The sequence below is a fragment of the Mus musculus genome, chromosome 6, assembly GCF_000001635.26.
Source record: "Mus musculus strain C57BL/6J chromosome 6, GRCm38.p6 C57BL/6J".
Lineage (NCBI taxonomy): Eukaryota > Metazoa > Chordata > Mammalia > Rodentia > Muridae > Mus > Mus musculus.
Genome location: NC_000072.6, coordinates 39,864,783 through 40,322,207, shown reverse-complemented (window position 1 = coordinate 40,322,207; position 457,425 = coordinate 39,864,783). Strand labels below are relative to the sequence as shown.

Genomic DNA, 457,425 nt, shown 5'->3' with positions numbered 1-457,425 from the left:
TGGAAGTTTACAGTTATATCATTCCTAAAGTTTTAACTAGTAGTCACAAAGATGGGTTAGGTAGAGAGTTTGGTGGTAAATAGCTACTACAGGCAAGAGAGAAGAAATTTGGCTATCCATCTGTGACATTCCATCTCCCCACTGTCATGAAGTTCTAATCAGTCTACTGGTCTGCAGACTCTTGAATAGCAGTGTACCTTTTTTCCATACAACTCTAGTCCACAGACAACAAAGGCTAACCACTGAGGACAGCTGTGGGCCCACATCAGCATTTGCATGATTTATTTATCAAAACGGTCTTTATCTGCCAATGTATTTAACTCCACCTACATTGCTGTCAATATAAAATCAAAATCCTTCACCCCTCACTTCTGTCACCTGCTTAAATGTTATTGTTCTTTGTTTGGAGTGCCATCTAAGACAGAGTTCTAAGTCACCAATTTGAGCTTCCTCCTGATGGTCACATATTAATAATTATGCTTGTTTTCTCATGTTAATCTCTTTCTTTCTTTCTTTCCTTCTTTCCTTTTTGGGAGTGGAGAGGTCTTCCTCAACTCTTCCTCAAGGACAGAGAAATTAAGCCCCTTTCCTGCATGGGAAAGCTTTTTTGGACACACCACTCAGTAGAATAGGATTCTGTCAGCAGAATTGTTGGGTCTGGTTTACATTTTACAGATATCTCTAGTGCAGTCAGTGGACTCGTAGTAACAAGAGAGCTACACGAACACTGTGCTGATGCAGACCTCCAGATAGTTTAAATTCAGCAACCCTCATGATGGAGGGGGATCAAGCCAAGCAACACAACTTTCTCTCTTCTTTCTTCCATCATTCTGTCACTCAGCATCTGCTGAGAGGCGTGTGATGGGCCGCATGGAAAGGTCTGAGGCTGGCTTCAAGTTTAGTGCCCTCCATGGTGCCCACCCCCACAGGGCTTGCAATCTACCTTCACAAGTCCCATTTCATTTGTTTATAACTTAGACTCCAGATGAATGCTTGAAGAACAACAAAAACATCTGATGAGGTTAAGTGCAGTAAACCATACTCTGTCCTACTTTTCACTGGGACAGTGTGACTTTCCCACCACTCTCCCTGGGAATAGTGTGAACTTCCAACCACTCTCTCCATTTGTCCATTAGAAGATGGGAGAACATCATGCTTTAAAACAATCCCTTAGTGTTCTAAAATAGTTTACTGCTGAGGGAGTCGGTGAATTACTTTCGGAATTTCTTTTCCAACTATCTAACCTGTTCATTTGTGGAAATGAGTCTGTGCAACTGCTTGACTGGAGGCTTGAAACCCCCGAGACCTGTGGGATGATCCAAGGAGAAGGCAAAGAACATGCTTTAGGATTGGGGGCGAGGGGGAGTCCTGAAAATGGGGACAGTGAACTTTGATCAGAAAATGATAGTTTTAAAAAGCCTTAAAAATAATTACATATGCATCTGGGGGGTGAGCGCGCTCGAGCACATGTGTGTGCCTTTCTTATGGCTTATGTCTTGTTTTCTATCTTATATGTGAAGGGAGGACTACACTCCTTTCTGGGCTTAGTACCTCTCAAGATTAGAATCATATATTACTGCCACATGGGCATCGCAGGTGAGTGTGAACTTGGCCACATAGACTGCTTTAATACTCTGAAGTTTGCCTGTGGTTCTCTCCAAGAAACAGAAGGTTTTAATCCTGCAGACCCATTTTAGATTTCTGGTTTCCAAAACTGTAAGATAATACATTGTATGTTAAACTACTGAGTACACAGCAATTTGGTAAGCAGTCACAATTAGCATGCACTGTCTTAGGTTATGCTTCCTAGAGAATCCAAGCTATGCTGGGCAGATACCAATTGCACTGTCTCCAGTTAATTCACTGTCTCAAGTTAATTCTTCATGTTTGTATTATGTTCTTGTAAGGCCATTTGTGGGCTCCTGCATCCATTTCCACTGTGTAACTGTAGTGTCTCCGTGCCTCTTCTCCACCTACCTCCTACAGATTGAGTGTCCTCTGCGAACTCATGCTCAAGTTCAATTGCCATGTCACTGCCAGGTTGGAATGGTGAGAAGAGATGATACCTTTAATGGGGTGCCTAGGCTGAGAACTCTGTCCTCACCTCATGGCATTATTGTATGGCAGGTTCCTGCTGGTCAGGTGTGATTTATGCCTGATTTTACTTCTCCTGAGTGTCTGCTTATCCTACTACGTGAAGATTTTCACCAGCTGGACATCCCGGGTCCCAGAACCATTTCCTGAATAAATATTTTTTGCTTATTATTTATAGATGTGGTAGTCTGTCAAGCCACAGAAAATAAACCTAAGATATTGCCATGGTTCTGTACAGTCACAGAACTTATGGAATGTCTCTATGTAGTAAAGGAAACTATTGGAATGACTTACATCAATGGGCAGCTGTGAATGGAAAGTCCAAGAATCGAGTAGTTGCTCAGTCCCATGAGGCTAGGTGTTTCAACTGGTCTTCTGTATAAGCTGGAATCCTGAAAAAGTAGGTTCCAGCAGATGTGCTGGCACGTAAGTGCAAGCAGGCAGAGAAGAAGAAAAACTTCCTTCTTTCATTGTCCTTATGTAGGCCTCCAGCAGAAGGTACGGCCCAAATTAAAGTATGTACCACCATGCCTGAACCTAAGCTGTTTTTTACTTGTAATGTGTTCTGTCCCAGGCTGGCCTTGAACTCAGAGATCTGCTTGCCTCTGTCTCCTGGGATTAAAGGTGTGTACCACTTTGCCTGGGCCTAAGCTTTTTATGGTCACTATGCCTCAAGATCTGGACCACAAGTGTGTCCTACAATTCTGGATTGTATTCCATTCCAGATATAGTCAAGTTGACAACTGGGAATAGCCATCACAGATACCATCATGCCCATAGCCTCTATGCAGTCTTTCTACATATCTAAATGGCATTTGACTTGACCCTTCTCAAACAATAGTAATGTTTCTAGTCAGAATCTCTCACTTTAGATACCAAGTGTGATTTTTTTCTGTAAGAATGAAAACATCAAAGATAATAGTAAAGTTTCTAAATATATACCTGAAGTCTATGATTGTAAAACCATGAACATGTATGATCTTATATGAATACTCACCTGCAGGTAGATATGACAGTTGGGTTTTGGAGATGTATGTCAATTCTACTCCATTCTAAGTTCAGTTTCACTAGGATTCAGTTTATAGAATCATCAGTCTTAACTACTAGCTAGCCTTTCATTGTCTCCTGCAGCCCACCAGAAACTGAGTTAGCCCAAGACATTCTGTCACTCAAGGATTGAGACTAGCTCCCTTTCACAATTTTGGAAATTCTTGTCAGCATGTCCAACCTGCACCTGTGGATTACATGTGCCCTGGATAGCCATGACTGTGAAGTCACATTAATTCAAAAACTTAATTAACATATGATTTTTTCTGACATTTTTGTAACTTAGTTGTGTAGTTCCTGTCTATGAGCTTTGTAAATGACAATGTCATGTTACAATATCCAAAATGAGACAAACTGGATAGAGCTTCCTGTAGGACAAAATGAGCACCTGTGACAGTAGAGACTTGTATCTGCCATGGAGATGTGCACAGCCAGAAAGAAGGGCTTGGCCTGTGCCCTTCCTTTCCCATGGTCTTTGGTCAGCATGATAATCACTGAAGACCAGGAAAGTAGTCCCTGGAGGCTACTGGAATTTGCCCCTACCTTTAGCACTTGCCTGGAATCTTTGGGGAGAAACATTTTGCATTGTCAAAGATGGGGACTAGAATCTCTTTTCATATCTAGCACACTACCACATAGGTACTTTTTACAGAGTGGAAATAAGCTACACATGGAAAGTGTAAAATCAACTAATGTTCTCTTGAAGACACTGAAGCGCTATGACATTGGATACTGACAACATCCAGTCAATCCCAGAATCAATAGTCTTCCATCTGTCTCAATATTTGTGGGATTTCCCCGCCCACCCCCCAAATGATCCCACATTGTTATATTATTAAAAGCAGCTGTAGAGAGATGGAAGGTGGAAAGAAAGATAAGTTCAATCTGACCTTAGGCAAGACCATGTTTACTCATGGTGAGGGGGTATCTCTGGAAGACGGGATGTGGCCAATCTGTAGCCGACAAGGGAAGCTGGGGAACAGTATTTTAGCAGGACCATGATCACAGACCATCTTGAAATCCAGTAGGTTCCAGTTACTGGAAGCTCTACCAGGACCAACCCTGAGAGAACATTATCTCGGTTTAGAAGATAGTGGACAGAAGTTACCTTTGTCTAAGTAGGATGGGAAGAAATAAGAGTGGCACAGTCACCTTGCCGGCCAAGTCCACCTGGGGCACAGCCAGCAGAACTGAGCAGCATGCTGTCCCCTGAACTCCAATGAGACCCAAGGCTCTGCCTTTATGAGGAGTCCTGTCAACACCAGGAACACCCAGCCAACACCAGGAACAACCACATGGTTAAAGGCCGGTGTAGAAACACAATCAACAAGAGCTGAGGTAATATGGCACCACCAGAGCCTAACAATTCCACAACACCAAGCCCTGGGTATCCTAACACAGCCAAAACACAAGATGATTTTATATCCAATTTTATAAAGATGATAGGGGCATTTAAAGAGGAAATGAATAAATCCCTTAAAGAAATACAGGAAAATACGATCAAACAGATGAAGGAAATGAATAAAACTGTTCAAGACCTGAAAATAGAAATAGAAGCAATAAAGAAAACACTAACTGAGGGAATCCTGGATATGGAAAACCTAGGGAATAGAACAGGAACTAGACATGCAAGCATCACCAACAGAATATAAGAGATGAAGAGAGACTCTCAAGCAGAGAAAATCTAATAGAAGAAATTCATACACCAATCAAAAAAATGATAAATTTGGACATTATGAAAAGACCACCCAAGAATAATAAGAATAGAAGGAGAAGACTCCCAGATTCAAGGCCCAGAAAATATTTTTAACAAAATCATAAAATAAAATTTCCCCAAACTAGAGAAGGAGATGCTTATAAACATACAAGACGCTTTCAGAACACCAAATACATTGGACCAGAAAAGAAAATCCTCCCACCACATAATAATCAAAACACTAAATGTACAGAATAAAGAAAAAATATTAAAATCTGAGAGGGAAAAAGGCCAAGGAACATATAGAAGCAGAGCTATAAGACTACATTTGATTCTCAACAGAGACTCTAAAAGCAAGAAGGGCCTGGGCAGATATCTTGCAGACTCTCATATACCACAGATGTCAGCCCAGACCACTATAACCAGCAAAACTTTTGATCACCATAAATGGAGAAAACAAGACAGTTAACAGCAAAAACAAATTTAAACAATATCCACATATCCAGCTCTATAGAAGATACTAGAAGAAAAATTCCAACCCAAGGAGGCTAACTACACACAGGAAAGCATAGAAAACAAATAACCCCACACCAATAAAACCAAAAGAAGGGAAACACACACACACACACACACTTTACCATTACCAACATCAAAATACCAAGAGTTAACATTGGTAATTAATATACCTAAATATCAACAGGCTCAATTCACCAATAAAATTAGATATAAGCTAATAGAATGGATGCAAAAACAGGATTCATCATTGCGCTGCATACAAGAAACATAACCTCAGCAACAAAACATAGACATTGCCTCAGAGTAAAGGGCTGGTAAAAGGTTTTCCAAGCAAACCGATCCAAGAAGCAAGATGAAGCAGCCATTCAATAACTAATGAAATAGACTTTCAATCAAAATTAATCAAAAGAGATGGGGAGGGGTAATTAATACTCATAAAAGGAAAAATCCACCAAGATTATTGTACTGGCTAGTTTTGTGTCAACTTGAACAAGCTAGAGTTATCACAGAGAACGGAGCTTCAGTTGAAAAAATGCCTCCATGAGATCCAGCTGTAAGGCATTTTCTCAATTAGTGATCAAGGGGGAAAAGCCCCTTGTGGGTGGGACCATCCCTGGGCTGGTAGTCTTGGGTTCTATAAGAGAGCAGACTGAGGAAGCCAGAGGAAGCAAGCCAATAAAGAACATCCCTCCATGGCCTCTGTATCAGCTCCTGCTTCCTGACCTGCTTGAGTTACAGTCCTGACTTCCCTTGGTGATGAACAGCACCATGGAAGTTGGTTTTGAACATCTATGCCCCAAATGTAAGGACATCCACATTCATAAAAGAAACATTACTAAAGCTTAAATACCACATTGAACCCCATCCATTAATAGTAGGAAATTAAGTAATATAGTAGGTGTTGACCCCACACTTAGCAATGAACAGGTCATCAAGACAGAAATTAAACAGAGAAATAATGAAACTAACAGACATTATAACTCAGAGGAACCTAACATATTTGCAGAATATTTCACACAAACACAAAAGAATATGCCTTCCTCTCAGCACCTCATAGAACTTTCTCCAAAATTGACCATATAGTCACAAAACAAGCCTCAACAGATACAAGAATTTGAAAATAACCCCTCATATTTTCCTAGATCACCGTGGATTAAAGCTGGACTTCAACAACAAAGGAAACAACAGAAAGCCGACAAACTCATGGAAATTGAACAATTCTCTACTCAATGACCACTGGGTTAGAAAAGAAATAAAGATGTTAAAGAGTTCCTAGAATTCAATGAAAATGAAGGCACAACATATTTGTGGTGGTTTAAATATGCTTGGACTATGGAAAGTGGCACTATTAGGAGGTGTGGCCTTGATAGAGGAACTGTGTCACTGTAGGCAGATTTGATGTCTCCTATTGCTCTCCGTGAGGGAGAGATCCTCCTTCTCGTGGCTGTCTGTAGAAGAGAGTCTACTTTCTATTGCCCTCAGATAAAGATGTAGAAATCTCAGCTACTCAGCATCATGTCTGCCTAAACACTGCCATGCTTCCTACCATGATAATAATGGACTAAACCTCTGTAACTGTAAGCCAGCCCCAATTAAATGTTTGCCTTTATAAGAGTTGCTTTGGTCATGGTGTCTATTTACAGCAATGAAACCCTAACTAAGACAATGTCCAAACTTATGGGACAAAATAAAAGCTGTGCTAAGAGGAAAGTTCATAGCACTAAGTGTTTTTATAAAGAAATTTGAGAGATCTCATGCTAACAATTTAAAATCAGGCCTAAAATCCCTAGAACAAACAAAAAGCAAACACACCCAAGAAGGGTAGACAGGGCTGAAATCAATAAATTAGAAACAAAGAGAACAATACAAAGAATCAATGAAACTAAGAGCTGGTTCTTTGAGAAAATCAACAAGATAGACAAATCCTTACCTAAATAAACTAAAAGGCAGAGAGACAGTGTCCAAATTAACAAAATCAGAAATAAAAAGGGAGACAGATGCCATCCAAAGAATAATTAGGTCTTACTTCAAAAGACTGTACCCCACAAAACTTGAAAATCTAAACAAAATGTATTATAGAATTCTTGATAGATTCTACTTACCAAAGTTAAATCAAGGTCAGGTAAACAATGTACAGAGTCCTGTAATTCCTAAGGAAGTAGAGTCAATCATCAAAGTCTCCCAACCAAAAAAATAGCCCAGGACCAGATAGTTTTAGCATGTAATTCTACCAGATATCCAAAGAAGAACTAATACAAATACTCAAACTATTCCACAAAATAGAAACAGAAGGAACATTGCCAAACTCATTCTATGAAGCCACAGTTACCCTGATACCTAAACCACACAAAAACTGAACAAAGAGAATTTCAGACCAATTTACCTTCTGAACATTAATGCAAAAATACTCAATAAAATACTTGTAAACTGAATCTAAGAAAACATCAAAAGCCTTAGACAAATTCAACACCCATTCATTAGAAAAGTCTTGGAGAGAACAGGGATACAAGGCTTATACCTAAACACAATAAATACAATATACAGCAAGCCAAGATCCAATGTCAAATTAAGGGAGAAAAACAATTCCACTAAAATTCCACAAGACAAGGCTGTCCACTTTCTCCATCTCTTAATCATAGTACTTGAATTTCTAGCCAGAGCAATAAGACAACTAGAGGAGATCAGGGGGATACAAATTGGAAAGGAAGAAGTCAAAGTTTCAATATTAAAAGATAATATGATAATAGACATAAATGAACCCCCAAATTCTACCAGAGAACTCTTACATCCTGGTTTTGGTTTCTAGCACCAATATGGTGGCTCATAACCATCTGTACCTCCTATTCCAGAGTATCTGGCACTCTCTTCTAGCCTCCATCATCACTAGGTACATGTATGGTACACATATGTGCAAGCAGACAAACACTTAAATACATAAAATTTAAAAAATAAATTTACAAAGAGATGGTCCCATTTTTTGCTTTATAAGATCAACACAATACAATTGTAAATATCTACTTAATAACTGCTGCCATCATTACTCACCTTAAAGGAAGCCAGCCTGAGGCTGAGATATCTCACAGAGGATGACAAGAGGAAGAGGTAGAAAGAACCAGGATCCTTAATGATGTCATGGAACCAAGTGGTCAGTCTATATCTGGATCTAGTCAAACTTCTGTACATCCTATTATATGAGATAAGGAATTCTGGTTAGATCAAAGGCAGGAGCCATGTGCACCAAGGTGGCAGTCTACAAACCACAGGCTGCTGGTTGTCAGAGAGAGGACACTGTATTTAATATGACAATGTTGAGGCTTTAAGGCAGAATATAAGTGAAAATCAATGATAGAAATAGCTGGTGGACATTACTGCTAAGCCTAACCTTTTACTCTTAATTCACTCTCAGTCATTTTGATGGTTCTTGAACCTGGACTATGCTCGTTTAGAGTCATTATCAGTAACAAGAGGATGAGTTCAAGAAAATAAAAAAAAAAAGATGTTGGGATGTATCTCTGCCCATCAGTAGCCTTCTCTGTATCTGCTCAGATGAATTCTGAGGTAGGAGCAGATGGACCCCTGTGTCAGCGATTCTAGCGTGGAAAATGGGAGCAAATTCTTTTAACATTCACTTCGTTGTATTTATTCAATTTATGCACACAGATACTTCTTGAGACTCTGTGTTTCCTGCAAAGAAAAAAAAATATATGAAGTGGTGTTCTTGTGGTATTTATGCTTAAAATCCCTTCCTTAGTATGACCTTTAATATCCACTGAATCTACAACTACCAGATTGGAAATATGTAAATGAGGCCTTTCAAGAAACCAATGGCTTCCTAGGAGACAGAATTGTTTCCAAATCATTGCAAAGGGGTTTGTAGAGAACCCTCTGTGAAACTTCTTGTCACCTGTGGCTATCAGGACTCTTCCTTCTCTTCTGATTGTTCTTTGTCTTAATGTGTCTCCTTGTCATCAGGTGCCACTTCCTCCGCACCTCACTTGGGTCCCAGCTTGCAATTGTAGCTGCCTGTTCCCTATGACAGTTTATAAGGACGAAGACCAGACCTAAGATGAAGCAAGGTCTAACAGTGTTGTTCTGCAAAGCCCAGTATCCCAGAGAATCCATTCCTGAGTATTCTGAAACAAGAAGGGGAAAATTCTAGCTGTAATGTATTTATTTTTGTTTTTAATTTGGTGGTTATCTTTCCCTTTTAGAAGCATAACATCCATCAAATTTTTTAGAGGTTTGGTTTAGCATTGCTATTGTTTAGGAAAACTAAAATTTCAGTTAAAATAATAATCCTGCAACATCATTCTGATAAACAACCATGCGATTAAAATAGCTGCATCTTTTCACCTGCATAAAATAAGAATAGTTCTTTTAGGTGGAGGGCCCGAGAGAGCAACAGCAATCTAAACTAGTCATAAGATTATTCATCTAGAGTTTTGATTCCAACATTATGGAATAGACCTGAAAGTCTCTATACTTCAATATCTAGAAATTGTAGATAAAATAAAACAAAATTAAAAGTGTGTGACTAAGCTGTCTAGAAAGAAAGAAATCCAACAGGGCTGGAGACTAAACAGGACATGATCCGAGAATGCAAATGTGTGTGACTATACAGTGTTTGGGCTGAGGATTCCAGTACAGACCTCTATCTCAGCATTTGTGAGACCTAAGTGGTGAGTGCATGAGTTGTATGAAGATGAGAGTGAGAACAGAAACCCATCACAAAGCCACACTCTTAAACCTTATCCAGCAAAACAGGACAATCTCAGGGGCTAGTGGTTAAAAAAATGCTTGTTATGTTTGTTTGCAAATGACCTGAGTTCACTTCCCAGCACCCATGGAACCTATACTCCTACCCTCAGAAGTTGGCATATCTTCTAGCTTCTGAGAGTGCCCACCAATATGTGGCATACATTCACCCAGATATGTACACATAAATAAAAATAAACTTATAAAAAAGTCAAAATAGAAATAACTAGTATAAAAAAAATCTGGTTCCAGGCTTAAAATACTTTCTGTGTCTAGCATAAGAAAATCAAAAAGCCCCATGGGAGAGGGAGATGTCCTCATGTACCAGAAAACAAAAGATTCTGCATATTTTCTCATTCTTAAATTACTTTGCAACATCTTTTATTTCTATTTTATACATTTTCCCTTTATGTATATGCCTGCTATTAAATTCTGTGAACTTATCTATCGAGTAAAAAGATCAAATTGTTTCAGAACAATCATTTAATGGTGACTGAGGTAAAGAAATACTTTAATATTTCTCCTAATAATTTGATGCACACTATCTCTGAAGTAAGGATGACTATTCTTTGACTTATTACAAATAGTTTCTGGTTTCATTTGCTTTAGTATTTGGCTACTGAAATTTTTTGACATTAAAAGAAAATCTTGACCTTCATAAAGTTAAATCTTAGATATAGGCTCTGATAGAATCAACTAACTGATCAAATATTTGTCAATGTTGTCTTTAAGTTTCCTATGGTTTCACCTTTATATTAATCCTTTAAAATTCATCTATAAAAATATGTGTGTAGCTGTATCTGTGTATGTATTTTATTTCTATGTATGTGTAAAGGGTGTCTCCTTCAATTGCTTCCCACCTTATTTTTGTGGCAGGGTCTTTTTCTGAGTCTGGAACTCAGAAATTCAGCTAGATCGGCTGGCTAGCAAGCCTTAGGGTCCCTCCCATGTTCTCCTGCCCAGGGCTCGTATCTCAGGCATGGACCACCAATTTTTCACATGGTGCTGGGATCTGAACTCAGGTCCTCATGTTTCAATGGCAAGCACTTTACTAACTAAGCCATATCCCCAGCCCTGTATAACTTTTTAAAATATCAGCACACATCCAACCTTTTCTAGCCTCAAGGTCTTCATTTTCACTTTCCTTCTTAACCATTCCATTTAGTTAGCAACTAATTTTCATTCACCTTACTGGTCTTGACTCAGCATTTATACCCAAGAAAACCATTCCAAGCATATGTGTGTTCCTCAAGGTTGGAGTATAGCCCAGTGCTAAAGCAAACACAAAGGACTCTAGAGAAGAAAATGTCCCCACACAGCAGACAAGTACAAGGCCTTTCTTCAATCCCCAAACCATAAAATTAATTAAAAATATTTTAAAAAAATAACAGTTATTCCTAACTCTTCCTTAACTTGCTCATCTTTGATTGGTCTCATAGGAACATGCAATTATATATTTAATTGCTTGGTTATGTATTTTATACTTAGCATTCCCCTCCTTGATGGCCTTCCTAATTATATAAGAAATAATATTTTTCCTACAAAACACGCAGCTCTTTGTGTAATAAACATTTACAAGGTTAAACATACACACACACACACACACACACACACACACATGCATTATATACCCATAGTAAGTATACAGATGGGTGATTTTTGGTAAAGTATTATATACATTTATTGTATGTGATTGCCAAGTTGTATGGTTAAATTCATGCTTAATTTTTAAAGGCATGGCCAAGCTATTTTCCAAACTGCTTGAAATTTTATATTCCTGGAAACTGTGTATCACAGTCCCAGCAAACACACTTCGTTACAGCACTTACATCAGTTTTTTTTTTTTTTTAATCTGAGGACATCCTGATGTGTATAATTATCTACAGTAGATATTTCCTGATGAAGCAGCTATTCAAATGTTTTGCACATTTTAAAAAGGTAACCTTTTTCTCATTGACTTGTAAGAACTCTTTTCATGTTTTTGTTCCAAGATCTGCTTCATATATTTTGCAATTATTTGCTACCTGTCTGTGCTTTGCCTTTTTGTTTTCGTAACAGTACCTCTAGAAGAACAAAATCTTTAAAGTTTAGTGAAGATGACCTAGTGATTTTTTCATTCATAGTGTACGTGTTTATATGGCCTACTTAAGAATATTTTGCTTAACTTTATATGCCCCAGTACGGGGGAACGCCAGGGCCAAAAGTGGGAGTGAGTGGGTAGGGGAGTGGGGGGGAGGGTAAGGGGGACTTTTGGGATAGCATTGGAAATGTAAATGAGGAAAATACCTAATTAAAAAAAATATATAAAAGAATATTTTGCTTAAGATGTTAAGATTTTTCTACATTTCCTTCAAAAGCTTTATAATTTTCATTTTTATGTTTAGGTCTCACATTTATGTTAAAGTAATTTCTATTAGGTTTGTTTATCCCATATGGCTATCCAGCTCCTATGCTATTTGACAAAATACCATCCTTTCTGTCTCTGACTTACCTCGCAAAGTTGTCAGAGAGCATATATTACTGATCTACTTCTTTTTAAGATATTTATTTATTTATTCACGTTACATCCAAACATCAGCCCCCCTGTCTTCCCCGTACTCCTCACATAGATCCTTCTCCATGCCCCCTCCCCTTCTCCTTTGAGAAGGGGAAACCCCCTCTTCATATCAAGTCACTGCAGAACTAGGCACATCCTCTCCCACTGAGGTTAGACAAGGCAGCCCAGTTAGGGGAACAGGAGCCACAGGCAGGCAACAGATTCACAGAACAGCTCCCTTTCCAGTTGTTGGGAGACTCCCATGAAGACCAAACTGCACATCTGCTATGTAATTGGGGTCTGTGTGCTATGTCCAGCCTATGTATGCTCTTTGGTTTATGGTTCAGTCTCTGGGACCCCCCAAGAATCCAGGTTACTTAGCTCTGTTGATAGTCCTGTGAAGTCCCTGTCCTCTAGGTTCCTCAGTCCTTCCCCCAACACTTTTACAAGACTCCCCAAGCTCCATCTAATGTTTGGATGGGTAGGGGGTGTCTCTGCATCTATTTCCATTGGCTGCTGAGTAGAGCTTCTCATAGGGCAGCTATGCTAGGCTCCTGTCTACAAGTAAAACATAGTATCAGTAATAGTAACAGGGATTGGTTCTTGCCTATGGGTCTCAAGTTGTGCCAGCCATTGGTTGGCCATTCCCTCCATCTCTGTTCTTTGTTCCTGCACATCTTGTAAGCAGGACAGATTTGGGCTGCAGGAGATGACCACTTCAGGATCCATATTCCCTACTGCTAGGAGTCTCAGTCACCCCGATAGGCACCCTGCTCCCATCCCCAGTCTCTAGCATGTCCTAGAGATTCCCCCTAACCTCCGATTTCTGTTTTCTCCCCCCTGATCTCAGAGGTGGATAGAGGGAGGGAACCGGGTAAGAGAGGAGATGGGTAGGGAAGGGGGCGGGGAGCGGCGATCAGGTGTAGGAAGAACAGGGGAGCAAGAACTGATTTGCTGTTCCACAGGTCTCTGTCTATCCTGACACCAATACCACACTTGTCATGGTTCATCTTCATTGTCAGCTTGAAACATTTAGAAATACCTGGGAGAAATGTGTATATACGGCTATAAGGATATCTCCTTGGATGTTTAACTAAGGAGGGAAGACCCAAACATGAGCAGCGCTGTGTCTGGAAGAGAAAGGCAGCTGCACTCCCCTCTGCCTCCTTCCTGGACTCAGTGTGACCAGCTGCACCTTTCTTTTGTCAGCACAGCTCTTGACACTTGCCGCCATACCTTCCCTGATGAAGAACCTTCAAAGGTTGAAAGAAAACTTTGTCTTATGTTGCTCTGGTTATTTTATCAGAGCAATGAGAAAAGTAACTAATATATTCCTACTTTGATTAGCGTAAGTAGTTGAATTTTATTCCTTTTCAAAATGTTACCACCTGTCCCAGGTTCTCCAAATTTCGATATGAAATTTAGAATCAGTTTTTATATTTCTATGCCCCTGCCCCCCAACACACACCCTTGACTTGGGCCCAAATCATGTTGGATCTCTAAGTTATTTTAAAGATATTTAACCTTTAATCCCAGCACTCAGGAGCAAAGGCAAACAAATCTCTCTGAGTTTGAGGACAGCATGGTCTATACAGAGAGTCCCAGAGCTGCCAGAGATGCCCTGTTTCAGGAAAAAAAAAAAAAAAAAAAGGTATCTAGCTGTGATAGTTTGTATATCCTTGGACCAGGGAATGGCACCATCTGAAGGTGTGGCCTTGTTGGAATGGGTGTTGGTATAAGATCCTCACCCTAGTTGCCCGGAATTCAGTCTTCCACTAGCAGCCTTTGGATGAAGACATAGAACTCTCAGCTCCTCCTGTGCCATGCCTGCCTGCACACTGCCATGCTCCCTCTTTGATGATAATGGACTGAACCTCTGAACCTGTAAGCCAGTCCCAATTAAATGTTGTTTTTTATAAGACTTGCCTTGGTCATGGTGTCTGTTCACAGCAGTAAAACCCTAACTAAGACACTAGCCATTCAAAATTACATCACCAAACATGATATTAATGCCTTTATTTATGTGTCATTTAATTAATATCAGCAATGTTAAAGTGTTTAGGTCCTATATTAAGTCTATCTCTGTTCTTTACTTTTAGAAATATTATAAATGGTGTTATTTTTGTTTTCAATTTCTAGTTTCTTGTTGCTAGAATATAAAAAAACATTTTTATATTCACTTTGGGCCCTATAATATTACTAAGCTGAATTAGAATTTACAACATTTTTGTTGTTGGGTGAATTCTCTGTGTATACAATCAAGTCATTTGCGTGAGAGTGATACTGGGGACAGAAAAGAAGCCTGATGTTAGAGTCCCAGAAGATGAGCTTTAGCCACATGTAGTCTTAGAGCCCAGCGGTACTACAGTGAGAAAGAAAGTTCCTCAGCATGGCCACACTGGGAGGGAAGGAGGGACCAGCTTCCTAAGCCCCATCCTGGAGGGACTGGCTTCCTAAGCCCCATCCTGGAGGGACTGGCTTCCTAAGCCCCATCCTGGAGGGACTGGCTTCCTAAGCCCCATCCTGGAGGGACCAGCTTCCTAAGCCCCATCCTGGATGGACCGGCTTCCTAAGCCCCATCCTGGAGGGACCGGCTTCCTAAGCCCTGCCCTGGAGTCACTGAGAAGACTTAGAGGATTCTATAGAGAAAATACAACAAGGGAAACAAAATTATGCCTAGTCAAGACTCTGTGATCATATTGCTCACTCACTCATTATTTCCTCCGATCCCATGAGGCCCTGTTGGTGTCTTTTGTCTGCAGATGCCAGAGGGACCAATTCCATTCTCATTATAAGAGGATCTGTCTACTCTACAAGCTTCACAGTTGCAGGAACCTGAGATAGCTGAGGAGAAGTGACTCAGACAGAGATCATGCAAGAGGGACAAAATGGAGTCAGCTGGGATAGTAACTGGCCTCCCTCTGTGTCCTTGTCCTGTAAGGGTGACACAGAGGGAGCCCAGTCACTATCCCAGCTGTGCCCTTACCCTTACAGAATCTCTCCTTACTGAGGCACATCTACCACTTATAATCTTAATGCACGTATCTATTTTCACTTCTCTATCTCACCATGACAATATTAAGTAGAATTGGTAAGAGCGACTATTGTTGTCTAGTTCTTGATATAAGAATAAAAGCACCCAGAATTTTACCACTGAGTGAGCCTAACAATGCACTATTCAGAGATGCTCTTCATGTTCAGTAAGTCATCTATATCTTCTAATTTTGAAGTGATTATGAATTGTTGTTCATCCCCTCCCCACCCCCACCTGTGTTTCCTATGCCAGGCTTAGGACTGGAATGTTAATCAAAGCATCATAGGCTGTCATCTATTCCTGATGAAAAGCATGTGAGCACAATGCCTTGGGTTCAGTACTCAGCACTACCACTAGCCTGTATACACACACAGATACACACACACACCTACCTACACACACAGACACACACACACACCTACACACACACATCTACATACACACACACCTACACACACACACATCTACATATACACACACACCTACCTACAGACACAGACACACACACACCTACATACATACATACACACACACACCTACACACACACATCTACATATACACACACACCTACCTACAGACACACACACACACCTACATACACACACACACACACACACACACACATCTACATACACACACACATACCTACTCATACACAGATAACTACACAGAGACACACAGACATACAGATACACACACACACACACACACACACACACACACCTTTACTGAGCTCATGCTGGTTCTGGTAGCACTAAAGTCCAAACAATTTCTTACTAATAGCACCAGCATCTTGTGATAGGCCCCTGTGGCTGAATCACAACATGGCAGAGAAATGGAAGAGAAAAGAGTTCCTGGCAGAAAAGGCATGTGTGTGAGCAAGGAAGCAAGGTGATGCTGAGGTGCTAGGCTCCCTTTTAAACAACTTGATTCCATGGGAACTAATTCACTCCTTGCAGAAATTTAACTCATTCCTGAAAGGCAGCATTAATATATTTATGAGGGTAGAAACACATACTTAATTACCTTGATTTTAGCCCTGCCTCTGAAAGAGTTCCCCACCACACCACCACTAAGCTGTGGTACCAAGATTTAAGCCATATTCCAATGACAGAGCACTGACTCCACTGGCTTAGGGTGGATGACACAGGGAAACACAACTGACAAGTCTGCTGTGCTCTCACACACTCTTAGGTACCATTCCTTCCAAATCTCATTGTAAGCATCTTGAATTGTCCAGTTCAAGGCTGCTTAGTCCAGCAACAAAGCCTCAGAGCCCACAGAACTATTTTGGCAAGTGTGTGGAAGTCTTACTTCAGAAGATTGTATGTTTGTTCAATTAACACTCCACCTTTCAGAGTCTGCACCTCTCCAGTAAGACTCCAGCACACTACCTTGTAGGCCAGCATTCTTTGCAGTATTTTTTTTTTTTATAGAGGACTATTTCAGAGGAAAGTTAGCACACACACACACACACACACACACACACACACACACACACACACACCAGTAATTGCAGCAGCATAACTACCACCACCAGCAGCAACAGCAATAATTTCATGAGCTTGAGGACCATGAGACTAAATCCATGCTTTCTTTTAGAACTCAGTGTAAGTCTGCTATGCAGGTGAGCATGGTGAATTTGCAAAAGGAAGTCTGGTACAGTATATAGTGTTCTATGTACTGTTAAAATTGAGAGTAATACAGACACATTGACTGTATTGGACTGATGCAGTACAATAAAAATACTACTAGACTTTAAGACAGGAAACATAGATTTAATTTTCAGCTTCTTCCTTTAATGTACAACCCTGAGGGTGCCATTTAAAATTCCTGAGTCTGTTTCTTCATCGGTATAAACATAACATTCCAATTAAACAAATCAGTAGATGTCAAATCACCTAGTCTGCATCTGTAGCCAAATAAATACAAGTTCCCCCTTTTAATTCCAAGCCAGATGTTTGTTAAAGTAGATTTTGAATATCCTTTATTAATAGTACAATTAACATAATTATAATCCACTAGCAATCACTCACCAAAATTAAAAATATATGGGGGGGCCAGAGAGATGTCTCAGCAGTTAAGAACACTTACTGCTCTTGCAGAGGACCCAGGTCCAGATCCCAGCACCCATATAGAGCTCACAATCATCTGCCACTCTGACCTCTGAGGGATCCTGCATGCATGCATACATGCCTTCAGCACACAAGCATTCACATCAGATAAAAATTTAAAAAATTTTTTCAAAAAAAGATATAGAAGTGGAGATAAACTTCTGCAGGAAATAAAGAAGACAAGAGTCACCATTATAGATATTTTATGTATGCTTAACAAGTATAATAAACTTCCCTTCACATTATAGGAACTGTCTGAAGGACAGTGACCCAAACCTTCGGAAGAACAGTTTCTGGATTCAGACTAGAATAAAGCTGACTGACCCATCCTTAGACTATCAAAGCCATTTTGGCAAAGCCCAACAACTCTGCAAGGGAAAGGGCTTCTCTGAAGTAGTACTGCCAAAAAGCCAAAGACACTTCACGAAGTTGGGGCTCCTGTCTAATTTACTGGACATTTGGCCTTGGCCATTTCATGAAGGCTTATATTCTGGGTCAGATTCTCTTTCCGACTTCTCGGCTCTTCATTGCCTTTGCATAGATTGAACGTTTGATCTTGGCCTCGCTGTCCAAAATTGCTCATGTCCAAAATTCCACAACGATTTGTACACATATAAAATCCTGCTGCTAATTGTGCGTGTAATTGCTGAGATTAAGTTGTGTGACTTCAAATTCTCTGACATTAATCCTAAAGCTCTCGATTTGTTCATTACCACAGAGTCTCTTATCTTGCACCTTAAGAGGAAAGCTTTAATCCTTGCAGCTTTAAACCAAGACATTTGGGTTCCCTCTGTGAAGCAGCCCGATTGAGAAGCATATCACGAGGTGGCGCTAAAGATCCGGCAGTAGTAGATGACTAGAGGACAGACTGCCCAAGTATTTTCCTGTGTTAACCAGCACCAGTCTAGTTTTGTTGCAGGAGATCTTGGGGAAAGGTTTGGATTGAGTCTGATGCAAACAGTCCTTCTACAAGAGCTCAGCACCTAGTTAAACATAGCTTGAGCTTTGCAGCAGCAGCTCCAACTTCTTTACAAGATCTGTGACCCATTATTCTGCCCACTCATCCGTTTCCCTCATTCCCTGAATATGGGGACCTAGCTTTTCTTCTTCACTCACTTATGTGGGTATCTGCAGGATGGAATTTTGTGGCGTCCATACAGTCAAGAGATACAGGACTTTAATTATTATTATTTTTCTTAACCTCTGATTAGTAGGAAGCTCAGATATCATGGAGTAGGGGGTGTGCTCAGGCCCTGTACTTGGGAAACAGGCAGCTGGCCTGTGCTTCAATAAGAAGACATTAGGAGAATGTTGTGACTCTTGTATTCATGGCCAATCCACAATCTATCTTCTACAAATGCATACTATCTGCATCCATAATCCACCGTCTATAAATACACACTATTTGTAACCACAGTCAACTCTCTACCAATACACACTATCTGTATCCACAATCCACCCTCTATCAATACGCTCTATCTGCATCCATGATCCATCGTTTGTCCATACACTCTATCTGTATCCATGATTCATCTTCTACCAATACACACTATCTGCATCTACAATCTATCTTCTACCAATACTCACTATCTGCATCCACAATCCATCTTCTACCAATATACACTATCTTCAAGAAGCCTTGTGCTGTCTCTGTCCATTCCTTCACACCAAGGTTCCCCTTTACCCTAGTTTTATCTCTGACACAGTTCTTGGACATTTCTTTTAATCTAATTCTAAGGCAATAGAGTCTTTGGTTATTTTTTCCAAGCAAAATCTTTTGTGAATGCATTTCTAAATTGGAATGTTAATCAGCAACAAAATGAAATGAATGGGAGTTGAGGAGGTGGCTTCGTCAGTGCTTGTCATGTGTTTCAGTTGGGGTTGCTGTTGCTGTGATAGAACACCATGATGAAATCAACTTGGGAAGAAATGGCTATGCTTCAACATCACAGTTCATCATCAAAGGAAGTCAGGACAGGAACTCAAGCAGGGCAGGAACCTGGAGGCAGGAGCCGAGGGTGAGACCATGGAGGGATGTTGCTTACTGCCCTGTTCATCATGGTTACCTCAACCTGCTTTCTTATAGGACCCAGAACCATCAGCCCAGGGATGGCATCACCTGAAATGGGCTGGAATACGCCCCCCCCCCAACACACACACAACAATCATTAATTAAGAAAATGCTCCACAGGCTTGCCTATAATGTGATCTTATGGAGGCATTTCTCCATCATGTTTCCCTCTTCTCAGATGACTGTAGCTTGTGTCAAATTGACATAAAACTAGCCAGCGCACCATGCAAGCATGAGACCTAACTTTGGGTCCCAAGCACCCATGTAAAAAAACTGAGCATGTTGGTGTGCACCTCCAATTCTAGTGCTGAAGATGTAGAGACAGGAGACTATCTGGAGCTTGATGGCCAGCTATCGTTGATGAGTCAGTGAGTTCCCGGTGCAGTGAGAAATGCTGACTCAGAAAGGAAGATGGAGAGTGATAGAAAGGATCCAAGGATCCACCATCCACCTCTGGCCTCCACAGGTGCTTAGACACATATGTGCAAATACACACACACACACACACACACACACGCATGTATGCATGCATACATGCACACATATGCACACACACATGAACATGTAGACATGCATGTATGCATACACACACATATGCAATGCATTGTGCATGCACACATGCACATGCCCATACATGCATATACATGCATGCACGCACACATACAAACACAGTCACACATACATGCAAACTGGCATGTATGAATGCATGCACACATTGAAGTAACACCAGAGACTGTTTTTCTTTTTCTTTATCGAGCTAGCAATAAAGAGGCAAGGGGAATATTAAATGGGTATTCTAAATGAAGTAGTCAATCTGAAAAGGCTCCATTTTGCATGATTCTATTTGACATTCTGAAAAAAGAAGACTATGGAGACAGTATGGTAAGATGATCAGTGAAAGAAGAGGAGATAAGTGAAAGACAGGGGGTTTCTAGGGCAGTGAACTATTCTGTATGTTACAGATTTACCAAAACCCATGGCAACTACAACGCAAAGAACGAGCCCTGCTGTAAACTATGGGCTTTGGGCAACAAAAGTATGTCAACCCTGGCAGACAATTACAACAAACTGATGCAAGAAGTTACCAATGGGGGAACTGGTGAGTTGATAGATAGGTGTTCTCAGTATATTTTTGCCTTATATTATGGTAAATATAAAACTGATAAAAATAGACTAACTACCCAAACAACACTACCAACAGGGGTCCAAGCTGAGCCCATGGGGGACATTTCTCACTCCTCATAAGCGACCACAACTCACAAAGTAAGAGCAGCACACCCAGACACACACATGTGAGGAGAAGATGCCTTGTCACGAGGAAGCAGACACTGAAGTCATGTTTCTACAAACTGAGAAAGGCCAAGAAAGCTTGAAGGGGTGTGGCCCTGCTGGAAGCCTTGGCTTTGCCTTCTAGCCTATAGCACTTCAACGGAAGTTCCTACTGTTAGCCACACATCTGTGGTTTCTTAGGGCAACAGGGTGGAGAGATACAGTCCTCATCTTACCACACTCTCACTCGGGAGACCATAGCAATCCCCGTATTTAAGAACCAATTACCAATAGCCTATACTGTAAAGCCATGTTAGGCAAACTGGTTCAATGCAGCCCACTTAGCAAAGAAACCAGATCTTACTTTTTTCACACTCACTTCTCCATGTCCAGAAATCAGACTCTGTTTTCCCTTATTCTATAGATGATGGTGTTGGAGAGGGGAATGTGTGGTTTCAATGGCCACAAAAACAAGGAGAAAAGCAAGTTAACTTCTTGTGTTTGAGTCTCTGGAGACCATGATACAGACTTCCAGGGCTTTCCACAGACCTTTTCTAAATGTTTATGCTTTGGCCTTATGTGCTGACTTATAGATTAACCCTAAGGTCAGATGAGTCTCTCAAATATCCCTAGGCCCCCTGCTATGCTGTGTGTATTTTCACTTGGACTTGGATGTGAATGTCTTATATAAGGCATCTTCTCACATGTCTCCTACACTGTTCTAAAACTATCTCTTGGGACTAGAGGGATAGCTCAGTGGTTAAGAGCACTGGCTGTTCTTCCAGAGGATCGGGGTTCAATTCCCAGCACCCACATGTCAGACCACCACCATCTTTAACTCCAGTTCCAGGTATCTGATTCCCTTACTGGTTTCCATGGGTACCAAATACAATCATGCAGGCAAAACACCCATGCACACAGAATAAAAACTTGGAAAAAGAAAAAGCAGTCTCTGATATTTCCTCTCTATTCAGTTTCTCCCTATGTTTAGTGCTACAATAGCGACATAGACATTGTGTTTCCCCTCAGGGGAGTTCACTGGAAATAGCCTCATAGTGATCTCTACTCGCATTTGCCTCCATAGTATCTATTCACCATATAACAGCAGGTGTGATCTTGGTATGCTGCACAATATACTAAAAATACCTCCTCAAAGCCCTTAGAGTTATCCCTGGGACCCTTACTGGGCTTGCAAGCTCTGGAGCCCTCTCCTGGCCTGCTCTCCTACTGGGTGCTGTGTCACCCTCCCTCTGACGTCCTGCTATCCAGTCCTCTTGGCTTTTGTTCCTTCCGCGTATGTCTGACTCTTTCCTAAGGAATTCAGTAGGTCGATGGGAGCAGAGGCAAATGGGTGGTTCCTAAAGATACTTGGAAAAGATGGAACCTTGTCTCAAAATGTACTTTTTCCTAAGCATGGGACACCGTTTAGAAGATAGGGAGGAGAGTAGACACAGAGAGAAGAGATGGTGAAAAGAACACAACAGGACCTATTCTCCTGGTGACAAGACTGGGCCAGTGGAGGGAAGGCCCCTCGATGGCCATCCCTAACTGATTTAAGCACACACTCCCTCGGCTTTGGTGTCAAATGCTGAGATCCTTTTACTTAATTTGAAGTTCCACTTTTACTTATATGAGAGATAAGATATGGGGATGTGTTGATGTCTTAGTAACTATACACGAGAAGAGAACTGTGTGGTTTAAATGTGAAATGAGCACAGATGTCAGCACTCTTTGGAGAAGGTGCACCACCTTTTATTCAAGGGTGGGAGATGTCAGCCTGGCTGGAAGAAATGGGTCCATGGGAGCTGGGCTTGATGGTTGGGCCTACCTTGGGTTCTGCAATGTCTCTGCTGTCTGGTCTGGGGCAGGTATACAAGTCACTGCTGCATGCTGCCACCTCTACAGGCAGAGTCGATCCAGAACAGTAGGGCAACTTCTCCACTGTGCACACTGAAATTCTTCTGGGTCTGGGGCTCTTGTAAATGCTTCTTGCCTTGAAATTTGGACTTCTGGGAGAAAATATTTAGGAGCTGTGGGCAGATGAGAGAGAACCAGGCTAACCTGCCTAATGAAGTTAGTCTGATGACCTCACAAGCCCCCTGTCACACATGAATCCCGCATGGACTCACCGCTGGAGATAGCCATACTTGGCTTTTATAGTTTTGGCTTTAAGCCCATCTTCATGTAGCTTCAGATCTGATTTTTTTTTTTTACTACTTGACAGATTGCATTCTTGGTTGCCTTTTAATTATTGAATTGCTGTTCTTTCTCTGCAGCCTCTGACTAGTAACCTTATTATAACAATTGCCCAAGACTCAGAACTGAATAGTGCACAATAAAAGTACACAATAATGAAAATGCTTAAATTAAATAAAAGCCTCTTCTAACATGTAACGGAGTGTGCTGGAATGGATTGTACAAGTCACCAACCATAGGGATGATTTATTTTAGAAGTTATATCAGCTGAAGAACATTGTGTTTCCATCTTAACATCGAATATGCAGGGCTCATCACAGAGCCTCCGAATGAAACAGTTTCATGCAGAGATTATTAATCTATAAATAATGTCCTAATGGTCTGTTGGTGTTGATGACTACTGTGTTAAGATTTATTTCCAAGTGGCTGTGTTTCATGTTCTGTATATGTTTGTAACTCTGGGTATATATGGTGTGTGTGTGTGTGTGTGTGTGTGTGTGTGTGTAGAGGTTGTTAAGGTAACTAGAGTATGATATCCAAGTGAGAATCTGCTTCTGTTTGCTATACAATTTTAAAGAGGAATAAGAAAAGAAAAGTCTTCATACAATATTAAAGAAAATCCTAATTTTGTGACTTGAGAAGGCAGGGGATTTTATGAATAGTTAATAAGAGAGTTACATTCTAAATCCTATACCTTCTTTACCACAATAGCACAAAGAAATCACACCGTATTAGGAAAATGTTGGTTTTGCTACTACAACATCTCTGATGCCAAATGCGTGGGTTTTCTACATAAAGCAGTACTGACACTGTGCCCCTGGACGGACTCAACAGGTTAATGGATCAGTCTTACTAGATGCTGATCACAGCAGTAGGGCCCAGGCTACCTACCTCTGTCTGAGTTATCTACAGATCAGAGGTACTCACATCCTCCTTCTTCAAGCTTCATAATTTGTTGCAATGGCTCACAGAACTCAGGGGGAACACGCATAGTCTTACTGGTTTATCCTAACAAAGGTAAAGGGTATCGAGCAACGGTTCTCAACCTGTGGGTCATGACCCCTTTGGAAGCTGAGTGGCTTTTTCACACAGGTTGCCTAAGATCAAATTGGAAAACACAGATGTTTATATTGTGATTCATGAAAGTATCAAAATTAGAGTTTTGAAATAGCAACCAAATAATTGTATGGTTTGAAGTCACGACAACATGAGGAACTGCATTAAAGGGTTGCAGCATTATGAAGGTTGAGAACCACTGGTATCCATGAAGAGCCAGAAGACAGAGGCGTGAGGTTAGGAGGGGCTTCAAGCCTGGGAGCTTGTGTTGCTGTGGAATCTAGTGCATCACCCACCCCCAACCCTGACACGCAGATGGGCTCACTAACCACATGTTGCCAGGACTCTATTTTCCAGGGTCTTTTGTGGTGACATCATAATATGGGGATGATTGGTTGTTAACCCAATACCTAGCTCTCTCCCTTCTGGAAGATAGGGGTTAGAACTTCAAGCTCAAACTACTAACTGTTGTTTCATCTTAGTTACCTCAGTGGTGACTGGCATCCACTCAAGAGTTCAACAGGTGTCAAGTGACCACAGATTGAGTCCTTTGAAACTAAAAGCCTAAGTAAAGCTTCGTTCTGTTAAGCTGATTATCTTAGGTCTTTTGTCACAGTGGTAGAAGGTTAACACCATCTACACAAGATAAACCTGTATCTACATAGTGATCCAACTTCTAAGAATTTAGTTGAATTAATTTTCCATTATTGCCACAAGAGAATTCCCACATAGTGACAGTCTACCATAAAAATGTATTTTCCCAGAGTTCTGCAGTTCAGAATTGGCAGCTAGTTCCCCTTGAGTAAACTCAAGGTGTCAGCAAGTCTGTGTTCTTTCGGAAAAGTAAGAAAGAATCTTTTTTTCTTTAACCATTTCCCTTGTAGAGGCTGTTAATAATCCTTGGCTCACAGTAAAGGAGGGGAGTCCTCCGATTTCATCAATCTGATCTTATCGCCTCCTGCTTTTTACTGATTCAGACTCCTTCTGACTATCCTGAGCCTGCCTGGCAAATTCAAAATAGTCTTCCTACCTCGGTCATGAAAGTTATTGCAGAAATGAACCCACACACCTATGGTCACTTGATCTTCGACAAGGGAGCTAAAACCATCCAGTGGAAGAAAGACAGCATTTTCAACAATTGGTGCTGGCACAACTGGTTGTTATCATGTAGAAGAATGCGAATCGATCCATACTTATCTCCTTGTACTAAGGTCAAATCTAAGTGGATCAAGGAACTTCACATAAAACCAGAGACACTGAAACTTATAGAGGAGAAAGTGGGGAAAAGCCTTGAAGATATGGGCACAGGGGAAAAATTCCTGAACAGAACAGCAATGGCTTGTGCTGTAAGATCGAGAATTGACAAATGGGACCTAATGAAACTCCAAAGTTTCTGCAAGACAAAAGACACCGTCAATAAGACAAAAAGACCACCAACAGATTGGGAAAGGATCTTTACCTATCCTAAATCAGATAGGGGACTAATATCCAACATATATAAAGAACTCAAGAAGGTGGACTTCAGAAAATCAAATAACCCCATTAAAAAATGGGGCTCAGAACTGAACAAAGAATTCTCACCTGAGGAATACCGAATGGCAGAGAAGCACCTGAAAAAATGTTCAACATCCTTAATCATCAGGGAAATGCAAATCAAAACAACCCTGAGATTCCACCTCACACCAGTCAGAATGGCTAAGATCAAAAATTCAGGTGACAGCAGATGCTGGCGTGGATGTGGAGAAAGAGGAACACTTCTCCATTGTTGGTGGGATTGCAGGCTTATACAACCACTCTGGAAATCAGTCTGGCGGTTCCTCAGAAAATTGGACATAGTGCTACTGGAGGATCCAGCAATACCTCTCCTGGGCATATATCCAGGAGATGCCCCAACTGGTAAGAAGGACACATGCTCCACTATGTTCATAGCAGCCTTATTTATAATAGCCAGAAGCTGGAAAGAACCCAGATGCCCCTCAACAGAGGAATGGATACAGAAAATGTGGTATATCTACACAATGGAGTACTACTCAGCTATTAAAAAGAATGAATTTATGAAATTCCTAGGCAAATGGATGGACCTGGAGGGCATCATCCTGAGTGAGGTAACACATTCACAAAGGAACTCACACAATATGTACTCACTGATAAGTGGATATTAGCCCAAAACCTAGGATACCCAAGATATAAGATACAATTTCCTAAACACATGAAACTCAAGAAAAATGAAGACTGAAGTGTGGACACTATGCCCCTCCTTAGAAGTGGGAACAAAACACCCTTGGAAGGAGTTACAGAGACAAAGTTTGGAGCTGAGATGAAAGGATGAACCATGTAGAGACTGCCATATCCAGGGATCTACCCCATAATCAGCATCCAAACGCTGACACCATTGCATACACTAGCAAGATTTTACTGAAAGGACCCAGATGTAGCTGTCTCTTGTGAGACTATGCCAGGGCCTAGCAAACACAGAAGTGGATGCTCACAGTCAGCTAATGGATGGATCACAGGGCTCCCAATGGAGGAGCTAGAGAAAGCACCCAAGCAGCTAAAGGGATCTGCAACCCTATAGGTGGAACAACATTATGAACTAACCAGTACCCCGGAGCTCTTGACTCTAGCTGCATATGTATCAAAAGATGGCCTAGTCGGCCATCACTGGAAAGAGAGGCCCATTGGACATGCAAACTTTATATGCCCCAGTACAGGGGAACGCCAGGGCCAAAAAGGGGGAGTGGGTGGGTAGGGGAGTGGGGATGGGTGGCTATGGGGGACTTTTGGTATAGCATTGGAAATGTAAATGAGCTAAATACCTAATAAAAAATGGAAAAGAAAAAAAAAAAAAGAAAGAAAGTTATTGCCATCAGCTGCCTGGATTCACCTTTACCATAAGATGCAGCACATTCACAGGTACCAAGGAATAGGACATGCTCATCTTCAGAGGACCAAGGATTCCACCAACAGAAATGCAAGCACATGAAGGTTTCCTGCTACAGAGCTTAGCTCACAACAAAACACATGATTAAGCAGCCAGGCAGACGAGGGCTGACCCCAAAGGTGACCAGTTGTCTCTTTGACCTAACATGGTTCCTGCCTTCTTTACTAGAACAGTAAACTCCATGGGTCAATCTCAGAGAGCCAAATCGAATGGGGCTGAATAGAAAAAATGAAATCTAAGTCATTTTAATGAAGTCCTCATCCCATTCCAACACACATCTACACACAGGATCACTCCTCTTGTGCTCCTGCACACCTAAAAGAGAGGGTGGGTAGAGGGGAATTGCAAATGGGAGACTTTCTAGGTCACTGGCTGGGTGAGGGAGACAGAGAAGGCAGAGTGGGAAGGGTGTAGACAGCAGAGTTCAGGGGAGGAGAGAAGAGCAGTGGCCCCAGGGTCCTTCACCCGTTCTTCTCTAGACAGCAGATGGACCAGGTCTAGAAGGGCACATGCTTTAACATGTGGAGTTCATCTTGGAGGCAGAGCTGGAGAACTGCTCTGTAGTCAGCAGAGGGAAGCTACGGGGAGTTGCCACCCAACCCGGCAGAGATTTAGCACATTGATTTTTTTCCCCTTTATGTTTTTCTGGGCACTGTGGTTTGTGATTGAGTGGGGAAGTTGGAGAAGACAGCCAAGGCTTTTAAAGGTGCCAATACTCTGGCAGGAAATAAGGAATAGTGGTTGCTAAAAGAGCCTAGATGCTCCATTCTGCCCTCATGTGCCTCATTTTTCTTTTCCTCTTCTCATTGTCTTGGATGACCCTGCCTGTCAGAAAGACAATCAGTGTGGTGAGGATGGTGAGGATGGAGAGGATGGGGAGGATGGGAAAGATGAGGAGGATGGGGAGGAAGAGCAGCATTGCAGAGAGCACTCAGCATAGGCACTGGGAGGGTGCATCCAGAGTGTGACTGATGGCCGGCCATCCTTGAGCATGTGGCCACCCCAGCTCTAGGCACCTTTCCTGTGTTCTTTCAATCTTGTATCCACAGCATAGTATGGGATGTATATTATGTGATTGGTCCTAGGCATACAGTTGTGACAAACAGACATGGCCTACACTCAAGGAGTTACACTCCATGCAGTGAATAAATGGCAGAGGAAAGCAAACTGGTGACTGCAGACAGTGTCAAGTGTCACAGGAAAACAACAGCACAGGGTGAAAGAGACTAGGTGAGGAGCCACCCACCTTAGACGGTGGTCAGGACAAGAGACATTAAGATAGGACTCAAAGGATGACATAAATGGAGGTCATGTAATCATCCACAGAGAGGAAGCGCCAAGAAAAACAAGAGACATGAAGAAAAGTACTCAGGTCAGCCCCTCAAACCTCCCAGGACAGGGCACAGCACCACTGCCCACATTGTTGTCGTCATCGTTGTCATTGTTGCTATTCTTGTTGTTTTATTCATGGACACCAACCTGCCATCTTAGCCTTAGGAAATACTATCTGAACACATCCCATTTTTGGTTCAGGAATGCACACATGTACACAAACACATATGTGCACAGAATTGAGCTACTTGATAAATTGAGTATTTTTACTTTAGAAAATAGAACTATGTGAGATAAAAGAATTTGTGGACTATATATTATGATTGAGATTTAAAATACATCATATGGACTGACAGGATGATTCAGCAGTTAAAAGTGCTTTGCCATCAAGCATTATGACCTGAATTCAATCCCAGGACTCATGCATTTGAAATAGAAAACCAACTTCTGCAAGTTGTCCTGTAAACACATATACGCAATGGGACACACATCCCTATATGTGTACACACACGTGCATGTGTTTACATATACATAAGTAAATAAATTGCCACTTACAAATTTTCCAAAATACTTCTTATAACACAACAGCTGAGAAGCACAGATATCATTGAAATTCTCTTCTTCCTTTTCATTGGGAAAAGTCCCAATTATGTTACAAAAAGTAAGAGACTGGGTGTGTTCTGGGACCTTCTTTGTAGAGTGGTAACATTTCTATTTGGTGATTTTGGGCAATCACCACTAAAGGTCATTAAAGTCACACTATATATTTTTGGACTTTGGTAACAAATATGTATTTCTTTTATTATTCCTCTGTGTCCATTCACTCGGGAAATATTGACTAACACCTAATGTGTGCCAGGAACCATTCCTGGTGAGGAAGCTACAGTGTGTAAGATAGAACATAACACATTGAGCCATTCTTATAAAGCTTACTGATCCTGGGCGAGGAGAGAGATGTGGGGGGAGAGAGAGAAAGAAAAGGAGAGAGAGAAAGGAAGGGAGGGAGAGAAAGAAAGGGAAGGAGTGGAAGAGGGAGAGGGAGGGGAAGGGAGGAAGGGAGAGGGGGAAGGGAGAGAGAGAGGGAGGGAGAGGAAGAGAGAGAGGGAGGGGGAGAGAGGGGGAGGGAGAGGGAGAATGGGAGGGGGAGGGGAGGGGGAGGGGGAAAGGGAGAGGGAGGGAGGGGGGAGAGAGGGAGGGGGAGAGAGAGAACAAATAGATAACATGCGAAGGCTCCATGAGGGCAGAGGTTGGTACTTTATACACACTTCAGAGAAGACAGCATTTGGACAGAGACTAGAAGGGCTACAGTGGAAGCAAATTGCAGGCACAGGAAATGGAAGATGCACAGCCTTTAAGGTAGAGCTGATGTGTCTTCTAGGAACTGGAAGTTGCGTGGCTGGAGTCAGTAGGATAGCTTAGTTCATATATCCCATGAAATGCAACTTTTGGAGCAAGTGACTTATTCTGGAGATGATCATAGGGAATGCTATGATAGAATAGGCAAGTTAGAGTGTGAAAGAAGGAAATTAATAGATGGGACATGAAGGAATGGGCTGTGTCTTAGGGTATTTATTGCTATGAAGAGACACCGCAGCTCTCATAAAGGAACACATTTAATTGAGGCTGGCTTACAGTTCAGAGGTTTAGACTTATCATCATGGCAGGAGGATGACAGCATGCTGGACATCGTGCTGGAGAAGTAGCTTACATCTAGTATGTAGCTTACATGGAGTTCTATATCCAGATTCTCAGGAATCGGGAAGAGAAAGTGACATTGACCCTTGCTTGAGCATCTGAAACCTTAAAATCCACTCCCAGTGACATACTTCCTCTGACAAGGACACACCCCTATGCCATCAAGCCTATAACACCTCCTAATGCTGCCCCCTAAGCATTCAAATATATAATGCTATGGGGCCATATCTCTTCAAACCAGCACAGGTTGCTACTGTAGGGAGCCAAGGTCAATCTTGCTGGTGACACCTGGGAAATGTATGGAATATTTCCCATCTGGATTCAGATCTGCCCAATTAGAGGTAGCAATAAATACCCTAAGACACAACCTGTTCACAAACATCCCAGAGTCAGGTGGATTCATCTATGCTCTGTCTCATTAATATAAATAACTTCAGAGACAATAAAGGCATAAAATACTGCCAGGAGGATGCAAGAGAGGTCCTAGAAGCATAGAGCATGGTAACCTTTTAAATGCACCAGGGGATGTGACTGGGGCATTGGCAAAGTCTGCTGGAGGAGAGAGTGGTTGGAGGTAATCTTCATCAGGAGGTAGAGCCCAGAGCATGGAGAACACATGAACAACTTTGAATTCTATTTTCAGTAGTATGGTAACTCCTGGAGAGCTTGGGAAATATGATCTGATTTCCATTTTTAAATTAAAAAATGTTATGACTGCAGTCAGAGAAGGCAGTAGACAAATAAGGACAGAAGCAGCAAGACCAGGTAGAAGTCTATGGAATAATGTAGGGAAGAGAATATAGCCTCTTAGTCAGAGGTAGCAGTTTTGTAGATATGTGTGGAAGAAGAGCATCCAGAACCCACTAGTAGTTTGCAGGTGGGGCATGAGAGAAAGAAAGACAGGCTCTATGGGTTTTGGCCATGATGAGTTGAGAGAACATGTGCTTATGGAGGTGGAGCAGGTGAACGAGGAACAGTTTGGGACCTGCTAGACACTTGTTAAATAAGCAAGAGGCCACCAGTCCAAGACTGTTTCCATACCATGTGACACACCTAGCTGAACATACAGACCACTGAAGTTAATCTTGATTGTCAACTTGACTTAGAATCACCTAGTGTGGAGAGCCGTGAGCAATTGCCATCATGAGCCTCCGCTGTGCCTAACTGGTAAACAAGTAATGTGCGCAGGTGCAAGAGTAAATTCATGCCAAGTCACTGCCCATCCCGGGGCATAGTAGTGGGGTGATGAGTGAGCAGCTAATCAGGAGCTGACACGTCACATGGAGGGGTATATAAGCAGCATCATTTTCCTTGTTCGGGGTTCTTCTTTCGCCTATGCAATCAATGCTTTCCCAATAAACGTGTGCAGAAGGATCCTGTTGCAGTGTTGTTCTTCCTGACCAGTTGAGCGTGTGCAAGAACCTAGGAAACAAATCTATGAATATTTATGAGAATATTTCCATGGAGATTTAACTGAGATGGGAACCAGCTTTGTAGTTGGAAGACATTGCTCCATGGGCTAGGGCCTAGGATGGACTAAGAAGAACAAAGTCGAATGGAGCACCAGAGCTTATCGTTCTTGTCTTCCTGACTGTGAAGGCAATATGACCAGCTGCCTCGTGCTCCTGCTGTCACAGACAGAGCATCTCTCCCTGTCATTCATTTCCCAACATGATTGCCCTTAAACTATAATTCCCCCAAACCTGGTTTTCTTAGGTTACCTTTGTCACAGAAAGGTTATGCACAAACAAACTGGATACCTAACTTCAGTGTGTGTGTGTGTGTGTGTGTGTGTGTGTGTGTGTGTGTGTGTGTATGTGTTGCAATTGACGGTCAGACCCTATCCAGAAATAGCAGCTAAACATTTTGCAATTACAGATGGCCAACTAACCAGAGTACATACACATACAGCAGATCCAGCTCTAAGGAATCACAGCATTTCACTATTTTACTCTCAGTTTCCCTATATGCTATACTTGTTTCCTATCAGGTAGTGTGGTACTCTCTCCACCTCCTTTGTTCTGAATGTTCCTCAATTCATAAACTGTGTATTGTTCAAAGAAACGCTTCTAAATTCAATTAATCAAAAACCTACAACATCTATTTGCTGTCCATTTGGAAACATTGATGAGGCCTTCCTGACTGTGGGGAATTGCAGGCTGGTCTCATTCGAGCTGAGGTTTGAACCCCGATGGTCATAATTCACCTACATGAGATGGCAGGCATTCCCTCCTGTTCCTGGAACTCTGGCTCCTGCCTAAGGTGCCACCTCTCACAGCCCCCACAAGAGAAGCATGGTCAGTAGTCATGTAAGCAGTGTCCCAAGCTTCTGACATTCAGGTTAAACTCCTCCCCAGTTACCTAGCAACAGTGAAGACCATAAAAAGGGGTGCTCAGCCCCCACCATGTTCTCTTACTCTTACTCTCACTCCTTTGTCCTCTACTTCTCACTTCTCTCACTTCTCTCTCCCCTTTCTCTTTGTCTTCTTTCCTCTCCTCTCTCCTACTTTCTCTCTCTCTCTAGCCCTTCCTCTTCCTCTCTCTCTCTCTCTCTCTCTCTCTCCAACCTTCTCTCTTTCCCCTGCATTTCTATAGTAAAGCTCTTAAACCATGGAGAGTCTCTGCCCTTCAAGTTCCGCTGCACACTCTGGTCAGTCTTGGGAATTTCTTCCCCTATTCCCTCTCTCCCACAACCCTGGTGGCTTTAGCAAAGTAGCTCTGGGGTTGGGGATCCCCAGGTTAGGGGCTGCCCCTTCTCCACCCCCTGCAGCATGGGTCAGAGGCTTAAATGCTCACCCGGGGATGTGTGGAAAGTGTCCTGGCAGCCCCCCAACGTCTGTGTCCACCTGCCCAGAGCACAGGAACTCTGGCTGGACATTAGGCCCCTTTTCCTTTCCCCCTCTTTCCCAGGGCTCTCCCCTGCCTCCCCCCTTTATTTTGTTCCCAACACCTGACTTGTGCCTTCGCCTCATTTTTTTTTTCCCACTGACAGGCCTCTAGTATATTCTACATGGCACGATGTACCACAAATGTACCACAGATGTACTGGGTCCTCCCATGCTCATCCTTGACTTCTGAGTAGCTCTCTGGGTTCTCACACTCTTTCTCCTCCTGATTCTTAAGTCAAAAGATTAACACCTTGTTAGAAAGCTACCTAGCTCACCTCTGCTACACTTTATTCCTTCTGCCATATGGTTCTGTCTTCCTTCTCTGTTGTATATTATACTGTGACTTTATTGACAATGTGCGATTGCTCCTAGTGACCTCAAAAGAGAAGGTTTCTGAATCTTCAAAATTAAAGAACAAACAACACTAATCCCAAAATGAAGTTACACCCATTGTATCTCGTGTAAAGCACTGCCTATATGAGCTATCAAATGATATACTACATTACCTGTCCTCTGACTATATATACTGTATATTAGTATAGTCATTTATCTCTAAGATCTCTATATTGTCCCATAAGCAGGACAGTAAGCTAGATCAACTTCTGTTACCTACTATCCATAGCTGGGAGAGAGAGGAGGATAAGGGATCTAAAAGGGAATGATGAAATGAAAAGGAGGAAACAAATGGGGTAAGAGATGGGTTGGGCTGAATAGTGGTCACTAAAATCAGGTCAATGAAGGAGCTGGGGAAGTAGCTTATCTGGTAGAGTGATTACCATGTATGAAGCCCTGGGTTTGAGCCATAGCACTGCATAAACTGGCCACTTGTAATCTCAGCAATAGGGAGATGGAGGTAGAAGAATGAGCAATACAAAAACATTTTTGGCCACATAGAGTTCAAGACCAGCCGGGGCCACATGAGACCCTATCTTTAAAAAACATAGATGAAAGAAAGAAAGAGAATTTAAGGTCAAAGTCAAAACAGCAAAAGAACAAAGACTGACAACAAGAATTTGAGGACAGAAGAGATCAGGAATGGATGCATCAGTGTGGAACAACTGATGGGAGTAGCTCAGTTTTGAAATACTGATGCTGATACTGCAAGCTGCACAGGGAAACCACTTCATCACTTCACTGAACAGTGGCTTTAATGGCCCAATCCTGAGTTTCTTAAATATGGCTGGATACTCTTTGTGGTGGTTTGAATAGGTATGCGCTGCTCTCCAGACTCACGTGTTTGAATGATTGTACCATAGGGAGTAGCACTATAACAGATATGGCTTTGGTGGAAGAAGTATGTCACTGTTGGGTAGGCTTTGAGGTACCGTATGCTCAAGCTCCACCCTGCACAGCACATAGTCTTAACCTCCGCTGCCTGCTGATCAAGATGCAGAACTCTCAGTACCTTCCCCAGTACCATATCTGCCTACATGCCACCATGCTTCCTGCCATTATACGAATAGCTATAGTCATGGTGTCTCTTCTCAGCAATTGAACCTAACTAAGAAACTCTTGCTAGGTACTCCCACTGTCATCCCTTGGTTGTTTTGAAACTAAATGTGAGGGGAAATGATGAGTGGTCCCATTCCTAGCTAACTTTCAAAACTTTAGAAACCAAAGCATCCCAGGCCTGAGAGTCCAGGTCCACCAGTTTTTCTTGCTTATCAGTTCTTTCTCCTAGCCCTTACTCCATTTCCTCCGGTCTTGTGAGATTTCCCAGTCACTTCTTCACTCACCCAGCTTATTTTAGTTACTCTCAAATCTGCTGTCTGGAAGAACTAGTCTAGAAAATGCTCCTAGTTTTTGTAGCTTCTGACTTTGGCAATACTGAGCTAACATGGATCATATGGAGTTCAATTATGTACCACATTACCCTGACGAATAGTAATAGGCAAGCTCCAGAAAGCTAGCATCTTCTGTTGGCACATGCAGTGGAGTTATTATTATCAATAAGCATTTTTTAACGATTTAGTTATTATTATATGTAAGTACACTGTAGCTGTCTTCAGACACACCAGAAGAGGGTGTCAGATCTCATTACAGATGGTTGTGAGTCACCATGTAGTTGCTGGGATTTGAACTCAGGACCTTCGGAAGAGCAGTCAGTGCTCCTAACCACTGAGCCATCTCTCCAGCCCCAATCAATAAGAAGTTTTAAGAAGGTAAGAGGCTGGGGAGATGCTTCAGTTGGTAAAGTGAAGAAGCATAAGAACCTGTAGAGTTTAATCCCCAGAAACCCACATCAGAGATTTGTGTGTGGAAGCCTATGCCTGTAATCTCAGTTCTGGGGATGCAGAGACAGGAGGATCCCTGGCCGAATCAATAAACTCCATGTTCAGTGTCAGACCCTGATTCAAAACATAAGGGAGAGGAAGATACCCAACATCAACCTCTGGTCTTGCCTTCACACACATGCATGTACATGCGCATGTGCACACACAGAGATGAGACTCCTCACTTCCCATCTTTAATCTCATATCCCACTTAGGTCTCCACTCCGTGAAGGGAATCTGTGGAAGTGGCATTTACGTGCTCTGTCTTTAAATAGTAAAGCTCCCTTTAGACTCTTAGAACTGGGTTTGATTACAGAGATTGTATAATCCAGTGGTTCTCAAAGGAGGTGGGGAGAATTAACAAAGCTGAAACAAGCCAGCAGAAGGAACCAACAGTATTCTCAAGTATCTGTGGCATTCCAGGCAGGAGTAAGAACATGGCTTGCAGCCTATACTACTAGGATTATCAGGTATATGCTAGCACACATCTGCTGGACAACTTTCCCTGAGCTACTGGGATTGTCTACAATGTTAACTCCTTCTGACTCTTTGTCCATGTGTGAAGATTTCCATCTTCCCAACTACTGATGTAATGGTTTCTTTTTCCCCTTCACTTAATTCCCCAACAGTACCTTTAGTTCAACAATTTGAGTCCCACATAAATGCTACAGAACAGCATGCTCAAACATTTTTATTATTACATATTTACCACATGCCTGCATATTTGTTCTGTCCCCAAAGAAATAAGATCCAGACAAATTCTTCCCCTGCCATGGGCCAAGTGACACACAGAAGGGCTTTCTGTATATGCTCATGATGATATGATTAGCAACAGTTTTCCTGTGCTTTCATTTGTTTCCACAGAATACTCAAAGGTGAGAGTCATGTAAGACACCATGTCCAGATCTCCTGATGGCTGTTTGACCATGCGTAGTCAATCACATGTATTGGCATTGGCTTGTTATTCGCCTCCTTCCTGTGAAACAACAGGCTTTAGTGAGTTGAAGGGACACTATTTCCCAGGAATTTTGATGACTTACTCCCTTTCAATTGGCAGGGGTGGTGGGGTCCCCTCAGAAAGCCTGATATGACTCTTGAAGGATGCTGGAAATGTATGCCTAATATATCTGAAAGATACAGAAGCAAAAAAAAAGCTCAAAGTAGCAGAGATGAGAATGCATGAGGAACTGAAGAGCCATGTGTTTCCTAAGGAACCAAAGATGTGAACGAGGGAGTCTAGAATCACCTTAAAGGACCTGGCCCACAGCACTGCTAAGGGATGGGGTGACCAAACCCATCAGAGGGCTAGGACCTGAATTCACGAGTGTGAGTGTTAGATGCAGCCACAGGAGAAGTCATCGTTTGACTCTTTAGAGTATCAGAAGGGGAGTATTTAGAATAATTTAGAATATTAGAATAAATACTAATGGCTCATTGAAGTGAGCCCTGGTAAGAAGTATGAGCAGAAATCCTGTCAAAGGTAAACATGACCAACACTACTGTTGATAGAAGCTATACCCATCCCTTCTCTGACCCTCATCAGCGTGGAAGTCACGGCTATCAGCGCTAGACAAGCTGGTGGAAGAAAGTCTAGCAGTAATCCTATCCCTCTTGCAGGCAGCACAGAGCTGGGGATAAGGACACAAAGCTTTAGGTAGCATAGATTATTACATAGGGACAGACTCATGAACTATGAAAAGACATCTGTTCTTGTGATTAAAAGGACTGGAAGTACCATGAGGCATGCCAGGGATTCGCTAACCCTAGGGCAAAAACCTAGCCACCAGAGAAAATTCAAAGGGACACAGAGGAACTGAGTTGCTCTCCTGCACGATAATGACCACACAATAGGAATATAGACAGTGATGGGCAGTTGAGCTGATAGGGACATGGTGAAATATTAACTGACCTCCAGTTAAAATAATTGCAAAGGATGTAGCTCTCATGTTTTAACCTGGTAGATTGCTCTGTGGATTCTTATTATCAGTGTGGGCTTACAGACCCAGAAATGGATGGCACTTTTCTCTATCCAGAGTTTTGCTTGTCATTAGGCACACTGCTCTTTATGAAGAAGGGGGTGATTTGGCCATGGGCTTTTAATCCAAGCCACTACACTTTCTATAAAGCACAGAATAGCATGTTTTTCTGCTCAGTTACATATTTTTTTTATACAAAAGGGACAACTTCTAATAAAGCCAAATAGACACTGTAGTGGTTACTATCATCAACATGACAAGACTTAAAGTTATCCACAAGTCTCTGAGCATACTTAGGAGGGATTTTCTGGAATAGGTTAATTGAAATGGCAAGAACAACCCTAAAGAAGGGCAGTAACTCGTGGCTGCAGCCCAGATATAAGAAAGTCCCAGAGAAAAGCTGTTTTGCTTTTTGCCTGCTTGTCACCTCTGCTGATGAGTTCACCTACCCTGAAGCTGTCACTACCACTGCCTTTGATGCTGTTGCTCCTGCCATCCTTTGCTGAAATCAGAGCTCTGATACTTTGGCTTTCTGATGTAGATTGAAGACCAGCGGGTTTCCTAACAATCCTTCAGGCTGATTGTGTGTGTGTGTGTGTGTGTGTGTGTGTGTGTGTGTGTGTGCGTGTGCGTGTGTGTGTGTGCAGTGGAGGGTATTGAGTAGGACGTCCAGCCTCACAAGCTGAACAGCCATGGGGTTCCAGCTTCTCCGGTATGAAACGGCCATTGTTGAACTACACAGATCAGATCATTCACGAATCTAATGAGGCCCCTTTGATGGATACTGCTATCAGTTCTGTTCCTCTAGAGAACCCTGACAAATGCAGGCATGAAAAAGCACACAAATACAAATGTGAACCAGTACATAAATATAGTGTGAATTAGCCAAACATACATTATTATTTTAAATTATGAGTCCTCTATTGCTATAAACAAGTATTATACCCAGGTTCTTCTTTCTACTCTAAATGTTCTTTTGAGCTTAAGACCTGACTTAGAGGGTTGGTGAGATGGTTCAGTGGGTAAAGCCCTGCTAAGACTGGGCACTCCTTCTTCCACAGGTGGAAGGAGAGAAATGATTCTGGCAAGTTGTCTGTCCTCTGACCATCTTACCTACTCCTCACATGTAAGTTCTGTCTTATTGCATTGTTCAAATGCAGATTCCTGGGCCTTCCAGCGTAATTACTGTTCACTCTAACCACATTTCCCCATACTTGAAATGAACTTTACCAGCTATTAACCTTCTAGCATTTCTCTCATTCAGGAAGCAAATTTATTAGTCCTAATTATCTGCCTCTGGCTTATTAGACGAATTCATACTGTCTACTTGATGGCTCCCTTTCCTCAGGTGAGCAGAGCAAAGGGACCAGCTAACCTGAAGGTTCATGCTGGTTCCCCACCAGAAGCATAACATCAATCAATACAACACTGAGGTTTAGTCACTAAACGCTTTCCAAAGCAAAGATCACACAGGGGATTAGATACGAGTCGGCTCCCCACGCAGCAGCTGTAAAAGTCTGGGCTTTAAAAATCTAAGCCACCCCAGTCCATTTAATTGGAATTTAGGAAGATTTTTAAGCTGATAAGGTAATTTCTTCATGCACTCAGAGATAATCAAAACCAGATGTGACTAGAATAGTTAAAAACAAAAGGGAGGAACCCCTTCCAGTTTAAGGGTTTAATCACAAGCTCCAGGCAAGGACCTTAAAGGTCCTGTGCTTTCAAGATTCTGTCATTTGTTTTTCGGTTACATTTCTTCTTGGCATTGGCCCATCATTCCAGCCGGTTGTGAACATTTGGAGCTTTGATTATACTCTTCTATCTTATTAGCTATAACCCGCCTCCCAACTTTGATTCATCTGTAATTTTAGTCACAGACACATGGAGAGATTCAAGCTGGTGATAAAACCTAGGACCGAGATGAGTCCATAACTGTATGATGGAAAATGAAGCCCATTCTACAAATGACACAGACCCTGTCTCTGCTTGCATGTGGAGCATCAGAGTATACTGTAATGGCACAGAAAGAGGGGTCAGGAGGGCTGCAGGTACATCCCCTGTAGATGAAGACATGGAATAGATATGAGTTAGGGTCAGCATTGTGGGTGGAAAAACAAAAAAAAAGGCAGCAAGATGAGACTGGAAGAAGAAGCTGTGATGGGCCACCAGACACTCTCAGAAATCATGAACAATGATGTTGTACTGCCTTTATTTAACAGTGAACAAACACCAATCACTGTGCAGTCATTGAGTATGCACTACCTCATTAATGTGCACAGCTCCTTCTAGAAGAGAACTTGTGGCAACTGCATAAAGGTTGAAGCCAAATGGCTTAGATTTGAATCTAGACTCCAGAATTCAATAGGTGTGGCCTTGGGCACGCTATATACACCCTTAGACAATTTCCATTTGAAAATGACAGTAACAGCATCATTTGAGGGCTTGAGCAAAAAAATAATGTAGGGAACTATAACTACTATAAGAGATAAGTCTCAAATTTTAGTGGTTCAATACACTATGCATTTCCCTCATGCATACAATAGGTCAAGTGGGTGTTGGGTGAGATACCTGTGACATGAAATTTTAGAGACTTGTGTTCCTTCCATTTTATGCTAGTTGATAGACATAGAAAAGTCTTCTAGAGAAAGAGTTAGGGAGTATAAAATAAGTTATATATATGTATATATATATATATATATATATATATATATATATACACACATATATTTCATTTCACACACACATATTGTACTAAATAAATAAATATGAAATTAATAATTTAAAACTACCCAGAACTCAGTCACATGATTTTTCCCAGTGACAGTAGGGTTGAAAATGGAGTCCAAGAAGAAATGAATTTGCTGACTTCCGTAGATGTTGTGACATAAGACACTGGTTCTCTAATGCTGTATCTGGCTTGTAGTTAGTGATCACAAATGACAGTGGCACGGCCTGTGTAGCACTGGTATCAGCTACTGCTTTGTATCTTCCCAGGGGGGTATATCTCAGATGTCTTCATCTAGGGATCCCTCATACCATCTGTCCTTGGATTTCTAATGTCCAGAGTTTACTCTGTCACAATTAGGGACCTCCAGGCACAAAGATTAGCTCTTTTCTGTGGTACCAAGCCCAGCATCTTCTCTGAACTTTAGAGATGATTATAACTTTACCAGGATGTGAGCTAGAACAAGACAAGAAGATGCTATAGGTATCTGGGCTGTTCCTGGAGTCTCAGTAGCCTCTGCACAGAGAACTAACTCTTGTCTAAGTTAGCGTTTCATTGCAGTAAGGAGACACTATGACCAAGGCAACTCTTATAAAGGCAAACATTTACTTGGGGCTGGCTTACAGTTTCAGAGGTTCAGTCAGTCCATTATCATCATGGTGGAAAGCATGGCAGTGTTCAGGCAGACATGGTGCTGGAGAAGTAGCTGAGAGTTCCACATCTTGATCAGCAACAGCAGAAGAAAACTGTCTTCCTCAGGCATCCAGGAAGGAACTTTCTTCCACACTGGGCAGACTTTGAGCACTATAGGATCTCAGAGAACCTGGCTAGAGAGTGACATAACTTCCTCTAACAAGGCCACACCTCCTAATAGTGCCCCTTCCCATTGGCCAAGCACATTCAAACACTGCACCCAGCATATTCTGCATGTAACTTCATGGAGGCTAATGGGTCCATCAGAGAATCTTTTGCAGAAAAGCCTATGACTTTAAGTTTGTCTCTGTGCAATCATCTAATCAATGTGTGCAAGTGACAAGATGAAGGCTCTATCATGTCCCCAAACTCATAAACATATAGTCTGGTTAAAGTGGTTGAGAGGAGAATGGGTACAGAGATCTTGAATATGGTAGTATAGGTTTTTATTTCCTACATTGATAAAATATTTTCAACTTACAAAGAACAAGTTGAGTGATGTTTGTTGTTTTTCAGTTTATGTAGTGGATATAAAAAAACTAGAAAAAAAAAAGCCAGACCATGCTTCTGTTACCATAGTAAGATCAAAGACATCTACCTGTACTTGAAGCCCAGCTCCAAGCCTTCCTGGTGTGGTGACTATAGGTAAGTTACCTACCCACCTACCTACCTACCTACCTAAGATATCTACCTAAGCTTTGGTGTCTGTATTAGTTCCTCTTGCTATTGGCACGGTTGAATATCTGACAACAACAACTCAGCAGGGTTTATTTTGGCTCATGGACTGAGAGGATAGAGTCCAGGGTGGTAGGGAAATCATGGTTCATGGTGACAGAAACATGTCTGAGATGCCACAGACCTGAGTGGATCAGGATACAGAGAAATATCAAGGCTGGTACTAATGGAGTCCTTCTTCTCCCTCTATTTTATTTAGTATGAGATGTTAAGAGATCACAAACATTAAGGTTGAGTCTTTCTTCCTCAGTCAAGTCTGTCTGGAAAGTTGCAAAAGACACACCCAGATATTTCTCCTAGGTGACTTCCGAATCACCGTGTCAGTTGGCAGTGAAGATCAACCTGAACAGTACCTGTGTTTTAGTCAATGAGATCACTAACCTCATACTTGGATGACAAATATTTTTGCATGGTAACTGGTTAACAATAAAGGTAGTTATTTTTGTTACCCATGTACATGTGTATAGACACCCAATTTTCTTCTCCAGGACACCGAAGGAGATATATGCATACCTTTTCCGCCAAAACTGGAGGTATTTTAAGTAGATCGTGAAAGTAGGTGTTTTTTGAAATGATCACCTGAGATATTCTAGCTATATTTTCTGGACCTTCATGGAAGTGCATTTTTTGCCATATTTGTTTTGCACATATATAAAGGTTGTATGACAAACAGTAAAGGCTATTAGTCAATCAGCCTGCCTCTAAAGAGCCAGAAAGCTTCAGAAGCAAGGGTGATGGTTATCAATGAGAGAGAGGCTCCCCAGAAAAATTGAGGAGCTAGTGGGAAAAACTCCTCAGCCATCCACACCTCAATCTTCTTGTTAAGTCTTCTTTGTGTTTGCAGAGAAGGGAGTCCCCACTTCACCTCAAAGAGTCCTCTGAGGATTTGATGACAGTTGTGACTTTTGTCCTAGAAACAAACATGTCTTGCTGGCTGTTAATTTCAGTAGGGTCAGGGTCCCCTTGTGGTCTATCTGTGGACTGCAGATTAAAATTCTTAACTCCCATTTCATTTGGTTTTTGTGTTAACTTTTAGCAGCCTGAGGCAGTGGCAAGAAATGGCTCCATCTAACTGAATTTGAAAGCCTTGTGTAGAGTGCATTCAATGTGCGTATTATTGGCATCAAGGAAGCCAGGTACGTCCTTCTAGAGACAATGAGCCCGACTTAAGACAGTAACTGATAGGAGAGAAAAAGAAAGATTTCATTCAGCTTTGTAAGGTTGGCTGCTGGTGACAGTTGGATGCAAAGTTTCTTCCTAGTGTCCAAATTTAGATTATAGGCTACTACACTGAGATAAGTAGACAGGCTTTCTTTCTTTTTGTTTCTTTTTGTTTCTGTCTTTTATTTTTGGTTTTTGTTGCTGCTGTTCTTTGAGAAAGGGTTTCTCTGTGTAGCCCTAGCTGTCTTTAAACTCACTCTGTAGACCATGATGGCTTCAAATTCAGAGATCCACCTGCCTCATCCTCCCGAGTGCTGAGATTAAAGGCATGTGCCACTATGCCCAGTTAATAGTAGACAGACTCTTAAACTTGATATGCCTATGGGATAGTCCATGGATTTCCCATAAGAGCTCTGTTTGTATCATAGTTTAGGAATAAGCTAGAGACCTAAAATTAGAGGTGACTGAAACTATAGTACTTGGTGAGAAAGTGCATAAATTATGTGTAGGGTGTGAGGACATGGGGCTGTGGACAGCATTCAGAGAGACACCATCCTAGAGAGTTATGCTTCCCAAACTGTAGGCATATCCCTATAATTTTTTTTCTCAGTCCAGTTTACTTTGCTTGTCTTTTCTTAGTTTATATAATAAATAAGAGAGTGGAGTCATTTGCCATAAATACAAAGCAATTCAGAAACCAACCACCAATGAAAACAGATAATAACCACATCAGCATTCTGTCTACTACAGAAAAAATGCCTTTCTTCTCGTTCTCTGACTTTGCAAAGGTTGATTAGCAAGCACATTAAACTACAGTTACTCTAATGCAAACCTGAGAGTGTCTCTGTTTCAATGAGAAGAATGAGAAGACCATTATAAGAGAATGGGGCTTCCTTACTCTACGGCTTATACTTTATGTAGTACTCGGGCTCAGGCAGGACTTTCAGTACAGGTAGTATATTATGCACCAGGGGGTTTCTTATTGAGATCTTACACCACCTGAAACTAGCCCCTCTGCCATCAGGACTATGAGTCCCTCACATGGGAACATGAAATAAGATGGAGCCTAGTATCTAAAATAAAGATGCCTTAAGTAGAATGGTCAGTATCAGAGGCTAAAGAGTTGCCAGGCCAAGTCAGAACCAAAAAGTACTCCCTGGATTTGGCAGTCAAAGGCAGTTTGTATCTTTGGTGAAGTGGATTTAATGGATTGGTGAGAGGACAGAAGTAAACTATGGCAGGCTGAATAATCAGTGGAGGTGATACTGGAAGAAAAGCATTGAGGAGCTTGGCTGTGAAGGAAAGAACAGAGCTAACAGCTTGCCGGGGACGTCTGCTTCCTTTTGTAAAACATGAGGCACATCTAAATGTGTTCTTAGATCAGGAAGAAGGATGGCAGAGCTGTGAGGACTAGAAAGAGAAGGGGCACAGTGTACGTTTGGAGAAAGGAGAGGAGGCTTCAGATGAAGAGCTAAGTAAAGAGATTGACCCAGACTAGCATGGGGAATCAACTTTGCTTTGCTTAGCAAGTAGGCAGCAAAAGCACATGAAACCCCCAGTGATTGCTTGATTGTAGGGGTGAAAAGTGTAAGGAATCAATATCTGGAGCCTATGTTTTCTTGGTCAAATTGTAGGTAAGCTTACTTCTGAGGTCAAAGGGAAAACTGACACAATAAATTTGCCCCATTGTTTCTCAAGGGAAAGAGTATATTAGCAATACTCTCTATAAAGAGACAAAATCAATATCAATATCTATCTATCGCTCTTTACTGATCTATCAATATCTGCATCTATCTACATTTGTCTATATCTATATTTATATCCATGTGTGTTTCTGTGTGTGTGTGTGTGTGTGTGTGTGTGTGTGTGTGAGAGAGAGAGAGAGAGAGAGAGAGAGAGAGAGAGAGAGAATTTGTAAAGACTCGGCTTACTCAATGGTGGAAACAGGCAAGGATTCATAGGGGATCCAGAGGAGGGTTGGTGGTACAGCCTCAGTCATAAGTCTGAGATAGAATTCCCTCTTCTTTCTGGGAACCTAATTGTTGTCTCAATTATGAGCCCCAACGAATTGGATAAGTCTCACCCATATTATCAAAGGTACCCTGCTTAATCTCATCTAAAAAGAAGCAGGGATGTTGAGTTGAGTGTTCCCCCTGAGTATTTTGTGACCTTGGCCTAGCCAAGTTGATACATAAAATTACCCATCACAAAGAATATTATATAAGACAATCTTATCAATTAGCAAAGATAGGAGAGAATTAGATAAGGTCTGGGCTATAGAATGTGGAGAACTCTCTGAAGGTTCTGACTCTTGGTAGCTGCTCAGCTGATCACAGGGTTTCTAATGGATCCTGCCCTGATGAAAGAGCATGAAAGAGGAGGCATGGTGTAGCAACCCACCTTACCTTCAGGAAGGACTGTTGAGCATAGATGGGTAGAACCTGTGTGAGGGAACCTTTCAGATTCTGGACTTGAAGCTCCAGTCAACAGAACAGCTGAATGGATATTTTCCTGCCTCTTAGTCACCAGAATGTATATCCTCTGGTGAAGTGGAAACTTAAGGGTTCTTTGGGGAGTCAGTTGTGTTGGATGGTGTTTTGCTGGGGCAAACATGTGAAGGAGTGGTTTCCTGAATTGGACACAGGTGAGAGACTAAGGCAGACTTGTGAAGGAATGTTTCTCTGAAGTACACACGGGAGAGATGATGTTCTGCTAAAGCAAATATGTGAAAGGACATATGATGAAGGATTCTTTGCTAACAACACACATATAATGGTCTGCCTTACACTGCGTAGTTAAGCTGCATTTGTTGGGACTCCTAGGAATTGGGCTGATTGGATGCACATGCTGAGGCAAGGCACATGGAGGATATGTGATGATTGGAGGGTAGAAATGGGACTCCACCAAGGGAGAGACAGAGCTTGGCTTGCTGGTACAGCTATTTGTGCAATGCTTTTGGGTCTCACATCTTCACTTATCTTCGCTTCCCTAAGAGAGGCATAGCATAGAACTTCTCTTGGTGTTCCTGTTGGTCCTTCCTGTTGACTCAAACCAAGGCTGAGGCCTGGCTGTCTCTGTTAGGTCGTGTCACCACTGTTGCTAATCCAACTCTACCAAGCTAGACTGCTGGTGTATTTGGGAGTGGATTGAGCTACTGCCACCTGCTAACCTGTGAACTGAACTGTGAATTTCCAGACAACGCAGACGGGAGTTGCTTCAAAGAACCTTTCTAAACAGGTTTACTTCCCCCACCCCCTTATCCTTTCTTTCCCACTACCTCTGCTGGGTGGTGGGCTACAAGGGAGGTTAAAGCATTTAAGAACCATCATTAAAAATAGGATTTGAAAAAATTAAAGTTACATTCTGGAGATTTTTTGAAAAGCAACTATGAACTATTTCCCCCTTCCTCCATTTTTTAACTTGAGTTAAAGACATATACATTTATCTCCCTGAGACCAACCTAATTCTTTATTTATTTCCAAGGTTGCCTTTTCTCACTGTAATAAAAATTTCAGTTAAGTATCTTTCCTTTGCTCAGAAAAGCCCAAAGTTTTTTCACATCCATCCTGTCCTTGGCAAGAATCCTTGGAGAGTAGCCTAGGCCATACCTAGTAGTAAACCACCTGCTCTGGGTTAAGGGTGGATCTATTTTAGTCATGGGCTTTGTGATCTGGACAAAGGAACTGAGTATGTGCCTGTCAAATTGTCAGGAAATACTAAATTTGGCGGGCCAGCTGAATTCTAGCAGAAAATCATGCAATATAAGGGTTAGTAATTGGTGAAAAATTGCCCCACAGGAAAAAGAATTGGAGGAAATTCAGTAGGAATTATACATCTATAGAATTCTAACTTGAGGACTGCACAGTGACCTTGAAGACCAGGAATGGCCCTCAGTTAGGAAATGGAGGAGTCAGGATGGCTCATAGCTATGGTTCCAGCATTCAAAAGGTTGAGATGGGGGACCACTGAGAGTGGAGGGAAGTCTTGGCTACATAGTGAGCTCTAGGTCAGCCTGAGATACAGACCAAGACTCTATAACAAACAAACAAACAAACAAACAAGCAAACAAGCAAACAAACACCAAATAGACCAACAGAAATGCAAAAGAAGAACATATGGGAAGGTTATAGCACACACATGCCAAAATCTTCCATAGCAGAATGCCTTTTCAAAGACCATTCTGCTCTGTTTTTTATTTTTAGAGAAAAAGGACCTCATCTTGCCGTTCACTGAATTTTCAAGGACAATTATGCATGCTCAATAAACTTTGGCTGAAAAATAACAGCACAATGAAACCCCACGTATTTTCAGTGTACCAATGTCTGGATTCTCCAGTCCCTTTTCTGCCTGTGTCTGGTTGGATCTGTGGATACAGAATCTGCAGTTGTGGATGGATGGCAACATTACAGTAATTGTCTTTCCTCACCTCAGATGCTTGCTTCTATACACTGCCTAGTTCAGCAACTCTCTTAAAGGAGAGGAAGTTCTCCAAGACTTTGACCAGATCACAACATAGGGAGAAAAAAATGCTTTGTGTGTGTGCACTTCTGCTGGAGAATATTGAGAGTACAACAGCTTTGTTTAAAGCCACATTCTAGTAAGCTTGTAATCAGCTGAAATACTAGGATGATTTTATGAATCTTTCTACCAAACAGCATCTTGTCCTTTCTGTATGAGTGAGTTAGCTCTCATTCACGACTTTGAATTTCATTTTTTTGAAGTCCAAGCAAAATTGCTTTGAATTTGACATTGACATCACAGTAGCTATCCTTCTAGGCTTTGGGTCATGGGAAAAACACATATGCATATATTTTCTATTTTTCTGTTGCTCTTTGACAGTGATGTTGAGAAGATTGGGGCTAGGATGAAGCTTTAGTGGTAACCACCTCTTTCCACACTGATCCAGATTCACTAACAAGGAGAATACCAACTGTAAGCTGAAAATTCACACCAAAGCACTATCAATGCCCCTCGTTTTACTATCTTACCTAGAGTTACTATAGATGACACTTTAATTTTTTTTCCTAAAATAAGACAATAATACATGCTTATAGCACAACTTTTTGGCATGTACATGTTGGCTCTGTTCAAATTCTCAATTTTTTCCTTGCCTGCCATTTTAAAAAATGAAACTATTTTCTGATAAGCTTGCTGGTAGGTGATTTCATAGCCAAGCAAATAGCAGAGTGCACTTTTTTTTTTTTTTTTTTTTTTGGTTTTTCGAGACAGGGTTTCTCTGTATAGCCCTGGCTGTCCTGGAACTCATTCTGTAGACCAGGCTGGCCTCGAACTCAAAATCCACCTGCCTCTGCCTCCCAAGTGCTGGGATTAAAGGTGTGCGCCACCACGCCTAGCTAAACACATGAGTCTTTAAAAAAAATTCAACAAGAGTAGTTTTTAGCTCCTTGAAAATCTTGTGTAGTTACTGTCATAAATGAGGTTCATCACATATGACATCACTGTTAATGTCATTGGCCGTAAATCTAAGTTAGACTATGACCTGGCACAGACACTGAGCTGACATTCCATGATGGGGATGCCATTGGATGACTGTCTTCAAATTTACTTCTTTCATGATTTCTTTGACATCGAAGTGGAAGCTCTCTTAATACCCACAGATAAGGTGATTTACACCTGAATGTAAACTTTCTGAGGTAGGCCTTCCTAAACATGATAGAGCCATCTTGAGTTCCTCAGGTAAGTGGTATGACCTGTCAGACTACTGCCTACAGAAGGAGACAATGGAACATTATTTTGTCACCCTGAACATCTTCATTTTATAAAAGTTACCTGGGTGGGGGGGGGGGGAGAAGGAAGCTGCTTTCCCTTCTGAAGCTTCTTCCAGTCTCCCTGAGGAACTTTTCTTCCTGAAGATTCTTAGCTTTTGTTGCTGAAAACATGAAGGCCTTGAATCCATGGTGCCAAGAAGTCAATTGTAGGGTCTCAAGATACCAAGTAGCATCCAGGTCAAACAGCCCTGGCTCAGAGACGTCACAAGTCAGAGTTATTCCTTCCTTGATAACTCCTGGGGTTGTTCTCCTGAGGAGAAGTGGCAGACGAGTGAACTAGGAACTAACCTAAAGGGAGAAAGATTTTCTTCAGCTTCTTTTCAGCCCTGCTTCCAATGCCAGCTTTGGATGGTGGAAGATACCCATGTTCTTGTCCCCATGGTGTGTCCAACATGATGAGTTCCATCAAACATCATGCATTTTAGAGAATCCTGTTACACTCCATCCTTTCCATCTAACTCTGAGATCCCAAAAGTCGTTCTGAAAAGGGGCCAATTACAAACTTACTTCACAAAAGGTAATCGCAATTTGAGACTCTAAGAAGTAGCTTGGTGATAAAGAGGTCAAATACCTCATTTTAGAGCCAAAAACTGAATCCAGAGATATTCTGTCCACTTGTACAAGGTCATCCAACCAGTAATGAATGGAGATGTCTCTTGAACCCAGGGTTTTACAACCCTGGTTCCCTTCGCTATAACAAGCCATTGCCACTTTGACCAATAAGTTATAGTTTTGCTGTCAGCTTTTATTTCTGGCTTTTCTAAGTTATTTTTCCCTGTCCAAACAATAATTAAATAAAATAGTTTGAATAGTTTCTGGTTTTTGCTAATATCATGCACATCTTCTAAGAGAGGGAATCGGTGATAAATTTAGACATAGATGTTAGTCACAGAAAAACAGTGTGGAGACAGCTCAGTGTGGCACAGGTGTAACACAGAAAGAGTAGACAGGTCACAGTTGACCACAGGTGGAGGGACGCAGCTGGGAAGTGTTAGTGCTAAAAAGCCTAAATGAAAGCGGGATGTATTTATAGAAGGATGGCGTACAAAGCCCAGGAAGAAAGCATTAGGCTTCTATCCATATTAGTCAGATCTCCATTAAATATGAGGCTCCGTTTGTCATCATTTGAAAAGAAGGTTCCCAGAGGGAAGAAACAAAACAGTAGGAAATAACAAACAGAGTGAGCGTTGAGGACCTTTGGCTGCTGATGGCAATCATCCTCACGCGTCTATCCACTGTCTGGCTGCCTTAGCAGGCAGGATGGAAGTGGAGTAAAGGGCATGGGACTCAGCCAGAGACATGCCCAACCTGCCTTCCTCTCAGCACAGGATTTGTAGTCTTGTCACTTACCTTCAGGTTATAGGAAAGACTTCTGCCCGGTAGACTCTCTGTGGAGACTTGGAGGCTCCGACAAGGATGGCTGCTCTACTTGGGCAGGGCTCTTTGAAAGCAGTTTATCTTGCCTGTGTGCTAATTCAAAAGACTTCAAGAGCAGATGTGGTAGAACAGCCATGGGTTCACCTCAACAGTCTTTGGCTCACACCTGGCTTATGAAATCTCCCCAGCCTGTTGGCCTGCCAGCCCTGGATTGAGAAAGCTATTTCCCACCTATACATGAGAGATTTTCTCACTCAGTCTTTAAACCACCTCACCCCCTAGAAAGGCCTGAATCATGGTAATCTTACTTCATCTCTCCATTGCTTCAGAGAATTAGAACTGTATGGCCATATTTATTTTGTCATCCCTAAAGCTAACGTCCAAGCTGTTTGTAATTCTTTGCTATAAAACACAACAAGCAAATAAAAAGCCATTACAATAAATGCCCTTGTATAGTTATCTTTATATGAATATAGCTGTAGAAAGATTCCCATAAAGGGAATTTCGGTCAATGCCTTTAACTTCTTGATATTGCCCACTTGTTCTCTAAAGAGCCTCCACCAATTCCCCTACCTACTACTGGTACAGAAGGGCTGTGTGTGTGTGTGTGTGTGTGTGTGTGTGTGCATGTGTGACAAGACACTAAGAAAGGATGATGGGCACATCATGGGCAGGAAGCAGAAATGCCTTTTGTCTTTTACACTCCCATGGAGCATTGTTGGTGCTATTTTGGGGGTTCTTGGGTGCCCCAGTAAAGAGGACAGAACAGTTGTGCTTGTCTCAGAGTGGACATCTGCTAGAATCTGGGTTTATTTTTGGACACTCACTGACATGTTCCTGCATTTGCAGGGGACTCTCGGCTTCCCTCAGAAATGACCCATTTGTTGCTGGCTATTTGGGTGGTCTCTCAGTTCTCATGGTTCTTGGCAAAAGATGGCATGTAAAAATGCCAAACTAGAGTCATATGCTCTGTTATTTGGGAAGGTGTATGCATTAAAATATGGCTTTCATTTTATTGTCACCTTTTGACTTTTTATTATGAGAAATTTCAAGCATATAAAAGATGGAGAAATATTATGAATTGATCCCATGTTTTTATCTACCCATTCCTCTATTATCCCTAACTCATGGCCTATCTTGTTCATTTATATCCTACTTCCTAAATTATACTGAGGCAAATATAAGACTCATCCATAACTAATTTTTCAAACATATTTTAGGGTCTATTTTTAAACATAAGTTGTTAACAAAACATTAACACTGCCATTAGTATACTTAACTAATTTTAGTATACTCAGTCCAGTGAACAATCAAATTTCCAGCCACCCCATGCAACTTTTAACCCAATTTTTGAATAACAGAAACTCTAATACTCAGGGACAGAAGAATTGAGCTCCCATGCCAGCTTTAACACCTTTATCGCTGTGTAACTCTAGGCAGCTCCCTCCCTTCCCTTTGCCTCTGATTATTAGGATTTTAGGGCTTTCTAAAACCAATGGCTCTAAATACTTGAGATGCTGTTGCTGATGAGAAAAAAAATGGTAAAGGCCCCATTGTAATAACAGAAACCAGTGTCAACTTTTATATAACTTCTATATATTACAGACCAAATCAATAATTGCCCACCGAGTTCAATAAAAGTTGCAAAAATCTGTCTACTCTCATCCCCGTGAAAGAGACGAGTTAGGGTCAGAAGATCATTATTGTCTGTTCTTGGTAGATAAGTGCTTTTCAAGATGAAGTAGATATAGGAGCTCCTTTGAATTTAAGACCCATAATTTCGTTCTTTCTGTGCTGAGAATAAAACCAGGTCCTTGCCTGTTGTGTGCATGCTAGGCAAGCACTCCAGCATTGGACTTCACCGCCGGCTCTAAGGTACATACATTTAATATAGTGTTTGTTTAAAAGTTACAGATACTCCTTTAGAATTACCTCCTGCAACCTAGGAGCCTGGGAGTTGAGAAGAGAAAGGGAGGAAGGATTTGCCCATGATTCTGGAAGCCAAGCAAAGCTGCCGGTAGCCCTAGGTCCCATGAGAAAATAGACATATATCAACTATGAAGTGCTGAATAACCAGATGGTTCTAAACTGGACCCATATTTTTTCGACTGTGTTTTTGTTAGCAGCAGATTGATCTTGTTTTAAAAGGGGGGGATGGACCTTGTACTGAAATTTAGGGGACAGGGTAAAATAAGAGAAAATAACTATGTTGTTTTGCTCTCTGTTTCTGCAACAAAATAATTAGGTGATTTTATAGGTGGGGTAATTTTCAAAGAAAGCATTTCTTTGGCTCATGATTATGGAGGCTGAGGAGCTAAAGAGCATGTATCAGCCTCTGCTCTTTATCTGGGGAGTGTCTTCTTGCCACACTATGATTTGGCATAAGAGACATGATGAGACCGAGCACATGCTCTATAACAGAGATGCACCACTGATGCCCATGGACCATATTGTATTAACCTATGAATGGATTCATTCATCTGTGAGCATCCTGACCTTAGGACTCAATCCTCTTTCCTGGGCCCTACCTTAAAAACCACTCACATGTCCATTTAGCAAGAAAGTTTCTAACACATGGAATGTGTGGAACGCATCCAAACTATAGCAAGCTAAAGAAAGACATTTTGAAGGGAAAATGAAAGTGTTAGCGAAAGTCTCAGATGATTGACAGAAGACCAAAAGATGATCACCACAATCTTTCTTTGATGCCTGTAGGGTGAGGTGGGAGTGGGGCATGATAGAACCTGGAGTGGGATGAGAGTGGAGGAGACACCAATGAGAGGAGCAGCTGTATGTCTTTCTCCTTATGATGTAATGAAGGCAGTGGAAAGCACTTTCCCCCCTGAAGCTGCTCATCTGCTTCTCAGGGGTGACAGCTGACAGCAAAGAGTTGAGGAAGGGAGAAGAGGCAGGTGCTTTCTCTTTCATTTGAAGTCAACACTATCCAGGATTTGAAGAGGCAGGAATTCTGCTAGTCTAATGCTATTCTGCATTCTAACCTCTGTCCTACATCCAAACCCAAGTGCCTGCACATCTAGTCATGAATCCAACATCCAAGATCTGTCCAAAGATCACAAGTAAAACACCTGCTGCTCCCCCAAAGGGTCATGGGGGAGGAGAAAGATGCAGAGGAAGCAGATGTGTGTAGGAGGGTCTTTATATAGATGGCTTTGAGAAAACTTGCATCGGTCTCTGAAGAGACTCTTGACTAGGGGCCTTGGCTGACTGTGACTGGTCCAGAGCATAGAACTAAAGATTCATGATTACCTTGACAACCAGATAACAGGAGAACTGAAGATTCATGATTACCTTGACAACTGGATAACAGGCAGAGCTGTTACTTGGCAATTTTCACAGGCTCCTCTTTTCTCCCTGCATGTGATGTTTGGCCAACTGCAACACATACATCAACACTTCTTCCCTCAAAAGTAAGCTTCTAGGATCACAAGACTCTGTACAGAGAAAAACAAGGAGGAAATGAGAAAAACAGAGATCACAGACATGGGGAAGGAGAAACCATTCTTCAAACATGGGTGAGAGGTTGCCTGTGGTGATCATTTCCCACTGGAGACAAGAGAGAGAGAAGTTGGGAATGAAGTGAAGCAAAGCAGAAATGCTTTAGACCCTTCCAGGTAACAGTGCATTTATTCATAGATGGATGAGCATAACTGACTGCCATTTCTGTCTCTGTCCTTGCCCTCCCCTTTCAGAGGCCTTATTATGGAAACTCATGTTTAGCAGTCTGTGCCCAAAGGGTTCTTGGTAGGAATCAGCCTCCTTTCGTTTGTTTACAGGTAATATACAGTGCTGTATGCTTACTTTTTCTCAGGCACGGTGTTAGGAGTTGGGGCTTCAAGTCAAGCCAGAGTCCTGGTCACACTGAATGTAACATTTTTGTAGAGGAGACTCATTTAAAAAAGAAAAAAAAAAAAAGAACAAACAGACCTGACCACTTGGTGTTGGGTAACTAATTGGGAGGGCTCTTCCTTAGGGTTGATTGTTTTTTCCCACTCTCTGCATCCCTTAGTTTCCTATAGTTCTTTAGCTAAGGCTAGGTCATTTGACATTTCCACCTTCCATGTAGGCATGTCTATTAGGGTCATAATTGTTCAGGTCTTGTTTAGGCAGCCATGTTGTTGAAGCATCATGGGTATAGCTTCCTGGACATTTCTGGGAGACACAGTGTCACAGTAGACTTCCTGTTCCTCTGTCTTGTACAGTCTTTCTTTCTTTTTTTTCCATTTTTTTATTAGGTATTTAGCTCATTTACATTTCCAATGCTATACCAAAAGTCCCCCATACCCACCCACCCCTACTCCCCTACCCACCCACTCCCCCTTTTTGGCCCTGGCATTCCCCTGTACTGGGGCATATAAAGTTTGCGTGTCCAATGGGCCTCTCTTTCCAGTGATGGCCGACTAGGCCATCTTTTGATACATATGCAGCTAGAGTTAAGAGCTCTGGGGTACTGGTTAGTTCATAATGTTGTTCCACCTATAGGGTTGCAGATCCCTTTAGCTCCTTGGGTTCTTTCTCTAGCTCCTCCATTGGGAGCCCTGTGATCCATCCATTAGCTGACTGTGAGCATCCACTTCTGTGTTTGCTAGGCCCCGGCATAGTCTCACAAGAGACAGCTACATCTGGGTCCTTTCAATAAAATCTTGCTAGGGTATGCAATGGTGTCAGCGTTTGAATGCTGATTATGGGGTGGATCCCTGGATATGGCAGTCTCTACATGGTCCATCCTTTCATCTCAGCTCCAAACTTTGTCTCTGTAACTCCTTCCATGGGTGTTTTGTTCCCAATTCTAAGGAGGGACATAGTGTCCACACTTCAGTCTTCATTCTTCTTGAGTTTCATGTTGTACAGTCTTTCTGACCCTATTCTGAAAGATTCACTCACCCTTGGGTACAGGAGTTGTTATAGATAGATCAGTTGGGGCAGAAAGCAACAGTATTGCTTATTCTCTATATTTTGATTAGTTGTAGTTTTCTAAAATGCTCCGTCTGCTGGTCAACCTTGAAATCATATCCATACATATAGCCTTATACAGACCAAACAGGTTTTGCTTACACACACACACACACACACACACACACACACACACAGAGAGAGAGAGAGAGAGAGAGAGAGAGAAGAGAGAGAGAGAGAGAAGAATATATCAGAGTCTGTGACTTTGACAAAGATCAAAGGAAAGGAGGGAGTACATAGGAGGGATTGGAGGAAAAAGGAGAAAACGGAAATGATGTAATTATAGTATAATTTAAAACAAAATTAAGTGAGCAAACACACAAAATAGTTTCAATTTAGAATCAAAGCAAGGGCCCAGACTCACTTTTCTTTGGAGATCAGAGAAAGTCTTTTGTAGATGTGTCATTGAAGCTACCAGGAGAGGGATGGTCAGGAGTGAGAGAAAACTGAAGAGTGTGTCCAGCAGAGGAACTGTGTGGGAGGGAGTGGTGGTTTGAATACAAATGACCCCAATAGACACAGAGGGCATGGTAGGAAGTGTGGCCTTATTGGAGGTAGTGTGGCCTTTTTTTTTAAAAAGGTGCATCACTAGGGGGCAGGCTTTGTGGTTCCAGAGGCTTACAGCTCCCTCCTGCTGTCTACTGAACCAGATGTAGAGCTCAGTTATATTTCTCCAACACCATATCTGCCTGCATGCCACCATGCCATGACTATAATGGACCATGAACTATGAGCCAGCCCCAATTATATTATTTTCTTTAGAAGAAGTGCCATAGTCATGGTGTCTCTTCACAGCAATAAAACCCTAAGACAGAGGAGATGGGTAGAGTGGTGAGGCAGGATCAAGCTTAGCACTGTTGGTGGAGATGGAATGAGACCAAATTGGCTTCAGTTGAGTGTATAAGGAAGTAAGGAAGCTGAGGGTCAAGAGACAAAGTCAGATGAACTTGGTGGTTCAGAGGTGTTTGGGTTTATTAGCCCAATGGAAGACCACTGAGAGGTTTTAAGCTTGATTAGATGGGATTTATAATTTCAATATGATTTCCAGGGATAGATCAGACGGGAGGTCCCAGCATAGAAGGATGTGAATTTCTTGGTGCATTATTTTGGTCCAGATGAGAAATGATGGGGACCAGGTAAAGAATATATAATGGCTTTCCCACAACAAGGCCTGGACTCCAAGTCCTTCTATGTTTTGCTTGTGTAGTCTCCTTGATAGAGAGAACACAGTATACAATGAAACATAGAGGCAGGATCTTTCGGCAAAGCCTGACTCCTTGCGTGACCTTAACAAGTCACCTCAACTCAGATCTGAAAAATGAAGCTTGGCACAGGAATGGAATGAGATGATGATGTAATGTGGTAAGTTCAGTGCCAGCTACAGTTACGGGCTTGGGAGATGGAAGGTAGCGTTGTCAGTTATTGAAAACTTCAAATCTGGGTTTCTGATTTCTTCTTTTGTGGGGTGCTGGCAGGTGATTTCCCTCTTTTCAATAAAAAAGCATGAATCTAGAACAAAATGGGAAGACTGGAATTTGTGGAAGGAATCTAAAAGTAGCCAGTATATAGTAAATTTAAAGACTTTTAACCGTTTTGAAGTTATATGGAAATAAAACTGGAAAGAAAAATACACATTAGTTACAAAATACCGCTGTATCTTGGAGCCATAGAAATGTGGGTTTGGAATTTTGTTTTCTACATACCAGCTGTGTGGACCTCAGGAATGATACCTAACTCTAAGCTATTTTCTCATCAGCAAAGATATATAAAAGCCATGCTCCCTCCACAGGATCATAGTTAGAAGTGACTGAAAAACACACTAAAGGACTTGCTTGGCATCCAGGCCTCAGTAAGCCTGAGTATGTGAATGGGCGCTGCTGGATTATGAACAAAGGCGGCTCCATAGAAGGCAAGGGTGGTTGACAATGGGGATTGAGAGCCCATGGTCACTGGGCTTCTAGACACTAAGTATTTTATGTTTGTCACAGCAAAATAAGCATGCTCGTTAGGTGGCTTACACAGTAGATGTCTTGTCTCCCATTTCTGAGGCTGGAGGTTTGGGTTCAAGATACTGACAGAGTGGTTCCTTCTGAGGCTGCCAGACAGAATCCAGCACAGGTTCCTCTCCAGCTTTTGGAGTTTGTTAGCTGTCCTTGAAGCTCCTCAGCTTGTACAATTACCACCCTGACCTCAACCTTCACATTCAGGTGGCATCTTCCCTATGTGTGTATTTATGTTCTAATTCTTGTTTGAGGTAGGAGCTTATCCTAACAACCTTGACTCCCTTGTTTGCAAAAGCTTGCTTTCTTTCCCTCTGAAATGGCTTAAAAGCCATTCCATATTTTAATTAAAAAAAAAAGCCTTTAGTATAAGAACTGGGTTATTCTGGAAGAAAATGCATATTCTAGGACATGCAATATTCAATAAGATGAATCTACACTTGGCCTTCAAAATAGCTAAGGATAGATTTTATTTTTGCTTAGTCCTAATTTTAGTGTGGATGAAGCTCAATCCTTCAGCATTTGGAAGTTATATTAAGAGGTATGCCTAAGGCCTCTGGGGACTAGAATCCAAATTCTTAAGCTCAGATAGATAGAGTACTTTCTGAAGGCCATTTGGTTTTATGACCAATCAGTTCAGAATTAATGAGAACTACTTTGCATAGACATCATTTTCCCTTCTAAAGCTGTACCTTGTGAGAATTCTCCCCAACTTACCTTGTAGATATAGATTATCAAAGTTGATTTTTTTTTTTTTTGGTTCCTGACTCTTTACTGTTTTAGTCTATGAACCTCGGACCTCAAAGATAATTAACTTTTAGGACCCATAATTTTTGAGCATTTACCAGATTAAATTAAAACCATCAGTCAAATTGGGGTTATGGCTCAGTAGTATAAGTGCTTGCCTACTACATACAAGGCTGAGATTTGATCCTATGGCAAAAATTAACTAAGGAGCAAAACCAGTGATTATTCTGGTGACCTTCTAGAGACTGGTGGAAGGGTTTGCCCAACCAGCCTCAGATGCCACTGTGGGATAAGGGATCGATAAAATAAGAAAAAATTATCGTCTTTTGAAGTGTTGCCTTTTTTTTTTTTTTTTTTTTGTCATCTTGCATAGCTTTCACTAGAAAGATACTCACAAATGTCTGTCAGGTTAGGTAATTCCCTGATACCAAACCAAAGACATCATTCTAGTCAAACCCAGTGTGGCGAATCAAGTCCAGCATGGTAAACCAGTAGTTATGTACAGGAACATGGCTGACTCAAAAGCAACTGTATCTTCATAAAGCCCCAAACCAGCATGTGTGATGACTGCAGAAAGCCAGAACCCTGGAGCTCCCTGCCCTGTTTGCAGGGAGTCCAGATTCTTGTTTCCCTTGGCAACCATGGCTGCTTGCATAATCTTGTAGAGAGGCATAGGAGTCCTTTCAGTTCCTTGAATTCCCTGAGTCTGAAGAGGGTTTTCCACCCCCCATGAACTCCCCACCCCTCCAGGTGAGTATGGTCAGTTGAGAGGAAATAGGTCCACAAGACTTCCTGGCAGATATCAGACTTCTCCTGAACAAGATCTTCAGATGGCGTGTGATGCCCAAGTTTAAAAATCAGCAGAGGTTTTGCTGTCCTCAAAGGCTCTTCAAAGTACACACCAGTAAGAATGTATTGTTTTAAGCAAAAAGCATTTGTTCTTACTCAGATGGCTGAAGACCCCTGCTGGCTTGGAGGTCACTATGGTGGAGCTATTGTTAGCTCCATTCAAACGTATGTTTGAGTGCTGGTTTATTCCCAGGGCTAAAGGGAACCAAATGGATCTCAATTTTATTTGGTCAAGTTTTATTTCCTGCTCTTACTAAGAAGTTGGTCTAGGGGAGAAAAAGGAAAGCAATGGCTTGTCGATACCACAGTGTGGCAAAACTCTTGTTTTGAATCCCATTACACCAACAACATGGTGGAAATAGGATGGACTCAGTTGCTCCCTCTACCATTCTTCCACTACCCTGAGTTCAGAATCTTGACTCTTCTATCTGAATCTGTGTCCTTGGAATGCAGATTGTTCTCCCTCCCTCCCTCCCTCCCTCCCTCCCTTGTCTTCCTCCCTTCCTTCTTTGTTCATATTATTAGGGGATATCACCTTACCTTTCAAGGCCACACTCCCACTACTTCCTTTCCAGTTCCGGGTTCCTTCTCTTGATAACATATCTCCCTACTGATTGCTGCTTTTCAGGAGCTGCCTTCATGCCCCACATTCTGGTGTCAGCTCCTTGAAGGAACAGATATATGTCTGTCTTGTTTACTGCTCCTCCCATAGGACCCAGAACTATGTCTGACACAAACCATGTGCTCTCCAAACAGTTTCACCCATGAGTAGCATTGGGAGTTTAGTGAGGGGGAGGGGTGCACTGTTTTACTTCCAGTAGATTTCGGTGGGGAGATGGTTTCCTTAGTCTTGTGTAGCACACTGCCAAAATACAGAGTCTGGAGAGAACTAAGGAGGAGGGGTGAATAAGATTGCCCAAGCTCTATTTGGGCAGGGCTCCTATGGTAAACATCATATGGCAACACAAGAAGGCCTCATGCCTGGGAAGTTCTGCTCACAGTCCTCACTGCATCATTGGGAGTGAGGAGGGTCCTAGACAGGGCTCTTAGCTCTACCCCAGAACAGCTGAGAAGCTGATACCCAGCGAAACTATCAACTGCAGCCTCGACCATTGCACAGAAGGAAGCACAGGTAGTCCTTGTACAGGGTCCACAGCCCCATCAACCTGGGAAGGGTCAAGCCCAGCCAGAGATGCCACTGGCAGAACCCCCCGATTTCTAGCAGTGCTCTGAAGAACTTCCGAAGCCTTCCCACTGCTGTCCCTCAGGAAGGCTGCTGGGTTGAGTCTCAGAACCACACCCTCTGACCGGGTTCCAGTAGACAGCGGGACTGCCAAACAAGCCATGTGCAATTTTGACTGTTTAATAATAAACACTTATCTATAACACCTGTTATACGTCATTCACTCCTTAAGGAAAGTGGTCATGGACTGGTGGAGGTGGCTCTGTGATTAAAAGCATTTGCTGCACTTGTAGAGAACTTTGGTTTTCTGTGCCCAGTTCCTACATGGTGGCTCAAACACAGCTGTAACTTCAGTTCCAGGGTATCTGATGCCTGCTTTTTGCTTCCCCAGCCACTGCATGCATGTGGTACACAAACATACAATTCAGGGGAAACACTCATGGATACAAAATGAAGATGAAAAGAACTGGTCACTAGAAGCCCTTTTTATCCTGACAACACCCTCTATTGTTATCCCCCATTTACAGAGGAGAAGAGTGAGGCACAGAGAGACTGACTGCTTTGCTCAAGGTTAAATCAGTGCAAACACATGGCGTCAATTGTGCACTTAAGCAGTCTGACTGTTTACATCTGTGATTAGATGGCCATTAGCTAAATCTTGTCCCATAGTGTTATAAACACAGTTAAGAACAGGTGTTAGGATGAGAGGTTTTTAATCTCTTCACCCTTTAGATCCAGTTGGCCACACCCCCAAGGATTTCTTAGGAAGAAGCAAAAAACAAAACCCTCCCCCAGGACAGTTCTAATTTCCATTGTGGCTGTCAATGTGGGTCTTACCTACACCTGCTGTACAGAGTTAATGCCTCTTGAAATCAGTTGCTGTACAGAGTTAATGCCTCTTGAAAATCTGTTCATTGGTAGATACACTAATTTCTTGACCTTAGTTTCCTGGTACTTACCCTAATTGGTAGGGGTAGCCCCAACAGAAGGATACGTTCTAGAGATACTAATTTAATAAGATACCTTAGCAAGTATGCTAAAAGTCCAATGGTGATTACTGGAGGGAGGGAGTGTGTAAGGAAAAGTTAGATTTAGTCAGTATATGCTATATGGAGGCCACATAAAACTCCAACAACATGCATAATTAACACATGCAAATCAAAAGTAAAAAACAAAAATACTTGGTTTATGTGGTAGTTTGAATAAGAATGACCCCCACAGAATCGTGTATTTGCATGCTTAATCTCCAGGGGGTGACTGCTCTATTCTGGAAGGATTAGGAGGTGTTGTTGGAGTAGGTGTGACCTTATTGAAGGTGGTATATCACTGGGAGTGGGGCTTTGAGGTTTCCAAAGTCCACACCAGGCTCAGAGTATCTCTATGGGCTGCCTGTGTATCAATACTGTTCCAGTGCCCTGTCTGCCTGTTGCAGCCATGATGGTCATGGGCTAACCCTCTGAAACTGTAAGCATGCCCCCAATTAAATGTTACCTTTTATAATATTTGGCTTGCTCATGGGGTCTCTTCTCAGCAATAGGATATAACTATAAAAGCTGATATGGCTTTGGAACCTCAGACTGGATTTTTATTTTTCACGATTCTTTGTAAACCTACTATGGATTTGATTCCATAGACAGGACACAAGTCTTTAACTTTTTTACAGCCCTGGCTGTCCTGGAACTCACTTTGTAGACCACGCTGGCCTCAAACTCAGAAATCTGCCTGCCTCTGCCTCCTGAGTGCTGGGATTAAAGGCGTGCACCACCAAGCCCAGCTTAGTCTTTAACTTTTAAACGACATATGTAGCAAATGAGTGTCCTGTGCCAATGTATACCAACCACCAAATACCCAGTATCATACCAAAATGCAAGTTCTGAATCTAGAGATCAGAGATTCTGCATTCTAGCAAGTCCCCTGATGGTGTTCCTGAGCTAACAGAAAACCACTCTTAGGGGAGCAATGTCCTCAAATATTTCTGTCACTCCAAGAAAAGGAAGACTTCTACAGAGGGGAAGATAATCTTCAATGTCAATCTTTTCCTCTCCGTAATTAAAACCAATTCAGAACACATTTATTATATATCCTTGTGTGTCTGTATAGGATGATTGCAAACACAGTAGTGATTGGATACAGGAAATATGTGTGCATTTAAATTTATATATGTATTCACTGCACATCAGCTTTAAAAAATTAGTGTGTGCATGTGTGTGTGTGTGTGTGTGTGTGTGTGTGTGAGAGAGAGAGAGAGAGAGAGAGAGAGAGAGAGAGACTTTATGTTTACCATATGTGTGCAAGTGTCTATAAAGACCAGAAAAGAATGTCAGATCCTCTGGACCTGGAATTACAGGTGCCTATGAACTACCTAGTGTGGGTTCTGGACACTAAGCCTGATTCCTCTGCAAGAGCCAGAACCTAGTGTTCTTACTTCTGAGCCATTTCTCCAGCCCCGGAACCACAATGGTACTTGTGGAATGCTGGACAGTGGGCAACATTCAGTCCAGAAAATGTTCTTAGGTATATCCACAATAAAGAAAAAGGAGGAGATAAAGAGAGATGAATAGAAGCAATTGTGGGTCGGGTATCGTTCTTATATTTCTTAACTTTTCTAAGGTATTCTGGGAGCTAGATGTTGGTATGGCTATGTCATTAGGATGCAGGCTGAGCAGGCTGAGGGACGAAGCTTGTGTTAGAAGAATTCAGATTCAGATTATCCTAAAGACTCATGAGGCTGTGCTCTCTGCCTATCCACTCTCCTACTGCAGCATTCTGTGCAGGTCCAGGTAACCACCTGAGAAGAAACATAGAAAGGAGACCATATGGCAAAGAACTTCAAGCTATTGGCTCATGAAGAAGATCCAAGCCAGGTTGGTCTGTAGTTGACTAAGATGAAGAATTTGAATATCTGAGGTTGAGCTTTAATATGGACAGGAAATGTGTTTTGTTTGTTCTAACTCGTTTCATAGCTTAGTGCATGGTAAAAGGTTGAGGCAGCAGACCTGAGCTCACCAAACACTGCACATCCCAACAAAATCTGGATTTTGGCTGACTTCTGGGAAACAACCTCTAAGCCCTTAGGATGTCCTATCTGATGACAATAACAATGCCCTTCTTTACCTGGCTTATAAACCATAAGAGATTATTTATGCAATATTGTGGTGGATGGTAGAGACCTTGACTGTGGTTACCGGTTTTGTTTTGGTTGATTGGTTTTGATATTTTGAGAGAGGTTTCTCTGTGCAATGGTGCTGGCTGTCCTGGAACTCACAGATCCAGCTGCTCCTGCCTGCCAAGTGTTGGGATTAAAGGCATACACTCTCATGCCCATCTGGGTTATCGGTTTTACCTCTGGAAGGGTGTACTGGTTTGAGAATGCTTCCTATAGGCTCAGGCAGCTCCTTTGACAAGGCTATAGCTCTAATCCTTTCCAAACAGTTCACCATCTGGGGACTAATCATGCAATATATGAACCTATGGGGCCATTCTCATTCAGACCACCATGGAAGCCAAGGATCATTTTTATTTTCTATTTTTGATTAACATGCATTAATTATACATGTAGGTGGAGTTCCATGTAGCATGTGCTAATCAAATCCAACTTCCCCTAGCCATCCCACCACCAAGTTGACAAGGGGTCAACTGTACTGGCTGATTTTGTGTGTCAACTTGACACAGGCTGGAGTCATCACAGAGAAAGGAGCTTCAGTTGGGGAAGTGCCTCCATGAGATCCAGCTGTAAGGCATCTTCTCAATTAGTGATTAAGGGTCAAGGGCCCCTTGTGGGTGGTACCATCTCTGGCCCGGTAGTCTTGGGTTCTATAAGAAAGCAAGCTGAGCAAGCCAGGGGAAGCAAGCCAGTAAAGAACATCCCTCCATGGCCTCTGCATCAGCTCTTGCTTTCTGACCTGCTTGAGTTCCAGTCCTGACTTCCTTTGGTGATGAACAGCAGTATGGAAGTGTAAGCTGAATAAACCCTTTCCTCCCCAACTTGCTTCTTGGTCATGATGTTTTGTCCAGGAATAGAAACCCTGACTAAGACAACCACCAATCACCATTGGACTTTCAGTATACTTACTAAGGGGTTTGGTTAAACTGGTATCTCTAGAAAGCTGCAGCTTTGCTGGAAGAAGTAGATCATTGGAGGCAGGCTTGGAGAGTTTATAGCCTCTTTCAGCTTCCAGCTCTTTCTTCTTTGGGTTTGCTATTAAAGATATGGTCGCTCAGCTTCCGCTGCTCTCTTCATGCCTGACGCTTGCTGCTGGGCCTCCCCATCATGATGATTTTTATCCCTCTGGGATCAGAAGCTAAAATGGCCCCTTTCATGAGTTGACTTTGGCCATGGTATTTTATTATAGTAACAAAAAAAGCAACTAATACACAGGACTAGAGACTAAGTAACGTTGATAATTAATATTCACTGTCAGGATCACCATGGCAACATACCGCTGGGTATGTTATGAAGTTTTTCCGGAAAGGCTTGACGTAGTGGGGAAGACCCACTCTGAATGTGGGAGACCCCATGCCAATGGATGGCACTGTGAAGAAAATAGAGAAAGTGAGTTTGGCACTGGCATTCGTGTCTCTGTTTGGTTACTGTGGATAAAATGTGACCAGTGCCATCATAGTCCTGCTTCCGTATCATCCCTTCAAGAGTGGACTGAGTCCTGAAACTGTGAGCCAAAATAAACTGTCCATCCTTAAGTCATTTGTGTCAGGTATCTTGTCATAGCAGTAAGAAAATAAAAATAAAAAATAATATATATATATGGTGAGTATGGGCAGTGTATGTTTACCTGAACGAAACTCCCCCAGAAGCTTAGGTATGCTCTATGGTTGCCAGTGCTTTCTGGATATGGCCATAAAGCACTGTTGTGAGAATTAAATGCTATTTGCACAAATGCACTGTAGAAAACAGCCGGAAGCTTGCATCTGGCATCTCCTGGACTCTGTCCTATGTGGTTTTATCCTTGCAAATATGAACCTGTATCCTTCAATCGAATCACTGAATTGGTGGTTTGGGGGGTCCCCAATAAAAGCTTAAAAGATTTAATACTAGCCACTAAGGACCAACTTGGGTGGGGGAAACTTGTGGTTTTCAGATCAGTATTTACCGAGTGCTTATTATACACAAACCATTATCGAACCTGAGTATAAAGATAAGCCCAAATCCTCGATCTTTAAGAAGGTCCAAGGAAATACTACTGTTCATCCTCAAGGGTTGAATGCCACAGGACAGAGAGAGAGCAAGGAGCTATGAGGCTGGGGAAGGGACTTAGGAGCATTCAGGGAACCATGGTTTCTCAGAGCTCTCCAGGGACCTCCCTGAGTATTCTGTGACTTGGTTATAGATCGTGGAGCTGCTTCCTGTAATGATTTAGCAGCTTTTACCATATGGATATGTGTGCCTCAGAGGCATTGGGACTGAAGTGATGGGAGGTGGTGGGAGAGGGGGGTTAGATGTATTTCTCACAAACCAAGTTCTCTCTGGAACCTAGTAAGTTACATAATTCATCACAGACACAGAAATCAAAGTTGCTTTATTGGAAGAAAAAGAACAGAGTGTTAGGCTCTTTGAGGCTTACCCTAGGCAGTCTACTGGCACTGTATGGGGTTTTCTTCCTCAGGTAGCTGATGATGATTCTACCTACCGGCCATGTCAGAATGCTGTCACACTGAAGTCATAGGGGGTGGGAAATGCAGGCTCCCTGTCTTTGTCATCCCTGCCCACTGAGGAAGAGGCCTTTAAATTCCACCTGCCTTCAAGCTTCAGAGGTGCTTGCTCCAGATCAATAATCTTTTTGCTTCTGCCTCTCTTCCAAGGGATATCTCATTTATGGGGATGTCACTTGGGATTCTTCAAGTGTCTCTGTACTTATGATTCCGTCTCCCCCATCTGCTCCACATCACCCTCCTCTGACCTGTGTTTGTCTTTGAAATGTTTAGCTGTTTATTTTCACTATTCCCAAGATGTCTTCTTTAAAAAAAAATGCAAAAGCTTTCTTTCAGACTAGCTGCATGTAGATATGTAGTGAATCATCCTGAGTCCTTCTTGGTGTCCAGCATTGGACTTACCTTCTCACAGAGGCGTCTAGCTATGGCTGCTATGCAAAGATCATGTTTCGTGCCACAGCTGCTTGGGTACTCTGTGTGTACTACAGAGGTACAAGACATCACTTCCTCTTCCTTCAGTGTCCCACTCTAAGGAATATTGTTCCCTCTTTGGCCACTTAGCGTCCACCCCTGAGGAATAGTCTACTTGGAGGGGCTGAGTGGCAACATGAGCTCACCGCCTACAGGAGAAGCTGAGGAGGAGACACGCTTTTCCATGGTGCACCCACCTGGGATTCTAGATCAAAAGCACAAAGCAGTGACATGAGGACTCATTTTAGAGCAGATGGTGACAGAAGTAGCCATGCATCCCCAAGGCAGAAGCAGCAGGAAGAACAGCAGGGCTATCTTGTCCAGAGTCCAACAACTGCATTCCAGTGGTCCAGGTGACACCAGGATGGGAGTCTGGCTACCCAGGCGTCTACTTAGCCATGTCTTTTCTGGACACTTGTTTTCCACTTGTATCTCACAAAGCCAATTTCCTTCTTTTAAACCTAGAGATACTGATGAAGAAATGAGACTTATTTATTTATTGGTTTTTTGAGACAGGGTTTCTCTGTATAGCCCTGGCTTTCCTGGAACTCAATCTATAGTCCAGGCTGGCCTCCAGCTCAGAAATCTGCCTGCCTGTCTTCCATGTGCTGGGATGAAAGGCGTGTGCCACCACTGCCCGGCTAAGACTCTTAAAAAAACAAAAACAAAAACAAAAAAAACACTCACCTCTAATTATCTTTGCGTTCTTTCAGCTTTCCTTGACACACATGCGCCAGAAGCTTCGAGGGGTAGGTGGGTAGAGCAAAACTGTGACTTTAAGTCAGGGCAAAGCTACTGAAGACTAAGAAGTTTCCCTCCTCACTGGTAGCTAGGAAATTAGTTAAGGGCTGGGATGTGATTAGCAACTTTGACATCCCACGAAGTCTTTGAATTTCTTGTTCTTTAATGTCTGTGACTGGAGAAAAAGAACAAATTTCTTCTTTATTTTTTTCTCTTTCAGTCCATCTACACATTCCTGTCTCTTCCCTAATGCTCAAAACATAGACCTTTGGCTGTTACATTATTGAAATGTTCATTGTCTGTTTCCTTCTGGATTAGAGTTTTCAGCTAGCCGTGTAAGAATTGTACAATTTATTTTTCTACAAAACCCCAGGGAACAACACTGTTCTCCATCAAATACCACAGCCTGTACTCTCCCCACCCCCCAACCCCACCCCAAACAGACAGCAGACACAGGCTTTTAAAACACACAACATGGTCTTCTTTATTTAATTGTTTAATCAGTTTACATTCCACAACTGACAGATTATTTATTTTTATTTTTTTTCCATGAACAAGTCATTTAATTAATTACCAGACACTTTTTTTTCTTCAATCGATGGAAATAACAATATTTCTGCCAATTTGAAAAAGAAAATTGCAAGATGCAGTCAGTTTCAGTGAAGTCCCCAAACGCTCGCTCTCTGCTTCCTCAGTCCTTTCAAAGTCACAGGAACCTGGCAATTTCCCTTTTCATTCCCCCTCCCACTTCCCTGGTAAGTTCCTCTCGGAATATCACAAGAGTTTCCAGATCTGGTTCGGATCACCTTTCCTGTAATTAATTAATTATGAGAAGAAACAGACAGTACAATAGATCTGATAAGATGTAGCATTCTTGTTAAGATTAAACAATACATTTATTCAAATTGTATCAGAACAAATTAACATAATATTTAATCTTATTTTAGCACCAATAACCACAGGAATTGTTATTTCCAAGGGGAGAGTCTTGTTAGAATCCTGCAGTATACACCACACTGTGTCTAACCAATCAGAAAGCACTATGCAAATTAAAGTGAGAGTAAATAAATTTCTATTGACTGAGCCACAAGTTGGTGGACCATCAACACTCCAGGTGTTTGAAGGTTTTGCCAGCCATGGCCCCTGTCTAATGAGCACACATATAACTTACTCACCAAATCAGCTCCCTTTCTCCTGCGTGGCAGGCAGAGGGCTCAGAATATTAGATTTTAAGTGAATCAAGCCTTATCATACTGGCTCTTTGCCATGGCTGGAGAATTCCCAGGGGCTGGTTGCTTGCATTGATTCTGTTCTATGTCCTAAGATCTCATTACTTGTCTTTCTCACACACACAGAAGAGGCTCATTTAGATCTAAGGAAGATCTCTAAGCAGAAAGGAGAGGTAGGAAATGGTGGCCTGTGTCCTAGTGTAAGGACAGAACTTGTCTCTGCTACCTCTTAAGAGACCCGGTGTGGCTGCTATTCTTTTCCCATATCTCCTTTTCAACACTCAAGATTAAAAAAAAAAATTAAAGAAATTGGAGGATGATGTTTTTAGCAGGAGACTCTACCAGATGTTAGAAGATGGGAGAGACGTTTATTCTTAACAACAGGGAGGCCTGTCTATCTCTTATCATAAGATATAAGACATCTATCTATATGGATAGGGTGGGCTGTGCCTGACTCTCCTACAGCCCAGGGGCATGGCCTGCTTTCTCCCTAGGACTCTGACAGGTCATCAGGGCCTTTTCCAAGGATAGCACTAATTCCCCTTGAGGCAGATATAACATGTGGTTGGTTCACAGCAGTGACTCTCTCCCCTTACTAAGAAGGTAAAGTAGGACTTCCAAGGGTGAGTCAGCATCATGGTTATAGCTCTGCTGCTACTGAGTAAATCCAGCCTTTGCCTTTGTTCTCACAAGGAAATCCACCACAGACCTTACTCTCTGTTCTCCTAGATGGTCACAAAAGCCTGGTGCAGCTTTTGAGCCCCCACAATGTGGCTGATCCAGCTGGAGATGTTTTCTCAGGGTAAAACCCACCTTGGGTTTAGAAGATCTTACTTGAAATAAACAGAACATAAAACATGCCAGTAACTTTTATACTGATTCCATGTTGAAGTGCTAATATTTTTGATGTGCTGGGTTCAAATATAGTATTGAAATTAATATCACCTGTTTTGCTGGTGCTTTTCAACTCAGGTAGAAGAATATTTCAAATTGCATACACAACTTGTACCAAATTTTATTGGACAGTGGTGGGGTGGTCTAAATCCTTCCTTGTACAGTTCTCAAGGAGGGTCACCAAACTCCATGAGGAGTGAGGAAGTGTTAGATTGAAGGGCCTATAACCATGAGTGGAGGGCTGCTTGCGCAGGCCAAATGTGTGTATCTCTCTTGGGCAACCACTCTTCCCTAGTAGCCCCTTGCTCTCTGGGATTATCCATGCCCTGGATGCTACTAGGGTTACTACTGCCTTGGGGATGCTTCTCTGCTACTCTGCTGAGGGACTTTCTGGAAGCACAAACATTTTTTCATTAACCTCTAAGTTTATCTAACCACATCCTCTACCTACAACCTCCATCGTATCTCCAGAACCAAGTTCTTTTTTCCCCCTCCGATTTTATAGTGTCCCCTGGCCAGCCTGTGCTTCTTTATGCAGGAAGCCACATTTATAGAGCCAGCCACAGTTGGTTAAGTGATCCACTCACATATCTCCTTTGATGATCTTTCTCCTACCCCAGTCCTGTGTGACAAAGCTCTGTCCATCAGAGAGAGCAAGATGAGATCATCAAAGTGGGTGTGAAAAGGCATCTGAGACTGAAAAGGTAGATCAAAGGCTTTGGACTCTGTCCACAAACCGGCTGCAGGCTACTTTCTGAGGAAAGTCGGCTTCCCACCAGAGCAACAGGAAGAAAGCTGCTCCTGGGTTGCCTGAACTCTGTCAGCATACAACAGCCAGCATGGGCACAAATAGCAGCAGAATGGATAGGGAGACCGGGTGTCACGTGTGTCCCCAACATCACCCTGCTTCCCGTGAGTCTGAGAGGACATGGATACGTGGTGAGGTCACAAGATTCACTCAAGGTTCCAGGTGAGCTATTAACAAAGTCACTAGTATCACCCCAGGTCATGCCTCTGGGTTGAGATGGGTCCTGGCCTTCACTAGTCTAACTTGGATGATATGCTTTTATTTAGGGGTGTTGGGGGGGGGGGAGACATACTTAAGTTTAAAGGCAAATGTCTTTAGAACAGAGAGTACCAAGCAAGCAGAAGCGACCATCAGGAAAACAACCGGAGAAATCTGTGACAGGCGTTCCCTCTCTTCAAGTGCCCCCCAGATTCAGGATTCTAGGGCAGTCCTCACAGGCCCTCAGGAAACCAAGGGCTACATTACAGCATTTAAGAAGATGCAATTCCCCCTCCCCTTAATTTTCAGTTTTTTATTTGTACATTTTTTACAGATAGTCTTGAATAGCAAAACAGTCACACCATGGGCAGTGGGCAGTGGGGGGTGGGGTAGGCCAGGGAGGGACATGAGAGTGGTTCTGTGAAATCTCTGTGTGAAAGGCACCAGCACACTCACAACACAGACATACTGGCACATACAAATGGGAATGGGCCTACAGACCACCCAGAGAGGAAAGGAATAGTTCGGTGTCCAAGGGAGAGCAACAGAGGACACTAGGTTGTTTCCCTAGGGAGTCATAACAGGTCTTAGGTAGAAGGAGTAGTAGCTGGGCATTTGTCAGGAAGATACCAGGTTGAGTTGTGTACCTGAGCAACTCCTAGGTTGGGGCCCAGCTTTCTGTTTGTTGGCTCTGAACAACCCACCCTTGTGGGCATGACATTACCCTTATTATCGGCTAGACTCTAGTCATAAAGAGAACAAGGTCTTGTTGTTCTCTGGTAGAACATCTTGGTGCACACAGGAAAGAAGAAAGGCGTGGAAATTCTTTTGGGGGAATCAATTATTTTCTCCTTTAGAATTTAGGATCCAAGTAAGATCATACAGGGGTGTGTCCCAACTTGACACATCACTCAGGACCTCCTACCAGAACTGAGATGCTACTGATGAAGTCACTAGCTTTACAACCTGACAAGAGGAAGTGGGCTCTTACTTTTATCATACTTCTCTTTACTCTAAATATGAGAGAACTTTAAAAGCTTCAAGAATAGGACTTTGCTCCCCAACATGAGCATGTACAGCTAAGAATGATAATAGAACTGTTCAAACAAACAGCACTAACTCCATGCCTGCTTCGAACTATTTTAGTCATCTATGCTCTTGGCCTCCACATGATCTCTTTGTATCATCACTTCTGGTAACACACAGGAGTGCACTTTGCAAGACTGTCCTTGAAGTAAAGAAAGTGAGTCTGGCAATGGGTAAAGACTATGAAGGAGGCCATTTCTCTGGAGGGCTTGAAAGGGGAAGTGAATCCTATGTGCTTCAGTTGGCTAGCTACACTCAAGTTCAGCAACCAAGATGGCCTCTCCTACTCTACATTATCCTCTTGGCAGAGCCTTGATGGAACCATTCCATTGTAGTGGCTGCACTGCTGATAATGGGCAATTTGAACAGCTCATAATTCATAGACACTTTGTGTTTGTAAATTGCTTTGCAATTTCTTTGTTGACCTTAATATACCATGAGGTAAAGTGTTATCACCGTCCTCTTGTTATAGATGAGGAAGTTCAAGTATGGAGAAGACACAGTGCCCAGAGTCACAAATTGTTTTAGTACAGAGCAGAATGAAGTGTTCAGCCATTGCTGTGTTATACAAGTGTAGCTTAATTAGTGAGTTTCTCTGGCCAAGGTGAATTTATACCCATGATTAGACTGAGATGGCACCTAAAAGAAATAGGGGAGAGAAGGGGGGGCAGATCTTTAGCTCTGTCATGAGCTTTCAAATGCCTCCTTGCTACTCTTCTGGTTCGTATTGCTGCCAAGAACACACAGTCACTGATGCCAATCGGTGCAGTTCTGTTGGCCATGCCATGTCGTCCTGGCCCCATCGGTTCACCCAATGACAACCACTCATTGAGAGGTTCTGAGGTCTGAACCTTTATGACTGGGTCCATGGTAGGGGCCTCAGAGCAATGGGATTCTGACCAGTCTCTCAGTCTTTTGCATGCTTTTCTCATGGTTTTCTACAATGAGCATGTAGTCCTCAGGGAGGAAACTTAATAGCTGGTAATAGCCTAGTCTAAGGACTAGGACCAATGTCAACAGAATGTTTTTGTGGCATAGCAGCATGGATGGAGAAATGGTAAACATGACCCCAGAAGTCAAGCACCCTGAGAGGCACCAGAACCATTTGGATGCATCTTCTCTTAGGACTTGCTTTAAAAAGAAAAAAAAAATCTGCCCCTTTCCTCTGTCTGTCTGGGCTGGAAGATAGCAGCAAGGCTTACTGCTACTCTGTAAAATCAGATCTTCTGACTCATCATGTTTCCCTGGAGAGGGATGGGTGTGTTCACTGGGGCATATCAGGCCAGAAGCAGCAGAGACTCTTCCAGGCAAGAAGATTCTCTCTAACTATGAGAGGTAACCAGTATTTCACAGAAACAAAGACAGAGGGTGCATGAGTCTATTTCTTCCCCTACATGATTGAAAATCAGTGAATGAATGTCCCCAGCAGAAGACAGTTGACACCAAATGCTCTGAGCGATGATTGTGACCTCATTATTATGAATATTACATAGGTGGGCAACACTGGAGACCTAAATCACACATCTTCCCGAAGTCAGGAGAAAACTATGGTACTTTCTAGTTAGGTCTCTTACAATGTATATGGATGTCTAAGGAGATGCAAAATCCCAGGGTTCCCTTTCCTATTGAGGAGAGGTGACACATTTGGGTAGAAAACCTCCCCTGGGGGAGAATACACCACTACGGTGTCAGGGCCCAGGCTACCACTGAAGGACCTGAAGCCAATAAAGACTTATCTGGCTCTGGGGGAGCTCTCTAATTATGCCTTCATGATCCCTAGAAATGAGAAAGGCTGCTGAAAAGCTGTCTGGCCACTAAAGCTAGGACAGATTTTTTTTTTTCTTATCTTCATGATAAACACAGCTCCTTGTGAGACCTCGGGCCATGGCAAACAAGGAGAGAAGTGCTTGAAGTATTTTGCCTCCCTAAGATGTTAACTGTCACAAATGGATCATAGGGAAAGCCACAGGGAAAAGGAAAGTTGGAAAAGAGCCATAATTCCCCAATGCAAACAGGAAATTGTATTTTGCCCTAGTTAGACCCCAACTTTCCCAAACCTCCAATCTAGGAGAGAGCAAAAGAAATGACTGTTGAAAGTGGCCTCATGCTGCTGGTTTGCACAGAGCCCACGGCATGTGCAACTGTACTCCTTGAATACATCCAGCTATTGGAACTTGACCTGGGTAGGAACCAGGGTCCCCTCACAAGGTTGGGGTCTATGGTTTGGAGTTAGGAGAGTCTGACCTAGAGAGTGTCACATACCAAGACATGTCTCTTCCTTCTTTATGCAGTCCTTAGCTGCCTCACAGCCAGAAAGCTCCAGAAACTGCATCAGAGGGGCTTGTTTTAACCAGTGGTCAATCCCCTGTGGTAGAGGAGTCAGATCACTGGGCCAGAGATTGCTGTCTGCTGTCAGTGTGGAGACTTCCATCCTGATTAGGCGCCTCAGCTTGTTTTGTTGCTAAGAAGGATCAGAACCCAGCATCGGTATCTGTCCCTGTCCAGTTGTAATAGTGAAAGAGTTACTCTAAGGTCCTGTTCTGCTGATGCTGAGTTGATGAGCTAAGCCCAGAGAGTCTATCTCCTTCCTGGGGGTCCATGGAATGTTTCAGGAATGCTTGTGTTTCAAAGGAAAGCCAGTGAGTTTCACTAAAAGTTTTATCACGGTGTTGGGCAATTGGAGAGAGCAGATGATCTGTTTATGGTTGAGTATGGGTTTTTAAAAATAAAGCATAAATATTCAAGAAAGTTTACTCAAGAAAAGTTTAAATAGCTAATAACAAAATGTCCCATTTGGCTTAGCTTCCCCTTCTTTTTGCAACTGGAAAACAGCTGGAATTAGCATTCAGTCACAGAAAAGTGCCCCAAGTGGGTATTCATGGATATATATACCTACCTGCTTATCCCTGCTCAGCTCAGGATGCCCACAGAGAAAACAAAAGACCTCTCAATCCAAGAGTCTTTCTTTCACCTTAAAAGTCTAGCTTGTCAAAGAAAAAGAAAATTGTCAATTTAAACAAAACTGAGGGGTTTTTTTTTTAATGATTTCCCTTATCATAGAATATGCCCTTTGTCTCTAAAATGATCCTTAGAAATCTCAGTGAGACGGGGAGGTCTCCGTGAGGGGAAACCAGGAGGGGGAGCAGCATTTGATGTAAATAAATAAATTTAAAAACTCTCATTTGGATGCCAGCAGCATTTTCTGACACCAGCTTGCCCCTGTTCACCTGGTATGCCTACACTCCGGGCGCTCACATGCAAGGTCTGCTGTAGAATCTGACCAGGGCCCTTAGGAGGAGGTCTTGAGAAATGCAACCACACCTGTATATAGGTACACAATGATACCACACACACACACACACACACACACACACACACACACAGTGCACCAAAATGACACACACTAAGAGAGACCCACATTGAAATCCATCAGATATTTCACCTGATAGGAGTTACACACACACACACGCACACGCGCACGCGCACGCGCACGCGCACGCGCACACGCACACACACACACACACACAGTGATGGGGGGGATGTCAAAAGAGCAGATGAGAAGAAGAACAGGGCCTACAGCCTGGTAGATGGAGGAAGGGGAGGGAAGCTGTTAGTAGGTGCGGAGTCTGGTAGGAGAAGAGATGGGAAACAGGGGGCTGTGACAGACAGAGCACGTGGGGGAGAAAGTCTGCCGAGTGGTTGGCAGAGTCTCCAAAGCAGATCTTTTCTGCAGCTGTTGAGCTCCCCTTCTGCTTGGCTGACCATGGCTGTGCCAGCTCAGGATTCTCTCCTTGCCTCCCCAGGGACACTTGGCACCAGCAGGGTTCCCAAGGTAACCATGAGCTGTTCCTGCCCTGTGGCATTCACAGCTCTGGCTGACTTCTTCACTTGCCAGCACCCAGTGCGAAATTTGCTCAGGTGAGCCTGAGATACCTGGACGGCCTTGTCAGTTTGGATGGCACCTCAGTTTGGGTGCTAGCCTCTAAGATAGATAGCTATTTTGGGATTCATGGCCTTGAAGATCAAGAGGAAAGGGACGAGAATGGAAAGAGTCAAGAGTTCTCCATTAATTTACATAATATCATACAAACTTGAGCGCATGGGGCATGGAGGTGCTCTCTCTGCATGTGACTCATTTCCTTTCCTCTGTACAGGGCTCCCCCCTAGAAAAGGAGCAGACGTCCAGTGACAAAGGACAGCCCCCACAGTGGGGAGTGAAGGTCTTGTTTGGTATACGTACTCGCACATCAGCAACCAGAAGCAACATTCCTTTTCTCTCCTGAACTGTATGTTTTCCCCCTCTTCTCTTATGACTTTTGTGCCCAGCTGTGTCTTGAACTTCCAAAAATTAGTGGACTAAATCTTGCGGAGTTCCAGAACCATACTGTGAGGTACCACAGGGTCCTGTGGCCCAGTAGTTTTGTTCTTGGTTTGCCCTCTGGGAATTTCAGCTGTACCAAAATAATAGAAAATAAATGCAACACAAATTATAAAGTCCCACACTCATGAAATATCCACCACGTGTACATGCACACATGTGTGGACATACACACACACATCAAACACACACACACACACTCACTTTTGTCTCTCTCCAGGGATCTGCAGCTGCTGCATTGGCACCCCTGAAGGCCTGCCCTTCAAGATAATTCCCAGTTCTTGGGCCTCCATAATGGGTCAAAAACAACAGTAGTGAGAGAGAGAGTTCCATTCACAGAGTGGAAAAGAAAAAGTTAACCACCCAACACCTATTCACATGTGCACACATGTGTGTGTGTGCACCCCACCCACCCCCACACACATACACACACACACACACACACACACACACACACACACACACACACACACACATCACAGCATTACTCAAAGGCTCCAATCTGCCCAGAGAGCACAGGCAGGGGAGGACAGGGTGGCCTCTTGTTTAACTGGGTGTAAGGCAGCTGGAAGGTAAGACTGGGTTTTCTGAGCATCCACTGGAATGTCCTTTAGTTGATGTGGATCTTGCCTCTCAGCATCTTCTCTCCCCTTCCCACCTCTGAAGCATCGTCCAAAGGTTTGGCCACAAAGAGAAAACTTCCTTCTCGGTCTGTTTTCTCTTCCACTTGTGCCGTGTCGCTGGTGGGTTGGGAAGGAGCTCAGAACAGGAAGAGCAGAGAAGTGGTTCTGAAAATGGCCTCAAAGATGTGGTTACATTCTATGAACTCAAGGGACTGAGTTTCCCCCATGATCTGATGGCTGGGGTGGTGGTGGTGTCCTCTCCTGTTGGCCCAGAGTGTGGCACTTCCTTCTCTGAATCTGTGTCGCTTCAGACCACTGCCTCTGTCCCTTCCAGGTCACCACCACATCCTTACAAGTGACAAGGATCAAGATGCCTGTGGTGGCTTTCACTCTGTCTTGAGGAAATCATGAAGCCAAAGTCAAAAACGGATGAGAGAGCCACAGGATGGGGACACTTTTCCCATCTTGGACATGAGGCAACACAAAGTCTGGTGAGATGCAGGTGCCTGAGCCAACTCAACTCTACCTTGGCACTGGCATCATCTTGATTGAGTTTCATTTTATATATGTATATTATATATATATTTATATATATATATAGGTATGGGTTTGTTTGTCTTTTAGCACACTGTCCCATTCTCTGGTCTGGATTTAGGGCAGTTGGTCCTCGGGACAGGTTGGACAGAGGGGGCCAAGGTACAGAAGAATCCCGAGATTAGTGTGAGGCCCAGGCCCCCCCATGCACAGAACATGGACCATCCATAGCCATGGCTGATGTCATCCGGGAGTCCGTATAGGTAGCGTGGGTAACGTGATAGCTCAAAGTTGATCCCAGCCACACATGTGCACAGTGAAATGATGCAGAAGGTTCCTGGAGACCAAGGGAGGAAACACGGGGCAGGGAAATGGGGAAGGGAAAGGAAGAGGGGAGGAAGAGAGAAGAGAGGTTAGGATCATTACATTACAACTTCTTAAGTGGGATGAATAAGGAGATTTAGGGAAGAGTGGGCCCTCATCAAGGGTAGCTCATGAGAAGAGGTCACTCCTAAAAGCTCATTGCTTCTGTTCTCTCCAACCATTACCCATCTTGGACAAATTCAGGAAGTCTCTTCTTTGATAAAAATGCCCCAAATGAGTATTTCATTAGAGACTTATATAGGGGAGAATGACCACAGGATACTTAATCCATTTTTATAGAGTATTTAAAATACGTTATCTTTTGTTGGAGACACAAAACATCCCACAAAACATCTCCTTTCTTTCCCAGATGCATTACATCTTATGCAAACCTAAGCACTCTTTCTTCAGTCTAGTCACCAACAACTCTGGCCACCAAGAAGCACGACGCCTTCTCAGTTTATTGTCTCAGTTGCCTGATGCTTGAAAATCGTCTCCATTTTTCTATAAGGCAACATTTCAAAAAAAAAATGTTCCATGGAAAAACAAGCTCTCTGAAATACTTCTTTGTAATATATGGCGGGGTCAACACCCCGGGACCAACATGTGTTTTCACAACCTCGCTATCCACACAGGCATCAGGTAACTTATCTAACATGCTTCAATGAGAAATTTAACAAACCTATTTGATATTAGGAGCATCTCTAAAATATCTTTCTCACCACATACATCCAAACACACCTACCACACACACACACACACACACACACACACACACACACACACACACATATATTTGAGATATATTCCTCAAATTAACCTTCCACTAGAAGAACATTAGAAGAGTTGAAACAAGGTAAGATATATTACATTAATATGTTCATTCTTAATACCCATGTTTGATGTAGCTAGAGTACATGCAAGAGCTTCTTCAGTGTTTGCTTGCACATATGACTCATTTGACCCAAAGAAGCCCAGGGTCGATGGAAAAAGCAGGACAGCTAAGCTTTCTATCAAGGGAGGAAATAAGAGGTGATATGCTCTCCATTTTGCAAAACCTTTCTTTCTAACTTCTGGTTCCTTTACTATCATGCCGTATGTCTTCCAGAAGGTTCCGGGAGAACAAGGGAAGGAGTACAGAGAAAGACAATAAAATTCCTAAGTCTGTGACTATTTAAATGGCCATGGTAGCTGCAGTCATACTTAACAATTAAGAAGAGTTGTGCGACTAATCAAAGTACAGAGAGCATCAGTGGATTGCTCTGCCACAGACAGGACATTGCTGTCATCCCAGTGTGGAAGAAAGAATCTAAGAGCCAGAGAATTCAGAGAGGACTGGAGCAGATGAAACTTCTGGACATGCTAGGACTCACAAACTGACACTGGTCATTTACACAGACCCAGCCAGGCAACATTCCAGCAGGAGAGGGGAAGAGCCTCACTGCCTTCTACACCTAACTGAGGAGCTAATGAGGAAGAGAGTCTGTTTTCTTTAAGGGTGTAGCCTGTGGTCCATTGACCAGCTGATAACTTACATCCATGAGTACATGGCAGTATGAATTAAGACTTGGTGGTTTTCAACGAGTGAACAAGAAATAGAGAAGAATGAGCGCAAGTAAGTAAGCATGCGCGAACTTGGGAGTGGGTGAAAGGTGAGGGGGTGGTGCTCGAAGGAGAGATGGGGAGAAGTGGGGGTGAGTACAATCAAAATATACTCTATGAAATTGTCAAAGAATGACTATGACTAAAAGTCTTGTAATTTTAAGTGTGCCGTGCGTCAGAGGCTGTCACATGCTTAGCCTTTCTTTCTTTCTTTCTTTCTTTCTTTCTTTCTTTCTTTCTTTCTTTCTTTCTTCCATTCATTCTTTCCTTTTTTATTAAGTTATTTACTTTCCATCCCAATCATGGCTTCCCCTTCCCTCCCAGCTTCCCTTCCCTCCCCTTTTACCTCACTCTCCCCTTCCCCTCTCCTCCCATGGATATCAACCAGCCTTGGCATATCAGGTTGCAGTAAGATTTAAACACATCTTCTTCCATTGAGGCTTATGACAAGGCAGCCCAGGTAGGGGATCCAAAAGGAGGCAATGAAGACAAAGACAGCCCCTACTCCCACTTTAGGGAGTCCCACATGAAGACCCAGCTGCACAACTGCTACCTATATGCAGAGGGCCTAGGTGTGTCTCATGCACACTCTCTGGTTGGCAGTTCAGTCTCTATGAGCCCTATGAGCCCAGGTTAGTTGATTCTGTAGGTTGTCTTGATATATCCTTGACCCCTCTTGCTCCTTCAATCTTTTCTCCCCCTTTTCCACAGGGTTCCCCCAAGCTCCACTTAATGTTTGGCTGTAGGTCTCTGCATCATTTTCCATCAGGTACTGAGTGAACCCTCTATGATGACAGTTAATGCTTGGCTACTGTCTGCAAGTGTAGCAAAATATCACAAATAGTGTCTGTCAGGGGTGGGTTACCTCTTATGGTATGTGTCTCATTCAGGGCCAGTTTATTAGTTGGCCTTTTTCCTCAAATTTAGCTCCATCTTCTACCCCTGTATATCTTAGAAGCAGGACAAATTGTGGGCCTATGGTTTTGTGGCTAGGCTGATATCCCATTCCCTCCATTGGAAGTCTTGCCTGGTTACAGGAGATGGATGATTCAGGCTCCATTGCTAGGGATCTTAGCTAGGGTCACACTCATAGATTCTTGGGAGTTTCCATTATCCTAAGTTTCTAGCTAGGCCCAGAGATACCACAACACCTTCCCAATCCAGTTGTCTCTCCCAGTACTCTCTCCCACTGTCCTACCCTGGCCTCATCAGGGGTGGATAGAGTCAGTCGGGGGAGGGGTGGGGATGGCCCTTAATTCTTAAAACAGTTCTGTTACATAGATTGTATCTTTGTTTCTCTTACTGACAAGGGTATTGAGGCTCTAATGGATTAAATCATGTGCCTGACATCACACAGCAGTAGATGGGAAAGGCAGGCTACAATCTCAGACAGCTACAGATTAGTCTTATCATGCTCTTACTTCTTTTGGGGGGAGCGGGGTGGGGTCACTAGATATTAACTTAGGGCTTTGTGCATACAAAAAAAAAATACTCTACCACTGAGCTATATTCCAAGCCTTCTTTTTTTTTTTTTTTTTTAATGCTAAGTTTTCCAGGCTGGACCTGAACTTATTTTATAGCCCAATCTGGTCTTAATTCTGTAATACTTCTTTAATACTCCTGAGTGGCTAGGATTACATGTGTGTGCCACTGTTTCCATCTCTATTGTACTATTGAAGACTGGCATCAGGCAGCTGGCTCCTTCCTATCCACTTTTGTCCACTAAAGTTCCAGCTGTGCTCTGCCTTCTGCCTTGTTGATGCATGACACCGATAGAATGGATGATCTGTTGGTGGTTGTTAGGAGAAAGGGTTCTACTGAAGGAGAAATAAAGTCAGTCAAAGTTCAGATCACAGAAGAAGAAATACAACCAGGCAGTGAAGATAAAATGTGTTCAATGTTATCCATAACCTAAGCGTTGGAAATTCAAAGCACAGGGGCTGGAGAAATGGCCCAAAAGTTAAGACCACAGAGGATGCAAGTTAGGTTCCCATCACCCACATGGCAACTCACAACTTCCTATAATTACAGTTTTGGGGATCCTAGCCCTCTAGGGTACAGCATTTATGTCCACATCCTCCAAATACACACACACACACACACACACACACACACACACACACACACACACACACACACCATGCACATACATAATAAAAATATAGGAGTCAATCTTTAAAAAAAAAAAACGGAAGAAAGTAAATAAGAAAATTCAATAAACAGTGATAGAACAGTCTATCAAGTTAGCAAAGTTTTGTTTTAGATTTTTGGGATCTCTTTCTCTCTCCTTCCCTCCCTCCCTTCTCCCCTCCCTCTTTCCCACCCTCCAAAGTGTCAGCCCTCACCTTTGCCTTTATCTCAGGCAGCATCTTTCATTGACCTTGTGTGTGCTAAGTGTGCTAAGTTATCCAGCCAGGGAGCCCAAGGTACCTGCCTTCCTCTCCTTCTCTAGTGCTGCCCATACAAGCGTGAGGACCACGCCTGCTTTTATACCTGAGTTCTGGGGTGGAATGCAGTCCTCACATTTATGTAGTGAGCATTTTACTGACCAAGCTACCTTCTCACCCTCTGTCTTGCTTTTGTTATTCTTTCTTTGTTTGTGGTTTTGTTTTATTTGTTTTTTTAAAATCTATTTTAACTAATAAGGGCACTGGAAAAAATGGACTATCCTATAGCTCTATGGAAAATGAAGGCTGTTATTGTTTAACAGAAAATGATTGTTAAAACATTCATACTTTTGATCTATTCATTTCTCACCTGGGGATAAAGGCCAAGGTCTGAAATTGTTTATGTGGCAAAGAGTGGCTGGGGAGAAAAGTCCCACACAAGCTCAAACATTCTGTGAATGCAGGCTCTGGGTCGAGAAGCTTGCCCTCTGCTTAGAGGCACCCCAAAGGACTCCAATCTGTGCTCCTCCCAAAGACCACTGAGAAGTACAGAGGATTGACTGTGTGTAAGGAGGCAGCTAAGAGAAAACAAGGTCATTACAGGAGGCATGGGGTAGTCTGGGGAAGTGGGAGCAGAGCCAAGATGTCCTAGTTAATAGATTAGTCAATGACTACAAGAATGGTCAGGTAGGTGTGTGTGTGTGTGTGTTTCTTGTGATTTTTCTTTTTATCCTGTTTGTTTTCTAAATAGAGAGAAAGAAAGGGTGTGGAGTTGGGTGGGAGGGGAGGTAGAAGGATCTGGGAGGAGTTAGGGAGAAACTGCGATCAGAACATAGTGTGTGAACTTTTTTCTTCAGTAAAAAATTATTATGTGTAGAGAAAATGGGAAGTAAGGTATCAGGATGACTTGGATACAAGTGACATAACTAAAATACATGGGTATGTGTCATGTGGTAAATATGTGTGCAAGTGTGTTTATGTGCTTATTAATGCTTATACCAATATCTGTGTGCACATGTATTTGCAGTTCACATATGTATATGTATGCCAGGCTTCGAGTTAATACATTTGTGTCCATGGTAACAGGAACAGAACACATACACCTCACTCATGAGAATAGTAGCCCCAGACCTGCTGAAGTCATGAAGTGCCGTGGCTCACCGATCCCAAGGTCCTAAGGACCAGGAGACCTCTGATGGCTCTCAAGATGATGAAGTCTCAATACAGATTTTCCAGATCAGAACTGCATGCTTATTAGCAGAGGAAAGAGGGATGTACCTCGACATAAATGTCATTCAATCTGAGTTCTAACAGACCAAAGCTGCCTGCTTATGCCTTGAGTACTACAGATAGTCTTCCAGTTGCTGACCTGTAAGTTCATTAGTTAGTATGCAATTTGTAGAACTTGTTAACATGTAGATTTAGGATATATGTTGGTTTCAGTGACAATCCTCTCCCCACTTACCCTCTGGTGCTTGTATGCTTGTATAGTTGGTGTCACTGTCTGGGTAGGTTTAGGAGGTGTGATCTCGCTGGAGCAAATATGTCACTGGGTGGGCTTTAAGGTTTAAAAGCCACATGGCATTCCCAGGTCACTCCCTCTGCTTGTGTTTTCATTTTAAGATGTGAGCTCTCATCTTAATGTTCCCACTGTCATGCCTGCCTGCTGCCAGGCTTCCCCACAGTGATGGTGATGGTCTCTTATCCCTCTCGGAACAGAAGCCCAAATAGAGCCTCCCTCCTCTAAGTTGCCTCCGTCATGGTGCTTGATCAAGCAATAGGAAGGTAACTAAGGCAGGATAGATTGGGTTTTTGATAATATTATGCACACACAGTACAGTATGAAGCACCATCCCACAGTGGGGTTAAGTTCAAATCCGACCTGCCTTTGGGTCATTCTGGACACTAGGAATCATGGATCGACCATGCGACGGAGAATCCTGAGATGGAGATGTAAACCAGGTCAGCACCTTCCATACTGAATCTCTGGCAGTGTCAGAGGTCACATAGGACTTCATAAAAACTTTAGAAAACAGAGGTATTCGTCCTCAGTGGCTTCACCATCCTCTTCACTAAACAAATGAAGGACTTTGGGAGACAAGCTGTGGGAGGGAAGATCCACACCGTGGGAGAAAGATGCCAGGACATACATGGGAGACCTCAGAAATGAGTCTGTATTCCACTTACTCTAAAGGAAAAACAGAGTATACTGCAGACTTTGTCCTTCAACTCCCTGTGAGCACTTAGTGAGAGGCAAGCCGGGAGTCAAGAAAGGCAATTGGGATTCCAATGGCAATCGAGTATTGGTTATAGCAAAACAGTGAAGGACAAAGTCCCCACCCTCAATGCACCCTTCCCTTTGGGGTGGAGCTCTCTCTGCACTGCTGATACCTAGTGCCTACAAGTGTAGCCTGCCGAATACAAATTCAGGCAGCAGCTGCAGAGGGTGAGGATGGGGTCTACATGGTTGCTAAGCAACATCAAGTCCTGGGGAAAGGAGTGGCTTTGCCATGGTGGGTGGGGTAGGGGTAGTTGCTGGGCAGTGGGCTTCATAGAACCAGAACAGCCAATCAACAACATTTGTTTGTCTTTTGTTTGGACCAATTACTGTACTAGATGTTGATGAGAGAAAAGGGAGAATAAGATATGACCCCTGCTCTAAAGGGTCTTTAATTAAAATGAAAGTAAAAAGCAACTTATGATGTAATGGAGATATAAGCCATGCATGAATGAAAAACCAAGAATAAAGCAAACATAACACCAGACAGGGGACTGAGGGAATTGGGCTTGTTGTCATCAGTTCTGAGCCTTTGGTTCCTTCTGAGAAATCAAAGAGCTGAAGCAGAGACTAAATGTTTCCTCTCTGGGGAACTTGGTGTAGCAGGGTCCAGTGGATTGTAAACACCCAGAGTGGAGTGGGTAGAGCAACTTCAATGTAGACGGTGGTACTGGATGAGGAGTGTTTCCGGGGGAAGCAGGGGGCAAGCCTGGTCAGGAACCCTGGTCCCGGGGCTTCATGTCTAATAGAGAGCAAAGTGCTAGATACCCAATACACCTCTCAGCTGTAAGGTGCTCAATGCTACCACCCAAGCCTGGGTTCCATGTTATATCAACTCCCATAATAGACCACTGGCATTTTGACTTCTACTTCTGCCCTATATAAGAACCAATGAAAACGTAAAACTAGCCAAATTATGTTATGTCTATCCTGTTAAAAAACCTTCAACAGCATCTAGCAATGCAACCTAGACTTCTTTTCTCCATGAGGAGAATCCCAAGTGGATTCTGTTCACCTACCAGAGTAATTGTCTGGCTTTGACCACACAGTCCTACATTTGAGCTATGCTAAAAAGTGTGCTGTGATTTTAAACTAGAGAAGCATGCTTCACAATTGGGCCCTTGCATGGGATTTGTTGCCCAAGATGGCCCTGAGTTTCTGGTTGTCAATTCATATGTCATCCAGAGAGACAGAAAGAGACAGAGACAGAGAGAGAGAGATCTCGTCCCTGTCTTCATGTAAGTAGCACCTGCTCTAATGGTTTTCAAATAGTTTCATGTGTAGATGTTTTTAGAACTGCCACTAGGAAAGAGGGGAGAAGCGTGAGAGACACCCAGACCTTTCTCCTCTGTTTGAGCAGAAGAGCTCTGCTTCGATCTGTTTCCATGACAAATTTCACTGGGAGAAAGCATTCCAAGACGAACGCCAGTTAAAGACCACCGACATGCTTTAGGTGTGCCGCCGCATGGGCCATCCTTGAGACAGCAAAGTCCAATGGCTGCTCTATTAATGACAAGCCCATACATTTGGCAGAAATGTCTCACAGTCTCAACCCTCCTGCCTGCTGGCCCTGCAAGAAGTCTCTGACTTCTCAACACAGTCTCTAGGCAGCCAGCCATAGCCAGTCAGTCCCAGCTGGTAGGAATGAGAAATAAAACCTAATTAGCCTCTTGGTGCCAGGATTCTTGCTGCTCCGGGCTCAGAGTTCAGGAGTCCAGTTAGAATCAGATATGGTGCCATTCCAAGAAGCTACGCTGAGAGTTTACACTAACAAGACCTGCTGGCATGCAGACGGTGCCAACCCGCAGACCCATACTGTCTGATGCCCCTATTTGTAAACTCTACCTGCAGGCAGGAAGCCACAGCCCAGGAGAGCAACTGGCGGTATGTCTGAGTGCTACCGTGGCTGACTCGCCCACAGCGCCTACTCCCTCTCTTGTCTATCTCAGAGTTCTTCCAGGAAGCACACATCTAACGCCACTTTGCAGCTACCCACCCTGTGCTGCATGCTCCTGTCTCTGAGCCCTGTCAATGCCTGGCTACCAAAAGGACAATCTAGTTCAGGGTTCAAAAACTGTTGATCTAAATGATGCCCTTTAGTCCAATAAGGGCAAAGGAGGATATGGGAGGGGGCGAGTTGCCTGCGTGTTTGTCTATGCACCAAGTATATGCAGTTCCCACAGCAGCCAGAAGAGGGCACAAGATCTCCCAGGACTGGAGTTACAGAAGGTTCTGAGCTGCCAAGTGGATGCTGGGGGATCGAACATCAGTCCTCTGGAAGAATTTCCTGCCCAAATTCCCAACTCCTGTTCTTACTTCAAATCCGTTTCCCCCTTCACCTCCTTCCCATTACTACCATCTCCAGTTAATGTTTCTGGCTGCCTTATCTAGAATCGGGCTTTCTCTCTCGCTAGCTGACAGCCTCCTCCTGTTTAGATACCTCTGGGTTTCCAAGCTGCCCTGAAGCCAGATGTTCGTGTGCTTTCCTAGCTATTTCCTGCAGTCTTCCCAGGTGTGTCAGCTTTCACTTGTTTTCACCTTGCAGGTTCCTGCTTTCCCTCTTGGACTACATCACACACTCTGGCAACAAACTGCTCTTCTCTGGCCAGAAATTGCCCTAATACATGACTGAGCTCTCCCATCCCAGGAACATGGCATGTTCCTCTGGGAAAACAGAGAGCTCAGTGCTACTCCTACACTATCGTGCGCACATTTTCACCCAAAACTCAACTGCTGGAAAGGGAATCCCTAAACTAGTATGTAAGTATATTTAAAGGTGGAGCTGCAGGAAGAGTAATTAGAATCAGATAAGTGGCGTTCTCGTGAAAAGAAGAGGCTGGAGAGATGGCGCAGCAGCTAAGAGCACCTGGTTACTCTTCTAGCAGACTGGTGTTCAATGCCCAGCATCCAGCATCCACGGCAGCTCAGAACTTTCTGTAACTCCAGTCCCAGATCTGGTGCCCTCTTGTGGTCGCTGTGGGAACTGCAAATACTTGGTGCACAGACATAGAAAGCAGGCAAAATCCTCCTACACACAGATATAAAATGTCTAAAAACAATTTTTAAAAAGAAAGAGGAAAAGTAAGTTGAATAAGCAGCTTTGCTCTGGCCAGATGATGTCTTCCACCCTGCTGTGATGCAGAAAAGGGAGGCCTCACCAAAGGCTGGTGCCACAGTTTTGGACTTGGCAGCCTCCTGAATCATGAGTCAAATAAGCACTCAGTTTGAGGAAGTTATACGTTTCACTTTACAGCGTACGCACATCTGGAGAAATGCATCATTATGCAATAGTAGCTGCAAGAATACCACGAAAGTGTATGGGAACAGGAGAAAGGAATTTCTCAGTTTCAGTCTGATCTTTTAGCTTCAGTGTCATGCACCTGGCCTATTGCTGACTACAAAATCAATATGAAGCTGCATTAGTTAACATTCCTCGTTGCTATAGAAGGATGTCTGGCAAAAACAACCTAAGGAAGGTAGGTTTTACTTGGGCTTATAGTTTTGACACCCAGTTCATCATAGCAGGGTAGGCATGGTAGAAGGTATATAAGGCAGCTAGGCTTACTATAGTCTTAGTCAAGAAGGGGGAGGGGGAGAAAGATACTGGTGTCCATCTGGCTTTTAATCCAGTCAAGAATCCCAGTTCAGGGGCTGGCGAAATGGCTCAGCGGGTAAGAGCACTACTGACTGCTCTCCCAAAGGTCCTGAGTTCAAATCCCAGCAACCACGTGGTGGCTCACAAACACCCGTAAAATGTATAATAATAAATAAATCTTTAAAAAAAAAAAACCCAGTCCATAGAAAAATGGTGCCAACATTTCCAGTGTGGCCAACTGTCCCAGATGTCCTAGGAGTTATAGGATGGAGTACCTAGGGTGTGAGACTTTCTGTACCAACACCAAGAAGCCCTAAGCAGACTGACTAGCCACACTTTCTACTGAAATTTTCAGGGTAGTGTTATCTACTCTGGAGGCAAGAGGCAGACCGTAGTGACTGCATCATGGAAGTACCATGCCTCAGTCAGGACAACACGGAAACACAGATCTGTGGAATGTGTTGCCAATGTTAAGAAATTCCCATCTGGAGACTGCATTGTTTTGGAACAGGTATCTCTTTTGTTGCCCTGAAATGTTACCAAGAGCACTTAGCCAGCAGCCCAATAATACTTCCATCTCATCCCGGTACCGCGGGATAAGACCATGGTCAGTAAGCATGATATAACATTTTTCAAGCTGGCAGGCACAACCATAGTGTTAACTCCTCACTCAGGCCACTTCTGAACATGAATTGTAGGTGCATAAGGCCAACAAAATGGTGTCGCCTCTGTGTTAGCTGCTGTTAGCCTACAGAGCAAAGGGAGGGGATCACATGTGGTCCCACACCCCTTAAGGATGCTCAGAGAAGCCATGGCAGTAATGCCACAGCAATGGACCCTGTGGAGAAATAGCATCAAAATGTAGGCCTTGGGCTAGGCAACAGGAATGCTCTTACTAATTCAAGAAGCCATCTCCTAGGAAACCGAGGCCCAGGGTTCTTACAAGAATCCAGATCAGTTACATATTGTGTACACAGGCATTTCCCCAAATATCTATTTCTTGTGTGACCAAGATGTGCCCAAAACCTCACTGGCATGTAATTTCTCCAGCTTTCTAGAGCTAAAGATCCATCTGTGTGACATTTTTCTGCTCCCAGGAATGAGGGATGACGTCTTTGTGTCCCCAGCCCTGGCCTGTTTCCCTTGTTCCTGTGAGGGAGAAGGCCTCTGCTGCTGCAGAAATGCCCTTGTAGGCATGCAGGATGGGGTGCCTGAGAGGCAGCCTGTTCCCTAAGATCACCCCTCAGTCCCCATTTGATCTTTAAAACTTTAGAGGTGCAAATCAGCAAAGGGGGGGGGGAGGGAGGATCCCTCCTCCAGCACTGAGCATTCATTCCGGGAAGCTGAGGAACACTGGATCCCTCCTTGCCTGAGATTAAACGCCCCAGCAGCATTCAGCTCTCGAGAACACTTTTATAGCTATGCTCAGACCTGCAAGGAATATAAATTACGGTTGAATTATACACCATTGCATCATCAGCCATCAACAGGCAGGTCACAGGGTTTTACATCAAAGGTGCCTTTGGGACTTGCTGGGATGAGGCAAGAGATGTTGGACGTGTTTGGGAAGGGAGCGTGCGGCAAGGAGAGGAGACCTGCGTTGCCTCTTCTGCAAGCCGTGAAAATCGTCCAGGCTGAGACACTGCCAGGAGCAGAACCCAGAAACACCCAGGACAGGATTTCTCTTTTTATTCCCGAGGCTATATCTTTATATTACAAGGCTGTTCTGTATCCCAGCATGTTTATGCTACAGTAGTGCAGCATTCCAAGTCAAGCAGCTATAATAACTGGGTCATTCATAGACTGGCATCAATTCTAGAGAGAATAGAGTTGGCCACTTGTTTTGATTTTTTGTTTTGTTTTGTTTTGTTTTTCGAGACAGGGTTTCTCTGTGGAGTCCTGGCTGTCCTGGAACTCACTCTGTAGACCAGGCTGTCCTCGAACTCAGAAATCCACCTGCCTCTGCCTCCCAAGGACTGGGATTAAAGGTGTGTGCCATCACTACCTGGCTAAAAATTTTTATTTGATGTATATACATGTTTTTTTCCTGCATGTATGCACGTATATACCATGTGTGCTGGGACTGGCAGAGCCCAAATTGCAAATCAGATTTTCTGTAACTGAAATTATAGGTGTTTGTGGGCTGCCACATGGGTGCTGGGAACCGAACCTAGATAATCTGCAGGGGCAGTAAGCACTTTTAACTGCTAATCTGTTTCTCCAGGTCCCACGTGGCTTTGAAAAAATATTTTGTTTGTATAACTGGCCCATCCAGACTGCCTCTGCACACACACACACACACACACACACACACACACACACTCACACACATGTGCGTGCACCAAAAATGCCTGTTTCTAGACTTGATGGCCATCCCATAGCTAGGACAGACACAAAATGTACCCATTTGAAAGGATCACTGGTTGGAGTGCTGAGTTCCTTGTAACCCCCTCTCACCTGTGTTGCCTGTGCTCATACCTGCCCAAATACATAGATGCTGTTACAAACTCGCTGGCCCTGGTGGCACTTACACTAAAGTCACCCTTTAAGCACTTGTGAAAACATCTAGCGGGGTGATCAAAGGTAGAGGGATGAGCTGAGCATTTCCTTACAATGAGAAATGGCCAAGGTCGAAGGGTCGTTGCCAGGATTCAGACCTTTCCATCTGCTACCCAGAGTCCCTGAAGTTACATCCTAAGGGGCTTTTCCTCCAGTGCACCTTACACAAGATAACCCACAGTTCTTCTGAACCCCAAAAGCTTCCACTATCTCAAACAGGCAACTCAACAACCACCTAGAAGCTGCCTCTGGGTTTAGTTTGTGTCCAGCTGGATTGAGGTTTTCGAGGGCCAGGTAGTGGAGGTGTGTCCTGGATTATACACAAGGGGGTTTCAACCTATGGAGTTTTCATTTCATATATTTCTATATTTTACTTTTTTAATGTAGATCTTGAAACTTAAGAGGAAAATGAAATGGATATGTACCTGATCCACCTAGTCTCTGGAATGCCACTTAAACCATGATTTTATTGCAGAGGTGTTTGTGAATCTCCATCTGTTGGAGTTTCTCTCCTCTCTCCTCTCTTCTCTCTCCTCTCTTCTCTCTCCTCTCTCCTCTCTCCTCTCTCCTCTCTCCTCTCTCTCCTCTCTCTCCTCTCTCTCTTCTCTCTCCTCTCTCTCTTCTCTCTCCTCTCTCTCTTCTCTCTCCTCTCTCTCCTCTCTCTCCTCTCTCTCCTCTCTCTCCTCTCTCTCCTCTCTTCTCTCTCTCCTCTCTCCTCTCTCTCCTCTCTCCTCTCTCTCTCTCTCTCTCTCTCTCTCTCTCTCTGTGTGTGTGTTGTGCATGCAGGAACTCACACACCCATGCCTGAACTATACCTACTTGTGATTCAATTGGTACCTTGGGTTTCAGGAAGCATTTTTTTTAGTTTTTCAGAAATTCTGCATCAGAATAATACCTTCTCCGCAGGATTATTTTGAAGAGCGATAATAATACATGTGAAAAAGCTTAGAGAAGTTAAAATTGCTTTCTATATGTAAGGTATAATATTAGAAATGGAAAGCCTTTAGTGAGGCGGGAGGAAAATGGTTCTTGAGGGCAGGCAGGAACTGCAGCGGCTGTTTCTATCTGTCAGCAAGTTCATTCTCTGTGGCCTCAGCCCAGGGTAAATGCCAACCCAGAGCAACTGCTCTCAACAGAAACCAGGGGAACTATACTCAGGGCACTAGATTCTGTGCTTATTTCCAAATCAGGGACCCTAAACTCCACTGACTTTCTTGGAAAAGAATTTGTCTTTGAATCCCTATGGGTCACCATCTCTTGAGGGGTCACGGGTCAACACTGGGTCCGGTGAAGTGTGACTTATCAGTGGGCTTCACCGGGAATACAAAAAGGGACCAGCCTTAGGACAAATGTTGACAAGAGTTACACAGTTTGACTCAGGGGCCTTTTCAAAATCTTACTTTGAGCTCATTTTTCTCAATTACACAGTGACGGAGAGAAAAGTTAAAATGCATTTAGGGATTTATATACTATTTGAATAGATGTCCCAAGTCCTCTTGCTTGATGCTCCTGCTCCTCCCAACCACTTATCTACAGTGATAGGCTTCAGATATTCTAACTTCTGTATTCTCTACAGAATTATCTTAACTGTTCTGCACCTTGGTTCAACCACTAAACAAGCTTTTACTAGCATTCAATGTTCATATCTAAATTTCTTTTCTCACTCTCTTCCCCTCCCCCCTCTCTCCCTCTTACTCCCCCCCCCCCCCGACCGTGTAAATGCATATACATGTGCACATGCATGTGGAGGCCAGAAGTTGATGTAGGGTATCTTCCTCAACCGCATTCCATCTCTGTTTTGACCCAGAGTCTCACTGAACCTATAACTTGCAGATTCGCTAGCCTGGCTGGCCAGTCAGCTCCAGATACCCATGTGTCTCTGCTTCTCAGGGACTGTGGCCATTGATGTGCGCTAGCACACCTGGTGTTCATGTGGTTGGTGGAGATGCACACTCAGGTCCTCATGCAGGGTGGGCAAGAGGCATTTTATAGACTGAGCCGGATCTTCAAGACCCATGAAATCTTAACTAGAAAATAGCTTACACCATAAGTGCCACATTTAGCATGCTTCCCCTGACGAGTGTTTGTGCTGCTTCAAGGTTTCCAGGATTACAAAGAGTGTTGGAGTAACCATGCAAAGTGAGGAGTGTAGAAGTGCTGCCGCAGAGAATCTGACCCTGAAGTTCTTCTGGAAGATTGAGGGAGCCTTGATGATTACCTATACTTACTTATTCAATGATAACAATGAATGCATTTCATATATTCTCCTTCATTTTTTTTTTTTTTTTGGCTAAAACACCACCACTGCTCTTTCTCATGAGGAAGCCATACTGTGGACTCAGTGATGAATTCAGGAGCAGTCATCGAATCCCAACCTCAGTCACTATGAGTTCTGTATTTCTTGGGGTTATACACAAATGTGTATCCATATGTATATGTATAAGTATATATTCAACGAATATATTAATATGTACATACTATGTTGATCATCAATATGTTAATATATACAGCAAATTAATTTCCTATTCATGAAGCAATTCTACGTGGAATTTTACATTACTTAATCTGAAGGTCTCGAGCACTTGACAAATATTTGATTTTGGCATTGAGCCTCAAACTATTTGACTGCAGAAAGAGCTAAGAACGACCCATTCCATTTTCTTCTGCCACGCTCATTTGGGAACACAAGTGCTACAGATGAAGCAACCGCTGGCCTGGACTGCTTTGCCCACCTGATCTTGGACATATCCTACACAGTGAAGGGAGATCTGGTATGAGCATCCACACGGAGTGGGAAGAAGAGTTCTGGAAAGGAAACGAGTGAAGAGTGTAGCAACACATATTTTTCCATGTGAATCTTTGCAGCGTCTTATCCATCTGGGCCTTGGTTTAGAGCTGAGAATTAGTGGGATCCAACTGGCTTCTCAACCGAGCGGAGTGGCAGGCAGCTACAGCTGTGCGGAAAGGAACATTCTCAAACTGTGATTCGTGAGCTTCCACGAGGAAAGCCACTTAGAGCATGCCATCTTCCTGCCTGCTTCTCTTCTCTCCTCATTCTCATAACAGTGGTCCATAAGGCTAACTGGGCATCTTGGGACAGAAGGCAATTCTACCCAAGTTTCTTAAGGGGAACAATGCTTGACATGACAGCTTCCTGCAGATCTTCTATGTCACTGTGACCTCCTACTTGCTCTGGCCCTTCATCTGAAGTATCATCAAGACTTTTTTGCAAAGAAAGCCACAATGTACCCCAGGGGAGCTGTCATGAAGCCAAGTGTATGAAGCTGTATCACTATATGTAAAGTCATGTTTGGTAGTCACATGGCTCTCCTGGTCCAGGAGTATGCTGGGTCAACCTGCACCAGCTTCCTGATAGGACTGCAACAGGAACAAGGGTGTGGTTTAGTGGACTGAGTTCTCCACTAAGAATCAGAAAACCTGGGTGCTGGCTCCAAGCCTTCTCATAAAATGAATGGTTACTTCACCTCTCTGGGCTATATTACCCTCAACCACAGGGAGGGGTAGGACCAGGTCTTAAGGACATTTCTACCTTAATGTCCCTATAACTCTAGGCACTGTGCTAAGGAGGGGCTATTCTCTGACTTGCTCTAGGTCTGGATATCACTAATTCTGTCCAACATGAACTTCCTGGAGAGATAACCCTCTCTCACCCTCTGGAATACCCAGAAGGGATGGTGGACGAGACCAGTAGATGTCATTATTTGATATCAATGTGCACAGGAGGCTCAGCTCCAAATTGCCTTGATTTGAAACATGGAGGGATAGAGCCCAGCTGTTTAAGTGTCTGGAAGAAATTGGTTCCTGAAAGAAAACTCTTTGGCTTTTGTCCTATCTGATCCAAGCCAATGCCATGTTAATTAGCGCAGGAAGAAGCTGGGGTTGTGGCCAGAGGATCAGCCAAGTCTGCCACCTGGCTCAGTCATGTTTCCATCTGCCCAGGACACACAAGTGGGCCTTGGCCTTTCTTTGGGAGGTAATCTATATCCAAGTGATTTATTATTTATTTTTACATCTTCACTGTTAGTTATTGAATACAAATACAGCTGATTATGGATAAACTGTGTTTATATATATATTTATATCATATATATATACATACTACACACATATATTTATAAGTATTGTTTTATATAAATATTAAAAAGAAATATCAGCCTCTTAAATTCTCCAAGGAACTTTATGAGATTAGACGGGGAAACTGAGGCACAGAGAGGTTTCCATCGATTGCTCAAGGTGACATCACTAAAGGCAGGAGGATGAGTATCCAAACAGGTGCTTTAGCCCACGTGCTGTGCTGTCTGTCACCACAGCTACTTCGTGTTCACGTGCCCTGCCTGTTCAGATGGAGCGGAGAAACTCAACCCCAAGAGTCCACAACCCCCAGTGGTCTCAGAATCAAAACTGTCAACTAGCTGCTGAGAGCAGGGGACCAAGGCCGTCTTTATCACATGTGACCCGAAGAGATAGATCTAGGGTGCCCTTTAGACGTGGAGTCTACTTAATCACATATCTGTACTGGTTTCTTTACCGATCTAAGGAACTCATCACAACTGCCCTTAACATCTCTGACTACCTGAGTCAGGTGGAAAGATGACTCCCTCCCGGTGGAAGGAAGGAGGATGCTCGATAGAAGAGAAAGGTACAGAGGCTAAGAAAGAAACCGATTTAAAGGCAGGGCAGTACAACCTTCATTGTAGCTTCTCAGCAGGCCAGAAACTAAATCCAATGAGTAGTAGAAATGGGTGGCCAGCTGAGAACCCACAGAAGCCTCGAATGCCTCAGCCCCCAGAGGGGACCCCTCCTTCAAACATGCTAGCTGGAAACGGGCCTCTACCTGGCAAGCTTCCTTGTTCTGCTTTCCTCTAAACCCTCCGAGGGGTGATATTTATCCACTCCTCGGCATTGTCCATCCCTGTTCTGCCTTCAAACTGTGACGAGAGGAGATGGCACAGAGGAGAGGTGGGCTGGGAGCTTGGAGCACCATACTAGCTGTTATGGAGAAAGCTGTGTAACTGTGGGCAACTGCAGCTTGACTCTGGCTACAGCCAGGCTCACTAAGACCTCTTCCAAGGCTTCCATTTTAGAATGATTCGTCCGAGAGGACATTTGTATCTACAGGTATCGTCCAGAACTCGAGTCATACTCAGGCCAGAAAATGAAAGAAAAACGCAAGCTCCCAAGGTAGTCTTTGCCACCGAGGAGTGGATTGGTGGGGGAGATTTGTGTCTGGGCCCCATAACTTGACCTCCTCACAAGCTTGCTACTCAGGGAAGGCACTCATCTCTTCTGTGGGGAGGAGAGCTTTGAAAAGGCATGGACTTTTAGTCCAAATCCTCCTGAGGTGAGTAGAGACTTTTCCTATTCATGAGTCTTAAATGAGAAGGCTGAGGGGAGAGACCATCCCGGCAATGCTCTCAGCCATACTAAGTTGGGAGCCGTAAGAAGCCGCTCCCAGAGGCTTCTGGGAAATGTGATTTTCACGGAGCTTAACTGCTAATGTTAAAAGCTGAGCCACAGAGAGCATTTTAATTAATTACCTGTTATTTTTAAGTAAATTAGAACCAAGAGTGTGGTAACATCTCTGAGGAGGTACAGCTGGGTTCTGTCAGAGCAGCATTGGAAGGGCACAGCCTTGGCACTCCTTTCTTTCCGGGGTCCACATGGGGGAGTGTGGGTTCAAATATCATAGACTCGCACTTCAGCTTTATATAAAGCTCCTTAAGCACTATATTTTAAGAAGAAGGAATCTTTGCTTCATCCGCAACAGACTTTAGTTACACGGTGATATATCAAAGCAGAAATGTACTAATAACACGGGAAATCCGACAGTGGGGTGAATAAGATCTAGGCTCTTACTTCCGGAAGGTTGCCAGGTCCAGGCCAAAGGGCAGCTTCGTCCCTAGAAGGATGTGTCTAGCCTAAGAGGCTGAGGATGGGCACATTTCCTGGAGTCCACCTTCAGCCTCAACACGGGCGCCCCTTGAGTCTCCCCCAGTGTTTTTACAATCCTCTCTGCTATGGCAACATCTACCTGTCGCTCTCAGCATGTGCCAACCCACTTGCCCCCACAGTTTGCCTGAGTGTCCTGTAAGGACAGGGGCCAAACATACATGTTTTCAATTGTGTCTGTGTGATAATGGCACAATATCTAACATACAAGTACCCCCCCCACCCAGGTAATAGTAATTGGGCTGAATTCGGTTGTAAAATCAGAGAAATTATAGACACAGTAATGTTCAAAGATTTGAAAAAAAAACTGTCAGAAGTAATGACTGACTTTCATTTATGTCATTTTTAACAGAAAGAACCCAAATCAAATCTATCTGAAACCACAGTGAGGCTTAAAATAAGGATGATTAAATGATAATTAGATCAGCCAGCAAAGAAGGGGTACCCTCCCGCTTCATAGGTTTCACCCCCATGTGGTAGGAAATGACCAGATAGCTGTGCTCTCAAATACTTGCAGGTGAGCGCCTTCCAAGGTTCTGAGTTCAGGTGAAGAGTTTGAGAGACGCTGACCATATGAGGAGCCTAAGCAAGGCACAGGGCTTCAAGATGCAGAGCAAGAAAGCCCAGGTCAGGTCATGCCAAGTGGTCTATTTAATCGTGACACAGGACATGCAGCTAACAGTACACAGCACAAGACTGTTCCTCACAAGAACTCCAGTCTGGGGACACTGAATTTTATTCCATAAACACAAGAAAGCCACAGGAAAATTTTTTTCATCAAGAAATGCTATGTAATTAGCATATTTTAGGAAAGCAGTGTGTTTTAAGAGATGAATTCAGTGCAAAGTAGGGAAATGAGCACTTATGAAATTCTTGTTTGGGGGATGGGTGCTTTTGCAATATATTATCTCATTTCATCTCCACAATAATCCCAACAGAGTTGGAAGTGCTACCTCAGTTTTACAAACGAGAAACGCAGGCTCAGAGATTGGCAACCAACTTGGGGCGAGGGTAGAGATTTCTACCCAGAGCTAAATGACTCCCGAAATACTGCAGTTTCAGTAACAGCCCAGATGGAGCTCGAGGAGTGGAGGCAAATGAACATTGTGAGGAAAGCGATGGCAGATGTTGACAATTGATGGAAAGGTGAAGGTGAAAAGGGGCCAGGAAAAATGACAGAGGAACAGCCGGAGTCTTCAGGTGTCAAGGAGGAGTGGCTTTCCTTGGGGGGAAGGGACAGAATGGGAGGTCACATGCATGGGGTGACTAAGGTAAGCCAAGTGTTTTCATGTGTTTAAAAATCAAAGAGCACTGTGTAATTTGTGCAGAGAGAAAGACAAGCCTACTTGAAAGCATGCCTGGGATTCTAGCAGGGTAGGAATGAAGTGCACGAGGCCTGCGCGCAGAGGACTGTTTCATAGTCACCAGAGTTACCCTCGTGTGTGTGTGTGTGTGAGTGTGTGTGTGTGTGTGTGTATGTGTGTGTGCATGCATGTATTGTGTGTGTATTGTGTATGTGTTGTGTCTGTATTGTGCATGTGTGTTGTGTGTGTACTATATGTATATTATGTGTTTTTGTATATGTATTTTGTGTGTTGTCTGTGTACTCTTTGTATTTTATGTGTTTCTGTATATGTATTGTATGATATATATATATATATATATATATATATATATATATATATATGATTTATTCTTTCATGTATGTGAGTACACTGTCACTGTCTTCAGACACACCAGAAGATGGCATGTGATTCCCACTACAGATGGTTGTGAGCCACCATGTGGTTGCTGGGAATTGAACTCAGGACCTCTGGAAGAGCAGTCAGTGCTCTTAACCACTGAGCCATCTCTCCAGCCCTGTTATGTGTATTTTATGTGTTTGTGTGTGTGTATTATGTGTATGTTGTATGTATTTTATGTGTTTCTGTATGGATATTGTGTGGGGTACAAGAGTGTGTCATGTATATTTTATGTGTTTATGTATATGAATTGTGTGTTGTGTGTATTTTATGTCTTTGTGTGTGTGTGCGCGCGTGCGCGCACGCACTCAGAAAAACAAAGGGCTAAGACAAAAAATAAAAAGTACAGAGAAAAGTGGAAAACCCCAGTGTGTTGCCACAGAAGGCAAAAGTTTCAGGGGAGATGGAGTCAGAAAACACTAGGAAAGCCAGGATGAGGTGTCCCAAAAGCAAGTGGCAGGTGGAACAGACAGAAGCAGCATGTGTCTGGAGAAGCAGGGCCTCTGCTAGGGAAATGGAGGCAGGACTGTAAGCGAGGCACTGAGTGCATGGCAGAATTACAGAAGCTGGGTGTTAAGTGGGGCTTACTCAAGAACTCTAACCATGTTCTGTTTCAGAATATATGAAAAGATAGAGCCCTAAGCTAGTCCCATTTTCCTGTCTAAGGCATATAGCATGAACAGACTTGGCCAATTCTTATTGTGCCATCTCAAGGACACCAGCCTTGGTATATATCGGTATATACTGGGTGATATATCCGGGGCAGGGGGTGTTTGTCATCTCTTACTCTGCTATGTCATGAACTATTTGAAGATCACAAATCTGATCCTAAATAACTAAGCTAATTACTATTTGTAAGACAGTACTGCGTACTGAAAAAAGCTCAGACTTCAAAGTGAAGTAAGTTTGAGTTTGAACCATAACTCCAGTATCTTTGGGTAAAGCCCCCAAACTATCAGCAAGGGCCAAGAACTGCAGAGAAGATTTGAGTTGGTGACCAAGTGAGCACTTCAACACCAGCATCTGAAGGGCTCACTAGATGACAGGCAGGTTCTAAGCATTTTACACGCCAAAGCATTTAATTCTCATAACAACCCTACAAGGCACATAAAGTTTTACAAGGTGGGGAGGCAGCTATGTGAGGGATAAGACTGACTAAGGTTAGAGAATCTTAAGTCAGAGTCTCACCCCAGGAGACCTTCACTACATTGAGGCTTGATATTATTAGTGATGTTCTGGTGGTAGAAGGGACTCTCCTTTGAATGTCCCACCAGAGACCAACACCTCACTTCTGGCTGGGGAGCCTGGAGCAAGACCCTTCCTGGTGCATAGATGTCAGAGATTCTATATTGTCTGGGCTGCTGGTAAAGCCTTCAGGTCCATTTCCTCATCCCATGTACTCTCCCCCCAGTATCTTTCCTCTTCTCCTGTAACAGCTAGGAACGCAGAAGCAAGAAGACCAAGGAGTATGAAGACATTAAAGGCCCCGCCACTTAGTTGACTGTACAATTCTAAGCTGCTTTTGAGGGCTCTCTGGGTAGGTGTACAAAGTGGGAACACTGACCTTAAAGGCTGCTAGGAAGAAGGGACGGGACGATGCCTGAACTCTGAACCCTGTCTGCCTTTGACCCAGTGCATTCGCTTCTCTTCTACTTTTCCCTCCGTGCTTCCTGAATGAGGCTGGAGTTCAGATGAGACCTTTCCTCTCCTTTAAAGCTCTACAAACTGTAAAATGTTGCCTAGGTGTGCTGGCTAGCCAGGGGAGAGGGTGGAGCCTTGAGAAAATGCCCCCATAAGATCAGGCTACAGGCAAGTAAGTAGGGCATTTTCTTAATTAGTGATTGATGGGGTGAGCCCAGCCCATTATGGGTAGGACCACCCCTGGGCTGATGGTCTTGAGGTCTATAAGAAAGCAGGCTGAGCAAGCTAGGAGAAGCAAGCCAGTAAGCAGCATCCCTCCATGGTCTCTGCTGATCCCAGGTCCCTGCCTTTTTTGAGTTTCTTTCTTGATTTCCTTCAATAACAAATGGTGATGTGGAAGTACAAGACAAATAACTGCTCCCACCCCGAGTTGCTTTGGCCATGATCACAGCAAATATAACCCTAAGACACCAGGGCATATACATCGTCTCTCCATGCTCTCCAGGAGATCAGCACCTCTTCAGGAAACCAAAATTACTTACCACCATCACCACCCTCGTCTTCTTTCTTCTCCTTTGCTTTCCTCCTCCTCCTCCTCCTCCTCTTCTCTTTCCTCCTCCTCCTCATTATCATTTTTCTCTAAATTTTGTATTTAAAGGTACTGGCAATGAAAATGAAAACAGCTAGTTTGTCATACTAAATCTAGGTGTTCGTTCTTCTCCAAGACTGGAAGCAACTTCAAGATTAGGAAGTTTCATCTTCTACAGTGCTCAGCATTGAGAAGAACTTGATAGCTTGTTGTCTATTGGATACCTAGCAAGCACCAAATGGCTTCAAATGATCCACTGAACTAGGGATGCTTGCCTTTACCTAGCCTCATCATGGATATCCTTGACCTTTTGATAGTGCCTGTAGATAGAGTATGCATTTTCCAAGCCCCAAATCAGGCTATGAGGTATAAGCCTGCTCTAAAACTAGGAAAGTGTCTTAGATGTGGGGCGGTCTCCCCGGTGTCAGCAAAGCACATCAGCTTTGCAGACACTCATTTTTAAATTATTTTTGACATGGTAATAAAATACGAGCAATGTTTCCTCCACCCTAGCAATCTGAGTTCTGTTGTATAAAAATGTTTGTCCACCAGAGCAGAATCTACTTGGACCTCCAGGGACATGCTTCTAAAATATCTCCAAGATCACTGTCCCCTAGGCTTCCAAGGCACTGGCACAGTATGAACCTCTAAACAGATTGGGCTTGCCAGGATACATCCACTTTACCCACAGGTGAGGTGCAGATATAGCTCTGAGCCCTAGCTGTACCTTGCTATCCAATGCATTGGTTGCCTTTAGGTTTGTTCCCAAGTTCCCTAGTTTCAGCCAGTTTTCTAAATTCCAGTGGCATGGGGAGCAGGCAGCACTAAATTAAACTCAGAGTATTCCACCTGCATAGTGGGAATGTGCCTTAGTTATCACAGGGCTTGCTTGATGGACTCTGATCTGGTTATTCTGATGTCCAGTCTCTTCCTTCAGGCTTTGGTATGCACAATACATCTTAGCCACCCAAGAGTAGTAGGGATGTATGGCAAGGAGCCACAGGAGAGTAGTGGATCCAGTCTGGCTCTGTTGGACCACTTCTCATAGTCTTTTAATTTCTACACTGTCATATCTGCCCCTACCCTCAACACTTCCATTCCCAGGAGAACGGAGAGAGGACACACCTCTTTCTTTACAACGGTTCCCCCCATATCATTGTTTCTTTGGAGCAGCTCTTGAGCCTAAAAGGTCTCCACTTACTTCAGAAACCATCCTTTTCCTTTGATTTATGATTTGTTTTAAGGACTAGAGCTTGGGTGACAGGTTCCCTTTCCTTGGAACTTGTCCATCTCTGTAGGAGCAGCCAGAAGAGTAACAGGAAGGGAGTCTTTTGAAGTTGCTTTAGACAGTTCCTAAGTTTCCATGGTAACTTGTCATTGTGGCACCTCCACTGCATTCTGGGGCTTTCTGTTCTATTGGGAGGGGATGGAGCAACCTGTTCTTTCTCAACAACCACGCAGCAGTGGGGAGGGTCTTCCCACTGCCCTGCCTGTCTTTCATTCCATGCTCCTGTCTATGGGGAGTTCATTTTGTAGAACTGGAGCAAGGTTCAATGCAGGGGTGGTATTATTTCTATGCCTGGAGTCTGTCTGGTGCTGAGAGATGGGGCCTGAGGGCATCTTGGTCCCAGGCTGGCCCATATCGATTCAACAGCTCAGATATTTCTGTGCTAGTATAGGAAAGTAAGCTGGGAAGGCACCAAGCTGTGGAGAAATTATCCATTCCCTATGAGAACAATAACAAAATCATCTACCCCACCCTCATTCTGGATGGTGAGAGCCAAGATCAGGCCTCACTGTCTTTATGACTATGATTTTGCTAGCCCACTCCTGGAACTATCCTACCCAAAAAAATGATTTGATTATTCACTAAAGGAACTTCCCCCAAAGACCCATCAAGTGCTGTAGTCAAAGCATCCACAGTTGGGGTGCGCCCCTAAGAGTCTTTGAATCCCTCAGATCCAAATTCTCACTTTCTGTACCCATCGATCCTGACATTTCCTTATCCGTACTCAGTGTTGGTGTCATTAATCTTACACTGCATTAGTCAAATACCACACTGAAAAGATTGCTTAGTCTAATATTCTAGTTATTTTGAGTTGACTTCTTCTGATGTCCAAGCAAAGTGTGTGAGGTGGAATTCTCTCTTGCCACACAACTGAGTCAGCCTTCTCCTCTGCCTTTTCAACATTTGTGGGTCATCTTGGGGTATAAGGAAAGGACTCACATAGTTTTGTACTTATTCAGTCATCCTGACAGCATACTTGGCCTGTGTTATGAGAAAGGGAGCTATAAGAAGGAGAGAGAACACAGCTGTTTTCAGAAAATTTCCTCAACCTTCCAAAGGCTGCAGTTCCTCATGTTGTGACCCAAAACCATAACATTATTTTTATGGCTACTTCATAGTTGTAATTTTGCTGCTGTTATGAACTGTAATGTAAATACCTGTGTTTTCTGATGATCTTAAGTAGCCCCTGTGAAAGGTTTGTTCTTCCTCCCACAGGAGCCGAAACCCACGGGTTGAGAACCACTATCCTAGAGGCTCTAAAACAAACAGAAAAGTTCTTCTGTTCTAGTTACAGGATGCTTGAATGCTCTGGACAATGCTGGAAAACCAGATGGCTTTGTGGATGTGATTTCTTTAATTCAATATCGGTACAATTGGTTTCAATTTTGCAATGGGTCCCTGGTAGGGCAGAGGGAGCATCTGGGGTATATCACACTGCAATGACTTCTGAGAGCACACTTTTTAGCACCATAACCCTGATTTGGTCACCCCAGCAAGGATGCAATCCTCCCTACCCTCACTGAAACTAGGACTGGCAGTCTCCAACAGTACATACCCCAGAAGGTAGCCAGGGAAGAATAAACTCATAATGTCACGCAGTGAAAAGCCCCAGGGTAGCTTGTGCAATGGATATATGAGAGAGCAGAATAGAGACTGGTGTCCCTTCAATAAATCAATCCTTTGACCATGACCTTTCATAATCTGTCTACCTGCTTGGCATCACCTCCATCGCTTCCCCTCTCGGCACCTGTCACAATCATCCTGATGTTCAATGTCTGCAGACTCAATGGTTACATCACCATTCCAAGTGCTTTCTGCAACTGGGGTCTTTTTGTAAGGAATGGTCCTCTTTTACATCTTAGAGCCTTCTGCCATCCTTCATGCAGGACCCTACCCCATCCCCACCATTGCTAACAGGCCTTGCATGCTCTCTCCCATCTGCAGTGTCTCACCACTCTCTCCTTCTCATTCCTACCTTCCTCCACAGTTCCTATCACCTAACATGCTTTCTATAATTATGGTACCGACTTAATTTTCTGTCTTTCCAACTAGAATGTGAGCTTCGTGGACTTTCTCTCTTTCTCTAGTGTATCCCAAGTAAGTGGTATGTGGCACATAGCGGGGACTCAGCATTTACTGAATGAAGAAATGAACAACTAGGGTAGTGATTAAGATGAGAGGGATTAGCTGGGTGAGAATTCATTTCTCCTGTCTCCATAGCACATACCATAGGGTCTCTTGGTGATATTGGTAGCAATGACATAAAGCCACTCAGGGAAGAGAGGAATATCAGCAAAGATAGTTATTTAAAAAGAGAGGTGTCTCCCCAGCAGTTATCAGCACCGCCTGCCCTTCTAGAGGACCTGGGGTTCAGCTCCCAGCAACCACCATCCAGAGGACTTGACACCCTGTCTGGTCTCTGTAGACACTGCATAATATTGTGTATAAACATACACTCGGGTAAAAAAATACCCATACACATAAAACATAATAATAAAATGAAAACAGATTTAGAAAAGAAGCATCTCAGTGCTAAAATAATAAAACACCAAAGCCTTTTATGGGGACAGTACCTGGTATTGTTGTAAGTCCTTCAGATGAGTTAACTCTGTAATTCTCACAGCTATGCTTGAATTGAGAACTATTATTAGCTCTTTTTAATAGATGAGAAAATTGAAGCAAGGCATGAAAGGCAGATAAGGAACGTTCCAATGTCATATGGCTAGCCCGGTGTTCCTTAGGTCCTGGACTATATCTTCATGAAAACCCGTAATTATCTCTTTTCATTGGGTGACTCTGCTTCCTGATCAAGGACTCTGGGCTCCCAGTTAGGAGGCAGGATATGGCAGGTGGCTCATATGGCCAAGTGTGCTTGGGAACATCTAAGAGGCAAGGGTTTAGTTTCCATAACGACTTTTTTGATACCTTCACCAACCACCTCCCTCCCACCCCTTCCCTGTCCTGTCTCAGCATTTTATCTCAGAATCTAATAAGAAAGCATCCACCTGTCTTAACCAGGACATGGTAAGGTAGCAGACTTGAATCTTTTGTGAGTAGATTATAGAGCCTCCTAATGTGATTGTCACAGTGGCCAGGGATGCGTACTGTCCTATTATGAGGCTGATATTTACAACAGGGATGGCAACACTGGTGGCAATGTTACAACCCCTTAAGGTCTCAAGTCTCCCTGCGTCTTGGGCTGCTACCCTGGCCACGGGCTCCGTGTAAAGTAAACCTGGATGGTATTTCCCAATCTTCCTGACAACATGTCTCCTCCCCTAAATGACATTTACTTCCAAAATGTGCTCTTCAAGGATATGTTTTTGAATGTAATTATCAAATGCTAATAAATATTCAGGTATATACCTTGCAAGGGGTGTGAACTAGACTGTAAATATCTGTTTAAGATTTTGAAAGATGGTAAGGCAAAAAGTCTAGGAAAGAGTTGTGATATCCTAGTGAAGGCTCACGTAAAACTACAAAATCAGGCCACCAGGGTAAATGCTTTTATTACCAGAGTCACTTCTGCTTAGCTCATTAGAACAGACTTTGCTTAGAGCATATACATCATAGTAACCGCTCTCATTTATTATAAGCTTTGCATATTGCCAAGTCATGGGCTTATTGGATTTATTCTCTCTTCCTGGAATATCTAATTTACCTGCTCCTCTGTTTTGTATCTCCCCTCTCTGATCAATGAGCTTTGAAGTCATGACCTGGAGGCATGAAATTGAAGACTTAGTATCTCTTGACCTTAGAGAAACTCCTGTTTCCAAGCAGGCCAGAGCTAGGGACTGGCAATGGGGAGAGGCTGGGAGAGAAGGCTGATGGGAAAACTTGAATGCTCCTACAACTCCTGAAAAATCACTTGAGGGCCTAAATGAGACAGTGCTCAAGACACATGCCCAACGCCTTTGACCATCATGCCAAACTCAAGCTCTCAAAATTTCTACCCTTAAGCAAGATTGTCATCTGCCAGAAGAGGGGCATCATGCCAAGTGACTGGGGGCTTGAAGCACAGGTGGCTACCTATGCCAAACACATGGCACCGCTAGTTTATGTACGACAGGAATCTTTCAAAGCTGATAGCTTGAGCTACCTTCAGGCATTCTCTTTATTTCTCTCTGATGGGATAGCAAGGTAGAAAAGGTCATGCTGATCACAGATGGTATGAGAAGAACCTTTAATGGTTTCCTTTTTCCCCATTACCACCCATGCCCTTAGGCCTGGCCACCATCTCCTCCATATGCCACCTGTTTACTTGGGGAAGGAGGAAGAGGAAAGAGAAAACACACTCGCGTGTGCGTGTGTGCGCGCGCGCGCATATGTACAGAACGTATGAAGAGAAATTGTAAAAATGCTGGCAGCTGTTGAAAAGCACAGCACTGAAGTCCAGTGAGACACAGAGATGCTCAGCATGGGATGCGGGCAAGAGGCAGCAGTCTGGGCTGCTAGAATATAGGCTGGTGTCATGGGCCAGGCTTAAGATTCATTTATGCCAACTACCAGCTGGATGCTCCATGAAACAACCCAACTGCTCTTACCTAAACCACAGGGGGTCTGGCTGGCTGGTGTCTAAAGTCCTTTTCATTGCTAAGGTTCCCGGAGTCCAGGTTAAGGTCAAGAAACTCCACGAATTCAAGAATTACTTATATTCTGCTTCCTAAAGGAACTGAAGATATTTTGTAACTGGGAAAGATAGATTCTAGTGCCACTCAGTAAATATGAAAAGAGGAGCCAGTGAAAGGGAACCCTGTTACAACAGGGACTGTAGATAAGACGGGGTGCTTTCTGGAAGGATGCTGCACAAAACCAAAACACTTTCTGTTCCTTCCATACAATTTGCTTTTCTAACGTAGTCACTCAGCAGCTATTTATTGTACCGCAGACATACTCTTGACCCAGGAGAGGCCTTAGTGGAGGCATTCTGTCACTAAGACAGACCTGGTTCTGGGCTGATGCTCGTGACCCTTAGGTATCTGCGCAGGCAGAGAAATGATGGGCAAATACAGAGTGTTAAGAGACCATCCTAGATACCTAGTTCCCAGATCTTGATTTCAAAAGTCATTATCTAATAAAAAGCAACACTGCTCTCTGGAGAGATGGTGCAGGGTGGGAACAGGAAACACGCAGGATGAACTAGAGCACCCTGTGCTGTTCGAAAGTAAGCATGCAAACAAGGAAACAACAAAGCACAAAACAACAGAAAACAAAACCTCACGTAGCAGGGTATGTCAATGGGCCCAAGAACCAATTAGAAGACTTCTCAAATGCCAAGGCTGGCAGAACTGGAGAGAGCAAGAAAAGCAGCACTGGACTATCTAATCCAGATGACAAAATCAATGCCCTTGAGTCCACATCGAATTAAATGTGGAGAGCAAGAGACAAATACCCCATCTAGGATAACTCCCAATTGTTTCTGCAGCTGTTCTACCCTACAGGAGTGCTTCCATCCCAGCACTGCACTGCTGCTCCCCATTCCTTCTGGGTGGAGACACAATGACTGCCTTCAGAGGAATAGAGTATAGAAATGGGGAGGGAAAAATTCACCATGGAGAGACAGTATAACCACTACCTATTCCAAGTGACTGGAGCATCACTGATATGCCTCTGAGTCATCTTGAAATGATGAGATACAAATGGCACTTAACCTCTGGGATCCCCTACACCATAAGTTAGTCTAATAATGAAAAAAAATCATATAAGTCCCAACAGAAGGGCATCCTATAATATGCCTGGTCAATATGCCAAAACTACCCAGATCATCTTAAACAAAGACTTGGAGAAACAACGCTTAGAGAAGCCTAGGGAAACAGTAGCTTTAAGTGCATCTGGGTATCAAACATGACATCCTGGAACAGACTGAGCCATGAACTTTAGTTAATAATAATGCACCAATATTTATTTGCCCATTGTAACAGATGTGCCGCAATAACACAAACATATCAATATTAATAAAAGGAGGAATTGGGTACATGGCTGAGTGCGATGCCTCAATTCTTTATAATGCTTGCTCAATTTGTAAAAAAAAAAATTATTAACTCAACAATTGCAAATCCCACTGCCTTTTTTTTTCCAACATTTTTTATTAGATATTTTCTTCATTTACATTTCAAATGCCATCCCAAAAGTCCCCTATACCCTCCCCCTGCCCTGCTCCCTTACCCACTCACTCCCACTTCTTGGCCCTGGTGTTCCCCTGTACTGACTGGGGCATATAAAGTTTGCTAGACCAAGGGGCCTCTCTTTCCAACGATGGCTGACTAGGCCATCTTCTGCTACATATGCAGCTAGAGACACAAGCTCTGGGGGGTACTGGTTAGTTCATATTGTTGTTCCACCTATAGAGTTGCAGACCCCTTCCGCTCTTGGGTACTTTCTCTAGATCCTATATTGGGGGTCCTGTGTTCCATCTTATAGATGGCTGTGAGCATCCACTTCTGTGTTTGCCAGGCACTGGCAAAGCCTCACAGGAGACAGCTATATCAGGGTCCCTTCAGCAAAATCCTGCTGGCATATGCAATAGTGTCTGTGTTTGGTGGCTGATTATGGGATGGATCCCCGGGTGGGACAGTCTCTGGATGGTCCATCCTTTCGTCTCAGCTCCAAACTGTCTCTGTAACTCCTTCCATGGGTGTTTTGTTCCCAATTCTAAGAAGGGGCGAAGTGTGAAATATTTGGAAGCACTTTCAGTTTAGTTTTGTGTTGCCACTGTTCATCCACCTCACTGAATGTTGTGTTTCAGTTGTTGCATATAAATATCACTCTATTTCAGGAATAGGCCTCATTCTTTATACTCTGTGTTCCAGGTATATATTAAATATTTATTAATCTTTCTCAATTAATTATAATTAATATTGTCTTGTGCTACATCCACTCCAGCAGTGACCCGCCTGACAGGCTGAAAAGCCTGGGTGCAGTCCTGAGGCGAAAAGTTCACGGAAACTTAGTCTCCTGGAACCTTGGCATCCTGTATAATGAATGCTCCAATGTCCTTGCTTTAGTTGGTAAAGGGATTTGTGTGCTTTCCCTTAATATTGCTTTATTATAAGTGCCTCTATTTGACATATAGCTAAGTTAGATTCTAGGCAGTCCTTGAGCTGACCCTGGGCATGGATACCTAAGTCACTGCCCTAAGCAGGAATTTACCATTATCTAGGAAGAAGGAAGTTTGTGATCTAAGAGGAAACCAGAGTAGATATTTAGAACTATAGATAGCTGAGTTGCACTCACACACAAGAATTTACAATGGCCTAGGGGGAAGGTGGACTATATAATAGACTAGAATAGGAACTATGGCAAGGGCACAAAGCCCTTGACCCTGGCTTCTAAGTTTAAGCTGACCTTAGGTGGGGCTGTTTTTGATACCAGTTGTTAACACTGAATTTTATCCCAGCTGGTTCCTGCCAGTCCTTCCGTGTTTTCATTCCTTTGTTTTATGTAAGAAATGTAACCTAGGTGTGTCACCTAACTTCCCTATTTTCTTCTGTATAAAAAGTTCGATGCTCGATTTGACAAATTACATTCAGATCCACACCAAAAAAAAAAAAAAAAGTATGCTGTGTGTGTGATACACGTCACACCCCACATGTGGACATCAGAGGATAATCTGTGAGAATTAGCTTTCTGTTTCCACCCCATAGGTCCTAGGGATTTGACTCAGGACACCAGGTTTGGCAGCAAGCATTTTACCTGTTGAGCCATCTCACAAGCTCTCAATTTTCCTTAAAACTGAACGGGTTTATGAACAGGCAAAAGAGGGGGTCTGGAGGTCAGAGATCCTCTCTTGGTGGCTTTGAACAAGCAACCTTCTTCCATGGGTTCTATACCTGCAAGGAGAGAAATCCCACCGACCCTGGAGAGGATCATAAGCCTCAGAGAACCCAGTCACAAATCGGAGCACAGTTTAATAAGATCCTCAGCTGAACCCTGTTAGGCTGCACCTGGAATTCTTCTTCAGGAAACCTATGAGATAATACATGTTTATTGTTTAAAGTTGCTAAAAATAACCAGTGGCAAACCCACAAACAACATATGTCTAGGCAAGAAGAGGCACACGATAGAAATGGAAACTAATTAAACTGTAGAGTATGCCTGGCGCACTCACTGAGTTGCTGGCCGAGGAGACTCTGAAGGGGAACCTTGGAGTAGGGACCGAAACCTAAGGAGAGAGACATCTGTGAGTTGTTGCTAAGGTCAAGGATATTGGGCAGCTCCAGGGCCTGAGCCAACCCTTCTATATGTTAGAACAGAAAGGCAGCCAGTGTGTGTGGAGCACCATGAGTGTACAGGAAGAAACAGAAAGAGAGCTGAGAGAGGTGAGGTCAGCCAGAATATAAAAGCCGTTAAAAGAAAGGTAAGGAACTTGAGTTTTAAGTTCAACTGAAAATCATTAGATTACTACTGACAGGAGGTGGGTGACACATCTGGTTCATAGTTTAAACGATTTACGCTGGGATGGCAAGATGAGTTGGTGGGCAAAGGCACATGCAACCATGTCTCACAACCTGAGTCTGATCCTTGGGGTCCACATGGTGTTGGAGAGAACCAAATCTCAAGGAGTGTCCTCTGGACTCTATGTCTGTGTCATAGCAGGCACCCGCGTGTACACACACACACACACACACACACACACACACACACACACACACACACAATGTAATAACAGTTAAAAAACAAGATTCGTGCTAACTGCTCTGTTCAAAACTGGTCATGGAATAGCCATAGTAGAGTCAGGGTGGTCAGCAAGGGACTTCAGTGCAAGTCTAGACAAAAGATGGCAGAGCCTTCACCCTGACTCAGGGTAGAGAGGAACAAAGACTTGCAGAAATTATGGAAGGCTGTGGGAAGGCACTTGATGCTATAAGCATAGGCTAGGGATTCCAACTCCTCCTGTAAATCCGTGTGCCTAGGGCACTTTCAGGGAGGGAGTCAGAAATGAGAAGTGTCGTCATGTGCTCCTGTGCCACATGGTCTGTCCATGTGTTATCCTGTTTCCAAGCCTTCAGATATCCCTGGTGATTCATTACGATGGCTGCTTGTATCCATATGAGGTTGTGCCAGTCTCGGCTAGATCTTCTCTGGAAAACTAGATCCCACCTACCAACTCCATCCTCCTCCAGCTTCCTGGCCAGACAACGCTGCCCTGCTTAATTAATAGTTTCCTCTGGTTTGAACACCCATTTAACAGTTTGTTGGTGGTTATTGCACAGTGTGTGAGGTACCCTCTCTTTAACTCAGAAATAGTCAGAAATGCCCAATGTAGACCATCTTTATAGAAGAACAGAGAAGAAGTTGTGAAGAAAATTCTTTAGCCTCTATTTTGGTCCTGCTAAAATATATATTTCATAAATTGTAAATACCTATATTTATAAATTATACATTATTTATAAGATATATGTGTGTGTGTGTATATTTATAACTCAGAGAAACACATATCTAGGCAAGAAATGGAATAGTACAAAAAGTTAAATTACTTAATATGTAGAACTTGCCCAGTGTGTTTGATGAATTGCTTCACTTAGAGTATCCAGTAATTCAATCATTGGAATTTTGGTTCCAAATATTCTTCTATACTTAAAAAATTTTGTTGTGTTGTATGCTTATGCCTATAGGTACAGGTATGTACGTGTGTAATATGAGTGTATGGGTGTGTGCATACATGTGTAAGTGTACAGGTACATGTGCATATGTGTGCTTGTGGAAACCAGAGTATAATCTTGGATATCCTTTGTCAGAAGCCATCTACCTTGCTTGTTGAGACAGCCTCTCCCTGTCCTCAAGCTTGTTAGTCAAGCTAGGATAACTGGCCAGTAAACCACAAGGCTCTACCTGCCTCTCTGGTGCTGATATAATAAGTAGCCACCATCACACTTGGTCTTTTAGCTTGGGTTTTGAAGACTGAACTCTGGTCCCCATGCCTGCAAAGCAAGCACTTTACTGATTGAGTCATCATCTCTCCAGCCTGAATGTGCCCTTTTCATTCTTGCTGAATCTTCCCTTTTTACCTACTTGTCCTACTCATATCTGACCAGCTCCATACATGCTGCTCTTGGTTTCTATCTGTTTCTCTTGCTTCCAGCCCAATATAACCACTAGGGTACCTGGCTTTGCTCAGTTACAGACACCTGAGAGACCTCCACCCAAGGGAAAACAAAGGCTACGTGGTCACATTTAGGGGAAATATATGTGCAGTTTGAATGACTGTTTTGCTGTGTCTTGGAGGTGGCTTGGACAGGTGGCTTATTCTCCGAGTTCTTTGACAGGTCACCCATAGGAAACTAACCCCTGGAGAACAGAGACATTTTAGCTTCATTTCTTCTAGGTTCATATCTGGCCCTTCAATTTAGCTCTCCCAACTGAGCATGGCCAGGAATTTAGTCTCTGATCTTGGACCATCTTCTCCCCAACACAAATGTCTTTTAATAAGACTAAGTTCATGAATCAGCACATGGCAGCTGCCCTGAGCTGCTGGCCTCCCAGAGCTGGGTCTCTTCCAGTTACAAAGGATGCTAGCTCAAGACAGAAGGATATGCCAGAACTTCCAAAATGGAAAACAGCACCATTTGAGGGATTAGAAGTCAATGGCTTTGTTCTTAACACTTCTTTGTTATTTCAGGGCCTGAGAGTACCCAAAAGTGTACGAATACCACTTCCCTTCCCACCACAGCTTCATTCAGGAGTGTATTGTTTTACCTGGGGACAAAGATTAAAACAAAACAACAAACAAACAAATTTCAAGGGAAAGAGAAGGCTTTGTAGTATGTGAATGAACTAGATTCTGTCTAGCCTGGAATGTCCCCTAATCAGTGAAAAGTGACTATTGGAAGAGAAGCTTCCAAAAGTTCATTGTCACACAATACTTTAAAAAACAAATTTGACATTTTAAACATACATACATACATACATACATACATACATATATATATCTCATATCCAAGAAAGCACAGATTTGTGTATACCTCTCAGCAGCCAAGGGCTTGGGTGGGCCTTGTTGACACTGTCTTATTTCTTGTTGCATAAGACTTAGAAATGTATTTTTTTAATATTTATTTTTTATTAGATTTTTTTTATATACATTTCAAATGCTATCCCGAAAGTTCCCCATACCCTCCCTCCGCCCTGCTCCCCTACTCACCCACTCCCGCTTTTTGGCCCTGGCATTCCCCTGTACTGGGTCATATAAAGTTTGCAATTCCAAGGGGCCTCTCTTCCCTGTGATGGACGACTAGGCCATCTTCTGCTACAAATGCAGCTAGAGATATGAGCTCTGGGGGTACTGGTTAGTTTATATTGTTGTTCCACCTATAGGGTTGCAGACCCCTTCAGCTCCTTGGGTGCTTTCTCTAGCTTCTCCATTGGGGGCCCTGTGTTCCATCTTATAGATGACTGTGAGCATCCACTTCTGTATTTGCCAGGCACTGGCATAGCCTCATACAAGACAGCTATAACAGGGTCCCTTCATCAAAATCTTGCTGGCATTTGCAATAGTGTCTGGGTTTGGTGGCTGATTATGGGATGGATCCCCGGGTGGGGCAGTCTCTGGATAGTCCATCCTTTCATCTTAGCTCCAAACTTTGTCTCTGTAACTCCTTTCATGGGTATTTTGTTCCCTATTCTAAGGAGAAATGAAGTATCCACCCACTGGTCTTCCTTCTTCTTGAATTTCTTGTGTTTTCAAATTGTATCTTGGGTGTTCTATGTTTCTGGGCTAATATCCACTTATCAGTGAGTGCATATCTAATGACTTCTTTTGTGATTGGGTTACCTCACTAAGGATGATATCCTCCAGATACATCCATTTGTCCAAGAATTTCATAAATCCATTGTTTTTAATAGCTGAGTAGTACTCCATTGTGTAAATGTACCACATTTTCTGTATCCATTCTTCTGTTGAGGGATATCTGGGTTCTTTCCAGCTTCTGGCTATTATAAATAAGGCTGCTATTAACATAGTGGAGCATGTGTTCTTATTACCAGTTGGAACTTCTTCTGGGTATATGCCCAGGAGAGGTATTGCTGGATCTTTTGGTAGTATTATGTCCAAAGAAATATATTTTTAAAGCCCAAGGTATGAGAGAGAGAGTGTGTGTGTGTGTCTTTGTGTATTCAAGGTAGAAGCTGGAAGGACTCTTGATTTTATCTGTCTCACTGGTTCTTGGCTCTATTTTTCACATGAAGAGTGCTCCAAAAGCTCTGTGGGGTGGGTACTACTTGGCCCGCATCAGTGCGTAGTCGAAGTGGTCCAGGAAGCTCTGGATGAGGTCTATCTGGGGTGAGGAAATCAAGGCTTCCACTCTCACAGTATTCAGAAAGGAGTTTGTGGCTCCTACTCTAGCCTGGAGCTCCAGACACCTAGTAGCTACCCATGCAGTAGGAGGGCAGGGCTCTTGCACATTGCTATCCTGCCTTTTGTCCCAAGGCTTTCAATGAGTGGGAGGTAACCCCGTGACCTCATTATAGACCCAGCCTTTAGCTTATCCCTTGTTGCTCAATCCTGGCCTGCTTATTATCTGCCCTTCTCATGTGACCTAGCTAGAAAAGACGAGGCAGGCAATGGCAGCTAGGCTATTAGTCTGCACATTAACTGAAGTTCTTGGGAAGTTCTCCAAGTGGAGAGGTCCCAGGTTGTGAGCTTGTTCCTGTCTAAAAAAAAGGCAAGCAGAGAAGGCAAGAGGATACAGCAAATGCCAGGTAAGAAGGAGAAATGACAGACTGCCAGTCCTGCCCTTGGGGCTCTGGGTTCCTGCTCAGCCTGGGGCTGGTTTGCTCAGCTTCTCTGGGATACCAAAGCCTGTTCTATGTCTCCAAAGAGATAGGATACAGACTACAAACAGAATACAGCTGCTGCTGCTGCTGCTGCTGCTGCTGCTTCTTCTTCTTCTTCTTCTTCTTCTTCTTCTTCTTCTTCTTCTTCTTCTTCTTCTTCTTCTTCTTCTTCTTCTTCTTCTTCTTCTTCTTCTTCTATCTTTTTATCTTTTCTTATAATTTGGAGGGCCTCATGAAAGGTGGAAGGGAAATAAATTTACCAGGGAAAATACTCATAAAATATAGCGTGAGAACCATCAGCTCATTTATGTTGTTGTCCTACCAGAGAGAGAGAAGCCCACAGGATAGAAGTGTGGCTTGGGAGTTGGTGGCTGTCTGTGTAGAATCTATCATTGAGCCACCACTTCCCTCTCACTCTCTGAGCCTGTGCCTTAACGACAGGTGTAGGTCCGAGGGGTGGCAGCTCTGACGTGGGGACTTCCTGACTCTGGTAACAGGTCAGTCCCCTGGAAGTACCAGCTCCATGGGAAGCCTGCATTTGTGCTTGACACAGAGTAGCTGTGCTTAAAGGAACAGAGGGAAACTTCAGGGCCCAAGCCCTTCCTACAAAGCCTCTCTTCTTCCTCCTCTCCTAAACCAGATTTTTTTATGCCCCAGATGTCTCTCTGGGCACAGTGAGGGACAAGCTTCTCCCTTCCCCAGCTTCCCCTGCAGCTAAAGAGTCCCACAGCTGACCTCATCTTTCTCTCCTTAGCTCAGAAAGAGGCATAAAAGAGACCAGCATCAAGCACCTGCACACTGCCCAAAGCCTGAGCTCTGCTCCCGAATGTGGGACTCATTTTCTCTTCCTCCCACAATCATTTCTAATTCTGTCTGTCCACACTCACTCTCTCCCTCCAGGCGCCCCACAATTCACCCATCCACCTCTTCCAGGCAGTCCAACACTTGAGCTGAGCCACAGACTCAGAGACTCAAAAGAGAAATTCCCAAGTAGACAGTTCTGCTCACACCAGAACCCAGCCCCAGTTCTATGTACAGTCTGCTAAAGACCACTGAGCCGACTCAATGGCCATACAGTAGTAAGAAAGGAAACAGAAATAGAAGGATCTAGTCTAGACCCACCACTGTTTTGTTTTAAACCGTAAGTCAAGGATGAGCATGGCTCTTAGGAGAAGAAACGCCTCCTTCCTTCGTCAACACTAAAATACAGAGCACAGGAGCATGAAACGTCGTTTCATGCGTCCAAGTCTGAGGTCTCCACCTGCTCCCATGTGAGTCTCCTAGCTACGGTATCTCCCTTCCATCTGGGCACTGAGGTCCCCAAGACTCTAGGCACTGAACACTGTATCTCATTTCTGTTTACATCCTGAAAAGCTGGTATAGTGGCCAATAGGTGACAGGGGCAGAGACTGTTGATGAGCCAACAGATGAGGGAGCACAAAGAACCATATTGACCATGCCCCTCTGCTGTAAGCTCTTACCACTTGCCCATGGTTCCAGTTAACAGGACCTCCCTATCCCCAGCAGCCACATGCAGCCTTACCTCCCATGAGGAAGAGAAGCCCTGCCACGTACTGCATAAGGCCTCGGTCCCAGCAACAGCCCAGGACGCCGATGATCCAGCCAAAGAGGATGATGGCCACTGCCATGCCCATGAAGCCAGCTGTCATTCTACGAAGATCTGTGAGGAAGCAGGAGGAAAACAGTTAGCACGAGAACACGTGATACAGTAGGGTCACAGGTACCCTAAGCTTGGGGTAGGGAGAAGAGGGTAGAGGCACTTCAAGGGCAGGAAGACTATCTATTGAGACCCCTACACAGGAGAGAACCACTGCTGGTGAGTGTCTTCTGTTCAAGTGTGTTGTGATAGCTGGGTTCCTAAGCACAGGGCAAGCACATCATCGCCTGTGTCTAACGGCTCGCTCCAGCTAGGCATCTGTGCTAGGCATGTGCTGCTCTTCCTGTGAGTCTGTCCCATCCTGAAGAGACGGGTGCTGTCTCTAGTGTAGACAATAGAGCCACTTGCTAAAAGCAGCACGGTAAGTGGTAGAGAGGACTCGAACCCAGATAGCTGTGGCTAACAGCATTAGGCTTTTAGAGACGAGAGAGCAGTGAGGTGGGCTGCTGGAGAGAGCAGGGCTTCTGTAGATGGGCTGCCCTCCCTGCTTTAACCCAGGGTTCTGCTGGACTGGTTCTCTGCTCCATCCCAAGCAGGCTCTTGGAGCTTAGTTTTGCCCGCAACCTTGGAAGCAGAGAAGAGCTGCATCCCCCTCCCGTCGTCTGAGCCCCTGGAGCAGGCAGGCCCCTTCCTCGCAGTTACCCCTATCCTCTGACTCAAGGGTCTGCCCCAGCGTCACAGCGAGGACTGTCCCTGCTCCATACATCTCTGACCTATCTGACAAAGCCAGGAATGACTTGGTGAGGAAGGAGGTAGCTGGAAAAATGCTGTTTGCAGCACAAGGGAGACGGAAGGACTGTTCCGTATCTCTGCTGGCTACTTAGCATCTTGCCCAACTCAGCTTCTTTGCTGACTCCTTCCCCTGTGTGGACAGATGTCACCAGAACTACTGTCACGTGCTCCCTCTCCATGCGTGGCTCTGGCCTGGACTTGTTTCCAGAATGGTTTTCTTCTCTCACCCCCTTCCCGTAGAACTGACTCTTTACTTCCTGGGGAGCACTTCACCCATCATGCTGGTCACTCCTTCTTGAATCTGCCTGCCTCCCCTACCTTTAAGGCAGTCCACCAGCCCCAGCCTGCTAACAGGGCTCTAAGCAAGAGAAACCAAACAAAAGAACAAAAACCCCAAGACAACAACAAAAAAACCAAACCATTTTTCCTGGCCTCTGCCCCAAACTCTGAATCCTCTGCGGCATCACAGAGCATCCTAGAGGGTCTCAAGGACATTTTTCCTCTCTCATGGAGTCAGGTACCTCACATCTGCTGCTGCCCCATCTCTCTTCTTGTCCCAGAGGAACAAACGCAACAGTGTCCCTGTGGGCACGGGGATCTGTGTCTGTCATAAGGAGGCCACCCCTCCATCCTTTCTGACTCTTACATTCTATCCACTCCTACCCTGAGTCATGAAACATGTAAAAGGGACCTCTGCCTCCAGCAGAGCACAGTTTGAGTCAAGATCCCTCTCTTTCGGGGTCTAGTCTCTTTGTTCTGCACGGAAAATCAGACACTGTTATCCCAGTCAAGAGAAGCTGACTAGAGAGAGAGGCACAAACATAAAGGGAAAACAATCCTGTCCCTCCCATCTGGGAAGGTGAAGCCAGCAGAAACTGGACAGACAGTTCCCTAGTCCCAGACGCAGAGATCCCTGAAGGGGTAACAGAGAAGATACCTTCCCTGCCTGATTCTCTTTTGTTTTTCTGAGCACCTAGCAGGCCTGCCCCAGCCAGGTAGAAAAGACACTCTGTATTCACTTCTGTGAGTTGCTAAGGATGCCTCATTATCACACAGCAGTGTGCAGATCGCTCATACTGCCAAATGAGTCAGGGGAAGCTTTGCTGAAAGAGCCATTTGATGGCAATGTTCATGAGCAAGCTCAGCCTCCTGCATAGCCAGCCATAGCTATGGCTGGAATCCATAGCCATAGCTAAGGATGGAATATCCCTGCCCATGGGCTGCCCCAGTCCCTGTGGGTCAGCTCCTATGGACTGATATTGCTTCTCCTTTCATTCCCATCTCTACAGTCACACTCGTGGCCACCATGGGATTCCTTCTTGCCTTACCATAAGGGCCTGATCAGACTTGTCAGCGGAGACATGTGAGGCCATGTCGATTGATTCTTAGGAACAGATAATATGTGATTAATACTTTAACCACTGCTTGCTTAATGGAAAAAGAAAGAGCCCAGCTCTACTACTGGGAAGTTTAGTATCTTAAACAGAAGGTACTAAGTTCAGCACCCTCTCCTGGGTTTTTCCTTTTTCATCCAGTGAAGGCTTCTGGGTCCTGCCCTTTTATCCCCAGTAAACTTACCTTTCCTGGAGGTCAAATGATCACTTGGCTTTAGTGCCCAGAAGTCCTACACTGGCCCCAGACTATAGACCCTTGGGAGCAAAGCTATTGCCTAAGGGGATGAGAGGATGGTCTCATCACGTGAGTCCACACTGGCCAGAGATGGACCTGTGGGTTGGTGAGGCAGGACGTCTAAAGAGGATGCCAACCAAAAAAAATAGGAGGTGACATTTATTGAAGGATGAGAGCAAAGTGTTCTACTTATAAGAAAATGGGCAGGAGCAGAAAAGCAGACAAATGGAGAAAATAATTGCTATTCTGAAAGTTCCTGGCAGATTCCAATCATCTGAGTCTCGGGTGTTGTGTGTATGTGTTGAGGGGGAGGGCAGTTACCTTCTCTCTGTCTCAGCTCAGGTAAACTTCTGTGTCTCCCGCAGGGTATTGTTGACTTAGGTAAAGGGTTGCTCTAGTTGTTGATGTGGAAATAGGATGAAAAACAGAGGTCCTGACTGTGTTGCCATTGACCCGGGAAAGATTTTCACATCACCCTTGAGTCTGGTTTTATCCGTGTGAACAACCAGTTCTTTTCTCCTTAGAGAGTTAACCAAGTTATCTGTGTGGTAGCTCAGGCAAGCTACTATAATAGGTCAGAAGGCAGGCAGAACAAGAAGTATTCCAATTTTACAGATGAGAAGAAGGCAAAACCCAAAGACAAATAAATAAGTTATCTATGGTCTCAAAGCCAGCGGACTGCAAATAGAGTTAACAGCTGCATCATTGAATTGTGTGAGGAAACAGGATAAATAAAAGAATTAAAATTGATGTGAGCAAATGCGCTTGGCATTCCTTCTTCTAAAATCAAGCCAGAACTGTAGCTAAGAGATGGGGATCAAAGGACCAAAGACAACAAGAAGGGTGGGGGCCTTGACACTGCTGGGGGGTGGAAGTGACTGGGCTGAATCCAAAGGCAGTGTCAGAGAATCCCTACTGCCTAGCCCACATGAAGTCTTCCGTTCCAACTCAAGAGAGGATGGGGAGGGAGCCGAGAGAGAAGAAGTAAGAAAAAGAAAAAGGGTATAAAAAAATGGATGGATGAAAGAAGACAATGTCTAGCTTTAATTTACATACAAAATCTGGTCCATGGAGCACTTGGGAATGTTTGAATGTAGAGGCATTAGAGTGTAATGTGTCTGTTGTTTAACAGTCTTTCTGGCTTTCTATTTGCATTTGAGTTAGTGCCATCTGTCACTCTGTGGTCATATGCACATGGTGCCACAGCTCTTCTACCTGCCTGCCATCTTTCTCTTTAGGAATAAGAAACTACCACTCAATTCCCACAGTTTCCTTGAACCCACAGAAACATCCTTTAATTGGGAAATTAAACAGTTTGTATTTCTCTGTCATTTAATGAATTAAGAAAAAGGAAAAAGAAAAGAAGAAAAGAAAGTGAAAAGTGTCTCCACTTTAGGAAGCTCTAAGTCACCTTTCCTGGCAGCTTTAGAAAACTTTTGGTTGGCTATGATGTGAAATCTGTGACAACAGTCTCTACTGTCACACAGAGAAGAGCCTTGGATGAAAAAGTTTGGTTCTGCGGACAATCATGGAAGTGAAGAATCTCATGGACCATGTTGGGTTTGAGTCCGGTATCTGCGTTTCCTGACCCTCACATTCAATGCTCCAGTGTTTGAGATTAGGAAGGTGCATCCTAAACTCTTGAATTTAGTCCAGCGTGATGGGAAGAGGCCGGCAGAGGGACGAGGGCTGCGAAGAAGGGTGGAGGAAGAAACACAAGGAGAACCATTAAATAAAGCTAGAAAAAAATAAACTGTTTTCCTTGGGTTTTTTTTTTTAAAGTTTACCTCCAATTAACATTTCAACTGAAAGGAACTGCTTGCAGCTCTGAAGAGGGAAACTAGGATGTGTGCTAATGCACATGTTCACTTAATAGTGAACACCACATAAGGGCGAGCTTAGGTATCGGCTCTTCCTGTCTTTCCAGTTGTGCTATAAAGATCTTGTACAGAAAAATGATCACGATTGAAACTCTTTTCTTCCTACTGAAAAAACAGCCCTTCTTAGGTAAGGGCTGGATACATGTGGGGAAAGGAACGCTATGCACTAATGGCTGCAATTTGAAAGGAAAGAGCTGGGGGGCAGGGGCTGGAAGGTACCTAGAGAAAGCCATACCTGCTGGAAGCTCCCCCTTCCCAATGATAGAAGCACACAGCCCTGGTTACAAAGGGGCCACCCTGGGAGCAGAACAATCAGTCACAAATGAACCAGGTCATGGGCATTGCAAGCTGAGCAATGTGCTGAGGACAGAGCCTCAGAGTCTTTGTACTGAGGGGTCAGGCAGTATGGGAGAAGATGAGAGGGAGGAGGGGGAGAGACAATGAACGAGACTGAATTGGCAATGAACTTCAAACCCATGATATCAACTAGGATGTGCTGATTCAAAGGACAGGAAACACTCCAGAGACCAGTCCTTATCTCAAAGGAAGTGGTTTTGGAGTGGAAATGAGGAACAAATGAATGGATTCTGGGAATCAGAGCACTTCTGTTGGATTTCTCACTCTTCTACCCTGGAATAATGGACAAGTGTCTCTCTGGAGTTTATGCAGATGGTGGACAGAGGTTAGGACAGCATTGATGTCAAAGAGTTGTACATGGGCTAATATGTGCGAACAATGTTAGGGATGCAGGAATATGAAATGGACTGCAAGTCATCTCAGTTTAAGCAACTGCTTTCCACACAGTGCACAGTGCATCCTTTGGATCTGCCACCCTTGAGCTCAGAAGGAACGGAGTCAGATGTTGGGGTGTGCTTCTTGTTAAAGATTTGACACTGGGGGGGGGCAGCCTTCCAGAATCTGTTCCTTCACCTTTCAAATGTTGGAAAGGCTAAACCCAAGGAATTATTTATTAGTATGGAGATGCATACACCCCAGAATGTCTGTCCTCCAAGAACCCAAATAGCTGGAGGCTACAGCAGCTAATAGCAGAGGTGCTGGTGGCCACCCAGGCTCTTTCAACCCTGGGTTCTGGCAGTGAGCACTTTGGGTACGTAGGAAGAAGAAATATGGGGCAGAACAGGATGATGTGTTAAGAGTGATTCGATGATTTAGGTAAGAAAACCAGGATGGCTCATGCCTCTGACTCACACAATACAGATTGGTTCAGTATTACAGTGTAGTCATATTTAAAGAGTTATTTTAGTGAAAATAAACTAGCATCCAGGTGTCCATGAAGAGTGGCAGATATGGGGTTCTGATCTCTAAAATGCTGCCCAGAAGGCTCTCTGTCATGTCCTGCACCCCATCTTTCTTTAAGCCCCCCGTATTCCAGTTGTCTAAACTCCAGTTTGTTCCCCTACTCCCTTCTGAACGGCAGAGGGTCCTCTAGCATCCAGATTCCCATGCTCTGCCTGACAAGCCCCACGCCATCTTTGAAGATCTCCCCAGAATGTATATGCATCTCTGGTGGCTTCTGTGGGGCTCTAGCAGACCTCACAAGCAGTACCCAGGCTGCACTTGGCTGGTTTCATTGCCCTGTCTTACCCAGCTCACTTGTTTACATCTCTCTCCCTTGAGTAAATTCAAGCTGGCTCAGGATTGCACTGGGGTTTGCTTCTTCCTGTCTTCCTAGTTCGGAACTCATTGGCTGACATAGCAAGTGTTCAACAAATATTTGTTAAATGTGGTCACCATCTGACTCTGCAGTAATTATCAAAGCTCTGTGTGTGTGCGTGTGTGTGTGTGCGTGTGTGTGTGTGTGTGTGTAAAAACACAGGAATAAGGAGAAAATACCTTCACAATACCTTCACCCTGCTTCAGTGACCCAAATGACATTGTGACTGGTGACTCAATTTTTCTCTTCTTTAATCTTAGGGGGCTTTGTTTCTTTATTTTATTGGTTGCTTCTTGTTGCTGTTGTTTGCTTTTTGTTTGGTTGGTTTTTTGTGTTGTTTTGTTTTGTTTGCCAGCATTAACTATTGTTTAAACAATCCAGCGTCATTTCTTACTGCGTACAAAGGAGACATCAGCGTGCATTTGGGTTTCCAACCGCCTGAAGCATGGGGGCCAACAAGGACAAGTGTTGTCCCCCAGATGATGAATAAAACAGACCCTCCTGCATCACCCAACCCCACAGCCAGGAAGAAACAGTGAGAGACGGCAGTTGCTGTAGAAACAAGATGCAGTTTCTGGGTCAGGCGACAGACTTGGAGTTTCCTCCTCCTCAATCCTACCTCCAGATTAGGGAGCTGCCATAAATAGGGATATTAAGCCATGCTGCCATATACAAATCACATTCATTGTCAAAACAATGGAAGAAAAGTTATGGAGTTTGTGCTTGCTTGATGAAAGCTGGGCCAGCAGCCAAAGCAAGTATAGGAAGAAGTAAAAGAAGGGAGAATTCAGAGCAAGGAGAAGCAGTCCAACCCCTAGAGAATGTTAAAGTTGCAGTGCTGGGCCCCTTGCTGCTGCTGTGATGGCCGTCAGTCAACAGCAGAAAATCAAGGAGATGATGGGAAGGGAACTGTCACTCCACTACCCTGATACACCTGGGTGGAGCTGGCAATCTGTGCTTATACCTAAGAGAAGAGCCCATTTCGCCTTCTCCTTGCCACAAGTCAGATGCTTGGAGTGTAAGGTGCAGAAATGACTCCAGAGAGACCCCACAAAGCAATCAGAAGATAAGAGCATCAAAATACATGGACTCCATAGAAAAATTAGGCCAGTGCCTGGGAACTAGCTAAGTTAGCTTTGTCTAATACAGAAAAAGGAAAGATTAAATAGGAATCAAAACTGTCTGCTCTATCTAGCGGGGTATTGGGGAATATGCTTAGAGTGGGCCAGTTCGCCTTTGCAATGTCCTATGAGGTAGATGAAATTTTTTTCCAATATAGAAAGTGAAGTAGGGATTTTAGTTGACCAAGGTTATGCAGCCGACAAGAATCATCTCTGAGAATGTGTCCCACTCTGGCCATTCTTATGTCATTCTTCAATGCTTCTCATCCCCTATGCTATTTCAAAGCCCAGAACTGAAGTTAACATTCAGTAAAAGATGATGGAATATATTCACTCATCAAAATCATTCTGTTGAAAGATGTCAATGACATAAGAAAATTGAACAAAGAGCAATGTGCAAGCCTATATATTTCTACATTGCTTGTGTGTATGTATGCACCTACCCACATATAACCATGCAAGAGAAACAGAGCTAAGGTTAATAAGGGGTCCTTTTGGAGTGTGGGTATCTGGGGGTGCCTTTTATACAATGAGAATATAATCTTTTAAGAGTCCAATTTTGCGTGCCTTTAGGTGATATGAGTTTTATTGACTTTACATGGTCCTAAGCACAAATATTCAGTCAATCTGTTAGGATGGGAACAGTGAAAAAGGATGGTAGTTGCAAGCCTTCAGTTCTTTCTCAGTAGTACCTAGAATCTGCATCCTAGCCCCGTGCATATTGGCTGGGATGCATTGTGAAGATCACTGCCATATTGTCATAGTTCTGAGGTCTCAGAGGGAAGGATAGTAGAAGAAAAACTAGTTCTGTATCCAGAAGTTGCAATGTCCAAGATGGCATCCACAAGCCACATGTGGAGCTGAGCCCTTGAAATGCTTATTGAACACTTGAAACATGTTGTGTGTGTGAAATACACATCATAGTTGGATGTTACAGACTCAGCAGGAATTTCTGTAAAACATTTCTTAACGATTGTTATTTTGATTACATCTTGGTATGGCATTTTAGACAGATTGGATTAAGTCATATTATGAAAATACCTGTTTCTATTTATGACATTAATGTGACTAATGTGACATTTAAAATTGTGTATGTGGATTGCGTTCTGCTCCTATAGGACGCTCAGTGTGTTGGGGAGAGGTATAGGAACCTGTGTAGACCTTGCTACAAGGCACTCCAACCTAGCTCTGCATCTTGTAGAACATTCCATCTTCAGTTCACATGTGACAAGAGAGTAGGAAACTGGAAAAGGAGGCTGAGGGATGAAGACTTCTTAGCAGAGAGTCATGAGGGAACTGTGCATTTCCGTTCCCTCCCATGGGGTAATCTCCCCTCTTACCTACCCAGGTCAAGGAAAGGACCTTAAGAGAACCACTTGGGGAGCAGCACTGTGCTCTTGAATTACAAGACACGAGATGGTACTTAATTGTGGCCTCAAAAGCTGAATCAAGGGCTATCTGGAGCTGCCTAGGGCAGCACAGTTGCAGAGTTTGCCTGGTGAAAGATCTCATGCTTTCTCCACGAGCCAAACTTATAGCCATGAAATCTAACAACCTTGAAAAGACTCTGTCCTAGTCTGTTTTGATGACATGTTTTCACTAGAGAGTCTCAATGAGGAGAGCACCCAAAATGAGAGTTGAGGAGGAAGTAAAACCAGATCACCTGGACAATGGCCTGTTCATCTCAGGTGATCACAGGACATTGCCAATTCCTTCAGAACATTCCCAGAGAAATTACAAGTTCGTTCAGCGAGAGATACAGCCAGTAATTGAGACTGCCACACGCAAAGCACCAACACTGGGCATGAGAGCAGCAAGCACGTTAGAGCTCCTTAGCATGTCACCTGCCTGCCGTTCTCCAAGTCTAGACATGAAGGAACCAAAACAGGTAGCAGGTAGAATTTGAAAAGAACCAATCTCTCTTTTCACAGGTTTCTCATGCATGGCAAGGTTCAGCCAGGAAAGAGAGAAGACAACGGAAGACGCAGAGTTCAAGTTCTATAGTAGTTCTCAGATTTTGTTAGCTACAAATAAAATAAAATAAAATAAAATAAAATAAAATAAAATAAAATAAAATGCCAACAAGCTATCCAAGACTCATTGAGATCTCCTACATGTGTTATCCAGGGATCACACAAAACAAACTTAAAGGGTAAGAAAAACAAAATTGACAGTATAGTCTTTCATAAATGAGAAAACCTGATATAACCTGCAATCAGAATGATGATCACAGACAATGATACACCTAACAATTCATGTGCTTTATTAGCACATCCTAAGCACTTTACATATACTTTATCACATTTAATGCTCCTTCCCCTTTTATTGATGGGATAATAAGGAACTTGGGTCAAGCCAGCTGCTTGAAAGCAGAAGACACAGCTAGAGAATCCTGCCCTGACTCTGAGGCGTTTCCTTTAATCACTGTGTTCTACAGCCTGCAAGAGTCATGGATCAAGTGAGATCTTTGATAGTCCTTTGTAAACTGTAAAGTGCTACTACAAATGTCTGTCATCACTTATGTTCACTGCCAGGCTCCAAGACAGAACACAAATACAATGGACCCTGCAAGTACCATCAGAATTATCCAATGTGTACTTAGCAGCCCCAGGGTGTACTGATCTTTCCAAACAACATGGGAAATACAAGATGAGCACTTTGTTGCTCCTGTCCTGAAAAGGCTTTTAAATTATGCCATGCCAGTATATTTGGTTTTCTAATCTCAAAGAATGCTAGTTAAGGGGCCTCAAAGAGCATGCCCTTATGTCCATCCTCAAAGAAGCAAAGATATTTCTTCCCAAAGTCCATGTATGTGGAGTGATAGAAGCAGGCACCGTGGCACTTTCAGAGGAGAAATGACCATGGGATATGATGTGGGGAGCTGCTACCCTGAGGAGCAGGGACAGCTCCTGCTTCTTTCTGCTAGCTATCACACCTTACCGACGAGACATGTCACACTGTTTTCTTTTGTTTTGCATTTGTGTGTCTACTTTGTGAAGTGAACCCCCTGCCTGGCAGTCCTGGGGTAGACCAGATAATTCTGTTCCAATGGTTATAACTCTCAATGCCAATTGCAGGATGCCAGCCTGTCTTTATCCCAAGAGACGGAGCAAATTGAAAATAAAGAGCCTGTTATTAAAGCACTAATAAGACATCGTGGAGCCAATTTTTAAGAATGCTAAGGTATCATAAATCCACTAGACAATAACAAGGCTTGCATTTCCCACACAGCTGGGAGGGACTGCAGCAAGAGAGCAGCCACACTTCCCGGCCACTCTTCCTCCTCTTCCTTACCAGGGCCCCCACTCTGCTAGTAACCAGCAGTGACTGAAAGGGTCAGAGCTCTCTTGCCCCTATTGCTTCTCTGTAGTTCTACTGACACATGGTGGGGTCATTTATTATTTTTTTTTATTTTGGACATAAATTCTTTGTATATAGTGAGGGACTTCACAACACTTTCATATAAGTACTTCATATACTCTAATTATGCTCCTCCTATACTGCCTGCTCTCCTTTCTAGTTCCTCCCATTTCCACCTTTGTTCTTCTAGGTACTTTTGCTTCTATTTGTATGTCACATATGTATACACAGTTTTATATATCTATATAAATCTAGGACTCTCAAATGAAAGAACATGAGATACTTGCCTGAGTTTGACCTAATTCTTTTAGTGTGGTAATTTTCCTTTGTACCCATTTTCTTGCAAATGACATAATCTCATTCTTTGTGGCTTAGTAAAATTAATTGTATATAGATACTGTTTATTATTATTACTATGTGCATGCATGCATGCGCATGTGTGTGTGTGTGTGTGTGTGTGTGTGTGTGTGTGTGTATGTGTGTGTGTGTGTGTGTATGTGTGTGTGTGTGTTTATTTCAGGGAGAGAGAAGTGGTAAGGAGAAAAATAAAACATGTAATTGCCTGGATTTACATTCCTACCAGAATCATAAGAGGGTTCCCTTTTGTCTGCATCCTTGGGTAAGACTGACTCTCGGTGTAGTTTAATTTGCATTTTCTGATGGCGAATGAAGGTATGCCATCTTTTGAGAACTGTTTGCTCATTTCTTTAGCTCATTTATTTCCTGGACTGTTTGATTTCTTGGTATTTAGGTTTTTTTTTTAGTCCTTTTAATATTTTAGATATTAATATTCTTTCATAAGTGTGCTTAGCAAACATTTTCTCCCATTTGGTAGGCTATCTCTCTGCCATAGTGTCTCTTGAACCAAAGACATTAATTTATTAATCCATTTCATGTGTAGCTATCAAGTTACTACTATGTATAAGAAATATACTTGTGGACAAAACCAAGTCTCTGGCTCTATGAAATTTACTTTCCAGGGAAAGAGGTGCACTAAACACGTTCCCACATGCAGATAGATATATGTACAAATGTCAGAGAGGGAGAAATTTGGTGGACAAAGATGAAAAAATGGAAGTGGAAGGAAAGCCAGCGGGATGGGAGGGGGTTGTGGAGTTACAGAGCTGCCTTGTGACCATGGTGTTTGAATAGAGAGTGGAGGAAGGGAGGTAACGGGCCTGTGGGCATCCCAGGCAGAGGGAATCACACGTGCAAAGGAAATGAATCAGGAGTCTGCATGCTCCCCACACACTGTGTAACATTTTCACTTAATGATTAGTATACACCGTGACTTAAGAGCTGCAGAATCAGACTTTGTGTTCTGTTAGAAACAAGAAAGCATTTGCTGGGACCGGCTATGCTCTCTTCCAGGAAAGAAACATCCCCTCCAATTTTCTACTGCAGGGTTGTGGGGGAACATGAGACTTTTACTCCATTTAACTGTGTTTCTGAAGCACTCATTTTGTTAATGCTGCCCCAAAGCGTCATCTTTAGAGCTTGGCTTTCACCTGGAATCAGGGGAGGAAGGGGTTAGGAGTATATTCAGTTTGTAAAGATAAACTTCAAAACTTTATGGCTTCAAAGAGGGAGGCCAACTGTGTAGGAAGGAGACAATTGTTTAGTGACTATGAAAAATAGATATTACAGAGGAGGACAGGAAAGAAAGGAGGTGACAGATATGGTTACAATGGAAACCAACACAGAAGCTAGTGGAGATGGCATCAGGAAGTCACCAAAAGAGAAGACTTTGGTCATCTTCTAAGTGCAGTCATCTGGAACAGTGGCTGCAAAGCCCCTGCCACACAGCTCCTGTTCTTTCTTCTCTTCACAATATCAGGTCTCTAGAAAGGGATTTTATCAGTTTGTCAGAATGCCAATTTAGATACTCAGTCCACACCTCCCAGACTGCAACTTTTGAGTCCCTACTTCTGCAGTTTCTGAATTTAGACTGATATATAGAAAGCAAGTAAATTGACAATACTTGGTGACAATATAAGAAATAAAGGTGTGAGATAGCTACTGCTCATGACATCCATTCTTCTGTACCATGTAATGGGAAAACGAGGACATCATCACCCAATATACAGAAAAAGAGACATGTGATGTTCTTAATATCTTTAGTGTTGGGAGGTGGGACTTTGGAATAAAGATGAAAGGACAAATATTATGAGAAAAATGTAAGATTGAGTGTCAGTTTATTACATACCCAGTAAACTGACAGATAGTTAGAGATGCCTACCATTGTCATGTTAACTGTCAGGGTCTCATGTATAGAGAAGAAATTAGTGCTTGAGATTGTAACTTGTGACTCATGCAGTTGAAACAGTCTATTGAATGCCTGCTTCTTAAAGCCATACAGGAATAAAGAAGGATAGTCAGGGGTGAAATCTGGACACACACTGTATTAGCTACTTGTCTTATCACTGTGACCACAATTGTTGGCAGAAACAACTTCATGGAGGAAATATTTATTTTGGCTCACCATTTCAGAGGCCTCAGTTGGCCATGGAAGGAAAAGTATGGTGTGGCAGACCAGTTCATTGTGAAAGAGAAATCCCAGAGAAATGGCTTGAAATTACACATTCCCAAGGACCTGTCCCACAGGGAGCTACATCTTCCAGGTAGGCTACACCTCCCAGTCTCCAGAACCTCCAAAAAATAGAGCCATCAGCTGGACCAATCACTGCAAACATGTGCTTTGAAGGCATTTCATACTGAATTTGCAACACTAAAACTTAAGAGATGAGAAGATGGAAAAGGAGGATGAGAATGAATGGCCAAAGATGACAGGGCAACATCCATATAAGGGACACTATGGGAGGGAAACATAAAAAGTTTTACTGATTGATAATGATGTTGGGATCAATTAAGATAGAATAGCATAAAATCCTCATTAAGGATTTTTCCGAGCACCCATCAGGAGAGTCACAGGAGAAACAGAGGCTATAGAGATACAGATTCTTGTCACATGGTGTCTTCTAGATTCACAACGAGGAGAGGTCCCATGTGACCTTGGCAAGGGCTCTTTTAGTAGAAGTCAATTTCACTGGGTTACCAGGAACGAGTGGGAGGCAAGAAGCCGAAAGTCTTTCCTAAATACCATGCTTTCGAACAGCCTGGCCAAAGAGAGAGGTGGTGTTAGGGCATGGGGGAATGGCAGATGAGTTTAATATATGCAAACCTTGAGTTTACGTCTATGAAGAAGAAAAAGGCATTTCCAGAGAAGATGAACTGAAGCCATCACAGACTCAGCTTTCACGGGCTCTCTCCCTTATACAGATGATCAGAGTGGGACACACACACACACACACACACACACACACACACACACACACTCCGGAAAGCCTGCTTGGTTCCACTTGAAAACCTGCACAGAAGAGCTTGGTGGTGATGAACACTGAGTTCATGGTCAGACTTTCTGGGCTTGAGTTCCAGATGTACCTCTTCCTAGCCTTGAGACCTTGGGCTATCTGAGGCTGAGTTTCTTCACAGATGAATAGGGATCATAATAGCGTCTACATTACAAGATTATCAGGCTATCAGTATCTCAATTATGAACTAATGCAAAGCAAGTACTGTATGTGCACTCAGAGATTAAAGCTAAGAATCAGAAATATGGTGTGAAAATTCATCCACACATGCATATTCTATAGAGGGAGCTGGCTGCGGGAAGAAGAAAGGGACCAAAGCTTGGGGAATTGGAGGGATGTGTCCAGAAGGTAAGTTTAGAGTTAGGAGATGCAATTATTCTTGTCATGTGGCTTGGGCTCAGCTCACCCTATCACTTTTGCAACTTCTCTTGTAGGTATATGATCATAATCACTCATTCTGGAAGGAAAGTTCATAGTGGTGGGCTAGACCTCTTAGTACTAAACATGCACTCATTCACTGATTGACTAAATCATTTTTTGTTCATTTACTAAATTCTATCTTTTGGTCAGGTATTCTTGGCACTAAAATACAAAGATGATGTTTTATTCAGGGACCTCTAGAAGAACAGAACAGATAGAATGAAAACACACACACACACACACACACACACACACACACACACACACACACACACAAGAATTGTTAGAGTGGCTCACAGGTTGTGGTACAGCTAGTCCACAATGGCTGCCTAACCAACAGAAGGTCCAAGAATTCAGTCTACAATGCTGGATCTCTCAGATCATTTTCAGTATACACTGGAGTCCTGAAGAAGTAGGCTGTAATGCCAGTGAAGGAATGGACTTGCTAATGAAAGTAGGAGCAAGCAGGCAGAAGAGAGTAAGCTTTCCTTCTTCCATGTCCTTTATCTAGGCTACCAGTGGCCAGATTAAAATCTGGATCTTCCCATCTCAAAAGATCTGCATTAAAGGTGTATCTTCTAACCTCAAGAGTTACAGATTAAAAGTGGGTCTTCCCACTTCAAATGATTTAATTAATAATAAAAAATTATAAATAATTAATTAATAATAAAAAAAATCCCTCACAGGTGTACCTAACCTCTTGGGTTTTAGTCAATTCCAAATGTAGTCATGTTGACAACCAGGAACAGCCACCACAGATGGGGAAGGTGCCAGCTCTTTCTTCCCTTGAGGTTGCTAGTTGTAAGAGTCCCTTGTCCTGCTGTCACACTGGTGTCTTCTGGCACCATTCAGTCACTGAAGACTAAGGCTACGCTTCTCTTCTTCTCCTCACTCAAACATCCAGTGCCTAACAGATAATCTAGTTCTCCACAGAACGATGGGAACACAAATGAGTAGGAGTCTACAGTCTCTCTTCTGGACAGTCACTTAGTGAGGAAGGTGGTGTTGACACTTACCTGGCACCTGTCTTATGCCAGGCTGCACTGACATTGCACACACAGTACACACAGCTCACTCTGAGCTAGGCAAGTGGATGCTGTTTCAATCTGTTTGACCGAACAGTAATGCCTAATGGTTTTCTTGTTTCTAGTTTCAAAGGTTTGCCATTTTCTGAGTTTTCCTTTCTATTCTCTAGCTGGAAACATTTTTCATGCTTCACATGTAGTCAGCCACTTTTGAATTTTGCTGGTGTCCTGCAGTTGAGTCTTTTGTTAAGTAAATATTTTTATGTCCTTCACGTCTTGTTGTACAAGAAACAAGCATCTCCATCCCTTTGTCCCCGTGTAAGCCAATCTCTCCTTTAACCCTCCCTATTGTCTTTGCTCAGTAGCAGCTATTGAAGCCCCCGCTTGAAGAAGACACTCACTAATGAGGACAAGGTCATTGGCAGATACATGCAAACTCAAAACAAAAATGAGAGACATTTGGGCAAAACTCTTTTTTTTTTCCAGTTAAGGTAACAGATTTCAAGTATTGGATTCATCAAGCTAGGAAAAAAAAAACTAAATGGGATCATAAATTTAAAAAGAAAAGACGACAGACAAAATATTTAAGGTGAGATGTTTATATATTGACGTCTTTTCTACCCAGATGATTTCTAAGAGAACAATAGGCATGTCATTCCTCTGGAAGTAACTCATCAGATCTTCACAATCCCCGTGGCTTCACACCTGGCAGTACCGAGAAATTCTCAAGTTCAAGGTTCATTTCTGCTTCCTGGAGACATTATTCTTGTTAGTAGAGAAGGGAAGAAAATACCAAAACCTTTGGTGCTTTTAGCACTTGGATATATAGGGGTAGGGGTGTGCGTGCGCGTGCAAGTGTGTGTGTGTGTGTGTGTGTGTGTGTGTGTGTGTGTGTGTGTGTGTATGGGCATGCACACAAACAACTGGGTGTATGTCAGAGTGATCCTTTGATTTGAAGCTACATTTCACAGACACACTGGCAGTGGGCTGCGCACATAAGGATACTTTACTCTCTTTAGCAAAAAGTTGAGAATATAAATGTATCTGAATTTACAGTTATATTGTAATTCAATTACACTCAAATATACCAATTTTTATTCTTTTTTGCATGATTTATGTATTTATTATTTTATGTGGATTAGTGTTTTGTTTGCATGCATTTCTCTACGGGGGTTTCAGATCCCCTATAACCGGAGTTACAGACAGTTGTGAACTGCCATGTAGGGGTTAGGAATTGAACCCGGGTCCTCTAGAAGAGTAGCCAGTGCTTTTAATCACTGAGCCATCTCTCCAGCTCCCATAGGTACTCTTAACTTGCATTGACTGGAAGGAGGTTAGCTGATATAAATCATACCCATGACCGGCAGCTCACAGAAAGCCAGGAGATTAACACTAATTTAATGTTTGTTAAGTCCATATTGGCCATGCAGAACTTCGTCCTGGGCCTGGCTCTCAATGCCCAAGGTCCTCTTGATGAGCTTCAGAATTTGAATTCTCTGCCTCAGAACCCCACGGATGTTCATGACGTCAGCATCCTCAGGACTTCCAAATGTCAGTGATATTTTGAGTTCTGTTCATTCTCATTTTATTTCTGATCCGTGGCCAAGCCCATCATATTTTGTTGCCATGGTAATTAATGTATATGTCTCTCCTCTCCACCCCTGGAGATGTTGGCTTCACTCTGGCCTGGTCCTCATTCCCGCATTCCTAGGTAACTCAGAGAAGTCGAGGAGCCTGACTGGTTTTAGGGCTAATGACTGACACTGTTTTACCCATACGGATAAACTGAACACTTCTTCACAACATGTTCACTTGTGCAATGCCTTTTAAAAGGAGTTCCACCCTCTCCTCCTATGGTCCCTGCCCAGAGTCCTGCTTCTCAGGTTTCTCTCCTCTGCTCTTAGTGTGCATCGCCAGGTCAATACTAACCTTTGAGTTGAGGCCTTCATGTCTGACTCATTATCAGTACCATCACTCTTCCTCCGCATGCTCTGCCCTGTTGCGGGATGAGCAACTCACTCCTCTGAACAACACCCTTTGCCCTCTAGTCTTTCTGCCTTTGCTTGTGTCGAAGAGAACAAGCCTGTGTCCCAGGATCCTCCCACTCCTGTCCTGTCCATCCAGCCCAGCCCTTAACACTTCCCAAAGATTCACTCCCCTGCCCATGACAAGAAACCATCCATCGAAATTGGTTGTGGTAGAAATAGGTTAAGTAAAAACGCACATATAATTCATCTAATTTATGACACTCTGCAGGATTATTTGTCAGAGTTATATAATGTTTATGTAAAGAAACCTAAATACATAATTTTTCATCTTAAGTCTGTATATGTGGGCATAGAGAGATTAAATAAATATAGATGATGAATAGAATTAGATTAAAGCTAGATACTTCCTTCTGTAAGGAAATATCCAACGTTATCAGAAATTAGTTTGAGAGACAAAAGACTTTCACAGATATTCTCTGGTGAAGTATTAATATCCAAGTGTTACAAGCTGACCAACCATGTCCTTTTATGTGAGAAGCATATTGCAGACATTAGAAGCCATATTTACGAAAACAACCCAAACTATTCTAACAATTGGGACACAGTTAAACAAATGATGGTATGTTCGCATTATGGGCTATTATGCAGCCATAAAGCTGATGAGTTTGGAGAAATTAAATGACGCTGGAAAAAAAACAAATGCAAACTTGCATATTCTATTGGCTCCCAGATATATAATTATAATGATCATAAACACTGATGATAATAATAATAAGCAAAAAAAAAAAAAAGACCAAAAGAAAATATATAAAAGGGTTACTAGTGAAAGGAGAGGATTATGGGTGATTTTCATATGGTTCTTTATAATTTTTGGTGGTTTCTAAAATCATGTAATAAGTATAGTTAGCTTTTATATCAAAGAGGAAAATGAAAGTATTCTTTAAAACAACAACAACAACAACAACAACAACAACAACACACACACACACACACAAAACCTTTGGGCTTTAGTGAGGGATACAGTGATGGAAGATGTTCAAAGGCTGCTTTCAGTGTCATCTACCTGAAGTTGTCCCTCCTGGAGACATTTTGTTCCAGAAAGCAAGTGCCCTCATCAGCAGCCACTGTGAAGTACAGCAGCTGTGAAAACGCAGCACAATGATTGCACACGGGTGAGATGACCCAAGAATGCCATGGAAACAGATTCAAGGACTCTCAGAAGAACAGAGCATCATCTACATCTCTACCTTATGATTGACAAGACATACCAATAAAAGTCTTTTATTTAGTTAGTTGCCCGGATTCTTAGTGATATCATAGGTACCCCAGGCAAACTTCGAGTCAGTGCCTTTCAGGGATAAGAATAAACAAGGAACATTGAAAGAAGCAACAGTGTGGATGGAGAAAGGGAAACAAATCACATACTACAGAGTCAGATTTCTGCAGAAAAGCAGAAACAACAGATGCCTATACTTTGAACAATTCGAGAATTGTGAAATACAGAGATGGGGCCACCATAAATCTGTCCTGATGTGGCACCCTGAGTGACATCCAAAGGTGCTGAAGTCATAGATTTTGTTTTTTGCTGCCACTGTTTTATGACATGAAAGATCATAATGACATAGCCATTAAACACACTTTTTCTTTTTGACAGTATTAATTCCTAAATTCAAAGACCTAAAGAAAAGCCAAAGACTTCAACAATCATAGCTGTTTCATAATTACAACTAAACACTGAGAATTTTAAGACCCAAGTACTTAGTTTAAGCACTGATTCTTATCTGTCCTGTAACTCTGGCCATCCTCCAGCCTCAGTTTTCCTATCTGTAAAACAGTACTGACAGTGTTTACCCCAGAATTACAAAAAATAAAGGTTTCTGTACTGTTTGAGTTGTACCCCAAAGTTTCTCATGCTAAAGGCTTGACCACTAGCACAGCAGTGCGAAGTTAGAGAACTTTAAGAGGCAGGAGTTAGTAGAAGATAGATAGACACTGGGGACCATGTTCTCAGAGGAGATTAAAGTTAGGTCCCACACTGGGTGAGTCCTAACACAATTTTGTTGGTATAAATGAGGCACATCTTGCTTCCAGTCTTTTGATAGTCTTTCTTTGTATGTTTCTGCCACTGTGACATTACCAGTTTTGAGATCTTTACCAGAGCAAGGCGGATGTTGGTAACATACTCTGGAAGCTACAGAAATGGAAGCTAAGCAAACCTCTACTTAACAAAGCATTTTGATACAATAACACACATAAAAAAGGGGGGGATCCTAACATGGCCCGTGGCAGATAGCTACAAAGGAGAACCATTCAGGTAACTGGGCCCGGGGTAAGCTTGACTCTGAGACACCAATCACCCCACATCACTGGGAAAAACAAAACAAAAGAGTTTTTTTTTTCCATTCAGCCATCTGAATCTATCCACATACTCTTTAGTAAATGGCTCAGAACAAATAAAAACCCAACGTTTTGCAGAATGATGTCCGTAAGTGTCAATAAACAGCATGGATTGTATGGTCTACCAGTTCCAGCTGCTGTAGATGTCCTGGGCTCACCATTCTCAGGCAGAACTATAAAGGACTGTCACACTGTTTGGATACTTGTCTTTATTCCAGGGCACAGTAGAGCAGGCTTATGGGCAATTTATCTCTGAACAGGACTTCTATAGAAAACATGGCTCTGCATGTCTCCTCTGTATCCTCGGAGCACAACATTGTACCCAGCTACAAAGCAATGACATCATTTAAGCAGTATTGACCATGTGCTGTGGTTGGAAGGACTTCACATTTCTATCATTTAATCACTGTAACAACAGTGTGTTTCAAAGACAGCTTGGAGATATTGTTTCTTATAAATAAAGGACAAGCTGATTTCATCAGATGGCCACTGGGGATACAGGAACAAGAAGCGCACACAATGAGGGTGGATCAGACAAGCTCATCTGAAATCCAAGTAACATTGGGACAGCCTTGGAAAACTTGTGACCCAAGGAGGAGTTTTGCTAAGGACAGGGATTCCTACATGATGCAAACCCATGTTTGCATCAGAGTACGCCATTGAGATATGATGGCCCCACCTTCTCTTTACAACCTAAGTCAAACATCATCCAAACCTATAAGAATAGAGAACTGCTGGGTCCTAGGCTCACAGGCTTCTCTCCTAAAAGAAGAGTATAGACCTTTTAAAGCCCAATGCAATTAGTGCATTTACACTGATTATTCTGTTCATTGCCAAGCACTCTGACTCCCAAACAGCTCATAAACATGCTGAACGAACAGGCAAGCTGTCCGAGTTACCCTTTTAAATGCAATGTATTAAACATGATGATTTCATGAATAGCCTACGTTGTACTTAGGCCATGTGTATACCCTAAGGCTAAGAGGATGGCTGAATCAGTAAACAGAACTTTAAAATAGTTATTATTGTATTGGTGATTTGAGACAGTCTTTTGAGATAGCCCTGGCTTGCCTCCAATTTGCTATATTGTCTAGGCTGGTCTCAAACTCATGACCATCTTCATGTCTCATCCTCCTGAGCTCTAAAATTATAGATCTTACATTTTTCCCTCCATTTATTTTTATTGATTCACTTTTGCTTAATTTTTTTCATGGTGGTTTCTTCTTATCCTCCTTTGAGACTAGTGTTTACACATAAATGGAATTTAGAAGGGAGTAGCTTTTAAAGTCAGATAGTTCAATCCCCATTCTCCAGTCTCTATCAGTGCACATTTCACTGTCTATCTCCATCCATTTGAGAACTCAGATACTTAGATGCTTCATGAGGGATCTGGGGTCTAGCTTGTTTTACTTACTGTTTTCAAGGTTCGTCTGTGTTGTGGAATGTGTTAGACTATCCTCCCCTTCCCCCTTCTTTTACATTGTGGTAAGACACATGTAGAACTCATCATATTGATCTTTTTATGTATAAAATTCCATGGGTATTGTGGCTTACTTTTAATGTCAGACAGTTGTAGCAACAACCACAGAGGGCCTGGCATCAGTCACCAAAAATAAGTTCAGACAGTCAAGGTTAGAACATTTCAAGTTTCCTCTGGTGAGAACTTTTCAAGTTACCTCACCTGTCTGAGCCTACTATATTTTAGGTCTCTTGAGAACCATGAACATGGCCAGTGTGTGTGTGAATGAATATATGTGTGTGTGTGTCTGTCTGTCTGTCTGTCTGTGTGTTTCTCTCTGTCTCTGTCTGTCTGTGTCTGTCTGTCTCTGTCTGTCTGTCTGTCTCTCTCTGTATGTGTGTGACTTTGGGGAGATGAATACTCAAGAGGACCCTTGTGGGGTCTCTGCTGTCCTATTTAGCCTAATTGATGCTTTCCAGGACAATGAAAGATCCTGCCTCAATGTGGTGGACTGCTTTCTAAGATTGATGTCTGAGTTAATACTCTTAGCCTATACACATATGAACACACTTGTGTACCTGCACACATATGGGCACATTTATACATGTGCACCCATGACAGAAGCAAAGAGGGAGAAGGGAGGGAAGGAGGAAGTCTCAATCCAACGACACAGGGAAGCAGTGGAAGGATAAGACATGGAGGTGAGCATCTCTGACTGTGAGTGGTCCCCTGGGGTTGGTCATGGAGTTGCTTGGATGTACACTAGCCAAGCAGGGCTGCTCCAGGCTGGGCACTAGTGTGCAGAGACATATTCATGCATAGCCCCATCTAGCTGAACCTAGCAGGCAAGCCAAGTCAAAGCAAAATGCTCAGAATAGAAATACATGTCCCTTTTCACAACAGGGAGAAAGCAGGAAACTTCCCAGCAAGTAGGCAAAGGGGATGTTAGGATGACAACATAGCAGACAAGGCTTGGGTCTCTGGGCTGTAGAGCTTAGAGAGGACAAGGACAAAGGGGCAGCCTGAGGCACACTTTTCCCCAGGGAGCCAAGGAGAAGAGAGGCCACAACTCAAACCCCAAGCGAGAGAGGGTGCTTTGAAAGGAGCTGAGAGCTGGAATCCCACATTGAGTTAATTAACAGAACTGTGATTTGCCAATGAATGCCCAGCAGGCCGATCATCTGCTTGATAGAGGGCCCAGCTTTCCTGATGGAATCTCAAGTGCATGAGCCATGAAATTACTTCTCAGGAAAAAGACAAAGATGGTCGGTCGTCAGAACTGCACAAGCACTCGTGTTTGTGGAAGGGAGGACCCTTGCTGTTCTCTTTCTTGGAAAACAAAAAACAAAAAAACAAAAACAGGCTAATTACAAAGACCAAAGAGGAGACAGAAATAGTCAGCCGTATCAACTATCCTGGGGAAGCAGAGTATATGGTACACTTAAAATGTACTCAGTGGCATTTTACTCAAACTGGCCCATGCAGTTCTCACAATAACCCACTTTGGTGCTCATTTCACAGAAGGGGAAACAGCACAGAGAAGTGAAGTAATTTTCCCAAGGACACAGAGCAAAACAATCAACATGTCATCTCCCATACTGGGGCACTCTATAGACTTATTATTATTATTATTATTATTATTAATAATAAAACATTGGAAAGTTTCCTTTACCTTTTCTTATTGGGCATCTGGAGTGCCCCATTTCCCTTGCAGACACTGAGCCATCGTTCTTAGCAGTATTACATGGTAGTCTAATGGTTGGTAGTCTGATGAGCTGTGTGGTAGTCTGATGGTTGATAGTCTGATGGGTGACCTTGGACCTTCTGTCAGACATTTTATTTTAACAAAGTAGGTAGACTCCTTCCAGCTTGGAGTATCTGTTGAGAGTAAATGTCCAGGGCATACCTCATCTTGCCACTCTACCATTTAAGATCCTCCAGTGGCCCCTCATTGCTTTCAGGATAAACCCTAATCTCCAATGTGCCACTCTGGACTTTGGAGATATGGTTGGTCCCTGGCTTTCTAGCCTTCTCTTTCCCCAATCTGTGCCTACCATACCAGCCATATCCATCTATCCATGGGGAATTGGTGGGTAACTGAGCTTTCAGAGTACACGTTCTCCAATCCCAGGACCATTTTGATGGTTGTTCCTGGAGCATAGAAACATCTCTACTTTCTGTCTGGACTGTCAGAATCCATCTAACGCTTTTCCCTGCAGAGTCTTGTATCCCCAACCAGACTTCTGACTTATTTCTCTCTTGCCTACTCTGCTATGATTTGAATGTATCCCTCAAGGCCATTAATTAAAATTTTCTCAATATCATAGTACCTGTGATCATCTGTAGAAGATGATTAGGTCAAAAGAGCAGAGTGTATTAGTGTAGTTATGGCCAAATTTGATTTATATAAAGTGTGTTCAGATACCTTGTGGCCTCTGTCAACCATGTGACATCTTTTGGCATTAAGAAAGCCCTTATCAAATGTGTACTCAACCTTGGACTCACCAGCCTCTGTAATTATGAGCCAAGATGTTTCTGCTTATTACAAATTATTACCCTGCTATATTCTTTTGTAGCAGCAAAACCACACTGAGACTTATGTCTATCTCCAGTATAGCTTGGAAGCTATGTTATAATGATATTTTTGTTTATTTGCTCATGAAACTCATCCATCCATCCATCCACCACCCTTCACAAGTTCTGCTGAAAGCAGAACTCACAACCACCCATGATCATAGGGAGAACTCATGCTGTCCTCACCTTACCAGGGGAGAACCAGGCGTTCCCGGAATAAAGCCCTCTTATCCTGGGAACCCGAGCTTATTTCACTTCCAACTCAGTTGTGTCCCTGGTATTGCTGACAACTGGATGGGTGACTTCTGAACAACTCAAGTCAGTGAATCTCTAGGCCTTTTAGAAATATAATGAACCTCTGAGTTAAAGTCTCAAGAAAGGAGCCTAGTCTTGGCTCTTACTAGGAGCTATATGGGTCTTCCATTGTCCTTCACTTCTCTGCTAACCCACTGCTAGATTCTGAATCCAGAATGTTCTCCAAAGGCCTATGTGTTGTAGGTTTGGTTCTCAGCTTAACATACCCTTGAAGGGGACTACGAGAATCTAGCCTTTTTCTCTATCATTTTTACTCTCTGGCTATGAGGTAAGTTATTTAGCTCTGTGATGAATTTGTCATAAACAACAACCACAGTCACAAAGCAATAGAACCAACGAATCAGACTAAAGCCTCTAAAACGGTGAGCCAAAAGAAACCTTTCTTCTTATAAGTTGTTTGTCTCGGGAATGTCTCACAGCAACAGAGAGCTGGCTAACACACCTATGGACTCAGCATGAATAGCAAGTACAGAGGTGCATATGAGTGCACTTCTTCATGTCCTGAGTACTCTTTCCTCACCTGCTGTCTGCTACGAACAAATTGGAATATGCTAGGTTAAGAGTTCCAAAATGTTTCAGCTCTCCAATTCTGTGATATCCAGATGGATTCCTGTTTCAAGAAACACTATAGAGAGAGATACTTTCATTATAGAAGTGACCGGTCATAATTCAGGTTCAGACCTAAGATGGGGTTCTAGCCAGCTCTGAGGCTCCCATACATTATGTGCTCTCTCTGACTGTTCTCGCTTACAGCATGAGTCATCGATACCACTTGTTTCTCAGCGTTCTTTGAATATGTGCAGGACCCGTGATGGTTCAGTGATGAGCCACTGAGCTATCTCTCAGCCCTGAATATGTGTACAATTCTTAAAACATACCCTAAACATTTAGTGAAGGTTGGGGACTAAGAAACCAATAAACTATTGATATTGTAGGGAAACTATTTTCAGTTCTGAGGTAAGGAACACAAAATAAGAGATTAACTGGTGGTAAGCCATCTACAAAGACTAATCTTAGTGGGTTCTGTCTTCTGATGGGTAACTGAAGCTTGATCATCTATCTTGTTTTGGACAACAGACTAAGAACTGCTGTCTCTTCAGCTTGGTTTTGCTTGACTTGGTAATGCAGTCATTAAAGAGGGCAGGCTTCCAAGTCTTTACGCATGTCAGAAGCAGCACAGAGGTGTCTGTGAGTTAAGAGCAGGTGCTTGCATCTGGACTCTGTAAAGCGACAGGTAGTAAAATCTTTAGGCCTTGCTGGTTTTACAGTCTTTGCTCCTCACTCTGCCACAGTAGCATAAACACACAATATGTAATTTGGAAGGCAATAGGTGTGACAGTATTTGGCCTACACATGACCGCAATCTGTTGGCCTTTGCCTTACAGAACACTATGGAGCCAGACGTGATAAAAGTCACAGGCCCTCCTTTCTCTAGGCTTATTCAAATCATCGTTATCCTTTTGTTAATTCATTATAAAGAAATTGGCTATCAACTCTATTCTATCTCTAGAATATATATGCTCGGAGGTGTAAGTTCTGGAAATACATAAATTGTAATAAATCCCTGTTTTAACTCAGAACCTGAACAATGTGATCCTCATTAAATGTCATTTGAAGGTATAGTTCTATGAAACTACACTATCTGCCCCCACAAATGACTCCTCTCACACTGGTTAAAAGATAGGGTATTGTATTCCCCAAAAACTTAAGCATACTGCATGCATTTCCATGAATCCCCATCTTCTCATGAATGTATTAACATATGGAAACATGGTCCCTTTAGCCCAACATATACAGAAAAGGCATAAGGCCACTGGGACCATGATGAGTAACCACCCAGATAGCTCTCTCAGGGATGTGGGGTTCTCAGGGATGTGGGGCTGTTTTGCTCTGGGAGAATTCTTTAAAATTCTTGAGTGGCAAATGGAGTTTATGTTCTCTCTCTCTCTCTCTCTCTCTCTCTCTCTCTCTCTCTCTCTCCTTTTTTATTGTATATGGTTTTGTGTGGACAGGTACATGCACATGCCACAATACACGTGTGAAGATGAGAGGAAAACCTCTGAGACTTGATTCTCTCCTTCTGAAGCAATCCCAAGGACCAAAGTCAGGTCATCAGGCACATGCAGCAAGCACTTTCATTGCCAAGCCACCTCACTAAAGGAATCCAGGTTTCTTCATCCAACACTACCATGATCTGGGAGAAAAGGCCAGGGGCTTGGTCAAAAGCAGGATCTAGACAGAAGGTCAGGCGCTCCTTCTAAGGCAGGTAAGGATGCCTCAGAGTAGCATTTAATGAGACTTAAGATACAGAAGAGGCCAGAATGCAGGAGCTGGAAACAATGGCCAGAGACCTTCCTGGGGGGGGGGGGGGAGCAGAAATAGCCCCTACTTGCTTCTAGGAAGCCAGACAAATCAGATTTCAGAGGTACTGCTCAGGGCTCCTGACACTCTGGTAATATAGCATTTAACATACAATGTGCAGAGCGAAGATATGAGCTGTAAAATGACAGGGGAGAGAGAGGTGGGTGGCAATTTTATCTACCATTTGAACCTGAACAGCCCAGTTTTAGGAAAACAGATAAAAATAATAATAAATAATGCAGCACACCTCCTCTTTGCCAGTGGCGATGGGCTTCCATTTTAATGAGGATTGAACACAACATAGACATTTTGACACCCTGACATGTGCATCAAAATGGAAATCTATCTAGCGGCTTCTCAACGCCAGGAAGCCCCATCCTCACTCCACAGAGATGCACAGGTTTCCATGGCAGCATGAGAAGGATCCTCATAGCCCCTGTTATGGCTCTTGCGTCCTCTGCCATGATAGTTTCTGTCCCCTCTGAATGGTAGGGAGGTGACTTTGTCTCTGGGAACAAGGGTCAATAAAGACATTCAGTTTCTTTAGAGGTGTGAGTTTAGTGGTGAGAGAAACTGAGGGCCAAAACAATTAATTGCCACACTTATATTAGAGGAGAGAGAGAGAGAGAGAGAGAGAGAGAGAGAGAGAGAGAGAGAGAAAGAGAGAGAGAGAGAAACATGTTTGTGGGGGGAAGCCATGAACACATGTGTGCAAGCATGTATGGGTAGTCACGTGCTTGGAGACATCCCATACTAAATGTCTTCCTCAGTCATTCTTCCTTATATTTTGAGGCAGAGTCTCTCATTGAACTTGGTATTTGTGGATGAGGGCCAGCAAGTCCCAGCGATCCTCCTGTTACCACCTCTTTAACTCTGAGATTATAAGCACATGCCATGACACTCAGCTTTTACACAGGGGCTGGGGCTCCAACTCGGTTCCTCATGTGTACACACAAGCTCTTTAAAGTTTGAGCCCTACAGACCAAGAGATAAATGGAGGAGTATATGTTTTCATTCTCACTCTGTAGCAGGTAAGGTCAAAGTCACGATCAAGGTGAGTCATACAGATAGATCACAGCCTTGCTTCTGGACTTCAGGAAAGATGTCCAGGCTGGTGATCTCTCTCTGACTCAGAGACACACGATTGATGGTACTGCCCACACCAGGCCTTTGGCATGGACACCAGGTCATCGCCTCTCATTTGGGATGTTACATCCATGCTTGGACCCAACCATCCCCAGCTAGTCAGAGGACCAGCAAACCCTTCCACTGGGTTAAGACTCCAAGCTTGAAGTTCTGGCTGAGTCTTGAGGGCCCCAATACTGTAGAGGGTCAGAGACACAGGTCAAGTGTTATTGTGAGGGATTTGGAGACATCTGCATCATATAGAAGGGCCCTTGAAAAAGTCTGCTGATGAGGGTAGAGAGAAATTGGAAACATCCAAAGCAGGGGTATGGTGAACACACCTGCCACAAGAGAGGGTGCCATGAGCTTCAGCCTTCAGCCTCAACCTGACCAAATTGGATGCTAGTCATAGGGGTGTTCAGAGGCATGGACCCAGCACAAGACAATAGCAAGCTTGTGATATATTGCCCCATACCTTAGAAAAAGAAGAAAACCTCTTTGAGTCCCAGTCCTGGAACATGAGTATAGCGGGTTGAATTGTGTCCCTTTAAAGGGTACATGAGAGCTCTAAGCTCTCGTATCTACATGTGATGTTCTATGGGAAGGGGATCTGTGGAGCTACAGTTATGTATAGGTGTTGCTGACTGGAGGATCTCAACCGGAAGCCATCCTGGGTTTAAGGGATCCTGGGTAGGGTTTAGCCATCCCTGAACCCAGTAACTTTGCCCACAGAGGGGAGAGAAAAGTGAGAGTTAAGACTCAGAGACATAGGAAAGATCATGTAAGAATATGACAGTGATTTCTTTCAAATAGCCTCAAATCTAGAGAAAATGAAATTGGTTATCAGTGTGTGTGTGTGTGTGTGTGTGTGTGTGTGTGTGTGTGAGTGTGTGTGCATACTCTCATGAATGTGCATCAGCGTGTATGTGTTGATATGCATTCACATGTGAGGGGAACAGAAGTTAAAATCTTTGAGCATTCTGCACATTATTTATTGAAATAGGATCTCTCCTTGGACCCCAAAAATCACCAATTAGGCTAGTCTAGTTAGGGAGCTTGCTGCATGGATTCTGAGTCCCTGCCACCCAAATGCTGGGATTAGAGGTGGGCCACCACATCCAATTAACTCTTATGTGCGTGCTGGGGATTTTAACTCAGTTTTTCAAATTTGCACAGAAAGGGTTTTATCCATTGAACCATCTCCCAGTGCCACGAATGAAATTTTAACCAAGCACACAGAAAAGAATGACAATATTCCCATTCCTGGCTTGAAGCCTATGATTACAGAAAAGAACATTTGATAATTCTGCCAAGGGTGGTGGACCCCCTCTTTATAGTGACTAAATGAAAAACCCTGGAAAAGTAAGGAGCCTAGTTCTCTAATATACCCCTCCTGCTTTTCACCCAGAACCATCTAGGTTTTGAGGTTGCTGTCAGCACTCAAGTGTGCTTTGCAGCCTTAGGTTCACCTCGACACGGCTAAGTGCCTGTAATAACAGGCTGGTTGGAGCTTGGATAATTACACAGCCAACTAGCCAGGGTTGTGACTTTTGTCACCTGTAGTCCATCAGTCTATCTTCATCCACCTGTCTCCAGGCAACTGCTAGGATACTGAACCCTGCCCTAACCCCGTTTCTCCTCTCCTTCCCCTCACTTCTGTCTTTGCACAGAGTACCACCATGCTTGGTCCTAGGAGGGTGGCAACATGTGCCCCTGTGGAACACAGTATTTGATCAATGCCAAGGGGCAGCTCCCAGGATGACAGGAGAAAAGTCAGCAGAATGACAGGCACGGGAGGGAAGGGGGAAGGGATCATGGAGAGAATTCTGCTCCCTTCTCTGCAGACTGTGCAAAGGGATCCTCCACCTCTACAGGCAGACAAGCAGACACCCACGCCCCAGACAAGGGGAAGATGAGGTTAGCTAAACCCACAGGCATTAAGGAGCTTCCTAAAGTAGGCTTTGTGCTCTTCTGTGCCAGAATGAGTTTCTCTCCCCACAAACTTGAGTCACATCCATCGTTTGTGGCCGTTCCTCTATTTAACCCTTTTTTGCAGTGTTTACTGTGTCATGGCCAGCTCCTGGAGGCAGGGTTCTGTCTTCTCTGTGACTCTTCAGCACACAGGAAGACTTTCCATGTTGAGATGCTCAATAAGTATCTGCTTTAATTAGTCATTCTTTTGAGATGATGCTTGCTTGCTTTTCGTTTATATGTACAGGTATTTTGCATGCCAGTATGTCTATGCAGTGGCCACAGAGGTCAGTGAAGCTCGTCAGATTCTCTGGAAACAGAGTTATAAGTGGTTGTTAGGTGCCATGTGGCTGCTGGTAACCAAACCTGGTTCATCTGAAAGAGCAGCCAGTGCTCTTAATCACTGAGCTGTCTATTCATCCCTGTGTCTGCAATTATTACTATTAGAGAAAATTTTCCTAAGTCCACTTGTCCAACTGTTCAGTAACTTGTGTAAGATATGGAAATAGAGCACAGGAGCTACCTGAGGTTCTTGTCTGTGGTACTAAGTAGTGCCTGATTGGCACTAGCCCATTCTTTAGGAATATATGAGTTTGGTTTGTTGTTTATGATTAAGATATTCACAATTTAACAGTGTTGTGATGGTTCGTTTTAACTATCAACATCGTTGGATTTGGAATTGCCTAAGAGACACACTTCTGGATGTTTCTGTGTGTGCATTTCCAGAGGAATTTAACTGATGAGGGAAAACTCACAGAATATAGATGAGGCCAACCCACAGGCTGAGATCCCAGCTTGAACGAAAAGGGAAAAGGAGGAATTGGCCTGAACGTAAGCATTCATCTCTCTGTTTCTATAAAGCAGACATAATGTGACCAGCTGCTTCATGTACCCCGTGCTATCACTTCCCCTCCATAATGGACTGCAACCTCTTAAATCACCAACTGAAATAAGAATTACCTTAGGGAAGTTGCTGTTGCCATGGCAATGAGAAAAGTAACACAATAGTGGGTGTCAACTTTCAGAAAATAGGAAAGAAAACGGTTTTGTCCAATACTTAGGCATACGAATGCAGGCCTGTAGGTGCACATCATTTCTGTCTTCCGTGTTCAAACAATAAATTGCGCTTACTGCATACTGCCTTGTGATATATATATATAATCACCTAGCCATCTTATTTGGATATGTTTTAAATGCCTTTCTTTGTGGAATCTACAAGTTCCAGTCTGACTCTACCATCTTACTGCCTGCCTCCCTCATTGATTAGTGAGTTGAATTAATTTTGAAGCATACTAATCCAATGTTCTTATTATAATCATTCTTTGAGCTCTTGAAAAAGTATTCTTTAAACCTGGGCAGAATTAGATGAGAAAGACGACCTGCCTGTTGTGACCCTAGAGAAACAATGGTCCTTTCAAGACTTGGTTCTTGACACTGACAGTTTTGATTCCTCCTAAGATTGCTTCCAGGATGGCCATGTAAAAGGAAGTTCTCAGAACTTTTTGGACAAGGTTTCATAGAGTAACCGAAAGGAAAAAGAAAAATAGAATATCAAAACACCTGCTAACATGGAGCTGATGTTAAAAGAGGGTAGACCAGATGGCAAAAGCTTTATCACTCAGCTCTCTGGACCTATTTCAAACCATACTTTCTCCTGGAGACTTCTTTAGTCTCTACCCCATAGAAAGCAGGAGACTTGATTTTTCTTTTTGAGGCCCTTGCTCTTCAACAAAACTTCAGCATCTTTTCTCACAATCATCAAAGACTTGACTCCAGTGTAGAGTGGGCACCTGCTTTAATGATTATGGGGGAAAGATACAATTTTGGAGTAGATGTGTAAATCCCCATTTTTTATTTTTTATTTTTTATTATTTTTGTACAGGGTTTCTCTGTATAGCCCTGGCTATTCTGGAACTTACTCTGTAGACCAGGCTGGCCTTGAACTCAGAAATCTGCCTGCCTCTGCCTCCCAAGTGCTGGGTTTAAAGGTGTGTGCCACCACTGCCCAACATAAATCCCCAGTCTTAAACAGAACAGAGGCAATGGGAGCATCTAGGAAACATGAAAGAGTACTGGAAAACTATGGGGAACACTGATCCAAGATAGAAGTGCATGTCCACCCCAAGGAGAAGAACAAGAGAGCATCAAAAAGTAGGTGTACCATGAAAAAGCCAGGGAACAAAGTCAGGAGGGAGGAACTGAACAGAGGGCAGAGAGGGTACAGAATTATCTGTATTTCTGAACTTCTTAGTTTCTTTGGATATATCTTGGTTCTTGTCATCTGGCAAATAGATGCCACAAAGGTGATAGAAGGAGAAGATGAAAGAGGAGAAGGAGGAAGAGGAAAACAAGAAGGAGAAGGAGAAGGAGGAGGAGGAGGAAGAGGAGGAGTCAGGAAGCTCTGCCAAGCTTTGTCTAAAATATTAGAATTCCCAAGTGCTCGGTGAGACCTGCTACCTGCTATACCTGCTACTAGGAGAACGCCTGTGGTGGGTAAACTGTGACCCACAGCACCTGTACTGTCTGCATCTATATTTGCTATCCCCACTTGGCCAAAGACTCCTTGTGACCTGATACTGGCTTATATCCATGGTTATGCTTCTGCCACTGAACAAAGAGGTCGACAAATAGAGGCCCAAGGATGTTAAAGCCTTTTAGCATGTATTTGTTTCCTGCTGTTGTCTCTCGGTCTCTTTTTTCCTGTTGTGCAAATGGAGAAAATCTATAAATAAGGGGAAATGAGTAATGAAAACCCCAAGACCTGACATAAGATATAAAGTTCAAAAGGAGGGACTGGAGACATGGCTTGGTGGCTATGAGCACTTGCTGCTCTTCCAGAGGATCTGAGTTTGACTCACAGAACCCACGTCAGGTGGCTCACAACTGCTTGTTACTCCAGCTCCAGGGGATCAGATGCCCCAGGCCTCAGTTGGCACCTGCACACATATGTGCATTTTTATATGCAGGTACACATGTCTCCACATAATTAAATAATAAGCTCAAACAGAAGATGAAGCAGAAATAACCTAGGGCCATGGGAAGAAGAAAAGAACCTGAAGAGATATATACATGCCTTAGAAGACTCAGAAGTACAGAAGGCACATGATTAAATCTTTCATGTAGTTCGGTGAGTAAGCAAAGAAGACCAACGCGTTAACATCTATAACCGTCTTCCCTGGAAAGGCAAGACATACCCCTAAAACAACAAGATATATCCAGTCCTTGGGCAGACAAGCAGAGGTATATAGGAAGCATACTAGAGGACAAGTCCCCCTACTAGACATCTGTGATTATAGGGAACATTTCATTACTATAAATTCTGAAGATTTGGTACAACTCTTCACTTGGGCTAAAATGTTGCAGAAAGATGAAAGGGGCACAGATCTAGAATTAGATAGCAGAACTCCTGTTGTAATTCTTCCTTAATAACAGCTTGTATGTCTGAATGTGATTCCACCAGACCCTTACATTTCCTTTTAACTTCCTCAGAGGGCTCTTTCTACCCACAGAGATCAGCACTGCCTAAGTCAAGGACAGACCAAGGTCCTAGCAATCCCACCAAGTGGCTGCAGGCAAAACAGGAGTAAGGAGAGCCTGCATTGACTTTGAGACGGTTAGAGCAAGACACTAGGTTAGAGCAGGGTTAGAGCAGAGATACTAGGTGGTCCCTCAAAGGTGAGAAATGAGAAAACCAGGAGAAGTCAAGACCAAGGATTTAAATCTGATTGAAATTTGTCCTGTTGCAGAACCTTTCCAAAATTACTAAAAAGCAGCAAAGAGGGGCAGCAGGGACGCTGAGTTTGTGCCATCTGCATACCCAGAACACGCTGATTGCAGCTTGATGTTTTCTAATTGGGGATGACTGAAAGACAGTGTGCCTTCCCTGCTGATGAGGGTGCCCTTTGTGTCAGTTCACCTCGTCACCTACTTTCCAAGAAATGTTCCAGGAGCTTTAACAACGACAAGAGTTGGGCTGCTGTCCTGTCTCTGTCACCTCCTGGCTTTGGCGGCTCACCTTCCCTGCTATGTCTCGAATTCCTTGTGCTTAGGTTGACTGGGCTGGACAGCAGCCACCAGCCTCAGCGGCCAGTGCTGGGCGCTGCCACCACAGGCTGTCAGAGTGGCTCCACAGAGCTTCCTTACCATCCCTGTAGCTCCCAGAAAGCTCAGGGCTCTCCAGCAGACCATCCCAGCACATCTTTGTTTCCGTCTTCTGCCTAATCGCCTAATTTGCCTCCCATGTGCCCTCACAGATGGCCCAATGGGAAAAAAATGTGCTGCTGTCAAGATTCCAAACCTTGGGGACAAGAGAAACCCCATGTGGTGGAAACGGAGCTGGAACGAGGCAGAGGTAAGAGAGAAGATGGTGGGCAGGTTGCCCACTGATGACCTGGTTCCCAGGCTCCAAGGCTCAGGGTCAAGGTCTCTGTCACCCAGGCACTGCTCTAGACCCACAAATCCTTTCAGTCTCCAAATACCTGCAAGACAAAGGTTTCTCTGAAGTCTGGATGGTCAAGAGGTCTATTCCTTTTCAAAACTAATATCCTGAACTCAAATTTACCCCTTTCCTGAGATTCTAAAGGTTGCTAGAAAGTTCATCGTTGACAGTAAAAGCCAAGCAAATGTCTCCTCCCAGCGCCAAAAGCTTTTCTTTTCTTTTTTCTTTTTTGTGCTACCTCCTTACCAAGTGATGTCAGAAGATCTACTATGTATCTCAGACTATTATCCCCTAATTTTTCTTAATGACCTCCCCACTTACAGCCTCTGACCCCTGGCTCTGTGCTTTCATAATCAAGCAAGGACCCTTCCCAGTTCCTCTATTGCCACATGCTAGAGGCTGGATATCAGTTCAGCCCTCCTCGAGTCTCTGCTTGCTGAGAGCTAGTGCAGCCAGGTCCTGCACTTCTGGGAGGCAGTGTGGGCAGAATGTTCATTTCTGCCCCTCCTGGGAGGAAAGAGAGGCATTCTCCCACATTGTTCCTTAGAGACTTTCCATGGAAGTATTCACGATGTGATTAAATTCCATTTTATCTATAGAGAAATGCCTCTTCAGGTAAGAAAATCAAAGGCAGCAACTAAGTGCCTTCCCCAGTCACGTAGGCAGCTAATGACAGGGCTAAAGTGGGAGCTAGGATGCCAAGTGCCAGCTCAGTTACAGACAGAACAAATGAGCTTTTACTCACTGCCTGGGGAGCCTACCTGCTATTTAAAGCATGGTCCCTATCAGAGAATGTGTTCTGAGTTCTAAGTCATCACGCCACTGAGAAAAGTTAAACATGGCTCGTTCTATGCAGAAGACGAGCAGTTCTCTACCCAACCTGCTCTTTCTAGGACTTGTTGGAGGAGTCATGGAAGGGACCATTGTTCCTACAAGGATATATCAACAGAGAGTCAGTCACAACAGCCCCAGGATTCGAGTATTAAAGAAGTACATGAGTTACGTGGAAGAAGACCCTTTTCTTGTCTCCCAAGACTATGCTTACACTAGTTTTTCTCTCTGCACCATTTCTAGGCAAAAGAAGCTGATCAGAGCAGTTGGGAGCTATGATTTTAGAGAAAAAAAAAAAAACCCATGAGCTCATTACATCTAGCACCAACTTCAGTTAGTCATCTTTTCAACCCTCAACCTTTAAGAACTAGAGACTGACACCTGGTGCTCTCAGGGTGATGGTAGCAGCAATGATGATACTGTTCCCACTTTCTTCCCGCCCCCCTCCCGCCACACACACACCTAGCCAACACAGCATGGGACAGAAAAATAAATTCAACTTGCTATCTTGTCCTCTTGACTCTCTCTCTTTCTCTGAATGACAACAATCATATATGTCTGAGAGAGTTACTCTCCCCCTGCAACACTGATGGAGAGATCTCAACAAGGCCTGAATTGCAGTGACTATTGAAGTGAGTGGGCTTTCTCTGGCTCTATCCCTACTTCATCTCCCATTTTCACTCTGTAATAACGACCTTCTTTACCATCTTTCTCTTGATGTCCTGTGGGCTTCTAATAGACTGCTAAGTGGTCACAACACTAGCTTTCTAGCTTAGAGAAACATACTTTGTTCCTGAATCTTTTCCATCTCTCTCTTCTTTGAAGTCACAAGGGAATAGTCTCTTGTCTGTAAATAGACACAGCTCTTATGGAGAGGTGGGACGACCAATGGGAAGCTGTCAGCTAGACCTTTTGTAGTCCCACTGTATCCTCTCATGTTTCTGCAGCTCTTTTTCCTTGCAGTTGATCCCTAAAGTTTACTATTGTGCTACACACCTTTGAGGCTCCATAGCAGCAGATAAGAGACTCTATCACAGGGTTTCTCCACCTTCCTGATGCTGTGACCATTTAACACAATTATCATGTTATAGTAAATACCAATCATGAAATTATTTTAGTTGCTACTTCATAACTAATTTTGCTGTTATGAATCATAATGATAATTATGTTTTCTGATTTTCTTAGGCAACCACTGTGAAAGGGTCTTTTGATCCCACAAAGGGGGTGTGACCCACATGTTAAGAACTGCTGCTTTTTATCTCTTGTGAGGCTATTCCAGTGCCTGGCAAATACAGAAGTGGATGCTCACAGTCATCTATTGGATGGAACACAGGGCCTCCAATGAAGGAGCTAGAGGAAGTTCCCAAGGAGCTAAAGGGATCTGCAACCCTATAGGAGGAACAACAATATTAACTAACCAGTACACACACACACACACACACACACACACACACACCCCGACCTTGTGGCCCTAGTTGCATATGTAGCAGAGGATGTAGTCAGCCATCAGTGGGAGGAGAGGCCCTTGGTCTTGTGAAGATTATATGCCCCCGTACAGGGGAATGACAGGGTCAGAAAGTGGGAGTGGGTGGGTTGGGAAGCGGGGTTGGGGGAGGGTATAGGGGGCTTTCGGGATAGCATTTGAAATGTAAATGAAGAAAATATCTAATTAAAAAAAAAAAAAAAGAACTGCTGCTTTTAAAGAGAACAATGGACCAGAAAGGAGAGCCTTAGGGAAGCTGGCTGGACTGAGTCAGATGGAAAGAGATGGTAGGTCATTTGCCTATTTGGACCTTTACAAAAGGGTTCCCTTTCCACTCTTTGGAATGTGGGCAGCAATCTCCTGAGAAAGGAAATACCCAAGAAGATTGACAAATGTTAGGATGACGAACAGATTGGGTGTGCTGGTCATTCTTTTCCAGAGTGATGACATGGCTCTGCTTCACCAAAGGCATTGCCTCATTGGCTTCTCAACCAGCAGCTGGGGACATCAAGAGCTGAAAAGGTCCCCAACTACTGCATGTCCTCCTTTCTCACAGGGCACATCTAGCCTCACAGCTGGGAAGATCCCTACATCTCCACTATGATTAGAAGGGTGAAGATAATTCTATTACCAGTAATCGTATGTTGTAAATACTCTATTTCCACCTGTTAATTAGTGCCGCCCCCTCCTCTCTCCTCCTGAATATGAAGCAATGCTGTGTAATCATGGCATTTTGCGGGTGATGGTGTTTATTATATGTGGTATTTCAGTGGCTTGTGTGGGAGAAAGGATTAATTATAGCTCTCTGGTTCCAACCAACTCCCAACCCCCAACCTCTTCCTCTCTCCCATTCCCCCAGTATTTGAAAGCTTTGCATGTATAAATAAGCAAAGTAAATACATAGTTTTTACTTTGTTATCAGATAGTTCTTATTTTCCAGGTGACCAGAGCATTGTGGAGTGAACACTGGGCTACAAATGTGGGCTCTGGTCTAGTACCCCCACAATCAAGCAGAGAGGACCTAAAGAGACACCAAGTACTACTGAGCCTCAGCTTCCATGTCTTAAGTAGAAGGGAAAAAGCCAGGCCTACTCTGTTGAGGGCTGATTAGGAGGCTCAAAATCAGGACACTAGGAAATTTCTGTCATGTTGAAACATGAGTTTCAACTCTATAACTATCCTATATGCCTATGGACTCCTTCTGTAGTTTCCCTTGCAGTGTGTAGGTACCAAGGTTTGAGAGAGAGAGAGAGAGAGAGAGAGAGAGAGAGAGAGAGAGAGAGAGAGAGAGAGTGAGTGTATATTAATGAACTAGAATTGTAATTAGATCCAAATACGCTGGTTAGGGTAAGGACTTCTTAGACTCAGGTCACAGTGATAGGATGTAGGACTGGGTGTGTAAAGGCAGCAAGAGGTCTAGGGGTCAGCAAAAAGTGAGAGAGAACAAAAGATGGAAGACATCACAGATTGAGAGCATATGCTTAAAACACAGGACAACAATTTAGCTGAACCATATCCTGGAAGAAATCAGAGTAGCAAGGCAAGGTGAGATTTTTTTTTTTTGCTTTTATTTTTTTATTAGATATTTTCTTTATATACATTTCAAATGCTATCCGGAAAGTTCCCTATACCCTCCCTGCACCCTGCTCCCCTACTCACCCACTCCCACGTCTTGGCCCTGGCGTTCCCCTGTACTGGGGCATATAAAGTTTGCAAGACCTAGGGGCCTCTCTTCCCAGTGATGGCCAACTAGGCCATCTTCTGCTACATATGCAGCTAGAGGCACAAGCTCAGGGGGTACTGGCTAGTTCATAATGTTGTTCCACCTATAGGGTTGCAGACCCCTTCAGCTCCTTGGGTACTTTCTCTAGCTCCTCCACTGGGGCCCTGTGTTCCATCCAATAGATGACTGTGAGCATCCACTTCTGTATTTGCCAGGTACTGGCATAGCTTCACACGAGACAGCTATATCAGGGTGACAAGGTGGGATTTAGAATAAGATGCAGCTAAGAAGAAAAACCATGCAGATATAGAAAGAATTGCTGATGTCATGCTTCTTATCTCTATCTTAGAACTTGACAAGATGCAAACTAACCAAGGATAACAGCAACGTGGGATACAACAGAACTTGTTGAAAATACCATAGATCTCTATTAATTATGATTATGAGTGGGAAGAAAATTCACACTAGGGCCTGTATCCTTATGGCTGATCCCTCTACAGTCTGTTAGTCTACTTGGAAGCCATGATTAAGTTTGTATTATCATATATATTAGAGGGTGGGAAATTTTAAAACAATCTGTAAATTCCCCTGCAACTCTTAAAATTACTATAATCTAGATTCTATCCATAAGGAATTGGGGATACATAAAAAAGCATAGATTTGTTGCTGCTGTTGTTGTTATTAAAGTTCACCCAGTTAATTATCAGTCAGGCTAAGCTTTAAAAGTGTATCTAAATCTTGAGTCACTCTTGAGCCTATCCAGATAGATAGGAGTGCTTTCGCCTTATGTGAGGTCCACAAAGCTGGCAGGTGAGGAGACCCTGTCACAACCAAACTCTTCTAGGCTCAATTGTCCATTTGTTTTATCACATTACATTTTTGTATTCATTTGGGAGCTCTGAAGAAATGTATCAAGGAATAGGCATGGCTTCCTCAAACCTATGCATTTTCCCTGGTCTTTCCAAAGTGACATGGGGCGCTCCCATGATTGTGAGGAAAACCCCTTTCACAAACTGTGCTGTTAATCTTAAAGCCAATTTCATTGGAAATACAACTGTAAGTCAAGAAGAGGTCAAGTCACAGACTTGCCAATGACTCACAGAGACTAAATAAGTAAACACACACACACACACACACACACACACACGAAATACTGAACTACCTTCAAGGACCCCAGCCTTCCAAGAGTGAAGAGAGAAAAAGTTGGAGCATGGGAAGGTAAACTCCAAAGAGCTAAGCTGTCATCCAAGTTTGAGGAAGATGATGAAAACACCAGGCTAATACACTCTTTCTGCCTTTCAGTGGAAATACATGTCTCTACACAAATCCCCCACAATAAGTACTGCATGTCTGAGATGCACTTGTCTGCTTGGCTTACCCACCATTCTCCATACCCCAAACATGGCTCCCTGAGAGAAAATCAGTGTGGTCTCTGATGACCTCAAGTATTCGGTTAACATCAAGAAGGAATGAAATGGAGGCTTTCTTGAGACCAAGAGATTTGTAGCATGTTTCATGTAGGGACCTTCCTCTTCAGGGCATCAGAGCCTGGCTGTTAGTGAATGGTTTCCATAGAAGTAGGAAAGGACCTCAGCTGACCTTCTCTTTCTCCTGACCTCCTAGCCACACACGACAGACACATCCTTTAAGACCCTACAGCCCTGGAAGTCTGCCATTTCCTTATTGCCCTTGTTTAATATATTTTTTAGTTAAAAATAATTACAGCCAGGTGGTGGTGGCACACGCCTTTAATCCCAGCACTTGGGAGGCAGAGGCAGGCGGATTTTTGAGTTTGAGGCCAGCCTGGTCTACAAAGTGAGTTCCAGAACAGCCAGGGCTACACAGAGAAACCCTGTCTCGAAAAAACCAAAATAATAATGATAATTATTATTATTATCATCATTATTATTATTATTATTATTATTATTATTATTATTATTATATCATTTCCCCTTCTATTTCCTCATTCCAACCCTCCTATGCAATTCTCATTTGCTTTCCCTCAAATTCAGAGCCACTATTTCTTTCATTGTTGTTCTACATAGATTATTGCTCTTTTATCTCACTCTTCTTTGCACATCTGCCACCCTGTGCACACTTAGTTGAAAGCATCAACTCTGTAATGATGTTTCTAATAGTTTTATTTTTCTTGGTTCTGGGTGCTTTATTTTCCCTTTGGCTCCCTCTCAGTGCTGAGCAAATAGCTATCACTCAGTAAATACACTGCTGGTTTGGTGGCAGATTAAGGCTTTAGGGATGCTTAGTTTTGTGCTATGGAAGATCAAGACTGTACTGCCCTGGGGGAGAAAAACACCCCCATACCACCATCCTGGGGTGCCATCATTCCAGGGAACCAGAGAGAGGAAGAAGAACCCTGCAGGAGAAAATGAGTTATCATACACATGGTGAATTCTCAGCATCTAAAGTGCCACAAACGCACAGTTGAATCTGTAGCAAGCACATTAGTTACTGAGATAACAAGACTTGGAGATGGGGAACATGCAATGTCTGGTTGTTTGGCAATGACTCATTGAAACTTGCAGACACATTAGAGATTTGGCCAAAGTATAGACCAGGTCAAAATCATGAAACATTCTAGATCTGGTTTATCTCAGAGTAGGGAGCTCAGCCTTCTGTTTCTGAAGTTGATTTTCAGGAGTTAGGGGTGGCCCTCAAGGACCTAGGGAAAAAAATGTCTCAGTCCACAATGACCTTATTCTCTCTTTCCTGCCAGGACCTCTCATCCTCTAGTGACAACCTTTTTATCTGCTGGATAGACTCAAAGCCCTGTCCTGTATGATGTTTGGTTATCCGATTCAGGCTTGAAAGAAGAAAACCATAATGACACACAGCAGGCAATTTGGGACACCAGAATCCAAGCAGAGATGTAAGTGGTACCAGGAAGGTATTTTTAACCCTGATGCATGTGATGGTGCAAGGTGGATATGTGGGTGTGTGGATGTATTTAGGGAAGAAGGGTCATGACCTTTGCAATTTATACTCTTGCGATTCACGAAAATAATCAAACACTTCTGATATAGAGGAAGAGGCAAAGATGAAATACTGGCAAATGGTTAGCAATTCTTAGATTTGAATTTTGTTTTGTTTTTTTTGTTTTTTTTCCTTTCAAATAAGGAAGCACCGGAGCTTTGTGAATGATAGAGGCTGAGCACTCGAGGCCAGAACTTGGAAATTATGAGTTCATATCACAATCCAAAACTCTATGTCTCATATTCAGTCAGATGGCATTTGAGGGTTACAAACTTTGAGCATCTTGGTTTGCATCTGAGTGTTTATTGAGCTCTTCTTTAAATTTTGTGAATGTCTAAATTTCATAATAAAAACAGTATGGTAACTACTCAAGAAGCTAAAAATAGGATCACGCTTCCAAGTATATGGAGTAAAGAAGAAAAAGCAATCAGTCCAACACTCATAGCTGTGTTATTTACACAAGAACCAAAGGGAGAAAGCAGCCTAAGTGTGTACTAGCAGATGAACAGATAAAATGTTCTTCATGTGTATGTATGCACACCATATAGCATACATAGCAAAATGTTGTTATAACATATTATGGAATACAGTATTATATATTATCTGTTACATATGAAGGCATATTAGTTAACTTTAAAAGGATAGAATTTCTAGCATATGCTATAACCTTGAAGGCATTTTTCTAAGTGAAATCAGACAACGAAAGGACAGATAAGGTATGGTGCTACTTATGTGAAGTATCAAGAACAGCCAAATTCAGAATTAGAAAGAAGAATAGTAACATTTCCAAAAGAAGGCGGGGTGTATAAAGAGATTGCTCTCTAAGGAGGGGTCAGGTTTATAAGATCAAAAAGCTCTAGAGGGGCTGGGATGGTGGTGGCTCAGTTAGTGAAGCCCTTGCTCCACAGGCATAAGGACGAGAGTTCAGATCCCCAAGATCCGTGTACAAAGCTGGGTTCTGCAGCCCACCCCAGCCCACGCCTATGATCTCAGCTCTAGGAAGAGAGCCAGGGACACTCCTGAGGTTTGCTGGGCACTACTATAACCCATGAACTCCAGTCTTGATGAGAGACCTGTATCAAAATTAGGGTGGAGAAGTGATTCAGAAAGACACCAGTGTCAACATCTGGCTTCCACAAGCACCTGCACAAGGTACAAATGAACTCATATACATCTACATGTATGTACCATATATAGCACTCACATAGACAAAAATTAAGTAAATAAAAGTGAAATTAAAAGCTAATGTTTTTAGAGATGGGTGGGGCTGATAGTTGATATTATCATTATACTGAATGCTATTCAAACAACTATACAGTGAAAAGAGTAATTAAAATGGAGAATTGTAAGTTCTGCATATCTTGCTACAATAAAATAAAATTCATAGTAAACAGAAATGAATGAATGAACCAGCAAATAACACAATAACCAACTGGTCTGGTCTTCAAGGCCTTCTCAGCTCTCTAATAGCCTCCTCCCAAACTGGTCAACCTCAGTCTGTTTCTCTCTCTCTCTCTCTCTCTCTCTCTCTCTCTCTCTCTCTCTCTCTCTCTCTCCTCCCTCCCTCCCTCCCTCTCTCCCCCTTTCTCTCCCCCTCTCTTATCAATTTCTGCCTGCTTTTCTTAGTAGCTTAGATAGCTTAGACAGCTTAGACGCCATAAACCTTTTAACCTCCTTCTGTACCTGATTCTCCACACCAGACCTGACTATTTTTTCTTCTTTCATGCCTACTACATTTTGTTTGCCTCCCTATAAATGCTTGTTTGCTGTTAAAAAAAAAAAAATCAATGTTCGGATATTGGCCAAGGCCAAGTACACTATATATCCATAGATCACCTGAGATTCTCTTCAGAGGAAGGGTGGCATAAATTTTCTGATGTACACATTAGAAAGGTTATTTGTCACGTGGGATTGAGAGCTAAAGGTCAGAACTGGGAAATTATGATCCCCACCTTCAGTCCCGAGCCATATATAAAATATCTAACCAAATGTCATTGTAGAACAGGCTAGGGAGTTTGAGAATTTCTAGCTTTGAAAACACAAAGGCAAGGTAAGCCACATTATAGAGGGTAGTGTACATCCTCAAGATCCCACAGGGACACAAGACAGAACTAGAAGACTGGGTCTGAGACCTGCACCCTTGGAGAGGAGATCTCAGCAACAAGAAAAACTCCCTACATCAAGAATGGAGCCGATCTCTAAAGCTACAGTACCATATTTCTGTGCAAGAAGACTCCGTACATGAAAATAAAAATAAACAAAAGCATGTTGCTTGGGAACAAGGACTATTGAAGCAGGTACAAGCTGTGGACACAGAGTTCTGAATAACACAGAATTATATCTCCAACTTCAAAATGAGGGCCCAGGGTGGGTAGGGAAAGCAAGCTATGGTTAGAAAAATGGCATGTGCCCTGGAACTTGGTCTGGCCTTGCCCTCTTCTCCAGCTCTCCTGTAAGCTGAAAGGTTTCTCAAGCACCTCCTCTCCTTGAAGGGAATTTTAACTTGAAAGAAAATGGATTTTAGTGCTTGATGTATTGCTAGGTGAGATGGTAAATTGTCCCTTAGTAGTAATTGCTTGGGTTAGAACAAGATGTTTTCAGCATGAGCTTGGTCCCCAAAGGCCACCTTCTGTCACAAATTGCTCACTTCCCAAAGCAGTTGTAATTTTCAAAAAAGAATGGGAAATTCATTCCTTATTTCCTAGACACCCCCGGCAGATATTTACGGTGCACATCCCTGTCACCCCTCTGAAAGATGAATGTCTCTAGAAATATCTCCTCCCTCTTGATGAATGTCTCTAGAAATATCTCCTCCCTCTTCAAAGTCTCTGAACACAGACCTAGAGCTTCCTTGGAAACTGTAGACCCAACGTTCTCATCAAGATTCATTTAGACATCTTCCAATGATGAATGCTTTTGACACTGATCAAGGACAATTTTGAAAGTAGAGGGGATTGTCTCTCTATTGATGACTTTGACAGCATGGTTCTGCCTGCTGACAGCTGGTATAATTGGTGTGCTAGTGTGTTATTATTGGCTAATCAGAGATTTTAAGATCAGAGGAGCATCAGGGCCTCCTACACCCATCAATTTTCCCAAGCTCTGAGAGGTAAATACATAACAGCTATCACTACTACATCTTCTGCTATTTTATATAAGTTGTACAAATGTAGCCTCTCTTCCCATTAGGCTATATAAATGGAAGCCCATGTCTAGATATAACCCAGCTTCAAAACCAATTTACTAGAGAGACCACTTTACAGTCCAGAAGGGGCTATTAGGAGAACAGATATGGCTTGCTTGTGGCAACCTGATAACAGAGAAAGATATTCATTCTTACATGTTACCCATGTTTACAGCAGAAGAGTGCCTAGAATAGCTACTGTTTTTGACCCACTGTGGATCTTCTAATTACAGTTTCTGAATCTAATGTATATAGTATCAGAGAAATCTTTAAAAACTGATTAATTTGCTGGTATGAGCCTGCTAGATGATCTGGGATGGCTGTTTGTGTTGTTTAGCTTAAGAAACTCAGGTAGACCCAGCTGCTAGGTTCTGGCAGTTCAGAAATGATGATATAATGGTAGATTCAGCTAGACTTTGGAACCTGGGGAGATCCACGGGAACCCTACTGCCACCAAGTGTCATTCAGGTATACAGGCCAGCCTTTGGATGATCCTAGGACATGGTGAAGGTATGTTTACGAGAGAGTGGAGGAAGGGAGAGAGAGAAGGGGAGGGAGAGGCAGAGGGAGAGTCTTGTTATTAGGCAAGGCTAGTTTCAAACTTGCAGTCTTCCACCTCAGCAATCCTGGAGGTGCAGGCATGCAACATAGTGTCCGACTCAGATAGACCTCTGCAATTCTTATAGGAATTTCTAGAAGGTCAGAACACTTGTTGGTGTTGTTCTTTTTAACATCTTTGCTAGTTTGGGAAGATCACTGGAAATAAAAACAAGTTCCTCTGATCCCTGCTTCAAAATGTTTAAAAAATGTCCAGCCCTGTGAAACTTCAGGATGGCTGTGGAGCTCAGCTCATGGCTTAGCATATGTGCTAAAATGGCTGGTAGGAAAGTTTTATGCCAACCTGAAGCAGTACTCTAGTCTTTTCTAAATAGTTCTTCATCATTTCCAGAGATGGGTTTTGAATATCTCAATATAATCAAGAGGAGTATGGGGCTTCAAAAAAAAAATCCCAGGAAAAAGAAACAATTAAGTAGCCTGCTTAGGCTCAGGTTAATTGACTCAGTTTGAGTCAATTAAAATGGCAAAAATATTTCTCAGCTTTTGAAAAGTTGCTACCGAGTTCATAGTTCTATGTACATGGCTGCAGGCTTTGGACCTGGGAATACTGACAATTGCCTTTTAAACTAGAAAAGCATGTTTATCATTTACCCTAGGCAAGTCTGACTGTGTAAGCAACATGATCAAGGGAGCTCAGAGGAAGGTCTCACCAAGTTCACACTCTGGCCTGACCCCATACCATGTCTGAGAGAACCTAAGACACACACAGGCTGCTTCCTGCTGACCTTTAGGACTTTAGAGTCACCCAAAAGCACATTTGAGCTGGAAAAATAATTAATAAAGAAAGCTGCACCCTGGCAGGAAGACCTTATATGGTCACCTAGATAGAACCTATTGCTCAGTGGAACATAACCATACATCCACGAAGTCATGCCCTATAAATCAGCTGATGAAAAGCTACAAAGTTGTATGGCATGGCTGCTAGAATAAGTGCCATCATAACGGGAGAAAGGCAGGTGTCAATAGCAGGTGGAAGATTGTGAGAGGGTGGGTTTCCTGCAGAAAGCAGAAAGCAGGTGTGGCCAGAAAGATGACCACAGGGGAGGGGGATCTGCCTGAGTTTTAGGTTATGCGATGGAAGAACAGAGCAAGAGTGGGTGGCTGAGAGGCCCAGAACCCAAAAAGGGAACATTGTGGGTGAGGCGTGTGATGATGGACGAGAAGTGGCAGGCCACAGGGAGTCACAGCAGGAGGTGGGCGGGTGGGTAGAGGGAAGCCACCCACTGTGTGACAAAAAAAATGGGGCATGCAGATATGCGAGGGCTAAATGCTTTCCCCTTTATTAAAAGGAGTTTGCTAAAGATAGCTGCTCTGCATGAAAACCTCCTCAGAGTCCCTGACTATGCTAGAAGAGAGGGTGGTCTCCAGGAAGATCTGTCTACCAGAATCTACTGTCTGTGGGAGCAACGTGTCATTCTGTAATTCACCTCTGACCTATTCAGATGAATGAAAAATGAAATCTAGATCTACATAAACTCAGAAGCAGAGGTGGAACTTCTAACTATAATCAGTTATGAGCACCATCTATCAAGAGCTTAGGGGACTTCAAACTATCTTATTCTATGGTGGATGTGTTTCTCTATCTAAATAATAATAATAATAATAATAATACACCTATCTTATGGGATTGCTACACAAATAAGATCAGAATACATACAGAAGATTTTGGCCAAATGTCTGATTATAAGTACTGATGCAATACACGTATTAATTATGATTATTGCGTGTAATCTCAGAGTGTATCAAATATAATGTCATTTTCTACCAAAGCAGGAGAGAGGCCCCCAAACTGCACAAAGTTCATAAGAAATGTGCCTGCCTCACTCACAATGACTTTCCCATGACCAGAACATACATAACTTGAACCTCAGTGAGCAGCCCACATTCCTGGAAAAGCAGACAGATTCTAACTCAAGCTAGGACAGGGGGTGTATTCCTCCTGGGATTTTGAAAGCTGGACACTGGACATCAACGGAGCCGAGTTATTGAAGTCCAGGTGAAAATTTCCACACACTGGGTTCCCAGGACAGCCTGGTTCTTCCTTCATCCTGACCTGGGCTGCTTATCCTTTACTGGAATCCAGTAGACATTCCCCTTACTTGTTTACATTATCCGGAGCATATCTCATTTGCTTGTCCATCAAGCACTCAGGTCAGTGCTGTGTGCATATATACAATCACGCTGTTCAGAGAGAATTCCCACTGCTTTTCTGATAGTATCAGAGCACCAGTACCTCCCTTCCAGAAGGATTAAACCCAAGAATCCAAGAGCTCTGTGTAGTGGCCTTCAGAAGCGGGAGCACTTAAGAACCAATGTAACATTTCATTTGATCCACCAGAGAGCAAAGTTCTTCGAGCGGATCTTAATGCTTCTGGCTTCTCCCATAATTTGGAGTCTAGGGAATGGTGCTGAAGATCCTGCCAAGTCCCCAAACGACCCTTTGTACTAGAATGCCACCAACGAACAGATAAGATTCTTAATCGAGTCATTACCCAGGAGGGAAAAGAACTGAGGTGGAAACAGGGAGTGCTAATTAAATCCATGGCAATCCAGAGCCCAGAAGATGAGGGCACAGTTTGAAAAGTCCCTGAGCCCCTCAAAATCCCCATTTATTCACACAGGCCACCTGCTCTCTAGGCCCCAAATTCGTGATCTTCTTATCTTTGACATACAGATTCTGAGACAGTCTGAATGGCAGAAGATGCTGTGGAAAACTCAGGAAAACACAAAAGATTCCTTTATCATTGTTATATAATGGATTTCAAAAGCACCCCTAAACACAGTTCTATCTCTCTGTTACACAAACAAATGAAGAGATGAATAATTGTTCTTTAAAGTAAGATGGCAATGGAGGAAAGGACTTTCAATCTTGGCAAAGTTTGTTCTTTTTCTGATGTTTTATTTTTGAGACAGGATTTCTCTATAAAAACAATGTAAGTAATAAATACAATATACATATTAACTGATTGTTATTACCCAATGTTAATATTCTCAGATTCAATGAAGTCTACCAAAGTTAATATTCATTTCTTCTAGGACAGGAGGCCTCAGAACCCTCTGGAACCATACTCGAACCTCATGGGAATGTCTCTGTCCCACTCACCATGATGAGCTCAGGCTCATCAAATATTCATCATGTATCCTGGCCAGCCTTGAACTCCTGACTTTCTAGCCTCCGCTGGGATTATAATTGTAGTTCACAAGGACTAGTTGAGATGTTCTTCTTCCAGCAATGGAGTAGTGCAGAAGATCTTCAGGTAGTTGTCCCTAGGTATAAGAAGCTAGGGCTGGTTAAGACAAACCAAGGATAACAAGAAGCTTTCTAATCAGGTGAACAAAATGCTTGTCTTGCAACATGGCTGAGAATATTCAAGAAATGGAAGGGGGCTTGGTATAAAGCATCATTGAGGCCCTAACAGAAGAAGAAACAATTGAAAACTCTTGCTCACAGGTATGTGGACACTAACTTTTGAAGGCTGGACATTTGTTTTCTAAATTTGCTCTAAGGTATCAAGTTGCTTATAAGTGGGGTTCAAGATTATGTGTAAAAGTATTTCTAATTTGTTAAGAAGTTTCAAATAGTTGAGCTTTGTAAAGTATCTTCACAATTCTTAATTGGGCTCAAAGAAAGTCAATCTACCTTCCAGGATGCCCTAGAAAGGAGTATTCCATGGCTAGATTATAATATGCACCCAGAGCCTATAAAATCTGGTTCAACTTTAAGAGCTAGTCAGATAGCATGTGATTTTATTTCAATAATGGATGCTGTACCCATATTTGCTGAGTCCTGATATAATTAAGGGTCCTGGAACATGGAGAATGGGTTGTGAGATTTTTCTTCAAAGTATAGAAAGTAGGGGAGAGAATGTCTTTTCTGGAAGTTTGTATAAAAGGAAGATTCCATTTATCTGGTAATAATGATATGCAAAATAACTATAAGCATCCGCCAGAAGAGAAGATAAGTGGACGGATTATATATAATGGATTTCCACACTATCAGTTGATCAATGAAATCTCAAGTAGAATTTGACCTATAGAAAGCAAATTCCTAAGAATATTTTTCTAAACAAGCAGGGAGATACAGAAGCTGTCTTGTATAAGAGTTTCTCATACAAGCTAGAGCAGAAGCAGTTCTGTGGGACAGTGGACCATGACAGGAAACTTGGTAAGGTAGAGTGGGTCTAAGACCTTAGAAACTCGGGTACACACCTGAGATGGTAGGCACCTCCCTGATCCTTGCCAGATTCCTGGCCAAGAACGTGTGCATGCATGCCACACTCCCCATGTTGGCCACGTATCCCCAAACAGAGTTCTCCATGCTAATGAGGTACCTAGGTTCTGGAGGTTTAGCCAATAAGCTTCCCTTCCCAGACACTCTTTCTGCAGAATGTGCCCATTAGCAGCTATACCCAATGGTAGAGCACAGTCCCACCTAGTTCTATGGCTGGGATACAGCTCCATGGTAGAGCTCTTACCTACCGTCCATGAAGCTCTAGGTTCAATCTCAAGGACATCAAGGAAAAAAACAGACTGCAAGTAATTCTATAGCAATGATCTGATGCCAGTATGAATGCAAGTAGGAGAGGACATAAGCAGTTTTCCTACCAAGGAAGTAGAGGTGGGACTGCAGGCTCCTGCCCTGAGGTCTTGCTGTTGGCATAGCAACAAGTTTGCTTGCCAAGCTCTAAGATCCTGAGGGAAGGGGAAGGAGGACGGGGCATTGCTTTTAAAGATACCTGAACAGAGGTGAGAGGTCTTCTTTAGGTTCATGTTGATCAATGCTGTGGAGACATCTACATTACTCATAAGATAGCATGGGCACAGGAACTCGGCACTCTCCTGAGACACAGCCTAGAACTATGTCTCCTTAGGTTTGTTATAGAACTCAATCACTTGGTTGCTAAGGATGGCTACCACAGGTCCAGCCCAATGTATTAGTGTTTCCTAGTTTTATTGTGTGTCTACTAACATTCAAAAGGTGGCTCTTTTATTTTTTAAAAACATTTTATTAGTTGTTTGGGGATTTTATATAATGTGTGTTATTATATTTACCAAATTATTCAACTCCTCCCAGATTCACACCCCTTTCCCTACCCAACCAACTTTGTGTCCTGTTTTTTTGTTGTTTTGAACACCCATCAAATCTAATTAATTTGTGCTGTTTTGAATGAGGGAGTGAAGACCACTGGAATGTGGTCAACTTATAAGAGGTAACACAGTTCAAACCACCACCAACAACAATAACAACAACAAAACTGACTTTCTCAATAGCTATCAATTTTCAATAGCTCTTGGCTAGGGATGGGATTTTGTTCTACCTTCCAGTTCTTATTGGGCTTTTGTCTGGCTTGAGCTTGTACAGGTCTTATGAACAATGTTATAGCCTGTGTGAGCTCACAATTTTCCTGCTATGTCCAGGAGACAGTTATCACATCTTTCTCTTATGCCCTTTCCAACACCCTATTCTAAAATGATCCCTGAGTCTGGGATCACTGGGATGAAGGGTTGTGGTGTGTGTGTGTGTGTGTGTGTATCCAACTAAGGGTTGAGTATTCAGCAGCCTGCTACTCTCTATTCCTTGATCAGTTGTGGTCTCTGTGTTACTCACCATTTATCTACTGCAAAAAGAAGTTTTTTAATGAGTGTTGAGAAATAAAGATTCATGGAATAAAGCTACTTTCTCCTTCCTCCTCCTCCTCTTCCTCCTCTTCTTCAAAATCAGGGTTTTTCTATTTAGCCTTGGCTGTCTTGCCACTCACACTGTAGACCCGACTGTCCTTGAATTCACAGAGATCTTCTTGACTCTGTCTCCTGAGTTCTGGAATTAAAGGCATGTGCCACCAGGCCCAGTATAAAGCCACTTTCTGATGCTGATAATAGAAAATAAATCTTAAAAGGTATAAAATTACCTTTTGATTTGTATAAAATTAATAGTGGAATATTGGATACAGATTAAATATGTGAAGTAAGCAAGCCCATTTACGTGGACTAGGTAATTTAAAACATATAACTTATGGGTATCCCATAAATTGTATTATAAGGAATTTTTTAATTGCAGTGATATTCACAAATTAGTCAACTCTCAAGGGTCTTGAGATTATTATTTAGGAATCCCTCAATTCAACTCCAGAAGAGCAGACTTTGTTTGGCACCTCAAGAAACCCTATGCTTAGAATGATCCTTGCACAGGACGGTGGAGACCCTCCACAGTCAATAAGCATGATACCTAGTGTTCATGTACAGAATTGGCCTATCACCTCCTCCTGCAGCACTGGGGTTAGCATGCATGGCCACACACAGATTTTTATGTGGGTGCTGGAGATCCAAATTCAGGTCAAGCTTGCACAGTAATGTTTCTCGTGTACTAAGCCATATCCCTAGCTCTATGCTTTCTGTTTTAAAAATCTACACTGCCATAAGAGGACAGATGACAGAGGTATGGGAAGAGGGAGTAAGCCAAAAGTAAGCAGGTAGACCCTGATACCCCAATGGAAAAGGCTCCTGAAATGTCCCACATGAGGAGGAATCGTAGTGGCCTGGATTTTGAGTTGTTTGTTGATTAAAGATAAATTGGAAACAAGCGACAGAAGACCTACTGATGGCTGGGTAGAAGGAAAGAGAAAGAACTCAAGCGTAACTTGGACAATGGGGATGGGTGGTTCCATCTACTCCAATGGTCAAGAGGAAGAAAGAAACTTGTTTGATGGACGAGAATCTGGTTTGTAGAGGCGTGTTGAGTTTGAGTAAGCACTAGGCACCATGTGCAGATGTCTCTCATGAAGCTATTGGACAGCAGAAATATCTGAACCTGGGACTTAGAGGGGTCCACAGTGTTTCAAATTGGAGATAGAAAACTCCTCACAAATGTCTAAGACTTAATCTGCTTGACAAAGAGAAAAGTTCTAGCAAAGACAAAATAAAAGAATTGGAATACAGCAAGATCTCCTCAATTTAAGAAAATTTATTTTCCTGTAGGCAAAACTAGGGGAACTCTGAATTGTCACTGTCTTCAGATATGAAAATCCCTCCTACATTTATCAACCTACACTAATTACATGAGACCTCAAAGAAGTCATTAATTTTTCTTAATGTAGGAATGTTGGCTACTGAGACCCTCATTTTCTTGATTCATTTAAATATACTTGAGATTCATTATATCTTAATCAGACAAGGTCAAAGGGAGATCTGGAAAGAAGTAAGACAAACAGAATAAACTTCTAAATAATGAGTTTAAAAGTGAAGCATCTGAACCTGAACAAAGAAAAAAATATAAAATGTGAAAGGTTCTTCTTAAAAGGGAGAAAAGAGCTCACACAGCTCTCAGTTCTAAGACAAACCAACACTAGGACAGAAAAATCAGAAGGACTATGTCTACAAGTGGGTCAGAAGAAGGGACTGCACCATAGTTTTTTGGTTTAAGGATGAAGAAGAAATTAGGAAGAATGAGGGATGGAAAGATGGACCCCTGGGTAACATGCCTAGTGTGTAAGCAAGGATCTACCCGAGCTTGGTCCCAGCATGTTTATCAAGAGCTGGGTGTGGTGGTTGCACATCTGTATCCCCAGCACTTGTACAGTAGATATAAGGCAGAACCTGGGGACTTGTTGGCAGCCAGCCTAGCCCATTCAGTGATTCCTGAGTTCAGTGAGAGACCTGGCCTCAGAAAATAAGCTGAGAAGTGATAAGGCCAGAGACTGACTTTGACTTTTGGCCTCCACATTCACACATGTGAGCACATGTCCCTGGACTCACTTATGCGCATGGGCACACATGTACACATGTATACAAACATTGTGAAGAAGAAGAGTGGAGGAGGAAAAGGAGCCATGGCAGTGATCAAAGCCCCAAGGGAAAAGTCAGGAGAAAGCACTGCTAAATGAGCTATAGAACTGAATTGGTGAGAGTAAGGCCAGATCACTAATGACAGGTAAAGGCCAAAGCCACACCAGTGCTGCACTTAGCATGACCTCTGAGTGTGGGGAGGCTGCTATCCACCTTACCTTACTCCCTGTAATATTAAGGGATAGTGAGGCATCATGAAAGAGAGCCACGCTCATGAAAGATATGGACCGTGTTGTGATTAAGGAAGGAGAAGCTCTTGATAATGATGGATTTATCCTTTCAACCACTACAACACTAGTCTCTGAATTCGTGGGTATGAGTTTGCTTTTCTTCTTGATTCTAAAATACCTTGACATCCTAGGAAGTAGACACTTTGGTTCACATGTGATACCTGACTCTAAAATAAATACATGGAGTCCACTTCCCCTGTCATGGTATGACCTGCTGCAGGCACCTAACAGCACTAAGGGTGATTGTGACTTCTGTGAAAAATTGTCTTGAGGTTCAAGGTAACAACTGCATCCAGTTAATATCTGCCTATAGAAAAGACACAAAACCATCAGGTAAGCATGCACACACATTTGCAGCAACAATAGGGAGCTGAGCTTTTCACTGCTTAAAGAGAGGGAACATGTTGGCTGCCCCCCACCCCCACCCCCACCCCCAGAATAATCTCTGCAGCATGAAAAATGCATCATTCTGCTTCAGTGAGACACTGGCTAAAACACAGGCCCTAGCCAGGAAGGGAAGAATAATAATAACGTCTAAAAATTGTTATGAATTCCATCAAGTTTAGATTATTACAAAGGAGGACTGTGGCATACTGTTTTTCTTAAAGTGCAGAAAGGTCCCTGCCATGGAACATAAGCAAGATGCTGTTTCCTAGGTAACTGCCTTAGCATGTTCTTAACAAAAGGACCAGGACATGATCAAAAGACTCGGGTATTTCAAATACCTTGCTGGCAATCTCAAACATTCTGAGACCTCACATAGGTTTTGTCCACAGTCGACAAATATTGACGCAAATCTCACATTCTTGCCACTGTTCACCAGCCCCTGCAAAATACAATCAGCGCTGGGCTACAGAGGGGATGAGCACAGACAGTTAGAGGGCTTGACCAATATTCCCCCAATCACGTTTCTAGACTTAAAGTTGTTAAACCACTGGAATGTGTGTTCTTAAAATTCACCAAAGACTTTTTTTTTTAATTTATATATGTTTATGTATGTTATGTTATTTCTTAGTTTCTATCTAAAAACATAAAAAGAGACAGGTAGGAAAAGCCACTCTGAGAAATCTTATAAACTTTACACTCACTTCCAAATTCTCAGAAAAAAGTCTTGTAGATATGGACTGTACCTCAACGATCTTCCAATTTACTGAGCGCCTTTTTATGTTCTTCAGAACTGAGAGCCTTCACTTCTCACACTATGACCCTGGTAATGTGGAGAAGAGGAGGTGAGAAAAGGGACAGACGAAGAGAGAAGAGAGAGGGTAGACACGGGCCATGACAGTCCGTGAGTACATGTTTGTGGAGAAGACCTCATCTGGGTAACAAAGTGATCCTCACATTGCAGACAACTAAAGAAAGGCACAACTCTGTATATAAGGAGGTTGTGGGAGCCCAGAAGGGCATAACATTAAAAGATACTGGAGAAGTGGCCAGGGGATACCCCGTCCCAACTGATATACCTATAATACAATTCCTGCTCACACAGGGAACATTGAAGACTGTGTGGAAGGGCTGAGACCCACAGGATCAGGGAATCTGCTGTGAGATTGTGTCTCCCAGATATGATAGAGAAGCTTCATCCATGAAGCCTCAATCATATGGCTGCCTAAACAAGACCTGAACAATCGACAGTAGATATGCTAACGTGGAAAGGGGATGTTTCACAGAGCCCCATTCATAGGCAAAGATCTACAGGCAAACAAGGAATGCTGAGAGCAGGAGAAATGGCCCTCCCCAGGGATGAGCCCTCTAGCTGGCTATCTAATACCGAGCTGTCAGCTCTAAAATCATACAGATATAAGTAATACTGAACGGCATGGACACATTGTATTTTTATAATTATCCACACATATTTAACAGTAACAATTAAAGAAAAGAGGCCATGAATTTGAGAGGAAGTGGAGGGGAGCATATAGAAGTTGTAGGGGGAAATTATGTAATTGCTTTTTAATTTAAAAAAATTAGAAAAAAGATTTTAATATTTAAAAAATCAATAATCACACATAGTCATAGAAATAACATGAACTTTTGGTTAGAAAGCTCAGGAATGCTGACAATCTAACAGACCTCGGCTATAACGCCCGCCTGATCAGGGACCCAGGAGAGACGAGAGGTAGATGTGTCGGCATGGCTCTCGGGCTTTGGTGCTGTTCCTCTTGGCATGTGCGGCCCAGCAGAAGATTTCTCAGTTATGTCTCAGCTCTGGCCCCTGGCACTCTTGTTCACCGCATGATAGACTGCAGTTAGTTTGCAGGACTTGGACATTCATGAAGCCCCAGATGGCATCTCTGAAATGTCACTTGGCTAATGGGAGCATAGCCCACTTCTCAAGTGAGAAAGGGTGCTCACAAGGGGAGGGAACTTGGCTGAGAGCTTTCTTTCACTGGCTCCCATCCCTTCCTTTCTTCCTTCTGTCTTCCAGTCTTCTATGAACTGGGAAAACTCTATGGACATCAGGAAGAATTCCTATAAGGACAGATCTTTGCTTTAATAACAAAAACCATAGATTTTTTTTTTTTTGATTTTTAAAGCTTTGTTTTCTATTATTCATGCTGATGTGTATTTGTATGTATAAATATATGCTGTGTGTGAAGGTGCCCACAGAAGTCAAAAGAAGGCATTGGATCCCCTGGAGCAAGAGTTACAGCAGTTGTAAGCCACTAGACGTGAGTACTAGGACCAAATTTTGGCCCCCTTACAGCAAGACTTCTTAACTGCTGAGCCATCTCTTCAGTCCCTCCAGAACCGCAGATTTTTCAGATAGAGTACAGGAAAGAAGGGGAGACTTTGTTACAGGTCAGTACAAAACAAAACAAAACAAAACAACAACAAAAAAAAACAAAACAAAAACCCAGAAAGCAAACGAGGAACCTAGGTTTTCTGTTCTCAAGTTCTGTTTCTTTGAGGCTTCACTGTCATCTCTACCAATGTCACAGCCCTACTGTGTGCTATGTCATGCCCTACTGTGCACTGTTATCAAACAAGGCTCTTTCAAATGTGGACAAAATTAACTTCTCTTGGCTTAGTTAAAATTAACTGGTGCTCTTGTTTCAAAAGAACCATATGGACTGGACTCGACTCAGGGAAAGTACAGGAAGGAGAAAATAGTAGCTCAAAAAAAACTATCATAAGAAAATAACAGAGGGATGTGGCAGACACTAATTCAACCAAGTGATCCAAGATTAACTTCACCAGTGAGAAGTCACAGTGATGTCATACACTTTGGATCGAATGAGATGAGAAGGATGTCTGATGGCCAGTGAGGTGGCTGATGCAGTAAGGGGGGTTATCAAGCCTGACAACCCAGACTCCCATCCGTGAGACCCACATGGTGCAAGGAAAAACCCATCCTCTCTGATCTCCATATGTGTACCTTGACATACAAGTATTGTGTGTATGTACACACATGTGTGCCCATACGCGGCCACACACACACACTTGTACCCATAGAATTCTTCTACACAAGCTACAAGTCCAGTCCCCTTAGGGTGAAAGCATCAAGAAAGTTCAACATGAGGAATGTTATACCACACAGCTGAGCAGCATTCTCAAGTACTGTCTAGGTCGTGGAAAATAAGAAGTGACATGGAAACTGGCATAGAGCAAAGGAGACCATGGAGATTTGATGACCAAATACAATATGGCATACTGGATCAGAAAAGGACATGAAATGATAATGCAGGAAGTGAAAATGATAAAATTTAATGAACTTGGAAATTTTGGTGACAATAATGTACTAGTGTTAACTTTTGAGTTTTAACAAAGGCACAGGACACTGGGAGAAGGGGGTACAAGTGTTTCAACAGAGCAACGGTATCATAATAAAAAGTTAGATGTTAATTCATTTTGATGTCTTTCTGATGGTGGTGGGGGTGGTGGTGGTGGTGGTGGTGGTGGTGGTGGTGGTGGTGTGTGTGTTTCCAGCACCCATATAATGGCTCACAACTCTGTGTAATTCCAGTTCCAGGGTATCCTATGCCATCTTCTGGGCTGTGTGGACACCAGACATGCATGTGGTGCATAGACAGACATACATGCAGACAAAACCAACCCATTAATTAATTAATTAAAATAAAACACAATTCTACCACATGAGAACCAACCGTTATTATCTCTGGTTTTGCTTCCAGTGTGTGTGAACATATTTATCAATGTGAGATTCACAGTCCATCTATTCAGCAGCCCGGTCCCCCTGCCCACCTTTTCGGTCAATGATTTATTTTCCATTTCAATGAATTTTTATATAATTTAAGGCTTTTAGCATAATCAAATCCTTCCCAGTAAATTTCAAAGCAGTGTCTAGCCTGGCATGCTAGCATGTGACGGCCACGACCTTTACATCTTTTGACTCTAGCAGGCTTTGCCTTTTGAGCCTCAACAAGTCTTGGCTTCCAGATCTGTGTGATCACTTCCTGGTAGTGGCACTGAACTTCTTCCTATACTTCCTAGAATCTGGCAGGTCTACTTAAAGCCTAGTGGATTAACAATAGGCAATGCTGTCAAGAAAATGCCACAAGAGATATTTTATTCAATAACATCAAATACACACAACATCAGGCTGTAATGTCACTGGTGATGTCCTTGTTGGATGCCTGATTAGGGTGAGGATGAACTCTTTCTTATCTTATATACCCAGCTAGGCTTTCCTCTAGAGATTCAAAAACAAAGTACCATGGATAGTCAGTACAAAAGATACCATTTAAGAAAATGTCCTTTTCTTTGGTAGCTACATAGACAGTGATTTTCAGAGCAGTAATACTTACCTGAGTTGATAATTTCACTGAGGTTAATAAAATATTTCAAAATTATTTTTATTATTTTTAGATAGCTTTCTTCTGTGAAGTAGAAAATTCCCTGGCTACTGAAGCTGTTGAGTTCCTTCCTATTCTAACTGCCTTCCTGTTGCTATGACAAACACCACAAACCAAAAAGCAAATTGGGGAAGGCAAGAGTTTATTTAGCTTGCACTGCTAGGTCATACTCCATCATTCAGGGGAGTCAGGACAGGAACTTCAGCAGAAACCATGGACGACAGTGCCCGCTGCCTTATTCCCTTATCCATTCTTAATTAGCTTTCTTACCTACCTCAGGACCAACTGCCTACTAGGGATGGGGCTGTCCACTGTGGACTGGACCTTCCTGACTCAGAAAATAATTGAAATATCCCCTACAAACATTCCCCAGGACCAATAAGATTCAGAAAAATTCCTCAAGTAAGGTTTTCCTGCTGATGATTCCAGGCTGTGCAAGCTGAGAGCTAATGCTAACTAGAGAGTCCTTTCCGAAAATTCACGAGAAATGGAAGAAGCGTTAACAATTAAATAAGATAACAATTAACTAAATAAGATGGGAGAGCAAGGAGAGAGATGAATGCTGGCACTAGAAATAGAAATATTTGCGTACAAAGACTAAGCTAGGTCCTCAGCCCTAGGGTCACCTGCCCTGGGCTGCTACTCTGGTCTGGTCCAATCTGAACTCTTAAGGCTAAGGGCTCCTCCTTTTGCTGAGGGGGTACCCCTCTCTTCTGGCCTCCTCCCCAAGGATACCTCCATCCTTTTAAAATGAGCCCCCTCCTATATCTTAACACAAATCTGTGACATGACCATTTCTAAGACTACTTCCAGAACCCTAGGCTCCTAAATATAACACAAGAACCATGGCTTCCAATAACCAAGAATGTATGGAGTAACGGGGGCTCGTTTCCTCCTGATTTCTTAGGAATAAATACTAGGAGCAACTCTGGAGTCAAACTGGTTTTCCTGGAACATGACTTTTACCATCTGGAGTAAGAAATAGAATGTAATCCAGTCTACTTCTAGCACGGATGCTGGTCCTGTCTGTTAAAATCAGCATTCTTGAAGGTTCCTACTGAATTTTTAACTCCTTGCCATTTTTTTAATCTAATACTAAAGGTCTAGCCTTGACAACCTCTATGCAAGTGCAATCAAGATGTAAGGAGGCAGAGATGCTTGTTGCAATTCACAAGGCACAACCCAATGACCCTGAAATGACAGGTCTGGATTTACAGACTTTGAGTAGCTCCAAACACAGACCTCAGCTAAACCTCTTCATTATGACTGAGCCCATTACACAACCAGAGGCCTTGGTTATTCTTGTTAGCTATTAAAATCACAGGAAGCTTAAACAACAGCTAAGTGGTTTAAAGGAATAAAGGAAAGCAAATAGTTAGCTCATCCTCCAACACGCAGAGTGAGAGGTGATGTGTCAATCAAGTCTGAAAAATCTTGAAGGAAAGGTACCTGTCAGTATCTAAGGATGTATCAAATTATGAGCAAGAAACCGCTTGAAAACAGGAAGACAGACTCTCAAATCCCAGCAGTGGGATGAGGGGACATAGATCTTAAGACGAACAGAAAGCCTGTACTGAATGAGATGCAGGCCCTGGGGTTCTGTAACAGCAGCCGGTACCCTGCCTCATTATGTTTGGCCTAGGTGGAACCTCCCAGTTGAAGGTCTCTAAGTGATGATCTAGTCTACCAGATTAAATGTTTACAAATTCAGTTCATAGATGAATACAGAGTCACACAGAGAAGATTGTCTGCAAAAGTAAACACCAGAGAAAACTTACATCACAAGTCAGTGGTTTGGAAAAAAAATGAAGAGTCCCAAAAATGCTTAAGTAATTGTCATGGGGGTTGCTGTATGCAGGAAATGTTGGAAAGAGGCAGTACACAAAAATATATAGGACTCCATACTAATCTATACCACTTTCTCACCGCCCCCCCCCCATCCTCCCATCAGCTCTTTCTCTTCCATGAATGATTGCTCTTTCCCACACTCATCCATGTGCCTGTCTCTCCACTGCAAATAGAAGTGAGAACTTGTGTGCAGAAGGCTATCTGTGAGTGTGGTCCATGCTGCCTATTGGTGTGCACGTGCCTATACAATTAATGCTTTGAGAATGGTCTTTCATCATTAGGCTATCTAGCTATCTGAAGGAGCCACATCTGACAGATGCCACATACTTTCCTCCCAGAGCCACACATTTCTGGTAGAGTCCCTACCATATGCTGATTCCTAGTCAATAGCATGCATTAGCCATAACCACCATCATGAGGCTAGGGAGGAGGTCCTGACCGGAGGTGTTTTATGGGGTTTCACATTAAAAACATTAGAAAGGACTGATGCACGCTTTGGTGATCGAGCTCAAGGTTTCTCCTCCCATCAACTACAAAGTACATCTGGGCCTTCTCTCCATAGCCACGCCAGAAAGCATAAAATCAGAGGGGAAAAGGAGTCCTTTAAAGATCATGGCCATTTCATTACTTCTTTAGTCACAAAACAAAACCTGCCGCTTTCGATCCTGGAGAGCAGGATGTTCAGTGAAACAAGCCAGGCACACAAAGATAAGGATTGTGTTGTCTCCCTTGTGTGGGAGCCACATAAGCAGATCTCTTAGATGCTGAGAAAGTAGAATGGTGGTTGCTAGATGCCAGAAGAAGAGAAAGGATTAGAAGAGGAAATGATGGCCCAGGATTGGTTACCGGGTGCAAAATTCAGATAAATAGTTTGAATAAGTTCTAATGCTTTGTAGCAGAGTGCAATGAAAATAGCTATTGTTGAAAACTGAACATTTTACTGAACATTTCAAAAGAGCTGGAAGAAAAGATTTTTAACCTTTGCAACATAAAGACACCATAAATGTCTGATGTAGTGAATATGCTAATTACCATGACTTGATCATTACATGTTACTTACATGCAACAAAGTACCACTGATCCCTATAAATATGTACAACTATGTGTCACTCTTGTATGTATTGTGTACCTGTGTGTAAGTGAGGAGGGTCACAGGAGGACAGCAGGTATCTTCTATCTCACTCTCCACTGTATTCTCTCAATACTAGGGGTCTCACTGAACCTGAAGCTCACCACTATTTGGGGAGGCTGTTGGCCGGCCAGCCCCAACAACCCTCTTATCTCCACATCGCTAGTACTTGAATACAAGTGTACGTGACCACGCCAGCTTTTGACACGAGAGCTGAGAACCCAAGCTCATGTCGTCATGCTTGCGCAGTAAGTGCTCTTCCCAACTGAGTCATCGCCACGGTCCAGTTTGCTTTTTTAAAATCATGGTCCTTTTCGTCCTTGTCTGTTAGGTCCATCCCACATAGACGAATTTAAGGCCTAACTAAATGTGAATTCTCCGTGAGGAATTTAGTGCCACAGTTGGAGTTCCCTTTGCATAGATCTTCAGGTTCATATTCTGACTGCTGAGCAGATATTCAAAGACCTTCCAATACCTGCCTCTGAACTCAGGTGGAAAACCAGGAAACATCCCTGGAGTAGATACGACAGTGAGCTGGCCAGCTAGCCTTTCCAGACCAATGGCTCTAGCCAATCAGTTGTAGAAGCCTTGGCTCCTAAGCCCAAACAGTGAGGAATGGGTCTTTCCCAGGAACTGCCCAGGCAGAAGCAAAATGTCAAGAGAGACTCTTCCCCTGGAGCAGGCACAGTCCATGTGACCGGTCACTGGAGGGTAGAAAGCTCTTTTCCAAGTGTCTCAGCTGCAATGCCTCTGAAGACCTACCCAAGCTATGGAGCACCTCAGAGAATGCTTAAAAGCTTTGGCGGAAACTGCATGGCACCTCAACCACCCTTTGGCCTGACTTCCTTCTCTCGTGCTTAGGAAGTGCCCACCAATGGCCTCTGAATAAGAATCTCAGTCCATTCACTCCCCACTGTCCTTCCCTCTACCACCATCCCAAAGCCACTTGACTTACAGCAACTCCCACCACCGGCTGTGGTTCCATGCCATCTACCAGGATTGGATGTTCCTATTGTTAATTTGAGCCTGAGGATTGTCAGCATGTCTATATCCGTAACCTTTCACCATCTGCTATGGCCTCTGCCAAGCCTGAAAGATGGCAAGCATACATCACTCCACCAGTTCAGAGCGCCCTAACATACTAGGAACTGCAGGAAACACTGCATGCATGGTCTCATTTCACCATTGGGATCTCAAGAGAAAGGTAATGGTGGCTCTGGAATGTTGTTTTGTTATATTGTGTGGGTTTTGTTTGTTTCTTCTTTTTATACAAAGTAGCCAAGGCTCTGAGAAATCAGCTTGCCCACAGTTGCACAGCTATTTGGGCTGAGTTTAAGCTAGACGCTAGGCAATCTTAACTATGAAACCCATGCTTCTGATTCCATGCGCCGTTCTTTTTCCTGCTTTGTCCAGTGCTTCATCTCCACTCATCCTCATCCCTGCTGTGTCTGTTTCTCTCTCAGTCCTGGACCACTGCTGTGTCTGGATGCCACATGCTCATGCATCCTTGCACAAAGTCTGGCTGTCCCATCAGACCCAATCCCCAAACACTTGCATTTGCTCAGTATTTTCTTTCAGGGCCCTATAAGGTGTGATAACTTTCAAAACAGTTATCTGAGTTTTCAAAGGCCTCACTTTCTGGCCATGGAGAAGCCTGCCTCTTCCTGGAGGAATCTCCAGACTCTTGCCCAGCACTCTTGGTAACCTAAGACTCTGTCTTCTGATGATGAATGTGTTTGAAACTTCCCTTTCTTCCATATGGCATCTTTGCTATGGGTCCTTTCCTCCTAGAGTTCAGGAGGTGGGGGGATCCTCACAGCTCCATCTGACCTAGAACCCCATGCCTAAGGCAACAGCATCCTTCCCTTAGACTTGTGTGTGAACTTACTCACATGTGGAGCAACTGAAGTTGGCCTCCTGGTGGAAGAAAGAAAAGCAAAGAAAACAGAGGTGTATCCCTTTTGGTCTGCAATTTGAAGTTTCTTTAGTAGTAGTAGTAGTAGTAGTACTACTACTACTACTAGTACTAGTAGTAGTATTAGTTTTGTTTCCTCCAAGCTGTAAGATTACATTAGCCTTCCAACTCATAGAAGACGTCTCCACTTGCCAAGTGTGCTTCCTTTATTTAAAAGTCATATTAAAATATAATCATTGTGAAGATGATGTAGGAAGTCATCCTGACTCCAGGGGACAGATGGAATGACCCCCTGGGAGCGTGCCATATCTGTCCCCAGGAGAGAAGGTGGCAGAACGTATTTGTCTGAAGCGAATTTCCGTCAACCTGGGCTTACAGCCAGTCTGCAGAGAGCAAGCTCCATTAGTGACGCCTGGTAGAAGTGCCGCTCTGCTCAGTGCTCTTGCCCAGGGAGAAAGCAAAGCACCTTCCTCGGAATTCTCCATTTGCTCAGACATAGGAGCAAGGAAGTAAACAGGAGACCGGCCATTTTAAACAGCTAGAACCCCTGCATGAAGCTGCAGTTTTGAGGCAAAGACAGAGCGGGAGGGATGGGTGGAACCTTACTTTCTCTGTGGTGACCCTCCCTCATTTGCTCTTTCTTTTCATACACACACTTGAGAGAGAGAGAGAGAGAGACAGACAGACAGACAGACAGACAGACAGACAGAGGAAAAAGAGACAGATACAGACAGGGTGCAGAAAATTTTAGAGAAAATTTCTAGGCAGTATCAATTATGAAACTGCAGCTTTATTAATTTAACAACAACAACAACAAATCTAAACACTGTTCCTTATGGGAAATGAGTGTTAGGTCCCCCAAAGCTGGAGTTATAAGCTGCTCTAAGTATATTCTGGGAACCAAATTCAGCTCCTCAGCCAGATCAACAATTTCTGTTAGCCAGAGCCATCTCTCCAGCCTCAGGAATGTTAACTGCTTTAAGTAAATCTGTTTAAGTGACAAATGGGGAGAGAGTAAGCAAAGGTTTAGGCCTTGTTCCTGGTACTAGCCCACCTGCAGGAGGGAGCCTGGACCTGCAGGTCAGCCTAGCCCTCCACAGCTAACACCTCCTGATGAGTTTAACAGGAAAGATCAGACAGGGGATTCAGGAATTCTCACCCACAGCAGGGAGTGGGGTTACCAGCATCATAAAGATCTGGTACTACAAGTCTACAGCCTCGCTGTGCTCTAGGACCACTAGGAAGATAACTGGGCACGTGCCAATATTTATACACAATATCACTCCACGAACAGTACTACAGGGTAAAACAAAACAAAAGAAGTGCACAACTAAAGACTTGAAGAGGTATCTATGGCAGAACAGCATTCAGTTGGTAAATACCATATTCTAAAGTACTTAAAGTGCAAGATTGTTTTGATGGGATGCTAAGTTAAAAAGGAACCACTATCTTGATAAGCATAGAGTTTATTTACATTTAAAAAAAGGAATCCAAGGAGATAGACACTTCAGATAAATACACTTCAGGTACTTTACTATATGTATATTTCAGAAAAGCTTAAAATGGGTAAATATGGTATGATACCCGTTCTGAAGAGTGGCTTAATAGTATTTCAGAGGCTTTTCTTTTTCTTCTTTTTAAAATGCTTTTCAACATTCCTATTCCTTCCCAGAGGGAACATGGCACCAGTCAGGTCTCAGTGGGCTTCACATCCTCACCTACGCCCAGTCTACCTGTCCCTTAAGGGGTTTGTGCTCACGGGTCCTCTGCCTGTCATCCTGTCCCCTCTGCCTTCCCCTCAGTTGACCCCTATCCACAGTTCTCCGCTGAAAGCCACTGCCGCTCTGGAATCTGTCAGTCCGTTCCTTCAACCACATGAGGTGAGGTTGGGTGCTCACCCCAGCCTGGAGCTAGAGATGGATTCTGTAATTACCAGGACACTGCCAAGTCAGAGCTCCTGACTTGAGCAGAACGTTTGAACTAGCATTGTGTCTGGTTCCTAACAGGATCTCAGAAAGTACTTGCTGAACCAGGGAAGGAATAGCTTTGTAAAAAAAAAAAAAAAAAGTTCACAGCTTCGCTTCACAGAAGAGTAGGAAGTGGTTTCTTCTCCCCCCTCCCCAGCTACCCCCACTGCAAGCCCGCTGGGTCTTACTTAGGTCAGGTGGTTTCCCCTTCCCTCTGATGCCATGTGGTCTCCTGTCTGGGAACAAGGCCCAGAATCTCAGCAACACAAATCAACCACCGCACAATAAAGGGACATAAATAAGCAACTGCCCGTAAAGGAGAGGAGCCACCATCCAAACCCTTTGGATTCAATTTAGTGTCAGCAATCTTCCTTAAGGGGGCAAAGAGACTGAATAGTTTTAAGGTCCATAAAACAGATTATAAACTGTCACACAAGAGTGGCAGAGTATGCTGTAGGCTGGACTGTGAAGGCTCCAGAGTGAAAATAAAGCAGAGGTGAGCCCAGAATATCATCTAGGCTCCATTAGTACAAAGTGTGAGTGGAAATGGGGGGCATCTGAGTTCTTTGAAGAGAACAGAAGTGAAGGAGAAAAGGAGGAATGTCCATGGGGAGGCATGCGGAGAGGGAAGAGGATTTGAGAAGAAATAATGGAAATACAACCAAAATGGTGCCATAAAGAGAATACAGTGGGGCTGGAGAGATGGCTCAGTGGTTAAGAGCACTAGTGGCTCTTCCAGAGGACCCAGGTTCAACTCCCAGCACCCACACAATAGCTCATAACTGTTTGTAACTCCAGTTCCAGGGAATCCTGTGCCCTCCTTCTCACCTCCATGGCGATACATGGACATCGGTGTACCAATACACCTGCAAACAAAACATTCACACATATAAGTAAAAATAAATCTTTTAAAAGAAAGTGATAATAAAATGAAATATCTAGTAGTAGGGATCTGGGAAGGTAAGCACAGAGCACTGAGCCAGGAACCCTATGCCCTCTTGCTTTCCCCAAGACAAAAGATCTCTAAGTGGAGATTTTAGCCTTTCAGAAATATGCAGGTCTTAAACAAGAACATATAGCCCTCTGGGTGTAAGCATACACTTGAAAGCAAGTTACCTTGGGACTAACCCACAGTAACCCTTGTTACCCAAATTCTTTTCTTTGAAAGGGAAAACAACATGATCATTTTCTTCTTATGCCAGAGTTCATGGGTATCCTTTCTGTACTGGGGGAGGGGAGAACTCAGCAAAAGGAAAAAAGAAGAGGAGTGTCCAAGGATTCCATCAGCAGGCCCCGCGGCCTCCAGGGATCCAGCAAGCAGGTTATTAATAATAAATACTACAAGCTTTTATTTTTATGATAGCTCCAGAGGAAGACACACATTCAACAATCATTTCTGACCTTATCATATCCCCTCCAGGGTGAGAACAAACTATCGTGCAGTTATAACGTGCTCTGTGCTTCACAGAGGGCTCCCCAGTATCATTGCATTTGATCTGCTGAACAGCTCTAAGAGATGGGTAAGGCAAACAAGGGACAGAAGTGACATTCTGAGGGTTAACAGATTTGCCTGAGGTCATTGTTGTGGATTGAAGTGTGTCACCTAAGTAGACATGTTGAGGCCCTAAGAATCCCTGAACCCTGTGGTACGATTTGATTTGGAAGCAGGGTCTTTGAAGGTGTAATTAAGGTGCAAAGGTAAGGTGAAGTCAGGCTGGATTTTAATCCAATATCACCAGTATTGTATGAGAGAAAAACAAGAACCAAACAAACAAAAAACAGAGACAGGCACATAGAGAGGAGAAGGTCTGGAAAGAGAGAGGCAGAGTAGGAAGTAAACAGCTTCCAACTCACTCGAGTGTCACACGAGTGTCACCCAGCAATTGGAAGAGGCTAAGGAAATGGCCTTGGCTCTGCCCACACCTTGATTTTGGACTTCTAGCCTCCAGCATTGTGAGGGAATCAATCTGCTGTTTTAAGCCACACAAACTGTGAGACTTATTTGAGAATCACAGAGACAGTAGCTTTGGGGGTGTGACTGAAATCCTGGTTCCCACACAACGCTCAGAGATTTCCTAGTGCTCTGCTGGTGCCCATGACCTACACCCCAAATGTTACTTTTTTCTAGGCTTTCCTGCCTGAGCTGAGCTGGTCCACTCCACACATCCATCTCCTCTCCCAGGCCACTGTTCACTGAAGCCCTGTCACACAGCAACACAGTCACCTTGATAAAAATAAAAGAAGATCTCCCCATTTATTTGGCAATTTCCCCCTTGGGAGTTCCATCTCTCTTTGAGAGGTGTGACCATCTGGCCACCTCTGTTGTCATAAAGGAGAAGATCTGATAGTTCCATACAACTTTGTTGTAAAATAGAAACTCAGTGATGCCATTTACCTAGCACAGTGTCTTTATATACATTTCCTCCAGTCTTTAAAAACCTTTACCAAGTCTGAAGGAACTCATCACCATCTCCACATGACACACAAGGAAACGGAGGCTCAGGGTGGCCTAAAGAAGTGTGCTCCAGTTTAAGTAAGGAGCCAGCAGAAAAACCTTAGCCTCCAAATCCATGACTACCACAGCAAGATCATCTGCCACCAGTGGAGGAGTCCTTGTACGGGTGAGGAAAGTCTCTTAGAACTTTGTCATGCTCATATCACAAATTAGTATTCAAGCCACATCATGAGGGCCAATTTGAACCCATATGGTCTCTGGGAGGGGTTTGCACTAGCTATCTGGTTGAAGAGTGAAGTCTTCAAAGCTAATACTACCTATTGTATAAAGCTGAGAAGGCGTCCTCTCCCTTTGAAAGAAGGGAGGAGAGATGGGGCTCCTGAGATGGGCCTGCAGGCTTTCCATGTCACTCCTTGGCACCATCACTGAGCCAAAGATGTGGACTGTCTGGTTTCCCAGTGTGATGAGAATTTTTAAAAGACTTACAAAAGATAATACCTTCATGTTTTGGTTTTCAGATTTTACTGGAAAAAAAAAAAAAAAAGCAGATACGGTTAACATTAATCCTGCATTCTCTCACAAACCACACCGTGAGCTGAGGCTGAAACATAGCGCAACATGTTATCCTCAGTCTCCGTCCGTCCCTATCGTCACACACAGGGCCCGAGTGACAGTGGACTTTTATGATATGATAGCAGGGTCGCTTTTCTTATGCCCATGTTTATCTAGAATTTTGTGTACATCTCCTGGGCAACATCACCACAGGAAAACTGAGACTCGCAGAGGTTAAGGCAAAGTGTTCCAAGTCATACAAGCAAGCATATGAATCAAAGTATCTTAGCTCAAAAAATAAAACTAAAGTGCATAAAAACAAGGAGGGGAACACTCTGCAGGCTGGGCAGAGCACTGATGGCTGGTAGGAGCACTCTCATGGGAGCGCTCTTCAGACTGGGCAGAGGGGCAGTGAACAGTTTGAAAACTACAGGAAGGTAACAAAGAAACCACCAAGGCAATTAATTGCTTAGAGGCAGTTCTTGTTCTCTTCTTTTGTATGATCTGCCTGGCATAAACAGTAGACATTTTTGTTGATTGACTTTTGATTTCTAAGATAGGGCCTTACCATCCAACTTAGCTTAGCTCCCAATTCCTGCCTCAGCTTCTTCAGGGCTAGGATTGTAGGCATGTATAGCCACATCCTGCTAGGGTACACACTTTGGTATGCGATCACTGGTCCAATGCTTTCCTGTGTCCCTAATATGTAGGAACAAATATTTGGGAGAGCTATTTGTTTTTCAGTGGTAGAGAGGCCAGAAGCTCAACACAAATGACTCTCTAAGACAGTAAAATTTCTTGGATAGTCTTTTGGGGCAAGAAATGGAAATGTTTCACCTTGTGAACTAAGGGTATGTAAGACAAAATCAAAAGAGGTCATTTATTATAGGGTGTGTGTGTGTGTGTGTGTGTGTGTGCACATGTGCGCACTCGAGAAATAGCACTGCAACTAGACCCAAATACCATTCATTTATAAGTGGTAAATTCGTAAACAGCTATCAGGAGAGAGTCTAGATAAAACATGGGGCCTCATTAACATTTTCCTAGCTTCAGGGGTCAACCAGCACATCTTCTCCAGCCCTGGGCTTTATTTAAGTGGGCACTTTGTTTAACATGAATAACAGAAAGGGACCCAGCTTGCACACAAATCTCCTCTGAGTCCTGCACATGAAGGAGACACAGGAGGCTGCTCCTAGGAACCACTCAGCTTCAGGGCTGCAAAATAGTCAGAGGAATGGGCACACCCATCCCAGTACCCGACCTTTTCCTCCAACTCTGGCCAGTCACCTAACACGTTGATCCCCAATTTTCCCCACTTAGGAAAATTCCAGTATTCCTTTGTCCACACCAGAAGCGTTACTGAGAAGCTTTGCCCCTGAATGTTATTGTATCTTGACTAGCTTCACCAGTCAAAATACAATACCATCATGCGCCAAACCCAGGGAAGAAAGTGATATGCAATGCACTGTGCTCAGAATAATTTGGTTCCTGATGCAAAATCCTAAAGGAATTCCTAGCTGTTTACTAACCAGCAAAACCAAATCTCCAAGGCTCCAGGTCAGTCCTATTCATGAGTCATAATGTTCTGACGCATGCTAAGGCTGCTCGCTCTTTCCCCAGCACTAATGAGCTTCTCTGTGGTAGGCCCTTGGGACGCTACTGATGATTTTGTCCCTCTAAATGTTCTGCCCTGACAGTTCTCCAGTTCCACTAGCAGGGGAGTGCTCAGCCTGTGCTGTCCACACAGAACAGACTCACACCTGCTCTCACAGAGCCCATTATGCTTACACAAATAATTTGTCTCTTTGTTTTCCATATTTCTGACAATATCTGACACACCAGGGTCTCTCTATGGATGACAGGTGCTGATCTCTTAACATCGGCCTTGCCACCTTTCCTCTAGCCCTTCAAGCTGCAGGATGCTTCTCTGCCCAGCCTCCACATAGTGGTCCCCACTCACTAGAGTCAACTGCCCATGTCCAAGAGCTCTGATACCTTCTAAGACTTGTCACCTCGATTGTAAACGTATCTAGGCTTCCTTGTTCCACAGAGCTCTTTTATTTTAGTGGACAAATTAACAGTCTGACTAATTAATAGGTCTTTTAAAAAATTGCACACGTGTTAAGCTTTCACACTTAGGGGAGAATTGAAGAAGAAAGCAGCAGTTTTATAGGTATCCTGGGGACAGCATTTTATTGTACAACATGAGAGATGATCAGGCTGGAAGCATCGTGTGTGTGTGTGTGTGTGTGTGTGTGTGTGTGTGTGCATTTTAAAACCAAAACAGATCCCTTTCATCACATGTTTATGTCCATATGTTTATACCCTTGTCCTGGAACCGAATGCCTTTTGTCCTGGCAAATGGCCCTGACAGAGGCTTAGTGGTCAGTTGAAAATAAAGGCCCTCCTCCTGTCAATCAAGACTGCCTCTGTGCTGGGCAGAGATCACCTGGCATGTCTTAATCTACAGCCCTAATGAAAAGCAGTAATTACGATCAGCAGATAGCGAGTCCCTCCCCTAACTCGGTGTGGACTAATTAGTAATGACATTTGTCAGACTAGCTGTCTTGCAGCAAAGGGTCTAGAAAGCGGAATTAATTTAGCCATTCCCATGCACTGAAGATGCTGAGCGCTTGTAAGAATGATCAACCTTCTCACCTTCTCTCTCCTAAGAAGAATGAGTCTGAAGGTGGCATGAAGACAAATTTCCATCTGTGGACTGTACCAGTTAGAGTCAGGTTTGCAAATTCTAAGGCCTACAAGTGCGGGTAGGCAGCTAATTTTAATGATGAAGTGAGCCTAGTGTAAGAAACATACAGCCTACTCAATCTATTCTTTCATTTTTCCCACTCTTTAGAAAGACAGGCTCTATTATGAGAGAACAACACTGTTAAGACTGGTGATGAACCAAGTCTTACCCTTGGTGTCATGGAGGTAATAAAGGAGGTGACAATAGCAAGCCAGAGAGAGCATAGGACAGGCTGCACAACAAGGGCCACCCTGCCATGCAGAAATGCAAGCCTACTAATGCCAAGATGGCTGTCTTTGTAATAGAAGACAGATCATGAGGATTTATGCAAAAATCTCCTTGTTTTAAACATTGATAAGTCATTCTTTTAAAACATACAATGTCTTTGCACTGGAAGCTACACATCTCAGCAAGTCCAGACTTGTAGAGGGATTTTCTAGTCTTAGCTCAGCCTGACCACTCTCCTGGTCTTCCCAGGATCTGTCATGGGCACAAAGGTTCAGGATGCTCTCATGCAAATGTTTTCTTAGTACTGTTTTTCCAAAATAGTCTCCAAGTTGCTTGACACTTTAGTTGGGTTACTCCTCATGTCCTGCTCCCTCATGCTAAGTCCTAAGAGGATGGTGGAGACAAACAGCCACATGGCACACACACAGGTACACAAGCGAAACCCAGAGATGTGGCTTTGGTAGACCAGCCAGTGACTGCCACAATCATTCCAGACCTAGCAACATGGTTCAAGAACACATACCCAGCTACTTCCCTTAAAATAGTACCTTATTCTGGCCTAGAAAATGTCTGTGAGATACCCCCATGCCTTCCCCAGTTTAATGCCTTTTAACCTCTTCTTCCATTCTCTCTGCCTGAATCTCTGGCCCTTGGCCGTTCCTCTTCTTTTAGGCCTGTCTAGCTGAACTGCCTATGGTGGTTGGTGGTATCTCCCCTGGGTGCCCTTGCAGGGCTGAAGAGTCAACTGTGCACCTTTCTTCCTATCGAGGAGGATTAGTTGACATTTTGGTTCCCCAACCCCTTTAAACTGCTTGATTCTTGCTTATAACTACATCTAAAGACCAAAGCTTGAGTCTAACCTAAATCCCAGATTGAAAAAAAAAATGTGGTCAAACACAGCATTTTAAGCCCAAGTCCATCAAAAACGTGTTCAACTACAAGTATCAGAAATCTGACCCACGAGGAGCTGGTTCATGCTATCCCACACTAAGTCTAAAGGGGATTAGTACAGTTAGTAGAGGAGCACAAGAATGCCAGGAAGCAGGGTCAGCATTATGTTGCTCGCACTGTCTGATCACACTCAGATGACAGGCGTGGCACAGCAGCTGCAGACAACAAGTCTACACTGGACAAGTCTACACTCACACGCAGAGCAGGAAGGGAAGGACAGAGGAAAGACTTTTCCTTCCTGGGAAATCTAGGCTTTTATGCAGAATCAAAATTGCTGCCCAGAGCTTCCAGAAGGTGTCTCCTTTCCTCTTGCTTTCCGTGGCAGTTCCATGGATGCCCCAAGATGTGTGGGAGGCTGGAAAAAGGAAAAGCTATCGGATGCCCGTGGGATTGGCACGGCTGGCTGTCATCAATCATAACCATCTTCAAGGATCTATCGAGTTTACTGTCCCCAACCTATCCTGTCAAAAGGAAGCAACGGTCATGTGGCTACCATGAATGTGGTGAACATGACACAAAATTAAACTTATAAAATAAAATTAATTGTCAAAGTGCGGTGACATATACTCAACAGTTCTGAAGGAACTCAAGAAAGAAACAGTCCAAAATATATAGCCTTCTTCTATAAATAGCCACCAATTCTGAAGACTGTTTATTAAAAATGCATCCAGTATTCAATGGAACTGTAGGGTAGACCTAGAGAAATGGCTGCTGGTGCCTAGCATAAGTGGATATAAGCCACTGTGAGCTAAAATATATCCACAGCCTTTCTAAAAGTGGTTTATTAGTATAACTTTTATAGTCATTGTGGTTAGAGTAAGCTAACAACTGAATTGGTGATAATGGGTCAATTAGGAGAGACTGGAGTTCAGGTTAGCACAGTGTAAATATGGGAGGCTGGGCGATAGCATAGTAATTACTACAAGACGATGATGAAGAGAAATTCCATATACAACATTGGGTACATTAATTATGCAAGGCTCAGCCACAAGGAGGGCAGCAAGCTGGTAGGGCAAAAGCAGTAAGAAGAAAGCACTAAGGCCAGAGATGCTCTGCAACAGTCAGGAGAGAGAGAAGAGATCACAAGTGAAACAGATCCTGGATAAAGTGCTGCAAAGCCTTTGATTTTACACACTAATGCAAAGCTCTGGGATTCTATATGGCAGAATCTCCTAATTTCTTGCAGTCCTTTTCCTTTCAAACTCTAGCGTATCCTCTTAAAGCTGGCTGCTAAGTCAGGCATCGTCACAATGAATGGGTTGCCCAAGGACATGTGCGTAAGTATGCGTATATGCACGTATGTGAAAGACTGGACAGCTAAGATTTATTATTAAGGCTCTTAAAATTTTGGTTCTACATGTGTTGGTGACTAGTCTAAACTGTAACTTCTTAAGACCTAATATTCATAAAACTAGTTGTTTTGATGGATGCCTATGCATTGAATGTTTCCCTATTAATGAAAAAGCCACATAGTTCAAACAAGGGAACCCTCACATCTAACTACAAAGAATTCTATTTTTAAAAAGGAAGTATTAATATCGATAAAAGGAGCATAAGCTCTTAGTCATAAATAAAAGTTTCCTATTTAACTGACTTTAATTGAGTTAATGAGATGTCATAGGGTTGAGGATACAGGGTAGGACTTGGGGGGGGTGTTGTATAAAAAAGCTAATTTAGTCTGAGAGTATGGCTCAGTGGTAGAGTGTTTTGTCTAGAATGAATGTTCAAGGTCCCGGATTTGGGGGTTGAGGAAGAAAGGAGGGAGAAAGAGGAAGAGAAGAGACAAGGGAAAGAGAGGAGGGTGAATAATGACCTGGCTTAGGGAACAAATATAATAACAAGTTTCTCTCAATCTCTCACGTTGCTTTCTGTTCAGGGAAGCCTAAAGGGAAGAGGTGGCTTCTTAGCAAGGGCTGCTAGCAGAGTGATATTTAGCATCTTTAAAACTGATGGTGAGTCTTACAGCTGACAACAAATTGATCTGGAGAAAGAAGGGCTAAACTATTGAAAACAGAGATAGGAAATTCTCTGAAATCTATACACACATGATAATGGGTGTCGATATAAATGACCTAAACTTCCCCTGGGGAATTAAGTACTGTCTGGTGGGTTAGCATGAGGGAGGGGTTTCGGAGGATCCCAAGGTGATGCACTGCTTAGAACAAGGCCAGGAGAAGCTGACTGTTATCAAAACATGCCCCGGAAGTGAGGCAGACAGGCTTTCCTTTCCCTTTATATAAACTGTGACATTTCATTCTTTAAAAGGCTACATTCAATTCCGCCTTCAAAAAGTATATCATGGAACAGTATTTCCAGATAAGACAAGAAAAATGGTGTTTCCAGGATATATGAGCTGTATATGAAGACGGAATTCCAAATAGCTGAGTTCTGGCCAGAGGCAGTGTCGTAAGTCTGTGGCTTTTAGTCTCAAAGGCAAACTCTTCACCCACTCTGGTCCACGAGAACCACTTACAGTCTACGATGCTACAGATGCCAACTCAGAATAATGTTTAAAACATACAAGACGCAAGACAGCACACCACTAAGGAAACTATGAACATGACACTGTCCAGTTATCAAAAATATCTTAAAACAAACAGCAAATGTGGAGACCTTGTTGTTGTTTTTTTAATGCAATAAGCAACAGAGGCTCATGACCAGTAGAATTCTATATCTATAAAGCTGTGATGATTATAAATGATATTTCAATGTACCCGAAAATATAAAAGAAAAATATCTGTGGTGTTCATAGTGATATTTGTAATGGAATAAAATACTAAAATTAAATTAACTGTTAATGAGAATAAAAATACAATTTTTCCAACCAAATTTATAAAAATGCATTTTTCCACAAGCCCCTTGGAGACTTGGGAGCCCCAGAATTTCACTCTTTGCATAATTGCAGAGGTTGAGAAAGACTATAATCTATAGTTATTATGTGATAAACCATTTATTTACTATAAACACAATGGCAGGTATGGGAAAGAACATTAGAAATATCAGCAAAAATAGCTTAGGATCAAAAGAAGGTAATTTTACCATAACATTTTATAAAGATATATACTTCATTATCTCCAAAGGTGGTACTGACTTGAAATAGGAAAAGACACAAAATGGGCTTAGACAAATTCATCAATTTTACCTACAAAAGGCTCCTAAGAGGGCAGGGCTAAATGCAATTTAACCTTTAAGGTCAATAGTAGAGACTGCAATGGGATCATAAGTGGCCCTTGTAGTAGAAGACAATGGTAGACACCATAGGTCTAAAGCAAAATCTCAGTATTTCCCTTCTTTAAGATGTACTGTTATCCAAGCCAGCTGAAGAGAGAAAGGTCTTATTACCAAAAGTAGCAAGATTAGAGATTCTGAGTTCTAGCCAGGCGTAAGTCTGTAATCCCAGCACTCAGGAAACTGGATCAAGAAAAATCAGCTTGGTCTCCACCAATGGTTTCAAGGCCAGCCTGAGCTATACAAATTACAAAGCCAGCAAGAACAAGCAAATTAATTAATTAATTAATTAATTAATTAATTAATTAATGAACGGGCAAGGAAATCCAAGTTTCATTGATCTTGTGAGAATAGGTTCAATGGAAGGGAGAAGATGTGACATCACACACCAGGAAGTACCTTGGCCAGCTCAGTCACAGGCTGAATCCTTGTGTGGTCTTTGTTCTGAGTATTTAGACCAGTGTTGAATGTTCCTCTAGATCTACCTGACCTGACTCTTCCTTCTGTCTATCCATTTATACATACATCATGTGTCACTCAAACATCAAAAGTTTGTGGCAACTCTCTTAAACCATTTTGCCCTGTAAGAAAATCCATGATCTTCATCCAGTTTGGATCTCACTCAATTTATGTCAACTGCGTGATTGATGGAAGGATTGTTAGTAGTCCTTGGGGTTTGCCAGGCATGGAGCTCCTGACTGGCCATGGAGCTATTCTCCTCCTCCTATTTCTCATCCTGTGAACTCCTTTTATTTCCTGAGTTAGTCATGAGTCTGAACTGTAGCCAAAATCCTGACAATATTAGCAAGAACATTTGATTTCCCTCAATAAAGTTGGAGACAGCCTTGGAAAATGATCAGTATTCACTGTGGCTCTCCCTGTCTTCTCTTCCCAAAAAACAGTCCTTCATCTTTTCCTCCCCCTTCATCACAGCAGCATAGAGACTGCTTGAAGAGGCTGTTTACTTCCATGTGGCTGCCTTTATGGAAGGTTTTTTTTTTTTTTTCATTAACATGAATGACTTTGTTTCTTCTAAGCAAAACAAAGAAAATAAAGTAAGAACTCAAGGGGAATTTTTAATTCTAGAGAGAGGACTATTAGAATCTCTTAAACCTGTAAGGACATTCAAAATCACTTTGAAGAAATTGTGGGCGAGACGGAAGACCTGGTGCCCATAGCGATCAAAGAAGTGAGAGAAAACAAAGCAATGTCTTGGGAAGAGGCAGGTACAAGGGACAGTGGCACTGGAATAGTGTAAACAGAAATAGAATTAAGTGGTCTACACATGTAAGAGCCACCACAGAGAGACGAGGAGACGACTGGAGCAGAGAGATGGGTTGTGGAAGGAAGTTTCTGGGGCTTGAAGCTGATAATGGAGGAATAGATTTGGATGCATAGGAAGATGGTATGAAGGATTAAAGACTGTCTCCCAAATGAAGATAACTTGATGTTGGCGCACGCACCTGAACACACAGACATCTGGGCTCAGTTTGTTTGGCTGACTGGGTACTGGATGGTACTTTACTATCTTGTCAGAGCTCAAGATAAAGCCTAGCATGGTGCCACAAGCCTGGAGCCCCAAGAGTTGGAAAACTAAAGAAGGAGGATTGTGAGTTCCGGATCAGCTTGGATGCCATAAGGAAATCTTGTCACCAACAAACAAACAAGCCTAAAGGCATTTTATATCAAAGTCTGGAGCAGTGGTGGGATTCAAGGGAGCTCTCTGTGCATAGCAAGGCTAGCAAAAAGCCAGGAACATCTCTGCTGAGCGCAGTCTGGTTCCCCAGCAGCAGAAATTCTTTAGCATTCTTTAAGGATAGCCTCATCTTTGGCAAAGCAAAACAAACAATAACCCTACGGTATTTAGATTATATTAAACTCAAGGAAAAACATTTGTTAGTACGCAAATTTTATATATTGCTGTTGCCTCCTGGTGATTTTATAAGCACAGACTGCAGACTGAGAGACAAGGGAGTGGGGAAGAGAATCATAGCTCTCTCTGAGTCTGCCATGAGGCATCTCATTAGCTCCCAGTCTTGCTCTGCAAGAAACTCAGTGCTCACATTTTGCTCCCTCATTGTATCCTCTATGAGGTAGAACGGGTGGGTTTATTCTTGTTTAGCTAATGAGGAAATTGAGACTATGAGAGCTAATAAGACTTCCTCAAGGTCAAATGGCTATTAAGGGGCGAAGAAGCACCTTCTGGCATCAAGTCCGGTGATCAGTACATGATATTTTGTCCATCAGTGTAACTGAAATGAACCTAACGTCTTCCTCTTCTTTCCGGTTTGATTTCATCCACTTAATTAATATTTATTAAGTGCTAGTTACCGGAGAAAGGTCGAAAAAAGACAAGGTCACGCACTTAAAGAAGGGTACAGAAAATGAACAGATCAGAAAAGACTGGGAGTGATGAACAGGGTGATTGTAACAGGAGTGAAGCCATAGGGCTCACACTCAGCATGGGAACAGAGTCCAGAGCCACCAAAGGCAGCAGGAATAACTGTGTGGAACTTTGTGCACGCTTCCAAATAATGTAAATATCTTTTGAGAATAATCAGCCCTAAAAATAAGTCACGTTCGTTAGGAAGACAGGCAGTACAGGAATGGTTCCTGTCACAGAGACAAACATGGAGAAGGTAAAATATTTGAGAAACATTGGCATTTTCAAGAAACTAACAGAAGTTCCATTCCTCTCAAGAACAGAATATAATCCAAACACAAAGAAAGGTGGGATCCAAGCATGTCTGCTCAGTAAGACCTACTGTGAGCTCTGAGGCTTCAGAAATCTACAGAGAAATGTTCTGGTGATACAGTTATGACCACATCTGTGTGATACAGGATATTCTGGCAGCAACAGAACTTAGCTATTAGCTTCACGGAAGAGACACTGGGGGTAGGGGAACCAGCAAGAAGGTTGCATTGTAGTCATGGCAACTGATAAAGAAGACTAAACTGAGGGGGTGGTGGAAAAGGATACATGCAAGGAAGTATTTAAAAGCAAAAGCCACAGCTTGATGTTTGAGTTGAGCATCAGGGAGAGGAAGGCTACCAGAAAAGATGCTGAATGATGTGAAAAGTGGGAAGGTCCAAGGACCGAGATTGCATGAGGCTCTTTTCCAGGCTCGCTGTCCTCAAGCCTAGCACATCTGAGGTGCATGAGGTGCTCAGCCAGCCTCTGTTGTCCTTGAACGCCTCCCTGGCTTCAGGGAGACCCACACCAATGATGAAACACATCATGTAGTTGTTTCTTATCCCTAGGACGACCTGGCTCTGAGACCTGAAACTAGGAGGTACTCAAAAAGGTGAAGAACAAGAGTTTTGTTTTTTTTTTTTTTTATTGAAGAAAATGATATGATGTACGTGCATGTAACACGAAAGTAGACACAAAACTGCCTATAGAAGCAAAAGGGACTGACTAACAAGGAGGATTGGGCTGAGAAAGGCAGTGTGGGAAGCAAGGCTGCCATGGGCTCAATGTTTAATATACGCTTGCATGACAATGCCCCTAAGTTGTATAGTACTGAGTATACCAAATATCAAGAATGAAAGACATTAATAATATGAAAAGGAAAAGCAAAGCAGACCCATAGATAGAAGTGAAAAGGTGAGCTGATGCCAATCTCTGGGCATTTCTTATCTAATATGTTCTATTTTGCCTGTAGCTACACTCCTTTAATGGTGACTTTGGAGCTCTTCTTACTGGAGGGTGGAGCCTAATTTTCCATCCTTTTGGATTAGACTAACACGAATTTACTTGAGCCGTGGAACACAGTAAATGTGGCCTTGTTCTTGCACACTCACACCTTGCACACTGCAGTTCTTCTCAGAACTGTGCTAGGCAAACATGCACATGAGCCTGGGCCAAACTGGAGCTTGGAGGGCAGCCATTGCAGCAGAGGCCAATCTGAACCAGCTAACCCCAAGCCACGCCCATCTGACATAGAGCGAACCATTGACAATGGAAAGCCACCCATCTGAGTCCAGCGCACAATGTCAACTCAGAAGTTTGTGAGCTGAATGAGTAATTGTTCCGTTAACCCAATAAAGTTTGGGGATTATTAGTAGGAAAAGTTAATCATAAACTGTCATTAAAAGAGTAACATTAAGACTCTGTCTCTCTCTCTGTCTCTCTGTCTCTCTCTCTCTCTCACACACACACACACACACACACACACAAAGGATTGACTCCATACCTCTTGTGTTAAACATATGTTCTGCAACTGAGCCACACCCGAAGTCCCTGGTTCCTACTTTGAAGACAAGAGGTGCAGGAGACTAGTTAGAGATGAAGTATGGGTTGTGGCAGGGCTACTTCCTGCTGCACATCCCCCTTCCTTGCCTCCCTGTTACCAAAAGATAGATAGGCAGCTCATATGTGGCATAGGGACTTGAAATATGGCAGAAGGAGACAAAGCGGAATGAAAATATAGGGAGGGAAGGAGGGAGGGAGGGAGGGAGGGAGGGAGTGTGTGTGTGTTTAAAGGCAAATATGAATATTTTACATAATATTCTGTTTGTCTAACACATTTTATAATTTAAAACTAAACTTTTCAACCTGGTAAAAATGTATTGTATTTTCTTAGTGTAATGGCATTACTTCCCTTGCCTCTTTTACACTGTCTCCAGGGCATCCTATGTTAATATTGGTTTTTCTGTTCACTGTGATGCTAGGAGACACAGGTCAGCAGTACCATATTTAATATATTAATATATTCCTCTTTTATAGCACTTCATTTATTTATATATTTATTCAACAAAATCTTATTTTTCTCTTCTATAAATAAGGTATTACTAAGGACAATAAGGGTATGGCAATAAGCAATGTCCCTCTTCTCAGAACTCAACTCACATTCTGGTGGAGAATAAAACACCAAAATGACCGGAGTGATACATGCCATAAAGAATAATAAAGCCTCATGAAATATTAGAAAGATGTGGAGATGGCTATTCTATATGGGAAGGTCAAAGAAAGAATGTTTGAACTGAGCTAGAATGAGGAAACACTGGGGCAGACTGCAGCATCACCACGGGTTCCCTGTCTATGTGTTGTTCCTCCTTGTACATCTTGAAGAGAGGGACCAAAAACTCATCCTTCAATTTGTGGTATGTGTGTGTGTGTGTGTGTGTGTGTGTGTGTGTGTGTAAGCAGGTCCATTCATTTGAGTAAATATCTCTAAAAATAAAACTTTTTGTTTTGTAAATAGCACAAAATTAAATACATTTTCAAAAACATGGTTCATTTTAAAAATAAAATACATTTAAAATATGGTCTATAATAAGCTTGGCTCCTTTTCTCAGACAAGGTCACCTAGAGAAATTTTAGAGTAGATGGGTTTCCCAGAGAAGGAAGCTTCAAGGAAGGAAAGAGGGAGGGAAGGAGGGAAGGAGGGAGGGAGGGAGGGAGGGTGGGTCTATTCTCAAGTTTGAACTTTTCTGTCTTTTGTCTTTTGAGGCAGTGTCTCATGTAGCTCAGGCCAGCCATGAACTCACCATGGAGCTGAGGATGCCCTTGAACTCCGGAACTTGGATTTGCTTCCCAAATCCAGGGATTACAGTCCAGGGTCTCTCTCACTTTTTATTCTACTTACATTCCCTCTGAACCTGCAGGGCCTTCAGCCTAGATTCAGCTTCTTCAGAACTTCAGCTTACACCGTCAACATTTGTTGTTGTCTTTTATGTGCATATGTATGGGTGTGCATGTATGTATATGTAGTTCATCTCAAAGACTTTAAGTCAAGTACAGGGCTAAGCATGATAGATGGATGGATGGATGGATGGATGGATGGATGGGTGGATGGGTAGGTGGATGGATGGATGGATGGATGGATGGGTGGATGGGTAGGTGGATGGATGGATGGATGGATGGATGGATGGATGATTCTTCAAGGATCAGCAATTAGTAAAAACCCGATCAACACTGTGAGGCTTGTAATCATGATGAGGCTGTCCAATATTACAATCCACTCTACCTTCAACCCTTTATCCCACTCAATATTTCCTTTGTTCCATAACACTGATTGTCTTCTACTATGTCAGGTAATTAACCACTTTGTTCTGCTGGTGGCTTGCTTGGCTCTCTCAACAGAACAGAAGCTGCAGGAGAACAGGGGCTCATATGTGTTGTAACCCAAGCACCATATACAGTCCATAGAAAGAGTTTCTGACACTGTTGTTGAATGACTGGAAGTGACTCAGCCCATCTTGGCTTTTTCTGAAGACTAATATGAAGTCTGCCTGGCTTCTATTCGTGTCTGTGTTCTCTGGCAAGATGCCTGCTTTGGGGATGACCCATCAGTCACTAGTGTCCAGAGGCTGAAATTTATCCCCACAAGTAACCAATTTCAAAGCACCAGTATGTTTCAGTAATATGAAAAGTCAAGTGAATGCCATACGGGGAGAAAACACAAATCAGAAACAGGATGCTTTAAAAATAGAGAGCAAAATAACAAATATAAGATAAAAATAGAGAGCAGCTCCAATTTATAAATTAACATTAAATTGCTTCTCCACGAACCAATAACAATAATGATTAAATCCGAGATGAAACACTGAAGAACACTTGCAAAATATATTCAAATTACTGTTTGTCAACCTTTCCATTGCTGGGTGTGTCAGGCACTGAGGGCCTGTTTCCTGGTCCTGTCAATCAGCCATACGCTGCCACTGTACAGTACCCACGCCAGAACTCTGCTTTTCATTCTCTACAGGACTCTGACAGCTTGCTGAGTGGTGGTGAGGCTCACTAGTGCTTTGATTTCTTTGTAACCTAGTTAAGGTTTCATTAGTTTAACTAGGCTAAAGATATTCTTTTTCAGACAAAATCAGCCTTCCACTCCGGGTGCTGTGCATTAACCGAAATTGCTCCTTCTCTTCACAGGTCCATTTGAAGCTCATACTCTGATTTCTTTGTAACCTAGTTAAGGTTTCATTAGCTTAACTAGGCTGAAGATATTCTTGTCAGTCGAGAAGCACTTTCTGCCCGAAATTATCCACACTCTTTTGGAAATGGCTGCATTTCCCTCAGTCTAAATTAGATTAACTAATTTCAGACTGTTCTCCCCTGCATTGCAATTTGCCAAAATGATCTCTTTCTTCCAGATATCTCTCCTCTGTTAGCACTTGACTCCCCAGTCAGGATGTCAGCATCCTTGAAGCTTAGTTGAGCACATGGCCCCTGGCTCCTGGAGCTTCGTGGGAAATGTCATATATCACATAAGGCTCTCCAACCAGGGGTTTAGGGTAAAGTGTCACACAATTGGTGCTTTAGTTACAGAAGAGCTCCTAACACTTTGGTTTGAGGGCCTTGTTTTTAAAGAACCAAACAGCTGCACAGCCTACTATGGGAAAAGTTTAGGTATGACCAAAACAAAACAAGATAAAATGACCTGGCTGGTGAAGGTCTCAGGGGGAAGCAACAGCATACTTAACATTGTTGCTAAACAAGAGTTATGTCTACCATTCTTTCTAACACTCTACAGAATGAACATTGTTTTTAAAGGTTCTGTTCTTATAGATTTCGACCTTTGGAAATTAAATTTTGAAACCATAGTTTGTCATGGTGTCACATTCATTACATATACATTTCGTGACAATGAGTTTTGCCTTTGGCAAGAGTAGTAGAGGAGGAAGCAGGAAGGGCTAAGCACCAGAGGACAGGAAGTGGAAGGGGAGAGGAGACAGAGGAGAGAAAGGAAGAGAAGGAGGAATACAGTCACTGAAAGACCAGAAGCTGGCCTGGGGCTTCTCCAGAGACCCCCATGCAGATTTTATGTAAACTAGGAAAGAAGAAACACGACCCTAATGCTGGTCCAATAACTAACTTCAAAGAATCGCTGTAAAGAGTCTCAAGCTGTCCCCAAATCTTTACTCTCCCCACCCCACCCCTCCACCCTTCCACACCATCTCCCCCAGCCCTCACCCCTCCCTTAGATTTATTAATGTAAATAAATGAAAAAAGGCCGGGGGAGATGGAGCAGTCAGTAAAGTGCAAGCCAGAGGCGTTTCTGTTTCATTCCCAGAACCCACGGAAATGGTCCAGTCAAAGGTGTGGGAGGACGGCTGAAGCCTCAACTCACTTTAGGACAAAGGCACTTCCCAGACTGTCTTTTTGTGACACATTTATGTGCAATGACTGGCTTTAATCTCTTCATAAAAGCAGAGATTTTTTTCTTTACTATATTTTGTCAGTTATTAGTTCAAGTTCATGAGGTAAGTAATGGATCATCACCAGCAACACTGGAGGGAGGGCTTTGTTTGTCTCTGTAACTTTACTGCTGGGTCTGGTGAGGCTGGTACCAGAGTCACAATATTCAGGTCATGAAATCAAAGTGTCTCCATGGACTTCCAAACCACTCTGCATCTTTCAGGTTCTGAGATGGTGAGCACTGACCTCCTGAGACCATCTTTATTGTTTTATATTTTAGCTGTCCTTGAAAGGAGTCTTCTTACTAAAATAAATGAGTAAAATCTGTAGCTTTAAAACATCTTAAACTTGCATTTTAAAAATGATTTCAAAGTGAGAGAAATGCCTTAAACATGCTGGATATTTATCATAATCCTTCAATAAACAACAGAATTTGCAATCAGACCTTTAAAATGCTATCTGAAGGAGTTTGGTGACTCACAGGCTATAGCAACTCTGACTCAGACAATCAGAGTCTTGAGACCAATGTCTTTCCCTCTGTGACCAATATCAAATTACCCAAATAGACTCTCTTGCACTTATTGTTTTGATCTGTAAAATAGTCAACAAGTTGTTTTAGCTCATGCTCAAGTTTTGAGACTCAGAAATCACAAAGCATAGGCCCTGTGTATTACAAGGTGCTATCAGAGGCTAGAGCAACAGGCCTCAGTGTTATCCTTCATACGCAAGCCAGAAGGAGCTTAAGAAAGTTCTCCCATCTCATCTATGGTCCATGATCAGCTTGATTCTAATCTGAGCTGCTGTTGGAAGATAAAGATCTGGACAGTCATATAGCCTCCTGTTGATGTTGCAAACGTCGGATATAGGGTATGCCGACCCCAGGTATCTCTTGAGGGACTACCTGGTTTGGGAAAACTGCAAGACAAACATCTCAGGACCAGCCTGAGGACACAGAGGAGGCTCGTTTCATTTGCCGAGCATGATTTTGTCAAATACATCTCCAGGGTCAGGGGTGCGTGGATGAATCAGATCCACATGCTTCAGTAATGTGGGTGAAGTCCAGGGCATCACCTCTTAAAGTGTTGTCCCTGGACCAGCAGCATGAGCATTGCCCAGGAGCTCGTTATAAAAGCAGAATCTTGGGCTGCAGCCCAGAATGGATGAATCACAACCCTGGAGTAGACCCCACCATCTGTGCTTCAGCAAGCCCCACAGGTCAGACTGATGCAGCTTAAGTTGGCAAATTGGAGGTTTAAGATGTGCTTAAGAGGAGCAGCGAGACAGGAGCAATGAAAAACAAAATAATGACAGGAAGTTGGCACGCCGACAGAACAGATATCAGGGAAACGCAGCGTGAAGAACCAACCAGCGGTGGGCAGAGTGGTCGATCAAACCGAGAGAAACTGAAGGCTGACACACCATGAGATAGGTCAGAGAGTTTCACACCTCACTGCCTGCAGAAATTCAAATGGGAAAAAAAATGAACAGGATTGATTGAGTTGTGCCTCTGTGTCCTGAGCGTCCATCTGTGTGTGAGTGTGTGTGTGTGTCCACACGTGAGTGTGCATTTTTGAGAAGAGTTTGTTTAAAGTGAACATTAAGTTTGCTCTTCCCACTGTCTCGGAGGAAAACATTTGCTTATTCTTACCCAAATAGATTCTTTGTCAACGGACAAGCAACCGGCTGAACTAGAGGAGCCTCAGTGATCACTGTGAGTGTACAGCCCGAGGAAGTGAGCTTGATTCTAAGTGTAAGATGATTCTAAGTATAAGTATTCCTTAGGCCTGATCCCACTCAGAAGGTCTAGGGGTGGCCTCCATAACTAGAACCTTGTCCTTGTGTGCGTTTAATATCAGAGTTCAACTCTCCTGGCTTCCGTGGTCCTGGTGAAGACTGGTTAATGATTCAGTTTTTCAGCAGCAAGAGGTTGGAAACAATAAAAGAGAAACATCTCCAGCTCATTGTGTGTGTGTTGTTGTTGTAATTTGTAAGTTCCCACCACAAGACATTGGAGGAGTCTAGACAAAGGGGGAAAAAGTCATTGGAACCACAAGTGTAGGAAAGAGCTTAGGGTCCTGGTGGAACGTGACCAGTGGAGGGGCAGTGGGGGCTTTCTGGGCGTTTCAAGACAGAGGGATTGAAGGGCTTGCTTGCCTGCTTGCTTGCTTGCTTAGTTTAAAAGAGGGTTATTTGAATTTCAGGTCCATTTCCCTTCAATTAAAAGGATCTGGACGACCAGATCACTGGACATGAGAGTTTACAGACCATCACTAGTCCCCTGTGTAGCTTCTCAGCCACTGCCAGCAGCTACTCCTTGCTCATTGGGAGTCAGAAGGAAGTCACTCCAGTAGGAAGGCCAGGGGTGTGGTTCCTGTTATTTTAGAAGGTTTGAGAAACCCTGAGTTCAAGGCTAGCTTGGGCTATATAATGAGTTCCAGGCCTGCCCACATCCCTTACAAACACAGGGCGTCTCTCTCTGTCTCAAAAACTAAAACAAAACAAAAACAAAAAGGCAAGCAGCCCGTTGGGCTTGAGATGGTTCTCACAGTGATCTTGGTGGTCGAAAGTTCCCCTTAGAGAGAACCAGAGCCTGTTAGGCTGCCTTCAGGGATGTAGGCAGACTGTTTTCCTAAAACGTGTGATGAGAAGAAATTCAAGAGAAAATTCTTAATTGGATTAAGCAGCTAAAAAGGGCGACAGGAGAAAAGCTAAATCCCTTGTCCTTTTCCATCCGTAGCCCCCCACCCCCCCACCCCCCACCCCCCCACCACCCCCCCAAGTGACCCAACCAGCCACCACATTTACCAAGCTACAGGGACACATTGTAGAGAAGGAAGGAAGACATTCCCCGTTTTGTCTTGTTTTGTTTTTAAATCCTTATATGTCATCTTATTCCTTCATTTTTGTGGCCTTTTGTCTCTGCCAGTTTCCATAGCAACAAAACCCAGCAAGCACTTCGCATCTTTCCCTCTAGCTTGTGTAGATAACTCCAAATCGAGTCAAAAACAGCTCTGGGTGAGGGAGACCCCTGTGCCTTCTCCTCTGTCCTTAGGTGGGGCTGTGGTGAAGGTGTTCGTGTCTCCAGGCTTTGGTGTCATGTGATAGCTTTGCTCTAAGTGTCAATTTCTTAGAGCACACCTTTGTTTCTGATCTAAGAGAAGGGAGCAGTGAGCTCCATGTTTAGGGACAGAGTTGGTGAGATACAGACACATGATGAACAAAATGATGAAAACATAAAAACATCTAATGACCTTGCAGAACTGACCTTGCACACTACTCTCAGGGTCCCCGGGAGGGGCACAGATTGTTTTCTCAGAAGGTATCACTCTCTTGGAATGCTTACCCAAACCATCAAAACCCCACCAAACTAGTAGGTACAAATGAGACATGCTGCTCACTTTCTGTTTACTAAGACTAAAAATGTGTCACCTGACCATCATCTCCTAGTGTGGCTGCTGCTCTTCTTACAAGCTCCCCCTCCAACCCCCCCCCCAACCCCAAGTTCAAAACTATGTCATCAACAGGTGGTAATATGGCCACTATTAAACTCCTCTGAGACATGCAGACATGTGGATGCAGGTGGTGTGGGCTTGAGACTATGATATATCTTCACTCCCTTCTTAGACATTAATCTTTATGTAAGCGCCACACAAATAATACATTATTCAAGCCAAATTATAATAACAGGATTCATAGATGAAATGTCTAGGTCAAGCTGCTAAAATAAATAAATATATTTCAGAGAAATGAGTATATGTGTTAGTCTTCTATTGTTGCTATGATTAAAAACTCACAAATCTATAGTTTGAAAGAACACAACTTATTATCACAGTTTCATAGGTCTCAATAGTCCCAACAGAGGTTCACTGACATTAAAGTGTCAAAGTGATGGCCAAGCTGGGTCCCATTAAGAGTCAGTGTCTGTTTCTTTGCCTTGTTATAGCTCCAAGAAGCTGTCTATATTCCCTAGTTCATAGCCCCTTGTTCCATCTTCAGAGTCAATACTGTAACATCTTGAAAGCACTCTTAGTCACATATGTAAAAGTCCTTTTGCTGTTGGGTAATATAGTCACAGGTTCTAGGCATTAAGATATAGCAACACAGAGAGGGATATTATTCTTTTTACCACTTTCATCAAATCATACCTAATGATAATTATATTTTAATTTGATCCTGGCCTTAACCCAGTATGACAAGATAATCTTTTCCAACTTGCCCTAAATCCTACTGACAGTCAAATGGACCACTCTTTGGCTTCCAGCCAGGTTGACAGCAAATGTTTTGCAATTATTGCCCAGTGCAAGTCTGTCCACTCAAATGGCAGCCTGCAGCTGGGCAGTTTCTCCCTGGTACTCTGCCTCTGCCTATGTCTGCCATGACCCCAGAAAGGTACATAAAGATGGTAACGCTTTGAAGATAGGGTCAGAAAGTACTTCAGTGTTCAGACTTTCTCTCCCGAATCACAACAAAGTCTTGCTTTTCTGCTTGTTTTTACATCTGAACCTGCAACATTTTGAACTCTCTGTGCTTTTAATCTCCTTTGCTCATTGTAATCCTCTTTATTATATCTTACTCAAGCATAGTATTGGCTTTTCTGGCCTTCTGCATACCCTGACTTCTGAAGTCTGAACTTACTCCAGCAGTTTTTTTCTGCCTTCTCATCTGGTTTGTATGAGTTATCTACTATTTAAATGTCCCAGCTCTGGGCTTTAGAGCCATCTTTTCAGGCAGGCATTTAGAATACATGTTTACACATTAAATTTCTTGCACGCGCGCACACACACACACACACACACACACACACACACAGAGAGAGAGAGAAAGAGAGAGAGAGAGAGAGAGAGAGAGAGAGAGAGAGAGAGAGAGAGAGAGAGAGAGAGAGAGAGTACTGGATAGTTTTTATGTCAACTTGACACAAATGAGGATCATCTGGGAAGAAGGAATCTTAACCAAGAAACTGCCTCCATTGGATGGATTGTAGGCAAACGTGTAGGGCATTTTCTTGATTAGTGATTGATTCGAGAGGGCCCAGCTCTCTATAGGCTGTGCCAAGCTATGGCTGGGGGTCCTGGGTTCTATAAGAAGGCAGGCTGAGCAAGCCATGATGAGCAAGCCAGTAAGCAGCATACCTCTATGGCTTCTGCTTAAGTTCCTGTGTCCAGGTTTCTGCCCTGCTTAAGTTCCTGCCCTGACTTCTTTGATGATAAACTGTGAAGCAGAACTATAAGCTGAAATAAATCTATTCTTTCCCAAGTTGATTTTGGTTATGGTGTTTTATCACAGCAATAGAAACCCTAACACACACACACACACACACACACACACACACACACTTCCCAATGCCAACCATGGAAATCCTCACATGTTTCTGAAATTAAAACTTGCATTTTAATGGTAGCTCCAATTTCTGAGTCAGAGGTAGCGTCTTTCTGTGGTTTGTAAATGGGGGGGGGGTTGGTTGTGGGGAGTGAGAAACGCATCCAGAGCAAATATTTTTCCAAGGCCCTATTTTCTGAAGTAAGAGATGATACTGTGACTTTTAAAGAGTCGTGTCACCACTGACTAGCCTGCAGTAGTTCTGACAGCTGCGAGAGGTAGTGCCATGGGGCCAATGCACATCACCCCCTGCACACACCATCTTCCATATAGCCACATGGCCCAGTTGTTGAACACTGAGATACTTCAAGTAGGTTTCCCCTGCAACTTTATAGCATGTCAAACATCATGAACTCACTCACCAGGCTAAGCAGTCCAGATCTGACAGGCAGTGTGCCACCGATGCCTGGAACCACTGAGCCAGGACTTTTCTTTCTTTTGTTCTAAACAAGGTAAGAATAAGAGGCATTACCGTGTCTTCCTTCCCTCCCCATCCAATGTCAAGCACAGGACAGGCACTCTAGGGTCCTGGGTGTTTTATGGCTAACCATATTAGTGAGATGTTTCTGGCCAGAGTAAGTGGGCTTACAAGTCAAACCTCAAAGATAATTTTTTATGGGTTTCTTTGATTCCCAGGGAAGAAAACAAAATTGGGAGTGAATAAAAGGTTGAGAGAAAGTTTGATTATATAATTGACTAATTTCCATTAACTTTCTCCCTGATATAAGCAATTTTAAACAAAATGGGCTTATTAGGAAAGGTTTTCACAGCATTATGACCAAAATTTTCTTGTCTTTCTCCCCTCTTATACCTCTACTGCTCTAATTCATTCTACAGACTACAGAATCTAGAAAGTAACCTCACCCTATAAAACCTCAAACCATGGGCTGGAGAGATGTTCAGTGGTTAAGAGTAATTTCTCTTACAGAGGACCGGATTCGATTCCCTACACCAAAATGATGGGTCACAACCATCTGAAACTTTAATCCCAGGGTATCTAACACCCTCTTCTACCTCCACACGTGGTGTACACGCATACATGCACAGAAAACACTCATACACATAAGATAACAAGATATATTTAAAAAATTAAATCTCAAGATATTGTGCTGTGCCCTCAGGAATGCTCTTAAAGGCCCCTTGGTCTTGCAAACTTTATATGTCTCAGTACGGGGAACACCAGGACCAAGAAGTGGGAGTGGGGGGGGTGTGAGGGTCTGGGGGACTTTTGGGATAGCGGAATGCTCTTAAATATTCTTTGCCCCTATTGTTTACTGTGTTTTCAATGGGCTAAATGGACCCCATGACCTCCTCTTCATCAAAATGTCAAAAATAAGCACTGCTCTACAGAGAGAGAGAGAGAGAGAGAGAGAGAAAGAGAGAGAGAGAGAGAGAGAGAGAGAGAGAGAGAGAGAGAAAGCAGCACATGTGTAAATAATCTGAACACTGTAGCCAAACATGGAGAAATATGGTCTTTCGCCACTTATTATCTCTGTGACCTGGGATACATTACTGAGCATCTCTGAGACTTAAAATTTATCAACTATAAAATGAAGCTATTAATACCGAGAAACAAGGCAAATGATATTTGAGTATCTTATAGAGATTTTATAGTAACTGTGTTAATACATGTTAATGCATTTATAACAGTTCTTGGAAGTAAGTTTAATGAGTTTCTTGTTTTTACTTTAAAGTAAAAACACAATTTGGGTCATGGTGCTGGTGATGATGGTAGCAGTGATGGTGGTGATGAAGGCAACAGTGGTAATGGCAGTGATGGAGATAGTGGTGCTGATGACAATGGTTATGAAAGTCGTGGTGACTGTGGTGATAAGGGCAGCAGAGTTGATAGAAGTAGCAATGATGACAGTGGTGGTGATGAAGGTAGTGGTGACAGTAACACTTTCGCTGATGGTGATGTTAATGGTGAAACTGAAGGTTTTAATGATAGTGATGATGGTGATGGTGGTAATGGGGGCGGTAGTGATAGTAACAGTGATCATGGTGATAGTTGTGATTGTGATGGTAATGGTGCTGGTGATGCTAGTGTAGTGAAGGAGGCAGTGGAAGTAATAGTGGTGATGATGATAAAGGTGGTAGTGCTGATAATGGTCACAATAGTAGTGATGAAGATGGTAGAGATGGTGGTAACAGAGATAATGGTGACAGTAGCAATGACAGTGATGATGTAATTAGTGTTGAAAGTGGTAGTAACAGTGTTAATGGTGTGGCTTAAGAAATAATGATAAGAGTTATAGAAAATGTTATCCATTCAACAAGAGAATATAATAAAATCATATGTGGTTGCATCTGACATTGTTTTTGAAATATACTACCTCATGGACATAATTCTTATGCTATAGACCTCACAACCCCGTCTCTAGAAACCACAGTATCCCAAACAGACAGGCATTATGATGAGCTCTAAAGTCAGCACTGCCTAAGGCATGGTGAGTCCAGGTAAGCAGGCAAGCTTGGATTCACACCCCCAGCATAAATGCAGGGCCAGCCCCAAAGCTGAGAAACTAAGATGGAAGCAAGTGGTGTGAAGGATACAACCTGGGGAGCGCCAAGGAGATGGAGAACAGCTCCAGGGTGACGTGGGAACAAGTGAGAGCAAGCGCTTTGGTGACATCGCATGGCCCACAAAGACCCAGAGGGAGGCCGGCCAGACCCAGCAAGTGCTGCTGGTACCAGCAGTTCTCCATGTCTGCCTACGGCAAGAGATGATCCCTCTTTTTCAGCTGAAGAGACCGTCAAACATTTTAAATTACAATTGTCAGTGGTGAGATGAAGTTTCATCATGTGAAATGATCTAAGGCTGCAAAGCATAAAGCCTTCTTTAAACAGCTGGGGAACGGCCCCCTGCAGAGAGCTAAACCTCAAGCACAGAGCAGCCTCCCTTCTCCCAGAGACAGCCAGAGGAAATGTAACAAGTTTCCCCAGCACAAAGACAGAGAAAGAAAGAGAGGACTTGGTTTTTGGAACAAGTCCACACAAACACAGACATAGAGAAGGGGGAGACCTACCATACATACACACACACACACACACACACACACAAACACATACACATCATGCACACAGACACAGAAATGGGGGAGATGCATACCACAAATATACATATTCTACATACATATATAATGCACATACCATACATAAAGAGAGAGAGTGCACATAAGCATACACAGCACAGAGAAAGAAGTTTATATCACAGAAACCCACACTATACATAAGCATACACACAAACCCCACATACACGTACCATGCATTCCCAACACCCCACACACATACAGCTCTCTCTGTAATTTACCTAGAATGCTCACTTAAAATGCCAAGCCTGCTGCACACAGCCATGGATCTACTACACACACTTGAGAATGCAGACAAGTCTTTGTTCTATGGAGCTAGTGGGGGAGAGGTGAGGCCATGAGAAGTTCAATGGCAGAGGCAGGGGAGAGCAACTCCTACCCGTGTACTGTTACTGCCACATTCATGAGCTTCTCTCGCCAGACACAAGCTACCAATGAGCAGCAAAACTATCTAATGGTGGGTTCCTTTCTTTGGCTCTTCCATAACCACTGAAGGTACAAATAAGCCAGCAATCTGCAAAGTGCCAGGAAGCAGGATGAAAGAGAGTGGGGGACACCAGTGATCTGTCTCGGTTCATGCCGGGTCCCTGTGGTCTTGCTAAGAACCCCGGGGAAGAAAAAAGGAAGTAGAAAAAGTGATGGCTTCCAGAAACACGGGACAGGAGACCAGTATGGAAAGATGGTAAGGACCAGCTGCAGGTATTGGTGTTTTGTGACTTCAGGCTGCTTCTGGATCATTGGTGCCTATCAGGAGTTTTCAAATGACAAGGGGCCCCAGGATGCTATGTCCTGAGGCAATCCCCTACCTGCCTCAATAGGATTCTGGAAGTTCCCAACACCAAGCTGATCTTCTCTTCATTGTTCCCTCTGCTTTAGCCCTGGGAACCCCAGAATAACTAATAGAGATGTAGAAAGAGTGAGCGTTGTTAACTGAACAAATATTTGTTGAGCCCCCTCATGCTCCAGGATGTGGTTTGGAAACCCAGAATGTTACCATGGAAACGGAGGATACAGACTGTGAGTGGGGACTTCGGCTAGGACATCGGGGAAGAAGGGGCATTAGGGGAGCCTCTCAGCTATTCTCCATCCGCTGCCACTGTAGTGGGCCTATCCAGTAGGACACAAACAAAAGCACAGAAGAGATCCAGTCCCATCTGCCTTTGCCTCCCACTTCTGCTTTCAAGGCCCAGCTAATCACAACACTTTCAGAGAACACTCCAGGGAAGAGTCCAGGACTGGCGCTGAGCTGGGGGGCAGTAGGCAGCCATGGGTGCCAGCCACTGGGGTCAGACTGATGGAGTATTATAGTGACTTCAGTATACAGGCTGTGAGCTTTTGAAGCAGGGACAGAGCTTAAGGCCTGGGTAGCACCATCCTTTCCATACCCCTTAACAGAGACTTTTGTCCCCTCCACTTACACTCCTGACATCAATTCTCCCCATGATGTGGCTCTCTATCTGGGCCACCCAGGATATCAACGGCATGGTTATGGCTTGGACCAGAATCACCCAGGCAGCGCCGACCAAGCAGTTCATGCCACGGTTTGCTATTGATTCAGCAGTCCTGGGAGACGCTGCAGGCACCTCCGAGGAGGCAGAGGAGGTAGAAGAAAAGATGGTTCAGATGGTTTTGTTTCCCACCCCTCCTAGGACTTGCCCTGGACTGAGAACCGGTTTCCAAACCTTTACCAGCTGTCTGGCAGCTTGCCACAGATCAATAAGTCTTCTTCAGAGCTCCAACTTGCAAAAATATTTACTGTACATAATTTAATAGAAACCTCTCCTGGATAAGGAGCTGACACTTTTAATTACCTGCATCAAGTGCTCTCCTATAGGACCTGGCGTGCGCGTGCCTCAGAATGCCAAGTACATGGGTTTCTTAGGGGTTTTGCCAGTGATTTGGAAAGAAAAGAAGGCTCTGTGCAACAATGACCTCCAGGCAGTGGGGGAGGGGGAGCAAGGACAGGTGATATTTTGTCGTAGGTAAATCACACACACACACGGTTGCATACCTTGTTATATTCTTCTACTCTATCCTAGATCTTCCCGTATTCAAATACAGGCATATTATTTTTTCTACCTTCTATTCTTCAGGACTTTTGGACTTTGCCTGTGGTAGATGACCCCTAAAATTCATCTTTTTTTTGCATCCTGAAGATGCACGCCTGAGCAGCACCCAATGAGATATGACCAGCAAAAACCACACTTCCTGTGTATTAGTTAGGATCCCAGACTCTCAATCCACTTGACTTCTAAGCTACATGGACATGGTAATATACATATTTTTCAGATGAAAAAAAAAAGAAGAAAAAAGAAAGAACACAAGACTCTGAGGTGTTATGTGACTCACCCAAGGTCACATACCCACAGGCTCATGTGTCTGAATCTCATGCCCTAGATCAGAAGTTCTCAACCTGTGGGCTGTGATGCCTTTGGCAAACCTCTCTATCTCCAAAGATATTTACATAACAATTCATAACAGTAGCAAAATTGCTGTTATGAAATAACAATAAAATAATTTTCTAGTGTGTGTGTGTGGGGGGGGTGTCACCACAATATGGGGAACTGTATTAAAGGGCTGCGGCATTATGAAAGTTGAGAACTACTGCCCTAGCTAATGATGTTGTGTGGGGAGGCTTTTGGACATGGTCCAAATTGTCAGACATAGGTTATGGGAGTAGGGCCATAAGGCTTTTATCCTGTCTGATCCCATCCCAAGGTCACTGCTTACTGATCCATGAACATGTAACAGGTCATACCACAAACTGCTACCACCTGGATGGAGTCCTGGCTGCCACGCCCTCCCTGCCTTGAAACCATGAGCTGAAACAATTCCTTCTGCCCCTACTGGCTTCTATTGGACATTCTGACACAGAAGTGATAGAAAAATTAATTAGCACTGGTCTCTAGTGCATATCAGCTTGAGGGATGGCCTGTTGTGTACCTCAGACTCATCCCGAGGAAATCCTATCTGCTTCCAGGAATCTACAGAAATCCTTCCCTAGTGTTGCCTATGGCTGTGTGGATTGAAGCTGAGAATGTAGGATGGTTTTGGAGTCTCCTCCCCATGAACGTGGCTCTTCCTCCATTGCTGTCTTTCTGGAATCCTAAGACTTCCAGCACAATGATAGGCACCTATCTCCATGTCTAACCACAGCCCATTCTGGTCAGTGTGGGGCATCGCTTATCCTCCTCTCGAGCCCCGCTTGCCCTTTCTTCCCTGTGCAGCACGATCGGGAGGTCACAGTGTAAGGAGAACATTTCTCTCAAGAGCTAATTGCCTTCCTTTGGCATCGTAGACAAAAGCAATCCCCTGGCAATCATGCTCGGCATTGCACCTAAAAATTTGTGGGTGTACAATAAATATTCGGCTCCGAACAATCCCCACACTTGCTAATGATTGTGTGGGCACATTTGGTTTCATCTGTAGAAAAGCCAAATGAGAGACTGCTAAAACCAGGAAGGGAATTATGTTCCTAAAGTAGCTGTACTTGGCTGTGACAAAAGGCTGAGGCTGGGGAAGCAGCGAGGGTGGAAAATGGAAACCTCGACACCTACATGAATCCTGAATAATCCCAGACTGGCCAAGGCCCGCCAGCTAGCATTCGATCGAGCCATAGGAATGTTCATGTCTAATGGTGTTTTCAACAGTGCACGATTTCATAGCTGGATATTTAACTGGAGAGCCACTGGGATATGGAGTGGCGGAAAGGGTGTTAATCTGAGCTTCCTCTCACAGCTGCGGACTGACAGGAAACAGAAAGGAAAGCAAGTGGGGAGGCCATGAAGGGAAAGAAGCTTGCATATTTTCCAAAAGTGCAGGATTCCAACTGGATGAGGCCTGCTATTCACCCCAGCATTCTTGGTGCACAGAAGAAGCACACATGCTAGGAAAGGTGGGAAGAAAGCAGCAAAACACATTAGTTCTCAAAATGCCACATGAGCTGGTCAGTTTGTGACTGAATCAGCACACAGGACAAGGTGGGGAAACCCTGACAACTGTCAGAGAGCTGGGTAATGGGCGTGGCTTTGTGAAGAAGGGCGGAGCTGCGGGACATGTTCTCTAGGCATTAACAGTCCCGCACTCATGCTGGTGTTCTCTACAATTTGAAAACAGTATCCGGAAGTAATGCTTTAAAACCTTCATGAACCTTTATGCAACGCCACATGCCTCTAAATTGATGATGCTTCTTTGAGAGGAGCTGAAGGTACAAGGAGCTGAAGGTAAAGGGACCTGCATAAGAAGAGGACAAACGCTCACAGAGGGATGTGCTGTGGGTGACACAGCTACCAATGACACCCACTGGTCTTACTGATCAGAATGCTTGGGCATGGTGTACATGCTCACATACACATATGAGTACATACATGAACAATGCTAATAACCACCTAGATGAAGGTGGTGGGCTACAGAGTCCCTTTTCCTTCCCCTTCCTCCATTTATTTTGTGGTGGTGCATAGTAAACCCAGAGCTCTGATCTTGCCAAGCAAGCACTCTGACACTGATCTAGAGCCCTGTTAAGGGGCATAGTCTAATTAGTGGGATAGAGTAGATGTGTGTGCATGCTCATGCATGTGTGTGTGTGTGTGTGTGTGTGTGTGTGTGTGTGTGTGTGTAAGTGTGCATATACATGTGTATAAGAATGTGTAAAGACAGGAGCTCAACCACAGTTCCTTTCTACCAGAGCCATCTGCCTTGTTCTTGGATACAGATTTCTCACTCAGCTAGGATGGCTGGTCAATAAATCCCAAGGTATTCACCTGCCTCTGCCTCCCCAACACTAAGATTAAGAGCATATACCTCCCAAGTTATTTATGCTATTGTTATTGTTGTTGTTTAATCTTATCTCCTAAATCCACATGGGTGCAGGGTTTATTTCTTAGTTGTCTTTTACTTATTTATTGTTGGGGAATTTCAAGTGCTCATTCTTTTTATGTGGGAGCTGGGGACCAAACCCAGGCTCTCCTGGTTGTACAGCAGACACTTGACCAACAAAGCTATTTCCCTATCCCCCTCTCATTTTGATAATATCATGTATAGTTGGGGTAATTAGAACAATGAACTTAAACATGTTTGGGATATGAGAACAACAACTAACACCTAAACTTTGTACTGAGGAACAAAGTCACAGTCGGAGATTTGGAAGAAGGTTTCAGATCTCAATGCCCATCACACAACACTCAGAACCACAAGTCAGGCTGCACTTTGCAATGATGTATCTGAAGGCCAGAGCTGCATACATGAAGAGTCACAGGCAGGAGGCCTGGCCCCTGCTCTCTGAGTCACGGGGGGCAGGGGGAGGGGGCTGACCCATACAGCCTCAGGGAGAAGAGGACACCAGGAGCTCCTGAATGACAATGTGCACACACACACACACACACACACACACACACACACAGAGAGAGAGAGAGAGAGAGAGAGAGAGAGAGAGATGAAGCCAGAAAAAATGGGTAAACAGATAACTGCCATCAAGGAGCTCGGACCGTCTGCCATTGGCCCTGAAGGCCATAAGATAACGGGTCCTAAACACCTTTTCATAATGTTAAACATGTAGTTCACAGTCTCTCTTCCACAGCATCAGCACCAAATACCAAGGATTTCCTTAACCCCTGCCCACTTCCAAATACCCCTCCCAAATACCCTCCAAATCTCTCTCTTTCTCTCTTTCTTTCTTTCTCTCTCTCTCTCTCTCTCTCACACACACACACACACACACACACACACACACACACACACACACACACATTGTAGTCACCAGAACCAAAGACTGAAACCAGTACATACACGCATATGCTCCCTCTACCTCCCCAACACTGATTTAGGGGACTTACCCTTGTATTTGGGCCAAAGAAACCCCTCCATCTTTTTCCTTTTCCTAGCAGCAGCATCTGTCTCAGCCCTTCATTCCTGCACATGAAGCCTCTCTGTTCACATGGCTTCCAAGCACCACACTGCCCGGCTTCCCTGCTGACCACAGAACCAGAGTTTCCATCTGCTTTGCTGTTGCTTCCTCATTTCCTTGACCTCTTAGCATTTACGTGCCCCGGGACTCAATGCAGCTCTCGTCAGTTCTACTTACATTTGCTCCCTTGGTGATAGCCTCTACTCTGTGGTCTTAAAAACTAGCTATATGTCAGAGACTCTCAAATTTATGCCTCTAGTCTCTGCCCTGCATTGAACTCCACACTTACAATCCTTTTGCCTACTTAATATCTCCACTGGGATATCTAATAGACATTCCAGACTTAGCACATCCAGCCCTTCCTCTGCGAATCCGGTCCATTCTGCTGCCCTCTTCTCAGTGGATGTGGCCTTGGAATCAGCCTTAGCGGTTTGTTCAGACCTCATCTATAGTGTGTGAGCAAATTCTATTGGCTGCATCTTCAAGTTAAAGTCAGAATTTCATCACCTCTCAAAACCCCCACCACTGTTTTTCTAGTGGAGGCTTGTCATCTGGCCCCTAGATTAATGCAATAGTTCCTTCTTTTGCCTCTGATACGTAACCAAAACAGGGGCTCTGGGTGACTTATGAAGCCATAAGTCATCATTCTGTCTTTCAAAGTCTCTATGGCTTCTCATTGAAGATATTCCCTCAAAACCACCCATTTCTATATGCACGTCACTGCAATCTCCCCTTCCTGACTCTGTGTTAAGACCACGCCCTCATACACAATCCCATGTCAATCTCTACCCAGCAGCCAGTGTGATCTTTCTGACAAAAAAAAAAAAAAAAAAAAAAGATTTTGCTCCTATCAAATTAAAAACCCATCTGTAGGGTCTAAGTTCCTTGGCTTTCTTGGTGAGTTTACCCCCCACCACCTGTGCAGAAAAGGCCATGAGTAGATATCTCTCTGACAGCAGCTCTCATGAGTGCCTTCAGCCAGACTGATTCTATGCATGCTCTAGTAGGCAGTCTGTACCATGAGTTTCTGATGAGTTTCCCTGTTTGGGTGAATTTGCTCTCCCCAAACTGTGTTTTAATCTCTTATGAGCTAGGATCACATCTCTTTTCTCCTCCGTTCCTTTATCAGCTCCCTGATTAAAGCAATTCACTTGATGCTTGTCAGCTTAATGGGGCAGAACATACTGTGCAATGTGTATAAAGGATACTTGCCAAGGGTTTCAGGGCCATGAGTTGATTTTCTTCCATCAACACACCTACAGTGGGTATTATAAAATATGCTGTAAATGGTTGATGGTTGATACACTAGCCATTTAATCTGACTGGCTTTTCAAACCTTTTGGGGAATGGCACCAAAAGAAAAACATAACACAACACAACAACAAAAAAAACCAACTTTATCTAAATGTATTGCCATGTCCCCTGGGATAAAAATAAAGGGCAGCTCTGCTGCCTTGTCCTGGGTGATGATTTGCTATGGTGACTCAATAGCATGTCTGATGGGTTCTAGAGTCTTCTGTGTGGTAAGAGGAGGAATTGGTAATGATGATGTCCAGGTCACCAAAGTCTAGGCTCTTGCTCTTGTCTTCCATGGGAGATGCCTGAGGTTCTGTCCAGAGGCACTGCTACCAGAGCATCCTGGTAGGGGTGATGAGGGTGGGGTCTAGGGCTGCTGTTACTTCACCCATTTGGTCATGCTACATTTGGATACAACTCCACAAAATTTCTGGGCAGATAACAAGTTGAACTGGCTGGAGGGGAGTAATGTATGGTTCCCACCTTGAGGAATTTTATATCCAGTGTCAACGCCTCAAACTCTTTCTGCCTCCTCATCCCTAGGGCACAAGAGGCATCAAAGTGAAAGACAGAGATTAGGGGTGACGTGCTAAATAAAGAAGACCAATCTGAGAAGGAGCACAGCACATCAGGGTGATATGCAAGCCCTACGTTACGATTGTATTAATCAATTCTCAATGTCACTAGCACAGGGCCTCTCTAAATCCCACGTGTGCAGAGCAGGAGATGGAAGTATAACTGGTCATAGCCTGGCCTCCAACGTCCTCTGCAGGCCAATGAGCTTCAGCTTTCTTATAGGATAAGAAACAGAAAGCATCCTTGCCCTGGATCACTTACCCTGGGCCTGGTAAATGACAGGGGCCAGGGCCCTTGGGCCAATGTCAAGGAAGATTTATGACACAATTTCAAGCTTTTCTCCTGAGTAGACTGTGAGGCTGGTGGCAGGGTGGCAGCAGGAGTGAGCAGAGGGTGAAGTCAGGGCCATCTACCAACAAGAGGAGTAGGACTCGAACAACACAATGCTCTTTTGGTTCCTACTGTAGAGTCAGAGAACTCAAGGGGCCTAGTCATACTTTTTAATGGCCCAGGTGTCTTGGCTCGGGCCAGGGATTTTCCTATCACACTACCTAGTTTCAGTGGATTTGAAACTCCTCATCCCTCCCCAGTAAGAACAGAAGGAAGCCTGTCTGTTTCTCTTCTTACTAGGAGAGGCTGGGTTTCATTGTCCCAGTATCCCTCCATCCACAAAGAGGTAGTAGACATAAGATTCTACTAATGTGAAGTTTGAAACAAAAACAAAAAAACAAAGAAACAGAAAACTGAAAAACATTAGCAGGAATTTTCCACTACACCAATCATGGTTCCTAGTCCTCCACGGGAAATGTGGTTTCCAGAGAAAATATCTCAGAGCACAAAAGTGACCTTAGTCTTTCCTTCCCCATCTAGGAAAGGGAAATGGGTATGAAATTGAGGTCTTAGAACACATTTGAATGAAATGAGGTCCAGTGGGGGATTCAAAGCTGTCTTTCTGTTTACATCTCATCATCCTTGAATGAGCCATTATTCAAGGACTATAAAACTGCAGTAGAAAGCACTTCAGGTCTGTGCCCCAGAACTCTGGAAGAAGCCAAGGGATGGCTCAGCTTGGTGTCCCTCCAAAGCCTAGTTAGTACCTCTCACTCGGGATTCTGGTTGAATTACTCATGCTTTACACATAGTATATGAGTGTGGTGCTGGTTCAAGAATTGTTTCAACTGGAGCTGCTTTGGCTTAGCAACCTTCTGCCTCAGCTATTTTCATAGTTTAGGATGAAAAGGCTTCCTTGGGGAAAAAAAATGGCATAGTGTAAATTAAGCAATCCGGGTTTCATGAAATAAATCTTATACCTCCTGTCCCAATTTTATTTTGCCTTCACCTGATTTGTTTCAAATATATTAGCGGCATTAAGAAACAAAGGCCCCAGAATCCCCAGTATTGACAAAATAGAGCCTCACGTCATTCCTGAAAGACACCAAGAATCTCACAACGCCCTCCTAGTATGATGCATTAATGGAAGATATAAGGAGAGGTGGTGTTATAGGGGAATTGGGCACTAGAGCACTTCCAACATCTGAAGCTCTTAATAAAACGAACATGACTTCCTTTAAAAAATAAAGCCATTACAGCAGGTCTCCTCAAATGGTGATCTCATGGCAAACTATAAATCTTAACTCAACCCCGGGCTACACAACGACTATTTTAAGGAGGCTAAGTCCAAAGTACAGAATCTACAAGCTTATGGCACTGTTTACGGTGAACAGCATTGAACATACACTAGGTTTGAAAATGGAGTTCTGTGAGCATTCAGTAGAACGGGAATAATCTCTGGTTAGCAGGCCTTCCTAGGAAAAGCAGGCTGGCTGTTGGCATTGCTCACACTGTTCTCTGGTAGTTCCTGAAAGCACCTGAGATATGGAGGAGAAACCCATAACCCATCTATTAAAAGCCCAGCTGCCAGCATAAAAGACAGCTGACAACAATGGAGCTCATAGCCACATATGCTCACCTGTCCATCTCCAGTTTTCAGAAGAGAGAAAGAGGGTCACAACATTGTAAAGCACATATGGGTATTTCTGCACTCTCCTCTCTCCTTTCACTACCATCCCTCACCCCAACCTGCAACCTGCCTTTCCACCTCTAGCCCCTAAACCCCACCTTCATATGTGACCTTACATGGCACAGTGAGCGTTAGCTAGAAAGCAAAGGCTAATAATGGTTGAGTTACACATTGTCTGTGTCTGTTTTGTCCTGCTATAATAAAGCAGGTAGGTAGGTAGGTAGGTAGGGAGAGAGAGAGAGAGAGAGAGAGAGAGAGAGAGAGAGAGAGAGAGAGAGAGAGAGAGAGAGAGAGATAAACAGATACATGGACAGACAGATACATAGACAGAATAAACAAAACCGAAAACATAAACAGGTGGTTTTGAGGCTATGAACTCTAAAGCCAAGGGGCTATCATGTGTAAGAGCTTTATGCCCACGGAAAAAGGGGAAGACAGAAGTCATGGAAGAGAGGGTTGGATATGACTGTCTCTAAGGACTTGCTCCTGAGATAATAACATTAACACATTCATAAGGACAAAACTCTCATGACCTAAACAGCTCTGAAAAGTCCACATCCCAACATTTCCTCATCAGGGATCAAGATTCCAATACAGAAACTTTGGGGGACCCATACAAACTGTAACATTCACCTCATATCTTTTACTTCTCTGAAAGAGTTTAGAATGCATCATGTATTTGTCAAAATCTATAGAATGTCTGTAATAGTCAGGGTTCTCTAGAATCACAGAACTTATGGGTAGTCTCTATAGAGTAAAGGAATTTATTGATGACTTACAGTCTGCAGTCCAACTCCCAACAACGAATGGTCTGCAGCAGCTGTGAATGGAAGTCCAAGGATCTAGCAGTTACTCAGTCCCACATGGCAAGCAGGCGAAGGAGAGAGTAAATCTTCCTTCTTTCAATGTCCTTATGTAGGTCTACAGCAGAGGGTGTGGCCCAGATTAAAGGTTTGTGCCACCACACCTTTAATCCCAGAGGACCTTGAATTTGGAGATCTCCTTGTCTTAATTTTCTGGAATTCATAGCCACTATGCCTCGAGATCTCCATACCAAGATCCAGGTCAGAAACTTCTATCTCCCAGCCTCCAGATAAGGGTCACTGGTGAGCCTTCCAATTCTGGATTGTAGTTCATTCCAAATATAGTCAAGTTGACAACCAGGAATAGCCACTAAATGTCCAACACCAAGAGTGAGCCACATTGTAAACGCTGAAGTTTGAGTGCTAAGTAGATGCCAATGACACATTTTAGCAAACGTACTTCTGAGGTAAGGCATGTTAGTAGTAGGGGAGGCACAGGGGATATACAGGAGCCCTATACATTTTCTATTCAGTTTTGCTGTGAACCTAATACTTCTCTAAAAAAGAAAATAATAATAAGGTTCGTGGCCTGAGGAGCTGAGTCAGTAGGTAAAGTGCTTGCTGCACACAGGACCAAGTTCATCTCTAAGGTAAAAGCTGGCTATGCCTTTTCCCCAGGAAGCTCTCGGATCAGCCATGCAAGGAGCTTTTCACTGTTCCACAGAGTGCCACTGGACAGAGCTACTTCAGACCTGTAGTCCGTGGGTTTAGTTTGTCTGTAAAGGCTGGGTGGTCAATTTTTAAGCTTGGAGGCCCAAACCATTTCTGTTATCCCCAGTTGACTATGCTATTGTAGTGTGCCAACAGCCATGAGCTATATAGAAATGAATGGGTATGGCTGTGTCCTGACTCAACTGTTTACATAAACAGCATGTGGTTCGTGGGCCACATTTGCAAAGCTCTGCTTTAGAGACAGTATTCCTAATTTAAAGACAATCAATTCCCAGTAGGCCTGAATTACTGCAAAGCATCTGCTCATGCGTACTGCAAACAATAGGCAGAACCTGAGCAGGTAACATACCCTGCACATGCCTGGGCCTCTAGCCATCCAAATACATCTGGAATATTATCATGACTGATAAAATACACAGTCATTTTCAAACCCTACGGCATTACAAGGAGCATTAGTCACTGTTTGTTAGTCTTAAGAAATGAAGCATGGATTTTTGTCTCTTTTCTTATGCTTCTCTAGTACAGGTAATGAATGTTTGATTTAGGGAACATAAGAAAGCAAGATTATAAATGAAAAAGAAAGCAAATTATCTGAGTTTCTACTCAAAAGACTGTTAGCCACTGTATTGATATGCAAATGTAAGTATAGGGTTCCTTTGTTCACTGCTATAGACTTAGTACCCAGAACACGGATGAATGCATTCAAGACAAATTCAGCAAATGAAAAACAAAAACAAAAAAACAAAACTGGGTACTACAAAAATAGGAGTGTTCACAGATGGACTTCAAGCACAGCACAGTACTAAACTTTCTGACTGCACTGGCAATGTCAGGGTTGTCTGAGCTTCTGCCGACAGTGTCCTTGGGTTAGCAAAGGTGTCTGCAACATAAAAAGAAGAATTCCTTGGTCATCCTCAGGACAAGCCTATAAGGCAATGGGTTTATCTACAACTGAGTTCCCAGAGAGGCTAACATTATTTTCCTGGGCAGTCTTCCATGACTAATCAAAGGCATGTACCTGCATCTAAACCATTCCAGGTAGAAAAGCTGCCTGGCTTTTTCACAGCTCCCAGGGGAGAGATAGAGAAAGGAATTTCTGATGTGGTTTGTCAGAGTCTGAGACTATGGGCTCATCATGAGTAAAAAGATCCCTGTGGGCTTCCCAGGACAAGAAGGTTGGTTTCACCTTCTTTGGGTCCTGTTGGTTCAGTAGGCTTGAGTATGACACTAACAAACTCAGACCAGAAGCCCAGACTCCACAGGGACCAGCAAGCAGAGAATGCCCCTGTTAGCTGCCCAAGGGCTAAACACCAAACCCTGCCTCCAGGTCACCTGGGATAATGGGAAGATGAGCAAAGCCTTTTCCATGGTTCTAGAGATGCCCTTTCTGTGGGTAGATGACAACAGATGACAGACAGAAATGACAGCTCTCATTACAAGAAGGAGTTAACACAGAAATACTGGGGACATCTCATCTTCGAGATGCTTGTCTAACACAGAGGTGGTGGAACCACTTGAGATTTATAGAGCCCATTTAGAGTTTTCTCAGGCATTTTACCTGCATCTGTTCAATAAGAATGCAAGTTTGGCTTTCTTTCCTCAAACTCATAATACAGTAGAGGCAAATCAGTGTCTTTAATTGCTAGGTGCAAAGGGCTTTCTGATGCCTAATGAAATCTTGAGGAAAGCAGTCTCCTCAGAAACAGTTCTATTTATAGATCCTACACATGCCTGGCCTCCTTCTCTTGTTTCTGTGAGCATAGATAGGAGGGAGGCAAGGATTCTTTTTTTTTTCCTTGCTTCTGAGAGAATGGCCATCTGTCCCTCACACTTGCCGTTCTCCACCTGGCATGCTAATCCTAATTGTGACATCCTAATCATTTCCCAGAGCAACCACTATGCTGTCACAAAGAGCACATTATGACTTCAACGGGAGGGAGGATCGCCTAAAAGGTAATAGTTGGAAACAAAAGGCCTGTTTTTATGCAGAACGCATAGCTCTGAAGAATCTGCTGAGACAGCTGACAAAAATGTAATCTATAGTAAACAGATTTATGGCTAAAACAAGATGTGTGCACACACCAAAAAAAGTAGCAAATGATTCTTGAAAGTGATGATCTATTCTGATTTAAAACCATGATGAGGAAATCCCCTAAAATCAAACTGACGCATCCCTCAAAACTGGGAGCCAACCTGTGCCTTAAATGAGACACAGCTGTCAAGAGCGATCCTGAAGACAGTCTATGTCTCACACATCATCAAATCTGAAACTCAGCTTCTGTGGTCCCCTCCAGCTACACCTTGAATATGGCTTGTTGCACCCACATAGCATGTTGGTCTTCTGTCCCCACTGTGAGGGATTAAGAGGACGAGCCATGTGAATATGGTGTTCAGCAATGAGACCTTTGGAATGTGGTTATGACTAGATGAAGTCACAACTGGGGCAGATGCCTCATAATTGACTGTTGCTGTTGATCTGAAAAGAGAGGCAAAAAGTCACACAGAAAGAAGTATGCACACTGTCTCTCACCTTGTGGTGTCCAGCACCACTCCACACCACTGCCAACAACACAGCCATCACCAGAAGTAGCCACTCAACTCCAAACAGGATTGTGAACAAAATAAACCTCTTTCCTTTATAAGTCACCAGCTCTGTGGTATCATGTTATCATCACACCTCTCCAGCCCACTGTGCTCACTGGCAGAGGAATTATCCCCTCTCTCTTCAAAGCAGCCAATCTCAGTTGTTCTCACCTGAAAACCTTCTATGTCCCTCCCTCAAACTCGCCATGTTAGCTCTGTCAAAAACTCTAGGTGACCCAAGTCTATCTAAATCCTACACTTCTTACCTTCTGTCTAACATCGCCTGACTCAAGCCATGACATTGCGCAATCTGGAATATTTACATACTCTCCTGTCACTTATACACACAAGAACTTACAAGAGATGTGACAGCATCCAGAAAATATGCACAGGTTTGTAGTGAGAATTTCTGTTTCTTTAAAACCACATCCCACATATAGGAATATATTTTTCTTGTGTGGGATATGGGGCTGCTTTAGATGTCCACAGCAACAGACTATGATTCGTCCTATGCTCTGGCAGGCACGTGATTCTGCCAGCTATAGATAGTTTCTGCAAGTATATGGTGTTTGGACTTCTGGGGACTCTTGAGAAGGTATAAAATGCTGGACCCCTAACCCCCACTCCTACTCAGAGGGGCTGCAGGGGCTGCTGTTCCTCCTGTTGCTGGTTGGAAATATCCTGACAATGAAGGTCAAACTTTCCCCCAAGGAACTTGACTCCCCTAGTCACCAATAAGCTGTCTAATGAGATTGATGTCCCCTTCCTCCTCTAAACTTCTTTCTCTCCTACCTAGTGTTGGGGGATTGGAAGGGAGAAGAGTAGAGAAGGGTGGTAGAAAAGGGAACACATGAAGTAGCCAAAAGTCCAACTATCCAGGTCCATACCAGACAGAATCCCAGTACTGAGAGGAGGGAGCAGATACAAAGCCCAACCTCTAACCAAGAAGTTATTTGTAACGGATACCTGCTGGAAAGAAAGAGCCAGTCTTCTCCAAAGGATTGCCGCTGGGTAAATCGACCACATTCCAAAGCAGGCCCTAGAGTTTTGGCCAATACAAAACATAGTCCATGTTTTTATACTGTGCAGTTTTGTCCTGTTTTAGCATTTTTTTTTTTTTACTTATTGGGTTTCTGTTTTAATTTTCTTGGAGGCATTGGCCTTTTGTTAAAGAGAGAGTATGAAGTTAGGTGGGTAGGGAATTTGAGGGAATCTGGGAGGAATTGGAAGAGAAGAAAAATATTATCAAATATATTTTAAAACCTTCAATTAAAAGTAAAATCTACTGTCCCTCCGTCCAAGTTTGCCTTGCCTTCCCAGGCCAGGGTTCTATTTAAACATGCTGTTCTTCTGGATAATATCTTCCATAGCTTTTCTGCTCCCAGGAACCAAGCACACAAATTATCTTATTCCTTCTGTCATCGCCCAGTAACGTCCCTCATCCTGTCTGCTTCAACTGACCCTAGGCATCTCTCTCTCTCTCTCTCTCTCTCTCTCTCTCTCTCTCTCTCACACACACACACACATACACACACACACACGCACGCCTTTGCCTTTGCCGGTTCTCCCAGTTGGAATTCTTGTCTTCTGACTCTCCCCTGGATGGCTCTCTCCTGCCCTCTTCACTGAGCATGATCCTGAACATCTCTTCTTACAAATGTTATTCCTACCTATCCCTATAGTTCATGTTTTAACTTTTTACCTTGTCATCTTTCCTACTTAGCACACTTATCAAAACCCAACAATGCTTGTTCCTTTATTTATATAGTTGCTTTGTGGATCTTCTGTCATAATAGAATTTGGATTTGCCGGAATGAGTAACTACTATCACATCTAGCCCAGTATACAACACTCAAAGAACATTTGTTGACTATGTGACCACTGAGAGTACAGTGACCAATACTCCAGCTATTAATTACCAGGAAATAGCAAAAATAGCTGGGAAAAATGAAAAGTGCTAAAAATTATTTGAATAATTAATAATGCAGCCATTAAAAACGTGCTATGGGGAGCAGGAAGAAGACTCAGGAGAGAGCTTGCCTCACAAGTGTGAAGACTAATTTTGATCCCTCAAACCCATGGGAGTATGCACTCATTGTCCCAGAACAGGGGCAACAGAGGCAGGAGGATCCTGGATCTTGTTGGCTGTTAGGAGCGGGTGTGGCGGCAGTCCCAAAGGCGCCAGGGACTGTAGCTAAGTCGTATGACTTGCACCTGACTTCCTCATATAAGCCACAAACATCTTGAGAGCTGCGCAGGTGCACCAGGATACCGGTGAATCCAGTTTGATGGAGATATGCCCCTGCTGCCCTGCTTAACTGAAGCTGCGTGCCTGGTGAGGCGGCGTGGCCTGCTGTGCGTGGATGAGAGTATAAAAGGAATGAGAGGCCCAGGGTTCGGGGGAGATATAAACAAGAAGAATCAGGACTGAATAAACTGTTGTTAGAAGGACTGGTGGTCGTGTCGTTCTTGCTGGTCGAGAGCAGACGCGACAGTTGGCCAGTCAGGTCAATTGAAAAATCCTATCTCAAAAGACATTTCTGAAGATAATATACAGGCTCTCCTCTGGCCTATATACACACACATGTAAAACAAACAAACAAAAGACCAGTACTCCAGCTATTAATTACCAGGAAATACCAAAAATAGTTGGGAAAAATGTAAACTGCTTGAACAAATAAAACTGCATAAATAAAAACTATGCAGCCTTAAAATAATGTATAATTTACTTGATTTTGTGAAAGGATGATCATAATTCAAACAAGAAGGTTGAAAAAGCTATATGTGTGGCGTTATCTCAATATGAAATGTTGCATGCTTCTATGGATGCATCTCCTATGTTACCCACAGAACTTCCTGTTGCTAGTCATATCTTGTGAATGGTCTGAGGCTGTGAGGAGAGAGATGAGAAGACAGATCGTTCAGTCTTGGTAGCAGGACTTTTCAAAGATGCTAGTGTCCTTTATTCCTGCTGCATTAGTATTGCCTACCACAAGTGACTTTTAAACAGCGGTTCTTGGAGGGCTCTCTCTTTAACATTTACCAGTGGTTAGCTACCCGCAGAGAGCCTGACTAAACTTAACACCCCATAAAAAGCAGCATTCAGACCCGCTGCACTTCAACCTTCCAGAAGCTATTTGGCAGCTTGCTCTTCAGAATTCCAAATGAAGACTTACCTCCTCCCTCAACAAGGGGTGGGGCTGGGAAAGATATGGCAAAATACAAGTGAGAATTTTTAAAACTCGACACCAGAAAAAGGGGAAAAGCCAGAAGACTAATCTACTATTCAAATTTTCTTAGCTCAGACCGAAAAGTGCTGTGAGGGGGTGGGGGGCAATGTTCTATGGAGAATAGGGGCAAGGGATGTCTTCACACACAACAGCCTCATCTTCTTACCACCTGACACACACTCCACACCCTCAATGGCTGAGGGACTGATTGATGATTGATTTTTGCACACTGAGGAGAAAGTGTCACATGTCATGTGCAAGTGTTTCACCAGTGAGTGGCACCCCGAATCCTCACCAGGCTACTCTACCTTAGTTGTAGGCCCTGATCCAGGCAGATTGAGATAATTGTTTGCCAAATACCTCCTACACTGTGTCGCTCTGAGCCCTGTTCTCATTATGTCTCTGCCTTTAATGTTCCTACTCAACTAGGCTTGCTGGAATCTTCTGCCTCCATAAAATAGTCATATTCATATTCTCTCTCTCTCTCTCTCTCTCTCTCTCTCTCTCTCTCTCTCTCTCTCTCTCTCTCCCTCCCTCCCTCCCTCCCTCCCTCCCTCTCTCATTGTGTGTGTGTGTGTGTATACCATGTGTGTGCACATACCATGTGCACATGTAGAGGCTAAAGGAAGACATCAGTATCCTCCTCTAACACTTTTCCCTTGAGTCAGAAAACCTGGAGTTCCCCAGTTTTCACCTGTGCTGGCTTCAATACCCCTGTCTCCCCTACAATACCCTATACCCCCACACTCCCAACACATGTGCTGGCAGTCATTCCTGGGTTTTACAGAATTAAAAGTCAGGTCCTTGGGCTTGGACAATGAGTATTTTTACCCCTTGAGTCACGTCCCCAGCACTCAACAGTTTTTTGACCCTAGGCTCCCAAACTGTGTTCTCATAGCAGCTTCAATGGATACTGAAAACATGTTCCTTGGCATAGCTGTTTGTCATTCTTATCGTTATTAATAACAACATAAACAACAGATGACATTTATTGAGCTTCAGTGACAAAGCAGGTAGAGAAACACACAAAGGGAACAGTCTGGCCCTGCGACCTGCATCATTTCAGATGCCCAGCCAGTCTGGAAGCTTCTAAATTGATTTCCACCAGCTGTTTCCCAACACAAAACAGAACACTGTGTACAAATGAAAAGTTCCTGGATACATGCTGGTCATGAGGAGGATGAGCATGGGGTGCTGTGATCAGGGGAGGCACTTCTCCCTCTGTTCACATCTGTGACCCCTGCTTCCTGCAGTTGCCCAGGAATGAGACTGTTTCCCAGGGTATCTCCAACCCCGGCTGCACATAAGCATTGCCCAGGAAGAATTTTCATTTTTAAAATGCTGGAGGAGTAGACCAGAAACCCAAGGATAAAGCTGTGGAACTGGTATCTTTTTTAAGTGTTGATTTTAAAAGAGGTTCTACAAGAAAGCCTGGGCTGAAAACCAGATGCTTGTGGGCAAAGCATCTTTAGGAATCTAGTCTCTTTCACCTGGACGCAATGACTAGTACTGTGGGTGGGCACGCAGCTCACCCACCAAAAGTCACTTGTTGGCACTTGTGTGCACAGTGCTGATATAAGAAGAGATGTCCACACCATGATGGGCAGGCTGCTTTGAAAGTCTATCAGCATCTTGGAAGCATGTGCCTACTTTCACAGGATGTTAAACCACTAAAGGATCACCACTCATGATGGCAATGCTGATGGCCACTGGAGCATCTTTGATGGTTGGGAGTTCACCAGGGCTGTGCATTTGGCCTTAGCTGCCAGATGTTGATGCTTGGAAGGGAAACAAGATGCAAGTGTATGGGACAAAGCCCCAACAAGAGCCTTGAATAAGGTGTTTTCTCAATCAGAGCAGACGCAGATGGGTTAGGACAGGAAGTAGTTTGGAAAGCATCGTCATCTTTGGAAGACTTTCCCATGGAGGTAGCAAGTCAGGGTCCAACTGACCTCTGGGGTGCTAAGGCTTAGAGACTGAGAGAAGCCATTAACTCATTGCCAAGACTTCCAGACTACTTACTAGCTGTGTACCAAGAGCACATTATTTTACCTTTCCACATTTAAGTTTCCTTCTTGTTTTAAATACAATGAAATGGTTCACTAGGATCAACAAATCTCTTAATTTTTGTGATATGTCCTAAGCTGCCTGCTTTCCTGATGATCAACTACATCAATCATATTTTGCAGAATTTGACAGTTCTTTCTAACCATCCCAGTTATGTTTTTCCTCAATTGCTTAAAAATTGGTAAAATTTTTCATTTAGGGCAGAAGTATCTCAGTTTCAAGCTTATATCTATGGTAAACATTTCTGTCACATATGGTTCAAAAAATGTCTTTAATGGCATTAAGAAAGCAGGGAAAACACATATTTATTTATCACTTCTCTAAAAGTTGAATTGTAGCCGTTTAGCAATATTTAACAGTGCTATTCTGGGAAGATATGGTGGAGCTGTTGTGTTGCTCTCTGAAGAGTAACACAGTATAAGATCAAGATGAGCTGCAAACCAGACAGGCTGGAAAATCTCTAGGCCCCTCTCTAGGCTCCTGAAGTGAAGTGCAGGGTTAGCCATCAAACTCCCAAGCAACTTAGCCCAAGTTTGAAGAAAGGATGTCATGCCTCACATATCTGTATTTCTCATTAAGCAGAAAGTCTGTCCTAAATGTGGGTGAAATTTTTGAACATTAAATGAATCACCCCCCCAAATGACTAATGAAGAAAAACTTAGAATTTAGAGTCTACATATTTAGGTTTTCCTACTCTAAATGAACTCAAAGTAACTTAAATATGTGCACAGCCAAGCCTCTTAGTATCACAACACCAAATTATTAATTTTCTATTTCTAATCACACCCTCAGAATGAGCTATAAGATGGATACCAGCCATCATCACCGTATGTTCAAAGATTCAATGTTTAGGAAACTTGTGCCATGGGGACTGCCATGTTGTAAGTCCAAGGAATTATTATTAGATGGATGACCTGATGAATTAGGTAGGTGCATGGATGGGTGGTGGAAACGTGGATGGGTCATTACATATCACCCCAGCACGGACACCTTACAATCATAACACAGTATCTCAAAATAAATCTTGTTCAATAAGAGATAATTAAAGTAAGTCTGAAGCACCTTTCTCCAAACCCACTTTCTTCTTTAAAGTCAAAAAATCTAATAAAATAAAAAATAAATAACCATTAGGTGTAGATAATACTGCTGACATTTGTCTTAGAGATGTTCACAAACATCCAGCTTCGGCAACCCTACGCAGCCGTCAGAGACACCGTTTTTCAGTTGCACTATATTCAGCAAATGCAACCCTGATATTTCATCACTAATCCTATATTGTTGGCAGATCCAGACAAACTTTGGTCTTATCCAGACTCTGGTAAAATGTTCTGTTTTAACTCAACTTGAATCATATCTTGGAATGGAGTAACTCTGAGGACTGGATTGTGCCTCCGGAGTTTCCAGTTTTGTATCTGCCTTGTTGCAGCCCATCTTCCTTACTCCCTGCAAACTCTTCATCTTGGCATTGATCGTTCCTGGAAAGGCATCCCAGGAGCTCAGCTCTAGGAATTAAGGTCATCTTGGCATCCAAAGTCCTCCCTGTGTTAGCCAGGCACCAGGAGTCTTCTTCCAGTTCTGGTGACCTCACTTCCTAGGTTAAGTTGCTCATAACTAATTAAAGAACCAGCTTAAGTCCGTGTCCTTGATCCCAGGTCAGTCAGAAAAAAGCCTGTCACTCTGCCCTTCTCATTGACATTCCCTCTCCTAGGCGAACAGAGCAGAAGCAGTAGCATTATCTCCACCTAGGGCTTTCTCTGCTCCAGCATGAAACCCATCCATCTCTTCTTACCCCCTCCTCCTAAGAAGCCACACTCCTACTCTCCCCATAAGATGAATGTGGTAGTCCCTCCCTATGACATTTTCAGTGATAACTGTGAAACTTCCAAACACAGTGGTAACTCTCAGTACTACCAAGAATCAAGGAGATGAGAGCTTCTGCCTTGGCCACAGATAGCTTAAGTAAGAGCTGCTAAGAACCAGTGTCTGTCAGCACTTCTTATTCTTCCACGATGCATACACAGAACAGGGAAGCTGCAATCTTATTGCCTATAGCTCTCAAGTTAAAGAAGGAAACGGAGCTATTTGGATTTAACAGTCTTTTGTTTGTTTGTTTGTTTGTTTTTGTTTTTTCAAGACAGGGTTTCTCTGTGTAGCTCTGGCTGTCCTGGAACTCACTTTGTAGACCAGGCTGGCCTCGAACTCAGAAATTCGCCTGCCTCTGCCTCCCGAGTGCAGATCTTCCCTCACCTATCTACAATAAAGAATAATAAGCAACATCAAAGATAAAATGGAGGGATAGTGGCCAACACACCTGGCCACAGTTTCCCCATACTGTTACTGTTGCTTGAATACAGTAAGAGTACTCTCCAGAGCTGGGTTGTAAACCTCCAAACTAGGATGTCACTGACAATTAGAAAAACCACTTTCAAAAATAAGATGGCACAGAATTAATGTCATCAACTGGTTTTATAAACAGATTAACTTTAATGATTTTTGAGACACAAAGGAAATGGCCATCTGTAAGGAGCTGGAGGACAAAAGAGATGATTATTAGTTTGTTGAGATTTACTCAATACCACCCGAAAGACAAACACCTAACTCTGAACTTCATGAGTCTGAACAGTGCTTGTGCCCTTAGCACTTAACAGGCACTCAATAAATGTTTGTAAATTATAGTATGTTTGTATGTATGTATGTATTTATGTATGTACAAACGTATGTATGAATGTATGGGCAGGTGTAGGGAAAGTTCCATTGTATATTGTGCTGATGTGCTCACGCAGTGTATACACGTAACAACCCTAATGGAGCCCATTCTCCAGGTGCTCCATGAACTGGAAATATTCCCTGTATTAATTGCTTTTCTCCTGGCTATGACCAAATGCCTGGAGGAAGCAACGTCAATGAGAAAGAGTTTATTTTTGCATGACAGTAAGAAGTGATATCATTTATCACGTGATGGAAAGGATAGCAATAGGAGGGCACTGGTCATACCATATCCATAGTCAGGGAGCAGAGGGCAGAAAAGAAGTGGTGTCTGGCTCTTCAACCTCAAGGCCTACCCCCAGGGATCCATCTCTTCCAGGTAGATTCCATCTCCTAAAGGTTTCTTTTCCTTCCAAAGGAGCACTATCATCCGGGGAGCAGGCATCCATACAAATGAGCCTTCCAGGGTGGTGGTTGCAGGGGAGGCACATTTCACATTAGAACCACCACACTTTCCCAGACCTTCTACTCTGATTTTCTCTGGATCATCAATCAATTCTCAATGATAATCAGGCTGTCAAGATCTAAATATCTTTCAAGCATTACCACAAGGAGTAGATATGAATCTAGCCTCAAAATGTATATGTTATTGATAAATTATTACAACAGAATGCTTTTTTGATGTGTATGGTTAATACCAATTTCTCCCTCAGGGGAAAAAAAAAAGGTAGTGAACCATGAAATCAAGTTTCTGGATTTGCCAAGCTGAGAACCAGGCCCAGCCTCAGCAGCCAGGCAGTTTCTCTATTATCCTCTCACGTAAGAGTCAGCAGGTCCAACGTGTGCTTAAATTAGGTGTACTGTCTGCCGCCTAACTGCGCTGCTATCTCTGGCCTTCTGAATTTCAAACATGAGACCTCAAGAATATTCAGCTGTGGGCATTACTCTCCCAGCTCATCAGAGAACAAGAGCAGAAAATACATCCTTAAAAACAAGGATCATATTAGTATGTCTCAGATGTCAATCATCTACAATCAAGTTCAAAGATAATAAACACAACAGCTTTTAATGAGTAAAATTTTGTTTTTACATGCATATGGTAAGTCGGGAGGGTTGAATAGGTTAATAAATAATTTGTAGAGGGAAAAAAATGGGTATTTTAAAAATAGGTTCCCTTGATTAAACTAGAAGTCCCAGGCAACCTTAAATATTCTGCATATTGTTGCCAGGTGACTCGTATATAGTGAGTCTTGTGCTAGACAATGGGGGACCCAAGAAGAAAAATGAGCAGCTTTGCCCTTCAAGAAGTATATGGCTATGACCCATGAAAATGGAAAACTTTCTAAATCCAATGTAAACCTGAAATAGCAATCAGAGAAAACACTGTGAGAGACATCAACTTCAAAGAAGTAATTTAATACAAAGGTGGAGTTTCGGGACTCAGATGAAAATGCTGGATCCCTATGACGTGAATATTTATAGAAATGTTCAAGGGGAATGTAGCTCCTGATGCGGATTTTGAAGACGAGGCTAAATTCTGGATGTAGGCAGAGGAGAATGAGAAGGCAGCAAAAGTTCATGTTTATAGTCAGTTCTATACGCGTGCCACTTTGACTGGAGGCATAGATTCATGTTAGCCTGGATTTGTAATTCTTTAAAGACAGGCTTGGATCTTGGAGGCTGCAGACTGCTGACAAAGGGAAGAATGTGCACAGAGAGTCTGGTGAAGGAAAGGTGTTTCCAAAAGATCAGTCTGATAGAGCTGCACAGAACTGAGAAGTTGACTCAAACCTGGTGACAAGATCAGCTCACGGGCTATAGCAAAACCTCAGGTGTGAACAGATGGAGACAGGTGAGGGACATGGGGACAAGTGGGAGAGGCATTTAAGCAAAAACAAGAATTCTAGCCTGGGCGACTAATGAGATACATGCCAAAATACAACCAAGTGGAAAAGGAGCCTTAGTGCTCAAGGCTGACCATTTAGAATGAGACTAGGCTATGGATAGAAAGTGATTGATAATGTTAGGTAGACTGGATCTGTGATGCTGTGTACCTGGACAGATTCAACCACAAAGCAGTAATTCTGTAGTCTGTTGGACTTTCTTGATACTAGAACACAGGCTGAGACTACCTCAGTGGAACGGACAGCACGGGCATTTGGGTGAAGGACATATCAGAGGGAGCGCAGAACTGAAGCACAGCATAAGGACATTAAAAAGTGGGGAGCAGATGGAAGAGAGTGGAGAACCATGAGTGGAGATGGAGCAGTCATTGAGGGGGAAGGAAAGACATGATCAAAGGAAGCATCAAGCATTGCTAAGCAGATGATCTGAACATAGATCCTCAAGAAAAAGAATCCTGAGCCAACGGGTTCCCCGGAGTGTTTTATCTATCTCAGGATGGCACTGAAGACAGAAGAGATGGGGCGTGAGAATGCGCTCTAAGCTTCGAGACCATAAACGTGAGCAATCACAGTTGTGCTCACACGGCCAATGGCAGTGCAAGAGAATAGCTTGGCCAGCCAAAGATCTTACCTCTACCCCTGCGGAATGAACACTTTCCTAACCCCAGTGGTGTATAAACCACCCTGCAAACAAAGCCTGGCTCCACTCTTTCCTGCAAAGCCAAACTTGAGATTTTACAAACAAATGAGCAGTCAATCAATAGAACAGCCAACGAATAAATAAATATCCCTTTGAACCACCTGCGTTTAGGGTCTAAAATGTGCCATTCTGAGAGCTGAAGCATATGGCTTGCTACCCCCACCCCCACCCACTGCTGATTCCAACTGGCAGAGATCAAAAGGTTCCAAGAAGGAGAGAGATGAGAAAAGGAATCTCCAGGGTTTTCAGGCAAAGCCGCTAGCACTGTTGCAGCTAAATGAAAAGAGGGTCAGGTGGTGGTGATGCTCAGTGGAAGCTGAGGCTGAAGTGGCTGCTCCACAGGCAGCCACAAGTTTCTTGCTTTGTTTGTTTTCAGCTCATTGCCTGCAGATCTCCATGGCGCAGTTTCAGGGATGCTCTATCTGGCTCGTGGCTGCTCCCTATCAGGAACTGGATTTGAATGGGTGGTTTCTGCACTTAACAATGCCTTTCTCTCATCATGGGGGCCCTAAGCCAAGTACATCTTTCTGCTTTTGGAAATAAGACTTCCCCTCCCCCAAAGGTACACATAGTAGTACAAATGCAGGTCTTTTTTTTTTCCCAAAGCATAAGAATACGCCAGAATGGCTTCCTCTGTCATGTACAACATACAGTTGCATTGTGCAAGCATGTGTGACTGTCAGCTTACAGAATAAACTTGATAGCAACAACTTCACCTGTGGAGGTGATTACAGTAATAAGTAGGGAAGCACTACAGTCAAACTCCTCCTGAGCAAAACTTTCTCTAGTGTTTACATAAGAATTGATACTCTTGGGGCTGGAGAAATGGCTTAGTGGTTAAAAGCACTAGCTCTTCTTCCAGAGGACCAAGGTTCAATTCCTAGCACCCTCAGATTGACACACACACACACACACACACACACACACACACACATCTGTAACTCCAGTTTCAAGGGATCTCATACCCTCTTCTAGCCCATGCCAGCACTGCAGACACATGGTACCTAGGTATACACAGGCAAAACACCCAAACACATAAAATTAAAATAAATAAACCTTTAAAAAAATTGGTGTTCTTGAGTTCAACGATCCATAAGTTTCCCTTGAAATTATTTCCCTATCATTACTACAAGTTGGCAGAAAGTATAGGGCAAACACTCCGAATAGAAGCTGAGAGAAAAAGTATCCTGGGTGGAGTCAAGGGGATAATTTTGACCACAAGAGGCTGTTGGGATGACCTTTCTTCACATTTCGTGAAGGTGTGTCTCTGTATTTTCAGTTGTTAATTCTTTAGCATCAGACAGCTAAGTGCTGACAGGATTATGGTGTTGTCATTCCTATGGCCTATCACTGGGTTTTTCTATTTTGTTAAATATTCATTTTTCCATCTAAGTCAATCTGGAATGTATCAGAGTCTGTCTTGCAACTGGCTGGTTATAATACAGATCTGACAGCCCACAGACTCGGCAGGAAGGAAGAGAGTGGAACTTCTGGACAGAGGAGTGAGGCCTGGCAAGGGAAGCAGAAGCTGGAGACGCTGAGGGCAGACACATGGACCACACCAAAGACAAGAAAGGTATAGAGCTAGCCTCATGGCCAGGCATAGTCTAGATAGTTAGGTTAAGTTAGGTGAGCTAGCTGAGAGACTGACTACCCTAGCAAAAGGCCAAAGCTTTAGACTGTAACGGAAGCTTCCGTGTCTTAGTTATACCACTGGTGGGTCCGAGAAAGTTATTCTATAGTGTGGCAGCTTCTGTAGAGAGGCAGCTTCTCTGATGATCTTGGGGGTTGCTAAGAAGAACATGGAAAGCACCGGAAGGAGAAACTGCCAAGCCTTGTACTTTACCCTCCAGCAACCACTCAAGTCACTACCGTATAGACTCGGGGTGCTGTGCCACTCTTGATTGACTGATTGATTGATTGATTTTGGTTTTTCGAGACAGGGTTTCTCTGTATAGCCCTGGCTGTTCTGAAACTCACTCTGTAGACCAGGCTGGCCTTGAACTCAGAAATCCACCTGCTCTGCCTCCCAAGTGTTGGAATTAAAGGCATGTGCCACCACCGCCCGGCCTAATGAATCTAGTATCGCCAGATGGGAGAGAGGCTTGTTTCCTTCATTTGCTTCTTCAAATACTTAACTAGCCCCACCTAGTTAAAGCTAACTTGAAGCTTTATGGTGCTTATCTAAAAAGAAATAGCCCTATTCTGATCAACCAGTTGCATCTTTTGTTAATAAAAAAAATGCAATTAAAAGCCAATTTCATTCAATTGAAATGTCTGAGAAGTTTCTCGTTAAGAGGCATCCACCTGCATTAGAACCCGCCTGTAAGAGACATCACCTGCTTTAGAGAGCAGATTGGCAGCCTCTGTAGACCACCGCTCAGTTGTTGCCCTACATGATCTGCAGGTGCATCTCCTTAAGAATGCAAATCACAGAAGCAAATTTAGACACTGTTTTGGAGCCTGTGACCTTTGGAGACTTGGTTGCAAGCTAAGGACTTGGGGAGGGGGTATTTATAGACTCCTGGAGAGATTCTCAGGAGATTTTCTCCCAAATGACATCTCTGGACCCTTAAATACCTGAGACTTTATTTTCAAGCTCAAAGAACACTGTTCCTTCGTCTTTAACATTCCTTGGAAGTTACGCTAGTACTTTCTCTTTCTCACCATAGAGCATCTTCCGGTCTCTGTTTTCCTCTGAGGAGGGATCTATCCTTTGAGGTATGGATCCCTTCCTCCTGACCTTGCCTTTCAGTCTGTGAGTTTATATGAAGTTTGCCAGCAGACTCACTAAGATCAGGAACCCAGAGGAGAAGACAGCTGGACTCAGGGGTCACGAAGAGTGCGCTGTGTCTAGTTCAGATCATGCTGTCAAGTGAGATATCTGAAGGTCAGGAAGAAGATCTATTCCCTTCAAGTCCAGAAAAAAAAAAAAGATTCAGATTTAAAATGTGCATCGGTGAAGAGTCCTCACTACTGAGGTACAGAAAAATAAATGATCCACAGGGAGAAGAGAATTTAGAGGTTAACCTAAAGAGGCTGCAGGGCCCAACCTACAGATGGAGATAGCAGAAGAAGGGAGAAGCCCTCTTTCTGTGGGTCTCTGTCTTTCTTCTCCTCCCCATTCCCCTCCCCCCATGGTCCTGAATGTCAAGATATCTCGTGTCAATTCCATCCATGTAAGAGCTATATACTCACTCTAACTTCTTTGTCTACTCAGCATCTCTTCCAGGTCAAGATTCCGTTTGATAACAGTTCTAACCTGATTCCAGACAGCCTTACCTCAATCAGATGTCACAAGAGAATACCAATGGGCTTTAAGCCAACTGAACAAATTAAATCAGAAAAAAAGTGATTAAGAGAAAATACTGGGCCTGGTGGGTATATATAACCACATAGTCTAAAATAGTAAGTAAACTAAGTTAAATGTAAATTTAATGTTCATGGTATGAGTTAATAAATAATTTATAGCAAATATTACATTGTTAGTATCCTGAATTTATATTTTAAGATTTTAACGAATCAATAAGAATGCCAAAAAACGAAAAAAATTGAGAAATACACAAAGAACCTATAACAACCAATAGACAAAGCACTCATATAAAATTACAATCTAAAATGTGAAAAATAATCAACCTCCAGTTATCAAGATAACAATATTAGAATAAGAGGCCAGAGGCTAGCGTATGGCTGAGCTGATCCAGGAGTTCAGCTCCACAGTACTCATGTAAAAGCCAAGCATGACAGCACATACACTTCTGTCAGCGTGGGTCTGTAACAGCAGACCAGGGTGGGTAGATACAGGTGGGACCCTGGAGCCCATTGGCCAGCCAACACAGCATAATCGATGAGCTCGGGGTTCAGTTAGGAACCCTGTCAAAAAATGAACAAAGACAAACAAACAAACAAAAAAACCCAAACCAAAACCTGAGGTGGAAGAGGATTGAGGAAGATATCCAATACCAACATCTGGCCTCCATGTGAATACGGTTGCACACACATGAGCACATATACAATATAAGAGTAGATTATTTTATCTATTCAATTGAACATATTTTAAAGACAATATTGTTATGCTTGTAATTTAGAGCCTTATCTACTCATACCAGCTCCTGGCACAAGTGAATCAATAAATCTCATTTCTATGAATTGATTCCAAAGAAGTGATGCCGAGAGAAATCTATGTGCACGTACGCTATGTGTATTACTCTTTATAATAGTATAAACTTGTAGATAACCTAAATACACTACAGTAGAATTATTAAGCTATAGGATCTTAAATAGGTATTTGATATTTTCAAGTAGATGCAAAAAGAGGAAATACAAACAATTTTAGTATATAAAGAACACATAAGTCAACAAGAAATATGTAAGAAGTGATCTGAAATAGATAGGAAATCCACACAAGACAATAAATAGATGATAATTTATTTTAATAAATCATCAAGAAATAAAGAAGATAAAATTAGTATGCATCACTAACATATCACACTGGAAAATATTGAAATATATAATTACATCAAGAATATAGATGTGTGAGTACATATAATTTTTTAAAAAGATTCAAACGATGTTTACCAAAATACAATAGTTATTTCTGAGTACTGAGTTTGTCAGTAATTTTTATTTTCTTCTTAGTACTAGTCTATGTTTCAAAACTACATCCTCCAAAGAGTAATACTACTCTTGTAATAAGGGAGATCGGTGTATACAGAGAATGCACATAGTATCGAGCAAAAAATATAAAGCGAGAAAATACATGAAACAACCTAAGATCACTTCAGTCTGTCTGCACTGTGCACAGGAAAAATAATGGAAAGATATGCACACTGCAGACTTTGAGAGCACATGCTCTGCTTCTATGGAGCTCAATGATTTTTTTAATCTTTATTTTTCTGGTTAATAATGTATATATAGTATTGTGATGGCATTACAGAATGGCATGTGTGAGTGACACAGTCCTCTGCCCTCTCTGTCACCAGGAAGCCTCTCCTCCCTCAGGCTGAAGCTTTGGCTACTTTGCCTCCAGGACATTCACACCCATCCTCAACACCAACCTGCTCCTTTTCCTCTCCCTTCTCATTAGGTCTGGAATGTTCTGTTGAGGGGCCCAGACAGGGCAAAGCCAATCAGTTTTAAAGGAGACTAAGGATTTGGAAGACTGAGTTCTAGCCTCTCTCCCAACAGCTATCCCTACACATGGTAGGTCAGATAGCCTCCTTGGAATGAAGCTTTGTCATCTTTAAAATAGGGAGGATGAGTTGGAGGTGTGGCTTTGGGGGTTACTCGGAAGGGAGCAGCTACAGGTAATGGGAAGAATGACTGGGGTGGGGTTCAAAGCTGAAGACCTAGCCTCAGACAGAGCAGCCTCCTATTCCTTAGCCTTTATTGGGTCTCCATGTAAAATAAGAAGGTTGGTAAGGATGGTTCTGCTCACTTAAAAAGCAAGTTTGGAAAGTCTGGATGAAAAATTTTCAACACATTTTCAGCATTCCCCAACTTCCTTTTGCCACACCTGGGAAACTGCATTCCTCTCATGTGACAGTGTGGTCCACAAGCCTGAGGTCTCATAACTCCTGCTTTCAACTGGAGTGCTAGTCAATAAGAGAAAGGTCTTAGTTTTGGTCTGAACTTTTGTTTTATGCTTAATTTGGGGGAAATTATAAAGCCCTATCTATATACCCACGATTCTTCATCTTCATCTTCAAATGAAGGTGCAGATTGGATCTCTATTACAGACTATCACCAAGAATAAGATACCATAAAAACAAGGAGCATATATATATATAATATCTGCTGACAAACTTACATTATCCACAGTAAACAATACCTCCATATAAAGAACTCAAGAAGGTGGACCCCAGAAAATCAAATAACCCCATTAAAAAATGGGGCTCAGAGCTAAACAAAGAATTCTCACCTGAGGAATAATGAATGGCTGAGAAACACCTGAAAAAAAATGTTCAGCATCCTTAACATCAGGGAAATGCAAATCAAAACAACCCTGAGATTCTGTCTCACACCAGTCAGAATGGCTAAGATCAAAAATTCAGGTGACAGCAGATGCTGGCGAGGATGTGGAGAAAGAGGAACACTCCTCCATTGTTGGTGGGATTGCAAGCTTGTACAACCACTCTGGAAATCAGTCTGGCGGTTCCTCAGAAAATTGGACATAGTACTACCGGAGGATCCTGCAATACCTCTCCTGGGCATATATCCAGAAGATGTTCCAACCAGTAAGAAGGACACATGCTCCACTATGTTCATAGCAGCCTTATTTATAATAGCCAGAAGCTGGAAAGAACCCAGATGCCCCTCAACAGAGGAATGGATACAAAAAATGTGGTACATTTACACAATGGAGTACTACTCAGCTATTAAAAAGAATGAATTTATGAAATTCCTAGGCAAATGGTTGGACCTGGAGGGCATCATTCTGAGTGAGGTAACACAATCACAAAAGAACTCAAATGATACGTACTCACTGATAAGTGGATATTAGCCCAGAAACTTAGTATACCCAAGATATAAGATACAATTTGCAAAACACATGAAACTGAAGAAAAACGAAGACCAAAGTGTGGACACTTTGCCCCTTCTTAGAATTGGGAACAAAACACCCATGGAAGGAGTTATAGAGACAAAGTTTGGAGCTGAGACAAAAGGACGGACCATCTAGAGACTGCCATATCCAGGGATCCATCCCATAATCAGCATCCAAATGCTGACACCATTGCATACACTAGCAAGATTTTGCTGAAAGGACCCTGATATAGCTGTCTCTTGTGAGACTATACTGGGGCCTAGCAAACACATAAGTGGATGTGCTCACAGTCAGCTATTGGATGGATCACAGGGCCCCCAATGGAGGAGCTAGAGAACGTATCCAAGGAGCTAAAGGGTTCTGCATCTCTATAGGTGCAACAACATTATAAACTAACCAGTACCCCGGAGCTCTTGACGCTAGCTGCCTATGTATCAAAAGATGGCCTAGCCGGCCATCACTGGAAAGAGAGGCCCATTGGACATGCAAACTTTATATGCCCAATACAGGGGAACGCCAGGGCCAAAAAGTAGGAGTGGGTGGGTAGGGGTGTCGGGGGGAGGGTATAGGGGACTTTTGGGAAAGCATTGGAAATGTAATTGAGAAAAATACCTAATAAAAATATTAAAAAACAAACGAACAAACAAACATCCTAAAGAAGGAATGGCTTTGTTTTTCTTTTTTTTTCTTTAAAAAAACAAACAAACAAACAATACCTCCAAAGCTGCATTTATTTATTGATTCATTTCAACAAATGTTTACTGATCATCTGTTAGAGGTAGCACTCCATCAATATGACCAAACTTTAAGACCTATTTGCTTCCATTCGATGTGTATGAGTGAGTAAGCCAGATTCAGGCCTTAGGCCACTGCCAGCACCACCATGTCCTGAAAGTGGGGCAATCTGTTACTTCTCTCCTTGATGGGTAAAATACCCTGACAAAGCAACATGAGGAAGGAAGGAGTTGTTTTATGCACAGCTGTAGGGTATGGTCCACCATGGCAGCAGAGACACAGTTACAGGCATGTGAATCAGCTAGTCACACTGTGTCTCCAGTCAGGAAGTACAATCGGAGAAATTGCAGCATAGACACCATCATCCTCATATATTCATTTTGGAATCTCATATTATAGGGCCACACACATGCAGGCTGAGTCTTCCCACTGAGATAGACCAAATCTAGAAGCTCCCTCACAGTCAGGCTCAGAGATTTGTTTCCATGGTGATTCCAAATTTCATCCAGTGGACAGGTTCCAGCATCATGGGTGGCTTTGCAGATGATGGAGCAAGTATGTACACTGCTCCCTCATTTCCAATCTACCCCTGTTCCAAAGGCAAATCTGGAATCTCCTGAGGAGCAGTAGTGACGAATACTGAGATACGCTACACCCTGGCCAAGCACACAAATTAGTTTAAGATGTTATGTATGACCCACACTGCCTTGGAAAAGTCTGACTCTGCCACTTAAGAGCCATGATAGGGGCCATTCAGCTGGGGAATTTCAGGGAGCAGTCCTGACAAAAGTCTGTCTCGGGTAGTATTAAATATTTAATAAAACTTGTTTCAAATCTGCCCCTACCAAAAGAATAAAGAGTTATGATAGGACAAGCATGTTGAGAGCCTCCTGTTGAGCTGGAGGCTGGAGTTGTAAAAGAGAAACCCTATTGAAGAAATGACCTATAATGATCCAGTGAAAACCTGAGACACAGGGACCACTAACAGCTTTAACAAGATGGCCTCATAGGAGCTGCATATAATACAAGTAATGTGCTTGCTGAATTAATTCACTTTAGGTTTCCTTTTTAATGTTCCTTTCCAAAAAAGAATCCTAAAAATATTGCTCTCTTAAAAATGCAGAAAATTGTGATTTTGGTAATCAAGACAAAGCTGCCTACAGTCCAAACATTACTGTTCAGAACAAAGTTATAAAAATAGCAGCATCCCCTATTCTCCACTATTTAGCCAATCAATCAATATCTACAAGGAAGAAGAAGTCTGTTGTATTTGTTCAACATGGTCCAAGAGTGTTGTATTTGTTCAGCATGGTCCAAAAGGACTCTGCACCAGAGAAAATGCAAAGGGGCCATTGCCCCTGAGGAAGTCCCAGCCCATCTAGGGAACAGATGAATTCCCAACTCATGATACATAACAACAGGGTGCTATAATGGAAGGATCAATTGTACAGTACAATTGATCCTTGGGCAGAAGTCTGGGAAAGATGGAGTGACACCAGGGTGAACTGAAGTCAAGGAAGGTCCCGCTGTCACCACAGTTCTCAGAGTCTGAATCATGGTTTGGAGCCAATCAGTATGGCACGGATATGAGAAAACTGGAATTTGGAGTCACTATGTATAAAGGAGAGATTACTCAAAGGCAGTAGAGTATAACAAAAAAAAAAAAAATGAGGCTTGTGAAGAAGGGTGGGAAGTAGAACAGGCTGAATTAAAGGTGATTGCAGACATCAGAAACAAAAGCAAAGGTGGGCTCCAGGAGTTACAGGCACCTATCTACCACTGCCTCTAATTTCCTTTCTTGTTTGGAAGGGATGCTGGGCCATTGTTCACTCACAACAATGAATTCTGCTAATAATACATAATTTTTCAAAACTAGGTAAACATGACACAAGCAAGACATTCTTACACTGAGGATTCTTTCCTGAGCTACAGAATTTCCTTCCTGCTGCTCATAGCATGGATTTGCCCCTTCAAGTCCCATGTGTGTTATTAACACAGCCACAAAAACACATCCATCCTCTCCTTCCATTCAGACAAAGGGCATCTTCCACCAAGGCCCCTCCCGTGTGCATCTATTAAAGAGCACAGATAATCACTGAATACTGATGAGCACGTTAAAAAGAGTTTTGTCTCTGTCGCAGCTTGGCATCTTCATTCTTCCTCATTTGGTTTGGTTTATCTAGATTTTCAGGTAGCAGGAACCAGGCAACATGAACGAAATCAAGCAGAGCCAACGATTCTGAAATACGAATTCAATCCTATTAACTTCAGTTTAATTGGCCAAATGTACTTAGCACCCAATATTTGTGAGATGCTGCTTGAGTTACAGATCCAAAGGATATAGTGATTAGAATGAGGAATGGTCCCCATGGTTCCAGGTATTTGAACCCGTGGTCCACAGCTGATGATGCTGTTTGGGGAAGTTAAGGAACCGTGAGAAGGAACAGCCTTGCTGGAGGAAAAATGACACCAGGAGTAGAACTTGAGTCTTCATAGTCTTGCCTTACTACCACTTGGCCCTGTTTTCTAAATTTGGTTGAGATGGGCTCTCTATGGTTCCAACTCCACCTACCACTGTGCTGCCCCTGTCATTATGGACTGTAACCCCTGGAACTGTAAACCAAAATAAACTCTTCCATAGGTTGATTTTGGTCATGGCATTTTATCACAATGACAAAAGGTAACTAGTACCATGCCCCTGAGACTCTTAAGAAACTAGTCCAAGTAGCCCAAGGGCACACATGCTTATAACATCTGGCAGAACATGAAGAATACAACCAGGGAGATGCAAAAATGAAGAAAGTCCACCTAACGGGGGCATCACAAGAGACAGCAGGCAAACAGAGCCTATGCAAACTCTAACAGTAAGATCGAGACATGGAAAGGGACAGCCTAAGGACAGTCTGGGTGGGAGCAAGCATAGGAGAACAGGCCTATAAGAAGAAAGCACAGGCCATGGACAGCACTAACTGGAAATGAATTTATAAAAGACCGGTGCCCACCCACTGAATGGTTCTGAAGGTTGACTTTATGTACATTAAAGCTGCAGCTTTGTGCAGTACCATTCCAAGTGCTCAAACCAAGGAGTGTGTTCAGTGCCCTGCAGGAGGTGGGGACAGAGGTTTGGGAAGTACATGGAGTTGGCAGAGAAAATCTACTCTTCTTGTTTCTAAAGGGCCTAGGCCAGGTTCCACAAACAAACAAACAAACAAACAAACAAACAAACAAAGCACTGCCATCCTGCCTGGAGTGACTCTGCTCACCTCTCCCTGCCGATCATCCATCCCTTCCACTCCCCTCTGCCTCCATCTTTAATCTCCAATACATGACAGTATACAAGATCACCCAGGAGGGCAGACAAAGAGAAGTTTGCAGCTGATTATAGGAATGAAATAAACTAGCTTTCTACTACTTTGGACTAAAGGCCTTTGGTCCTATGGATTTAGCATTTATAATAAGCTGCAGTCCCCAAGGTACTGTGTGGTAGTGAAAATACGGAAATTTACAAGCAAAGACAATTCTCTTGCATCCACGATTTACTGGTTGTGTAGTCTGAAAGTCATCAACAAACCTTCCATTTCTCTCATTTGTAAAGTGGAAATAAGACCCATACTCCCACACTCGTGGGGTTACTGCAAAGATTAAATGAAGAAATATGTTCTGTGGGCTTAGCACAGAGCCTGCAGCATAAAAAATTGTAGCTTTAGTCTATTATTAATATTGAAGGAGACCCTGTCAATAAATATTTTTTTCCTTTTTTCTTCTCTTCTTGCTTTAGGTAATACATTATATTGTTTTAAATATTAAGACTCCCTTGGTGGCTTTGCTCCCATTAGAGAATGAGAATTGGAAATAGGTAAAGAGCAGGAGTCATTGATACTGAAGATCTCTGTCCACCAAAGGTTATTGGCACATCTTGGATAACCTGAAGGAAGTAACTGCAAGGGCAGCTTAGATTTATCTGTGAGTTGGTGGGCTCCCCTCCCTGCATAGTAGTGTGTAATAAGTCCAGAGCTACTGGAATATGGAGAGCACTCTCAGGGGTAGAAGGACAGGTCTTACTTTCCATAGCAGGACACTGTATGAACCAAGTTTCCACAGGAGTACCTCACAAGGATGAGATCTGGAAAGTTGTCTCTTTTATTGAAGAATAACTGCTGGTTCTTTATTCATCACTACTGTTCATGGAAGACACTCCAAACATGGTACCTGGCCTTGTACCTTCTAAAGGCTACACAGTCCTGCTAACACAGGTAATTACTCCAGCTAGACACATTTCCAATCCAACAGAGAAGCTACAAGGCCACATGATTGAAGAGCGGGAGGTACAGCAATTGGCAAAGACAAGCTAAAGTCTCCCCACATCCAAGGAACAGCCTGGATCCTGGCAGGAGAGAATGGTGCTGCATAAAGCTGCAATACCTCTAGGAAGAGCCTGGTTGCAAATTGGTTAGCCATTTAAATGACCAAATTACCCAAGACATAATTAGGACAGCATCTCTCCCCCTGGAACTCCTATATGTGAATTAATGGAGCCTTCTCAGTAAGCCAAGCTAACACTAATAGCATTTTCTTTCCCTCAGACCATTTAAATCATTAATCCCTTTTCCAGGCTGGCATTTGTGTTTGTGTCTTCTGTGCCCAGAGGTCAAGTCTCTATCAGGCTGCCTTTTGCTCCCTGGCATGCCTTAATGGTGGGCATCTGTCAGGACAGAGTCTTTTCTGGTTCTCACATCTTATGTCGCATTTAGCACTAACCAGACGAGCATTGGGCTGGGACAGGATGCAGCTTTGTTGGTTCCTTGCAGGCTATCAAGGTTTTTCCACTATTGTGGTAAAGCATGCATGACATGGAATGTACCAACTTAACCATTTTTAAGTGTATGATTCATTGGCGTTAAGCAAATTCTCATGATTGGGAAAACTGAACATATTAGAGAATCACTCTCCGTTCTCCCTTCCCCAACCACCATTCTCTTTTCTATTTCCATGAGTTTGCCTCCTCTAGGAATGTCACTTATGAGGAATCTTGCAATATTTTCCCTTTAAAGGCTGGTTTATTTCACTTAGCGCTGCATCATCAAAGTTCACCCACTCACGCTGGGAAATGTAGCAGAATTTCCAGCTGTTTAAGGCTGGGTGGTATTCTTTGTACACATGATATATCAGTTATTTTTGTATAATGTGACCAAAACGCCTGGCATGAACAACTTGAGAAAGATTTGTTGTGCTTTCAGCAGATTTGTCTGTGGTAGCTTGACCCCCACACTTGGGCAGAACCTCTGTTGGGGACATGTGAGGATTCTATTCATTCCTAGATAGAGGCAAAATAGAAAGCAGGCAAGAGCCAAAGGCAGACTATGAAATAGACACATCTGCTATGATCTACTTATTCTGGGGAAGTACCGCCATTTTGAGATCTTGCCCCTTTAATCCAATGACTAGATGCCATGAAGCCATCTCCATGGTGCTTGACTGTCTGTAACCTCTAGCCATTTTGCAGCACACAGGTCAGTGATATCAAGATTCTCTTTGCCATAAAACTACCAGCATCATCTGTCTAGAACTTTGCCTCTTCCCAAACTGATACTCTGTGCCCATTAAACATGAACCCTTCCTCTTCTTTCCCTGAGGCTCTTGCCAAATTTTTACTGTCCAGTGCTAAACGGGGCATTTTTCCAGTTAGCATCCATTTCTCATTGGGTCCACCTCTCCTTGGACAAGTCTCCAAAGTACACTTCTGAATTCTCTGTGTTGCTGCTTCCAAGCAGTCTTGACGACAGACTTGGAAGACGCCCAGTAATGCACTAGGGTCCTTCATGCCATGGTGGAAAGGCTAATACTTCCCACATGTAGACTAGAGTAGCTCCTAACCTTTACACACACCTACATAACAAGATCTTGGGCTAAGTAAACACACTTAACTGAAGGTTGAGATTCCAGGCACCATGGGAGCAATCTAAACATACCTTTGCATTTGACTTCATCATTGCTGTTTTTCAATGCAGCCTCTTTGGACCCAATCCCTCCCCTCAAAAAACCAAAGTGTTTTCATTACTCATCTCTTAAAGGGAAAAAAATATTTTTTGACAAATATCACACATCCAGTATTAAACCTTAAACACACAAAACCATCATGTTCATAAAGAGGAAAAAAAAAGTCCCTGTTCAAATTAAGAACCTCACTTTTGGAAGCACAGCTAGTTTCAACTTTATATACTATGTATATTTATTAGAGCTTTACGAAAAAGAGAAATTTCATGTAATTAGTCACCAGAGGATACCCACACAATCCCATAAATGTAACAGAAGCATATTGACAGTGGCATAAAAGGAAATACTAATTAAATCTCAATTTCCTCCAAATACTGCCAGATTGTTCAGGTATAAGCTCACTTCCTGGGCTGGAGAGCACTCTCTCGAATGTGCCCAGATTTCAGAGTTGGTACTGCAGAGTTCCCTGAAGATTCTGGAACAAAGCATCTCATGAACAGAGTGGCGTGTTCATGAGCATAGGAAGTGTGTCTTCCCAGTTGGAACATGCTCCACACAGCCTAGGAAAGCAAACTGGAAGCCAATGGAAAACAGGAGAAGCCGACTGAGCTGGCCGAGGAATCTTATAGATACCAAAGATTGTAATCAAATGAAAATGTGGTTTGGAAATAGAGTTACAGAGAGTATATAGAGATGGACAGGGAAAGGGAAACTGAGGAGAGCGAGTCTGGTAAGGTGTCTAGGCCGTGAGTATGTGGGAAGGACAGACTGGGGAGGCTGAGCCTCTGTGCTGTGCCATGCAGAGCAGTAACTTTGGTCCACAGTAGAGATCAGAGCTTCTCCCCCACCATCTCCAGGACACTACTTAGCATCAAGGACTGGAAAAAGCTGTTCATCCCAGAGACACTGTGGTGGAAGACATGTATGACGGTGTTAAAGCCCAAGGAGAGGAACAAGGGCTCTCATGCTTCCCTACTACCTCATCAGAGCCTGGAGTCAACGGCGACATTCCCGCTGTTCTTCTGGTGTACCAGCTGCACGGCCTCTTCTCCCTCACTCATCTCTCCAATGCTAAGAGCCCATCCAATAGGAACTGTCATTCTACCTGAGGACCATCAGCATTTGGCCAAGAATATATTCATTATCACCCAAGGCTGGTGCGATCTAAGGGTGGCTAGGGAGAACCCAACTGTACCACCTGCTTTTCCATCTGGTTTATATGTTTGGCAGCTGCAGCAGGCAATGCCAACATCAGAAGAACAGGTCATGGAGCTCTGGCCAAGAAAAGCAAGTGCCTTCCAAAGAGAGTGGCCCTGCTTCTCACCTCCTCCTAATGGTTCCACTAAGAATTCGTGATCGTGGTTTTTATGTAAACTGTGTCCAGCATTTAATGATGAACGTAAAAAAAAAAAAATCAAGGAGGTCATTGTGTGGACTTCATGAAACTGGTACCAGAGTTCCAGATTTACACACACACACACACACACACACACACACACACACACACACACACGCATGCAGAAAACCAGCCTATTCATTGCCAGCCTAGCACTGTGCCTGGTAAATGTTAAATCAACCCATAAAAGAATTAATGCTCTCTCCCAAACCCCTTATCCCTGAAGGCCAGTCAAAAGTATTCATTCACCTTTGGCTGCAGTGCAAATGTTAGGGGATTACTGCATTTAATTTAGAAAAAAAAAATATCAACTAGAAAAGACATGTCTGTGCTTCTGTCAGCAGCAGACACCAAGCCAGTAAAGGTTAACAGGAACGCAAGCCAGCCACCACTAGCATCTGGAGGTTAATGGTAACAGGCTGTGGCTGGACCATCTTCAGATTGCTGGAAATATGGAGCAAAGGTCGGCCTCTTCCCTGAGCTCCTATTCCCTCTCTGCTCTTCTGCCTCCCTGCCTCTGGTTTGGCAGCCAAATACCCATTCTAATTTCATCCCCTGCCCTTGGCCTGGTGCTTTGTGAATTGCCTCTCTTGACACAAGTTAAAGTGAATGAGCAGAGGAATTGGCCCCCCACAGAAACCAAAGGCAAGGCCCAGTCTGTTTGCTAAGGAAACACTCCCCTGTTCACCAGCCACAGCTCTGCAGGTAGCTGCTGCTTTAGCCTCTGCTGAGTGCTTCATGATAACCCTTAAGCATCTGGGACCCACCAGCCTCTGAGCTACATGTGCTCACAAATAAGCATGCCACCATTCTCGTGGGAGGGAGAGGACCACAGAAGCAAAGAAACAGTTAATGCCTGAAGAGGCTGACAGAAACAAATAGAGAAAGGCCAGAAGCTTCAGGCTGCATATCCTCTGCTGCCCTGAGCCTGCCCTGCGAGAGTTTTCTTTCTTTGGTTTTGTACACCTTCCTAAACCAAATATTAACTTGAATTTCCTTTGCTCTGTTTGAGGAACCGAAACTTGTCCCTGTCCCAACAAAGGCACAAGGTCTCCTTTAACCCCCACTGTCCCCCGATGTGCTGCACTCAGCCTTGGAATTTGGATGCTTTCTCCACTCACTCACGTGTAAGGCCTGCCACCATAGAGCAAAGCCAGTGGACAAGTGTGGCATCCCTCATCCTCTAACGGGGCTCCCAGGAAGGCAACGCTTTTGGATCATGGGAGCCCACAAAAAGGAAAGACATTTCTCACCATATTGTCCCTTAAGGAAGGAGGACCTAAATAGTTCCCCCATCTAGTGATAATAAAACTGTAAAATTACAGGCCAGTAAGATGGCTGGGGAACAGAGCTAGCTTAGAAATCTGAGGTTTGATCCCCAAAACTCACCTACCATACCTTAGAACAAATGGGCCTATACAACAGATTGACCGCAGTTCTCGCTCTAAGAGAACTGGGAGTCAAATGAATAATGTTCACTGGAGATTTTCTTCCATGCTTTCCTCTGTACCCCTGAGTAGTCTGCTCTTGGTGGGCAAGGTATTCAAGTGGCTGGTTTCTGTGAGGTCAGGCAGGGCTCAACTTGCCATCTCTATTATGAAGGTCTTAATTAGAAGCCTTGGTGCATTGCCCTCCTTTTAAAAGATGTAACATGGAGGATGGAGGGCTTCCTCCTGAACTCTAAGTGCATCTTTCAGTCATCTCTGCTTCTTTCCATTGAGCATCCTGACCAAGCACGCGGTAGATTAGCCAGGTTTGTATGTTCCAGAGGTCCCCTGTTGGGTCCTTGCTTTGGGTCTGAGACCCTAGATATCAAAATAAAAGGCACGTATTCCTGAGAAAGAATTGGGTCATCTGAATTCAAGTGGTTGCAATCAGCAAGAAAGGAAAAGCTTGGACCTCAAGGACCCTAAAATAGATCTTTAGTGTTGCTGATCACTGCAAATTGGATTTGGAGACCACTTTTTTGGAAATGCCTTTGCCCCTTCTATCTCTATCAATGGTGTCTTTACAGTACCCTAAAGTAGGCAGGATCACCACTCACAGTTTGGAGAAAAAAGCAAACTTGCTTATGGTCTCTAGACAGCTGGGAAGTCAACCAGAACTCGTGTCAGTTTTCTGCTCTAAGTCCTCTGTAGCCACTACTACCAAGAAGCCTCTGTCTGTTGACTTCTGAACTTCACATGTAGAACTATCAAACAGAAGAATCTTTGTGAAAACGGGAAGGAAGGATAAGATCAAAAGGGAAGGAGTGAAAAGGGGGCAATGAAATACATGTGTCATGAAAGCTGGAAGGAGAGCTATTTATAGGAGGAAGAAGAGTAGGAGGAGAAGGATGGGAGAAATGGGGGACGATGGACAAGGAGGTGAGTAAGAACAGAATATAATTATACATGTGTGAAAATGATAGAATGTAGCACATCACTATAAGCTAACTTTAAATATTAATTAAACCCAGCAACCTTTGCTGCCTGGCAAATCAATTTTCTACCCTCTTAGATTTACTAAAATCAACACTCTGATGGGTAGTAAGATGCAACTCTCATTATAGATTCACAACGACTTTCCTTTGGCATCTGCAACCAGCACTGCACTGAAGACCTCTCTGATTCTGAACGAGACCTCTTTCTTCCCTTGCTCTTTCAATAACAAATCAGAGGGAAGGAAAGAGAAACGTCGTGGTGCATGTTGTAAGAAGTTCAGATGTCCATCTAGTAAAGCAGACACATTTATCTCTCCCCTTAGTCCCAACCAGCTCTCCTTCCTTCCTAGCCTCACTGCCTGTCTCCTCCTCTTTGCCACCAGCCCACTTTGTCCTGCACTGGGGCTGGGGCTGCAGGTGCAGCTGCTGATCCATGCACCTTAGTGCTTCCCTTTGTGAAGGACAATGAATGTTTAACCCAGGAAAGAAAAAAAAACATATTCAAGAGAGAGGGAGGGAGGGAGGGAGGGAGGGAGGGAGGGAGGGATGGAGGGAGAAAGAGAGAGAGAGAGAGAGAGAGAGAGAGAGAGATCAACATCACAGTCAACAAGGCACAGTCAGGGGTCTTAATAGCAAAACACATTTTCTAAATGAAAGGATTGCCAGACCAGACTCCCAGTGTGACTAAGAACCCTGAGGAGAGAGTGGAAGATGTAAATACACAATGTAAGTTTTGGCCCTGCCTGGGATAGACTAAGGAACCCCTAGATAGGAAATTTTATAGCATCAGTTTAACATAATTGAAACCATTTCAAGTTTGTTCACCCCCTTAACCTCAAGTGAGCCTGTCTTCTCAGATCACAGAGATGTGGGGCTTCCCAAGTTTTGCCTCCAGAAACACAGTGATCTCTGAGACAGAGGCAGACCTGAAGGCCTGTGTAATTGTTTTATTTCACTGGATCCTTTTGTATGACCCAACCAATGCTAATGTCCCAACCCCAACCTCACCCCAAGTAGAAGCAGTAGGACTCAGCAAGAAGATCCGAAAGCAAACCGGCCTCATGGCATCTAAAGGTGAAATATAGGTAACCCAGGAAGAATATTGGTTCACTATTAATGTGAACATACAGACACTCATCAGTGACTCTCCAGGCATCTACTGGCTCCCCGCCCCCACACACCTGTTTTTCTGCCAGAGGATAGGAAATTTCCAGATTCCAGTCTTTCCTTTGCTCCCAGATGAAAGATGCTTGAGGGGTGATTCCTTATGGTCTGGTTTGTTGGGCAATGTGACAGGAAAAAGATCTTTGTGAGAATTAGAATAAACCAATGATAAGAAGGAGTCATGTTGTAGAAGGTGACATAGTAGGTCAAGAGACGAGGAAGAAATTCAGTACCTTTGCAGCTCTATTCAATATACTCAATTCTGGATTGTCGCAATAATAGCAGAACTCCATGTTCCATATACTATTTAGGTAAATTCTAATACAGATGAAGAAAGCTCATTTGCACCCCAAAGGGGACAGGATCTGTATGGTACTTGTATACCAACTAGGAGAGGGATAATATAGTTGTTCGTAACCTAAGCAAGTGATATCTCTTTTAAATGTGTATCTTAGATTAAAAAGATCAGTCCTAAAAGTGGAAATAAAAGTAATATGCAGGGATTTGATATTTAAAAACATATCCCCAAGATAAACAAATGGGACTGTGGAACCCCAAGGGAGGGGGGTCTACATTTAAGAAAAGACAGATGGAGGCAAGAAACTGGTGAGCTGTCAAATACTTGCTGCCCCACATTGGGCTGAACAAAACTGCTTTTCTTAATTATTATGAGCAGACAGCTAATTATTATTAGCACCTTCCCCCTTAAAACGAATTTGCTGACCCTAAACCTCCCATCAGTGGAAGGTGGAATTCTTGCATCATCTCTACCATTCTTCAAACAAGGTTCTTGTCACTGTCCTCATACCTGGGAGAAGGGTGGAAGAATAAAAGTGTTCTTGCCTCTGTGATTACACCCATTTTGGGGCAGGAATCATGAACCATAGTTGTCAGTTCTCTCCCTCATTCTAGATAGAGAGTGGTACATTTCCCTCAACACAGAAAGGAAGTCAGCATGATTACTCAACAGAGAGGTTTCAAAGGAGCCTTGCAGTGACTGTGTGTTCTCACCCTGGGCAGGTCTGCCCACTTCTACCAACAGGGATGCAAATCTTGGTTTAACCTATTTAAAAATAACAGACAATGGGCACTGTCTGCTCATTCCAAAGGCTTCTCATAAGAAAGGAAGTCTGCTATATGGTGATGTCAGAAGGCCTCGGGAGCAATACAAAGATTTCCCAGAGAGTCTTCTGAAATAGGAGAGAGGACCAGTCACTTTGCTTAAGTCAATCAAGCGCACAACACTCCTACCACTGTAGGAAGTAAATAACACTTTCCCAATATAGGAAGCAAAAAGTTCTCAGAATCAGCTATAGCAGGGGTATGCAGGCTCCTGCTATCTCCTGGAGGCCTAAGTCTATTACATGGAGAACATCAAATAGATACTTGCCTTGTCCTGCTGACAATTTTATCTCTCAAAAAGGTAAAGAAAGCAATTAGGGAAACTGCTATTCTTGACACAATTCTGACATTAAAGAAGAGCCAGCTGGCAGTGTGTAAGGGGTAGGTAGGAATCTCTCAAGTGAGTAACCATTTTGTCTTGGAACAAAGTATAACCACTTGAGAATGAGCAGTGTATATAGGTGGTTATCGTTCACAACCATCAGCTAGGAACTGACCCCAGTGAAGGCTCCAATCTTCCAAGGGATGACCGTCTACCTAGATAATATATACTATCCAATGGCAGCTTACCAGTAACAAAGAAAAGGCAGAAGGGCAGTAACAAAGGAAAGGCAGAAGGGGCTAGTGGGGGAATGCTACAGAAATCTGACTGAGCTGATTGGATGGATGGATGGTGTGTGTGTGTGTGTGTGTGTGTGTGTGTGTGAGAGAGAGAGAGAGAGAGAGAGAGAGAGAGAGAGAGAGAGAGAGAGAGGGAGGGAGGGAGGGAGGGAGGGAGGGAGGGAGGGAGAGAGAGAGAGAGAGAGAGAGAGAGAGAGAGAGAGAGAGAGAGAGAGAATGGGGTTGTTGACATTCAAGATAGTGGCTCAAGATTCAAGTTGGAAAAGTCTACCTGGAAAGCTCTTGTGAGGACAGACAGTAAACATGACATTTGTCAGTGGTTAGTTAGCCCCGCCCCTCTTCTCAGAACCACCACAGCCACATTTGTTCTAAGAGCCACTACATCTTACCCTGCCACAGCTGTTCAAGCTGAACCAAACAGCTTTCCCTTTCTACTAGAAATCTGAAACCTGGATCCTGTACCGCTCAGCTGCTAGATGGGTGTAGCAAATCCTGAGCTCTGAGGGACCATCTGCTCTGAAAAACAGAAAGAGGCCAAAGACATCTGCAGGAAGGCAGGAAGGGAACAGGGTAGAAGGGAGCCTTTAGGAATGAAGGGACCAGACAGCTTCCTGCATTCTTCCTTCCTACTCCTCACCCTCTGAAGGGCAGGCTGCTCTCCCTGCGTTGGGCTGTTATAACAGCCCCGAACCACAATGCATCATCCTTACTTTTGTTTTAAATTGTTTTTATTTACTCTTAAAAGTTTCATAAACAATGAAATACTCCCCATTTTTCCCTTTAACATCCCTCATTTTCTAACATACACCCTTTTTAAATCCACGACTTTTTTTTTTTAATAACCCACAAAGTCTGGTTAGTGATGTTCATAAACGAATAGGTGTTGGGCCATTCATAGGATCGTGAAAAATCTGACCTGTGGCCATATTATCCAAAAGGAATGATTCTTCTTGCCCTAGCAGTTCTGAACTGCCAATGGCAACAGTAAGGGGTGGGGCCTGGAGATCCTCTACCCTACCTACACTAGAATTTTGGCTGGCTTGATCTCGATCTTGTGCAGTTAACTGCAGCAGCTGTAAGTTCATTGGGTGCTCTTACATTTGCTGTCTTCTCTTCTGTGATATTACCTGAGCTTTGTTGAGGAAGACGTGATCTCTGGGTATCCCACTGCTACAACAGTGGCGTGACTATTATGGAGTAACTAACAGTTTTCTCATTAAATCTGAGGTCTGTTCCAAGGCAGGAAATTGTAATGCTGGTACTGCGATCCTGGGATTAGCGGCTGGGGAGGTCACACACTTAGAGCAAAATCTGTTAGTGTTATTTTGCTCGTGCTGTCAAATTGCCTTTAAAATGTTTATGTTTGTATGCATTGATCCAGTCTGCTCTCAGCGATTGTCAGGAAGTTTCTTTTCACAATAGGCAGCAGTCAACAGAAAATGCCTAATTGGTCAAAGTGCAGAAAATGTGAGACTGACGAAGTACATTCTCTTCTTAATACAGGAAAAGTCACCTGGTAGTGTGGTTTGGATGTTAACTGTTCCCTATAGGCTCGGGTGTTTGAATACTTTGTTTCCAGATAGTGGCATTGTTTTGGAAGGATTTGGGACTTCTAGAGGGTGGAGCCTCTCTGGAGGGGGTCACTGAGGATAGTCCTTGAGGTTTATAGCCTTGGAAGGCCCCGGCCACTTCCTGTCTGTTCTGTGCTTCTGATTGCCGAGGCAGCAGAACCAACTACCCTCTTGCTTTTGCAGCTATGCCTGTGCCACTATGATGGATGGAATCCCTTCAAACTACAAGCTAAATAACTATGGCACCTGCATAATCTCCTAGCACAATGGAGTAGGGGGGAGGGTGTCTGAGATCCAGGCCCTCTGACTCAACACTTCTTGCCATTAAAGCCATTGTAATTCTCCGCAGTGCCATCACCCCATGGGTCCTTATTTACAAAGCTGGGAGGGGGACCAAGGCTGTTAGTGGGGTGGGACAAGCATCTGTTGGTCTGATGGATGGACGAGGTGGAGTAGAGAAATTGAGTGGACATCCAGATCAGTTCTAGGGGAAGATTAGGCAATTGAGTAAGCACCAAGGAAAGGAAAGAGTAGCACCAGACAGCACAGAGAGGGGTGCCCCCTTATGTGGAGCCTAATGGGAAACAGCTCTTTGGAAGAACCAGACTAGAACTCCCAGCTCCAAAGGCAACAGAAGAAGTAGGTAGGGAACAAATGACAGAAAAACAGGACAGCAAGGGATGTGTGCAGCCAGGGATGTGTGCAGCCTAGAGTGTGTGCAGCCAGGGGTGTGTGCAGCCAGGGGTGTGTGCAGCCAGGGGTGTGTGCAGCCAGGGGTGTGTGCAGCCAGGGGTGTGTGCAAATGTGAAAAGATGAAGACAAATGTAACAGGCTTTGGGGGCAGGGTAAGAAAAAGAGGATTCTTTCTAGCTCTTAGTTCTTTAATTTAAAATCTCTTTGGGGGCAGTGGGGACTGGAGAGATGGCTCAGTGATTAAGAGTACTGACCACTCTTCCAGAGGTCCTGAGTTCAATTCCCAGTACCTACATGGAAGACCACAATCATCTATAATGGGATCCAATGCTCTCTTCTTGTGTGTCTGAAGACAGTAACAGTGTACTCATATAAATTAATTAATTAATTAAAATTTAAAAATCTCTTTTTTCTTTTCTTTACAGACAAACTACTTATCTGTGTAAGAACTGGGTAAGGCGTCAGCAATCAAAACTAAAGCTGCAACAAAGAATAAAGACAGTGTTGGGTCCAAAGTGGGCACCTAGGCTTAGAAAAATAAGCAAAAACCTTTACTGGTGAGAAGCAGAAACAGAATGTCATGTCTACAAGTAAATATTTGCACAAGAAAGAAGATGAAAGGTACCATTTCAGCAGAATGATCAGATATAATCTTAGAGAAGGGAAAGGGGAGACATCTAAAGGAGGCCACACAGGCACCCCAACAGCTGACTCAGAACAAGAGCGTGGACCAGACAGCTGGGAGTACAGGGAGGGCCCCCAAGCCCAAAGGCACACCGTCTTCCATCAGGAGGCTGGGCAATCTGTCAGAAGGGCAGATGGGCCACAGGCTCAAAAACTGCCAATATGTGAAAGGACTTTTGAGATAGGTCTGAGGGAGAAACAAACAAGAAAAGATGAATCCGCTGCTCGGGAAGATCATTTCCCGCTCAGAGACTGCGATAAGTAGGCAAGATTCTGAATCTGTTTGCCTTTCCATAGGAAAACGATCTTGAGAGGCTTTAAGGTAAACACCATGAAGAAGTAAGTGGAGCACAAGAGCGTGCAAAGATAATAATGGAACAGCTGGATTCCTTAAATGATCCAACTATTCAGGCTTCCCTGACAGGCAGCCAAGGCACAGGGAAGTGATTCACAGGTGTGTTGGGGCCAGACATTTGCAAAGGGGTATCAGTGCACAGAGGAGGTGTGACTCTTGTTCAGGTCAGGCGGGGAAGGAAGAGGACATCCCCCAAAAGCCTCAAATGGCTCCTCACTGTGCAATCGAAGACTGAACCAGTGGCTCGTGAGGTTTAGAAGAGAACACATTGGCTACGCACTGTGTTCCATCGCCTCGTTTCAGTATTTCAGGACAGAGACGGGTAGACTGCTAGCTATCCATCTGCATCCTGCTGCATTTCAGAAAGGACTGAAGGTTGATGAAAAGAATACCAAAAGCTCATCAAGGTAGTGCAAACTACAAATGACTGAGAGCACAAGGGAGAAGGGGAGATGAAGAGGCATCAAAAGGGAAGCAAAGAGGCAGACATTAAAATGTGCAGCACAGACTTTCTATTCACTTACGCATGTGGACTCGACTCATGTGTTAATGTGAACTAATTTAGCTGTAAGTGCCCAGGCAACAACAAAGGAGAAACCTGACCAAGTATTCATCTTACTTAGAAAAGGAAGGAGAGCAAATGTAGAGGGTAGGGGATCGAACATGGAGAGAGAGGAAGGGGGGAGAATGGGATAGAAAGAAATAATGAGCAATAATTCTTCCTGAGGTTAGACCCCAAAGAAAGTTCAGAAGATCCTCAGAAAAAAAGGACAGTGATAATTGTAATAAGCAAACATTTCAAGGACTCTCTCTACAGTCCGGTGTCTTCGAGTATCCCTCAGCCTCTCTACCTGTGATCATTTGTAATTTAGATTTAAGTAAATTTCATTAAAAATCCCATCACTTTCAAAGCGCTCTCAGCCTCCAGAGTTGGCCTGATTATTTGCACCAATGTGCAATGCAGATCAATCATAGGGCAAACCCAGTAGTACTATAGACCACAGAGGACTCTGACTCCTTGCTGAATGGCTGCTTAGGGTTGCACATCTTCTGTACTGGTCTACCCAAAGCATGCTTTGGCTCCCATGGCCAAAGCATGGGAGACTGGAGGTCCTCCCATGGGCATCAAATATCAGAGGATTCTCTCAGAGGTTGGGCAGTGTCATTTTGGACAGCCAGTGGGTCATGGGACACTATCTTCCCCCATCTGACAGTGATGATGGGGCAGATCACTCCTGTCACATCCAAGAATGTCTAAAGGTAGCTCCTGTTATTAGGCTATCACTAAGGAGGGAGGCTTTACACTATTCTAATTGCAATTGATACAATATACTAGGATAAGATCAGACCATGTGGAAGAGTTCTTGCTGAACACCTACATGACAGGGGTTTATCCAAGCCATTTCACCTTCAGAAGGCATCCTCTGTAAAACAAAGGGGCTGAATACTCAGATGATAACTAAGCAGCCCTTCTAACCTTGGAGTTTAGGCACATAAGATGAAAAAATGTTTTTCAATGTATTTTATAATTATAAAATGTAATGTAGATAATATCGGTTATCTAAATTTTATTACATAAACTATCTGCCTTACAGAAATCCAATTTCTACATAAGTCCTACAGAAGATATTGATTACAATCTACAGACTAAAGACCAAAATGGGGTGGTTCTAAGTGCATTATGGTAATGTGGGCTGACTCTTAGCATGGAAAAAGGAAATCAGCGTTAAAAGTATATGGGTTTTTTTTTTTTCAGGTTTCATATGCACTAGTCAGTCTGGCAGAATTGAACATCTATCTAATTGCACAATTAAAGGAGTAATATAACTATACACAGGGACTCACTCAGAAGGTAAATGGTATGGGGCCAGTTCAGAGAACAACATTCAAGGTCAAATAAGGAAATCAGATAACCCTAAAAATAAGACTCCTTCTTACCTCTAATGTGATCCATCCTTCTTCATTGACCTTAGACAGCCCTCTAAACTATTCCCATCCTACTTTGCTCCCAACCAAGTCTCTCTATATAGCTAATCACACAGCCCAAATCACCCTTGACACCCTTGATAGAATCCTGGGCCATCATGATACTTCTAGTCAATGGCCGTTCTGAGTCATCCTTCATCCCAAACTCAAATAGTAGACATTCTCCTATCTAACGAGGCTCACTGACCCCATACTAAGACTTGTCTCGTTCTACCCTAAGAAACCATTGGAATAAGACTGTGGTATGCTATGATGAATGCCTCTTTTGAGCTCAGTTCTTGGTAAAGATAATGGGATCAGAAAGGTCTCAAGAAGGGTGGCTAAAATCATCACAGGAGAGAAAGGGCTCCTTCCTGAAAATGAGTTAAGGAAATTAGGAGTCTACAAGACAAATAACAATGTTAGGAGGAGACAGTCTTGCAGCTTCAGAAAGCCCTGGGAAGAAAATAACAATTTCATCAACCAAACTCCAGAAAACCAAATGAAGCATTCTCTCCTGACTCTTAAAACCTATACATTTAAGCCAGTTTAAAAAGAAACAGCTAACAATAATGGCAATAAAGTGGTGATTTGAAAAATAATAAAGCTAAAAAACACTGATTTAAGAAGTTTGGTTTGGAATTTTGGTCTTTGAGTTTTGAAACAGGGTCTCCTCACATAGCCTAGGTTGGTCTAGACATATGTAGCCCAGGTTTGCCATAAATTCAAGATCCTCCTTAGCCTCCAGGGTGCTAGGATTATAGACACCCATAACACCCATCTTAATAATGTAAGTTTAAAGGCTGCGCAGTGTCAGAAGACTACAAGGAAACTGAACATCTCCAGCTCTAGAGATGATCAAACTCCCACATCATCTGGCATGCTGACGACCAACAGTGAGTGCAACCACCTGGGAGGAGTTGCTTCTTTACTGTAACTGGCTCCTTCACTGTGAAGATTACCCATGGAAAACTGCCTGACCCAATGCCCAGGTCACCCAGCCTAGGAGCGGCAGCAAGAGCAGTGAGAGCCTTATGCAGTGTAGCTGAATGAATGTGGATCCAGCTCACCATAGCAGTTCTCCTGCACAGCCATTGTTTTGTCTTCAGTAAGTCAATAACTGCCTTTTTGTTTTCAATAACCATTTTTTTCAATTCCTGCCATTAGCCCCCTCTTGGTTTAACACATGGGGTGGTTTAGGGACACTCGCAATAAGCTCGCCCATGCTCAAGACAAGGATCTCTATATGTTTTCTTTCCTTAAAACAAGAAAGATTTATTTTTATGTGTTTGAGTGTTTTCCTATATGTATGTGTGCACATCACATGCATTTCTGCAGAAGCCAGAAGAAGGTGTTGGATATCTTAGAACTAGAGTTATAGATGGTTTTGTGAGCTGCCATGTAGGTATGGGAATTGAACCCAGGTCTTCTGCAAGAGCACCCAATGCTCTTAACTACTAAGCCATCTCTCCAGCACCTGGTCTTAGATATTTTCCAGTGTTAATATCATTAGGGCCCCACAGAAAATTTTCTGGAAAGAAATAGAAATCTCTCAGACAATTATCTTTACTATATGACATGCCAAAAGCAGAAGGTTTAAACAAAAGTACGTGGACTGGAGATGGTGGCTCAGCAATTAAGAACACTGGCTACTTTTCTAAAGATCCTGAATTCAATTCCCAGCAACCACATGGTGGCTCACCACCATCTGTAATGGGATTTAATTTCCCATTCTAATATGCATACATACACACATACACACACACACACACACACACACACACACACACACACACACATATGTCAGCCAGAAGAAAAACAAATAGCAATGTAGAATGTATCCAAGAGAAAGTGCACCCCCTCACTACAAGAATCAGGGTGGGAAACTTAGAGAGGGAAATCTGAATTGCGAGTTCCATATACCACTGGTGTATGGCAAAGGGCCAAGCAGCCAGATCTCACCCTGCCTAGAGCACATTGTCTGAAATGGTGAAGACAGGGGCAAAAAAAAGCACACAACAAGAGGAGTCGATTGGTTTACTTTTATAGCTGAGGAGCACCTGGGAGGTATGGTCAAAGTATTATCTGCCTCTTGCTGTTAACCAGCTAATGGCCAAGGCACTCAGGAATGAACTAAGCCCAAGCCTGGATCTTGGGTCATGCCAACTCTGCCCATGCCCAGTTGTCATCCTTGAACCAGTTTGGTGACCAGTTAGGCTCCATGTTCCTTAGTAACAAAACAAGCACACTGACAGCCCCTCCCTTGTAAACTGTAAGGGTTGGATGAGCTCATTCTTGGAGTATACATACCACAGGGTCAGGTGCCATCCAAGTGTGCAATACTCCACACCTGTAATTAGAATGATGTTATTTGGGGCTGTTATTAGATGGCTCAGCCGTTAGGAACACCAGCTGCTCTTCCAGAGATCCTGAGTTCAATTCCCAGCAACCACATGGTGGCTCACAACCATCTATAATGGGATCTGATGCCCTCTTCTGATGTGTCTGAAGACATTGACAGTATACCCATATACATAAACTAAATTTAAAAAGAGAGAGAGAGAGTGATGTTTTATGTCCTTCTTCATCTCTGTGCAGGTGGGAGGAAGAACAAACTCTGAGATGGTCTGAAAATCTGCTGTCTACTCTTCCCACATTGTCAAACTTACACTGACTTCACATACTAGGCTATGCCTTGATTACAATTCTATATGCCTTTGGGTTTACATTCACAAGTAAGTTTGAATTTCACTAGCATGTCTCTCCAGGGACTCATACTGAGTCAATACCTCTTATCCGATAAGGCCTAAATTGGTGTTGTAAACTACCATTTGGACTCTGTAACAGAATTGCTAATGGGGTAATAATTAACAAATTCCCTAATTATTCTCCTCTCTTCCAGATTTATCAGGCATTGCATCTTAGGAGTTGTCTTTTACCTTCAGGAATGTGGGGGTGAAAGTAATGGGCAAAGTGGATAAAAAAGTAGAGCCCCCGAGCACTACAGACAAGTTGTTTAATTCTACAATTTGCTCTTCGCGGTTGAATGAGATCGCAGCTCCTTCCTTGCCATGCTCTCGTCAACCAAAGCCATCCGAGCCTCCCATCCATGGCGGAACTTTTAAAATTATTCAGTTTAAGGGTAAGGCTGAAAGGGCCTCACAATTAGCACACCTAGGGGGTTACTTTTAAGATACCAAACAGTCTCCTTTGAATGTTCTGGTGTTTCTCTGGCCACTCTACCCGAGTCGACCACCATGTCCCATGTTTTCTTGTACTTCTAAATACCTCCATTTTCCTTATGATAAGGTCTTGCTCTGTCACTCAGACTGGCCTTGAACTCACAATTCAGCCTTTTCTGCCTTCACAGTGTTGGCGTGGTAGATGTATGCCACTAAATCCAGCTTAAAGGACTCTTCTGATAGTTCTTCACACCCAGCCGCCCCCGCCTCCCCAGCATTGCCGTCATCACAAACAAACGGGTCCCCTTATCAACGCTAAGCCTCTTCCAATGCAGTTTCTATTCCACCAGCAAAGGGGTCATTCTAAGAAAGCAAAGCCCGTCCCACTGCCCTAAACCCTAACATCCTGTGTGTTTTCACCTACTAAACTCTGAGACAATGCCATGCATACCCAACTCTACTCTTGATTTACCCCCACCAGGTTTCCCCACTCCATTTTCTATGACTATCTCACGCTCTCATTCAGCATGCCTGAATTTGTGCATGCGCAGTTTCCTTTGCCATGAGCACTACGATCCCTTTACCTGCTGAAGAATTCAGACCCATTGTCGAAGCCTCAACTCCAGAGTCATTCCCAAGCACACAGCGGTCATGGAAGCCATCATGGGATCCATTACATCTCGGGGGGTGGGGGGACGGCATTTGTGCTCTTGGGCATGGGGACCACACCCCACTACACTTTGTGGTCCGCCATCAAGCATTGCAGTTCTGGGCCCCTTGAAGGTAGCTGGGGCTTGTTAGCTGCTCCATATTCAACCAGAGACTTGATAAATGACGATTAGAGAAGATCGACAAGTATTCCTTCCCTAAGATATTTTTAAGCCCTGGAGAAGAAAAGATGGCAAAACACATGTCTGCTCACGTGAGTGGCACTCTGCAAGGCTTTCAGGAAGCGAGAGAACCTGTGGGTCTAACTGATGGCATCAGAAGAACAAGCCTGTCCCTGAGGCGCTATTTAAATTCCACTCCGTGATTTTCTTTTTAATTCATTTTTATTCCAGGTGCAGCCCTGCAGCTATTTTAAACCCGAGACTTAAAATAAAGTAATACTAATAGCTGGAGTTATCACAGGCTCCTGCAGTAACAGTGCACCTTGAATCTGGTGGGGTGTGTGTGTGTGTGTGTGTGTGTGTGAGGGAGCCATACACAGAGCTTTGACAAACTGCAGTATCCCTTTCCTTTTCCTGGGAGAAGGTGGAGAGCGAACAAAACAGGGGCTCCATCATCAAAAGATTGTGCTTCCCTAAGCAAAAGCATTCACTCCTCCATGCCCTGAAATAGTTCACTTTGTACATTTAACTGTTCCTTTTCAAGATGTGCAGTCTGAAGGGAGGTTGGGCGGGTGGGGAGGGGAGATGAGACTGCTGGGCAGGAGAGCAGAAAGCACCAAGCTGGACGTACTTTGCCCCAGGACAGCCAGCTGACAAACTGTGAGTCACCTGAGGCCCAAGGGACTGGTGTGCCAATGCAAAATCCAGGTCCCATCCAGACCCCCAGGGCCTGAAAGAAAGAAGTGCCCTTTGAGTGCATGACTGGGGGAAAGAGACTCTTGGCTCAGGAAAACCCGCCTAGGAAATGGAGCACTGTGATGCCCAGGGGCACAGGCTGCCCCTGACCTGTTTGTGTCAGCAAGAGCCCAGCTTGTTTCTTTCAACTCATTAATGAAACAAAGTCATGCTTTAATTACTGGCCTGAGCCAGTAGGGAGTCCACAGTATTAATGGAGCAACAGACAGAGACCAGCTCCAAGCTGGAATGCTGGCATCCATTGCTTGCCTTCCTTGTTCTTAGAAGGGTATTGACCTCTCCCATGTGGGCTGGGGAACCCTTTCTCCTCTTGTCCCTTACAAACAGACAGCACACATCTGAAAGGCCAACCAGCACTGTCTCCTCTGAATGCAGGCAAGGATGTAAAAGGAAGGAGGGTTATTGGTAATCAGAACCTAGCCCCTAGGATGGAAAGACTATGGCAAAGTGGTGAGCAGGCCCCAGCCCCGCCTCCTGAGATGAGCTTGTGAAAACCAAGTTCTCCCAAGTTGAGTCTCTGCTACATACAACCGAGGGCCTTGGGCATTAGGTCAGGGCCTGACCTAAGTGAGCATGGAGTCTATCTGAAGGTTTTGGCTTTGAGCATCCAAGAAAGGAATCAGATGAGAGATGAGAGCAAAGCCATCAAGGTTGCATGGGAAGGCCCCAGAGGCTTCAGAAATGGCTATTCAGGAAGAGACACCATACTACTTACTCACAGCTGGCTTCCTCAGAAGCAGCCTGGGAGATTTTCAGCTGGGAGATGGATTGTGGGTACACTAACAATGCAGTACTGCAGTGAGGCTCAGTGCAGCCTCCCCTTCCCTAGAGCTTGTCAGACACTGCCTTTGTGGGCATTTCCGTCTACACAGGAGGAAAGTGGCCAGTTCTCTCTTGACTCCCCATGGTATTCTAAGGTATACTCCGTAGGCTCCCGTTTACAATCTATAGCAGCCTTTCGGTCAGAAAAGGAATCTCACATTGTTTCCCAAGTTCTAAGTTTGCACAGGCCTTCAAATTCTGACAGACAACAGCTAGCCACTCCTCCCACGAGTGACACCAGTTTTAAAAAATACAGTTCAACCCATTACCACCCCACTATTATTGAGCATCCTCATAAAGAAGAAAGCCGGAAGCCACCTGAAAGATACGATCACAGAATGAAGGGTTCTAGGCTACTGTTTCCAATTCTCCTCCTGCTTTGCTTTCCCCTCTCTTTGGTTTGGACCAAGGGAAATTTCTTCACCAGCCATGTTCAACATGCCTCACAACAGACAAGTGGCCTTGCACTTAGATGGGAGCTTCCTAGAATTCCTAGGATGGGAGAGGGCAGAGGAAACTTTAGCTGTCAAGGAACAGTTCTGAGATACTCACACTTTAGATATTCTCGGACCAGACTGTGCTGAGGCAGGAGCCCAGCCTACAGTGATGTTATCACAATCTACAAGACCATGACATGCCCATAAGTTTACTTGCATCTGGTTTTATTTCATTCTCATCAAAGTCTGTTATATAGATGAGGAAGTTAACATTTTGGATCACTCTCAGTCTAGAAGTCATAAAGAGTTTTCCTTCTTGAGGGCCTGTGATGGTTGGCTTTAATATACTTAACATAGCCTAGAAGCACAGGGAAGACAGTCTCAATCAGGTATTTTCTACATTGAGCTGCCCAGTGTGGAGTTGTCTTGATTATGTTAATTGATATGGAAGACGCCATCCACAGTAGGTAGCACCAAGTCCTAAGCAGGCAGTCCTAAACTGGGTGAGAATAGAAAAACTGAGCTAAGCACAAGCAAGCAAATAAGCTTGCATGCATCCATTTCTCTCTGCTAATGATTATGGATATGAGTAGCTACTTCAGGCTCCTGCTACTGTGACTCTCTTTATATGATGGACTATAAACCTGGAACTATAAACCAAACCCTTTCTCTCCTACGTTGCTTCTTGTCAGGGTAATTCATCACAGCAACAGAAATGAAACTTGGACAGGGTCCATCCCTCATCCGGCCTCTTGTTGGTGTCCAATTTCCAGCCCTTTCCAGCTATGTGACTGTTCCCAAATTCTCTGGGCTCACTGGATTGTTCATTATGTTTCTACAAGGACATCAAGCATTTAAATCCCCAACATACTTCCCAGTACCCATGCTTCACAGCACTTGAGCGATCTCAGTGGATGAACAGTTCTTTGTCCCACATATTTTTCAGATTCTGCACTTCCCTGGTCATGCCTCTTGAGAGGTCCCGAGGTCTTTTAAAGTGCCTTCCAGAGTGTCACACTCAGAATTGTGTGCCAACCAGGTGCCAAGGCCCCTTTGACATGCCCTGGCTACCCAGCCTTCATCCTGAAGCTTGAAATTGCTTGTGTTTGTTTGGAGGAAGTCATTTAACACTGCCAAATTCTATGAGGTGGAAGTCAAGGAAGTTCTTAGATGTTCCAAACTCTCAGTCTGTTGATTGGTCCCTTAAACCTAAGAACAACTGTGGTGTTTTAGTTCTATCTTATTATATATTGTTAGCCTAAAGAGTCGGTTTCTTCTTTCCAGCCCATTTCTTCTCTTACCTGAATCACCCTATCTTCCTACCTTGTCTTTCCAAGCATATTATAAGGTGTTTAAGATTACATAGTACAGATTTTTGCATTAAAAATCAATGTAATTGGTTAACGACGAATATTTCCGTGCATACTTAATAAGCATGTGTTGGGTCATCCAGCTTTTTTTTTTTAATCATAATATCCCCTTGCTCAAGGCATGCAACTACTAAAGATTCATGACAATATTCCCAGGGCCACTGCCTGAAGACTTGCACCCACTGTCTTTCCTACCCACAAATCAAAGCCCTAAGTCTTACTTGTCTCCATAAAGTTTACTAAATGTCCACAAGGCCACTTCTGACCTCCCTGTGTAGCCTTTCATCATAACATCTGCCTCTTCACACTGGCCTGCTTCCATGAGTCTGCATACTCCACATATAAGACAATATCCAGAGTCCCTCAGGGAGTATTCATGCAATCAAAACAGACAAAGAGTCATTGATTACTTCAAAATAGTAATCTTACTCAAAAGATTTGTCAGGGAACATATTTCTATAAAGGACCATCTTAGTATCTTTGAAATGGGGTTTGATTGGTGAACATTCAACTGTCCATTGTAGAAAGAGAAGGCTCTGACCATCAAAGACGAACAAAGATGTCCCCTGCAGCAATGCTCTGGCACACATGAGCCCATGGTGCTCAGGAGCACTTTGCCATTGACTGAATGACAATGAACTCTATACAACCCATAACTATATAAGAAGTGCTCTGCCTGGGTTTTATATATCATGGTTTTCCCATGAACCTTATAATGAAGAAACTATATATCTAGAAGAGACCTTGACAGTGTTATTCACGTCATAGGCAAGGAAAATTAAGCTCAGCAGAGAGGCTCACAGCTACAAATGTGTCTCAACTCACAATGTATCAATTCCAAACACTTTATTTTACATTGAAAATATTCTAAGTCGAAAATGCATTTAAATACCTAGGCCACTAAACATCACAGTTTAACCTAGAACATTTTAAGTGTTCAGAACCTGTTAGCCCACAAGCAATCATCTAACACAGGGTCTATTTTATAACGAAGTGTTGAATAGTTGATGCAATTTATTGAATACTGTGATGCATGTGATAAACAGAATAGTTATGTGGCATGACTCTGCACAGTCACCAAGCTGAAAACAAATCACATTGAATCACTCAAAGGTGGGTCCTATTTGGCAAAACCAACTTGAACACCCTTTTGTGGGGGCTGAAGGTATCACCCCACCTTCCTTTATAAGGCTCAAAAGATTCTCACAGATTCTATTTCACCAGAGAGGGTAGACAGCACCTTTTATCTGAACCTCCTGTATATCACTGAGGGTTCCTCCATGGTACTCAGCATTCCACTACAGGAAAGTAACCCGGATGCCTCATTATGCAAATTAGTAAAAATTTCATCCCTGCCTTTACTTACATACTTGCTGATTTAAGGTCTCTTTGTTGGGGAGAAAGTCTTCTTGGGATGCTTTGGGATCCCTAGAGTGACACTGGACAAGGACAATTTTGGCAATACTGTTAGCATGCCTATAATTGGAACTAATGAGAGAGTAAAAACATATGCTCTCTGTAGTCATAATTACTGCTCAATTTACTGAAATTGTATCTCTTTAGATGGTTTATAATAATTACTGTACTATTATTTGTAGAATGCTCTGTTTGGGGTCTTGAATGATGTCTTAGGTCAGTATCTCATTTCTACCTTAATGTAACTTTTTAAATGCCTCAATATTACCTATTATAGCCCAAGAAGCCAAGGGTTTGGGGAAAGTGTTGTTTGTGTAGTAGTTTTATATTTAATTGACAAATGTTGAGTTCATTCAAGTTGTGTGATATTAAGATACGGTAAATATGTACACTGTGTAATGAGGATCGCTATCAAACTAATTAAAACATCTATCACCACTCATGCACTCCCAAACTTGTCCATCTTATAATGAAAGGCTGTAGCTTTGAATCCATGTCTCTACATTCATCCCAGCCCAGAGCCTCTGGCAACCATGAGTTTTCAGGAGTCTTTTTTTTTTTTTTCCTTAATTCCACATGTAGATTAGATCATACATGCCCAAGTCAACATTCCATTCCTGGGACATTTGTGTGACAAATTTCAAGTTTAAAAATAAAGGACAATTTATCTGGGTTCAAAATTTCAGGGACTTCGGTCTCCTGACACTTGGTCCCGTCATGCTTAAAAGCCTCTGGAAAAATGACGTCCCACAGGCAGGATTTCATGGCAACGGATTGCTTGTCTAATGGAGTCCAGGAAGCTAAGAAAGGATCAGGAAGAGGTCGGGGTCCCAACACCACCTTCAAAGGATTCCATTGACTTGTCTCCCTAGCCCCACCTTCTAAATGTTTTCCCATTTCCCAGTAGGGTCTCAGGCTGCTGACCAAGACATACATGGGTCTTTGAAAGTTCTAACCCAAACAATATAGAATTCACCTTTCTTTGATAGCATGATTCATTTTGCACCATGACTTACCAGTTCACTCATGTTGTAAATAGCAGTTTTCTTTTTGTGGCTCAATATTGCTCCATACTTTCTCTTTATATATCCTTTTTTTTTTTTAAAGAAAATACATCTGTCTTATAATTTTATTATTGCACACCCTGCTTTCATATTTTGGCTGTGATGAACATGGGAGTGCAGATAACGATTGAAACACAAATTTCACTCCCTTTAGATCTATATCCAGAGGGGGATTGCTAAGTCACGTGGTGGTTCTGGTTTTTTAGCTTTTTGAGGAAGCTTTCTACTGTTTTCCATAATGGCTGAAATATAACTGTTAATTGTAAAAATGATGTTTTAAGCCAAAAATGAAAAAAGGTACCTTTGTGGCTCAGGGAAGGTGGTAAGAGGAACCACTGGTTAGAGGTGGAGATATGCTCTCAGAATTGTTGGCTTTGGAGCAGAAGAGAGATACCTATTGATGTACCCTCAACATTGGGAACCGCTGTGGCTTCTGGTGAAGTATCCAAAGGTTAAATTTCAGAATGGGGCCTGTTTTTCCCATAAAACGGCAGAACTGGCAATGGGTGTTTTTCATAAACTTGACATCTACAGAATCCATTTTTCTTCTTTCTAATTTACCAGTCATAGAAATAATCACATAGCATTCCTTCTTTTTTGTAACTAAGTTTCCTATTGAATAAGGAAGGATTGCAAAAGCAAATTATGTTAGTACAACCCACACATTGCTTTGTATATTAACAGTTTGGAAAGGTGCATCCCTTGCCTTTGTGGTAATGCTATAAGTATCAACATTATCAATACTAAAAAAATCGAGAGCCAAGATTCAATGAGCATATACTAACTGAGAAGGTATGATAATCACTGAAGAAGATTCAAAAGTCATCAAGAATTGTATGGTGCAAATATGCCATCTGTCTAGGGAAGAAAGATATGAAAATCAACTAAAGCACAAGGTAGTGAACAGATCATACACCGAGCTACACAAGCTAAAAAGAAAATAGAGGAGTCCTCTTCTAAGATATGCACAGAATGAGAGAATTTGTGTTGAACAGTGAAGCATAGAGAGGAGTCTCAAGCAAGGAGACAACGTGTGCAAGGGCTTGAAGGTGTGGAACAGCTTACATGGCGGGGTAGCAGATTCAAGCTATCATACTTCCAAGCTGTGTAACCTTGGTCAAAATACTTGACCTCTCTCCATTTTTGTCACTGTGAAAGTTAGATGCCAGAGGAGTCTCACTAACAATATTGCTGTGAAGATTCAAAGAGATAAGGCTGGAGAGGCACTTAGCACCATGCTTGGGACTACCCATAAGCCCATAAGACTACCCATAAGTTAGTAGAAGTTAACTATTGTTCCCTTCTCGGGACTGTGAGGAGCACACGCAGCCCTTGAGGGCGAGCTTGAGCTAGAGACATGGTCAATGGCACAGAGTCTTGTTTTACAGCAACAACTTATGGCCTGTTAGAGGAAATGGGCCATTAAGAACCATAGTACCTGTCATGAAAACGAATGTACAGGAGAGATGGGGAAAAGGTCACAGTCTACACTGGCAGGCTTATCCTAAACACAGGGCCTCAACTCACAGTGAGTGTTGCTAAAGATTCTACTGACTTCCAGATCTAAGTGAGCAGGGCAATATTAGTAGGAAGCCAACTCAGGGAACGGCTTAGGGAAGACGCCCTAGGATCCCAATCCAACCCTGATCTAGGAACCACTGTTGTTAGAGGGAAAACAAACAAACAAACAAACAACAACAACAAAAACCAAAGTCACTAGAAGGTGGGAAAATAGAGAAATGTCTAGGCAGCGTTCCCTTGCAGCCCCAACTTCTTAGCAAAGATATGGAGAGACCCTAGTAGTCTGGGAAGCACCCACTGTTCTCCAGAAGCCACTGTGGGAAGGGTTCTGAAGCTAGGTACAATGGACAAACTGAGGACACAATCCACTATCCCTTCACAGAAAAACACTTCCAGGGGTTGGAGCTAAACTGTCTGGCTTAGAACTAATATCAACTGCTTTTATAGCTTCCATATCCAAAATACCTAGCAGAAGCAACTTAAAGAAGAAAAATATATTTTAGTTCATGGTTTCAAACGTTCAGTCCATGATGGTTTGTATCATGGAAGGTCAGAAAGCAGGAATTGAGACAGCCAGAAGCCATGGATAATATACTCATAAAGACTTTCCCCTCCCTTCCTCTTCTCTCCCCTTCCCTCCCTCCCCCTCCCCTCCCCTCAGTGGCCTAATTGTTCCTGCTAGGTCCTCTTAAAGCATCCCAAAATAATACCACTCACAGGATCCCGAGCATTAAAAATCTGAGCCTGTGGGCTACATTTCATGTTCAATCCATACCAGAGCCTTAGGGAACAAAGACTCCTGTGGTGTGGCTACCTGGTGGCTGGAACAGATATCCACCATGTAGAAGATAGTATAGCAAAAATGCCTGGAAGAACCAGGAGCCTCAAGGAGACATGGGGCTGGGGACTAAAGGGCAGTCCAGGGAAGCTCAGCTTGCATGGTTGACAAGGCTGAGAAGCCAACACATGGTACCTTTTCCGTCTTTATAAATGATTTTATGTGCATAGGTGTTTTTCATGTCTATGAAGGCCCTGCATGCAGTGCTTGTAGAGGCCAGAAGAGTACAATATATTCACTGGAACTGGAGGTACAGACACTTGTAACTCCACTTGTAGCTGTCACAGGGGTGCAGTGAATTGAACACAGGTCCACTGTTAGCAGTCGGTGCTCTGACCACTGAACCATCTCCCCAGCTCCCCAGCTCCAGAACCTTCTGTTCTGACAAGAGACATTCTTACCAAGGACATGGTGGCATCAGAATCACAGGCAACAAGAGCTCTGGCTTTGGTTTCTAGAAGGCTTGTCAAGAGAATTTATCCTCATTTGCACCGTTTTGATTAAGCTTCAACTTGAATCGTGCAGTGTTTTTGAAAAAATCCCTTATTTTGACTAGAAATGAAACTTCAACTGAGTTTGGCAACAATCTCAACCCAAAAAATTGTTCAGAGTAGCAGAGCAATTCCTGAGGACACTTGACAAACAACAGTGATGTTAAAAGATGGATAAGTGGTACTGTTGCCACACTACATGAGTCTTTAGGCTCAAGAGAGAAAAAAAATCTCTTGGATCTTCTTTCTAAGCCTGTATCCTAACAACCAGAGCATAGGAGTTGAATCTGGTGTTCCTGGATCTATGGGCTGATGTGAGTGTATCTGGGCTAGAAGCAGGCGCTGCCCAAGCTGTTCCTACAGATAGAGGAGGCTGAAGCAAGGGCTTCTTGACGTCTTTACTCCCGTAGACTCTAAGGCTACATGATTCACAGAACGTCAAGCCCCAGCCCACACTAAGCAAAAGGCATAAAGTCATCTATATCTAAAGGAATCTGTCTAGGAATGCCATAAATGTCTAGTCAGTTGCTGTGTTTCACATTGGTCACAAATGAGAAAGACAAGCCATTTAATTCTGCAGCTCCGTATAAACAGAGAAGCTTGGGAGACTGGATAGAAATGGGGTAAATGCATTGTACTTCCTTATACGGGACAGCGTTGGTTTTCAGGGTGAATGTGGAGAATCCTTGCTAAAGTAGTTGCTAAGTCTGGAAGCTGGCTAGATCTGAGGGGGAGATGGTAGTCAGTCTGGCACCTCTTTCATTCCCAATTACAGGGTGGGAAATAGGGGCTCAGAGCATGAGCAGGCCCCATGGAGAAGCTTGATCCAGTCAGCAATACACCATGAATTAAATATAAGGATATCCCAAATGCCAAAGCTAGAGTGTAGTGGGAGTGCCAGCAAAGCCTGAGGCACAGAAGGCCCAGCTATGGGCTCTGTAACTGCTCCAAGCAGCTCTGCATATGAGCTTGGCTCTTAGCTTGATGCTTCCTTCACGTCAGGACATCAACAGGTTGCCTACTTCAAGGACTGTGCCTTGAAGATGCTGGCTGAAGCCAAGGACAACTTTTTAAAGTCATCTTTTAAATAACAAAGGAAATATCCAAATAACATATCAGAGGTTCAGGCTTACCATTGTGTCCATCATGGTGACTGGAAGCAGATTTGAAAAGATACTGAAGTCAGGGAGGCCTAGGTGTGAATCCTGGTTTTGCTATCTGCAATCCTTTGGGGTTTTGTTGGCCTGATCTAAAGCTAAAATCTTTCGATGTATAGAGTTCAGCTAAGAGTACCAACCCCATTAGTGATATTCATACAATTAAATGTGATGATGGTGGTGAATAATTCAAGACTGCCTGTCACAGAGAAGGACTCTACAGACAGCAGTCTATTATTTAAGATTATAATAACCATTACTATTGATATGTTCAAAAACATAATCCACTTCATCCCGTGTCCTTTGATAACTCTAATGCCTAAATGAATGTATGCAAAAGAAAAAAAAACTTTATTAGCTTCAGAGGAAGTTATTTCTAATCTAACATACCCTGCCTTTTTGGCAAAACCAGCTCCAGTCTTGAAGGTTAAGAGATATTTATCCTTGATTTAACACCCACGTGACAGACAAAATGAAAGGATAAAATCACAACCTAAAATAGTACTTCATTTACCCATAAACCTACTGGCTTTCATGCCTCCTGCTCCATTCATCCACAATCCTCAAGTGTACTTCCTCACAGAAGGCCCCCTTCCTTTGCCAACTACAGCTTTTCCCCCCACCTCCCCCATTGTGGTTCTCTCACCTCCGCCATAACCAACTGTCTCACACACAGCTCCAGAACACCTCAGCTTAACTGAAGATGTCTGCAGTTGGCAAAGGAGTCTCAAAGAAGAAAGACACAGACAATCAGAGAGAAGCTGTATGATAAAGAATCAACCTCTCCCAGGATGAGAGGACACATCTATGCCCAAGAAGGAGACCCTTCATGGGAATGCCTCTGCATTCTGAGGACCTTGGGTCATACCCATTGATTTAGAGTCGGAACTTTAGATATTGTCCTGTCAGATCAAGCTCTAAAAGGGCTAGAGACTAGGATAACGCTTGCCTATAGGACAGAGTCCCCCTCCTGACACAAAAGGGAAAAAAAGATACCAAGGGACATGCAGGCCTCTCTCATTGGCATTACTCTCTATGTATGTCATGGTATACTGATGCTGTGACAGGGTGGCTTTCTATTCCTCCAAAAGGGAAGAAACTAAAGGCTCCTAGAGGCTCCAAATTTAGAATCTCCTGAGCTCTTCTCGATGTATCTCACACCTGGAGAGAGTTTTTTCTATATTCTTCAGCTGTAATAAACTAAAACCATGAGTATATTAGACTTAAGTCATGCTGTGAGCCTTTCAAGGGAATTATGGAAAATAATAGTGATTCCTGGGGAGGCTTGATCTTGCTGCTGCTGTCTGGGGTCTGTTCCTCTCGCACTACAGAAGCCACTGAGAGACCCTGCTGATGGTCTCCATTATGCACTAAGTGTCCAGGACCCTGAATTACCACATCCTTGGCTCATGTCCTGCCATCACAGGTGAGCCCTAAAGCCTAAACATTACCCTACACCCACTCGTCTTAGTGGTGTCACAACAGCTGGCACTACAAATGAATGTATTCAGATGGAACTTCTCTCACCCCAGCCTTTTAATATCCTTCCACCTCTAAAGGTAACACAGGGAAGGCCCTGCCTCCAGGTCACTCAGGTGTTTTTAAGCCTTGCATAATCACAGGGTAGTAGTGAAGAAGGGCTATCATGGGCTATCACGTGGGAGATTGTTCCTGGGAAACTGCTAGTATGTCCATGGGTCTCACTTGCCTGAACAACGTGATAGTCCCATTCTACTTAGCCTGAACCTCAATCCCAGGAATAGCATTATGCAGACAGGAGGACAAGGGAAAAGAGGAGCCAAAGGTCAGTAAGAAGGCCGTGATAGTGTCCAGGTTCTTCTGGAATTGTGTTCCTTTGAGGACATTCTTCCCCAGGATCATCAGCCCCCTCTAAACACACACACACACACACACACACACACACACACACACACACAGAGAGAGAGAGAGAGAGAGAGAGAGAGAGAGAGAGAGAGAGAGAGAGAGAGAAAGCGCACTCCCTTTCCCCTACTATTTGCAGCGGTTCCATGTTACCAATAACTAGAAAGCCAAGAGATACATTCTTAAGTCAAAAAGAGGGCGGCGGGGGGGGGGGGGGGACAGGAAGAACAAACATCAGCATTTGAATATCAATGAAAACAGAAAATCCCCCCCCCAAAAAAATCATGAAGAAAGAAAAATGTATTTAGGTGGCAATGAGCAGTGTGAACCGATGCTGGCTGGATGCTGTATTAGATCTGAACTAGCCACACATCTTTCTTTGTTAACCTTGCATCCCAAACAACTGCCCAAGAATGCCAAATAGGATGGAGGGAACACACTGGACCACATATGCTGAAAATGAAGAAGTTTCAGGGCTATATCAGTCACTTAAGCCTAATATTTGGATTTCCTTTAAATTGCATTGTCGTCCACGGCTATTCAGGCTGAGTTGCTTAGACAGTAAATTCCAGTTCTAGCTGCCATTTCACATTATGCTAATGTATGTGAGAAGCTGTCTCCCTGGATACCGCAGCAAATTGCTAGCTGAATCATAGAAATGCTGTCAACTTTTTTTTTCAAGTTTTCCTTTTTTTTTTTTTTTTTTGCTTTGCCATTGTGTGTAGTCAAGAGAAACCAAGAGAGACAGGGAGAGATGTTTCCCCCCCATTGGATTGATTTTTGCTTCTTGAAGAAAAAGCTATAGATTCCTCTAGTATTTCTAAAGCAATCACATGCATGCCTCCATTTTATTTGAAGTCATTTCTTTGCCCAAATGTCTGTGTCGGTTTCAGAAAATCAGCACCAAGAGCCAGCAGAGGGAGAAAGAGAGCACCTGATGTGATTTCTCTACAGTATCTACTTAAAACCAGAGCCGAGCATGTGGGCATTTGCTGAACCCCAAGAGAAGTATGCAAATCCAATGGATTCACTAGGTGAGACTGTTTGTTTTTCTCTGCGTGTGTGTTTTTAAGGTGGCTTGAAGCTCTGGTGTCGGTACAAAACAGCCTTTGGCTTGCAAACTGATTCCAGTTTGGGTATTACTACCCTCTCTCCTTGGACGACCCCTGTGCTGGGTATGGTTCCTTTGTCTGTACAGTAGGGGAGGGAAATGGATGCACTCGGAGCTAGCTCCCTTGAGGTTCCCGCAGCCTAAGTCTCTAAGGCTCTCCTCCAGCTTCTGCAGCATGTGAGACTAAAGACAACAATACCTTAAGTTGGAATCAGAGGCTAAAAGCCTACTGCGGTTTCTTCCAGGTTTAAAGGGCTAAAATTCTGTGAAGGTTGCCGCTCAAAACAGGCCATTTCTGCTGTTAGGTTGACAGAAGAGAGAAGAGTAGAAAGGCAGGTTGTACACTGAGCCTGCATCTCCAGCACTCGTGTCTGCTCTGGGTATGGTAGGAATTGGAGAACCTGGCAGAGAGCCTAGGACAGGTCAGGAGCTCCCCTCACTATGAAAGTCATGATGGCAATCACATTCATTCCCGGCTCCCAGGCACTTTTTCAGTTTGAGATGTGCCACCCCCACCCCACATCCTAATGTATTAGCTGCAGAGCCCTGTATGACTGGCCATGCCTGTGCTTGGGATTTCCATCCATATCCATCCATAGGTCTCTGTCTAGGCTGACCTATTTCCCACCACCAGAAGTTCTACCAACACACCATCTGCCACTTTCCCTGCAAACAATGGCTCTGACTTCTACCTGTTAAGTCTTAACACTCACCTAGAATTCCAGCAGGGCATTAGGACGCAATCAAGAGCCCGAACCTGTGGTGCTGCCCAGTTTACAGCCGCAGGGAAAAGCAGGACTGTGGCCTAACAAGACCAAACATAACCTTGCCTCCCCTCCTAGAACGGTTGACACTGATTGCCAACTTGACAGGTTCTAGAATCGCCTAGGAGGAGACAAGTTCTGGGCATGTTTGTGAAGGCATTTGTAGATTGAGCTCATTGAGCCCCACAATGAGTGTGGACAGCCCCTGCCCTAGGGCAGGAATATTAGAATAGAAAGGAGACCCCGGCATAGTGTCACAAGAGACAGCTACATCTGGGTCCTTTCAATAAAATCTTGCTAGTGTATGCAATGGTGTCAGCGTTTGGATGCTGATTATGGGGTGGATCCCTGGATATGGCAGTCTCTACATGGTCCATCCTTTCATCTCAGCTCCAAACTTTGTCTCAGTAACTCCTTCCATGGGTGTTTTGTTCCCAATTCTAAGGAGGGGCATAGTGTCCACACTTCAGTCTTCATTCTTCTTGAGTTTCATGTGTTTAGCAAATTGTATCTTATATCTTGGGTATCCTAGGTTTGGGGCTAATATCCACTTATCAGTGAGTGCATATTGTGTGAGTTCCTTTGTGAATGTGTTACCTCACTCAGGATGATGCCCTCCAGGTCCATCCATTTGGCTAGGAATTTCATAAATTCATTCTTTTTAATAGCTGAGTAGTACTCCATTGTGTAGATGTACCACATTTTCTGTATCCATTCCTCTGTTGAGGGGCATCTGGGTTCTTTCCAGCTTCTGCCTATTATAAATAAGGCTGCTATGAACATAGTGGAGCATGTGTCCTTCTTACCAGTTGGGGCATCTTCTGGATATATGCCCAGGAGAGGTATTGCTGGATCCTCCGGTAGTACTATGTCCAATTTTCTGAGGAACCGCCAGACTGATTTCCAGAGTGGTTGTACAAGCTTGCAATCCCACCAACAATGGAGGAGCGTTCCTCTTTCTCCACATCCACGCCAGCATCTGCTGTCTCCTGAATTTTTGATCTTAGCCATTCTGACTGGTGTGAGGTGGAATCTCAGGGTTGTTTTGATTTGCATTTCCCTGATGATTAAGGATGTTGAACATTTTTTCAGGTGCTTCTCTGCCATTCGGTATTCCTCAGGTGAGAATTCTTTGTTCAGGTCTGAGCCCCATTTTTAATGGGGTTATTTGATTTTCTGAAGTCCACCTTCTTGAGTTCTTTATATATGTTGGATATTAGTCCCCTATCCGGGGCCTAGCAAACACAGAAGTGGATGCTCACAGTCAGCTAATGGATGGATCACAGGGCTCCCAATGGAGGAGCTAGAGAAAGTAGCCAAGGAGCTAAAGGGATCTGCAACCCTATAGATGGAACAACATTATGAACTAACCAGTACCCCGGAGCTCTTGACTCTAGCTGCATATGTATCAAAAGATGGCCTAGTCGGCCATCACTGGAAAGAGAGGCCCATTGGACACGCAAACTTTATATGCCCCAGTACAGGGGAACGCCAGGGCCAAAGAGAGGGAGTGGGTGGGTAGGGGAGTGGGGGTGGGTGGGTATGGGGGACTTTTGGTATAGCATTGGAAATGTAAATGATCTAAATACCTAATAAAAAATGGAAAAAAAAAAAAGAAAGGAGAAAGTGAGCTGAGCACTGGGACCTTCTCTCTGCTTCTTGACTGTGCTGCTGATGCTGGGCACTCCACTGCATCACTGCTGCGCCTTGCTTTCCCTGCCGAGAGGCTTCCCATCTTCTTCAACTGTGAGCCCAAGCAACTCCTTCCTTCCTCAGGGATTTTGTGAAAGCAACGGGTGAAGTAATTAAAACACCTCCCCCTTTGAAACAAGGCATAAAGATTAAACGTTTGAAACGTGTGCCATTTGCGCTGGAGCTGTGCTTGAGCGGTAGAACATATGCCTAGTGTGGGCACAGCCCTAGGCTTGGTCTCTAGCCCTGACAAATAAAACACAACTCCATGTCATAAGCAAAATAGTTATTTTTAAAAATAGATTTGTTCCATCCACTTATCACTACAAGCAATGGGATCATTAAATATGGGTTTCGTTGTAAAATCAAGAATATACTAGATTTGAGAATTCATAATTCTTTTCAACGGCTAAGGCTGAGCTAGGGTTAGCATTTATCTTATTACAAAATGGCCTTCTTTTAAGTTTAATAAATCCAAAAGCTTTCTTCCCATAAAGCTTATATGATCTTTTATTAAATGTTTTAAGCTTAGTATCTACAAGACTTTTGTAATTGTTCAATAGAAAGTCTCTCCTAAGAATGAAGTTACATCTGTAGGGCTACCTCAATGTGGTACCATTTAGGTGTAAAAGTTTTTGAAGAGTTGGGATTTAATATTTATTTAAAATTAAGTATTTTATAAATTTCATGGTCTATTATTAACTATTTAATTTGAAAATAATGCCGTTTAATATTATTTATTGCCTACTCAAGTCTTCAGCCCAACTCTTTAAGCAAAATGGCTATTTCTAGAGGATTACATGACATTTATTTTGCCATGGCCTAGATGGAGCCTAAGGAGCCTGCCTGCTTCCTGTGGCTAAAGGAGAAAGATGGAGATCTGAGTCAAAGGGACACAAACATAGAAAGGCAGGGCCATTTCCAGGCCAACAGTAAATGCTCTCAAATAATGACTTAAATAATGCTCTCAAAGTAGCTCAGCAAATGCTCTCCTGACAATGACTTGAGAGGAAATTTGTCAAAAACAGCCAACACAATACTATAAGGCATCAACTGAAGACATACAACAAATCAAAAACGTTTATCAAAGAACAGTAACAGGAAGCCGAGACCTAGTCTGGAAATGTGTCTCTCTGCGCCTCATGATCCAAAGATGCACTAGCTCTGCTAAAGGAGGATGCCCAAGAGTGATCAGCTTTGCTGATGAGAGCAGCAGACTTGATTGTGAAGACAGTGGAAATCCATTTATGTACACTACACACACACACACACACACACATACATAAGGTCTTGGGAACAAATATATAAAGAAGTTGGATATCTAAAGTATACCAAGACTGTTATCTTGATCGAGGCAAGCAACCAAATGGAAGACAAGTAACAGAGATCCAGAAAATACAACATCTGCAGTGCACCTAAACATGTTCCATGTAACCCCAGGAGTCTGAAAGACTGTGTTTAGTACAAGACACACTCAGAAGAGGCAGAGTCTTAGCTCTCTGTACATCCTTGGCTGAGTGGTAGGCCTTGTACATGCACAAAGGAGACACAGAGGGCCCAAGGGAAAATAAATGATGGGGAAGAAATTGGAAACTGATTGAACTTGAATATATACTCCAGTTTATCTAATCTCAACAAAGGGCAGATTTGCCTCTTCAAGAATTAAGCACAATTAATATTGACCTCACCCTGACTGACCACTAAGCCATGCCACACAGAGACAACCCCAAGAGCCACACTTAAACATTAAAATGAGAAGCAACATTAAAAAAATGTTAGTGGAAATATTAGCAGTTATATATTATGAGGGACAGAGTCACTTCTTAGCCTAAACAAATTATTAGATTTTTAAAAAAGCAACAATAATTGCTAGTAAAAAGTTAGACCCCAGAGTTGCTACAAGTATTTCATAAAAACTTGTGAGACATGTGAAAATAAAACTGGAAAATATGCCACAGACTTAGGGGGAAAATCATCAATATAAGGGGTCTCTGAGGTAGCATAGAGGCTAGAATTAGCACAGAGACTTCTGAGCAACTGTTATAAAGGAAACCAAGTCTAAAGAGTTTTCTAAGTATGACAGTTACTCATCAGATAGCAGTATATAATATTTTTAAATTGGGTTTCTAGAGATAGAAGATAATTTTTTAAAAATTTCACTGGAAGGGCTCAAAAATGTATTTGAAAGCTGGATATATACTTATAAATCCAGCACTGGAGAGCCAAGGGGAGAAGGCCATAAAGCCAACCTGGGCTACACAACGAGAGACTCACCAATACTTGAAGATGCGAATGACAGAAATCACCTAAAGTCTAGAATGAACAGAAACAAATTAGGAAAACCCTGGAAACCAGTGGATCACTGTCTTAATCACTCTTGATTACTGTGAAGACACCACAACTAAGGCAATTCATAGAAGAAAGAGTTTGTTTAGGGTTTGCAGTTTCGGAGGATGAGTCCATGACTGGCCATCATAGTAGGGAACATGGCAACAGGCAGTCAGGCATAGATGGTTCTGGAGCAGAAGCTGAGAGTGTATGCCTTATTCACCAAGTGGAAGGCAGAGAAAGCTAACCAAGAATGGCATGGCTTGAGGTCTTGAAAGCTCAAAACCCAACCACCAGAGCATACCACATACAACAAGGCCATACCTCCTAATCCTTCCCAAACAGTTCCAACAACAGGGGGCGGGGGGAGGGGGGGCGGTATCAAACATTCAAATATATGAGCCCATGGAAGCCATTCTCATTCATACCATTAGACATGTATATAATGGAAGTTCCAGAAGACAAGAAATAATAATAAATACCTAAATGCCCCAAAGCCAAAGGCATTCTAAATTTGATGAAAAGTACTGAAAACACATTCAAGAAAGTCAGTGGATACCAAGCAGGAAAAACTCAAGCATGACCACTCACAGTCATAGCTGTAAGTGTTGAAAGCCAAAGATAAAGAGAAAATCTTGAAACTGAGAGGGAAAAGATGACTCACCATAGGGACATCAGTGGACTTCTTATCAAAATTAGTGAAAGCCAGGGGCGGTGGGATGACTATTCAAACTGCTGAGAAAAAAATCTTAATAAAAATTCCATATTCCAGCAACCTATTTCTCAATAATGAAATCAAAATAAAGATACTCCCAGATAATTAAAGACGAGGAGATTTCATTACATCAGGCCTGCCTTACAAGAAATAATAAAGTCCTTCTGGCTGAAAGGAAGATTGGGATAATGGAACTGTTATTGATCATAACTTGAAGCCCTATAAAGAAAAAAAACATAGAAAGGCAAATGCATGATAAATATAATACAGACTTACAGTTTTAGGATTTCCTCTTTTCTTTATTTTGTGGAATTAAAAAACATAATACTTTTTAAACAATAATAATACTTGATTTTTCCACCCACTTTGTGCTGTTATTACCATATGCACGTTGTCTTAGTATGTTATAAACCCCTAGCTCTCTTATAATTCCCTTAAAACCATGATGTAACTTGAACCCAGCTGTTCAGTAAACAGAACCTGTAGATTTGGGGTTCATCAACATCACAGAAATATATTTCTACATAGAAAGGGCTATTTGGAGTATAGTATAGACTAAACTTGAAGGGGGAACCAGAGGAATGATAAACTGTGGATTTATTCTTCTGTCATAAAGGGAATATTCACAACAGGGCTGATTTTCTGGTCTTGGCTTTCACCTGACAGACTCTTATTCAATTTGGAGTAGCATGGAACACCCAATCACTCTTTAAAAATTTCCTTCACCTGGCTTCTGCATCCCTAATGCCTTAGCCTTCTTCCTACACCACTGGATACTTCTTAGTCTTCTCAAATTCTTGAAATTTCTAGGACTGTAAATTGAGGTGCCCGACATCTCAGTTCTTGGACCTGCCTCTGCATCCTTTCCTCACTGATAAGTTTCCTGGTCCCCCAGCTCCTATATACTCACCATTCAGATTTGAACTTTAAAAAGCTATGTCTTCATTCTTCACCTCTCATAGTACTAGTAACCTTTTGTCCACATCCCACATCCAATCCTGTCAGCACAACCCTGGAAATATATCCATGATCCAACAACTTTATAGTTTCTCCAGTATTACATGGTTCATTCTGCCATCATTTCTCGTCTGGTTAAGCGTAGCACCCTCCCTTCCTTCTCCCTTTAGACAATTCTCCTGGTATAAAGAGTGGGCCTTTTGGGTACACATCCTGTGATATCAGCTCCACATGCAAACCTTCCATTGCTTTCCCAGTGCACTTGGAAAACATCCAAAGACTAGCCTTTGTAAAAGGATACATGAACTTGACTTTAGCTATCCCACCAGAGATTTCCACTATCCCTCTTTCCCTCATCCACTGTACTCCTTCCATAGCCACACCATTCTCCCTGGAGTTTTTCTACATCCAAATACCCTCAGTGTGTGCTCTGAACTCTACCAGGGATGCTCATTCCTCAACTACCCATTCAGGTCCTCCCACATTCTCTCAGGTTCCCCATCAACTCATTTCTGATCTGTCTCAAATAAACTGTCCTGGCTTATTTTTTCTAGGTCTCTGTCAGTCCTTTGGCTGTTTGCTTACTTGTGATATTTTATTTCCACTGGAATTTATGAGTGCTATGAATGTCTGTGACCCCAGTTAAAATCTCAGTATTCAGGAGACTCTCTACCACATGTAGGTACTTACTAGATGTTGACAGACTGAACCCATGAACGATGGGTGAATGTTCCATCTCATTCTCAAGAAGAGAAGATGTAAGTAGTCTCAGCAGAGACCTCAGCTCCCTACATGCCTGATATTTCTTGACCTTTTGCTGTAGTTAAATGCTCCAGAGATCAATCTGTAAGTTTTCAAGCACCCCAGGAAACAAAATTGGACAAATAAAGAGACCGTTAACTTTCTCATGAGCTAGACATTTTTAAGTGTGCTTTACTTTGAGGCTGTCTTCGTGCTTGTAGACACCTTGAAAAGAGGAGAGGGCAATGAGAGAAACAGGCAGAGCCTCATATTATGTTCTTAAAAACCATACATAAAATCAACTTCTGTGTATTACTATCTTCCTGTCACTTCCCCTACAGTTACCCCCTCTTCTTCCCTGGTTACCCTTTAGAAAAACAATGCTATATTAACTCTAAGCTTTATCACCTCTTTTAAGAACCAGTGATTTGAAATACTTGAGAGAGATAAGAAACTTCATATCATAAAGATCATTTTATATGGAGAAAGGGTATCCCTTCCAGATTCCTATATCCTATCATTTATTCCTGTTATGAAAAGACTTGAGTTCCAAAATCTAAGGGATGTGCATACTAAAGATGACTTCAGGACTCAAACATCACTCTTTTTTAATTCTCTTTGCAACAAACACTCTTAAAACAAGCTGAGGGGAGCACTGGAGAGATGGCTCAGTGCTTAAAAGAATTTGTTTTTTCAGAGGACCCATACTTGATTCTCAACACCTACTTGGTAGTTTACAGCTGTCCATAGTTCAGTTTCAAGGGATCCCATATCCTCTTCCGACTTCCACAGGAACCAGGCATGCAGGTGGTCCACAGACAAACACACAGGCAAAACACTCATACATAAATTAAATTAAATTAAATTAAATTAAATTAAAACAAAATAAAGATGTTGGGAGTTGAACTGTCTCTCCTGGAGACTTCCAAAGCACCAGTGGGCAAAAGAGGTCATCCCAATGAACGAGTTGTCCAGGACCCTGGAAGCCTTGGTGACAATATCTATCAGGACTTATCTCTGAGAGACTATTTCCCACATACCATGCTTTATATGCCATCTTCTGGTGCCAAGCAAGAAAGAACGAGTTACAAGGCTCTTAAGAAACAAAACAAGCTGGGTATGGTAGTGCACAACTTTAATCCCAGCACCCAAGAGGCAAAGACAGGTGGATATCTGTGAGTTTGAGGCCAGCCTGGTCTACATAGCAAGGACAGACCATCCAGAGCTATACAGTGAGACCCTGTCAGAGGAGGGAGAGGATCAGGAGGAGAAGGAGGAGGAGAACAAGAACAAGGATAAGAAGAAGAAAGGAATGGGAGAGAGGAGGGAGGAGAGCAAGAGCTGGTCAAACAGAAACCTTAGGGTGTAGAAGATACACTCCAGGAGGTTTAGTCAAAGAGGGTATACAGAAGACTCATGAAGAATTAAAAGAACCTAGAAGAGCAGATGAGGGGCCATTGATTGACAATGAGTTAGAGCTGTTACTGCTTGTGGGCTCAAGGCACAAGAAAACGGGATTTTACGTATGGAGCCTGGTGTAGCCAGAGCTATGGGAGAAGAACCACCTTGCATTGGGCTGCAGCAGCAGAGGGAGGAGAGGGCAGAGCTGACACAGCTATTTCATCACATGGCTCATCATGCCGTTGGATTTCTGGGGATGCCTCTTAATGACCAAATGCAAGAATAAATCAGAGAGCATGGCAGCCCAGTCAATGCAGCCCACGGAGGTCTGCCTCCAAGAGCTGAGAACAAACCTAACATAGATGCAGCAAAACCTCCAAATAACCCTGGACTGAGGGTCAGGACATTGAGCACCTGGATACAGCTGAGCCACCACAGCCTGTGTGACTTGGGACAACCCTCAACACGCTTCTAGAAAAGAGAATGTACTACAAAGTCTCTCTGGTGTCTCAGTTTTAACACACTATAACACCTTACCTTAGGAGTCATGTAGATCTGAGAACTATCTATATCTGAATGAAATATAGAATCAATAGGAACAACTTAACTATAATTACCATAAGGCTTTAAACCAGGGCCCTTTGATGTGAAACAGTCATTTTACTAACTCATAAATCCAGGGAGATGCCCAGTCCATAGCACATTTTGCTCAAACAATTTGCATCCCTTTTATCTCAACAACTTCATCAGTCCAGTGCCTTCCATGTCTTACCTGGCTTCCCACTAGACTGCTGAAAAGTTCATAGTCTCATTTGGCTGGCTTGTCTCCTTGAAGAAAAGCAAACCCAGATCCAATAGAAGAGGAGGTGTCTTAGGCTCCCAAACCTCAGATGCTTTGTACATGGGAAAGTGTGTAAACATCCAACATGGTAGAAAGAGACTGGAATTCTGCTCCTGGCGACTCTAGGCCACCTCTTTCATCACAGGGCTCCATTACATTCTTTCTGTCCATGGGCTGACACCTGTGCCCTGCCAGCTAGTGGGCACCAGAGCCTCTGGGACCCCCAATGCAAGACATTCTACTTTTTCCTTTTTCAAGTGAACTGTAGGATCCTGCTGAGGTCTTTGTGGGTGGAGGCCATGCCAGGCAAGAGCTCTACCAAAGAGTTAAATTCCCAACCCTTCAGAAAGTGTAGTTTTAAGGCCAGAGGCACTGGGTTAAATAAAGCTACCCTTGGACAGAGGGCTAAGGATGAGAACATATTGTCATAAACACTTAAGTGTGGTGCAGGTGGATGAGTAAGGTAATAAAAGCCCTAATTTTGTTTTATAAGTTTACTATAGCGTTATTATGCATTGTTTTACTCAATAATTATGACTTGATGTGTTAGTAATTTATAATTAGGCAGCAATCTAACTGGCTAAAGTGGTTTCCCAGGAATTCTATATCAAGCACCTAGTAGGTCCTGCTAATAAACATTAATTGCAACATTTCCAGCGGCAAAGACTCAGGGGCCATGACAGTAACCCCAATTTCCTTCTACGCCTCCTCATGTCCCTTCATGGTAGCTTCTTGTGTCAGCTCCGGCTCATTTCCAGGTATGTTTATTATGTGTTTCCCTAGCCTTCCAACCCGCCATTCTCTAATGTACCTTACTCCTGGAGGTGGAGCTAGCATAGGAGTTTCTGGCAGCGACTACATCGTCCTTAGGGATTGAGAGACTCATGCAAGTTACACTGGGTCTCTGGAAAGGAAGGTACCTCTGACTGCTTACTGTGTCTTTGGAGCCCAGCAACATACCCAAAGAAGAGGCCTCGGGAAGGTTTGTGAAGTCAATCTGAGTTTTCCAGCCTAGCTGAGTCTCCAGGAGAAAATACAAAGCTGGATGTAATGTTTGAGGCAGGACAAGAAGTTCAAAGCCATCCTGGGACACACAGAGAGTTCCACTACACTGGGAGCCCCCATCCTAACATGCAAAGTAAGGCTGACCATGGAATAAAGAGTCCTCTGGGCCCCCACCCAGTCTACCTGAAAGAACAGTCTTCTGTTACAAGCTGGGAAGAAGCAGGCAATGCCTTAGAGCTCCACACTTCCAGACAAAAGGACACAGTGAATTAGACACATCAAATTCAGAAGGATGTGAGAGGGTCTGGAGGGGAAATGAGACTGGTTGGTTGGTTGGTTAGGTCCCAAAGGGGGGTAGGGTGGGGAGGGTTTAAAAGGCACAGGAAAAAGGGACATGGTTGGTGCATCTTGGGGAGGGGATGAGGAAAGAGCCCTGGGTGCCAGGTGCTCAGCAGGAGCCTCTGGATGGTGCAGACTGGTTGTGATAAATGTCAAGATGCCTGGAGGAGATTAAAGACCCCGGAGGCGTGCTCTCTTACCCAGGAATGCATCAGACACCCCAGCTTGCATGTGGTGCTTTGAGCTCTGAGAATTTGGCAGTTCTGTGTTCCGTCATGCTTTCTCCTCTTAACAATTCATTTCTTTTTCTGGTTTTGTCTTGGTTACAAGGACAGGTTGTGTTGTCATGGAGAGCAAGGGTTCTGGAGCTGCAGTATTCAGTTTGAATCTCTGCTCTGCCTCTCATGAGCTGTGCAACTCTGAACAAGTTATTTAACCTCTCTGTGCTTTTACTTTCTCACCAATGATGATTGTAACATTAAAAAAAAAAAAAAAAAAAAAAAAAAAAAAAAGAGCATGTGAGTGTTGTAAGAATGATCTAGACACTCACTGTCCAGGAAACAGCAAAACTCAATTTCCACAATTATAACAAACTGAACAAACTGGGTAATTCAAAATAGCCCCCTTTGAAGGGGTTTTTAAAAGGACTAAATACACTCAGTATAAAATACCAGGCATAATTGTTCAACAAATACAAGTCATTATTTTATTATTATCATTATTATTATTATTATTGTTGTTGTTGTTGTTGTTACTACTACTAATACAACATGGTAAATGCTTTCATTTGGGAATTTTTATTTATTTTAAAAAAAAATCTTGTGCTGAGGGTAAATATAGCTGGTGGTAGAACACTTGCCTAGCATGTATCTTGCATTCAAACCCCAGGATACATGCTAGGCAAGGAACAATTGTCCCAGGAACAATAAAAAGGAGAAGAGTGAAGGAAGAGAGGTGGGGGAGGGGAGGGGAGGGGAAAGGAGGGAGGAGGAGTGAGAAAAGTGGAGTTGGGGAAGGAGGAAAATAAAGGGCAAACAAACAACAGAATCTCCGCAGATTGGCTCTTGCTACAGTTTGTCTCTACCAAGACACACGCTAAACTTGGTCCCCAAGGTGGATGTGGTACAGTGGAAGGAAGAGCCTCACAGAAGACTTTGGTGGGCCTGAGACCTCTGGAGTGTGAGTGAGGGCTTGCTCTCACAAGACAGAGGGGTTCATGCTAGGCCAGGTTGTGGTAAGGGATGACTGTTCCCTCAGGTTTTGCCTTTCCCCACGTGTCTTCGTGCCTCCCCACTCCTTCTAGGATGAACTGATGAAGCACGGGGCAACAGAAGCTGAGAAGGAACTGGGCCTGTGGTTTTGTACTTTCTAGTACCACAGGACAAAATAAACCTAATTTCTTCATAAGTTACCCAGCTGGGGGTACTCCGCTATAGTAACAGGAAAAGAAGTGAGAAGCTTCCATACATCTAAAGTTTATTCCCTTCAAAACAGGAATAGTTGTGTTGAGTTAACCTCCACTAGAGGCTGCCTCTAAATCACCATGATGTAATTAGATGGAAGCTAAGTTTCAAATGTAATACAGCCACATAAAATTTCTTCATAAAATTCTGAGTTTCTGAAATCCATCTTCAGGGACAGGATAAAAAATCTTATCAACAACTGTTGGATGGGGGATGACTGTCCATTTAGAACAGGGAGGGGACGCCTCACACTTTCCAGATGTTCTGGCCCTTGGCTAGGATGCCACCATGAGACTCATACTTCTGCTGTGATCAGCATAGAACAGAGCTGAGTGTCAGCCTCAGCTGAGTCCTCTCTGACTTGGGCTTTCTCCTACCCTTCCACTGTCAGCCACCCCTGCCCTGTCCAGCTAGGCTTGTTCTCTGCTCTTTCCTGTGGAGCCAATGACATCCACTAACCATGTAACTTCAGGCTCCAGGATGTCAGAAGCTCCAATATGAGGACAGACAGACAGAGATATCAAGATCCCAGCTCTGTGTACACAGTGGAGAATTTGTGACTTAAGAGAGAATTCACAGAGGTCATAAAATGGACACATAAGAAAATGAAGGCAGAAGACTGGGCAACTCCATGTTAGCAAAGGACTGTCAGTGCTTGTGGCTTGGTGTGCCAGACACAGGCTCGTGAAAGAAAGGGCTTAGAGAGCCTCTGACTAAGGTTGTCTGATTGAGACAGAGGAAGAGGGAGCTGGAGAGGCTGACCAGCAGTTAAGAGCACTGGCTGTTCTTGCAGAGTACCCAGGTTCAGTTCCTGATACCTACATGGCAGCTCTACATCTCTACCTGCACCTCCAGATCCAGGTAGCCCAGTGCCTTCTGCCAGACTGTGTGGGCACTAGGCACACACATGGTACACACATGCAGGAAATCACTCATACACATAAAACTGAAAAATCTTCAAAAAGAGGAGGAGAATAACTAGTTACATTAATTTTTAGATTTAGCAGTGTTTAGCAAATAATCTTATCATAGTATGTTCCAAGTATTTGAGGGGAGGGGGACACCTTCATACTAAAAAGAAGGTATTTAGTGACCATCTGAAATTCAGATTTCACACAGCATCCTATCTAGCCTGGCAAGCACACTACTGTTGCATCCTGGTATTAACTGTTCCTACCTCTTGTAGAAAATTCTAGAAGTCTCTCTCATTCACTTTCCACCACATTTCCCACTAGAAAGTCAAAGGTCAATAAAGTATGTTGCCATCTTCTTTCCCTTCCCCACTGGCAGCCAGCAGCGGTGGCATCATCGTCATCATCATCATCATCATGAAAAGCCTAAAAATGTTCCTTCCCCATGTGACAGAGAGGGAAGCTACAATGCAGCATCCAGGGGAACTAAAGTCAAACATCTTGAGCAGAAGTTGATCTTGCATAATTTTTTAGAAGTATAGAGATGTGCTACAGGGGGTGTGCTGCAGTGAGAATTTTTCCTAAAATGCTCATATGTCGGAAACTTGGTCTCCAAGGCAACAGGGGAAGAGATGGGGACTTTAAAGGATAATTAGGTCATGAAAGCAGAGAGAATGGACAAATGCCATTCTCCTGGGGAAAGTCGTCCCTGAATGTGTGTGTCTCTGTGTGTGGGGAGGGGAGGGGGGGATACACACACAAATGACAAAGCACATGTGGACATCAAAGAACAGCCTAGTGCAGTCAGTTCTCTTCTACCTTCCCATGGGTCCCAGGGGAAGGACTCAGGTCACCAGGCTTGTCTGATATTTTACCCACTGACCCATCCAGCCAACCCAAAGCAGTGGAAAAGAACAGTGCCTCGTGTATTCAGCCAAGTTAATTTAAAACACTTTCATTTCTACAGTGATTCTATTCCTTGAAGATGTATACCACCCCAAATACTCTTCTAGTCTCAAACACCTCAGATTGTCCTTGCTCTAACAAGACTTCCTGAAATAATGAACAACAACAACAACAACAAAAATTGCTACTCACATCAATGTGGGGGAATAGGATCATTACCTGGAATAATTTTCCAGTTCCATTTTACTCAGAAAACAGTAAATATTTAATAACACAATTTGGTTTGAACCAAGAATGGCAATCTGTTACTATGCCTGGTAGTGGACTGTCCAGGATTTGAAAGAGATCTGACTTTTCCCAGAATCATCATCTCAGAGACAAAACCTAAACAAAATCTAAGTTGTGCTGGACATAAGCTAGCCCCATAAGCATTTCCTGGGTCCCTAGAAATGACCAAGTGTTACAGGTTCAACTGGAATCTAGAAGTAGATATCAAGAAAAACATTCTCAACGCTACTGTACCCATCCCCGTGCCCCCAAAGCTCCTCTAGGCTGACAATGGTTCCACAGCACAGAAGTGGACTAAAATCTGACTCCACATGGAAATACTTCCATCTTGGACCATCAGGACACGCGTGGGATGAATTACACAACAAAACAATGTGGATTCCCAAAAGGCATGGAAGGACAGGCACACAGCCTGCTGATTCTCTTGTCTCTGTTTCATTATACAGGCATAATAATTTGATTGTTCCCAAATCAGACTGAGCCCTGCAGAGGGAGCTGACTCAAGTGTACAGGGTGGCTGTGCTTGAGCTTGGAGAGGAGTGGGCACGTATAAGTATTGTTTGCAGAAGCAGTTTGCAGAGGAGGCTCCTCCAGAGATAAAGGAAGTGGTTCTGACCCCAGCTATTTCTCTCCTTGCTGTAAACTCAACAGGCTCTCAGAGACTGTGTGTGGTATCTTTCAGTCTTCAGTAAAGACTCTTCCTCTGTAGGCTAAGTTTAACATCCTAAGTAAAATTAAATATGGATGTAAAATGAAGACAAATCAAACAAACAAAGAACTCTATTCACAAATGCCCTTTCTCAGTCTTTCTCTGGAAACAACCAAGGTTCTTTTGGATCAGGATTCTCTGTGGTTCTGTCTCTCCTCCCTTTGTTAGCTAGTTAGGTAGCAGTCCACACTGGAGGGGAAGGGGGCACTTTCTAATCATGTGGCCTCAATGCAATGTTCCCTTCCTTCCACCCGCCATCTTGGACAATCCCATTGTACCTTCTCTGACCCTTTCACTCTCAGTGTAGCCAGGGTGAACTGCACACCACCCTGGCCTCCTGCTCCCCTTCTTTAGAATATTGTTTTATGATTTCATCATCTGTCACCTACATCCCATGACCTCATTTTTTTCATCCATAATCTAGGTTATGTGGCCACAAACATCTAACCCGACATGTCACTCTCACAATCTCTATCTGTCCCTAGTGCATTTCCCCATTATCTGAATGCCACAAGCACTTATTCGCCATGTTTTTATCTGAGAACATAATAAAGTCTTGGACTTTACCTGCTTCAAAAGGACAAGCTATAGACCTAAGCTATTTTACATATGCATACTCACAAGTTTCTGGGTCAAACATATTAAGTGGTGTTTCTAGAACAAACCTACCCTCACACGTAGTGAATGACCTGACCTTTATAAAATCTTTACTTCGGCACATGGTGGAAAACAAAAATTTAAATACTGGCTTGGGAAAAAAAATGACAAGCCCTCAGTGAAAGGAATAAGATTGAAGTATGTTCCTCAAAAAGAGCCACACGGCCTCAATTTATCATCTCCTACCAGCTTTAGTGGAAGGCTCAGAGCACTGGGTCATATAGGCATTGGTATTCTGAAGGACTCAGATACCTGTAGGTGTTTAGTTGAGGATACAAATTTGGCTCTTGATGGATCACGTGAAAGTACTTGTGGATCTATCTTATTTGTGTACTGTAAATGAAACAAGGGAATGCATTGCTTCCTCCCTTCCCCTGTCACTGTTAATACAAATACTTGGTTTAACTTCTTGGAGTTGTATCTGGGCAGCTTCCTGGTAGTGGAAATGTCATGGGCCAACCCAGTAGAGAAACCACACAGAGCACAGTTGACTTCAACAATGAAAAAGAAAGCAGAGGCTTGTAAGGAGAGTAGCTTGGCCAAGGCCAAGTTTTCTGATCCTAGCTAAACTAAGAAACATGCCCCCACCTTCATCCTCATTCAGTGATGTCATCCAGCACCCCATCATGGCACTCAACAGCTTCATAAGCATCTCACCTCCTTGACTGAGATGTGTTCTTCTTACTCTCCATGACAATGATGACCATTTAAAGCAGAAAGGATGAAGCAAAGAAGGATGAAGCCACTTGGGTTCTTTTTATTCTTGAACAAGAATCTGATTGTTGGGGTCAAAGAACAAAATAAGTGCCCTTCCTGCATCCTCTTCAGCAAAAGCCCAAGGTTGCCACTGGCCTCTGTAGGCTAAATAACAAGGGCAGGGCTTTCCCTATGTCAGTCAGCAACAGAAGAAAAGGAGGATCAATGCAGCCATGAGTGCTTGCTTGTTTGGGTCAATCTTTTGTTTTAGACCAAGTGAAAAGTTTAAACTGTCTTCCCATCCTATTGTGGGGGATTCAAAGATATTTGATATTTGAACGCATTAAAAACATACAGACATTGAGTAAGTTCATTAGAAAAGCCAGAGGTAAAAGGAGAAATCGAAAGTCTGAATGACAAGTGAAGTGGAAAATGGCAAGAGAAAGGCTAACAACAGAAACCAGAGCAATTAAAAGCCAAACAATGGTTATTAAGCCAGATGAAGACTCAGAAAAAGCAGTTAAGGAAGATACACACACACACACACAGAGAGAGAGAGAGAGAGAGAGAGAGAGACAGACAGACAGACAGACAGACATAATAGACACATTGATATGTGTACACACAGACACACAGACACAGAGAGAGAGAAAGACAGACAGACAGACATAATAGACACATTGACATGTGTGTATACACACACACACACACACACACACACACACACACACACACACCAAGACAGTCATGAAGAGAGATGCTGTGATCAAGTCTCCATTGTTCCCCCGTATACTGTGATCTTTGTGATTCAACAGAAAGAAGCCCCATGGGGTGACTCATTAGTTGAATTGTGGCTACTGTAATTTTTTAAAGTAAGTAAAGCTGTAAATGTTCATTAAACTTAAATTTAAATTTTCAAAGGAAAGCTGTGTGAAACCCTTCTCCACTAAGCATGGCTCCATTTGATAGGGCTACTTTTCCTTCTGCTTCAAAGTAAAATCAATTCCTTAAACAATACACCAACGTCATTATACAGATGGGAATATTAAAGGAAACAAACTTCTTTTCTAGCACTCCAAATAGTTATTTTTTTAAAAAAAACTTTTAAGTATGTTTAGAACTACAACAGTATACAAATCCAGATTTCTAATTATAAGTTTTACAAAGCAAATATGGATAAAGAATTTTGCATAAAAGCTTGCTGTGTGTGAGTGTGTGTGTATGTGTGTGTGTGTGTATACTTGAAAGCATTTCCAGTATAAAAGATACACAAGATTGTAAAGACTTAGTGCCAAAAGAGAATGAAAAGTATCTCGCCAACCTTGCCATCAGGGTTGGGGGTGACGCGGTTGGTTAGGTGTTGTCGTGCAAGCACAAGGGACCGAGTTCAATCTAAGTACTCAGTAATGGCTAGGCACAGCAGTTCCTGTAATCTCAGAGCCAAGGGGGCAGAGGCAGGAGGATCCAAGGTCATGGAGCCATCCAGTCTAGCTGGATCTGTGATCTCTAGGTTCAGTGAGAGATCTTGCCTCAAAATACAAGTGGAAGAATAAATTGAGAAAGAACACTAGACATCAACCTGTGACCTCCACAAACATGTACACACATGTATACACACACATACACAAACACAATTCAAACATGTACTTACATGCACACACAAAAAATAATGCTTTCTATTAGTATGGAAACAGTGATTTGGGGGGATATATAGGGTTTAAAATATAATTTTCAACTAAGTATCAATTCTCTTCATTTAAAAAAAATGTCTACAAGGACATTTTTATAATATTTTTATTAGGTATTTTCCTTATTTACATTTCCAATGCTATCCCAAAAGTCTCCCATACCCTCCCCCCCACTCCCCTACCCACCCACTCCCACTTTTTGGCCCTGGTATTCCCCTGTACTGGGGCATATAAAGTTTGCAAGTCCAATGGACCTCTCTTTCCAGTGATGGCCGACTAGGCCATCTTTTGATACATATGCAGCTAGAGTCAAGAGCTCCAGGGTACTGGTTAGTTCATAATGTTGTTCCACCTATAGGGTTGCAGATCCCCTACAAGGGCATTTTAAATGACATCTATAGCTCACCTGCTTTTACTAGGCAGCATTGTTTCAAAGAAGGCAAGGCAAAGCTATTTTAAAAGGTCTGATAGAAATCTCCTATCACCATATACCCCCAAATCCTGCTAGAGCTTTGGCAGGCAAGGAGCTGGATAAATTCTAATTAATCTACAATTGTTCTCCCAGAATGAGATGAAGCAGGAACCTTCTTCAGATCAAAGCGGATCTCAAAGAACAAGCCAGTGTTCTATACTCAGGGAGGGACTTCCATGGGCTTCACCAACGGCAAGAGCCATCAAGGCAAAAAGTGAGGCCTAGCATTTATACACCTGCCAGAGAATTTAACAAACAACTGGAGCTGGTGAGATGGCTCACTGGGTAAAGGCACTTGGGACCCATGTGGCAAAAGGAGAGACCCTACACCTGCAGGTTTTCCTCTGACCTCCACATCCATATCACACACACACACACACACACACACACACACACACACACACACACACACACACACGCCCCTGCAGGCTCTTAGTTGGGTTAACAATTGTAAAATATGTAGCAATTCCCTTCCGTGTTGAGCAGAAAGGGAAAGTCCTAACTATGGGAGGGCTGGCTCTGGCTGGCTCTGGCTGGCTCACCTATTTAGAACCTTTTATAATAAGTCTAAAGATGGAAGCATTGGCTGTCTCATGGGAACCAATTAGCTTCATCCCATTCCTTGACCACAGACTTCACCCCTAACCACTCAGACTCCCAACAGCACCCTCGATGTGGCCACAGGGAGGCTGTATAGGAAGAATGCAGGCTTAAGGTGACACAAACTGTGGCCAGGTCAGGTGACTCTCAGGAGCCTCCCACAAGAGGCTGTCTCAACGCTTCCTTTCTGGTGTGCCCTGTTGGAATGCAGTCCAAGAATGGAGTCTGTGATAATTCTGAGTGCTTGTGGGAAACCCCAAGGAAACCAGAGTCTCGTGACCTCAGTTTCTTCAGGATGTTCTTGGAATGTGTTTTTCTCCCCCTCCCAGGTATATAGGTATGATGTTACATATTATTCATGTGCCTGTATGGAAAAACATGATTTTGCCATGTGTGGCTTGAACTTGCAAGTGAACACCTTACTCAGGTGATTCTTCTTAACCCTCAGAGTATAAATTGCCTGTACTGTAAATAAAGTTGTCTATTGCATGAGACTTTAGCTTTCTTAGGCTCTTCTCTCCCAGGTTCATGCCTCCCACCACAGCGCACCAGCACCCCACTTCAGCTGTCCTGCTGTTCCCACTGCTGACAGGGGCGGGGGGAGGTAGTTCTCTCCCAGCAAAGATTCTTCTAGATTTATTGAATATTTTCTATTCTTCTCTGGATTATCGCTTCCCTGCCTGACTCACATCCACCCAGACTCTTTATTCAATAGCACAGGTATCTTCCCGGAACTTTGGAGAATCTTAAGATGTAGAGGGACTCCAAGTCAGCCTTTAGACAGGGTTCTTGGGCTTCCTATGGCTTCTTCTCCCAGGCCCTTGGAACTCCAGTCTTTATCTCAACACTGTCACTGCTGAGCTGGCTCTGTAGGCTCTATGAAAGGCAGGAGGAAGGGGGAGTATCAGCCATTTGGATGCAGAAGGAATGCCTGGAGCAGAAGTTAAGACCTGCCCCACTCCCTGAGCTCAGCATCTGGGGAACTGACATATCTCAAAATGTGCCTCATACCCTCAAATTGAGCCTCTCCCAAACTATCCTTCTTCCCAGCTCTGTTCTGACTACAATCCAATTTCCCTCCTCCTGCCCTTAATTTCAAAACAAGGTATCTGAGTCTGTTATTGTTCTTTAACAAGTCATACATAAAGGGATAGATATTTCTTAAACTCTTTTTAAAAGCCACTCGTGGCATTGGATAGATGGCTCAGGAGTCAAGAGCACAGGCTGCTCTTTCCAGAGGACCCAAGTTAGATTCCCAGTATTCATGTGGTGGCTCACAATCACCTGTAACCAGTTCCAGGGATTCCAATACCTTCTTCTGGCTGCCAAGGGCACCAGGTATATATTTGGTATACATGTAGGTCAAGCACCCATATATTAAAAATATTATAATAGTAATAATAAACCCACTCATAATAATACTGCATAGAGATGGCCACTGTCTACATTGTGATTCTTCCTTATAGTGTTTCATATCCTGTCTCTCTCTCTCCCGTTCTCTCTCTCTCTCTCTCTGTCTGTATGATATCCATGTATATGTGAATGTAAGTAAGTGTGGACACATGCACCAAGGCACACACACAGAGGTCAGAGGGCAACCTCAGCTGTCAGCCCTCGCCTTCCGTATTACTTGAGACAGCGTCTCTCCTGTTCACCTCTATCTACACCAGGCTAAGCGGCCTGTAAGTTTCTAGTCATTCTTTTCTTTCACACTCCTTTTTCCCAGTAATGGCGTGTCAGGGTTCCAGACACATGTGTTTTCTTGTGTTGGGTTTTAGGCAAGCTTTGGGAATCTTAACCTATGTCAATAGTCCTATGAGGCCAGGGCTTTACACATGGGGTCATCTCTGCAGCCCTGTTACAGCCCTGTGCCATGTTTTTGTGTACATAGTTACTCATAATGTCCTAGTGAGGAGGATAATTTATGTATGTTCTCCTATTTTCAACAAATATTCAGCATATAGGCACTTCCTGTCTATCCTCTGCACAAGTATCATATTTAATGGTTGCATGATAGTTATAAAAGCATCATAAAATAAAACCATTGTTTTAATTTTTCAGCATTAAAATCACTGTCAACTTTTATGGTGAAATTTTTGAACATAAAACTTTCTATGTGCTTCAGATTCTCTCTCTAGCATATGGACCCTTAAATGAAATTACTTACTGAAAGGGTATGAACATTCTAAGACATAACTAATGTGGCCAAATTGATTTCAAATAAAGTTATGCCAATATCCCATAAGTAGTGAAATTTTGTTAGAGGGGAAAAGATCTGTTCTTAATATATGTATCAATTTGTGCATCAAGTCTCTTGGTAAATAAGAACAATTTTCATGTCTGTTGGAAACATCAATTTCTCCTTTGCAACCTGCTCCCGTCCTTTAGGCATTTATTCCTCAGGCCTTAGGTGTACTTGCATGCTATATTAATCAATTTTCTCATTGCTGTAATAGGATACCTGATAATACCGTAAGGAAAAGAGAGCTTACATTGGTTTACGGGTCAGTGACACCGTCCATCATGGCTGGAGAAGCATGGCGGAAGCATGAGAAGGCCAGTCACATCAACGTCCCAGTCAGGGAGCAGAGAGATGAAAACTGCCTGTCAGCTGGTGTCTTCCATTTTAGTCACCCTGAGACTCAGGGTGATGGATGATGCTCCCCCTACTCAGGGTGGGCCTTCCCTTCTCCATTAAACCTCTTTTGAATTTCTCCCAAAGACACACATCTAAAGTGTGACTCCTCCATGAGTCCAAATCCAGTCAACTTGACAAAAGAATTAACCACATCGCCCTCTTACCATAGCCGGGAAGTCAACCTTTCTCTATCTTGTTTGTTATTAAGGTTCTTTCCAGGTTTTTGTTTTGTTTTGTTTTGGCTTTTAATTTGTATAAGCTCTTAATTATTTTTAGATTATTTTATGTGTATCAGTGTTTTATCTATTGTTATGGTCTGACCAATCTCTAGAATATCTGTAGTCATTTTGTTCCATGCCTGCCAGCTATTTCATATTGTTGCTGTAACATGCCTGCCAGTCACTGGCACAGAGAAGTGACTTGGCTCAAGGACATGCTGACCACATACCCTGTTTTGTTCTGTGTATTCTGAATGTTCTGTATGAAGTTTGTTAATCTTAAGAAATTCCACAAGGCTTCATGTAGGACCCATCAAATCAAAGGTTATTATGAGCTGTTATGTCTAAATTATCTTGGGTCACAGCTGACCACCAGGCAGCCCTTTCTGTACCTATGTATGAGTTCACTGTGGTTTTTGTGGCTGACCCTGAAAAATGTTACTAATAAGTTGAAACATTATGATTGTAATACTCGTGCTCTGTTATCTCAATGTTCTGAAATTCCCCTGTTCACCACCCATCCACCACCACCCGTTACCTGACTGAGGCCCAGTCAGCTTAAAGGTTAGCTGATGATACTTTGCCTAAGAAGCCAACTGCTCCCCTCCTTGTCCTTTAAACTTTTGCACCTGGTTTCTCATATAAAAGCCTGCCCTGAGGACAGACTAGTGCCACAATTAGGTTTTTCCTTCTTGTAGTCCTGAACGTCCAGTATCGTGGTGTGGGAGTTCAATAAACGATTTTTGCTTAACTGAGGTTGGTATGTGAATGGTTTGTGTAGCAATTTCCTAACCCCCAACACCTTCAGGCCTGTTTATGCATGTTGGGTTTTCTGGAACTGGGGTTACAGATGGTTGTGAAGTGGCATGTGGGTGGGTGCTGGGAATCAAACTGGTGTCCTCTGTAAGAGCAACGAGTGCTCTTAACCATTGAGTCATCTCTTCGGTTAACTTTTGGTATGCACAGTTTTTCATTTGTAAGCAGACACAATTATCAGTCTTGTATTTTACTATAGCTACCTTAAGCTTAGCAAGTCTTTCCTGTCAGAGCATCAGGTGCCTGTTGTTTAACGTTGCTTAATAGTTTCTTAGGCGGCTTCTCATTCTTGAAGAATTTCTAATCATCTTTATTTTCATCCTAGATCCTTCCATATCTCCTGAGTTCAATACTTCTTCAGAAAGAAATACAGGCAATCCTCTTAAATGGTCACATACATCTTTTTCCAAAACTGTGGTGCCTTGGAAATCTCCTAGTATTCTCTTGTCTACAGCTCCTGTGCCCTATATGTGTTGGTGTCCTGTAAGCAGAAATAGATGACATACAGTACTCAGAGATTCTGGAGACCTTCTCAGAGGGTCTGGGAGCCTACAGTATACACACATATGCAAGAAGAGAGAGGCGGGAAGAGGGGAACACCTCCCTTCTCCTCTCCCATCCCCAACTCCCCTTCTCTCCACCTAACCTCTGCAACATCTTTAACAGGGGAATGGTTTGATCAACGATGCTGGAAAACCATTCTCCTCTTCCTCCTCCTGATCCTCCTCCTCCTCCTCCTCCTCCTCCTCCTCCTCCTCCTCCTCCTCCTCCTCAACAGCAGCTCTCCCTGGACCTAGACCATCTCCACCCTTATCTTCCAGCATTCGCAGGAATCGAACTCCTGGGAGCCCTTTGTTGGGTTTGCATCTTAGAATAATTTAGACGCTGGAATCAAGGAACACCACAGCGGGCTGTTTTCTTGTTTGTTTTTGTTTTCCCCCACATCTTTTGCTGGTATTCCCTACAGATAGAAGAAAGTCCTCTCGCATTCTTGTGTTTGTTTTCATTAGGAAAAGAAACATAAAATAGCTACATGTAAGGGAATCACACAGCTAGGATTGACCCAAAACCAGTAGACAGGTATCCGATACCTGAGAAAGGTCCAGAGATCAGTAGGGCCAGAGCCATACCTGCTCCTGTTCCCTGCCTAAGGATCGCTTTAGCCTCAGTCCACCATGTATGCCTACGAAGCATAGAGACAAACCGCTGTTTGTAATTAACCACAGAGGGCTTGAGAGGGGGGGGGCTTTTTGTAACAAATGTACTCTTTTTAATCTTTACCTAGTTGGTGCCCCCATACAAACACATTTAAGCATTTTCCCTTGAAGTTCCTTAATGTCCTCTGGGCCTCATCACAAAAATTGATAAAGTTAGATTAGATGATCTCAAATGTCATTTCTAGCCATAAAATTCCATTATTAAATTAATAACTTAAAGATGAATGCTTTTATTGACGGTTATAAATCCTGTTCTGCCTGCATATGGGTGCAGAGTACAAGCTATAATTTACATCTGACTGTTCTTTACTGGAAACTAAATTTCAAAACGGAATTAAAACCATGAATGCCTTTGCTGGCCTGTCATATAAACTGCCACACAGCTACAAAAATAGTGCTTTGGGGGGCAGGAGAAATGGCTCCGTGGTAAGAGGATACACTACTCTTGCATGGAACCTAAGTTCTGCTCTAAGCACCAGTGTCAGGGGCTTACAGCTGCACAGCTGCCTATAACTCCAGTTCCATCTCTAAGAGGACCCAATGCCTCTGGCTTCCATGGGCTCTTGTACCCGACATGTGCGTATTATACTCACCACCACCACCCCCCCCCGCCCCTGCTAAAGGTATTGGCATTTGGTTTGCTGGGAGATGGAGAATCAATTTTGTTTAGTTATATGACCATGTGCCAGGGCAGGTCCTCCTCTTGAGACTGAGCAACACAAACTGGACCTCACAAGGAAAGACAATAGAAGAAGGTATCTCCAAGTCAAGTGAAAAGAAGGGGGAGGAGAGAGAGGATACTAGGGGAGGAGTTGGGAGAGAGAGAGAATGAATATATTCAAAATACAAATATAAAAATAGTGTTTAATTTTTTAATCATTAAAAAATATGTAACCATGCTTTGAGCAAATATTCTACAACAACCAGGAAACCATTACTAATAACACTCCCCTGACTGCAATAAATAAGAGTCTTTATCCGATGACTGGTGTGTGTGAGCTGTTGGCAGCTGTCACCAGCTTTGTGAAAAGCTAATAATGAAAAAGATGTGAAGATAGGAAGTCATTTGCCACAGAGTCCACTGTATATGGGAACTTCTTAACGCTAACCCTGAGTGTTCTAATGGGCATTGATGTCAGTAATGAGAAATAATGAAAACTGATCACTGGGCTTCTTTTTACACCGCCTTAGGGCTGGGTGGCACATGTGTAGAGAGTGCCAGCTCATTTGAATATTTGCCTAATTAGGAAGTTAAATCTGCTGCTCCTGCTGCCAGCAATCACATCATGTGTTTTGAAGCCAAATATAAATGCCTTTTGTGTCACCACTGGCTTGGATTCCTCACCCACCATTGTCTGCACAGACAATTCAGCCATACAGAATGTTGCAGTGGCACAGAACTACCTGGGGGGGGGGGGGACTGGGGTGGCGGTGGGGGACTGGGTCTGAGGAGCCACATTGGAACAGGAATTGATTAACCAAGTATGAGGAAATGTGGTGGACAAACTAAACTCCTGGGCCCAATACTGCATAAGAGGATGTGACATAGTCGAATTCTGCTAGCAAATGCTGACAAACAAAACCCTGAAGTGTCTACATTTCAATCCTGCTTTGACCTCTTTTCCCATGATGGAGCCTCCTCCACCCTCCACTCTAACCTACCTCTAGCTCAGATCTCCAATCTCCTCACACCCAGGGCTTTGCCATTATTTCCCACATAGACCTGTCAATCATCATCCACTCCATAAGGCCCACCCATTCTGAATCTTCCTCCCCTCAAAATCCTCACAGGATCATCCTCACCCAATAAAATGACCTCTCCATCTTTGGCCTTGGTTTGCCCTGGAACGTCCTTCACTGAAGTGATTTGTATATGAGCATGCATACTTTTAGATTTCAAACAACAGAGGACAGGTATTGTGCATTATTCATATTTTAGGCCCAACAATTCTTATCATGGTCTTAAAATATAACTACATGCAGCTGGCCAGACACCCTTTAGGAGTGTAGTAAAAGTGGAGGTTACTACCCCTTGTCTAGGTCGGGACGTATCCAACTTTAGCTAGGACGTGGCATCTTCAAAACTTGCTAAAATACAAATTAGTAAGTCTGCTTAAGATTTTGTGTTGCATTTTAAAAACATTTTTACTCAGGTGTTAGTGGGGGGTGGGGCATGATACAAAAATGGAGATCAGAGGATGGCTTGTGGGGATTGGCTCTTTCCTTCTATCATGTGGGTCCTAGGGACTGAACTCAGGTTGTCAACCTTAGCAGAAAGCATCATCCCACCAGCCCTGGGTAGGGCTTTTACTTACTTCTTGGAGTAAGGCGTCATTGTCTTTAGTGATGTAGTCACTTGTGAGTTACCTGTGTTATGCTCCAGTGACTGTCTCAGCCCCGTGCTTGTGTGGAGAGGGACTTGCTGGAAGAAGGAGGGGTTGGTGGGGATAAAAGGATGGGTAGGGTAGCAAGGGTAACCAGAATGAATTGTACAGTGTATAAGAGTGTTGAGGGATAAAGTGATTGATGAAAAATAAGTAGACAAACATTAAATAAATTTTGACTCAATTATTTGAACTGGCAGATCACAAATCTGGAATTTTCACAAGTCTCCTGTGGCTACTGTATGCCTGATACAAGACATTGGGTTTGAAGGTTGCATAAGACATGCCCCTTTCTTAAGGTAGAAAAGCAAAGCCAAAGATAACCATGATGTAAACAGAAAGTATGCTTATAGCATATACACAAGTGGTCCCCTTAGCTCACCGAGAGAAAGAATGATGGGAGACTGGGATCTCATCTCAAATGGATAGACTCCTCCAGGATCACATCTGAATCAATATGTTCTCCTTCCATCATCTGCTCCAATTACAGAAGAATTTTCCAACTCAAGGAACAGACATCATCTGGAGCCCTCTGGCTGTTATGGAGAGCAGCTCTTAATGGCACCCAGTCAGTGACCTCAGACCTCCCCTGCTGAGCTATGATGCTTTCATTACTAGTCCTATGCTTAGGGTTGGTGGGCCCCAACAGGCCTCGTAGCAGGGAGACAGACTCCTAATGAGTCATGAGCCTGCCTGCTGCTGCAGGCAGGGGTCTCCATAGCTGGAGACCCATGAACACCACACAGCAAGAGAAGAAAGAAAGAAAGAAAGAAAGAAAGAAAGAAAGAAAGAAAGAAAGAAAGAAAGAAAGAAAGAAAGAAAGAGAGAGAAAGAAAAAGAAAGAGAGAAAGAGAGAAAGAGAGAAAGAGAGAAAGAAAGAAAGAAAGAAAGAAAGAAAGAAAGAAAGAAAGAGAGAGAGAGAGAGAGAGAGAGAGAAAGAAAGAAAGAGAGAGAAAGAAAGAGAGAGAGGAGGAGGAGGAGGAAGGAGGAGAAAGGAGGAGGAGGAGGAGGAGGAGGAGGAGAAAGGAGGAGGAGGAGGAGGAGGAGAAAGGAGGAGGAGGAGGAGGAGGAGGAGGAGGGAGAAAGAAAAACTTAACCTAGAGAAAGAAGCAAGGAAGCTTGTGCCAATCAGTGCTTAATTTACACCAACACTGCTATTTTATCTTTTTGTTCCTCTTCTGTGTATACAATGTGTGTAAATGAAGGTGTGTGTGTGTGATGCAACACATGTGTAGAGGAAAGAAGGCAACCTTGGATGTTGATCCTCAGGGCATGCACACACACGTGAACACTGAGGGGGCGGGGCACATACTCACACACAAAGAGTTAAGGTGTATGGATGAAGCACCTGCTAGCCAGCCACAAAAGAATTGTCTGGAATTAGAGCCATGACTCTCTGCAAGTCCCACCAGGTATCAGTGGCTCTCCACCATGCAAGGAAGTATTTTAAAGAGACCTTTCACCATCTTAGGGTCAGATCTTGCTTCCATCCCTAAATAAGAATGTTACAGAGGAGATACCATGTCAAATATTTAACAAATTATATACAGAAATGGCTGGCACTGAGTGTGGAATTATTTTACTAAGCAAGTGTTTATTTTTATGAGGCATCTGCAATTTTTCTTAAGGTTACATTCTAAATAACTCCAATCATTGATTACATTAATGGATTACCTCTGGAGAATGAATCTAATTACATTTTTTGCACGAATTGCAAAATGTAGATTAATTTCAAAGTTCCTTCGTGGTCCTGTTGTTCCTTCCATGGGCTCAGTAATGGGGCCCCAGGTAAGCAGATCTAAATGATAACAAAGCAGCTTAAAATACTTAACTGTGAGTGACTTACTCAGAGACGCTGACAAGAAACGCAAATGTAATGTCTCGAAGTCAACTCTTGTCATAAGCATAAGAATGAAACTTTCAAAACTGAGTAACTGCTTCATCAATTGAAAAAGCATTGATCTAGAGGTGGAAAGGGGATTTACAGATAAACCAGGTAAGATTACAAATTGACTCAACCTCTCTAAAAAGCAGTTTGGCATTATCTATGAAGAATCAAAAAATTGGGGCTGGAGGGATGTCTTGGTGGTTAAGAGCACTTGTAACTCTTGCAGAAGACCCAGGTTTCATTCCCAGAAACCACATGGTGGCTGTCTGCCATCTATAACTCTAGTTCCAGGGCATCCATCATGCCCTTTTCTGACCTCTGTAGACATAGAGCATACACATGGTGCACATATACATACAGGAAAAACTCTCATGTGCATAAAATAAATCTAAAAAAATTTTAATGAACCTAACGTGAGTTTCTGTATTTTGACCCAACTGTACTTGTTCTCAGCATTTATTCTAAACAAATTATCAGAAACATAACCATTTATTCATGAAAATTATCACTATAACATTATAGTTATGCAGAAGTTTATAGGAAACTATAAACTTTATAAGTTACATTTAACTTTATAGGAAAGGCTAAATAAGTTATGTGTATCCATATGGTAGAATATTGTGAAGCCATTAAAATTATGTTTATGAAAAGCCTTAATAACAAGGGGATATTTATCAATCAGATAATTTTTCTTATAATTATAAATAATATATGGGATATAAAATCATATATGAAATGTTTGTGCTACAGGAAGAAATGCAAAGAATCTACTTCATAGCAGTTATTTATTTATTGATAGTGACAAGTTGGGTGACTCTTTTTCCTCTTTTATATTTTTCCATCAATTTTTTCATAATAATCATGTCTTAATTGGTAATTGTGATAAGCGAGATGATGAAGGAAGAAAGTGATAATATAAGAGATGCAGAGATGTGATGATAATAAGGAGGATGGAGAGGCTCTTCCCCCTACTCAGTGGACCTGTGGCTGGGTTACGTCTGTAGGGACGGACTGGACAGAGAAATGCAGAAGATTCAGATGATGGTTAAATGCTTGCAGTCCAGAGTGGCATTTAAAGATGACATCTGTCTCAAATGTCCTCCTTCTTTCCAAAATTAACTGGATTTACTATTACATTTCAAGCTCCTTGACAGCTCTTCAATTAACTCAGCCTTAGTCTATAGGATTTCAAGTCTTATTCACTTTACACACACACACACACACACACACACATTATTGGACCCCCAATTTAAATCCTAGCCAGAAACTATATGTACTTTATATACTGACCCATAAGGGGGAAATGTTTCAAAAGAACTATAGCATCTTTCAAATTGCATTCACAAGTCCTTAAAGTGCAATCAAGTGTTCTCCTCCCCCCAACAAACAAACAATACCAATCGTAATCAATTAACTCATGCTTGGAGATTCTTTCTCAGGAGACTCCATCCCAGGGAAAGAGATGAATTAGATAGTCTTGGGAGGCTTCTGAAAAGGGTGCCCCATCTGTCCAACAGTTGCTTTTCACTCAGCAACCCATAAATATTTAATGATGAGGCCAACAATGACGACCAAGCTGATCAGTAATGAGTGTGGAAACAGTGCTCCATCCATGCACTTCCTGAAGGATGCCCAGGGTAGTGAGGGAAACCACACGTCCAGAGGGGACCTGGCTGCACCTCCCCCGCTTTCATCACAGCTGAAGGAGACTCATATTCCCAGAAGCCTGTGCAGGATATTAAGAAACAACTCTGGAGGTTCCCCTCAGCTGATATGGAAGATACCAGCCACTCCTTCGCCAGTCCTTTGCCATGCAATTTTTATAAGGCTTAACCTCAAGAAAGAAAAGGGGAGCCAGGACCATGTTTAATTATTCAGGGATCCAACCCAGGAAGAGAGCAGACAGCAGAACCCTCCCTCCTTCGGAGAGTAAGTGATCAGCACTCATTGACTTTCCCTCTCCTGACTCCTGGATAAGAATCACACTTTAAAAACAGAAGAGGGGCTCCTTGAATCTGAGTTCATAAACAACTAGTTTAAATGAAAAAATTTCACAAATAATCCTAATATTTTTCAGTTGACTAGAAAAGAAAAAAATAACAAGGGTTGGTCTTGGTGTATCTAATTTATATAAATAAAATATACATGGAAACTAATTTTTTGAGCTAATGGCTATGATAAGTGTGGATCTGCTTAACAACAGGATTTTTTTTAAAGGTCAGCCTTAAGATTTATAGACCAAAAATTACATGCTTCATACATTTCTTAGAAACGTGGGTTAGTCCATTTTCTGTAGCTATAATAGACTTCCTGATACTGAGTAATTTGTAAAGAAAAATGATTTACTTATCCTATGATTCTAGTCCAAGATCACAGTGCCAGTGAGGGTCTCATGCTACTTCAATTCATAGTCAAAGTGGTTGTGCAAAGGAGGCAAGAATCAAGGGTCATCCTTACTTTGGGACAACCCACATTTTTTTATTTGGGGGGTGGGGGTGGGGGGTGGAGATGGTGAGGTAGGATTTCACTATGTAGCCCAAGCTGACCTGGACCTTATGGTCCTCCTTCCTCAGCCTCCTAAGTCCGGGCATTACAAGTGTGAACCACCATACAAGCTAACAATTCACCCATGTGACAACTAATCTAGTCCCATAGGAAAAGCAAAGCCCTTCATTGTATCATAATCTGATCTCTCTCAACAGCCCCATCCTTCCAACATTAGCTGAATGTCAATCAAATATCAAAATATCAACCCGAGTTTTGGAAGGAACAATCCCTACCAAATGCCTGTTCAGTTTGAATGTAAGATTATTTCCCGATATGAAAAAGGAAGTATCAGCTCAACAAAAATATCTAATTAGTTCCTGTACTTCAAGAACAACTTGTGTTCTAGAAGTTTCTAGTATTCCTTGCCTATAGGCATTACTGATACATACGACTCTCAGACATAAGAATCAGGAGCTGCACATCTACAGGGAAGTTACAAAACAGGCACAGGAGCTTGTGTGCACCTTGCCCATGAGTCTCAGAACCTCAGTTCTCCCCACATTACTTATATGTACATTAGTACACCCATTTCTTTAGCAGGAGGCCTTGCCCCCTTATAAAATGAGTCTCACATATCACTGCTATGTGGAAACATTATCTGAGACTTAGGATACCACTGATGGCTTCTCACAGAGTCTAGGTTCTGCCTCCTCCATCCACATTCATACTCCTCAATGAGTTCTTTAATCTCAAGTGCCAAACAGATAGAGCAGGTGCCTCATGGTAGTTGGTATTTCTATGACACAGTGCAAACGAAAGACTTAACAGAGTCCCTGGAACATCTGTACTAAGCGATCATTATTACCACACAAGACAGAAAGCTCCGTACATGCAGCTGTTGTGGTTTCTTCCATCCAAAGTCTACAAGAGTTGTTGGTGAATGGTAGAGACACAGTACATCCTACTTGAATAAGTGACTGGTGTATATGGGTGAAGCCGAAACTTCTAGTTCTTTGGAAAGTTGGTTGTGTCAAATAATGTTTTGCTGGGGCACACAGGTGAAGGGATGTCTTGCTAAAGCAAACACGTGAAAGAATGTTTTCCTGAAGCAGACACAGGTGAAAGGATATTTAGATATAGCAAACATGTTAAAGGAAGCTTGATGAAAGAGTATAAATATGACCCCACAGAGAGTGGGAGATGGGATCTGAGCCTTGGTTTCACTTGTTGCACCTCACTACTCTTTGCTAATGATACGCATATATTAGCTCAACTTACATAGTGTTGTTGAGCTCAACTTGCAATAACACTACCATTGAGAGAAACTCGCCCAAGAACTGCTTGTGAGGTTCCTGCCGTAGCCTGCTGCTTCTGTAGCCTCCATCCAGGCCAGTAGGCAAGCTTGGCGGTTTCTTTAGGATTGAACTACAGCTGCCTGGTGTCTGCTTGCTGAAAGGACGGGACTGTAACTGCTGGTTTGTGCCTTCTGCCTGCCTGCCTAGAGGACCGATCTGCAGCTGCTAAGAGTCATATTTGGTGTTTGCTATGGGACTGAACTGCTGACAAAGAACATTGAGCTTGCCTCAAAGAACTATTGCTGAACAGGTCCACTTCCCCCATATCCTAATAACTTTTCTCTTCCACTACCTCTTCTGGGTGGTGGGCTAGAGGAGAGGTTGAACCCTTATTAAAAGTGGGTTGCAAAAAATTTACGCCTACACTTGGGTCCATTTTAAATGTCACTGTTATGACTGGTTATTGTGTCTCCTCTAGATACAGTGATGGCATTTTGTCATCCTCTGGCACTGGCCTTCACCATCTTCACCCCATGTCCCTGTTCTTTCACCCTCTCAGAGATTCTAGGCTCACTGGCCACTCCCACTCCTACCTCTAATACTGCAGACACCGCACAACCTCAGTCATCACCAGCAAAGAAGGCTAGATCCATGCAGTCATTCCAAGAACCACCAAAGGTAGCTCCTTGGTACAAAGCTCTGACTGGGACTTGTAAACACTCAGGACCCCAAGTCCTTTAGCTCCATTTCACGAGGGAACAGAGTGGGTTTAGTGGTTTTCATTAAATCATACTGCCTTGGCTATGCTAAACAAGGAGCCAGATTTCAACACTTACCCATAAGTCAGACATCCCTACTCTGTCCAATGAGGAATTATTTCAACTTCCTAGAAAGGAAAAGCTTTCCTTTAGTTTCTAAGGGTAGGAACTAGGTTACCACTGGCTAGGAGGATAATAGTTGTCATGTGACTCTGACCAGGCTATGCTGGTGGGTGGGCTGGACGGTCCTACACTGACAGGGTGAGGGAGCAGCTGGCATGGAATTTGCCACTGGTATTACACTACTTCCACACTCATGGACAACTGGCTATAGGGACCTTTTCCTTCCCCTCTACCCATTCTTCTGAGAGGATGTGCCCCTGAGCTTGGAGGAGGCGGCATAACTTGTGTACAATTGCACTTCCTTGTTTCCATGGTAACCAGGCAGGCTCTGAAGTTCTGGGAGTGAAGCAGTGTGATGGGAGATGGATGGAATAGAGATGTTGATGTCAGTCAACTGTGTCACCTCCACACCCATGTTTAGCAGCCTCTCTCTCGGCTTCAGGAGTTTACACACACATCTCACACTGCTCATTTCTAATTTGGTGCCAGGTGCCCAAGTAGAGAGCCTCAGGGAAATGTATATTAATTAGTTTCATTTCACCAATGTGAAGTGACACAGGAGGCGGGGACTGAAAAATCCCTACCGCTGAGGACACTTGATGTCCCTGGGTTGGGATTCTGGATTTCATTCATATGCCTACAAAGAGCACCCCAAGGGACATTCATTAGTTTTGTATCAGCAGCTACTTGTGGGCTGAGAACGCGGAGTGGGGAGTCAGCTTTCACAGAGGGGGCTGGGAGTGTCAAGTCTGGGGGGAGATGGGTCTTCCCTAACAAAGGCAGGAGTGGGCAGAATGGAGATGGCTAGTTCATTCAGAGGCAAAACTGCCTAGAAAGAAAGATGCAAAGACTCCAGCTTTCTATTCTAGAAACCTCATTTGTGAGTCACTTAGAATTCAGAACCCATTTCCAAAGAAGTCCTGTCTATTATAAATGATTATTGGGTTTTTAGGGTAGCCCACAAAAAAAAAATCTTTAGCTCAGAATGTAGATGAAATACTATACATTTGCAATGAAAGGCAATAGAAAACAATCCTGTCGTAATACCAGTAATTAAATGAAGAAGAAAAACAGAGAAGTGGAAAATAAATAGCTTCCTTTCATTTCTTTTGCATGTTCCAGCTCTTAGATGGAGGGTGTGCGGCCTGCTTGCTCATTGCCTCATTTACATTAGGCAGCGGCTTGGAGGAGCAGGCAGAGTGGAGGAAGGGTGAAGGTGGAGGGGAGTGATCCACTGGGAGAACAGAAGGGCAATGGGTGACAATGTGGGTGGCTCCTGCGGGAGGATGGGCATAAGAGCATAGGCTCTGCACTCCCAGCATCCTACACTCAGTGTCCAAGGGCATCTCTCCCTAATGCTATGGGGAACTTCCTACCTCTTCCGTCTCAGTTACCTTCCTAGAAAACTCAGATGTCTTCAGAGGATGCTTACACAGTAAATACTGGGATGGGATACTGAGCAGGCCCACTTCACCACAGGACCACCCAGGTCCTGGGAGACTCATCTCAGCCTCCAGTACTGGGCTCTCTAGGGAATACAGACAAACACATGCTTCAGACCATCCCACTTCAAAAGCCCATATTTAACAAGTGACCAAAGTGGGAGGATCAAGGCCCAGTCCTTTCAACCTGAATCAAGATACTGTGTGCAGGGCCACTCCTAGGCTAGTGCTCTCCAAGGGATGCCATGACACAGGCATCCCAGCCTAGATTCTTCCTCTTGCATAATGCCCCTTCCTTCTATGGCTACTTCCCAGAGACCCTTCTTGTGACAGGCAGATAGTGAGACCTTCCTTTCTTATCCTTCTCTCTGCCTTCATGGAGCCAAGATCAGCAGAAAAGACCAAAATATGCCTCGGATAGTTCTGGAATTGTGAGTACTGGAAGCCCAAGGGTAGACCATAACCCCAGGATCTGATGGATACAAAGAAATATCCACTCTTCTCCCTCATGCAAGGGGCCAGGATATCTAAGTAACCTACAAGAGTGTGCTTTTAATACGTACATGGTCAAGTTAAAACTTTGAAGCAGCATCCATATAAGAAATATAAGGGTTGCTCATTTGGAATGGCTGTGTTTAATACAATAGCCACTGGCCATCTGTGACTATTTAAATTTAAACTAACTCAGATCAAATACAATTTAAAACTCAGTTTCTTGGTTAAAGTAGTCATATCTCTTTTCTTTTTTAAGTCTTTGACAATTGTATACAAGCATACAATAAACCTTGGTTATTTTCACAGGCACACCAACACCCACTACGCTCTCATGCCCCTGCCTCGTCCCATTCTTCCCAATGAATCTCCATTCTACTTTTGTGTCTTTTTTTGTGTGTGTGTGAAGGAGTCACATTTCAAGAACTCACTGACCAAATGTGTTTATGCCTACCATGTAGGGCAGAACAGGCACTTACCACAACAGGAAGTTCCTGTAGATGGTGCTAATTGGAACAATGAATTTTAAGGGGTCTAAGAATGTCACGTCGTATTCTATACTAACTTCTCATGGAGTATAACCTGAGACATCTGCAAGGAGAGGAAAGTAAGCCAGATAAGATCAACTCCCCCTCTCAAGACCTCTAGGCCATTGTTCCATGATCAACTCCTTTAGGAAGCCACAATGACCTGGAACTGTGTAGGCCTCCTAACTTGCTATGAACCTCCAAGTTCAAACTAAAATCAAATGCCAGGGAGAAAAGAGGGAGAAAAAAAAAACAGAGGCAGGAGGGGGCCAGCTCCCCAGTCATCACTACCTCAGAGGCAATCTACAAGGCTAGCCATCAATCACTCTGAAGTTTTGGTCCTTTTTACTAAGCAATACCAATGTGCAGAAACCACGCCAATAGCCAAGACTAGCTCTATGGGAGAGGCTGTAAATAAAGCAGCCACTTTCCCCACGGCTGCCCTACCTACCCACCAGCATACTTCCTGCAAGACTCCCCCCACCCCCCTCCACCTCTCAGGTTCCTCCTCTGCAACAAGGTTTCCCTTTTTCATAGAACTTACAAGAGGCTGCATCCTCCTGGAAGGCGGGGCTGTGTTACCTCCTGGAAGGCGGGGCTGTGTTACAGCCGGAAAAAGCAAGCTTTCTGAAGAGCCTGGGCAATTTCCCTGCAAATGCACTCATGTGGTGTTTGCCTTCAGAACACAGAAATGTTGCTTTTTAGACACCAAGTACATAAATCTCTCAGAAGCATGTTGTTGTCTAAACAGCATTCTTATTGGATACAACTGATAAATTAAGGGCTGCTACTGTCCCACTGAGGATCTCAAACACTCAGGATTTTCTGCTTCTGAAACTCATCTCACAATATACCGCTGTCACAAAATAACACTCTCAGCCGCCACACACGCTTCCCACTCCCACGCCACACACACTTGCTGTAAGGTCCCAATGCACACACCTTTGTAGACAGCAAACCCACAACAGACAACTTACACAGCTTCGTGCAAGCAAAGCCCACTAACAGGCTGACTTGAGTAGAACAGAAGTCTTCAATCAGAGAAACGTCACTGCAGAGGCATCTCCCCTGGGTCTCATGGGGACCTCAGCACCTAGGATATCTTCTTGGTTCCAGCATTAAAGCCTCTAATGTTGGTTGGCATCAGACTTTGTGCGGTTACCAAGAGATCTTTCATGAATCATTTTATTTCATTTAAACCTTATAATGAGTCTCCAGACTGAAACCACTACCTCGGTTTTGCAGATGGCATATACTGGGTTCAAAACACTTAAAAAAACTGTTTGCCTGGGGTCAAGTATCTAAAGAGGCAGCAGAGCCCAAACTCAACCCAGTCTCCCACAGTGAAGTCCGCCTCTGAGTAATTTAGTACTTTGTAGATCCAAGACAGAGATTTGAGGCCAGGTATTTAAACACATAACGCAGAAAAGGAAAATCACTTTACCTCACCCATGCTGTTTCATTCAGAGTACAACATGGATGGATGGGAACTAAGCCTCCAAAACTGTACACCCACATCAAGACAGCCCCTGTCAGAGGATACACTAAAGCAGACTCCATCTCCTAACCCTCACATAGTACCCATGTTCCTCCATCCTGACCATAGCTACCCACAGTATGCCCTTCAGTTCAAAAGTTCTCCAACTGGAATGTGTTACAAGATCACACAGGATTCTAGGCCCATCCCTTGAGCATCCAATCCAGTGTCTGGTCTGGGACCTAGAAATGTTCATTTCTCTGTCCAGATACTGACAGCTGGGTCATAGACTCAGTACTAATGGTAAGGCTGACTCCACAGTTAGAACACTGTTACCCTTTATGCCTTAGCACCTCCCAGACACCTCTCTGCAGCCCCACCCACATTCAGAACCTCTCTCCTTAATCCCATAGCCAAGCCTAGTGCTTGCTGGCACTGTGGCTCTTACTGAAATGGTCTTACATCTCACTATGTGCATTTTGCCTTATGTATTCCAGTTTTCTCTTAGCTACTATTCTCTCTTGCATATTTTCCCCTCTCTTACTCGAGGTTTCTTGGAAAACTAGGACTCTATTCCCATTGGGTAGGCCTCCTTCCTAGAAAAGGAATCACAGTATTCTGAATCCCAGAGTCACATGCACATCGTCTCCTCCCTGGCCTTGATGGCAGAAGTCTGTGTGCTTACACATGGGTGCCTTGATTCAGCATTCCATTCCTGGGCTGTTCTTGGTGTTGGCACACTCAGCCAGCGCCAAGGACTACCTCATTACTGTATCAACCAATGCTGGATGCTGCGCTCTGATTGGGTAGACTCACCTACAATACTCCCTTGTCAGCACCCAGAGCTTGGACAGCTCCCACGAGTGAGCCAAGACAGGCAGATCACACACAGTCCCCATGTTTTCATGTTCTAAATACTACACCATGCCTCTGTGATCGGACATGTCTTGTGTTAAAACTTGCTTTTATTTTCCCCACAATGAATCCTTGGTTTAAGTATGGAAGTTGGAACCCGTGATATATATAAATTGGCAACATTGTCCTTTGCACTCTTTGTAGTCAATAAACACCAAACGACCAGCAGGTTGGTTCCTTGCCTGGCCAGCACCTAGAAATACATCATCCACGTTGGGAAGCTAATGTCCCCGCCAGCACCAAACATAGGGGTTCTCAGAGCGAAAGCACTCCATGGATATTGAATGAGTAAATGAACAAATAGATGAAGGAGGCCAGTGGGCTGTGCCCAGATCCCCCTGGTGGCATCAAGAGCGGTCTACTCAGCCATCAGAAAACAACTTCCAATCTGCAGAAGCTACGAGAATGCCTCTAGGCCAGACTAATTCCCTGCACATTCAGATGAATTGTGGCTTGAAGGCCACAGCTATGCCAAGACAACGGGTTTCAGATCTCTTTCAATACATGGAGGTCTCTAACACAGAAGTCTGTACCATAACTCCTCTACTCCTACTCCAGACCTCTGTCTTTCTCCACCCCACAAAAAACAACCCTCCCTCTTGCTAACCCACTGTCAGCATTGACTTTTACCACTCCAACTCGCTAAGCAGGTGAACTGGCATTTACATGTGTGTTAATGAATTCAATATACCACCATACTACTGTAGTCCACTCCCTCTCATTTCTTTGGGTTGTGTCCAGAAAAAGTCAATGCTATCCAGGGAAGGTCAAATGGTTCATCAAATTAGGGGATGTACTTTATGGGAAAATCCTGAGAGAGAGTAGAATAAAGTACAGAGAAGTGCTACATCTGGGCAGGCAGGAGTGTTGTGAGGGAAGAAATGTCCCTGTCTGGGTTTCTGCAGAAAGGAGGGTTCTAAGTGCAATGTCCAATTAAGAGTTTGGTCTCTCTACCTGGCTTGCTGAAGTAATACCACAAGAGTGTTGGGAGAACAGGCTCAGGGCAGCCTCTGGGCTGCAAGCTGTTTGGATGTCCCAGAAGGCTTACAATGTTCCCTGCAGGAGCCAGGGCAGAGAGACATGCAATGGTTTGCAAAAAGCAAGGACTTTTCGTTACCAAGCAACATATAGAAAGGCTCCATTGGTTGGGTTTTTGTGCTCCCAAGCTTTCCCAATTCTAAGGATGCTTTCTTGCTCCTAAAGACCCCTCTGGATGCTGCTCTTGCAAGCAGGAGACAGCTCGCAACAGATTGTACACAGTGAGAGCCTAACACTGGCTGGGCACAGAAGCAGAAGGAGAAGAAGGGAAATGGCTGGCACTGCAGGGGACATAAGATGCTAATGTCTGGGATGTTTACCTCATTAGGCTGTTTTACATAACATAAGCCAAAAACAGAAATGGAAAAAAAAATGCTACAGGGCCAAAGTTCAGGCCAAGACTCTGAGTCTTTCCTCTGAGGCTCCTTTGAGGCTGAGACGCATCTCCAGGTAGCTCCTTGCTCCCTGACCTAGTTTCTTTATCTGCCAAGGAGCCACAGCAACAGACTGGATTCCTCCAAGGAAACAGCAGAACACCACAGCTCATGTGAACAAAGGAGTGGTTAGTGAATCGTGACTATTGATGGTTCCATCCCAAGCCCCTTGGTCCACATCTGAAGAATGGATTAGGAATCCAGCCTGCTCTGAGATGTGTTAGCCTGAAGTCCAATTAGGAAGACGTTATAGAGAACAGCTGTATTCCCATGAACAGACTGATGTGAGCTATCAAGTCCAATGGCAAAGTCAGATGCCACTGGGCAAAGAACCAAGCCTGAGGTCATAAGGCCAGTGCCCCAGAGAGGAACAGCAAACTGCCTGTAGTGTAAGACTGAGGGCAAGTGGAAGGAGACACAAAACAGGTTGTCTGAGTCTAGAAAGAGCAGATAGTGAGGCTGAGAGTAGAGAGGACAGGTGAGGCAGATCAGGTACGGCCTACACAGAAAGGGCAGTGCTTCATGGCATTTTCCCATGTATGAACATGGGCAGAGCTGGTCCCCCAAGACCAAGCTGACCTAGAAGAACTTGAGGAAGTAAGCAGATGTTTGGTGTCTGCTGTGAACAGGACAGCTCTGAGCTGTGATTGTTTGCCCCCCTTAGCAGCGGGCCCATGCTGCCTTGCTGTTTGGAGGGGCAGGAGGGGAGTGGACAAACATCCATTCACCCCCATAGGATTCTAGCAAGAAAGCAAAAAAAAAAAAAAACAAAAAACAAAAAACAGCTCCACCCATCCATCTTAGTGTACCAATGAGATTACCTGTGGTGCTACTTATAGCAGCATAGACAAAGAGGTACTTAGTGGAGCATAGGTAACTGGGAGATGGCTGCATCACTGAAAAGTCCACCCCAGCATAGGTGACAACTCACAAAACCACATTGCTGGAGTTCCCTCCCTACGTAGCTTGCCGTTGTGATGATGAGAGCGACTCCTTTCTGACAGAACTGGTACTGCTTTCGTAAACCTGGTAAATCTGTACCATCCTGTGCTCCCTGTGCCTGAACTTCTCTGCTCCCTCCAGGATGGATGTCTCAATTCCCAGGAATGAGCTACGCAACAGTTGATTACAATGCCTTGTCTCCTGTGCACAGTCTATGTTTCCATCTCTGTCTCTCTCTCTTTCTCTTCCCTCCTTCTTCTCCTCTCTCTTCTCCCTCTCTGAGACAGGCTGGACTTTCTCTGCATTCCCTATACCTAGCCACAACATAGATTACTATGTAGCACAAATGTTCCCTGTCACACTGATAAAATGGCTGCAACACAGGATGAGGGTACAGGACTCCCATACTAGAGGTGAAGACAGCTTGTCTGGGTCTTGTCATGTTCTATATGCCTGAGGCATTGCCTCAAGGCCAGTGTGTGTGTGTGTGTGTGTGTGTGTGTGTGTGTGTGTGTGTGTGTGTGTATGTGTGTGTGAATGTTGGGCATGGTTGTGGCCTGAGGCCAGGATGACAAGAAAGAGATGTCTTCCCTCCCCTTCCCCCCTTCCTCCTCACTTCCCTCCCTCTACCCTCCCCTTCCTCTTAGTTCCCTCCCAGCCAGCTGAAAATGTGCAATGTGGCCATCCAATCTAATTAGTCAAACCCTCAGTTCTGACAGGCGGAGGCTTTAGGAAAAAAAAAAAAACTACTTTCCTTCACTCTCAGCCTCTCAAAAGATAATGAAAAAGCTCTGATTTCAGGAGTAGAGTCCCAGCTCCTTGATCTTCACTGCCAGGGGCAACCAACTGTGAATTGAGACCTCTATCTTAGATGCCCGCCCAAGCTCAATGACAGAATTGTGAGCTCACAGACACACTGACTGAATCTTGGGGCTCTCGATGGGGACCTCAGGCACAGCTGCCACTGAGTCCCTGCCAGGTAGATCAAGAAGTCAGGGCCAGGAGAGCCAAACTTCTCACATCTTCTGAAAAGTGGCTACCTAGCAGCTTCAGACACCTTCAGTCACAGTGACTCTGCCAGCCAACCCCAACTGATGGGTCCCTGTTTCAGGCCTCTCATACACACACAGGCGTGTGCATGTGCATGTGTACACACACACACACACACACACACACTGCCCTTGCTATCTATCCCCTGAGCGAGTGCAGAAGATACTGACTGTGCAGACAGGACAGGTCAAAGGATACAGTAACAGGCAGGACAAAGGTAGAGCCATTTGGGATCGTCTCCAGGGTTTTGGTCAGGGGTGCATGAGAACACAAAATTCACTAAACAAGTGCCGCCTCCTCAGTCTGAATTTTGGGTTGTGAAAACCACACAGGGTGTATTCTAGTGAGAGGAGGGAGAGCCATTGAAATGCCACAGCAGTGCCCGCCAGCTTCCCCTGGCCACCGGTAATCAGATTCTGTCATGCGTAGAGCATTAAACCATGCAACTGATCCAAACAGTGGCATTTACTAAGTTCATTTTCTGAGGCCACTGTCCACTCCTTGATGGCCAGCCAGTGTGACACTGTCCTATCCTGCTCCAGTCCCAGAAATGGCAGGCGATCTAAGTGAGGAGGACAGAACACCTACAGTCCCAAGAGGCCACTGGCTCATCTCTGCCACGCACCTGGGCTGGGATGAGGGAGAGTCAGCACCACTGAAGGGCACCCCGGCTTGGGTGGACCAGGAACACAGGTTTCAGGTCTGGAAGGAGTTCTGCCATCCCTTGTGGTAAGGAGGGAAAAAAAAAGACACCCACCAGACCTCACTAACCCTTGCCATCCAAGCCAGAGTTAGGCCTCTGTCATAGTGGTAGGCTGTGAAGACAGCTCCTCTGCTCCCCTCACTTGTGCACATGTAAACATGCACAAACACCCCCGCATCCTTTAACCATGGGGTAAGCATGTTACATACTAGGATCTGGAAGCACAGCACCTTATAGGTCCTTTTATCCCTTCACCTGCTGTGTATACTACCATGAGACAGAAGAGCCTAGAGCCCCACAGTTAAGCTTCCTGTTGGTCAGGTTAACTTCTCAAAACATATAAGGTAACTTTAAGTCAAGTTGTGCCTTTTCCTATTTGGAAGCTTTCTCTCCCCTGTAGCAGGGGTCAGTGATCAGGACAAATGCAAATTCCCAGTGGAAAGTGTATGGCCCAAACAGAACAGAAGCTCAAATATTTGATGAATTATATCATAAACAAGTTACCAACCACCCCGCCCCAAAAATCCTCTAAGAAAAAAAATTATCTGAGAAAAATTATAAAACATAAGATATTAGGGTTAAATCATAAAATGATAACCAGGTAAACTTTTGTCCCCTTTTAGATTACTAAAGCACACAATGTTATTAAAGAATTGATGAGGGTTTTATTTTTCCAGTTAGAGGGATAATAAATACAAGGGCTTGCATATATTAATTAGGTAAGTGCTCTATCACAGAGCTACATCCCCAGCCCAAGAGATCAGGTTGGGGGTGGGGTGTCCCCACATTTTTCAAAGCTGATCCCATGAGTATCCTAATGTTTAATTTCTTCTACTCTTTATTTCAAAAAGAGGTTTTTGTGCCTCTTTCCTACCTCATGTCATCAAAATCTGACCTCTGAAAATTAGCAAGAGCACAGACCATGACCCCCCACCATCCGGCATTGCCAGTTGTGCTTAGGACCAACTTCAATTGTGACAGATGCTCCCTCGCCCTCTGGCTTAAAATAGCTGTCATAGATGTCAGACCCAGCAAATGCTCTCTGCCAGCTTAATAGCCCATTAGGCGACTTCATGAAAGAGGCAAATGAATCCATCACCAAAGGGGAGCGTCAACTTCACCCACCACCATGGGCTAGAGACCTTACATGTATCAATCGTCAAAATGGCTTTGATCTGTTAAAAATAGAAGCTGGCACGCCACTTGGCTACAGAAGCTACGTGCTAGATTTTTCAAAACCCAACAGCACTCCAGTTGGAGAGTGAGCACCCAGGAGACACACAGGGCTCAAAGAGAACCCCCACAAAGCTCTCCATCTTGGCTGCTGCCATGCGGCACACTTCCAAGGATGGCGTGATGGCAATTCTCTTGCGACTCTAGACATCTACCATGGCCACAGCCAATGGGGTTCACCAGGCTCTTAAAGTGGCTGCGGTTTACACTGAAATCATTCTCCTTCTGGCTGGGAAAAAAAATACCCACAAACTATTTTAATTGCTTGAAGCAATTCTCCTACACAGCAATTATCACATTGTCTTGCAATTATTGCATCGTCTTGCTTTGTGAATGTCTCTCTCCAAACCCCATCTTTCTCTACCCCTAGACTCCAGCTCCTTAAACGAGCCATGACCTTGATATCCAGTAGATGCCTGGTATATAGGGAACCCCAGCAACTTCAGTCAGATTGAGTTCATTTGAATTGGAAATGTCAGTAACTTTTTCCCTCTTAGATTCTGAATCTTATTATGAATCCAGAATCTATTAGACTTGTGTGGTTAATCAACAAGACTTATGCACCTTGAAGATCCCTTTAAGTGACAATACTAGACTGGTGGAATGTGAGAAATCAGAAATTATCACCATATATTTCTATATTTGGAGTCTTCCATGCCTACCATCCAAAAGAAATTAATAACCCTGATTACTAGAGTCTCTAAGGCTAATCCCACATTAAAATTAAATGTATGTGATATCCTTAGCTTGATGGCTAGCACATGGGAACACTCTTTGAACATAGGCTCTCTGTCCTCACATGCTACTTAGTGCCTCTAAAGTAGCAACAGTATGGTTTTCAGGGCCACCCTCTGGCCCCTGCTCTGCCATCACAAACCAGAAGCAATGAGAGGCCATCATCTGGATACGCATTTTTTGTGTGGTTTTTCTCCTGAAACCAGAGAACATTCTATCTTAATTTTGCTTCCTCTGCTTCACATCACCATTCCCCACCCCATAGCTGTTCCTACTTAAAGTTAAGCCAAAGAGTGGGCTACAGCTGGTGGGTTCCACACATGCAATGACAAACCAGGCAAGAAGATAATGATGAAGACAAGAAGAATGCTCTAGCCTAAAGAAGTACCTTCTTCAGAATTCAGCTCTTAAGGAGCCTGACTATCAGGGTGTAGTTTTTAAAAAGCTCATGTTTATGGAATTATAATCTGATCTAATCATTTATATGTTGGGTGAAAAAAAATGATGTAGGAAGAATGTCTGACAAGCCCAATAGAAGCCATGCTTTCTCACAGGGTGGACAGGCCAACATGAAGGATGGGACCAGCCGTGAGTGAGAGCTCTCTTGACACAGACCGGCAGTGGATTCCCTTGGAGAAGAAGTAAAAATAACTAACCAACTCTGTTTGCTCATTAAGTAACTCTCTCATCATAATGTAAGTCTCTAAGGATTCCTAGACTAGAAATTCCCAAACCAATGGGCATAGATATTCTGCTCTTTGTTGTACCCAGCTGCTATCATCTGAAGGCACACAGAAGCTTGTATGCAGAGCCAGACCCTCCTGCTTAATGACTTCCACCTAGGTGCAAATCCCCTAGATAGAGCCTGAACCCACGAGCATCACTCACCCTTTACAAACAACAGCACAAGGGACTGCCGGTTGCCACAATAGGATTCCAAGCAACTTGGAGATGTGCTAGAGTCAAGTCCCAAGAGCATATCCCATCAGATAGGTGAAATTTCAGATGCCTACCAGGAAAATGAATTAAGATCACTAACTATAGTGGTTTGAGTTTTGGTTGGTTGGTTTGGTCTTTTAAAAGTCTAAAACAAACTCTACAAATCTACAATGCAGATGCACTCAGAACCAACTCAGGCAATGCTGACCCATCGATGTGGGTTCTCATAGATATCAGATCATGCCAGTGTTCTGAGACCATCCACAGATCTCAGAAGGTATGTGCAACAACACACCCACCCCCCAAGCCCTCCAAATGGCATCGCAGCACAGTCACAGCCACAGAGGCACAGCTGCACTTACGCAGGGCGTGCCACTCATCCTGGCGAATGGTCTTCGTGATGTTGAATGTGAGGTTCCTAGGGATGGTTGCTGAGGAGTAGTGGTACTTGATGTAGGTGCATCTCTCAATTTCTCCTGGAAGAGAGAAATAGAAAACCCAGTGTGAATGAGGCAGGGACCTCCTGTCTTAGTTAGGGTTTCTATTGCTGTAAGGGAGACACCATGATCGCAGAAACTCTTATTTCAAACAAACACACACGTAATTGGGACTGGCTTTTAGTTTCGGAGGTTTAGTCCATTGGCAACATGTCAAGAAGCACAGAGGTATGCAGGTAGACATGATGCTGAGAGTTCTGCATCTTGACCCAAATGTAGCACCAGGAGACTGGGTGCCACAATAGGCATAGCTTGAGCATAAGAGACCTCAAAGCCCACCCCCACACTACCTCCAACAAGGCCATACCTACTCCAAGGCCACACCTCCTAATAGTGCCACTCCCTATGGGCCAAGTATTCAAATACATGAGTCTATGGAGCCCATTCCTTTTTAAACCACCACACCACGTCCTCAGCATTCTGGGAGCCAGATATTCATCCTGAGAAAGAGACATGTTTCATGTTGGACCTGATGATAGCTACAGTTTGTACTGAGCAATATGCTTGACTCAACAAGAACAAGAGAATAAAGCTACAATCAGATGAAGCTTACTTAAAAAAATGCATCTCTGGGGTCACACATAGATGGGAAGATTTAAAAAAAAAAGCTTTAGAATCTTAAAAAAAAAAAAGTGGTGCCCATGTTTACCTACCCTTAAGAAAATCTACTTTCAAAGTTTAAAATGGTTGATGGCACTTAAGGAGCAATACCTATCAATTATACTGAGGGTGCCCTCTTGCCTACCTATGCATGTACACACACAACTACATATAAACATCTACACACATACACACACATACATACACACACACACACACCCCACTTCAAGATTAAAAGGAATTTGCAGACAAATAAATTTGTTTCCACACAGGACAGAGAGCAAGCTTCAGCCCTAATAGTATTATTTGTGCTTTCAGTGTCTAGTCTTCTAGAACAGGATAGGATGGGAAGGCTGCCTTCCTTTTTTTCTCTCCATCTTCCTAACCTCACTTCTGAACAAAAGACTTTGAAATCAGTCTGGATTTCTTTGAACTATTTTCTTCTCTGGTTTCTTAAACAAAATTGTAGCCCAACCACAGACTCAGTACCTGGTCCAGCATACTCCCTAACTACATTCTAAATATTTGTCCTTAGGCCCACAGGTAAGTGTAGTCCTCACCCTTCATCAAGTAAACTTCACTTTGAAACAGAGATCAGTATAGAAAATTATAGGGGGGGAGGGAGGGTCTGGAGGACTTTTGGGATAGCATTTGAAATGTAAATGAAGAAAATACCTAAGAAAGAAAGAGAGGGGGGGGAGGGAGGGAGGGAGGGAGGGAGGGAGGGAGGGAGGGAGGGAGGGAGGAAGGAAGGAAGGAAGGAAGGAAGGAAGGAAGGAAGGAAGGAAGGAAGAAAAAAGAAAGAAAGAAAGAAAGAAAGAAAGAAAGAAAGAAAGAAAGAAAGAAAGAAAGCAAGAAAGAAAGAAAGAAAATTATAGTCAATCAAAATGTAGAGTTGTGGACCCAATCCAAATAGATACATCTATAAAACAGCCCCCTTATCTAGGGCTCAGGGAATATCTTGGAATAGGGGGAAGGAAGATTGTAAAGCCAAAGGATCATCGAGTTTGCTATGAGACCATGTCTCCTAGTGATGTCAGAAACCACACCCATAAAGTTTTACCAGCATGAGTCCCTAATCATGAGCTGAGCAAGAACAACAATAGACATGCTTAGTTGGATTCAGGAAAGCTTTAACCCTACACAAACAATTACAGACAACTAAGGAATGCTGAGCATGGAAGAAATAGTCTAACCCATGGAAGAGCACACCAACTAGTTATCCAATACTAAATGGTCAGCCCTCAAAACACACGCACATACAGGTAACATTATACAGACCGAGCAGGTCATATTTAGGGATATATATGTATATACTTAAACATACATGTGTGTAACACCAATTAATGAGGCCAGAAAGTAAGAAAGTGTGTATGAGAGGGTTTGAAAGGAGGAAAGGGAAAGGGGAGATGGTGTACTTAAATTATAACCAAAAATAAAAGAAACAATGTTAAGTAACTATTAATCAGCTTGCCGTGCTACTCAGATTGCCAGATTGTTCCTACATCTTAGGACAGAGGTCCTTAAATGTCACCCCAGCACCAGCAGCACGAGCATCCCATAAGAACTTGTTAGAAAGATATCTTCTCACACCTAAGCCCAGATACATAGAACCCACATGCTAGAACCTGGCTGAAACCTTTAAGCTTCCAGGTGGTGTTTTTCTTGTCTTGAGGGCTGCTTGGAATCTAACAGAATCACTGGGGGATTAAGTCAGGAACCTACCGCCTTTTTGCAAGTTCCCAATGGGAGGCCAGATAGGGCAGCCTCCATCCTCACTTTCAGCCTCCTCTAGTTTCTATTGACGTTTGCTTATCTGGGGGATATTAAAAACTTAGTGTCGGGGCATTGTGAAGAATCAGAGAAGGGTGGGTTTTTAAAGGTTAGGGGTTTTGATATTTGGTTTTTCACCTGAATGGATTTTGATGGTAATCCATTTTGCACCCCACTGATTTTCAATTTATAACTGGTGGCACCTGATTGAATTGTTTGACCCCCTGGCCCACTGTCAGCGGGGAACTTGGCAATTGGTGAAGTGCAATAATTTACAGAAAGCCTTGTGAAACCGATGCCTTATTGTAAATCATATTTGAACAACTGCCCAGTTGCCAGTTACTGGCGGACATCCCTCTAACAGGACAGCCTCTATCCGGAGCAAAAGTTCGGGAGAGTGGTATATGCTCTTTCCCTATACCTATGTTTTCAGCCCCTCTAACTCTGGCTAAACCTACAAGTTCCTGTGGCTTCTTCCATGTCCTGGCATTCCTCACCACCTCCCCAAAACATCTTCTCATACCTCAGCCTGTCCTCCTCTCCCGACTGGTCTAGAAAACATACCTACCAGACAGTCCCCACTGTCTCAACTCAAATCTACACCTCATGCACTTTAATTGAATACTATCTATTAATAGAACCATCTTCCCCTCTGTCTACATCATCTCTGCAGCCACCTCCTCCCTGGGAGACCCTTGCTTCCTAGTCATCAAATTCTACTTATTTTGAAAATGTCCCTGGATCTTGTCTTTCTCCATGACAGTTGTCTTACTAAAGGAATATGCAACACAGGGCTTCAAACAAAGCCGAGCCATAGACAGGATGGAGGTCCCTTAAGATAATAGTACCTGAAGGTGTCTAATGTCATGGCAATCCTAGTTCATGTAGACACACTCTATAAAATTAACAAAGCAGATCAAAATTTTCTAAGGACAGATTTTTCAGAACATGTCCTTGTCACTAGAGGATATATGACAAAAATAACCTAGCTCAGCTAACAGAACACTTCCATGGATTCCAACCTTACATATGTCAGAGCACACACAGACACATATACAGAACACCCTGGGATAAACAACTGAGACAGCCTATCCAGACTCCTTGAAAGTTGGGGGGGGGGGGGAAACACCAGCATTTTTAACATATCTAGAGCCCGTTTCTGAGTTCTGTACTTGTCCCAACAACTCTGATAGAGATAATGCTCTGTTTAGTCCACTGTATGGCGTCACTGAGTATGTTACACCATTGTCTCCCTGCTTTACAAATGGTAAGAAAATCATGGTGGAATGAGAAGATTATGTGACTTGGCTAGAATTAGAGCTCAGGGTAGTCTGCCCAGAACCTCCCTCCATTCACCTACCTCCTCCCCAATATCATACAAAGAAAATGTGACCATGTACTACAGCACAGGCGTCTGATGACCCTGAGTGATCCTGAGATGACATCACATGGCAATTTCCCAACAAAACCATCCCTTCCATCAGGAAAAACAGATCTTTTTACATGCCTCCCTCCTCCCTACAATTTGCATTTCTCAAGGGCAAGGATTCTTACCTCCTTATCCATTCATCTTTATCTCCACTGCCTCCAGCATGAGACACACACCAAGACCCTGTACTCTGAAGGCATGCAGGACTAACATGAGGCAGCCTTTGGGAGGCCACAATGTACAGAGTCCAGCTGAACTTATTACATGTAAGGTTTTAAACTAATTTGGGTAAATTAACATGTGATGGGTGAAAGGGGGTGATTGTTACAGAACTGGGAGACTATCTAGCATACACATGCTATCTGAACAAGGAGAGAGGGACTTGCCAATTACAGTGAGGCAAAGGTAAACACATGGAATCATAGATAGACGCCTCTGTATACTTGACAAATGTAGGTCAATAGGGCTTTCTTTTTGCTGAGATGAAGGAGGGGAAAAGAAAAGACCAGAAGCTGATATAAAAAGCAGATGATTAAAATAAGAATTCCCAGAAGTGGGTTGATTTGCTATGGTGGAGTAGGCTGTGATCTGTACAGTAGAACTCCCAGAGTACCTGTGTGCCTAAAGCCATTGCCACTCTGTGTGTGAAACCCTGAACTCTTTTGTGTGTGTATGTATGTATCTACATACATACACACACAAACCTATGTGAGCTAACTGTAGCCCTACATGCAATAATTTAAAAATCAAACAAAATGTCGTCTGGACCCCAGCCTTGGAGCACAAAACCAGATGCCACTCATGATGACCAGATTGGCGCCTGTCACTCATGTCCGAGAAGAGTGGTTGATTTCTCAGCCGAGGTCTGATTCTCTCAGCCTCAACACAGACCCAACAAACCGCTACAAGTAACAGGAGAGCTGAAATGAGCTGTTGGCCCCCCACTCCCATGGCCTCTCCACCTGTAGCTCGATTAGCCCACAAGAGGAAAGGCCTCATGGCACTCAGCAAGAGCAAGAGACAAAGGTCTAATCCATGCAGGTGGTGGCCAGAGCCAGGCTGGAGCAGCAAGATCAGCACCCCTGGAAGCTCTCTCTTTCTGCTTTGCTTCAGAGATTGTAAGCATCCTGCCTTTGACAGCAATTAAATTGGAAAGATTCAAATATTGCCTAAAAAGAAAGGCAAAATATTTATCCATGTGTCTGCAGGTCCTGTCGGTGTGCTGGGCTTCATAAATACAGGCACCATCTGGGGACCCAATACGTGTGTCCAAACTGTCAGCTTCTGGCTACAGACAGGTTTCCCTGCAGTGAGTGTTACAGAGGGGCTATCTGCAAGGTAGAGGGACATCTAAGAGTCTCACCAGGACAGGAGGGCAAAGATGCCTTTACCTCCACCTGCTTTCCAGTCCAGAGACTCTAAGGCCTTTAAGAAGTCATACCTGGGGAATAACAGGCCAGTGAGGCTCAAACTGCAGCCTTCTACCTCCAACCCCTTCTGGGACCTCTGCCATGGCCTTCATATCTGTAGACCAGAGTCCTAGCAAGACACAAAACACTCAAATACAAATAGGAGACTAAAGAGATTTTTTTAAAGACAATTTTACTCAAACACACACACATATACACGCACCAAAACAAAACACCTGATTTTAAAATGGGTAAAGACTTGAGTGTCATTTCACCAAAGAAGGCATTCAAATAATCATCAGTGCATGAAAAAGGTTCTGTATCACTAATCATGAAATTCACATCAAAACCTCAATGAAACATCCCCTTATACCTGTTACAGTAGCTATTACCAAAAGAATTAAAATAGGTGTTAGAGAAAAGGGAGGGAGGGAGGGAGAGAAGAGAGAAGAGAGACGAGAGAAGAGAGAAGAGAGAAGAGAGAAGAGAGAAGAGAGAAGAGAGAAGAGAGAGAACGCTTGGTATGGTGGCCCATGCATTTAATTCTAGCACTCAGAAAGAAGGTAGAGGTAGGTGGGTTTTTGTGAGTTCAAGGCCAGCATGCTTGATCTACATAGTGAGTTCCAAGAGAGCCAAAGCTGCATAGTGAGACCCTACCTTAGAGAGGGATGGAAACTCAAACCCTTGCTTACTGGGAATATAAATTGATACAATCACTATGGAAGGCAGTATAAAAGGTCCTCAAAAACTAAAATGGAACTCCTATAGGACCAACTAATCACTATCCAAAAGAATCGAAGTCTGTATCTCAAAGAGACATCTGTTCTCCTGCAATTATTACAATATCATGCACATCAGCCAAAGAAGAAATTAACCCAAACGTCCATGGGTGGAATGATGAATGGATGGACAGATGGACAGACAGATGGATGGTTGAAAAAAACTGTGGTATATCCATAAAAAGAAATGCTATTCAGCCTTTAAGAAGAGATGTAGAAATATATGACTACATGGAAGAAGCAAACACTGCATGATCCATGATACATGAGGGATCTAAAATAGTCAAACTCATATAAATGAAGAGGGGAAATGAAGCTTTGTTCAACAAGTGTGAGGCCTCGGTTATGTAAAACTGAGCAAGCTCTAGAGATCTGCTTACCGCATCATGCCTGTGAGAAGCCATCCTGTACTGCCCTCAAGAATCATTTTGGAGACCAGAGAAAGAATGAAGGAGAGACCTGTGACTGGCAACAAAGGAACTAGCAAACCCTGGGGCTTGAGGGGCAGGGAGGTCACAGCAACCAGAACTTGTCAAGGTGGCCAGTGGAGAAAGAGTCCTAGCCAGCTGAGGCAAAAGAAAATAAGCACCCAACTTCTCAACGCTCCCCCTCCAGGCTCCTGACAGTAGCTCCCAGTATGTGAACTCCACTGGAAATGAGAGGAGAGGCAATTCAACATGGGGTGCTTAGAACATCTGGGGAGGGTGGAGGGCTGAAGGTGCAGGTTAGCTAGGAGGGACAGTGGAAGCTCACACGTCTTCCTCTCATTCTGTAAGCACATTCCTACCTATAGACTCTTCTAAACACACCCCTCCCGTTCCTGAATCTCCATACTCTCCCCACCTCACCTCTAAGTCTTCAATGGCAAAGGGAGTCCTGGGAAGTAGAAATGGAAAAGGACAGCTCTACCCATTCTCATTCTTCTTTCAAGAACCAAGGCATGCACTGAAAACTCACATCAGTATTTAGTGTTATCCCTGCACATAGCAAGTACTTGATAAGAAAGAAATTGTTATCAATGGTGATCCTAAGACTGATGGAAGGAGACGAGGTCAGGCTAGTCAAAGATGATACTCCAAAGGTGCAAAATGGCCTTTAGAGATCTGTGTTAAGGTTGTCAACTTTCACATTACGACCTAGGAAGCTGGTGGAACAGTAACTCCGAGGGGCAATGAACACATGAAGAGGCAGAAAGGGAAGGATGGAAGTAATACATCAGCTTTGATCAGGGTTGGGGTGTGTGTTCATCAAAGTGGTCCTCTACTAAAAGATTACACATGGAAAGCATTGTGTAGGTGTACATGTGTTCATGTAGAGGCTAGAGGTCGATGTTGGGTGTCTTCCTTAATCACTTTCCATCTTATTTTTTTGTGACAGAGTCGGTCTCTCACTGAACTTGGAGCTCATCGATCCAGCTGCACTACTGTCCAGAAAGTCTTACAGATTCTCCTGTCTTTACCTCTCCAACACCATGATTACAAGTGTATGTATGCCACTGGGCTTGGCAGGTTTCACATGAGTTCTGGGGATCAAACACAATCCAAGGCAAGCAATTTACCAGCTGAGCTGCATCCCTAGCCCGCAAAGTTCCTTTTATGTTGATAATAAAAAGAGATGTATCCCACATGTAACAGTTACTCTACTGTTATCCCATGTTGACATCCCAAATCATTACAACAATTCCAAAGGAAACATACACTCCCTGTTTTCCTGAAGAACAAAGTGGATATTTGGATAGATGATCCATCTCTTAGTCCCCCTCTAGCAGCCAGGAGGTGGTCAAGATGTAAACTTGTAAAGTCTTTCAGACACTACAGTCATACTGACTCCTGCTTAGTGGAAGGATCCCTAGAAACAAGGGTCCTAAGGCATCCACAGTCATATATATGGAAAAAACTCATTATATTCACTGACAAAGGAAGAAGGTGGGTAATGAACAGAGAAGAGGAGGGGTAGCAGCCTGCCTTCCATGTTCTTGTAGATCCGAGGGCAACTGGGCTTTCCAGAGGCTGTCACTGGCCATGGCATAGGCCCATGGAACTCCCTCTCTCTCTCTCTCCCTTGGGATGACTTACTATCCCAAGGCCTGTCTAGCACCCTGCACTTAATAGAGGCAGGTTAAATAGAAAGTAGAAAGAGCACGTGGAAAAGATGAGAAGCCAGCAACAACAGAAGGAGGAAGAGGAGGAGGAGGAGAGGAGGAGGAGACCAGTGAGAGCTCAGTTTTCATCTCTTCTTTAAAGAGCATTTTCTCAAAGGAAAAACATTTAAATTACATTTTAGCAAGGAGAGGAAGTAATAAAACTTCCCTGCAGCAGATTAGGAAAGTCTTTTTTTTCTTTTTTCTTTTTTTTTTTTTCTTTTTAATGTGCAAATATTCCTGTTGGATTCTTTAGAAGTCCACAGGGAAGTAGGGTTCAAGGGGTTAGAAGTTTGAGGTTAGAGATGATTAAAAGGGCAAGCTGTGAACCAGGGTGGCTCCAAAGGATTAGGAAGACAGGCTGGGCAGGTAGATCTTCATCAGCCCTGCTCCAGAGAAACAGAGATGAAGGAAGTGGGCAAGGCTCACCTTTCACAACCAGCTAGCAATGTTAGCAAAAAGCTCTGCCTAAAAAGCAACTCTCCACAGAAGCTCATCAGGAAAAATATCCTTGCCACTTCCCTCGTGTCTTCTCCTCAGCACCTTCTGCCTCCCCCAGATGTTCTGTGGTGAAAGGTTTGCAAGGCTTCCAGCTGCTGCCAGCCCAGACTGACTGTGCTCTTCTTAAGGAATAGTGTTTGCTGCATCTTTACTTTTGAGGCTTTTCAAGGCTTTCCATTTTTACAGGCGTTAGTTTTGAGCTTGTGGTATCAATACAGCCTTTTAGTGTTGTTTTGTATGCACTGCATAGACTGAATCCTAAATATTTAATTCCTTTCCATCCTGTGTTACATTAGTGTTGGTTATAAGTAGTGTTTGCGCGCCCCTCTGATTACACACACAGAATTTCATTTTCCTGGACCATCATGTCCCATCCCTCCTGCTGCCACATTTCTGACCCTGCATCCACCTCCCCTTACCCTGGTCTTCTCCCTGTAATGAGGAGGGAGGCAGTGCTGTACAGCTATGTATATAAGAATTGTGTGTTTCTAGCTATAGCAAAAGGCTTTAAAAGAGAGGAGTATATGTCCTCGACTCACAGTGAGCAGACAATAAAGGCTCACTTCATTTATAGATATTGAAGGTAAAGTTGGTATGTGGCATATTTACACTTCTTTTATATCAGGTATTGCTTACTACATACTTTCTGTGTTTGGTACTGCACAAAGCACAAAAGTCAGCCACTGTCGTTCCCCCATTTCATAGATGAAAAAACAAAAGCTTAGAGAGACACCCTGCTCAACACACAATTATCACGTAGCAAAGCTAGGATTTAAACCTACTAGGGACATTCCTGAGTGCCACACAGCACTCACACATGAAAGAAATGGAGAAAATCAAGATCTTCTGGGAAACAAACAAAACAAAACAAAACAGGGAGTTTCCAAGGATCCATGCTGCTTTTTTTTTGTTTGTTTGTTTCTCTGTGTAGTCCTGGCTGATCCTGGAACTCACTCTGTAGACCAGGCTGGCCTCGAAATCAGAAATCCACATGCCTCTGCCTCCCTAGTGCTGGGATTAAAGGCATGTGCCACCATGCCCGGCTCCACACTGCTTTTTATATACGGTGAAAAATTCCATTTGTGTGGATTTACAGCATCTACTGATCTTATATTAGAGCAAGAAGAGATGTCTGCTTCCATAGTTCCCCTCACAAGCTGCAGAACGGCTAGTAGTGATCAATACATGGGTGCAGAAGACAAGATGCTGAAAGCATGAACTCCATTCCAGAACCTTCAACACATTCCAGTCTACTCTCAGGACAGCAGGAGCCTTTGAGACAACTGGTCGACCTTTCAGAGCCTTCTTTTCTTCATCTGCAGAAGGCAGATACAAGATTGATGAGAAATAAATAAGAAAACCCATGTAAAACCTGCTCCGCAGTGAACATTCAATAAAAGCTCTCATCATTTATTAGTTATGCCTCTGGAGACCTGCATCCTGCTCTTACAACAGCCTATAAATATTTGAAGACAACTCTCATGCCCCACCTATCCCTGGATCTCCATTCATCTGACTGAAGAGTCCCAAATTCTCCCAAACATATGCAAAACCCATCACCACATTAGCCATTTTGAAGGTCCAGCCCATGGGTGAGCCTCTCCCCCAGGGCCAGAGAGCACTGACACAGTCGTCCCCATGGACAGTCAGATTTGTGTAAAGCTACATGACCATGAACTCCAAGTCTAGGATCCCTCACAGCAATGGTGATCAAATATTTGAGAGAGAGAGAGAGAGAGAGAGAGAGAGAGAGAGAGAGAGAGAGAGAGAGAGAGAGAGAGAGAGAGAAAACTAGCCAAAAAAAGCAAGAGCTAACCATAAAAACCAATGAGAAATCCCGGTTGCTCTCTATTGCTGTGATAAACACAATGACCAAAAGCAACGTGGGGAGGAAAGGGTTTAGTGTGGTTTCTTCTTGACCTTGTGGACAGTCTTGTCACAGGAATGATCATCTCAAGAGGTACGCCAAAGCAGTTTTCTTCAATGAGCTCAAATCCTGACTCAAATCCCACCTATACTTAGGCAACACTCTTTCTTTCTTATCTCATTCTTTTCTTTTCTTTTCTCTTCTTGGTCGCTTTTTTATGTTTCAGTTTATTAGCTCAGTGTAGAATCTTCTATTTGTTTCAGCCCCTGAAGGAATTATTGGATCATGGTCTTGTCATTCTACAAATTAGCAATTACTCCCACATGCACTACCAGCAGGCCATCTCGATTCTCATCCAAACCATTGCTAAAAATCTCTCCACATGGTGGGGTTGAGGGGAACTCTGCCCAAGCATACACAAAATCCCCGAATGAGCAGAAAGCTATCCATGATAAGGAAGCCCTCTGCATGTGATTGTTCAACCTGCGGTGAGGCTGTTTCCTGACTTGCCTAGCCTGGGTCTTCACATTAGCCACCGTTGTGAGAGACCTTGCCTCACATCTCTCACCTGATCAACATATCTAAGAGAAGAGACCAAAGCAACATGGCATATCTCCTCTGACCTCTGCATCCTGACTCCTGGCCAAGTGGCTCCTTTGGGTGGCTTTCTAGAGCTTCCTCCCACAGCTGATAGTCTGTACTCCTGGGATCTGTTAATCCCCATCTTCTTCGAAACTCTGAGCATGAGCTGGAGCACAGACTCCACAGCTCCCTCTGAACCATCCTAGATCTGCCTTAAACCGGTGGCTGCACTAAAGAGATTATCTCCCACAACCTCCAGTTCATCTAGTCATCTACACTCCAAGTAGTAAACAAACAGGAGGTGATTGTACCTCTTCTATAGCAACAAATGATGCCACAGTCTGCAGTCTCCATTCCTCCAGCATCTCCCTCCACAGGCTTTTCATTCCTTCCCAAAGACACTTTCTGCCTTGACTACAGAGTGCAGCATCTAACATTCTGCAACCTCCTGTGCTAAAGGTCGCCTCATTTTTGGTGCAAAGTATGACCTTTTTAATCCTAACTTCTTCATTCCAGTTTTCCCAGCTTCTGAGTCCTTTTGTAGGTTTTAAATGAGACATTTTTTAATGTCATTTACAGTCACTTCCTCACAAAAGGAAATAAAGAATGAGCTGTCACTACGATTGCCCCATCAACCCTGCTAGCTTCCAGCCTCCCGTTCCCTATTTTGCTCATGTATTTTCTCGCCTGAGACACACTTCATGGAAAAGAACAAGAAGGTGAGGTATGGCTTTAAATTGCCACTTGGGGTGTAGTAAATAATCTGCTCCTGTGTTCCCATCTCATCCCTAATAACCTTCCAGAAAGTTCAGAACTGCAAGCTGCCCCGGCCCTAACCACAGTGCCCTCCCCAGCAGCACAGACACCCAGCGCCGAGTCTGCAGCTCTCCCATGAATACTTTCCACTAGCCGAAGGCTCATCCATCTCTGGGCTCTGACAGACAAACGAGGCGAGAAGGAGACTAGATCTGGTTTTTCATGGAAAACAATGAGCTCATACTTTCTCTCCAGGGGCCAGGAAGTGAAGACAGATCTGGAGATGGGGAGACTGTGATGGAGCCAGGCACAGTGAGAAAGGATGGGCCTGTAAGGGGAGGGGGAGGCCAGTCTCACACTTTTTTCATGTCACTTTTGATAAGAATCCTCAGCTCCTGGGCCAGAGGGAAACATCCATTTCCTTTGAATTAAGAATTCCACGTGAGGTTAGCGTCCTAAAGGGGAAGAATGCAAGAAGACAAACAGGGTTGGAGATTTGTCATCCTCGCTTCTTTAGATAAAAATGAAACCATTGCTCATGAGTCCATAGAAGCTAGGACAGGGACCGGTCCAACACTCCTTCCAGCCACTGCTGCTCTTCCCTCCACCTGCCACCCCTGGGTGTGAAGTCTGATCTGACCAGAGAAGCTTAGACTAGCTTGTCCATGAGGGGTCTGCCTTCCTCTGGTCTGCATCTTCGTAAGATCAGGCGAAGCCGCGTGAAAATTGGGCATTTCAGACAACTGCCCAGTATTTCCAAATAGCTGAATGAATACTTGCTTTTTAGCGATGGGAGTGTGGGAAGTCCAGACGACTGAGCATTCCCTCTTTCATTTAAAAAGGGAGTTGAGTTATATGATGCTGATTTACCTTTCTACTACTCATTTGGGGGGTTGGGAGGACACATGTGTGTGCAGGGGCATCTCGTATGTCTGGGGCAGAATGGGGAGGGACTGGGGGCAGAATGGGGAGGGACTGGGCTGTACAGGAGAAACCTCACCAGGCAACTGGTTGTTTTCCTTCTCACCCCATTGTATGCCTTAGTTTAAAACTGAATAGAGCTAAGTGCCACAATAAGAATGGAAAAAGACTGAATAGATAAATGACATTTTTTATGTCTGCTCCTCCCGAAATCAACTATCTTCATGTTTAAGTGGCTAGATGAAAAGTGTTAACGTGGTCCTTTATCCTGATTGCCTGGTTGTATTAAGAAACAAATGTCAGGAGGAATAATGACTAACACACTCTCTCTCTGCTATGGCAACAGACCTGGTACTCAAGAGCCTGAGATGGGTGGAGCCAGCTTGCCTCAGGCCTTGAGACTTTCTGGGTGTGTTTGATTTTGGTCAAATTAGCGAAACTCTCTGTGCCTAAAGGACTTCACTTTGAAAGAGTGAGACATAAGTATCATCTACTCCTTGAGATATGTTATGAAATGTAATGAATTAATACAAATAAAGCACTTAGTACCCGGCACATAGGCAGCATTTCATAATGACTGCTGCCACCATTACCCCATAGCCCCACAGAGGAAAAAAACCTCATACCAAGAATATCCTTTAAGATATACCATGCAGCAAGCACATACCTGGACTGGTTTAACCAGAGATAACTAACCTGTGACCCAGCCTCTCCTGTCAGCCTGTCTTGTACACCTTGTCTGGTGTGTAGATGCTCAGTTTCTTCTCAGTCATGCCTCTGACATCTTTCCCCAGCCCCAGCTCAGGGCACCTTCCCTTATACCCTAAACCTTAGTTGCATCCTACAACCTTGCCCTAAGGACCAATCCCAGTGCCTCCCACTTTCTAGCCCCCTTGAATATCAATTACACCCAGTGGTCTTCTGCCTGAGATACTCCCAGATACAAAGGCAGAACTCAGAGCTAAATATAGTTTGATTCTTAGCACATCCAGAAAATAAAGATATAGGACTCAGCTTTGACCAGTAATGATATTCAATGATTGAACATGAGCCCCCAATCCCAGCCCTAACCTAATAGAATACACCACCCCCTGCCCCAGATACCCAGGCTAGGTGAGTGGGGAGGCTCAGCTTATCACAATGAGGTAACCATTCACCAAAAGACAGCTCCATGCCTCCCTAGGAGCCCCATTCCCCTAGCTCCTGTATGTCTTAGCTTCCTCCAGGCTTCACTGCATCCAGCACACAGGAGCAGGGAAGTAAGACAGACAGCTGTCTCTAATCTCCTTTTGCAATACCTCAGGGAGCCTGTCCAGCCACTGGGATGAGCAGAACTGGTGCCATATAGCCTGGCAAGGAAGCTTCCTCAAGGGACTCAGACTCTAGGAAGCAGAACCAAGGGCAGAAACAGCTCCATGCAGGAAGAAGCTGGAAGCAAGGCCAGAGCAGGTTGGGAAGGCAGAGGACAAATTTGAAGGGAAAGAGACCATGGCAAACATCTGATGATGGAATTGAAAAAGGCGGGTAGCACTGGAGAATTTTTATTTGCTTATATATATTTTCTGATGATAAGAAATAAAGTATGTAAAGATTTTGGGGATAGATAGATCGATCGATCAATCGATCTGTGTGCCTTTATGCATGTCTCTGACCCTCTCTGTCTCTCTGTCTCTGTCTTTTTCTCTGTGTCTGTGTGTGTGCGTGTTGCTCTGCCAAGCAACAGCCTCTAGGTCCCCTTTCCAAGAGAACAGCCCCCCATTCACCACCCTGTGCATCCAGAGTCCTATGTCTCTCCCCTCTCCACCAAAACCTAGACCCTCCTTCCTGCCCAAGAGATAAGCAACATAGATGGGAATACAGAAGAATTCACATAACCCAGTTCAGCCCAAAGCACGTGGGAACAGCAGCATTTTCAGTAGAGAAAAAGATGGACTCTCCAATTAATGATGTTCAGAAAACTGGATAACCTTCTAGGAAAAATAAACCTGAATGCACACTGGGTAAGTCAAACCAAAATAGACTCCAAATGCACCAAAGATTTCCTTGAGAGAAAAAAAAAATCAAGCCAAAAACTACCAGAAGAATCAATGAGAAAGTCTTTAAGAGCCCTGGAGGGAGTTCTACCAGGCTGTCTGTTGCTGTGGTAAACAGTATGGCCAAAAGCTATTTGGGGAAGAGAGGGTTTATGTGGCTTACAGGTTAACTGAGGCAGTAACTCAAGGCAAGGGCTTACAGCAGAGACCACTAAAGAACGCTGCTTACTGGCTTGCTCGGCTACTTTTCTTAAACAGCCCAGGTCCACTGGCCTAGGAATGGCAGAGCCCTCAGTGGGCTGGATCCTCTGTTATCAATTAGCAATCAAGAAAGTGCCCCCAGAGACGGGTCCACAGGCCAGTCTGACAGAGGCAACTTCTCTGTTGACATTTCTTTGTCCCAGGTATGTCTGGGTTTGTGCCAAGTTGACAAAATGGGCGGTGAGTGAGAAAGTCTTTGTAACTTACACTCCCGTATCTATAAAAGGTTCGAAATTGACTTCAGAAAACTATAAAATTTCATAGAGCCAATCATGTCATAAATGAATAAAGAGAGAAGTAGAGAAAAACATTTGCAATGGATGTCATAGGAAAAAAAAAAAGACCAACTTGTCTTACACATGAAGCACCTGCAAATTTATAGAAAAACCACAAACCAGTACCATTTAAAAAATGAGCCAAAGAGATGAATGGATCATTCTTGGAAATATAACTGTCTCTTACGCACATGAGAAGACGTTCACAAACACTCTGTAGAAGGGAATTATATATTAAATCTGCAGTTGAGATGTCATTTGAAAGTATCATTTGGACCAAAGCCTTGATAGCACCCCAAATGTTCTCAGTGTGGAAAAAACAAGACTGTCACAGGCTGCTGCTGTTGCAGTATAAATTTTGTAAATTTGTTCAACTTCTCTGGGGAGCAATTCATCAACATCTCTCAGAATTACAAAGGCTCAACTTGACCCAGAAATTCCACTTTTAGCAATTTATCTAAGAGATGGGATCTCACAGGTGTGAAATGACATATGTACAAGGTTATTCACTGCCGCTCTGCTTAAAAGAATAGGCTGAGTTTCCATCAATAGAAGACTGATTAAATAGATTATAGAATATCCACACAAGGTAAGGCTATGCTGCCAATTTAAGAGAGCCAGAACTCTTCATAAAATGATCTGGAAAGCATTACAGGATAGATTAAATGAAACATGGGCAAGGTGCAGAACAGCATGTCAAATATGCCACGCTTATGGCGTTCAAGGGGGCAAGAGTTGCTAGGTATACTTGCACAGGTCCATGTGCAGGGGTCTGTTTGCAGCAGCAGCAGCCTGTGACAGTCTTCTTTTTTCCACACTGAGAACATTTAGGGTGCTATCAAGGCTTTGGTCCAAAGGATACTTCAAATGACATCTCAACTGCAGATTTAATGTATAATTCCCTTATGCATCAATAGCTCTGTGTGGAAACATAAGGAAACTGGCACCAGTGGTCATTCATGGTTAGGGATTTGGGAGTATTATGGAGCTCTATCCTCCAGCGCCACTGTCATCTTGAAACCAAAGCAGCCATTGACTATGCAACACAACCCTCACAAGATTGGGAATGTTAACACTTCCTTCTGGAATTGGGGAGGGCTCATGAAGTAGCAAATCATGAGACAGGCACATACATGAGTACAGGAAACCTGTTCCTGCTGCAAGATATCTAAGCAGATACATAAATGGTTATCCACTGCCAACGGGTGAAAGTCTACTTCTCAGTAGTGTAGATGCCCATAAGTTGTCTGTGGTTCTGAACTCACAGCTTGGATAATCCATGTGCAAGGGAGAACAATTGAACTCCCCAAGATGGCAGTTGCTTGGCTCAGAGGCTGGTCACGTCCATTATACAGTCAAGTGCAAGCTGGAGCTTAAGTGGACTGGTTCTCACACCTAGCATGGTCCTGGTAGACAGGCCCCTGTCTAGCAATCCCTTGACTAGAACCAGCCTTCAAAGACCCTGTAAACCACCTGTTCCTAAAAGCTGAAGACCCCACTTTCCCCTCACCAGATGCCATCAAATGTGGCTAGATACCTAGTCACCACTGAAACACTGGAGGCTCAATTCTGACTGCCAGACCACTCAGGCATTGACCCAGTAATAGACATGATATTCTAGATGGTGTTCTGTCTATCCACTGTCTGCCTGTTGGATTGTTTTCATAGACTGAACTATCCTCATTCTGGCTTACAGATGCTCTTTGCATTCATTACTGGCTCCCAGGAGTCCTGTTGGCCACTGCTTGAAAGACCTGTCTTCAAACACGTTGCCCCTCCCAGCCAACCCATTGGAGCATTGCTCTTGGAAATAGTTCTTCAAGTCCTGCCTCTGGCTATATGCTACTACATTGTAGTGAGGGTTTCACTCTTACCATTTGATGTTCCTTTTAGGTTATATTTAAAGGGCTCAGAAAACCTCTCATGATGTCCTCAGCAAGCTCGCTTACTGATTTAGGGAAGATGAAACGTACCTTCTGCGTACACCTTCAGAGCTATGCTGGCTTCATCACTCTTGTCTTTCCAAAAGACACAGTGACCTCCTCGGTTTGGGCTTGCCATTCATTATCAGCTAATTCCACATGAGGTACTGCAGCCCTGGACCTTCCCCTGGCAGCAGGGCTCAAGGATCGCTTCCAGCTCAGTATTACCAACAAATAACTCCGGCTGTTTGCAGGGCTTCCAGAATTTGGGCAAGTACGTGACCTTGTTTCTCTTCCAGGCTTATCTTCAATCCACAGTGTATCCCAGACTTTGCAAAGCAGCCTGTAATTTCTGAGTCCTCTCGTGTGAGTACTTCAAGGTCACAATCACCAGCACAGAGCAATCAGCTCTCAAATGACTGTCTTAATGGATGTTGTTTGCAGCTTATCCCAACTAGAATGTAAGCTTATTTCTGTTTTATCTCCTCGTAACACCTAGGGAAGAACAATGTTGTGCATACAGATGTATGATGTAAGGGAAGGAGAGGCTCAGGGCTGAAGGTCAGAAGGCCTAGGTTTAAGTCTCTTCTTGCTCACCAGCAAGCCTCTTGATTTCTGACTCGGTTTCCTCATATAGAGAGAGTGGGAGTTGCCTGTTTCTAAGTGTAGCTACAAGAGTCCAGCAAGTTAAGGTATATGACCTTCAGGAGGCTCAGAAGACAGTTCAGGAGATTTGGCTCAGTCAGTAGGGTGCCCGCCTGGCATGCACAAACACATCCTGTGTTCTGTCCGCAACATCACATAAAAAGCCATGTGTGGACGTGTGGTAGTGTCAGCCTGATATCCTAGCACTTGGGAAATAGGAGGATGATTAGGAGTTCAAGGTCACCATCAGCTACACAAAATGTCTGAAGTCAGCATTAACTACATGAGACCTTGTCTCAAAAAGAGAAAATTCGGTTTTAGCCATCCTATATAATCCAGAAGCTTGCAAGGGTTAATATTTTATTTTGTTTTCTTTCATTTTTATATTATTTTATTATTATCCCTTCAAAGCCTGTTGGTTTTCTAATGAAAGATACAAAGCAGGTGAATCAAGATAGGGGGAGATGTGAGGAAGAACTGGGAGGAGTGGAAGAAGGGAAAACCATAATCAGGATATATTTTCTAAAGAAAAAAATCTATTTTCAATAAAAGATAAAATAAATAAGTGTACTGAACGTCACTTCATATGTATCTCCCAGAGGAAGTCCTCCAGGGACAGGAGCTCTGTGCCTGCCATGTGGATTTGCAATGCTCTGCTCTGTTGGCAGGTACTGCCCCTCCTGAAGGCTGTAACAGGGACCAGCCCTGGTGGTCAAATGGCCTACAGCACTCACAGGCCTGTGAAAACTGCTCACCATGCAGGAGGAAGCAGACAAGCACCTTCACCACATCTCTATCTTCTAGAAAACAGCAACCACGCCACTCTTTACCTGCGAACTGGGATTTAGCAGAGGATTCTGAACTACATGAATGAACGAGGTAGCAGAAACACTGTCTGAGTGCATTCTGTCAGCATAGATTTAAGATCCACTGATACCAAAGAAACTAATGGAGGTAAATAACCCATATGCTAACATATCAAGAACATAGGCAGGGAACACTCTAAGTCAAGGGAGCAGATGAAGGAGAAGAGAGGGAAGAGCCCTGAGAGAGAAGGCAGCTTCACAGTTCACAGTCCTGTCAAGTGCAGCCTCCAATCAGCTCCCTTTATCTGACATCATCTTTGTGGATTCCCCACCACAAAGCCAGATAGAGTCACACAGTCCTGAGGTCTATGGCTACAGGCACTATCTCTCAGTTTTTGGTACTTTCCCATGTCATAGAATGATTCAGGACCTTGACTCTTTGACCATAGAATAAACTGATCTTCCTTATAGACAATCTCTCTCATAGACAATCATCTCCCTCATAGACAGACAACTCTTGCCTTCTCTGGCAGCACACACGCACCCCAACCCAAGCTATCTGCCTTTCCTTTTATACTGCTAAAGTCTCCACGGCCAGGAAAGAAGATACACTTTTAAGGACCTAAAAGGTTTTAAGAAATTGACATTGCAATGGGAAAGAAATTCTTAAGACAAGCTCATCACAGACCAAAGTCACCTTAATATTGTAATTAGGATGGATGTTCTTTGGAGTCCTGATTTGTACAGGAATCTGAATCAGGCCCTAAATAGTGGCTCCCTAGAAACACAGAGAAAGCGTCCTGTGAGCATCTAAGCTACCCACTGCCTGGGCCTTAGACTTGTCTATATACATCTTGAGGGTCAACAAGGCAGCTATAGTTTCAAACTAGGAATATCTGGTTGGAATTCAAAATATGTCCAGGGTACTTCAGGCTTACCTGTCTCCACTCCTCTCCAGGCCTCCCAGAAGCTCATGTGGAACCAAGAAGAGTGCCTGGAAAACACTTATCCTGACAAAAAAGGTCACTACACAAGCTTGGGCCAAGGGTAATAAGTTAGAGTGAGTAGGCGGTTGTCTCAAATGCAGAGGGATGGATGGCTTTGAATATCCAGGCTTGTGGCTCCAGGGCTCAGTGCCAGAGCCCTAGGGAAGAGAGATTGAATAAAACAGAAGAGTCAACTGCCAGAAGTCTTTGTAAGACATCACCACATACCCAACACAGCACAGCACGAGGTGTGATTCCTCTCTAATGAGCTGAGAACCAAGGGACCTGAGGCCAGTCTGCAGTCAGAATACACAAAGTCCTCTGGAAGAGCAAGGAGAGCAGAGGCTCCGGGGTGTCAGTCAGACTGTACAGCAGGATAGCCCGACAGTGAGGCCAAAGGAAGAAGCGCCCTGACCCCTTCCAAAAGGATAGCAGAGGCCTCCAGCCAAAAGTATTTGAGGAGCTGCAGGATAATCCAAGGCACCCCCTCAAACCTACACAAGGAATTTCAGGACCCCTAAGGAACAATAGAAGAGTGGAAAGACGATGAAAATGAAGACTCCATGCTCAACCTTGAGCCAAGACCATAAAGCAACTGCAGATCTCTCTCTCATTTACACCAACCAGGTTGAGTTTTGCTAACACACGACCACCAACTATGCAAAACCTTGAGAGGACGGCTGAACAGATGTGTTCTTGACACTGAGGATAAAAGGAAAACCCTAATACTTTCTCAAACTTTGACATTAATCATTGTTCTTGTGAGTAATAGCTAACCATCTGGTCTTCTTCAGCACATCTAGTGAGGAAAAGGAACCCCAGAAAATCCACAAGAATATTCTCCTTTGGGAAAAACCCTTTGGATCAGGGAAAGTGTTTGTAGGAAGTGAAGCAGGGTGAAGCATGGCACTGGCTGACCTCAGGTGACACTGGTTCTAGCACATCTGAAGGGGACATTCTTCTGACCTCAGGTGACACTGGTTCTAGCACATCTGAAGGGGACATTCTTCTGCTGGGGCCAAATGTGGCCCCACAGTTTGTGCAGGGGACTAGCTAACTCTACCCTAAAACATGCTTTTTAGGTCAGGCCAGAAAAAGATTACTCCAACCACAGAACAGCATTTTGTCAGTGAGAGATGACATCTTAACTTATGTAAGTACACCCTGTGAACTTGCTTAGTGATATATTGATATATTCCCAATTCAGTGATATATTGATATATCCCCAACAATGCATATTATCATTTGTTTTATAGGAAACAGGAAGGAAAAAGATTAGAAAGTAAAAAAGAAAATTCTACTCTATAGAAATCTTTAACAACTATTTGGTGACTCATACATATTAGTAGTAGGACAAAGTCCTTACTTATACAGTATTGAGATCTGAAAGTGATGTACAGTGGAAAGTGTGCTCATCTTTATCTTGTCTGTGATTTTGAGTTTTATTCTGCTTAGCATGATGCTGACTGTGGCCTTACTGTATTTTGCCTATATTACGTTCATGTCTGCCCCTGTGTTCCTAGATTCTCCAGGACTTTCATTGTAAAGGGATGTTAAATTTTGTCAAAGACATTTTCAGCATTTAATGAGACAATTGTGTGGTTTCTGTCCTTGAATCTGTTTATATGGTGGGTTACCTTTATTGAATTATATATGTTGAGCCATACCTGTATCTCAGATGAAGTACACTTAATCATGGTGGATAATCTTTTGGATGTGTTCTTAAATTTGTTTTTTTTTTTAATTGAGAACTTCTGTATCCATGTTTATCGGAGGCATAGATCTATAATTTTCTCTTTCAGTTGATTCTTGGGTTTTAGTATCAAGGTAATACTGGCTTTGTACCTTTCAACTATGTTTAACTGCGTTTTTGCCTCTATGTAATGATTCATTGTCAACCTTGTTTTTATAATTACAAGTTTTAGCCACTAAGGATACTACTCAACTTCTTTCATTCAATAGCATGCATTTCTCTGGTAAAAAGTTCTGACCAAGAGACAAAACTTAGGCATCTGATATCCTCTGGTCCTACTGCACAACTGACATACATCACCGCCTTGATGAACAACTGTTCAACATAGTGGCCAGTAGATACAAGTGTCCACACAGTTCTCTTTCCTTCACATTTTTCATTCTCTACTGATCTGATTCCTGCTGAAACATGTCCTGGAACTGACCTAAACCAAATAGGAGTCTGAACTGGATGCCTAGTAGGTCTTCTCAGTTACGGCCCTTTTGAGAAGAATGAAAAAGTATTGAGACTACTGGTTGACCAGGAACAGGCTTGTCTCTTTCACTTGGACCACAATTCTTCTAAGTCCTGCTTTGACATAAATTGATTTTAAAAGCTAGATGTGAAGAATTTGCATGTAAAAGAAGCAAGCCTGGGCAGAAAGACTACCGACTCAAGGCCAAGCCTGAGACAATGACCAACACAGCATCGCCCTAATGTCATCCAGATAGATAACACCCAAGGGAGTCGATTTCACCCATTAGGGCTCTTCAGGCTGAGTTTGGCAGCTGGGAGCTCTGATTCTAGAGAAGGAGATAGGAAACTGGATAGGAGCAGTGCCCAGGAAAGAAGACTTGCCAAGAACTTTCAGGAAATAGGAAGAAGTTTAGTAGATGAGTCTAGGGCCCAGAGACTGAAGACAGACACATGAAACTGTGGCATCTCTAGTCCCAGATCCTGGCTGTGAACCTGAATTTACTGCCATCCATAGTCTTGGTATTGACAACTAAGACTAATTACATATTCATTTGCAAAGAAAATCAGTGTTAATGAGTAGCATCCTTCCAGAACAACTTCCCAATTTACTCATATCAAAATTTTCTTATAAACTAGTCCCACTGAGCCCCTACTTAAGCCAGTCAGTAACTACCAACTATTCCCTAATTGGCTAGGCTATGAGGTCACCCTGAAATATATATTTCTACTTAAGTATCGATAAATAAATAAAAATAACTCACTGTGTATTAAGACCTCAAAAATTTACATTCTTCCACACATTTAAAAATATCTTTACAGACAATTCATGATATAAATATGCATTATTTTTTGTTTCTACCTATTTAATTTTTGCCTCCAATACTGAAATGTGAATTTCTCAGAGAAAATGCAATACTCTCTATTGCTTTTGAATTCTCACTATCATACCTCATGTCATTCATTATCATTCTTGGTATATATGGGATGTGTGGATGGATAGACAGATGGGATGGAAGGATGGATAGAGATGGACAAACAGACAGAAAGGTAGATGGATTGGTAGACAAATGAGTGGACAAATGTTGGTGAAATATTTCTTAGGTAAAACACTCCTGAAATGGAATTTATAAGCACCAGAAGACAGGACACCGTGAGACATAGAATTTTATAGTTAAAAGTTACCTTTGTTCTGATGTCTGATTCCAGAGATTAACTGAGGGCCAGAGGAACTAGGTGACAATAGCTATGCCACACCATTAGTAACTGACAATTATACAACCTGTGGACTGATGGAGGTACCATTGTCCTTTGCAAGGCAATATCATAAGTATTTAAGAAACATAAGAATAGTACTTTGAATAGAACTCATCATATTAATTGGGATATACTGAGGCAAAATAATTTCTAATGTATAGCCATGTGTCATATAAGCTCAAGTGGCACGGGAAATCCACCTGCAGAGTATTAATTTTTTCCCTATGACTAAAGGAGTGAAGACAAAGTGGCCCCAGAGGCAGGATGCATGTACAATATGGGACTACAATGAATCTTATGCCTTTGCATATAGCTCTATTCTTCTAATATTTTGTTATTTTTAGAGGACAATCAGCAACTCTGCCATCTTAATAAGCACAAAGGGAAAAGCTACCTCTTACCATTCTGTCTCAGAAGTTTGTTCTCCATGAGGAGCTAAGACCCGCCTGCTGCCCACATGTGCTGTTAGTCTAGCTAGGTTGCCTTCCTCTTTAAAAATGTGACAAGCTGAGGGGTGATAGGGATCAGCGGACAGCAAGGGGCACTGAGAGCACAAGGACATGGGAGGAATAGGCAGTGGGAGTTTGGACATACCAGAGGGGTTGAAAGAAACTGAAAGAGTCCCAGGAGGAGGCTATGGTAGACAGAGAACGTGCCTGAAGGAGAAAATGGCACACAACTAGATGTCATCCACAGACCCTTCTGTAACTGGGCCAGCAGTCAGTTGCCCTTGGTTCTTACATGTCCCAGGGGACAAAGGACACTTGTTCAGCATGACACTAGTCTGACTAAGTTACTTCTCTCAGACAGACCTTTCATACCTCATCCTGTCCCCAGCCATTTAAATCTTATTCTCTACAGCCTTTTCGAAGGTAATTTTGAATTCTAAATAGGGTCAAATAGAACCTGAGCTGCAACTATTTCTTGAGACCTAATCTCAGGTCAGCAGGTTTTGGGGGGTCAGAGGGGACCGGGTTGGGGAGGCAGAATATCAATAAAGAGATTGGCTGCAAGTGACGTAGCATGTTACAGCCACAGCATGTCACGGGAACACAGAAGGACTGGCAAGCTAATATTATGTAACTGTGTCAGATAGTGACTTTTTACCAGAAAGCCTTCCCACACCTTCAGTCCCTCAGATGAAAGACAATTTATAAAAATTCAATTGTCTGTGGATCCTGCTCCCCTAACTGGGCTGCCTTGTCTGCTCTTAGTGGGAGAGAATTGCCTAGTCCTGCAGTTATTTGAGGTGCCAGGGTGGGTTGGTACCCAGGGGACAGGGAGTGGGGAAGGGACTATGTGAGGTGGCACTGGGAGGAGAGGGAGAGATATGATCAGAATACAAAGTAAATAAATAAATAATGTAGGTTTCTCCCCCAAACTTTATCTACTTTTCCATCTGGCATATTCTGCCACTACATTCCCTAAATTATTATTTTACCCTACAGCACAGGTGCTAACTTTTTGCAATTTCCTGGTATTAGTGTCAATACAGCCTAATTCAAGAAAATTAATTCTCCAATTATTAGGAAGAGGGTCTTTTCTTGTCAATGTCCAAGAAAGTATATCTAGAAAGAATGCCAAGAGCTTCATATTTGTATCTGGAGTCTCTGAACTAGTGGTTTCCAGTTTGAACAGGGAGGGGCACATTCATAAAACCAGTAATGCCTCCATTATCAGAAAGTCAGTTATTAGTGACGTCAGCTAGCAAGCAGAAGCAAGGTGAGGAGCCAAGAGCTCGCAGCAGGCTTTAGAGCAAGGGTAGGTAACACCCACACCAAAGGAAAGCGTGCTCTAGGGAAAGTCCCTGTCCTTCTGTCTGCAGTTGGAGCCTGCTGTTCCTTCTGGACCAAATTCAAGCAAATATAAACTGTGTTAATTTGGAGTTCACAGAAAATCATCTGAAGACAACTATAAGCAAAGAGATCTACCAGGGAAAGCTGGCAAACTGACAGTTCCCAGGAAGCCGTCAGTTTCCATCAAAGGACTCAGGATAAAGACTTAGGAGTTTGTGATTCAGAACAACCTAGGGCCAGTTAGTGCTGGCCCACTCCACAATGAGGACATCTACACTACAGCAAAATCAACATTTGACCTTATGATGACAGTAACATGTCACCAACATCACTCTAAGCAACGACCAAAACAAGCCATTTAATAAGGTAGAAGATTCCATCATCCCTTCTAGAGCAGTGATTCTTAACCTGTGGGTTGTGGCCCCTTTGGGGGTCGAAAGACCCTTTCACAGGGTTCTCCTAAGACCATTGGAAAATGGATATTTTCCATTAATTTATTTATTCACTTTACATCCCGATCACAGCACCCCTCCCTCATCTCCTCCTAGTCCCACCGTTACAAATTCACCCCCCCATAACCCTTCCCCTTCTTCTCAGAAAAGAGGTAGCCCCGCCTTAGGTACCACCCCATCCTGGGACATCCAGTCCCAGCAAGACTAGGCACACCCTCTCCCACTGAGGCCTAACCAAGGAGCCCAGCTAGGGGAAGGGAATTTAATGGCAGGCAACAGAGTCAGAGACAGCCCTGCTCCAGTTGTTAGGGGAGCCACATGAAGACCAAGCCACACATCTGCTCCAAATGTATAGGGAGTCTAGGTCTAGATCCTGTAAGCTCTTTGTTTGGTGGTTCAGTCTCTGAAACACAGCTGTTTATATTATGGTTCATAACATTAGCAAGATTACAGTTATAAAGTGGCAATGAAATAATTTTATGGTTGGTTGTCACGGCATGAGGGGTTGCATTAAAGGATCGCAGCATTAGGAAGGTTGAGAAGCGCTGGTCTAGAGCATTTCCACTTTGTGTTAGTTTCATCAGAACGCTTAAGTAATCTGGAAACAAACTTTGTGATTCAGTTCTTATGTCAATGCTTCTAGAATACATGGTCATGTATTATTACATTGATGTGGGCAGTGATAAAATGTCTATATTCATACCTTCTCCAATGGATAATTCCTTTATGAAAATGTGCTTTAAAAAAGTGTGGCTCTCCTAGAATCTCCTCAGAGCCTGCACTATCTACTCAGTCTGAGGTTTTATGCCAGAAGACCTGGCTGTTGAAGAAGGCTCGGCTCACTACACCCATTTGCATCATCTCTTTGCATTGGTGCCAAACACAATGGTAGGTTCTGCTAACCAGAATTGGGCTTAGCCTTGAATGTGGACTTGATGGTTAACCCTGACTGAGAAAAACACCTAAGAGATAAGTAAAGTGGCCTTCTGAGAGTTTGTAAAGGGGTTTCTGGAGCTGAGTGATTGACATGTGGATCAGCAACTGACAGGGTGAGTGAGACCCATCCTCAATGCCGCTGGCAGAGATGCAACAGCCACTCAGATGATATAAAGGCTGAAGTAAGGGGTAGCCAACCAGTGTGAGCTCACTCTCCATCCTCCACCTTCTGGCAGGTTCTTCCACCATGATCCCATGTCACGATGTTCTCTGCCTCACCTCAGGCCCAAAGCAATGGAGCCAACCAAACAAACTGGAATGATGAGCCCAGACAAACCCTTGTTTCTTGTGCACTTTGTCATCAGGCTGAAACGTGGGTAACGAGGAGCCCAGACATAAGCAAGGAGCAGGGCTCTGTTTCCGAGGCAGAGACTCATCCTGCAACTGGCGGTATGTGATACAGATGTTACTACTACCCCTTTCACAGCATAGCTAGTGTGGCCACTCAGTTCAGCAAAGCAGGCGGCTTCAGATCCTTTCCTGACCAGAAACTCTGGCAACTCTTAGGAACTGATTGGCACCAGCACTTGGAAGGAAATTATTCAGGACAGAAGTCATTCTTAAGTGACCTCAAATTAGATTTATAGTTTGTAAAAGTTTCCAGGTTTTAATGCGAGACAGCTACCTTCTTTAATCTCACCATACCCCCAATTGTGATCACAGGCTAATCTTTACAGACTGACCAAATACTTCCCCAACCCCCACGGATGAACTTTTCCATACATACTAAGTAGAGAGGGATGGAGATGGTTGGCAACAAAGTAACTGGTTATACTCTGTTTGCATACACTGTATATTTTATTCATTCAACTCAATCAGGAAACATTATCAATTTTGTGTCAGGCACAGCATAAGGTACTGGGAATACAAATTCAACTGGGACATGGTACTCGGTTTCCAGGATATTGCAGAATGACTTACATTATTCATCTCAGTTTCAAGTTTCTTAAGGGGAAAGATATGCTGTATTCACCCCTGGAACCACTAGGTCAAGCATAATGATCAATGGTCTATGGGAAACTTAGCTGGCTACTACTCTAGTGAGTCAATAATCATAGTGAATCTAGACTCCAATAGTCGTAATCTCTCTCTCTCTCTCTCTCTCTCTCTCTCTCTCTCTCTCTCTCTCTCTCTCTCTTTCTCTCTCTCTCTCTCTCTCTCTCTCTCTGTGGGTGTGTGTGTCTGTCTGTCTGTCTTTGTCTTCATGTGCACAACAGATAAAGGGGTGGGGAGAAAATGAAGAGAAAGAGGGAAAGAGGACAACTTGTAGAAGTCAGAGGGTCTTGGGAATGAAACTCTACTCATATTGGTAAGACCCTTTACCTGCTGAGCCATCTCACTGGTTCCTAGACATTGGTAGTCTTATTAGTATGGCTATATGGGTTAGATTGGTGAGCATTCTAAGTTAGGATGAGTCTCTGACTCGGAAACAGAGCCCTGCTCCTTGCTTATGTCTCGGCTCCTCGTTACCCACGTTTCAGCATGATGACAAAGTGCACAAGAAACAAGGGTTTATCTGGGCTCATCATTCCAGTTTGTTTGGTTGGCTCCATTGCTTTGAGCCTGAGGTGAGGCAGAGAACATCGTGACATGGGATCATGGTGGAAGAACCTGCCAGAAGATGGAGGACGGAGAGTGAGCTCACACTGGTTGGCTACCCCTTACTTCAGTCTTTGTATCATCTGAGTGCCCAGGCTGTTGCATCTCATGCCAGTGGCATTGAGGATGGGTCTCACTCACCCTGTCAGTTGCTGATCCACATGCCAATCACTCAGCTCCAGAAACCCCTTTATACACTCTCAGAAGGCTGCTTATTCATCCTTTAGGTCTCTCTCAATCTAATCTAACACACACACACACACACACACACACACACACACACACACACACCACAGATACATTCACACAGATCTCTTCTATAACAATACCGCAAGGAATAGTTTAACTAGGATGTAATGAGGAGAACAAAAGAATTAATTGAGAATGACTAGTTTTGCTTTGGGATGGAACTTACACATAATTATGTGCAGCAAAGGAGCATCACCACTCTGTCTACATCTCAGCACCCCAGCCATCGCTCCCCAACGCAGGCAGCAGGTAACAGTCCCTGCACTCCTGCTGTGCCTTGTTCTGATCCTGCCATAACCTAGAGACAACTGAGTCCTCACCAGGAACTTCTGAAGAAGCTCAGAAGTTGGCTTTTCTCTTCTAATGGGCCCTGAGCAAGCTCCCTACTTCTTGAGGACAAAGAACCCTGAAAGTCACTCTTGTTCTATGCTGAGAGCCCCTTCTTAGCTCTGTGTTCTTTGCTTCAGTGCAACGTCTGCCACAGTCTCATTAGCATAAATTCTAGTTATGCTAGTTAAATTTAAGCTAAAAAGAAAAAAAAATCCCCTGACACTCCTATCAGAAACAGGGATATGGAGTCTGATACTTTCCATACCTACCACTGTAGCAGCAGCAAACAAGTTTTCATTCTTTTTTAATTTTTAAAAATTATTTGAAAGTCTCATATGTCTATACAATGTATTTTGACCATATCCACCCATAATATCTCCACTAAGACCCACAACACATCTGCCTCCTAACTTCATGCTCTCTCTTTTTTATATAAATAACCCACTGAGGCAAATTATTGTTGGTGTTCTAGTTAAGGTTTCTATTTCTGTAATAAAAAGCCATGGCCCAAAGCATCAGACATAGTGTGAGAACGTCTACCTACCTGAGCCATCTCATCAGTCCCTGGACTTTAATAAGAAAGAGGAGGGTGGAAAGAAAGAGAGACTGATTGAGCAATCTAAGTCATTCTCAAACAACACACTTCTTTCTTAGAACTCAAACCCATTGCTGTGGAGGAAACTTCTTATTTGACTTATGTATCCCAGGTCACAGTCTACTGAGGGAAACCAAGGCAGGAACCTAGAAGCAGGAACTGGAGCAGAAGCCATGGATGACTGTGTCTCACTGGTTTTCTTCTCATTGCCTTTTCAGCCTGCTTGCTTATACAACACAGGACCACCTGCCCAGGGCAATACCACCCTCTTTATTGCTTATCCCTGAACACATCAAATCTTTAACCAAGAAAATACCCTATAGACTTCTTATAAGCAATCTCATGGAAGCATTTTCTCATTTGAGGTGCCTCTTCCCAGATAATTCTACCAGGACATAATCTAACCACCACAGTTGTCCATACAGGCATGAAGTGTTCAGCCACTCACTGGACAGCCTACCAGGGGCCACACTTTTAAAGAAAAGTGACTCTCCCTCGCTCAATAGCTCCTCGGCTTGGGGTGAAGCCCCATGGATAGGGATCCATGATGAAATTTTGAACAGCTTGACCATGTGTAGGTCTGCAATTTCATATAGAAAATGTCCCTGTCATGTCCAAAACAGTATTTCACAGCTCTCCTTCCCATCCTCTGGCTTCTGCATTCTTTCTGCCCTGTCTTCCATGATGTTCCCTGAGCACTAGCTAGGAGGAAGGTAACACTAATGGCCCTTCTATGGGTGAACACTCAACATTACCTATGCTTAGCACTTTGACCAGCAATGGATCTCAACGTTATCCATGGAGCACTGAAAAAAGAAGTTTCTTTGATCAAGAGTGACAACAACATAAACATAAACAAATAAAAGACATTTTGACAATATGATCATTTAACAATGCAAAAGTGAGTCCCACCTCATACCTATGACTGGCCCACATATGGGCTTTTGACCAGGTTAACAATAACAGTCTCGAAATCTCTCCTATGAGGCAGGCCTCAAATTCCAATCAGAAGTAGGTGGTTAGTCTCATAGTCACCACGCCACTATTGCACCAATGGGAAGATCTTTTCCGGCAGATCAGCACTGTAGTGTGTGTGGTCCACTGCTACATAAGACCACTGATGCCTTTTCTCCCTCAGCAGTTTATATATCACCTTCCGGCATGATTAAAGCAGCCAAAGCAGAAAAATACACTCTCGATTGTAGCTGAGTGATGACATGACAAAATATTTACATACTGTTGAAGAAAAATCATAATTTATGCAAAAGAAATTATGTATTCATGCGGCCACAAAGTAAACGGGAACATGGGCTACTGAAAACAACTTGAGTTGGCAGGGAAGGGATTGTGGGTGACTTCTACATCCCTTCTTTATTTCAGAGATGTGAAAATATTGCTAAACATTATTGGCATGCCATGTTAAGATTTTAAAACCTAAAATGAGGGCTCCTGAGACGGCTTGGCGGCAAAGATCTTACGCTGCTCCTGTAGACAACCTGAGTTTAGTTCCCAGGACTCACATCAGGCAGCTCACAAGTACCTGTAAGTCTAGCTCCAGGTTAATCTAATACTTCCGGCCTCTATGGGCACCTGTATTTATGTGCCTATGACTCTATGCATAATTAAAAACAAAATAAAACCTTTAAAAAAACAGAGAAAATGGTACTCTAATCTCTCAAGTTTCTAACATGCTCCATGAGATTTAAGGTCAAGGTGGGTGCCATTCCCATCTTGATATCATCAGGGTTTTCTACATGTTTGGACCTCAATAAATAGTTATGGCATACATCAAACAACCACATAGTTGTTCTTTGCTGATCCTGGGTCCAACAGAGCCTGGATCACCCTAACGGTCATGTATCCAGATAATAATTAGATGAATTAGAATTTTAAAGAACTATCTCAGAGGAACCATTTTCTAAAGAGATCAGACTAGATCTGAGGAAGATATGGCTTTACTTAAATTTTCTGCTTTGTGCCCCTGATGCAATTAATTCCAAACATTATAGTTCCCAAAGCCAAGTTTATGAGCACAGAGCAACTTTAGTTGCCAGTCTGTGAGGTCCAGAGGCCTTCTCCAAATCAGAACTCATCTCTGCAAGGAGACACCATGGAGTTTACATTAAATGTAAGGACTCTACAACTGGGAAGGTGGCTCCATGCTTAAAGAGCTATGCAAACTTGAGGTCCTGACTTCAGATCCCTGTCACTTACATCCAGAGCTGGGCATGGTAGCAAAAACCTACAATCACAGCACTGGGTGGTAGGGTTAGAAGAATCTCCAGAATTCAATGGTCAGCCAGTTTAGCCAATCAGTGCACTCCATATTCAATGAAAAACCATATCTCAAAAATAGGATGAAGAGCAATAGAGAAAAACAGCTCACATCGACCTCTGGCTTCTGTGGACCCCCACACAGGCATGTACACCAGAAGATATAAATACACACAAAAAATTCAAGGTCACTACAAGGATGACTTGAAACCAGGAGTTAACCACATTATACAAAGTCACAAAACATCTGAGGTTCTAGTCGAGAAGATGGAGTCTGAAGAGATAGCTCAGTCAATAAAGTGCTTGCCATACGCACACAAGAGCCTGAGGAAGATCCCAGCATCAGTGCAAATGCCCAGTGTAGCGATGCTGGACAGACAGAAACAGGAGGATCCATGGGGCTTCTCTGTATGTTTCAAGACTCGATGGAACACAACTGAGAAAGACATCCAACAGGGATCCTATCCTTCCTACATACATACATACACACACACACACACACACACACACACACACACACACAAAGGAAGATAGAGTTGGGCTAGCTAAACAAGTAATCCATCTTCAACATAAATTATTCACTTTCTTGGGGACTCAGAGTTCTATTCTAGCCATCTCATAGGAATGACATGCAAATAAAACATGCTTGGAAAGTGGATATGAAAGAGACAATGGTGTTAAAGTGCTGTAGAAGAACTTGGCCACAGCAAGTTCTCAGAGCCAATGCTTTTCAGTTTAAGGGATATAAGGAAGTCCAATGTGAGAGCACAAGTCAGGCTCCTTCAGCCATCAAAGAGAAGAAAGCAAGTGAGAGAAGCCGATGACATAGACAGGGGACCTTGTATGTGATGGCTCAAATCTGTATCCAAGTTGTTCCTATTTGAACCTGACTGGAGAGAGAAGCAAAGGACCATCACGGATGCCAGGAGAGTCTCATACCTACAGCACCTCCTCAAGTGAGCCCGTTGATGGGGCTGCCAGGTGCTGAGACAAGAAGAGAGCCTTACATTGAAGCAGCATGAAGTCATCCAAAGAAATCCAGATGCTGCAGAGGGACACTGTGGGTGAAGAGGTGGGCTCTAAACACAGCATTGGAAGGCAGACTACAGTAGCTTTTGCTGCATGGGACTTCAGATCATAGCAGTCAACACCTTCATTTACAGATGGGACATGAGCCCAAAGAGATTCGCACAACTCTTGGCTACGGGTCAGCTTCTGGTTATGACCTTGAACACCACTATTCTCCAAGCATAGCATGTGCTAGGTACGGATCTGGCAGTTAGCACTAGACTGGAAGAAAAGGGTATGTTCTGAGGCCCCCACACAAGGAAGGGGAAGGAGTGCTCATTAAGAGGCACTTGTTGGTGCCAAGCTTCAGGAAGTGAAATCGTGTTGAGACCTGGGCACAATGACTGCAACTATAATTACAGGGCTTGGATCCCATTTGCGTGCACACAAACCACTCCTAGCCCTTTCTCTTTGTGCTCGCTTTTCAAAACTGAAGACTTGAAGTGATCCAACCTTGACTCCTGGAGCTTCTCTTTGTCCTCTGAAGGAGCATGTGGCACATGACAGATCAGGCTGGGCAGGGTGTGGGCCCTTCCTACAAGTCCTTTGGAGGTCAGACCTCCACATCTGGAGAGATGTTCTCTCTTGGCCATTCCTGTTGGCAGATATTCCAGGGTAGCTCTAATGTTTGCAAAGCCTCCAACCCACCCACCTCTCATGGCAGTCTCCAAAAGCACCACCTATCCCTTATAGATTCAATTTTTAAAAAGAAAGAGAATATCTCAAATGCTTTCCAACGAGCATGTGTTGCTTCCTGAAGTGTGTGCTGGGTGAGAGCCCTCCAACGGTGCCCTCCCCTGGGATTTGGAGGCAGGAAGGAGAGCTGAATGCTTCCTGATGATCAAGTACACTCAGCAAGACCCTTCTTCCCTGATGACCTCTTAGCTCTTCTGGCTGCCATCCCTGTTTCTCATTGTCCTGAGGTCCAGCATGACCCCTTAGAAATCAGCATGGAGTCTGTCTGTGGAGACTGTGAACTGGCAAGGAAAATCCTCACATCACAGTCCTGTCTACTATAGATCTATGAGCCTAGAGCATGAGCACAGTGATTGTGGCAGATGCTGTTGGCTATCTTTAAATACCCAGCCTGCCTTTTCTTCCTTAGTAACAAGATTCCAATAGCTAGCTAGGTTTGTTGCTTCCACTGGGTGAGGCAGGATCCTACATTTCTCAGTCTCCTCTGCAGCTAAGCATGGACACATAGCATTGCCAACAGCTAACAGTTATGACTCCCTCATTATGTGTCAGGCACAGGGCTAAGCATTTTATTTTTATAAACTCATAAGAATGCTATAAAAGGCATGGCCATTCCCTCAGCATAGAGTAAACTAAGACATAGACAAGGGAAACAAGTTGCCTGGCTTGCACCATTAACATGCATGCTCGTGCCTAGATTCTGAACTTAGGTACTCTGCATCACTTACTCTATGACAGCAAATCCCAGCTATAAGAGTAGTAGTTCAGTGGCACTTCCAGCATTGAGCCCCACAAAGGAGGGAATTACAAGAGGCACTTTATTCCCCTTCCTGTGTGTGAGCCAAACACAGAGGCTAATCAAGAGGCTGAAGGCAAGTAGGGTTATTTGATGGTAGAGATACCCAGATGATGCCATTTAACCAAGTGATGGAGATTTCCCAGGAACAAGCCATAATGTTACACACCCTACTGTGAAGTTCTTGCTCGTAACCCATGATTCAGTCTAATAAGAAAGAATATCACATAACCCACGTTGAGAAGCTGTCTACACAATACCTGGCCAATATTCCGGTCAAGTTCATGAAAGCTAAGGAAAGATAAATTGTCCGAGAGCAAGAAACACTAAAAACCTGTGAACTCAAAATGCAAAGTGGATCTGAAACCAAAAAGGGACATGAACATAAAAATCCTAACAAAGACCAAGACTAGACCACACCATGGTCCCACTGCTAATGCCTCCAATCTGATCAGTGCAGCAGGTTAGTGTAACATGTAACTGGAGGCTATGTGGTAATTCTATAGCATCTTTGCAACCGTGCTAAAATCTGTGTGTATCCCAAAGCAAGATTTTCCAAAAGATCTTTTCCTCCTTTTCCTTCATCAGTGATGGTGATTTCTGGTGCTGCACAACCATTTTGATAGATGATTCGACACTGAGGTTAACTCAGGGATTAAGTCACATTCTGAGAGTGTCAGAAGAGAAAGCTAGAAGCTGAAAGACACAGCCATCCCTACCTGGGACACCTGGTCGCAGACCTGTTTTTGTATAAGAGAAATAATCTCTACTTTGTGTAGTCACTTATTTGGGATTATCCTGTTCATTCGAGCCCAGATGAACCCTCACACACTCTGTGTGTGTGTGTGTGTGTGTGTGTGTGTGTGTGTGTGTGTGTGTACACACTGTATTTATATATGTCTCTCTGTGTTTGTCTGGGTAGGAGTGCACTTGTGTGCACATATGCGTAGAAGGCCAGGGGTATTGTTCTTCAGGATGCACTACATATTCTGAGACCTGAAGCTCACTGACTTGAGCTAGACTGTCTGGCCAGCAAGCCCCAGAATCATGTCTCTGTCTCTCCATTGCTAGGATTACAAGTACGTGCCATTACCATCAGCTCCCTTTTTTAAATTTTATTTTATTTTTTATTCACTTTTCATCCTGCTCACTGCCACCCTCCTGGTCATCCCCCCATGTCCCCTCCCCTTGTCCCCTGAGTGGGTAGAGGCACCCTGGGTATCCCCCTACCCTGGCACTTCAAGTATCTGCAAGGCTTGGCACTTCCTCTCCCATTAAGGCTAGAGAAGCCCAGCTAGAAGACATATCCCACACTCAGGCAACAGCTTTTGGGATAGCCCCTGTTCCAGTTGTTCTGGACCCACATGAAGTCCAAGCTGCACATCTGCTACATACATGTTGGGAGGTCTATGTCCTCCAGCCTGTGCATATTCTTTGGTTGATAGTTTAGACTCTGGGAGCCCCAAAGTTCCAGGTTAGTTGACTCTGTTGGTATTTCTGTGGTTCCTATCTCCTTTGGGGCCCACAATCCTTTCTCCTATGCTTCCATCAGAGTCCCCAAGCTCAATCCACTGTTTGGATATGGGTGTGTGTATATGTCTAGTTAGCTTGCTGGGTGGAGCCTCTCAGACGACATACTCCTGTATGCAAGCATAACAGAGTTCCATTGACAGTGTCAGAGATTGGTGCTTGCCCATGGGATGGGTGTCTCAAGTTGAACTGGTTCTTGGTTGGCCATTCCCATGACACTCAGCTTTCCTTGTAAGGTTTCCTTATAAGGACTCTGGTCCTCATCCTTGTACAGCAAGCACTTCACCATATTGCCCAGCACCCGAATGAGTCATTAACAGTCAAAACAAACTCCATATAATTTTTATTACTGACACAGAAATTGGAAAGTTGCTTTCCACCCAATCCAATCCATCATTTTTGGCATGAGTAGAAGAAGCAGATGGATTGAGTGAACCCTCAGGGCCCATCACCAACGGGAAAGAGCCACAGAGCCTCCAGTCCTGGCCCAGCTCTACTTTTTCCAGCGTGAGAGCCCCACACAGCACTGTAGCACCGGCTCATACAGGCAGGATGGAATCTGAAGTACAGACTTATTCTTGTCACATCTGGCTGCCAATCTACTCTCATGACAAACTTGATAGAGTTCTTACTTCTTTAAATAATTTATTTTATGTACATGGGTGTTTTGACTGCATGTATGTCTGGGTGAGGGTGTTGGATCTCCTGGAACAGAGTTACAGACATTGTAAGCTGCCATGTGGGTGCTAAGAACTGAACCCAGGTCCTCTGGAAGAATGGTCAGTGCTCTTAACCACTGAGCCAACTCTCCAGCCTGATACAATTCTTATATTTTATATTTTAGTTAATTACTGAACTCAGTAACACATCCACAAATTATACTCCAATCCTGTATATGTCATACTGTGAGTTCTACAAGCAGAATTCCTTAATGTTTAAAAGCCAATGCCATTTTTATGGTTACCTAGTTTTTTATTACAGGAAAGATGTACATTGGAAAATGTGTCTAGGAGAATTATATTTGAAGAAAAGGGATTTCCATAGGTGTGGCTACTGATAATCTAAATATCTTAATCTATATAACAATTAAAGGTTTTTCTGGGATTTTATTGCCTCTAAGTTTCCTTCTAATCCAATAAGTTATCATTACAAACATCAAACTATTGCTTGGTTTTCACTTACACAAAAATGATTCTTCTAAGTCTCTATGGAATAAACCATCTATTACCCAGAACACTAATCTATGTATAGCAGGAAGAGTGGCTCATGTATAGTCCTATGTCACAACAACAGGGACACATTCTGAGAGACCTATCCATCATTAGGTACTTCATGATTAGGCAAGCATCCTAGAGTGTCCTTACACAAACCTAAATGGTATGGGGTGATAACTTGTCATTACCTGCTGCTGCTGCTGCTGCAGCTGCTGTTTGGGAGGAAGAATATGAATGTATGTTATACATGTGTGGATGTGAGATCACATGTATTTTGGTACACATGTATGTCGGTGTACATGCACATGGGTATGTGTTTGAAGACCCTGATCGCTCTCCGCTTTATTTACCAAAGTATGTTATCTCTCTGAACCCGGAGCTCTCTGATTCAGCTCCTGTAGCCAGCCAGCTATCCCTAGAGATCCTGTCTCGGTTTCCCAAGCTCTGGGACCACAGGGAGCTGACACACCCACCTAGTTTTCACGTAGGTGCTGAAGGACCCAAACTCCAGCCCCCACTCTTGCACAGCAAGTGAATTTTATTCACGGAGCTATCCCCCAGAAGCCACAGCTGAGACCTTTACATTCATCTGAAATGTGGCAAACACAGGCTGGACAAGGTATAACATGGCACACTACCTCACCCTTGGCTTTTGCCTTGATAAACAGAAGGTGTAGTCTAAAATAATGACTAAAGCTATAGGAAACACATGAGCCAGAAGCACAGTCCTTTCTTCCACTACCAAGCACTACGTGCTCCCCAGAATGGCAAATTCTGTATCTGCAAACACCGCACAATGGTAGGCTTCTCCACACCAACATCAGCAGCATCACTATGAGGACAATGACATCACTGGGCAATAGAACTTTGCAGCTCCAGTATGGGAGCTGAGCATCTTACAGCAATGCTATCATGTCTGCAGTCTGCCATTGTCTGATAGATCACTGCAACTTTGAAGTCCACCTCACTGCTGGGTAGGGCCTATTACTTTCCCACCCCTTGAATCTGGACTCTGTGAGTGGTTTGGGCCAACAGCATACAATTAAATTCAGTTGTCAATTAGGTTGTGTTTAATGTACTAGTGAGGCTCATTCTTTGGTGTATTTATGATAAGTGTCTCCAGAGATGTTTAACTGAGAGGGAAAAGAACCAAATGCATATGGGGGGATAGCATCCAATGGGCTGGGATCCCTGACTAATTTAAAAAGGGAAAGGGGGAAGACAGGACAGCCACCTATATTCCCCCTTTCTCTGGTTCCTGGTCAACAGTCATGTGGCAGGTATGGACCCAGCCACACCATGCCTTGTATACCATGGTGGGCCACATTGCTCACAACTGTGAGCCAAATAAACCCTTCCTCCTGTAAATTGCTTTTTGTCACATACTTGGTCACGGTGACAAGAAAACAATAGGAGTGATACATTTGCTCCGAATGAACTCTGAGCCTAGCCATGATTCCCTCCACAATATGCTGTAGCTAGCTTGCTGGTCCTGTAGGAGAAGGGATTAAAGGAACATAAAGTTTCTCAACAAGGGCACCCAGGCAAGCCCATCAGTCCATAGATACAGAACAGGACCATTCAGCTAACAGATCCCAGAGCCAGAACCCAGAACAGATCCACAGCGTCCCGAGGCCATGAAAAAAATTGTACTTAAGTCATTGATGTCTTGCAAAACCTGGCAGTGTGCTGCAGTAGAATCTCAACTTTGAATGGAGATCTGTTTGAGGAGACTTGCTATCAGCCTTTGGCATAAAATGTTCTGTAGGAAATAGGCTCGGCTTGCTAGTAAAGAGGTAGATTTGCATATAGGCCTAGCACCACTCACAATCAATCCATGCCTCTCAGATGGATAACAAGTCTGCCTCCATTCAAACACACTCTCTTGAGCTACTTTCTCCACTCACTGAAAAGCCAAATGGTAGTGGCCTACACAATAGCCCCTTTTAAAACCATGATTTGAAAACCATTTATACCAGTCTCCATCTTCCGAAGTGACTGAATTCAAGAAAATATTGCCCACTTTGATTAATGAAATGAAATGTGAATTTTGGAACCAGGAGAATGATAAGATCCTTTTCGAACTGTGTACTGGTGAAAACCTAAATTACATGTCAACGTCTGCCAGGGGTTAGCCATTCCTTTATCCCCAGAGGCAGGGAGGGTGAGAAGGAAATGTATGCATTGAGCTCATTTTGCTTCTATTTAAAATATTCCACAAATACTCATTAAGCATTGATTGCTCAGTGCAAACACTGTTCAGGTGCCAAGCCTGGGCAGAGGCACGGGCTGACCCAGAAAAGCCCAGGGTATAGAACACGCCAGCCACGGAACATCCAAGGTGCTAGAAGGCCTCTTAGGGGTCAAAGGATGGTCAGACCACAGAGCCAGGCACAGCTGAGGGATGTTGAATACCAGCAGAACAAGGTGAGAGGCACTCTTGACTGGAGGGAAAGGGCACGACCACTGTGTGTGAGTGGCTACAGAGCTAGAGGCGTTACACAGCAGGCTCCCCAGGCTTCTCCGTGGTTGCTGTGGGAAAGGGGAATCCTTGGAGAACTGGCCAAGCCCTGCAGGTGAACAAAGGCAGTCCTGGCACTTGACTGCTGGGCAGCTGGAGAGTCAGATCCTGGCAAGGAGCTGACTTCTGAGCTGACTTCTGGCTGCTGAACAGAGAACAGATTCCTGCCCATCAGTATGCAAAGAAACATAAACACACGTACACACACACACAGAGACTATCTAACACACTCAACATTCACATGACACAAAATCATTCTCTTTTATGCAGGCACACTCACACTCTCTCACAATCATAATCAACACACTCTTCTTACACATACGGATGCCCTCACACCCAACACACATCTTCTCACACACAGACACAGCCTCACACACACACAACCCCCCCAACACACAGACATACCCTCACATACAGACGCACACTCAAACTCACACACACTCAACCTCCCACCTATACTCATCCTGGCACACATTCAGACACATCCCCACACAATGCTGTGGATTGAAAATGAAATGTCCCGACAAGCTCATGTTTTGAATGTATAATGCCCAGCTGGGGACACTATTTGGGGATGCCTAGCTGGAGGAAGCAGGCCCTTGTGGGTATGCTCTTCCTGACTGCTCCCTGCCTCAGACTCTGCACCCTCTCAGATATGGTGTGAAGTACTTTATTTGATTTGCTACACCCTTCCAGCGCTGATGGACTGGAACTTCTGAACAACTGTTGGTAGATGACTTGAACTGATACACACTCATCTCACATAAACACAGACACATCCACACACCCTCATCTACACATGCTCAGGCTCCCTCATAGATGGACTCTGTTAGATACACCTTACTATTAGAAATCCATACATTCTAGCATACAGACTCACAGACACCAGCACACCAATGCACACAAACACATTCATGCACTCTCTATATTCAACCGTACTCTTTTTAAAGAGATTTACTTTTAATTATGTATATATGGGGGAGCTGCACCTGTGAACATGAGTACCCAAAAAGTTCAGAAGAGTACTTCAGACCCTCTGGAGCTGGGGTTACCGATAGTTGTGAACCACCTGATGTGGTGGCAAAAGGGATGCATACTCTTAACCATTAGCCATTTCTCCAGCACCTCAATATATATTTTATACATTCATATGAGCACACATGCTCACACAGTATCATATATTCACAATCATGAGTTCCCTCACAGACTCTGGCACTTACACACACACACACACACACACACACACACACACTCTCTCTCTCTCTCTCTCTCTCATAGCATACATACACCCTCACAATATCCTTATACATATTTTGATACATACTCCCATATATACTACACTCATGCATTTATACATCAAGCATAATGTACAATTCTCTCATGTACAATACTCACACACAAGCACACACACCCTCTTGCTTTGCCTGCAGTACTCTCTTATTTACAGTTTCCGTTCCTGTCCAAGGACAGAATGCCACCAATGGAAAGACATCAGGATACAACTAGGGCTCCTGCTGCCAGCCTTTAACCCCTTCTCCAGGTTATTGTGCCAATGGCCACCAAGTCAAAATCAAACAGTTCAGCTTCCATCTCAGCATTCTTCGGCTAAGCATTCCTTGACTCCCCAGGGCAACAAAAGATGGGGCGCACAGTAGAACCCCTGTAGTATAGCTCCAGCAGACTGGTCCTGAACAATTATCCCACATACACCGTGGCTGGCTCAGCCCAATACATCCACATCTCTGGCTCAGCTCATCATCAGCTGAGGCCCCTCCCACCTGTAAGATCCTTCCAACCTGTCCTTCAACAGGGCCTTTGAGTAGCCCAGGTGGTTACTTGCCGACAGTTTAATGCAAACTAGATATAACCCTGAAGACAGAATTTCAACTGAGGAATTACCTGTCAAGTAGGCCAAAAGGCACATCTGTGAGGCATTTTCTTGATTGCTAATTGATGACACTGTAGCCAGTGCCATCCTTGGGCAGGTGAACCCAGGGTGCTTAAGAAAGGTGTCTAAGCCATTAAAAACAGTGAAATCATGAAATTTGCAGGCAAATAGATGGAACTAGATAAGATCATCCTGAATGAGTTAACCCAGATCCAGAAAGACAAACATGGCAGGAAGAAGGGGGCACTTCAATCTCACTGATAAGGGAAAATATATTAGACATTGAATGGAGGAGGAAGGGAGGGAAATAGGGGGATAGGGATGAGAACAGGAGGGATGAGGTGGGGGAGGATAGAGGGAGAGGGTACTGAGAAAGACAACTGGATTGGGGTGGGAGGCACTCTGGGACAAACTAGAAACCTAGGACAATGGAAATTTCCAGGAATCTATTAGAGTAACCCTAGCTAAGACTTCCAGCAATGGAGAATATAGAACCCAAACCACCCATTACCTGTTACCAGGCAAAACTTCCAATAGAGGAATTAGGACACCAACCCAGCCACAAAACCTTAGACCCACAATTTGTCCTGACTACAAGATGTGCAGAGGTAAAAAGCAGAATGAAATTTGAGGGAAGGACCAACCAATGACTGTCCTGGCTTGAGACCCATGCCATGAGAGAGAGCCCCCCACCCCCGACACTATTAATGATATTCTACTATACTTGCAGACAGAAGCCTAGCATAACTGTCATCAGAGAGGCTTCACCCAGCAATTGATGGAAACAGATGCAGAGACCCACAGACAGACATTAAGTGGAGTGTGGGGAATCCTGTGCAAGAGGGAATTGAAGGAGCCAGAGGTCAAAGACACCTCAAGAAAACCTACAGAATCAACTAATCTGGGCCCACAGGGTCTCTGAGAGACTGAGCCACCAACCAGAAAGCATGCATGGGACAGACGTAGGTCCACTGCACATATGTAACAGTTGTGCAGCTGGGTCTTCACGTGGGACTCCTAAAGTGCAAGCGGAGACTATCTCTGACAACATGTCCTGCCTGTGGATCCCTTTCCCCTAACTGGGATGCATTGTCTAGCCTCAATAGAAGATGCACCTAGTCTTACTGCAACTTGATATGTCAAGGCTGTTTGATATCCATGGAAAATCTCCCCTTCTCCTCAGAAAAGCGGGGAAAGGAGGAGGGGAGAGGAGAGGGAGGGAGGGGAAGCTTCAATCAAGCTGTAAATAAATAATAAAGAAGGTGGAGAGGTGGAGGGGGAGAAGAAGAAGGGAAAGGAGAAAAGGAGGAGGAGGAAGAAAGGAAGAAAGGAAGAAAGGAGGAAGGGAGAAGGAAGGAAGGAAGGAAGGGAGGGAGGGAGGGAGGGAGGGAGGGAGGGAGGGAGGGAGGGAGGGAGGGAGGGCGAGCAAGCTTGGCTAAGCAAGCTGTAAGCAGCATCATTCATCGGTTGGTCTCTGCTCCAAAGTCCTGCCCTGAGTTCCTGCCCTGGCTTCCCTTGATGATGAACTATAACCTGTAAGCTAAAATGAATTCTTTCCTCAGCAAGTTGCTGTCAATCATGGTATTTATCACGGCAACAAAAGCAAAATAAGACAGAAATTAGTATCAGAGAGCGGGGCCTTGCTGTGATTGACCTGAGTTTGGAGGGTTTGGAGCACTGTGGAAGCATTTGAAACTTTGAACTGGAAAAGCCCAGAGCTGCATCAGCTGTTCAGAGGGAGGCTGGAAATGGAGATTGCTGAAAGAAACACTAACATTGGAGGCCTGGCTTATAAAATTGCAAGGGGAAGCTTGAGATTCCATCAGGATCATGTGATAGATTTGAATTTTGAATCTGTGAGAAGAAAACCCTTTGCTTACTGGGACAGTGGATACCGGTTAGCTAAAGCTGAGAAATCAATTGTGATTAATAAGAGACCAGCATCTTTGAGGCAAATCTTATGGGAACTATTTTCTCAGAGTCAGCACAAAGATGCTGTGGTCCAGGGAAACCAAGGCTGCACATCCAGCTCACAGCAGAACTTGATAAATAATGTTTCCCATGCAGTACTAGTTTCAACCGCACGAAGGGGTTTTGGAGAGCAGCTGAGATGGCACTGTGGGACAGAATCAGAGTTCCCCTGAAAAGTCTAAGAGAGGTCGCGGGTGAAGGTGCAGCCTCAGTTACAGTGGAGACTCAGGATACTGAAGATGCCTGGGTGATAGAACAACTGCCAGTGGTAGCATCAGGAGTGGGATGGAGCTGGCCTGAACCTGTGAGACAAGCTCTGAGTGTTGCAGATGGCAGCACCGGAGAACCGGAGCTGGCCAGGCCCGTCGGAGCCGTGAATGAGTCCCAGATATCAGATACTGAGCTACTGGATTTGCGCTACACTAATAGAATTCTGGGGTTTTTTTGTTTTTGTTTTTGTTTTGTTTTGTTTTGTTTTGTTTTTATAGATTTTTGTGGTTTTTATACCCCAGTTATTCACTTTTAAAATAAAGAAATATTTCATTGGTTTTTGTTTTGTTTGTTGTTTGTTTTTATTTTAAGAGACTTTGGATTTGTAAAGAGACACTAGCCTTTTAAAGCAATGGAATTTTTAAAGGACCATGGAACGTTTAAAGTGATGCTGTATTTTATGATATCAACACAAGATCCTGGGGTCCTGGAAGGAAAGATTATAGACTAATAGTAATGTGTTTGTGTGCCAGGTTGATCAGAGATGAATCATGCTGTTAGTTTTATCAATGTCACATGAACTTAGACATACCTAGGGGAGAAAGGTATCAACTGCAAAACTTTAAACACTGCCTCCCTCAGACTGGCCTGTGGGCATTTCTGTGGGACATTCCTTGCAAATTGATGTAGGAGGATCTAGCCCACTATGGGCAATGTCATCCCTGGAGAAGAGGGTCTGGGATGTTTAAGGGAGGTAGCTAAGTGGTGCACACTTTTAGTCCTGTCACTTGGGAGGCAGAAGCAGGCAAATCTCTCTGAGTTAGAGACCAGCCTGGTCTACAAAGTGAGTTCCAAGACAGTCAAAGCTACATAGTGGGATTCTGGGGAAAAAACGGGGGGGAAGGGTAAGGAAAGGAAAGGAAAGGATGAAGGAAGGAAGGAAGAAAAGAAGGAATGAAGCAAAAAGCAAGCAATGGAATTAAGCCAATAAGCATTATTTCTCCATTGTGTCCTGACTGCAGTTCCTGCCTTAGCCTCCCTGGTGATGCCCTTGATGATGGACTGTAACCTATAAGCTAAAAGTGATGCTGCATTTTATGATAACAATATGGTATCTTGGAGTTAATCAAGGAAAGGTTATAGTCTAGTATCAATGTGCCTTTCCTCTCCAAGTTGCTTTCAGTCATGGTGTTTATCATAGTGACAGAAAGCAAAGCAAAGCAGATGTCCTTCTAGATCTCTCTGGCTAAAAGAAGGGCATCTTCCACAAGCCTTCTCAGCCCACTGCTGCCATCCTCCATGGCCTGACCAACCTTCATCGTGTCAGAATGCAAATGGTCAGAGGACAGATCACATGTCTCACCATCTATGAAATTTTCTATCCCTTCCCTAATGCTTTAAGCATGAAAGAAGTGCTTTTAAAAAGTGTGTTGGATTCAAAGTCAGTAATTTAATCTCTATGAAGGTCACTCAGATTTGTCCCACATCAGGCCAGTTTTCATCTCTAAGCCCATCAGGGCTGCTCTATCCTAACTCAGACACATTGTATGAGGGAAACAACTGAGGGCACATGCCCTCCTCACAGCTAATTAAAGTATGCCCTGAGAGTACCCTAACTGGCAACTAAGAACACTGTCATGTGGCAAGTGCTCTTCCAGCCACAGAGGGCAGTCAAATTACAATTCAGAGATGCACACAGTATCACTGTCCTCAAGACTGATGAAACTCTAAGAGCCAAAGGTGGGAGTTATAAAAAGTCAGAGAGACTGGAGGGTCAAAGTGACATAAGGAAGCACCAGCCTTGCAAAGTTTCTTCCAGGAAAAGGATGATTAAGCCAACGAAACAGCAAATGCAAACGAACATGGGGCCCTCAAGAGAGGAGGCTAATCAGAGTGGAGCCAGATCCCCAGATCCTGAGGAGAACCGTTGGCTGTGCAAAGTAGGGGGTTGTAAATTGTGGTGGGCAAACACACACCTAACATTTACCGGCTTAATAATTTTTAAGTATACAGTTTGGTAGTAAGTTCATTCACGGTGTGCTGAAATTGGTCCCCAGAGTTATTTATATTTTGAAAATCACAACTTTAGTTTGAATAAATAATTCCCCCAACTCCTGCAGCCATCCTTCCTACTGTCTCTATGAATCTTTCTCCTCTAAGCTGAGCAAATAGTTCGACTCGCATAAGTAGACTCATAGAATAATATAGTGTATATGCAGACGGCATGGTAGTATACTCCTGTAATTCCAGCACTAAGGAAAGACCCACAAATTAGAAGCCCTCCTGCTCTACATAGTTAATGCAGTCTGAGCTACAGAGTCAGTCCCTGTCTCAAAAACCTTTTGTCTTTTTGTGAGTGGCTAATTGCACTTAGCATAATATCTAAGGTTCATCTATGCTGTACCATCTCAGAACTTCCTTCCTCTTTAGACCATCGTGTGTTTGCAGCACATGTATTTATCCATTCATCTATTGATCAGCATTTGCATCCCAGCTGTGCCATGAGTACATGCATCTCTTGAAGGTCCCACCTTCTGTTCTTTAGAGTATGTACTCAGAAGTGGAGTCTCCCATCATACAATGGCCCTATATTTGGTTTTTGAGGAACCATCATGTTCTTTCTAGAGTGAGGAGACCCTGGAGGCCTTCTGATGGTTTTGAATGAGAAAGTGATATAATTTTTTTTTGTACTTTTAAAACATCCACTCTGGCTTTGATAACACATAAAACGGGTTACAGTGGGGGAAGAGGACTGTGGGGGAGGGGGGCTGTTGCCGTTAGAGGTCATTTTGAGGACTTTGAAAAGAGATAATGGGAGGAGTGGATATGGGAGATGGTCAAGTAAGGGACAGTGGTGCAGCAAGAGGAAGGATACGGGAAGGTTGAGAAAGGGGGCACTGAGGAGACCAAGGGGTCTGAGGTATGAGCCCATGGGTGCATGGTGATGCCAACCCATCTCAACAGAAATGGGGTAGAGCCAGGTATATCCTGAAACAGTTTACAAAGGGCACCCAGAAGTGCCAAAGCTCTTTCCTCCTCTGCTAGTTCCCTCTACCCTCATACTTTTCATACCCCTCAATTTCTTTTTTTTTAATTAGGTATTTGCTTCATTTACATTTCCAATGCTATCACAAAAGTCCCCCCATACCCTCCCCCCCCACACTTCCCTCCCCCCCCCCCACACTCCCACTTCTTGGCCCTGGCGTTCCCCTGTACTGAGGCATATAAAGTTTACAAGACTGATGGGCCTCTCTTTCCAATGATGGCCGACTAGGCCATCTTCTGATACATATGCAGCTAGAAACAGGAGCTCTGGAGGGGTACTGGTTAGTTCATATTGTTGTTCCACCTATAGGGTTGCAGACCCCTTTTGGGGGCCCTGTGATCCATCCAATAGCTGACTGTGAGCATCCACTTCTGTGTTTGCTAGGCCCCAGCATAGCCTCACAAGAGACAGCTATATCTGGGTCCTTTCAGCAAAATCTTGCTAGTGTATGCAATGGTGTCAGCGTTTGGAGGCTGATTATGGGATGGATCACCGGGTATGGCAGTCTCTAGATGGTCCATCCTTTCGTCTCAGCTCCAAACTTTGTCTCTGTAACTCCTTCCATGGGTGTTTTGTTCCCAATTCTAAGAAGGGGCAAAGTGTCCACATTTTGGTCTTTGGTCACAAGTCCCTTCCGGTTGGCACCAGCACCAGGTTACCCCTCAATTTCAATGTAGCTTTCAGTTCTCAGCCCTCTCTGACTTCTGGGGGTCAACCTCAGGTCCACGCTCTAGGAAAGCATCACCAGCGAACAGAACCACCAGTCCAAAACAGTTGTGCGGTTGCCATACACACTGGCAGTAAGTGGGACCACACACATCTCCAGAGGCCCGAGAGCTGGCCAATCAGTGGCCCAGTAGCTTATCAGCAGCACCACAGGATCCAGAGAGTCACCAAGGCCAGGCTCCAGCAGAGAGTAACCTTGTCCACAGGTCTGGCCTCTTATCTCAGAGTCCCCTAGAGTCATGTTTTTCCTGCTAGTCTTCTTGCCCTGGCATATTTCATAGATAAAGGAGACTGGGATTCATTTTTTTAAAAAAGCATTCAGCAAGTAGCTTCTAAACACCTAGATGTTCTTAGGGACGTGCTGATGGCAGGGATAGAGAGACGTCACACTTTGATGGTGCCTTTGAAGAGCTCTAGGCACAGGCACACTGACGATGTGAGGGTGAGTGAGGTTACACACCAGATGGTAAAGGAGAGGAGATGATGCAGACTGATAGCTTTTAGCAAAAGAGAGTGGGACTTTTCCTCAAGGAAAAACACAACTTGGGAAGAGCTGGGGGGGGGGGAGTGAGGAAAAAGGAGGGGGGAGAGAATGCAGCAAGGAAGGGAAAGAGTTTCATTCGAGGGCAGAAATATAAAAAAGTCAGGGAGCTGGGGAAAGACACCAGAAGTCAGGGTGGAGAAGCAGGGGAATGTTGCTATGACATTCATCCATTTGAGATACGGGCCAGAGATGCCGAAGGACAATGTGCTGCCTAATGACTTCCTTGATTGTAAGGACATCATCAGGCTTGACGCTTCATAGCTATTCTGTCACTCAGTGGTCCCGGCTACCTGAGGGATGAGACTGGGGTTCTTACCCCCATTTCACACAGTTACTAAAAGCTTTCACGGTCTAGGGAGACACTCCACCATGAAACACTTGCCTTACAGGCAAGAGGACTTGAGAGTGATCCCCAGAACAGATATTTAAAAAGCTGGGTGTAGTGGCATACATAATTTAGCAGGTAGAGGGGAGAAAGAGACAAGATCCCTGGGGCTCACTGCCTGCCTGCCCAGCCTACTTATTAGCAAGTTCTAGACCAGTGAGAGAACTTGTCTCATATGAAAGTAGATGGTAGCTGAGGAATACCTTTGGTGGCCATCTGACTTCCACACACATACATACACACACATACACATACACACACACACACACATACAGATACAGATACACATACACATACACATACACATACACATACACATACACATATACATATACATACACATACACATATACATGCAAGCATACACATATGCATACTCAGCTGCAAGCCCTGGCTTACCCAGCCACTAAGCAAGGAAGCAGCTGTATTCCCTGTGCATGCCCATAGCACTGCTCCCTGAGCTATTATGGCTGTTATTGTTGTTGGGTCTTTTGGTGTCATTTGCTTCTTAGATGGTTGGTATATATGCAAGGCAGAGAGGAGAAAACCTGTTCTACACATTATTTCTGGCCTAAGCGAAAAGGACTTTTCCTCTTCACAGCCTGGCAGGAGGAAGTGTGCCATTCACTCTTGTGTGGCTTTCCTGAGACCTTCAAACCTCCTGTCCTCAGAGTCACCCTGTGATGTTGTAATCTGTGTAGAACAAACATTTCTGCATTTCTGCCCAAGGATGTGTGGCTTGGCCAAGTGACTCGCCATGGCCAATAGAAAATGAGCAGAAGTAATAGAGAGCCACAACTCTAGCCCCTCTGGAAGGATCATGTGTCTTTTGCCATTGTTAAGAGAATGTGATGAGGGCCACACAATGACCCCAGAAAACAAATGCCAAGAGCCACGTGAAGAGCTGACCCACAATGGCAGCCGGCAGCCAAGTCCAGCCTGGTTCCACAATATTGAAATGCCCCAACCATGTACCACTCATTGGTCCCAGCCAATACATCTGAGGCCTGGACTGGGGAAAAGGTTTACTGGAGCCTTATAACAAGAGAAAATCAGCCTCCCAATTTTTAATCCACTGTTGTCCACTGTACTGCCCCCATCTCATAAAAGGGATTCCCTGCAGGCTGCAAGAAAATAGAGGAAATCTGAGATGTCAACCAAGTAAGTAATTAGGCAGTCAAAAGCATGAAAGCAAGATTGGACCTGGATATTCCCTCCGTAGTTCAGAGTCATCTATCTAAAAGAGTTCCTGTTGATTTCCCAAGTGGACCTTTAGATGCTCCAATGGACACCTGGGAGCATCAGAGCAGAATCTATTAACCCTATCATCGTCCAAGATGTCACTCCCTTATAATGAAGAAATGTGTCTTGGACTCTTTCCCCCTTTAGGAATTTGTATTTTATTACTAAGTTCTGTGCTACTCAACAGTTCTTTTCCCCAGTGGCTTTACATGTTCTCTGCTTTGCACCGATTATGAGCCAGACTGAACAGTATCAAAGCAATTATCAATCCTATAAACACTACTGTCGTTCTAAGATTCATATAATCACAGGATGGTAGGGGCTAGGGTAGAACTCAGGGAACATCAGTTCTAGCCACGTCATTTTACATAGAAGAATGTGGAGGCCCACAGAGGGCGGTTCATCTGCTGGAGGTCACATGGCTAGTTAGTGGCAGAACAATCAGTGCCATGGGAGAGATTAGCTGGACCAGTCTAGAAACAGGCAATAAGCTTCACTGCTTCGGGGAGTCTTTGAAAGTGGGTCACTCTATGTCTGTTAAGATGCCCAGTGCCAGAATCCTGCCTGTTCTTAGGCTCTGAAGTAGACAAATAAGAGAGAAAACAGCCCTGATTGAGGAGAAGTAGAGTCTTCCCTGAACAGGCACCAGCCTGTCAGGGCTCCTGATGCCCTGCGCTGAGCCTGGCTCCACAGAGCAGGCAGAGATTTCCTTTTGGCATAGATGCTAACACCTTGGAAGATGTTATTGGCAGCATGCTGGACCAGCTCACGCCTGTTCCTGAGCAATGAGAGCTTAATTTTGTGATCTGCATGTTAACTGTTGTGGGCCTCGTGCAAAGTCAGTCGTAGAGAAAGAATTTACACCATGGAAATTGGTAAGTGCTACAGTTTGAAGGTATTATGATATTTTCTGCTTCCCAGAGCCAGTTTGCCAACATATCTTGAGCTGTTTCTCTTCCCTGGGATAGCCTTCAAGCTAGGAAGACCTTCCTGGACTAGGGATGTAGCTCAGTTGGCAGAGTGCTTTTCTAGCAGCTATTGATACCTGGGTATGGTATACCTATAATTGCCAGAATGGAAAACAGATGCAGGAAACTCATAGTTCAAAGCCTAAGATGAAACAACAGTAACTTCTATGCAGAGATTGCAAAGAAAAGGGATAGGGTTAGAATTATCAAGAATAAAAGAGCTTCCACCCAGATCCCTGTCAACAAGGTCCCATGAGCTTTGATCCTACACAGCAAGCGCCTAATTCACATCTACCTAATGTGGTCTCACAGAGTTCTATAACCCCACAGTCCCAGTACCTCAACACTGCAGCCTTCCAGCATTTTCTAGTTTTGCCAAGTGGGGCCAACCTTGCATAGGACTAAAGAAAAAAAAAAGTAAAGAAAAAGAACTAGAAATTTTGAACATATCAAAAATTTAAACTTCTATATGTTGAAAAATGGTAAGAGAAACTAGGCAGTGGTGGCTCATGCCTTTAATCCAGCACTTGGGAGTCAGAGGCAGGTGGATTTCTGAGTTCAAGGCCATCCTGGTCTACAGAGAGAGTTCTAGGATAGGCAGGGCCACAGAGAAACCCTGTCTCAAAAAACAAAGAAAGAAAATGATAAAAGAATATATGTTGCATGTTAGCATATATGACAAAGGTCATATATGTTAGTATGATAGTATATTTGTATTATATTTATTATCATATTTGATTATTAATTGAATTAAAATGATCTATTACATTAATTAATAAACTGATATGACTCAATTATTAGTTATAACAATTAATATATTATCTTTACATAAAAAACAAACCCAAATCAATAAGAGAAAGATGAACATTCTAACAAAAGTAAAAGCAATTGGCAAAGGGCAAATGTTTAATAAATATAAACTGCCTAATATCAATAGTAATAAAAGAAGATATATTTCACCTGAGGAAATTATCAACACTTTAAAAATAACGGGTCAAACACTGTTAACAAAGTTGTAAAGAAATAGGAACTCTCAAACTCTGCTAGTGGGAAAATAAATTAGTACAAACCTTCTGGAAAGTGTTTTTGCCATTACAGGAAACCTCTTTTCAGTGTGCGTACATTCTGATGCAGAAATAGCACTTCCAAGAATTTATCCTCAGGCAGGCCTCTGAGTTGCAAAGATTCACACACACACAGTTGCTAGTTGTGGCATTATTTATAATAACAAAATTTATAAGCAACTTAATGTTCCAATAACAGGGGGAGTTTTTTAAAGTAAATTATGGATTCCTATATAATGAAATACTTTGCAGGCACTAAAAATCAAGGTGTTATAAAATATGTTCAAAACATAATGCAAACTGGGGGTAAAGCAGTCTATAAATTAACGCCTAAGTCACTTTCTTAAAAACCTACACAAACATGTAACTGGCAAAAAGTACTAACCGCAGTTCTCTGTGGAAAGACTATACATTACCTAGCTTTTTTTTTTGTTGTTTTTTTACTTGCAATTTTTTTAGGACATACGAGTTGACTCGTCTGATGTCTCTCCCATGCTTTCTATTCAGGGCATGTTTTTCCTATCTCAATTGGAGGCGGCACACATGCTCAGACCTTGGCTTAGCTCCTGGTCTCACCCGCCCCATGAGCCAGGACTAGTTACCTACCTGCCGTGCACCTCCACTTTACCATCTATGGGATGGCAGCTCCAGAAACTGCTAATGTCAAGCAGAATTAAACAAGACAATCCTCATGAAGTGCTTAACAGTTTCTAGAATGTAGAGGATGCTTGGTCGATGTTCACTACACTATCTGAAAGGGAAAAGGCAACTGTTTTTTACAAAGAGGGCATGTTTGACATTTGGCTTTGGGGTCTGTGGGGCGTCTACCAGACCTTACCTAATTGCTTATCCAGTCAGAAGGCCAGCTGTATCTAAAGGGAAAAAGATCCCCGCTGTTGGAAAGGTCCTGAGCCCCCACTGAGCCCTGGACTGGTGGGTCACATCTTACCACTCATCCCTGATAATGTTCTAATTCTTCTAGCTACAATGTTGCTACATCCATAAGGGAGTCAAGGTTATCTCGAGGAAATTACAAAACAGCAACAATTGTTAAACAACATCGAGCCCCTCTAAGAATCCCCTGTCAGGTCAAAGGCCAGTATGTTCATGTAGAATTGACTTACAGTTGCCCAGTAGTCATGTGTCTCACAGACTTATGGAAATGTAACTTCTGACAATGCATACCAGGAAGCAAGAGAGATGCAGTCATTATCTTTGAAGCGACCCCTACTTTGTGAAGTCTGGAAGACAAGTCAGCATGACTTGTCAGAACCCTGCGTCCCTCCCTCGCAGAGATGGCAGCCAACATTAACACTGCTCCCAAACCAGTAAGAATGTCTCCCCTGCAGAGAACACCCCGCATCAGGAGGAGGCTAAGGGACAGGGCTGTCACTAAGTTGATAGAGTGCTGGCTTAGGTAGAGGCTGAAATTTTCCACTTTGGGAAGAGTACCCTTGTATCTAGGCCACTGCAGGACTAAGGGTCATTCCAGGCCCTCTGGGCACATATCCTTGTGTGCCTGTGTCCCATCCTAGATGCTGAGCCTTGTCACCCTGGATAGACACTTCTTCCTTCTTGAACCCACTCTCAGGAAAGCAGCCACCACAGGCTTCTTCCAAATGTACAGTGCCATCCCGTCCATCCACAATGGCTCACTGACTTTATTCCCTGAGAGTCACAGTGACATGGAAGACTTCTGTCTAAGTTCCCAGTCCTGGTTGTTGGACACTGCCCTATGGCTGGAACAGCAGGCCCAAAATGTGCAGACCAAAAGAGACGCAAAAGAGGTCTTAGCCCTTACACTTACCACCCACTGTGCTGTGAACCTAATAGAATGAGAAAATTGTGCTAGAGGGGGTATTTTCTATACATAGAAAGTTCTTTGGCAGAAACCGAGTCTTTTCCACAGAAAGCTGTGGCGATCTGGGTTCTCTGGGATTTTTGTTCCTGCTAAGGCCCTGGTTCTTCCTGTGTAGAACACAAGGTAGAGGTGACAGTTCCACAATAACGATCAGACACAACATCAAGCCTCCCAGGGCTAGCCGCCAGCCCAGGAAAGGGACTCCATCTGACCTCAGGATCCACCATGCCCAATCTGTCATCCAGATCTACAAACTGCCTAAGAATCAGCTGGGGAACTATCCTCACCAGAGACCCTAAGAGGAAACTACACGCCTAGCAGCCAAACATCTGGTAACTCATCCTCTTTTCCAGCTGTGCAATCCAGGCCCAGCTACTCTTATCAAGGCTCAGTTTCCTCCTCTGTGGAATGGAGAACAGTTCCCATCACACAGGTTTGTGGTGATGTCTAATGAGATGAGGAATAGTGAGTGTAGGAAGAGCTCAGTCAAGAACAGTCATTATCATGATGAACCTCCATGACCATCCTAACCTACAGAAACTCTGCTCACTCAACAGCAAGTACTGCTAGTCCTTGACAGTGTTCAGAGAGTTCATCTTCTTCTTCTCTGTGTCTCTCACCTACTACCCTGCCGGGCAGACATAGAGCACAGGGTCTTAAATATTTGTTGGGGGAAATGACTTCATGAATTCCATTTTGTCTCTGAAATGCACCTTCTGTGTTTTATCATTTCGTGAATGATGCATTATCCTGTGACCTTTTGAATTTCCATCTAATCATGCAACCAGGTTGAATTCTGATTTCTCTCCATGACCCTGAGCAGCATACAACTCTTTTCCTCATTATCCTGCTTACACTGTTCCCTTTGTATAATCAGTCACCCTGAAACTTTGCACCTTAGAACAGGAATTGATCATTTCCCTAACTCTGTGGGCCAACTTATTCTTCCGTTTGCCCTACCTGCACTCATTCATTTGGTTGCAGTTGGCCATTAATCCAAGATGGCCTCCACCTAGCTGTTTCTCTCCAACTACAGTGCTTGAGCCTAGGTTTCCATACATAGTAGAAAGCAAAATAATTAGCTGGAAACTAGACTCTGAAACTAGCTGAGCATCAGTTCAACAACACTCATTGCCCAAAGTGAGCCCCAAGATAATATAATATGGAAGAGGGGAGAAGTGGAGCCTAGTAGAAGAAACTCTAACTCTCACTCTCACACTCTCCCTCTCCCTTTCCCTCTTCCTCTTCCTCTCCTTCTCCCTCCCTCCCTTTCCTTTGGTTGCTTGAAACAAGGTCTCATTATATAGCCCTGGCTGGCCTCCAGTTCACAGAGATATGCCTGTCCCTGCCTCCAGAGTGCTGGGATTAAAAGTGTCTGCCACCATGAATGTCCAGACTCTACCTCCTGATGGAATAAATTTCAAGAAATTTTGGGCATGTTTTCCGTAATCAAATAACAGAAGTATAGGCTGAACTCAACCATATCCATAAAGGAAATGCACACTAAATTCAATTCATGGAGGTTACAGCGGATGTGTCCACATTCCCACCAGGACTCAGAACAAGTCGAAAGTATCTGAAATTGGAAGGTACCTTTCTTCTATACTAGGGTTTTTTAAGGCCAGCCTGAAACTTCCTCTTCCTGGGTAATTTCATTTGCTCATTATTTCAGTGTCATCTATATGCTAATGACCTTCAAATATTACCTCTAGCTCAGCTGCTGACTCACAGAGTCACCTTTTGAGTTGTCCCCAAGCTCACTCCCTCAACAGTCTTTACTGTCTTAGGAGACTCATCAGCTACCCAATTGCTTGACCACAAATCAAGCTTGTCCTCAGTTGCACTTGTGCTCTCTCTCTCTCTCTCTCTCTCTCTCTCTCTCTCTCTCTCTCTCTCTCTCTCTCTCTCTCTCTCTGTCTCTTTCTCTCTCCTTCACCTCCTACCTTCTATCTATAAACCTTGCCAGTTCTATCTCCAAGCCATCTCTTCCCAATCTTCCATATTTGACATAAAAGAAAAAGAAAAGCCTTTCTCAAAATAAATGGCTTAACATGACAGAACTGTATTGCCTAAGTCCAAAATCAAATGTAGGTAGACCCACAGCCCCACTGTGGCCCCAGGGGTCTTTGCTTCCTCCTCACTTCTGTTCGTGGATTCCATTTCATCGCATTGTCAGTCTCCATGGTCATCACTGTGGTGGGGGAGAGGGAATCCACCTCCTAGTCATGATGGATTAGGCTTACCATAACCCAGTGTAATCTCATTTTAATACGTCTATAAAGTTCTTATAAGAACATTTGCAGGTATAGTTAGGACTTTAGTATATCTTTTGGAGGGACACAATACAACTCATTAAAGCTACTATAATGCTAGTACAAACCAGCATCAAGCTATCTGCAATCTACTCTTATTCAACACTCTGCTCCACTGATGTTTGACAACAGAAGCTCAGAACAGAATCCAAACTCCTTGCATTTAATTCAAATCACAAGACCCTGACCTGTACAGCCTCTCTAAGACATGTCCCCCTGTTACCTAATACCTTCCTTATTACTCTCAGGACAGCCACACCAAGATTCTCTCTGTCCCCAACAAGATGGGTTGACCCAAAGGAAAGCCTCTTCCTAGATATTTCATGGACTGCCAACCCCAGAATTGTAGCCTCTCCTTCTTTTTGTCACTCAGATACAGACAGGCACAGATGCCACGCCTTCAGACATCTCTCAGTCTTCCATGCTTTTACTTCCATGCTTTTGCCAATTTGACGCCTTACAAATCATTCCAAGCATGGATTTTATTTTTTTATTCCCAATTTGTTGCCTGTACTCCCCAACTAGAATGTGAGTGAGGACTTCGCCTTTATCTCTGCCATTTTCTCCACTCTCACATTAGTGCTTGGCACAAAGTAGGTGTTACACGAATACTTACTGAGGGAGAGAACTGCTCCTTCACGACCAAATGGACAGCTTTCTATCTTTATCCTGTAGAATCTTCTGACTTTAATGAGACCAAAGGTTTCTTCCACTTGGAATTCCTGACTACTTATTTCTACCCAAAGATATCTCCAACCTCATGGTCTACTATAACTCAGCTGCCTTCGTTGCTCCCTCCTGATCCTCGGTCTGCCGGTAAAGCCATCGGGTCTTGGAATTCTGTTCTAGGTCCTTATCATAGATAGAATAATGCCTTCTGAATGACATCCACGGGTCTAATCCTTTATCTGAGACTATGATACCATACATGGTGAAAGATTCATATTGGAAAGATAATTTTATCACAGGGATCCTTACAAAAGGAAGGCAGAAGAGTTAGGATCAGACCAAACAGTATGGCAATCAAACTGAAGGCCACAAATCCAGGAGTGTGAGGCAGCTTCTAGAAACAGTCAGGGATGGGCTGTCTGTCATCCAATACATCCAGGAGGGACTCCGTTTCACTGCCACCATAGAGGCCATTTCAATAATGGAAAATGTTCATGTGTATTATGCTACTAAGTTTGTAGTAATTTGCTATGGCAGCCATGGGGAACTAACACTGCTCTCTTTTCTTCCCTTTCTATATGTCCTTTGAAAAATTTAATCTTCACCTATAGCTCTAAGACATCATCTTTAAATGGGTGAATGTTTCTTCTCTAAAATTCAGGTCTCTATACCCAACAGTTTATTTGCCATTCAGAAATGGATGTCCTGTGGGTACCCCAAATTAAGTCCATCCTCAGCTCAGGCATTCCTGAGCTGTCTACCTGTCTACCTCTGTGTGGTCGGTAGCCATCTTCTTTGTCTGAGCTAATAGCAGCACTGTGCACACCCTCCCAAGCATGGCTCCTAAGGGCCCCTCTGCTTCACCCCAACATTCAGTAGACCCTTAGGCTCTGCTGCTTTAATCTTTTCAAGGCACCCTCCCCCAACCACCACCCTGCTTCCACTATAGCCTTCTCTAACTTTCAAGAGTTCCTACCTAACCTCCTGACCCATGAACTCCTCAAATCCATCTCTGTGTTACATTTTTCTTTCTGAAATGCAGATATCTCATCACAACTCCCTGCCCGCAGACTCCTTTGAGATAAAAGTCAAGTTGCTAAACATGGCTTACACGGCTTTCCTCCGTCTGCCTCCCACCCTGTCATCCCAGCCTCACCATACTCCTGCACCATACTCACCTCCTCTGCACCATACTCCTGCCTCCCACTACCCTAAATGCAACCTCCTTGTGGAAGATGGGGGGGCAGGGACGGGTGTTGTTTATCCCAGCAAGATCTTTCCTCCACTAACTGTCCCCTCTTTAAACCCCCAATTTGGCTGACTCTTGATTCAAGAAAAGTAGAAATACCCATTCCAGATCAGACAATTGCACACATATAAATTCAGCTCTCGTTTCTCCTCCAGATACACTGAACAAAAGGAAAATCACACTCCAAAATGCAAATTCATGCAATATTCATTCCCTTATAGAAATGCCCACCCACAGAAACACAAATACAGAAGATATAGACAGATGCTCTTCCAACTGCAAATGCCTTCCCATAACTCCCCTTCAAATCCTCTTATGCAGACACAGCCTGAAGCCATAAGCATCCAAAGTAGGGGAAGCAAAGAACTTTGAGGGCTTAGAGAGAAAAGAACAAATAGGTAAGTGGGTAGAAAGGGGAAGGAAACAAAAAGAATGGCCATGAAAGGGTCCTCTGTGATGTGCTCATTCGTTAGCATCCCCTGAGACCTGGTAAGGTCAAGTATATGCTGGTGAACAATGAGAATGCAAAGACTGTTTGAGGCAGAGAGAGGCCTTAGCTGCACTATTTAAATTCACACACACACACACATTGGATAACTACACAACTTGGGAAGCGTGAGCTCATCTGCACAACTGCCTGCCAACTCTGGATGAACCTTCTTCCACAAGCAATTAAAAATAAACAAAGATTCCCCCCACTTTCTTTACCTGTAAAGACACAATTGAGATGTTAGGGAGATGGATCCATCATTAAGTTCTTGCCTTGCATGCACAAAGACCTGAGTTCAATATCTGACACCCACATAAGAGTGATTGACATGGACTTATGCTTGTAAGCATGGGGAGGAAGAGGGAGGAGGATGCCTGGAACTCACTGGCCAATCAGCCTGGCAACACTGATAAGCTTCAGACCGCTGAGAAACCTACATCAAGAGAACAGTATGGCCTTCCTGAGGATAACACCCGAGATCGTCCTCTGCTTCCACCTGTGAACACATGCATGACCACCCACACATGAGCACATATATACAGAGTGGAGCATTTAAAATATATAGCCAAGAAAAGCCACTGGGCTGTCGTTATGCAGATTCCAGAAGCCAAGAAGGCTATGCACAGCAGGGCCAGGAAGAGTTAACTCTGCTGGGGATGGCCCTGGAGGGAAGGGTAGCTCTGAAGCTAATCCTGAGGGAGAGAATCCCTGGCCTGGGTGCCAATGGAGTCAGATGGAAACAGTCCTCATTCAGTCTTCCCATCGGGAGCTGGGAAGAGGTCTCTGAGGGCCCAAGCTATAAGGAGTGAAGCTAAGGGGAAGGACCAAGGGTCTTCTGGGGCCCGGGGAACATCAGTATTTCTGTTGCCTTAGGGCAAGGCTTTGAGTCGCAGGCCTGCTGTGAGGCTTGCTGACTGACTCAGCATGCTACCTAAAGTGACCTTAAATGATTTCCTCAGAAAAGTAATTATCCTGGAGTTAAAGGTCAAATAGCCAATAATGAGCCCCCACAGCAGCAGGCTCCAGTTCCCCTCTTACCTAGAGCTAAGGTCATGTGACTCGCCCTGTCCACCTAACCCCAAGGTCCTTGCAGTCTCAGGCTTGTAGTGAAGCCATGAGTCTGTTCCGAAGAACGCAGCCCTGGCATCGTGCCCTTCACCCTGGCTCCTTCCTTGAACTCCACTGATGATAAATGAGCCTGTACTTGTCACCCGAGTCCTGCCAGCCCCCACTTCTCCCTCTGTCTGTAAGCAAATGACTGTTCCTAGACCCTGTGACTGAGTCTGAAGCCTTGCTCTCTGCAGCAGGCAAACAAGATTTCCAACCCAACGGCATGAACCTCGCAGCACCGCCGAGTCTGGGTTCTCTACAATAGGATTGGAATGGTTTCTTTGTGCGGACCTCCAGAATCTGGAGACTTCCGATCTGGCCGTCCACCCAGAACGTCCATAACGCCCCAGCCCAGCCAATCCCACCCTGTGCCTCTCATGTCCCTTGTCTACCTTTGTCCTAAAATGATGTCTTCAACAGACAGGAAGGAGTCAGCACATCCTGCTCCACCTCTCCTGCTTCTTTGTCCCCAGCTTTAGTGTGAGAAAAACAAATACCTTTGTCATACACATAACCCCGAGCCCCCACCATTCGGCTCTCTTGCATTCACAAAGCCATGCTCACCGAGACGTCACAGAAAACCTTTACTGACCACAAATCCTAACTAGTTGCCTAGAGAATGACAGTGTAAGTATCAGCACAATAAATGAACTTGAAAGTGACCTGTGTGCACATGGGTCTCAATTTCATATAGTCTACTGTTGCCTACCTTACTTCTAATACCTGCACATGAAGCTCCTGGCTGTGATAGTACATTACTGTAACTCCAGAATTCTGGAGACTGAGGCAGAAAGATTATGAAGTGAGGCCTAGCCTGGGCTATAAATAAAGTAAGTTCCTGACTTGCCTGGGCTACATAACAAGAGTCCGCCTCAAAAATAAATAAATAAATACCCTAATTTATTCTTTTTTTTTTTTCATGAACCAGCAGCCAGAGAGAGGGCATATCTGTTAAAAAAGAAAAGGAAAAAAAAAAGTATTAAAGTATTTGTTGCTCTTATACAGGACCCATGTTCCATTCCCAGCACAAAACCATCCGTAACTCCAGTTTCAGGTGATCCAATGTCCTCTCTACCTCTTCATTCACCAGTGTTCATATGATGTTCTTACATATATGCAGACAAAACATCCAGACATATAAAAATATGAATCCAAAGATTTTTAAAGTATGAGCCACTGTTCATATATTAAATTTTACCTTTAATTCACCAAATATTGAACGAACCATAGTATTTTCCTCATGAAAGTCCTGCTTCTCATTCAACCTTTCCTTCCAGAAACACTTCGTGGGAGTTTACGATGTGTTGGGCACCATGGGAGAAACCTTACATCTGTCCCCGTGGGGCTAGAGAGTCAGGTGAGGACACAGACAATAAGAAAGCAAGCTGACACCACCACATGTGCAGTGTACTATGAATGAAAGAATAATGAAAGAGATGATAAAAGTTCAAGGATAGTGTCCCCCTTTCTGCGACACACCTAATGTCAGGCTTTGTCTTCAATTCCTCCCCACCGCCCAAGGAATGGGGTCCTCTTGGCTGGTTCTAATGCCAAGGTAGGAAAAGAAAAAGATGATTCTGGAGTCTCCTACAGTGACAGAAAGTTAACCTCGTTTTTTTGTAATTAAAGAGAAAAAAATGAAAAGAAATATGGACAGGGCAAGGCCAGTGCATCATAGGAAGCAGCTAAAAGGGCTCTCTCCCCACTGCCAAAGGTGGAAGAAACGAAGCTGGGAAACAACTCATCCTGGATCGCAGCCCAAAGCATAAAGTATGTGTGTGTTCATACGGATCTGAGGAAGTTCTTGAATGTATTGATAAGTGGAGGGGAGACGAAATAGGAGTGCAGGAAATGTCTGGGTAATTTATATAAATCTTTCATCCTAAAAGGCAGAGGAGCCCAGCTCCAACTCCTCAAGAGAAGCCTATGCCAAGTGACTGCCCTCTAAAGAACGGTCCAGAAAGCCGGGAGAGGGACTGTAAACAAGCAGACCTGGCAGACATACTGTAGCCAGGTGACCCAAATCAATAAGTATGCATCACGGTGGCAGGCTGGACGTTCCATATAACATGTGGTGAAATAGCACTTTGCCTCTGTGGTCTTCCTCCTAATACATATAACATCTCACCATGAGAAAAACATTGAACAGATCCCAACAGAGAGCATCCTACAATATTTCTGAGCAATATTTCTCTAAGCTACTAAGGTCATCAAAGACAAGGAAAGTCTGAGAAACCATCACAGCCAAGAAGCGGCTAATGGGATACCCCAACTAAATGTAATACAGTGGTCTGGATGTAAAGGATCTGAATAAACTACGGGGTTTAGTCAACATTACTGTGTCACTGGTTTGATAATAATAATAATAATAATAATAATAATAATAATAATCAGTATGCTCATGCAAAGAGTTAACATGAATCCACATAGTACTTACCTAGAAATTCTCTGCATTGTCTGTTCAATTTCTCAAAAACTCTAAAGGTGTTATAAAAATAAATTTTATTAATAAAAGTAAGTAAATAAATGGAGAGAGGAGCCTAACTTGACCCAATTGGACCACAAGAGCCACACTGAAGAGTTTAACTATTGGCCTGGACTTCGAGGCTGAGTCCTGTGAGGTAAGGAAAAGAGAAAGAATATTGGGAACTTAGGAAATACTGTGTGCAAAGGCCTGCAGGAGGGAAGGGGGTGGCTGATCTGAGGAGCTAAGAGAATGCTCATGTCTGGAGAGCCAGGAACAAGCAAAAGAGCAAAAGGAGGTATATGTGGGAGGGAAGGGGCTGAAATCAGGCTGAGAGTGAGCGAGCAGAGGGAGATGAGACAGAGGGCATATACAAGAACCAGTCCACTGAAAACCTTAGGCCTAGCACAGGATGAAGATCCCGTTCAAGTGCAATGGGCTGTGGCTGAAGGAACACAGTCTCCTCCGGACAGTGCTGTGGAGCAATGCCATCATGGAAAACCTTACAGTCACCATTGGATAACAGCAAATGGACGAAACTGAACGCTGAGGAGAGAACTGGCGTTTCTGCGGACATGTCTACACCTAGGTAGAAATCGTCAGGCTCACTGGGAAGGTAAGCCAGATGTGTGCTCAGACCATCCTGGATTAAGATGGGTGGTGAGACAGTGGAGGGGGAGGGAATTAAAGGTCACTGAGAGGTACTCAGAGGGCCTGTGGGAGCTGGCATCTGGACAAGAGAGGGTGACTTGAGCTTTCAACACCTTGTATTTCTGATGACAAACCCCTCCTAAAAGCATATATGCCACCCTTTGTCCCTGAGTTTAGGGGAAAAAAACAGAGACCCACTTTTCTGTTTTCTGCCCCCACAGCTCATCTTAAACAGCCTGACTGAATTTTGTAATAAGGTCATTTTTGTCAGTCTTCCCTACTGCCGCTCTCTGCTTCCCAAGTTCTGTAGAGATTTACACTGACATCCCAACCCACATTACATGCATTGTTCTCCCAACACACACACACACATGTACATATACATACACTCATACACACCACACATGCACATACCACATGTATACAGATACACACATCACCAAACACACACACACCACACATACCATACATACCTCACACACACATGACGCACAACACACAGGCCACACACATCCATCAGACACATATATGCACATACCACAAACACATACACACATTACTCACATACACACATACACCAACACCATACACACACACAAACACACACACCTTTGCATTTTCATAAAGCAAAGCCCTCCCTGAGCTGAACTTACCTTGGCCAGCTTCTCATTTCCTCTCTCTTCCTTTCCCAGACTCAAAGAAGGAGCTCCCAGCATAATCTGTTAAACTAGTTCTCTATATGGATACACATGGCTTTTCCTTTTAAAAAAAAAAATCTCAATTTTTGGAAGAGAACTCATGAAAATAAGGATACCTTATGCCAAGAAACAAGTCCTTATTAATATACATTTCAGGAGTCCTGCCAGGCGGTGGGAGAGACATTCGGTAGAGAAAACGAGCAACCCTTTCCATCATGCCACGTGGACAGCTGAGCAGCCTGCCGACACGGGAGTTTCCCCCTATCAGTAACAACTTCAGCCCAATTGCTTTGGCTATTCCCCATACCTGTTTCACCAAATCACACTTCATTTTTTCAGGAGGAAAAATAAAATATTAGTGGCGACACTTCCAGAAACTCCTAATAAACAACCCGCTAAACTTTGACTAGAGAATGGTATGCCTCCACCCGTGCTCTAAGACGCACTCATTAAGCAAATACTACTATACCTCAGTGCTGTTCTGAAACTCCATGGAGACAGTGACTGACTCACACAGCACCCCCATTCTCACTGAACCTTTTTCCTAGTTACATTTCGTTAGAGCCAAAAATCCAGAAGCTGGAAAGATGGCTCTGGGTGTAGGGGCACTGGGAGAACTTGCAAACGATCTGGATTCAGTTCTCAGTACCAGTACTTGCAAAGAACTGGATTGCCAGGGCCTAGCAAACACAGAAGTGGATGCTCACAGTCAGCTATTGGATGGATCACAGGGCTCCCAATGGAGGAGCTAGAGAAAGTACCCAAGGAGCTAAAGGGATCTGCGACCCTATAGGTGGAACAACATTATGAACTAACCAGTACCCCAGAGCTCTTGACTCTAGCTGCATATATATCAAAAGATGGCCTAGTCGGCCATCACTGGAAAGAGAGGCCCATTGGACATGCAAACTGTATTATGCCCCAGTACAGGGGAACGCCAGGGCCAAAAAAAATGGGAATGGGTGGGTAGGGAAGTGGGAGGGAGGGTATGGGGTACTTTTGGGATAGCATTGGAAATGTAATTGAGGAAAATATGTAATAAAAATATTAAAAAAAAGAAATAAACTTCTCAAATACAAAAAAAAAAAGAAAGAAAGAAAGAAAAAAACATCACAATTTCAACGAGTTGGGCTTGGTTATAGGTGTGAGCAGGAAGCCAGGCAGAAGGGCATCCAGCACACTGGTCTTTTCTTAAAAGTAGCCAAAGAGGTGGTTGTAGGTGTCCCTCAGATGACTGTATAGGCAGATGTGGGGGCTGGATGGCCTTAGTTCCAGGGCTGTGGGGCTCTTAGTAGGGAGATGTAGGAGACCAGGTTGTCATCTTTTCTAGCTTTAATCTCCACACAGGTATCCATACAGGAAGTATCAGGGTTCCTGAAGCTTGGGGCTCAAGATGAAGCAGGCTTTCTGTTATGGTCACCTCTCATCCCTGCTCTATGTGTAAGGAGACTGAACCAACAACAGAGACCACATAAAAGACTGACTCTCCTGTGTTCCTTAAGTGGTTTTGCTGAGGTCTTGGTTGAGTCCTGATTCTCCAACCATCCAGACAGGAGGTGGGAGCCACATTCTCTCACAGGCGGACCAACAGTCCCTATACCAATTTTGCCAAAATGAATGCTACAGACCAACACGTCACAGGAGGAAAAGGCTGGGATGTCACTGACTCTGTTCCCATGTCTTCTGTCTCATGTCCTCATGGCTTCCTGTTGTCTGCTGATTACACAAACCCCAGGACCCATGACTGTGTTTGAGGTTAGTTATTCCATGACAGCCATGCTAAGAGAGCTGAGATGAAGCCATGACACTCTGACTAAATTACTTTTGCATCACCGAGACCACACTTCCTGACAGAGACCATTCATATTTAGCTCATGGTCTCAAGGGATTTCAGTCCTTCACGGCCCAGTGTAGTAAGTAGCTTAGCTTATGGCAGAGGGGGCCTAGAAAGGGTGGCAGGGCTCAGGTTAAAAAAAAAAAAAAAAACTGGATTCAGTTTGTGGTGGCTCACAGCCATCTGTAACTCAAGTTCCAGAGGACACGGTGCCCTCTTCTGGCCTCTACAGGCCCCAGGCACACATTTGGTATACATACATACATGCAGGCACAATACTCAGATACATAAAAGAATGGATAAATCTTTTTTTTTTTAAAGGCCAAGAATCCAGTAGAAAATGGGGGTCTGACCTTCTACTCAAGGACTGAAACATTTGGGAAGAGCTAAATAAATAAATAAATAAATAAAATCTCAGTTTTCTCAAGCAGAGAAGCTGACCCTGCAGTGGGGGTTGAAGGGGAAGGGGAAAGAAATCCTCTGCTTCACCATTCAAACAAAGGCCTCAGGCTCTGAATCAAGGCCCCAGCTCTGTGTCGAGAAGGAAGAGGATGGACTTGGGAGACATCAGAGGTATGGAAAACAAAGCTACATGCCAATACCAAATGTTGGTCACGATTCGGAGCAACTGACCTCCTCACAGGCATATAAAATAGCTCGGCCACCTTTGAGAACTTCCAACTTCTTTTTTTCTTTTTTTTTCTTGGATATTTTCTTCATTTACATTTCAAATGCTATTCCAAAAGTCCCCTATACCACCCCCCTGCTCCCCTACCCACTCACTCCCACTTCTTGGCCCTGGCTTTCCCCTGTACTGGGGCATATAAAGTTTGCTAGACCAAAAGTCCTTTCTTCCCAATGATGGCCAACTTGGCCATCTTATGCTACATATGCAGCTAGAGACATGAGTTTTGGGGGTACTGATTAGTTCATATTGTTGTTCCACCTATAGGGTTGCAGACCCCTTCCGCTCTTGGGTACTTTCTCTAGCTCCTACATTGGGGGTCCTGTGTTCCATCCTATAGATGACTGTGAGCATCCACTTCTGTATTTTCCAGGCACTGGCAAAGCCTCACAGGAGACAGCTATATCAGGGTCCTTTCAGCAAAATCTTGCTGGCGTATGCAATGGTGTCTGCGTTTGGTGGCTGATTATGATGAGATGGACCCCCGGGTGGGGCAGTCTCTGGATGGTCCATCCATTCATCTTAGCTCTAAACTTTGTCTCTGCAACTCCTTCCATGGATATTTTATTCCCTATTCTAGGAAGGAATGAAGTATCCACAAGTTGGTCTTCCTTCTTGATTTTCTTATGTTTTGAAAGTTGTATCTTGGGTATTCTAGGTTTCTGGGCTAATATCCACTTATCAGTGAGTGCATATCAAGTGACTTCTTTTGTGATTGGGTTACCTCACTCAGGATGATATCCTCTAGATACATCCATTTGCCCAAGAATTTCATAAATTCATTGTTTTTAATAGCTGAGTAGTACTCCATTGTGTAAATGTAGCACATTTTCTGTATCCATTCCTCTGTTGAGGAACATCTGGGTTCTTATTAAATGTACTGATTAGACAGTCCCACCTGTAGGCATTTCTAGGGAGAAGTGAAAACCTATGTCTAAAGGAGACTTGCATAAAAATGTTAATACCTAGCATGGTAGCACATTCCTGAAGTCCCAGCAACTTGGGAGGCTGAAGCAGGAAATCACTTGAGCCTGTGTGTTGAAGACTAATCTGAACAACGTAATGAGACACCCATTATCAAAATAAAACAATGTTCATAACAAATGTATTGAATATGCCACATACTAGAAATTACCCAAATGCCTAGCGACAACACTTATCTAAATAAGCAAATTGCAAACTACTCATACAATGGAATATCACTCAGCAATTAAATGTGCATGAGGGTGAAGAATTTCCATCTGCATGTAGACCAAGAGTAGGTACAACTAACCTTACCGTAAGGATTCACAAACTTAGTAAAGGGTTTTGGGAGCATGGAGAACTGAAAGAGGAGGAGCCAGGTGACAAAAAGTCTCTTCATTTTGTTTGAGATGACAATTCCACCCAAATGTCAACACACATCAAACAAGAAACTCGAAATATGGATATTTTATTGCATGCTAATGAAGATTCAATGAAGAAAAATGAGTCAACTTAATAAAAGGTTAATATTAAGGAGCTACAGAATGTCAGCTAAAACTAAATTGGGAGTAAAGGAAATCTGGGTGGCTACCCTTTTATTCTGGGTCAAGGATGCTAGGTTGGATAGCCTGGTCCAAGAGAATTCTCTAGCAGATGCCTTCTGGCTTTTACAAACAACTTGTTGGTCTATAATCTTTTAGCTAATAGTTCTTATGTGACTAACATTGATTAACAGTATCTACAATCACTTGGGAGACAAAACTCGAGACATATGGAGAAATCCACCCGAACTGCAGGTCATGTCATGCCATCCCGCGGGCTGAGCTCCTAGTGTAAGGAAGCAGGAGAAAGCCAGTGGCAGGCTTCATCTGTCTGTTTGCTAAGCGCAGCTGCAACACATCCAGCTGCCTCAAGTTCTCACCTCTCAGGCTTCTCCATCATGGCCGACTTTACCCTCTTAGCCATTTGGTAAGGTGTTTATTACAGCAACAAGAGTAATAATGAGGATGAGTATTTATTGGGGGCATCACAGAGACAGGCTTGTCACTGAGTGCTGAGACTGAGCCCCGATACTATCAAGTTCCTATTCTATAAGAAATGGGATGGCACCAGGGGAAGAGGGTCAATAACCAAAAAGTTTACATCAGATGATGTATAATGAGAAAATTAGAGGGCCAACAATCAAAAGGTAAAATTAGACCATGATTATGCACTCTGTTTGTACTTAAAGGTCATTGTGCGTTTAAGTTTCTCCTAATTAAGGTAAGAAGCTGGAAGGCAGAGTGATGGGGCAATTTAAAAACTGATGTTCAAGCTATGCTTATAGAGTATCCCATTAATAGCTACTATAATTCCTGACATACCATAAGTTTTCAATAAGGCTCAGTTATTATGATCATTATTATTTCTCTCTTTTCTCTCCCTTCTTATAAGAAAAACATGAACTTTGAGAATAGATGTGCAATTAAAGACATGAACAAAAACATTCATAATAATTTCATTCATAATAGCCCAAACTGGAAACTATCCAAAGAGTAGAATGGATAAATAAATTGTGGTGTGTTCATATAATGGGATACCTCCCTGCAATAAAAAGGACAAACTGCTGCTTCACAGCAATTAGCAACTTAGATGAATCTTACAGACATAATATTGAGTGAAAGAAGCCAGACTTTGAAAACCACACAGTATGTAATTCATTTCTATAAGGCTCAAGAACAAAAATCAAACTATGCTGATGGAAATCAAAAGAGTAGTTACAGTTGGCAGAAATTGCTGACAGGAAAGGAGCATAGGGGACTTTCTTGGGTATTAGAGATCTTGATTCAGAAGTACCAATGATGTGAGTGTACAATGGGCAGAAATCAAGCTACATACTGAAGACTGTGCCTCTTTGTCACCCACTCCTTATGGTTGTGTTTTAGAAATAGTCTCCCATGCTTCTTGCCCCCGTGGTGCTCATAAACCTACACTGAGAAACAGAGAACTTGCATTCATAAAAATGAGCTGTTTGTGGTGGACAAAAGATGCATAATACACAAACTCTGTCCATGGAATGGAAGACCATGCCACATTCTTACCTGTCTCTATAAAAGACTCAGAATGAGCCACAATGCACATAAGACCTCCATTGAGCAGCAGGGAATCAAATAATGAAGTGAGCTCTCCACCACAATGTGAGCTCTCTGCCGTATACATATTACAGCTCCATTAAAAACTTTTAATGTGGGTAGAACTAAGTAAAATAAAGAAGTACATTTGGGAATATGAATGCTTACTATGGAGCATCTCAGATCTCTGCACCACTGCCATCCTCAGTGAATGGAAATGCTGGCCCTCCGTGTCAAAAATAGCTCGTTCATCAACGAGGTGGTGTGAATGAGAATGGCCCCCACAAGGACTAGGAGGTGTTACCTTGATGGAAGAAATGTGCCACAGGCAGTGGGCTTAAGGTTGCAAAAATCCCATGCCAAGCCCAGAGTCTCTCTCTTACTGCTGCCTGCAGATCAAGATGTAGAACTCTCAGCTACGTCTCCAACACCATGTCTGCCTGTGTGCCACCATGCTTCCTGCCATTATGATAATAGACTAAACCTCTGAAACTGTAAGGCAGCTCCTATTAACTGCTTGCTTTTTTTAAGAGTTGCCATGGTCATGGTGTATCTTCACAGCAATAGAACATTGTAACAATCAGTACGTGATTCCTGAACATCTCTGAACTACCAAGAACATGCCAAGTACCCAGAACATATGAAACAGAATAATCCCTGCCTTCAGGGAATCTCTAATGGGGCAGTCAGCCTTGTAACCAACACAACAATATAAGGAAATCATGGAGGCTTCTTTAAATGTAACTATGACGTCTTCCAGGAGTTCACTGCCAGCCACCAAGTAATCCTCTAATTCTAGTTCCATAATGAAAATATCATGCATGGTCATCCCCTCCTCCCGAGGAACAATATGGTTAACACATCTCAAATCCTGCTGTTTAATTGCAATTGACATTTCTAGATCACTGGAGGTGAAGGTGAACATCATTCTGGAAGGCTTCTTGTTTATGACAGAATCAGAGGAAAGGAGGCTAATTTTAGAGAATATGGCCAGCCTCTGACCCACAAAGAGCATCCAACAGGTGAGTCTCTGACCTCCCATCAGTAGCGGTGATGTGGGAATCAAGAACTGACATTTGCATCCTACAAATCTCGTGGGCTCTAAGATGCTGCGCTAAAGATGTTTTCAGATGTGGCATCTCTATATGAAACATGGCATGCCCTTGGCTTCTGTTTCCAGTATAATCACTTCTTTAATGCATTTCGGGTTTTGTCCTTTTCTCAGGGTCCCAAGTCAACTGGTGTTTTAGCCAAACTAGTGCAATCTTCTTCTTTGCCAGAGAGAAGCATATTTACAATGCTGAGCGGCAGAAATGGGAACAAGTGTCTATGCCATGATGAAGGCATCTGAAGACAACTACTGGGCTATAAATAAATGGTCAGCCTCCACAGGGAACAAGCAACTGAGAGGAAGGGGCCTAGGGAGGCGAGTGATTCTGAACATTGTTACAAGGCCCACTCCTCCTAAGAGATGACTTTACAGTGGGAAAGGACAGAAAGAAGAATAATGAGATTAGCATTCAGCATCTAGATACAACCAGGAAGAAGGGTGACCAGATGTCTCATTGCCTGCGATAACACAAACAAAACAGCTGTCGTAAACATGACAGTCTTCGTTTAAAAGTCAGCTCATCAGTAGGGACACAAGGTAGTGAGATGGAATCGACAGAGCCTTTGGAGAACAGAGACCTTATGTCTGCTTATGTCCTGAGATTCACTCTGGAACCACTCAGGTAAGTACCGATCCTGGGGCCAATGGGCACCGAGGATAGAAAGTATAAAGGAAATACATGAGCTTGAAACATGAAGCTTTGGTTCTGTAGGCATAAAATCTCTCCCAGGAAAGGGACAGTGAAGGCTTCTGAAGAGACACTGGAAAGCTGGCTCAGCAGAGCACTTGCTGTTCTTCTCCAGAAGATCCAGGTTCAACTCCCAGCACCCACTTATCAGCTCAAAACTGTCTATAACTCAAGTTCCAGAGAATCTTGACATCCAATTTTGGGCACCAGGAACATAGGAGGTACACAGACATACATGCTGCCAAATCACCCATACACATAACAAAAATCAAATAAAAAAAATGAACAACTGAAAAACAACTACTTGGGTAACTGACCGAGCTCTGGGGCATGACATCTAAGGCAGATGTCAGCATTCTGGTTCTTTCTACCGCCCAAAGGAGAATCTGTTCATGCTCATTCCTGGCTTCACTGCTATGCTCACCATCCCTACATCCCAAACTCTGCCTCCTTCTCTACAAGGCATGTCTCACTGTGCATCTCTGGATCTCTGTGAATCTCCTCCTATAGAAACACCTGCCATTAGCTGCAAGATCCACCCAAAATGCAATATGATATCCTAACAAGGTTCTTAATTACATCCGGAAATGTGTATTTTCCAATGAGTCCATATTCACAGGTTTCAGGGTTTAGAGCATGGGCCTAATATTTTAGATATTAGCCCATTGCATATTTATGTGAAATTATGTTCAATCATAGATCAACAAATATTCTTTTTAAAAAAAACTTGTTTCAAGCTAACATTAAAATGATAAGACTATACCCTGCAGGAAAAAAAATGTTTAAGTAAACAAAATACCCATGAAATAGACACTCTTCTGTGACTGCTTTTATAACTACTGTGCCCAAAGAAAGTACTACGTTATATGCCAGCAAGATTTTGCTGAAAGGACCTGATATAGCTGTCTCTTGTGAGGCTATGCCAGTGCCTGGCAAACACAGAAGTGGATGCTCACAGTCATCTATTGGATGGAACACAGGGCCCCCAGTGTAGGAGCTAGAGAAAGTACCCAAGAGCTGAAGGGGTCTGCAACCCTATAGGTGGAACAACAATATGAACTAAGCAGTACCCCCAGAGCTCTTGTCTCTAGCTGCATATGTAACAGAAGATGGCCTAATCGGCCATCATTGGGAGGAGAGGCCCCTAGGTCTTGCAAACTTTATATGTACAGGGGAATGCCAGGGCCAAGAAGTGGGAGTGGGTGGGTAGGGGAGCGGGGGGGGGAGTATAGGGGACTTTTGGAATAGCATTTGAAATGTAAATGAAGAAAATATCTAATTAAAAGAAAGAAAGAAAAGAAAAGAAAAGAAAAGAAAAGAAAAGAGAAGAAAAGAAAAAAAGAAAGAAAGTACTATGTTGACTGACAGTTGCTCTCCTCTTCTTGCCTGTACAACTCCTGGGACTCTCTGCTGAGGGCTTATGAACCTTAGCCATGGTTCAAGGTGGAAGCTTGCAGCGGGGCATGATATGTGGAAACATCCAGCACAGACCTCTGCAGCCCTAAAGCCTCTCTACCCCCTTCCTTTTTGTCAACAAAAATCTTGGCTAGCCTCCCACGTGTGCTCTGGGGAAACATCAGGGAGGGATAGGGCCACCTTCTCAGGACATAGCCACCAGTAAAAATGAGTAACTTCAGTTTCAAAATTTCCCCAGAATTTTTCTAGACTAATTTCCTATACTATTCATGTGATTCTCACACAAAATACCAATTGGACTTAGAATGTCCAATATCCACTATAAACAAGACAAAAACAATGTAAGATCGAATCTGAAAATAAATTATGTATGTGGCAGTCTTCTAGTATATGCACTCCTGTGCTGGCCTACTTCTCTAACTGTGTTCTCTAGTGGTTTAGCACTGACTTCCAGAGCAGGGTGCAGAGTCGAAGACAAGGGTGCTGGGAAGAGATGCTGTGGGTTCTCACAGCACACTCCTCTTCTACCCATTTTTATGCAACAGCCTCCCGTGTAAGATTCTAAGTATTCTAAAAATCACAGAAAGAGCACTAATCTAAGGCATCAAGACCTCAGCCCCAAACACAAGACTCTACCTTCTCCCTCTCAGTCAACCTACTCTCATTAACTCTCCTACCCACACAACGCCTCTACCCACACAACACCCCTAGCCTCTACTCACACAACACCCCTAGCTTTGACCTATAGCCTTCCCTTAACATGTTCTTGCAAACCAGATGTCTTACAATGCAGCCCTTCTCCCTCTTTCTCCATCCTGGTCCATGGCCACCTACTCTTTCTTTGCATGACAGAGACCCCTTGTCACCTCTTGATATGTGACTTGCTCACTTCCTGTTTCTAACACCGTCCCCCAAAGCCCTGTAACAGGAAAGGGAGTCCTCAGTGCCTAGAGCAGTCGTCTCCTTGTGACAAAGATGAGATTGCAGGAGGGTACAGGACAAATTGCAAAGTTGGGCTTGAATAGGAAAGTACAATTTTGCCTTCGGTGCATTCTTGCTAACTTCCTGACCTTCTGGTGACAACAGAAATGTTCTAGCAAGCTGACTTCCCTTGCTCCAGGAACCACAGATGCCAACTGTAATTAAAACACCAACTTCATTTTCCAGTGTCAGGTGAGGTGTCCTCTGACTTGTCTCCCTTCCAAGCACTTAGGAAACTGAATTGTTTCAGGTTCTTTTTGTTTGTTTGTTTGGTTTTTTTTTTTGGGGGGGGGGGGTGTTTTGTTTTGGTTTGGTTTTTGCCAGATTTTATAGCATTCTTCTTCCTCCTCCTGAAGAGATGTAGGAATATCTGCTTAAGTCGGAGCAAGTGAAAATTAATTTTTCTTTGAGTATTGCTTTAAATGTCTTAACCCCTCTCAAGCTAATTGGAGACACCTGAGAATGTCAGCTATCAAAACTGAGGTTGAGACAGGAGAGGGATTATCTTTCAAATCAAACACAAACGCTCTCTCAGAAGAATTTTTTTTAATCATTTCTTGGACAAGAAATAACTAATTAGTGTCCCAATAGGGGGCTTCCGATATTTCTTTTATCCTTGGTTAACTTCCAACAAACCCTCATATAGAAAAATCAGAAAAAGAGAAAGAGGGCAAATAGCCTCTGTAATCCCGGAAGCTTCCGTGTATTTCTCTGGTGACCGGGGAGAACCAGAATTGGAATTCTGAGGACGAAGAAAGTGATGAGTAGTGAAAACGGCTTTGTAATCTTCTTTGGAAGGTTTTCATCTCACATAGTATCCCCCCCACCCCCTTAGGGAAAATAAATACAATGCGTACGTTCTTACCTTGCTGATGTTGCAACTGCAAACATTCACAATACTTACAATGCCATATGCTCAGCATTCAACTCAACAAACATTTATTATTTTCCTGGCAACGTGCTAGATGTTAAAGAAAGAAAACAAATAATATTTAACCAGCTTTCACTTTAACAACTGTGGACAGCTCTAAGAACAAAACAACCAGGAGTCCTCCCCTTAGGAAGGTCAACGGTCTAGGGAACAATGGCCCCTCAGTGTTGAACAGGGTTTGGGGGGATGCTCATTGCTTTTTAGTGTGTGATACTTGCAATTAGCTATACCAATCTGTGTCCATTTGAGGCAGAAGTTCATTTAAAAGCTGAGAGTTTGATTTTTTGTTCTGAAGGGAAAAAAAAAATCAGTATGTGGTCTTAGCACATACATCTGTCCCTAAACTTCACAACAGTCTAGTGCAAAGGCCAGAGGCAATCTTTAGCTTTTCCCTTCTGCAGCAGAGAGAGCTGAGACCCACCAAAGTCAAGGGCTGCCAGAGCTCTTGAGGTCATCAATATGGGAAAGGGTCTGAGGCTAGACAAACCACTGCCCACCCTTCTGTAGGGTGCCAGGCACTTCCTTCCAATGGACTCTGGGAGCTCAAAGCTGACAGGAAAAAAACAGCAGAAAAGGAAGCCCTCCTGTGCTTCCTCCATCCACTTCTGAAGGTCACCAAGAGCAGCACAGTCCTCTGGGAACTGTCTATGTGACTGGCAGTGTCCCTTGGGCATCAGTCATAAGGTAAAGAGAGTGGGAACATCCAGGCCATCTGACAGCCCGGCAAATCTCAGTTCTGCCCTCCTGGATGCGCACTCTTCTAGAAGTCTCTCTCCCCAGTACTTAAGTATATGTTCTATATTTCTGCCTGACCCTGCTAAAGCATCAGAAAAACAGAGAACCGACCACTGGGGCAGATGGCACAAGCATAATGTGTACTCGAGAGAAACTTAAAGCCAAGGAAGAGCTCTAACACCAACTGAAGCAGGGCAGCCGGACAGCACCCGTGTGCTGGGGACAGAGCGATGGCAGCAGCTGCTCTGAGATGAGATGGAGTTTTTGTTTGTTTTAGGATTCTCTACACTATGGTTTTAGCATTTTCTGTCCTCCAATACCTCCCTGATCCTCCTTCCTCCCTCTCCACCCAACTTCATATTCTTTCTCTTAAAGATTAAAATGGGAAAAAAGGGAAAAGATACACACACACACACACACACACACACACAAGCCTACCACCAACAACAATCAACAACTGGAATTAGAGTTTGTTTTGTGTGAGCCTACACTGAAGCATGGGACCTGCCCTGGGGTGTGGTTGATACACCTGTGTCACTCCATTCATGAAAACTGGCATTTCCTCTCCCAGCAGCTATCATTTTCAATAGTTTCTTGGGAAGAGGTGGGACCGAGGACTTCAAGATAAAGATTTTGACACATTTTGGAGCAGAGCAGGCAGAAGGGGTTCTGACTGAAGAGAGAAAAGGAAACTCCAACTTCAGCAAGTGGAAAGGGAGTGTCAAAAAGAAAGATCTCTAACCCCACTGAACACAGGAAAAGACAGTCTGAACTTGATGGTGCTAAATTTATAAGATGGATAGGTTCCCCACAAAGAAGTTAAGAGATATTGTGTCTGCCGTTATCTAGAAAACAACTGATTGATGCTTTCAAAATTGACAATTTCAATTTAGAATTCACATCCCAATCAAACTATCAGCCAAGGCTGTAAAAACAATAGCATTTTTTCATGCAAATAAGAACTAGAAGATGCCCACTCCTTTTAAAGAGGCTTCAGTCGGATGCGTGACAGCCTTGGGGTTGGGGTGGGCACAAGGCATAGCATCCATGGGGAAAACAAAGAAGCTAGAAGACCTAACCAGAGAGTGTCAGTGATGTCTACCATGGTCAGTACATGGTACGTACTAACAACCCAAAGAAAAATCAACTCAAACAGGAATAAGAAATCTCTGTGAGGAGAAATGGAGGCCGCAATTTACCTGATGCGTTGGGATGTTGGAGAACCTATCTTGAACCTATCTTGCTTGGAAGACCTACCAGGATCCCTGGGAAAGCTGGCAATCAAAAGCTGAAAAAATGAGCAAGGATCAGGAACGTACTCAGCAAGGCAAGGTGCTTGCTACCAAGCCTAAGTGCCTGCGGGGACCCACAGGGTTGAAGGAGAGAACTGACTCCCATAAGTTGTCTTCTGACCTCTATACACACACCACAGCATAGATATACCCCCAACACACACACACACACGCACACACACACACACACGCACACGCACGCACACGCACGCACGCATAAGTAAACAAACAAACAAATAAAAGAAATATAATTTTTAAAAGTGAGTTAGGTAAAACTTTCCCCTCATTTACCCTTTGGCAAATAAAATGATGTTCAGGAAGTTAACAAAAAGAAAGGCCACAACCTTCGGGGAAGTCGGTGTTATTTACATGATCAACATTACATAAATACTGTGAGGGTTCTGACCAAAATCTGTCAACTGATAAAAAACTGGAAAAAAAAAATCAGAAAGGCGTGAATACAGGGTAGACTGCAAGGGGTAACCTCCAAATCAGCAATCAAAAGCCGTCCAAGAATAGCAGCTTGAGAATATGACTCTCAAACACATGACGTAAGGGAAGAAAACTAAAAATCCAAAGCACCTGCCTCAAAAAAGCTAAGCCCGGGAAACTGGAGACAGGGGACAGCTTTGATCTCAGGGGCTTTGGGTTGTATTTTACTACCACTGTTTTACTTTGATTAAAAAGTATTAATAAAAACAAAACTAAATTTAAAAACCTGTGTCCCACTAATATATACCATGAATTAACATTTTAGAAAACCTGTAATTACCTTGTGAGTAGCCTAACTGTATTGCATTACAATTTTATTAAAAGCATTTTATTGAACGCAAACATTGAAAGGATCTCACCATTAAAATTAAAAGAACAGGAATAAGTGCTTTCAACATAGATATATTTGCTCATTTACTAACGTAACTGGTATAGTACCGTGGTCGTCCACCACCATGGTTGTCTTAGTTGCCTTTCTGTTGTAATAAAATACCCTGACAAAAGACACCTAAGAAAGAACAGGCTGATTTTGGTTCTGGGGAGACAATGTCTATTGTGGTGGGGAAGCCTAGGCAACAGGAGCCTGCTGGTCACAGCACATCCCCCCTCAGGAAGCAGAGGGAAAGCAGGAAGTGGGGTTAGGTTATAAAAGCTCTAGACCCACCCCTAAAGAGTGACATCCTCCATCAAAGCTCCATCAATAAAGATTCTACAAAGATTCTTCCCAAACAGCACCACCAGCCAGGAACCAAATGTTTAAACATGTAAGTCCATGGCAGATGTTTCACACCCAAACCGCAACAAAAGTTGAATCCATCCAAGGCCCAAGATGTAAACGCAGAGGCAAGACTCTAGCCAGGGCTTCTGACTCTAGGCCAACCCAGCACACCATTGATGGCTGGCCGCCTCTATGTTCTAATCCAGATCCTCGATGCTAGCCAGTACCCTTCCCAATCCTGAGACCCACCTCCACTTGCCTCACCTCCCAACCCCAGCTAAAGTCTGAGCACTTGACCATGACAACCAGAGGACCTAGTGAAAATAGACTGTCCCCAGAAGCCCTTAAACAACATGGTGATGACTGACCCTGGTCCACCCTAACACCAGAAGGCAAGCAGAGACCACAGGACCTCAATGGCCCCATCCTGTCTCACCCACTGCTATACTTGAATGAGAAGAGAGCTAGCCTGAGTTCCCTCTCAGTCCAGGTGCTCCGTGCAGCCTTTTGACCTACATGTCTATCCATCCAAATTCTCCACCAATTATCCTCAACACACATTCCTTTGCAAGGCTGGGTCAAACTAAGAAGTCAGAGATTTGTCGCTGAAGAAACTCAGCAAATGAATCTACAAACTGCATCCAAGAAGGCTCATAAAAACGTTTGCCAAGAGTCACTCCAAGGTGTAGGTGTCACGCAGAGCAGAGGATTTGACAGGAATTCTGCAATTAGCAATTCATACCAGATGGAGTATACCCGAGATGAAAATCACACTAGATCATTCTACATTATAAGAGGAATGGAGCCGGGTCTTTGGAAGAGGAGAAAGGAACACAGGAATAAGAACAGGGATCACGACGGGGGTCTGCCAGGCCTGAGAGGTTTGTGGCACAGGCGCCGGCGGGAGCCTTCTTGGCTCCGGGACTCCGCGGAGGGCAGGCTGCACGGGTGACCGTGTGGAATACAGAGTGCCAGCCGTTTCTGGGACGGGCGAGAGTCGCAGAGCTTCTGAGCGGCGCCATCTTCAGCTCCAGATAGCCGGCCACCTTCCTGGTGAGAGCACGGGGGTCTGCCAGGCCTGAGAGGTTTGTGGCACAGGCGCCGGCGGGAGCCTTCTTGGCTCCGGGACTCCGCGGAGGGCAAGCTGCACGGGTGACCGTGTGGAATACAGAGTGCCAGCCGTTTCTGGGACGGGCGAGAGTCGCAGAGCTTCTGGGCGGCGCCATCTTCAGCTCCAGATAGCCGGCCACCTTCCTGGTGAGAGCACGGGGGTCTGCCAGGCCTGAGAGGTTTGTGGCACAGGCGCCGGCGGGAGCCTTCTTGGCTCCGGGACTCCGCGGAGGGCAAGCTGCACGGGTGACCGTGTGGAATACAGAGTGCCAGCCGTTTCTGGGACGGGCGAGAGTCGCAGAGCTTCTGGGCGGCGCCATCTTCAGCTCCAGACAACCAGCCACCTTCCCGGCAAGAGCCACAGAGCTTCTGAGGCAGCGCCATCCTCAGCTCCAGACGGCCGGCCTCCTTCCGGACAAGAGCCACAGAGCTTCTCAGGCGGTGACATCTTCGACTCCAGACAACTGGCCACCTTCCTGGCCAAAGCAACACAGCTTCTGGGAAAGATCCTGTTTTGGGCCTTCACCTTCAGCCAGGAGGAGGTCCAAACACCAGATAACTGTACACCTTCCCTGAAAGAGGAGAGCTTGCCTACAGAGACTGCTCTGACCACTGAAACTCAGAGAAGAGAGCTTGTCTCCCACGCCTGCTGATAGAGGGTAACAAAATCAACAGAGGAACAATCTCTTAACAAAGACAACTATAACAACTAACTCCAGAGATTGCCAGATGGCGAAAGGTAAACGTAAGAATCCTACTAACAGAAGCCAGGACCACTCACCATCATCAGAACCCAGAACGCCCACTTTGCCCAATCCAGGACACCCTAACACACCTGAAAAGGTAGACCTGGATTTAAAAGCATATCTCATGATGATGGTAGAGGACATAAAGAAGGAATTCAATAACTCACTTAAAGAAATACAGGAGAACACTGCTAAAGAGTTACAAGTCCTTAAAGAAAAACAGGAAAACACTGCTAAAGAGTTACAAGTCCTTAAAGAAAAACAGGAAAACACAACCAAACAGGTAGAAGTCCTTATAGAAAAACAGGAAAACACATCCAAACAGGTGATGGAAATGAACAAAACCATACTAGACCTAAAAAGGGAAGTAGACACAATAAAGAAAACCCAAAGTGAGGCGACGCTGGAGATAGAAACCCTAGGAAAGAAATCTGGAACCATAGATGCCAGCATCAGCAACAGAATACAAGAGATGGAAGAGAGAATCTCAGGTGCAGAAGACTCCATAGAGAACATCGGCACAACAATCAAAGAAAATGGAAAATGCAAAAAGATCCTAACTCAAAACCTCCAGGAAATCCAGGACACAATGAGAAGACCAAACCTACGGATAATAGGAGTGGATGAGAATGAAGATTTTCAACTCAAAGGACCAGCAAACATCTTCAACAAAATTATTGAAGAAAACTTCCCAAATCTAAAGAAATAGATGCCCATGAACATACAAGAAGCCTACAGAACTCCAAATAGACTGGACCAGAAAAGAAATTCCTCCCGACACATAATAATCAGAACACCAAATGCACTAAATAAAGATAGAATACTAAAAGCAGTAAGGGAAAAAGGTCAAGTAACATATAAAGGCAAGCCTATCAGAATTACACCAGATTTTTCACCAGAGACTATGAAAGCCAGAAGAGCCTGGACAGATGTTATACAGACACTAAGAGAACACAAATGCCAGCCCAGGCTACTATACCCAGCCAAACTCTCAATTACCATAGATGGAGAAACCAAAGTATTCCACGACAAAACTAAATTCACCCATTATCTCTCCACGAATCCAGCCCTTCAAAGGATAATAACAGAAAAAAACCAATACAAGGACGGGAACCACGCCCTAGAAAAAACAAGAAGATAATCCCTCAACAAACCTAAAAGAAGACAGCCACAAGAACAGAATGCCAACTTTAACAACAAAAATAACAGGAAGCAACAATTACCTTTCCTTAATATCTCTTAATATCAATGGACTCAATTCCCCAATAAAAAGACATAGACTAACAGACTGGCTACACAAACAGGACCCAACATTCTGCTGCTTACAGGAAACCCATCTCAGGGAAAAAGACAGACACTACCTCAGAGTGAAAGGCTGGAAAACAATTTTCCAAGCAAATGGTCTAAAGAAACAGGCTGGAGTAGCCATTCTAATATCGGATAAAATCGACTTCCATCCCAAAGTTATCAAAAAAGACAAGGAGGGACACTTCATACTCATCAAAGGTAAAATCCTCCAAGAGGAACTCTCAATTCTGAATATCTACGCTCCAAATGCAAGGGCAGCCACATTCATTAAAGACACTTTAGTAAAGCTCAAAGCACACATTGCACCTCACACAATAATAGTGGGAGACCTCAACACACCACTTTCATCAATGGACAGATCGTGGAAACAGAAACTAAACAGGGACACAGTGAAACTAACAGAAGTTATGAAACAAATGGACCTGACAGATATCTACAGAATATTTAATCCTAAAACAAAAGGATATACCTTCTTCTCAGCACCTCACGGGACCTTTTCCAAAATTGACCATATAATTGGTCACAAAATAGGCCTCAACAGATACAAAAATATTGAAATTGTCCCATGTATCCTATCAGACCACCATGGCCTAAGACTGATCTTCAATAACAACATTAAGAATGGAAAGCCAACATTCACGTGGAAACTGAACAACACTCTTCTCAATGATACCTTGGTCAAGGAAGGAATAAAGAAAGAAATTAAAGACTTTTTAGAGTTTAATGAAAATGAAGCCACAACGTACCCAAACCTTTGGGACACAATGAAAGCATTTCTAAGAGGGAAACTCATAGCTCTGAGTACCTCCAAGAAGAAACGGGAGAGAGCACATACTAGCAGCTTGACAACACATCTAAAAGCTCTAGAAAAAAAGGAAGCAAATTCACCCAAGAGGAGTAGACGGCAGGAAATAATCAAACTCAGGGGTGAAATTAACCAAGTGGAAACAAGAAGAACTATTCAAAGAATTAACCAAACGAGGAGTTGGTTCTTTGAGAAAATCAACAAGATAGATAAGCCCTTAGCTAGACTCACTAGAGGGCAAAGGGACAAAATCCTAATCAACAAAATCAGAAATGAAAAGGGAGACATAACAACAGATCCTGAAGAAATCCAAAACACCATCAGATCCTTCTACAAAAGCTTATACTCAACAAAACTGGAAAACCTGGACGAAATGGACAAATTTCTGGACAGATACCAGGTACCAAAGTTGAATCAGGATCAAGTTGACCTTCTAAACAGTCCCATATCCCCTAAAGAAATAGAAGCAGTTATTAATAGTCTCCCAGCCAAAAAAAGCCCAGGACCAGATGGGTTTAGTGCAGAGTTCTATCAGACCTTCAAAGAAGATCTAATTCCAGTTCTGCACAAACTATTTCACAAGATAGAAGTAGAAGGTACTCTACCCAACTCATTTTATGAAGCCACTATTACTCTGATACCTAAACCACAGAAAGATCCAACAAAGATAGAGAACTTCAGACCAATTTCTCTTATGAATATTGATGCAAAAATCCTTAATAAAATTCTCGCTAACCGAATCCAAGAACACATTAAAGAAATCATCCATCCTGACCAAGTAGGTTTTATTCCAGGGATGCAGGGATGGTTTAATATACGAAAATCCATCAATGTAATCCATTATATAAACAAACTCAAAGACAAAAACCACATGATCATCTCGTTAGATGCAGAAAAAGCATTTGACAAGATCCAACACCCATTCATGATAAAAGTTTTGGAAAGATCAGGAATTCAAGGCCCATACCTAAACATAATAAAAGCAATCTACAGCAAACCAGTAGCCAACATCAAAGTAAATGGAGAGAAGCTGGAAGCAATCCCACTAAAATCAGGGACTAGACAAGGTTGCCCACTTTCTCCCTACCTTTTCAACATAGTACTTGAAGTATTAGCCAGAGCAATTCGACAACAAAAGGAGATCAAGGGGATACAAATTGGAAAAGAGGAAGTCAAAATATCACTTTTTGCAGATGATATGATAGTATATATAAGTGACCCTAAAAATTCCACCAGAGAACTCCTAAACCTGATAAACAGCTTTGGTGAAGTAGCTGGATATAAAATTAACTCAAACAAGTCAATGGCCTTTCTCTACACAAAGAATAAACAGGCTGAGAAAGAAATTAGGGAAACAACACCCTTCTCAATAGTCACAAATAATATAAAATATCTCGGCGTGACTCTAACTAAGGAAGTAAAAGATCTGTATGATAAAAACTTCAAGTCTCTGAAGAAAGAAATTAAAGAAGATCTCAGAAGATGGAAAGATCTCCCATGCTCATGGATTGGCAGGATCAACATTGTAAAAATGGCTATCTTGCCAAAAGCAATCTACAGATTCAATGCAACCCCATCAAAATTCCAACTCAATTCTTCAACGAATTAGAAGGAGCAATTTGCAAATTCATCTGGAATAACAAAAAACCTAGGATAGCAAAAACTCTTCTCAAGGATAAAAGAACCTCTGGTGGAATCACCATGCCTGACCTAAAGCTTTACTACAGGGCAATTGTGATAAAAACTGCATGGTACTGGTATAGAGACAGACAAGTAGACCAATGGAATAGAATTGAAGACCCAGAAATGAACCCACACACCTATGGTCACTTGATCTTCGACAAGGGAGCTAAAACCATCCAGTGGAAGAAAGACAGCATTTTCAACAATTGGTGCTGGCACAACTGGTTGTTATCATGTAGAAGAATGCGAATCGATCCATACTTATCTCCTTGTACTAAGGTCAAATCTAAGTGGATCAAGGAACTTCACATAAAACCAGAGACACTGAAACTTATAGAGGAGAAAGTGGGGAAAAGCCTTGAAGATATGGGTACAGGGGAAAAATTCCTGAACAGAACAGCAATGGCTTGCTCTGTAAGATCGAGAATTGACAAATGGGACCTAATGAAACTCCAAAGTTTCTGCAAGGCAAAAGACACCGTCAATAAGACAAAAAGACCACCAACAGATTGGGAAAGGATCTTTACCTATCCTAAATCAGATAGGGGACTAATATCCAACATATATAAAGAACTCAAGAAGGTGGACTTCAGAAAATCAAATAACCCCATTAAAAAATGGGGCACAGAACTGAACAAAGAATTCTCACCTGAGGAATACCGAATGGCAGAGAAGCACCTGAAAAAATGCTCAACATCCTTAATCATCAGGGAAATGCAAATCAAAACAACCCTGAGATTCCACCTCACACCAGTCAGAATGGCTAAGATCAAAAATTCAGGTGACAGCAGATGCTGGCGTGGATGTGGAGAAAGAGGAACACTCCTCCATTGTTGGTGGGATTGCAGGCTTGTACAACCACTATGGAAATCAGTCTGGCGGTTCCTCAGAAAACTGGATATAGTACTACCGGAGGATCCAGCAATACCTCTCCTGGGCATATATCCAGAAGATGCCCCAACTGGTAAGAAGGATACATGCTCCACTATGTTCATAGCAGCCTTATTTATAATAGCCAGAAGCTGGAAGGAACCCAGATGCCCCTCAACAGAGGAATGGATACAGAAAATGTGGTACATCTACACAATGGAGTACTACTCAGCTATTAAAAAGAATGAATTTATGAAATTCCTAGCCAAATGGATGGACCTGGAGGGCATCATCCTAAGTGAGGTAACACATTCACAAAGGAACTCACACAATATGTACTCACTGATAAGTGGATATTAGCCCAAAACCTAAGATACCCAAGATATAAGATACAATTTCCTAAACACATGAAACTCAAGAAAAATGAAGACTGAAGTGTGAACACTATGCCCCTCCTTAGAAGTGGGAACAAAACACCCTTGGAAGGAGTTACAGAGACAAAGTTTGGAGCTGAGATAAAAGGATGGACCATGTAGACACTAGCATATCCGGGGATCCATCCCATAATCAGCTTCCAAATGCTGACACCATTGCATACACTAGCAAGATTATGCTGAAAGGACCCTGATATAGCTGTCTCTTGTCAGAGTATGCCTGGGCCTAGCAAACATAGAAGTGGATGCTCACAGTCGGCTATTGGATGGATCACATGGCCCCCAATGAAGGAGCTAGAGAAAGTACCAAAGAAGCTAAAGGGATCTGCAACCCTATAGGTGGAACAACATTATGAACTAACCATTACCCCGGAGCTCTTGACTCTAGCTGCATATGCATCAAAAGATGGCCTAGTCGGCCATCACTGGAAAGAGAGGCCCATTGGACACGCAAACTTTATATGCCCCAGTACAGGGGAACGCCAGGGCCATAAAAGGGGAGTGGGTGGGTAGGGGAGAGGGGGTGGGTGGCTATGGGGGACTTTTGGTATAGCATTGCAAATGTAAATGAGCGAAATACCTAATAAAAAATGGAAAAAAAAAAAAAAAAAAAGAACAGGGATCACCATGCTTTGGAGAGAGGAGAACCAGGCAACCATGTGAGGTCTCAGGAGGAGCTAGGGCCTGTGGCTACTACTACAGGAGGGTGGCCAGGGATGTAAAAAAAAAAAAAAAAAAAAAAAAGAGGAATGGAGTCTACATTCATTCGGGCCACACCCATAGACATCTTCATCGTGCATCTCTGAGGTCTCCCCAGACCCTTAAGGCCCATCTTAACCCTGACAGCTCCTGTTGCCTGACAACCTAGGCTTGAGAGCTCTCTCTGGCCACCACAGGACCAGGCATAACAGACTGGAAGTGTCAAGCAGTTGTTCCCCCACCCTCTGCAGGCCTTAGCAAACGATTGCAGAATCCGTGGACGGAAGGATGACTGCCCAGGATGACTGCCAGCCCAGGGCAGCAGAGATGGATGGCTTTTCAGCACTGTCTCCCAGAGCACCCAGGAAAAGGTAACCTGCTCAGCTGTCCACTGTTCTCCAACTTCCTGCCTTCCACTCTGTCTCAGGGACAGCATCTGGAAAAACTCAAAGTACTACAAGGCCTGTCTGACTCAGCAAAATGCCTTAAGAGACTCAAGTGTGCCAAACACTGTCCACAGGGAACAAGCTATAAAGAAGAGACAGGGCTGCCACATAATTAGCACCTCCGGGTTTTTTTATGCAAAATAAATGTCAGAAAGAAAGTAAGACTTTCTGAAGTGCTGCAGAGGAAGCCCTTTCAAATGTGTTTACTCTGCTTTTTCCTTCACAGTATTTCTTTTTATCCTCCCTTCCCTGAGCCCCTCCCCACACTTTTGGAGAGACGTATAGATATATTCCTGTCTGCCTCCAGAGCGCTGGGTTACAGAGCTGTGCTACCATGTCTGGCCTCTTCACACCATTTCTCCACTACTTTTTCTTCTTGGCAAAGGCCAACTTCTGATCATTGCTGGAGACAGGGTAGAAATAAGAGGAAGAGCCAAGGGTGGTGGATGACTACAAAGGAGGAGAAAGAGGAGGAGGAGGAGGAGAAGGAGGAGGAGGAGGAGGAGCAGCAGCAGCAGCAGCTACCAAGCACAAGGCCCATGCAAGTTCAAGACAGGCAAAATCACATCATGGAGTGGGAAGGGGAGCACGAGGTCCCAACCCTCGCCGAGCTGCTGTAAATAGATGATAGCTGCTGAGAGAGGAAGGGTTAGCTTTTTTTTTTTAAGTTGTAAATCTAACACAATCCAAGAATGCCCCCACACCTAATGAGCCTGCTGAGAATTTCCTACAATGGGTTTTGACCACTGTCTTCCTTCCCCCACCCCTCCCTGACCCATCCCCTACCCACCCAACGTTGCTCCCTCTTTTCTTGTTTTAACACCCACACAAAGCTGAGTGGTTATAGAATGGTGGAGCGAGGCTACAGGAGATGAGGGATAAGCAGGATGAAAACACGATGGATGAAACTCTCCATGAATCAGTATTTGTTTTTTTTTTTTTAATCCAAAGCAGAAAATTAACAAGTTCTGAGATAGGATTCTTGATCATTTAGATATTCTCTATCCTGGTGTTGTCTCTTTAGCTGAGCCATTTGTTCCTCCTTCAGAGTCTCTATTATGGATACTCCACCAACACTGACACATTTCATCTGAAGGAGCAGGCATCACTGTTGTCCACAACGAACACATGAAGAGACTGAGACCAGATTAAGCAACTTGTCCATGACGGAAACCCAGGTTTCCGAAACCTAGCCTTACTGGCTTTCACCTCCAGCCTTTATTCAGAAAGCCAAGACAAAGGGTAGACTTTCAATTAGAGTCCAGTCTGTGCCAGAAGTTCCCTGAGCCTACAAGCCAGCCTCAGAAAAGAGGCCCGTAGTGGGCTAGGCCGGAGCGAGCATAGCAATGAATGAGCTCTGGCAGCGTTTGTCCAGTACTTGGATCTGAACTTTGCAACCAAGCTTTCTTTCCCCAAGACTTTCTGTGGTTTCACAGAAGGGTAGGAGAGATAGTACATGATATAATAGCTTGCCAATATTCCACTCCATGCCAGGATGCCAACTGGAGGAAAGGGGTACCTAGATCCAGAAAAATATTTCAGCCCTCACTTTATTGGGATTGAATAGTCATGCAAGCTCAGTTTAACTTCCCAGAAGTAAATTTGACCCCAGCAACCTCCTCTGTAAGATTCGTGAGGCTAAGTGTAAGCGAAGACTTAGACTCCCAAGCTCCTTCGCTCCCCAGCCCCTGAGTGTCCTTCCAGCATCTCCTCTCTGTTCTGTGGAGCAATGTCAGTATCTGCCTTTGCTCCTACTCCTGTCAGCACGACCAACAGTGCTTCCATTGTCTCGACAGAACCTAACACAGGCAGCTTCAATATGTAAATAATGCATTCAGACAATAGGCAGACAAAGGTTTCTCAGTGACTCAGAGAGAAAACCGGGCAGCAGGAGGGTGTCGTTGTGGGGCACATGACACCCTGAACCCAGAGGAGAGGGCTCAAGCTGTCAGTACTGCACTCGTTTGCCAACAGCAATTTCATTTGTGCAAAATCCATCATCCATCACATTAAATTAATGTTGTTAATTTGAATTTTATTGGATTTTGTCATTTTATTTGCTTTTAATGGGTGACTCTCTAGTGGTTTTGTGACTATACAAGAGTTTCGCATGCTAGGCGAGTACACCTAGCTTTATTTTACGCATAGTTAAATAAGATTATAATCAAAACAATGTACGACAACTCTAGGGTCTGCAGAACTTTCTGTTTCAACACTAACCCTCCAGACAGGTCATCTTCCCCAAACCTGGGAGCACTGGCAAGGACAGCTCTCCTGTGTAGCCCTCACAGACCTTGCTCTGAACTGATGCTCTGTGACTTTTGCAACTGAGGGCATCACTGGGCTGTTCAGTGTGGCTCGGCCTTTCTGGGACCCTTAAAGGCGATGGACACAACACATCTCAAAACCACCCAGCCAAGGACAGAAAGGGCTACTTTGCCCCAAGCTGCAAGCCCTTGTGAGTCCAGGATCAGTCTATGGGCTATTCTTCTCTTTGCATCTTCATGTAGGTGACTCATGGATGAAGTTCTAAAGGGGTGCTGGGTGGATTCCCAGAAGCCACGGTGCAGAATGAGACATAGGGAGAGGGTAGCTGAAGGGAGATGCTGTTCATCTGTGAGGCCCTGGCTGCCCAGCCACAGCTAGAGTAAAAGATGGGCAGAGGGGCTTGTAAGACAGGACACAGAGGTGCCTGACATCCTCAGCAACTAACCTAACACTTCTTAAAGGAGAAACGGTAGATTTTCCAGTGGGGTTCATTCCTCCGTGTCTGTCTCCGTGTGCTCAGCTGCACTGTGGTCCTCCAGCTTCAGACCCAGATCCTAAGCTCCCTCTCTTTACTACTCACTATCTACCATGGTCCCTCCCTGAAACGCCCTCACCCGTGGAAATGCCAAGGCGACGTGGCCATGGCTTTCGATTTCTATGCAGCATTTCCATATTCTAACCATGTTATTTAAATAACCTTCTTTCCCTGCTTTAAGGTACACAAAGCCATATCCAGAGACCTGATGCTATACAGCTCAAAGGTAATGAAATGGTGTCCGAACCAAATAGTGGCTTCTACTAAATCCTACAAACATTTGCCAAGTTCCAGTGGAAAGCAGTGTGTCATAGCAGTGGAGGACAGATGACAGTATGTCATGCCCAGATTTAGTCTTCTCCTCAGCCTGGTGATGGCCTGGCTCACTACCCAAGTATATACCAATGGGAGCCTTGGAGAGAGAGACAGACTGCAGGTTAGAGACAAGGTACTCACAGTCTGCCAGGAAGCTGGGAATGGCTTACTAAGGAGCAGATACTGGGATGGGCTCTGTCTGTCTAGAGGAACCCTCTTGGAAAGAGAAAGAGAACAAGAAGAGAGGTCCCAGCAGTCTCAGGCCTGAGCATCCCTGCCCTGCTAGTCTGGTAGTTCTCAAGTCAGATGGTTTCAAGCTGCGTCAGGCTCAGTTCCAGAGTCTCAGGCAGAGATGGGCAGGAAGGGAATAGAGCAGAGAATTTGGCCAGTCCCCCCCCACCCACCCCTGCTTCAACCCAAGCAACTGAGGCAGAGAAAAATTAACAGTTCCAAACAAGCACTCAGGAAGTCAGAATCAGGGCTAGAGGTAGCTCATTGCAGGAATGGAATTGCAATCCAAACATGGGGACCTGAATAAAAATACCCAGGAATATTATTAGTAGTAGTATTAGTATTATTAGTGAACATGGCTGTATGTACCTTTAACAGCAGTATTGGGGGTGGAGACAGGAAGATCCCAGGTGCTCACTGGCCAGCCTGCCTCACTGAAATGGAAAACTTCTGGTTCAGCAAGGGACCCTATCTTAAGAAAATAAGGCAGAATAAAGGAAAACAGCCAACGCCCTCCTCAGGTCTCCACACGCACCCGCACAAGTGCACACATCCACACACTCACATGCATGTAACACACACTCACACACACTCACACACAGATGATGATGATGATGATGATGATAGATGAAAAGTGCTTCAAAGTACTAGTCGGAGAGTGAGAGAACAGCCCAGCTTCCAAGCAACCCCTCAACCGTGGGCAGAGCCTGGCAGCCTTGCCAAGCCTGGCTTCCTCCCTCTCACCCTATAGCCATCCTCAAAGACTTCCTGCCATCTGTGCGCTGCTGGTCAGCTCTAAGGGAAGCTGCCTAACACGTGGACGTGGACGCTGGGTAGAGGATTTACAGACACCTCAGTCTCCCTCGGGCTAAAACACAGAGGAAGTTCTAAGTCACAATGCACTCCCTCCCTCTCCTCCTCTTCCCACACGAGGGGCTTGAGCAGGAAGATAAATGAAATGTGCTTCTTGTCCACAAACCCAGCAACTGCCTTGTGTCACCTTGGCCACGGGAAGTGAATAGCTATTTGCAGAAGGGGACCTGTAGCTTTAAGAATGTTCAAATGAGCTCTCTTCTGGGATAACTGAGAGGGAATCTCCGTTTTGAGCTGTTCCTGCCACAGGGATCCCCTGACTCCTAGGGGACATGGCGACACAGAATGAAAAAATGCCCCCCTAAACATGCAGGAATGACAATGACAGAGAGAAAGATAGGGCTTTGATCCTTTGGCCTGAAACTCTTTTTTAATTTTTAGATTTATTATTTTATGTATATGAGTACACTGTCTCTCTCTTCAGACACACCAGAAGAGGGCATCAGATCTCCCATTACAGATGGTTGTGAGCCACCATGTGGTTTCTGGGAATTGAACTCGGGACCTTTGGGAGAGCAGTCAGTGCTCTTAATTTCTGAGCCATCTCTCCAGCCCTTGTTTTTGGTTCTTTTGAGACAGGGTTTCTCTGTGTAGCCCTGGCTGTCCTGGAATTTCCTCTGTAGACCAGGCTGGCCTTGAACTCAGAGATCCGCCTGCCTCTGCCTCCCAAGTGCTAGGATTAAAGGCGTGCGCCACCACTGCCTGGTTTGGCCTGCAACTCTTAATAGGTAGTTAAAATCTTATCCATGAATGATACAGTCAGTGAGATGGATCGTGGAAAAAATATGGCTTCGAATTCTTTAAGTCTTCCCAATTAGAATCAACCCGACAAGCATATGAAAACATCCCTATAAACTGATTCTTCCTACATGCTAATATATGTGTGTGCAAAAACAAAAGATCAGACATAAGCAAATATCAGGAAAGTCAATTATTGACTTTGTAAATGATGCATCCTTAATACTTCTAATCTAGAGACTAATATTTCTGGCTTTGTCAAGAAATGCCAAGACGGTTACCTTCAACTGCTTCTGTAAATGAGAACACACACTTAGTTTATTGAGGGGGTATAATCAGAATAAAAATATTGACATAATCAAACACTCATTCTTGGAGAAAGAAAAGTAAACACAAACATGGTTCCTGACAGCACTGGTTTATCCTGCTTTTCTCTCCCAGGACTATTATATCACCGTCTTCATCTTCATCGTCATTGTCGTCGTCATCATCATCATCATCATCATCTGCCACAGTACCACTGCATCTGGGGATGGAATGGCCAGTCTTTTGAGTTCTGACCCCTCTTCCTTCTATTTTTTTTTCAATCTAAAATTAACGTCAGCAAATCCCTCCAACATTATAGTGTGTCTACTCTGATCTCTGCAAGCTGTCATCTCCACAAAGTAAGAAACAAACCATGTTTGAAGAGCATTCCCTAGGCCAATCACTGACAGCAAGAATGTCAGCTACTGAAGCAATCTTGTATACTACAAATGGTAAATTAACACATTAAATAAACAGATGCTAACAGGTTCTATATTCTTCAAATGGCAGGCAGCAGTCTCATGGAAGCTACATTAGTAACTGTGTGTGTTGAGCAATGGGCGATGGGTTTTAGCTCAAGAGGCTGAAAAGCATCCAAGCTGACCCAGCTTCTGGAAGAGGCTCCTTTCCGGCATCATAAAGGGCTGCCTTCTTGCAAAGTCCTCAACTGTACTTTTCTTCAGTTTGGAGAGAGAGTGTGTGTGAGCCATCTGGTACCCTTTTGATGAGGGCACGTATTCTCTCTGATTAGAACCCCATCCTCACATCTCATTCAACCTCAATTACTTCCTTCCTCCAAACACATGTGCCCTGAGTGTGGAGCATCAACATGTGAGTGTCAAGGAGACCCCTACTGGGCCCACAAAGATGCCTATGGAGAAACTGTCATCCTCGGGAAGATGAGTGCATCATAGTCAGTCAGTTACCATTTACTCACAAGCTCCTACTGTGTGCCAGGCATTTTCCTGGTGGAGAAAAGAAAAGAGACTAAAGAGAAAAAGATGCATTTGGAGGAAGAACACGCATGGATAAACACTCATATTCTAGCAACTGCCTGTACTTCTCATATGTTTTGTGGATAAACTTTTTTGAGTACATATTCGTACATTCTCAAAATGCTGCCTCTCCACGTGGAGTGTGGCACTTCGGGTGAAACCAGTATAATTCAAATCAGCATTCACTTGTCCTTCCCAAGTTTGGATGTAGTTGCATCTTCCAAATTGTATTCTTGAATTTTCACCACTCATTTATTTATCAAAAGAGCTCTCCCTTTCAATCAGCGATTCAAATCCGTGAGCCCTCGAGTGCAGGAGCTTTGCCTCGTTCCACTGAAACTCCTAGCTAGATTGTGTCCGATATACAATGAACCTTCATAAAACTGTTGAATGAATCAAAGATTGATGATAACTACATATAAAAACAATTTAGTGTTACACCCAAATTTATCTATTTAGGGATGGCCACATGGATTAGATAACCTGTTATGGGGTTGTTCTTGGAAAATATAAATTCTTCCTCTCGAGGCAGCTATTAATTGCTGATAGCTCTTCACCTAAGGGCAAGGCTTGTGATACTTCCTTCCACCACACTGGTAGTCAGCCAATGCATTCTGCCATATATTTGAGAATTTGCAGGAACAGCTTCCCTGCCATATAAGAAGACACAATCTTGCAGCTGGAGTCCTGCTCCTCTGGCATTTAAAGTTCTCTGACCCACTATTCTTCTGTTTTCTGAGCCTCAGATGTAGAGGTCAGGACGTAGATTATCAAGTGTAGCTGGGCACCCAAGAGCTCGAGGCATCTTAGCCAGTTATAGATTTCTGTGATGGTCCCGAGCACTGCAAAAAGAACAGTCATTGATGAGGGGTGAGGGTTACACTTACCTGTGGGTACGAGGACAAGGGTTTGGGATGCCGTTAGCAATCATACTCCTTTAAGAATGTTTCAGAAGGAGGTCCTCCTCAAGTGTCAGGACCTCGCCAGCCATGTTTGGCTAAGTTCATAGTACTAGGCATGAACTACCTTGGACTCCATGGATCTTAACTCAATTAGACAGCTGTTGGCTGCTCCCAAGATATAAGTAACACAGTTGCTCCCTTGGTGATATTTTGCCATATTGGTCCAAAGATTCAAGACAATTTAGAGACAGGGTTTTGCTCCACAGCTCTAGCTAGCCTGGAACTCACTGTGTAGACCAGAGTGACTTCAAGCTTACAAAGATCCTCCTGCCTCTGCCTCCCAAGTACTGGAATTACAGGTATGTGGCACCAAATCCAGCTATAAAGACATTATTTTAAATAAAATCACTAAACAAACAAGCTCCTAAAATCTAATTATCTTTTTTTTCTATTATGTACCACTTTTTCCCATGAGTCAGCTGTTTAAAACTATATAGAAATTTTCTCCTTTAATCAATAAATCTGAATTATGAAAATGAAATCCTGTTAGGATTTTGCTCTAGAGTCACTTTTTTTAGATGTGTGTGTGTGTGAGAGAGAGAGAGACAGACAGACAGACTACATGTATGCAGATGCCTGAGGAGATCAGAAGAGGGCATCAGATTCTCTGGATCTAGAGATAACAGGTGATTGTGAGCTGCCTGATGTAGGTGATAGGAACCGAACCTGGATCCTCTGGAAGAACAGTGAGTTCTCCTAACCTCTCAGTCATATCTCAACCCCAACACTCAATTTTTAACTCCTGTTGGCAACACCAAAAGTCATAGCACTCAGTGAAAAGCTCCTGATTTCATATCATCGGTTCCTCTCTGTTATCAAAAAGTTATAGCTCCCCTACTCCCAGAAACTTAAGCCACAATACCCAGGTGAATGCCACAGCACCCGGGTGAATGCCATTTTCCACCATGAGCTCCTCTCAAAATAATCACCATGCATGTGAGACGTACTTTTTATCTCACATCTATCCATCAGGCTCTGTCCTAGTTCCCAGGTACTGTCCGAGACGGAGCAGGGTTGATGGTGAGGAGAACCAGGCACTGCCACTGCCCCATGATACGTATAAGCAAGCAAACGTGTGCCAACTCGTGCTCCATGGCAATCTGAATGGAGTGCACTGAGGGAAAGAAACACAGGCCTGTGAGGCTGAGGGCAGAGGGTGGGGCAAGAATGTTTCAAGACCTTGTCAGTACAAAAGCTACAACTGCTCTACAGTCACAACTGCATGTGCCACACTGTGCCCATCACCTCCTGAGCCTCTAAGAGCACTTCCTCTGAAGACCCATCGTCATCCTTTGACCCCACAAAGATCTGAGGCCCACTGACTCCATCAGCCTTTTCCACTCCTCATCCCCTCCCATCTTCACCCCCACCTATGCTGGTCTAGATTGTACTGCCTGCCATCATGGCTTTCCACTCCTGTGAATGACTCCAGCAAACTTCTGACCCACTCCAATGCTGCTTTCTCCGTGCAGGAAAACATTGGAAGCGAAGAACATTCAGTTGTACCAAATTAAACTTTAATCTTAAGGGCCTGCATCTGCCCACAAAGATCTAAGCCCAAGTCTGCCTGTCCATCCTCCCTCTGGGATGGTGATCCACCCTACAACACTGAGAACGCATGCAACAGATAAAGCTCCCGCACACTCCTGCTACTGAAACCGTCTGCCCACTAGCTTATGTCTAGCACACACTGTCTTCTCTCCAGTGGACTGACCGCCTGTGAACCAGTTCAATGCAAACCTGTGCCCTGGAGCTCACCCCGTTGTGTCTACTCAGTGACATCGCACTAAGGAGTCTCCTTTGCTCACATTGGAAATTTTTCCTTTTCCACAGTATAGTCTCATTATCACCTAAACATGGCCTAATATCTCCTGTCTCTAGAAATCTGTCCCCTGAAAGCCCCTCTCATTCCAACGAATATTCCATTTTCCCGAGACCCTCATGACAACTCACCTTTGCAGAGTTCTCCCCACTCACGGCCCCAGGTACCTCCCACCATTGCCTCTTCAACCTGCTTCTGTAAGACTTTTATGCCCCTACTCCCACCATCAATGAGCTACAAACTGCCACACCCACTGATCAATTCTCAGTCCTTATTCATTCAGCCAGCAACAACCAACATAGGCATCTTCCCCTTGCAAACGTGTTCTCCATGTGGCTTTCTCTGTGGCTTTTCACCAGGAGCTCTGGCCCACTATCAAGTCCTTCTTGTCAGCTTCTTTGCCATGCTCTTTCTTCTCCAAGCTGTTGTAGCACCCCAAACTTCAGTCCCCAACTCTTTCATCATCTCTCTTCTATTCCTAAGTGATCTCCTCTAGGTAGAGCTAGGAATATCACCTGGACTGAAAATGTTCACCTTTATATTTCTAATCCAGTTTACTCTCCTTAGAGAAACATAGATCCAAGTGCCTACTCTGATGTACAACAAGCATCCACAACTTAGCATCCCTACAACCAAAACTCTTACCCCTCTCAAACCCACTTTAACTGTGATAGCCCCCATCTTGGTTTATGGCCACTCTATTACTGGGCAAACAAAATTGTGGATCCTTCACTGGGTTTTTGATTTTTTGTTTTCTCTAGAATTTCTCACATGCAGTGCATTTGTGAATTCTGTTCACTGTACGTTTGAAGTATCTTTAGGGCTAGGGTACAGGTCAGTGCTGGAGTACCTGGCTAGCATACACAAGGCATAGATTCAATTCCCAGCACCATACACAAAATAAAAATAAAACGTGTCCAGAATCCAACCACTTCTCAGCACCTCCCCTGCCAGACTCTGGCCCAGCCACCATTGCCCTGCCTCCACTGTGAAAACCGCCTCCTAGCTGATGTCCCTGGCCCAACCCTGACTGTATGTTACCAACACAGCAACAAGAATGGTCCTTTGAAAACAGAAAGCAGACTACATCACCAGTCTGCTCAGCTTGTTGATGGCTTCCCACTTAGGACAAAGGCCTTGCACTGCTTCTCTGGCCCCTATTCCTTCTTTTCGATTCCAGCCATCCTTCCAGCTGTTTTTTAAACAGACTAGTCACTTGGGTGCTTTGCATGGACTTCTTCTTCATTGTCCTCACTTTCCCCACAAATCTATTTCTCAATCTCTTATCTCCTTCAGTGCCATCATATTGCACTGGTTTCTTCTTGGCCCAAGCCAATACTCCAACTCTTTATTCCCTATAACCTCACTGTCCTCCGTTTTTATGAAACACTAGTCAGATTCCAACATACTAGATTATTCATGCACTCTTGATTATTATCTGCCTATTAGAACCCAGATGCTGGCAGGCACAGACTTTGTTCACTTTTCAGATGCCTAGACCAGTATTTGGCATGCTGCATGCACCCAGTGAATCTAGGTTAAACAAATATATTTGATGAAAGGCTGTGATGTCAAAACTAAAAAGTCAGAATTAAAATGTGCACAGTGTATCCGGGAGTGGAAATGGTGATGCGGAGAAAGGACCACTGTGTTCCCATTAATAGGTTAGCATTTATTCGCACATTTACACAAATGTGTTCATCAAATTATCTAGTTGCTACTCTGGGAAGTAGCCTGGGGCAGGAAGAAAGCTCCAAACACCTGGCATTTCTGGGAGAGTTTAAGTACTTCTAAAATTTCCCACAATCCATCAAACTTTAAAGAGTGAATGACTATGAACTTGTACTCCTAGGGTAAATGAAAAGAATGCATGGCCCATCACACCCTAAATTCCATTTACAATTCAGGCTGTGGGGCTCGGAAGATGGCTCACCCAGTAATGTGCTTTCCACACAAGTTTGAGGACCACATTGGTTCCTTAGAACCCACACCGAAAGGCTAAGCATGTGGTGTCCACCTGCTTTACCAAGCACTGAGGAGGTAGAAAAAAACATGCCGCCTAGGGCCTGCTGGCCAGTCCATCTACTCAAAACAGTGAGCTCCAGGTTCAGTGAGGGGTCCTGCCCTCCCACTGAATAATACGGAGAGCAACTGAAGAACACCTGAGTGTTGACCTCTGGCTTCCACACACATATTCACGCATATCCATGCTTACCCCCATACACACATGCATACATACATGAACATGTACACACCCATACACAAAATAAGCAGGCTTTCGATGTAAAAGCCAAATGCATTTTGTGGCCCTCTCCCTAATGTATATGTTTTAATATAAAAATAACATTAAACAAATTAACAATTTAACTCCTCGATTTCCTAGTCTTACAGTAAAATGCACAAGCCAAAAAGGAGTGCAGTGTTGGCCCTGGGCATCGCTCACCAGAAAACCTGAGATCCCGTTCTAAGACTCCGTGCACACCTTGGAACCAAACAGTAACTATTCAGAATGCAAAGCCAAGCTGAAGGACAGATACAAACTAGCATCTTCCCTTGACTGGCCCTAGGGACATTTTCTAAAGATCTTATTTAAAAGTTCTGGTGATTTAAGTGAAAGGGTTCTGTGTGTGTTTCTGGCTGTACTTTCAAAGGCTTTGAAAGGCCAGGCACTTTGCTGCAGTTAAGCACCTTAGCGAAGGTTACATTGTATGTTTTCCCTCTCAAGTCCTTACCAGTTCTCACTTGGAAGAAGTCTTTACAACTGAGGGAATTTAGGAAGAAGAGTATCTAGATGACAATTACATTTGTGTGCCTTTCCATTGTTATTACATAGAAGAAAGAGAGTGTCTGTGTTTTAGAACAAGGTTTGGAGTGAAGTTAAGGTCAGACAACCACAGATTAGCCAGCCGGCCATTCTTTCCCCCATCCTGCTTGCTACTCATGGCCCCTTCTTATATTCCTTCTCATCCTCCAGAAGGGATGGATTTTGGATGAAAAGACACACTGGGGTTGAGGGTAACTCTTTGTTATGATGAATTTAAGTCAAACCTCAGACTCCATCCACACAGAGTCCAGGCATTCAGCCCATGCTATGGACGGGCTCATTTCTTGAAATCTAAACCCTGGCACAATAGAATAAAACTGCATTTGAAAGTTGTGTTTTTACAGAGATAATGAAGCCATTAAAAGGAGTCATAAGCAATGAAAAAGCACAGTTTAGCTCCTTTTTTAGTCTTACTGAAGGGGGTAGGGGGGCACCTACTATTTTTCCTTATTGGGGCACATACAGGGATCAGAAAGAGGGCATGACTCAGCGGTTAAGAGCACTGACTGCTCTTCCAGAGGTCCTAAGTTCAATTCCCAGCAACCACATGGTGGCTCATAACCATCTGTAATGGGATCCGATGCCCTCTTCTGGTGTGTCTGAAGACAGCTACAGTGTACTCATATAAATGAAATAAATTTTAAAAGAAAAAGAAAGAGGGCATTTGAAGGTACTGGGCAAAGACAGCCACTAGTAAGTCAAGAAGACAGACTTTGGAAGAACCCGATCCTGTGGACACCTTGATCTTGAACTTCTCCCCCTAAAATGAACAAGTACTGGGGAGGAGCAAAGGTAGCTGGTGGCAGTGCCCAGACAAAGAAACAAAACAGCAGATAGAAGAGACAAAAATCCTGAAAGTGAAATGGCATCTTCAGTCCCACAAAGGACACTCACTGGCTTGGTCGTGAATGAGTCCCTTTGTACCTACTAATGTGTCTCTGTCACCTGAAGATGACTCTCACCTCTCGTGTGGACAGAGAGAGCTTTCCAGAGCTCCCCAGGAGGCCCATGTCAGCCTGCCTGCCACTGCATGACCTACATGGATGAAAACAAGGTTGTTTCACCTCTAGAGCAGCAGGAGCCTGCCCATCCAAACCCTGTGAGCCTCCAGCTCTGCCAAGGACTGAGGGTGCAGCCCCCGCATCTCAGCAGACCCAGAAAAAAAGCAAACCCTGTTTCTTGTAGACTCAACCTGTAAAGGTTCTGATTTATCTCAACTCAATTAAGAACCAATATCATGAGTTCTGAAAGCGCATGGATTTGTGTGTTCTTGGCTGCCCGTGTTGGGATAGGTGGGGGAGAAAGAGAGTGAATTGTTTTCATTTTGGTACGCTGCCTTGACAGCAGCAATGCAGGGGAGATGGTTCCTGCAAAGATCCTGAATCCAGGCAACTCTGTCTTCTTTGCACTGATAAGGGCTTACTAAGGGAAAAGGACATAATCCCTGCACTAATACAGTCTTAGTAAAATCTGCCAATAAATAAATCTTAAAATGAAAATGTGTCAGCAACACTATGATTAAATAGATGGAAAAACACAGTACTACTTCAAAGTTTCTCATTATTATACAAATTCAAATTGCTTCCATTTTGTTCCCAAAAGCTATATGAAGATAAATAATAATCTTAGTCCTCCTTCCAAACTTTCCATTCACTGAGTCACAGGGAGTAACAGAGAATGCCTCTAATCTCAGTGTTGGGGAAGCTGAAGCCGAAAAATCACATTGCCATGAGTTCAAAGCCAACCAACCTGGGATACATAGTAGTAAATTCAAGGTCAGCCTGGGATACATACCAAAATAGTAACTTTTAAATAAGTAAATAATACAAAAAATGAAAGATTTAACTCAATCAACCAGCATTTACTGAGTACCTTCTATGTACCAGTCAGATACAGGAATAAAGAGACAAATGAGATACAGTGCCTTCCTACAAATGAGTCACTGCCAATAGGACAGGCATACACATACATCACAGTAGGTTTTAAAGCATTAGGTGCCTTATTCTAATTGCAAGAAAGTATAAGAAGAAATGGAAACTGACACTGGGAAACCAGAAAGCACCTAGATTTTAATTTTGTATCAAAGAAGATACAGTCCACCGGGGATGCTTAACAGCCTCAGTCTGTCTGTCAGAGTCCAAGACCAAGGGCACTTCTCGTTTTCTGCCCCCACAGTCTACACCCCAGCTGTGACTCAGCAGGCCTAGATTGGCTTCTGCCTGTGGAAGGTCACACGAGAGGTGAACTGACATCCTGGGGGTGGGGGCAATCTTTTTTTCCCTCCAGATTTGATAGAAAACTGGATGCAGAGAAAACAATAGAAACCAGCAGTAGAGAAAATCCCAAATGAGCCAACAAGGTGGCTCAGTAGGTGACAGCGCTTGCCACCAAGTCTAAGGACTGGTTGTGGCTCTTGGGACCCACATGAAGGTATGAGAGAGGCTCTTGGAGCATGGGTATCTTAGTTTTGCTTTGTATTGCTCTGGTGTATTGCTGTTGTGTTAAAGACCATGGCCAAAAGCAGCTTGGGGAGGAAGAGTTTATTTCATCTTACAGCTGGTCGTCCATCCTCCAGGGAAGTCAGGGCAGGAGCCCAAGGTAGAAAGTGAAGCAGAGGTTACAGAGGAATGCAGCTTCCTAGCTTGCTCTCAGTGGCTTGCTCAGCCCACCTTTTTCTACCACTCAGGACGATCTATTACCAGGCAGCACCACACCCACTGGGCCCTCTTACATCAACCATTAATCAAGAAAATATTACACACACACACACACACACACACACACACACACACACAACTTGCCTATAGGCAATCTCATAGACAATTTCCTAATTGAGGTTCCTCATCCCAGATGCCTGTATCTTGTATCAAGTTGACAAAGAACTAGCCAGAACAATGGACCTGGGAGAACAGTAAAATTGGTAACCTGTGATGGAGAGGTGCCCAGACAGGGACCTCTTGAAACCTGGCTGCCTATACCTTAGCTACCTAACTGGACAACTGGATTTAGTTCAGTAAGCATCAACCTTTCCCTCTGTGAAACAGAGATGCCCTGCCTACATCAAGGAAGCCTGAGAAATCAAAAGATCTGTGGTAAGTGGGAAACTGTTAAGCCTGAAAAACATTGTGCAAATATAAGAGAAGGTTATAATTAACCTAGCCACAAAGCCGCCTCAGGGCGCGATTAAAATACACTGTACCCCTCCAGATCGACAAAGTGTGAATATGGTTAAAAAATAGGGACAGCTACTCCTAAACAGAGACAGTTGGTGTGTGGGCAAAGCCCCATAAGCATTCTCTACGCCAGGAAACTTGCATATGCTTAGAAGCTAGCACGTTCCTGTTGGCCTTATAGCAGCAGTGTAGGAGAGTTACAGAGTGAAATCTGTAGCGGCAGGACCACTGCCAAGCACAACTGTCCCAACCCCCCAAAACCTGCGGACTGCCAGTCTCCATCAATGGAAAAAAACGTGCCTCGGGCTACTAGACAGGGGAAGCCATGCAGTAGATCCTCCCTGGGAGAGGCCAGCGGTTCCTCCAAACTACCATGATCTAGACATTTAAAGCCAGAAGAGGGACTTTTTTTTTAATAAGAAAAGGGTTCCAAACGGGGAACCTCTCCCCATCCTGACAAATGATTTACAAAACCAGTACTTTTTCTATCTGATTACAGTAAATTTTCCAATACAATGAATGCTTTGTTTGGCTGAACCATTTAATAGTCGTTCACACTCTCTAATGAAACTACTAATTACAAAACCTCTGCATTGCAGGCAATAAAAAAAAGGGTTGCTAACCTCTTTACGGTGCCTGTTCTGCCATCAAGTAGCAATTACTCTCCCACCGCCCTCCTCTTTTTCACTGATTCTCACCTCAAACATCCCCATCAAACCCACTAAAAAAGATTTAAACCCTCTCTGCCATAGAAGTTAGCATAGAATGGAGACACACACATGCGTGCACACACACACACACACACACACACACACAGTCCAGGAACTGGAAGAGGAACAAAGACAGGGTGATGGCAAGGCTGAGAAAGAACGCCCTGGGTCAGATTGTTCATTTTCCTGGCCAATTCGACACAATGATGAAGTGATTTTTTTTTCTTTTTACAATAGAGACATTAAAAACAAAATCCCAACCCAAAGAAGATGTTTGCTCCCTTGAAATAGAGCATATTTTAAGGGAAACACTGTGCACATGCACACACACGAGTATGTATGCAAACATAAGTAAGTATTCACATACATACTTATGTGTATATGTGTGTATGTATCTGTTTCATAACTGATCATAACCCACCAGGATCTACCATTCTGTTTTCTTTGTTGCCATCAAATAAAGTTGAAGGACCACTAAGGCAGCATAAGATGTGTTTCTGGACTATGACCCTGACGGCAGCTCCCAAGCCACCAGAAACACCAAGGAATAGCCAGTAAGCCTCAGACTCCCCCCTCCCCCGCCCCCCGAGTCTCAGAAGCATCTCCACCGCACCAGAGAAAACAAGAGTTGATCCTTCAACCATTCCACCTAAGGCTCTTTACTCCACAGCGAGGCCTGTCTCTGAAGAAATGAATGTTACCATGTCAACACTGACCAAAACAGAGACACAAGAGAGGTAAAACTCCATTATTCTAATTTTCAAAGGTTAAACAGAAAAACAAAGACTGCATGAAATATTTTATTGTCATTCATTAACTAATTAATTAAGAATTAGACAACAGGCAACAGATTTAGTGTAATTATGCCAAATCCAAATTAGGTTAAAAAGAGCCAAAATATTTTTGCCCAAATTTGTAGGTGACAGATTTAGAAATTGATGAGTTACCTAATATCCCAGAACCTCTATCTCCCAGAGTTATTTTAATAACTTGGGATAGAATTCAATAAAGGCTTTAGAAATTAATTTTTTCCTATCCAGAGGTCCTTAAGAAGTCTGCAGTAAAAGAATAGCAACATATAAAGCAGACAGAGTCCATAAAGACATCTGTTTGCTTTTTTAAAAAAGGCCAGAATGCATGCATTCAGTGGAGTGTTCCCCAGGGACATTTAAGCACATTAAATCTGAGGCCTATATTATAATTATTCCATTGTTCAAAAAAATTTAGAATTCTTCTTGGGGAACAATTTTAGTGCTGGTTTATAAAGCACACAAAATCAGCCTACTGTTATATATGCTACATACTTAAATCTACAGACAGGCTCCAGAAAGGCTAAAAGTAACTTCTATTTGGTTGGGCATGCTTGTGTTTATATAAGAATATGAGTATTTTGGGGTTTCTATAAATTTATGTAAACTAAAATACCACAACCACATGCTGACAAGAGCACCAGATTGACTCAGGAACATCTTGGGAGGCTAACCAGTTGTCCTGTGTCTCTAGCCACTAAGTCCAGCATGCTGTCTTCTCCAATCTAGTTATTTAAAAAAAAAAAAAAAGTTGGCATCTCTCATCCTTGCCAGCATCAGTCTTTGCACTTATAGAGAGTACAGTGTTAGCGCTTTAAGGGAGAAAATGACCACTTAATCAGAAGTTCTAACAGCGTAGAATCAATAATTCCCAGTCATGCCTTGTAAAGGGGTTTGAATGAGAATGGTTCCCAGAGGCTCCAATGTTTGCATACTTGGTCCCCAGTGGATAGAACAAGGATCAGGAGGTGTGGCATTGTTAGAGAAAGTGTGCCACTGGGGTGGGCTTTAAGGTTTCAAATGACCGGTGCCATTACCAGTGTGCCCTTCTCTGCCTCCTGGTTGGGGTCCAAGATGTGAACTCTCAGTTATTCCTGCCATCACACCTTTGCTCCACCGTCTTGGACCCCAACACTCTGAGACCATAAGCTCAATGAAATCTTTTCTTTTATAAGTTGCCTTGGTCAAAGTGCTTTGTCATAGCAATAGAAAAATCATTAAGACACCTTGTTACAGAACACTTGGCTCAACCAACCATACTTGATGCCATAGCTTTAGTCTGAATGGGGTATTAAAACCCTGTCCCCTTCCTGTTTCTCTGTTTTCTAGCCACCATGAAATGGGCTGCTGCCTTTATCACACACTCCACGAGGATGCCCTGCCTCCTCACAGGCCCAAAGCAATAGAGTCAAACAATCAAGGACTGAAATCCCCAAAACAATGAACCTGGATAAAGTACTCCTCTTTGTAAGTTAACAGTCTCTTCTATTTTTATAATAACCACAAAAAGGTGACGTGCATACCAATTTAGGAATAGTTTTTAAAAATGTAAAGTTGGTGTCATAAAATCCTCATCTTCTTAAAATGCCCAAGTGACTATGGCTACTTCACAGACCGAAGCTTCAAGGGGAACCGGACCTAGGAGTCAGTGATTTGACTCAAACCAACACAATGAGTTTTTAACTAAATGTCATCAGGCCTGCAATCAAAGACAAGGGTGTGTTAATTGGGTTGCTACATATGAAACTGTGACTTGTAGATCTGCAGCAGTGTAAACCAAACTCCTATGCCCAACCAAGAGACAGGAATCTCAGTGAGCATGAAGCTCTGCTCTGATAAACATCCCTCTCTGAGGGACCTTGGTTATGATTCTTTTTTTTTTAAAGATTTTATTTATTTTATGTATGTGAGTACACTGTAGCTATCTTCAGACACACCAACAGACCCCATTACAGATGGTTGTGAGCCACCATGTGGTTGCTGGGAATCGAACTCAGGACCTCTGGAAGAGCAGTCTGAGCCACCTCTCTAGCCCATGCATGATTCTTTAACAATAACTTGCTGGCTGTACATTAGTCCATTTGGCAAGTTGGCAATCCAATTCAGAATAAATTAATATGCAAACCCTTAACCAGAGGCAGGCATTTAAGAAAGCGAAAAAGGTAGTTACTTATAACAATACTGGAAAGAAGTATGTAACCACAAAATACTACCCCATGTAGTGGCCTAAATTTCACATTGAGAATGTGTTTCTTTACCTTAAATCTTAGTCTCCATATCTATAGCAAATCCTCCTATGGATCAGACCTTGAGCTCTATGAGTCATTTGCTACTGAAAATAAAGGGTCCTCATCAGATTGCTCCTTGAAAGGAAGGGCTCCAACAGGAAAAGAAGCAGAAAGGTACTTTAATTCATTACAAAGGAATTAAGAGCTACGGAGACAGCTCAGTCAGTAAAATGGCTTCCACACAAGCATAAGGACCAGAGCTCAAACCCAAGCACCTACCTAAAAGAGCAAGTTCAGTTCCCAGAATCCACATGGTGGCTCTCAACTCCCTGTAACCAGAGTTCCAGGGAATCTGATACCCTCTTCTGGCCTCCTTGGGCTCCAGGCATGCATGTGCAGGCAAAATACCCAGAGATGTAAAATTTTAAAAATTAAGAAATTGGAGATGACACAAAAAAATGGAAAGACATTTTATGATATGGATTAGAAGAGTTAATATTGTTTTAGTGTCCTTACTATTCAGTTATTTAATGTAATATCAAAATAACAATGACATCTTTTACAGAACTAAAAAAATTAAGTAAATTGTTCCCTTTAAAACCTGGTAAATCTCACATAAGAAGTCCATATTTAATCTGTTGTGAGTGATCAGGGCTAGAAGAAAGGGTCCTTACTATATTGGGCAATTTTTCCAGTGCCAAGTTTCAGTTAACACAGATACTATCATCAAGTTAGGAGAGGGGTGGAATGAACAGAAGAGACCCTTTTGACTGGGAAAAACTCATGTAGATTCAGTGTCAGTAAAGGAACTTAAAGCATGGTATTTACTGCTTATAACAATATGAGTCAGAGCATTATGAATAGATAACTTTGGCATGCTCACAGCAGAGGAGAGGGTGGCCGTTTAAGGAAGAAATAACCACCAGTAGATACGCTTTACAGAAAAGACTTCAATGATTGCCAGGGTGTAAGGTTTGAAGGAGAGTTATAAATTTACTGATTTTTTTTTTTAACATAACACTTTTCAGGACCATGGAGAGCGCCCAGGCTGCCTACTGTCCACAGAGATTCGAGGTAGATTGATCCTTTGGACTCTGAAATAATAACCAAAATTATGCTAAACAATCCTTGACAATAGGCAAAAATTTAGAAGGAAAATGAGTGAAGTTATCTTTTTTCTTCAAATTTTGTTGCAAATGCATAAAGATGAATACACAATGATTGAAACCTGTTACAACGCTGACATAAGAAGAAGAAAAAAAAAAAAACAAGCATTTGTTGGACAGAGGGTTTCTACATTGTCTTAATAGTAACTGCAATGCCATGTTGAACCAGGATCATTAATTGTTATATTCATTAGTAAATAATGGTATGTTGGCTACTATAACAAACCGACTTTAACTGCCAAGTATGTTTCTTACTGAAGTCTAGTTGGCTACCCAAACAGGAAAGGTCACTTATATTCAGTGACCTTATTTCTTATATTCGGGAATTACTTCTGAATATAAGAATATATATTCACTTATTTCTTATATTCAGGAATTATCATTCCAAGAGTTTACCATCCTAAATTCATGGCTTCTTAAGTCACCCAGAATATCAGCATCCACACAGAAGATAGAAGAAGAAACTAGAACACAGAAGGACTTCATAGAACAGATAGCTCCCTAGCCAGTCACATGGCCATCCCTAACTTTAGGAACCACTGGGTAAAATAATCTGGCTTTGAATCTATGTAAAGGGTGAGGAGTAGAGTAGGCAGAGACCCACTCTCTGTTCCATGTTCAATCATTTGACATATGATTTAAAGTATAGCGTAGCAAAATACAGTGAACTATTACCCATCAAACTTGTTCTCCCTCACATCTAGAGGAATGCCACTTATGGAGAAAAGAGGAAACTGTCTGGCCAAGAGGCTAATTATTCTACATCTTCCACTCCAGACACCATGCCTCAGGCCATTCGTGTCAATGGTGAGACACAGATTGATTGTGTCAACCCATCATCAGCACCCATGACTCTATTCAGTCATCTGGAAACTTCCATGGATAAAATTACAGGGTACCAGATGTCAGTATTCTATCAGGATAACAAAATACATGAGATACTTAACTTATAAAAGAAAACATTTATCTCGACTCATGCCTTTGGAGATCCCACTCAAAGATCAGGTAGGCTCTGTACTTGGAGTCTCTGGCAAGCATGCTGGATGGCAATGTCAGAAACATATGGCAGAGAAAACTGCTCTTATCATGGCCAAAGAGCCAAAGACGAAGAAGGGTGTTCTACAATCCCCATTGAGAGGATGCCTCTGTTCTAATTACAAGTCCCTCTTCCTGAAGGTTCTACCACCTCCAATAGCACTGCACTGGGGACCAAGATCTTTTTATTCATGGCCTTTAAGGGGGTATTCAAGATCCAAAGTATAGCCACAGGCATGAGTATGAAACAGGAAAACACAGGCATTCCCCAGTGTAGCCCAGCACCATAAGGCACCATCCTGGAATGGGGTGGTTAAAGAACACTCCAAAGACAACAATCGAAGATTTGGCTCCACTCTGCAAGAGCCAAAAAACTGTCAAACCTTCTTGACTCTTGGCAATACACAAATCTTCACATGTCATACATATTGCTGAAGCAATTGATAGCTTGATTGTTTAAAAACAAAAGTATTGATGAAAGAATATGATTGTGAGTGAGCCGATGACTCAGTCAGCTGTTGCTCAAGCATGAGGACCTGAGTTCAGATTCCCCCAGCAGCCATATAAAAAAGCAGACCCAGCAGCACCGTAACCCAGCACTGGGGGGGGGGGGGGGGGGAGACTAATCTCTGGTGCTCACTGGCCAGCCAGTCTATCTGAATTAATGAGCTCCAAGTGAGATTTTATCTCACAAAGTAAGGTGGGGTGGGAGCGAACACCAGACATCAAATCCCGGCCTCCACATGCACAACACACACACATACATACATACACACACACACACACACACACACACACACACACACGGGGAGGGGGCGCAGAGTTGAGAAAATGAGCAGCTACTCAAAGAGTGCAAGAAGGTGATAGATTAAATAAAGCTCTGCACTGAGACAGCCGACCAGGAAAGCACAATAATATAACAAGGAAAGCCAGATGCTAGAATGTTCCCAATAGCTTGAAAGGGTAAAATTGGTCATGGCGTCCACCCGAAAAGACATTTTATGGGTATTCAGGCAAGACTTACTTGCTTGTGGATAGAAGCAAGAAGTCTCAGACTCAAACTAAAGGGATAAGAGGGGAGAGTCAAAAGCCTGGTGAAATCACAGATTTAGTGGACAGTGTTCCTCAGATGGTTTCTAAACTGGGACACCCCTTACAATTTCTGGGTGTGGAGGCAAAGGGAAACCTATCTGCACCTATTGCTGTCTTTAGCACTTGTAGTTTCTCCTGGAATTCCAAGCCCTTGAATCCCCGGGGAAGAAATAAAAGAGACTAATGCATCTATACCCTTTTCAAAAAGTCTGCAAAGTGATTACCTATAAATGTAGCTCATAATTTTTGTAACATAGCCAGACTCTCTTTTTCCAAGAAAGGAAGGTATTGTGCCTTTAATTCCTATACTAATTGTGGAATATATTTGCTGCTGAGAAATTACTAGAAATCCTTGGGCTTTGTTTCCCTCTGAAATTTATGGTGTAGCAGACAAGAGGAGGTGATGTCTGCAGGACTGTGGGTCCCTGTCATTCAGTTGGAGGCTGAAATGCAAATGCACACACGCACAGCATTTAAGGATGACAAGGCAAGAATGTGGCTATTCAGCCTGAAAATAAAGCCGCTTTATCGCAAAAAAAACAAGAGAGGGAGCCAATGTCATCAGAGCCAAAGCACCCTAAAATTCTAATTAGAATAGAGCTATTAAGTAAAAGGCTGAAGAAGCCAATGGTTATAGATTCCTACAGGAGAAGCAGCTAGAAAGAAAGACTTAGGGTTTAGAATAAACTATCTTAGCTCGCTCTCTCTCTCTCTCTCTCTCTCTCTCTCTCTCTCTCTCTCTTGTCTTTACTTCTGGTTTGCTTTTTGATTATGGCTTGCTTTTTAGCGTAAGTTTGTGCACATGGTTTGAATGTGAGTAGGGGGAGGGGTGGTACATGTATGCAGGTACAAGTGCACATGTGCGCATGTAGAAACCTGAGACTGACATGAGGTACCTTCCTCAAATGCTCTTCATGAGCTTCTCTGTTTACTAGATCAGGGCCTCTTGTTGAGCCCAAAGGATTCCCCCATAGATTCCACTAGCCTAGCTAGCCATATTGCCTCTGGGATCCTGTCTCTACCATAGGAGTGCTAGGATTACAGAAGGCCTGCCATACACACCTACATCTTTTTAAAATGTTCTTATTTATTCTTTGAGAATTTCATGAATGTATACAATATATTATGAACCCACCCACCCCTGCTTCTACATGCTTTATCCACTGAGCCATCTCCCCAGCCCTGTCTTATCTTTTTAAGCAAAGAAATCTTTTTAAACATTTGTGATTGCCCTACTTAGGCCAATACATGGCCCATCCCAGCTAACACCTAAGGGCAAAAATGTCTCAGAATGTGCAAACAACCACCAGGTGCTTAGAACAGCCAGACCACAATGATCATCAATCTTTTTTTAAAAGCAGAGAGCAAACTGCCATGTGTCAAGAGAATGCAGTAACCCAGCTTCACTCTGCAATCCTTCTACTGGGACTGCCGTTAAGAGCCCCTTTCTGATTAGTGATAGAAATGTTTTCACTTTGCTCAAATCATTCCATAACCTCGCAGCATAGGCCAGATGACCAGTAGCTGCCAGTTCCTTACCCCTGCCTTGCCTAGAGCATCATTTCCTGTTGGAGTGTGTTACTGCCCCGCCTTTTCTCTGCCTTCCTTCCTGCTTCAGCAGTTGCTCCTGCTATTCCTCTCCATCCATCTTTTCTATATCATCAGTTTTATCTCTACCTAGGAATCATCAGCTTTCTTTTTTTTTTAAAGATTTATTTATTTATATTTATTTATGTATATGAGTACACTGTAGCTGTCTTCAGACACACCAGAAGAGGGCATCAGATCCCATTACGGATGGTTGTGAGCCACCATGTGGGTGCTGGGATTTGAACTCAGGACCTCTGGAAGAGCAGTCAGTGCTCTTAACCACTGAGCCATCTCTCCAGCCCCGGAATCATCATCTTTCTTGGACATGCTTTCGACTCTAACTTGAAAACTTTGTTTCTCTTGATCTAACTTTCCCAGCCCTGCTGTCACACTTCCTTTAAACTTAGAACAAGCTCCTTCAAAGAACATCACCTTTGATCTCTTACCTTCGCTACACTGACCCATCAACCAACCCTGACAACTTCCCATCCAGAATGTTTCTAGACTCCTGTCTTCTTCCATCGTTCCGACTCTGGATGCCATCTATGTTGGCTGTTCTTGCTTCTAAACTTACTCCCCATTGTAATCTACTATCAACTGAACCAATACCATGATTCTTTTGAGTCATAAATGCAATCATGTCACTCCTGTCCTAAAATCCTACAATAGATCCCCATCTTGCTCCTCTGTACCCTTCAGATGTTATGTAGGGTAGTTCTTCTCCCATACTGGGAGACTGTAAGCCTCTTCATTTGCACATCTCTGCCCCATTCTGGTCTCTTTGGGTTTTTCCCGACATGCTAGCCATCCCACCATTGGTACCACTACCCATGTTATTCCTAAAAGTTTTTCCTCATATATCCCCCAAATCTGGTTCCTTGCACCCTTTAGGCCTTTACTGAAAGGTCACTTTCCCAGAGGCCACTCCATCTAAAACCTTACTTCTCTTTCCTTTTAAACTTCACAACATTACTAAATCTTTTACAAAAATCTTTAGTAAAGGGTGAAAGATTAAATGATCCAGAGGCCAGAGGGGCCATCAACAGCTTCAATCCACTATCTGGTATTTCTTATTCTTTCTCACACCAATCAATCCTCTCTAATATACTATACAATTTCCCCATTCTTTCTCAGCACCAATCCTCTCTAAGGCACTATACATTTTGCTTTTTTTGTGTTCTTATTTTCTGAGGCCTCTCACTGGAATGTAGGCTCCATGTAGTCAGTGTTTTGACTATTTGGTGCTTGACTGTACCCTAAGCTCCTAATAGAAACCCCGGCATTTATGGTGCTCAACAAATACTGAGTAACTAACAAACTATATAGCCTCTGTGATTTCTTTCTTTCTATTTTTATTTTAAGTTTAAGGTTAGTTTCTTTCTGCTTTCTTATGCAAAATGCTTTTTTTAATTTATTTTTTATACTCCATATTCCATTCCCCATCCACCCTCCAACTGTTCCACATCTCACACCTCCTCCCGACTCCCAGTCTCCACGTGAATGCCCCCCCCACCTCACCTGACCTCTAAACTCCCTGGGACCTGTGTGATTTCTACATGAATCATGAAGAAAACACTGTTGCACTAAAGCAAGGCACTGCACTTTTATCCCGAGTGGACCTCAGGCCTCATTTGCATATATGTACTCTCAGCACAGGTAGTTCTGTGCGTCCCCAGCCTTCAATCTCAGAACCTTAACCAAGGTACTCTGTGTGACCTCTGTGTGTTTCCATCAAACGCCAACTCTGGCCATGTGATCTCGCGGCCAGGTCCCTCGCCTTTTCACATTCCTCACTGACGCTGAATGCAAACTCCCCCAAGTCTCTTCAGGATCCGTGTTCAGATTACAGAAATGCTTTTGATTAAGAGAATAATAGAAAATAATCAAGTAATGTTTGCCTGTGTCTCAGAATGACTCTATGAGAGCAAATTGGGTGTGCCTTGGTTTCAGCTATCATGGTGGACAGGAGCCCTCCTAGACTGTATGCCTAGTAACGTGTTGAAGTCTCTATGGCAGGTCTCCATACCCGCAGAGAGTCTACTTCTTTCTTCTAAGTGATAAGGATCTTGAGATGGGAATATCATTGTTGTTATTCCTAAATGCACTTCACCGCCTGGAAGATGAGCTGTCTTCTGTGAAGAAGCCATTATGGTCTCTGATGCATCTCTCCTTTTAGCAGTTTATTGATCTACACATGTCCAGCAGCCACCATACCAATACGGATATGCGTAATAAACGTCCATACAGGCAAAGCTAGTGCCACAGGAGTATAAACACCCTCCTTTGAAATGTTAGCAACTAAGCTGACCTAAAGAAAGGAAATACCTTCTTCACTTTGAAAAACCCTTTGAGTTCTTACTGGCTTAAAATACTCACACAAAAGAGTTTTCCAGGGCAAAAAAGTTACCTACCATTTTACAAGACTCGCATTACTACATAACTCTTAAACAGGTTTTGTAATTAATTTTTACCACTAAGCCTTTCAAAGCACATGTTCAATTGAAATGTCTGTCTAATGGTCACTACTGAATGTGCAATCTTAATTTTGACCAATAGCACTTTATATCACGTGGGTAGAAAGTGCTTAAAAAAGAGAGAGAGAGAGAGAAAGAAAAGAAAGAAGAAAAATGTTCCCAAGCTTAACCCAGCATAGACTTAACTAATATAAATCTAGGAATTATAGTGGTCACAGAAAATGTTCCCTTGGTATGAATCATTTATTCAACACAGGCTAAGCAGCCAAGCAATGCAGCTGTGTCTATATTTATCTGTTGACAGCAAAAGAATTACTCTACTTATCTAAATTAGATGGCAATGGGCTATGCTGTTGGCAGATCTAAAGAAGTCTTTAAAACCTTGACTGTGGGATGACCATGCTGCCATTTCCAAAGCGAAGCCACTTCTCTAGGGGAGCCTGAGGGAAAACAACTTTCAGATCCATTGTTGGGCTAGAACTTACTGGTCTCCATGAGCATGGGTGTGTTAGCTAGCCAGGACACCTTCTTCTCTCTGAGTCCTCTTTTAAGGGATGCATGCTTCTGCAATCTTTACCGGCCACAGTGGTAGCCTGACAAGGACCACAGGCTGCTGCTGATTGGCACATGATGGACAGCCTCTGAGAGGTTGGTTGTTGTTGTTGGATTTTTTTGGTTTTTTTTTTTTTAAGCGAGTGATGAATAAGTAACATGATTAGAGCTGCATAAAATCACTCTGAATAGAAGGCCCTGACAAAAGACGAGATTAGGAGGCAAGGAGTCAAGTGGAGAGTCCAGGAGCTCAAGACAGAGGAGAGCAGCAAGAGCCTCATGCGGCAGAGAACTGGGAGCAGGAGCGCTCCAAGTGTCCCACCACAGCTAACACACTCCTTTTGAAAGTTGTAAAGGATGGGCTGCAGTACACACAGATAGAAGCAATTACAGCAGGCACCGCCTATTTTTCTGATTATCACTGAACCAAAATCACTATGAAAGGTATAATCATTGGATTATTAAATGTGTCCCCTAAGCTTGTGTGTTGAACACTTGGTCCCCAGCTAGTGCCACGATTTTGAGTGATTTCAGAAACTTTAGATGGTGAGGCCTAGTTTGGAGGAAGAGGATCACTAGAGCTGTGCCTTTGAAGGTGGCACTGGGCCCCCTTCCCTTTTTTTCTGCTTTCTTTCCAACATGAGGTATTTGTGCCCCAGGCTCCCACCACCATGAGCAACTTGCCTCACCATGAGCCAAGGACAGTGGATTGATATCTCTGAACGTGTCAGTAAAATAAATAAGTCCTCCTTCTGTCATGCTCTCTCAGGTATGTTGATCACAGCTATGGAAAAGTATTAATACTCTTGTATTAATCAAAGAAGGCTGCCTTAAGTGGACACTTAAGAGCAAGGCTTCATGGAGACACCCTGAGGATAACCCTGGTGAGAGCTATTCAGAATCTGTAACTGGATCCTGGCACAGTGGTCAGATACACGAGGAAAAAGACCTGTATGTAAGTTTGGATACACAGCTGGAACAGAAATGGAGGTGGCTCTCTCATAACTATTGATGCTCTGGATGGAAGGACCAGCCTAGAGGAGGAAAGGAAAAATCAATAAGTGATCAAGATCAAATTGAAGAGGTTTTGCTCCAGGAAAATGGGAATAACTCAAACTTTAAATTCCCTGCTTACAAAATGGGTGTGTTAAGAACCTGCCAACTGCAGTAACTAAAGAAATAACTCAGCAGTTAAAGAGCACTGGCTGCTCTTCCAGAGGAACTGGTTCAATTCTCAGCACCTACGTGGCAGCCATCTATAACTCCAGTTATAATCTGATACTCTCTTCTGAGGCGACCAGGCAAATAAATGGCACATAGATACATGTATTAGCTCATTTCTATCGCTGTGATAAAATACCATAACCAAGGTAGCTTATAAAAAAGGAAGCATTTATTTGGTTCCAAAGAGATAAAAGGCTGTCTGTCCTACGGAAAATAAGACCCAAAGTCAAGCTTGGTGGCTAGAGGTGAGAACTGAGAGCTTACATTTGAATCACAAGCAGGAGACAAAGAGAATGAACTCAGAATGTCACACCCTCACTGACACACTTCCTCCCACAAGACCACGCCTCCTAAACTTACCTAAATAGTACCACAATCTGGGAACCAAGAATTCAAACATCTGAGCCTGGGTGGTTGGGGGGCGGGGGAGACATTCTCATTCAAACCACCACAGCTCACATACAAGCAAGACACCCATACAAATAAAATAAAACAAAACTATTTTTAAATTTTAATTAAAAAAAGAAACTACCAACCTTTTAAAAAGGAAGCAATTTGGAGTTTATCATATGCATTAAAAAAACAATTCACAGCAGGGGCCTGTTAATACAGGATCCCTCTAGCCCAGTAAAATTGTAAATCTTTTTTAAAATGAGATTTCCAGGTCTACTGTATTAGCTGGGATAGGCCTTTTGTTCAGTCTACAGGTATTTATTACATACCTACTATCGTCCCTGAATTATATATTTGCCTTGCATAAAACTGACGGAAATATCTTTAAAAATGCCTCAGTGGTCTCAAAAATAGAAAAACATACAAGTAAGTGAATAAATACAAGCAAGTGGCACTGTTGGTTGGAAGAAGTGTGCTAGATGTGTAGCAGAAGCCTAAGGAACAATAAGGCAATTCTACCTGGCATGTAGGGACCAGGGGGCATCAGGTAAGAACAGAAGGAGGAGAGGCATGTTGGCAGCATTGGCAGGCTAATTTGCAGGCAGGCAGAATTAAGAAGAAGAATAAGTTTCTGGGCAAATGGAACTTCATGAAGAAACTCCCTCCAAATCATTGCTCTGGCTGGAGCAATATCTATTGTTGAGAAGGGAATGTAAAAGAATAAGATTATGAGACAGGAAAAGGAGCAAGCCTGTTCCCAGACCTAGAGAGGCATGATGTGCCAGAGTGAGGATTTTGATCCTCGTTTAGATTATACACCCATGGGAAGCCACTGAAGTGTTTTAAAGATGGAGATAACTAAAAAATGTATTTAAGAAAGATCACTCTAAATGGAAAATCCTGACAATAGATAGGCTTACGGAATGGGGAAGCCAGAGGAGTCTAGGATTCAGGAGTCCAGGAGATCAGCACCTGTCTTAGTCAGGGTTCCTAGTCCTGCACAAACATCATGACCAAGAAGCAAGTTGGGGAGGAAAGGGTTTATTCAGCTTACTCTTCTACATTGCTGTTCATCACCAAAGGAAGTCAGGACTGGAACTCAAGCAGGTCTTGAAGCAGGAGCTGATGCAGAGGCCATGGAGGGATGTTCCTTACTGGCTTGCTTCCCCTGACTTGCTCAGCCTGCTCTCTTATAGAACCCAAGACTACCACCCCAGAGATGGTCCCACCCACTAGGGGCCTTTTCCCCTTGATCACTAATTGAGAAAATGCCTTACAGTTGGATCTCATGGAGGCACTTCCTCAACTGAAGCTCCTGTCTCTATGATAACTCCAGCCGTGTCAAATTGACACAAAACTAGCCAGTACAGTACCTAAAGACATCAGCAATGTTGAGTGGGACCAGATGAATAGATGAGCCAGAAATGAATAGTGAGTGATTTAGATAAAGTCACTCCTTGGGCAATGAGAATAAGAGAGAAGAGAATCATTGAAATTATCCTCTAGTTTCTGGATAGACCAAGTAGAAAGGTGGTGAGGTCACTTCCCAGTATGTAAAAAAAAAAGAAGGAAAGGGTCTAGGGACCAAAATATGTGCTACATTCTTTGGGACCTAAGGATGAAACCAGTGGAGAGATCCAACCAGCAAGATGATGATGGGAAGCATAGATACCCAGAACAACTAGCCATGAGGAGGAATGAAAATGGCCTTAGTCATGGAGGAGGGGGAGGGGGAGGAGGAAGTGGAAGAAGAGGGTAACAAGGAAGTCAAGGAGGAGGAAGAGGAGAAAGAAAAAGGTGGAATCCTGTAGAATACACATACAGGCTGAGACAGAAAATCCAGATAAGGACAGAGAATGAAAACAGAGTGTGGGACCCTGAACTACTGGCCCTCTGGTTTCAAAGAGCATTGCTCTGTCAATTGAGGTGATGCAATGTAGGATGGGAAACTCTGGTCCATTGTGTGTAGGAAACAATGAAACACTTTGGACCAATGAGACACCCTGTCCTGTCCACGCTCAGCCTCATGTTTCACACATCCTTTGTACATCACTCACAGTTATTCTATGAGTTTATGAGTGCTTGAAAATAGAAACACTAAAGATGGAGGCCAGGATAGTGCCTGGAAAGCCAAGGCGCTTTAAGTAAGCTTCTTAAAGAGAAAGAGCAGTCCCAGGTGTGACTGGGCAGAAGAAAGACAGGCAAGAGAGAAATCACCTCTAACAGTCAGAAGGAGCCAGCTATAAATTTGTTAATGTTAATGTTAACAGCACGGAGAGAGGAGGAGTAAGGGAGAGGAACTGGCTGAATACACAAGAGGTCAGCCCTTTCCAGAGTGGAAGGTCATTCACCCAGAAGCACAAGGAACACAGACAGAGGCTCAGAGCAGCCTGGCCAATCCCAGCTGCCTCTAGACAGCCATCCCTTCCAGCCCCACTGTTATCAAAATACAGGCACCAGAGTTATTCTACTTCACACTCCTAAACTCCCCGGGGACCAACATGATCTCTTGGTAAGGTTGGGCTCAGCTTTGGCTTTTTATAGCATTCAGGTGAAAATGGAGACCTTGTTAAAATTCTGATGGGATTTTTCTGTTCCAGCTACAGTTTGTATAAATAGAACGGGCAGGAACAGGTCACCATAAAATGGAGGTTCTTGGCTAAAGCTACCTCATATTTTAAAAATAAGGATTATATACATCTTGTTCATCAATAATAAAACTATTTAAAGTCTTACTGATTTTTTTTAATCCAGTTTCAAAAGTAATACAAAACTTCTAAAGAAGGAAAGGACTATTCTGACTCCGTTAAAAACAGTCTCCCCATAATCAGCCACCAAACCCAGACACTACTGCATATGCCAGAAAGATTGTGCTGAAGGGACCCTGTTATAGCTGTCTCGTATGAGGCTATGCCAGTGCCTGGCAAATACAGAAGTGGATGCTCACAGTCAGCTATTGAATGGAACACAAGGCCCCCAATGGAGGAGCTAGAGAAAGTACCCAAAGAGCTGAAGGGGTCTGCAACCCTATAAGAGGAACAACAATATGAACTAACCAGTAGCCCCAGAGCTCGTATCTCTAGCTGCATATGTAGCAGAAGATGGCCTAGTCGGCCATCACTGGGAAGCGAGGCCCTTTGGTATTGCAAACTTTATATGTCCCAGTACAGGGGAACGCCAGGGCCAAGAAGTGGGAGTGGGTGGGTAGGGGAGCAGAATGGAGGGAGAGTATAGAGGACTTTAGGGATAGCATTTGAAATGTATATAAAGAAAATATCTAAATAAAAAAAAAAAAAAGCCGGGCGTGGTGATGCACACCTTTAATCCCAGCACTCGGGAGGCAAGGCAGGAAGATTTCTGAGTTCCAGGCCAGCCTGGTCTACAAAGTGAGTTCTAGGACAGCCAGAGCTATACAGAGAAACCCTGTCTCAAAAAACCAAATAAACAAACAAAAAAAATAAAATAAAATAAAACCAGTCTTAACTGGTTCGCACTGAATGTTTCCTTTGGTGTTGAAGTAGCCTCTGGGGAGCTTGTACCGCGTCCCTGGTTAGTCTCCACACTCAATAGTTATATTGTCTAGTTACACAGGTGTCCTATCTACTTAAAGCTCATTATTTATTGGTCAAGAGAGTTGAAGAGATTGCTTTCCTTTTCAGTCTAGACCTCAGAATCCTTGACTTTTTTCCCTCTACCTAGTAATTGGAAATAGACCCAGAGCCTAGTGACTTGTACGTTGGTGCCTATTTCAGCAATTAATCATAAGAAGCCTGATTCTTCCTAAGCCACAGCTGAAAGGAATACAACTTAAATTGTTTCTTTCTCAGCCCTGTTTTGTGGCTATTTAAGTGCAAACTGTTACCAGTTACCTGATTCTCTTCTTCTCCCAATACATCCTGTCACCAATGACTTGTTTTATAAATAGTCATTCACAGGCAGCACGAGAAGGAAAGTTTGCCAAGAATCTGACTTGAAAAAGGCTAGAATCTGTAGACTGAATGATAACAATCTTCCATGACGCCTTGTGTTTGCTTTCTTTTTTGTTGTTGTTGTTGTTGTTGTTGTTGTCGTTGTTGTAGTTGTTTTAATAAACAAAACATCATGGATACATATGAAGTTCCTGTGACCCTTCCCCCCATCTCTGTTTCTCCAAAAAGGTTAAGGCTATGCTTTGTTTTGTGTTAATTACCCCAATACATATTTTTACACACACGAAGTCTATATGTTTCTGTAAACAACAGCTAATACTGTGTTTGCTGTGTTATGCAGTATGAGGGATGGACGTCAGGGCTTTATACATGCTAGGCAAGGGCTCTACCACTGAGCTGTGTCCCTAGACCCCTCTCGTGGGTTTTGAGTTTCATATAAATGCCACTGCTCTCCAAATCATTTTCCACCATTCACATCCATGTTTATCCATCTAGAAATATGGATGACACTTTAAAAATATCTTTGTTGGTGGATATTCATTGGACATGGCATTGGGCTTCATAGAGACAATTTCTTTCAGGTGTATTATGTATGTTGACCACACTCACCTCCTGCTGCTCCCTCTCTGTAGCCCCCCACCTCTTTCCTACCAACTTTCTTCAGCTTCATGTCATATGTATTGACAAAGAATTCCAAAAGTCGGAGATCCCCACAGAAAAGGGGAAAGAAGGATTGTAAGAGCCAGAGGGGTCAAGGACACTAGGAGAACACAACTCACAGGGTTCATAGTGGCCTCACAGAGACTGAAGTGGCAATCTTGGAGCCTGCATAGGTCTGTACTAGGTCCTCTGCATGTACATTGTAGTTGTATAGTTTGGCATTTTTGTGGGACTCCTAACAGTGGGAGTTGGAGAGTCTCTGACTCTTGTACCGGCTCTTGGGACCCTTTTCCTCCTACTGGGTTGCCTCGCCCAGTCCTGATGTGAGGGTTTGTGCCTAGTCTTATTATATGTTGTTATGCCATCTTTGGTTCATAACCCTGGGAAGCCCGCTGTTTTCTAAAGGTAAATGGAGAGGGGTGGTGCTGAGGAAGAAGAGAGGTGAGTGGGGACTGGAAGGAGAGGAGAGGAAACTGTGGTCAAGGTGTACTACATGAGAGACTAATAAATTAAAAAAATAATAAGTCTAAGAGTGAAAACTGAAAGAAAGTCTGTGAAGTCTGTTTTTTTTTTTTTGCATCTGACCTAGTTCATTTCATACAATGAACTCCAGCTGTATCCATTTCCCAGCAAGTTATATAGATACACTCCTCTTAGTAGCTGAATAAATCTCCATTGTACATATATCCATTTATCGGTTTATCTATTGGCAGACACTGAAGCTGGTTCCATAATCTGGCAGCACTGCAGTGAACATGGGTGCGTGGGTATTTATGTGCTAGGCTGATTCAGAGTCTTTGGAGTCTATGCCCAGAAGTGGGTACATATATTTTAAATATACTGTGCTGGTTTCCATTGTATAGATATATTATAATTTATTATCAATTCCCTATTAGTAGACAATTAGGTTTCTGCTTTTTGGTACAATATTTTTATTTTGATATTACAAGTAGAAATACCATGGGTATTTCTGCTGGTGTCATGTACTCACGGGTACATAAACATGTGTGCACGTCTTCAACTTTATAACACAGTCTCTTATTCTCCAGCATTGAGACCTTAATCCACACCAGCTGCTTTTAGGCAAAGCAACCCTACCCCACCCAGGCCTGGGAAATACCCAACACCTTGGGGAAAAGGGTTCAAATTGCCTAAATAGAATCGCTATTATAAATTGAAAGAGAGCTCAAGGCAAAACTGAATGAGATGCTCTAAAGCAAATGAAGTGTCCAAGAGAGAGCCCCTGAACATGAACGAGAGGGGCATTCTAAAAAAGCAAGAAATGACAGAAATGCAAGAGGATGACCTAATATAAAGTAAATTACCTTTTCTTGGCAAAATACTTTGACGCCAGAAAAAAATCAATTGAAATAAATCAGAGACTGTAGTCTGCTTCCCATAGGAGCAGCCAACTTGTCAAACTTGTGTGAAGGCAGCATCAGCCTGTACCCTGGCTCAACATCACCTTCAGACAGTCCCTCATGACTCCTGGGAGGGTCCTTTAAACACCATCTCTTAGCACACAAGTTTATAAAATATGAATACTTTTTGTCCTTGAATCACCTGTTCACTGTCTGGCTTATATGTGTTAGTGCTATTGCCTTTAACTGTTGGAACACAATATCTCTGACATTATCTATGACCTAGGAAAACTACTATGGCTGCCTCCTAGAAAGGCAGGAGTCTGAGATACCGAGGGAACAGCTGAAGACGGGCACATATTGCACGGTCAGAATTAATCATTTTTTAAGTGAAGCTAAAATGTCAGCCTATCATTCCCAGGCATCTCCCTAAGCAGGGCTTAGGATACCATGCCTGCTTTTCTGTAAGCCTGGCCCAGCTGATTTGAAATGGCACTGAGATGCCTGGGGCCCCAGCTCTGAAACTCTCACAGAGCCAACCATGGAGCTCATTAATCCATTCCTATCTCTTTCTGTCTCTCACTTCTTCAAGAAAGGAACAGGCAAGAATTGGATTTTACTCAAGAGCCTCCACCCCAGATGACGTACCTAGTATGGCTGCTGCTAAATAGTCCTTTTTGAACAAGTACAGTGAGCTTTTCCTCAGTCAGTGATGTTTAAATGACCCAAGGAATTTATCCATTACTTCCACTTGTTTTCTACATTGATGTTTAGGGTTGATGGAATAACTCAGTAGTAGGACACTTGCCTTGCATGTAGAAGACCCTGAGGTTGGCTTCCCAGGGCATGGGAGAGAGGAGATAACCCACCAGAAATCTTTTTTTTTTTTACTTAGAAAAAGAAAATATTTTCAAATGCTCAAAAGTGATTAACCATAAACTTTATAAGGATATAAATTTTGACCATTTAATTACTTGGCCTGCTGCCTGGCACATAGTAGGTGCTTAGTAAATATGCTGGGAGGATAAAGAGCCTTTGCTATGAAGTATTCTCTATACTAAAGTGAATCAAACAGTTTCTTTACTAAATGTTTACATTTCTTTCTCTATTTACTTCAGTTGAGAGATGCTATCACTTGTATCTTGAATGTTCCCCCAAAGGGCCCACGTGTTGAAGCTTGATCCCCAGCTAAGGACACTACAGGGAACCTTCGAGACTTGGGAGCTACTGAAGAAAGTCTGGGTCATTGAGAGCATGTCCTCAAAGGAGATATTAGGACCCTAATATTTTTTCTCTATACCTATCTATCTATCTATCTATCTATCTCTATCTCTCTTGCTCTCTCTCACGCTCTCTCTCGATCTCATTATTTCTCTTGTCTTTGCTTCCTGACCACACTCCCATCTTGATATACACTTCCTCACCATAGACCATAGACTGCCAAACAACATAGCCAATGAACTATGCATCAAACCTCAAAACCCTAAGTCAAGACAAGTCTCCCCTCTTTTAAATTGGTTATCACAGGCAAGGTAAATAACATAGAAGAAAACATATAGAAGGCATAGAATTTGCCATCTTAATCATTTTTAAGTGTATGTATAGTTGGGTGGTGTGGACATGATTGTATATCCATTAGCATCTATCTCTACTTGAAGGAGGGGCTAAAATGTTAGCCCCAATCTAGAAAATTGTATGTAAGTAAAAGAAAAAGAGGCTCATTTTTAATAGGAAGAAGATAGCATCTGGGTGTCCTGCCTCTTCCTACTACAAGTTAGCACTTCAACCAATCCCTTCAGAGACACTTCCTCTGCCTCTCTGAGCTTTGTCTTCCTGCTCTCCCTTCCCCACCCCCATTTTCCTATTCCTCTTCTTTCAACCACATATCTATTCTCTATCTAAATTCAGTGTTTTTACCATGCTGATGTAGAAGGACTGGAGTTTCTAGAACCCAAAATCATTCTTTTACACCTGATGGGAAGATGTTCTCCTAAGAATGCAAGCACTCTCAGGGCAGAGGAGATGGATGGCTCAGCTGTTCACGTGCTTGGTGTACAAGCATGACGACATGAGTTCAATCCTCAGCCCCCACTAAAAGCTCAGCAGAGCAGTGTGTGTATAATCCTAGCACTGGGGAGGCCAAGACAAGTGCATCTTTGGCTCTCACTGGCCAGCCAGCCTAGCCTATCTGAGATTCCCAGGTCTCAATGAGAGACCGTGTCTCAAACAAAGTTGACCACTGACTTACACACACATATACATACCTGCATATACATTAACACACACACACACACACGTACTCAGGGAGAAACTAAGGCAGAGGAGAGAGGATTTTTGCACTACCAAAAACAAAAGTCCAAAAATAGGAAAACAATTATTTTTTTTTTACTTCATTTCATCTGCAAAGCATCTGTCAAGCCATGTTCTTCTTCCTCTCTATACATATTATTTGGAGCAATTAATCTTATAAATATTTGCATCTATACTATATGAATGAGAGGGAGAAGGAGAGGGAGGAGAAAGGGAGGCGGAAATGGAGGGAGGGAGGGAGAGGGAGAGGGAGAGAGAGAGGTAGAGAGAGGAAGAGAGAGAGAGGTTGGTCACACCAGCTCAGACTGTGTACAACATTCTGCCTTCAAGCCTGGGACTGCCTACTGATAGCAGAAAAGGGGGAAATATTTTTAACTGACAATTCAAGTGAAACATACAGACTCAATCTTCTCATTGATCTTTACCGATCCACCAGTAAAAGAATAAGTAAACTGACCTTCTAGGACAGAACGAAGGCTCTTGACTTTGTTGAGTCAATAAAAAGAGTACACCCCAGCATTCCCTGACCAACTGATTGCTGATCCAGTTGATGCTACTATGAGCTCTAAAGGGAAAGCCTGATCCACTCACATGTGACAATCATCTTGGGAAAGTGAGCCAAATGATGAGCTCCCTTCGGACAAGGATCACGGTACCCCATTTGGATCCCATTCCAAACTACCTCGTTTTCTACACATTCCAAACATCTAGCAAACTTTTCTGAACACAGTGGGGTTCAGATACACTTTTGCACTACCCATGAACCCCCAAATGTTGTTCCCAAATCACAAAGTACCCTGCCTAATCTTCACCTCTCCAGGTTACCTATGTTTGGGAACTACCAAGGCAGAAGAGTGTCACTAAGAGTATGTCTTCTTATTGCATATAGACATGCATGCAACAGATAAGCACAGTGATTTATGCCACACATGCAAACCATATGGGGGCTAGGAAGGTCTCCCAATTGGTAAAGTGCTTTACACACACACACACACAGAGACAGAGACAGAGAGACAGAGAGAGAGGGAGAGACAGAGAGAGAGAGAGACAGAGAGAGACAGAGACAGACACACACTCACACACACACACACACACACACACACACTCACACACACACACACACACACACACACACACACACACGAAAGCCTGACTTCTATGCCTAGCACTCACATAGAGAGCCAGACACAGTAGCATGTGCTTGCAATTCCAACACTGGGGAAGCAGAAGCAGAAGCAGGAAGGCCCTTGGGGCTTGGTGGCCAGCTAGCCTAGCCTGGCCTAATCAGTGAACTCCATGTCCGGGAGAGGGCTCCAGTCTCGAGAACAGGACCAGAAAGACAGCTCCGCTAGTAAAGGCACTTACTACACAAGCCTGTTGACCTGAGTTCAGTTTCTAAAACCCACATCCAGATGGCAAGAGAAAACTGATTTCAGAGTTGTACTCTGACTTCCACGCATACAGTGTGACAGGGGCAAGCACTCCACACAAGTGAATGAGTATTAAAAAAAAAAAAAAAGGTAGAGGTCTCCTCCAGAAAAACATCTATGGTTGACCTACGACCTGTGTACACAAACCCCAAAGATGAGGAGTGTATCTGTGGGTTGCTATAAACAGGACTATCTCAGGTTTAAATTTTTTAATCAACTGGTAAGCAGAGGCCTATGTGTCCCTTAGACCCTGCCCTTCAGGAGTGTGGGACCTTCTCCTACCTACATAAGATTTGCCTCCACTTTTTCCCAGAGCATTCAAAGTCTGCTCATACCATAAGATTAAAATCAATAGAACTATTTCCCCTTGTGCTAACTCATTCTTACCTTGTGCTTCCTAGGGACAGACTTCATCTTTATGACACATACTACTTTTTGCTAAATGAGACACTGATTTGCTTATCATTATGTATTGATAAGTATTTTTTCTCTCTCTACCCACTTGTCCAGCATTGTACCTGCCCTCCAGGCCATAGGCTCCACAAAAGATGCTGAATGGTCATGTCTTTTGTGCCTGTAAACCTTCAGTATTTGTGACACTGTACAAAATGAAGACCAAAAACGCAACAAGATCTGTAAAAAGTCCTATGGAAAGATGTGTGGGACATCTTAATTTCTTTAATGTAGAATAGAAACCCTAGAGGTCTGCCTTTCTTTCTTTCTTCCTTCCTTTCTTTCTTTCTTTCTTTCTTTCTTTCTTTCTTTCAATTTAAGGAATCAATGTGCTATTTTTTTTTCTCCACCTGTCCAGAATCCATGGAGACAATGCACGTAAATCAGTTCTCAAATCTAGAGCCAGAATTTAAAGCCTTCATTCACTCCCCCAAGAAATTTAACAAATTATATAACTTTATGAGCCTTGGTCCCTTCCACTATAAAATGAGAATTAAAAATAATATTAGTAATTTCTATACCCATGAACTCTCAACAATTAGGTTGCATAAACAAGACCCACATGATAACCAGAGCAGTCAATATACCACATGAATGGGGGAAATTTTAGAGAGCAACACCCCCGTAAAGATAACGAGCTATAGGCAGCCAATGGCCACTGTGAAAGGGAGAATCGGAATGACCCCATCCCACGTGGTTACAGCATCCTAAATGCTGTACATATGAACACCACTGGTGGACTCAGTAGAGTGTGTGTGTGTGTGTGTGTGTGTGTGTGTGTGTGTGTGATATGTGTGATATGAGTGATATGTGTGATATGTGTGATATGTGTATGCAACAATAATTGAAGAGATTAGGAATCCAAGGAGGAATGGGCTGACATGGGAATAGTTGGAGAGTGTTGTGGCTAGCCCGGGTTCTGTTTGTATTTTGATGCTAATTCTGCTTCCCCAAGAGGGGCTGCCTGGGATGAGGAGTGACTCATGTACTCAGGTGATTTCCTGTAAACCTTCCCCTAAAGAATAAAGATTTCTAGGAACCAATCACTGGGCCAAGAGTAGGTGGGACTTCCAGGTGGGAGAGGAGAGAGGAAAGATAGGAAAAGGTGGGTTTGTTTGTTTTGGGTTTTTTTGTTTGTTTGTTTTGGGTTTTTTAGGAGGGGTTGTTGTGGTTTTGGGGGTTTTTGGGTTTTTGGTTTTTTGAGATAGGGTTTCTCTGTGTAGCTCTGGCTGTCCTGGAACTCACTCTATAGACCAGGCTGGCCTTGAACTCAGAAATCTGCCTGCCTCTGCCTCCCAAGTGCTGAGATTAAAGGCGTGTGCCACCACTGCCCGGCAGAAAAAGGTGTCTTGCTTTTGAATGGGGAGAACTTGGAGGACAAAATGTAGCTAACAAGAGGCCCCCAGTTTAGATGACAGATCTGCCAGGATTCGCCACCGGAAGGATTATATTTAGGATAGCTTACAAAATTAGAATGCTAGTTGCTGAGCCCAGTGATTAAGTTACCTGTTGTTTCTGAACGAAGTTTGTGTGTTTTCCTTCATGCAGCGACTCAACTGGGTTCTGGAGAGAAAGGTACGGTGGCCGCCAAGCATGGGTTTGCAAGGAGTGTACCCCAACACACTATGGGAATTTGAAAGCATGGGGTTGGCGTGGCAATGACCCACCAGTGGGAACTTGGCAAGCTGGGTGGGGAGATTTTGGAGCTCCAGGTCAGAGGAGATTCTGCTGAGGTGAGAACAGGTGGGCCTGCCTGCCACAGGCGCACTGCCAGCATATTGTGGACTGTTTTTTAATATTTCACACAATAGGAGTGAGGAGAGGGAGGAATGAAAATTATGTAAATATAGTACTCTCATATGAAATTCTCAAAAAAAAAAAAAAAGAAGAAGAAGAAGAATATCAACCACAAGCCGGGCAGTGGTGGCACATGCCTTTAATCCCAGCACTTGGGAGGCAGAGGCAGGCAGATTTCTGAGTTCAAGGCCAGCCTGGTCTACAGAGTGAGTTCCAGGACAGCCAGGGCTACACAGAGAAACCCTGTCTCAAAAAGCCAAGAAGAAGAAGAAAAGAAAAGAATATCAACCACATTGGGTTATTAAAAACAATAAATTAATACATATATATGAAGCCTTGTGTCAAGTTTGATTGTTATTATTGAGTGAAAACTTTGGGAAAATTTTTTTTTAGATACAGCCTCACTCTGTACACCATGCTGGCTTCAAACTCACTATGTAGCCCAGGTTGGCCTTAAACTCACTTGCCTCAGCCTCCCAAGGGTTGGGACTATGGGAAGGAAGACACTATGCCTGCTTCATAGATTGATATATGTGTGTGTGTGTGTGTGTGTGTGTGTGTGTGTATGAAATTGGGGGAGAAGTGAAGCTATACAAATTTTGTGAACTGATGCTAGAAAATTAACAAAATAGCAGATATGACCCTGAACAAAAGCCCAACATTTTCAAGAAGCAGAAATTTTCCTAAACTGTAAAGTAATACTCTGACATTTACACCCAAATGACCATGTAATTATCCTCCTCTGAGATACAACTTGTTCTTTTCAGAAGCTCTGAGCTCTGTGCAGACCTGTCTGTCCAACAGACACTTTCTCTGATGGGGGGAGCCTTCACCGTAGTCTGTACAGCCCCCAGACAGCAACCCCGGGTGGCCACTGAATATCTGTAATTCCATGCAACCAAGGAAATGGAAAGTTTTAATTTCACCTACCTGTGGTTCTTTTGTACTCAACTAGGAGCACATGGTAGTCCAGCTCTGGGGATTTTGATAAACAAGCTCCTGGATTTGGTCCTTGCCTGCACGCTGGCTCCTGCTCTGTTCCTCCCCTCAACTCAGAAATCAGCTCTCACAGGGCCAAGTGCTGTCTCACACCTCCACAGCTCTGCCAATTGCAGCTCCTTTGTCCGAACATCCTTCCTCACCCACACTCCATCAGAACCTTGCTCAGATTTCATTTCGTGGGGAATTCATTTCTAGCGCCAACTCCCATGCCCCTCCCACCCTCCATGGAAAGGAGCTACGGTCACCTCCTCTGTGTTCTTCTGGATCTTTCTGTGGCTGCTCTGTCATTCAGTAGTTGTGATGTATTCTCTGTGGCACTAACCATCTATATGAACTCTGAGGGCCAGGTCTCACTCATCGCTCATCCTAGAACTGTGAGTCAAGTCATCGCATAACACGAATGTTTATGCTAAGTAGTTTCTGATTACAACATTAAAATTTAAATATGCACAATGTTCCATTAAAATAATTTTCAAAGTACAACCACTTCATGACCATGAAAACTCCTGGGACCAAAGTCTATTTTTAAGGCAAATTTTAAAACAATAAAAGTTCTTGATCGGTTAAAGGCGGGGCATGGCGGCTTCTAGCACTTCAGAGGCAAACACATGTCTTTAAGTTTGAAACTAGTCTGGTCTATATTAGTGAGTTCCAGCCAAGGCTACAATGTGGGACCTTATCTCAAAATAAAAATAAAATAAAATAAAAAGTAAATATCAGCTAAATATCTGCTTCTTTCAAATTCCACAAATTTAGCACTTCAATACAAACCAAAGAAATAAAATGTTCCCTGAAATAAGCCTTACCTAGAGCTACCTGGATATCCCTTGAGCTTCAGAAATTGGTCTTGCTATTGATCTGCCCCCAGCACCCTGTGCTGACCTTTCTGAAAAACCAGAATGAGGTTTAAAAGCAAGAGGACATAAGACTCATATTGACAAAATCATATAGAAATTTGGACTAATCAATCCTTGCTATACACCCCATACTCAATCTGACCTCCGAGCAAAGAATAATTAAAATCTTATCTAATGTGGAAAATAATGACTTTGCATAATGTGTGTCTGTTTAGCGGCATATGTTACCCAAAAGGAGTTGGGTGTCTCCCTTATTCCTTGGCAAAGCTCTTGCACAAAAAAAAAAAAAAAAAAAAAAAAAAAAAAAAAAAAAAAAAAAAAAAAAAAATTTGGTGTCTCATTTAGCATCTGGTACAATATTAACCTGGACTCATAGTCACAATAGTTTGGTTTCTTTAATCATGATTTCCCAACCAATCTGTTGTTCGTATTTCCACACAAGTATTTCCATAACTATAATTGGCTCTGAATAGACACATTAATAATCCTGATTTTTATGAGGTCTTTCCCAAGAACCTAGGCCTCTGGTGAAAATGCGTTACAAATGTGTGCCTTGCTTGCCTTCCAGGAACTTTCAGCTCAATAAGGAAACAAGTGCCATTGCCAGAAATACACACTGACGTGCACAGCATGGCATGGGGCATCAAAAAGAATGGATTCCAGAGAAAGACATGAATCCAAGATATTTCATCTTCCTGTCTGATACAGGTTGGCTTCAGCTGTTCCACTCGCTTGGTGGTTTTGTCTCCTTTCAAAGGCACAAGCAACACTTTGGATGCAAGGACTGAGTTAAGAAGCTAAGAAATGACAGAACCCTTTAGGGCAGGGCTTCTTAACCTTCCTGGTGCTGTGACCTTTTAATACAGCTCCTCGTGCTGTAGTGACCCCTAACCATAAAATCTTGTTGTTGCTAGTTCATAACTGTGACTTTGCTAGAGTTATGAATCATAATGTAAATATCTGATATGCAGGATATCTGATATGTGACCCCAAGAGGGGCTATGACCTAGAGCCTGAGAGTCACTTCTTTAGAGCAACAGGATCTTTAAGACACAACTCACTTTTTTCCATAAAAATTTAAATACACTTTAAATAACTTTTTCTTAGATTCCCTTTTCCTTTGCCCAAAATATATCTCCCACGGATGTAATAGAAGATGTTCACCAAAAAGATAAAGGTCTAAGTTCTCTTTGGGTCTCCTAGTGAATAATATGAGATAAATGACCTTCCTTAAGATTTCCTAAATTTAAATTGAGAAGTGTCAATTTTAACTTCCATATAAAATTCACCGTTCTGGGATAAATGCTGGTTAATTCTAGAAATTGCTTTCTATGGGTTATTAGAATTGCCTCCAGAATCTATTTATATGAAATGAGCTTGTTTCCAACATGTGGCTGCTGCTGCTGGGAAAGGGGAGCTCTGTGTTACGAAGATGGTGTTATGAGGTTAAAAAATGAAGATGGTGACCTTAGGTCTCTCGGGATTTGTAAAGCCAGCATGCCATCTATCTCAATAATGCCTAACAGGAATGCCAAAAGGACAGAAACGGCCATGGTGAGCGAGTGCTTGCAGCTGACAGTGATTGCTGTATTTGAGGTGATGAGGGACAGCATTTCCATTAGTTCAAGTGAAATACAATGCCCTGCCAACTCTGGGTATCATTGTATTCAATCCCCCTGCTGTGCGTGTCCATTTTCTGTTGCTGCAATTAAAAATCAGTCGATATAAAGTCAAAATGTTGTTCATCCCTTCCCCTGTCACTCTGTTTCCAGCTTCACCGGAAGAACATGTCACTATGGTAACCAGTCCCTCTGCTGCACAGACCAAGTCAACCTCTCTAGTCAGATTGCCAGGCAGACAAGATGGAATCAGAGGCCTGACTGGAGACACCAGAAGCTACCAATCCCATTTTCCTCTTTCTCTAAGTGGGGTAAACCAATACCAGATATAGAAAACCTGCCTTGTTCTAGAAGGTTCAAGAAAGGAAATTTAATAATGTCCTTCAACAATTCTTGTCAGAGCTCACCAGTCATTATTAGCAGTTCTCCCCAATGGTTCAGCTAGCTACCTATCATTTCCATTTTAAAGAAAACAGAAAACAGATAAAATAAAACCATCAATCTGAAAATGTTTACGAAGTCCCCCTTGTGGAAAAATAATTCTGCTTCCTCTTGTTTTCCTGATTCTCAGTCAAGCGGCATAACCCTATACATTCTTACAAAGTTGCGGAGTTCCACCTAGGTCAAGCCACACTAATAAAAGCCTCACCCAGAAGCAGGTGGGATGTCTGTCAGCATCAACATGTCCCTGCTTAAAACTGGCATCCCTGGTCATTCCCAAGAAGCTATGCAATAAAGGCCAAGATGGACACTCACTCTTTCTCTTTCCAATGGCTCTTCCTCCCCTCCTAACTGTGAAATGGCCTCCTGAACCATACCCACTAACCATTCTTACATAGCTGGTTGTTGCTGCTGTTGTGTGTGCGTGTGTTTTCAAATTAACAATTTCTTCCGAACAACCTCAACACTTTTATAAATCAAAGTACATCAGTTCTCTCAGATATCATTTTAAAACATCAGTAAACTTCATGGCGATATGAGACATTAAGAGTCACTTTATGTCTTGGCTTCAAAGCACATTTGCAAATATTAGCACAGTTGTCAACCACTCACTGGTTGAAGAGAGTGACACATGAGGAGAGAAGCAAGGTCTAAAATCTACACATCTTCCCAGAGTGCAGCCATCATAGAGGGGTATCCTCAGAAGACATTAAAGCGCTTCACATCAAACAGTATTTCAGTAGACTGATGAGACAGGTTGTTTTCAAGCATATAAACCATATAGGATTTACAAATTGTATCACATAAGCAGACTTTTCAATGCATGTGATCATATTCAAATATCAAGTGGTATTAGCAGATATTTGCTTGTTTTCTGTTTTATGCACCTTGAGTGTTTTATATAAACCTGAAAATGGTCATTTCTTTCCTTCTGATAGTCCCACTTTTGTGTTACTTTTTTGTGCGTATTAGACTGCTGGTATTCACTGCTCACCGTCACTATGTCAACCACTGCTCCAGAAGATGAAATAAAGGACTGTAATGGAATGCTGCTGGCTACCTGCTTTGGGCTCCTACAAAGCAGAGGCTGTAATGTATTGGTGTTTATATGACCAATAGCTACACCATGACTTCTAACAGTGCCTTACTAACTAAATGTTTCTGGTGTGCATAGTGTCTCCTGCAGAGGACATCCCCCATCCCCAGTTTCCTTTGATCGAATTAGTTCAACATCTAAAAACAGGGATTAAAATTTGGAGCCAGTTAGCCCTGACACGTCTAGGGTTTCCTCTAGAAACACAACATTGGAGATTCCCTTCCTTCCCAGAGGTTGATGAAGCCATTATCTTGGATTTAAAAAAACAAAACCCTGGCCTAGGAGAATGCATACGAATCCCGACCCATAAGAGCAAGACAGCAGGTGAGCCAACAGAGTGAAGCCTTTACCACAATCAGCTATGGAGAGGCAAGTTCTGCCCACGCCAAGGTTCAGCCAGGCCTGCCTAACTGGACCACTCAGAAACCAGGAGATGCCATAGCCTGTGGCCACCAGGAGAAGCAAGGGGCTGCAGGGCCTACCTAGAGTGCCTGGCTCTCTGCAGCGCCACGCCTCGCGCCTCGAGCTTACCTTTCCGTATGAGGGCGGCGATCTCCGGGTCGAAGCCCTGCCGGTGGCACTTCCTCCAGAGGCCCATGTTGGTGGAGTTGTATTGACGGCTGCACTCGTCCGCGGGGCTCATAGCGAACAGCTGCCGGCGATTCCGGGCCCGGAGGAGTTTGCCCTCCCAGCGGTCCAGGCGCGAGCGGCTGGCGCGCAGAGGCAAGTTGTTGTTGTTGTTGTAAATGAAGCCGGGGTCGACCCGGCGGGTGTTGAAGGCCTTGCACCTGTCCCTGTGCTTCCTGGCGTCCGTCTCGTACCAATGGTCGGAGCAGATGGCCACAGCCAACATGCCGAGGGCGCAGAGCGCTAGCGAAAGCCCCGTATAGAGCAGTAACCTTCCGGCAGCCATGCCTCCGCTTGGCGGCTACACCATGGGCATGATCCGCCGCAGCCTCGCCTTCCCTCCGCGCGCCCGGAACAAAGCGGCGGGCGGCCGAGCTAGGGGTGGATACGGGAGGGGATCTGCGCCGCGGCGCCCCCCTCGGCCCCCACCTGCGGGTACGCGGCTGGGGGACTGCGGGAGTAGAGGCGGGCAGCCTAAAAAGTTCTGATCGGGAGAGGCTCCCGCAGGGTCCTGAGCATCCTCCGGGCAGGTGCAGCCTCCTCTCGCGGTGGTGAACTCAGCACGGCCACTTCCCACCGTTCAGGGGGCAACAGTCCTAACCCTCCGTCCGCCTCTGCACGCCGCCCAGCAATCACAAACTAAACACCAAGTGCTCTCGACCACGGCGAGGCTTGCTGGGTTTCTCTGTGCAGCTTGCTGACCGGAGTGACAGTCCTGGCTTCCTGGGAATGAATGATAGGGAGGGAGATCTGAGGACGCGACACTTCGCCGAAGGACGGATCGCGCTCACGGCCGGTTGCCCGGAGTAGGGAGTGCAGCCTGGATCTCTTTCTCTGGGACTCTCCTCCCCTTTTCGGTCTGCAGCCGAAGGCCGGGGACGCGTGCCCAGAACTGTTCTTTTCCAGGTTGGGTCTTTTCAAAGCCTGAGTCCTCTGATCACCACTAGGTCCTTGACTCCTGCCGACCCCACGGGTGCTCTCAGAAGCGAGCTGCCCGCAGACGCATGGTCTCTACCAGCCTTTGCCCGCGAGCTCCCGGATGGCCTGCCTCTGGCCTCCCCATTAAGACAGCTCCGCTTTTGGACAGCGGGGACACTCGGGCGGCGTTACGCGACTGTTCAGGGCCCGGGGTTTGCAGAGACTGGGCGGCAGCTGACGGGCGTTAGGGACGGACTGCACAGAGGAGGGCGCACCCGGAGCGCTCGGAGCTCCTTCAACACCATGGACAGGTCGCTCAGGGGTGGCGAGCTGCCCGCCCAGCCGCCAGCCTCCCCGGTGTCATGCGGCTCTCTCCAGCGCCTTCTTCTTCCTGGAGTGTGTGCACCCGGCCCTCTCCAATATCCCTTCTGCTCCACTTCACCTGGCCTTCCGCAGCCCCGCGTGCGAGATGCCCAGGTGCTGAGAAAATGCTGCGAGCACGAAGAAAACCCGGAGCCCGGCTGCTCGAAGCAACCCGCCCCCTTCGCCACCTGAGCCCAAGCACTCCAGCACCGCTTGCTCTAACCAGCTGGGGTCAGCCGCTCTCAGATTGCACCATTTTCTTCTCAGCCCACCCGGGTGCCGAGACTAGGGATCCCTCGGCCTCGTGTGGAATATCCCGTCCCGGCCTCAGCGTCCCGCGATCCGGCTCCCCGCACTGGGGTGAATGGGGCGGGGGATAGAGGGGTGGGGGAGCCTGGGCGCCTCGGCTTCACCTCCCTACCTCCTCGAGCTGCAGAGGCTTCCGGGCCTCTCAGGCTCAGGCGACGCCCGAGAGGAGCGAGAGCCCAAGCTGCACCCCAGGGGCTCCAGAAATCGCATTGCCCGGGTGTGGGCGCCCGAGAAAGCCGCTGTCACTCGCTCGGCCTCCAGGCGCTGCAGCCTTGGCTAAAACCCACAGCCGAGAACACGGAGCGCGCAGCCAAAAGCTAGTGATGTCATCCGTGCAACGTGAGCCTCATCTCTTATTTTTCTAGCCTTCTTAAAGTTAAACCACACCATTTTCCAGGCACGAAATGTCTGAGCCTTGTTCTTTGGCCAGGCAAGTCAATGGTGTCTAGGTAGGTATGGGCTCCACCACATCCATATTAATGCACATATACATATATGTAGCATGTTTACGTGTATTATTATAAATTTAGTGTTGGTGCCTACGTCTCCCGTTTCTCTTTTGACCGTGGAAAAGTCCCTTAAATTCGCCACAGTTCTTTAAAGAAGAAAATGCTTAGAGAACGGTCTTTAACCGGCTCTGGGAGAACCCCTGCACCTCGGTTTCCGCCTCTAGTGTCTCCTATTCGTTTGATCTTTGTTTTTCCCCAGAAAGCTATAAGCACTACCTTGCTAGCTACTGGCGTTTCTACCTGGAACTGAGCAGAGAGCAGCCGTGAGCCAGCGGCCGACACCCCAACACATACACACACACACACACACACACACACACACACACACACACACACCTGTCCTTACTCTTCGGCAAGAAAAGGGGACAACTAACTGATCCGTTCAAGACCAGAAGAGAGCCGCTGTGGGGTGAGAGGGCAGTTGATTTTGGAGGAGAGGAAGTTATAGGCAACCTCGGTATAGGGTTTGTCGTGATTTCCCTATGACCGCTGGATTTAGCCTCCGCAGGGCCTCTTTGAGGTGGGACCGAGACTCCAGACCTTGAAGAGGTGGGCCCCAGCTAGAGGATCCATCCCCACCCTACCCCGCCCCCTGCTTCTCTCACGTGAAGCAGAGCCGCAAAGCTGGGAGCCTCCCATCCAGCTTCACATACTAGGGGTTTCATTCTAAAGCTCACCCTTCGGTTTTCACCCTCTCTCCAAAGTCGGGGTTCCCCACTGAGGGATAAAGAGCTGCCCTGGGGAAAAGAGAGTGCCCTAGGGACCCAGCTTTGCACAGCAGGACTTGTGAGTCGAAAGGAACGCACCTCCACCATATTCTTTTTGTCTTTTTTTTTTTTTTTCCTCCCTGCATTTTGAAAATCGCGAACAAGGCGTTTCAGTGCCATCTAGTGGGGGAGGGGCGTGCCTTGTTTTTCAGTCTTGAATTCTATAAGGGGATTTACTTCGTGAAGAGAAGTCATTAGGATTACCTACTTGGTTCTTAGATGATGCTCGGCTGGTCTAGAAGTTACAGGCACCTGCTAGTCCACATCATCCTCAGAGGTCCCTGGGATGCCCTGATAAAGCTGAGCGACTTTGGCCAGGGTGTCTTCTCCTTATCTTTTTCTCAATTCTATTTGTGTCCTTGAAAATAGGGATACATTTGGCATACATGCAAACACTACTAAAGCTATTTCTACCCCTAAAGCTAAGTGGGAGTGCTTTTCACCTAGTAGGGTACCTGCATATGACAATAGAAGGGAAACTGAACTGACAAGGTCAGTGGGAAGTCAAAGCAAGATTATCTCTACAGCTTGGGTCTCTTGGTTCCCTCTCGGGTCTTTAAGCCAGCTCAAGGATCACTGGCAGTGCCCAGGCAGAAAAGCACGCATGCTCCTCTTTCAGCACCCCTCCCCCACAACCCACCCACAATCCACTCTTGCTCCCCTCTTGGTCAACTCTTTAACTTTTTCCACGGCCTTTGGCCTACTTTCAAAGATTTGCCTGCTATCCTGTGGCCCTCAGTGCTGTCCTAGGCCCAGCTTAGGAAGGGAGCCAATGTGGGGTACTGCCCTCCTCTTTCCTGGATATCACTAATATACCATTTTGAAGTTGTTGTCCTTGGTGAAAACCCAAAAATCCTACAAAAGATGTTTGTTGGTTGGTACCCTCCTTTTAAGTGTGATTGTTTTGAGCCACCATATATCATATTGGAGATGATACTGATGCTTAGGGCTAAGAAGCTGATCACCTAGACAGCATTGCTTCTTGTGTTGATGTTGCTGTTGTCGTCCTAGTTGTTATCTTTGTGTGTGTGCTTGACTGGGAGCCAAACTGTTGTGCAGTCTAGGAAGGTATTCCACCTCCCCTGTCTTCATGTTCCATTGTGGTGGAAGAGACACCATGACCTAGGCAACTCTTAATAAGAGAAAGTGATTTGGGACATGCTTAACAGTTTCATGGGTTTAGTCCATTATCACAATAGAGCTCTGCATTCGGAACCATAGGCAGCAGGAAGACAGAGCCATTGGACTGGCTTGGGCTTTTGAAACCTCAAAACCAGCCCCTAGTGACACACTTCCATGAACTCCTACAAAGCCACACCTCCTAATCTCTCTCAAGTAGTGCCACTCCCTAATGACTAAGCATTCAAATATGTGAATCTATGGGTCCATTCTTATTCAATCCACCACATCCAAGTCACACACACACACACACACACACACACACACACACACACACACATCTTTTTTTCAAGTTTATTTTTTGAGACAATCTGTCATTAAATTGCATGGGCTGGCCTGGAACTTACAGTCCTCCTGCCATAACCTAACAGGTGGTGGGATTACAGGTGTGGGCTACCACACCCAACTATGATCTACTCTTTTTAAGTGCAGGATCTAGCCTCAAATTTCTCTTCCCTGTTAGCTACAGCATCACTCTTTTGTGTGTTTCTTCCTGCTCATAATAATACTGCCCTGAAGTCAGAATTGACTCCAGAGTCAAACATAAAATGATGTGTGATTCTTGAGAAAGTATCCCAGAAAGTGAATGACCAGCGTCTGCTCACACACCTGACATGATGGAAAAGGCAAATCTCGGCGCGAGCAGCCTGCTCCATGACTGGATGGTTACAGTTCTTCTTTATACTGAACCCTACCCTAGATCCCTATGTTCCAGACATTGGCTCTTACTCTTTTTTTGCCTTCGGGAGACCCAGGGGTGGTATCTAACCCATCTCTCACATAGACATCCTTCTCATAGTTGATATCAGCCATCACGAAGCCACTTGATCTCCATAGAGATGGAGCTCACACAGTACCCATTTACCCATTCTTTCCCTGGGCTGCAGCAACGGCCAGGTACACCTATTAAGGAAATCTGGCATTCTGTCATGGTTTTTCATGAGCAATGTCAAATTCTACTGCACCCCCACTTCTCCTCAGAGGAGCCCACAAGTCAACTTCCTCTCATGCCTTATGCTCTTACAAACTGATCATCAGTTTGCAATATTCACAATTTTTAAATTAAGAAGTCTATCTACTCAGACACACCTTTGATTGAAGCAATCTTCGTATTCTGCCAGCTTTCTCTATGTAATCAACAGAGGCTGAGATATCGTCAGATGTATCTTCATTTCCTGGAACACAGCCCACCCAGAGCAGACAGGCGCCCTCTTATACTTGTTTCACACCTGTTCTGACTAGTTTTTATGTCAACTTGACACAATCAAGGGTAACTTGGGAGGAGAGAATCTTAAGACAATGTCTCCATAGGATTGGTCTGTAGGAAAGGCTGTGGGACATTTTCTTGATTGATGTGGGAGAGCCGAACACATTACATTGTGAGTGGTACTACCCCTGGGCAGGTGATTCTGAGTGCTGTAAGAAAGAAGGATGAGCAAGCTAGAAACGATCATTCCACCACGGCCTCAGCTTCAGTTCCTGCCAGGAATCCACCCACCCACCCCGCACCCCCAGGCATGGGATGTGACCTGGGAGCTGTAAGATGAAATAAAACCTTTCCTCCCCAAGTTGCTTTTGGTCACAATGTTTATCACAGCAATAGAAAGATAACTCAGACAACTCCTTCCACGCTGGCTTCAGCTGCCATATTTATTCTACCCACATACCTAGTTCCATCTGCAAATTCTCTCTTTCATGTTGTCAGTTGGAAGCAAAACAAAAGTTGGTAAATATGTATCAGTATTCATCCATGGAAAGACAGTGTGTGTGTGTGTGTGTGTGTGTGTGTGTGTGTGTCCATCTCTGGCTGTCCTGGAACTCTCTCTCTAAACCAGATTGCTCTCAAACTCCTAAAGATCCACTGCCTCTGCCCTCCATGTGGGGGAGTTAAAGGTATACTTCTGTTTTCATAATTAGCTTTGTACAATTTGGACACTATGTGTAACCCCAAAATGATTTTTCACTTTGTCCCTTCCAAATCAGTTTGCCAAGGCTGAGGAATGTGCATATCATGCTTGGACAGGCACTCATCCTCAGGAAGACTTCTCTCTAAGTCTCAGCTCATCACAGAGGCATCCTGGTTTGTATCACTTCCTTCTTTTCCTCTTCCTTGGGGTCATGACAGGAACATAGACATGTATTTCTCATCCAAGTCCTCTCTTAGCTCTGTTTTTTTTTTTTTATTTTCCCTCTATTACACCACCACACAATCTTTTCAAGTTATCCTTTATTCAAAACTCTGCAGCAGTCACACCTTGACTTTATGAGAAAGCCCAGGTCCCTGCAAGACCTTACAAGAGGTTCCTGCCTTTTTTCTAAAGGGATTTCCAGTCTCTCTTAGATGCGCCTTCTATACATGTTCCCAAATGCCTCACATCGTTCCCCCTGCCCATAAATATTTAACTGCTCTGCTTTTTAAATTTCTTACAATTACAGGTGTCTCATATCAATAGGCCAGATAAATACCATTTGATCATCTCACTAGAAGCTGGGGGGAAAAAAGGCAACCAATTAAGCCCAACAAAGTTGCTTGATGTGTAAACGTTCTCTCCTTTAACTAGGAATATTTTAAAGTGAATAAGATCATCTCCTGAAATAAAGAAATGTTTCAAGTTAGTAGGAATAAAACAAATAGCACAACAGCCAAATGGGCAGAATTTATAAAGAGAAAAATCACAGAAGTCATTCAAGTGGAAAATTAACATATGAAAAAACCCAACCTTATTGGTAATCTGAAGAATGCAATTTTTAAAATACTGATTTGAACCATCAGACTGGGGGAGGAATGGACAAGTCTGTGAAGTGTCGGTGGCTGGGATATTAGGAAATACTGTCAGGCGCTTCTGGTAGGGGGATAAACTGATGCATCCACTTGGGAAGGCAGCTGGCAGTAGCTGCTAAGATGAAAGAGACACGTTGCTTATGGCCCAGCAGAGGTGCAGAAACACTTGCACAAAGGCTAAAGGCGCCTTTATGTGCTCCTAGTCTGCCTTTCCTAGGGCTCCTGTCACTGTGAACTATGTATCTTAAAACACCTAATAGTTGTTATAACACAGTTCTGGAAGCTCAGGTCCAAACTCAAGGTGTCAGAAGAGAAACCTCCTTGTCTAGCTAGCTTCCCTGGAATGCTAACAAATGCCAGGGTAGAACTTCAATCCATCGAACCAAGAGTTTGACTGTGCTGCTCTCACTTAAGACGACCTTGAACTTGCTTGATAGGTCATGCTACCTTCCATACTTTCAATCCTCCTGCCTCGGCCTTCTGGGTGCCAAGCCTACAGGTGTGTGCTACCTGTATTGACTCAATAGATCATTTGAAAGACACCATTCAAGAAATAAACTCATGCTTCTTTATTTGTGAAAAATGGAAGAATAATTGAAAGCCCAAGCAACCAAGCAGTAAAGCAGCCATGCAGAAAGCCACTCTCACCCTAGACTAATGCAGTAAGCCATGCTTACTCCTTACACTCAGACAGCATGAAAATGTACAATCGGCAGCTCATATGCTCTGTCTAAACTTCGAGAAGTTATAATGACAGATTGTTAATAGAAACTGTGTTCTAAGAAATACCTTTATGACAAAATTTGATGTTCATATATTTGCTATATTTATGTTGACAAGCTCAACAAAATTATTGTTTTTTATATGTTAATGTGCCAGTATTGTTCAAAATTAATACAGATATTCACCATTTATATTTCATAAGACTCATTTTTTTCAGTGCTAAGGATAAAAGCCAAAATCTTATACATGTTAAGGAGAAAAGTACTCTACTGCCACCCCCAGCCTTTGTATGTGTGCATGCAAGTGTGTGTGTGTGTGTGTGTGTGTGTGTGTGTGTGTGTGTATGCATATGTGGGGTTGGGGGATGTGAGTGTATGTGTGGGTGTATGTGGTTTGGCGTGTGTGTAACCTTGGGTGTCAGTCCTCACCTTCTGCCTTGAGACCAGATCTCATCACTGATGCTTGCACCATGCTAACTGGCCCTTGAGCTTCTGGGAACTCCTCTGCCTCTCACTTCTCTGTAGAAAAAAACGGGATTACAGATGCTTCTGTGTGGCTTCAGGGGATCTGAACTCAGTCCTCGTGCTTGCTCACTGAGTCATCTCCCCAGACTGCCTAGTTTGGTTTTGTGATCATTATTATCATATACATAGATGTGTATGGTTTTCAAGGAGGGAGCCTTATTGCATATTGTCATAGCATTATTGAGATTATCCGGGGATCCATCCCATAATCAGCCTCCAAACGCTGACACCATTGCATACACTAGCAAGATTTTGCTGAAAGGACCCAGATATAGCTGTCTCTTGTGAGACTATGCCGGGGCCTAGCAAACACAGAAGTGGATGATCACAGTCAGCTATTGGATGGATCAAAGGGCCCCCAATGGAGGAGCTAGAGAAAGTAACCAAGGAGCTAAAGGGATCTGCAACCCTATAGGTGGAACAACAATATAAACTACCCAGTACTCCCCAGAGCTCATGTCTCTAGCTGCATATGTATCAGAAGATGGCTTAGTCAGCCA

General features: G+C 43.4%; 1 protein-coding gene across 3 annotated transcripts; it reads right to left on the bottom strand.

The window, feature by feature from the left end:
* Positions 1-67,057: 67,057 nt before the first annotated feature.
* Tmem178b (transmembrane protein 178B) lies at positions 67,058-450,978 on the bottom strand. 3 transcript variants are annotated; one of them, NM_001360978.1, is made up of 4 exons: positions 448,756-450,772; positions 317,950-318,063; positions 114,675-114,812; positions 67,058-76,686 (listed from the first exon to the last, which is right to left on the bottom strand). In NM_001360978.1, exons 1-4 carry the CDS (start codon positions 449,135-449,137, stop codon positions 76,436-76,438), a joined length of 885 nt encoding a protein of 294 aa, NP_001347907.1. In that variant the 5' UTR covers positions 449,138-450,772; the 3' UTR covers positions 67,058-76,435. The 3 variants fall into 3 exon arrangements, with proteins under 3 accessions (NP_001347907.1, NP_001004182.1, XP_006506424.1); NM_001004182.4 differs by lacking the exons at positions 317,950-318,063; positions 448,756-450,772 and adding an exon at positions 211,834-211,955; XM_006506361.4 differs by lacking the exons at positions 67,058-76,686; positions 114,675-114,812 and adding an exon at positions 313,184-317,657 and having other exon boundaries at positions 448,756-450,978.
* Between the last annotated feature and the right edge of the window lie 6,447 nt (positions 450,979-457,425).

Coding starts and splice junctions, on each gene's coding strand:
- Tmem178b (NM_001360978.1), bottom strand. CDS start 449,137: ATGGCTGCCGGAAGGTTACTGCTCTATACGGGGCTTTCGCTAGCGCTC. Junction 114,813..317,949: donor GGATGAGTGGCACGCCCTGC/GTAAGTGCAGCT, acceptor GCTTCCTCACAG/ATCTTCGTAGAATGACAGCT. Junction 76,687..114,674: donor GCTTCTCTTCCTCATGGGAG/GTAAGGCTGCAT, acceptor CTTGGTCTCCAG/GAACCTTCTGCATCATTTCA.